This window comes from Sorex fumeus, unplaced genomic scaffold (genome assembly GCF_029834395.1).
Source record: "Sorex fumeus unplaced genomic scaffold, SorFum_2.1 ptg000026l, whole genome shotgun sequence".
Classification (NCBI taxonomy): domain Eukaryota; kingdom Metazoa; phylum Chordata; class Mammalia; order Eulipotyphla; family Soricidae; genus Sorex; species Sorex fumeus.
The window spans coordinates 4,868,765-5,445,480 of record NW_026606083.1 but is presented as its reverse complement, the minus strand read 5'-3'; the positions used below and the strand labels follow the sequence as shown (position 1 = coordinate 5,445,480).

The 576,716-nt window shown below is 44.4% G+C and overlaps 11 protein-coding genes and 2 pseudogenes across 19 annotated transcripts in view; 6 read left to right on the top strand and 7 right to left on the bottom strand.

Annotated features, from left to right (window-relative positions):
- The first annotated feature begins 9,051 nt into the window (after positions 1 to 9,051).
- Positions 9,052 to 11,878, top strand: LOC130024088 (nucleolin-like; annotated as a pseudogene).
- A 34,309-nt stretch (positions 11,879 to 46,187) lies between these two features.
- On the top strand, positions 46,188 to 61,425 carry AQP11 (aquaporin 11). Its single transcript, XM_056114759.1, has 3 exons — positions 46,188 to 47,047; positions 53,215 to 53,331; positions 61,110 to 61,425. The coding sequence occupies exons 1-3, from the start codon at positions 46,432 to 46,434 to the stop codon at positions 61,187 to 61,189; spliced, it is 813 nt and encodes a 270-aa protein (XP_055970734.1). The 5' UTR covers positions 46,188 to 46,431; the 3' UTR covers positions 61,190 to 61,425.
- Positions 61,426 to 83,451: 22,026 nt separating this feature from the next.
- Positions 83,452 to 104,347, bottom strand: CLNS1A (chloride nucleotide-sensitive channel 1A). 2 transcript variants are annotated; one of them, XM_056114625.1, is made up of 7 exons: positions 104,164 to 104,345; positions 102,800 to 102,936; positions 95,489 to 95,587; positions 94,528 to 94,635; positions 89,160 to 89,333; positions 86,085 to 86,174; positions 83,452 to 84,130 (listed from the first exon to the last, which is right to left on the bottom strand). In XM_056114625.1, exons 1-6 carry the CDS (start codon positions 104,286 to 104,288, stop codon positions 86,107 to 86,109), a joined length of 711 nt encoding a protein of 236 aa, XP_055970600.1. In that variant the 5' UTR covers positions 104,289 to 104,345; the 3' UTR covers positions 83,452 to 84,130; positions 86,085 to 86,106. The 2 variants fall into 2 exon arrangements, with proteins under 2 accessions (XP_055970600.1, XP_055970601.1); XM_056114626.1 differs by lacking the exons at positions 94,528 to 94,635; positions 95,489 to 95,587 and having other exon boundaries at positions 104,164 to 104,347.
- A 17,640-nt stretch (positions 104,348 to 121,987) lies between these two features.
- On the bottom strand, positions 121,988 to 271,524 carry RSF1 (remodeling and spacing factor 1). The gene is made up of 16 exons (XM_056114761.1): positions 271,164 to 271,524; positions 209,071 to 209,162; positions 200,259 to 200,351; positions 197,426 to 197,631; positions 182,547 to 182,704; positions 164,348 to 166,101; positions 161,461 to 161,667; positions 150,257 to 150,361; positions 148,099 to 148,178; positions 139,978 to 140,032; positions 138,361 to 138,470; positions 133,316 to 133,383; positions 132,460 to 132,667; positions 130,474 to 130,691; positions 127,408 to 127,596; positions 121,988 to 124,491 (listed from the first exon to the last, which is right to left on the bottom strand). Exons 1-16 carry the CDS (start codon positions 271,354 to 271,356, stop codon positions 123,944 to 123,946), a joined length of 4,284 nt encoding a protein of 1,427 aa, XP_055970736.1. The 5' UTR covers positions 271,357 to 271,524; the 3' UTR covers positions 121,988 to 123,943.
- Positions 230,498 to 240,752, top strand: LOC130023968 (heterogeneous nuclear ribonucleoprotein D-like; annotated as a pseudogene).
- On the top strand, positions 271,370 to 308,501 carry AAMDC (adipogenesis associated Mth938 domain containing). 6 transcript variants are annotated; one of them, XM_056114768.1, is made up of 4 exons: positions 271,701 to 271,808; positions 283,598 to 283,747; positions 292,945 to 293,040; positions 293,575 to 293,753. In XM_056114768.1, the coding sequence occupies exons 2-4, from the start codon at positions 283,616 to 283,618 to the stop codon at positions 293,713 to 293,715; spliced, it is 369 nt and encodes a 122-aa protein (XP_055970743.1). In that variant the 5' UTR covers positions 271,701 to 271,808; positions 283,598 to 283,615; the 3' UTR covers positions 293,716 to 293,753. The 6 variants fall into 6 exon arrangements, with proteins under 6 accessions (XP_055970740.1, XP_055970743.1, XP_055970744.1 ...); XM_056114769.1 differs by lacking the exon at positions 271,701 to 271,808 and adding an exon at positions 273,730 to 273,840; XM_056114770.1 differs by lacking the exon at positions 271,701 to 271,808 and adding an exon at positions 273,742 to 273,844.
- INTS4 (integrator complex subunit 4) lies at positions 303,402 to 398,125 on the bottom strand. Of its 2 annotated transcripts, XM_056114763.1 has the most exons (23): positions 397,957 to 398,125; positions 395,162 to 395,356; positions 386,224 to 386,341; positions 380,531 to 380,637; positions 369,977 to 370,162; positions 364,864 to 364,914; positions 361,386 to 361,474; positions 358,277 to 358,397; positions 351,057 to 351,128; positions 348,188 to 348,362; positions 341,632 to 341,837; positions 337,310 to 337,452; positions 335,025 to 335,140; positions 332,837 to 332,970; positions 327,146 to 327,303; positions 322,189 to 322,282; positions 319,632 to 319,712; positions 316,151 to 316,281; positions 312,929 to 312,988; positions 309,644 to 309,803; positions 309,304 to 309,447; positions 306,092 to 306,212; positions 303,402 to 303,699 (listed from the first exon to the last, which is right to left on the bottom strand). In XM_056114763.1, exons 1-23 carry the CDS (start codon positions 398,008 to 398,010, stop codon positions 303,521 to 303,523), a joined length of 2,895 nt encoding a protein of 964 aa, XP_055970738.1. In that variant the 5' UTR covers positions 398,011 to 398,125; the 3' UTR covers positions 303,402 to 303,520. The 2 variants fall into 2 exon arrangements, with proteins under 2 accessions (XP_055970738.1, XP_055970739.1); XM_056114764.1 differs by lacking the exon at positions 351,057 to 351,128.
- An 11,293-nt stretch (positions 398,126 to 409,418) lies between these two features.
- On the bottom strand, positions 409,419 to 415,713 carry KCTD14 (potassium channel tetramerization domain containing 14). Its single transcript, XM_056114704.1, has 2 exons — positions 415,609 to 415,713; positions 409,419 to 410,111 (listed from the first exon to the last, which is right to left on the bottom strand). The coding sequence occupies exons 1-2, from the start codon at positions 415,660 to 415,662 to the stop codon at positions 409,437 to 409,439; spliced, it is 729 nt and encodes a 242-aa protein (XP_055970679.1). The 5' UTR covers positions 415,663 to 415,713; the 3' UTR covers positions 409,419 to 409,436.
- Positions 415,714 to 437,739: 22,026 nt separating this feature from the next.
- On the top strand, positions 437,740 to 438,201 carry THRSP (thyroid hormone responsive). Its single transcript, XM_056114732.1, has one exon. It carries the CDS (start codon positions 437,757 to 437,759, stop codon positions 438,180 to 438,182), a length of 426 nt encoding a protein of 141 aa, XP_055970707.1. The 5' UTR covers positions 437,740 to 437,756; the 3' UTR covers positions 438,183 to 438,201.
- An 8,051-nt stretch (positions 438,202 to 446,252) lies between these two features.
- Positions 446,253 to 451,889, bottom strand: NDUFC2 (NADH:ubiquinone oxidoreductase subunit C2). The gene is made up of 3 exons (XM_056114675.1): positions 451,679 to 451,889; positions 448,934 to 449,077; positions 446,253 to 446,422 (listed from the first exon to the last, which is right to left on the bottom strand). The coding sequence occupies exons 1-3, from the start codon at positions 451,845 to 451,847 to the stop codon at positions 446,373 to 446,375; spliced, it is 363 nt and encodes a 120-aa protein (XP_055970650.1). The 5' UTR covers positions 451,848 to 451,889; the 3' UTR covers positions 446,253 to 446,372.
- A 4,172-nt stretch (positions 451,890 to 456,061) lies between these two features.
- ALG8 (ALG8 alpha-1,3-glucosyltransferase) lies at positions 456,062 to 484,529 on the bottom strand. Of its 2 annotated transcripts, XM_056114608.1 has the most exons (13): positions 484,421 to 484,529; positions 483,066 to 483,144; positions 479,981 to 480,174; positions 477,554 to 477,663; positions 477,275 to 477,342; positions 472,989 to 473,115; positions 472,687 to 472,790; positions 471,806 to 471,926; positions 463,714 to 463,853; positions 462,259 to 462,398; positions 460,073 to 460,170; positions 459,284 to 459,356; positions 456,062 to 456,705 (listed from the first exon to the last, which is right to left on the bottom strand). In XM_056114608.1, exons 1-13 carry the CDS (start codon positions 484,498 to 484,500, stop codon positions 456,333 to 456,335), a joined length of 1,707 nt encoding a protein of 568 aa, XP_055970583.1. In that variant the 5' UTR covers positions 484,501 to 484,529; the 3' UTR covers positions 456,062 to 456,332. The 2 variants fall into 2 exon arrangements, with proteins under 2 accessions (XP_055970583.1, XP_055970584.1); XM_056114609.1 differs by lacking the exon at positions 483,066 to 483,144 and having other exon boundaries at positions 484,421 to 484,506.
- A 50,360-nt stretch (positions 484,530 to 534,889) lies between these two features.
- LOC130024042 (sulfotransferase 1C1) lies at positions 534,890 to 554,699 on the top strand. Its single transcript, XM_056114667.1, has 8 exons — positions 534,890 to 535,021; positions 539,497 to 539,680; positions 543,090 to 543,218; positions 544,929 to 545,026; positions 549,900 to 550,026; positions 552,060 to 552,154; positions 553,769 to 553,949; positions 554,377 to 554,699. The coding sequence occupies exons 1-8, from the start codon at positions 534,914 to 534,916 to the stop codon at positions 554,487 to 554,489; spliced, it is 1,035 nt and encodes a 344-aa protein (XP_055970642.1). The 5' UTR covers positions 534,890 to 534,913; the 3' UTR covers positions 554,490 to 554,699.
- An 18,272-nt stretch (positions 554,700 to 572,971) lies between these two features.
- Positions 572,972 to 576,716, bottom strand: part of LOC130024054 (sulfotransferase 1C2) — a 20,560-nt gene continuing 16,815 nt past the window's right edge. Inside the window, exon 7 of the mRNA XM_056114691.1 lies at positions 572,972 to 573,084. Coding sequence (XP_055970666.1) covers positions 572,972 to 573,084 — 113 coding nt within the window. The remainder of the gene's footprint in view (positions 573,085 to 576,716) is intronic.

The following is a 576,716-nucleotide window of genomic DNA, read 5'->3' as shown; positions in this document are numbered from 1 at the left end:
AGTTCTAAAAGTGTGTGTGAGGAAGACGGAGTAGAGTAGTAAGTTTCTGTTGTCAGTCACTGGGACCATTGGACACATGTGACTGGATTTCAAGACAACCTCAGTTTGGACTGTACACTAAGGGTTGTTACAGGACAGAAGGCAGGGCAGTGAAGGCTCCCCAAATCTGGAGCATTTTTTAAAAACTGGTTTTAAAAATACATATTTTATAAGTTCTTATGGACATCATATGAAATGGGAAAAACAAGAAGCAAAGAATGCAACCATACACAATTACCAGATTACCAGCAGTCATGTCTGACATATTCTCTTAGATCCTGCTATACACCAAACAACTAAGCATCCATTGTGCTATTAAGATGGTATGTTTATGTATTGTCTTTTTAAAATACATTGTGAATACTTACCTTTCTGCAGTTAATCCCAAAGATATACAGGACACCAATTTAGTATGAAAGTTAAATATAATCCAATCTTTCTTTGCAACAAAAATTTCTTAAAAGACAAAATGGTAGCACACCTCTAGGTAAAGATATTGATTTAGTTACAATTAAAACACTGTAGTCACTTTTAGATAAATTTATTTAATTATATACTTTAGTTCTCACAGAATGTTACTGGGCCCACTCGAGCAAATCGATGAACAACAGGAGAACAGTGTGACAGTGCTACGATATTTCAACTACAGTGGCCATGCTATATAATCTATTCAGAGTTTATTCTGGTTATCTCATAGCTGGAAGTGTATACTTTCAGTTCAGTTAAATAGTGTACCTCAATTAAAAATAAGACAAAGCAATAGGATAACAAAGTGTAATACTTTTTTAAATAAATGAAGTGCAATCCTTCTAGGAGAACTCATCCAAACTATACTAGTAAAATATTAATAAGGAGAAGAGTGCTATCAGACACACAACACTGACTGAGATCCTGTGGTGGCGCCAGACACACACACACACACACACACACACACACACACACACAGCAGTGACCATCATCAGCTGTGTCCAGGAATTGCCCTTTCTCTGCACATTCTCCTGTTTCTTTTGCTGCCAACTGAAAGAACAAGTACTTAGAATAAGAAAAAGTCCTTAGATAAGAACAAGTCTTATCTCTTAGAATGGGTTTAACAAGTCTATATCCATGATGGGCTGGAACACTAGCACAGCGTTTGCCTTGAATGCAGCCGACCAGAGTTCATTCCTCCGCCTTGGATTCCTCTGCCCCGTTGAAGAGTCCAGCAGACTACCGAGAGTATCTCGTCCACAAGGCAAAACCTGGCAAGCTCCCTGCGACATATTCGATATGCCAAACACAGTAATAACAAGTCTCACAATGTTACTGGGTCCACTCGAGCAAATCGATGAACAACGGAAGGACAATGCCAATGACAATGACAATAACCATGATGCTCCTTTCTACCAATTACAACAAAAAATAAGTACAAATTGCTTAATTCACTAGCGCTACTTTTTATTATACATTATCACCTTAGGACACCTAAAAGCTTAGATGTTGCAAAGCAATAAATAAAATTTGTCCACAATAAACAAAAGTACTTTAAAAAGTACATGTATAGATGTATGGTTATAATCTAGTCTATGTCTCAGCGTGAGTAATACTGCCTCTAGGGGGCACTGGAAAGGATGGGGAGGAGGTAGTAGCCCTAGTTGCAAGGAGGTTGCTTTGTTTATTCACTTGAAAAATGTGGATTTCTGGGGGCGGGGAGGTGGGGGGGGGGGGGCGAAGGGTGGTTGCTGACTGATTTTCTCCCTGAAAGGGAAGTAGTAGGCCAAATCAGTTTGGGAATCTGTGCTCTTGATTATAAAGAGGTTGCCAGTGCTTGACAAGAGTAAAATTGGCACGTTTGAGACTTTTTGTGTTGCCTGTTATAGGGAGGCTAGTTGGTAAGAGATTTTTGAAAATGAGTTTTAGTTCACTTCTAAACATCATGCATTCCGATATTTGTCCACTGGATTGGCTTGGTGGTGGAAATGAAAATTAGTAAGGGAGGGCAAGATTTAGGTCATGCTTATAAAATATCTCAAAATATAACCATTGCTATATTTGATTTAATACTGCTGTAGACATTGTGGACAAGTTCTTATATGTAATATCTCATCATTCTAGATATTTACAAGTGCTGATTGAATTAAAAGTGGAATAATGCCTCTTGTAAATAACTTAAATGTTGGTGAGAAATATCACAGTGTACCAATGTGATCTCATCTGCACTTGATTATATCTACAAAAGCCCTAATTACAAGTAAGGTCACATTCTGAGGGACCAGAGATTAGGACTTCACCATATAGATTTTAAGGGAATGTAATTTAAACTCATAAAAAATTAATTGCTACATTACATTACTTGTTTTTAACAAGTAAGGCAACTAACAATTATCAAAATACAATGACATCAACAGTCACCAACAAATTCTTCCCAGCATTGAAGCAATTGAACCTCTCTCTTTCCCTTTTTTATTATCTTTTTCTGTCTCCCTTTTTGTGTGCATTCTTTACTTCTTGATGGGTTTTGGAAACTGCCAATTCATTTTTTTATAGAGGCCACATCCAGTAATACCCAAAACCTGAAGGTGCTGAGGTTGGGGCCATGCAGCACCAGTACCATGCAGTACCAGTGCACATACTCAGTTTAACTGTCTCCCAAGCTCTGCTAAACCCTTATTAAGTAAATTGAATACCTATGAATGAATTGATTTCTTTCAGAAGAATACTTTTACCTGAGACATTGGCAAAAATTGTAAAGGGAAAACAACTAACAATAGATGTTTCATAAAGGATACAATTATTATTGGGTTATTTTCCATCTCAAAACGAATATAGCCATCCTTCTAGAAGTAACCGTGAGTTTAGTAGAAATATTATGCAATTTAAAAGTAGATATGCAGGATTCAAGTCTGTCCCTGGCACTGTCTAAATGGATTGTTTTTCTAACCTCTGGTATCCTTTGTTACATTGAAAATTGAAGACATTTAAATTTACAAGAAAAATGAAGCCATTACTTCTTTTATAAGATCAAGTGGTATATTACCGTGTGACAGTGTGGTATCTTGTAGATTTTCAGTAACACTCATGCACCCCAAAGCCAAGAACACACCATGTTGTCAGTAACAGACCGTGCCTATGAAGTAAACAGGAAATCAAACTATTGTGAATACTAGGATATTTATATGAATCATCAGATTTTTGCATGGAAAAAGAGTCTTCCATTCATTCATTATTTGATCCAATTGTCAAAATTGAATTACAGCGGTACATTAACAGATCTAAAATTCATTTACTTATTATATTTATTATTCAACTGTTTCCTCCTTTCCTTGATAAATTTAATTTTTCCTCTTTCTAATGATGTTTTCTTTAAAAAATCAAACATCGTTGTTTAAAACACAGTAAATAGCCATTGATGAATGAGGCACAGCTGAAGGTCCTTAAGTAAGAAAATAAGCAAATCATAGTGTTAGGTGTGGATTTATACTTGTTCTTGGTGAGGGAGTGAAATTTTAACCATTAATCAAGCATTCAATGAGGTTCATGAGGTTGATACTGTGAAAAAGTCAAAATCAAAAGATAATTTTAACTAAATTATAATTTTCTGTTTATTCTGTCAAAAGTTAAGAAAAAAATCTATGAAATAAGATGTTCGGTAGGGCGTTCACCTTACAAGCAGCCAACATGGCCGACCCGAGTTCAATTCCTCCGCCCCTCTCGGAGAGCCCGGCAAGCTACCGGGAGTATTTGATATGCCAAACACAGTAACAACAAAGTCTCCAATGGAGACGTTACTGGGCCCGCTCGAGCAAATCGACAATCAACGGGAGGGCCTTTACCTTTTTTACCTTACCTTTATAGTACATATAATTTTAAATAAACCCCATTTATCATTTACAGGTGGTATCCAATTATTTTCCTGATGAGAACTGAGTCATTACACACCTCCACTTTCCTCCACTTCTTTGTGTGTTAGTCTGGATCTTAGTCATGCCAGTGGGCATGCAGGCTTAGGTTGTCCTCTGAGCTAGGACCGAGTCCCAGTGTGCTGGCCTGACTTGCCTATGTTCCCGTATCTGAGGCATGGTCCAGATGTGAGTACTGAATTAGCTGCCAAATATCAGACCAAGAAGACAGCCTTACCAGTACCTGCATAGTGGAGATCTCCAGGATCCTGTACCATGTCTTCGAGTGAACTACAGAAAGCAGAATTCCTCTGAAAATATGACTAATTCTTTTATGCATAAGTACATATGTTAATTCAAACACACATAAACTTGTATGCAATATTTGGGGAAGATTAATAAAAAACGTAGAGGAATGTGCTAATTTTGGAGACCATGGGAAGATGACATTTCATCCTTGTATGGTATGCATGTACATTTGTGTGCAAGAGAGCTGATTTTCCTCATATTTTCTTAATTCTTTAGATATTTAAAGGTCTTTCTGTGTTTAAGCAGAGAACATTACAGTAAAATATAAAGAGGTTAAAGGGGAAAGAGAAAAACTAGTAATTCACTATAGATACAAAGTACAGAGTCATCAGAAGCTTTCACTTTATAAATAACCAAGCCTTACTCGAGGAATTTAGTAACTAACAAAAGGAGAGTTGAAGAGCAAAGGAAAAGTTAAAGATAATCTCAGGGGATTAGGGGTGCTCCTAAGAGCACTATAGTTTCTCTGGGGGGAGGAAAGGGGGAAATTCATTTACGAAGCATAAAACATTTAGGGTTAATATCCAACACATCCAAAAATGGGGTTAAGAGATGAAAATAAAGTTTTTGAAGGAATTCAGAGAGATGGACAATGGATATAGAAAAAATGCTCTGCATAACTATTAGGAAAATGCAAATCAAAATAACGGTGAGATATCATCTCATATCAGGCACATATTAAAAAAACAAAACAAATGTTGAAATAGATGTAGGGGGAAAGGGACCCTTATATACTAAGGTTGGGAATGTTGGCTAGTTAGAACTTTTTACAAAACAATATAGGCTCTCCTCAAAAAACTAAGGATTGAGCATTCATATGACCCAGAAATCCCACTTCTTAGTGTGCATACCTGTTGCATGAATATTCAATCGGTCGGAGGTGCTGAGACAAGGAACGCAAGAGAAATTATTTTCACGGAGGATCACGGGACTCGCTCAGACCCTGTGACAAAAGGTAGAGAGTCCTGAGATCTCCTTTTATTACCATCCTTCTGTATACACTTCTAAAGGGCTCAATGTGGTGATGTCATCAATAAAGAAATTACAGGAAGAACATAGAGGCAGCAAGGCATACATTGTTTCTTTATATCTGCAAGTCAGTGGGTTTCGACCTCAGGAAAGAAATACAAAGCTGAAAGCTTTCCTGGGCTACAATTACCTGGGGTTTGCATTCCAAAGACAGACTAGGCTAGCACCTGGGATATGCATGTCAAAGACAGGCTGGGTCCAGGCTTCTGTGAGAAGAGGAAGGCTGACTCTTTTGGTATACTGAAATTTATATTATTTACTGAAGGCAGCTTGAAGAGATGTTCAGCCTTGTCCAAACCAGTCTGGACACACGAGTTAATCTCGCCCATTTTCTTTTTCTTTTTTTAATTTTATTTTATAAGTTAGTTCACGGTATTTGATTACATTTAATATTCAAACACCAATTCCACAGCCATTACACCTTCCCACCACCAAATTCGAGATTTTCCATCCCAAACCTTAATCCCTGTCCCAAAGCAAACTGTAAGAATATATATTGTATTATCTATTATGAAGAACTGCTGAACATGCTTACAAAAAGTGTTCATATAGGAAACAGTGTGAGGATTGTTCTGTTTTGGCAGGAGCCATTAAGACGTCCTATAGGATATCACTAACACGTTGTTAAAGTTTGGGTGATGTGAGTTTTGGTGTATATGTGTGTATATATATATGTTTGAAAATATGTATATATGCATATATATGTTTGAAAATATGTATATATGTATATATATTTACATCTATGATTTGTTGCCTACTGAACCACATCAAATATGTTGTGATAATTATAGAGAATGGGTAGGGAGTGTCTCATGATGTGTCCAGGAATATGTTCACTCATGCGTGAGGCTTGGCCCAAGCGTGTGGGGTACGCCTGGAGCGTGGCAGTGATTGGGTTGTGGAGGTTGACTGCCAGGGCTAGGTTCCTTGGGGTGGGAAGGGCTCTTCACCCAACCCCCCTCTGGGGCGCCCTGAGTGAAAACAGCCTTGCGTGGAGTTTGTTGGCATGAAGTTCTGTGGCTATGGGGGCCTCATTTTATGCTCCCTTCTGGGAGAAGCAGCCGTGGGAACTCAATCTTGCCCATTTTCATAGGTCCCGTTTCTGCCTGTGTGCAGGACAGTCTACATGGGTTCATCCTGACGGCCTACTCTGGCCACAACACATACCAAAGGCTCAAAACCTCTATTAAGAAAAGACACCTGCACTTCTATGTTTATCAGAGTGCCTTATTCACAATTGTTAAAATTTGAAAACAACCCACATGTCCTAGAACAGATGACTGAATAAAGAAACTATAATACATTTATACACAAAATTCTACTATTCAGCCATAAGAGAAGATGAAATTGTGTGGATTGCTGCTCCATGGATGAACTGGAAGGAATCAAGCTGAATGAAGTCAGCCAGAAGGATAGGGACTGAATCAAGAGTGACTCCTCTCACATGTGAAATTAAAGAAGCCTAGGAAGGGAGTCACAAATGACCCAATCAACAGAATCTGTGAATTGTTCTACAGAACTGAATTTACCATGGTGAGCAGATGGGAGGGGTTTTTTATTTGGCATGGGGGGGGCATGAAAGGGGGAGAAAACCTAAAATACTGGTTTGTAATGTTGGAACACTGTATACATTGAACCCTGTCTTTGACAGTGCTTAAATCATGGTAACTATACAATTTTACATGATACATTTTGTCCACATTTTATCTATTTTATCATGTGATGGTGATTTATCTCAATAAAAATCTGACAGTCAGCTACAGTATATCATCTTAGGTAAAAATGCTTTGACAAACAACTTTATAAATGTGTATCTCTCACTGATTCAATTAAAAATAATTTAAAAAATACTTTGACAAGGTGTAGGGGAGAAAGAGTAATTGAGAGGATAAAAGAGATTCCTTCAAACAGGAACACCCTCTGGGTTTCTGTCTGGAAGTCCTTGATATCCTGTCCTTGCCTAACTTCTATGGCAAGCACTTCCAGGACTATATTGAATAGGAGGGTGACAGTGGGCATCCTTGGCTTACGCCTTATCTTACAGAGAAGGTTTTTAGTTTTTCTTTATTGAGGATAATGTTTGCTGTGGTGAATAACTGACAAAATTGAGGAAAATTCTCTCAATTCTTATTCTTGTTGAGAGTTTTTAATCACGAATGGGTGCTGGATCTTGTCAAATGTTTTCTCTGCATTTACTGATATGAATCATATGGGTTTTATATTTTATTTCCTTCATAAGGTCTATTATGTTGATTGACTTGTGAATGTTAAGCCATCCTTGCATCCCCAGGATCAATACTACTTGGTCATTTCAGAAAATCAAGTACCTCAGAATCAGCTTAATCAAAGATGTGAAGGACCTATACAAGGAAAATTACAAAACAGTACTTCAAGAAATAAAAGAGGACATTAGGAAATGGAGACACACCCCCTGCTCATGGATAGGGAGAATTAATATTATCAAAATGGCAATACTGCCCAAAGCACTATACTAATTCTGTGCGACCCCTATCAGTATACCCATGACATTTTTCAAAGAAATAGACAAAACACTCCTGAAATTCATATGGAACAATAAACCCCCAAGAATAGCTAAAGCAATCCTTGGGAAAAAGAAGATGGGTGGCATCACTTTCCCCAACTTCAAACTGTGCTACAAAGCAATAGTAATTAAGACAGCATGATACTGGGCTAGAAACAGACCTGCAGACCAATGGAACAGAGTTGAATATTCTGTCACAGACTCCCAAATATATCACCACTTAATCTTTGACAAAGGAGCAAGAAATGTGAAGTGGAACAAGGAAAGCCTCTTCAAAAAGTGGTGCTGGGAGGGCTTGAAAGCAGGCAGCACATGCTGGGGGAAAAGGCAACTCAGATAGAGAAGGGAACACCAAGTAAAGGATGTTTGGAGGACTTGCTTGGGATGCGAGATGCGTGCTGAAAGTAGACTATAGACCGAACACGATGGACACTCAATACCTATTGCAAACTACAACACCCTAAAGAAAAGAGAGAGCAAAAGTGAATGCCCTGCCACAGAGGCAGGGTGGAGTGGGGGGGATGAGGTGTGGGGGTGGGAGGACTACTAGAATCACTGGTGGTGGAGAATGGGCACTTGGTGGAGGGATGGGTACTTGATCATTATATAACTGAAACCCAAGCATGAAAGTTTGTAAGTCTACAACTGTACCTCATGGTGTTTCACTAATAAAATAATAATAATAATAATAATAATAATAAAATAATTTTTTAAAATAAAGTGGTGCTGGGAAAACTGGCTAGCTACCTGCAGAAAAAAAATGAACTCTGACCTCTGTCTAATGCCAGGCACAAAAGTCAGATCAAAGTGGATTAAAGACCTCAATATCAAACACGAATCCATAAGGTACATAGAGGAAAATGTAGGCAGAACTCTCCATGACATTGAAGCTAAAAGCATCTTTAAGGATGAAATAGCACTGACCATGTAAGTGGAAGCAAACATAAACAAGTGGGACTACATCAAACTAAGAAGCTTCTCACTTCAAAGGAAACAATAAAAAGCCCACAGAATGGGAAAGAATATTTACCCAATATCCATCTGATAAGAGATTAATATCCAGGATATACAAGACACTAGTACAATCTACAAGAAAAAGACCTCCAACCCCATCAAAAAATGGGGAGAAGACATGAACAGAAGTTTCCTCAAAAAAGAAATACAAGCTTTTGACACAGTCTCAAGCGCTAGCTGGCACCTCAGCATACATGCTCTGGGCTCTTCAATCCCAGCGGCCACCATCAACATCGCCTGGGTTTCCTCTGGGCTCCTCTGTGCCACCCACCCGCCACACACTCCGCCATTATAAGACGCCATCATGGTGAAACTCACCAAGGCCAGTAAAAATCAAGGTGACACCAAGAAAATGGCTCCTCTCCCCAAGGAGGTAGAAGAAGACAGTGACGACGAGGAAATGTGCGAGGCTGAAGACGACGATAGCAGTGGAGAAGAGGAGATTATCATCCCTCAGAAAAAAAGGCAAGAAAGCTGTCGTAACTCCAGCAAAGAAGATGATGGTTTCCCCAACAAAAAAGGTGCAGTGGCCACATCAGGTAAGAAAGCAGTTGTCACTCCTGGCAAAAAGGGAGTAGCTCCTCCACCATCCAAGAAAGCAGCTACACCAGCCAAAGTAGTAGCAACGCTGGGCAAGAAGGGTGCCACACCAGGAAAAGCCATGGTAGTAGTGTCTGGTAAGAAGGGAGCAGTCTCCCCAGCCATGGGTGTAAAGAATGGCAAAAATGCTAAGAAGACAGTGATGATGAGGATGAGGATGACAGTGAAGAAGATGATGACGACGACGAGAAGGAGGAGGAAGATGAAGACGAATTTGAGCCAGCCATGATAAAAACATCAGCTGCTGTTGCCCCTGCCTCAGATGATGATGATGAGAATGATGACAACCAGGAGGATGAAGACGACGATGAAGATGATGAGGATGATGAAGAGGACTCAGAAGAAGAACCTATGGAAATTACACCAGCCAAAGGAAAGAAAGTTCCCGTAAAAGATGCTCCTGTAAAGGCCAAAAATATGGCTGAGGAAGAGGAAGATGAGGATGAGGATGATGATGAGGACGATGAAGATGAGAATAAGGATAATGACGAGGATGATGAGGAAGAGGAGGAAGTGGAAGAGGAGAAAGAGCCTGTTAAACAAGCACTTGGGAAAAGAAAGAAGGAAATGGTCAAGCAGAAAGCAGCTCCTGAAGCCAAGAAACAGAAAGTAGAAGGCAATGAACCAGTTACATCTTTCAATCTCTTTGCTGGAAATCTGAACTTCAACAAATCTGCCCCTGAGTTAAAGACTGGTATCAGTGATCTTTTTGCTAAAAATGGCCTTGCTGTTGTAGATGTCAGAATTGGTGTATCTAGGAAGTTTGGTTATGTGGATTTTGAATCTCCTGAAGACTTGGAAAAAAGTCTTGGAACTTACTGGTTTAAAAATGTTTGGCAATGAAGTTAAACTAGAAAAACCAAAGGGAAAAGACAGTAAGAAAGATTGAGATGCAGGAACACTTCTGGCTAAAAACCTGCCTTACAACGTTACTCAGGATGAATTAAAGAAAATTTTTGAATATGCTATGGAGATCAGATTAGTCAGCAAAGATGGGAAGAGTAAAGGGATTGCTTACATTGAATTTAAAACAGAAGCTGATGCAGAGAAAACATTAAAAGAAAAACAGGGAACAGAGATAGATGGACGGTTCATTTCCCTCTACTATACTGGAGAAAAGGGTCAAAATCAGGACTACAGAGGTGGAAAGAATAGCACTTGGATTGGTGAGTCCAAAACCCTGGTTTTAAGCAACCTTTCCTACAGTGCAACAGAAGAAACTCTTCAAGAAGTATTTGAGAAGGCAACTTTCATCAAAGTGCCCCAAAACCAAAATGGCAAATCTAAAGGGTATGCATTTATAAAATTTGCCTCATTTGAAGATAGCTAAGGAAGCTTTAAATTCATGTAATAAAAGAGAAATTGAGGGCAGAGCAATAAGGCTGGAGTTGCAAGGACCCAAGGGATCACCCAATGCAAGAAGCCAGCCATCCAAAACATTGTTTGTCAAAGGTTTATCTGAGGAAACCACAGAGGAGACGTTGAAAGAGTTGTTTGATGGTTCCGTTAGGGCAAGGATAGTCACTGACCAGGAGACTGGCTCCTCCAAAGGGTTCGATTTTGTGGATTTCAACAGTGAGGAAGATGCTGAAGCTGCCAAGGAGGCCATGGAAGATGGAGATATTTATGGAATCAAAGTTATTTTGGACTGGGCCAAGCCTAAGGGTGAAGGTGGTTTTGGTGGTAGTGATGGAAGTTGAGGTGGCTTTGGCGGCCGAGGTGGTGGCAGAGCAGGTCGAGATGGATTTGGTGGCAGAGGAGGTAAGGTAAGGTAAAGGCCCTCCTGTTGATCATCGATTTGCTCGAGCGGGCCCAGTAACGTCTCCATTGGAGACTTTGTTGTTACTGTGTCTGGCATATCGAATACGTCACGGGGAGCTTGCCAGGCTCTGCCGTGTGGGCGAGATACTCTCGGTAGCTTGCCGGGCTCTCCGAGAGGGGCGGAGGAATCGAACTCGGGTCGGCCATGTTCGCTGCGTGCAAGGCAAACGCCCTACTGCTGTGCTATCGAGGAGTTTTTGGAGGCCGAGGAGGCTTTCAAGGAGGCAGAGGAAGAGGCGGACATCACAAGCCACAAGGAAAGAAGACGAAATTTGAATAGTTTATTCTATCCCTCGTTTTTTCCTTCCATTTGAAAGGACTCTGAGGTTTTTACTCTGTTACCTGATCAATGACAGAGCCTTCCGAAGACATTCCAAGATAGTATACAGTCCTGTGGTCTACTTGGAAATAGGTATAGATAACATTTCAAGGGAGAATACTGTTGGGTTTGACTGGATATTTGTATAAACTTTTTAAAGAGATGAGTGATAGAGGTAACCCTTATCTGTAAGTTTTGAATTTATATTGGTTTCTTCCCATGTACAAAATCATTTTTTCCTACAAATAATTGTTTTTTGTTTTGTGTTTGGGGGTGTAAAGGAAAGCAGAATGTTTTATTTATTTATTTATTTATTTTTTGCTTCAGCTACTTTGGGACAAATTAAAAGTCCTGAACTCTGGATAAAAAAAAAAGAAATACAAATGGCCAAAAGGTACATGAAAAAATGCTCCAAATCGCTAGCCATCAGGGAGATGCAAATCAAAACAACAGTGAAATATCATCTCATACCACCGAGACTGGCACACATTCAAAAGAACAAAAGCAACCAGCTGGGGTGGATGTGGGGGGAAAGGGACACTCTTTCACTGTTGGTGGAAATGCCCAGTAGTACAGCCTTTCTAGAAAACAATATGGACAGTCCTTCAAAAACTAGAAATTGAGCTTCCATATGACCCCGCAATACCACTTTTTGGAATATATCCCGAGGAATCAAAACAGCACAGTAGAAATGACAGCTGTACCTATATGTTCATTGCAATACTGTTCACAATAGCTAAAACAACCCACGTGCCCTAGAACAGATGACTGGTTAAAGAAAGTGTGGTACATCTACACAATGGAATACTATGCAGCTATCAGGAGAGATGAAGTCATGATCTTTGCTTAAAAATAGATAGCCATGGAGAGTTTCATGCTAAGTGAAATGAGTCAGAAAGAGAGGGACAGATATAGAAGGACTGAACTCACTTGTGGAGTATAAAACAACATAACATGGGGCTGACACCTAAGAACAGTAGATACACTGGACAGGTAGATTGCTCCATAGGGAAGCCTGCCTCATGAGCAAAGGGGAGAGGGCAGCTGGAATAGAGAAGGGATCACTAAGAAAATTGTGGCTGGATGAATCGGTCGAGATGGGAGATGTGTGCAGAAAGTAGACAAAGGACGACCAAACATGATAGCCTCTCAATAGCTATATAGCAAAATAATGCCCAAAAATAGAGAGTATGGGGAAAATTGTCTGCCATGGAGGCAGAGGGAAGGTGGGAAAAGGAGCTTATACTGGGGATATTGGTGGTGGGGAATGCACTGGTGGAGGGATGGGTGTTTGATCATTGTGTGATTGTAACCCAAACATGAAAGGTTGTAACTATCTCACAGTGATTCAATAAAATTTTTAAAAAAATACTACTTGGTCATTGTGTATGGTATTTTTGATAAGTCACTGGATACTCTTTGCTAGTATTTTGTTTAGGATCTTTGTGTCTGTGTTCATCTGTGATATTAGCCTATAATTCTCTTTTTTTTGTGGTGTCTGTCTGCTTTTGGTGTCAGGATGATATAAAGCTATTTAGGATTTTTATGTTTACTGGGTAAACTTCAAAAGGGTTGGAAGTAGGCCCTCTTTAAAGGTTTGAAAGAATTTACTAGTGAATCCATCTGGGCCTGGGCTTTTATTTGGGGGAAGACTTTTGATGACCATTTAAATTTCCTCCATGGTAATGGGTCTGTTCTGGGGTTCCAGATCTTCTTGGTTTGGCCTTGGGAGATTATAGGAATTCAGGAATTTATCCATTTCTTCAATGTTCTCTTGTTTCATGGTGTAAAGATTTTCAAAGTAATCTCTGATGATCCTTTGAATTTCTGTAGTTTCTGTTGTGATGCCGCCTTTTAATTTCTGATTCAGTTTATTATGGTTCTCTCTTTTTTTTTTTTTTTGAGTCCTGAGTCTTTAGTTTATTGATCTTGTTTATTTTCTCAAACAGCCAACTCTTGGTTTCATTGCGCTTTTGGATTTTTTTTGGGGGGGTGTGGGAATTGCAGCTCATTAATTTCAGCTCTAAGTTTTACTAATTCCTTCCCCCTACCTTTTGTTGATCATTTTCAAAAATCTTTTTTTTTTTGCTTTTTGGGTCACATCCGGCGATGCACAGGGGTTACTCCTGGCTCTGCACTCAGGAATCACCCCTGGCGGTGCTCAGGGGACCATATGGGATGCTGGGAATCGAACCTGGGTTGGCCGCATACAAGGCAAAAGCCCTACCCGCTGTGCTATTGCTCCAGCCCCCATTTTCCAAAATCTTAAGCTGTACAGTTATGTTATTTACGTGGGCCCTTTCTTTCTTCCTGATGAACGCTTGCAGAGCTATAAACTTTCCTCTTAGCTCTGCTTTTGTTGTGTCCCACAAGTTCTGGTAGCTGTGTCCTCTTTCTTGTTTGTTTCCAAGAATCCTTTGATTTCCTATTTTATCTTCTCTCTTAGCCACTGGTTCAATAGAAAGCTGTTTAATTTCCAGGTGTTTGAGTTGACTCTCTGTTTCTGGGTCTGACTCACTTCTATTTTCAGTGGATCATGGTCTGAAAAGATAGTAGATTCAATTCCTACCTCTTAATTTTATGTAGCTATATTTTGTGGCCCAGCATGTGGTCTGTCTTGGAGAATGTCCCATGTGCACTGGAAAAGAATGTGCATTCATATTTTGGGGGATGAAAAGCCCTATGTATATTTACTAACTCACTCGCTTCCATTTCTTCCCTCAAATAAAATATTTTCTTGCTGAGCTTTACTCTAGTTGATCTATCAAGAAGTGACAAAATGGGCTGGAGCAATAGCACAGCGGGTAGGGCATTTGCCTTGCACGTGGCCGATCTGGGTTCGATTCCCAGCATCCCATGTGATCCCCTGAGCACCACCAGGGATAGTTCCTGAGTGCAGAGCCAGGAGTAACCCCTGTGCATAGCTGGGTGTGACCAAAAAAGCAAAAAAAAAAAAGTGACAAAGTGGTGTTGAAATCTTCAATTACTATTATGTTGCTATTAATGTCTTCCTTCAAGTCTATTATCAGTTGTTTTAAGTATTTTGCTAGTCCCTCATTAGGTGCATATATGTTTAGGAGTATGAGGTCTTCCTGATGTACATATCATTTGATCTTTAAGAAATGACTTTCACTGGAAGACATGAATTACTGCATGCATTTGTAGAGTATTAAAAAACTAATATGAGACTAACACCCAAGGACAGTAGAATCAAGGGCCTGGATGAATGGTCCATGGTTTAAGCCTGCCTGAAGGTCTGCGGGAGAGGGCAGTTGGTATAGAGAAGGGACCAGTATGACAATGATGATGACTGGAAGGTATTGCTCTGGATGGTAGATGTGCGCTGAAAGTGAGTAAAAGATCAAGCATATAGCCTCTCAGTATCTGTATTGCAAACCAGAATGCCCAAAAGGAGAGAAAAGGGTGGGGGGGGAGAGAGAGAGGGAGAGAGAGGGAGAGAGAAAGTGCTTTCCATAGAGGCAGGCGGGATGAGGATTGGAAGGAGGGATATGGGGGATATTGATGGGAAATGTATACTGATAGGGGGATGGGTGTTGGAACATTGTATAAATGAAACCCAATCATGAAAGATTTGCAACTATAACTCAAGGTGATTCAATTTGAAAAAAAATGACCTTTGCTGTTTCTTGCAACCTTCTTCAGCCTGAAGTCTACATCATCAGATACTAGAATAGCCACCCCAGTCATTTTGAAGGAGTTGTGTGCTTGAAGAGGTTTTTTTTTCCAACCTTTGATTTTGAGCCTGCATTTGCTCTGACTGTTCAGCTGTGTTTCTTGCAAGCAGCAGAGTATTGGATTCAATTTTCTAATCCATCATGCCACTCTATGTATCTTGATTGGTGCATTTAGCCCATTGACATTGAGAGAAATTATTGGGATTGTTATGGGGCTGAAGCGATAGCACAGCGGTAGGGTGTTAGCCTTGCACGCAGCCAATATGGCCGATCCAACTTCGATTCCTCCACCCCTCTCAGAGAGCCCGGCAAGCTACCGAGAGTATCTAGCCCGCACGGCAGAGCTCGGCAAGCTCCCCATGATGTATTCGGTATGCCAAACACAGTAACAACAAGTCTCACAATGGAGACATTACTGGGCCCACTTGAGCAAATTGATGAACAACAGGAGGACCGTGACCATGACCGTAACCGTTATGGGGGTTTGTGCAGGAGTTTTGTGTGTTTGTGGGGCTTGTCTTAACTTAAAGTAGTCCATTTTGTTCTTGTAACAATGGTTTTGAGTCTATGAAGTTCCTGAGTTGTTTATCTGTGAAGTTGTATATTGTTCCTTCAAATCTGGTCTAAAATGGTTGGGGAGGGCCTAGTGAGAGTTTTGTATAAGTGACTATTTTGTGGATCTTATGGGATATGCTGGGGTATATTAACAGTAGTTGAAAACTGCCATCAGCTGTGGACCCAATATTAAAAATCTTTCATGCCACACCTTTTGGTCCCAGCCCTTATGCTCACCTTGGCCCTGGAAGACCACGCCCACCGGTCTAACCTGTAATTTCTAAGTATTAATGCTGTGCAGTTTTCAGCACTATTCTAAACCACCATTAGCTTTTGGCCCAGAGTTAAAAATCCTCCATGCTGTGTGTCTTTCAGTCCCAGCTCTCGTGTTCTCCTCCTAAAGTACATCTAAGTCTGTCACTTTCCTTTACAGTCTTTCACCCAATAGCTCAAGTAACAAACCTGATTTTTTTTTCTCCAGACGCAGTGAGCAGTCTCCTTGGACAGCCCCCACTATGTCTCCTCCATTTCTCCAATTTGATATTTCTTGTTTCAAAGTTTTACCATGTTCTGCCTTAGTTTTACAGAAATTTCATAAATATTTTCCTATCCAGTTAGTTCCCAGTTAAGCTATAAAGATATTTGGGCTTTTCTACTTCATTACTTTAGATATGTGCTATAAACCTAGTTTTTAAAGAGATCAATTCAATTTAAAAAAAATTCTTAAGAAAAAAATTCTTAAAAACCTTTTTAGTACTAGAAGACTGACTCTAGAGTATGACTTATGCCATTAAGCACAGTATGAATAATCCACTTATTCACCAAAAGTTAAAACAAATTTTCTTAGAATCTAAAATAATGCAGTACTTATGAAACCAGGGTTATTCTTATTACTGAAACTGATAAAATAATACTTCAAAGGCATACTTTATATGCCTGAATCTTATAAACTTCAAATAATTAATTTGTGAGAATTACAGTCAGCTTCATTTATATTTTAGCTCTCTACCTGAAATTTTATTTTAATTCTTAGAATTCATCTCACTTTCAATGCCTCTCTTTCTCTGGAAGACTGAGAAGGTACTTTAAATTTAGGTATTTGTTTCAACAGAGCTTTCATTTTTATTGAATCACCATAAGATACAGAGTTAGAAAGTTATAATTGGATTTCAGTCATGTGATGTCCTGTCTCTTCATCAGTGTACATACCTTTTCCACCACCAGTATCCCCAGTTCCCAGTTTCACTCATTCCACTGCCCCCCTCTTCCCCCTCCCCTCCCAATGTCTGCCTGTACAGAAAGCACTTTTCTTCTCTTTCTCTCAGCACTTTTCTTCGATTTCTCTCCCCCCCCCTTTGGGCACTATGGTTTGCAATACAGGTACTAAACAGAGCTCTTAGAGTTATTTATGAGATTAAGTTATCTGTAAAGTTATATGGTTCCCCCTGAACTGTAGAATTGACCCCAAAACATTTTTTTCTGCCGTTAATTATCCTTTAATCAACTTAGGGGTAAATTTGATGCTGTTTGGTCAAACCTTGTTAGTTCCAGATGGTGTTGTGGAAAGAGTACATTAATTCTAAATTTTATTGAATCCTTCAAGCAAAACATTAAATGCTGAGGAAAAGAAGAATATTTAGTAAATCATTTCATTTTTCCTTTTTGTTTTTTTTTCAAGTTTTATAAAGTTGTTCACAATGTAGCTTTATATTGTGAACAGCAGGTAGGGCGTTTGCCTTACAGCCAACCCAAGTTCGATTCCTCTGTCCCTCTCGGACATCCCAGCAAGCTACTGAGAGTATCCTGCCCGCAAGGCAAAACCTGGCAAGCTTCCCATGACATATTCGATATGCCAAAAGCAGTAACAAATCTCACAATGGAGACGTCACTGGGTCCGCTTGAGCAAATCGATGAACAACAGGAGGACAGTGCTACAGTGCAGTTTTTTTTTCCCAAATTTTATAAAGTTGTTCACAATGTAGCTTTATATTGTGAACAGCAGGTAGGGCATTTGCCTTGAGGCTGACCCAGGTTCGATTCCTCCATCCCTCTCGGACAGCATGGCAAGCTACTGAGAGTATCCTGCCTGCATGGCGAAGCCTGTCAAGCTACCCATGGCGTATTCGATATGCCAAAAACAGTAACAAGAAGTCTCACAATGGAGACATTATTGGTGCCCACACGAACAAATCGATGAACAACGGGATAACAGTGCTACAGTGCTACCTGATTATCCAAAATTATGTCAAAGACTTTAGCAGACATTTTCTGGCCCCACCAACATGATCCTATATGGAAGGATCATGGTGTCAACCAACTGGTCACATAGGGGATTCATTCCATTTGTTCAGAATATCATCATCTATTAGGGTTTTTCAAGTCTCAGAACAACTTAAATGATGGAAACAGTAGATGATAATACCATTTTAATGATAGGAACAGTATATAACTATGGTGATTGAAGAGAAATCAGCTGGGATTCTGCACTTTTGGGGGTGGCAAGATTGCATCAGGGGCGGGGCGAGGGCCCAACGTCTGCTATCAGGGCCACCAGCCAGGATTCTGCACTTCCAGGGGCGCTGAGATGGCATAAGGGGAGGGGTGCGGGCTGTAATTTCGGGATCATAGCCCGCCTGCCCTGATTCTGCACCTTCTGGGGCGGCAAGATGGCGCCACGGACAAGGCGAGGGCCAGACTTCTGGGATCAGGGCCCTCTGGCCAGGATTTGGCACTTCTGGGGGCAGCAAGATGGCACCAGGGGCGGGGCGAGGGCCGAAATTTTGGGATCATGGCCTGCGATTCTGCACCTCCTAGGGCATCAAGATGGCACTGAGGGATGGGCGAGGGCTGGACTTCAGAGATCGGGGCCATTGGCCAGGATTCTGCACTTCTGCGGGCGGCAAGATGGTGCCAGGGATGATGTGAGGACCAGACTTCCGGGATCGCGGCTCCCTGACCGGGATTGGGCCTGCCAGCGTGGATTCTGCACTTATGGGGGAAGCAAGATGGCGCCTGGGGCGACGTGAGAGCCGGACTTCCAGGATCGGGGCCTGCTGGTCCTGATTCTGCACTTCTGGGGGTGACAAGATGACCCCAGGGGTGGGGCGAGGACCAGACTCCAGGATCGGTGCCCACGGGCGGTGATTCAGCACTTGTTCGGGTGGCTAGATGGCACCAGGTGTGGGGCGAGGACCAAACTTCTGTGATCGTAGCTGGCCGGCCGGGATGCTACACTTTCAGAGGGGCAAGATGCTGCCAGGGATGAGACGAGGGCGACATACAGCATCAGGGCCTGCTGGCCAGGATTCTGCACTTATGGGGGTGGCAAGATCACTCTGGGTGAGGGTCGAGGGCCAGACTTCTGGGATCAGGGTCCACCAGCCAGGATTATGCACTTCTGGGGGATGCAATATGGCTCTGGGGGTGGGGCAAGGGTGGGACTTCCGGGATTGGGGCCCAACTCCCAGATTCTGCAATTCTGGGGACAGCAAGATGGCTCTGGAGGCAGGGCGAGGGCTGAACTTGGGGGATGGGGGCCTGACAGTCTAGATTCGGCACTTCAGGGGGTGGCAAGATGACGCCTGGGGCGTGGTGAAGACCGGACTTTTGATTTTGTTTTTTTTGCTTTTTGGATCACACCTGGCAATGTACAGGGGTTACTCTGCACTCAGGAATTACTCCTGGAGGTGCTCAGGGGACCATATGGGATGCTGGGAATCGAACCCAGGTCGGCCACGTGCAAGGCAAATGCCCTACCCACTGTACTATCACTCCAGCCCCAAGATTGGACTTTTGGGATTAGAGCCCACTAGCCCTGATTTTGCACTTCTGCGGGCAGTAATATTGCCCCGGGTGCCATGCGAGGAGTGGACTTCCATGATCGGGACCTGCCGGCTGGGATTCTGCACTTCTGGGGGTGTCAAGATGGCCCTGGGGGTGGGGCGAGGGCCAGACTTCCGGGATCAGGGCCTCTGGCCAGGATTCTGCACTTCCAAGGGCGTCAAGATGGAGCTGGGGGCGGGGCAAGGGTAGGACTTCTGGGATCGTGGTCCACCTGCCTGGATTCTGCAGATCCTGGAGAGGCAAGATGGCACTGGGAGTGGGGAGAGGGCTGGACTTACAGGAACGGGACTCACCAACCCTGATTCTTCATTTCCAGGGGTGGCAAGATGGCGCCGGGGGCAGGGTGAGGGCAGGACTTCCAGGATCGGGGCCTACAGCCTAGATTCAGCACTTCCAGGGGCGGCAAGATGGTGCTGGAGTGGGGCAAGGGCCGCACTTCGGTGATCAGGGCCCGATGACCCAGATCTGCACTTCGAGGTGTGGCAAGATGGTGCCGAGTTGGGGGTGAGCCGGACTTTTGGGATTCTGGTCTGCCCACCTGATTCTTCACTTCTGGGGGCATCAAGATTGTCCCAGGGATGGGGAGAGGGCCGTACTTCCCAGAATTGAGCCCGCCGGCCAGGATTCTGCATTTTTTTTTCTTTTATTATTTATTTATTTATTGAATCACCGTGAGAACAGTCAAGTCTTTTAGTTCAAGTCTCAGTCGGTCATACAATGATCAAACGCCCATCCCTTCACCAGTGCACATTTTCCACCACCAAGAAACCCAGTATATCCCCACCCACCCACCCCCCATCTGTGTGGCAGATTTCCACTTTTCTCTCTCTCTCTCTCTCTCTCTCTCTCTCTCTCTACATTGATCACATTCAATATTATGACAAAAGACCCAACATTGTTATTTGGAATTTTCCCCAACATTCAGACCTGCCACAAAGACATTATTAGAAAATTTGTTTTTCTATTGCCGATTATGAAGAGCATATGATGTCATGTGACAATAGCGGCTACGCGAATTTGGATTTCTGATATTTTAGTAATAAACCTAGAGGCATTACTGCCAGAAGCCCCTGGGTTCCGAGATTGGTATGTGTGCCACTGGGTTCATGGTCAGCCAGAAGCCAGAGTAGGTGTTTGAGGGTAGCAACCCAGAATATTGTCATGGCAGGGAGCAAGGCCGATTCCACCCAAATCCCATGAAGCTGCACATGCCTTGTCAATGCAGTCTCATACCTGGCTGTTCATTAGGCTCTAAAAGATGCAGGCCACCATGTCGCCGCCGCAAAGGAGGACAGACGGAGGGACGACGCGCTTCCCCTCCCAGGGCGGCATAGCACCATAGTTAAATACACAATCCAGATGTATTTCGGTTGGGCATTATCTTTTGCTCAGATTTTCCCACTACCACTCAAGCCTAATTTTCAGGGACAAACGCTAGATCATTTACTGTCCATTGATCACTTTGCATATCAGGAAATGTCACGCGGCCGCGTAAGCCGGTCACTGGGATTCCATCTGGAGAAGGCGGGGAGACAGCACCTACCCCATCTGGGACCTCCCAGTGATATCAGCTCTGGATGGGGCCTGGAGAATTCTCCAGGAGCTGTGGGGCCCTCCAGCCAGTGTTTTTCTTTGCTTCTGTATGCTGTAGGATGGTGTTGGGGGCGGGTTGTGGGCATGACTTCCGGAATCAGAGGTTGCCTGGTAGCCGGGGCAGCCACATTGCGGTTTGGAAAATAGTCCTGGTACCCGCATGCCAGAGCCATGCTTGTAGAAGCTCAGGGTCACCAGGATTCCAAGGATTCTGCATTTTCACCGGTGGCAAACTGGCCCCGGGAGTGGTGTGGGTGCCAGACTTCTGTGATCAGGCCCATTGCTCGCGATTCTGCCCTTCAGGGCCGGAAAGATAGCCTCAGGGTGGGGAGAGGGCTGGACCTCCAGGAACAGGGCCCATTGACTGGAATTCTGCACTTCCCAGGGCTGAAACATGGCGCTGGGAGCGAGGCGAGGGCCGAACTTCTGGGATCACTACCTTCCGGCCTGTATTTTGCCCTTCTGAGGGCAGCAAGATCACGCCAGAGGAGACACAAGGGCCAGACTTCCCGGACTATGACCTGCTGGCCTGGATTCTACACATCCAGGCGCAGCAAGATGTCACTGGGAGTGGGTCGAGTGCTGGAATTCTGGGATCAGGACCCGCCCATCTGGATTCTGAACCTCCTGAGGCGGCAAGATGCTGCTGGGGGAGGGGAAAGGGTGGAACTTCCGGGATCAGGCCCGCCCTCCCGGATTCTGCACTTCTGGGGACAGCAAGATGGTGCCCGGAGCTGGTCGAGGGCCAGACTTTCGGGATATGGGCCAGCCGACCTGGATTGGGCCTGGCAGTGCGGATTCTGCACTTTCGGGGGTGGCAAGATGGAGCTGGGGATGGGGCGAAGCCCTGACTTCCAGGATTGGGGCCTGATGACCCAGATTTTGCACTTCCGGATATGGCAAGATGCACTGGGGGTGGGGCGAGGGCCGGGATTCTGGGATCAGGGCCCGTCAGCTGGGATTCTGCACTTCCGGGGGTGGCAAGATGGCACCGAGTGTGAGGTGAGCGCTGGAATTCTGGGATTTGGGCCCGCTGGCTGGGATTCTGCACTTCTGAGGACAGCAAGATCGTGCCAGGAGCGAGGCAAGGGCCAGACTTCCAGGGTTGGGGCCTGCTGTATCGGATCTGGCAATTCCCTGTGCAGCAAGATGTTGCTGAGAGTAGGGCAAGTGCCCCGGCCTGGATTCTGCACTTCTGGGGCCTGCAAGATGGCACTGGAGGCTGGGCAAGGCCCAAACTTCCGGGATCAGGGCCCACTGGCCGGATTCTGCACTTCTTGGGTGGCAAGATGGCACCGGGTGTGGGACGAGGGCCATGATCTGGGCCCATCAGACGGGATCCTGCACTTCTGGGGTCAGCAAAATGGCCCAGCGTTGGGGTGAAGGCTGAGTTTCCAGATCGGGGTTCGCCGGCCAGGAATCTGCACTTTTGGGGGAGCTAAATAGCACTGGTGGTGGGGCTAAGGCTGGACTTCCGGGATCGGGGCCAACAGCTTAGATTCAGCACTTTTGGGGGTGGCAAGATTGCGCCATGGGCAGACCAAGGGCCAGAATTCTGGGATTGGGACCCAACAGTCAAGATTCTGCACTTCTGGGGGCAGCAAGCTGGTGGGGGCAGCCACCAGCGGTGGGGCAAGGGCTGGAATTACTGGGATCAGGGCCCGCCCAGATTTGCTGCTCCTGGGGCGGCAAGATGGTCGTGGCAGAGGGGCAAGGTCAGGACTTCCGGGATTGGGGCCCACCGGCCTGGATTGGGCCCGTCATCAAGGATTCTAAACATCCGGGGGCAGCAAGATGATGCGGGGGGCAGGGCGAGGGCCGGACTTCCTGGTTCAAGGCACAAGCATCAGGATTCTGCCCCTCCTAGGTGGGGCAAGATGGCGCTGGAGGAGGGGCAAGTAATTCTGGCCCTTTCCCCGCCCCCTGTGCCATCTAGCATCCCCCAGAAGTGATCACGGAAGCCTGGTCCTTGCTCTACACCCGGAGCCATATTGCCACCCCAGGAAGAATCATGGCCGGAGGGCACCATTCCTGCAAGTCCCGTCCTCACCCCACACTTGGCACCATCTTGCCTTCCCCAGAAATGCAGAATTCAGGCTGGCAGGCCCTGATCCCAGAAGTCCTGCCCTTTCCCCACCCCTGGAGCCATCTTTCCAACCCAAGAGTTGCAGAATCCGGGTGGGCAGGCCCTGATCTCAGGAATCCATCACTCAACCCGCCCCCAGTGCCATCTTGTCGCCCCAGAAGTGCAGAATCCACGCTGGCGGGCCCAATCCAGGCCTGTGGGGCTGATCTTGGAATTCCGGTGCTTGCCTCCTCCACAGAGACACCTTGCTGTGCCTGCAATTGCAGAATCCGGGCTGGTGGGCCCCGATCCCAGTAGTCTGACCCTCGCCTTGCCCCCAACACCATGTTGCCAACCCCGGAAATGCAGGATCCTGGCCGATGAGCCCCGATGCAGGAACTCCGGCCCTTGCTCCGCCCCTGGGACATCTTGCCGCCCCCAGAAGTGCAGAATCACCTCGGGGCAGGCCCCTATCTCAGAAGTACAGCCCTTGGTCCGCCCCCGGTGCCATCTTTGCACCCCCTGAAGTACAGAATATGGCTGGCTGGTCCCAATCCCAGAAGTTTGGTGCTCGTCCTGCCCCTAGCACCATCTTGCGACCCTGGAAGTGCAGAATCTAGGCTGTTGGACCCGGAAGTCCAGGCCTCAACCTGGCCACAGGGCCATCTAGCTCTTCCAAGAGGAGCACAATCCTGGCTAGCGGGCCCCCATCCCATAAGTCCCGCCCTCGCCCTGCCTCTAGAGCCATCTTGCAGTCCCCAGAATTGCAAAATTCGGGCCAGCAGGCTGATCCCAGAAGTTCCACCCTTGCCCATCTCCTGGAGCCATCGGCTGCCCCAGAAATGCAGAATCCTTGCCAGCGGGCTCGGATTCCGGAAGTCTGGTCCTTGCCATGCCCCAGGCACAATATTTCTGTCCCTGGAAGTGCGCAATCCTCATGTCCAGCTGAATCTGGGGCCGCCAGAACGTGTGGCCCGGCCCTGCGCCATCTTGAGCCGATGTGTAGCTCCAGGATCTGCAGCTGGCTTGGCGCTCGGCCAATGACCAGCCCGAGTGCATGCAGCCTGGGCGCATGGCCTGACCTTTTGCTGACAGGCGGTGCATTGCCCCAGGGTGACGGGGTTTGGCCCTGAGCCTGTGGGGGTGCCCAGTCCCCAGCGCCAAGAAGAAAGAGGACTTAGATTTTTTTTTCCACGGTCTTTCTGGGCTTCTGACTCTATCCCCTTGCCTTCCAGAGCTGGTACCGATAAGGGACATCAGCCGCCAGCGCCTACCCGTGCATGGTATCAGGGGATTTGGGCAGGCAGGGAATAATCCATCTGCTTTCTTCTCAGGAATGCGTCTGCTTTGACCTTCAGGCTGCTGATGCAGACACTGCCATGGGGTTGGTGCATGGCTTCCCACACAGCTTCAAACCTGCTGAGTCACGGGGTCGACCAGTTGTCTCGTGGAGCTCCGGTGTCACTGTCCTGGGTGCTGGTTACCGGGTCTCTGTTCCAGAGATGCCGCAGGAAGACGCAGATTGGTTCCGCTTCCAGCACCGGTCCTTTTTTGGTTCGATGGGGCAGTTTTGGACCGCGAGATGTATGCTAACACGCTCTCTTTTGGTGGCTCTCTGCCAAAAGGATTAGGACCGTTGTTTCCCCAGGTGCTGCACCTGAGCCGCCTGCCAGGGCCCTGTGCGCTAGCTCTTGAGTGCACCCAGGGGTGGTTTCCTGGCTGTGATTGTCGCCCTCTGGCCTAAGGGGCCTGAAGCCAGCCTGACGTCCGCGGTCTTGATGTGAACCTACCCCGATCCCTGCCGGTCCCTGTGCCTGCTGCGTGTCAGGCAGACTCACTCTTGGCGAGGGGGGTGGGATCCAGTCAGCCGAGTTTCACCCTGAGGTCGGAAGGATAGGCGAAGGCTGAAACGGGCCTCTCCCCTCCCTGGAGGGTTGCTGTCCTTTGCCCGCTCTCCCTCGGGGCTCGGTCCCTTCCTCATCAGGGGGGGGACCGGTGGCTGCTCGCTTCTTGCATCCTTTCCTGGCTGATGGATGTGTTGTTGGTGTGTTCTCCAAGGCTGGGCCTATGCTGCGCCAGATGAGGGATGGATAGTCATCCTGAATGGGACTGCTCTTCTCTTCTGCCACTGGACTTCTCGCTTCTCACCCACCCCGGTGCATAACTCACGGTGGGGGAGTTCAGGGGTGCGGACCCCGGCCTGATGTCGCTCTTGCCGCTCTCCCCCCGCCCCATGTGTGGAAGGAAGCAGGCTTCGGGGTCGTCTGACGCGGTGGACAACCGTCACTCTGTGGGACCCTCCCCGGGTCCTGTTCTCTCGAGCCGGCCCCTCCTCGTGGTGGGGGAGTGGGGGGCGCCCGGCAGCAGCGGGCACTGTCATGCCTCACCCGGTCCTTGGTGATGTTCCAGGAGTGCTCCAGGTCGGCCTGTCAGGTGCCTGAGGCCAAGCCAGTGATGCCAGTTCCCCGTCACCTGCTTCGCTGTCCTTACCTTCCTGGGCTCCTCAGTTCCGTGGTGTTGCCCTTTGAGGGTCCAGCCAGTCATCTTTGTCAACAGGGCCGCCTGTCGTCGCCCCCTTCCGGCTCGCCGCGGGGGGTCGTGGATGGGGGAGGCCTGCGCCCACTTGCCTCGCATTAACTGTCTCTAGCACACACCGTTAACGGCGGTGGTGGGTTGCTGTTGTGCCAGGCTCTGGGAGATGAGGTGGTCCCCTTTGGGGCTCTTCTGTCAGTCTGGGGTTTCCGCTCCTCCTCACCCGTCAAGGGGGTGGAAGCCAGTCTCCAGTCCTGGCAGGCGGGGGCCGTTTGCCAGGCGCTGTGCAGGGGTGGCGCTCCCCTCCCCGCCGTGAGCCCAGCACGCAACAGACCTGATCACGGATACTCACGTTTCAACGGTTCGCCCCACTTGGTGGCCCGGACACCGAACCACTACGGCAGACCCCCCCACCCCCACTCCTGTCGGGGAGCCGAAGCGGGGTAGCTGGTTTAGGTCGGGGAGGGAGGCGACACCCCCTCGGTGTAGAAAAGCCTTCTCTAGAGCTCCGAGAGGGTGCCTTTGGGGCACCGGATCCCCCAGCCGCTGCCCCTCCTCTCCTGTCAGCCACTGGTAGCAGAGCCCTCCTTTCCCCGCCGCTCTGAGGTGGGGAGGGGTTCGCTGTCATCCCCCCAGGCGTGGGGGGGTGCCGAGTGCGCTTGCCCGTTCTCTGCCTACCACGGCCCACGCCTCCCTCCTTCTGGGTCGGGGGAGGGTCCCGCCGGACCAAGACGACGTCCGGGCGGCGTCGGGCGTCCTGTCAGTGGTCGGAGTTCGGATAGGCCCGTGTGTGCGCGGTCGGAGACAACGGGCGCGTACACGGGTGCAGGACCCTTGTGGACCCGCAGCCGGCCCACTCTGCCCCGCAGGAGCCGTGCTTCCCGCGGGGGGGGGCGGGGGGACACGCTGTCCGCTCCCGTCCCCGCGCGTGCCGCAGACCTGCACTTTTTCTTTCTTCCTGCACCTTTCTGGCCCCTCGTGGCCGCTTTTATATTTCTCCCTCCCCCCTCCCCCACCAGTGGGGGTCGCGGGCGGGACCGGCAGGGGGGCCGCGTGTGGGCAGTATACCAGGAGGAGGACGGGACGGGACTGTACCGGGTAGTCGCGCCGCACAGTCTGCCGGCGTTTATGTGTGGGGAGTGGGCGGGGGCGGGGGGCAACCCCATGGAGTGCCGAGGATGGAAGTTGGGGTGGCGGAGGGGGGTTTTCCGTTTCACTCCCTGAGCAGGCGAGCAAGCGAGTGAGTGGATGACCAGCGAAGCGAAATGGGCTGGTGCGAGGGTTGGGGAGGAAAGCAGGGGGAAGCTGGATTGTCAAGAAGCTCTCTGAGAAAGTCCTTTTGTTTCTGTTTTTTTATTTTTATTTATTTATTTATTTATTTGTGGGATGTCAAGAAGGCACTTCCCCCCACCCCACTCTTGGTGAAGTTTCTCGGAGGCGGCGGAGGCGTCGGCGGCGACCTGGAGCATTCTGGGAGTTGTGGTCCACCCGCCCTCTCCTACTCTACAATGCGGCCTAGAAGCAAGCCGACTCTGACTCCAAACCGATTAGACCAGAACAAGTATGCACGGCTTTCCGCCCCAATCTCACACACCTCCATATCCCCCAGTCCACCATACCCCACTGCACCACCGTTTATTCCTTGTGCTTGGTTCTAGGAGGTCGAAAGCTGCCAGGGACAGGCAGAGGCCAGGGCTTTCTTGGAACACTGTAAGACTGAAACCCAGTTACCAACTACTTGGTCATGGTGTATCTCCCGGCTATTCAAAGCAAGCAAGTAAGAAATCAATAAATCGTTCATGTCTCAAAAATGTCCGATTCATCATCCGCAGCCAGGGGCTGGCTGGGGAGAGGGGAATTCTCTGGAGGGGGGAATCCAAGAGGTTCCCTTTCTCTAGAATAACTCCGATGTAGTTCTGTGTGGGAGGCCTACTTCAGGAGCCACCCTATTTGGATTCCAAGGGGAGTGAGATGGCATTCTGACTCCAAGAAACGGGACCTGAGGGTCATCACCTTGGAAGAAACAATGAGGGAATGAATAAACGAATGAACGAATGAGTAAATGAAAAAAAAAGGTGGGGCAAGCATGTGGCCCGGGGAACAATGCCATGGGGCTTCAGCATAGAGTACTTTTCCTGGGAGGCGGAGAGTGTGGCACCAGGAGAAGAGGCCCAGGCTAGAGTGACTGCAACATGCCCTTGAACACTGCACCCCTATTTCAAGGGATGGGTATTCCTTCCTGTGTTCAGCGACAACCACTTCATGCTTCTTCCCTACCTGTACCTTACTTGCGCTAAGTAAAAATGATGAGTTGCTTGCTTTCCTTTATTTTTTTTTTACAATTTTTTGTAAATTTTTTAATGAATTACCATGAAGTACAGTGACAAACTGACAAGCTCTTTTTTTTTTTTTTTTTTTTTTTTTTTTTTATTGAATCACTGTGGGAAAGGTTACAAAGCTTTCAGGTTTATGTCTCAGTCATGCAAATATCAAACACATTTCCCTTTACCAATACTTATTTTTTCCCATGAAGAACCCCAATAAAACCCCACCCCCCACCCCTCCCCGTCCCTGTGAGGCAGATGAATTCTAGTTAACACTCTATCCGCTTTGATTAGATTGTTTCAATAAAAGATTCGCCACTATTATTTAGAGTTTACCCCCCCCCCCAAATCAGACATGCTGAAAAAGCATTGTGAAGTGATTTGCTTTCTGCAGCTGGGTTCAAGAATTAAATGTTGGTTTTGGATTTCTGCTATTTTACCTATTGACCCTGGAAGTATTTCTACTGAAAGTCAGATAGTTAAGAAATTGGTTTCTGTGTTCTGGAGTCGTGGCCGTGCTGGAGAGCCGCTCGTGGGGGGCAACTGGTGGCCTCGGTAGGGCGTGAAGGGCGGAGCGAAACGCCCCCCTTCCCATGAGGTTTTAGTCGCCCCCACACTCCCGGCTCATACCTGCTGTCCACAAGGCTCCCATGTGGCCGCCATCTTTCTTTCCAGAGAGGAGAGGGCGAATGGGGCAACACCCTTTCCCCTCCGGCAGATTTGATGGGCTGGATCAACGCATAGTCCATTCACTTTTCTGCTCCAAGCTGCTGGGTTCTGCATCAAGTCCTTGTGCTTCTGGGGCCATGGCCGTGCTGGAGAGCCGCTCGCGGGGGGCGACTGGTGACCTCGGTAGGGCGTGAAGGACGGACCGGAACGCCCCCCGACCCATGAGGTTTTAGTCGCCCCCACTCCCCCGGCTCATACCTGCTGTCCACAAGGCTCCCATGTGGCCGCCATCTTTCTTTCCAGAGAGGAGAGGGCGAATGGGGCAACACCCTTTCCCCTCCGGCAGACTTGATGGCCTGGATCAATGCATAGTCCGTTCACTTTTCTGCTCCAAGCTGCTGGGTTCTGCATTAAGTCCTTGTGCTTCTGGGGCCGTGGCTGTGCTGGAGAGCCGCTCGTGGGGGGCAACACTGACAAGCTTTTGTGCTTACGCTTCTATCATACCATGATCAAGTACCCATCCCTCCACCAGAGCTCATTCTCCACTACCATTATCTAGGCCCTGCTTTTCTGTTTTGTTCTGAGGGTGCTCAGTGTGTACTCTGTTGCTTGCTTGCTTGCTTTTGCTTGTTTGCTTTTCACTTTTTTTTAAAATAATTTTTTTATAAAGTTTTTAATGAATCACCGTGAGGTACAGTGACAGACTGATAAACTTTCATGCTCACGTGTCCGTCATACCATGACCGAGTACCCATTCCTCCACCAGTGCCCATTTTCCACCATCAATATCCAGGCCCTGCTTTTCTATTTTGTCCTGTCAGTGATCAGGATGTACCCTTTTGCTTGCTTGCCTGCTTGCTTGGTTGCTTGCTTGCCTGCTGGCTTTTCCTTGCTTGCTTCCTTCCTTTCCTTTTTTTTTTTATAATATTTTTTATACAGTTTTTAATGAGTCACCTTGAGAAACAGTGACAACTTTTGTGCTCACGTGTCCGTCATACCATGATCGAGTACCCATCCCTCCACCAGTGGCCATTCTCCACTACCAATATCCAGGCCCTGCTTCTCTATTTTGTTCTGTCGGTGGCCAGGGTGTATCCGGTTGCTTGCTTGCTTGGTTATTTACTTATTAACTTTAGAGCCTGGCAAGCTACCAAGAGTATCTCGCCTGCACAGCAAAGCCTGGCAAGCTACCCGTGACGTATTCAATATGCCAAAGACAGTAACAACAAGTCTCAAGATGAAGACGTTCCTGGGCCCACTTGAGCAAATCGATGAACAACAGGAGGGCAGTGTTTGTTTTTTAATTTATTCATTGTTCATTTAAATACTTATTTCTGGCTTATTTGATGGCGGGACTACCGGGATCAGGGGCTGCCGACTGGGATTCTTCACTTCTGAGTGTGGCAAGATTGCACCAGGGCGGGTTGAGGGCTGGACTTCTGCCATCAGGCTGCCAGCTGGGGATCCTTCACTGCTGAGTGCGGCAAGATGGTGCCCCGGCAGGTTGAGGGAGGGACTTACGGGATAAGGGGCCGCCGGCCTGTATTCTTCATTGCTGAGTGCGGCAAGTTGGTGAGGGGGGTGTGGCTGGAGCGATAGCACAGTGGATAGGGCATTTGACTTGCATGCGGCCAACCCAACTTAGATTCCAAGCATCCCATATGGTCCCCCTAGGACAGCCAGGAGTAATTCCTGAGTGCAGAGCCAGGAGTAACCCCTGTGCAACACCGGGTGTGACCCAAAGAGCAAGAAAAAAAAAAATTAAAAAAATTGGTGCTGGGGCGAGTTGAGGGCGGGTGGGACTTCCAAGATCAGGGGCCAGGATTCTTCACTGCTGAGTGTGGCAAGATGGTGCCAGGGGTGGGTTGAGAGTGGGACTTCCAGGATCAGGGGCCTACGCAGAGCTGGAATGGAGCTCCTCAGTCCAGTGCCCCCATGCAGTTCAGAGGAATATTCCAGATGCCCACATACAGGAACCATACTTGTAGAAGCTTGTGTGTTGCCAGGCTTCTGCTGGGGCCGCCAGATAGGATTCTTCACTGCTGAGTGCGGCAAGATGGCACCATGGGGGCTTGAGGGTGGGAATTCTGATATCAGGGGCTGACGGGGAGCCGACATTGAGGGCATGACTTTCAGGATCAGGGGTCGCCAGCCAGGATTCTTCATTGCTGAGTGCAGCAAGATGGTGCCTGGGGCTGGTTGAGGGTGGGACTTCTGGGATCAGGGGCCAACTGCTGGGATTCTTCACTGCTGAGTGCAGCAAGATGGCATGGGGGGTGGGTTCAGGGCGGGCCTTCCAGGATTAGGGATCGCCAGCCAGGATTCTTCACTGCTAAGTGTGGCAAGATGGCGCCTGGGGCTGGTTGAGGGTGGGACTTCTGGGATCAGAGGCCAACAGCCAGGATTCTTAACTGGCAAGATGGCGCCAGGGGCAGGTTGAGAGTTCGGGACTTCCGGGATCCGGGGTTGAAGCGGAGCTGGAATGGAACTGCTTGGTCCAGTGATCCCTGCGGTTCAGAGGAATATTCCAGGTGCTCACATATCAGAACCATACATATAGAAGCTCGTGTGTCTTCCATCTGGAGATGGGTGGGAGTCTGCACCTGTCCCACTTGGGACCTCCCAGTGATATGGACTCAGTATGGAGCCCAGAGCATTCTCCATGTGTTGTGGTGCCCGCCGGGCAGGATTTTTCTAACCCTAAACCAAAACAGGCCTAACACTAACACTAACCCTAACACTAACCCTAATTCTAAACCCTAACCCTGAGTCTAACCCTAACCCAACCCTAACCATACCCATAACCCCTGAACCTAATGCTAAAGCTAACCATAACCTTAACCCTAACCCTAACTCCTAACTCTACTCGATCCTAATCCAACCCCACCCTAACTCTAACTCTAACTCCTAACTCTAACCCTAACCCTACCCAAAACCCAACCCCAAACCTAAACCTAACCCTAACTAACCCAACCCTATCCTAATCCTAGCACTAAATCTTGTCCTATCCCAACCTTAATTCCTAAATCCTAAACCCTAACCCCTAACCCTAGCCCAAACCTACCCCTAACCCAACCATAATGCTAACCCTAGACAAACCCTAACCCTACCCCTACCTCTAACCATACCCTAACCACTAACCCCAACTCTAACACTAACCAAACCCTAACCCTAACCATTTCCCTCATCCCTAACCCTAACCCTTAACCCTGATCCCTAACCCTAACCCAACCCTAACCCCCTGTCTAACCCTAATCCCCTAACTCCCTAGTCCTAGCCCCTTAAACCTGACCCTAACCCTAATGCTAATCCTAACCCCTAACCCTAACCCAACCCTAATGCTAACCCTAACCCAACCCTAACTACAACCCCAACTCCAACCCCAACCCTAACCCCAAACCCTAACCCTGTCCCTAACCCTAACCCCTGAGGCTGACGCTAACCCTAACCCCAACACTACCTCTAACCCTAACCCTAATCCTTACCCCCTAACCCAAACCTCCTAATCCAAACCCTAACCCTAACTCCCTAAACCTTAACTCTAACACCCTAACCCTATCCTTAACCCCCTAACCCTAACCCCAGCCCTAGCCCTAACCCACACCTTCACTCTAACCCAACATAACCCTCTATCCCTAAATGTAATAGTAACTCTAACCCTTGACCCTTGTTCCCTACTCTGACTCCAACCACAACTGGAACCTCACCTGAAACTTAGTTAACTTCTAACTTTAATCTGCTTGTACCATGCCCTCAACTTTCAAATATAACCCTCCAACCTAACAGTAACCCTCTAACTTATCTAACCATAACTCCCAATCTCAAACACACACAACTAACCGCTACCCCCTAACCTAAATCCTAACTGCAACCCAAGCCCAATTCTATTCACACTGAACAGGTTTAAGGTTAGGATTTGGGTTAGTTTAACATTGAGTTAGGATAAGGGTTAGGGTGAGGGTTTAGGGTTGGCTTAGGGTTAGGTTTGGGGTTAGGCCTTGGGTTTAGAACTAGCGTTGGTTTAGCACTGAAGATAATTCTATTGTTTACCTTACATATATACAAACTTCAACTCCATACTTTACAGTAACTCTGTGCTCTATACCACCTACTCCAACTACCCCTACATAACCATCTACCCAAACACCCAACCACTCAGTCACCTGCCTAAGACTTACCGTTCAGTCACTGTAGGACAAGTGATCCACCTGCAATCAAAAGGCACCTATATGATATCATATCCACACTATAACCAAGCTCATTGAAGTTTCTTAGGAGTTCAAGATGCCGCTCTGTCTAACGTTCATTGATTTAAAGAAGGCCTTTGATTCTGTTGAGATGGAAGTGGTCATTGAAGCCCTAGCCAATCAGGGCATTCAAACTCAATATATCAGGATCCTCCGTCAGCTGTATTATGGATTCACTACCAGTATCTCACCATTCTACAAAGAAGCGATCATCGATGTCAAGAGAGGGGTTCGGCAGGGTGATACCATTTCACCGAAACTCTTCAGTGCCACCCTCAAGAACATCATGCGATGACTGGAATGGGAAGGAATGGGAGTAAAGATAGATGGTTGGCAACTACACCACCTCTGCTTTACTGATGACATCGTTCTAATAATACCAAACATTAGCCAAGCAGCACAAATGCTGACAGACTTCAGAACCTTTAGTGTGGAAAGGTCGAATTACAGCTGAATCTCACAAAGACAATGTTCATGAGAAACGGTCTTGTTCCTGACGTTCCATTCACTCTCAATGGAATGACCACCTCCGATCCGAATGCAACAGTTTTGTGTACCTAGGTTGAGAAGTCAACAAGACGAATGACCTGGCAGCTGAGTTGCGCAGGAGGAAGAGAGAGGCTTGGAACGCCTTCAAGAGCATCAAAGAAATAGCTAAGAGGACAAAGAACCTCCAGCTCCGGACACATCTCTTCGACTCCACTATTCTTCCTGCATTAACATACGCCTCAGAGACCTGGGACCTACGAAAATAGGATGAGAACGCTATTCAGGTCTCTCAAAGAGGAATTGAAAGAGCTATGCTTAGGGTCTCAAGCCTCACTCAAATGAGAGAAAGAATCTGGAGTTCCGACCTCCATCAACACTCAAGAATCAGGGACGCTGTCTCATTTTCCAAGGCGTCGAAAATCAGATGGGCTGGACACGTAATGAGATTTGGAGACGACCACTGGACTAGAGCCATTACCGACTGGATTCCAAGGGATGTCAAAAGATCACGTGGCCGCCCACCTATGAGATGGTCAGACTTCTTCATCAAGACCCTGAACGATCGGTTTGAGGCTCTTCGTTCGTGTTCCTAGAACGAGCAGATGCCATTGGGCTACACTAGCACGTCACAAGGACGAATGGAGATGTTACTGGCGCCTGCTCAAGCAAATCAATGAGTAACGGGATATCAAGTGATCAAGTGATGATGTCAATAAGGCTGACTAATTTGACATTGCATGGCAACAAAAGCACATAGGATAACTATACAGTGAAGGAAAATAGGAAATAAAACTCAAATTGAAAGTCCATAATGAAAGCCTTAAGTGCATGCTCTAAACAGAAATGAAAATGTGCCTGCAGGCATCACTGTGATCATAGGAATGAGGGTATTCAGAATAGCTGCTCAATGACCAGGCAACAAAAAGATGCCTTTTTTTTTTTTGCTTTTTGGGTCACACCCGGCAATGCACAGGGGTTACTCCTGGCTCTGAACTCAAGAATTACTTCTGGCTCTGCACTCAAGAATTACTCCTGGCGGTGCTCAGGGAACCACATGGGATACTGGGAATCAAACCCAGGTTGGCTGCATGCAAGGCAAATACCCTACCTACTGTGCTATCACTCCAGCCCAAAAAGTGCCTCTTCTTAATGTTACAGGGCCATACATAGCAATCCTCAATCAGGGTTTACTCATGGCTGTGTGTTTAGTGATAACTTCAGCAGTGATGAATCCATATGGAAGGCCACGGGCTGAAGCCAAGTTGGCCAAGTGCAAAGAACTGCTCTACATGCTGCACTATCTCTTCAAGCCACAAAGTAGGGAATACAGTTATTGATACTGGAAAGAGCACTGTCATTAGTTTGAGTAGAGGACAATTAGTATTAGTGCCACAGTGTTGTAGGGTAAGACAGAAACACATAGAGTAGGTTAGGTAGTAAAAAATGCTAGGTTTGTACTGAAGTACAAAATGTTGACTCAGTGAAAAAAGTAGGCTGAAGCACATCATTGTTTCAAGTCAAGTCACAAATGCCACTTAGGACACATACCGTGTGAAGTCAAGAAAAGTGGTCAAATATTTTCTCCTATGTTCAGGTATTAACCCTGAGGGAAAGTGCAGTGCTTACTTGTTTTTTTCTGACTGCAGTGAAAACTGCAACAGAATGTGCTATAAACCAGTGAAACCAGTGAAATGAGCACTGAAGCAAGACCTGCTTGTGAAAGCTTAAGGTATCAGCACACTCCACAAGTCAAACATGCTACTGAGCATCAAATTCAAGCATGTGACAAAACTGAAAGGTAAAACAAATTTGCACAACCAAGTGAGGGTAAAGTAACACACGCAGGTGCATGTTAGTATGCCAGTGCATGATTAGCTGGTCAATAAAATTCCCGTTTAATGGAATGGAATATGCAAAAATCTGTGTGCATATATTTATTTCTGTGCACATCTGTTTTAGAGACTGGCAGAGAGAAGAAAAGGGAGGGAGGGAAATAATGAACTGATGATTTGTCATGATGTCAGTATGCATTTGAAACTTGGAAAAATATTGTGGAACCTTAATGGAGACATTGAGTTGATGAAAACACACACGAACACACACAGACATGAGCCTGCCTACAGTGAGTACCATGAAATAAATGAAGCTGCAGCAATAGAATGTGTCTGCTTAGCAAACAAGAAAATAAGCTGCTGCATGCTGGGGTGGCACAAGAGAACAAATGCCTGCATGTGATTATGTGAGAAAGGGAGCAACTCAATGTTTTGTGCAATGGAGATGTTAACTGTGCTCACACAAATATCACAAGAATGCACACAAGAATGCACTGCACATAGCAGTAGTCAAGGAAAGTATTCCCAAAGAAGGGTACATACATTGGACTGCACCAACCAAACATGACCTTGATTTTAGAACTAGTTCAAATGTGCATGCTTCAACTGTATGCTGATTAGTGGCGCTCATTAATGGTGCATATGATTTTGCTCTTCTAGATTAAGAAAGGTTAAAAGATTGCACTCATTGTGCCCAAGAACAGATGACTGGTTAAAGAAACTTTGGTACATTTACACAATGGAGTACTATGTAGCTGTTAGAAAAGATGAAGTCATGAAATTTACACAAATGTCAGCGGCAAACCTGGGATCCCTTAACCCCTATGTTATCCATCCCCAAATACAGAAATGTTTGGGGGTTTTGTTTGTCTCTGGGTCACAAGTTGCACTATTCAGGGCTTACTTCTGGCTGTATACTTAAGGTTCATTCCAGCAGTGCCCAGAGGACCTGGGCAAGCCACATTTAAAGCATGGCCTGCAGCCCTTTGAGTTATCTTCTTGGCTCAACACTTCAACTTTTAAAATTAAAAAGATTATAAAACAGGGCTAGAGAAATAGTACAGTGGGTAGGACACTTGCCTTGCACACAGATGACCCAGGTTCAATCCCAAGCACCCCATAAGAGTCCTTTAGTGCAAAGTCAAGAGTAAGCCCTGAGTACCACTGGGTGTTGCCCCAATCCCCACCAAAAAAAAAAAAAAAGGGTCAAGCACATTATGAAACAAGTAGCAAAAACAAAGGGAAGGACAGAAAAACATTACAAGGCTGAGGCAGATGCTTGCAACCCACTGGCCCTCTTTGAATGCTGGCACTGAATACTGTCCCCTGAGGACCACCAGTGACCTGGGACGGGGTGGGGGGGGGTCACTCCTGAGCACAAAGCCAGGAATAGCACCTGCACACCACCAGATGTAGCCTGAAAACAAGAAAATGAAATGAAAAGCAGCTAGCTGGTAATTTCCTTCCCTCCTACATCCTCCTGAGTCTAGAGTAGAGCCCATTTCAGCAACCTCTGTAAAATGTAATCCCAACCCACTGCATGGTGTCTCAGCCTTTGTCCAGGAGCAATCAGTCAGAACATACCACACCACTCTCCTCTGTGAAGCAGAGTGAGCGGTCTAGGCTCTCTGCTCTCACAGCAGTCTGAGTCACCTCTGCACTGTTCCCACTTCCTGTCAGTGGACTGGAGAAAGACAAGGCATGACCCAATCCCCAACCAGCACCATGGCACACAAGTCTAGGTGATTCCTTACCTTCTGTGTCGTGCGGGTCTTGTCTGGAGGTGACAGACCAACTCAGAGCCACAGACACGTGCCTCCTCCACACAGGATTTCTCTGCAGCACAACAGAGCCTGTGAGCACATCTCCTGCACAGACAGCCACGGGCTCATTCATCATGAACAGCACTGCTTCCAGTGAATAATGCTGTGTGACAAGGGAACTGCTGCTCTGTCAGGGGCCCACCCCAACCCATGGGTAACCCCGCACTGGATGTGGGGTCACAGCCCAGTAGGGGCTGACTCTACCCTACCCAAGTATAGGTGTCCACGAGGACCCCGATTATTGAGACAGTTCCTGAAATGTGCCTATTTCCTGGTCTCCTCCCAGGGAGAACCTCTCTGGCTATACTGAAGCGTGCCCCAAAGTCACTCTACTCTCTAAGCTGTGCCTGGCATGTTTAAAGCACAATCTACCCTACACAAAGAGTCATGATATCTCTGAAAGTCAGCCAGAATGTAAGCAGGATGACGGTGACAGTCAAGAGACAATGGCACCCCAGGTTTCCTGACTCAGGTGACTCTGGCACTCCAACAGGCCTGGAGGAACTTCACAGCCACACACCCACAGGAAGCACCACAGCTGTCTTCCCAATCACCTCCTACACAGCCTGTCCCTTTACTGAATGGGCCACTCCAATCACCCTCCCACCCCAACCCCAGGGATCCCACGTGGACCACTCTGAAGATATTCAGGCATAACCCTTGTCCTGGGGGATAGCACACATCTTATCCATGACCATGGAAAGCTGGATGATGCCAAGTCACAGGACAGTGTGGCCAGCAGCCCCACCTCCTTGCTTCTGGCCTAGATACCACAGCCAACGTCTGACCCACACTGTATGACTCTCCCATGCACCCTTCACTGGCAACTGGCATCCAGGTACAAGGGGATCCAGGGGCACTTCAGAGATGGAACTTTAGGCCAGACAGAGAGATAGCACAGCAGGTGGGCATTTGCCTTGCATACAGTCAACCTGGGTTTGATTTCCAGCATCCCGTATGGTCCCCTGAGCACTGCCAGCAGTAATTCCTAAGAGTGCAGAGTCAGGAATAACCAATGAGCATCACAGAGTAAAAGGTAAAGGCCCTCCCGTTGATCGTCGATTTGCTCGAGCGGGCCCAGTAACGTCTCCATTGGAGACTTTGTTGTTACTGTGTCTGGCATATCGAATACTCTCGGTAGCTTGCCGGGCTCTCCGAATCACAGAGTATGGCCCCCAAACAAAAACAAACAAATAAAAACAACAACAACAAAAAACAAAAAACAACAAACAGAAGAGAGTTGGGGATTCCCCAGGAAATACTATGTCTGGCACTGACATGGTCAGGCTCCCCCATGGGCACAAGTCTGCAGCCACAGAGCATCACCCCCACAAGAAGTCTGTCACATTTGCCCCCACCCCAACCCTCACCCCCATAAGTGAGTCTGACAGAAGCACCGACAATCTGCTGACGTCTCTGAGTAAGAGCAGAAAAAACTTTGGCAGTGTTCAAGCAAATGAAAAAAAAAACAAGATTGGTTGTCCTACTCCCAGGTTTCTCACCCCCGCCCATGAGCACTGAGGCACAAGTACTGGAACATGAGACCTGCTCTAGCCCAACATATCCCTGCCCTATACCTATAACACACAGCTCTGTCCCATACTCCCTCCCAGTCCTGTCCAGAACTCTCCCACAGTCAGCCCTGCCCCTACCCCCTCACAGACAGCCCTGCTCCATGCTCTCACACACAGTCCTGCCTTATGACCCCTCACACAACTCTGCGCCATGCCCTCTCACACAATCCTGCCCTGTGGCCCTTCACACAGACAGTTCTCCCCTCACAGGTAGTCTTGCCCCATGATCCCTCATTGCAATCCCTGGCCAGTGTCCCCTGACACAGACAGCCCTCCCAGGAACCACCTCTTGGTTTCATCCATGGCTGCACACCAGGCTTACCACCCTCTTTCTGTTTATTTATTTATTGTTTTTTGAGTCACACCCGGCAATATTCAGGGTGGACTCCTGGCTCTGCACCCAGGAATTGCTCCTGGAGGTATTCTAGGGGGCCAAATGGGATGTCAAGGATTGAACCCGAGTTGGATACATGCTAGGCAAAAACCCTACCCATTGTACTGTCGCTCTGGCCCCAACACCCTCTTTCTGGTGGACACCCTGAGCCCCTGTAAAGCAGCAGAGCATTTCCTCCCATCCCATGTCACACTCACGTGTAAAGGGAGCCTATGCTCATCACCAGCTGTGGCTTATCCTCCTCCAGGTTCTGAAAGTGAACATTAAACCAGCCTGTGAATCCATGTAGATTGCCAGCTTTCTTGGTATCAAAGCACAGCTAACCTTTCAATGTCTATGTGCAGGCAGAAAAACCAGAAACAGTCATGGATTCCATGTGCGGTACTGAACCCCAAGGTTCCAAGCTGCCAAACAGTCCTGCAAGGACCTTCTTCCCCCACGACCATCGAAGCGGCTGGGGTTAGCTGGAGAGCACCCGGATTCTCTGGGGTCCTAGAACTGTGCTGCAGCATGCAGCCAAGCCTGCAGTTTACAATTACCTCCTGCTTGGGCTTGTCCATACCCAGAGACAAGCCAGGTTCAGAGTGTCCCCAGCACCTCCCGGAGTGACCCCCATGTGAGGAGCCATTAATCAATTCAGGCTGGCCCGGTGCAAGCAAACATCGTACCTGCTGTACTAGCTCAGGCCTGAATGGTCCCACATTTGGAAACTGAGCACGGTACAGTTAAACAGCTACTGAGTAAGGGTGGAAGCCAGTGAAGAAGCAAGAAGATGCTTCGAAACAAATGAGCAGGAAGGCAAACCATGAGGACCAACTCGGCCACCACAGAAGCACTACTACGGGGAGTGTGTAGCTATCTGGGCTTACATGGAACTGTGAAAACAGTGGAGTAAGTAAGCTCGTGATTTGAGAACTAGAGGAGAACAAGAGAATCCCAAGGTGTGTGTGTGAGGGGTGGGGGTAATAATAAAACTTAGAGCAGAAATCGATGATACAGAAATTAAGAATACAGTACAAATGATAAATGAAATCAGGAGCTGGGTGTCTCAGAGAGCACACAGGATTGAACACCATTTAGACTCTCAAAGACAAAAGAGAAAACTCCAATAAATTGGGTCGATGATAAAAAGGGAAAAGCTACAGCAGACACTTCTAAAATGCAAAACCGTCTCCTAAGAGGTGTCCAGGAACAGTCTGACACCATTAAGCTAGTGAACCTGGAATAAATTGAGGAATTCTTAGAATCATTACTGCTAACAGCTGATTTGGGAGCAAGCAGAAAACTGAAGAGACCAATCATGAGTGAGGAAATGGAAACTATAATTAAAAATTCCCAAGAACAAAAGCCCAGTCCAGACCCAGATGCTAGTGAGCTCATAACAGTAACAGTCTCTGGGCTACCAGCATCACCTGACAAGCAGTGTTTGAAAAGGAAAGCTACAGGCTGGTATCTCTGATGAACCCTGATGCAAAGAGCCTCCTCCACAGGAACTCAGCAAAGCAGATCAGCCCGACCAGGTGGGTCATCCCAGGACAGCTCAGCATATGCATGCCGGTTCCTGTGACACACCGTCAACCAAAGGGAAGGGAAATCCATGCTGGGCTACAGAGAAGACAGAGAGGATGGTGCTGTCCTAGACTGGGCCCAACTGGGTTCGATCCCTGGTACCACATATGGTCCCCCGAACCCCACAAGGGGTAGTCCCTGAGAGCAGAGCCAGAAGTAAGACCAGGCACTGCCAGTGTGGCCCCCCAAAATCACACACACACACACACACAATCAAATAAAAAGATGCAGAGAAAAACTTCTGACAAGCCTCAACATCTGTCCATGAAAATTCTCAACAAAATAGGACTAACAGGCACACGTCTAAGACCAGTAATGGTCATCCGCAACACCACAGCCACCACCACAATTAACAGCGGACACTGGCTGAGACACCCACGTTCCCCACTACCTCCCAAGAGTTTTGGAAGTCAGGAAAGCAATAATCAAACAGATCCAATTACAAAGTTACAAAGATATTTATGATTGAGTTTCAGGCAAGTATATTGTTCCAATACTAATCTTTCATCAGTGCCCTCTACCTTCCACCAATTTCCCCAGTTTCCCTCCCATCTCCCAGCCTGGCACTGTGGCAGACCCTTTTCCCCTCCCTTCTCCTGAGTGCTCCCTTTCCTAATTTATCACCCCCACCCCATCCTAGTGCCAAGCTTCCTACTGAAGACCAGTTCTCCTGCTCTGTTTCTACTGCCATTGGGCTTTCGATATTCTCCTATGAAATTTCTTTGTATGTCATATATACAAGACAGCTCACAGACTGGGAAAAATTTTTTCCCACTCACTCAATAAAGGGTTAACATCTAAGATATATACAAAGCTCTGGTAGAATTCTACAAGGAAAAAAATCCAACTCTATAAAAAAAATGGGAAGAGATGAACAGGAACTTCTTCAAAGAAGAAATATAAATGACCAAAGATCATATGAAAATAATACAGCAGGAGCTAAGTTGTGGAATTCCAGATCACTTTAAATCTTCACCCAGGGAATAGGTAGACAATCAGAAGGTAGAATGGGATGACAGAGAGTGGGATTTGGCAGCAGATTAAAGGAAGTCTCCAGCCCTATCTCTCTCTGAGCACACACTCCCTGGACCCTCTTCTCTCTCCCTGGATCAAGTGGGGAAGCGCACCCAGACACAGGGCCCAGTACAGGTGGGCCACTCTGGGCCAGACAGGGGCAGAATACAGGCAGGGCTCAGCTGCTCAGGAAAGCTCAGGTTCAGGCAAGGCTCAGACACCCAGATCTTGACAAGGTCCTGAGCACAGGAGTCTCACCCATGTGCATCTGGCTGTAACTGGAGACTAGGAAAGCCAGGACAGGATGATAGTAACTGCTGGGCTATAGCTGGGAGAATCAGCAACAGGTTCAGTGCAGAGGGATCTTGCCCACACGTATGACTGTGGCCGGAGACTGATGAAAGTGTACGTGATATAGAGAGAGCAGCGCAGGGACAGGACTTGGCCACTGCTCACAAAAGGCGAGTAGACTGCGTGCAATGGGACAAAGAAGTTGTGAATGGGATGGGATAGTGTGGGACAACACCAGTGACAGCTTTCATGCGAGGCAAGTAGACAGATTGGAACAGAACAGGGAAGGCACTCACAAGGACTGGGAAGTGCAGGGGAAGGGTCTGGTCATTGTTCATCTGCAAAAGAGAGGCCTGGACATCTGCGGAGGGACCTGAACCATCTACCTTTTCTGTACAACAAACTCACTTTCAATCTTTTGAGCTTTGCAAGCAAATCTTTCATACAATTCTCAAGAACCCATCAACACAGAAAAATCTGCCTTCACATTAATAAAAGATGTTCTATATAACTAATCATCAGGGAAAAGCAAATTAAAACAAAAAATAGATATCTCCTCACACCACAGAGACTGGCACTTATCAAAAAGAATGACAACTAGTTGATGAGGATGTAGGGGAGAAGGAAACATCATTCATTGCTGGTGGGAAGGTGGGCTGGTTCAGGCTTTTTTGGAAGACAATATGGACATTCCTCAAAACACTAGGCATTGAGTTTTTATATGCAGCAATTCCACTCTGATGATTCTTATATTGTTTCTCTTGAGCTCGTCTGGTGTGTTGTTCATTTCTTTTTAGACTGTTTTCCACCTTTTTTTGTTTTGTTTTGTAGTGTTCCTTTATCTCATCTTGCAGTACCTTGTTCTTTTCCTTAACTACTGTTAATCTGCTCTTCAGAGAGTCTATTGAGTGTTTTAAATCACCTTCAACTGGGTATGTAGGGGAAATGTTCCTATTTGTGGAGACTCTCAGAACATGTATTATTTTGATCTGGCATTAGCACCATATCTTGACACAGATGCAGGACGAGTGGGAAACAAGTGATATGTAGGATTAAGTAACAAGCAGAGAAAGCGCAGCTATGAGGGATGGTCACACCATGAAGGCTGAGTCATGAAAGCTGAGTTTTAGGCAGGTACATAGCTTAGCTGGCTGGAGTGCTTGCTCTGTATCAAGCATTTCACAGTTACCCCCAAACCAAAAAGACATGTCTGAGGTCTGAGGTGGAAAGGCACTTGGGGAAGCATTGAAAGCACAGCTGGTTCTTAAATATCTCAAGAAAGAGATGACAGAGTATAGGAGGAGTCTGGTCACTGCAGCCCAATATACTAGCATTCCAAAATACAGGGAGAACGAAAGACAAAAACTGGATGGCATGTGGGGGTAAAAGAGACAGCTGAGAAGCAACAGGAGTCAAGGGTCAATGTACATCTGTGGTGTTAAGGAATAACAAGCCACAAAATCAACAACACTAAAATCATGAGACCTAAACTTTAGTAAGTAAATTTAAAAGTGTCTGTTAAGCTTGTGCAGGCCAGAGGGGCTGCTAGTGGAGAGAAGGGATACATGTTGTGGACATGTGAGTGCAAGCCCTCTTGGGCCCACAACAAGCTGCAACAAAGGATGAATGGGAAACTTGGACCTGATGTTGGTAGACCCCACGGGTGGCTTATATGAAGCTGGAAGGAAAAAGACAATCATTTTCTCTCCATCTGCCTCTGCTACCTGGGACCCAGGTATCCGGGTTACTGGGTTCTTGTCTTGCTAAGCAGAAAAGAATTTCAGGAGTAGACAAGCAATGAAGTAAAACATTTTATTTGGAGGTTTTAAAGAGAAGGAAGAAGAGTAAGTGGGAGAGAGTGGAGAGTAATGTGCTCAAGAGAGAATGTGGGCTTTTTCAAGGACAGAGAGAGCCCCTACACACATCCCAGCATTAGACATGAAAATATACATTTTAAGAGGGGAGATGAGATCCACTGTAATTACTGGTTTTGGCATATTGAATACACAACAGATAGCTTGCGAGGCTCTGCCATGCAGGTGGAATACTCTCGGTAGCTTGCCAGGCTCTTCAAGAGGGATAGAGGCTTTTGGGGCAGCCTCTAATCGCCCTTGTAGGTGTTCCCATGGTTCAAACCACATTTGAACCCTATCAAATATGGTGCGGCAATTCTGGAAGATGGGTGTTAAGTGTCTTATTATGTGTCACAAAACGGCCATGCGGTTCAGAAAGCGTCCCGGAGCGTGGTGGCGGCTGAGTAGTGGAGGTAGTGGAGGTAGGTGAGGTCTGCCGGTGAGGTATTTATCTGGTACCAGTAGGGGTAGGGTGGGTCTTCTGTGCACAATTCAATCCCTGACTCTCTGGCGGTTGGTGGAAACAGACAGGGCAGGGTAGGGTGGGGCTCCTGGTTTTAATCCCTTGGTCACCTGTGGCTGGTGGGAGCAAGCAGAGAATCTCTGTCCCTGGGGCCATTGAGCCTGGAGTCCAAGGTCTCAGAGTTCCGCTTATCTTGTTCTGTGGGGCTCCAGTCGCGCATGAGTCTCGTTTGCCAAGGCGTCAAAAATCAGATGGGCTGGACACGTAATGAGATTTGACTAGGCTAGACAGTTGGACTAGAGCTGTTACCGAATGGATTCCACGGGATGTCAAAAGACTGCATGGTCGCCCACCTACCAGATGGTCAGACTTCTTCATCAAGATCCTGAATGATCGGTTTGACGCTCTTCCTGTTCCTAGAACAAACAGACACCATTGGGCTACACTAGCACGCGACAGGGATAAACAGAGATGTTACTGGCACCCGCTCGAGCAAATCGTCGATTAAAGGGAAGTCAAGTGATCAAGTGATCAAGAGGGGAGATGCAGATGACACATGTCCTCGGCCACGTGGGCACAAGCAGCACATGGGCTCAGGCACCATTATGTGTGCCCTTCCTTTGTTCAAGGTGGCTTTTATAGGGTTTCTCCAATCTGCACCCACGTGGGGCTTCTACCTAGATAAGAGTCCATTGGCAGGGTTTTTATAAGTGGGTAGAATTGGGTGCGGCCTTCAAAACTCCTTCTCTTGACCTTGGTCCTACTGGATCCTCTCTCAGAGGATGGATCCAGCCTTCTCCAGTCTGGACTATTTGAGGATTAATGGGATTAAGGAAGAGGTCTGAGGGTTTTCGAGGATGGGGAAGAGCCCAATCTCCTCAGGGTCCCCTGTTGAAGGTCTTATCTCTGGTCTTGTTAGGATTTTTATTTCCCAGGTATTTCATGTAAATTCTGGCGGCTTCCTTTCCTAGAAGTTTCATTTCCATGGAGCCCATCCCTGTCTATCTGCCAGCCTACATCAGACCCGCACTCCAAAGTCTGTCCTGGGAGTTTTGTGCATGCAGAAGGTGATGCATAGAGAAAAGCGGTTTGAGGCCGCATTCGAGGACAAGAAACTGCGTCAAGGACCACACACCATCGTGCCACACATCCAGAGGCTCGGAAGGCGTCACCAGAGGTCCACTTTCTGGGCGTTGGGCAGGAACTCTGTTGCTCTCCGACCATGGTGAGAGTCCTGGGCGGCACGCAGCAGAGAGCACCAGGCAAGACCCAGGCCGGGGTCAGGCTGGCTGCGGACTTGGGCGAGCCCTCCTGCACTCCCGCACGAAGGCGACCCTTGAAGGGGTTGGGGGCGCAGGGTAAGAGTCTGCTTCCCCCAGGTTCGGGGACATATCCTGATGACGGCCCTGGACCACGGGGTGGAGGCGGGGTTCGCTTTGGCAGACACGCGGCTGACGGAAGCCGGAGCCAGGGCGGGAAGCTGCGGAACGGGGGACACACCAGTCCCACGTGTCAGCGCGCCACACCCCGATATGCAGGTCACCAGGGCCAGCCTCCCCGAGCAGTGCCGCCCACCTAACGCAGTGGCGCACCCGCTCCGCCCCTCCCTACCCCACCCCGCCCCCGGCCCCCGTGCGCCCCGCCCCCGTGCGCCCCGCCCCGCCCCCTCGCTCTGCCCCGCCCCCCGCGCCCCGCCCTGCCGGCCTCGCCCCGCCCCGCCCCCGCGAGTCCCCGCTCCCCTTGCGCCCCGCCCCGCCCCGCCCCGCGTTCCTGCCACCGCCCAGACCCCGAGGCCAGTCCCTACGACAAGCGCGTCACGTTCCCGCTGACCGTTGACCGCCATACCGGTGTCCCCGGCGGTCCCGCCGCACCTGCCTTCCCTGCCCCTCCCCGGCTCGGGTCCCCGCAGCACCCCGCCGAGCCGGGGAGGGGACGTGCTCCTGCCGGGCGCCCGGAGGCTGCAGGGGGTGCGGAGTCGGCCCGCCCCGAGGGGCGTGAGCAGGGGCGGAGCCACGGACTTCGGACTCGCGGCCCTGCTGAGCCCAGCCGCGTCTGGAAATGGCGATGCCGGCTTTCTGGCTCGAGGTGCGCGACTCCTGCACCTCCATGGGCCTGATGATGTCGGTGGTGCTGCTCGTGGGGGTGGCCCGCGTGTGTGTGCGGCAGCATGTGCAGCGGGCCGCGCTGCACGCCTTCCTGTTGGAGCTGCTGGCCACCTTTCAGCTGTGCCTCTGCACGCACGAGCTGCAGTTGCTGGGCGAGCAGGAGCCCCCGCACTCTAGCTGGCCCCTGACGCTCATCTACTTCTTCTCGCTGGTGCATGGGTTGACTCTGGCCGGCACATCCAACAACCCGTGCGGCTTGCTGATGCAGATTCTGCTAGGGGCCATGACCCCCTCTACGGGGCTCCTCAAGCTGGGGGCCCAGCTCATCGGGGCCCTGAGCAGCAAGCTGTGCGTCGTGGGCCTGTGGAACCTGGAGTTGGCCCGCTTCCACGATAGCGACAGGAGCTTCGTTTGCAGGAGTCCCATCCAGGTGGACCTGGCCAAGGCCTTCTTCGTCGAGAGCCTCTGCTCCTTTATCTTCCACAGTGCCCTGCTGCACTTCCAGGAGGTCCGCGCCACGCTGCGCATCCACCTGCTCTCGGCGCTAATCACCTTTTTGGTCTATGCAGGTTTGTACCCCCCCCCCCCCCCCCCATAAAGCGATGGGTGTACCCGGGGTCTCCATGACCCGAGGCTCCAGGTGCCTTGCTAAGATGCATCTTCGTAATATTGGTACCCCCATTACTCTTAACTCTTTTTGCAGAGCCCCCCTCCCTCTTTTGTCACATGGGAACATGTTGATCCTCCAGTCAAGGCAGCTTGGAACACCTGAGAGGCGCCTCCGTGTGAAAGTGAGATGCTGTGAGGCTGCCAAGCGCCCTAATACCTGCACAGGGTGTTGAATGGGCGGGGAGATTGAGACGGGAGAGTTGGGAGATGGATTACCTGCGCTTTCTTCTCACCAGCCTGCTCTAGATTCTTTGACACTACTGGTAAACGGTTCTGTTTTTTAAAGTTCCTTTCAGTCTACAGCACAGGCCACCTGATCAGTAATACATGAGGGGAATAGAAATTCCGTGGAGTTCTTTTAACGGTTCTTTACCGACAAAATTATCTTTAATCATTAGTTGCACATGCTCTTTTCATCTATGAAGAAACATGTGAGGGTCTTTTTAAAAATTTTTTTGCTACACCAGGCAGTGTTCCTACTCTCAGAAATCACTCCTGTCACTGCTGGGGGTCCATATGGGATGCCAGGGATGGAACCCTGAGTCGTAGGCCATGAGCGAGGCAAGGGCCTTACCCACTGTATTTTCTCTCCAGCTCCAGAAAGATGTGTTTTAAAACGAAAACTTGCTTGAAATTAAAGACGCTTTAAGGAAGAAAAAAAAAACTAGGGGTGGGTGAGTGCGGAGCAATAGTACACTGGGGAGGGCATTTGCTTTGCACGAGTAGTACCCAGGTTTGATCCCCAGCATCCCGTATTGTCCCTGAGGACAGAAATAATTTCTGAATGCAGAGCCAGGAGTAGACCCTGAGATTGCTGGGTGTGACCCAAAAAAGCAAAAAAACAAATGAATAAAAACCTGGGGATCAGAGCGATACTATAGCAGATAGGACACTTGCCTTGCACCCAGCTAAACAAGTTCAATACGCCACACCCTACATGGTCTCCGGAGCACCACCAGAGTTGATCCCAGAGCACCAAGTCAGGAGTAAGCCTTGAGCAGGTCCAGGTGTGATCTCAATAAGCCCCCAGTAAAATAAAATAAACAATTTGATAATTTTTTTGATTTCTTATAAACAGTTTATCATAGCATGAAGTGGGTAAGTCAGATACTTTAGATGGAACAAAGAAATCTAAAAAGCAAAAGTTTACCGATGAAATGTATAATTTTATTTTATTTGAGAGTATGTATGCCAGGATCGTACCCAGGGCCTCATACATGCAATGCATATGCTTTTCCAAGATAAAACATGATGTTTTAAAGGCTGCAACAAAAATCTTCATTAGGGTTGTATCTAAATTATTAAATGTTTTTCGGGGGCAAGAATCTAATAAAAGAAGGTGGGCAGTAATAAGTTTTCATTCTGTACACTAAAAGTGAGTAGAAGTGACCCTTAATTGCCTCTTGAAGTGAAGGAGCACCTGCCTTAGCCTGAGTTCCATCTTGGGCACCACAACAAAGGAACGCAGAAAAACACCCACACATTTTCTTGACGTCCCAGGATAAGAATGAAAGGCTTACGGCTGGAGAGATAGTAGGTAGGGCTCTCATCTTGCACACAGCCAACCTGGGTTCGTTTTCTGGCATCTCGTATGGCCCCTCAAGCATCATTAGGAATAATTACTAAGTGCAGATCCAGGAATAACCCCTGAGCATCACTGGGTATGACCTAAAAACAAAAACAAAAGTTATATACAATTGGATTTGTCTGTACCTATGTCTCTCTTGATTACCCTAAAGTTGGTGTTCTTCCTGTTTTTATATTTTATGTACATTTCTACAATAGCATATTTAACAGCCAATTTCTATTTTGTAAATAACAGATATTTTGGGAAAACATTGAAGTTATAGATACATGTAAAAATTTATTAAAAATAACCCAGAAAATATTAATATCTATATAATAATATTAATGTAACATTGACACTGAGACCGTTGAGATGCAAGTATGCTGTGCAGAGAGCTCAACATTTTGACAGTATGGGCTCAACATGTTGTATACAAGAAGCCCAGCTTTGATCCCCTGCATCTGCATACAGCCCAGAGTATCCCCCAAAAAAACAAAACAAAGTGAGGTAAGGAATTGATTAGGTAGGCGGAGAGAGCTAAGGAATTCTAGTGACATTTTGTTGTTGTTGTTATTGTTTGTTTTGGGGTCACATCTGGCTATGCTCAGGGATTACTCCTAGTTCTGCACTCAGGCGTTACTCCTGGTGATGCTCAGTGGACCATATAGGATGCTCAGGATTGAACTCTGGTTGGCGTCATGCAAGGCAAACGTCCTACCTGCTGAACTATTGCTCTCACCCTCATCTAGTGACATTCTGCATTCAGATCATCAGATGTTGATCAAGACATCAAGACAAATCAAATGTTGCATTTGTCTTTATCTGGTTCTCACCTTTCCTTGCTTATCTGACAGCTCAGGGAAGAGTGCAGGCAGTCTTCTCTGCACTCCAGTGTGAAACCAGGGATAAGATAGGAGGGCTCCAGTTTACAAAGGAGGCTAACTCTTCAAGCCCATGTCCTCACTTGCTTGGTTTCACTCTGAAAAAGCCTGTGTTCTTTCTTGAACACATACTTCTCCCATTTTCCCCCCTCCCATCTTTCTAAATAAGTCTCATAAAAACTCCTTTGGAAAAAATAAAAACCCAAGGATTCCTACCCACTTCCTAGCTACTAGCTGCATACAGCTGTCTAGATAAAAATAGATTATGACCTGGAGAGATGCTCCGTGGGCTGAGCACATGCGGGAGGTTCAGGTTCCACCCCTGGCACCACATGGTCCTCTGAGCACCACCAGGAGTGAACCCCAAGCACAGAGCTGCGAGTAGCCCCTGAACACCTCCAGGGTTGGTCTCCAAGCTAAAAGAAAAATCTTGTAGTTATGACATAATAGAGCTGTAAAAGTATTAATGTGAATTCCCAGAGAATCTACCTTAATTTAAGTTTGGAAAAAAATTATTTAATGAACAGGGTAAAATGAGAGTACATTCATTTTTAAAATTAGACATTAAAAAATGCTTTTACACATCTAAGTTTTATTTTTACTGTACCTATTCATTTACTTTGTATGATTTAAATCATACACTTGTTTTCTTTTTTTGTTTGTTTTGAGGTCACACCCGGCCAATATTCAGAGCTTAATCCTGGTTCTGGGTTCAGGGATCATTCATGGCAGACTCAGGGGAACAACATAATAGAACCCGGGTCAGCCATGTACAAAGCAGATGCCCTACTACTGTACTGTCTCTCCGGCTTCATATACTTTTTTTCTGATAAGTGTCTTCATTCACCAGAAAGTAAGCTTATTGAGTACACAGACAAGGTTGGTTTTCTTAATCAATTATAATGTGTAACCAGGATTTAATATGGTGTCACCTGGCACAAAACACTCATAATTTTTCCATCGAAGGAATAACATAGAAAATACTCTTCTGTTTTTGGTGGGAGGGAAGATGGGTCACACCCAATGATGCCTAAGGTTTATTCCTGGTTTTGTGTTCAAGGGTCACTCCCAGACGTGTTGGGGGAACATGCAAGTACCAGGGATCATACCAGTTATCAGAGTTGCAAAGCAAGCACCTTAGCCCTTGTTCTAGCTCTCTGGCCACCCTGTTAATTTTTTAAATCACATAAAGGGGTTACTGACACAGAGATTAAAATGCTTGCTTTGCATGTGGGCAGACCCCAGTTTGATCCCCAGCACCACACTGGTTCAGCAAAGCCCCACAAGGAGTGATTCCTGAGCAACAGAGCTGGGAGTAAACCCTGAGCACAGTTAGGTGTGGCCCAAATCCCTTGCTCCTCCCATCAAATAAAGTAAGTAAAGTAAAGGCCCTCCCGTTGATCATCGATTTGCTCGAGCGGGCCCAGTAACGTCTCCATTGGAGACTTTGTTGTTACTGTGTTTGGCATATCGAATATGTCACGGGGAGCTTGCCAGGCTCTGCCGTGCGGGCGAGATACTCTTGGTAGCTTGCCGGGCTCTCCGAGAGGGGCGGAGGAATCGAACTCAGGTCGGCCATGTTGGCTGCAAGCAAGGCAAACGCCCTACCGCTGTGCTATCGCTCCAGCCCCCCCCCCATCAAATAAAAAATAAAAATAAAATACTGATTGGTATTTCATATTAATAATAAATGGATCATTTAAGCATTTTCATATGTATATTAGGATTTTCCAAGTTCTTTTATTTCTGAAGGATTTCCACAAGTATGATTTTGCCTCTTACCCTAGGACATTTGGCAATATCTGAATCTGATTTTTTTTGTTTGTTTTTGGGTCATACCCGGCTTTGCACAGAGATTACTCCTGGCTTATGCACTGAGGAATTGCTCCTGGTGGTGCTCGGGGGACCATATGGGATGCTGGGAATTGAACTTGGGTCAGCCACGTGCAAGGCAAACACCCTACCCACTGTGCTATCGCTCCAGCCCCCTGAATCTGCTTTTAATGGTTACACTGAGGGAGAGAAGAATGTCCTCCTTCCATCTAGTGGGGGAGGCTCTGGATGCTGCTAAGACCCCTGCAATCAAGAACAGTCTGTCCAAAGCCTGCCAATGCCACATGTTTGGGGCTTTGTTAGCACACCTCTTAAAACCACAGTAACCTAGTACTTTTCATCGTCCTCTGGGTTTGCCTAGAAATTGCTTCTGAGACCACATAGCTGGACATTGGTAGGACTGGCAGATGAGGTCTAGAGGAAACCTGGGCGCAGAACTGGACCATGAGCCCTGCAGAGTAATTAGTGGTGAATGTATGCTCATCACTCATGATCACTTCATTTATTGTTTAAAAAAATTTTGTCACCACTTTGCAGTTGCTTGCTTGCTACGGCTATAGGTGAACTGCATATCTCTGTCTGTGGCTTGGTCTTGAGGGTCTTAACCTCCTCAGCAGCTTTGTCAAACTCAGCTGGCAGTTACAGGGATCCCAGGTAGACCCCAGAGGCCAAGCAGCAGGAGCACAGAACCCAAACAGCAGTGTCTTCTGTTTTTTAAATTTTATTATGGAGTAGGTAACTAGGTCTATAAAGGTTTATAATTTTGATGTGCAAAGTTACTGAACCTCCACCTCCAAAGTGCCCCAGCCCTCCACCACATCCCCATGGCACCCCTAGTCCTCCTGCCAAACCTCCTCTTCCATTTCCTCCCCCATTCATTCTTCATAGTCCTCTTGAAAAATAGAAACAGAGCATTAAAGCTTTTCTCCTTTTGAGTGATTTGATTGGGGCCACACCCAGCAATGCTCAAGGACCCTATATTTTGTTTAAAACACAAAGGTGTGCATATGCACAAGAGGACTGGGGCTATTATATCCATTTAAGGGGCATTTTTATTTCACTTAAATTGACGAATATTTAGAAAGACAGTCAAATCTGGTTTTTGGTGGGGAGCACACTCAGTGTACTCCAGGGCTATTCCTGGCAGTGTACTCAGTACTCCTGCTGGTTCTCATGAGACCACATGCAGTGTCAGGGACTGAATCAGGATTGGCCATGTACAAGGCAAGAGTCTTAACCCCTCCACTATTTCTTCAGCCCACCAAATCTATTTTATAATAGATTTGAATAATAGAACAAATTATACGTGCATTTTATTATATAAACTTTTAAAATGGCCTTTAAAAAATCTGCACTTAGATTATAATGATGACCTATAATATATTCTTATACCTTATATGTCAGGTAATTCTGCAAAGGAAGACAATAGAATAAGAACATTTAAACACCTAAAATAGAAGTCATATTTGGTAACCACTTTATTTCTAATCACAAGAAATGTGCTTTGGGGGCTGGAGAGAGAGTACAGTGAGTAAGGTGCTTACCTTGCACATGGTCGACCCTGGTTTAATCTCTGGCATCTCATACGGTCCCCCAAGCACTGCCAGGGATAACCCCTGAGCATCATTGGGTGTGACAGAAAGGAAAGAAAAGAAGAGATGGGGGTTGGGAGAGAGAGGGGGAAGGAAAGATGGAAGAAAGGAAGGGAGCAAGGAAGAAAAGAAGGAAAAGAAAGAAAATACATAAATAAATTTGCTTTTATATAACTGTTTGAAATGTCTTACAGGAGGAAGTCTGACAGGAGCTATATTCAATCCAGCTTTGGCACTTTCACTACATTTCAAGTGTTTCAGTGAAGCTTTTTTTCAGTTTCTTATGATATATTGGCTGGCTCCTTGTTTAGGTAAGCATATTTTTACTTAATGTGACTACAACATCAGCACATCTTAAATAAGGATCTGGAACTCTACTAAAACATGAACTTCCAAAGTCAGAGTAGTCATCCAAAAACAGAGAAAAAGCTAGTTAACATACTTGAAATAACAATTTCACTTTGATCTGTAGCCTTTAAAGACTTTTTATTTTCAGTAAAACAAATGTATCTAGTTGACTATAGTCAGTTTTAGATATGACACCACTTTAGAAACCCTAAGACTTCAGAGCAAAAAAAATGTGGGGACTATTTTAAGATTAGTTTTTTTTTGGTACAGAAATTAATTATTATTTGTAAGCTCCAAAATAATAGTGAGTGCAAGTTTAAAAGTTATCCATAAGTTTCATAATCTGTTATTTGGAGCAGAAGATACATAATACTCTTTTACACATCTGAGTCAGATAACACAAAGCATTTAAAAAGCACTTTATAATATGTTTCTACATAGAAATCATCACCATTTCTTGATATTATTTAGCTGTTTTAACAATATAACTGCAAAAACTCTGAGGATACCTGACTGTCTACTGTCAATGTCCTTCCTTTCCTTTTAGCTCCATCAGAGCTTTGTTTCTTTGGAAAGGACTACACTCCATCACCCTGTCTAATGTTCTTCCATTTCTTTGCTCTTAAGCCTCTTATGTAACCTCTTTGAATGACTCTTGTAAAAACCATTTCTTCTCATCACTCAACCCAGTAGCTCTGAGTGGTCTTCCACTTCCTTCTACCCCTGTACGCTTATTCCTTACCTACCCTGCTCAATACATTCTGTAGGCTTACACACAAAGAATAACATCGAAAACCTGGATCCCACTCATGATGCTCAGGGACCATTCCTGGTGGTACTCGAGGACCCCATGTGGTGACCTCGGGTCACTTGTGGCAAGGCGAGTACCTTAAAACCCCGGAACTGTCTCTCTTGCTCTGGCCCCGAAAACCTAAATTTTAAAATTTAGAACTGTTTTCAGTTCTACGGATTGTTTAAAGATCATTTTTCTCTCTTTTTTTAATTAAAAATAAAAAAGGTCATTAATTAGACAGCTTTAAAGTTTTGTTTTGTGGGGCTTGGGTCCATATTAGGCTATTCTCAGGGCTAATTCCTGGCTCAGGGATCATTTCTGGTGAGGCTTAGGGGGACTACATGGGGTGCCAGGGACTAAGCCCAGGTCAGTGCACATGCAAGCCAGCACCCTACCCATAGTACCATCTCTCTGAGTTATATGGGAAAATACTGATTTTTTAAAAAAAAAAAAACACACTGTATATAATTAACATTATGTATTTGTGAATGTACTCCAACTACTATCTTAACAACAGGCCCATAATATAAAGGAATTACTTTTGCTCACTGCTTAAAAAAAAAAACCTAAAAGGAGGTATTTATTGGGGTCTCCTCAAAGTGCTCAGGGCTCTGAGGCCACTCCAGTGACATTTGGCCCCTGGTACGGGCCTGGCTTCTGGTAGTGTCCAGGGGCCACATGGTGCAGAAATGGAACTCATAGCCCAGTGTACACAAGACCTGCAGTTCTGTGAGTGATCCCCGGCTCCTGTTTAGCACACAGGCTAAGACCTGTGTGAGACCCTGGCTTAAATGTCTAGCATTGCCCCCCCAAAATCAGAATGATGTTTCTGGGGGTCAGAAACTTTTCATTAAACACATTTTCTAGCCCAAATCAATTACAACTACTTTGTGGCAGAACATGATAGGAAAAAAGGGCCAGTAACTGCTCTGTTAGACTGTGTGCAATCAGGGATAGAGAGCACGCAGCAGGCCCAAGGCTGAATCTTTAGAGCCCCAACGACTCCCAGGGACTGCCAGGAACAGCCCCTGAGCAGTACTAGGTATGGCCCCAAAGCAACAAAATCCAAGCAAACAAAAAGAAAGCACACAGAGCAGTGCAGAGTGTGGCGGGGGTCTCCTGTAGGAATATTATATTCTCTTCACAGCTGTATGACCCACCTGACATTACTTGTAGTCCCTGTAACATTTGAAAGACCCACTTACCCACTAACAATCCAAATATCAGAAAAAAGAACAGAGTAAATGCATTCTTAGTCACTTACTTTATTCCCCTCTCGGAGAGCCCGGCAAGCTACCGAGAGTATCTCGCCCGCACGGCAAAACTTGGCAAGCTACCCGTGACATATTCAATATGCCAAACACAGTAACAACAAGTCTCACAATGGAGACGTTACTGGGCCCGCTCGAGCAACTTGATGAACAACGGGAGGACAGTGACAGTGACAGTGACTTTATTCCCCCAAACACTGCCAGAGGTCTTGACAGCCTGAATAAGAGGGAGGGAGAGCTACTCATTCACAGTATTGGGTATGGCCTCATAGTATTTAATCCAAATATGTTATGGAGTATACATTTTTGCAACTATATATGCTCTTACTTGGTTTGTTGAAAATGAGTATTCACAGACGGTTTCTTAGCTTAAATATCTTGGTGTTATTTTTCCTACATAGAGCTAATATGATATTTCTTATTGTAGCTTTTGGTTTACAGATATGTAATATGATATGTAACATGATATGTAACACATGTTATATGATATGTAATGTAATATGTTATATAATGTAATATGATATGTAATATGTAATACAATATATTTATTATAGATTTTGGTTTACAGAGACATGTTTATTTCTTGAATAAGATCCAATACAGAAATCCTTCTGTGTTATGTGATTAAAGGTGTGAATAGGGGGCTGGAGCGATAGCACAGCAGGTAGGGCATTTGCCTTGCATGCAGCCGACCCGGGTTTGATTTCCAGCATCTCATATGGTCCCCCGAACACCGCCTGGAGTAATTCCTGAGTGCATGAGGCAGGAGTGACCCCTGTGCATTGCCAGGTGTGACCCAAAAAGAAAAAAAAATAGAAAAGGTGTGAATAAACAGGGCAAGAGAGATAATACAGCAGGTAAGGTGCTTGCCTTTATGTGGCCAACCCAGGTTCAATCTCCAGCATCCTAGAACTATGGGTAACCCTGAGTACCACTGGGTGTGGCCCCAAAACAAAAGATGTGAATAAATAGCCAGTTTTAGAATACTGTATACTTTCCTGCTGTTAAGTTTTGTCATGTAAGTTAATATTCCCACGGGGAAATCAGTAGCCTCAAATGAAACTAAATAGAATGGCCAAGCTGTTCAGGATGTACCTCAATAGTGAAGTGTATGCCTTGCATTCAGGGGCTTGTGTCCAGACTCCCAGAACTGTCATACACAAGTAATGTTAGGAGCCAGAGTGATAGCACAGTGGGCGGGCACGTGCCTTGCAAGCAGCCAACTTGGACATGATCCCCAGCATCCTCTATAGTCCTTAGAGCACTGCTAGGAACACAGAGCCAGAAGTAAGTCCTAAGCACGACTGGGTGTAGCCTCCAAACCAATTAATAAAATTTAAAAACCAGTGTTTGGGGTCTGGGAGATACTTAAAGGCTTGGAGCAGATATTCTGCATGCAGGAGACTGGGTTCAATCTTTGGTGTGGCAGGGCATAGCGACCAAGGAAGGCCTGTAAGAAATTCTAGTTCCTATAAGAGTAACTGAAAAATCTGCAGATGACATGATACTATACTGATTCCCAAAGATGCTATCAAAAGTGGCAGATTACAAAATCAATGCCCAGAAGTCCATGGGTTTCCTATATACAATAATGAAGGAGAAGAAAGAGATATTAAAAAATATCCCATTCACAGTTGTGCCTCAGAAAATCAAGTACCTCAGAATCAGCTTAACTAAGGAAGTAAAGGACCTGTATAAAGAAAACTACAAAATCTTGCATCAAGAAATAAAGGAGGACATGAGAAAATGAAGACATATCCCCTGCTCATGGAAAATTTGTAGTACTGTAGCACTGTTGTCCCGTTGTTCATCGATTTGCTCAAGCAGGCACCAGTAAGGTCTCCATTGTGAGACTTGTTGTTACTGTTTTTGGCATATCGAATATGCCACGGGCAGCTTGCCAGGCTCTGCTGTGCGGGCAGATACTCTCAGTGGCTTGTTGGGCTGAGAGGGATGGAAGAATTGAACCCAGTTCTGCCGCTTGTAAGGCAAACATCCTACCCGCTGTGCACAGTGGATAGCACAGCGGGTTAGGAGAATTAACATTGTCAAAATGGCAATATTCCCCCAAAGCATTACACAGATTTAATGTGGTCCCTATAAGGACATGCATTACATTTTTAAAAGAAATAGACCAAACACTCCTGAAATTTATATGGAACAATATAACCTCACGAATAGCTAGAGCAATCCTTGGAAAAAGATGAGTTACATCACCTTCCCCAACTTCAAACTGTACTACAAAGTGGTAGTTATTAAAATAGCATGGTATTGGAATAAAGACAGACCCACAGACCAATGGAATAGAGCTGAATATCCTGACACAGACCCTCAGATACATGATCATTTACTCTTTGATAATGGAGCAAGAAATATGAAGTGGAGCAAGGAAACAAGTGATACTGGGAAAACTGGGCAACTGCATGTAAAAAAATGAATTCTGACCTCTAATGTCATGCACAAAAGTCAGATCTAAATGAATTAAAGACCCCAGTATCAGATTCCAATCCATAAGGTATATGGAAGAAAATATTGAAGCTAAAGGCATCTTCAAAGATGAAACACCACAGACCAAGCAAGTGAAAGCAAAGATAAACAAATGGGACTACATTAAACTAAGAAGCTTCTGCACCTCAAAAGAAATGGTGACCAAAACACAGACAGCCAATAGAATGGGAAAATTATTTACCCAATACCCTTCTGATAAGGGGTTAATATTCAACATATATAAGGCACTGGTAGAACTTTACAAGAAAAAGCATCCAATGCCATCAAAAAATGGGGAGAAGGAATGAACAGAAACTTTTTAAAAATTTTTTATTAGTAAAACACCATGAGGTACAGTTGTAGACTTACAAATTTTTGTGCTTGGGTTTCAATTATACAATGATCAAATACCCATCCCTCCACCAGTGCCCATTTTCCACCACCACAGATCCCAGCATCCTTCCCACCCCCCATCCCCCCCCCCCCATCCCTCCCTGCCTCTGTGGCAGGGCATTCCCCTTTTGGGTGTTGTGGTTTGCAAAAGAGGCATTGAGTGGCAATCATGTTTGGTCTGTAGTCTACTTTCAGCATGCTTCTCCCATCCTGGGATGATCCTTCCAACACCCTTTATTTGGTGCTCCCTTCTCTATCTGAGCTGCCTTTTCCCCTAGCAAGTGTGGCTGGCCTCTAAGCCATGGAGTAAACCTCCTGGTACTAATCTCGGCTATTGAACAGAAACTTTTCAAAGAAGAAATTCAGATGGCCAAAGGGCACATGAAAAAAATGCTCTACATGGCTAATCATTAGGGAGATGCTAATCAAAACAACGAGATACCATCTCACACCGAAGAGACTGGCATACATCCAAAAGAACAAGAACAACCAGTGCTGGCACAGATGCCACTAGAAAGGGAATTCATTGTTGATGAGAATGAATGGTCCAGCTTTTTGGAAAACAATACGAACTTCCCTCAGAATACTAGAAATCGAGTTCCCATTTGACCCAGCAATACCACTTCTAGGAATATACCCTGGAGGCCCAAAACACACAGCAGAAACATCATCTGCACTCCTGTGTTCATTGCAGCACTATCCATAGTAGCCAGAATCTGTAAACAACCCGAGTGTCTGAGAAGAGGTGACTGGATAAAGAAACCATCGTACATCTACACAGTGGAATACTAAAGAGTCATTAGGAATAATGAAGTAATAAAATTTGCTTATAGATGTATAGATGTAGCGAGTATCCTGCTGAGTGAAATAAGTCAGGAGAGGGACAGATAGAGAATTACTGTATTCATTTGTGCAATATTTAATAAAAAGTATGGGGACTGATATCCAAGGCCAGGGAAAACTGTGGCCAGAAAGACAGGTCAGTGGTTGGAAGCTTGCCATAAGAGAGTGTGGGAGGCGAAGGGCAGTTAGGATCGAGAAGGGACCAGTATAACAATAAGTTCGAGATGATCATTTTGAACAGGAACTAAGTGTTGAAAGTAGGCAAAGGGATATATCTGATAACCTTTCAGCATCTGTATTACAAACCATAAGTTCCAAAGGGGTGGGAGGAGTGAGGAGAGAGAGATAGAGAGAAGAGAGAGAGAGGAAGAGAGAGAGGAAGAGAAAGGAAGAAAAAGGAAGAGAGAGAGAGACAGAGAGAAGAAGAGGGGGGAAGAGAGAGAGGAAGAGAGAGAGAAAGAGAGAAAGAGAGAGATAGTGCCTGCCATAGAGGCAGGGTAGGGACAGGAGGGAAACTGGGGACATTTGTGGTGGGAAATGTACACTGATAAAGGGATGGCTGTTGGAACATTACATAAACATTACATAACATTAACAACTTTGTAACTCTGCATGTCACTGTGATTACATTTTAAAAAATTTAAAAAATAAAGATGGAAAACCAAAACGCAAAAAAAAAAAAAAACCCCAAAAAAACCCCAAAAAAACAGAGTAATGTAAAGGCTGAAGAAGTTGTTAGGGAGATAATGAATGGGCTGAGTGCAGGCTTTGCATATAGGAGGGCTGGGCACCATCCTTAGCACCACATGGTCCCATACAACATCTCTGAGCCCCATATGAACCCTGGAACACCTGGAGCACCACCAAGTGTGGCCTCAAGACAAAACAGGGTCACCCAAATACCAGACTGATTCAGTGAAAAATCCCAGTGATGTAGCACTGTGGCTTACTCTTCTCTGTCCCTCTTCCCCCTTGAGAAATAACCTGAGCCAGGGATGCAACTCTGGTAGGGTATATGCTTCATGTGTGTGAGGCCTGGGTTTGAGTCCTAACACCAAAACACACCAAAGCAAAACACGCAAAAGCACCAAAACACCTATTTTGAGGAATCACACCGAGTGGTGGTTATCAGGAGTTACTTTGGCTCTTGGGCAGGACTGACACCTGGCAGTGTTCAGGGAACACCAACCATATGTGGTGCTGGAGATTGAATGTGAGTCAGCCACATGCAAGACAAGCACCTTAACCCCTGTGCTCTCCAGCCAGCCCAATTAAAGTAAATTTAAACAATAGCTACATGCTGGATTTGTTTGGTGTGACCTCAAAAATGAAGATTTCCTAAGTTGTGGACTCTTCATTACCTCCCTAGATATTTAAATTTCAAGCATTGAACATTTGTTTTAGATATTTTGCTTTCTGAAGCTCTAAAAGTATCTTAATGGTTAAGATTGCTAGGAGGAAGAGAAGGGATAAGTAATCCATGGCCCTTACCTGAGCATCCAGGTTAAGTATGGAGTGCTTATTCCTCATTCCCTGCTCCATCCTGGATGTGGAGGCTGAGTATCAACATTTAAAAAAATCAAATGGACATTCAAGCCTAGAGGTGTCTTACATAGCAACCTAATGAAAGAGCCAAAACTAGAACTGGAAACTTCCCAGCCTTGCTAGTCTTTTAGAGTCACTGCTTAGATTCTTCTGTTTTACCAATATTCATAGCAAAAGAAATATGTGCGGAAATTAGGTTTTAAAGATATTCAACATTTTATGTAGAACTGGTATGGCTAATTCTTTTAAGTATGGCTTTCCAAATCTCTAAATATATTAGTTGTATATAATCTCAGATTAAACCCAAGTGATTGTCAGTTGTGCATAATCTCAAATTAAAGCCAGAGTCCCCGTGAGCCTTCTGAGACTGACTGTTTTTTTTTTTATCTTACTGCATTTTGTCTTTCAGGTGTATTGATGGTGATCTTGACATTCAGCTTCTTTCTGCCATGGTTGCATAACAACCAGAGGAATAATAAAAATGAGTGACTTTTCTAAAAGCCTCAGATTAAGTTACAGGATAGTGGAGCTGGATATGAAAAAGATTTTATCACCTCACATTCAACACGTTGGCTGCACTGGACTCCCCAATGTTAGTGTCCCCTGAGGGACTCTCTATAGTCTTCCATCATTGAGACTTAGGAAACTTACTGTGAAATGAGGTATCCTGTGTTTGTTCTTTTGAGTGTGCATTAAATGCTGCTAGAAAAGTCTCATGACATTGACTGTAAATCTCAAGTGGTAATTATTGATTTTAATTAAAAAAATTTGAATAAGGGTAAGAAAGGTGGTGAGAAAAACAACAAAATCTGTATATCAAGTGTCACCTGAAGGAGCAGAATTGTTAATGTGGTAGGAGAGAGGCTTCTTTCCAGCCACTACCTCACAAGGTGATGTCAGCCACAGGATCATCTTTCTACCAGAAAGTTGCTTTTGAAAGTAAACTAGGTGTACCCTCATCCACAAGGGATGCCTTAAAATCTAAATGTATTCTAAAATATTTTTTCTAAATGGACTAGTCTCAATAACTTGAGGCAAGTTGTTATTCTTGAACAGACTTAAAAACAAACAAAAGCACCCAAAGTTAAGTTGAAAGCTTTTATATTCTCACTGGATCCTGAATTACTTTATAGAGTAGGTAGGTCATGTATTTTTAATCTCCATTTTACAGGAAACAAAACCAAGTGTAGATGAGTTTACTGGCCTGTCCAAGGTCAGATAGAGCCAAACACCATGATCAGAACTTCTGCTTCAATTAAAAAAAAAATCAGCATTATCACAAAGGAAAACTCCTGAGTTATGAAATATTATATTAAAACTTTGTTTCAGGGTCTGGAAAGATAGTATAGGGGGTAAGGCACTTGCCTTGTAGTTTTTCCAACCAGGGTTTGATTTTGGGCCCCCTGTGCACCACCAGAAATAATTTCTGAGTGCAGAGCCAGAAGTAACTCCTGAGCATCACCGGTGTGACAAAAAAAAAAAAAAAAAAAAGAAATTGTTTAGGTTCAGTGATAGTGCACATGCTTGCATGTGTGAAATGCTTGGTTTGATCCCTGGCAACACTAAAGAATTTAATATTTTTTTTCTTTTTGGGTCACATCCAGCACATCCAGCAATGCACAGGGGTTGCTCCTGGATCATGCATTCAGGAATTACTCCTGGTGGTGCTTGGGAGACCATATGGGATACTGGGAATTGAACCCGGGGTGGCTGCGTGCAAGGCAAACACCCTGCCCGCTGTGCTATCGCTCCAGCCCCAATAAAATTCTTTAAGAATTAACATGCTTGGGGCTGGAGCGATAGCACAGTGGGTAGGGTGTTTGCCTTGCACACGGCCAGCCCTGATTCGATTCTCAGCATCCCATATGGTCCCCGGAGCACTGCCATGGGTAATTCCTGAGCACAGAGCTAGGAGTAACCCCTGTGCATCGCCAGGTGTGACCCAAAAAGCCAAAAAAAAAAAATTAACATGCTTCAAAAAAAATTTTAGACTCTTCTAATCACAACCCTACCATTTCTTCTCCTCCCCTTCCTCCTCTACGGTTTAAAAAAACCTTCAAAACTTTCTCCCTAGAAGTTTATTTTCATTGTATGAACCTATTTTTCACTAAAAATTCAGTTCATAGGGACTGGGGCGATAGTACAGCAGGTAGCACATTTGCTTTGCACGCGGCCGATCCGGGTTCTATTCCCAGCATCGTATATGGTCCCCTGAGCACCACCAGGAGTATTTTCTGAATGCATGAGCCAGGAGTAACCCCTGTGCATTGCCAGGTGTGACCCCCCGCCCCCCCCCAAAAAAAAGTCAGTTCATAACAAGTTGTTTTTCTTTGAAGGAAATTCCCCAGGATTAGAATTGAAAGTTTAAAAAAAAAAAAAGGGCAGGGGGTGAGATAAAACCTAAGTAATTAAGTGGCTTTTAAGTAGCCAGTGACTAAGTGCTACTTGGTGAGCACATTATGGTTGTCACTTGCCCAGAAGACAGCCATGTGCAATCATGGACCTTGTCTCTTGAACCTACAATCACATCTGGTCATTTCTATTTATTTATTTATTTTTGTATGTGGGGAGCAAGAGGATTGGAGGGGAACATATAAGGCAGTGCAGGGGGTTGAATCTTGGTTAAGACTTAACCCTTGATAGATTTTTTTGTGGGGGGAGGGTAAAAAGGGGGAACCCCAGGGCTACATCCAGTTGTGTTGGTCCAGGGTGTGTGGGGGCATGTTGTGTTGGGGAGCAATTCTAAGGTCATGCACATGAAAAGCAAGTTATCAACTACTTGAGACAAATCCCAGCCCCCTATTGCTACTTTTAAAAGCAAGTTTGTGTGGCTGGAGAGATAAAATAGTATAAGGATTAAGACTCTTGACCCACACATAGCGGACCCTTGTTCAATCCTCAACACCTCATATGATCAGTTCCCTGATCACTGCCAAGAGTTCTGAGCAGAGCCAGTCGGGTGTTGCCCCAAAATAACCCCAAATGTAGAAAACTGAATGTGAAGGAATACAATTTCCATAGTAGTCAAGATTGTGGAAGTTCCAATCATGTTTTTTATCAAGCCCACTTTCTGGCCAGAGAGTAGGGGCGAACCTGCCTTGCCTGCCAGTACATGGTCCCTTGAGCACCACCAGGAGGTATCCTTGAGTACAAAGGTGGGGCAACAGAGTCCCCAAACAGGTGTAATCTAAATCTCCTTTTTGTTTCAAGTGAAGTGTTCGCTGCACTGTTGCTTTTATTTATTTTTAAAAATTTTTATTAGACGCCATGTTTGCTGCGTGCAAGGCAAACGCCCTACCGCTGTGCTATCGCTCCAGACACCATGAGGTACAGTTGTAGACTTAGAAATTTTTTGTGCTTGGGTTTCAATTATACAATGATCAAATACCCATCCCTCCACCAGTGCCCATTTCCCACCACCACGGATCCCAGTATCCCTCCCATCCCCATCCCCCTCAACCCACCCTGCCTCTGTGGCGGGTCATTCCCTTTTGTTCTCTCTCTCCTTTTGGGTGCTGTGGTTTGCAAAAGAGGCAATGGGTGGCAATCATATTCGGTCTAGAGTCTACTCTCAGCATGCTTCTCCCATCCTGGGAGGATCCTCCCAACACCCTTTATTTTGCCCCATGGCTTGGAGGCCAGCCACACATGCTAGGGGAAAAGGCAGCTCAGATAGAGAAGGGAGCTTTTATTTATTTTTTTATAGAGAAGCAGGGCCATTATTTTTTTTTGGGGGGGGGGTCACGCCCGGCGATGCTCAGGGGTTACTCCTGGCTTATGCACTCAGGAATTACTCCTGGCGGTGTTCGGGGGACCATATGGTATGCTGGGGATCAAACCTGGGTCGGCCACGTGCAAGGCAAATGCCCTGCCCGCTGTGCTATTACTCCAGCCCCCAACAAGGCCATTTTTATTAAACGAAACTTCTTTAAGAAAGATGTGAGGGCTGGAGCAATAGCACAGAGGGTAGAGCGTTTGCCTTGCACGCAGCTGACAAGGGTTCGATTCCCAGCATCCCATATGGTCCCCTGAGCACCGCCAGGGGTAATTCCTGAGCACAGAGCCAGGTGTAACCCCTGCGCATCGCCAGGTGTGACCCAAAAAGCAAAAAAAAAAAAAAAAAAAAAAAAAAAAGAAAGATGTGAGAGGGGAGAAAAAGGACAAGTATGTGTTCAAGAGAGAACATGGACTTCTCCAGAGTGGAAATAAACAAGCAAAGAAACAAGCAATCAGGACATATGGTCAAGGGAGACCCAGGACTAAAAAGGAAGCATGCAGTGTTGTTTTTAATAATTACTAATTGGAAGCTTAAATGCCTCAAGAAAAAGCATTAGGCTTGCTCTCCAAGCTAGCGTTTTCCCATGAAGACATACCATGCTTGTCTCTTTGCTTGCTCTTTAAAGTTAGTTCTCTTAAACATGTATTCTTTCCTTCCCCACCCCCACCCCCTGCATCATTCCAGTAAATTTTGTCTAAATTAACCTACTATCTCCTGGAAATATACCTAGGGGCCCAAAAACAATGCAGAAAAGTCATCTGCATTCCTATGTTCATTGCCGCACCATTCACAATTGCCAGAACCTAGAAACAATCGGAGAATAGACAACTGGATAAAGAAACTGTGGTACATCTACACAATGGAATACTATGAAGCCATTAGGGAAAAAAATGAAATCATAAAATTTGCTGATACATGGGTGGACATGGAGAATATCATGCTGCATTAAATGAGTCAGAGGGAGAGGGAGAGATAGAATGATGGCACTCATTTGTGGTATATTAAAAAAACCACCAAAAAAATCACGATCACGATCATCCTTCTGTTTGTCGATTTCCTCGAGCAGGAACCAGTAACGTCTCCTTCTTCCTAGCCCTGAGATTTTAAAAGAGCCATTTCAATGCTCTTTCAGGATTAGGAGAATGGGCCCCATCATTGCTACTGGTATTTGGCATTTTGAGTACGACACAGGAAGTTTGCCAGACTCTGCCGTGCGGGCAGGATACTTTTGGTAGCCTGCCAGGTTCTCCAAAGGAAAATAAGATAATAAGCTTCCGGGAGCTGGGTTTTATAGTCTCTGCATCTTGGCCGTTGATGGGACCAACTTGGCGCTGGCGGCAGCTGGTGGGTGTGACGACTACCTACTGGAAGATGGTGGGTCTAGGTGGAGAAGGCCCAGTCCCAGTCTGAGTAGGCTTGGAGACCTCAGCCCCAGGACCCGCATGCCTGGGTTCCTCTGCTAGTTCTTTCATGCATGAGGCTTGTCCGGACGTGTGGAGAGTGGTCCCAGCATGGCCGTGGCTGGCTCCAGAGGTCCTCAGCTGCTGGGGCTCCGCTCGGGGCGCGGGAGGGAGACTCAACCCGCCCCCCTCCAAGGGACCCCGATGAGGACATCCAGGTGCAGGGGCAGGAGACTCTGCACCAAAAAAATAGTATGAGAATAATATCCAAAGGCAGTAGAAAAGGGTCGGGAAAATCAGTCTGTGATAGGAAGCTTGCCAAGTTATGGGGTGGGGGGCGGGGGTGTCAGTCAGGACAGAAAATGGACCACTATGACAATAATTGGAAATGATCACTGGACAAGAACTGAGTGCTGAAAAGAGGTAAAGAGGTATACAGCATTGCAAACCACAATGCCTTTAAGGAAAGGAATGGGTGGGGGGGAAGAGAGAGAGAGAGAGAGAGGTCTGGTGGCAGGAAGAAGGCAGGAGGGAAACTGGGGACATTGGTGGCAGCAAACATACACTGGTGAAGGGATGGGTGATGAAACATTGTATAACTGAAACCTGATAACAACTTTGTGCCTGTGCATCTCATGTTGATTCAATTTTTTTTAGAAAAATACCTTGTTTCACTAAAAAGAGGAATTAAACGAGTTGCCTCATCAACATGATAGGAAAAGTAGCAGAAGTCAATAAAAGTTTTTAAAGTAAACACTGCCAGGTTTTAACTGGCTCAAGCGTTAAAAAAATTATCAGTACATGTTCTGTTTATATGCTTTAAGAGCAAAAATACATGGTTATGATAAATGCCAAACTTGGGACAGTGGATAGTCCTGAGAGAATGGCGTGGGATAAAGACTTCAATTTTACTTTTGTAAATTTTTTTCTTGGATGCATGAGTGTAAGGGTGTTTTATCATTTTTAATGAGAACCTTTCCCTTCTGTTTAGTGGCACAGTCCTGGATTTGACAATGAGTTGCAATGATAATTTCCTGTTATCTGGAACTGACACAGTCCAACTTCCATGAGGATGGTTTCATTTCCCAGTGTGGCCATTACAAAGCAACACAAACTGGGAGATGGGCACAGCAGGCGTTTCTCTTCTGGAGGTCACAAGGCCAAGTTACCCTGTTCTTTCCAGGCGTCTTGCAGCTCCAGTCCTGATGCACAGAGCATCACTGGAATTCTCCAGTTCCTGTCTCTCCTCTGTGCATATCTGTCTGTGTCCAAGTTTTCCTTTCCTTTAAGGACTCTGGTAGTTATGGATGAGTGTTGGATATTAACCCCAAGTGTTTTTATCTTATTTTGTTTTCAGTTGAATCACAATGAGATAGTGACAGACTTAAACTTTTGTGATTACGATTCAGTCATACAGTGATCGAGCACCATCCCTCCACCAGTGCCCATTCTCCACCACCAGTGTTCCCAGTATCCCTCCCGACACCCCCACACCTTCCCACCCCTTCCTCTGTGGCAGGCACATTACCTCTTACTTTCTCCCCTTAACCCCATGCTTTAGGCTTCATCAGTGAATTGCCCATTTTCCTCCCACCAGAGAATTTTACAGTGCTTGTATGCGCACCCCCAACGAGTTTATCTTAAACCTTTCCTCTGTGTTTATTACTAGATTCCCCAAATCTTGGTTACTTTTTTTTGGGGGGGGGGTCACAACCAGTGATGCACAGGGGTTACTCTTGGCTCTGCACTCAGGAATCACCCCTGGCGGTGCTGGGAATCGAACCCGGGTTGGCCATGTGTACGGCAAACACCCTACCTGCTATACTATTGCTCCAGCCCCCCACTTGGTTACTTATTAACGAAAACCTTCTGGTGACTATGAGATTTTTATATTTGTACTGAATTACTTGCTTTTCCCGTATAACCTTTCCATATTTTACTATAGAGCTTTACTAACAGAAAGACCATTAATGTACAGCTCCTAATATTTGGGAGTTGACTCAAATATATCTACTCCTGGGCATCCATCAACTGAAGTTGACTCAAGCTTCAGTTGCCGTAGTTCCTAATATCCCCAAAAGGGGTGTCTCACCACGGGACTTGGATAAACCTGAGGCGCACAGCAAAGCTACCCAGAATCAAAATGGGACAGTCTAGGAAGCATAAAAGCATGGTCTTAATGCAAGCCGTTATGGCTTAAGAATGTCTTAAGGGGGTCTTGCCCCATGGGGATGAAAAAAGCTAAACCGGCCTGAGGACTTAGTCTGGGATTTACAGTAAAAGCCTTGCTTGCCACTGGAACCCACGGAACTAAGTTTTGGGATCTCTATCTCTTACTGTGTTTATCCAAATAATTGCAAGTACTAAAAAGAAGTAAACTTAGAGCCAGAGTGATAGTACAGCGAGGAGGGTGTTTGCCTTACACGTAGCCAACTCAGGTTTGATCCCCAGCATCCCATATGGTCCCCTGAGAAACACCTGGATTAATTCCTGAGTGCAGAGCCAGAAGTAACTCTTGAGAATTGCCTGGTGTGACCCAAAAAGCTACCAGAGAATCTCGCCCACACGGCAAAGCCTGGCAAGCTACTCATGACATATTCGATATGCCAAACACGGTAACAAGTCTCACAATGTTACTGGGACCGCTCGAGCAAATCGATGAACAACGGGAGGACAGTGACAGTGACCCAAAAAGCAAAAAGAAAAAAAAAAAAGAAACTTAATTGTTAAATATGTACTAGTAGCAAGGGAAAGAGAAAAGCAATATATGGATGTCCCCGGGAGAATGTTTCCTTGAGTTAAATTTGGCTCCATCTAAACGCTTTAATATGTAAATATTCAATCACACTTATGTGCAGTCCTATACCTTAATCCCCCTTGGATGTACTATGTGTATGCTAACAGCTCTGAAATAGACAGGCCATTTTGACCACGAGTCCCCTCTTTGCTCCTCTGTTGGGGAGGCGGTTCTTGGCCACCAAATGTATGCACTTGAAATCACAGATGAGTTAATTTTTAACTCAACTATTTTTAAGTAAACTAATTTTCTGGAGTGCAAGGGAGCCAAGACATCTTCTGGAGATAACATAATTCATACACTGGGGGTTGAGGGGTGGAACTTCAGTCTCTGTCCTTCCAATATTTCATTTCTCAGACAATTTGTTCCTCCCTGGATTTTTTTGTTTTGTTTTGTTTTGGCAGTGCACTCAGGGGTAGCTCCTGGCAGGTGCAGAGGACCATATGTGATGCCGGGGACTGAACCTGGGTGGCCACGTGCAAACTAAGTACTCTGCTTCAGTCCCTTCCCTGGACATTAAAGTACACACAAGCACCGTTACATGACATGTTCATTGTGACTTCCTGTCCCTTCTATATCTCTTCTCAACCTGCCCCTCACCCTGACACACACACTTCTTTAATGTGTCTTATAGATAATTCTGTTTGATGAGGATGTCTTTATTTGGAAATGACAAACTCCACTCGGGTTCTCTCCTGGCAGTGCTCAGGAGATCATATGATGCCTTACAGGTCATTCTTGTGTAAAGGAAGTGCTAGGAATTGGGGTAATCCCAATCAGGCCTTCTTTGAGCAGAGCAAAGTTCATCAAGCTCTCTGGCCCTCTACTTCTTTCTGATGGAGGTAGTTTCCCATTGTGTCCATTGTCAATCACCTAGTCTAACTGGACCTAAGTATAGACATTGAGGTTTTCAATTAAGTTGTGATTAATACCTAGACATGACTTCATAATGAGTACATTTATTTGTGTATCAGTGATGCTATTAGGTAAAATAACATGTATATTTAGTATTTTGATAAAATGTGTTGCTCAGTTTTTGTGAAAACCTTTATACCCAAACACCGTTTTAAGATTTCTTTGGGGAAGATTTGGGTGTTATCCAGTGGGCCTCAGGGATCAACCCAGAGTCAGCTGTGTGTAAGGCATGTGCCTTATATCTCGTACTATCTCTCCAGTCCTCACTAACCCCTTTAGTAGCAGGGTTTTAGTTTACATTGGGATGGGGAAGAATGTTTATCTCTTTTCTTTAAATTTTAGCTACACGGGGTCAGAAAAAGTACAGTGTTAAAAGTACTTGCACAGGCCTAAAGGGGTTACTATAAGAAAAGACAAACCCTACAACCACAACACACCCGCACAGAAACATGACACAAAACCCCATAACCATTCTCTCTCTCAATGTCAACGGTCTAAATTCACCAGTTAAGAGACACAGAGTGGCAAAATGGATACAGAGACAGAACCCAACATTCTGCTGCCTACAAGAAACTCACCTCAACAGCCAGAGCAAACACAGACTCAAAGTCAAAGGATGGAAAACAATCCTGCAAGCACACAACTCCCTCAAAAAAGCTGGGGTGGCCATACTAGTATCCGACAACATTAATTTCACCTTGAAAAAGATTAGAAGGGACAGTGAAGGCTATTTTCTCTTCATCAAGGGATACGTACAACAGGAAGAAATCACACTCTTAAATGTATACGCACCTAATGAGGGAACAGCTAAATATTTAAAACAACTGCTAACAGATTTTAAGGAGGACATCACTACCAGCACAACAGTACTTGGAGACTTCAACATCGCCTTATCACCTCTGGATAGATCAACACGAACAAAACCCAGCAAGGAATTATTGGCTTTGAAAGAAGTAATAGAAGAGAAAGGGCTTATGGACTTATACAGGGCTTTACACCCCAAAAAGAAAGAATACACATTCTTCTCCAGCGCGCACGGAACATTTTCCAAAATAGACCATGTGCTAGGACACAAAACATACCTCAACAGAATCAAGAAGATAGAAATAGTATCAGCCCTCTTTTCAGACCATGATGCACTGAGGATAGATGTGAATCACACACAGACACGGAGAACCAAATCAAACACCTGGAAATTAAACAACTCGATGCTGAACAATGAGTGGGTCAGGAACGAAGTCAAGGATGAAATCAAAAGATACCTGGAAACAAATGAGAATGAAGACACAAACTACCAGAACTTATGGGATGCAGCGAAAGCTGTATTAAGGGGAAAATTTATAGCTCTACAAGCCTATCTTAAGTCGATAGAAACGATGCACATAAACAATTTGACCTCACAGCTCAAGACCTTAGAAAAGGATCAACAGAAAGAGCCTAAATCAGGCAGAAGGAAAGAGATCATAAAACTTAGAGCAGAAATCAACGACATGGAAAACAAAGAAACAATCCGAAAGATCAATGAAACCAAGAGCTGGTTCTTCGAGAAAATAAATAAGATAGATAAACCACTAGCAACACTCACAAAGAAACAGAGAGAGAGAACCCTAATAAATCGAATCAGAAATAAGAATGGGGATATCACAACAGAAACTAAAGAAATTCAAGAGATCATCAGAGACTACTTTGAAAGTCTCTATGCCACGAAACATGAGAACCTGGAAGAAATGGATAAATTCCTGGATTCCTACCATCTCCCAAAGCTGAATCAAGAAGATATAGAGTACCTGAATAGACCTATTCACATCAAGGAAATTGAAACTGTAATCAAAAGTCTTCCCAAAAACAAAAGCCCAGGCCCAGACGGATTTACTAGCGAATTTTTCCAAACATTTAAAGAGGACCTATTGCCAATTCTTCTCAAGCTTTTCCAGGAAATTGAAAAAACAGAAACTCTCCCAAACAGCTTCTATGAAGCCCACATCTCTCTAATACCAAAAGGAAACAAAGACTCCACAAGAAAACTACAGGCCAATATCCCTGATGAACACGGATGCGAAGATTCTCAACAAAATACTAGCCAATAGAATACAACAACTCATCAAAAATATCATACATCATGACCAAGTGGGATTCATCCCAGGGATGCAAGGATGGTTCAACATTCGGAAATCAATCAACATAATCCATCATATCAACAAAAGAAAAGATAAAAATCATATGATCATATCAATAGACGCAGAGAAAGCTTTTGACAAGATCCAGCACCCATTCATGATGAAAACCCTTGCCAAAATGGGGATAGAGGGGACTTTCCTCAATATAGTTAAAGCCATCTACCACAAACCTACAGCAAACATCATCCTCAATGGGGAAAAACTGAGACCCTTCCCCCTAAGGTCAGGGACGAGACAAGGATGCCCACTCTCTCCACTACTGTTCAATATAGTACTGGAAGTACTTGCAATAGCGATTAGGCAAGAAAAAGATATTAAGGGCATCCATATAGGGAAAGAAGAAATTAAGCTCTCACTATTCGCAGATGACATGATACTATACTTAGAGAACCCTAAAACCTCTACCAAGAAACTCCTAGAAACAATAGGCTTGTATAGTAAAGTGGCAGGCTATAAAATCAATACCCAAAAATCCATGGCATTCCTATACGCAAATAGTGAAAGAGAAGCAAGTGACATCAAGAAAACAATCCCATTCACAATTGTGCCCCAGAAAATCAAGTATCTAGGAATCAGCTTAACTAAGGAAGTAAAGGACCTGTACAAAGAAAACTACAAAACTCTACTTCAGGAAATAAAAGAGGACACGAGGAAATGGAAAAATATCCCCTGTTCATGGATGGGGAGAATCAACATCATCAAGATGGCAATACTTCCCAAAGCACTGTACAAATTCAATGCAATCCCTATAAGGATACCCATGACATTCTTCAAAGAAATGGAGCAAACACTCCTGAAATTTATATGGAACAATAAGCCCCCACGAATAGCTAAAGCAATTCTTGGGAAAAAGAAAATGGGAGGAATCAACCTCCCTAACTTCAAACTCTACTACAAGGCAGTAATAATTAAAACAGCATGGTACTGGAACAAAAGCAGAGCTGCAGACCAATGAACAGAGTTGAATATACTGACATTTCCTTCCAAACATATAATCATCTAATTTTTGATAAGGGGGCAAGAAAAGTGAAATGGAGCAGGGAAAGCCTCTTCAATAAACTGTGCTGGCAAAATTGGACGGCTACATGCAAAAAAGTGGGCTCAGATCTCTGCCTAACACCATGCACAAAAGTAAGATCAAAATGGATTTATGACCTCAACATCAGACCAGAATCCATAATGTTTATTGAAGACAAAGTCGGCAAAACTCTCCATGATATTGAAGCTAATGGTATCTTCAAAGATGTCACGCCACTGGCCGAGCAAGTGAAAACAGAGATAGACAAATGGGACTATCTTAAACTAAGAAGCTTCTGCACCTCAAAAGAAACATTGACCAAAATACAAAGACAGCCTACAGAATGGGAAAGGATATTCACCAAGTACACATCCGACAAGGGGTTGATATCAAGGATATACAAGGTACTGGTTAAACTCCACAAGAAGAAATCACCCAACCCCATCAAAAAATGGGGTGAGGAAATGAACAGAAACTTTCGCAAAGAAGAAATTCGAATGGCAAAAAGGCACATGAGAAAATGCTCTACATCACTAATCATCAGAGAGATGCAGATCAAAACCACAATGAGATATCATTTCACACCACAGAGACTGGCCCACATCCACAAGAACAAAAGCAACCGGTGCTGGCGTGGATGTGGCGAGAAAGGGACCCTTCTTCACTGCTGGTGGGAATGCAGGCTGGTCCAACCCTTTTGGAAAACAGTATGGACGACTCTCAAAAAATTAGAATTTGATCTGCCATTTGACCCAGCTATAGCACTCCTGGGAATATATCCCAGAGAGGCAAAAAGGTATAGTCGAAGTGACATCTGCAATTGTTTGTTCATTGCAGCACTCTTTACAATAGCCAGAATCTGGAAAAAACCTGAGTGCCCAAGAACAGATGACTGGTTAAAGAAACTTTGGTACATTTACACAATGGAGTACTATGTAGCTGTTAGAAAAGATGAAGTTATGAAATTTACATACAAGTGGTACTACATGGAAAGTATCATGTTAAGCGAAATGAGTCAGAAAGAGCGGGATAGACACAGAAAGATTGCATTCATTGGGGAACATAAAGCAACAAAAAGGGAGAGTAACACCCAGGAATGGCTGAGATTAGTACCAGGAATTTTGCTCCATGAATGGAAGGCCAGCCACAGGCTCTAGGTGAAAAGGAAGCTCAGATAGAGAAGAGAGTACCAAATGAAGGGTGTTGTGAGGGCCCTCCCAGGGTGGGAGAAGCATGCTAAAAGTAGTCGATAGACCAAACATGATTGCCACTCAAAGCCTCTCTTGCAAAACACAGTACCCAAAAGAAGAGAGAGAGAACAAGGGGGAATACCCTGCCACAGAGGCAGGATGGGATTGGGGGGGGGGGGGGATAATGGTTGGGGGGGGGGAATGCTGGGACCCGTGGGGATGGATGACGGGCACTGGTGGAGGGATGGGCACTTGATCATTGTATAACTGAAACCCAAGCACAAAATTTGTAAGCCTATAACTGTACCTCATGGTTTTTCACTAATAAAAAAAGAAAAAAAAAAGTACTTGCACACAGCCAACCTGGGTTTGATCTCTGGCATCTTCATATGATCCCATGAGCACTGTCAAGTATGGCTCAAAAGAGACAAAACAAAAAGTTGGCACAAGACCATAAAAAGAGCATGTAACTTTCATGTGGCCAACCTCACTCCACTGCAGGTAGCTGCATATGGTCTCAGGGCCACTGAAGTGACTCTTAGGCAAGGAGTCAGTAATCTCTGATTACTGTTGGGTGTGACCCAACTCCCCATACCTCCCAATAGGAAATCTTGGCTTGCTGATAAAAATTTCATTTTTATAACCAGGGCATGGACCATGATCCAAGGGGGTGGAGCACATGTTCGATGCCCAACACTCATGGCCCCCAAGCACTCCAGGATATTACTGGGTGGCATATACCCAAGTGGATTTTTTTTTCTTTTTGGGTCACACCCTGTAATGCTCAAGGGTTACTCCTGGCTCTGCACTTAGGAATTACTTCTGATGGTGCTTGGGGGACCATATGGGATGCCGGGGATTGAACCCGGGTCGGCTGCGTACAAGGCACATACTCTACTCGCTGTACTATTGCTCCAGCACTTTGATTCTCATTTTTAAGAAGTGAAACCCAATCTTTCTTCCTATCTTAAAGCTATATGTACAACTATGTAGTACTGCTGAATCTTAGAAAGTTAACCGCCTCATTTTTTAAAGATACAGAAACATATCTAGGTTAGAGAGCTCATCTGCAGCATCATATACTAAAAGATTTCATCTGCTAAATAACTAGATTTTTGATTTTCTGCCTCTCAGCTGACACAGCAGTGCCTGCAGGAACAGAGCCACACTTAGGAGCAGTGCGTGCAGAAAAAGAGCTGCATTTAGGAACAGTCCTGACACTGCAGCTAGGAGAGATGAACATGCCTGTGACCTCTGAGAGCAAGTGACAGTGTACCCCCCCCCCCCACACACACCAGGTACCCATAGGGGGTGTGACCTCTTCAGAAGTGGGCATGGCCTAATTTGGGGGCAGGTGGCCGGCCGCAGGTAATGTACTCATACCCTGCAATATCAAGTAACATTTCAGTCTCCACACCTCCACACCAACATGAAGAAACAACGCAAATCCCCACTATGTGGGGAGGACAATGAAAAGAGTCCAGAAGCCTCAGTAGGTGCTACTCACCTAACGGACCTCTCTGAGAAAGAATTCAGATATGAAGTAATGAAGATGTTCAATGAACTCAATGAAACAGTGAGACAGATATCCAGTAAATTGAAGGAGGACATGAAAGAAACAATGGATCGGACAATCGAGAAAATCCATGAAGAAATGAGAACAGAAATTGGAAAGCTATGCATAGAAATGTCATGAATCAAAGATTCCATAGATGAAATAAAAAACTCAGTCTGTGCCCTCAACAGTAGAATGGCCACAGCTGAAGAGAGAATCAGTGAGCTGGAAGATCAGCTGCACAAAGACAACAGGCAACAACAAACAATGGAAAGAGACCTCAAAATAGCTCTAGAGGGAATCAGAGTCCTAAGAGATGATTCCAAGAGGAACAACATTAGAATCATTGGAGTACCAGAAGGTCAGGGAAACAATCCCAATGAAAAAGCCACGGTTAAACAAATCATTGCTGAAAAATTCCCTGAGCTGGAAAATGTAGCCATTCAGATTCAAGGAGCCTAAAGAGTGCCAGCTAAAAGAGACCCCAACAAAAACACTCCAAGACATATCATAGTTAGAATGATCGATGCTGAAGATAGAGACACAATACTGCAAGCAGCAAGGTCAAAGAAGGAAACCACAAAGGAGCACCCCTTAGATTCACAGCAGACCTGTCATAGGAAACCCTCCAAGCCTGAAGGCAATGGTGGGATATAGTGAAGAAAACTCACTGAAATGAATGCTTCACAAGGAATTCTCTACCCAGCTAAACTCTCACTCAAACTCGAAGGAATGGTACACTATTCTGTGGATAAACAGAAGCTCAGGAACTTCATAGACTCAAAACCAAACCTAAAAGAAGGGCTAAAGGGGCTACTATAAGACAAGACAAACCCTACAAGCACAACAGACCCTTAAAGAAAGATGATACCAACCCTATAACAATAATCTCTTCAATGTCAATGGTCTAAATTCATCAATTAAGAGACACAGAGTGATAAAATGGATTCAGAGACAGAACCCAACATTCTGCTTCCTACAAGAAACTCATCTGAACAGTCAAAGTTAAAGGATGGAAAAGAATCCTGCAAGCAAACAGCTCCCTCAAAAAGCTGAGGTGGCCATACTAGTATCCGACAACATAAATTTCAGGTTGAAAAAGATTAGAAGGGACAGCGAAGGCCATTTTCTATTCATCAAGGGATACGTACAACAGGAAGAAATCACACTCTTAAGTGTATATGCACCTAATGGGTGACCAGCTAAATACTTAAAACAACTGCTAACATATATTAAGGAGGACATTGCTAGCAACACATTAGCAGACGGAGACTTCAACATCGCTTTATCACCTCTGGATAGATCAACAACAAAACTCCGCAAAGAAACATTGGCTCTGTAGGAAGAAATAGAAGAGAGAGGGCTTATCGACCTATACAGGGCTCTACACTCTCCAAAGAAAGAATACACATTCTTCTCCAATGCACATGGAACATTTTCCAAAATAGACCACATGCTAGGTCACAAAACATACCTCAATAGAATCAGGAAGATAGAAATAGTATCAACAATCTTTTCAGACCACGATGCACTGAAGACAGAAGTGAATCACACACAGATGTGGAGAACCAAATCAAACACCTGGAAATTAAACAACTCATTGTTGAACAACGAGTGGGTCAGGAAGGAAGTCAAGGACAAAATCAAAAGATACCTGGAAACAACTGAGAATTAAGACACGAACTACCAGAACCTATGGGATGCAGCTAAAGCTGTGTAAGGGGAAAATTTATAGCTCTGCAAGCATTTCTCAGGAAGGAAGAAAGGGTCCACATAAACAACTTGACTTCACAGCTCAAGATCTTAGAAAAGGATCAACAAAAGGAGCCTAAATCAGGCAGAAGGAAAAACATCATAAAACTTAAGAGCAGAAATCAACGACATGGAAACCAAAAAACAATCTGAAAGATCAATGAAACCAAGAGCTGAGTCTTCAAGAAAATAAATAAGATAAACCACTAGCAACACTCACAAAGAAAGAGAACCCTAATAAACTGAATCAGAAATGAGAAGGGGGATATCACAACAGAAACCAAAGAAATTCAAAAGATCATTAGAGATTACTTTGAAAGTCTGTATGCCACGAAACAAGAGAACCTAGAAGAAATGGATAAATTCCTGGATTCCTATAATCTCCCAAGGCTGAAATCAAGAAGATCTAGAGTACCTGAATAGGCCTATTAACATCAAGGAAATTGAAACTGTAATCAAAAGTCCAGGTCCAGATGGATTCACCAGCGAATTTTCCCAAACATTTAAAGAGGACCTATTGCGGGGCTGGAGAGATAGCACAGCGGGTAGGGTGTTTGCCTTGCATGCGGCCGATCCAGGTTCGATTCCCAGCATCCGATATGGTCCCCTGAGTGTAGAGCCAGGAGTAACCCCTGTGCATCGCTGGGTGTGACTCAAAAAGAAAAAAAAAATAAAGAGGACCTATTGTCAGTTCTTCTCAAGCTTCTCCAGGAAATTGAAGAAACAGAAACTCTCCCAAACAGTTTCTATGAAGTCTATATACCATCTCTCTAATACCAAAAGGAGACAAAGACAACACAAGAAAAGAAAACTACAGGCTGATATCCCTGATGAACACGGATGTGAAGATTCTCAACGAAATACTAGCAAATAGAATTCAACGACTCATCAAAAAGATCATACACCATGACCAAGTGGGATTCATCCCGGGGATGCAAGGATGGTTTAGCATTTGGAAATCAATCAACATAACCCATCATATCAACAAAAGAAAATATAAAAACCATATGATCATATCAATAGATGCAGAGAAAGCATTTGACAAGATCCAGCACCCCTTTATGATGAAAACCCTTGCCAAAATGGGCATAGAGGGGACTTTCCTCAATATAGTTAAAGCCATCTACCACAAGCCTACAGCACCATCTTCAATGGGGAAAAACTGAGAGCCTTCCCTCTAAGATCAGGGACGAGACAAAGATGCCCACTCTTTCCACTGCTGTTCAATATAGTACTGGAAGTACTTGCAGTAGTGGTTAGGCAAAAAAAAGATATTAAGGGCATTTAGGTAGGAAAGGAAGAAAGTGAGCTCTCACTATTCGCAGATGATATACTATACTTAGAGAACCCTAAAACCTCTACCAAGAAACTCCTAGAAACAATAGACTTGTATAGTAAAGTTGCAGGCTATAAAATCAATACCCAAAAGTTCATGGCTTTCCTATACGCAAATAGCAAGAGAGAAGAAAGTGACATGAAAAAAACAATCCCGTTCACAATTGTGCCCCAGAAAATCAAGTACCTACGAATCAGCTTAACTAAGGAAGTAAAGGACCTGTACAAAGAAAACTACAAAACGCAACTTCAGGAAATAAAGAGGACACAAGGAAATGGAAAAATATCCCCTGTTCATGCATCGGGAGAATTAACATTGTCAAAATGGCAATACTTCTCAAAGCACTGTACAAATTCAATGCAATCTCTATTAAGATACCCATGACATTCTTCAAAGAAATGGAGCAAACACTCCTGAAATTTATATGGAACAATAAGCCCCCACGAATAGCTAAAGCAATTCTTGGGAAAAAGAAAATGGGAGGAATCAACCTCCCTAACTTCAAACTCTACTACAAAGCAGTAATAATTAAAACAGCATGGTACTGGAACAAAGGCAGAGTTGCAGACCAATGGAACACGGCTGAATATACTGACATCTCCCTCCAAACATATGATCATCTAATCTTTGATAAGGGAGCAAGAAATGTGAAGTAGAGCAAGGAAAGCCTCTTTAACGAACTGTGCTGGCAAAACTGGACAGCTACATTCAAAAAAAGAGGGGGGGGGTCTCAGATCTTTGCCTAACACCATGTACAAAAGTCAGATCAAAATGGATTATAGACCTCCTTGGGGGTATGGTGCCACCAGCAGGTCAATCTGTACTGTGAGGCAAGTGCATCTGAGCAGCCTGATGGTGCCTTCAGACTTCCAGATATCCCAAAATTGCTGCTGTCCCTTTGGCCAGACCCCAAAAACTTGGGGCAAAGTTGACCCAGAAAGTAAACGGCCAAAAGTTAGGTATGTGGGAAACACCCACAAACCACCTCCGGCTCAGCTATATAATTGGACGCATGGCCTCTCTGGTTCCTGATTGAACTGCTTAATGGCCATGATCCCAGAGACTCAGAAACAAATCTCGAAACCCAGCGGCTTTTGGAGAAATGCGTCTGATCCTTGCAGTAGGTTACCAGTGCTGGGCGAACCCAGGTGGAAATAGGTTTCATGCCATGGCTTGTTCCCCCTGGCGGCCCAGTGGCCGCCATCCTTCAGAGGCCACTGGACAGTCAGGTTTGGGTCCCCAGTGACGAGACATTTTGGGCCTCACAGGATGGGGGTGGAGCCGATCCTGTCCTCCTCACCCCAACAAGACCCCAAGTCATCACCAACGAACGGCCTCTCTGGCTCCTGATCAAACTGCTTAACAGTTAAGATCCCAGAGACTCAGAAACAAATCTCGAAACCCAGTGGCTTTTGGCAGAAATGCGTCCGGACCCCACAGTACATTATTGTCGCTGGGCCATCCCAGGGAGGAAAGGGTGTTGTCACTCCACCTGCTCCCCCTTGGCGGCTCGGTGGCCATCATCCTCCAGAGGCCATTGGACAGTCAGGCTTGGGCTCGCAGTGACGAAACTTATTGGGCCTCATGGGATGGAGGGGAGGGGGGAGCCAGGCCTGTCCTCCCCACCCCAACGAGACCCCAAGTCATCACCCACGAACGACCTCTCTGGCTCCTGATCAAGCTGCTTAATGACCATGATCCCAGAGACTCAGAAACAAACCTTGAAACCAAGCGTCTTTTGGCAGAAATGCATCTGGACCACATAGTAGGTTACTGTCGCCAGGCCACCCCGGGAGGAAAGGGTGCTGTCCCTCTGCCTGCTTCCCCCAGGTGGCTCGGTGGCTGTCATCCTCCAGGGGCCATTGGACAGTCAGGCTTGGGCCCACAGTGATGAAACTTGTTGGGCCTCACGGGATGGGGGTGGAGCCGGGCCTGTCCTCCCCAACCCAACGAGACCCCAAGTCATTGCCCACGAACGGCCTCTCAGGATCCTGTTCAAGCTGCTCAATGGCCATCATCCCAGAGACTCAGGAGCAAATCTCGAAACCCAAAGGCTTTTGGCAGAAATCCCTCCAGATTTAAGTGCTAAAATTTCAGAATTTCAAAATCACAGGGCCCTACTGCAGCCACGCGACATCTGTTATGTTATTCATAACCAGCAATAGAAAACAAATTGTCTACTGTTGCCTTTTCAGCAGATCTGAGTGTTGGGGTAAAATCTCAAATAATGGTGGGTCTGGTGTCGAAATATTGAATGTGATCAAAGTAGAGAGAGAGTGATATCGAAATCATCTGCCCCACAGGCAGGGAAAGGGTTTGGGATTGGGGTATACTGGGGTTGTGGTTGGTGGAGAATGGGCACTGGTGAAGGTACGGGTGTTTTATTGTATGACCGCAACTTAGACCTGAAAGCTTTGTAGCTGCTCTCACGGTGATTCAATAAATAAAATTACAAAAAAATGAAAAAAAAAAAAAAAGTAAGGTGAAGTTCATGCCCAATTCAATCAGCTAATCAGTGGCTGAATAAATAGCAGTACTCCTACATTAAAAAAAAAGATGGATTATAGACCTCAACATCAGACCGGAATCCATAAGGTACATTGAAGACAAGGTTGGCAAAACCCTCCATGACATTGAAGCTAATGGTATCTTCAAAGATGTCATGCCACTGGCCAAGCAACTGAAAACTGAGATAGACAAATGGGACTATCTTAAACTAAGAAGCTTCTAGACCTCAAAAAAAAAAAAACAGTGACCAAAAATACAAAGATAGTGTACAGAATGGGAAAGGATATTCGCCCAATACTCATCCGACAAGGGGTTGATATCAAGGATATACAAAGTACTGGTAGAACTTCACAAGAAGAAAACATCCAACCCCATCAAAAAACGGGGCAATGAAATGAACAGAAACTTTCCAAAGAAGAAATCCGAATGGAAAAAAGGCACATGAGAAAATGCTCTACATCATTAATCATCAGGGAAATGCAGATCAGAACAATAATGAGATATCATCTCACACCACAGTGACTGGCCCACATCCAAAAGAAGAAAAGCAGCCGCACATGCAAGGGGAAAAGGCAGCTCAGATAGAGAAGGGAGCACCAAATAAAGGGTGTTTGTAGGATCTTCCCAGGATGGGAGATGCATGCTGGAAGTAGACAATAGACTGAACATGATTGCCACTCAATGCCTCTTTTGCAAACCACAGCACCCAAAAGGAGAGAGAGAACAAAAGGGAATGCCCTTCCACAGAGGAAGGGTGGGATGGGAGGGATGGGGGAGTGTGAGGGATACTGGGATCATTGGTGGTGGAGAATGGGCACTGGTGGAGGGATGAATGCTCGATCATTGTATAACAGAAACCCAAGCACAAAAATGTGTAAGTCTACAACTGTACCTCATGGTGTTTCACTAATAAAAATTAAATAATTAAAAAAAATACATGCTTTGGGGCTGGAGTGATAGCACAACGGGCAGGGTGTATGCCTTGCACACACCCAACCCGGGTTCGATTCCCAGCATCCCATAGGGTCCCCTGAGGAGCACCAGGAGTAAGTCCCGAGTGCATGAGCCAGGAGTAACTCCTGTGAAACGCCAGGTGTGACCCAAAAAGAAAAAAAAAAGAATACATGCTTTGGTAATCTTTTGCTTGTTGCTCTGCCCTTCCAAGTGAGTCTCACCTCAGGCTGCTATCACTGGGCCTATTCCTAAAGTAGGCAGAGCCCACCCCTACTGGGTGGGTCCTGGCTGCCTACACCAACCCCATCAGATTAAGGGCCTACATTGCAGTTCCTAAAGTATGCAGCCGCCAAAGTGGCTGAGTATAGATCTGCTCAGAAATGACTTGCTGTTCACAGTTCTTTCTGTCATCCTGTGAGGCAGAGCAGAGAGATGGCTTAATCCCTCAGCATATTCCAGGACGGGATACTACAAAGATTCACCTCAACACAAGAATACTAGAAAACCAATGGGCAACACGTGGAAATCCACAAACCTGAATGAGCAAAAACTTATCACCCAAAAACAGTATCGCATAAAACAAACACCAGCAAATCCTCAATTTCTTTAGAGACACTATGAGGAGGATGTCCAATGAGTTAAAAAAAAAAGATCACAGGTAGTCAGCAAAGAACAAGGAAGTATGAGAGCAGAAATGGAAAAACTACTGTCATCAGAAATGAACACGGCAGATGATACAGAAAGTTAATAGTTCTTACAAAAGAACAGCAGAAGCGGAACCAAGGATCAAGGCGCTCTAAGAGGAGGAGGCAATCTCTAGGATACGGTTACTGAAAGGTTATCAAGTTTATCACTTTACCTCCTTTTAGCATTCAGTTCTTGTCCAAAATGATTATTTCCAACTATCCCTGGATCACTGTCATAGTGGTCCTTTCACTGTCCTAATCGCATTTCCCCCATAACTTGTGACAAGCTTCTACCATGGATCAGTCCTCCTGGTCCTCATTTCTACTGTCTTGGTATTATTCTCATAATATGTATGTAGATAGATAGACATCCTGCAAATGAGTGCGACCATTCCATGTCCCTCTGTCCCTCTTTCCCTCTGCCAGAATTTAAAAAAAAATTTTTTTGTGGGGGTCTTATGTTTGTTTTTTGGGGGTCATACTTGGGGGTGCTCAGTGCTTACACCTGGCTCTGTGATCAGAAATTACCCCTGGTGATGCTTGGGGGACTATATGGAATGCTGGGGATTGAATACAGGTCAGTGTTGCATAAAGTAAGCACTCTACTAGCTGTGCAATCTCTCTAGTTCCTAAAAACAGATGTCATGAATGGCTTCAGGAAAGAAAGAGAACACAGTAATACAGAAAACCTAGATTTATTCGTTAAGTTCTTACAAAGACCAAACAGGTATCACCTGACGTACTTGGAGGACTTCACCTGCCTCCACTGTTCTATTCACACTTAAAAGCCTGAGACCTGCCCAAGACAGTCCAGCCCAGGCAAACCTGGTGTCAGTGGAGGGATGTGTGGCCAGGCAACACCCAGAGTCCAGCAAGAGGTGCGCAGCTGAGTCCCCCAGGCAAGCTAGTTGGTGAGCCACTCCTATGAAGGAAGAGAAGGGTTGCTGGGGAAACCTCTTCCTGGGTCAAAGGTGAAGGGACTCTTTATGCCTTAAGGAAGTATGTGTTAGATTCATCCTTTTTACCTTCCAATCTATCTACACCCCAACGCCTGCACTTTCACCTTAAAGTCTACTATGTTCCAGAAAATGCATTACTGAGGAGGCAGAGATTACAGGTCAACTCAGAGGGCATCTAGATACAGAATGCTCTGGGAAAATAATAAACTACAAATAACTGCTTAAGTTAATTCACCTTTGTTAATAAAGGCTATAGTTTCTTCTGCTAATGACAAGATGTTGTCTCAGCTCAGTCTGTCTCAAAAAATAACAGGTTCAGGAGAACACTAGAGAGAGAAAGACTTCCATCAGTTGCCATGCCACAGTAGAAGAGGCACCAAGTTCTCCCACAGTTATGAGCAGAATCTGGAAAACAAGAGGTAAATAGACCACAGTTACTCTAAGAATGGTTATGATATCAGTCTTTATAATAGTACAATCAGGTCATTATCACCCCATTTAATTGATATGGAACAGGGATTAAGAAAAATTATCTGCTCTGTCTAAAGACATTGCCAGAACATGAAAGAACTGTGTTCATGTGCCTTCCACTTGGACCATCCCAGGCATTAAGAGGTCTAGGTTCCATTATTCTGAAACTCCTAACAGCCGCACAGTTTAGCCATTCACTCCTATACAGGCAAAAGCAGGGGGCTGAGGCAATAGCACAATCCAAAGATTCCCCATTAAGAAAAGTAATGGAATATCAACATCTGAAACTAATACCGGAACATATTAGTGTTAGAATTTAGCAACATCAGGGCTGGAGGGTAGGGCTTTTGCCCTGCATGTGGCAGACCTGATTTGATTCCCAGCATCCCATATGGTCCCCCGAGCACCACCATGGGTCCTGAGTGCAGAGCCAGGAGTAATCCGAGAATCACCAGGTGTGAACCAAAAAGCAAAAAAAAAAAAAAAAAAAAAAGGGGGGGGGATTTAGCAACATCAACTCAGTAAGTTTAATTACAGAGGAAACATTGCTGATTTTAGATTGGTAACCAATGGAAAAGGAAATGTTGTGGAAATAAGGAAAGTGATATAAATCACGTAACTCTAATAGAATTATTTTTCTGATATTTCACTGACAGGAGTGACAGTAGAAAGCCATTCATAGTGTGAACAGCAATGTTCTATTTGCATTTTGAAAGGAAATGGAACTTAGCATATGAAGTAATTCACTACCTACTTGAGTGACAGTGGTAGAAACCTCATTGAAATACATCCAACTCATTAACTATGAGCTTCAATAAAATTAAGGACTTGGGGCTGGAATACAGTGGGTAAGGTGCTTGCACTGTGTGCAGCTAACACAGATTTAATCCCCAGCATCCCATATGGTCCCCCACTACTGCCAAGAGTAATTCCTCAGTGCAGAGCCCGGAGTTAACCCTGAGCATGCCAACTGTGGCCCCAAGGCAAACAAACAAAAAGATTAAGCTCAATTAAAAGTTTAAGCTCAATTTGGATTACTTTAACTTCCTAAATCGATTGAAATGCAGCAATCTATGCTTTGTTTTCTGATAAATGTGTTAAGATTTCAAACATGGCGAGGAGAAACAGAGCAGCTCGCGACATGGTTAAGGAAGCCAACTCTCCCATTCTAAGAGAAGAGGTGCCAAGGCTCTATGGGCACTCTCCTCAATCCACGAAGATCGTGTCTCACTCTTTGACCTACTTTCAGTCTGATACAAGACTTGACCTGTAAAATGGTCAATGAATATTAAACTAATCCCCCTTATTTAGATACAATGAATTCTTTTTTGTTTTTGTTTTCGTGGGACACGCCTGGCAATGCTCAGGGGTTACTCTGGCAGTGCTCGGGAGACATGGGATGTCAGGGATCGAACCCGGGTCGGATGCATGCAAGGCAAATGCCCTACCCGCTGTACTACTGCTCTGGCCCCCACCTTGATTTCTTAAAGGGAAAAAAATCAGAAAGAGAAACAGATGACAACTGGCCACCCCTGGCGGTGCTCAGCTGCTACTCCTGACTGGGGCCCATCTGCAGTATTATGGGGATGGAGCCAGGTCTCCTACATGTAAGGCATGTACTCTAGCTAGCTGAGCCACCCCTCTGGTGGGCCCTTGGTGTTGGTTTTTGAGCCAAGTCTGGCAAAGTTTGGGGAACCATTTGCTGTCAGGGATCAAACACTGGGCTCCTGCATGCAAAGCATATGCTTGAGTTCTTTGAGCATCTCCTCAGCCCAGTAACTAACACCTTTCTCAAACTGCTCGTAAGAGTTCCCCTTAACTGTAAAAATTAAAATGACTTCAACAGATGCTTATGTTCAGGGACAAAGGAGAAAAGAAAATGACTCACCTCAAAGCACCAAGAATCAATCTCAATGGTCAACATCTGCATCTTCAAACTGTCCAGCAACAACAGGGGCAGCATCTACCTCCATCCCATCTGAAAAAAAGACAAAGAAAGCAGCTGAGCAAATACCCTGAGCACTTCTAAGAAAAGATTCCACTTCCATCTTCAGAGGAAGACAGTGCCCTACGCTGGGAAAAAGACAGTTACTTCTTTGTTTTTTTTGTGTCACACCCAGCGATGCACAGAAGTCACTCCTGACTCTGCACTCAGGAATTACCCATGGCAGTGCTCAGGGGACCATATGGGATGCTGGGAATCAAACCCAGGTCAGCAGCCTGCAAGGCAAATGCCCTACCCTCTGTGCTATGGCTACTGCCCAAGACTGTTCTTTTTGGAAAATTAACATAGCAAAAAGCAAACTGATAATAGAAAATGTCAGTGAATTTCACAAGGCTGAGGGGACTCTGGGGGCCATAAGGAATGCCTGGGATCAAACCTGGGTGAGCCATATGCTAAGCGAGTGCCTTCCCCACTGTACTATCTCTATTGGCCTCTAGTTCATACCTTTTTTTTTTTTTCCCTTTTTCTTTTTGGATCACACCCAGAGATGGATCGGGGTTACTCCCGGCTCATGCACTCAGGAATTACTCCTGGCGGTGCTCAGGGGACCATATGGGATGTTGGGAATTGAACCCAGGTTGGCCAAGTGCAAGGCAAACGCCCTACCCGCTGTGCTATCGGTCCAGCCCCTCTAGTCCATACTTTTAACATTATTTTTGTAAATTATGAACGTCAACACTGATATTTCAGTTGCTATAACTGTTCAGTTACAGGTATTCAGTGTTTTGTGTATATCCTTTTCTTTCCTTTTTGTGTGTATGGGGGGGTGGGTGTTGATTTGGTGAGCAATCACCCAGTAAATGTTCAGCGGCCACTCCAAGGTACTCAGGGACCATATATGAGTCAGAGATCCAAATGGGGCCAGAGATATGCAAGGCAAGAACGTTAATCTCTGTCCTTTGGACTACCTCTCTGGCCCAACATTTTTGTCTTTGAAGCTATGGTCCCTGGAAGGGTTCTTACTGGGCTAGGGAGATGATTCAGAAGCTGAGTGTAGGCTTGTGGTCTCTCAAGCACTGCCAGGAATGGTCCAACACGGTCACGGTCACGGTCCTCCCATTGTTCATCAATTTGCTTGAGTGGGCCCAGTAACGTCTCCATCATGAGACTTGTTGTTACTATGTTTGACATATCGAATACGTCACGGGTAGCTTGCCAGGCTCTGCCGTTGTGGGCGAAATACTCTCGGTAGCTTGCTGGGCTCTCCGAGAGGGGTGGAGGAATTGGAACTCGGGTCGGCCATGTTGGCTGCTTGTAAGGCAAACGCCCTACCACTGTGCTATCGCTCCAGCCCACCCCCCTCAAACTAAAGCACACTTACAAAGATTCTGTAATTAAGGAGAAATGTCAATCTAAAGCAGTGGCGAGGTTGGGTAGGTGGGAAGGTGGAGGGCTTGTGAGTACAATGGCCAGTACTACCCACACTCTGAGTCCAGGGGTCAAGAGCATCTGGTCTCCAGCAACCCCTAGCCAGCAACACAAACAATCTGTGACCCTGGGGCATTACAGCAACAACAAAGGGAAGGGAAAAGAAAGGTTCCCACAAAAGGGGCAAGTGTGTAGGGAAGACAGTAAAGAACACGCTTTATATGCATGAGACCGGAAACGGTCAAGGGAAAAGGCAGGGAGGACAGTCCAGGGGGAGATAGCTAAAGGGAGTTGGAAGTTATGTAATAATTTCCAATCTATGCAACTACATTCAACACCCAGCACTAAAAAGGGTGAAAAGGTGGGGGCAGAAATGACCCTGAGAGTCCCCAGGTGCAGAATAGCTGCAGTGGTGGTCCCCAGTAAGGCAGGTCCTGAACAGTACCACATTCTCAGGTCCAAGCACTGACACACCTGTTCTGGTGAGTTTTACGCGGGTCGCCCGAAGTCCCTCCCACAAAAAGGCAGAGTTCAGTTGTAGAACAAATGCCTTGGCATGCAACACCCTGATTTTGACCCCCAGCATGGCCAATTTTTTTTTTAATAACATTTTAAATTCTTGAAGCTAGCAGTCTGCTAGAGCACTCGGCATCATCTAAGCCACCTCACCCTAAAGCCCATGTTACACCGTCACTGTGAAACACTGCAAAGAAGGTGCTCTCCTTGCATGTGTAGGCCTGCGTTCAATCCCCAGGACTGCATAAGGTCCCTGAGCACTGCAGGTGTGAAAATGCACCCTCACTCTCACCCCTAAAATTACATTCTGAAGTAAAGCACAATTTTTTGTAGCTTGGAACAAAATTTTAAAAGGAAACTATGTAAAGGCTTGCCCTCTTAAGCCCATCTTCTCCCCTGAACCTGTATTCTGCTTTCTCTCCCTTCATATCTAAGTAAATTATGTTCAATAAAAATTATCTTGTGGGGGGCTGAAGGTTAGGAACTAGTGGAGATGGTGGCGGCTGAGCTAGTCGCAGGGTCACCTTGCTTTGCGGGCGATTCACATCCACTTATCTCAACACTCGCCCAGCAGCCAGGGAATCAGAAACACTATATGGAACTGAAGGCCAATTCCAACCTGCCCATTTTAATCCGATGTGCAACCCAAGCTGTGGGCTTGCCATTCCTTTGGTCAAGGAAAGTAAATCTCGCTGCACAACTTCAGAGCAGATCAGGTTAACAACTCCCTGAAGTAGGTGCTAGGTGGCAAAGTCTGCAGCCTCCAGGAGGATAAAAAGCACAGCCCCACAGCCTTTCTTCTGGAGCGACTATGGCATAGAAAAAGAAATTTATCTTCCCGTTCTTTATAAGGCTCGTGCCCTAAGAGGATGGCTCAGGGTAAACAAAGACAAAAAACTTGCTTCATACACACAGAGTTATGTAACAGTTCCTAATGTATGTAACTCTACGTTTGCTTCCTACACTACAGTTGATTTTGAGATTTTCCTTGTGTTTCCAGAACATATACGACTCTTTAGGGATTACAGCTTCCTTGATCCTAAAGCCTTCTTGTGCTTGAGACCTGACACTCACCTTCATAATCCCGTAAGGAATCTTCTGTCCGTACCCCAGCCATGTTGTACTGGCTACTCGTGGCCTGGGAAAGCATCCCTTCTAACCGCTCCAGGGTGGCTTGGCCTTCCGCTGTTAGGTGGGACAATCCTTCTTCATAGGTATAAAATGTAGGGATGTCCCCCTGACCTTGTTCTAAACAAATAAAGAACTTTTAATCTATCATGAAGCAAACAGGAGAAAATGAATAGGCAATGATTTTTTTTTTTTGGCAATGATTTCTGACTGAAGCAAAGATACAATAAAATGGTCTTCCTGGAAAATACTTTTCGGCTTTTTTTGTTCGTTTTAGAGCTGAATTAGTTCTTTCTTACTCCTGACTCTGCTCTCAGAGATCACTGCTGGCAAGGAGCTGGGGACCAAACCTGGGTCGCTGCCTGCAAGGCAAACACCCTATCTGCTGTCTATCACTCCAGTCCCCCCGGAAAATACTTTTCAAAATACAGACACATAAATTCAGGCTACGTGGTGGACAAATATGCAAAGAAAATGTCATTATCTTTTAAGGTAAAGAGCAAATACCTCATGATGTCTCACTAATAAAAAAAAAAAAAGTAAACAGCAAATCCCAAAGAATCAAATGTCCAGGGAACTAAAAAAGGTGGTGTGTGTTCTTAAAGTCTGGGAGTCCTAAATTATTCCTAAATGATAATTTTACTGATGAGTATAAATTTTCCCCATATTAAAAATACAATGTATTCCTTTTTTAAGAATCAGAAATCCTAGGGGCCAGTGTAATAGTGGACACACTGAGGAAACCACGCAATGTAAAATAAATAAAGCACAGTTCTTGAAAGAAGAAAAGTATAAAGTTTGTGAGCTGCTTGAGGGACCATTTTAAAGATGGGAGATGATGCAGGTTTCAAGTAGTGGAAGGCTTGTTCTCTGGAGACATTGACTCAAACACTCCTGATAACCTCTTTTCCTGGCTACAACTTTCTTCTAAATTTTTTTTAAAAAGTTTGTCACCATGAGATTAGAAAGTTATTCATGATTGGGTTTTAGGTCTACCTCCTAAAATTGACTTCACCAGTGCCCACTTTCCTCCAATTGCCCTCTCTGCCCCCATTTCCCCACCAGTCTGCATCTCTATGAGGGGCACTTTTGATAGTATGTTTCTAAATTGTAGATTACAGTCCTGCCACTTACAGGGTTTCAGATATGACTCTTGACCACCTTTCTTCACCACCTCCTCCTCCTGGCTGAACAGCCTTCCACCGTATTGGCTGGCCCTTCCCAGTCCTTTCAGGTGACATGTTTCCAACTGAAAGTCAGTTCCCATGTTCTTTTTCATTGTCTTTGGGCACGTTATCACCCATTATGAGTGGGTGAATTATATCCCACATATATGAGTTCATTCTGTGTCATTCTCTACCTCTGAAGAAATTCACTCAACATGATAGGCTCCAGATCCCTCCATGTAGGGGCATACCTCACAGATCTATCTTTTTTATTTATTTTTGCTTTTTGGGTCACACCCGGCGATGCTCAGGGGTTACTCCTGGCTCATGTACTTAGGAATTACTCCTGGCGGTGCTTGGGGGACCATATGTGATGCTGGAAATCGAACCCGGGTTGGCCATGTTGGCTGCGTGCAAGGCAAACGCCCTACCCGCTGTGCTATCGCTCCAGCCCCTAGATTCATCTTTTTTAATGGCTGAGTACTACTCCATTGTACCAGAGCTTATCCAGTCATCTATTCCTGGACACATGGGTTGTTTCCAGTGAATGAGAGTCCCTTTCTCACTGCATGATGCTAGCAATGATTGTTCTTGTTCTTTTTGATTTGTGTTAGTCTGTGGCATGATATCTCATTGCTTTTTTGATTTGCATCACCCTGGAGACTAGTGATGCAGAGTATTTGCCTTTTGGATATCTGTATTTCCTTTCTGAGGAAGTTTCTGTTCATCTCTTCAAGATAGGTAGGATGCTTGTCTCTTATAAAGTTCTACTATGTATATTTGGATCAATATACCTCGTATCATATGAGTGTTGAATAAAGTTTCTCCCATTCTGTGGGTCATTTTTATATTTTAATTATCATGTTTTCAGATATGAAACATATCACCACCTCCATTTTGCTGATAACATCATTTTAATAACACCCAAACATTAGCCAAGCAGCAAATGCTGGTCGACTTCGACTATGAGTGTGGAAGGGTCGGACTGCAGCTGAATCTCACGAAGACAATGTTCATGAGAAACAGACTTGTTCCTGACATTCTAATCGCTCTCAATGGAAAGAACATCTCCGAATGCAGCAGTTGTGTGTAACTAGGTAGAGAACTCAAATGACAAACGACCTGGCACCTGAGTTGCGAAGGAGGAAGAGAGCGGCATGGAATGCCTTCAAGACTGTCGGAAAAATAGCTAAGAGGACGAAGAACTTCCGGCTCCAGGCATATCTCTTCAACTCTACCATTCTTCCTGCATTAATATATGCCTCAGAGACTTGGCCCTACGAAAACAGGATGACAACACTATTCCAAAGAGGAATCGAAAGAGCTATGCTTGGAGTATCACGCTTCACTCAAGAGAGAGAAGGAATCCGGAGTTCTGACCTCCGTTGACGAACGAGAATCAGGGACGCTGTCTCGTTTGCCAAGGTGTTGAAAATCAGATGGGCTGGACACGTAATGCGATTTGGAGACGAACACTGGACTAGAGCTGTTACCAAATGGATTCCACATGACATCAAAAGAATGCATGGTCACCCACCTACGAGATGGTCAGACTTCTTCGTCAAGACCCTGAACGAATGGTTTGAAGCTCTTTGTGTTCCTGAAGCGAGCAGACGCCATTGGGCTACACTAGCACACAACAGGGATGAATGGAGACATTACTGGCACCCGCTCGAGCAAATAAATGAGTAACAGGATGTCAAGTGATCAAGAAGTGATGTTGGGCTGGAGGGATAGCACAGCAGGTAGGGCATTTGCCTTGCATGTGGCGGACCCACGTTAGATTCCCACAATCCCATATAGTCCCTGAGCACCGCCAGGAGCACTTCCTGAGTGCAGAGCCAGGAGTAACCCCTATGCATCGCCGGGTGTGACCCCCCCCCCCCCCAAAAAAAGTGATATTTTCAAATACAAAAGCTTAAATGTAGTCCCATTTATTTCTTTGCTTCTATTCGCTTGGAAAGTGGTATTTCATTCTACCTTTAGCTTCCATGGTGCATGGTGTTACAGGTCTGAGTTCAGTTTTATGGATGCAGCTGACCAGTTTTCCCAGCAGCATTTGTTCAAGAAGCTTTCTCTGCTACACTTTAGTTTCTCGCTCCTTTATTGAATATTAACTGACTATATGTCTGAGGATCTGTCTCAGGGTATTCAGTCTATTTCACTGATCTGAGGGTCTGTCTTTATTGCATTACCATGCTGGTAGTAGAGTTTGAAGTTGAGGAAAGTAGTGCTTTCTAGTACAGAGTTGGTAGTAGAGTTTGAAGTTGGGGAAAGTAGCACCTCTTATGTTCTTTTCCCTACAGATTGATTTAGCTATTCTGGGAGTTTATTGTTTCATACAAATTTCATGAGTGTTAATTTATTTCTTTGAAAAATGTCATGGGGGGCTGGAGAAATAGCACAGTGGGTAGGGCACCTGCCTTTTACGCGGCCGACCCGGGTTCGATTCCCAACATTCCATATGGTCCCCCAAGTACAGCCAGGAGTAATTCCTGAGTGAAGAGCCAGGAGTAACCCCTGTGAATTGCCGGGTGTGACCCAAAAAGTGGAAAAAAAAAAAAGAAAAATGTCATGGGTATCCTTATGGGGACTGAGGTAAATCTATACAATATTTTGGGGAGTATTGCCATTCTGATATTAATCCTCAATAATTAATAAGCAGGGGATGTATTTCTATTTCCTTGTGTCCTCTTTTATTTCTTGAAGTAGTATTTTGCAGTTTTCTTTGTACAGGTCCTTCACCTTTTCAGGTAAGCTGACTCCAAGGTGCTTGGCTTTCTGAGATACAACTGTGAACAAGATATATGTATATATATATTTTTACTATCTCTTGCTTCTCCTTTATTATTTATATAAAAGAGAGCCATGGACTTTTGCATATTAATTTTGTAGCCTGATACTTTACTATATAAACCTATTGTTTCTAGGAACTTCTTTGTAGTCTGCAGGATTTTCTAAGTATAATATCATCATTCGCAAATACTGAGAGCATTACTTCTTCCTTTCGTATCTGGATGTCCTTGTCATCTTTTTCTCACCTAATAGTTATAGCAAGTACTTCCAGTACTATATTAAATAGAAATGGCGAGAGTGGGCAACTTCTTGTGCCTGGTCTTAGAGATGAAGCTTATTTTTTCCCCCACTAAGCATGTATGTCGTGAGCTTCTGGTAAATGGCACTATTTTGAGGTAAATTCTTTCAATTCCCATTTTTTTCAGAGTTTTTATCATGAATGGGCACTGGGTCTTGTCAAATGCTTTCTGTGTCTACTGAAATGATCCAAGAATTTTTCTTTTATTGATGTGGTATATTACATTGACTTGCATGTCAATTAAACCTTTCTTGCATCCCTGGGATGAATCCCCCTTGGTCATGGTGTATGAGCTTTTTGATGAGTTTTCGGATTATATTTGTTAGTAATTTTTGAGGATTTTTGCATCTGTGTTCATAAGGGATAGTGGCCTTTAGTTCTCTCTCCTCCTTCCGTCCCTCGCTCTCTCTCTCTTCTCTCTCTTTCTCTCCCCCCCGCCCCCGTTTGGCTATCAGAATGTTTGCTTAATAGAAACTATTAGGAATCATTTGTTTCTTCAATTTCCTGGAAGAGTCTGTAAAGGACTGGTAGTAGGTCCTCAAAGGTTTAAAAGAACTAACTAGCAAATCCATCTGGGCCTGGGATTATTTTGGATAAGACTTTTGATTACCATTTCAATTTTCTCAATTGGGATAAGGTATGTTTCTAGAGCTACAACTTTCTCTCTTTCATTTATCCTGTTTATTTCTGCCCCCAATAATCTTTTACCCTCAAATCTGGAAAACCTACAAATTTATTAATTTGAATCAGGTGTAAGCTGTGCCTTTTACTTTTACATGGATACTTGTTAAAGATAAAGGAACCAGAAGCCCCTACCCCTAGTACAAATAAAATTTTAAAAATGAAACACGAATACATATACTCAGAAAATCTACGTTAGAGCCCAGAGATAGTACCGTGGGTAAGGCATTTGCCTTGCCAAATGGCTGATCGGGTTCAATCCCTAGCATTCTCTATCCCCCTGGATATCTCCAGGAGTGATCCCTGGGTGCAGAGTGAAGAGTCAGCCTTGAGCAGTCAGTTTGTGACCCCCACCCCACTCCACTTCACTAACCGTGTGCTTCCACATCATATTCTTCTCCATCATAATCATCTGAATCTTCATCCTCAGGATCTGGATGCAAAGCCTGGCATTCACACATTGCAGTGAACATGGCCTCCACTAAACAAAAAAAATTAAACTAGTGAAAATTTATTTTTTCATTACATGCACAATACAAATTTAATGTCCATGCACAATACAAATTTAACAAAACAACTATCAAAGCAAATAAACACTGGGCAGAAAGCAGTTACAGAACCTGTTAAGTTCCAAGTAGTGTCAATCTAGAAACTGCTTCATGGAAATAAACAAGTCATAAAAAAAAAAAATCCTGTTCGTTGTCAATTGTTGAGACTACTTCTGCAAAGAGTACATGTGCTGGTCCAGGAACCCTGGGTTCAGTCCCCAGCATTGCATGGTTCCCTGAGCACTTCCCCAACTGCAAGGCGAGGCCCCAAAGGAGAAAAAAAAGAAAAGGAGTCCTGATATAAGTAAAACCTGTTTCACCTGACAGGTACTTTCCTTCCAGCAATCTCTGAATTACCTACTTAGGAATTGCCAGAACTGGTCTGCCTTTATCAGTAAATAGCATCAAGTAATATAAAATAAACAGATTCCTACATTCACAAAACAACCAAGTAACAATGTCTATACTCTCACTACATTCACAATTTTTCATATGAACAGCACAATAATACTGCATAACCTAAAATGATGGGGGGAGGGGAGGCAAAAGACTAGAACAATAAAGTTAAGTGTGTTGATGGGAGTAGGGGCGGGGTGGGGGAGGGGAGAGAAGTTGGGGGCATGGCAGGGAGAGATGCTTGGTACATACACAATACAGAATCCAAAGATTACATTTAGTCTAAGGATGCAACTCAATGGTTGAGTACATGCTTTGCATGTATAAGAACTTGCATTAAATCCCCAATATTTCCCTCTTCCCACATAGAATGAATTATGAGAAACTTACATGCTGATTTATCACTAGGCACAAATCTAAATTCAGCAATAGGCTCATCATCATCACTGTCTTCCTCTTCTTCATCAGAAACAGATGCTTTTACTTCCTCTAGAATGGAGTAAAAACATTTTTCAGTTAATGCTTAAAAAAAAAAAACAAAAAACAGAGTTTGCTAAAGGCCATCAGGGCCAGCTGGTTACCGAACACTCAAACAAAGCCTAGTGCCTGGTCTAGTCACACTATACCTTCTCAAGCCATAAGCCCAGAGTCAGGGGTGAAGAATCTGAATCTCAGTGAACTCTACAGTGGTTCAACTGCCATTTGTCTACAACTGATGTGAGTCATCAACTATTTAACAAAGTGAGAAAATCAAGACCATAAAGAGTTAGCCGACCCCCAAAAGTAGACAAAACAACAAAAAAAGAAACAAAAACTACCTACAATGGTCAACAAGATGAAAATGTAGAACCGTAATAATAGTACAGAGGGTAGGGCGCTTGCCTTACACACGGCTGAACACAATGTTTAATCCTCAGCATACCATATAGTGCTCCAAGCTTTGCCATGAATGATTCCTGAATGTATAGCCAGAAGTAACCCCTGAGCATCGCCAGGTGTGGGCCAAAAACAAAAAATAATTTTAAAGCCGTATACATGTATTTCCCATGAGTTAAGTATTTTGTACAGAAAGAAATTTGTACACCGAATCATATTTTCTAACAGAAACAAGTATTGACAATCAGCCCCCTCCCCACTCAAAAAAAAAAAACAAAACCAAGAGGATCTGCGCTGGAGATATTTCAACAGGTAGGATGCTTGCTTGCTTTGTGCACAGCCAACCCAGGCTCAATCTCCTGCATTCCATAAGGTTCCCTGAGCGCCACCAGGTGTAATTCTTGAGTGCAGAGCCAGGAGTAAGCATCTCCAAGTGTGACCCCAAAACAAAAACAGGGGCTGGAGTGATAGTTCAGTGGGTAGGACGTTTGCCTTGCATGTGGCCAACCCAGGTTCGATTCCCAGTATCCCATATAATGCCCTGAGCACTGCCAGGAGTAATTCCTGAGTGCATGAGCCAGGAGTAACTCCTGTGCATCGCCAGGTGTGACCCAAAAAGCAAAAAAACAAAAACAAAAACAACAGAAAGAAAATCTATGTACAATAACCTAATCACATTGTTTTACAGACAGCAGAACACAAAAAACCTGTGATTTCTACATCATAATGGACTTCAAAATATAAGTGAATGAAAAGTCTAGCAGCAGAATTTAAAAACCATTTTTACTAGAATTTACATACAAACAAAAACACTGCATCATGTTTAGTTATATGCAGTTCTTAAAACAATCTTGGGATGGCTGGATCACCTATCAGCTCAGTTTTATAGACTCATGACTAAATCTTTTTCTTTTTTAAATTTTTTTAATTTAGTGAATCACCGTGCAATAGTTATAGACTTACAAATTTTCGTGATTACATTTCAAACAAACAATGTTTGAGTACCCATCCCTACACCAGTGCCCTTTCTCCACCACAAATGTTCCCAGTGTCCCTCCCGCCACCCCCACTCCTTTCCTCATTCTGCCTCATTCCCTCTTATTCTCTTTCTCCTTTTGGGTGTTACGGTTTGCAATATAGGCACTAAGCAGCCATCATGTTTGATCCATGTCCTGACTAAATCTTAAGAGAGCAACTAGGTGCAAAAACTCAAGTACATCCACTCCTCCACCTGAATTAGATAGGACATTAACACAGAAGCTAACTAAGCTCAATCAACAAAAATATTAACAGAACTAACAGCTTAATAAAGTCCTTAGTAAGGACTTAATGTCCCCATGGTGAGATACAATAATTTTCACAAATTTTCTTTTACTAAAGTAAGGTAAAGGCCCTCCCGTTGATCGTCGATTTGCTCGAGCGGGCCCAGTAACATCTCCATTGGAGACTTTGTTGTTACTGTGTCTATAATTCCACTAGCCATTTAGTATAGCAAGCAATTAAAAATAAATTATTTTTGGCCCGCAAAGGGGCAGGCTGTTTTTTTTTTGCTTTTTGGGTCATACCCGGCAGTGCTCAGGGGTTACTCCTGGCTCTGTACCCAGGAATTACTCCTGGCGGTGCTCAGGGGACCATATGGGATGCTGGGAATCAAACCCGGGTCGGCTGCGTGCAAGGCAAATACCCTACCCGCTGTGCTATCCAGCTGTGCTCCAGCCCCGGACAAAATTTTTTAAGAAATCTTGGGAGCTGGAGAGATAGTACAGCAGGTAAAGCATTTCCATTGTATGCACAAGACCCAAGTTTGATACCTGACACCACCTTGGTCCCCCAAATATTACCAGGAGTAAATCCTGAGCATCACCAGGTGTGGTCCACAAACCAAAAAATTCAAAACACATTAAAATTTTAACTAAATAAAAATCTAAAATACCAACTAGGAAGAGGGTATCTCAGCATGATGTTTAATTCCAAAGAATGAAAACAGGGAATGGAATAGGATTATGAGAATTCCAACAAATTATGTTGTTTTATTTCTTCAAAAGCTTAGTAACTGTTGGAACTTATGCTAGATATTAAATAGTACAAAACTTGCCTTTTACACAGCCATTCTTGGTTTGATCCCTGGCACTCCATAATGTCCCTGAGCTCAGCAGGAATGATCCCTGAGCACTGTCAGATGTGGCCCCCAAAATTAATAGCACTGCACTGTAGCACTGTCCTCTTGTTGTTCATTGACTTGTAATGTCTCCACTGTGAGATGTAGTTACTGTTTTTGGCATCTCGAACATGACACGGGTAGCTTCCCAGGCTCTGCCTTGCAGGCAGTATACTTTCAGTAGCTTGCTGGGCTCTCTGTGAGGGACAGAGGAATCGAACCTGGGTCAGCTGTGTGCAAGGCGAATGCCCTACCAGCTGTGCTACTGCTCCAGCCCCGGATGTAGTTTATTTTTTTTTTTGTTTTCGTTTTTGGGCCACACCGTACGGTGCTCAGGTGTTACTCGTGGCTCTACACTTAGGAGTTACTTCTGGTGGTGCTCAGGGGACCATCTGGGATTTTGGGGATTGAATGTCCTACATGTTGTACTATTGCTCTGGCCCTCCAGGATGGAACTGAGCATCAAAACACATCCTTCCTGGGGACTGGAGCGATAGTTCAGCGGGTAGGGCATTTATCCTCCACGTGGCTGACCCGGGTTCGATTCCCAGCATCCCATATGGTCGACCTGCTACAATTAAAGACCTGATCTTTAATGCTGTTATTCTAAGAATGAGGGGTCAGGGAGATTGTTCAAAGGGTATGGTGCAATAAACCTCAATAAATCGACTGAGGCCTTAAAACCAAAAAAAAAAAAAAAAAAAAAAAAAGAAAAAGAAAAAGAAAAATCACCACCAACTAAACTAAAGACATCATTAAGCAGACAATGTATACTGCATTTTTTGGTTCTAAATTTATATTTGATTCTCTTTAAACATCTTTGTTGAGATTTTTAGAATAATTAAAATAATCTAACGCACTCAATGGGTCTGGAGCGATAGCACAGCGGTAGGGCGTTTGCCTTGCACACAGTCAACATGGCCGACCCGAGTTCGATCCCTCCACCCCTCTCAGAGAGCCCGGCAAGCTGCCGAGAGTATCTCGCCCGCACGGCAGGGCCTGGCAAGCTCCCCGTGACGTATTCGATACGCCAGACACAGTAACAACAAAGTCTCCAATGGAGACGTTACTGGGCCCGCTCGAGTAAATCGATGATCAACGGGAGGGCCTCGAGCAACGCACTCAATAATAAGCTTAAGTTGAGAGAGCAAGCCAATGAGAAGACAAAAAAAGGCGGAGCTGGAAAATCAGAAAGCAAATGCTGGGGAAATATATCCAAGCATGTGTATGTAACTTACGACAAAAGTAGATTCCAAATGCAAAGAACTGAGAACTGCTAAAATAAATATGACCCAGGAAGATTCTTCTTTCTATAAAACTATGTCAGTCAGAAATAATTCACCACAATCTCATCAACTTCAAGAAAACATTCATTTAGGGCAAATGCTTGAAATACCCAAACCTACTCAATCCTTTCCTAGATTTGGACTCTAGGCAGTTACATTTTTAATAACCTTGCCAAGATTTTTTCAAACGTTCAGCCTACAATTTCTGTTAAGTACTGGAGCTAGAGTGCTAGTATAGTGGATGGGGCTCTTGTCTTACATGCAGCTGACTCAGGTTCTATGTCTGGCATCACATACAAGCCCCACCAGGAGTGATTCCTGAGCACAGAGACAGGAGTAAGAACTGAGCACAGGTGGGTGTGGAAAATTCCCTCCCAAGTCCCCAGACTTGACCCCACAAAAAGAACTGAAAACGACTATGATCCTGTAATTCTGGATGAAACTAAGCTCAATGAGAATTACATGCCTGCCAAGCTAATGACAGTCTCACTTTTTTTCTTACACTAGCTTTATTCAAAAACATCTTTACCTTCTCAGTCTAGAATGATAGTATGGCTCTTGCACATGGTGGACCCAGGTTCAATCCCTGGCATCCCATATGATCCCCCAAGTATGCCAGAAGCAGACCAGCAGCAAGTCCTGGAAGGCACCACAGCGCTGGAGATTTCTCTGGGTCCCATATCAAGCTGATTTCACCTGGGCATCCCAGATGGTGCAGGTGCAATCTTCCAGATGGAATCCTGGTGACCAAGCAAGGCCTGTTAGGTACCCGAAAGTCAGACTGCAGCCATGATAGGCCGCAGCTAACAAAGTTTTTGACTAGGCCTAAGTTCCCGTTTCCCAGAAACTGAACTTTTAATTTCTGGTAAAGAACTGCTAAAACATCTGACTGGTCATGAGGGGTCACTATGTCCATTTTTTGGAACAACCAGAAACTATTATCAAATGTTGACTAATTGCTGACAACTGTTGCTTGGTCACTGTTATCATAGTGCTTGCTCTACCTTGGAACCTATATAAACTGCTTGCACTTGGACGTTGGGGTCGCTATCAAGAGACCACTTTGTGGGTGATAGTTGACCCCAGTTAACTGGAATAAAACTCCTTTGCACTTGCATGACTGTCTCTCTCTGACTGAGTTGTTCATGCCCAGTCATTCGTGACCCGAAAACACGGGTAAAATAGGCCCAGGTATGCAGGTTCCAGAACTAAGTCTCGAAGCTGTGTGGCAGCAGTGGAGTCAGGCAGTCCCTCCTGGGCTCCCTGCCTGCTCTTGATGCTGGATGTAATGCCCACAACCCGTTTCCAGGAGCCATCTTAACGCACCAACAGCCAGGTCCAGAAACTCCCAATTGAATCCCAAAATGGATTAGCTCCCTACAGAGATGTCTCTGGAACCCAACCATTTACAGTCTTAGAATTCCAGAAGTGTATGAACAATTTTGCAGCCTCTCATTATACTGAAAATGAGCAACGGACAATAAATGATCTAGTGTCTGCCCTGGCAGGCAGGCTTGAATGGTGGTGGGGAAATTCGAGCAAAATATAATACCTCAAAGTAACGAGAGAGTATCGGGGAAATTGTCTGCCATGAAGGCAGGGTGAGGACTGGGATCGGGGAGGGGAATATACTGGGGACATTGGTGGTGGAAAATTTGCACTGGTTGGGGGATGGGTGTTCGATCATTGGATGGCTCAAACTCAAACATGAAAGCTTTGTAACTATATCTCACGGTGATTCAATAAAATAAAATAAAGCAGTGATCCCTCAGTGCAGAGCCAGAAGTCAGCCCTGAGCACGGACATGTGTGACTATCTTCACCCACTGCCAACGCTCTAACACCTATGAACATTTCACAGCAGCATTTGGATGTGACTGTCTTAGTATGCTTCTAAAACTTTTGCATTGCTACGAATAAATGACTATGCTATTTGGTTGTCTGTTTGGAGGCCACAACCAGCAGTGCTATTTTCTCCTGGCAAAAGTGTACTATTTCTCTGGACCCTGAATGAAACATATAACACCACTGTTTCTAAAATCTCAGTGATGGAAAGTTAACTTTGTACCCTACACCTCCTCCATTAGCAGTCTAACTACAATCCAAAGTCAATAGCTTTTATTTTCCCTTTATTTTTCTAATTTTCTATCTTTCTAATTTTTAGATATTTAATAGAGTCACTTAAGAAAAATCTTTTCATTTCCTCTCATTTTTTGTTTTCACTAAATTTTTATGATTTTTGACATCATCTCCAGCAACAGAATATGGGAATCCTTGTAACCCACAGCTTCTTGATGGCACAAGAGACCCCTGAAGCCTGACTAGGCTGTGAGGCTGCCCTGTGCTGGGAGGGCATATCTTCTGTACCCTGGTCCCTGCTGGTAGAGGGGCTCCTCCTTCCTGCTTTGCAGCTGTGGCATATAGATGCAGACAGCCAACGTGGGAGGAAGGCAGCAGCAAAGGCTGAGGAGAACTACTTGAATAAGACAAAAACATACCTAAGTTGCAGTCACTTCCAGAGCCCTGTTATTTCTGTTCTAAACTCTTGGAAGCACAAACCAGATAGATCCAAGCTTCTAAGGGTGCCAGATAAAAATGATTTTCAAAAAGACAGAGAATTAGGGTCAAAGAGTAGTGCACTTAGATGCATGCTGCCACCCTAGGTTCAATTCCTGACACCCCAGATGGTCTCCCAAGCTCTGCCAGGAGTGATCACTGAGCACAGAGACAGGAGTAAGCCCTGAGTACCATTTTGTTGTACAAAAACAAAACAGCTAATAATGAAAAAACTATTAAAACCACTAGTCCATAGTAACTGAATCACTGATTTGTAAGAAATTTATAAAGTTGGGGTCAAAACAATAGTACAGCAAGAAGGGCACTTGCCTTACATGCAGACACCCCGGGTTCAATACCCAGCACTCCAGATGGTCCCAAGTCCACCAGGAATGATTCCTGAGTCCAAAACCCAGAGTAAACCCTGAATACTATTTGGTGTGGCCCAAAACCAAAACAACTGCCCCCCCACCCCAAAAAACTACAGATTACTTTCATCTTGAAGAAATGGGGTGGGGAGGGGTATTATCTACTCTAATAAATGAAAATAAGGCATTTGTGTGTGATATGTAACAATGAAAGGTGTGTGTGTGTGTGTGTGTGTGTGTCCGTCCTGTTGAAAGGAGTGAGGTTCAAAACGAATGTATGCGTCTCAGTCTGGATCTCCCCCAGGTCTTTTTAAAGTAAAGCGTGCAGGCATGCTGTTTGGGGAGAGGGGGGAGAGCACCCCCTGTGTACAAGTAGAGAACTAGAGTATTTTCCTAGTCTGGAATCCTTTTTTAAAAAAATTTAAGTTTAAACACAAGATTGAGTACATTGTACCTACCTCCAAATTTGGCATTCACCATGACATACAAATGCTCTCTTGGATAGGCATTGAGGTCCCTGGATACTGCATGCAAACTAATGTTGGGGTACTCCAATGAGAACCCTAATCCAGAGCCATCTAACCAAGACAGGCGGCTGAAAAACAAGTTTTAAGTAATTTTCAAAAAAATATGTTAAAACATAACTTAATACCCTACCATTTAAACAAAATTCAAGAGTACTGCTTAGAAACACTACCCAAAACAGAAATTCAACAGCAGGATCTTAATCTTTTCTTTTCTTTTTTTTTTACCGTGGCCACATCAAGAGTACTCATTGGTTACACAGTGCAACTTCACTTTTGGTGCTGGGTCTGCCTCGACTATTAGCACTAAAACCCTGGTTTTAGTACTAATGTTTATATATTTATTTATTCCAAAGCATTCCCTCTACACCTCTGAGCTATTCAAATCCCTGGAACTGAATTCCTTCAAGACCAATTCTGAAAAAAGAAACAAAAGACTTCAGTGTTTTCTTCCAATTAAAATTCCCAACAGGGCCAGAGCGATAGCACAGTGGGGAGGACATCTGCCTTGTACTCAGCGGCCCAGGTTCAATCCCCAGTATGGTCCCCCGAGCACTGCCAGGAATAAATCTTGAGCGCAAGGCAGAAGTAACCCCTGAGCATCGCTGGGTGTTACAAAGGAAAAAAACAATTCCCACTGGCTAGCGAAATAGAAGTAGTAGAGCTGACTGGGTGCTCCCCTTGCACTGGGTTGGGCTGGGTTCAATCCTTGGCGCCTGATATGGTTCTGAGCACTGCCAGGAGAGTTTCCTGTGCAGGCCCCGAACACCACCGGGGGTGGCCCCAAACAAAAACATGTCCAACAACTCTGAAATACAAGTTTTCTCAAGTCACATGCGTGTATTCTCTTTTTTTTGGTTTTGTTTTCCTTTCTCTTTTTGTGAGTCCAGAGTCTCATGCATACAGAGTAAGAGATTTACCACCGAGCCTCATCCCTGGCCCCCTTCCGGTGCGTGGCGGGATTCAGCGCCCATCGGACTCTTTCAGGTTCTATGGGCCAGATGGCCCAACGCAGAGCACGGCTCCCCGGGGTCCTCCCGCCAACCCCCTACTCTCTTGGACCCTGAGCGACCACCTGTGAACGGTCGGGGAAAGGCCCGCGCTGCGAAGGGCGCACTGGGCGTGGGATGCACAGCCCCTCAGGCGCGCCGAGGGCAGAGTACTAAGAACCAGGGACACGGCCGCGGGTGGAGAGTCCTCCCCAGGGCCGCCCGGGAACCTCCACACGGCCGCAGGTGGACAGTCCTCCCCCCGGCCGCGCTCGGAGCGTGCCCAGCGCCGCCGCGCCCCGCGCCCACCTCTCGGCAATGTAGAGCGTGCCGGTGCCCAGCCCCTGACCGTCCAGCACGGCCTCCGTATCCGCCTGCTGCCGCCGCACGCCGTCCGCCGGCCCGGGCGGCGGGAAGGTCCTGAGGAGGCTCATGGCGCCCAGGCTCGCAGCTGCCGCACACTCGCGGGCCCCGCGGCGCGACCGGAAGTCGCGCAGATTCCCCGGAAGAGCGACTCGCCGGCCCCGGAACAGCCGTTTCGTCCACCATAGACACGAGCCCTTCTAGGCTCCAGGCAGCTCCGTCCACCATAGACACGGGACCTTCTAGGCACCCGGTGGGCGGCCTCTTCCCCTACTTCCTTATCGCGGCTCTCTTTCCGAGGCGGGGCGAGGCCCGGTGCCGCTTTCGGCCCCGACCGTGGAGGGTAGGAAGCACCGAGTAAGGGATGCCACTTCTAAGAAGAGAGGAAACACCCGGGGTCCCCGCAGCACGGCTAAGGGGGGAGTGGAAGGATGTAGCGCCAGATGGTTATTCTACAATGAATCGAATCTGGTCGTTTTAATCTCACCCACCCCAAAAGCGCAGATGACGGGATGACAGGGTGGGAAGTAGCAGCCAATGGGTGAAGGCCCAGCGGGCACAGACTCGAATGCAGGAGAAGGCGCCGCGCAGAGCCCGGCGAGGCCTCGCCCGGGAGGCCCCCACGTGCACGCTGCCTCCGGGAAGCCAGGGCGCCGGGTGTCAGGGAGCCTGGGGCACAGCGTGGAGAGGTCGGGCAAGGGGACATGGTGACAATTGAGCAGACCCGCAGATGAGGAATGTCGAAAGTGAGGACGGGGCAAGGTCAAAACCAGGTCCTCATATATTGGGAGCAGCCAGGATCCTGACCCTTGGGGAACGTGGGTCCATCTGTTTGACCTGTATAATCAACTTATCTTCTGAAGCAACGGAGTTTTGTTTACAAATCTTTCCTACAATTCTCAAGAACCCACTAGCACAGGCCACTCTTATCCAAGTCCTCTACAGCTGCCTGAGCCCCACTGGGTCACAACTCACTTGGCAGCTTGGTCTTGGCCTACTCTGGTGCTCAGCACCTGACCGTGGAACTCCTAGGCAAGAGCCAACTGCATCTATTGGGTAAAAAAACCCCTTGGTTAGACACCATAAGTGCCACCCACAGTCATGCAGACTTAGAAGCAAAGCAGAGGGACTGTACAGCTGAGGAGGAGCTGTTGGTGCTCAGGTGCTAGCTCTGCTCAAGTGTCACCCCCAGTGGTGCAAAGCATGGTATTCCAGTTCAGGCCTTGTTATTATTCCCCCTCCCCCTTTCTCCTCATCTTTCTTCTCTCCCTCCTCATTCCCTTTCCTCCTTCCCTCCCACTTCTCCTCCCCCCCTCCATTTTTTTTGGTTCTTTTTTTTGGGGGGGGGGGTGGGGGGGAGCTATACCAGAGAAACCATAAGGCATGTTCAGAGGCATGGCCTGGTTCCATCCCTCGCACTGCATGAAAGCCCCTAGGCCTGGAGGTCCCTGGGCACTGCCCAGATGCTGGGAGTCTGTAACAGGACAGGGCCTGAGTAGCCATAGCCTTGGGCCTCACATTGACCCGCTAGCCTAGCTATACTATGATAGCTGCTCCCACACAAGTCCCATGAGGTAGCCATCAAGCTGCACCTGAAATGCATTTGCTCTGCATGGCATGGGAGGTGATCCCCACCACCCAATTAATTGGAGTGCCATGGACTCAGGCTGGAGTGAGAAATTGCTCTTGGTAGGAAAAGTCTGTCCTAAATTAAGATTTTAAAGGCTTTTTTTTTAAAGACCTCCATATTCCAGTAGGCAGGGGTCACACCCACCAACTGGCCCCCTGGCACCGTGTAATCCCATCAACGGCCAAGACCCAGAGACTATAAAACCCAGCTACGGAAGTGCGCGGCTGTGAATGCCGCGCGACATCTTATTATCTCATTCTTACTTTGGACAGACTGGCAGGCTACCGAATGTAACCTGCCCACATGGCAGAGTCTGGCAAATTCCCCGTGGCATACCCAATATGCCAAATATCAGTAACAATGATGGGTCTCGTTCTCCTAACCCCAAAAGAGCCTTGAATATGGCACTTTTAAAAAAATCTCAGGGCTAGGACGAAGGAGACGTTACTGGGCCCTGCTCGAGGAAATCGATGAACAACAGGATGGTTGTGATTGTCGTGAAGGCTTTTAGTATCTATTGCCTTTCCCTCACAGAAAAGAATTTCAGGAAGAGATGAGTAGTGAAACAAAACAAGTTTATTTGGAGATTATGAAGAAGAAGAAGAGCAGAGAGAGCTCAGAGTACACATCTCAAGTGGAGATGTGGGCAACCCCCCCCCCCCCCCCCAGAATGCAGGGTGTTCTGCTGCTGCCTTTGCAAAGTTGATTTTCTCCTAATCTCCCCCCACTGCCATGTCACAACACTTTGTTCTTGGGGCAGCTTCTCTGGGTCTGTACTAGTGTCTGAGTTTTTTTGTTTTGTTTTGGCCACACCTGGAAATATTCAGGGTTACTCCTGACTCTGCACTCAGGAATTATTCCTAGCAGTAATTACTATGGGATGCCGGGGATGAACCCAGATCAGCCACATGCAAAGCAAGGCACTGTATGGTCTCTCTGGACCCATCATTTAGTCTTATCAGACCTCAATTCTTGTGTACACAAAGTGGGTCCAGTACCAAATGCTTTTAGCTGCTTTAGAGCTAGTGACAGTGCAACTTCTTCAAATCCCATCTTGGACTTGTTACATCCCGAAAACTCACGGTCAGCACTGCCCCACCCCTTACCCCCCAGACCTTTTATTTATGTGCCTGCTTCAAAATGACCTTTATTATGTTATAATTTTTGGTTTTTGGGCCAAAAAACAAACTTGGAAGTGCTCAGGGGTCACTTCTCGTAGGACTTGGGGGCCCCTATATGGTGCTAGGGATAGAATCAGGCATGCCTTCATGCAAGGCAAGCAGCTTCCTCCCTCTGCTATCTCTTTGGCCTGATATAAAATTACTTGGGAGGGAGGGGCTACACCAGTACTGGTTCTGCTCTGCACTCAGGCTGGGAGTTACCATATGTGGTGCTGTGGAATGAACCCAGGTCAGATGCATGCAAGCACCCTACCCACTGTGTTATCTCTCTAGCCCCCACAGTAATATTTATCCAGGACCTCACCTTTAAAAAAAAATCCAGTTCCTAGGACTAGAGAGATAGTACAGGGATAGAACACTTGCCTTGCACACAACCAACCTGGAACTGATTCCTGGCACCACATACAGGCCATGGCGCACTGCCAGGAGTGATCGCTGAGCACCAATTCCCTACTAGATATCCTATAAAATGGAACTCTCACCTTTGTTGTGGGCCCAGTTTCTGGAGCAAGAGCGCTCTTGGGTTCACCAGCATAATGAAAACACAGTAGTTGGGCCAGAGTGATAGTACAGTAGGTAGAGCACTTGCCATGAACACTGTTGACCTGGGTGTGACCCCCCCAGGATCTCATGTGCTCCCCAGGAGTTATTCCTGAGTGCAGAGTCAGGGGTAAGCCTTGAGCTGGGTGTGGCCAGAAAACAAAAACAAAGAACCCTAAATCCTTCCATTTCTCAGAGCATGCCGTTTTTTTGCTGGTTCACAGTGAGCATTTCTTCATCAATTTCAGGTGTACAACACAGTATTTGTATACATTGTGCTGTCTTGAGGGTTTTGCTATTCCTGGCACTTGGTTGTTAGGTGATCCCTGGTGGTGCTGGGAGGGCTATGGGGAGCAAATGTGATGACAGGGATTGAACTGGGTTAGTGGGTTGCAAGGTCAGAGCCTTACCCTTGTGGGATCTCTGAGCAGTGATCACTAAAAGATGTCTAGTTAACTTTTGTCACCACGTGATGAGTTATCTTTTTTTTGATAATGGGGAGCAAACTCAGAATCTGAACAGTCATATCCCCTGCCTAAAAACTGTTGTAAAACTGTTTTTTAACCCTCCCACACCTCCCTTGCTGCTGATATTGTCACACACACACCCAGCCTTTAGCTGTGCTGACCTCTGGGAGATGCTCCTCAATGGTGGTGCCCCCTGAGGTCTGCACAGTGCTCTGGGCGCCACCTAGTATACAGTATATAGCCTTCAGTGTGCACAATTTTTATTTTTTTTCTTTTTTGGGGGGGGAGGGGTCCTCCTATGTGTCGCACAGGGGGCCACTCCAGGTGATACTCAGTCAAAGGCCAGGGGGTCAATGTGAGGCCCAAACGCTAAGGCTACTCAGGCCATGTGCTGTCACGGACCCCTGGTCATCCAGGCAGTGTGCTCAGGGACCTCCAAGCACGGGAGTCAGGCAGTGCGGGGTGGAACTAGGTTATGCCTGCGTTCTTTCCTCAGTTCTTCACACATCTTTTGGCGGTGGTAGACACTGGGGATCACACCCATTTGCTGTGTAGTGAGGGGAACACAGACAGGAGAGCTGCCAGGAGCATGCCCTACGCATGTGGTGATACTGGGCACAAACCCGTGACCACACATTTGCACATGCTTGTCAGTTTGTGTATATGTATGTCTGTATAGAATATATATATGGTGATAGGGTGGGGGGCTTGGGTCACCCCAGCAGTGCTAAGGGTTTAGTCCTGGCTCTGTGCTCTGGTGATGGGGCTCAGAGATCAAAACCAGGTCAGCAGCAAGCAAGGCAAGCATTTTACCCACTGTCCTCTCTGGCCCCTGTGTATGTGTGTATATGTGTATATATGCGTGTGGTGGTGTGTGTGTGGGTACTTGTATGGGTGTGTGTACTTGTGAGTGCATGTCTACATTTTCTCTTCCCATCCATCCATCAATGGTTGTTTCCATGTCTTGACTATTGTGAATGCTACTGTGATGTAGATAGGGTTCATGCAATCTTTCTGAATCACTGTCAATTATCTCTTTGGACAAACATCATACAGAAGTGGCACTACAAAACCAAACTGCAGTTCTATATGCAACTTTTCAAAAATCTTTTGGGCCACACCCAGTGGTGCTCAGGTCTTACTCCTGAAAACTAGATACAATTTCTATCAAAATTCCAGTTGCCTGATACCTCAGAAATAGCTTATCAGGGGCCAAAGGAGAGCGGGTAGGGTGCTTGCCTTGTACATAGCCAACCCGGGTTCAATCCCCAGCATTCCAGATGGTCTCCCAAGTACTTCCAGGAGTAATTCCTGAGTGCAGAGGCAGGAGTAACCCCTGAGCATTGTCATGTGTGGCTCCAAAATAAAAAAATAAGAACACAAACCAAAGTAAGAAATAATAGGTTGAGCACTTGTGTGTTGCATGAAGACTGTGTCTGGTCCCCAGTACTGCCAGGGGATATCCAAGGGCACTGAGAAAAGACTAAACAAATCCTGAGAACTACTGGTGTGGTCCAAAACCAAAAAAGAATTTTTTTAAATTGCCTTGCTGGAAAGAGTTGCACATGCTTTGTACATGAAGCCTTTGATCCCCAGCCCCACATGGTTTCCTGAGCAACCACAAAATCAGCAGTTGCTGTGAAGCAGCATCACATGAGACCCTGACCTATGCCCTCCCCAAATTTCTCTTGCTTTCAAAAACTAATAAACAGCTTAAAATTCACATACAACAAAAAGAATTAAGATTAGTGAAAAACAATAACAACAACAATTTTATGGCTGGAGAGAATGCTCTGGTGGCTGAGTCCAGGCTCTGCAGACTGGAATCCCAGACCTGACCACCAGACACACTGGTATGAGCCCTCAAAACTGAGCAGAGTAGCCACCCAAAATCAAAATTAATGAAAACAAAAATTTTATAACTCTCTATCATATGGGTGTTAGACTTATTGTGATTGTAGATATGCATACCGAATAGACATGTATATTAAATCATGAAGTTGTACATCTGAAACTAATCCACTGTTCAATGTTGTAGGATAACATTGGGTTTGTCCTTTCAGCCCTGCCGCAGGGAACTTAGTTTACCTTAAAGCAATGTCCTGGGGCTGGAGCAGTAGCACAGTGGGCGTTTGCCTTGCACGTGGCCAACCAGGGTTCCTTTCCCAGCATCCCATATGGTCCCCTGAGCACTGTCAAGAGTGATTCCTGAGTGCAGAGCCAGGAGTAACCTCTGAGCATCACCGGGTGTGACCCAAAAAAGCAAAAAACAAACAAACAAACAAAAAAAAACCAAAAAAAACCAATGTCCTTTCTGTATGAACTCAGGAAGACAGTTAATACTATGCTTTGAAACTTGGGAGTTGATTGACTCCAATAATATTTACTCCTGGGCATCTGCTCTCTCAACTCAGTTGCCCTTAGTTCCTAGCACCACAAAAGCAGGGTCCTGATGAGGGACTGAATGGACCCAGGGCAAGCTGTGAGCTACTCTGGAATCGAAATGGGCCAGGCCAAAGCACCACAATACTCAACTATAAATTGAGAACATGATCATAGACAAATGCTGTCATGATCCAAAAGTAATGACAAGACTAAGACCCTGCTGGGTTAGGAAGACTCACCTGGCCTGAAGACTGTGGTGTGGAATATATAGTAAGACGTCCTCAGGAAGAACCAAACTTTAAGTTAATATATCTCTTACTGTGCTCATACAGAATGACATTCCTAGAAATATTAGAAGTAGATTTACTACAACTATTTAAATGGATTACTAGCTGAGGAAAGAAAAAAGCGACACACCCCAGATGGGATCTGTCCTTAAGCGGATCTCCTAGTAATCCAGAGTAATCTTTTTAGATGAGATTTTGTCCTTGAGTTAATCTCATGGAAGAGTGATGTTATCCCTCTTTGTTGATTTGTTAATGTTCGATCCACCTTTGTGTCATCACCCTATATGATTGCCATATAAACTAAGACTGTAAGAGCTGAGGGGGTCAGAGTTAGAATCCAGGGAGCAGAGTCAGAAGTAAGAGTGAGTCGGGCTCCAGAGAGAGAGATTGGAAGAGACCAGAGGAGAGACTACAGAGACAGAGTCAGAAATAGAGAGACAGACAGAAGAGAGCACAGCAGCACACACAGAAGCAGAGCACAAAGGAGAAGCCATCCTGATCCGGCCCATACACAGTGGCTCGAGAGCACCGAACTTCGGCGATGAGAGAGCTGCCCGGTGAGAGCTTGCCAACAACTCACATCTTCCTATCTCTCTGCACATGCGTAGGATACTTTTTACAGTGTCATGTACAGCTCAATAGCTCAATAAGAAAACAAGCTGGAGGAGAGGCTTATATACCATTTGGATTTTTTTTTTTGGATGTGATCAAACTTACTCCTTACTGTGGTCAGGGATCATTCTTGGTAGGCTTAGGGGACCAAATGGGTCACCAACACATGATCTCATTCCTGATGTTAAAGCTCCATTTTTCATGTCTGTAGTGCTGGCATAAAGATAGACACATGACTTGGGGCTGAAGAGATGGTACAGTGGGGAAGGCACTTGCTGTACACATGACCAACCCAGGTTCACTCCCTGGTATCCTGTATGGTCATCCAAGCAAACCAGGAGTAATTTCTGAGTGCAGAGCCAGGAATAACCTCTGAGCATCACTGGGTGTGGCCTTAAAAAAATATATATATACATATATATGATAAACACGTGACTCAGTGGAATCAAATTCAGAGTCCCCCAAAAAACTTCTAAGCAACTGAATTTTTATAAGGATTGCAAAGTAAGCCAACGGGGGAAAGGCCAGTCTCACCAATAGATGGGGCTGAGACAAACTCAAATCAAACTTCAGTTCTGGGGCCAGAGTGATGGCACAGCGGGGAGGGCATTTACCTTGCACATGGCCGACCAAAGTTTGATCCCCAGTAACCCAAATGGTCCTCTGAGCACTGCCAGGAGTAATTCCTGACTGCAGGGCCAAGAGTAACCCCTGAGCATCGCCAGTTGTGACCCAAAAAGCAAAAACAAACAAAAAACCCCAAACCACTTAAGTTCAGCCCCAGACTAAGTACAAATATTAACTCAGAAAGTCTCAAAGCCCTAATGTAGAGCCTGATTTACAAAATTTTTAGGAAAAAATACAAAACATTCGTTTTGTGATACTAGCTCAGGCAGCAGCTTTTAAGGAAATGACATCTAAAGCACAAGTAAAAGGAAGGAAGAAAGAAAACCAAGAAAGTACACATCTTCAAAATGAAAAACTTGTTTCAAAGGACACCTCCATGAAAAATAAATTCAAGAAAATATGCAGAATTCAAGAAAATATTTGCGAATATTAGTTTTAATAGAGGTGTGGATTTAGAATATATAAAGGACTCCAACAACTCAAAAATGAGAAGTCAGAACCAATTTAAAAATTGGCAAAAGGGTAGGAAAACTACCACAGTGGGGTAAGGCACTTGCCTTGCATGTGGCTGACTCTGGTTCAAATCCCCAGCATCCAATATGTCCCACCCCCACCCTATCCCCCAGCAATAGGACTGAGCTCAGAAAGCAGGGCCAAGAGTAAGCTGAGGACTGCTGGGTGTGGCCCCCAAACAAACACCATCACCACACATGCACAACAATAAAGTAAAAAATACAAATGGGTGAAGGATTTGAATTGATGCTTCTGAAAAGAAGACAAACGAGGGTCTCAGTAAGCAACACATGAGAACATGAGAACATATGCTTGCTATCAGGGAAACGCAAGCCCAAACACAGTGAGGGGCAGGAAGTCAGTTCCCAAAGCTGGAAGAATGCCCGCTATGCACTGGCCCCAACACTCTTCTATCCTTAGGCTCCCCTCCTGGGTGAGGCCTCGTGACCCTGTTGGGCTGTTACAGACACCTGGAATCACTGTGTAGTCTGGACTACATAACCTGAGGATCACGGAGCAGCTTGGGCCCCTGAGCACTGTTTGAGGGCCTCCCACATCCTGCCCCCAAACCCCCAGATAAACAGGAGGAATCACTTATTCAAATCAGATTACAGATTCTAATTTGGGGAAGGAAAGATTCCAAAGTGGTGCTCAAGAGGTCCCAGAAGTCATTCCCAAGGTCTGTGCCACCTAGGCTGAAGGTTCAGGGTCAGGGATTGAGGCCCCTGAACTCTGGGGCTGCACTGCAGTGTCTCTGCAGGCTCTGGATTTCCAGGCCTTTGAAGCACTCATATGAAGTCATGGAAGACACCAAGTATGTTCCAGTGACACAAAGTATTGGTCTCCTTCAATGTTTAGTTTCACTACACTATTTTCAATACTTCTAATTTTGCATGTTGTAGGTGGGGGCCTCATAATGCTCAGTGGTTACTCCTGGCTCCGTGCTCCTGATGGTGGTGAGAGGACCATGTGGTAGCAGAGACCAAAGCTGTGTCTCCTGCATGCAAAGTCTGAGCTCAGTCCACTCAGTTCTTCCCAGCCCTGTATGTGGTACATTACTTACAGACGATCCCACCCCTACTAAACGGTAATACTGATTCCTGGTTTTTGAAAGTGGAGAGCAAAGAGCAAAGGAGGGAGTAAAAAAGATTAGAGTGATGAACTGCACCCAGGATAACCTAGCGTTGATCCCACTGAGTGTTGAAGTTCTTCCTGGTGTAACTCCCTTAACACCTGGACGACTGTGCTTGTGGGCAAGCTCCAAGCACCAGACTTGAAAGAGGGTGGGCTGTTGCCACCAGGGGAACTGCCATTCCCGATGACTAGCATAGCTTGATGGCCTTGCAACTATCAGTAGCAGGGGCTTGGGAAGTTGACAACTGTGTTATCTGTAAAGTTCATTGTTCCGTCTCTGCATTAGCTCATAGAAATCTCGTGACATCTTGCAACACTCCACCCCATCTGCCCATGTAACCAAAGAATTCATCTTCCTTTTCTTGTCTTGTGAGCCACATGTAATGCACCTCTTTCTGCCCTTGTATATAACCATTATACTCCCAATAAATCTTGTCTGTCATATAACCATCAGATTGTGACCTGTGTGGATGTCATCTTCCAGCCCATCCATGGTGTACATTATTTTGTGTCGTCATCAGTTCAGTGGTCATCAGTTCGAGGTTGTATCAGCAACCTTGTGCTCCCAGGTATTCATGTGGTTGCAGGACGATTTCACAAGACCACCACCAGGTATGGAACAAAAAGCAAAAACAGAATCCTTCCACATGCCTGACTTCAGAACTGGAGAGTGAGGTGGCCATCCTCTCCTCTAATCTCAATGCCTCGAACCTCCTGAGTGTGTCCTGTCCTGAAACCCCATTGGCTCTTTCTGTCAAGTTTTCAAACAAGTCATTGAGAAGCGCGGTAGCTGGTCCTTTCTTGCAGGAATAGATCAGTTTTCTCTCCAGTAAGATCAATTTAAAAAAACAAAAACAGGGACCAGTGAGGTAGGTGCTTGCAGCTGACCCAGGTTTGCTCCCTAGTATCCCATATGGACTTCTGAGCCGTCAAGAGTGATCCAGAGATATATAAAAGAATCTCTGAACTGAGCAGCTCGCTGCTGAGATGCCTCCCTGCTTTCACTGGGCTACTCCAGATAGGAGCAGATGCTGTCCCTTCGCCTGCCCCGTAGGAATCCCTGCAGCCGCCATCTTCCAGAACCAAATGATAAGTCCAGGTACATGGGAGCAGTAATGGCAAACACTAGGCCTCATGAGATAGGGCAGGAGCCGGTCCCTCTCATCCCCCGCCCGATGGGATCCTGAGATGATACCCACGAAATGCCCCCGGCTACTATTTAAACTCCTTAATGGCCATGATCCAGAGACACACGAAAGAATCTTGGAACAGAGCTGCTCACTGCAGAGATCTCTCCAGACTCTATCTAAAATTTTGGAATTCCAGGAGCACAGACATCTCATGCTATCCATAACAAGTAAAAAAAAATAAATTGTCTAGCATTGCCTTTTCGGTAGCTTTGAGTGGTGGCGGGAAAATTCCAAATAATGGTGGGACTGGTGTCGAAATATTGAATGTAATCAAAGCAGAGAGAGGACTGTGAAAATTGCCTGCCACACAAGCAGGGGAAGGGGTGACACAGGGGCGGGGGGATACTGGGGATTTTGGTGGTAGAAAATTTGCACTGGTGAAGGGATGGGTGTTTGATCATTGTATGACCAAAACTCAAACATGAAAGCTTTGTTACAGCATCTCATGGTGACTTAAAAAAAAAAAAAAAGACAAGAAAGAAAAAAGAGTGATTATTCCTCAGTGCAGAACCTGAGCACTTCTGGGTGTCACCCCAAAACAAAAATAAAACCAAAAACAAATGACCCTTTGCCTACTTTATTTTTAATTTTTCAACTTTTAAGTTTTTGGGATCCTTGGCAGTGCTTGGGAAACAGGGCTTGAACTTGAGGCTCAAGCAAGCAAATCACATGCTCTAGCTTTGTAATCAATCTCTCAGGGGCTTCTTTAACTTATTTTAAACCAGAACTGCAAGCAGTAATAAACTCTACTAAATTGTTGGTAAAAAAATGAGTTCCTGATGAATCCTACTGTATTCTGAGAGTAAGGAAAAGCTATCAAATTAACATCTGTAGATAAGGCTCATTCTCAGGGCTAAAGAGATATAGCAGGAGTACCTTGTACAGGGTCAAACCAGGTTCCATCCCTGGCACCACTTATTGTACCCTGGGCCATGCCAGGAGTGATTTCTGAGGACAGAGTCTGGACAAAGCCATGAGCACCACTGGGCAGAGCATCAAAACAAAAACCAACAACAAAGAAAATCATATTCAGGGGTAGAAGAGACCTTTAAGTTACCAATGGAATGTGGTATCTATTGTACTCCTGTCAAATATAGCTCAGTGAAAAGAATTCTTTTAAACAGTGCTGGTGATGGAACCCATATGAGGCACGTGCTCTACTGCTAAGCTACATCCCAAGCTAAGGGAGTTCGGTTTCACCCAAACATTGTCCCTCAAGAGGATGAGCAGAGGGGATTTAGGGTCTCTGCCTACTGGTTCCTGGTAAGCACAGCGTAAACTGAAGTGCGGACCCCGTATGTGTGGCCCCTTTGCTCGTCGCAACATCAACAGAGGGATGAAGAAGAAACAATTTACTTTCTGGACCATAAAAGATAATTCCAAATCATCTATTCTTGGGTGGATGCTGAAAATTTTCAGTTTTTGTCAACTCTTTTGAAAACTGATTACGTGCCACAAAGTTTAAAATAAGCAAAGTTTGCAAACACATCATGCTAAATACATTAAAACTTTTCACTTTTTTATTATGACAATTAACATATACTAAGAAAGAAATGACAGTATAATAATAAAACATTTTGAAAGAAAGTTACACAATTGGGCCAAGAGCTATAAAATAGCTAAAGACCTGGATTATAACACCAAGAGTTCTTCTCAGACTGAAGTGAGACGCTGAACATTTCATCGACAAAAATATTGGCACTGGCCACAATGTATTTTGGTTGTCACTTACAGGAATATGGTATTCAAACATTTATGCACTGTAATTCTAACACTCCAGGTGTTCATACATTGACTGCAGTTAACCCCTGAAGATTTAAGCTACCAGGAATTCCCATGTTTTGTGCACAGAATTTAGTTTGTGCATCATCAAATCCTGTTTCCAGTTTTCCAGTCTTCCCCACAGTCCCACCCCCATGCAGCATTTGTGCCAGGGAGCACTCACACTACCAACAACGAATGGGGTGTTCCTGATAACCTCAGCAGTTTTCTAGTGATTTGGAGCTTCGGCTCATAGCTCTGATCCTAAAACAAAATGAAGCATTCTGACAACCTATTCCAGGAAAAAAAAATTTATGCATAGGAAAATAAAGCATCTCATATATATAGTATGTCTGAAAATCCAAGAGGCATTCTGATCAAACACTCCCAGAATCCCAGCTACTATAACTAAACCAAAACGAAAATCGAACTTATACCATCTACATATTTGTACGCAGAATTTGTATTTTCACCTCTGAATCAGTGATAGCCAAGAAACTAACAAAACACATTTGCTACCATAAAATGCAGATTACATAGGCAACAGATACAGATGAATTTAGTTCCCCAAGAATACATGTGTGCTACAGGTGTGGAGTCAAAATGGTAAAACAGGTGACAAAATGCACTGGCATCTAGAACGATGTTCTCTAAGTGATAAAATGCGCCATGTTTAAAGAAAAAAAAACGACTGGAAGCTCTACAAGATTGCAATATATATTTTTATGAGAATCTGCTTTTGAATCTTTCTATTCCTGCCACGCCCAGCAGACAAACACTCCCCTGGAATCAAGTCTACTGAATTAACAAGTACCAGACCATGCAATTCTATTCCCCATGTTCATCACCACCAGTTCTACAGACTTAAAAGAAGCTGTACCACCCCATTCCAGCACAGGAAACTCCCTTTCAAGATGTATGTAAAACTTTCTGGCAGATTTGGGCAAGATGCAACTCAGTGACAAGCTACTTTGGGTAACAAAACACCAGGCCAGCATTGAGAATACCTTAGTCATCATGGAAAGCACACTGTAAGGATATGCTGTTGATGCCAAATGCAGGCGGTTATAGCTAAAGTTGAAAATCCATTTACACTAATATAGATTTCTGCATGTCTAGGTGTCTACATGTGTGTTTATGTGTGTGCATATATACATATGTGTATGATTACATGCAAAGACCGTAAAGCATTGGAACAAGGGCTACTAGCTTGACTTTCAAGGCCTGTGCACCAGCAGTACTGCCAAGCCTGGGCTTTGCTGAGAAGCATGAGAATGAAAAAGACCATGGCACAAAATTGTAAATAATTTTAGCTTTAATTACACAATGCACCTGTAGATGTTCTACCATGAACACAATTGTAAAAATCTATATTCTACGTTTTGGGTATTTTTCTGCCTCCCATTTTTTGAAGGCTATACAGTTATTTAAAAAAATGACTCAAGCAAAATAAACTGTTTTGAAACATACAAAATAAGTTAAAGGATTAAGAAGGCCTTGAGCCATTAAGTTTCCCGTTGGCTGTGTTCTGCCTGTCCCTCAGCATGACACACAGCTCCTGGTCTGGGCCAGAACCCAATAAATACAGCTCAAACAAAACTGCAAACACTTAAAATAGATTTCTTTAGAAAATGATGAAAAGTCAAGAAGATAGTTATGGTTAACAATTACATTCTTAACATTATCCAGTGGCAAGAAGAACAAAGTAGGTCACTTAAATCCTTAGCGTTTTGTCTAGATTGTACTGGTTTGGCAAAAAAAACATGTAGTTACTTAAAAAAAAATCTATATATTTTTGTCATTTGAAGTATCTAAGGAGTTTAATATATAGGTTCGATCATCTAATAATTTGGCCCTCTCCTAAACTTATGCATAGAATTAAAATTAACTTGTTAAAAAATGGAATTAGAATTAAACTTGATTTAATTAAATCAATTAAAATTACTTCATCAACTGAATTAACTACAATGTGCAAGAACTGAACTTGAGGGGCTGGAGCGATAGCACAGCGGGTAGGGCTTTGGCCTTGCATGCGGGCGACCCAGGTTTGATTCCCAGCATCCCATATGGTCCCCTGAGCACCTCCAGGAGTGATTCCTGAGTGCAGAACCAGGAGGAACCCCTGTGCAACGCCAGGTGTGACCAAAAACAAACAAACAAACAAAAAAACCAAAAAAAAAAACCAACTGAACTCGAAGCATTTCCCAGAGTAAAATGGTACCAACTAAGAAAACAAACAAAAACCTTACATGACCAAAATGGGTGGTGTAGGGGCAAAAAAGATAGTTCAGTGGGTAGGGTTCTTGCTTTGCACACAGCTGACCAAGGTTGTCCCTGTCATCCTGTATAGTCCCTGAGCTCTGCCAGGAGTAATTCCTGAGTACAGAGCCAGGAGTAACCCCTGAACCACCACTAGTTCAGGCCCAAAAACAAAACCAAAAAACTCCAAAATGGGGGCTGGCAAGATAATACAGTGGGTAGAGCACTTGCCTTGCATATGGCTAACCCAGACTTGATCCCCAGCATCCCTTATAGTTCCCCCAGCACTGCCAAGTGTGACCAAAAAACTAAGAGAGAGAGAGAGAGAGAGAGAGAGAGAGAGAGAGAGAGAGAGAGAGCGAGTGAGCACTCTAAAATGGGAGGTGGGGGATTTGGAGCGATCTGTGAATGAAGCCTGTCCTATGTCCTAATGACTGAGAGGTGAGAGGGTGCTGGCTCTGCAGTGGTCACGTCACACACACACTCCATACTGGCTTGCGATGGCTGCCTCCTGAGTGCTGACTCTCTGCAGCAAGTTCTACAGTTACATGGCAATTTTTCTTGGCACTCAGGAAATGTAAAATGATCATTTAGGTGAAATATTTCTAAGACAAATCATAAAATGTTCACATAACACAATAACCCAGTTTAAATACATTGGTAGCAAAGCCCCTTGCCTCTCAGCATTGTATAACAGCGAAACATAAATCAAGCAGCACTTGGTGTGCCACTGCTCAGGTAGGTTCACAGGTACACGCTGGGAATGGTGGAGAGAACAGGAATGAATTTTATTCTGAGGAAGGTCAATAACGGACACCACGCAGAGAATTAGATTACAGCAGATAAGCAGTCCTGGGATTTCATTTCTCATGAGAACCAGGAATACATTTTCAGAATGTTAAATCAAAGAGGAATGTCACTATTTTTCTCTACACTTTTCGCAATTAAATGTTGTTCATAATTTGCTATTAGTTACAATTATTTGTCTTATGTATTTCATCAGTGATTTCAAAGGGATTTTAATTTTTTTATCATCTAAAGTATGTATATATATACTGATACATATATAGATATATACATACATAAGTCTTCATTCCACTTACAAGAAAAAAATCTTTGAATATTTGTTCTGTTGTAGTGAGGAAGTACCCATGAATACTTCTATCCCACTGTGGGTGAAGGTCAGAGTTAACATTTTTTAAGTATTTGTAGATTGATGAAGCTCCTTTTAGTTGTATGGTTTAACCACCTAGTTATACCTACCCACCCCCACACACAGCCATACTCACCTATAAATAAGCTAAAAAGACATTCCCTGTGACTTAAAAACATTCCAATCACTGAAAAACTAATTAACAAGCAAACATTTCTGATAATTTTAATCAAATGGTTATCATGGGATAAGTTCTGGTAAGTAATCAAAACGTAAAAATTAGAATTTTAGTATCTTCCTAAAATTGATGCTTAAAATAATTTTTTGAAACCTTCTCTAGTATTCAAAGCCCTTGGTTCTTTGGCAGGTCACATTTTATATATATATATATATATGTATATATATATAGACATGCACACACACACATACACACACATATATACATACACACATATACATATATATATATATATATACGCAGGAAATATAGCACAGTGGGTGGTGGACTTGCCTTGCATGAGGCCAACCCAGGTTCAATGTCTGACATCCCATATGTCCCTCAAGCACCTCTAGGAGTAACTCTTGAGTGCAGAGCCGGGAATAACCTGAATGTCACTGGGTATGGCCCCAAAATACAAACAAAAGTTTTAAAAGGGTTCTCAGTAGACACGAATGTATTCTAAATATAACTTCACTTCTTCCCTATGATCTGAATCTGTAACTTTGACCAAACGGAAATAGAAGTGTCGAGGAAATGCAACCACAAGATGTCAGGTGTAGTCTTGAAAATATCTCAGCCATCAATTTCTAGTACTGTGAGAATATTGGAAAGTATTTTACTATTTTGTCATCATATCTACAAAACCAAGTGCGTATTTTCCGTTTCTTCAAATATGAATCATTTTATTCAAAGGTCTGCTTTGTGGAATTGGGCTAGTTTTCAAATCTTTACAATAACTGCAAACAAAAAATTATGAATACTAAACTATATCTCTCCTTAATACACTTAAAAATTGTGGAGTTTGATATGAGAATCCACTCTGCACTAAAACACAGAGCGTTAAAGGGTTAAAGGGCTCTATAATGCAGCAGTCATTGTGATGTAAATCCAAAGTCAGTACTATACACCACGAGGATCAAAGATGTCCTCATCCCTAGATGAATTTCTTAGACTTTATTAGTCCCTAATGACTGAACTGTATCCTTGGATAGATACTTCTTCTGAATTAAAACAACAACCACCTTTTTGAAGCTTGTTCAGAGTATTTCAGGGAACTGAGAATTTGGCTTCTTCCAGGTACTGAATAGGAACACTAAGCAACAGGGTCTCCCTTTTATTTTTTCTTTTAAATAGTTCAAAATTTAATCTGCATAATAGTGTGTTCATTGGTTTAGTAAGAATTTAAGAGTAGAAGGAATATACTATCAAGTTCACAACCACAGAATTAAATTTGATAAGTACCAGGCAGCAAAATATAATATAACCCAGTTGACAGACATTAGTTGTATGCAGTCTGCAGCCTTTACTCTGTTTAAGAATCACCTTTAGCTCTCTATAGCAGAAAGGGAAAGAGAACTTCTTACTTCACATGAGGGAACCTGTGAAAAAAATAATCTACTCATTTAATACACATCGCCTGCTATCTGAGTAGACTTACAATACAGAAGGAGAGCTTGAGACAAGATATATGGAAGTTTCTACATGTTGGTAATGGTTTATCCAGCTGTGAGACTGAAATGGCAGATTCGAAGGAGAGGGGAAGGATGATGACCAACCTGAAAATTCCAATCACTTACCTGCACTAGGAAGAATCTTCCTATTGCCTGTTTCAGATAAATAAAAAGACTTAAATATTCTTATTCAAATCAATGAACGAGACCTAGCTAGCAAGGAGGTACAGAAAATGAACCTGGGCCTGTCCTGGTCCTGTCCCCTCTGAGAGTATCCGTCCCTCCCTCCCTTCCAGGGAGAAACTGTCTCAAGATAAAGATCACAATGGGCTTGAGACCCATGCTTGCAGTGCACCCTAGTTTAAGGCTGCTTTCATTATTTTATTTTTATACAAATACACAAATTGCTAAAATCAAAGCAAAAATATCAATGGGCAGGTACTACAGAAATAAAGTGAAACAAAACAAACAACAACAACTGAAAAAACAACAGCTATAAAATTTCAAGACAAAAAGATTTTAGGGCAACACCTGTTAAAGAAGGAAAAGGGTATAAAATTTCCAAAAGTTTTATAATGCAAATCTAACACCAACTTTTAAGAATGAAAAAAACAGAAGTGCTTTACCATACACTGACCTGAACATATAATGCTTAATTGGATTAAAAAAAAATCAATGAAGTTCCTTGGGCCAGCAGCAGATATTACATGTCTGTTGCCGGCAATAGACACAGAAGGGAACTGAGAAACCCAAAACCCAGGGCACAGGGATTCACAGAAACAACATAAAGGCTGAAGGTCTCAGAATTATGACAGGCAAGGTTTAATAACAAGTGCTACACCTTGTACATAAGTTATGGCTCTGCCTGAAATTTTACAGCTGTAACAGAAACAAAAGACAAAATTCATATTTTAGTGTCAATAATAGATTGTTAGTTACAAACCCCTTTCTTGGTGAAATAAAGGGATTATTTTTCTCTACGGTATTGAGATGTTTGAAATGGATGTCATGCCTGTTCAATATACTGATGGATCTCATTCATCTCATTTGGACAGAAGTCAGGTAATGGCTGAAGACCAAAATAATCAAACCCTGCTAATATATTCAGGCAGATAGAAATTCCAACACACACATTTATACACACAAATACACACACATACATGCTAAGACTCAAACTAAAAACCTCCCAAAGGAACTGCTTGCTTTGTAGACTTCAATTTGAAGTAGATACTAAAGGCAAGAATAGACCAGTTAAAATTCACCTGAAATCCTTCCCCCCCTCATCAAATGTGCTAAAATATCATTGTCAGCTTAGCATCTCTTCATGGTATGTATAGATGCATTTCTTTCAAAAGGTTATTTTAGGTATTTAAAAATTATGTGGCCATGAGATAAGAGTTCTATTTATCTACTGTTTACAGTTCCCCTGGGCCTTAATAAAGGTCACTCATGTCTCAGTCCATGATAGTCTTATTACAGGCCACCTCACCAACTCTGTTATAAAGCTGTTTTTGAAAAAAAAAAAGAAAGAAAAGAAAAAAACAAAACAACAACAACAACAAAAAAACTCCAAAATCTGTTGCTAGCACAAATGGTTGTCAAAGCTTCATTATACATATTACTAAACAAATGCTTTTCAGATGATTAAAAAAACATATATATTTGCTATAACAGAAACTTAGATTAGAGTTTTTTTAGGACAGTTCTTTCTCAGTCTCTTTTTTATTAAGTGTGGTTATCTCCAATAGTAAACAAGTTGATTTCATGAATGCTGTTACTAAATGACTTATTTATGATGTTATCTAGAATTCTCAAGTTGTAACAATACAGACCTGAACTTTTAAACAGTCTGTCAATCATCATTTATGCCACGAATGCTTAAATATAATATATATTTAATATGAAAAAGCTAAAGCACAAGTGCTTTATCCCACCCCTAATTCTGTTTTGGGCCCTCACAGATTCGGAATGCATTCTTATCCACCCTTTTTCACAAAATCAGGAGAGCTCAGGAAATATAAAGTCAAAAATATACAAATCTTTGTTATTATTATAATAAGATTTTCCCCCCTATGAATGAAATTGCCAAGGACCATGAACTTGGAAAAAGAAAATCAAAAGGAATTTACAGTAATTATCTTCAAAGTTCAAAACTGGTCACTTCACAGAAAGACTTCAGGGTTTGTTGAAATAATTCTTCTAAAAAGTCATTCTGTAGTGGAGTTTACTAGGAAAAGTAAAACAGCTTTTAATAACTGGCCCGCTGGTGTGAGAGCTATTATGGAATAAATTAGCACAAAAAATGGAAAGGAAGTCTTATAACTGTTCACTGTTACAGACATAATCAACAAGGTCAGTCACTCTCAGGAGTTCGTCTTCCTCCTCCTCCGGGGCCCCTGACTCCGGCCCACCGCTTGTCCCATTGGGAGCCAGGCTGGCACTGGCTGTACTGCTGTCCTTAGGAGTCTGGGGCTTCTCTGCTGGCTTTCCCATCAAGTTCTCTATGGCTTTGCTGGGGCTCTGTCCATTGGTGGAAGGTAAGTCCACTAAGCTATAGTCCAATGGGCTCCCCACTTTGCCTACATTGTCAAAGTCCTCCTCCTCCTCCTCCTCCTCACTGTCTATCCGGTAGGGTTTCTTGGTGCTCTCCTGATCCAAGGATGGGGCACTGGGCTGGCTGTCCCCATGAGCACTGCTGCCACTGTCCTCCTCATCTGTCTCGATCCGGTGGAGCCGTTTTCGGGATGGTTTGCTCTCCTCCTCTGCTTCTGAATATTCATCTGGGCTTCGAACCCGCTTCCGAGCTGACTGCTTTGATTCTTTAACTAGCTCATCATCTTCAGAGTTCTTGGACAAATAGCTCTCTAGAATAAAGAGCATATTTTTAAGCCACTGGCAGACTTAACCAGAAACATTTAAGTGATTCATGCCACTTTCACTCTACATCTTAAATGATGTTTCATTTTCCCCCTCAGGGCTTGGGGATTGAACCCAGGTTCCATGCAGGCAAGGCAGGTGCTTTGCTGCTGAGCTGTATGCCAGGCACCTTCACCATATCTTGCTTTCAGATTTGCCAATACAGAAGCATTTCCTTTTAGCAACTGGACATTCTTCCACCGCTTGTTCAGACCCATGCTCAACCAGAGAAACTATGGTACACTTTACGAAGGATGGTAAGAGGGATGGCATCAGGTTAAACTGAGACAGGGCAGTCAAACCGGTCCTCATCTCAGGGAATCTTGTGAACACAAGATGTCTGAAACAAAAGTTCTCACCCAGATGTCCTTGGTACCTTTGCTGCTTGCTTCTGTTTTGTCACACCCAGAGAATCTCAAGGTCTACTCACTAATCTGTGGCCAGGGGTCCAACTAGTGGTGCTCAAGGCTGGAGCCGGATCCCTGGGACCCCAGGCCTGCATTTGGCCCAGGGAGCCATTCTCTCAGAGACCCCCTTGGAAATCCTCTTTGCTACCCATACTCCAGCTCTGAGGGGATTCCACTTAGCTCAAAGTTTTGCCTACAGCACCTATCTACCTTCAACATTTCTTTGATAAAACTCTTAAACTGGTGTCAAAGTACCTACTCAAAATTTATGTTTGGTTTTCTAAACAGGTATCTCAAAATTTCAAGTACAACGTATCCAAGCTTCACTAAACTCCTGCCTACACCAGACCGATGCCACTCTGGGCTTACTCCTTGCTCTGTGCTCACTCCTGGCAGTATCTGGGGAACGCTATGTGATATGGGGTTAAAGTGGGGTCATTCCCATCCAAGGCAAGCACCTTATTCCTGTACTTTCTCTAGGCCCCTCAGCCTGTACCATTCTGGTCACTGTCATGTGTTCACTGGTGAGTCCATCCTCCAGGCATATAGTCAGCCTTGACCTCTTTCTCCTCTGTGACCCAACAGTCGATCTCTGAATACATACCCATATTGACTGCCTTTCACACCTCTATTGCTATTCTGCTGTCATAATCCACCATTTTCTCTCATTAGCTCTGTTTCAACTACCTCCCGACTGCTCTCACAGATTCTGTCCTCTTTACTCACAACACAGGTGCCATCTCAGATCAGATCATCCCTTTGTTGAAAACACTCCAATTCCAATTATTTTTGATGTCAGCAATTTGACACAACGGCCTACACTGTGCTAAGATGGTGGTACACAGCTATTTTAAGTCAAAATTAATTTAAATGCAAACAAACACCTGCAGTTTCTAAGTCCCCTACATCATATTTCAAATGCTCAGTAACCATAAGAGGCCAGTGGCTACTGTACTCAACACATATATATGGAACATCCATTAAGGTGGGATACGCCATTATAGTGGGGAAATTCAACTAGATAATGCTGCTCCTTACTAGGGAGTTGCAATTTCAGGGGATGAAAAAGCAGACCTTCTGTTTTACTATTCAACTCTGTGAAAATACTGGCAGGAGGTGCTGCACAAAAAACACAGGGGTTAAGGTGCTTGCCTTGCACATGGCTGACCAGGGATAGATTCCCTGGCACCGCAAAGGGTCCCCTGAACCTGTCAAGAGTAACACATAAGGTGCTAGAGAGATAGAACAGCAGGTGGAGCACTTGCCTTACACTCAACTGACCCGAGCTTGATCACCAACATCCCATATGGTCCCCCAGTACTGCCAGGAGTGGTCCCTTGGATAGATGGGTATGGACCCCAAACCAACAGAGTGACGTATAAGCAAAGAGAAACGAGTAAGGCCTGCCCAACACTGGTTGTGGTCTCCCCAAATGAAACAAATGGGCAGGGTTAGGGTGCTTGCCCACTACCATTCTATCCCTAATCCCCTGAACACAAGAGCTGTGAGAAGCCCCCAGCACTAGGGGGCATGGCCCAACTGTCTTCTCCACACCCCCTAATGAAGCTGGTTGTATTTTAATACATTTTGGCTGACAAAAATACTTCCACAGGTAGGAATGCTGCAGTTTCACTGCCTGGTGGCATAGACCTTTCTGCTTCATCTCTTACTCTTACTCCCTTCTTTCATTGCTCCTCTGTTGACCCTGACTGCTGCCTGGACATGCCAAATGCAGACTAGAACCAAGACCTTCACATTTGTTGTTCCACTTGACTCTATATTTATCTTTTAGTTAACTAGCATTGTCACACCCAACATTTTCCCAAAGCTCTACTCAAACATTATCTTCTTGGAGAGGCATCTGCTGCACCAATCTAAAACTCCAGCAACTTCCCAACACCCTTTGTCTTCTTTTTCTCTAAATAGTATCTATTTCCATGTCATATTTATTGGACTTATCAATCCTGGTTACTATCTTACTGCATGCAATTAAAATAAGGATGGCATGAGCACAGGGATGCTTTTGGCCATCCTTTTCACTATTCTATCACTATTGGCTCAAATAGTTCCACAAACATTTGCTTTCAGTAGTTGAACTGGAGACCTTTAAATTATTATCTTCCCAGCCATCATTTGTGTTTTTGTTTCAGAGCCAAATCTAGCAGTGCTCAGAGCTTACTCCTGGCTCTACTCTCAGGGATAACTGTTGGTGGGATTCAGGAGGACCACATGTGAGGATCAAAACTGGGCTGGCCACACACAAAGCCTTACCAATGCACTCTCTCTCCAAACCCTAGTACCACCTCTTTAATAATAAACAGTGAATAGGTATAAAGTAATTTTTGGCTATAACATACTGATTATAAAGAATTCCTGAAATGGTACAGAGCCCTTTAGTTCCCTTAACTTCTCCTGAGGCCTTGTCTGACCTCGTGTAAAGGGAAGACCAACCCTTACCTTCACTCTCTGAACTGGACAGCCTACGCTTGTGAATGCGCCTGATTTCTTTACCACGTCGAAAACTCTTCTGGGAACCGTCACTTTCTGAATCTTCTTTATAGTTGATTTGCCTTTTCTGATTCCTCCTTGATCGCCTGCGCCGAGTTTCTACAAAATCATCGCTAAAATCATCACTAAAATCACTTTCTGTGGGGGAAATAAAAGGAAGAAAAAAAGGTATCATGTAGACAATCAAAGTCCATTTGGATGGGAACTGGATGAAAGGGTTGGAGTCCAGGTGCACAAAGAGCCCTGGGTTAGATGCCTGGTGCTATAGAATCTCAAGTACTGTTAGAAATGACCTCCAAGCACTGTGTCATGAACAGTCTCTTAAGCACTGCAAGGTATGTCCCAAAATTACCCAAAAAATTAATAAAACAAGTTTTAAGCCCATTAAATGGAGAATCAATTTGCTTATATTATAAAACCGTAAAGACGCTGGAGAGGAAGGACAATACAGGGGTTAAGGCGTTTGCCTGGCAAGCAGCCAATCCTGGTTCAATACCATACCTTGACTGAGCATAAGTACCCTTAGAGCATTACTAACCCCTACCTCAGAATAAAGCTACTAAGCAGAATCAGTCATAAAAATTAAAAAGAAAAAACTCTTAATAGTTTATTTTCTTAGGAATGGGTCCCTGTGTGCAAAGCCAGACAGTGAGCCCTGAACACCGACAATGTGCCTTCTCCGATCCCACCCTGCAAGGAGCAAAGGGCCTGGCCACGCAGGCCTGGCAGCTCAGTGATGAGAGCCAGCAACGCCTGGGGGTCACCAGAGCTACTCCAGCCAACTAAAGAGCCCAAAGGGTGCCAGGGATTAAACTAGGGATTCAAAGCATATGCAAAGTATATACCCCTACCCTCTGAACTATCTTCTAAGTTCTAGGAAGAAGTTTCAGAACCCCTATCTCAGTCAACCTAGAGGTTCTTGTTAAGAGCCCGTAGTCCACTAGCTTGTGGTCCAGCTGGAAACAGTTACCCGCACACACAGGTCCAATGCCCTAGCTGCTTGGGGTGAAGAATGGTGAGTAGGTCGCTTGCTTGAATTGCGGTTTACCCAGGTTCAATCCCTGCCATCCCATCTGGTCCCTGAGCATTGCCAGGAGTAAATCCCGAGTGCAAAGCCAGAAGAAACCCTTGAACACCACCAGGTGTGACCCCAAAACAAAACAAAAATCCCCGAACCACAGCAAATGTGTCTATCCAGAGAACTACAAAAGTAGAATTTTCTTTCTTTTTTCCCTTATGGTTTCAAAATTTGCTAGCCATAGCACATAGGACCTCATCAACTCTCAAGCACTATTGGCACTGTTGTTATCATTCCTGAAGCATCAACAGAATCCATGGAATCATCATAACCAGTTTCACTTTCTGATGGACTGCAAACATTTCAAACTAGACTGCCAATACTCTTAGGGTCCCCAGTGAGATCTGTCAAAGCTGTGACCCTAGAGTATCACATCTACTGTCTACATAAGATTCCGCGTGCAGAGCTGGGACAAATCGGAGTGATCAGGCACATCCCCAACCACAGTTCACGTCCCTGCAGCAGGGGGTGTAGCCTGGTAGCCCAGACCACAGGACTCAGCAGTCCCCCCTCCCCACCCCCAATACTCACGCTCAATCACAGGGGCAAGGCAAGTTTCCTCAGGTCAAGGTCAAAAAGGACAATGTTTGAGATAATGTCATATTCCAAATATAGTGAGATTTAAGAAATATGTAATTGCAAGGTGTAATCCAAAACTGGATTCTGGGCCAGGAAAACACTGATAGGACATTAATAAGGACCTGATGAAATCTCATGTATAACAAAGCTACATAAAAGCATCATATAAATGTCATAATGTCTCTTACTGGGCCAGAGAGTACAAGGGTTAAGGTGCTTGTTTTTACACCAGGAGTAAGCCCTGAGCACCGCTGAGGTGGCCCAGCCCCATCCCAATTCTCATTTTGACAACTGTGTTTAGTTTATGGAAGAAATAATCATTGCCAAAGCTTACAGCATGCTCAAAAGAATTTCCCCCTTTTCAATGTACAGTATCATCCACGATCATCAAACTGCTGAGAGCACGGTCAGACTCCTCCTAGCAGATGTGGCCCAGAATGCAGTGCTCCAGGGTGCTTGCTGTAGGCTGGAGTAGCTGCACAATAGTGCATAGACACACAAGCATTGAGGGCCTTCACAGAAGAGCCTTTCCCCAGACCATTCAAAAGGTTTAGAAATGGTAAATGCGACGAAAAACACCCTGAGCATTACCAGAGAAGGAGATAAAATATTGTCATAATTTTTCAAGTTTCTTTACTGTAGTGCCATGGATCAAACCCAGCTCTCAAGCATGCAATGCATACACTTTTGCCACTAAGCAACATTCCTGGCACCAGACAATGGTTTTATTTTTTTGTTTTGAGGCCACACCCAATGAACATGAAGGGCATTTCTTAGCTTGGTGTTGGGGGGCAGAAGAGGGAGATGTGAAGGGGTGGTGGGCATGAGGGAAGAACCTGGCAGGGCTCTGGGGATAAACCCAGGCGTACTACCATTTGAGCTCTCCTCACTTGCTGGGTACTTTTTCAGTATGAAGTGACCTATATGCTGATTCCTAATGCACCAATGGTTGTCCTTCTATTTAGTCAATAAAGAGAATCATAAACTGCAACAACATCAGCAAGTGCTTATCAAAACTAAAAAACTGTGACTACATGTGCTCTAAATGACAAAGCGAAGTGGTGATTCATCCTTTTCAATTCAAAACTAGATATGAGAGAATGATCTCAGTTCACAAAAAATGTTCACTGGGAAACACCGTGAAGATAAAATCCATACATAGAAACAACTGGCATGAAAGAACTAATCACAAACCCACAACTGTGTCATGAAGTTAATGCATGTATGTCTTTTCTTGGATGTGTCTGATGTGAAAAATTAAATCATGGGTGAATCATGATGCAAGACTAAGATAAGATGCATAACTGCAGAAGAGCTAAGAATTTATTTGGTATGTGGTGAATGCAAGTCATCTTTACCAGAATCTCTACTGTTCTCCTCGGACTCCTCTTCATCATCGTCAGAGTACTTTTTCTTTGGAGTCTTTCTCCTCAAGCGCCTACTCTGCCTCATCGGCCGGGAGGGATGTCGCCTCAGCCTTCGGCCACAGAAGTCAGTGTCGCTGTCCTCATTTGATGGAGGGTCCTCTTCGCTCTCCTCTGGGTTCTCATCAGACACCACAAACTCATCCTGAGACCTGTCAAGAGAAACCAGATGAATTAGATTGGCACACTTACGGTTCAGAACCCATTTGTGAGAGTTCTGAAATTCTAATTTCAAATTCTAAACCCAGTGAATCATTAAGAAATGATCTTAATAGAACACCTGTATGATTATGCCAAATTTTCTGATTATAAAACTGTGAAAAATTTGCCTATCCTTCTCATAGGAGGAGTTAAAAAGAAACTGATGCTAACTTTTATAAACTTCTTTAGACTTTTGAGATGTTCCCAAGTATCTTTAATTCAGTATGTACAAAAGCAAAATTGTTATCTTTCTTTCTGGTGTCTAACTTCACAGTTGGCACTATCACCCATCTAGCAATTTAAGTGAAATATATAGACTTATCCTAATTTCTCCATTTTCATCATCTAATTCATTACTCACATCTACCTTGAGAAGATAAAATGACCCCTTTTCTCTGACAGAGACTCATCTCCACCTAAATCACCAATGAAATACCCAAGTCTCTAATATCTTGACTCATTTCCCCTAAGAAGAGTCTTCAAATGGATGTCAGGGTATATCTTTCTGAAGCATGAGCTTTCTATTACTTAGTGGTTGAAATCCTTCAGTGGATTTTACTATCTTTATGAGAGTCCGAAGTCCTACGGACAACATACAAATCCCCACCCTCTGTTTTTCCCTCCGTGCCACATCTCAGGACAGCACTCTTTTTCCCTGGACGCTTGCCACTCTTGGCACCTAAGGAGTTTCCTAAATATTCCATGTGCCTTACTATACACCTGACATGAATTCTACACTCCGATGCACGATGGTTTCATCCTGTTTTTAATTTCAGAGTCATCTATTACACATTCTACAAATTTCAGATCGATTTTACACGTTCTACAAATTTCCGATCAAGCTTCATTCCCTGAGGCTCTCCATAACTTCTTCTGCTCTCTAACTTATGGTTTAAGTAGCCATCATGGAGAACGACTTTATTGTGTGGTTGATCTATATGCTTATTTATCCCACTAATAATCTCAAAGAAAAATTGGCACCGTATTATTTCAATACTTAATCTGTGAGGAAGCCTTTCCTGATTTGTGCAACCCACCCATACAAAGTCATCAGAGTATCTAATGATGTGTACTTCTTTATTTCTCACAACTGGCTGGGAACCCCTCGTGGAATTGGTTGCAGAAAGTAGCACAAGTACAGAGAAAGCTCACACTAAATAAATGCTTAAGAACAGTTAATAAGTTAAATATCATTTCAATATTAAACAACCAACCATGAAACTATTTTCTACCTTTTGGGAGGGTATTGTCTATCTTTTGGGAGGTTCCATACCCAGCAGTTCACAGGGGTCATTTCCGATGGTGTTGGGAATCAAACATGAGTTAGCCTTGTGCAAGGAAAATGTCTTTTCTACCATTTCTCTCTGCCTTGTTTTTTATTTTGATCTAAACAGAATCAAGATGAGCATACTTGTTCTTTTTTTGTTTTTTCTTTTTGGGTCACACCCAGTGAGGCTCAGGGGTTATTCCTGGCTCCACACTCAGGAATAACTCCTGGCAGTGCTTGGGGGACCATATGGGATGCTGGGGATTGAACCTGGGTTGGCTGCATGCAAGGCAAACACCCTACCCACTGTACTATTGCTCTGGACCCAAACTTGGTTGTAAATGCTCTAAAATATCAAAAAGATGGTTCAGGAGCAGGAAGAATGAATGCTCAACATGCATGCTTGCGTTTCCAAAAGCCCCTGTCTGTGCTGGTTTCTAGGAAACACACACCCATCACTGATCTTGAACTCATCCTCACTCTCCTCTTCATCCAGGTTGCTGTCACTGTCCAGATCATTCAGCCGCCGGCGCTTCTTCCTACGAGCAGCAGCTGCCCTCTGCGGCCGTTTGTTCTCTTTCCTTTCCTCATCCAGAATGGTAGAGATGTCTTTCCCACGGTGGCCAGTGATGGTGGAGATGTCTTTTCCTCGGCCAACCCCTGAATGTGGGGAGCAAATGCAGGGATGAGGAGAGAGACATTAACTCAAAATCTCCTCTATGGGCTGGGAGATGACGGGGAGAATAAGCAGGCAGGGGGACTGCTGAGCAGACCCAGAGCTGCTCAGCACTGCTGGTGTGGCCTCTCTTCTCTACCACCCCACAAAGTAGCAGAACTGAGAGATCTGGAGCGCAGTCACCACGCTGTGTAATCATCACCAGAACATCCTCATGCCCCCCAAAGGATTTCCTATCAATTTGCAGTCACTCAAGAATATTTATTTACTTTGGTCTGAAGAGTTACGGCGCTTGCCTTGCACATGACTGACCCAGAACCACCAGAAGTGGTTTCCGAGTGCAGAGCCAGGAGGAGTCCCTGAGCACTGTGGGATGTGGCCCCAAAACAAGAAAACAAACAAAAAAAACAAAGAACAAAAAAAGGAATGAAGATAATTTATCATCAAATATATATGCAGAAAAGTCCATAAAACATAAGAGTTGACAAAGAAAATATACATTCACAAAATTCAACCTGAGCATCTCAGAGAGGCTGGCCTTACACTCCACACCTGAACTGAGGCCCTGTGACATGCTTCCTGTCACAAACTCTGCATCTGATACAACAGAACAAATAATGGGAAAAACATACCTCCTCCATCAGCTTCTTTGATATCATCTTCTATGGCTTCATCAATTGCTTCATCGAACTCATCAAACCTGAAACAAGATAAACAACAATCTGACTGCAGTCTGTCCTGCCCATGGGGTTAGGAAGGTAGCCTTAGCAGACACAGAGCAAAAAAAAGAGAAAAAAAAAAGTAACCAAGCCTCTTCTCAGACTTCCAGAAGCCCTGGTAGTCATGCCCACGAATTACCTCTGGTGCCATGTAAACTCATCTACCGACCTTGCTTCAGAGACTCATAAATAAATCCCAAAAGAGATGGATATTTATCCTCAAAAAATCCTATGATACCTGTGAACAGCTGAGACATCCGGGGCACAAAGAGGGGGACAGACAACCAAGGGCACACCCAAACAGAGTCATAGCCGTCACTTGCTCCCACACTGCAAAACTGTTGCCATGCCTTGGGTCGATCCCACTGTCTCTGGACTGAGCCTCACCCAGAAACTAACCTGCTGAAAATTTCAGTATGCGGGTCTTTGTGACTGAAATCTACAGGTTTTCTTGGAGTCAGGATGGGCTACCTCCTCTCACTTCCCTGTACTTCTGAAAGCCCCTGCAGTCATGTCCACAACCCAAAGCCATCATCCAGTTAAAAATTTAACTCCAACAATGTAAAAACCTCTATCTCATGGAGCTGTGTAAACTCCTTTGCTTGGGGATTACACGTGAAAGGATGTTCGTGGGCTCTCCGGGAAGCGCTCTCTCACTGCCCACTTTTGGTGCTCTCGAGCCACTTCCCCACCTGGGACGACTGTTGCCTTGGACAGAGGAAGGAAGAATAGGGGCCAAACTGGTCGCTGATTAGTTGCTGTTTATTCAATCTCTCGTCTCTCCCAGCTCCCTCCAATTCTCTAACTCGCTCTATAACGCTCTTTGCGACTCCTCTCCAATCTCCCCAGCCACTCTTACGCTCAGCTCTCAGCCTTCTCTCGCAACCTTCTCCTCTAACTGTGTCTCTCCTTCTCTCCGTCTGTCTCTCTCAATCTTCCTTGAACTCTCTGTCTCACTCAATCTACCTGTTCCTGTCACGGTCCACTTCTCTCCACAGCAGCTCCTTCTTTTATCTCTCTCACCCCCCCCGCCCCCCAAAACAAGCTCCCCACCCCCCAATGAAATCAAAATGTTTTTCCAGTTGTCCCGACCACCTGCAGCCCACAAGGCAAACAGCCCTCATGGTGAGTTTCTCCTCTCCTTAAACTAGCAACTTAGTTAACATCTTTAATTCTCCTTCCTAATATTTGCCATTCTGTATGGACACAGTATCACTCCTGTTATTCATTGATTTCCTCAAGCAGGCAACAGTAATGTCTCCTACCTCCTAGCCATGAGATTTTAGAAAGTGCCACATTTCAGGCTCTTTCAGGGTCAGGAGAATGAGACCCATCATTGTTACTGGTTTTCGGCATACTGAACATCTCACGGGGAGCTTGCCAGACTCTGCCGTGTGGGCAGGATACTTTTGGTAGCCTGCCAGGTTCCCCATAGTAAGAACTAGATAATAAGATGTCGTGCGGCCACGAATGCAGCTGCGTGCTTCTGGGAGCTGGGTTTTATAGTCTCTGGGTCTTGGCCATTGATGGGATTACACAGCGCTGGGGGCAGTTGGTGGGTGTACGCCTACATACTGAAAGATGGACAAAGTAATAGACACTTTTCGGCTTGCAGGGTGACTCTCCTGGGGACATCTCACCAGAATCAGACTACAGTGCTCAGGCTGGATCAATCATTTCTAACCCCAGCAGGGTTCAAATCTAGTTATTATTTTTTGGATCATGACAGAATTTGTCCATGACCATGCTCTTAACTTATAGTTAAGCATTAGGGCACTTTGGCCAGGCCCATCTCAATGCTAGGGTAGCTAGCTTACTGATTGCCCTGGGTCCATCAGGTCCCTCATCGGGACCCTGCTTTTGGGGAACTAGGAAATAAGGGCAACTGAGGCTTAAGTTGAGAGTGCAGATATCCAGGAGATAATATTACCTGGAGTCAATCAACTCCCAAGCCATAGGCTTGTCTTTTTAACTGTCTTTCTGTATCAATACAAAAAGCAATTGCTCAGAAATAACTAACTGTGCAAAGGACATCAATGAGAAGAGAGAGACAATATTTACAAGTAAGATTCTGATCAGGAGACAGGTTGTGGGAGCAATCAACAAACACAAGCTCCCAGAGACCAGGGAGGAAAGGCAAACCAACCATTATCCTACACAGCAATACCACCCTGTTAATAAATCTGGACTTTCTGGAGCATGTGGCTGACTTTGCAGCTGTGTGAGATCTCCTAACCCTGTAACACTGATAATCCAGTAGGAACACTGCAGATTGGATGGGATGTAACAGAAGGCAACCAATCTCACCAAACAGTAATACGAAAGACTTAGCTTATAACAACATCTTAGTAACTCAGCATACAATGCCTTAATGTTTCCATGGTAAGATACAATAACTTATACTAATTTTCCTCTAAGGAAATAATTTTTGCTATTAGAAATTTATTGATAATAAGTAAAATAAAATATTGTGGGCCTGCTATAGGGGCTGGGGGAATTAGAGACAATGGTGGTGCGAAGATATAATGATGGGTTTAGTATTGGAATACTGAATGACTATAACAAATCACTGTGAACAACTTTGAAACCACAGTGCTTATTTAAAACAAAACAAAACAAAATCACCTCAACAGTATGCAAAATGTTAATATCCCCATTTCATTTCATTTCATCATCCTGTTATTCGTCGATTGCCTCGAGCAGGCCCCAGTAACGTCTCCTTCATCCTGGCCCTGAGGTTATATTCAAGGCTCTTTAGGAGAATGAGACCCATCATTGTTACTGGTATTTGGCATATTTGGTGCGCCACGGGGAGTTTGCCAGACTCTGCCCTGTGGGCAGGCTACATTCGATAGCCTGCAAGTTTGTCCAAAGTAGGAATGAGACAATAAGATGTCATAAAAAAAAGTTCTGATAAGATGTAGTGCGGCCGCGAATATGCCCATAGCTCCCCACTAAATTATAAATTGTGACTATTCATAAAGTAAGTAAGTAAAGGCCCTCCTGTTGATCATCGATTTGCTTGAGCGGGCCCAGTAACGTCTCCATTGGAGACTTTGTTGTTACTGTGTCTGGCATATCAAATACAGCACGGGGAGCTTGCCAGGCTCTGCCGTGCGGGCGAGATACTCTCGGTAGCTTGCCGGGCTCTCCGAGACTATTCATGGGTTATTAAAAGACTCCATGACTATTCATGGGTTATTAAAAGAAACACATGCATACATTTTAGGTCATTAATTTGAAAATACTATTTTTAGCATATGTCCTTCATATGTGTATATTACACTCAAAATATCTCAATTGTATCCATATTTACAAGTTTATGTATGATTACATATTTAATTTGAAGTGCCTTAAGAGAAGACAAACGGTGGGAAGTGTATAGAATACAATACAACTAACTGAAGAAGCTAAGAAGTTTAAAATATGAAGCCTCTCCCCTTCTTAGAAATAAAGCCAACTTAAGTTAGCACAGAGTATGAAGGAAAACACCTCTAAGCATTTGTTTATTCAGATACTATATAGTAAAATGTCTTACACTGTTCAGAAATAGAAAATTATACCATAGCTAATCAGTTGCCAAGCAAAATTTAATTTGTGCATTCTCAGTTCTTTTTCCTAATAAAGAGCTAGGTTTCTGAAAAATTAAAAATGAAGTCACAAAGCCTCAGTCCTAGACTACTTTGCAATGCAGAGCTGCGGGATCACTTCAACACACTCCTTTCTACGTACCCCTACCCATTTTCTCTCCTGGGCAACACTCCCAGATGTTCAGCAGCTTCACTGCTCCTGGCTCACTGCTCAGGTTGCCAATGGCGTGCCAAGGATGAGCCCTGGATACCGGCCCACAGCTTGTGCTCCAGCCCTCAGAACTGTCTCCCTGGATATGGCGACTGTAGGCTGTGGCCAACCCCCGCAGTCCATTCCCACCCGGGAAGCAAAACCAAAAACTACCAAATGATCCTGCAGTTCCGAATTTAGGTGTATATCTAAGATGAAATTCTATGAAACTAATCTCTGCTTTCTTGGACTGTATCAGGATTAAAAAATATAATGTTTGTTTTGAAAATGCAGATCCAACATAACCAATATACTACCAAATATTTATGCATTATGTTTTCTTCACATAATGAAGAAATATTTATGCATTATTTTTTTCTTCACACTTATCATTTCATTCACAAGAAAATTAGGTAATATAGGAAACTGCACCAAGAAACAAAGAAATATACAAAGCACATCTGAGGCAAACAATTTAACTGCTACCTCAGTTACCATGTTACAGCTATCCAGATATGATACTCCAATGTCCTGATTTTGAATATCCCTCTTTCAGTCACATCACACACTAATTCATAAATAACAACCTTCTTAGTAATCATTTCCATTAATGAAATCCATTAAACTTATGAGATACTAAAAAGTAGTATTTACTTTAATATTTGTTAATTTCTAACCACTTAATATGTCAACCACTTAATATGGGCTGGAGAGATAGCACAGTGGGTAGGATGTTTGGCTTGCATGCAGCCGATCTGGGTTCGATTCCTCCACCCCTCTTGGAGAGCCCGGTAAGCTACTGAGAGTATCTCACCCACATGGCAAAGCCTGGCAAGCTACCCATGACGTATTCGATATGCCTAACACAGTAACAAGATGGAGATGCTACTGGTGCCTGCTTGAGCAAATTGATGAACAATGGGAGGACAGTGCTACAGTGCTAATATGTCAAAACAGCATTATAATTTTACTAAAGATCATCTTTTTTTTTTTCACCTTTGGGCCACACACGATGGTGTTCATGGCTTATTCCTGGCAGGGCTTGGGGGTCCTTACAGGGTGTTGGGGATTGTACTCAGGTTAGCTGTATGCAAGGCGAATGCCCTACCCACTATACTATCACTTTCGCCGCAACACGATTTATACATTTATTGCAACTATTCCCACATATTTCATACCTATAACTTATACATTTCCGTGTTCGTGTTGACCTTCTTTCAAGCAAGTTTACTTTGGATTTCTTAGTATCTTTTTTCTTTTCCTCATGATCTTCAGTAAAATCTGGCTCCTGGTTAGAAAATATGGTATTATAAAGAGATTAATACATGAGAAAATAAAGCTCCTCTGAACGAATAGTCTGATGTCCATCTAGGCCAGAGGCTCCCCAAATTATTTGGCCTCCCACTCCCTTTTCTTCCAGAAAAGAAGTAAAAAAGCACTCAGCAACTACATCCTCTAATGGATATTCTTTAAAGTGCCCCCAACTGCATCTGAGGCAACAATTGCCTCCCTGGATGAACCCATGCCCTGAATCCCAGATACAGTATCACCCACTGGGTAATGCTGATCCAAGGCAACACAAATGAAAGGGCTAAAATGAATATCTCCCTAAATGGAATAAACACCAAAACACTAAGTAACATGATTAAAAAACATGATGCCCAGAATGGGCGAGAGCTCCCAAAACAAAACATAAACAAGTGGTGAAACATTTTCATAAATTTATAATTACCTCTGGTAAAAAAATCATTTTTCCATTACTAAATATTTTTCATTCTTTGTTTTGTTATATAAGTGCTCAGGGGCCTGGGTGCTTGAGGTCTGTGATGAGGATGGAACTCTGGTACTTATCCATGCACAACACAAATATATTACCCTGGCCACTGAATAAACTTCTTGTTTTTGGACAAACACCCGGTGGTGCTCAGGGTTTACTCCCAACTGAGCTCAAGGATCAGTCCTGGGGTGCTGGGAACTGAACCAAGCGGGACTGAACTTGGGTTCATTGAACATGCAAAGTGAATGCCCTACCTGCTACACGATTGCTCTGGTCAACCCATTAACAAATCTTTTGACAATTAAATTTGATACATGAAATATTTTTTTAGAATGGACTTACAGGAAAGCATTATGAGCATGATTTTGAAAAAAACTACTTTAGCACAAGTTTTTCAAGCATGTGGTTCAACTAGGCCTAAAAGAAACTTGAGAATTTCCTCAATTCTAATGAAGACCATGGTACATATGCAGTCACTCTTACACTAGCCTTCTTAACTCTGAGAACAAATGCAGTCTATGATATCCCCAAATCTTCCTTGAACTGTTCTTTGGTTTATTTTGTATAAATAACACATAAGGAAAAAAAAAACCCAAAAACCTCACACAATTCAGGGTTAAAAAAATATAAAGAAAAGAAACCACATGTACTGAGCTTATAAATCTGGTTTTGATGTGAAGCATTTGGAAGCACACACTGTCACAATTGTGACAGTCATTGGGAACTGCTCGTTGCTGCCATGACACTGGGGGAATAGGTGTCCATTCGTGTTTAGTCCCCAGTGCCAGCGCACCTGGGCATCACAGTGGCCAGGAAGTAGAAAGGACATGCACCACCACCTGCTAGTTAAACTCACAGCTTGGTGCTACAAGGCAGGCACTCTGTAATAAATGATTTCTGTAAGGCCCAATATTTCCATTTCAATACAACAGATACACTACAGATTTTCAAGTTCGTAAAGCAGACAGTGAGGCAAATGCAAATTTCTCTTTAAAAATATTGTAAAGCAGACACTTACTTGTGGAGGAATGATGTTCTCAATACTGATACCCACATACACCAACCGTTCTTTCCTTTAAGGGAAAATCACAAATAAAATGAGATTGTCTAAGATTTAAAAATCATAAAATCATTCAGGAGTACAGCGGACATTAAAATTAAAATGCTTGCTTATAATTTCTGTTATCAGACAGACAAAACTGAGTAAGAGCAAATTACATCTTAACTATTCTCTATTAAATTTATGGTACTGATGCTTGTGAGAGGCATATCTTCTACAAGTATCAAAATTGAGTGCTCTGAGCAGAAAGCCCACTTTGTACTAATTATAACTCACCCTTGAATGATTCAGGTTTTTTGGCTTTTTGGGTCACACTAACAATGCTCAGAAATTACTCCTGGCGGTGCTTGGGGGACCATACCGGATGCCGGGGATTGGACCTGGGTTGGCCATGTGCAAGGCAAAGGCCCTACTCCCTATACTATCACTTCAGCTCCACTGAATGACACAAAATTTGAAGGGAATCAACTTTTATGAAATTTACAAAACCAATGCAGTATAGTACTATAATCTCATTAACACTTTTTCTCTAGCTACCTTATTGCAAAAATATAGTATTATACATGTAACATACAAAATGTTAATCATTAAACATTCCTCAAAAAACTAGAAACTGAACTTCAATACCAATACCACTCCTGGAAAAAATTCTAGGGGCCCTCCAAAAAACAACACAGAAAAGGTATCTGCACTCCTATGTTCATCACAGTACTATTCATAATAGAATCTGTAAAATACCCAAGTGCCAAAAACAGATGAGTGGATAAAGAAACTATAGTACATATACACAGTGAAATATTATGCAGCTGTTAGGATAAAATGAAGTCATGAAATTTCCTTATACATGAATGGATATGGAGAGTACCATCCTGCGTGAAATGAGTTAGAGGGAGGACAGACATAGAATGATGGCACTTATTTGTTGAAACGAGGGTTAAGAGAACTGGTCCCAGGTAGGAAGCTTGCCACAAGGGGGTGGGGTTTGGGGAGTGCAGTTAAGACAGAGAAGGGGACACTATAACAATAATGGTTGGCAATGACCACTCTGGACAAGAACTGGGTACTGAAAGGAGGTAGAGTGATATGCATGATAGCACTTCAGTAACGGTAGCAAATCACAGTGCCTACAAAGAGAAAAAAAAGGAGGTGGGGAGAGAGGGAAAAAGAAAAGTGTTTGCCATAGAAGAAGGCCTTGGGGGTGAGGGGATTTGGAAGGAAAAGGGGGAAAGTGGTGGTGGGATGGGTGTTGGAATACCGTATGACTGAAATTATGAACTATTTTGCAACTGTATAACTATCTCACTGTGATTCAATAATAAAAAAATTTAAATACTTGTTTATCAGCTGATTATGCTATCATTAAAGCTTTTAGTCAAGAATAGTCCATTAGTTTTAGAAGAGTCTAAGTTATATTGGAGGGGGACATGGCTATTGTTCAGAGGCGGAGCACTGACTTTCACTATGTAAGATTCTGGGTTTCACCCTTGGCACTGCACCTGTCCCTCAGATTGCTATATTCGAACTGCCTAGGAAGTTAGCTCAAATTATCACACTGCTCAAAGGTCCACTGCAATGTACTTTTATGCTTGGGAGTTTTCAATAATACACATATATATGTACAAACACAGCTACACATTTGGGGGGGTTGTTTAGTATTTTGGGCCACATCCAGTGATGCTCAGGAATTTCTCCTGGCTCCGCAGTAAGGAATCACTCCAGGCAGTGCTTAGGGGACAATATGGGATGCCGGGGATCAAGCCCGGGTCAGTCGCATGCAAAGCAAATGCTCTACCTGCTGTTCTATAGCTCCAGCCTCACAAAGCTGTAATCTTGTGGTAATAAGTATCACTATGAAAAAAATTGAATTCTACAAAACTGAACCACATTAAGGTCCCAGGGAATTATACTCAGATCATTTACTTCTTGCTTGCAGAACCAAAAATAAATGCAGCCATACAGCTCCATATTCTGTGATGCTAAAATAAAGATACTTTTAGAGGGGCTGGAACAATAGTACAGCAGATAGGCTTTTTTTCTGGCACAGAGCAGATATGGGTTAGATCCCAACCATACCATTTGGTACCCTCAACACCAGTAGGAGTGATTGCTGAGCACAGAACCATCTATTTCCAAAATAATCGCTGGAGCCAAGTTCTATAAGGAATCTTTATAGCCAGCTGAATAAACTTCTGCTATATCAGACCACACAAAGCATCAACTGTTAGACAGATGTTGGCTAGTCACTAACACTGAGTCTTTCACCTGTCCCACTACACTGGAGTGGTACGGCCATTTGTGGTACAGCCTACAGAATATACTTCTGCAGGCCAATTATATTGCCTGGTACGAAATAGGCTCATAATAAGAAAATCAAGCAAAGTGGTCAAAAACTGAACAAATTCATGCACAAGAGGGAATGATGTTCTTATATTATGACACAGAGAGTAAGTGGGAAGGCTCTAAGTTGCTATGATTAGTAGGAAACGTATTATACTGATTTATGAAAAAGGATGAATAAAAACGTGTTTAAAAGTGAAATAATTTGGAATTTACAGTCAATATATAATGTATTTTAGGAACATACAAATTTTGCTAGAGCTCCCAATACAGAAACATAAAAGCAGACATGTGTGTGCATGCATTAGGAGCTCTAAATAATGAAAGGTTGGTTAAATAAATTATTGGGAAGATATAACAAACAGCAAAAATTCCAGTTATTTGGTCTTGTGCTTAATTAGTCTTCTTATAACAATAACTTTATTCTCCTTTCTATGGTCCAACCTCACATAGGATTTATTGCACAATCTTAAGGCACAAATCTACATGTCCCTTGAATAACTACATTTAAGGAAAGAGTATCACGAAAAGGAGAAGAAATTGAACTAATAAATCAGAGGTCAATGAAATAAACAATAGGGAAAAATGATGCTACATTTTAACAAAAATTTTTTAAATTCAAATAGAAAAAAGGGTCTCACTCTAACAGGGATTGAATGCAGGGCCTGAAACACACAAGGCAAGTGGCTTTGGCACTCAGACACAAGACCGGCCACAAAACAGTCAATTATTTAATAAATTTATTTTTGGTTTTGAAGCGCAGCAGTGTTGACTGCTTACTCCTAGCTCTGTGCTTAGGAGTCACTCTTAGTAGGTCTGGGGGATGTTATGGACGGCAGGAATCAAATCCAGGGTTGCTGTGTGCTTGGCAAGTACCCAATATTACCTCTCGGGCCCTATTTATTAAAACTGCCTTAATCGTTTCAGGGACTGAATCCAGAGTCTCACACATATAAGGGAAAGTTCTAGTGTCAACCTACATCCCTGATCTTAAATTAAAGAATTTTGGGTGGCAGGTAGTCTAGGGGCATACTGGTGGTATTTCGGGCTTACTCATGTTCGGCAACTCAGGCATCACTCCTGGCCAGGTTTGGGGGATCATACACGGTGGTGGGAATCAAACCCAAGTTGTCCACCTGCCAGGCAAGCACTAAACCTGCTATACTATCTTTCTGACCTCTAATACTTAAAACTTTTTAACAGCAGCAGCATAATCTACAGCAGTCCAAGCACCAGATAAAGGTAAAAACAAAAAGGTGTCCCTTAATATGTCATGGGTACCCGGACTATGGGAGGTGGTCTGACTGACAATTTTCAGCACATTCTTGGCTTTGAGGGAGAATACCTATCCTCTCAAGCCCGTGCTATCGACATTGCTGAGTTTAATGATTTTCAACATACAAAAATTTTTTTAGAGGCACAGGCAGATTTTAAGGCACAAGGGATATTCCATTTTGAAGGGAGGGCGCTCCCACCAGTGCTCTGGGGCTGGGAGCCAATCTGGACGACTTAGCACCATGAGTAGCTCTGGTAGTGCTTGAGGCCCCAAGGTCTGGCCTGCAAGGCACGTGCTCTGGGCCTTTGAACTGCATCCACAGGCCTTTAATGTTTAATTATTACTTGTCTTTAGGCATCTGCAATGTAAGAAAAACAAAACCAGGAGCACCTCAGCACAGTTCCCTGGCCTCACTACATGAGCCGGGAACTCAGCAGTAGAGTACATACCTCATGTATGTGAGGCCCTGGGTTCCCACCCTGGATCTGACACATACAAAATAAAATGCCTACCCGCACCCCCGCAACTAGAATATCTAAATACACAGATCCTTAGATAACTTATTTGGGAAGGAGGGAGGCTTCTCAGCAGTGCTCAGGGAGTCTGCGGCCACTTCCTTTGGAACTTGGCCTGGAACTGCAGGTCTGTAGGCTCACTGGCCAGGCCTGGTGACTTGTGCTGGGGGTCCATCCTGGATTAAACCTGGATCCTTGCAGCAGACATAAAGCTCTCTCCCTAGTTCTAGACAACCAATTAAAAAAAAAAAAAAAGAGGAAGTACCAAAGCCTAAACCGTGCCTATCTTCTGTATGTGGGTCACACAAGGCTCCACCATGAGCTCCTCCTGGCAGTGCTAGGGGATTGCCCCTGGAGGTGCTCAGCCACAGAACTACATTTCTGGCAATAAACTTATTTTTATGGTGCACCTTTGAAAAGAGTAAAGTTAGGAATCTTAAGGTAAGGTACATTTTGAGAAACTTTGTGGCTGAGAGCAGGTAAGAGCTAGCACAGCAACAGCTGAAGGGACTAAGGTCAACTGAAAGAAAACACTTAGGTTGTGTCACAGCACCTTGTACAATAGCACAAAGGAACAAAGTATCTGACTGATAAATCCTCTGAAAACTCTCTTTAGCATTTCCATTCCTTTATCATAGTAACTATCTAAATTCAGGCCTTATTAACTCCCAAACGCAGCAAAAGTAAGACAGAATTCGTTAGGATGGTAGGCAAAGGTGAAAGTAGAAGAGTTAACAGGGGTGGGCTGTAGAAGCACACTGAAGGGCCAGACAGGTAGAATGGGATTAAGACATTTGCCTTGCACACTGCTGATCTGGGTTTCATCCTGGCACCTCAGGTTTTTCAAACCACCTTAATTAATTCTAATTCTTCCATTGCCAGAGCATTGAAAAAAAAAAGTGATTAAACATCTACTTCCTGTGATTATTCCCTTGTTGCCTGAGGAGAACAGTTTAAATTCTATAACCAGGCATGCGAAGATGTTCACAATTTGGTTTCAGTATTTTTTTTTTTTTGAGGATTTTTTAGCCACATCCAGTGATACCCAGGGGTTATTCCTGGCTCTGTTTAGGAAATTATTTCTGGTGAGAACACAGGACCAATTGGGTGCTGGGGATTCAACTTGGGTTGGTCATGTGCAAGGTGTGATCTTCCCTGCTGTACTGTCTGTCTCCATTTACTGTTTTTTGGATCATACTAGAATACTCAGGGCTTACTTCTAGCTCTACGCTCAGGGATCACTCTGGCAGGGCTTGGGGCCCATACAAGGTACCAAGATGAACCTCATCAGCAGTATGCAAGGCATGTGCCTACCCCCGTTCTCCTTCTCTGGCCCCTTGGTATACATTTTTAGAACTAACCCCTATTAACTCTTCTACTCTCACTTTTGCCTACATTTGTGGACTTTGCTTAAAATGCCCTCTCTCTGCATTTACTTAGAGAACTAAAGCATGACTCACAAAATGAGATTGCACTGCTCTGAATCACAAATCACAAATCATCCTGTTATTCGTCGATTGCCTCGAGCAGGCCCCAGTAACGTCTCCTTCATCCTAGCCCTGAGATTATATTCAAGGCTCTTTAGGAGAATGAGACCCATTATTGTTACTGGTATTTGGCATATTGGGTACGCCACAGGGAGTTTGCCAGACTCTGCCGTGTGGGCAGGCTACATTCGGTAGCCTGCCAGTTTGAATATACCTTGGTTTGTATATTTTGTACTAGAACTCTAGCTTCATATTTTTATACTCTCTGGTGAAAGATGACATTACCTCTTCAATCTGGCTAGATAACAGATATGTATGAATGAATGGAAACAAGTGTAATCAAAGAAGATACAAATAAATACATACCAACCTAACCACCAAATCTGGAACCTCCAACTTTTATTCATTCTTATTTTGGGGGGGGGGGGGACTTCCTAAGCAGTGATGAGCAGGCCCATGGGCTACCTGCAGACATAATCAGGCAAGCAGGCTGTGGGTTCAATGCCAGGGCTTGAAGATGCACAGCTGCTGGGGTCTGCGGTTTGGGCTATCACCCAGTTCATATCCAGTGATGCTTGGGAGTCATGCAGTAGCAGAGCTCAGACTGCACCCCAGTTCGTGAAGATCATTCATCTTTGACTATTGAGCTCTCTCTCCAGTCTTCAGAAACCCCTTAAGGCTCAACACCAGTCTCTGTTCCTCCAAGAATCATTAATTACTTTAAATCACAATGAATGACTGCAGTGGCAGACTGAAAGGGGAGGCATCACTTAAACATTTGTACACCTTTCAGCATTAAAATGCTCTATACTGCTTTCTCAGAGCTGCGATGGGCTACATCGCCATCTCCCTGAACTTCCCAAAGCCTCACGTCCACAACCCAAAGCTGCCACCCAAATAAAAAGGCTACTCCAGCTGTACCTTGCGGATAAAAATACTGTACTCCCTTAACAAGCACAATGACTGCTTAGTACTTGTATTGCAAACCATAACACACAAAGAAGACAGAGGAGAGACAGAGAAAATGGGGCAGACAGACAGGCAGAAAAGAGAGAGGAGAGAGACAGAGAGAGAAGAGAGCGAGATAGGGAGAGAGAGAGAGAGAGAAGAGAAAGAGAGAAAAGCACCTGCCAGGAAAGTAGGCTGGGGGTGGGGAGCAGAGAAACTGGTAATAATGGTGGTGGAAAATGTACACTGGTGGAGGGATGGGTGCTGGAACACTATATAACTGAAACCCTATCATGAACAGCTATCTCAAGGTGATTCAAAAAGATGCTCTGTATTCCACCGTTAAGAATTCTGCTCACCCAAAGAGATGGCATGTACTTCTAGTCTACCTGTCCTCATTACAGTACAGAGCTAACTCTGAACTGTAAGTACGTATCCATCCTCCACAATGTGTGGACTAACATATATTCAGTGTAGATTCTAATACATATTGATAGGATTTTCCTAGAAAAGGACAAATAAAAATCAATCATGTTTGGCAGGGACTAAGATCTGCATACAGTGGAAAAGTAGACACAGACAATATGTAAACAAATAAGCACTGCTCATTTATAGTGCTTACATAAAACTATGGCATATCGAATACTCTCGGTAGCTTGCCGGGCTCTCCAAGAGGGGCGGAGGAATCGAACTCGGGTCGGCCATGTTGGCTGCGTGCAAGGCAGACGCCCTACCCGCTGTGCTGTCGCTCCAGCCCAAGTGACAATTGATATGCCAGACACAGTAACAACAAAGTCTCCAAAGGAGACGTTACTGGGCCCGCTCGAGCAAATCGATGATCAACGGGAGAGCCTTTACCTTTTTTACCTTTACATAAAACTATGTGCTGTGAAATGCAATTCTTGTTTTTTCCAGCTTACTAAAAAAAAAAATATTTATAATTACCAGCAATACAAAACAAGAAACAGACAGACGTGGTCCACATAATTTGCCAATCCCTTTACGAGTGATTCTTTTTATTATTCATGTGATAATGCCTGGGCTGGAGTGATAGCACAGCAGGTAGGACGTTTGCCTTGCACGCGGCTGACCCAGTCGACCAGAGTTTGATCCTCTGCCCCTCTCAAAGAGCCCAGCAAACTACCGAGAGTATCTCACCCACATGGCAAAGCCTCACAGGCTACCCGTGACGTATTAGATATGCCAAACACAGTAACAATAAATTTCACAATGTTACTGATGCCCGCTTGAGCAAGTCAATAAACAACGGGAGGATGGTGACAGTGATAATGCCTGGGGATGTCCACGCATAATTCAGATGGACACACGACTCTAGACTGCAGCACGTTCCCAGGTAAAGTATATCAAAATGGGGGAACCTGGGGGCACTGGTGCTGGGAAATGTACATTGGTGGAGAGACAGGAGTTGGAACACGGTATGACTGAAAACCAATCATGAACAGTTTTGCAAAGGTCAAAAAAATAACAAATTAAAAAAAAAAGCATATCAAAATACCTGCGTTCAGCACGTTCCTTCTTCTTTAAGGCAACATCTAAATCCTGCAACTGTTCTTCCAATTTCTCACATAACAGTTTCTGAAATAGTGAAACAGATGAATGCCATTGTAGAATCCTTCCCAAAGCACTCACTGGCACACTGCTCTGAGCGCTGACAGGGGCCACCCAGTGTATGAATGGATCTTTAAATACTCTAGAGAGATGCTATAGCACATGTAGATCTGAATATAAACTTTGTATTTTTTAAGTAAAACACATGTCAGAGAAATAGCAGCTAAGGCACATGCCAGGTATATAAGCAGCCAGGGTCGGAGTCCTAGAATCAAATGGTCTCTTAGCTGGGGGTACCCTCGGGGTCCCTACACTGCAAGGCCTGCAGCACCACAGTCTCAAGACTTATAATGAATCACCACCGAGTTGACTGAAAATTGCCGGTGCGGTGCTGAGACCTCCTGAGCAGTACATAAGAACTATCAGGGACCACAGATAAAGTTAAAATGGTTAGAATTTGCCTGGTTGTCGGGCTCCTAGTTCAATCAAAAACCAGATATGGCTCTGGTAATCCACAGCACTATTGGTCCAAGCCCTGGAATACCCCACAGTCAGGCTGTCTCTCTCCTAAGACCCCTGAACAATAACTGTGAGTCCCACTTATTCATCCTGCACACTTAAAATAACCAAAACAACAAAAATAAAAATATGCCAACAAGCCCAAAATAAAAACCGTCACCAAAAAACCCAAAAGGGACACAATGGCTAAAAACCCCAAGCCCCAGCTTTCCTGTTTCTTTGGTTTGGGGCGCAATACCAGCTGTGCAAGGGGGGTTGAAAGTGGGGGCTATTATTGAATCTATGCTTAGGAGTCCTTCTCAAAGATGCCAGGAGTTGGCTTGGCATCTGCACGCAAAGGGTGCACACAGCCCTGTGAGCAAGCTCTCTGGTTCCAAATACTAATTTTTAAATGATTTTTTTTGCAGGGGAATGAGAGGAGGGTAGGTTGGTGGGTTGGGCCATACAACAACCTAGGGGGTGCTCAGGGGCTATCCCTGGCTCTGTGCTGGAGGCTCTAGGTGTGCCATGTAGGGTATAGCAACATGTACCAGCATCACCACATCCAAAAGCATTTTAAAGCACACCTTATGTACACAATATGATGGTGAAGTTAAAATCACTATTTCAATGTATTTATTTTAAAATTTTGGCCACACCAACTGGATCGCAGGGTTTACGCCTGGTTCTGTGTTCTTGGCCCTGCTTGTGGGACTATATAAAGTGTCAGGGAGCAAACCTGGGCTGGCAGCATACAAGGCCTTATCCTCTGTGCTATTGCTCCAGCACTATTTTTAAAAAGGAAAATGATAGGGCCTAGAGAGATAGAACAGTGGGTAGGGAACTTGCCTTGCACACAGTCAACCTGGGTTTGATCCCCAGTATCCCACATGGTCCCCCCGAGTCCTGTCATGAGTGAATCCTGAGCACCACTGGCTGTGACCCCAAACCAAAACAAAACAAATAAAAAGAGATTGGAAATCTACAAAACCACGCTCAAAAGAGAGCTGAAAAAAGGACCAAGGAAATCTCTTAAGTGCCAGAGCACATGCTTCCCAGGCGGGGACCCTGAGCTTGGAACTCCAAGTATTACCAAGAATGGCACAAGCAGTCTCCAGCAGCACCGGTGTGGCCCCAAAACAAGATAAAGAAAACAAAGGCAGAAACAGCATCAACCACCAAGAGTTAAAGAATGAAAGTGCTAAGGATGTGCTTAAGGAATGCATAAAATGTGGTGAAGGGGAATCCAAACCAGGAACCCTGAGCACCCACTGAGCCTGGGGCGAGATGTGTGTGTAGGGGGGCGGGGGGGGGGGTGTTGGGGGACCAATAACCGGAGAATTGGGGGCTAAAGAGCAAGTCAGATATGCACTGAGCCTCGGCCAACCCCTGGTCCTTGGAGCACTGTGGGCGCCGTGTGGAAGAATTCTCCAGGGGAACCCCAGCACTGCAGTGACCAGGCAGCACAGCACTGGCGTGCACTGAATCACGGCCCCGGCTGGCCAATAACTGCTCTAAGGCCCTGGACTTCCTAAGGACTGCAGGGGAGGCCCAACAGGCAAAGAATAACCAGACAACTGGAGAAATGAAGTTGTGCTGGGCCATACATGTTGGCAAGGGGGGCAGAACCATTCTCCATCAGGAATGATCATCAGAGGAGGGCGAAGGCAGGCGGTATGATAGCCACTGTCACAGGAGTCACACAGAAGAATCTGAAAAGAACCGAGAAGAATATTAACCTGACTGTGGCTAAACCTCAGTGACACTTATGTATAATTCAGCATTTCTAAGTTGTATACTGCAAACTCTTCACTGAGTAAAGCATGAAAAAGATCTGATCATGAGGGACCTGACACACTACATAAAAGACAAAACCACAAAAATATTATACTACACAACTTACAAAGGGCAACTCCATTCTAAGCAAATGACCACCCTCTGATAGTGTGTCACTGGAGATATCATATGATCTTTGTAACAGAGTTTTATAGTCATGAGTTACTCTATCATTGGGCTTTAAAAATACAAGTAACTTCCAATTAAAGTAACATTTCCACAATGAAAAACATTATCGGTGCAAAGAAACATTTAAGATACAAATTTGAATATGGAAGGGGCTGAGGTATAAAAAGAAACAGAGCTATACTTAGAATCATTATATAAAAGCTAACAATAATCAGCTTTAAGTGGATATTTATTATTTAAGACAACCAATTCTCTAAAACAAAAATGGTACATTCACAAACATTTCACTTTTAAAAAAGAACAAATTTAGTTTTAGAGAAGAGCTGGAATGACAGTCGCGTTCTCATAAACCTTTTATTCAGCTTCTGTGAAACCTTTCCCATAACCATGGTATATTCATGAAAACTAAGAAATTAACATGAGGCCCTGGTCCTAAGAACTCAAGGCTATAAGCTGCACTCAGAACTTGAATCCTGAGGTCATATGGGTTCCCCAAAGCACATGGTTGCTAATGTGACCGTGCATTTCTTCACTTCATTATATCTCACAGAGTGGTTACACCAATATTCTAACTACAGTTGCCTATCCACATAACAACACACAAAAGCAATCTCCGGTGTGCAAAACTCACAATGGGAAAGCGACAAAAAACCCTACCATGCTTCAAGATGGTAACCCTGAAGACAAGATATATGACTAAACTGATAAGAACTTTAAAGAGGAAATGGTGTGGGTCTTTTAGGAGCACAAAGAAACAATGGAACACAGTCAATAAAACGCAAGAGGACATATGAGAGCAGAAATTAAAAAAACTACAAGCAGAAATAACAAAACTAAAGAATTTGGTAGATGACATAAACTTACTGGAAGGTCTTAGCTGCAGGGGAACAGTACTAAGGATAAAACTAGTGAGTGCCAAGATGAAATGAAGATAATCTCCAGAGAACGGCAAAAGGAAAAAAGAAGGAAGGGAGGGAGGGAAGAAGGGAGGGAAGTCCAAACAAACATAAGACAAAACCCCTGAGATCAATTCAAGAGGAACTACCTAGGAATCATCGAGGTCCAAAGGGATAGGAAGGCAACCTTGATGAAGAAGCAATAGTCAAAGACATCACTGCAGAGAAGTTCACAGAACTGGAAAGTGCATGCACCCAGTATGGATCTCTTTTAAGAAGTACCAGTTAAAAGAGATTAAAATGAAAATACTCCAACACACACCCTAATCAGAATAACAGAAGCCACAAATATAGTTAAAAAACAAAACAAAGAAAAAACAAAAACTCAATGAAATAGAGGCCTTACCAAGAATACTTTACCCGCCAAACTATCATTCGGATTTGAAGGAAGATACACATCATGGTTAAATAAGAGCTCAAGAAGTGCAGAGACTTGAAACCACTTCTACATGAAAAACTAAAAGGGCTACTCTAAGAGAAGACAAATCTCACAAACACATCCAACTTCTAAAGAAAGATTGGCATAATAACTCCACAATAATAATCTCACTTAATGTCAACACAGGGGACACCAAGTAGTATAATGGATTAGGAAAGAGAATCCAACCTTCTGCTGCTTACAAAAAACACATCTGAACAGTAAGGACAAACACAAACTCAAAACCAAAGGTTGGAAGACATTATTTCAAGCATAAATCCCTCACAAAAAGGCTGGTGTGGCCACACTGGTATCAGACAACACTAACTTCAATTTTTAAAAAGCTGTAAGAGAAGGGACTTTTTATTTTTAATAGTGCCAGTATTTATTTCATATTATGCGACAAATTGACATTTGGTTTTATTTATTTCACTTGACAATATTTAAAGGCATACAATTTTTCACTTTGAAAGGTTTTTTTTTTTTAAATTTTTATTAGTGAAACACCATGAGGTACATTTCTTAGTGATGAAGCGAAATGTACACCAGGAAGAATGCACACTCCTAAGCATCTAATACATCCAATGAGGAAACAACAAAGGCAAGAGATTGAAAAAGACATCAGTAACAACACAAAAGTTATAGTTGAAAATTTCAACACTAATCTATTAACACTTGATAAATCAACTAGATTAAGACTCACCAAGCAGGGGCTGGAGAGATAGCACAGCGGGTAGGGTGTTTGCCTTGCACGGGGCCAACCCAGGTTCGATTCCCAGCATCCCATATGGTCCCCTGAGCACCGCCAGGAGTGACTCCTGAGTGTAGAGCCAGGAGTAACCCCTGTGCATCACCAGGTGTGACCCAAAAAGCAAATAAATAAATAAATAAATAAAATGCACCACCTTTAAAAAAAAAAGACTCACCAAGGAAATACTGAACTTGATGAAGAAATAGAAGAGAGAGACTTAATAAAAAAAAAAAATTGAGGCTTTTTTTAATCCCCTAAAAGCAAAATACATATTCTTCTCCAAAATACACAGGGATATTTTCCATGACAGACGGCATGCTAAGCCGTAAAACATACCACTGTAAATCCAAGATAATAGAAACTGTATCAACTATCTTCTCAGATCATGTGCTCTGAAAATAAAATTTAACCACAAACAGAAATGGAGAAATTAACTCAACAAGAAATGACACAGCTCACTATGGAAAACCAGTAGGTGAGGGAGGAAAACAAACGATTTCTGGAAACAAATGAGAACGAGGACATGAGCTAGCAGAACTTGTGGGATACAGCAAAAGCTGTGAAAGTTCACAGCTATGAAGCAACCATTAGGAAGGAAGAAAGAGCCACAGGACAGCTCAAAAATCTGGAAAGTAATCAATGAAAGGACACAAAAGCAGGTGGAGGAAAGAAATTATAAAACGTAGAGCAGAAATTAATGAGTGGAAATTCCCACTCTCCCCCAAAATAAACCCTAAAAATTAATGAAACCAAGTGCTGGTTATTTGAAAGATCAATAAATCACTAGCAAGATTTAGAGAGAGAGAGAGAGAGAGAATACTAATAAACTGAATCAGAAATTAAAGTGGGGCAAATACAATTACGTATTATTTCCAAAGAGATATTTATCTAATGAATACTATCAAAAGCACTGAATTTTTAAATGTACTTAAAAACATTACTTATTGTGAATTTCTATGGCTGATTAGTGTAATATATAGTTTTTAAAGCAAGGGTCTAAATGTGTAACATTAACTGGAAAAGAACCTAGATAGACATCAAAAAAAAAAATAAAAAAGAGAAAGAAATCAAAGGAAGGTATACTATAACAAGTATCACTGAACTTCAAAGTACCATCAGAGTCTACTTTGAAAATCTTTATGCCACAAAAGGAGAAAATCTAGACGAAATAGACAAATTCTTGGACTCTGAATCAGATGATTTGGATTACCAGAACACACCTATCACTATCGAGGAAATTGAAATGGTAATCAGAGGTCTTCCCCAAACTGAAGAATCAGCAACTACACCCATGAACCACCATCACTGTCACGGAAGCTCATCTACTAGCCTTGTTCCAGAGACTCATAAATAAATCTCAAAGAGATCTACTAACCACAGATATTTCTCAGACACCCATTCCCAGCTGAGGACTCCAGGTTGATCTCGGAGGGGGCGGGCCAGCTCCCACATTGCAAAGGTGCTGTCATGCTTTGGCCCAGACCCCACCACCACACGACTGAGCACCACAGAGAACTTACTTGGGCAAAAAGTCCAGGTGCATAGTTCTCTGTGGTTAGAAACTCCAGACCTTCTACAAGACAGAGTGGGTGATCTCCCCTATCTCCCCATGCTCCAGAAGACCTAGGAGCCACACCCATGTACCACCACTGCAGTCCAGTTATTTAACTGTCAGTTAACTATTCTGGATTTTCTGGAGCATGCAGCTGCTCCAGAAAAATGGGGGGAAACAAACAAACAAACAAACAACAACAACAACAAAAAAAAACATTAAAAAGAAAAGAGAAAAGAACCACCAAACCTGAAACAGAAGCCCAGGTGCAGATGGGTTCATTAGTGTGTACTTCCAAACCTTTAAGGGAGACCCAAAGGAGACCCACTGCCAACCCTTTTCAGGGTCTTCTAGGAAATCAAACAGTCCCTAAAAGAAATAGAAACAGTCCCCAAAAGTTTCTTTTCTTTTTTTCCAGTCACATGAGAGTATTATTTATTAAACTAGTAAACCATGGTCAGTTTCCCACCCCCCACCCCCACTTTACACAGAGTGCTTTACAAAGTTGTTCATGATTTGTTCGAGGCGTTCAATATTGCAACTCCAACCCCACTGTCACCTTCCCTCCACCACTGTTTCCATCTTCCCAGCCATCTCTCACGCCTGCCCCTATAGCAGAGCCACAGCAATTTATTTTATATTGCTTGTTACCACTAAGTGGCTAACAGAATGATCAAAAAATGTTTCCATAGAAAAAAATTGTGAAAATTGTTGTATCTTTCTATGGAGACATTATGTCTTTGACTGAGGGCTTACTAAGATGTACTAAGCTGTTGTTGCAAGTTAAACCTTTTCCATTTATGTTTTTGTTAGCTGAGACTCCTTGGCTTCTGTTTTACACCCCATCCAATATGGCATGCTCCAACTGGGATGTTAGTGTTGCAGTTTGGAGATGCTGCTCCAGAAAATCCAGAATACTGAACTGGGCAGTCTAGGAGGAGGTATGACAGTGGCGCAGGGGGGTGGGATCAGCTGCTGGGACTTTTTGTTTGGGCAAGAGCTGGCCCACCCCATCCCTCTTTGAGATAATCCTGGAAATCTCAGAGAGGAATAGGTGAGAAATTTTTGTGGTTAGTTGATCTCTTTCGAGATTTATTTTCTGAGTCTCTGGAACAAGGCCAACAGGCGCACTTACATACTCTCAAACAGTTTCTATGAAGTAAATATTATCATGACACCAAAAGTGGCAAGAGGCAGCACGGACAAAGGAAAATTAGAGACGGATATCCTTGATAAACATAGAAGCAAAGATCTTCAACAAAATATTAGCAGACTGAATCCAACAATTCGTGAAAAAGACCATACACCATGACCTAGTGGTACTCATCCTAGGTATGCAAAGGTGGTTTAACATACACAAGTCAATCGGTATAATACACCATATCAATACAAGAAAAAAGAAAAGTCATATAATCACATCATTTGATGCAGAGAAAGCATTCGACAAGATTCAAAACCCATTCATAATAAAAACAAAACTCTCAATAAAACGGGAATTAAAGAAACTTTTGTCAACATAGCAAAGACATTTACCACAAGCCCACAGCAAAATATTATACTCTGTGGGGGAAAACTAAAAGCCTTCCCCTTAAGATCAGGCACAAGACAAAGTTGCCCACTCTCGCCACTTTTATTCAATATAGTATATACATTCCACAGTAATTAGGCAAGATAAAGATATTAAGAACATCTATATAGGAAAACAGAAAGTTATCATTACTTGCAGATGATATGATACTAAGAAAATACTAAAAACTACATAAAAGATCCTAGAAAGAAAAGATTTGTACAATTAAGTGACAAGCTACAAAATTAACATGCAAAAGTTTATGGTTTTCCTACATGTAGATAATGAAATAGAATAGAGACATATTAAACAAAATCCCATTTACTACTGTGCCTCTGGAAATCAAATACTTTGGAATTAGCTTGAGTAGAGAGGTGAAGGACCTATACCAAGAAAACTAAAAAAAGAGGGCACAAGGGAATGGAAACAAATCCCCTGCTCATGGATTGGGAAGATTAATATTGTCAAAACAGCAATATTACCCTAAACATTACACAGACTTATTGCAGTCCCTAAGAAATAGATCAAATTTTTTCCCAAAGAAATAGATCAAATTTTCCTAACATTTACATGGAAGAATAAATCTTCCCAAATATTCCCAAATAGCTAAAACAATCCTCAGGGAAATGATAGGAGGCATCACTTTCCCCAACTTCAAACTGTACTATAAAATGGTAGTAATTAAAATAGCATAGTACTAGACTAAGGAAAGACTGTCAGATCAACGAAACGGAATAGAAAATGCAGTGAGGTGTATGGTCAGTTAATATTCAATAAGGGAGCAAAAAATATGGCGCGAAGCAAGGAAATTTTCTTCAATAAATGGTGGTGGGGAACTGGCTGGTCATATGCAAAAAAAAAAAAAATTGAACTCAGACCTCTTTCTAATGACATACACAAGCCAGATCAAAATGTATTAAAGACCTAGATATTAGACCTGAATCCGTAAGTTACAAACAGGAAAATACAGGCAGAATTCTCCATGAAAATGAAGCAACAGGCATCTTTAAGGATGAAAAGAACTGACTAAGCAAGCAGAAGCTAAAGATAAACAAATGAGACTACATTAAACTAAGAAGCTTCTGCACTTCAAAAGAACCGATGATCAGAATACAAAGACAGCCCACAAACTAGGGGAAATTATTAACCCACATTCATCCAACAAAGGGTTCATATCTAAGACATACAGATCACTAACAGAATTCTACAAGAAAAAGACATCAAAACGTATCAAAAAATGGGGAGTGGAGATGAACAGGAAGTTATTCAAAGAAAAAATACAAATGGCTAACAAGCATATGAAAAAATGTCATATATCATTAATAACCAGAGAAATGCAAATCTAAATCATAATGAGATACATCTCAGAGACTGGTACTCATCAAAAAGAACAACTGGTGTTGGCAAGGATGTGGGGGAAAAGGGATCCTCATTAATTGCTGGTGGGAATGTGGACTGGTCAGCCTTTTTGGAAGACAATATGAAAATTTTGAATTGATATACCCCAAGAGCCCAAAAGCACAATGCAGAAAAGATATTGGCACTCCTGTATTTATTGCAGCACTATAAACAGCAGTCGAATAAGGAAACAACTGAGCCATGAACAGTTGACTAGACAAAGAAACTATGAAATATATACCCAAAAGTGACTTGATGAATGCCTTACAAATAGGAAAATGTGGTATCAGTATTGCTTATTACTGGTTATACAGCTCTGATTGTTTGTTCATGATGAGGTCTACTGGTTTTCATCATTTCATTCATTCGATTCTGCGGTGTGGTCACACATAGTGGCCTATCATCTGTTCCATGTTGTTGGGGAGGGGAGTGTAGAGGCTGTGGGCAAGTGAGAAGGGATGGGTATATTCTTGTACTGCAGTTTAAGGGACCACCTTTGCCCTTATCCATACAAACCACTGCCTCTTTCTACCACTGCCATTTATAAAATTAATCTACGCGGCAGATTCCACTTATCACACTATTCCTATGATAAAATGCCACCTAGATTTCTCATGATTGTGTTTATCAGATTACTCCTGTTGGTGCTTAGGGCTTTGACTCTGCATTCATGGATCACTCTTGACAAAGTTTAGGTGACCAAGAGGTACCAGAGACTGAATCCAGGTGGGCAGTGTGTAAGGCAAATGCCCTACTCACTGTACTATCTCTCCAGCCCCCAGTCCCAATCTAAATCTCTTACAACAAAATCTTAAGAACTTATTTCTAGAACAAATTTCAAAATTTATAATCCAAAGGGAAAAAATATCATGTAGTATTTCCAACCCACAGTAAATAATTCATTTGGAAAATGTGGAGTTGTATGCTCAATGAAATAAAATAAAATCCAATGGGAAAAAATATCATGTAGTATTTCCAACCCACAGGAAATAATTCATTTGGAAAACGTGGAGTTCTATTCTCAATGAGATTATTGCTTTTATGCTTTAGTTCAATGAAAAGAAGGGTCATGTCTTTTTTTGGGGGGGGGGGGGTTCACATAAGAGCTTCACTCATGGTGAGGCTCAGGGGATGTCATTCAAGGCACACACTACCTACCTACTGTATTGTCTCTCCAGCCTTACAGGCAATGTCTTTTTAGCATCAAATCCCTATCACTTTTAGCACACAACAGTTACTTAAAATTTTGATTTGAGGGTTATTTTTAAGCATTTTGCATTAAAAGACACTACTTGCTGGAGCATAGGTAGGGCACTTGCCACATGATGGTCCCCAAGTCCTGTCAGGAGTGAACCTTGAGTGTAGAGCTCTGAGCACCACTGGTGGGGCCCTCAAAAAACAAAAAACAACATAAAGAAAGACACTGCATAGAATCTTCAGCTGCTAATAGTTTTCACTTTGTCACCATAACTATCAATAGGGTTTTCTCCGCAATTATTTATGCAACTAAATAAATTTAGTAATTTCTATGTGTGTTCCAACATGACTTTCTCCATCTCCTTAATGTCTGCTAAACACATTTCACTTCTCTTTTTTTGGACATATTTGTTGCTATCTATTTGGATAAGTAAGGAGAAGCTGCTAAAATCTCAGGGCTGAGAAGAATGGAGACATTGGCACCCGCTCAAGTAAATTGATGAACAATGGGATGACAGTGATACAGTGATTGTTGCTTCAGCAAAAGTGTACTGAGTTTAAAAAGACACAGGGAAATAGTAGGAATAGTAAACAAGGGTTGCTTTTCCTTTCATTTGGTAGGTATAAAATGCCACTACAGCAAATTTTCTCCTGGTCCTTCACACAAAAACCTAAGATGATCCTTTAAATGCATTTAATGACTCTCAGACTGATTTAAGGATCTGTACCTCTTTGAATTACCTTTTACTACTGGGATAGAACAAATTTCATTGAGGAATTTTAAACATTAAGAAAATAAGTAATAAGTTTGTCACTAATAAAAATTAAAAAAAAATTAAAAAAATAAAATAAGCCACAAATAATGTTAGTTTGACACAAAACAGTTAACTGTGCTAGGTAACTTTACATAATTTGTTAAGAAACAGTTCTTAGGGGAAGTATGTGGCATTATTTAAATTTAATGGTAAGAAAATCAATACACAGAAAAACAAAACCAGGGGCAGAGTGACAGAAGAGCAGGTAGGGTATTTGCCTTGCACTTGCCCGACCTGAGTTCAATCCCTGGCACACCATTTAGCCCCCTGAGCATCACAGGAGTAATTCCTGAGCAAAGAGCCAGATGTAACCCCTGAACATTGTCTGGTGTGGCCCAAAATCCGAAACAAAATGAAACAAAGCCAGTTGAGAAGTGGCGGAAGGGAGGGCCTGTTTGCACCTCTCACATCACAGCACCCTGTTTCCAAGGAAAAGAGCCACAGAGAAATTTCCCAAGCTTTCTCCTCCAAAACATACCGCCCAAGGGGAAGTGTCCCTGTGTCTCTCTCTCTGTTTATTTTTACTCCCTATCTAAGAGGCATTTGTCTTGAAAATAAAGATAACAGTTACAAAACATGGGGACTAACTGGTGTTCCTTCAGTAGGCCCAAGAATGCACTGGTGAACTGCCATATATACACAGACACACATGATTATGCACCACTGTAGCTCTGTAGTATTGTCCTCCTGATCATCGATTTGCTCGAGCAGGCAACAGTAACATCTCCATTGTGAGACTTGTTGTTACTGTTTTTGGCATAACGAATATGCCACGGGGAGCTTGCCAGCCTCTGCTATGCGGGCAGGATACTCTCAGTAGATTGGCGGGCTCAGGATTTCCTCCAGACTTGGCATGTAGGGATCATCCATGGCAGAGCTCAAGGGAACATATGAGGTGCTGGGGATAGAACCTGGGTCAGCTGCATGCAAAACCAGCACCACCCACTATGCTAGTCACTGGCTAGAAATGCCCATTTTCTTTTTTCTTTTTGTTTTGGGGCAATACCCAGCGGTGCTCATGGCTTACTCTTTGCTCTGCATATAACAATCACCTTGGTGGAGTTCAGAGGACTATATGGGGTGACAGGTTGGAAGCATGCAAGATAACAATACCAGCTGTACTATTGCTCTGGCCCCAAAATGGCCCTTTTCTAACACAGCATTCTTCAACTCTTTCCCACCCACAGACCAGCACCTGTCCTGCAGACTGGTCCATGTACTGGCAGGTAGTACCTCAGTGGGAGACCATTGGCTTTCAACCTTTCTCTACCTGTGGAGCAGTATAGAGAGCAGGGTTTACTACGTAACTAGTGTCTGTTTTTTTTTTTAAAAAAAAAAAAAAAAAAAAAACAAGAGGAATCACCCCAGTGATGCTGATCTAAGTTTTATGCTTAGGTGAGGAGGTACTAGGAGGGTCCAGGTTCCAGCAGAACTGAGGTGGAGAGGAGGCATGCAGAGTTGGGAATAGCACCTCATGCCCGAAAGCATGTCCCAGATGTACCGAACCAGTATGTTTTCAAAGAGAAACAAGGCTGTTTGCCTTGCACGCGGCTGACTCGGGTTCAATTCCTCCATCCCTCTCAGACTGTCAGATGTTACCTGATGCCCAGGAGCCACTCCCAGTTCCTCACTGGCAGTGGCAGGGATGGAACCAGCTGCACCCATGGGAATCACGTCTACTAGCTCTGTGGGCCACCTCCCTGGCTCCAAAGGAAAAAAAACTTTACAAGAGGAGAAATATTTGAATGAAGACTTTGGTTTGTGAGACTAGATTATGATTGTATCCTTTTTTTTTTTTGCTCTTTGGGTGACACCCATCAATGCTCCAGGGTTACTCCTGGCTCATGCACTCAGGAATTACTTCTGGTAGTGCTCGGAGGACCATGTGGGATGCTGGGAATCGAACCTGGGTTGGCGACGTGTAAAGAAAATGCTCTACCCACTGTGCTATTGCTCCAGCCCTGATTGTATCCTTTATAAGTAGAAGGAACTATCAGTACGTAAACCAGTAGAACAAAAGAAGAACCTGATCTTCTCCACAACTGGGTTATTATTTGAGAAATACAAATAAAGGCTATTTTACACACAAGGCCCATTATTAAAGAAATCTAATCGAAAAATCAATTCCAGGGTGCTCCTGGTACCCACAGTTCCTGGTGACAGCAGACTGCTCTGCTGGACCAGGTACGCACCAGTTCAGGATGGTTTGGAAGGCCACATTTTTTGCACGGTTCATCATCATCTGCTAGAACAGCTTCTTCACTTTCCTTTCCTTCTTCCTCTTCCGAAGCCATCGATGATTTCTCACTGTCAGATCCTTCACTTTCATCATTGCTGGAATATTTCCACCTCCCTCGGGTTCGAGAACCAGTCCATCGAACTTTGCCTTTGGGTTTTACCTTGTGTAAGATTAAGAAATTGAAAAATTTGGTAAAAACAAAATGTTAGATTAAAGGGAAATTGCTGTAGCTTTATCAAATGCAATTAAATTTTGATACATATTTCCATTATTTCAGGGGGAGGAAATTAACGCTGAATATTTTACTTTCCCTAGTCACAAAACAGTCCCCTAACATCAGTATAATATGTAACTGTATAATATGCCTTTCCATAGCTCTAATTAACTACTACAAAGACATTTAGGTAATTTCCCATTTTTTTTACTTTATAAACAATATCTTACAAATATAAATTCTCCACACACCTCTCTGATTAGGAAAACTTTCTCAAAGAGAATTCAGGATCAAAAGCTATACATAATTTAAATGATCTATGATAGAGCATTCATTACATTTCACATTGGTATACAAAATTTTTAATTCGTATGCTAGAAATAAACTAGAGATAAATTTTAGAAGAGCCAGAACTAATTATCCTCATAAAAATCCCCAAAATTGAAACAAAAAATCTTCAAAAAAATATATTATTCACAGAATATGTTTACAATGTTTTAAAATGCTATTTATTGCCTCATTCCACAATATGTCAATTCATGCTTCAGTCTTACTGCGTAAGCTCCCCAAAAAAACCAAAATAAATGTGGTGGGAGACACTTTAAAGGTCATTGGTGAAAGAAGCACTCTGGTGGAGAACGTGGGATTGGAACATTGTATACATTAACTAGGTTTTGTAAATGATGTTACTTGAAATCAAGAACAATTTTTTTAAAAGACTATAAAAAAAGTGCTATCGCTCCAGCCCATTGGCCGACCCAAGTTCGATTCTTCTGCCTCTCTCGGAGAGCCCGGCAAGCTACCGAGAGTATCTCGCCCGCACGGCTGAGCCTGGCAAGCTCCCCGTGACGTATTCGATATGCCAAACACAGTAACAACGAAGTCTCCAATGGAGACGTTACTGGGCCAACTCCAGCAAATTGATGATCAATGGGAGGGTCTTTACTTACTTACTTACTTATAAAAAAAGGTAAGATTTGGAGCGGGAAGCGATAGTACGTTAGGTAGGGTGTTTGCATTGCAAGCAGATGACCCAGGTTCAATCTCAGGCATCACATATGGTTCCTTGAGCACCACCAGGAGTAATTCCTGAGTGCAGAGACAGGAGGAACCCCATGAGCACTGCCGGTGTGCCCCCCCCCAAAAGAGGAATACTTAGAATGAAGAATAATGTGATCACTTCAACAGGAATAAAAGTAGCATTTTAAAATTAGAACAAACTGCCACAGATTAGTCAACAATTTACGTAAACTTAAAATACACATGCTCTAGAAATTTCAACTCTAGAGAGAATGTTCAAAGGATCTTCAACACTGTTTGCCTGTATAGTTAAAAATTGGAAAATTAGAAATTGAGCTCCCATTTGACCCAGCAATACCGCTCCTGGGAATATATCCCAGAGAGGTAAAAATGTATAGTCGAAGTGATATCTGCACTTGTTTGTTCATTGCAGCACTCTTTACAATAGCCAGAAACTGGAAGAAACCTGAATGCCCAAGAACAGATGACTGGTTAAAGAAACTTTGGTACATCTACACAATGGAGTACTATGTAGCTGTTAGAAAAGATGAAGTCATGAAATTTACATACAAGTGGTACAATATGGAGAGTATCATGCTAAGCGAAATGAGTCAGAAAGAGAGGGATAGACATAGAAAGATTGCATTCATCTGGGGGATATAAAGTAACAAAGTATGAGATTAATACCCAAGAAGAGCTGAGATCAGCACCAGGAGGATTACTCCATAACTTAGAGGCCAGCCGGGTATCCTAGAGGAAAGGGCAGTTCAGATAGAGAAGGGAGCACCAAATAAAGGATGTTTGGAGGATCCTCCCAGGAGGGGAGATGCATGTTGAAAGTAGACTATGGACTGAACATGTTTGCCACTCAATGCCTCTTTTGCAGACCAGAACACCTAAAAGGAGAAAGAGAACAGAGGGGAATGCCCTGCCACAGAGGCAGGGGGGGATGGGGGTGGAAAATGGGCACTGGTGGACGGATGGGTATTTGATCATTGTATGATCGAAACCCAAGCACAAAAAAATTGTAAATCTACAACTGTACCTCATGGTGTTTCACTAATAAAAATTAAAGAAAAAAATTGGAAACAACCTGTCAGTTAGTAAGGGAATGATAATGGGAAGGATTTAGAAACTCTGTTAGGTGCTATCTATACTCACAAAAAATAACTGACTCAATTTAATATTGAAACATATAAATATTCAAGAACATACAAATGAATTTACAGAAAAAAGGGGTTAGAAAGAGGTGTAACATCAAAATAACATTAACTGCTTAAGGAAATTTCTCATTTTTCAAAAGTCCTACAGGTTTGATGCTACTTTAATAGTTTGCAAGCAGTAGACATTTCTTTACTACCTGTAATAAAGAAAAGGTTTAAAATAAGATGAAATCATGACCTGAAATTTAGAAACTTGTGAATAACTACTGAGAAAAGATATCTCATATCCAGAAGTATAACAATACCTAAACAAACAAAAAAAGTTTTCCTTCAATGTCTGTCCTACCCAGAATAAAATGTGTAACTAAGATATAAATAAGAGGAAAATCAAGAGGTAAATAATTCAGATTAAAACTAAAACTCCAAAGCAGGAGAAATCTGACCTTGCTTACTTTAGGATTTGTATCCTTCTCCATTTTTTTCCAATTTTCTTTTTTGTCTGCTTTTGGCAAAGATGCTGATCCTTCTTCCACTTCGTCTTCTCCTTCTGCTCTTTTTTTATCAGCTTTCTGATCTCTGATCTCTGCCACTTTGGCTGTGGGTCGAGATATTCTTGGAGATCTCCTTAAGGTACGACCCACATTTGCTTTCTCCTCTTCCTTTTCAGTTTTCTCTTGTTTGGTTTCTGATTCTAGAATTTTGGGTGGAGACTCTGGCTTCTTCTTTCGACTGGATATCCTAATTGTTAATTTGATGCCCTCTTTTTGCCTTTCTGAGGTTATCTCTGTGCTTTCTGAGACAGTGGTTTCTTCTTCTGGAATCAACTTATATTTAAATTTGCTTTTTTGCATAGAACTCTTTGTCTCAGAAGGCTCCTCAGAATTGGTTGTCTGAGAATTATTCATCTCCATCTTTGTGGATTCCTGGTTGAGAACTTCTGGGGCTTCTTTTACCTGGGGTTGGCCTTCCATGGAGCCTGTGCTCTGCCACTCATTCACCTCTTTTTCAGGGACTGATAGTTCACAGTGTCCACTCTTGTCTGAGGCGGCAGCTGATGCAGATGCTCTAGGAGAGCATGGTTTTGGGGGTTCTAGTGCATTCTTTGAAACCTCCTCAGGGATTGGACTCAATCTCTGTGTGTCTTTATCAAGAAAGGCCTTTTTAGACTTATCTGGCTTTTCAAGACATTCAATGATGGGAGGACGCTTATCCTTCTTACTTCTGGGAGACTTCTCTTCAAGTTTCATAGGACAAGAGTCAGCAGCAGATAAAGCACTTTTCAAAGAAAGGTCTTTTGCCCTCTCAGGAGTCTCAAGAAAGGTGTCCATTTCTGGAGTACAAGACTCCTCTGTCGGCCGGATCTGTCCCTGGGTCTCCAAGACAGTTGACAAATGATCGGCATCTTTCCCTTTAGGAAGAACTTCATCCTCAAGATCACCTGTCTTCACGCTCATTATGACTGAATGTAAGGACAACACTCCATTTCCTTCCATTATCACACTTCTCTCCTTAGAGGGGTGATAATGATCTTCCTTTGTATCACAGAACTTGGTCTCCATTTGTTCTGTCTTAAAATTTGGACTTACTCTTTCATCACTAACTTCCCCATTCACAAGCTGTTTGCCTTCATGACTCAAAGAAGTGACCGAAGAGTTTCTTTTACAAGTCTCTTCCTCTTGTTTTATTTCATCTTTTAAGAACTCTTTTGTTGGAGTAACTGATTTACACAAAGGGCCTTTGACAGGACTGTCAAAATCATCACTCAACTTAATTTCTCTTTTTTTTAGTGGTATCTTAGCTTGCTGGTCATTTTTAAGTTTCTCGGTTTCCTCTGTAGACTTCTCAATGATCTCCTGAGAAGATTTAGCATTGCCAGCAAACTCCAGTTTCTCAGGCTCTACCTTCTCCAAGCTGCTTTTAGTCTCTTTAGGGTCTGCTTTACATTCCTTCACTTCTACTTTCATGGGTTTGACATTTTCCTTGAAGGAGTCACTTTCTTCCTTGATAATCTTCTTTCCCTCATTTTCTGTCAAAGGTTTTTCTAGCTTCACAATGACTGGCAGCTTTACAAGTTCCTTTTCATCATCTTTCTCTATTTTTACTGTAGCTTCTTCTAATGCACCACAGGGTTTAGAACGGTTTTGGGAATCTACCGACTGACATTCACTTTTCATTTTTTCTTTGTCCTTCTGCTCCTCTAAAAAAAAAATATTTATATTAGTAAAACTATTCCAGTCATAAACAATAAAGGGCTTATTTAACAAAATATACACATTCCATGCGAAGTGTAACTACTTAAAAGAGGCAGCACCGGGGTATGGTGCCACCAGCAGGTTCAATCTGTACCTGTGAGGCGAGTGCATCAGCAGCCTGATGGTGCCTTCAGACTTCCAGATACCCCCAAATTGCTCCTGTGCCTTTGGCCAGACCCCAAAAACTTGGGGCAAAGTTTACCAAGAAAGTAAACGGCCAAAAGTTAGGTATGTGGAAAACACACCCACAAACCACCTCCGGCTCAGCTATATAATTGGAGGCATGGCCTTTCTGGTTCCTGATTGAACTGCTTAATGGCCATGATCCCAGAGACTCAGAAACAAATCTCGAAACCCAGCGGCTTTTGGCAGAAATGCGTCCGGTCCCTGCAGTAGGTTACCAGTGCTGGGCCAACCCAGGTGGGAATAGGTTTCGTGCCTTGGCCAGTTCCCCCTGGCAGCCCAGTGGCCACCATCCTTCAGAGGCCACTGGACAGTCAGGTTTGGGACCCCAGTGATGAGACACGCAGGGCCTCACAGGATGGGCGTGGAACAAGTCCTGTCTCCCTGCCCCAATGAGACCGCAAATCATTGCCCATGATCGGCCTCTCTGGCTCCTATCAAGCTGCTGAACGGCCATGGTCCCAGACTCAGAAACAAATCTCGAAACCCAGCAGCTTTTGGCAGAAATGCGACCGGACCCCGCAGTAGGTTACTGTCACCGGGCCACCCCAGAGGGGAAAGGGTGCTGTCCCTCCGCCTGCTCCCCCTTGGTGGCTCGGTGGCCACCATACTCCAGAGGCCATTGGACAGTCAGTCTTGGGCCCGCAACGACGAAACTTGTTGGGCCTCACAGCATGGGGTTGGAGCCGGTCCTGGTCTCCCGGTCCCAACGAGACCCCAAGTCACCGCCCACGAATGGCTCCTGATCAAGCTGCTCAACAGCCATGATCCCAGAGACTCAGGAGCAAATCTTGAAACCCAGTGGCTTTTGACAGAAATCCCTCCAGATTTAAGTGTTAAAATTTCAGAATTTCAAAATCACCTGGCCCTACTGCAGCCACACGACATCATATGTTATTCATAACCAGCAACAGAAAACTAATTGTCTACTGTTGCCTTTTCAGCAGATCTGAGTATTGGGGTAAAATCTCAAATAATAATGGGTCTGGAGTCGAAATATTGAATGTGATCAAAGTAGAGAGAGAGTAATGTGGAAATCATCTGCCCCACAGGTAGGGGGAGGGTGTGGGGTAGGAGCATACTAGGGTTTTTGTGGTGGAGAATGGGCACTGGTGAAGGTACGGGTGTTTCATTGTATGACCGAGACTTAGACCTGAAAGCTTTGTAACTTCTCTCATGGTGATTCAATAAATAAAATTATAAAAAATGAAAAAAAAGGTAAAGTGGAGTTCATGCACAATTCAATCAGCTAATCAGTGGCTGAATAAATAGCAGTACTCCTACAAAAAAAAAAAAGAGGCAGTACCTCTTATCAGTGAATATTTCACCAAAAAAAAAAACTGACAATACACTTAGACAAAAAATACTATTCCAAAAAGACCCTATTTGTTTTATAAACTAAGGACTGTTATTTGCAAGTTACTGAATACTTCATTTCATTTAGGCAACAATAGTACGGAAGTGGGAAATCGTCTGTTTTATATTTAAAATATAAAGTATGTATATGCTTATAAGATTATAAGAGAGAAAAAAAGATTGTAAGAGAAATACAATTGTAATATTATAAGAAAATACAATTTTCTATAGAAAGTTTGTTTGCTCGAGCGGGCGCAGTCTCCATTGGAGACTTTGTTGTTACTGTGTTTGGCATATCAAAAGGGGGAAATGTCAATTACCCAACTATCAAACCAGGATCATGCTGCCTTTCATTTTCACTGAAAGAGGAGAATTTTTTTGGCCATGCCCAGTGATGATAGGAGTTACTGCTGGCTTTGCCCTCAGGAATTAGTCCTGACAGTGCTCAGATGACTACAGAGGATGCGGGGGGATCAAACCCAGGTTGGCTGCATGCAAGGCAAGCGCCTGGGTCCTGATACAAGATAATTTTCACAGATACTGAATTTGATTATCTTTCTCAGTATGGTTTTGTTAGACTTTAATATAATGTCATTATTGAACATTTCACATATTATACTTGAGAAAAAAACTAAAATCCATTTTTACTCATTAGCTATAGAGTTCCAATTTTTATGAGGTACCCAATAATGCAAATTTAAATAAAACAAAGCCACACTGAGTAAATATTATCTGTAAATGGGATTGCTGAAACTACAGATATACTGTAACTTTGTGCTCAGAAAAAAAAAACGAGCCTGTCTTAGGATTCATTAAGTACTGATTTTACATTCATGGTCTCACTCTATCCTTACAAATAAAAAAATTAAGTTCTAAACGAAGTTTTACCAATTCAAGAATTTATCACCCTCTTAAAAGTGATAAAACAGAGAAAGTTACATATCATAGAAATTAAATAAAAATTTGAAGACACGGTCACGGTCCTCCCGTTATTCATTGTTTTGCTTGAGCGGGCCCAGTAACATCTCCATCGTGAGACTTGTTACTGTGTTTGGAATATCAAATACGTCACGGGTGGCTTGCGGGGCTCTCTGAGAGGGGTGGAGGAATCGAACCCAGGTTGGCCAAGTAAAGAGCATGCAAGGCAAACGCCCTACCCGCTGTGCTATCATTCCACCCCACAGACCATATTAGCTACTGAATTTTCTCCAAAGACTATAAGGGATGCCTTTCTACTCTGTAGTGAAAAAGAAACTGAATTATTAAAATATATTCATTGAAAATAGGAATTCCAAAGATTATTGCATTTGTCAAGGTTTTTTTTTTCCAGTTTTCACTACTAAGCAACAAAAGAACAATCTACCATATATTTCCATAAACACACATATCACCCAAATGGAATTTGGCAGAGATTTACCAAAAATTGCTAGAGATTGTTGACACAAAATCTGTATTCATCTTTTAAAACAAATTAGCTTTAAAAAAGTCACTTTTAAACACTGCAAAAATTTTGATCTTTTGGGAAAGCAGATAATTTAATACTTTTCTTCCAAGTTCCAGAAATTGTGCATAGTTTGGTATCATTTCTTGATCTGGGAATAGAGGAAATTACTATGTGAATATAGATGTGATCAGTGTCAAATGTCTCCACTATTCTTTGGAATGGCTTCAGTAACTCATCTAAGTGAGAACTTCTGATGCCATCCTTCTTACTTGTGCTTGTAGAATGCTGGGTATCCTTGTCATCATGATGCTCATGGTGAATGATAGGTGGATGTGTTTCCTGGGTCCAGTTTTCTCCAGAAGCACTGGTACCACTTCTGTTAACATCTGTCATGATGATGGTTATATATACATCGTGACTTATTAATCAATCAACTTTCGATGATTCTGTTCTTCCATTAAAGTACGTGATATTTAATGTATTAAATATCTAAATAGTACTTCTGAGTTTCAACCTCAATATTTCTGGATGACTTCACTAATCTGTCCTAAAAGAAAAACCATGAGCATGGAATTCCTTATCTATTACTTGTTATTCCATTATAAACATTTTCCAAGGGCAGCAGCATGATGATTTACTTCAGAAAATAACTCAGGGGTCTGGAGGAATAGTCTAGTGGGTAAGTCACTTCCCTTGCACATGGCCAAGCCAGTTTGATGCCCAGCATCCCATAAGGTTCCTGGAGACCCACCAGGAGTAATCCTGGAGCATAGAGTCAGGAGTTAGCCCTGAGCACTGCTGTGCATGAAATCAGCTCTCACCACCAAGACAAAACGAAAAACAGCAACAACAAAAACCCAACCAAAAAAATACCCCAGGATTTCATTAGTACTAAGCCACAGTAAATAACACTTTTTATTTAAGCAATAAAAATAAAAATATTATTTTATTTGAGCTAATTTGAGTAACAACATGGCAAAATTAAGGAATACCTTTAGGTTCCAGGCTCCTCGGCTCTACCAATACTGAATGACACAGAAGACAGCATTTCTTTGGCTATATTATGAATTCTGAGTTCTGTCTTTATTTCTCTATCTATAAATAAAGCAGTGAGTCTATAGAAATTCAACTCTATTTTTTTTTTTTTTTTTTTTTTGCTTTTTGGGTCACACCCGGCACTGCACAGGGTTTACTCCTGGCTCATGCACTCAGGAATTACTCCTGGCGGTGCTAGGGAGACCATACAGAATGCTGGAGATCGAACCTGGGTCAGCTGCATGCAAGGCAAATTCCCTATCTGCTGTGCTATAGTTTCAGCCCTTCAACTCTACTCTTAATCTACTCAACTTATTCTTCTATTTCTCTAACTACCTAACTTCACAGTATTTTTGTGTTTGACTCAGTTATTTAAGAGAAACACCTGACAATTATTAGTTGGTCTCCCCTAGAAAAATAGAAATGTGTCCCCTAAAACTATGTAAACCCAGAAGAACCAAAACAGAAAATGAAATATAAAGCATAACTGGTAAATAGGTCCAGAAAGTCATAACTGATAAACAGGTCACTAGGTTATTTTATCATGGTTTCTGAAAAGGAAACAGGACAAGGCGCAACGCAAATAACTTGAAGTTGTACAATACAGACAAATTTAGTTCAGAAGAATCAATACAGAAACAGTGGGAGGGAGCAAGAAGGAGAAATTAAAAAAAAGAAAATGAAATAAAAGAAAATTCTGATTTATTTTTGGTTTTGGTCCACACCTAGCAATGCTCAGGGCTATTCCCAACTCGGCAATGAGGAATTTCTCCTGGCAGTGCTCTGGGAAACATAAGGGGCTTGGGATTGAACCCGGTCAGCCAGATGCAAGCTACTTGCCCCTTTCACAAAGAAAACTTTACTGACGGAAACCAATGGAAAAAAAAATCTTTTTTGTAAAAATATTTTGTATATTACCGAAGGGTAATTTACAGAGATGATGAAACTTGAGTGTTAGGCATATAATATTCCAACACCAATCGCACCACCTGTGTCACCTTCTTTCCACCAGTGTTCTCATACTCCGTACCCGCACTCCCACCGCCTTATCCCTGGCCTACCACCTTAACAGGCACATAACAATGCTCATAGATGAAGCTTAGATCTCATGTTTCCGGTGCTGTTTAGTCTGTGCTTCAGATGTATGGTAACACCGCTCTGCCACACCACCAGTAGGTAAAAGCGAAGTGACGGCTCCTGTTCCCCATTACTTCCCTTTCTAATCTTCTTCCTTCTCCCTTTTGAATTCTTTCCTTCTCTGGGGCCTTCTCTGCACCGAATTCTGCAATCAACAGTGACCTAGCACCTCCCCTCAGTACATTTCCTCATCCTGTTATTCTGTGTATCACGGATAGTGAAAGCATACCATGTTTGTCTTTCTTCTTTTGACTTACTTCACTCAACAAGCATCTTCCAGTTCCAAGCAGATTGTAGCAAACTGTAGGATTTCACTGTTTTTTTTTGCAGTTGCATAGTATTCCAGTATTTCATTGTGCACACATTCCACAGCTTCATAATGCATTCATGTGTCATTGGACACCTAGGCTGAGTCGTTATGTTAACTGTTGTATCATGAATGAATAATGGTGGGCATATGTCCTTTAGTATGAATATGTTGCTATGTCCCGGGGATCTGGAGATGCCAAACAGTGGAACAGCAACTCAATTCAAAGTGTACCGAGGACTCTCCATCCAGTTTTCCATAGTGGCTGTGCCAGAAAACATACCCACTAGCAGTGGCTGAGAGTTTTCTTTTTCACCACATCCCCACAGATGGTTCTGACTAGACGGGTTTTTGACAGGCTGTTTTTTTTTATTGTTGTTGTCGTTGTCTTCTGGGCCACACCCAGCAATGCTCAGGGGTTACTCCTGGCTCTGTGCTCAGGAATCACTCCTAAAAGTGCTCGGAAGGCCGTATGAGTTGCGGGGATCAAACCTGGGTAGGCCGCGTGCAGGTGCATGCTCTAGCTGCTGTGCTCCTGTTCTGGCCCAGACTGTTCCTGCTATTCTGATATGCAGCGTTCTCACTGGTGGGAGATGATAGCTCACTGTCTCCTTGTTTTAGATCCCTACTGGCATTCTTGCATGTGCCTGCTGGTCACATAACTGTCTTCCTCTGAGACGTGTCTGTTCATCCCTCTCTCTTTTTGTGCAAGGGTTTTTGAAATTGCTGTTGTTGTTGTTGTTAATGATCTTTGTGAGTACATTACATATCCTGGATATCAGCACTTTATCTGATGTGCTGAATGCGGGTATTTCTTCCCAGGTAGCTATCTCTTAGTTTTGGCAAGTGTTTCTTTTGCTGTGCAGAAACTCTTAGATTTGACATAGTACCATTTGTCTATCGTGAATTTTGTTGCCTTTGACTATATTATCAGGTCACTGAAGACTCCTTTGAGGTCCAACTCTTGGACCATTCTGCGTATATTTTCTTCGGTGTACTTTATATTTTTGGTCGCATCTCAGTTGTGAATGAACTTTAGTGTAAGGTGTGAGATACGGAGCCAGCTTTAATTTCTCACACGGAGTTACCCAGTTCTCCCAGCACCATCTGTTGAAGAGGCTATATTTACTCCATTTCAAGTTCTCAGCTCCTTTATCGAAAATTAACTGCTTGTGTATAAACGATTTTGTCCCTGAGTAACTGATTCTGACCCATTGATCAGAGAGCCTATCTTTAGTCCATTACCATGCAGTTTTGGTTGTTACAGCTTTATAATACAGCTTCAAATCAAGTAATGAGAAACCCCTAAATCTCCTGTTCTTCAGTACGTCTTTGGCTATTCATGGTCTTGTCTGATTCCATACAAACTTTATTATTGCCTTTTCTAGGACCTTGAAGAATGTCTGAACTTGGATGGGGAGTACATTTAATCCATATAGGAGCTCAGTTAGGTAGGATAGTCACACACTGATTCGGTGAGCCTCGAAAATTTTTCCACTTCTAAGGTCTTCTCTCCCTTTAAGTGATTTAAAGTTACCGTGGTACAGATTTCCCACGTCTTTTGTTTAGCTGATTCCTAGATACATGATGTTTTGGGACACTATTTTGAGTGGGATCAACTCCTTGATCACTTTCCCCCCTGATTCTTTGTACGTAAGAATGTGACTGACTTTTGTGTAGCTGGCTACTTTGCTGTATTGTTTTGGGGAGATTTTTTTGTGGACTCTGTAGGGTTTTCTATGTACATCATCATGGCATCTGCAAAAAGTGATAATCTGATTTCCTCTTTCCCAATTTGGATACCTCTGGTTGTGATTCTTGCCTGACTGCGGTACCCAGGCCTTCTAATACTACACTGAATAAAAGTGGAGATAGTGGACAGCCTTGTCTTGTACCTGATCTCAGAGGGAGTTCTTTCAGTTTTACACAGTTAAGAATTTTTCAGTTTTCCTCGGTTAGCTAATTTGTTAAGGATTTCTATTCTCCCCAATCATTGGGAGATTGGTCTGAAGCTGTCTTTCCTGGAAGTGTCTCTGCTTTGGGTATTAGTGCAATGTTAGCTTCAGAGAAAGCGTTGGGAAGGATTCCTGTGTCTTTGATACTTTGGCAGAGCTTAAGGAATACATTGTCTCTGAAGGTTTTGCTAGTGCTGGAACTTTTGTTCTTGGGGGGAGAGGGGGAATTCATAATTACTGTTTCAGTATCTTTGATCATGATGGCCCTGCTTAGGCTTTCTACTTCCTCCTCATTCAATTCTGGGAGATCGCATGACTCTTAAGAATCTATCCATTTTTTTCTAGGTTCTCCAGCTTAAGAGCTTAAAGTTGTTCATAGTAACCTCCCATTTATAGTTTAAATTTCCGAAGGATCCATTGTAATTTCTCCTCTTTCATCTTTGATCTGATTTATCTGAACATTTCCTCTTTTTTCCCTCATGAGTCTAGCTAAAGGCTTATCCCTCTTGTTTATTCTTTCCAAGAATGAACTTCTTGTTTCATTGAGACTTTGAAATGTTCCTTGTTCCTGTGCTGTTGATTTCTCCTCTAGTTTTTACTGTTCCCCTCCTTCTACTAATCTTTGGGTGTGTCTGCTGTTCCTTCTCCAGATTTTCAGATGTGTATCTAGGTTGTTGATTTGGGTTTTCCCTTCTTTCTTAATATAAGCCTGTACTGCTATGTTTCCTCCCCCGCGCCCCACAGACACAGACACACAGACACACCCACAGACAGACAGACAGACAGACAGACACACACACACACACACAAACAGCTTTGCTGTATCCCATAGATTCGGACAGCTTGTATCTTTGTTCTCATTAGTTTCAAGGAATCTTTTTATTTCTTCCTTAATTTCCTCTTTGATTGAGTTGCTTGTTTTGTTTAGCAGTGTCTTTTTTGTTTAGTTTTGTTGTTGTTTTTTGAGTTACACCCAGCAACGCACAGGGGTTAGTCCTGGCTCATGTACTCGGGAATTACTCCTAGTAGTACTCAGGGGATCATATGGGATGGTGGGAATCAAACCCGGGTCGGCCACGGGCAAGGCAAACATCCTTCCCTCTGTACTGTCGCTCCAGCCCCTTAGCAGTGTTTTTATTCAGATTCCAAGTGTTGTCCTCCTCTTCTTCCTGGCATGGTATTGTGGTCTACCAGAAACACAAGTGCTTTATATGATTTCAATACTTGTGATTTATGTATGTTTCAGTTATTCCCTATCTGTGATCTATCTTGGAGAACGTTCCACGCGTACTAGAGAAAGATGTGCATTTGTGTTTGGGTGGGTGAAGAGCCCAGTATATGTCCAATGATCCCAGTTCTTTCAGTTCCTCATTTCTGACTCGTCTCTTAACTGAGATTCCATCTGGTCACTCTGTCTAGTGGATCTGACTAGAGTGTTAAGTGGCAAAAGTAGAGTGTTAACATCTCCCAATGCTGTTTGTTGTTTTTCCGTTGGCGATTTTGCTGAGCCTTCATTTGGTGCATAAATGTTGATGACAGTATTTCTTGATCGATTGTTCCCTTCGAAGTAGTCAGTAAGTATCCATAATTGTCTCCAGTTACTTTCTTTATATGGGATGCTATGCTGTGTGGTCTGATGGAAGCTTTGTTTGTTTGTTTTGTATTCCACTGGCTTCTACGGTTGCTTTTTATCCTTTCGCTCTGAACCTGTATTCATCTTGAGTTGAGGTGTGTTTCCTCTAGGCAGCACATGGATGAATTTCCCCTCCTGATCCATTCAGCCACTCTGTGCCTTTTTACCGGGGTGTTTAGTTCACTGACATTGAGAGTCTCATTTGCTTTTTATACGCGGCCTTTCAGTAATACTTGCAGGACTGGTATAGTTGTCACAAATGTCACAAAACCTCTTGTTTGTCTGAAAAGGTTCCTACCCCTCCCTCAGGTCTAAATGACAGCTTTGCAGGGTAGTGGACTCTAGGTTGGAAGGGTTTTTTTTTTCATTTAGTACTTTGAACCTGTCATCCCCTTCTCTTTTTGGCTAGTCTGTTCCGTTCTTAATGACTGAATGTCATTCTAGTCTTTCCTTGTCTGTTGTGATTCCCACATTGTTTCCCTTGCACTTGAGGGTTTTCTTTCCTGGCTACTTTAAGTAGTCTGTCTGTGTCTTTCCAGTTTACCCTGTCATATCACTATGTGTCTTGATGATGTTCTGAGGCTTGGGGTCTATTTTGTCTGGTACTCTTTGGGCCTCTTAAATCCGTGCAGTGCCTCTTCCAGAGATCAGGAAAGGTCCCAATTACTAAATTGTCTCCCACCAGCTCTTCTTCTTCTTCCCCTTTCTCCTTTCTTCCCTCCTCCTGGTATTCCTATAATTCTAAGATTATTTTTCTTGCTATTTTCTGTCAAGAATCTTACATTCTCTTCCATTTGTTTATCGCTTTTATTTTGTCACTTCATGATTGGTGATGGCTAGTACTTTGTCTTCAGTATCATTGATACAGTCCTCCTGAGGCATGCTGATTTCTGTTGCTGTGCTTTGCTATTGTTGTTGTTATTGTTGTTTCTTTCTTTTCTTTTTTTTAAAGTTGCATCCATTCTTGCTCAGGGGGTTATTTCTGGCTCTGTACTCAGGAATCTCTCCTGACTGTGCTCAGGGGACCATATGGGAGATACTGGGGATCAAACCCGGGTTGGTCATGAGCAAGGCAAACACCCAACCCTTCATAACAATCGATCCTCCCCTAGCTATTTTATTCTTTTAACTCCTTCAAGTACATATTTTATGGACTCCTATGATACCCTGGACCTGTTTATCTTTGAGTTGGCTGAATTTTCTTCAAGTGACGCTATATTGGTAATGCCATTACATGAGTATTGATTCATTGATGAGGCTTGAGGCTTTATCTGAGCTCAGTGATTTGATAGGACTTGTGTCCCTGTATGCCAGAATTCCTTTGCTTCCCCATTGTCCTTATAGATTGTGGCTCCTGTGATTTTGAGCTTCAGATTCCCTATTACCTGAGGTCTGATCGGATTCGTTGGTTTCTGAGCAAGCTGTTACTCCATGTAATACATTAATCTACCAATTTCTGTGTCCTTACGATGCAATTTCAGTGGCCATGCAGGTGAATATCTAATAATTCCCGTTTGTGTAGAATGGTTATTGTGGAAGCATTTGGGGGAAAAATATCAAAACCAACAATTCTTAGAGTTGTTGGGGTTGACCGGGACCTCAGGGTTGGTTTTGGTTTCGAGAGCTGGGTGTCGGGGGCGCTTCCTTGGTCCAGGGGACTCAGGAAGTCGTGTTGCACAGGGGCAGCTGGGCGTGAAGAGGGTTGGGGCCTCTTATACACCTACATAAGAGTTAAACATCAATACTATGAGTCACCTGGGTATGTCCTGGGCTTGAAAGCCAGGAAAACCAGCACACAAAAAAGAGAATATTAATAGGGATAGATACAGAGCATTAGAAACAACTAAAAATCAAAGACAAATCTATTTTAACTTCATAAATCAGAATGACTGCTTATTTCTCTGTCCAATTCGCATTTTTCTCTTGATGTCTAACTTCAAAATATTCTACCACACAATGATAAAACTCCTCCATGTATAATAGTGATAAACCAAAAAGTACAATTCTTTGATCTTACTACAGGACAGAATACAAAAACTGTCAGAGAAGATGGCATAAGAGATTTAAGGTTTTTGTGAGTGAAGAAAACTGTCCATTTCCTATACAAGTATTACATAGGAAAGTATAAAATACTATATAGGAAAGTATTCCGTCACCCACATCTGCCCTCAAGTCTACTCACTCACCAGCCCAGCTGCCAAACCGTATGGAACTGCTGCCCTACCCCACCATGTCTGAAAACCCTGCATACCCATGGGAGGCGGGGAGCCAAACGGTCACCAAACCAAGGCTCCGGCAGCAGCACCATCCCTACCACTATCCCTGTGCCAAGGGCTAAATGCCACCAGCCACGAACATTCTCTGCAGAGAGACCAATTTCTGAATTATTGCAGGTAAGACGCCGAGGCTGAGAACTCTGTTATTTTTTTTCCGAAGTCGGGGTGACAAGCATCTCCCCTACCCCCAACTTCTGTAAGCCCCGACAGCCCTGCCGACCACCCACGCCTGCCACGTTGTCGACTCTTAGGCCCAGATCACGAATCTGAAAATAACTGAGTCACATAACAAAAAGCTTAGTAAATTCGTAGACAAGGATATACCAACACTGAAATCAGATACGACAACGTTCACATATTTACTTTCTAGATCTACTGATTTTAATACTGCAACTTTGTTATCTAATGAATTTTAATCCTAAAATTGTATTAACAACTGCCACTTAATTTTGCTCCATTAAATTAAATAGGAGCTGGAGCAATAGTACAGCGGGTAGGGCGTTTGCCTTGCACGTAGCCAACCCGGGTTCGATTCCCAGCACCCCATATGGTCCCTTGAGCACCGCCAGGAGTAATTCTTGAGTACAGAGCCAGGAGTAACCTCTGTGCATCGCTGGGTGTGACCCAAACAGAATAGAAAAAAAAAAATTTAAAAAAAAAACTGTACCTCATGGTGTCTCACTAATAAAAATTGAAAAAAGAAAAGAAAAGAAAAGTACAGACCCTGGAAGATGACTGTCCAGGTTTGAGTACTGGTTGTGCTACCAAGAAGTTCTGTAATCTTTAAAGTTATTTAAACCTCCTTGTTTAACTCATCTGATCTGAAAAACGAGGAAGAGTGAGGTGAGAGGGTGGAGGGAAGGGGAGGGATGGATATAATGCAATTCTTACTAGGGAACTTGCGAAGATTACACTGTGTATTTCTAAAGCACTGAGGAAGGTAACTGGATTGAAAATTGAAAAATGGTATACGTGTCAGCTACTATTATCTACTATTACATAAGCTCATAAACTCAAGAACTTTTTAGTCTACGAATCTATTAAGTCATATGCCTGCTAATGTCAAGTTTGGTAAGTAGAAGCTATTTTCGTAAACCAATAACTGAGTAATAAATACTTTGTTGTTAAGAGGCATAAAATGATCATTCTTTATAAGAGAAGGAAGGACATGTAGGGATGGGTTTTAACTATCTTTACATTCCCCAGAATGATTACTACTTGGTCATGGTGTATAATCTTTTTGATGAGCTACTGGATTCTATTTGCCAGGATTTTGTTCATGATTTTTTGTATCTGTATTCATCAGAGATATCAGTTTGTATCTCTTTTTTTGTGTTATGTCTGCCTGCTTTTGTTGTAAGAGTGACATATGCCTCATGGAAAATGTCTGGAAATGTTTCTGTTCCTTCAATCATGGAAAATCTTGAAAATAATTGGCAGTAAGTCCTTGTAAAGGTTTGAACAAATTCATTAATAGTTGAATCCATTTGAGCCTGGAATTTTGTTTTGGGGAAGACTTTTGATTTACCATTTCAATATCTTCAATAATGACAGTTCTGTTCAGCTATTCTAAATCTTCTTGATTAAGTGTTGGAAGATTATAGGATACAGGAAACTATTCATTTCTAGGTTCTCTTGCTCCGTGGCATCAAGATTCTCAAAGTAATCTCTGATAATCCTCTAAATTTCTGTGGTTTCTCCTGTGATGTCCCTTTTTCATTTGATTCTGTTTATTAGGATTTTCTCTCTTTCTGAATCTTGTTAGTCATTTATTTATTTTTTAACATTTTTTTTTTAAAGAACCAGCTCTTGGTTTCATTTCTGTTTTGGATTTTTTTTTTGAATTCCAGCTTGTTAATTTCTTCCCTTAGATTTGTTATTTCCTTCATCATGCCTGGTTTGGTATCCTTTTGCTGGTCATTTTCCAAAATCTTAAGCTGTGAAGCCATGTTATTTATGTAGACCCTTTCCCAATTTCAAACTGTACTACAAAGCATTAGTAATTAAAACAGCACAGTATTGGAATCAATAAAGACAGACTCTCCGATCAATAGAATAGAGCTGAATATCCTAGCACAGACGTGCAAATACATGAACACTTAATTTTTGATAAAGGAGAAAGAAATATGAAGTGGATCAATGACAGTCTTTTCAACAAGTAGTGCTGGAAAACCGAGGCAGTTATATGCAAAAGAATGAACACAGACATCTTTCTAACACCATGTACAAAAAAGGCAGATGAAAATGGATTCAAGAGCTCAATACCAGGCCTGAATCCTTAAGGCACAATGAGGAAAATTTAGGCAGAACCCTCTATGTCATTGAAACTAATGGGATCTTCAAAGATGAAACACCACTGATCAAGCAACAGGAAGAAAAGATTAAACTAATAAGCGTCTGCACAAATGGTGACAAAGATACAAAGTGTAAGAAAAATTATATACCAGACATTCAGTTATCTGATAATAAGTTACTACTGAAGTTACGGGCTGGAGCGAAAGCACAGCGGTAGGGCGTTTGCCTTGAGCGCAGCTAGCCTGGCCGAGCCGAGTTCGATTTCTCTGCCCCTCTAGGAGAGCCCGGCAAGCAACCGAGAGTATCTCGCCCACACGGCAAAGCCTGGCAAGCTACCCGTGATGTATTCGATATGCCAAACACAGTAACAAGAAGTCTCAAAATGGAGATGTTACTGGGCCCGCTGGAGCAAAATCGATGAACAACGGGAGGACAGTGACAGTGACAGTGACGGGCTGGAGCGATAGCACAGCGGGTAGGGCGTTTGCCTTGCCCGCAGCCGACCCGGGTTCGATCCCCAGCATCCCATAAGGTCCCCCCGAGGGTTTGATTCCTCCACCCCTCTCAGAGACCCTGGCAAGCTACCTGTGATGTATTTGATATGCCAAAAACTAACAAGTCTCACAGAGATGTTACTGGTGCCCGCCTGAGCAACTCGATGAACAATGGGAGGACAGTGCTACAGTGCCACTAAAGTTACATAAGACACTGGCAGAACTTTACAAGAATAAAAACATTCAACTCCATAAAAAAAAAATGAGGAAAAATGAACAGAAACTTCCTCAAAGAAGTTATACAAATGACCAAACAGCACATGAAAAAAATACTCTACATCATTAATCATTAGGGAGGTTCAAATAAAAGTAACAATGAGATATCATCTCACATTACAGAGACTGGCACATATCAAAAAGGACAAGAAAGGGACTCTCTTTCATTGCTGGTGGGAATTTCAACTGGTCCAACCTTTTCTGAAGACAACATGGGCATTCCTCAAAAACCTACAAACTGAGCATCCATATGTCCCAATAATAATACCCCTGGCAATATACCTTGAGGTGCAAAATCACACTCCAAAAAAGCCATTCGCATTCTATGTTTGTAGGATGACAATTGATTTGTTCTTTCTCCCTTGCCACAAGGAGCTTAGTTTATCAGGTTACACCCATCACAGTGCTCCCAAGTCACTCCCATTCCTTTGTTTATCTGTAACCACTTCTCTTTGCTCTCTTCCCCAACCAGTTAATCAGCTTTTTCCCCTAATCAAACTCTGTTAACTTGTAAGCTCAGATTCCTCAGAGATCTATGATTTTATATGTATGAGTGAAATATTGCCTTTCTCCTTTCCTTATGTCTTTTGAATAGTTTACTTTAAATAACGTCCTTTTTGTATAGATACAGGAAAACAGTTAATATGCTTTTGTAACTTGGGATTTAATTGGCTTCGAATACTATTCACTCCCAGGCATCTGCTTTCTTGACTTAAGCCTCAGTTGCTCTTACTTCCTAGCACCTCAAAAGCAGGGTCCCAAGGAGGGATTGGATGAACACAGGGCAAGCTCTGAGCTACCCTGGCATCGAAATGGGCCAGGCCAAAGTGCCACGTTACTCAACTATAAGTTGAGAGCTTGGGCATGGACAAACACTGTCATGATCCAAAAAGTAACGATGAGATTAGGACCCTGCTGTGGATAGGAAAGACTAATGCGGCCTGAGCACTGTAATCTGATATCGAGATGACCCCAGGAGAGCGATTCTATAAGCTTAATGTATCTTTTACTGTGTCCATACAGATTAATATTATGAATGCTTATATGTTTAGACAAGGAGAGGAGAAACACAACCAAGGGATTCCGCTCTAGGGTGGGTTGACCTGCTAAATGAGAATCTGTCCTAGAAGCAGCTTTCCCGAAACGGAAAGAACTTTACCCCTATTGATTGTGACCACACCTATGTGTAAGCCCCAACCCCATCATGCGTAGGGCTTTAACAAGACTGTAAAAGTCGGCTGGGGGATCAAGATCCAGATTCCCGAGCAAGAGGAGAAAGGGGGAATCCAGATTCCAGGTCCAGAAGGAGAATGAAGGTACAGGTAACGGCTACAGAGAAGTGGCGAGACGGCTTCCGGGATGGTGGTGAGGAGAACAAACAAAGTGAATGTAAACTCACAGAACTGCAGAGTGGATGAAATAGGATAAAAGGACGCATGTGCTAGGATAACGGATAAAAGATAAATCTTATATGTAACCATCACAATTAAAACCTAAAGACTAAGATATTATACCATAGTATTATGCATAAGATATTTTGGGTTTTTTTTTTGTGTGTGTGTATGTGTGTGTGTGTGTGTGTTTCTTTTTTCTTGCTTTTTGGGTCACACCCAGCGATGCTCAGGGGTCACTCCTGGCTCTGCACGTAGGAATCACTCCTGGCGGTGCTTAGGGGACCATATGGGATACCGGAGATCGAACCCTGGTCAGCTGTGCACAAGGCAAACATTCTACCTGCTGTATATCATTCCAGCCCATGCATAAAATATTACACATGAAAGTTCTGAACATACTTTACCTGAAAAATATATAAGCTTACACAAAAGAGCAAAGTACCCAATGAATTTTTTCCAATTGAATTTTTTTTTAAATCAACATCCTTTTAAAAGAAAGTATCTAATTTTTCAAATTGATCCCAGATTCAGATTTACATGAATCAGGACAGACTATAAGAGGGGAAATTACAGAACAAAGCAAAACAAAACACACAAAAAAAAACCTTGTTTCGGTGTTTCTTCCTCCTTCCTGTTCTCCTCATCCTCTATGCTAGAACTGTCCCGAGGAGAGGCATCCTGTTGGCCAGAGGACTGTTTCAGCAGTACAGGCTCTATCTGTGCCTTCAGAAGCGCAAGCGTCTCAGCCAACTCATTTCGATTTCTAAACAAGAGAAAACGGGACAGTATCAACATCTTCATCCTTAAATTGTTTTCAGCATAAGACCTGTTAGAAATAGAAATAAAAATTTTAAAAAGAAAGAAAATGACACTTGGAACATTCAGATCACTAATTCTCTAATCAACTGTGAATTTGAAAAATAAATGTAAAGTATAAAACACATATTAATATATATATATTTATTATATATAAACATCTCTCTGAGAGACAGGCAAGCTACTGATAGTATCCCGCCCGCACGGGCAGAGCCTGGCGAGCTCCCCATGGCATATTCGATATGCCAATTACAGTAACAACAACGGGTCTCATTCCCCTGACCCTGAAAGAGCCTCCAATCATTGGGAAAGGATGAGTAAGAAGAAGCTGCTAAAATCTCTGGGCTGGCTTCTGGAAAACAGTATGGATGATTTTCAAAAAATTAGAAATTGAGTTCCCATTTGACTCAGCAATACCACTCCTGGGAATATATCCCAGAGATGCAAAAAAGTATAGTCAAAGTGACATCTGCACTTGTTTGTTCATTGCATCACTGTTTACAATAGTCAGAATCTGGAAAAAGCCCGAATGCCCAAGAACAGATGACTGATTAAAGAAACTTTGGTACATTTACACAATGGAATACTATGCAGCTGTTAGAAAAGATGAAGTCATGAAATTTACATACAAGTGGTCCTACATGGAAAGTATCATGCTAAGTGAAATGAGAAAGAGAGGGACAGACATAGAAAGATTGCATTCATCTGCAGAATATAAAGTAACAGAATAGGAGACTGACACCTAAGAATAGTTGAGACAAGTCCCAGGAGGTTTGCTCCATGGCTTGGAGGTCAGCCACACATGCAAGGGGGAAAGGCAGCTCAGATAGAGAAGTGAACACCAAGTAAAGGGAGGATCTGCCCAGGATGGGTGATGCATGCTGAAAATAACTATAGACTGAACATGATGCCACTCAATACCTCTATTGCAAACCACAATACCCAAAAGGAGAGAGAACTAAAGGGAATGCCCTGCCACAGAGGCAGGGTGGGATAGGAGTGGGATGAGGCGGGGGAGGGGTGGGAGGGACTGGGATCATTGGTGGTGGAGAATGGGCACTAGTGGAGAGATGGGTACTCAATCTTTGTATAATTAAAACCCAAGCAAAAAAATTTATAAGTCTGCAACTGTACCTCATGGTATTTCACTAATAAAAAATTTAAAAAAAAAACAAACTCAGGGCCAGGAGGAACAGAGATGTTTTAAGCGCCCCCTTGAGTAATTCAACCATTGATGGGATGACAGTGATACAGTGATATGTACAAACATATATATATATATATATATATGTGTGTGTGTGTATATATATACATATAAAAATCGCTCTCCAGAATATTTTAGAGGATTCTTAGAACATTCTCTATTGATTAGAGTGGCAATGAAAATCTATATGGTTGAATAGTAAAAATCACAATTAAAAATATCAAAAGAATACAAACACAATGAAAAACTAAATAAGTAACTTTATTTATTTTTTTGCTTTTTGGGTCACACCTGGCGATGCACAGGGGTTACTCATGGCTCTGCACTCAGGAGTTACTCCTGGAGGTGCTCAGGGGGCCATATGGGATTCTGGGAATTGAACGCGGGTCGGCTGCGTGCAAGGCAAATGCTCTACCCGCTGTGCTATCTCTCCAGCCCCTAAATAAGTAACTTTAAAAATGAAATCATTAGAGCTTATTGGAAAGCCAGGTATGAACCAGCAGTGAAGGGGCAACTGCAGTCTCATGGGAAGGGGGACGGTACTGGCTCGTCCTTCACGCCCTACCGAGGTCATGAGTTGCCCCCACAAGCAGCTCTCTGGCATGGCCATGGCTCCAGAGGCAAAAGGACTTAGTCCAGAGCCCAGCAGCTTACAGAAGAAAAGTGAATGTACCGTGCATTAAACTATGGCGACATGCCTCCCCAGGAGAGAAAGGGTGTTGCTCCCTTCCGCCTTTTACTCTTTGGCAGCAGGGTGGCTGCCGCCTCAGAGCTTATAGGAAAGCCAGGTATGAGCTGGCAGTGATGGGGCAACTGCAGTCTCATGGGAAGGGGGGCGGTAGCGGCACAGCCTTCACGCCCTACCGAGGTCACGAGTTACCACCCAAGAGTGGCTCTCTGGCATGGCCATAATACCAGACACACAGAAACCAGTCTCGTAATTATCTGGTTCTTTGCAGAAATTCACAATCATGGCCGCGTGACACTATATGATTCTCATAACCAGCTATCATGGTCACGGTCCTCCAGTTGTTTATCGATTTGCTCGAGCGGGCCCAGTAATGTCTCCATCATGAGACTTGTTGTTACTGTGTTTGGCATATCCAATACGTCACGGATAGCTTGCCAGGCTCCGCCGTGCAGGCAAGATACTCTCGGTAGCTTGCTGGGCTCTCCGAGAGGGGCGGAGGAATCGAACTCAGGTCGGCCATATTGGCTGCGTGCAAGGCAAACACCCTACCACTGTGCTATCGCTCCAGCCCATGGGTAGCCACAGCGGTAGGGCATTTGCCTTGCATGCAGACAACATGGCCGATAACCAGCTATAGAAAACAAAATATTTCACAATGCCTTTTCAGCAATTCTGATTGTTTGAAGGGAAATTCTAAACAATAATGGTACATCTTTTGTCGAAATAATGAATGCAATCAATGTAGAGAAAAGTAGAAATCATCTGCCTCACAGGCATTTGGAGGGGTGGGAGGTGGGGCATACTGGGGTTCTTGGTGGTGAAAAATGAGTACTGATGAAGGGAAAGGTTTTTGATCATTGTACGACTGAGATTTAAACCTGAAAGCTTAGTAACTTTTCCCACAGTGATTCAATAAATAAATATAAGGTAAAGGTAAAGGCCCTCCCGTTGATCGTCGATTTGCTCAACAAAGTCTCCAATGGAGACGTTACTGGGCCCGCTCAAGCAAATAAATATAAAATGAAAAAAAAAAAATTTAAAAAATTAAGGTCGAGTTCATGCCCAATTCAATCAGCTAATTAGTGGCTGAATAAATAGCAGTACTCTTACAAAAATAAATAAATAAATCATTCAAGGTCTTGATGCACTGAAATAAATTTTCCCATCTTCACAGGTAGTAACATTTGGTACCATAAATTGTGATTCCATGCCTTTCTAAAAATAAAGATAAAAGTGAGCTTTAAGAATACAGTAAAGGGGCTGGAGCAATAGCACAGTGGGTAGGGTATTTGCCTTGCACGCAGCCGACTTGGGTTCAATTCCCAGCATCCCATATGGTTCTCTGAGCACCGCCAGAAGTATCCCCGGTGCATTGCCGAGTGTGACCCAAAAAAGAAAAAAAAAAGAATATAGTACAACTTTGGTTATACAATTTTGATTTAGGCTGCCATTTTTTTGGGGGGGGGGTCAACTATAATGTAAAATTGCAAGAAGGAGATTTAGTTTGAATTAAAAAAAATCTTTTTTGTTTTTTCTTTTGTTTGGGGACCTCCTCAACTGGTGATGGTCAGGATTTACTCCTGATTGCATTCAGGAATTACTTGCAGCAGTGCTGGGGGACGATATGGGATGCCAAGGACTGAACCCGGGCTGGCTTCATGCAAGGAAAATGTCCCACCTGCTGTACTATCGCTTTGGCCCCAACTCTAATTTATCTTTATACATTTGGTTTTAGGGTCACATCCAGAGGCTGTTTGGAGTACATTCAGTGTGATGGGTCAAACCTGGGCCTTTCTCATTTGAAGAATACAATCAATCAGTTTGTTGAGCTATCTCTCTGGCCCTATACTCATAAGAGTTAAAATACTCATCTATTCAGGGGGCCAGAGAGTAGAGTGTACCTTATGTGCAGCCAACCCATATTCAATCCCCAGCTACCCATATGATCCCCTGAGCCTGCCATACATGATTCCAGAACAGAGCCAGAGTGAGCTCTGAATACTACCAGGTGTGACCTCAAAACAAAAATACATAAACAAAACAAAAACATATTTAATAGTAATTCAGCCAACTCTAGTTCAATTCCCAGGACTAAAAGGTTCCCTGAGTTCTGACCTGAGCACAGACTGGGATGAGTCACTAAGCATTCCTGATTATGGCCCCAATCCTGCCACCTGACCAAACAAACATGTCTACCATTGTTTCTAGAATGAACTACAAACTTAGTTTTTTTTCCCCTCGCCCTCCACTGCTTTCTTTTCATCTGTATTTTAACATTTTAATATTTTAGTTCAGATAATATGACTACAATAGTATTAAAGTTCGTGGCACTGATGTACCAAGTGAATCCCTCCGCCAGGAGGAATCCTTGAGCACTTCTAGGTGTGGCCCCCAAAACCCCCAAAACGGGGGAGGTGGGGAAGGGAACTAAATACAACTCAGTAACTAGCAAATACTTCCTAAAGATAACTACTAAAGTACCACCTTACAAACATTTGTTTTTTTTTTCTGCATCAACCAGGCTATTCTCAGGTCTTCTTCCTGGCTCTACCCAGGGATCACTCCTAGCAGTGTTCGGGGGTACTAAATGGGGTGCTAAGGATCACACCTAGGTCAGAAGCATGCAAGGCAAACACCTTACCTGTCTGTAATATGTATTAACTGTGCTTTAGTCCCACATTTATTGATTTCTAACAAACAGAAATGGAAGTTTTAAGACTAGTGTAGTTATGGCATTTAATATTACAGTTTCTGTCACAGCAGGTTAATGTTCATGTCAACTGCAAGGACAGAACACAGTGCAGTGTTTTAAATCCCCACCACTGCCCTCTCCCTACACGTGCACAATACGCTCAAGTGTGGGACATGATTCAAAGAGACGGGAGGCTGCCCTGGCAACCATCTCCAGAGCCAGGGTTACTTTGGCTTCCTCTATGCACATCCTGTGGGCATGAACACACACACACACACACACACACACACACACACTGATATGGATATCATTTTTGTATTATGCAAAGTGGTTTTACTGTTCAATCAAACTTATATGCTATAGAGATTCATTCTCCCTCCCATACCTTGATGACAACTGTTTTTGGATTTTTTTCTGGTGGGTGTGGGGGAGCGGGGAGGTCACACCCAGCAATGCTTACAGGTTATTCCTGGCTCTCGGAACTCAGGAATTACTCTTGGTGGTGCCTGGAGGATCATTTGGGATGCCGGGGATTGAACCCGGGTTAGCTGAACGCAAAGAAAACATGGAAATCCCTCTGGAATACGGCTCCGGACCTAATGATGACAACTGTTTTTATTTTATTCTTGTTTTTCCAACTCCATAGTTCTTCCTGTTCTAACGAAGTTATAAAGTTGAAACAACGCAGTTCACTTAACATAGGCTTTTTCAACTAATTAAATCTCACACCAGGTGTGGCCACAAATGAATAGGGAAAAGCAAAAGAACTTATCAAGTTTCCTCCACTTTTCATTTACTGAGGGGTGGCTTCCATGCAGTACCTAGAAGCTGTGGGGTGCCATTCCCAGTGCTCAGGGGATAAAGTGGTGCTGGGGATGAAACTTGGACCCCAACACGCTGGCACGCACTCTGCCCGTCAAACTAACTTCTCACTCTAAGAGATCATTTATTTTCTTTCTCTTTTTTGCTTTTTTGGGGGTAACACCCGGCAATGCACAGGGGTTACTCCTGGCTCTACACTCAGATATTACCCCTGGCAGTGCTCAGGGGACCATATGGGATACTGGGAATCGAACCCGGGTTGGCCGTGTGCAAGGCAAACGCCCTGCCTGCTGTGCTATTGCTCCAGTCCCAGATCATTTATTTTCAGTGCTGAATAGACTTTCACTGTCCTGAGAGACCACTTTGTTTATCCATTTATAAAACTATTCAACTAATGCAAGGCACCTTGGCTGCTCCCAAGTGTTGGCAAGGGTGAAAAAGTTAACACAGCTGTGGGCAGATTCTTGCATTTGCATCTGATGAATATACCAAGGGTATAATTGCTAGAAGCATGCTTAATTTAGGAATGAAACACCAGAACTACTTGCAAATTGGCTATATTATGTTGCATTTCTGCTGCAGTGAGAGAAATTCTACTGCTGTACATGCGTTCAGCACTTTGTTGTATTAATGTTCTGATTCTTGACTATCCTCCTAGATGTGCAATAGCATTTGTTGTTCTACCTTGATGGCATGTGATATAGAGTTTCTTCTCAAAGACTGTGGAGGATCTTCTTTGGTAGGGGTCTCAGTTACAAACTGATGCAATTCATTAATTTTTTTTGGGTCACACCCACCCAGCAATGCTCAGGGGTTACTCCTGGCTCTGTACTCAGGAATTATTCCTGGAGGTGCGCAGAGGACCATATGGGATGTTGAGGATCAAACCTGGGTTAGCCACATAAAAGGTAAACACCCTACCTGCTGTACTATCACTTTGCCCCAAACTGATGCATTTTCAAATTGCATTGTTTTCATTTTGTACTGGAGTTCTTTGTATGTTTTGGGTAAATCTTTTATCAAATTTGTCTTTTTTTCTTTTTAAAGTACTACAGGAGCCTTTCTGAGCCATATTCAGGTCCAGGAGACTCAGGCTCCTGTTAGATTTGGAAATTGGGCCAGACAGACGCCAGAAAACAGACTGAGCGGTATGATGCTTTTGGGGTCAGAGACACCAGGTATGGAAGGTAAAAGATATGTGTCCCCAACTTCCGATCTATCTCCCCAGACACTATCATATATGCATCTTTTTCACTTGCTGTTTTGCTTCGGGGCCAGGTGCCACATGAGGTGCCAGGAATGGAACAGAGGGCAGCTGCAGAAAAGGCAAGTGTTCTGCTCGCTGTAGTACTACGGACCCAGGATATAAATTTTCAAAGTATCTTCAACCAGTTTGGATTTCATTTATTATTTTTCATAGAGCAGAGACTTTTCTTTATAATGTCATCTTGCCTGTCAGTCTGTAAGTTCTATCTCTCATGGCTTGTTCCTATAGAGCGGTGATCTGCTGGCTACTCTTACTGCACCACACCCTTAAAACTACTCTAGCAATTTCATCATCAGCCACGATCCAAGTCACATGACTTTCTCTCTCGGAAGAGCACAGCACAACACAAGCCATAAACATGTTGTTGGACCCTGCGCCAGGCTGTTCCATCAAGGGCATCCTGGAGAGACGCTGGTGAAACCCTCCCCGCCCCAAGGGACCCAGCCCTGGCAGCTGAAAAACTCAACTCAACCACTGCCAAGCTCACGGCCGCTCTCCACATGCCCAGGCCAAGCCTCACCCACAAGTGACCATATTTCTGGACTGTGCAGCTGACAACTCATACCTCACATCACCCATACTCTAAGAGTAGTGTAGCACATTTTATTGTGTTTAAAGTAGGAGGCGACCAATTTTAGATGGAAATATATTTTATTTACAGGTGTGTGTGTGTGTGTGTGTGTGTGTAAGCACAATCTTTTACAATATGTTAGTGGGGGCTGGAGTTACAGCACAGTGGGTAGGGCGTTTGTCTTGCTCGCAACCAAACCAGGTTCAATTCCCAGCATCCCATATGGTCCCCCAAGAACCGCGAGGAGTAATTCCTGAAAGCAAAGCCAGCAGGACCTTCTGAGCACTGGCCAAACAACAACAAAAACCCCTAACATGTTAGTGATCTCTTACCGAAGGGATTAATTTCCCCTGGGTGAAATACAACAATCTACACACTCTTTCCTCTAGGGAAACTTTTATGGAGCATTCTCAGCAGTTTTCATAACAACACAAAATAAATTTTTCAGTTCTGCTTTGCAGCAGAGGTTGGGGTTAGGGATAGAAATATCTGAGGAGCTGGAGCAACAGTACAGCAGGTAGGGCGTTTGCCTTGCATGTGGACGACTTGAGTTTGATTCCCAGCATCCCATATAGTCCCCTGAGCAACACCAAGGGTAATTCCTGAGTGCCCTTGTGCATCGCTGGGTGTGACCCAAAAAGACGCAGCCAACATGGCTGACCCGAGTTTGATTCCTCCGCCCCTTTCGGAGAGCCCGGCAAGCTACCGAGAGTATTCGATATGCCAAACACAGTAACAACAAAGTCTCCAATGGAGACATTACTGGGCCCGCTCGAGCAAATCGATGATCAACGGGAGGGCCTTTACTATGGTGGTGGAAAGGTGTAATGGTGGTGGGATTGGTGTTCGAATATTAAATATAATCAAACATTAAAAAAAAAGTTCTTCTATATCTATCCTAACTTTCCACTTATGCAACAATCCTGCGTATTTGTGGGATATATGTTCTAAAGATCCCTGTGAATGGCTCTAAGAGACCTATTACTGAAGTTTATGTATAATATTTACCATACATACAAAAATATAATAGTTAACTTATACTTTAGACAAAAAAATAAATTACACTAGCTCAAAGTAAAGTCTAAAAGTCACATCCTATTAATCTTGATCTTTAATCTCCAATGCTGAGAATACTGGGCTGTAGCAATAGCACAGCGGGTAGGGCATTTGCCTTGCACACAGCCAACCCGGGTTCGATTCCTCCGCCCCTCTCAGAGATCCCGGCAAGCTACCGAGAGTATCTTGCCTGCACAACAAAGCCTGGCAAGCTACCCGTGACGTCACAGTAACAACAAGACTCACAATGGAGACATTACTGGGCCCGCTCGAGCAAATTGATGAACAATGGGAGTGCATTTCTACAGTGCTACAGTGCTGAGAATACTGAGTAGGCTTTTCTGGGTCTTTTGCCACTATGCATATGCATATGCACTATGCATACATTTTAAAATCAATTTGTCAATATCCACAAATTTTTTTTCACGGAGTTCTACTGCACTGGCTATATATATTGTGCTGACAAAGACTGGAATCTTGAGATCCTGCTGTTCCTTCAGGGCCTCAGGGTCATAGCTCAGGAGCCTTACCCAGCATGTGAGCCTGACAGCTGGAGCTGGCCTGGACAAGATGGGGCAATGGAACCAGGGTTCTCAAACTCTAAAAATACTGAGTCCCATGCCTAGCTCTTTCAGACCAGGTGCTTGAATTACCCCCCACCCCAAAAATAAAAAAAGTTGAAAGTTTATTTCCTAGAAAATAAAGTACCTTACCAATTTCCCAAAATGAATTTTATATCTATTGCTTTAACAAGTTGTCCAGAGTGATTATCACAAATGTATAATCATGAACTAGGAAAATACTAACGAGATAATAAATGGTGCTGCGTTTTGACCCTTTTCCTCCCTGCCTTCCCTACTCCCCTCGGCAGCTACAACGGTAAAGGTGCCTGGTGCTTGCACACATGACTGTGGCGCTTGTACAACTGGTTGCAGTGCTCACACACTTGCCTGCAGTGCTCACTCAGCACAGTGCTCCACATGCACCATTTTGCTCCAATACCCTACTATGGCGTTCACAGACGCAGCTATAGTGCTCACAGTCAATAATGGGGCTCGCTCACACACTCACCATGGTACTCACAGGGTTTGAGTTCTGCCAGAATGTACCCCTGAATGAAGTGCACAGGACAGGGTGTCACATACTAAGCTGCAGTACACAAACATGCAAGTCAGGAGCTGTGCCCCTTTCCTGGGGATTCCATACACACGGCTGTATCTCAGAGAGCTGGAGATCACAGACCCGCACTGCCAGGTTCAAGCAGGCACTGGGACTTATGACCCTGCATGCCTCCTGGGAGTCCACAGTGTTCCTTTTAAATTTCACACCTTCAAAGTACTGAGGATAGGGAATTTACCTTGCACATTCCACCCACATTTGATCTCTGAGCACTCCCAACAGTGATCCCTGAGCACGAGAGAGGAGTAAGCCAGAGCACCACCAGGTGTGGCCCCAAAAAAACTACACAAAAGAAAACAATTTTTCACATTTTTACTAATATTACCAACTGACATTTGTATCTAAATCTTATACCGCCAAATCTACTATAGCGACTTAATAATTTCTGGAATGGTGAAAGAACCATCTATGCCTTGTTCCTGAGCTTCCTAAGAAAAAACATTAGTTTTTTGTGTACCTAAACTTTCTAAAGCTGAGCAAGTTACCATCTGTTCTTGGTTTACTGAAGTTTTTCTGAAACAAATCATTATGTGTGCTAGACTTTGTCAAATAGATTTTCTGTATCTATTGTAAATGACAGCCCTGACTTTTCTTCTCTGAACTAACGATGTGATGGATCATATTCTCAGTGATTATTATTATGAAGATGATGGGCTTTGGGGATATACCTGGTGGTGCTCAGAAATTACTCCTGGCACTGTGCTCAGGGAGTTGATGAAAGACCATATGTGATGCTGGGGATCGAACCCAGGTTGGAAACTGTAGTACTATTCCTCCCGTTGTTCACTGATTTGTTTGAGTGAGCCCAGTAACATCTCCACTGTGAGACTTGTTACTGTGTTTGACATATCGAATACTTCACGGGTAGCTTGTGAGGCTTTGCCATATGGGCGAGATACTCTCAGTAGCTTACCGGGCTCTCTGAAAAGGGAGGAGGAATCGCGGAGGAATTGAACCTGGCTCAGCCAGCTGGCCGGTCGCGTACAAGGCAAACGCCCTACTGCTGTGCTATCACTCTGGCCCCAACACATTTCTATTTTCAAATGTTAAAGGAGTCTGGTCTACCTGGGACAAATCTCACTTGGTAGTAGTATACTGTTTTGGAATTAGAATAATGCAAGTCACAGGGAATGAATTAGGAAATATTCTCTCTCCTTTTATTCTCTGAAAAAGATTAAAGAGAATTGGTTTAATTTTGCTTCGTAAATTTAATTAGTAAATGTATCTTGGCCAGTTGCAGAAAGTTAATAATGGATCCAATTTCTTTAAAAAAAAAAGTCCAATAGGGGCTAGAGTGACAGTACAGAGGGTAGGGTGTTTGCCTTGCATGTGGCTGACCTGGGGTCGATTCCCAGCATCCCATATGGTCCCCCAAGCACCACCAGGAGTAATTCCTGAGTGCATGGCCAGGTGTGACCCAAAAAGCATAGTAGCACTGTCCACCCGCTGTTCATTGATTTGCTTGAGCGGGCACCAGTAACATCTCACAATAATTGAGACTTGTTACTGCTTTTTGGCATATCAAATACGCCATGAGTAGCTTGCCAGGCTCTGTCGTGTGGGCAGGATACTCTCGATAGCTTGCCGGGCTCTACAAGAAGGGTAGAGAAATAGAATCGGGGTTGGCTGTATGCAAGGCAAACGCCCTACCTGCTGTGCTATCGCTCTGACCCAAAAAAGCAATTAAAAAAAAAAAAAGTCTGTTAACATTGCCTATTTCTTCTGGCTAAAATTAGATGGAATATAACTAGAACCAATTATAAACAAAGTAGTCCATAGTTTCCTTACCATCCTTTTAATGTCTGCAGAATCTGGTACGATGTATCCTTTAATTTCTGACATTCATTATTTACAGTAATTTCTATAATCTACCATTTTACATTAGCCAGGCTAGGGACTAGATTTGAATGATCTTTTGAATTGGATTATTCAGTCTATGAATTTGATGCTATAAATTTCTGTCTAGGCACTTGTTCCCACTTTAAATTTTATTTTCTTTTGTTTTGAGGCCACAGCCAGTGGTGCTAAAGGTTTACCCCGGCTAATACACTCAGGGATCACACCTGGTAGGTCTGAGGGACTATATGTGATCGCAGGAATTGAACCCAAATTGGCCACATTAAGGAAAATGGCTGACGCACTGAACCACCTCTTGTAGCTCCCTATAAATTTTTAAGGGGAAATATTGTTAAGTTACATTTTCACTTTTATTCACCTTATCTTTAAACTCCTCTTCTGGGGCTGGAGAGACAGTGAAGCAAGTAGGGTGCCTGCCTTGCAAACAGCCAACCTGGGTTCAATCCCAGGCACCAAATATGGTTCCATAAGCACTGCCAGGAGCAATCCTTGAGCTGGTACTAAATTTATGCAGAAAATCAAATACGCAAATTTTTCTTATTTGCCACTTTACTACAGTGCTACAGTGCCACTTTACAATTTTCTAGGAGAGAGGTGGTACAACCATGACATTTGAACTTTGGGTTTCCCCTGAATGTATTGGTTGGGGTAGGTAGATGAATTTCATGAATTTCTTTGATAATATATATTTTGCCATATTCAAGTAACAAAATTTATTTGTTCAATGAGCTACGAGGATAGCTTTCTAAAGTCCCAAACCACCAATCACAAATCACAAATCATCCTGTTAATCGTCGATTGCCTCGAGCAGGCCCCAGTAACGTCTCCTTCATCCTAGCCCTGAGATTATATTCAAGGCTCTTTAGGAGAATGAGACCCATCATTGTTACTGGTATTTGGCATATTGGGTACGGCACAGGGAGTTTGCCAGACTCTGCCGAACCACCAAATATTTTAAAAATTGATAAATAACAAAGCTCATACTACAATATTATGCAAGGTATTATCAAATATGTCCTGGATGTCTCCCAATCTCACGAATCTTCCACATCAGAAATTATGTTCTATGAAGGTACAGTGCCACAAGCATATCAACAGCCATGTACATCAACTGCCTGATGGTGCCTTCAGGCTTCCTGACACCCCAAAATTGCTACTGTGCCTTTGGGCAGACCCCAAGAACTTGAGACCAAGTTTAAGAATGGCCAAAAGTTAGGTTTGTGGCTGAGGCTCAGCTATACAAGATCATTTATTGGCCTTATTTCAGAGACCCATAAATAAATCTCTAGAAAGAGCCAAAGCCACAATTAATCTGGGACCTGTGCATGGCTGAAGAGACCAGGTAGATGGGGGTTGCGGGGGTGAGTCAGCCTGGAGCCCACCCAAGCAGAGCCCCCAGCTTGCTTCCACAATCCAAAAATCGCCACCATACCCCTGGCCTGACTCCACCATCTGAGGACGGACCTCACTAAGATATAATCTGCTGGAAATTCAAGTATGTGGGCTTTATGATTGAAATCTCCAGGCTTTCTCGAAGTTTGGATGGGTTACCTTTCCCCATTTCCCAATACTCCTGGAAGCACTGGCAGTCACCCCCATGAACCAACTCTAGCGCCAACATGTAAGCTCTACTACTGGCCTTGCTTCAGAGACCCATAAATAAATCTCAAAACAGATCAAAAATCATGATTAACCTTGGACCTGCACAAGGTTGAACAGACTGGGGTAAATAGGAGGGGGGCGGGTCAGCCTGGTGTCCGCCCAAGCAGAGGCCCTGCAGGGGCTTGCTCCCAAAATCTAAAATCATCAGCATACCCCTGAGCTGACTCCACCATCTCAGGACGGATCTCACCAATATATAATCTGCTGGCCACCTACGAAGGGGTCTTCTGGCTACTGATCAAGCTGCTTAAGTCATAATCCCAGAGACTCAGAAACAAATCTTGGAACCCAGCGGCTTTTGGCAGAAATGCGTCCAGACTCCGCATTAGGTTACCAGCCCCCAGGCCACCCCAGGGGGAAAAAGGTGCTGTCCCACTGCCTGTTTCCCCTGGCAGCTAGGGGTCCACCATCTTCCAGAGGCCATTGGATAGTCAGGTAGGGGCCTGCAGTGACAAGACACGCGGGGCCTCATGGAATGGGGATGGAGCCGGCTCCTTCCTCCCTGGCCCAACGAGATCCCAAGTCGCTACCCACGAATGGGCCCTCTGGCTACTCAATAAGCTATTTACGCCATGACCCCAGACACTCAGAAACAAATCTTATAACCCAGCAGCTTTCTGCAGAAATCCCTCCAGGTTTAATGATCAAAATTTCAGAATTCCAAAATCGCGTGGCTGTTACTGCGACTGCGCAACATCATATGCTATTCACCAATAGAATCAGCAATAGAAAACAAATTGTTTAATGTTGCCTTTTCGGCAGATCTGAGTGTTGGTATAAAATCCCAAATAATAATGGTGGGTCTGGTGTCGAAATATTGAATGTAATCAAAGTAGAGAGAGAGTAATGTGGAAATCATATGTCACACAGGTAGGGGGAGGGTGTGAGATGGGGGTATACTGGGATTTTTGGTGGTGGAAAATGTGCACTGGTGAAGGGACAGGTGTTTCATCATTGTATGAATGAGACTTAAACCTGAAGGCTTTGTAACTGCTCTCACGGTGATTCAATAAACTTATAAAACAAAAACAAAAACAAGATATAATCTGCTGAAAATTCTGGTATCTGGGTTTTGTGACCGAAATCTCCAGGCTTTCTCAGGGTCAGGATGGCCTACCTTCCACCACCTCCCTGTACTTCCGGAAGCTTCGGCAGTCATATCCACACCCCAAAGCAGCCACCCAATTGAAAAGCTACTCCAGCCTTACCATCCCGATAAAAATACTGAAAGTCCTGAACAAACATCATGACCTCTTAGCACCTTATGTATTGTAAACCATAATGCACAAAAGGAAAAGGAGAGAGACAGAGCAAGAAGGAAAGTGCCTTCCATAGAGGGAGGCTGGAATTAGGGAGTAGGGTGTTGGGGTATGGTGGTAGGGAAACAGGGGATACTGGTGGTGGGAAATGTACGCTGGTGGAGGGATGGGTGTTGGATCATTGTATGACTGGAGCCCAGTTATGAACAGCTTTGTAATGGTCTATCTCACAGATATTCAATTAAAAAATTTTTTAAAAAGTAATGTGAGGTTTATGACCACTTCAATAAACTTAATCAATGGTTGAATAAATAACAGTACTCCTACATAAAAAGAAAAAAGAAATTATGTTCTAATACTAAAGAGATTAAAGTAAGAAGTACAAATATGTAAAAAGCATTAAGATACCTGACAATGCATTTCCATGACGAGCCATCTTGATCATCTTGTTCTTCTATGTACATTCTGACATTATGATCTTGATCCAACTGATACCAATACATAAGGCCATCTCTGTCTCGGCCAATTGGCTGGAGTCGCATGGTATCAGCATCCTCCTCATTGATAATATTCTTGAACTTGAGATTGTCATCAAATTGGCACTCACAGAGATACTGGAAAACAGTGATGATATTACCTTAAAATACCAAGCATGTGCTTTTCTACTACAGTAAATGTGGTATATTTGAATGCAGAACCGACTCAATGACAGGGATGAAAGGAACACTATTTAATATTAATATCCCCTTTTATATCTTCTCATCCTCCTTTTTACAGTCAGTTTAGAATGAACAATCTTAAGGATAATTTTAAATAAATATTATTTTAATACTTTGCTTTCAATCTTCCTAATTATTATTTAAAATACTAGTAAGTGTGACTAATCAATTGTCAGGGTGTTAAATTTGAAATTATAAATTTGCAGGTTTAACTCCAAAAAATCCAACTCCCGGAACTTTATCTTATCAGGACATCTTTTTATGACATCTTATTATCTCATTCCTACTTTGGACAAACTTGCAGGCTATCGAATGTAGCCTGCCCACAGGGCAGAGTCTGGCAAACTCCCCGTGGCATACCAAATATGCCAAATACCAGTAACAATGATGGGTCTCATTCTCCTAAAGAGCCTTGAATATAATCTCAGGGCTAGGATGAAAGAGACGTTACTGGGGCCTGCTCGAGGCAGGTTTAACTCAAACATTCATAACCTGAGATTTTGGGGGGTGGGGGCAGAGTTGTTTTTCTGTGGACCACATAAGGCAGTGCTCATGGTTTACTCCTGACTTTTCACTTAGGGATCACTCCTGGAAGTGCTATAGGACCCTTTGTAGCAATAGAGATAGAACCTGGGCAAGGTGTATACAAGGCAAGCACTTTACTTTGAGTTAGATTTTAAAGGACTGAATATGCACAAAAATCTCCCAAGTTACAGCATGTTCAATGACAATTTCTTAGAAGTACTGTGTGATCATTATTCTTGAAATTGCTGTTTTTGAAAGTCTGAGGTATATGAAAGGAAGGCAGTCTTACTGCTACCTGCCTCTAAAGAGCACCTATAATAGTACTAGACAAAACATTACCGAATATAAAGGCACATTTATAAATTTATAAATGGACAATAAAGTCACATTTCCTCAATCCAAAAATATCCAATATATGATGTTCCTCTCATATAGCCTTGTTACCTTTGCCTGTGTTAGCTAATGCAATAGTCTCTTATTTAGAAGAATCTTTCCCCCTTGACTATATTAAAGATTAGGGTCAATACTCTGAAGAGGAAAGGGAAAAAGGAAACTCAAGCTTGAAAATAAATGTATTTTGAAAAGATCTACTTTTAATCAAGAAGAGTTGGCAATGTGAGATTTTATAAAGTAGATAATAGCATTCTACTAGTCATCTTGAAACAAATGACCTGACAATTTAGTGAATCAATTGATTTGTCACAATTTAATAGTATTTTAAACACTATTAAATACTTAAGAAAACTGAAATCAACAAAATTAATTCAGGGGAACAAATTGTATTTTCAACTACAATAACCCATAAAACAAGAAAAGATCATTAAATCTAGGTACACTTGTGTATTAAAAAAAGAAAAACTGGGGCTGGAGCAATAGCACGTTTGTCTTGCATGCAGCCGACCCAGGTTTGATTCCCAGCATCCCATATGGTCCCCCAAGCACTGCCAGGAGTAATTCCTGAGTGCATGAGCCAGGACTAACTCCTGTGCATTGCCGGGTGTGACCCAAAAAGCATAAAACAAACAACAACAACAAAAAAACACTATGGACTAAAGTGACAGTACAGCTGGTTGGGTGCTTGCCTTGTACACAGCCAGCTTGGGTTCAATCCCCAGTATCCCATATGGTCACCCGAACATGGCCAGGAGTAACCCCTGAGCATTACTGGGTGTGGCACCAAAACAAACCCCCACAGCCACCAAAAAAAGAAAAACTACAGCCACACAGAACAACTGGCTCATCAAAGGCTGCTGGGGACCCCTCCCCTATCCCACATCTGCAGTCCTTAAGACAGAAAACAAAAGGGAATTTTTGTCACTGCCACTGTCCTCCCATTGTTAATCGATTTGCTTGAGCAGGCCCAGTAACGTCTCCACTGGAGACTTTGTTGTTACTGTGTCTGGCATATCGAATACGTCACGGGGAGCTTGCCAGGCTCTGTCGTGGGGGCGAGAGACTCTCGGTAGCTTGCCGGGCTCTCCGAGAGGGGCAGAGGAATCGAACTTGGGTCGGCCATGTTGGCTGCATGCAAGGCAAATGCCTTACCCACTGTGCTATAGCTCAGAGTCATCAGAAGAAAAAAAAAATTCTTCAGTTCTATTCCACTAAAGAGAAAAATGCTCCTTTCCTTTTTTATTGTTTGTTTGGTCACACCCAGAAGAGCACAGGGTTCATTTCTGGTTCTGCACTCAAAGATAATTCCTGGCAGGCTTATGGGACCATATCAAGTGCCGGGGATCAAACGAAAGTCAGCCATGTGCAAATCAAGCACTCTACCCTTTGTACTATCACTCTGGCCCTGGAAAACACTTTCTATCTGCTGTATTGATTTATTTTCTATAGTGCAGGGTATCAAATCCCAGTGTTCACACGTACAAAGCAATCGCTCTACCATTGAGCTTCCATCCCAGCACAGCTTGTTTTCTAATCCAACCAAATGGACCCAAAGCCAGTAAAAAAAAACCTAAAATATTTACAAAGAATAATCAATATATTACCTTTAAGAGTGCTAGTTTGCATTCGACACTCATCTCAAGGTAGCCTTTCTTCTCCATTTCCCACGCCCAGGTGCTATTGAATTCTTGACATATCTGTTAGAAAAAGTTACTATATAAAATTATTTTTTTTACATTATTAGTTTTGCTGTACAGTTATTAATAAAACTTTTTATTAAAACATCATGATTTACAGTTATTCATACTATGTTCCAGCAACAGTTTTTTTGACATACTATGTTCCAACAGTGCTACCACGAGTGTTCAACTTCCTTCCAGTAGAGTCCCCCAGTTTGCTTCTTTGACAGACACATTTTGAAGTTTGGATGCTGTGGTTCTGATCTCCTGATTTCCTCAGTATTGATTCCATAATTCGGATACAGAGTTACACCACTCCTCTACACACCAATGCACCCAGGACCCTTTGCCCATGCTCCCCCTTCTATACCTTCCTCATCTTTTCATTTTTTATTTCTCCTCCAATCCTCCAATTTCTTTTCTTCTCTGTCCTTTTCTCTATATCCTGAGGCCAGGGGTGATCTAGGCATCGTCTCTTTACTACAGTGCATTCCTTTGTCTAGTTATTCTATTTATCACAGATAAGTGAGATCATCCTGAGTTTGTCCTTCTGGCTTCATTTAGTTCCATCCATGCTGGACCAAGCTGCATGATTTCATCTTTCCTTATAGCTGCATATATTCTATTATATATGTGTATATACACCACATCTTCAGAATCCACATCTGTCACTGTACACCTAGGCTGAATCCACATCTAAACTACTGTACCAAGTGCTGCAATAATTAATAGCATGGATATGTAATATTGAATGTTTTTGTGTCCTAGGGGAATATAGCCAGAAGTGAAGTGAAACTGCTGGGTCATACTGTACCTCAATTCTTCTTACTGAGAAATCTGTACTGTTTTCTAGGGGTTGAATTAGACAACATTCCCAGTGTGAGTAGATGAGAATTCCTTTACTATCACATCTGCACAAACATAAATTGCTTCCAGTTTTTTGTTTTGGAACTACACCTGGAGGTCAGAGCTCAGGGATTACAATTGCAGGGCATGGGAGACCACATGGGATGCCGGGGATCAAAGCCAAGTTGGCCACATACAAAGTGCCCTACCCACTGTACTATCACTCCACCCCATTTCCAGCATTTTTTTCACATGTGTCATTCTCACTAACGTGAGATGAAACTTTACTGCTGTCTTGATTTGGATTTCCCTAATAATAAGTGACCATGAGCAACTTTTCATGTGCTTATTTGCCATCTCCCTGTCTTCCTCCCAAAATGCTTATTGTTTAAGTTCGCTACTATTTGATAAATAAACATAAGATAAAAATAGAACTCTGTTATTCTTATTTTCCAAGCACATACACTTTTCCCCTAACACAATTTTATGGCATTTTCATTAAATGCACCAGCATTGTTCATAAACAATTAGAGGGATTATATGATTTAATCTCTCCAAATAGCCTAGAAATTTCTTTTGGTAAAGGACAACAGCGTGTTTAAACACCTCAATGCCTAGAGTAGAGTAGACTCAGGAAGATTTGATAAACGTAGACACGTGGCTAAACTCTCCAATCAATGCGTCAAGAGTGTATTCCTGACCACTGAAGTCTTTCTAGGACGTACCTTTAACTTAGATTAACTTAATTTCTCTTTCTGCTACGTGTTCCAGGAAGAAAAATCTTGTGACAGGGTGCGTGAAGAAGACTTAGATGGCCATCACGCTAAGTAAAAGCTAAAGGAGAAAGAGGCCCTGGGTTTTAGGGTCACTTTGGGGCATGAGAAAAAAAGCAGTGCTAACACTCGTTTCTAAAGGTGAGGAATCGAGGAATCGGGCATGGGAAGAGGTGCATGTGTTCAGTGACTTCGTGCACTTTGCAAAGGAGAGCAGCCACACAGGACGTAAGATGCTAAGGGAGTTGGGGCAATCTGCTGGACAGGAAGCGCCAAGAATGCATACGACAGCAGTACTGCATCCATGAGCACTGTGATCAAGGACTGAGAACAGGATGGTGCCCTTTACTTAAAACACTTCAAAGGAAAGACCTCCACAGCCTCATCTACTGGCCTAGTTCCAGAGACTCACAAATAAATCTCAAAAGGGATCAACTAGCCACAAAAATTTCTCGGACACCCATTCCTGACTAAGATATCTGGGGCACTGCGGGGAGGGGAGGCAAAAAAGCCCTGCAGCCAATTGGTCCCACCCTCCAAAGTCACTGCCATGCCTCTGGCAGAATTCCATCATATTGGGGCTGAGCTTCACAGAGAAATTAACCTGCCCAAAACTAAGGTACACAGGTCCCAGTGACTGAAATGTCCAGGCTCTCTTAAAGTCGGATGAACTACCTCCCCCCACTTCCCTGTACTTACGGAAGCTCCAGCAGTCACATACACAAACCAGAGCAATGTTCCAGTTAAAAATTTAACTACAGCTGAAGCATCCAGTTAAGAATTCTGGATTTTCTGGAGCTATTTTCCAATAGCTACAACACTAACATCACATGAATAGATGGATGGAACGCAACATAGAAACCAACCAATCTAGACTAACAAAAACATTAACACTGAAGGGTAACTTATGTAAGAGTTTAGTAGCCCCTAGAAAAGGACTTAATGTCTCCATGGTAAGATACAACAATTTTCACTAATTCTCCTCTATAGAAACATTTTTTGATCATTCTGTTAGCCACTTAGTGGCAACAAGCAATATAAAATAAATTACTGTCAGTCTGCTATAGGAGTAGGCTTGAGGGGTGGTTGAGAAAATGGAAACAATGGTGGAGGAAAGAGGACAGTAGTGGTAGCATTGGTGCTGAAATACTGAATACTTGTAACAAATCTTCATGAACAAATTTGTAAACCAGTGTTTAAATAAAGGGCACGGCAAAAACAATCACATATATAGGCCTTACTTAATTCATATAAATGTCAAAACCAGAATTTTTTAAGTTTTATTAATGACAGGTAAGACATGATTATTACCATAATGATACAAGTGCAAAATTAAATTTAGTGCAATATATTTTAGATTTCAGAGTTGAAAACTTACTTAAATGAGAATAGGCATTTCACTATGTTGTATTAAATGGCTTAAATTTCCTTATTTACATAGGTCAAAATCATACAGCAATCAAAAACTGTATTTTACTTATTTTCTAATAATTATATCCACCATTTCTTTAAATGTTGTTGGAACAAATAATATAAAGTAAATTTTTATGTATCTATGGGGGCAGGTTGGGGTTGGGAAGGAAACTGGGGACAACTGGTGGATGGAAGATTCATTGGTGGTGTTTGGAACACTTAATGCCGGAAACAACTGTATTATGAACAATTTTGTAAACTTCGAAACTTTTAAAAATTTTACTAACTTGTACATTACTATCAGGGCACATTACTGTCAAGACAAAATTAATATAAGGCAGCAATAAAAGCCAGTAACTGAAACCTATCAGAAGGAATCAGGACTCTCAGAAAAGGACACTTGTCCTTTTTACTCTTCTGGCCAGAAGCTTGAGAAGGGCAAAGTCTCCAATTCTGCCCAGATTTTGTTAAGACTCGGAGACTGACAGGATATATGCCTCAGGAGGCCAGCAACAAGAGCCTCCAGGAGGAGCAGCAACCTGTCCTCATTCCCTCTAAGTTCCCTACTCCTACCCCAAACACAGATTAGGTGGGAGCTTCCACCCTGACGGATGATGGCCAAGGAGGCTCCTTCTCAATCCTTCAGGACCAGACCTCCACAGCTACAATCTGGAGCAGCCAGCCAGGAGCGGAGCCCACCACAGTGAGTTGACTCTGGTCAGGAAACTCTGAGGCAAGTCCCTCAGCCAGTGGGACTTCTTCAGGATCAGAGCCCACTTTCCTGGCCAAACACTGACCACCTCTCATACCTCACCAAACGAGTCAGAGGAAGAGCTGGGTATGAGTTGACCCACTGTGCATGTGTGCCAGCACATGGCACTCCCGTGTCTGTGAATAGGAACACTGCCTTACGGTATACCACCAAGAAAACTTCCTTCCCCTCTGCCTGAGGTTTGCTTCCCCGTGAATTTGAGGAAAAGCTAAGCATCCTCTGGGTGGAGCAGATTTCTGCATGAATCTGCTAATCAATTCATCTGTCTATGTGTAGCCACTTAATGTGTTATTTCACAGGATAAAAGCATGTAGAGTAAGAAATTCTGACTTACAACGTACTCTACCTTGTAGGTCTCCTAGTTTCGAGTCTGAACTAGCAACCACAGTCTTCAGATATTATTTAAATAGATCAGTATATTTCTATATAAGCTGAATAGATTATGAGAATGATTATAGTTCTTTAGTATTGGAGGGGGGGCAGGGCAGGGCATAACCAGCTATGCTCAGGGCTTACTCCTGGATCTGCAATCAGGGATCACTCCTGGTGGTACTTGGGGGACCATAAGGAGTGTCAGGGATTGAACCCAGGCCAGATGTGTGCACTACCTGCTGTACCACTGCTTTGGCCCCAAGAATGATTAAAATGTTATCTACAAAAGCCTGGCAAATGGTATTTTACTGTACGCAGAACTAAAACATTTGTTTTTTTTTTTTCTCTTCTTATCTTCAACATCTATGACTGTAAATATGAAGGTACAGAAAAAAATGTGTTTCAGTAACATGCCTTTTTGTGGAAATGACATTAAGTTCTTCTTTTCATAAAGTTTTGCTTATAAATGTACAAGAATTCTGAATGTCTCTGCTCCCTGACTTCTGACCAGCACATCCAGCTTGTTTCCTCACTGGCTCCATTTTCTACAGACTGCAGCCTGGGAAAAAGAGCATGGCAGATGGCGCTGACTGAGTTGCCTAAGGATAGAGAGACACTGAAAAGAGGGTTCTGAAGATGATATGAGATGCTGGGCCAGCCATTCTTTCAACTCTTCCCTGTATTCCCAGTCCATTCCATTTCAGCTTTTTCTCTGGTTACAAACTTAGACACAACCCTTTAAACTGGCAGATACAGCCTCAGGATTGAGACTGGTTCTGTGAAATACCTGAGTTCTAGAACTTAGAAGTTCCAAAGAGGGATTGCAAAGCAGCAAAATTTGCCCTATTTTCTGGGGCTTATTGCCTCTGGGAAGCACTGACGCTTGGAGCTCATTTACAGATAGGAATGTGGTGCTGAGGTTGGTGTTGGGGGCTGCCAAGTCACCTCAGTAGGAGTCATGGGCTTTCAAGGCTTCAGTGGAGGTTGCTGGGGGTCTCCAATACCATATTCAGTGTGACACATGAGGCCAACTGGTGCCGGAAACAGAGCTCAAATAGATGCACAAGAGGCATCAGGCCCTAACCCCCACACTGTTCTCCTGGCCCCTTTCCAGCAGTTTCTGAGGGAAGATGTTCAATATGCAGTTGAAAACACTGGTCTTGTAACTAAGATCCAGGATAAAATTACAAGTTGAGGGCGCAGGGACAGCCCTGCAACTAGAGACCCATTTTGCAAGTGTGAGACTGAAATGTGATCCCTGCCACTCACATTTGCACAGTGGGGTTCCCTGGAACACAGGTACATGCAAGAAAGCACCACAATCAAATGTGGGTCATAATAAAGGAAAAGTGGCATTGGGGAAAGCTGATCTACAATTTTTAATAGCACTTTGCATAACAGCTGAAAGAACAGTTAGGGGCCTAGAGAGATAGTATAGGAAACACGTCGCTTGCCTTGCATACAGCCAACTGGGGTTCAACCCCTAGCATTCCATATGGTCCCCTGAGCACCACCAGAAGTAACACCTGAGCACTGCCAGGTATGGCCCAATAACAAAACCAATACAACAATTACAGCCCAAGCTTTAAGCAGATACATTAAGTGAGCTCTTAGGATCGAAGCACTCATGTATGCTATGGTACAGAGGAAACTCAAAAGCATCATGTAGATGAAAGGAGTAAGACATAAAATGCCATACATGCATCGTCTCATTTTATGTACATAGGTATTTTACTTGTGACAATAATCAAACCAAGCATAATGTATGTGTTTTACCCGTGAGCTAGAAAAATCCCTGGCCCCAATACCATTTAAGTTACACAAAAGCTCCAGAATAGGTAAATCTGTAGAGTCCAAAAATCAAATAGTGGTTGCTAAGAATTCAGGAAAAGAGTAATAATTAATAATGGGTATGGAGTTTCTTTTTGAAATGATGAAAATGTGCAGGTTTAAACAGCCATGTGTAACAATTGTAAATAAGCTTGTGTAATAACTGTAAATAAGCTAAAACCAAACAAACAAAAAAACACTGAAACACTGACCTGTATTTGAATATATCTCAATTAAAAAGTTGTGAGTAGGGCTGGAATGAGAGTACAGCGGGTAGGGCGCATGCCTTGCATGTGGCTGACCAGGGTTTGATCCCCAGCAATCCATATGGTTCCCCAAGCACCACCAGGATAAATTCCTATGTGCAGAGCCAGAAATAACTCCTGAGCAGCTCCAGGTGTGGTCCCAAAATAAACAAAAATAGTAAATAAATTTTTAAAACGCTGCAAGCATTAGGGCCGGAGTGATAGTACAGAGGGTAGGGCAGGGGTGATCCCTGCGTGCAGAGCCAAGAATAAACCCGGTGTACCCAGCCCCCTCTAGCCAAAAAAAAAAAAAAGCTGTATGGTCATAAATTGCAGGGGATTATAAAATTACCTCATTTATTTCTCACATTTTACAAGGGAACAGCTATAAAACAGCAAACTCAATGATGAAAGCTTTGTAACCCTTCTCCCCTGCAGAGAGCCTATGCTAAGTGAGTTCCTGGCCACCCTTTGGCCACACCCACTGCAGTGCTCCCAATGCACAGAACTCCGTGGGGCACTCACAATTCTCCATGCTTATACTAAGATTTTCCTTTGTCTTATACTTCCCCTGCATTGTTTCCTCTCCTATCCAACTCTTTAGCAGTTCCTCTGTCCCTATATTAGCCCTGTTTAATTTCAGTAAAAATGTTGTCTGGCCTGCTCATTTGTGTAATGTAAAATATCATGAGACTGACACCCAAGGACAGCAGACACAAGGGCCAGGAAGATTGCTCCATGGCTTGAAGCCTGTCTCAAGAGCTGGGGGAGAAGACAGCTGGGATAAAGTAGGAGTCACTAAGTGAATGATGGCTGAAGGGCCCCCTCAGGATGGGAAATGTGTGCTGAAAGTAGATAAAGGACCAAATGTGATGGCCTCTCAGTATCTGTATAGCAAATCATAATGCCCATAAGTAGAGAGAGTAAGAGGGAAATTACCATAGAGGTAGGGGGAGGTTGGCAGGAGGGGGGAGGGGTACTGGGGACATTTGGTGGTGGAAAATGTGCACTGGTGGAGGGATGGGTGTTCAATCATTGTATGACTGAAACTCAAATATGAAAGCTTTGTAAGTATTGCTCAAGGTGATTCAATTTAAAAAAATGGGAAAAAACAAGTTGTTGTCTGGCGATCAACATGCGACCTGTTCTTGACATCCATAGCCAGGGCAACAACTATTGGCCCCAGACATACCAGGGGACCCAGTAATCACAGGATGGTATATATACAAGCATACTTTGTTTTAAAAAGCAGAGTAGTTTTTCAAATACCCAGTAATAAATACAATGTAATATTCTGGTATGATACAGAATCCAAGTTCCAAAGGGCACCACTGCTATGTATACCAGCTAAGAATTTGAAAAATGGGGCTGCACAGTGTAACCACTTTTGCCTTGCACACGACCAACCTGGGTTCTATTCCCAGGATCCCATATGGTCCCCCGGGTATCCCCAGGAGTAATTCCTGAGTTCAGAGCTAGGAACCCCTGTGTATCGCCAGGCGTGACCGAAAAACAAAAACAAAAAAAGAAAGTAAGAATTTGAAAAATTGTGTGGTTGTGAAATGTTAGATGCATTCCATATATATATATATATATATATATATATATATTTTGCCTTTTTTGGGTCACACCCAGCGATGCACAGGGGTTACTTCTGGCTTGGCACTCAGGAATTACTTCTGGTAGTGCTCAGGGGACCATATAGGACGCTGGGGATTGAACCCAGGTCAATCATGTGCAAGGCAAACGCCCTACCTTCTGTGCTATTGCTCCAGCCCCGCATTCCAGATAGCCTTTTCTGAATAATCTTGCCTTTAATAAGGGTTATTATCTGAGTAGTCAGACTTTTCTTATTAAAGGCAAGTACTGCTTTGAGGATAACTTGGAAATCTCCCATAGTGACCTAAAGATCACTGGACACTTCACCTTTTAAGAGGAATTCTAGTTCTGTGTATGATCTCTGGGAAAAAAAAATAAAAACACATTTGTTGGATGCGTATTATCTATATCTTATGTGTGTTGACCAGGATGATGTGATGATGTTACTCCTAAAATGAGGTAAGATGTAAGTCCTAACCACAGTGTCATACATGAAAAAAACCTATCTCCTATCTCTAATAGCTGACTTTTGCTTGGCTGAAACACCATTACTGGGGCCAGAATGATAGTACAGCAGGTAGAGTGCTTGCCTTGCACATGGTCAACCCAGGTTGATCCCCAGCTCTATATGGTCCCCACAGCCACCAGGAGTGATACTTGAGTGCAGGGCCAAAAGCAAATCTGAGCACGACTAAGTGCAGTCCCCCAAACAAAAGCAAAACCCACTAATACTTAGTAGCAGCAAAAAAGAGTCACACATCAATGATGATCAGATGCTTTTCTGAGCCTCTCACTTCCAGTAGTTTATTTTAAAAGTTAAACATATTATGAAACATCAGTTTATGCTGGCATATTACATATTAAGAAAATAATTTACAAATATTTACCTTGATCAAATATTTTTCCCATCTGTCTGCTGTAACAGATTTGCCAATCTTCCTCATCAACTTCAAATGGAGCTCTACCAATTCTTTTGGTACTTAAAAGGAAGGGAAAGTACTGTTAGCAAGCAAAACAAAACACTGGCAAACATTTAACATGGTATTTATTTAAAAAGGGTGGGCTCAGGAGATAGTTCAAAAATGCCTTGACCCAAGTTCAATCCCTGATTCTAAGTTGGTTGGGCTGAACAGCACCCAAGCACACCTCGAGTCCCAAACTCAGGCTCAAGTTGCTGGGTCAAGTATAGCTGGGAATGGCTCCCCACCACAGCTAGAGACACCCCCAGCAAAATAACAACAAAAAACACATACAAAAAAGACCTCGCCCCACCCCTGAATAACTTCCCGTAACAGCTAAGGTTAGGAGGAAATATCATGTCTGAGCACATAATTTCCAGTGTGTGAGGCCCTGGGTTAAATCCCCAGCATCGCAAAAGCAAACAAACAAACTGGACTGGTATGTCAATAAAGGCAGCATTAGCAATAATGCAGGTGCTCCCATGTCACTCAAACCAGTGTATCGTTTTCTGCCAGAATGGATCATAATCATCATTCTATGGCACATAAGAATGAGTAGGCCAGGATATGGTTCAAGTGCCTTTCAAATGCAAGGCTTGGACACCTGTCACTGAATAGTAGTAACTATCCTTCCCCAAAAATAACTGGGTAAGGTCCCATAACAGCAACAACAACAACAACAACAACAACAATAGAAAAAAATGGTACAATTGTACTGTTTTTGTTTGTTTTTGAGGTGGGGGGGCATACCCAGCAAAACTCAAGGGTTACTCCTGGCTCTGCTGCACTCTGAAAATCACATCTCATGGGGCTCAGGGAACCATCTGGGATGCCAGGGATTGAATCCAGGTCAGCCACATGCAAGACAAGCACCCTACCCACTACACTCGGGCCCTTATACTGCTTTTTAAAAAGTGAAAACAGCTTTAAGAAATTAATTTAGAGAAATACCAAGGGAGGGGGGGAAGGCAGGGGGTGTCAGGAACGACAGGACATGTGTCTCTAGAGGGAAAGAGAGCCAAGACTAGATATCCTCAGACTGATAATTGGCCAATGCTCCCAAGTAAGAGGAAGAGTTTCCATCTCAGGTAAAGGATGCCGGCCTACGGTGCAGAAGGCACAACACACGCCTTTATAAAATAAGGTTTGACAATAGGGCTTATCCCACAAATTAAAAATCCCCAAACTGGGGCCAGAGTGATAGTACAGCAGGTAGAGCATTCATTCGCCTACATGTTGTCAACCTGGGTTCAATCCCCAGCACCCAATCCCCAAGCACTACTGGGAGTTATTCCTGAGTGAAGAGTCAGGTGTACCTCCAAAAGGAAAAAAACTATCCAAGACATGGTTCCAGAAAGATAGCTCAATTTGTCCAGTCCCTGGCACCACCAGGAGCAACTCCTAGACACAGAAGGAGGAGGAACCTTAAAGGACTAGCAAGGTGTAGTCCTCCAAAACAAAACCAAACAAAAAAATCCAAGAGGGAAAAAAAATGCAATGTTTCTCTTTTGCTTCTGCTTTGAGATCCAGAGATAGAACCCAGGTCTCCTGCATGCACAGTGTACATTTTACCACCAGCGCATCCCTGGCTGCCATAAAGTATCTATCCTATTTCACAAATGCCATCACTGGTGATTTAGGTACATAGAGAAAGATCAAAAATTACTTGAACTACTTATTAGAGCATAGGTTTCTATACAGTACTCTAAAACAGCTATACAGTACTATATAATGGACATGATAGAATTTAGTTCCAAAATTTCTAGTAGTCCATTCCTACAAATGAACACATCACAATTCAGAATCTCCTTTATTGGGGCTGGCTCAGTTTCCTGAAATACCTCCATTCTGAGCAGAAGGTTGAGAGGTTGATCCCCAGCGCAACTCCAACGGAGTCTGGCAGCTCTGCTGCCTGTGACTCCAAGTGGGACTGCGGCCAGGTATATGTGAGTACAATGAAGAGCCCTGATGGGCACAAGGACAAAGCAGGAGACGACAAAACTGCAGGAACAACTCCAGGAAATGCCTCAGCCTCAGTGGTTCAAGCACCGACACCTGATGTGCAACCCTGGCAAATGCCACAGCCAGGCCAGTTTGCAGCCCTAATTACAGCAATAAGGGGTGGTGGAGGGAGGGGATAAAAACATTTCAAAGTATATTTTATTGACTAATCATGGGGCTGAGCTGTAGCTCGGTGGGAGAGCAATGCCTTGCGCAGGCCATTGGCACAGTTTGATCCCCAGCACCACACAAGAACCCCCACCAAAGTAGAATATTTCAATATTATTTAAAATAATAGATCCAAAGTACACATCACATTAACTCCTGACATATTTTCAGTGCTTGAGAACGAAATATGGACCATGTAATAGTATATTTAAATTTACCTTTTTTATTGTTTTGTGGGTGACACCTGGCAATGTTCTGGGGTTACTTCTGGCTCTATCAACGATTATACCCAGGCCCTAACACCGTGGCACTGCAAAAACATGCATTAGTAAATTTTTGGTTATAAAATTTAAATATGTCTGCTGGTGAGATAGTACACCTGATAAGGCACTTGCTTTTGCACATGACTGACCCAGCATCACATATGGTCTCTTGAGCACTGCCAGGAGTAATTCCTGAGTGCAGAGCCAGAAGTAACCCCTGAACAATGCCAGGTATCACCCACAAAAAAATAAATTTAAATATACTATTACATGATCCATATCTGATTCACTCAACCATAGAATTATATCCCCAGTTCATTCACATATATACGTATATAATTTACACCTACATGACTAATTTCAACTATAAAACATAATGATTGAATATATGTATATATGTAGTGAAATAACCACAACAAATCTACTTAACATCCAATGTACTATAAAGTGTTACGGAAGTACCACTGAGAAACTAGTAACCCTTGACAATTAATGAGTATGGCAGCTTCTTCAGAAAAACTAATCAATATTATGTATAAAGTGAGTATCTTTAATTTCCTAAACTTTGTATTCTATATTCAATGGACCATTCCATAATAAAACTAGATCAAATCTGCATTTTCCAATTTAACAGTCATCAGCTACACACGACTACCAAATGACTACCACATGACTACTGAATAATGGTTAATAAAAAAACTGAGGAAAGACTGAAGAGATAGAACAGCAGGAAGGGTATTTTCCTTGCATGAGGCCAACCTGGGTTTGATCCTTAGTGCCCTGTATGATCCCAGGAGCCCTCCAGGAGTTAACTCTGGAAGCAGAGCTAGGAGTAAGCCCTGAGCACTGACTGGCATGGCCCCAAAACACAAACACAAGAATTGGGAAATTTTATTTTCAAAAACTAAGTTAGGGTGTTGGGGGCCCGATGTGCTCGGAGGACCATGCACGGCTCCCAGCCCTTTGAGTTCTCTCCCTGCCAAATATTTGGTTTATTTAAAGAGACATGCAGCAAGTATCCATGGTTTTAGGCAAAACACTTTATTAGCCAATCTCTGTATCTATTTGGGGGGGTATTCCCAGCTCTGTGTTTGGGGTGATTGACCCCAGTGCTCTGGAGAAGAATGAGGTGCTGGGGATCAAACCTGGGCCTCCTACATGCAAAGCATACACTTTATCCAGCACACTGAGCTGCTCTCTGACCCTGCCTATCATTTAAAAAAAAATTATGATTAAGATTTTCATTTCCAAGACCCATACCCAACTCACGATATGCTGCCTTTTATTCGGGGGGGGGGGGGGGCACACTCGGTGGTGCTCAGAGACCATATGTGGTACCAGGGATCAAACTGGAGTTAGCTGCAGAGGCAAGCAAGCATCTTATCCTCTGTACTATCTCTTGGGCATCCAATGTCAGTTTTTTTTTTTAAATCATTCTTTGGGGAATCAGCTTAACAAAAGACATAAGAGTTCCCTATTATGGTAACTTTAAATCACTTAAGAGAAAGACCTTAGAAAATGAAAAAATATCCCATGCTCATGGATTGGGCTGGAGTGATAGCACAGCGGTAGGGCGTCCGCCTTACAAGCGGCCAACATGGCCGACCCGAGTTCGATTCCTCCGCCCCTCTCGGAGAGCCCGGCAAGCTACCGAGAGTATTCGATATGCCAGACACAGTAACAACAAAGTCTCCAATGGAGACGTTACTGGGCCCGCTCGAGCAAATCGACGATCAACGGGAGGGGGCTCATGGATTGGAAGAATCAATATTGTTAAAATGGACAATATTGTTAAAATCCTACCTAAGCTATCATAAAGATTAAATGCAATCCCCATCCAAATTCAGATGGCATTCTTCCAGGATTTAGAAAAGTTAATAATTAAGTCTGTATAGAATCAGAAAAAAACACACGTAGCCAAGAGTATACTGAAAAATAAAAAAATGGAAGGTATTTCATTACCTAATTTGGAACTGTGTTACAGAGCTATAGTGATCAAACTGTAATTTGCTGAAACCTGGATGGAACGGGAAGATACCGTGTTAAACACAGTAAGCCAGAAGAAAGACAAGCACAGGGTGATCTCTCACTTATTTGTGGTGTATACAATAAATGAATGAAGGTATGCAATGTAGCAAAGAGGGGAATACTTAGATCACCCTTGATCCAAGAGTATAAGGAGAGGACAGAGAAAGAAAGAAATCAAGGGAGGGAGTAAAGAGATGAGGTAAGGAACCAATGGGAAGTAAAGGGGATAGGGCGAGTAATGGGGAGGAGTGGTGTGGTAGCAGGAATGGGTGACTGGGAAGAAGGAACTTGAAAATACTGATAGAAGGGATTTGACACTGGTGGGGGAACTGGTGCTCGAATACTTCATGTCTAAAATTCAGCTAAGATAGAGATCAATAACTATAAATCACAGTTCTTCAATAATTTTTTTTAAAAAGTCTGTGCTTACCTAAGGGGGATGTGGAAGGAGGAGGGATTTAGCCCAAACCCAACAGTGGCCAGGACTTATTCCTGGCTGGCTCAGGGGGCCATACGGAATGCTGGAGACCAAACCTACATTGGTTGCTTGCAAGGTAAGTCCCTCACCCACTGTAGTTATCTCTTGGCTGCATACCTAAGGATTATTAAAAAACTATTAAGAGTCAATGGGAGGGGCTGGAGCCATAGCACAGTGGGTAGGGCGTTTGCCTTGCACAAAGCCGACCCAGGTTCGATTCCCAGCATCCCATATGGTCCCCCGAACACCACCAGAAGTAATTCCTGAGTGTAGAGCCAGGAGTAAACCCTGAGCATCGCCAAGTGTGACCCAAAAAGAAAAAATAAAAGAGAGTCAATGGGATAACTCAGTGATTTAGAGCAGTGACCCAAGATAGAGGCACATAACTGAATGTGAGGAGATGGGGTGTGATAAAAAAAGGGGGGGCAATAAGAGGTTTCCAAATGCCAGAAACCAAAAATTAATTCAAAACTCAAGCATGTGATTAGCCAAAGTGCCTCTAGCAGCACAAACTTGTACTGCTTAGGCAGAAAGAGTGTACTGAATGGAAAAACTGAAAAAGCTCCAGTCTAGGTCAAACACACTACCAGCATACAGTGAAAATTCTGTTCCTGCTGACACTACCTGAATAAACTCAAGTCCCAATGCTCTGCTATGTAGAATTTTCAGTGCGGTAGGCATATATGAGCACACAACTAAAAGGGGGTGGGTCCTTGCAAGTATCACAACTAAAAGACGTGCAACAGTGAACCCTGATCACACATGACAATCAAAATGTGTACAGACAAAGACCTTGCAAGTGTCTTAGCTAAGCATGGGACAGCCCAATGTAGGAGACCCCTCTCTGCAGTGACCACAAATAGGATGGGTAAGATATGCAAGCTTCACAGTCAGATGTGTGAGGGGGGAGGGAGCGGGGAGAGAGAGAGATTCTTCCAGTAGGGCATCCCAAATAAGGAGGAGACCCACTAGGGCATCCCAACTAAGGAGGAGAGACCCAGTAGGGCATCCAAACTAAGGAGGAGACCCCAGTAGGGCATCCCAACTGAGGAGAGACCCAGTAGGGCACCCAAACTAAGGAGGAGAGACCCAGTAGGACATCCTAACTAAGGAGGAGACCCCAGTAGGGCATCCCAAATAAGGAGAAGAAACCCAGTAGGGCATCCCAACTGAAGAGAGACCCAGTAGGACATCCTAACTAAGGAGGATACCTCATTAGGGTATCCCAACTGAAGAGGAGAGACCCAGTAGGACATCCTAACTAAGGAGGATACCTCATTAGGGTATCCCAACTGAAGAGGAGAGACCCAGTAGGACATCCTAACTAAGGAGGAAACCCCAGGAGGGCATCGCAACTAAGGAAGAGACCCCAGTAGGGCATCCCAACCAAGGAGGAGACCCCAACTAAGGAAGAGAGATCCAGTAGAGCATCCCAACTAAGGAGAGACCCAGAAGGACATCCCAACAAAGGAGAAGACCCAGTAGGGCATCCCAACTAAGGAGTAGACCCCAGTAGGGCATACCAATTAAGAAGACCTCAGCAGAGCATCACAACAACTAAGGAGCTCCAGGGACATGGGAGGGGGACAATATTACGTGGATGTATATTATGAATAGCACTAGGTGTATTATGAATCGCACTAGGTAGAATCAAGAAGTATAAATCACAGCTTTCTCATTCATGAATGAAGTAGTTGCACAAGATAATCCAAAGTCACCCAGCTCTAACAGCGTCTATGTACAGATTCTGTTAACAGTCATGGGATCTTAAAACTTCTGAACTTGAAGAAACCATCTGATGGAATAGAAAACTTAACATCTAAGACCAACAAAATCTCCAATGGAGACGTTACTGGGCCCGCTCGAGCAAATCGATGAACAACGGGAGGGCCTTTACCTTTACCTTAACATCTAAGATGTAATGTGAACTGCCCAACATCAAAAAAGAACTGGAATAAACTAAAATCTCCCAATCCAGGACTTGCATCTCGCAAACAGACAGTGAAGAAATACAGAATGTTTTCCTGTATTTTGATTTTGGGTTGTTCTTGTCTATGCACTCACAAATGTAATAAGTTCTTGTCTCTGGACCACAAGCTGTGGCAAAGACTACTGTATGGCAAATAATAGAGACTACTACTACTCCTGTCAATCCCGTCTTCCTCCTTTTCCAACAGTTAAACCCAGAGGCAAGTAGTGCATCATAATTTTTTTCCTCTGTTGAAGAGCATTATTAAACCAGTCCATTTTGTTAGCCATCTGAATCATGTCCATTAAAAACATTTCATGTCGGGGGTATGGTGCTTCCAACAGGTCAACCTGTACCTGCAGGGCAGTGCATCAGCAGCCTGGTGTTGCCTTCAGGCTTTCTGATACCTCAAAATTGCTGCTGCGCCTTTGGCCAGAACCCAACAACTTGGGAACAAGTTTACCAAGAAATTAAACGGCCAAAAGTTAGGTATGCGACAGTTACACCCACAAACCACTTACGGCTCAGCTATACAAGCTCAATCAGAGTTGGGACAGGCTACCTCCCCCACTTCCCAATACACATGGAAGAACTGGCAGTCACCCCCATGAAACAACTCCAGCGCCACCCTGTAAGCTCTATTATTGGCCTTACCTCAGAGACCCTTAAATAAATCTCAAGCCACAGGTAAGCTCAGACCCATATATGGCTAAACAATCTAGAGTAAATTGGAGGGGCGGGTTGGCCTGTGCCCACCCAGAGTCCCCGGCAGCCACTTGCTTCCACAATCCAAAATTGCCGCCATACCCCAAGCCTGACTCCACTGTCTCAGGAAGGACCTCACCAAGATATAATCTGCTGAAAATTTTGTAATGTGGATCTTAGCGCAACAACAGCCCTGGCCCAGAAACACAGCAGCAAGTCCTGGAAGATACCACAGTGCCAGAGATCTCTCCAGGCCCCATACCAAGCCAATGTCACCAGGGCACCCCAGATGGAGCAGGTGTAGTCTCCCTGCCTACTCCGGATGGAATCCTAGTGACCAAGAGCTTCCACAAGCAAGGCCCAGGTATGCGGATTCAAGGACTATATCTCCAGGCCACACGGAGACAGAGGACCCAGGCTGTCCCTCCCTAGGTCCCCGCCCGCCCAGAAGACTGGCTGTCATGTCCACAATTAGTCTCTGGGCACCATCTCAGCGCACCAACAGCCCTGGCCCAGAGACACAGCAGCAAGTCCCGGAAGACACAACAGCACAGGAGATCTCTTTGGGCCCCATACTGAGCCAATATCACCAGGACACACCATATGGAGCAGGTGCAGTCTCCCTGCCTACTCTGGTTGAATCCTGGTGACCAAGAGCTTTCAAAGCAAGGCCCAGGTGTGCAGGTTCAGGACTAAATCTCCAGGCGGCAGAGGACCGGGGCTGTCCCTCCCCAGCTCACCACCTACCCAGAAGACTAGCTGTCATGCCCACAATTTGCCTCCGGAAGCCATCTTAGTGCAACAACAGCCCTGGCCCAGAGGCTCCCAACTGAATCCCAAAATGGATTAGTGCCATACAGAGATGTCTCTGGAACCCAACCATTTACAATCTAGAAATTTACATTTACAATAGTGGCTGCGTGAGCTCTCGTGATATTTGAAATGACTTATGGAAAATATATTATCTATTGTCTTCCCTGGCAGGAAGGCATGAATGTTAGTGGGAAAATTCAAGCAAACTTAATGCCACAAATTAGAGATAGAGTATTGGAAGAATTGTATACCATAGAGGCAGGGTGAGGACTGTGATGTGTATGTATGTGAGGGGGTGGTGATACTTGGGACATTGGTAGTGGAGAATGTGCATGGTGGAGGGATGGGTGTTTCATCACTGTATGGCTGAATCTCAAACATGAAAGCTTTGTAACTATATCATGGTGATACAATAAAATAAAAAAGTAATGCGGAGCTCATGCCCATTCAATCAGCTTAATCAATAGCTGAACAAATAGCAGTACTTCTACATTATTAAAAAAAATTCATGTATAATGATAAAAATCGTGCCTATATTTATTTGGATTTATATAATCTATTTAAGAAATGGAATTGAAGGGTAACATTTGTATTACCAAAGCAAATTTACTTTCATATGCAATTCTAAGACGCTTTTCCAAATTTTGGAATGAATTATTATTCACCAGTGTTTTAAAATGCTGGTCTTTAACCCTTATCATCATTTTCTTGTAATCTAATTTTCATAATTTTTCATGATGACTGAAATTTCACCTTGTTTTATTTACATTTATTGCATTATCCAAGAGGTTAATTATATATATATGTGTGTGTGTGTGTATATATATATATATATATGCATATACAACCTTAAACATCAGTGCTCTGCTTGGAGCTCATACCTGGCCCCTGGACAAGCTCAAGGAACCCAGATGTGGGGCTGGATATTTAGGCTAGGTCTAATGCTACCAATAATTAATACACCTAAAGCACATGTATCAATGAACCAAGTTTAACTGTGGTACTACATTAATGACCCAGAATGACCCATGTTGAGTGAGGGGTTAGGGAAATGCTTTGCATGCAAACAACCCCACTTAGATCCTCACATGCAAACCCCAGCATCATGGATGGTGTAATAACCCAGCACAATTTATTTGGTGTCTTTTCCTCATTTTCCCTTTCTCTGAAGGGTAGAGATGGAAAAAGAAAATGACCCTATGTGCATCTTTAGCGAGGAGGAAATAAGAAAGCTCAAGTTAAAGAAATGCCTACAGAGTGATTCTCTAGCACCAGACTGCTATGAAGCACCAAGCTTCTCTCTCCATCATGCACCTCCCATGGTGTTCAAAACTGGACAGCACACAGGGCAGTGCCTTCACGATCCAGCAAGATGATTGTAGATGTTATGAGACTAGTTTGATACCTCTTTTAAAGAAAACTGCAGAATCAAATTCTTTTGTTTTGTGAAATTTATATTCTCTTTATTTCTGTTAACAAGTGTCATTTCACTGTTCTTTCAATTTACATCCATTTGTACTGGGAAATAACCAAATAACTAAAAAACTATGTCAACTTATAGCAGAAAGCTATAGCTGGAGCAATAGCACAGCGGGTAGGGCGTTTGCCTTGCACGCAGCCAACATGGCCGACCCGAGTTCGATTCCTCCGCCCCTCTCGGAGAGCGCGGCAAGCTACCGAGAGTATTCGATATGCCAGACACAGTAACAACAAAGTCTCCAATGGAGACGTTACTGGGCCCGCTCGAGCAAATCGATGATCAACGGGAGGGCCTTTACATTATAATTTCTACAGTTATTACAATAAATGAGGAAATGTGTACAAAAGAACTCTATAAACCATAGAGCAATACACAACCAAAATTACTGTTATTCACCACCAGGTGGTGATCATGGCTCATTTATAGAAAAATGCTGATTGCTTATCTGGTGATCAGCAATTAAAAATTATCAGTAAGGATTGTATTGATAGTACATGGGTAGGGCATTTGCCTTGCATGCAGCCAACCGGGGTTAGATTGCCAGCATCCCTTATGGTCCACCAAGCATTGCCAAGAGTAATTAGTAATTCCTGACTGCAGAGCCAGGAAGAATAACTTCCCAGCATGCTGGGTGTAACCCAAAATGAAAAAAGAAAAGATCAGTAAGTGAGGTCTGAGCAAGTGTACAATGGGTAGGGCATTTGCCTTGTACTCAGCCAACCCGGGTTGGATCCCTGGCATTCCATGTGGTCTCCCAAGAAGGGCCAGGAGTAATCCTTGAGGGCAGAGCCAGGAGTGAGACCTGAACAATACAGTGTGTAGTCCCAAGATCTCCCCTTCCAATAATAAAAAAAAAAAGGCCCTCAGTCTAAAGAATTCTTTGGGGGCCAAGGTGATAACAGCAGGGAGAGCATTTACATTGCACACAGCCAATCCGGGTTCAATCCTCAGCACCCCACATGATACCTCAAAAAACACTAAGAGTAATTTTGAGTGTAGAGCCAGGAGAAGCCCCTGGGCACTGCAGGCTGTGGCCAAAAACAAAACAAAGAAATAAAACATAACCCAAAACACTCCTCCTTCTATGGATTCATGAGAACTGGTTTCTTAATATTATGAAAGTGTTCCATTTAGGGGCTGGAGTTATAGCACAGTGGGGAGGGCAATTGCCTTGCATGCGGCCTACCTGGATTCAATTCCCAGCATCCCATATGCCCCCCCCCCCCGGCCGAGTAATTCCTAAATGCAAAGCCAATAGTAACCCCTGTGCATCACCAGGTGTGACCCAAAATGCAAAAAAAAAAAAAAAAAAAAAAAAAAAAAAAAAAAAAAAAAAAAAAAAGGAAGGAAGAAAGTGTTCCATTTAGATTGTTCAGATTGCTTAGTTATATTCAAAGGTGCACCTATTACTCATCATTCCTGGATAAGAAACATCAGTGTTTCAATATTTAATTCTTCAGTGTATAAAATTTAGTCTAATTGAAACAAGTGAACTGTTGGGATAAATATCTATACTCTGAAGTAAAACAAAGATCACGGTCACGGTCCTCCCGTTGTTCATCGATTTTGCTCGAGCAGGCCCAGTAACGTCTCCATCATGAGACTTGTTGTTACTGTGTTTGGCATATCGAATACGTCACGGGGAGCTTGCCAGGCTCTGCCGTGCGGGCGAGATACTCTCGGTAGTTTGCGGGCTCTCCGAGAGGGGCAGAGGAATCGAACCCGGGTCGGCCATGTTGGCCGCTTGTAAGGCAAACGCCCTACCAAACAAAGATACAAAAGATAAAATTTAGGAGTGAGATCTATAGCTCAACGGCCTGTGCGTAGGCTTCCCGTGTCAGAGCCTTCAATCCCTGACCACAGCCAAACACCCGAGCAATGAGCTGGGCGTAGCTCCCCGGCACTGCAACTGCACCAACCTCAGGAAGAGTGAGAGTTACGCCATGTTCATCTACAGATTTGCAATTTATTTGTTAACTGTAGCTGACCTCAAACAGGCCAGGCAAGAAAGAACTCAGAAACTTTAGTAATCTGAAAATCAACTTCGGGCTAGCATGCTAAATAAGACTGTGATAAAAGTCCTATCCCACTGACGCACACTCTGCCACCCTCCTCAGAGAAGGCAATTCTCTGCACATTCCATTTTCTCACTGGTCAGATTTCCCTGATGGAATGGGCTCCTCAGTCTTTGTCTTGGCAGTATGTGACAATGGTGCCGTCTTCCTACTAGAAATGGCTCAACAGAAGAACCTGGAGACTCCCAACAGTGCTTCTGACTCAAGACTCCCCTCTGGACTGCTGCTGGCTGCTCCTGTAGCCAGTGGCAGTCTCATTACCACTGTCCCCAGATTCCCTCTCACCACCGCTTCATCTTGCCTAAGAACTTCTAAAATTTTTTTTTCTTTTTTGAGTCACCATGAGATAGAGTTACAAAGTTGATCATAGTTGGGTTTCATTCATACAGTGTTCCAACATTCGTCCCTCTACCAGTGTGCATTTCCCACCATCAATGTCCCCCAGTTTTCCTCCTGCCACCCTCCCTCCAGTCTGTCTATATGGCAGACACTTTCCTCCTCCTGGTCCACCCTATCCCTCTCTCCCACCCTTCCCCCCCCCCAGTCCCCCGGGGGCATTATTGTTTGCAATACAGGTAGGTACAGGAGTTTGTTCCTTTGCCTGTTTTCAGCACACAGTTCTCATCCAGAGTGATCATTTCCAACTATTTTTGTCATGGTGTTCCCTTCTCTATCCCAACTGCCTTCTCCCTCAGCATTTGAGGTAAGCTTCCAACCATGGACCAATACTCCTGGCCCTTGTTTCTACTGTCCTTGGGTATTGGTGTCTAAGAACTTTTAACAGGCAGGGGCTCCCTATACAAGTATATAAAATAGGTACACAATAGATATTTACTAATCATTAAGAGATTCATTTTACAAGGTTTTTAAAATTATACAAACCCATTCGAGACCACCAGTCACCAATCAAATTCAGTTTTAGCCTACATTACTGTGATTACTCATCCTTGCTGGGTTCCCGCCCCACCCCCGCTTCAATTCTTATGTTGCCTGCACCATAAATGTTTGGTTGATCATCTCTATGCCATGTGAAACAGGCCTGTCTTTTCAGCACCAAGGATAGTACCCTAACAATGTACAACATGCATTTGATATCATGTCTTTATACAAGGTCAATTAATTGATTTAGACTAACACCATCACCAGCCCCCACCCCCTCAGAGTTTCCACAAACAACTTCTTCTATTTTTGGTTTTGTTTTATGTTTTTGTTATAGCTGCTTGTTTGGGGGATATGTCCAGCAATGCTCAGGAATTACTTCTGGTTCGGCATTCAGTAATCACTCCTGGTGGTGCTGAGGGACAATGTGAGATTCCTAGGATGGACGCTCGGCCAGCTACATGAAAGGCAAACGCCTTAACAACTGCCTCTATCTCTCCAGCCCTAGCTTCTCCTTTTGGATAGCATGTGTGCCACCCAATCAAACTACATCTATGCTGCCAATGCAGGACTGCCTGTCAGAACTGTGTCACCTTTACAACATGACAAGAACATAGACCAATTGAGATCAGGAAAGAAACAAAAACAAGGCAGCAACCTACGAGGAAACAGGCTATTCCCTGGTGCACCCTCCACTCCCTCACAACCCAGAGTCGGCTTTCTATTGCTACAGGAAAGTCTTTACTAGTGTTTCAGGTAGATTCATAAAATAGATTATTTTTGTCTAACTTTTTATAGCCATGTCCTTTATATTCATCTGTGTTTTAGATGTAACAAAAATCTACTCCTTTTTAACACAAGTAGTATTCCTTTGGATTAATATACCTGACTGTATATTAGCAATGAATGTTTAAGTTACTTCAAGTTCTGGATAAAGCTGCTACTCCCTAATGAACATTTTTTTCCATCTTGAATAAGTAATAGTGGGAACTCTCAGATTATATATAAAGGAAAGTTTAACTTAATAAATTCCCAAGTGTTTTGCTAAATCAACTGTTTCCTTTGCTCTTCCCAGCATTATTATATGAGTTCTATTATTCATTTTAAAAGAATGTTCCTCACTTTTTTGAGCATAATATTTTAAGAATGTCAGTAACAGTTTGCTGATGTGTATCTTTTCATGTCTTCTATATTCTGACTTATATTTTGTCTAGTTGCACTACAAATTACCTACAGTTTAAATCTGCCATTATAACTGCACTTATCTGTTGCATATATAATATTTTATATATGTGTGTATACACACACACACACTTTTTCTGACTACTTCATTTCATGTACTTTTTTGCTTTTTTGTATGTGCTTCTTTGTATTTTTTTGCATTGGGGCCACACCTTGTGGTACTCTATGTACTGCTTGGTCAGGGCTGTCTCCAGCATGCAAAGAAAATGCCCAGCCCACTGAGCCATTTCTCTGACCTGGCTTCACATATTCTGAAGGTCTGCTATTGGAATATTTATTCTGAAGAATCGAGAATTATTTCTTCAGTATAAAGATTTCTCAAAAAAAGAATAAAGCCTCCATTTGTTCGCATTTAAAGAGCACTAATTTAAAAAGATACACACACACACCTATGTTCATGGCAGTGCTTAGTCAGACAGCCAAGAACTAAAAACAACTGAAAACCCAACAAGAAATGAATGGATCAAATGGTGGTAGACATGAGACTGAAGATAGTTATGGGTCTTGCACACGGCCAGTCCCAGTCCCATCCCTTCATAAGGTCCCTGAGCACCACCAGGAACGAGCTAGTTGTGGTCCAAAAACCTGAATAAATAAAAGTTGTGGCATAAGTGCACAGTGGAATATTATACAGCCAGAAGATAAGATGAATAACACAGTTCACTGAAACCTGGATGCAACTGGAGGGTGTCTAAGACAAGTCACAGGAAGGAGGAAAGATAACAGAAGTCACTTATCTGTTGCATAGAGAATAGAATGGAAAGGGAATAAATGGAAGCTATCAGTGTGGACAAATCCTTGGCCCTGGATTACAAAAATGAGGATTCCAAGGAATAGAGGGGGTGTGAAGGGAAGGTAAACTAGAGGCAACACAGGAGCACTGGTCAAGGAACTGGGGTGATAAAGACGTAAGGTCACTGCAAACATCAAAACCTATGGGCCAACACTGTTGTGAACATGTGACTCAAACTTTCAGAATTAAACAAGAAAAAATAGAAGTTAGCGAAGGAGTTTGGGTGGGGGTAGGAGAGAACTTTGGGTGGTGGAAGGATGCTAATACAGAATGCCTGGAATTTATCAATAGCACTGCAGTTCATGGTGACTCAACCCAAGCTTCAAAAAGAATTACTTGGGGCTGGAGAGATGGTACAGAGGGTAAGACACTTGCCCTGCAAACGGTCGACCTGTGCTCAATCTGTCCCCTGCGCACCACCAGAGCATTCCTGGGAGCAGAACCAGGAGCATCCCGTAAGCTTTGCCAGGTGTGCTCCCCCCCCCGCCCAAAATTACTTATTGGGATGAACTAAGACCTTCAGCATTAAGTCTCACTTTCTGATACCTGTGAAGTCATTCTGCTATTTTAAAATGCATTGCAGGGTGTTTGATTTTCAACATTCTGGGTTTGATTCCTCTATCCCTCTCGGAGAGCCCAGCAAGCTACCTAGAGTATCCCGTCTGCACACAGAGCCTGACAAGCTACCCGTTGCGGATTCGATATGCCAAAAACAGTAACAAGCCTCACAACGGAGACATTACTGGTGCCCACTCGAGCAAATCAATGAACAACGGGAGAACAGTGCTACAGTGCTATTTTATAACTTATTTAATTAAGAATTTAGATGACATGGGGCTGGAGAGATAGCATAGCAGGTAGGGCGTTTGCCTTGCACGTTGCCGACCTGGGTTCGATTCCCAGCATCCCATATGTTCCCTGAGCACCGCCAGGAGTAACTCCTGAGTGTAGAGCCAGGAGTGGCCCCTGTGCATCGCCAGGTGTGACCCCCCCCCCAAAAAAAAGGAAAAAAAAAGGAATTTAGATGACATAGCCAAAACTGGTGTTTTTCTTTCTTTTGTAATGCCCTTTCTTGAGTTTGTATGAGGCCGACCCCAGTTCAATCTGTGGCATCTCATGGTCCCCCAACACTACCAGGAATGGTCTAAGTACAGCTGTGACCCAGAGACTCCTAGTTCCCCCCAAAGAAACTCTTCCTTCCTACTTTCTCACCCTTTGTCACTGCTGGTGTGATAGCTACGGGATCACACAATGGGTGCCGAGATAGCCCAAGAGCACTTGACTCCCACCGTGCATGAGGGGCAGTGTGGGGAGAGGCTCTCACTCCCACAACTCCATGTGGCTCTACCACTGATCCATCCCTGGCTCCAGTCTTCTATATTTCACATCTGTTCTTATATTTCAAGTGGACTTTTGCAGGCAGCATATAGCTGAGTCTAGTGTTTTTTTTGTTTGTTTGTTTAATTTGCTGACCAGCTATCATTTAGCTTCTTTTTATCTTAATTCACTTTAACTGAAATACCATTGGTGGCTGTGGCCATCAAATCAGAGAGCAGGTTTTGGTAAAGGGGTCTGAGAGAGCATATTTAGCCCAAATTGCTGCCAAAGCAAATCAGCCTGTAACCTGTTTTGTACAGCCTGCAAATTAAGAGTAATTTCATGGGGCCGGAGCAACAGTACAGTGTTCAAGGCATTTGCTTTACACAAAGCTGACCTGGGTTCGATTCCCTGGAAACCCATATGGTCCCCCGAGCACCACCAAGAATGATTCCTTAGTGCAGAGCCAGGAGTAAACTCTGAGTATTGGTGGGTGTGACCCCTCCCTCAAAAAAATAATTTTTTTATTTTATTTTTAAGATTTTTAGTGAAATAGTTTTAAAGATATTTATTTTGAAAAATGTGAAGGGGGCTAGTAGAGCACTTGCCATGGATGCAGCCAAATGGGTTCAATTCCTGGCATCCCATATGGTCCTCCAAACAGCACCAGGGGTGATTCCTGAGCAAAGAGCCAGGAGTAAGCCCTAAGCATTACCAGGTGTGACCCAAAAAATAATTTTTTAAAAAGGTGTGTCAAAAGCCAGAATCTAGAAACAATCCGAGTGTCTGAGAACAGACGAAAACCTTGGTACATCTACATAATGGAATACGATGCATCTGTTAGGAGAGATGAAGTCATGAAATTTGCTGGTAAGTGGATGGACACAGAGAGTATCATACTAAGTGAAAGGAGTCAAAAAGAGAGGGACAGACATAGAATGATGGCACTTATTTGTGGAATACAAAATAACATAATATGAGACTGATACCCAAGGGCTGGAGTGATAGCACAGTGGGTAGGGCGTTTGCCTTGCACACAGCCGACACAGCTGACCCGAATTTGATTCCTCCGCCCCTCTCAGAGAGCCCAGAAAGCTACTGAGAGTATCTCGCCCGCACGGCAGAGCTTGGCAAGCTACCTGTGACGTATCTGATATGCCCTACACAGTAACAAGTCTCACAATGTTATTGGGCCCACTCGAGCAAATCGATGAACAACGGTAGGACAGTGACCCAGGACAGTAGACACAAGGGCCAGGAATATAGCCCCATGGTTGGTAGCTTGTCTCATAAACTGGGAGTGAAGACAGCTGGAATAGAGAAGGGAACCCGAAGTCAATGACAGGGATTGCTCGGAATGGGAGATGTGTGCTGAATGTAGATAAAGGACCAAACATGATATAACCTCTCATTATCTGTATTGCAGACCATATAATGCCCAAAAGTAGAGAGAGATTATAGGGGAAATTGTCTGCCAAGGAGACAGGGAGAGGATTGGAAAGGGAGGGGGGGTATACTGGGGACATTGATGGTGGAGAATGTGCACTGGTGGAAGGATGGGTGTTTGATCACTGTATGATTGAAACTCAAACATGAAAGCTTGTGTCTTGCAGTGATTCAATTAAAAAAAAAGTGAGGGGGGAGGGGATAATGATACACAGGACAGAGAGATAGACACGCTCAAGAGGGAGCCTGAGGTTCTCCACAGTGGAAAAGACCTGACTTTATAATTTTAAAGGCTTACGAAAGAGGGAGGAATGAAAGTCTTTTGAGGCACAAGTGAACGTTGCAAAACTAAAATTTCTATATTTATGAGGCTCTACGGGAATGTGCTGTATTTACTCACCTTTGTAATCCATACGATCATTTTCATGTGATACTGGCAGAGCTGAATAGTTTCAACAGACACTACATTGACTACATAGCCTAGAACAGTCTTTAAAATCTATTTCTTTACTGCCAGAGTCTGATTATATTTAACAAAATTATTGATATAGCTGGATTTAAATCTACCCATTTAACATGTTTTCTATATACCCCACCTTTCTTTATTACATTTTCCCTTGCTTCCCTGTCTTGTTTTACTTGAACTTAGTCCTTAAGCAAATCATTTCATATCCACTATGAGCTAATCAGGAATACAGTAAATACTCACTTAAAGATGGCTGTCAACAGGTTCTCACTGCAATCCTGAACACACCAAACTGCGTCTTCGGCACTGTCTCACTCAGCATTATCAAGGATTCTTCCCGCAGTAAAATCAATATTAGGAACTTCCATTATTCTAGAACCCGCTCAGATACTTTTATGGGAAGCAGGTTCTCTGACATGGAAGATATGTGCTTGATACCTTCACAAACAATACGTTTTATCCTTGCAATGCAATGCCTCTATTTCCCTGTTCATTATTAGTATAGCTTTCACACATTTTATGTATAAAATTTTGTTGAAAAACTTGCAATTACAGCACAATTCTTTGTTCAAACCATCAACTTTTTAAAAGAATGTCTTAGGGTTCATGCCCAGAGCTGTGCAGAGACAGAACGGAGAGGAGACTGTGGTATGGGCTACAACCCAGGGCCTCTTTCACCCTTAAGCCACTCCCGAACCCTGCACAATGAGCTGTTTTTATAAAGTTAAAATAAAGGACCAGAGAGACAATCCAGGGCTTAAGCACTTGCCTGGCCCCACTGACACCCTGCACCAAGTATAGAGCTCTGAGCATGGGTAGGGTTCAGTCCTGAACAAAGCCAGGAAGAGTCTCTGAGTAGATGGGAGTAGGATAGGGTAGGGGGTGTTACCTCACACCACTCCAAATTAAGAAGAATACATTTTATATTTACTAACATAAGTACCATTTTTACACACTATTTCTCTGGCTAAATTCAAGCTTGCATTTTCAAATCTATGTTCCTTTCAGCTGAAGATGTTTACTGCTGTGCAAGTAGTTAAAGACAGCTTTTCTGGTTTTATATGTCAGAAAGTTTTTATTTTTTAATTTTAACTCTATTTTCAAAGACTATATAAGTTAGGCTAAATTTTCCATTTTTATTACTTATTAAATGTCTTATTACTTCCTAGTTCTGCAGTTTCAAAAAAACCTATCTTTTTCTTCTGTACATAATGTGTTTTGCTTTGGCTATCTATAAATGCTCTATCACCAGTTTTTAGTAATTGGTCATGTCTTGGATTTTTGTGTGGGCTTGTACTGCCGTGGGTTTGCTGCAATTATTAAATCCTGTGAACTGAGACTAGAGAGATACTACAGCAGGTAAGGTGCTTGCCTTGTATGTGGCTGACCCGGGTTAAATCCCCATTAGGGACCCTGAGGTTGCCAAGAATAGTCCAGGAGTGAGTCAGAAGCAAGCTCTGAGCAAGAGTGCATGTGGCCAACAAAAACAAAAACAAAATCTTGAGAACTGGAGACTGGAGCATTAGGACAGCAGGTAAGATGCTTCCCTTCACAGCCAACCCAGATTCCATCCTCAGCACCCCAAAATGGTCTCCTTCCAATGAGAAGGAGAATGATCCTCAGAATGATCCTTGAACTCAAAGTCAGCAATAAGACCTGAGCCTCACAGGGTACAATTCCCCAAAAGCAAACAAAAATCCTGAGAACTGGTCTTCTATAAGTTTGGGGCAGTGAAGATGCCTTGCAACCCATTAACTCTGGTTCAATGCCAGTCACCCCATGTAGTCCTGAGCACTTCCAAGTATAACAACCCCCTCCTCCCTGACACAAAAGAGACTATTTTAGGGCCAGAGAGAACAGAGATTAAGGCAATTGCCTTGTATCCTGCCAATCCTGGTCTGAATTCCTCTCATCACATATGGTCCCAATACTCTCAGGATTCACTCTTGAACAAAAGAACCAGGAATATCCTCTGAGCACTGCTGGATGTGACTCCAAACATCCCCTCCTCATGACAGTTTTAAATTTAAATAATTACTTTTTACTTCTCAACATATCACATAGGCAAAAAGTAATATAATTATTTCCATTATATAAAATGTACTTAACTCTGTGATAATCTGTTTTATCATGCTAATCAGATATGCTGATTAATAATAAACTTGCTAAGTAAAACATAAGAGGTAAATCAACATAGCTTGGTAAACCAAATCTCTCAGAATTTCTTTGGTGAGAGGTGACAGAATGCGGAGTGGCAGAGTTAAATACATGATCTTTACTATTAGCCGAGTTAGAATCTTCGCCTTGCCACTTCATATTTGTATGGCCTGGGCAAGTTACTTAATTCGAGTCTACAAAATAATAAAGACTGCTGAAGTTGTTTTAAAGATTGCTTGCCTCATCTCCCTTTGCATCTCCTCCCCGCCCACTCTTCCTTTATTCCTTCTTTCCTTTCCTCCTTCCTTCTTCACAGGCAAGGCAAAGGGTATACACCACAGAGCTACATCCTTAGCCCGTAGGTCCCTCTTTTCTTCTGGAAAATGTTACAGATCAGTATGTATGATATATTTTTGTTTCTTTTTAGGTAGTTCATATATTGAAAATAGCTCCACTGACAGAACAACACGCCACAGAGATGTCACCAGACCCTGTGCCAGGCTGTCTTAACCAGAGCAACTCGGAGGGGGTGGGTGAACCCCATCCCCCCAACAGAGTCCCAGCAGCAGAAAACCTCCAGAACTCACCCACCACCATCTCACTGCTGCTCTCCACAGGCTCACAGGCTCAGACCAGCCTCACCCATGAGTGAAATCTGCAGAAAAAACCAGGTATGTGGGACTTGTGACTAAAATCTCTAAGCTGGCTGGGAGAGGACATGGGCCTCCTCCTCCCATCTCCCTAGCTGACCAGTAGCTTGGCAGTCAGACCCACAAACTGCCTCTGGTGCCATGTAATCTCATCAGCAGTCATGATACAGAGACGCTTTTTTTTTTTTTTGCTTTTGCGTCACACCCAGAGAGGCACAGGGGTTACTCCTGGTTCATGCACTCAGGAATTAATCCTGGCAATGCTCAGGGGACCATATGGGATGCTGGGAATTGATCCCAGGTCTGCTGCGGGCAAGGCAAACACCCAACCCGCTGTGCTATTGCTCCAGCCCCATGATCCAGAGACTCTTAAGAGACTCTATAGAGTCACTAAAGAGGGTAACATAGAATGACATGCTGCAGAGATGCCTCCAGACCGGGGGCCAGGCCATGTCATCCGGGGCAATTTGGAGGGGGGCAGGTGAGTTTCCCTCCCAGCCCCAAAAGAGCCTCAGCAGCCGAAAACCTTCAGAACTCAAAACCTTCACCACCATACTCATGGCCACAGGCTCGAAGGCGCCTCTCCCATGAGTGAATCTGCTGTATAACCAGATTCAATCTAAATATTTAAATTTTTTTAATATTCTAAATTTTAGAATTCTTGGAACATGCGGCCACACAACCTCTCATACTCTACACCACTGATGTAACAAGAGTAGCACACAACATTTGAAAGGGGTTAAACTTGAAGGAACTAATCTCATGGGGGAGAGGGGGAACATATATATACACATATTTGTATGTACAAAAGCACACGAGGCTCACCCTTTAACAAACATGTTAGTAATCTCTTATACAAGGGCTTAATGGCTCCAGAATTAAATACAACAATCTTCACACACTTTCCTCTAAGGAAACTTTACTGGACCATTTTTAGCAGATTATTCATAACAAGCAATACAAAAATCGTTTCAGTTCTGCTTTGGGGGGCATGATTTGGGATTTGGGGTGGTAACATTCGAAATATGGTGGTCAGAAGGTGCTAGACTGTACCATTAAAACAGGTCTAGTCACTAGAAGATCAAGAGGATTTGGATTTGTGTTTTTCAAAAATGTTGCTAATGTTGATAATGTTTTGGGACTCAAAGAACACAAACTGGATGGCAAATTGATAGACCCCAAAAGGGCCAGAGCTTTAAAGGGGAAGGAGTCCCAGAAAAAGAGTTTTGTGGATGGATTGAGCTTAGATACTTCTGAAGAACAAGTTAAAGACGATTTTGGAGCCTTTGGAGAGACTGAAAATCCTGAGCTTCCCATGGACACAAAACCAAGAGAAGAGGATTTTGTTTTATCACATACACAGAAGAAAAGTCAGTTAAATTGTTAGAAAGCAGATACCATCAAATTGAATTTGGGAAGTGTGAAATCAAAGTTGCACAACCCAAAGAGATATACAGGCAGCAATAGCAACAACAAAAAGGAGGAAGGGGTGCTGCAGCTAGTCAAGGGTGGTACTAGGAGTCATGGCTGAGGTCAGGGCCAAAACTGGAACCAAGGATTTAATAACTATTATGATCAAGGATCATAATAAGGGCTGGAGCGATAGCACAGCGGTAGGGCGTTTGCCTTGCACGCAGCCAACATGGCCGACCCGAGTTCGATTCCTCCTCCCCTCTCAGGAGCCCGGCAAGCTACCGAGAGTATCTCGCCCGCAAGGCAGGGCCTGGCAAGCTCCCCGTGACGTATTCGATATGCCAGACACAGTAACAACAAAGTCTCCAATGGAGACGTTACTGGGCCCGCTCGAGCAAATCGATGATCAACGGGAGGGCCTTTACTTTACCTTTATGATCAAGGATATGGAAATTACAATTTAATTTTAACTATAGTGGTCATGGCATATATGATTACACTGGGTATAACTATGGGAACTGGATATGGAAAGGGATATACAGACTGCAGTGGCCAGCAGAGCACTTATGGCGGCGAGGCATTTCATAGACTTTGTTATGTCCGACTGTATACTGCCACCAGTTTTCTTGTTTTGACTTTTGTCCTTTGCTATTTGTGTTATGACTCAGTGTGGATTTATGCTGTTACAAATTTTGTTTGTATGATTTCATGCTAAACCTCAAATAAAGGTTTCCTTATGTGAAGAAAAAAAACCTGTCCACCAAGACTCCATGATCCTGCAAGCTAAGTTAAATAGAAGAATAAAAACATTCACCCTGAATGAAATACTAAAAGACCATTGATATAAACCAAACAATCAAACAATCACTACCGGAGCAACAACCCCACACAGTAAAATGGCAACGCAGCCTTTTATATCAATAATTTCTCTGAATGTCAATGGACTGAACTCTCCCTTCAAAGATAGAGAGTGGCATGATGAATCAGGAAACAAAATCCATCCATTTGCTGCAGACAGGAAACACAACTAAAATCCTAGGACAGACACAGGCTTAGAGTAAAAGGCTGGAAAACAATCATACAAGCCAACGGTAAACAGCAAAAAGCTGGCACAGTCATACTTAGACCAAACAGCATTCAAGCTAAAGAAATTAAAGATAGGCATGGACACTACTCATTGGCTGAAGGAACAATAAATCAGTACTGTTAGTAACAAGTATGCACCATATGGATCGAGATACAATAGTGGGGGACTTCAGGATTCCACTGTAACCTTGGATAGATCAACTAGAGAGAACATCAATAAAGGCATGCAAGCATTAAATGAAGAACTAGAAGATCTGGGGCTAGTGGATATATAAAGGCCTTACATCCTCAAAATGCCTTATACATTCTTCTACAGTGCATATAGAACACTCTCCAAAATAGATCACATATTAGGGCATAAGACAAACCTACATCGATTCACAAATACAAAAACCATACCTATCAGACCACAACCCCAAAGAGCACTGTAGCACTGTCCTCCTGTTGTTCATCAATTTGCTAGAGTGAGCACCAGTAACGTCTCCATTGTGAGACTTCTTGTTACTGTTTTGGCATATCGAATACACCACGTGGAGCTTCCCATGCCGGTGGGATACTCTCGGTAGCTTGTCGGGCTCTCCAAGAGGGACAGAGGAATCAAACCTGGGTCGGTTGCATGCAAGGCAAATGCCCTACCCTCCACAATGGATAATCATCCACAATGAATCAAGAGGGAATAGAAAGCCTAAATAGGCTAGTCAAGAACAAGGATAATTGAAACAGTAATTAAAAATCTGACCCATGGGGCTGGAGGGATAGCAAAGGGGATAGGGTGTTTCCCTTTCACGCGGCTGACCTGGGTTCAATTCCCAGCATCCCTAAGCACCGCCAGGAGTAATTTCTAAGTGCATGAGCCAGGAGTAATCCCTGTGCATTGCCAGGTATGACCCAAAAAGAAGAGAAAAAAAATCTACCCCCACGAATGAGGCACCTCCCTGGATCAAGAAACCAGTCCTGGCAGACGAAACCCTCCAGAACTCAACCGCTGCCATGCCCACAGTCACTTTCCACACACTCGGACAGGCTTCATCCATGAGTGAACCTATTCCTGGACATCTCGTACTTTACACACCCAATATTCCAGGAGTATCACGCCACATTTGATGGGGTTTAAAGTAGAAGGCAACCAATCTCAGGGGGGAATATATTTTTACAGATACTTTTAACTATGAATGGCAAAAAAGCACATGAGAAAATGCTCTACATCATTAATCATCAGGGAGATGCAGATCAAAACCACAATGAGATATCATCTCACACCTCAGAGACTGGCACACATTCAAAAGAACAAAAGCAACCAATGCTGGCATGGATGTGGCGAGAAAGGGACACTCCTTCACTGTTGGTGGGAATGTCGACTGGTTCAGCCCTTCTGGAAAACAGTATGGACGATTCTCAAAAAATTAGAAATTGAGCTCCCATTTGACCCAGCGATACCACTCCTGGGAATATACCCCAGAGAGGCAAAAATGTGTAGTCGAAGTGACATCTGCACTTGTTTGTTCATTGCAGCACTGTTTACAATAGCCAGAAACTGGAAGAAACCTGAGTGCACAAGAACAGATGACTGGTTAAAGAAACTCTGGTACATCTACACAATGGAGTACTACGTAGCTCTTAGAAAAGATGAAGTCATGAAATTTACATACAAGTGGTACAATATGGAAAGTATCATGCTAAGCGAAATGAGTCAGAAAGAGAGGGATAGACATAGAAAAATTGCATTCATCTGGGGGATATAAAGCAACAAAATATGAGATCAATACCTAAGAATAGCTGAGATCAACACCAGGAGGATTACTCCATAACTTAGAGGCCAGCCGGATATTCTAGGGGAAAGGGCAGTTCAGATAGAGAAGGGAACACCAAATGAAAGGTGTTTGGAGGATCCTCCCAGGAGGGGAAATGCATGTTGAAAGTAGACTATGGACTGAACATGATTGCCACTCAATGCCTCTTTTGCAGACCACAACACCCAAAAGGAGAGAGAGAACAAAGGGGAATGCCCTGCCACAGAGGCAGGGTGGGAGGGGGGGTGAGGGGAAATGGGCACTGGTGGAGGGATGGGTATTTGATCATTGTATGACCGAAACTCAGGCACAAAGATTTGTAAATCTACAACTGTACCTCATGGTGCTTCACTAATAAAAAAAAAAATAAAAAAAAAATAAAGATACACAAGGCTCAACCTTTAACAACATGTTACTAATCTCTTATACAAAGGACTTAATGGCTCCTGGGTGATAAATACAATACTCTTCACACACTTTTCTCTAAGAAAACATTTTGGATTACTTTAAGCGTATTATTCATGACAAGCAATACAAAATAAATTTGGGGTTCAGGGTGAAAACATCCAAAATATGGTGGTGGGGAAGGTGTAATGGTCATGGGATTGGTGTTTGAATATTACATGGAATCAAATATTGTGAACCTTATAAACTTTACAAATTTTTTTTTAAATCTGCCCCCAAATGAAAGTCCTGTTACAGATGGGTTTACTGGTGAATTTTATCAAACAAAAAATGTTCAGAGAAAACTTAAAGCCGTTGATCCTTAAGTTCTTTTAAAATATTAAAATAGGAACTTTTTCTACCACCTTCTATGCAGCTAACACTACACGAATACCTAAAGCAAAGAAAGGCATTTCTAAAAAAGAAAACTTCAAGTTTTTCTCTTAGATCTTAAAATTTCTCTATCGATGAAAAAATTCTCAACAAAAATTTAAGAAACTGAGTCTAATTGCATGTCAAAAAATAATACACCACAGGGGCTGGCGCGATAGTACAGTGGGTAGGGCGTTTGCCTTGCACGCGGCTGACCTGAGTTCAATTCCCAGCATCCCATATGGTCCCCGAGCACTGCCAGGATTAATTCCTGAGTGCAGAGCCAGAAGGAACCCCTGAGCATTGCCGGATGTGCCCCCCCGATATGATCCGTAAATTTTTGACAAAGGAGCTGAGAGAATAAAACAGAGCTAAAAAGAACCTCTTCAACAAATGGTGCTGGCAAAACTAGATAATGTGTGAAAAATTATAACTAAATCCATATATCATACCTTACATAAAAGTCAATTCAAAGTTCATCAAAAATCTTGAGATGAGGGCTGGAGCGATAATACAGCGAGTAGGGCATTTGCTTTGCACACAGCCAACCCAGGTTCAAATCCCAGAATCCCGTATGGTCTCCTAAGCACCTCCAGGAGTAATTCCTGAGTGCAGAGCCAGGAGTAACCCCTGTGCATTGCTGGGTGTGATGCAAAAACAAACAAACAAACAAACAAAAAAACCTTGAGATGAGACCATAATCTATAAAACCCAATAAATAGAATGCTCCAAGATCTGGACTTCAAAGGTGTCTTCAATGATACAATGCCACTGGCAAAGGCAACAAAATCAAACACTAAACAAATGGAACTGCATCCAAAATGTTTCTGCAAGACCAGAGCGATAGTACAGTGGGTAGGGAGTCTTCCTTGCATGTGGCTGACCTAGGTTTTATCACCAGCATCCCATTATGGTTCTCTGAGCACTGCCAGGAGTAATCCCTAAGCATTTCTGGGTGTGACCCAAACAACAACAACAACAACAACAACAAAAAAAAAAAAAAAGTTTCTGCATGGCAAAAGAAACACAAGCTACCCACCCCCGACTCCCCAACCCGGTCTCCAGGCTGTCTTCAGTGGGGTATCTCCAAGTGGAACAGACTGAATTTCCCTCCCAAACCCAGCATAACCCTGGCAGTCAAAAACCTCCAGAACCCAACCGTAGCCATGCTCAAGGGTGCTGTCCACAGGCTCAGATGAGTCTCACTCATGAGAGAACCTGCAGAAAAACCCAGTATGCAGGACCCATGACTGAAATCTCCAAGCTCACTTGAAACTGGACTGGGCCTCCCCTTCCCCCATCTCCAAGTTTACCAGGAGCTTGGCAGTCACACACACAAACTGCCCCTGGTGCCATATAATCTCATCAATGGCCAAGATTCAGGGACTCTCAAATAAAGATCCCTTAAGAGAGTAGCATATGCCTTACCCACAAATGAATGTGTTCTATAATCGTATCCTAAATTTTAGAATTCATGGACCTTTCATACTCTAGCCCACTGATGTACCAAAAGCATCACACATTTGTTTGGGTTTAACATACATGCTTGTAATCTCTTATACAAGGGCTTAAATGGCTCCAGAATGAAATACAACAATCTTCACACACTTTGCTTTTATGATGGTGAGAAGCTGCAGAGAGGAGTATTGGTGTTTGAATATCAAATGCAATGAATTATTGTGAACAACTTTTTTTCTTTTTTCTTTTTTTCTTTATTTTATTTTATTTTTTTGCTTTTTGGGTTACACCTGGCTATGCACAGGGGTTACTCCTGGCTCTACACTCAAGAATTACTCCTGGCGGTGCTAAGGGGTCAGGGGACCATATGGGATGCTGGGAACTGAACCTGGGTCGGCTGCATTCAAGGCAACCGCCCTACCCGCTGTGCTATTGCTCCAACCCTGTGAACAATGTTTTAAATATAAAATTAAATTAAAAATATAGAAATGCGGGCTGAAATTAAAAGACACTTAACTGAATGGGAGAAAATACTTGCAATCAAAATATCAAATGAAGGATAGATATCCAGAATATATAAAGTACAAAGATCAGCAACAAAAAAAAATCCAAACACCTCATCAAAAATGGGGAGAGGAAAAGAAAAGACTTCTCTGAGGAGAACCAACAGATAACTAACAGGCTCATTAAAAAAAAAAAAAGCTGACCATGACCATTTATTATTATGGAAATCCAAATCAAGACAACAATGAGATACCATTTCACACCAGTGAAAATGTACTATATAAAAATCAATGAGAACAACCTCTGAGAGCAAGATGTGCTGAAAATGGAACTATCTTCAACTGCAGGTGTAAAAATGTTGTCTGGTCAACCCCTATGTAAAACATTACGAAGGTTCTCAGTAAACTTTAAATTGAGCTGCCACATGACTCAGCAATTCCACCTTTGGAAATCTACAACAAGGATAGAAAAACATTCAAAAGGACATATGCACACCATTTTTCATAGCAGCTCTCAGTACAGTAGTTTAGAGTTTGAATCAACCTAGATGTCCAATAACAGATCAGTGGATCATGAAAGATGTGATCTATAAACACAATGGAATACTATACATCTGTAAGGAATGGTGAAATCATGCAGTTTTCTGAAACATGGTTGGAACTGGAAGACATCACGACAAAAGAAGCTGGAAGAAGAAGGATAAACACAGGATGATATCACTTAGAAATGGTATTTAAAGTAACTAGATGAGAAGATGCAATAGTTTGAAGAGGGAATAACTAGATCACGTGGGGCCCAAATCTATTTAGGAAGCAGAAGAAAGACAATGGGTTGACTATGGAAGACTCTGTGGATATTTAGATGAGAGCCATGAGAAGCAACAGGTACAAGGGTCATGTACACTGGTGGTGTTAAGGAAGGATAGAGCTAAATATCCAAACTACAGAGTCAACCCAAACTTTAATAACCAAGATAAAAGGTGACCTTCAAGATGACAGTTGGGTATTGGGAGAGAGAAAAAAAAACAAGGGACACTGGAGGTGAGAAATGGTGATTGGTGAAGGTATGGCTGTTAGAACACTACATGACTGAATCCAATGATGATCAACTTTGTAAATGCATATTTCAAAGCAATAAATGTTTACTTAAAAGAGAGAACAGTAAAACAGCAGGGAGGGCATTTGCTTTGCAAGCAGTCAACCCAGATAGGATACCCAATATCCATTATGGTCCCCCAAGCACAGCCAGGAGGAATTCCTGAGTGCAGAGCCAGGAATAACCACTTAGCTTTGCCAGGTGAGAGAAAGTGAGAGGAGGGGAGATGGGAGAGGAAAAGTGAGGGAGGGTGAGATTGTATTTTGTGCCCGGTCCCTACCACTCAATACTCCCCTAGAGACCAACAATGCTGATGTTGGCCTCTTTCTTTTGTAGGTGCATCAGGAAATCCAAATCTCTTCAGGCCCTGCTGACCCTGCACCACACCTCTCCCTGCACCAAGGAACCATCCTCGATGCCCACCTCTCCAAACCAAAACCAATCATGAGGTCCTGGTCAACCCCACCAACTCTAAGAGTTGTTGGTTTGGTATCTTTCCCCTAATACCTCCATAGTAACCCTGCTACACAAATGGGAATTATTAGATATTCACCTGCATGGCCACTGAAATAGCATCGTAAGGACACAGAAATTGGTAGATAAACATATTATAAGGAGTAACAGCTTGCTCAGAAACCAATGAATCCAATCAGACCTCAGGTAATTGGGAATCTGAAGCTCAAAATCACAGCACCCACAATCTAAAAGAACAATGGGGAAGCAAAGGAATTCTGGCATACAGGGACACAAGTCCTATCAAATAACTGAGCTCAGATAAAGCCTCAAGCCTCATCAATGAGTAATTCAAATCAATACTCCATGTAATGCCATTAGCAATATAGCGTCACTGGAAGAAAATTAAGCCAACTCAAAGATGAACAAATCCAGGGTATCATAGGAGTCCATAAAATATGGAACTGAAGGAGTTAAAAGAATAAAATAGCTAGGGGAGGAGCGATTGTACAAAGGGTTGGGTGTTTTCCTTGCTCATGACCAACCTGGGTTTGATCCCCAGTATCTCCCATATGGTCCCCTGAGCACAGTCAGGAGGGATTCCTGAGTACAGAGCCAGGAATAAACCCCTGAGCAAGAATGGATGCAACTTAAAAAGCAAAAAAAAAAAAAAAAAACCCAAACAAACAAAAAATAAAACCCCAACAATAGCAAGCCACAGCAACAGAAATCAGCATGCCTCAGGAGGACTGTATCAATGATACTGAAGACAAAGTACTGGCTATCACCAATCATGAAGTGACAAAATAAAAGAGATAAACAAATGGAAGAGAATGTAAGATTCTTACCGGAAAATAGCAAGAGAAATAATCTTAGAATCATAGGAATACCAGGAGGAGGGAAGAAAGGAGAAAGGGGAAGAAGAAGAAGAGCTGGTGGGAGACAATTTAGTAATTGGGACCTTTCCTGATCTCTGGAAGAGGCACTGCACAGATTTAAGAGGCCTAAAGAGTACCAGACAAAATAGACCCCAAGCCCCAGAACAGCATCAAGACACAAAGTGATATGACAGGGTAAACTGGAAAGACACAGACAGACTACTTAAAGAGCAAATGGAACATCAGGAACTAGTCCCTTTCTCATGAACATAGTCTTCGTGAAATTCACCTGTAGTCCAACCTTTCCACACTCACGGTCGAAGTCGGCCAGCATTAGTGCAGCTTCGCTAATGTTTGGTGTTATTAGAACAATGTCATCACCAAAGCAGAGGTGGTGTAATTGCCGACTGTCTTATCTTCACTCCCATTCCTTCTCATTCCTATTCTTGAGGGTGGCACTGAAGAGTTCCGGTGAAACGGTACAGCCCTCTCGAACCTCTCTCTTTACGTCGATGATCACTTCCTTGTAAAATGGTGAGATCCTGGTAGTGAATTTATAATACAGCTCATGGAGGAGCCTACTGTACTGAGTTTGAACACGCTGTTTGGCTAGGGATTCGATGGCTGCTTCAGTCTCAACAGAATCGAAGGACTTCTTTAAATCAACGAACATTAGACAGAGCCGTATCTTGAACTCCCGAGAAATCTCAATAGCTTGGTCATTGTGTGGATATGGTCGATTGTGCAGAATCCTTTTCGGAACCCGGCTTGCTTGCATGGTTGTCCTTCATCTAGTGTGATTCTGCCAATCCTATTTAGGATGACTCGAGTGAATAACTTGTAGATGACAGACAACAGGGAGATCAGGAGATAGTTGCCAATGTTGTGGATATCTCCCTTCTTGTACAACAAAAAACAGTCCTGCTAGTTTTCCACTGGGACAGAATCTTGCATTCAGATAGGTAGTCTGTAAAGATCCAAGCCAGTGTGTTGACGAGTACTGATGGCAGATTCTTCTGGTGTTCAGGTCTGACCTTGACTGGACCAAGTGCTGTCCACTTCTTTACCCACGAAATGGCTTGTCAGATTTTGAAAGGGAGAGCGCTGGTAACGACATACCCATCCTGCGGTATTTGCGGGCAGGTGGATGTGGCTATCGAAGAGATACAAGCAGAAGTTGTGGATAACCTTTTCCATTGTACTTCTGGAAGATGTGGTATATAGGAATATGTATCAGGACATCGAAGGGCAGTCATCTTCATCTTGTAGTTGGCGAAGGACAGGCGGGCGTTGTGAATACTTTTCCCAGCTTCTGCTGCATCAGCCAACACTGCTGCTCTTCTCTCTTTGAGGTCTTCCTTTATTGCTTCTTTGCACAGCTTTGCAACCAAGGACATTGACTTGTGTTTGCCTGAGGATTGCACCAAACCATGTTGGCGAATGAGCTCGAGAGTTTCCGGAGACACGCGTGTTTTTGTGGCTTTCTCATTCTCGGCATTCCTCGAACAATCATGGAGATGCTTGAACTAGTAAATCATATTCCTGATCGATTCTGTCAATGAAGGCATCTTCCCATATTGCCGCAATAGTGCAAAAAGCTCCCAGTTGGTGGCCGTTCTGGGAGTTCTCTTAAACTTTGCAGCCCTTTCTCCCCACTCCCTGAAGCAGAATTTCGCACGAAGGAGACAGTGGTCTGATCCCATTTGGAATTTTGGGACAATAGCGACATCAATCAGGCAAAACCATATGATGTGGTCAATTTCGTTGCAGAACTGTCCACCGGGAGACTCCCATGTCCAACGTTTATATTCGCCCTTCTGGAACTTCGAGTGACCAATGGATGGTCTTGGGCGACATGATGAACTCAGACAGTCTCTCACCCTGTTCGTTCCATTCTAGGCAGTGGGTCCCAATGTGGAGTTCTTTGGGCGACCTTCTAGGTCCTATCTTAGCATTAAAATCGCCGACAATGACCTTGTAGAAGATGTGGTCTTCTTTACAGAACTTCTCCAGCTCCGTGTAGAGCTTCTCAATTTCTTCTTTGTCATAGTTGGATGTTGGTGTGTCGATGACAAAGATAGAAACTGCTGGCAATGAGCCACATCTATTCATATATAAGTGTCTGATTCGGGTTGTTAGGCGTTCAAATGAATCAATGCTCATGGCCAAGCTCATGTTGACGAGGAGGACACTGACACCACCAACGCCTCTACTGCTGCTTGTTCCGAGGAACAGTTCTTTTCCAGTGCCAAAAATGGCATGATGTAATCGATGCGTTCTTATCTCGGTCAATCCAATGACATTGTATTTGATCTTCTGCGCTTACACCATCAAGTTCTCAATGGATGCTTCTGATGCCAGCGTATGTGCATTAAAAGTGCAGACAGTCATTTTAGTCCTTCAGCTGGCAACCTAGTTCGTCCCTGAGATTCTATCAGCCTCTCCTTGCCCGTCCTTCTCAATGCTGCCATACTGGGGGCTTTTCCAGGGTCAGGGGAATAAGGCCCATTTTTGTTACTGTTTTTGGCATATCGAATACGCCATGGGTAGTTTGCCAGGCTCTGCCGTGCAGGTGGCATGTTGTAACAATCTGCATGCTGACAAACACGCCATACACTTTGTGCACGGACATGCTGCTCACGTACAGAAAGTACTGTCCAGATCGGCAGTTGATGTAAGGAGTCCAGCCCTGCACCTGCCTGCATCTCTGGGCAGCACCTCAGTAAGCTACAAGAAAGCTAATTCTTCAAAAAGTTACATTCATAAGTCATCAGAATTCTGAACACTTCTAGCTCGGAAATCTCATCTCGCCCCTAAAAATCTCGGCTCTTCTCTTTCTTTCCTCCATAACTGAGACTGCCAGTTTCTGAATGTGTTCAATGGCGGAGTAAAGGTGTCAGACACAATCCCCAGCACTGCCTCAAGTTCAAACGGGAGAGCACTGCAGAAAAGACTGTGGGAAGAGATCACTGTGCAGCAAACACATAGCAGGGGGGAATACATGAGAGCTAGGAACTGTTAGCTATCCTGTCTCTGGTCCAGAAACCCAGGGATCAAACAGATCAATTCACTTCTACATCCTTATCAATTTTGTCAGCAAAAACTCTCTCAGATCGAGCCTTTTTTCTCATTCCCCACAGTCACCACTGTCCCATTTACTGTCTCAGAGATAGTACAGGGCAGTAGAGACAGTTGAATGGGCTGAGCAAAAGCACAGTCTGCAGGAGCTCTGCATGACCCTGAGCTTGGGGTAGTCACAAATCTGGGGGGCAGGGGGAAAATACACACACACACACACACACACCACACCACACACAATGTATATAAGAGTGTGTGTGTGTGTGTGTGTGTGTGTGTGTGTGTATGTATGCTGTCTGCCTCAGGAGACAGAGCTATAGAGTACGGGGGGGGGGGGGGGGGGGGGCGGCACTGGCCTTGCATGCAGGCAACCCGGATTCAATCCCAGGATTCCAATCCCAGAATTCCACACTGTTCCCTTAGCACTGCCAAGACTAAATTCTGAGAGCAGAGCCAGGAGTGACTCCTGAGCATTGCTGGGTTTCTTCCCGCCCCCTTCCCCAAATACCAAAGTAAAAAAAATAATTAATATAACACCACTTCTAGCTGATTTCTCTCCCCTCAAGCTGCCCATTGTCATTCTTCCAAAAACTGAAAAACTTTTTAGAATCAGTCTGCAGTCCGCAGCTACAAGCAGAGTCCACTCTGGTCTCCTGGCAGGGTTCCGCATGTGTCAAGCACCACCCTGGCACTTCTGCATGTGGCTCTAGCCTCCCGCAGGCAGGCTCTGTGAACAGTCACCCAGCAAGCCGTTCCCTGAGCACAGGCATGAGCACTGCAGCCATCATTGAGAACCCCGATGTAAGCACTGGGAAGCAGAATGAGCTGTGCAGACAACACCCAGATGAGCATCGCCTCAACAGTGGGCAAAACAAACATACGGTTTATGTATGGAAGATGAAAAATAAAAACTACTTAAAACTATACTCTCAACACTCCTATAAAAAGTAATCTGAGATAACAGAGAATGACACATGTGCTTTGGCATGGTATTAAAACAGAAAATAATCTGTATGATGTAACAAAGGAATTTAGAGTACACAGGATTTTCCATCTCAGCTTCTATGAAACAAGATTGAGAGGACCTGGGAAGATGAAAGGGAGGAGAGGAGGGAGGCTTAAACTTAGAGCATACAGTTTATAAGGAAAAGGAAGTTTATACCCTGTCAAGTCTCTAGCAAGCCAATAACTAAAATGAAAAAAACTAAGGTCACATTTAAAACAGCCATCACTGGATGGGGGAGAGAGACACCTACATGATCACCTTGGCACCACCAGCCATAGTCTCCAAACAAAAAACAAAAAAAAAGAATGTTGAGACAAAGGGCTAAGAGAACAGCCCCTTAGAGAATAAGGATGCACTCCTCCAAGCGGGAGGACCAGTCTAAGTGCCAGCAGTGTGCAATCCATGAGTATGGTCAGGAGAACCCCTAAGCATTGCCAGCTGTGCACCAGAAGAAAAACATCCACTATTACTAATCTGAAAATGTGACACTCCTTGACTCAAGTAATATTTGAACATTTTGAGCCTCTACTATTGTATGCTAAGTCCAACACTAGGAACAGGACCTGGGAAGGCAACCAATCAGCTTTCTTTTTGTGGGGAGAGCACACCCAAGCAGTCCTCAGGAAGGCCAGGGGCCTCCTCTGGTTTCTGCTAGAGTGGCCCTGCAATTTAATGTAAGGGTATGATAATGAAGTGCTATTTGCATCCCCAGGGTACCGGGAATACCAGGTTACCCATAAGGTACTGGAGGTCTCCAGAGTCACATTTAGTTATGCTTTGGGAATCTAATATACATGCACCCTAGCTACTATATGATCTCCCAGCACTAAGGTTGCTCTGAAGCAACTCAGAGGTGCAGAAGACTGAATCCAGGGCTCCAGCCATTTGAATTATATCTACCTAGCTTCATGAATTCAATATGAAATATAGTCCTTATTTAATGTACTCCGATTTTACTTTTAAAAACAAAAGTACTCAGGGTTTGTTTGTGTTTTTAAAACTTCTAGCACTGCTAGACGTAACTCCTTAGCAGAGCCATGAATAGTCCCTGAACACTACCAGGTACGGATAAACTACCTCCTCAACCCCAAATAAGAAGGTGATGACTGACATTCCTGGCTACACATTATAGCTGATGCCAGAACTTAAGCCCAAGATTCTGATTTTACTATAGTGTGGTGAAACCAGGGTTCAGTACTCTTCCCAAAGATCACCTAATATTTTTAGGGAGGGCAGGGAGGCACTGGGCAGTGCTAAGGGCTTACTCCTGACCATATGGGGTGCTGGGAATCAAACCTGGGTCAGTCACTATACTAAGGCAAATGCCCAGCCCACTGTAGTATCACTCCAACCCCAAGACTCCCTGCAAATTCTAATGTACAGTGAGAATTAATTAATCACAGGATTATAATATAGACTAAAATCCATTTCACTAGAAGGAAAAAGTGCACATCTTTGAAGATAAACTGATCTCACAGCAGTATAATACAAGAATTCTGATAATATAGAGCAACAGATATTATAATATTATAGGAGATGAAGTTTTGATTCAAAGAGATTCGGAGGGACCAGGAAAGTAGCTCAAGGGGGAGCACATGAGCTCTTTAGCAGTGGGTTTGTCCTGGTGACCCAGGCTGGAGCACCTCACTTCCCTGCCTAAGCACTAGGCTAGCAGGCCACACCCTGAAGGCTAAACCGTCACCAGGACTACTTCAAAAAGAGAAGAGCCCAGTCAAAGAGAGAGAACAGTGCACAAAGTTGACCTGGCACCTCATATGGTCCCCTGAGCCCCGAGCACTGCTGGATGTCCCCAAAAGCAAAATAATCATGTACAGGTAAACAGTTCATGTTTAGTCATTTCATTGTATCTTAATTATATCTGAATACCTATAAAATTGTACTTCTGTACTTCGAGCATATTTCAGAATCTCATTCCAGTATCATCTGCTTTGTCAGGTCAAAAAGATGGGTCAAGCACAGGTTCTGCAGAGGGGGATAGGCAGGGTGGATCCCTGGCATCACATAATTCCCTGCCAAGTACAACCAGAAGTGTGAGCCTGTATATGGAGCTGGGGCTAGCCATGTACAATACTGGATGTGGTCCAAACACATACGAAGAAACATTTTTCTTGGATTTGTTCATACTAATAAAATTGGAACTTTCTTTTCAAGTGCCATGAATCAAACCAAGGCATCACACATATAAGGCATATGCTTTACAGCTTAGCTGATGCTAATCTGAAATCCAATCTGAATTAGAAGCCTAAGTTTTCCATTGACTGCTCGGTATTAGGACCAAAAACCATAGTACAGGCACCTCTGGCGCCATGTAAGCTCATTCACTGACCGTGATCCAGAGATGATAAATAAATCTCCAAAGAGATTAACAAGTTGCAGAGATTCCGCCAGACCCTGCGTCAGGCTGAGTCATTCCGGGGTCCCCCCCCAGGGGAGGGGGGGAGAGCGGAAGAGGTGAACCCAGCATCCGCTCAAACAGAGTACTGGCAGCTGAAAACATCCACACTGCACAAACACCACCAGCCATGCTCCCCGCCAGACCCCACTGCTTGAGATAAGCCTCACCCAGAAATTAATCTGATAAACTCAGGTATGGGGCAGGAGCAATAGTACAGTGGGTAGGGTGTCTGCCTTGCATGCGGCTGACCCGGGTTCGATTCCTGGCATCCCATATGATCCCCCGAGCATCACCCACCATCTCCCTGTACTTTCAGAGGCCCTGGCAGTCATGCACACAGCCCAAATCTGCCATCCAGTTAAAGATTTGACTCCTGCTGTATCACCCTGTTAAAAATTTTGGACTTCCTGGAGCAACACTTCAAACTCTACAACACTGGCAAAATCAGGAGTAGCACACCAGATGGGATGGTATGTAATAAAGAAGGATCCAATCTCAATTAACAAAACATCAACACAGAAGGCTTAACCTGTAACAACATTTTAGTAATTTCTTATACAAAGGCTTTAATAGCTCCACTCTAAGATACAACAATCTTCACTAGCTTTCTTCTGAGAAAACATGTTTTTGATAACTCTTTTAGCAAATTATATCAAGTACTATAAAATAAATTATTGAGGGCGTGCCAGAGGGGCAGGCTTAAGAGGTGGTTGGGAAAATTGGGAAATAATGGTGGTGGGAAGGTATAATGGTGGTGGAATTGATGTTGGTATATTGAAAATAATGAATCATTATGAACAACGTTTTAAACCATAGTGTTTATATAAAGTGTAAGGGAGAAATAAAATTTAAAAAACAAAATAAAGGGTGTGGTGCCACTAACAGGTCAACCTGTACCTGCAGCGCAACCCAAAATTGCAGCAGTGCCTCTGGCCAGACACCAACAACTTGATACCAAGTTTCCTGAGAAATCAAACAGATGAAAGTTAGATATGTGGGAGCCACAAACCACCTCTCGCTCATTTATTGGCCTTGCTTCAAAAAATCCATAAACAAATCTTGATAGAGATCAGAAGCCGCTGTTAGTCTCAGACCCACACAAGGCTGAAAAGACCAGGGTAAATTGGGAGGGGGGGGAGGGAGTAGTGGGGCAGATGGAGGAGGGTCAGCCTGGTGCCGACCCAAGCAGAGTCCCTGGTACTAACTTGCTCTCACAATCCAAAATCACCGCCATGCCCCCTGCTGGACTCCACCATCTCAGGATGAATGTCACTGAGATATTAACCTGTTGAAAATTCAGATATGTGGGTTTTGTCACTGAAATCTCCAGGCTTTCCCAGAATTGGAGTGGGCTACCTCCCCCCACTTCCCAATACTCCTGGAAGCACTGGCACAAACAAACTCCAGAGCTACCCTGTAAGCTCTACTACCGGCCTTACTTCAGAGACCCATAAATAAGTCTCAAAAGAGATCAAAAGCCACAGTTAATCGCAGGTCCATGTAAGGCCAGAGTAGATGGGATGGGGACAGATAAGCCTAGTGTCTGCCCAAGCAGAGCCCCCAACAGTCACTTGTTTCCATAATCCAAATTCACCACCATACCCCTGGCCTGACCCCACTGTCTTAGGAAGGACCTCACCAAGATATAATCTGCTGAAAATTCAGGAATGCGGGTTTTGTGACTGGAGGATGGGCCACCTCCTGTACTTTCAGAAGCCTCGATAGTCATATTCACACCCAAAGCTGCCACCCAGTTAAAAAAAAAGTCTTACCTTCCTGATAAAAATCCTAAACTTCCTGAACAAACAAGATGACCACTTAGTACCTGTACTGCAAAGAGTAATGCAGAAAACAAAAGAAAGAAGGGGGGGAGTTGGAGGGAGGTGGGGAGGGGAGGATGTGAAAGACCTATACAAAGAAAACTACACAACCCTACACCAAGAAATAAAAGAGGGAGGCTGGAGCAGTAGCACAGTGGGTAGGGCGTTTGCCTTGCATGCAGCCAACCTGGGTTTGATTCTCAGCATCCCATATGGTCCCCTGAGCACCGCCAAGAGTAATTTCCGAGTGCACAAGCCAGGAGTAACCCCTGTGCATAGCCGGGTGTGACCCAAAAAGCAAAAAAAAAAAAAAGAAATAAGAGAGGACACAGGAAATGAAAACATAGCCTGTGCTCATGGATTTAGAGGATTAACATTGTCAAAACAGCAATACTCACCAAAGCATGAACAGATTCAATGCAGTCCCTGTACAGATACTCATGACAGTTAAGAAATAGATCAAATACTCCTGAAATTTATATGGAAAAATAATCCTTACTAAAAAACTAAAGTAATCCTGAGGAAAAATAAGATAAGAGGTTATCATCTTTCCCAATTTCAAATGGTACTATAAAGTGTTAGTAATTCATGGAGAAGTACTGGAATAAGGACAGACCCTCAGATCAATGGAATAGAACAGAAAACCCAGAGACAAACCCTTGGTTTAATCTGTGATAAAGAAGCAAAAAAATGAGGTGGAGCAAAAAAAGTCTTTTCAATAGAGAGAGATGGGAAAACTGTTGGTCACAAAGGGGGGAACTCGGACCATAGGCAGAACTCTCCATGACATTGAAGCTAGACGCATCTTTAAGGACGAAGCACCACTGACCAAGCAAGCAGAAGCAAAGATAAACAAATGGGACTCCATTACACTAAGAAATTTCTGCACCTCAAAGGAAGTGATGACCAGAATACAAAGACAGCCCACAGACTGGGAGAAATTATTTGTACAACACTCATCTGACAAAGGGTTAATATACAAGATACATAAAGCACTGGTAGAATTCTACAAGAAAAAAAAATCCAACCCTATAAAAAAAATGGGGAAAAAAGACAAACAAGAATGTCTTCAGGAGCAAGAGTGACAGCACAGTGGGTAGGGTGTTTTGCTTTGCACCCGGCTGACCCAGATTCAATCCCCAGCATCCCATATGGTCCCCCTAACACTGCCAGGAGTATTCCTGAGTGCAGAGACCGGAGTAACCCCTAAGCATTGCTGGGTGTGAACCAAAAAAATTTAAAAAAATTTAAAAAAAAGAACATCTTCAAAGAAGAAATACAAATGGTCAAAAATCATGAAAAAATGCTCTATATCACTAATTGCTGGGAAAATGCAAATCAAAACCACAATGAGACAGCACCTCATACCATAGAGACTGGCACTCATCAAAAAGAACACCAACAGTGTTGGCAAGCATATGGGGGAGAAGAGAACCCTCTTTCATGCTGGTGGCAATGTCAACTGGCCCAACCTTTTTGGAAGATAATATAGACAATTCTTCAAAAATGCAGGAATTGAGCTTCCATATGACCCAGCAATTCCACTCCTGGGAATACACCCCAAAAGCCCAAAAGCACAATGCAGAAAAGATATCTGCAGCATATTTATTGCAGCACTATATACAGTAGCCAAAATATGGAAACAACTGAAATGCCATGAACAGAGGACTGGACAAAGAAATTACGGTACATGTACACAATGCAATACAATTGAGTCTTAATAAAATAAAGTGATGCAATTTGCTGTGATATGGATGGATCTGAGGAATATCATGTTGAGTGAAATCAGCCAGAGGGAGAGGAACAGACTAAAAATGATGTGTTTTATAAGTGGGATAGAAAGAAACCAGGTAGGGGAATAGTAAATGTCCAATGGCAACAGAGACAAAGAGCAGGAGAACTGGTCTTCGGGAGGAAGCTTGGCACTGGGGCAGGGATATGTGGGATAAATTAGGGAAAGGAGCACTAAGGCAATGGGGGAGAGGGAAAGTGCTTGCCACAGAAGGAGGCTGGAGGGTGGGAGCGGAAGCTGGGCACATTGGTGGAGAGTAGTGGGCACTGGTGATGGAATTGGTGTTAGAAGAATATACCTCTGAAATTCAATCATGGGCTGGAGCAATGGCACAGCGCGTAGGGCATTTGCCTTACCAGGTTCGATTCCTAGTATCCCATATGCTCTCCCGAGCACCGCCAGGAGAAATTCCTGAGTGGATGAGCCAGGAGTAATCCCTGAGCATCGCCAGGTGTGATCCAAAAAAAAAAAAAAAAAGGAACTCAATCATATCTTTGTAACCTTATAATTCATCATAACAAAATAAAATAACTAAAAATCAAGAAAAATGTATGTTTGAGTCAGCTGATGAGATCCAAGTCAGCACTGGCACGGCTCCTTCAAACTCTCTCTTGCTCTCTCCGTGTGTGTGTGTGTGTGTGTGTGTGTGTGTGTGAGAGAGAGAGAGAGAGAGAGAGAGAGAGAGAGAGAGAGAGAGAGAGAGCACGCATGTAGAGAGAAAGAGATGGCAGAGATATGTGATTAGATTAAAATGTTATTTATTTTTGGATTTTAAGTCACACCCATGGTGCTCAGGGCTTTCTCCTGGCTCTGCACTCAGAGATAATTCCTGGCGGGTTCAGGGGACCATATGGAGTGCCAGCTAACAAACCCAGGTAGCTGTGCAAGACAAGTGCTTTATCCACTGTTCATCTCTCCATCCCCTAGATTAAAAAATTAATGTGTTAGAATCATACTGTATTCCCTACACTCCTAAAGCAAATTATAATTTATTATAACTCACTCAAAATTGTTTTCCTAAATGCTTTCGACACTTTCCAGTAAAACCAATGGCTGATGCTCCAAGCATACAGTATCATCCTTCAGTAGGTACATCTCCAGTAATGTAAGTTAAAAAAAAAAAATTAAATTTTTTAATTGCCATGCCATGAACCGAACCTAACACATCACAAAGACAAAGTAAGTGCTTTACAGTTGAGCAACATCTCTGACCCATTAGGGTAAAGGTAAAGGCCCTCCCGTTGATCATCGATTTGCTCGAGCGGGCCCAGTAACGTCTCCATTGGAGACTTTGTTGTTACTGTGTCTGGCATATCGAATACTCTCAGTAGCTTGCCGGGCTCTCCGAGAGGGGCGGAGGAATCGAACTCGGGTCGGCCATGTTGGCCACGTGCAAGGCAAACGCCCTACCCGCTGTGCTATTGCTCCAGCCCAATAGCCCGACCCATTAGGGAAAGTTTTTAAAATTTACTCTCGGAGAGCCCAGCAAGCTACCAAGAGTATTTTGCCTGCACGGCAAAGCCTGGCAAGATATTTGTGATGTATTCGATATGCCAAACACAGTAACCAGTGTCACAATGGAGACATTACTGGGCCCACTTGAGCAAAATGGATGAACAACAGGAGGACAGTGACAGTGACTTTGTATTGAAGCAATTTTGTATTGCTGGTTTTAGGGATAGTTAAACACCGTTTCAAATATTACCATACCCACAGAACTATGCCCATCACCAAAGTACTAATACCTTCTCCAAAGTACTGATACCTTCACCACAGTACCAGTACCTTCGCCACAGTCTACTGGACACCTCCACTGCCCACCTTTATTCACTCAATTCACCAAGATTTATAAATCTGCTGATGACAAGTTTTCAGACATTCACTGTTCCAACTCTAGTGTCAGAATCCTCCACCAACAATCCAAGGTTCTCTCCCTCTTCCCATCCTGCAAGCTCATTTTTATTCCCTTTATCACACTTGCTTGCACAAGTGGTTCTAATAGACAAAGTAACCTCACCTCCACATCACTGAAATTCCCAAGATCTTTGTTCAATGCCCTTAGGTTTTAGTTTAACCTTCAACAAGTACCCCTTTCCCATCTAAACATAGTAAGATCACCAATTTTATCCTCACAAAGGCCTGAAGACTTTATCTGCAAATCAGATCTTAAGTCCACATGTATGAGACTTCAAGCCAGTTTAACATCAATATTACAATGCTAATCAGAACTTCCTAACAATCACTGGATCACTAGGACCCAACCAGCGAGCACTATGACAATTAGACAAGGGAATCCAATATCATCCTTGAATGAAAGGAAGTTTAATGTAATGTCAGCACCCTATCAATAGAAAATCTTTTGACATACCAAATCCAAGAAAAAAGAACAGTAGTCAGAGTTATGTAAAAAAATTCAATAAATATTAAGCTAACTGGTGTGCTATTTTTTTTTTCATTTGCAGGAGACATTGATTTGTATTGTTCTCATTCTATTTATGTTTTCAACTAGATATTATTATTTGTTTTGGGCTTTTTGTGGGGGGAAGGGAGATCACAGTCAGCAGAGTTCAGGGGTTACTCCTGCTCTGCATTCAGGAATCACTCCCAGCAGCCTCCAAAGACCATATGGTGTGTCAAGAATCAAACCTGTCAAGTGCCCTACCCACGGTACAATCTCCCTGGCCCCCACATAGAATCATTTAATAGATCTCTTTCTTTACAGGCTTCAATAGGGATCTGCAAAAGTTTTTCTGAAAAGGGTGTTTAGATGTTGCTGGCACTGTGTCCTCTGTCACACACTCTGCTGCTATATTACGAAAGCAACTACAGACAATATGCAAACAAATTAACCTGGCTATCTATCAGTACAATTTGGGGAGCTGAAGGGGAAACCACACCCAGTAGTGCTCAGAGCTCATTCCTGGCTCTACACTCAGAGATCACTCCTGGCAGAATTCGAGGGACCATATGGGGTACCACGGATTAACTCCGGATCAGGTACATGCAAAGCAAGCACTGCATCTCTCCAGTCCCCCTTTTAGTCCTTTTTTAAAATTTTTTGGACACTAACAAAACTTTTACAAAAACAGTCACTGGGGCCACATTTTCCCACTCTGACAGTAGTCTATCTAAAATTACTTTTGTTTCTAGTACATGCATTCATTCTATATAAAGTATTACATCTAATGAAATGGTACTCAAAAAATTATTATTTTAAGTGTTAGCAATAACTAAAATGCCAAATACTGCCAACTATCAATGGGAAACATGTTATCACATGTTGAAGTCAATATAAAGTCAAGACTTTACATGCAAACTAAGTTATGTGATATAAAAATTAGAGGGCTAGACTATAGCAACCAGGCACAAGGTTCAAGTTCAACCCTTGGCACTACATGGCCCCTAAGTCTATCAGGGGCCTGGTAGCCTCAGCAGTGTCAAACTGCCAGCAGAAACTCTGAAATGTCTGTCTAGGCCCACAGCCCAAGGGACTATCAGCAGAGCTGGTCCCCAAGCCACTGAGCAATGTATGGGAGGTCTAGGGAAAAAACCCAACCACATGTACACAAGCTGGTGAGGGCAGAAGTGGCTAATTTCACTTGAGCAAGAAGAAAAGGGAAAATTTCACAGGGCGCTAGATGTGCAATGATGAACTAATGACAGGAAGGAGTACAGTGAGCCAGTAATGGGGGAATATTCAACTCAGACAGGAAGAGAAGAAAAAAGCATAAAGAAAACCAAACATACCTTCAGGGCTCTGCTAGCAGCTCAACTGAAATAGAGAACTGATGGTGATTAAAAAAAAAATTTAGGGGGTATGGTGCCGCCAGCAGGTCAATCTATACCTGTGAGGCAAGTGTATCAGCAGTCTAATGGCACCTTCAGACTTCCAAATACTCCAAAATTGCTGCTGTGCCTTTGGTCAGACCCCAAAAACTTGGAGTAAAGTTTACCAAGAAAGTAAATAGCCAAAAGTTAGATACGTAGGAGACACACCCACAAACCACCTCCAGCTCAGCTATATAATTGGAGGCAAAGCCTCTCTGGTTTCTGATCCAACTGCTTAATGGCCATGATCCCAGAGACTCAGAAACAAATCTTGAAACCCAACAGCTTTTGGCAGAGATGCGTCTGGTCCCCTCAATAGTTTAACAGTGCCAAACCACCACAGGGAGAAAAGGGTGTTGTCCATCGCCTGCTCCCCCTTAGCAGCTTGGTGGCCGCCATCTTCCAGACATTGGACAGTCATGTTCGGGCCCTAAGTGATGAGACATGGGGAGTCTCACGGGATGGGGGTGGAGCCGGTCATTTCTTCCCCGCCCCAACAAGACCCCAAGTCGCCGCTCATGAACGGCCTCTCTGGCTCTTGATCAAGCTGCTTAACGGTCATGATCCCAGAGACAAAGAGACAAATTTCGGAACCCAATGGCTTTTGGCAGAAATGCGTCTGGACCCCGCAGTAGGTTACTGTCCCTGGGCCTCCCCAGGGGGGAAAGGGTGCTGTCCCTCCGCCTGCTCCCCCTAGGCAGCTCGGTAGCCACGATCTTCCAGAGGTCACTGGACAGTCAGATTTGGGCCCTCAGTGACGAGACACGCAGGGCCTCATGGGATGGGGGTGCAACCAGCCCTTTCCTCCCCATCCCAACAAGACCCCGAGTCGCCACCCATGAACGGCCCCTCTGGCTCCTGATCAAGCTGCTTAACGGCCACGATCCCAGAGACTCAGGAACAAATCTCAAAACCCAGCGGTTTTGGCAGAAATCCCTCCAGATTTAATTGTTAAAATTTGGAATTTCAAAACCGTGTGGTCACTACAGCAGCTGCATGACATCATATGTTATTCATAACCAGCAATAGAAAACAAGTTGTCTACTGTTGCCTTTTCAGTAGATCTGAGTGTTGGGGTAATGTCCCAAATGATAATGGTGAGTCTGGTGTCAAAATGTTGAGTGTAATCAAAGCAGAGAGAAAATAATGTGGAAATCATCTGCCCCACAGGTAGGGGGAGGGTGTTGGATGGGGGGATACTGGGGTTTTGAGTGGTGGAGAATGGGCACTGGTGGAAGGTACGCGTGTTTCATTGTATGACCGAGACTTAAACCCGAAAGCTTTGTAACTGCTCTCACGGTGATTCAATAAATAAAATAATAAAAAATGAAAAAAATGAAAAGTAAGGTGGAGTTCATAACCAATTCAATCAGTAATCAGTGGCTGATTAAATAGCAGTACTCCTACATAAGAAAATAAATTAAAAAATTTTAAAAATGAGGCTGGATATATGAGGAAAAACTTGGTATGACTTAGAACAAAAGCAAAAAGTATGCCAGACATTAGGTGCTAAGATGCTCCTTGTTTTCCAATGTGAAGTAATTTAGAATTTAAAGTAAATAAAAGTAACAACTAAAGTTTCCTTCCATAAAGCTTCTTGAGAAGACTATCTTTAAATAAGTTTTAGTGATTACCAAAGAATTAGTAAAGAAAATAAAGTGAAAAAATCTAGGAAAAACTAGAGAAATAATAAAGATCTATAAATTAAGTCGCATTTCCTGAAGTCATGAAGATTAGATGTGTATAAATAAAGAGGGGAAAACTTGAAGGAACACTCTATGTACTTGACTCTCATTAGAATATGCTCTTCCTAGGTGTGAGGGGCATGGGGGTGGCCTAGCAGCAAGCACTCAGGTAACTCTGGTCCAGGGCTATGGCTATTTACATTTAGGCCCAGGTAATCAGGAACTACCCAGAGCTCCCACATACAAACCATGCGCTGGGAGCTCCATTTCTTGAGCTCTTCCCAGTCTATAAATCTATAAATCCTTTCTTGTTTTGTTCTGTTTCTGAGCCTCAGCCTTCAGTGCTCAGGGCTTACTCCTGGCTCTGTGTTCAGGAATCACTCCTAGTGATGCTTGGAGCAACGTATCGGGTGCTGGAGATGGAATCAGGTTTGGCTGCACGCAGTGGAAACACACTACCTGCTGTACTACTTCTCTGGTCCCAGGTAGGCTTTACAATGATGCACAATTTATGGAATTATTTGCTTTAAGAACTCATTTATTTATGAATTGTAACTAATTTGTTAAAACCCAAATTTACTTGAGAAGTGAAATTAAAATCAAACAATTAAAAAGTGCTATATTTAAAAGTGTTAAAATTCACCTAGTTATGAGCAAAACATGAAATCAAAAGTAGTTCAAGAGGGGCTGGAGCGACAGCACAAAGGGTAGGGCGTATGCCTTGCACGCAGCTGACCCGAGTTCGATTCCAAGCATCCTATACGGTTTCCTGAGCACTGCCAGGAGTAATTCCTGAGTGAATGAGCCAGGAGTAACCCCTGTGCATCACCACGTGTGACCCAAAAGGCGGAGCTGGGGGGGGGGGGGGAGGAAGTAGTTCAGGATCTGCATTAGAGATTAATGGAGCTGGTGTGATAGTACAGTGGGTAGGGTGTGTGCCTTGCAATCAGGTTTGATCCCTGGCATCCCATGTGGTTCCCCGAGCACAAGAAATAATTCCTGAGCACAGAGCCAAGAGTAACCCCTAAGTATCGCCCAGTCTGACCCAAAAAGCAGAGAGAGAGAGAGAGAGAGAGAGAGAGAGAAATTAACAGAAAACAGAATAGACTGGAGTGGAAATCTGCCATTTTTTATGTATTAAAATTTCTCAAAAATTTGTCAGTCTCATCCCCTACCCACCCCCACACACCAAGAACTGATAGAACTCACCTACTTGTTATACAATATTAAATAAAATTATGAACAAGTTTTGATAAAGAAGGTCACTTAGGACTAAAACAATTACAGACTTACTTGATGTTTGAAGCTAATACCAGAACAAGATACATACTTAAGTCAGTGAGTTGGAAACCCAAAACAAAGTAGTTTGTTGTTCTCAGTGTCAGTCTGCCCTAACACACCTGTGCAAAGAATGGCTGAGAAGACTCAGGAGGCAAAGGGTGATGGACACGCCCGCATGGAGAAAGCCAGGACTACAGTCCAGCCCTAGAGGGAGTGACCCCTAGTAAGACCAGAGCACTACAAGGCATCTACAAACCAAGACTGCCTGAAACAAGCAGGCACTTCATCATCAGAGTTTCATAGAAGAAACGAGTAAAAGTACAATGGATAAAGATGGGGGACTCTGGCCATGTGTTCAGGAATGGAGGCTGAGAGAGGCCAGGATGTAGGGCATGCTACCCTTTTCAGGACAGGCAGCCATTCGTCTGAAGGGCCTTGGTGCTCACATGGTTCACAAGGAGGCATAAACATTTACAACTCTGCTAATGTCAGATGAACTTAGATGCTATGGGAACTCTGGGCTGGGCCTTGCGAGGCCAGGGGTCAGGGGTCAGACCTAAGGGTATCTGTACGCAGAACACACGCTTCAGCGGACTATAGCCGCCCCAAACAAGGATTTTTCATATAAAAACAAGACAGAAAACACTGAAGTTACCCTTAACAATGAAATGTACCAAACAAAAGGGGGAAAAATATACACCAAAACCAAAAAACAAATTAAAAAATAAAATAAAATATAAAAACACCTCAGAATGTCTTTACTAAGTCTAGACCTATCGAGTAAAGCTAAAGAAGTTTTCTTCCTCTTTCTCACTCATTTGGGTTCTAGGGCTGAACCCAGGATTGCTCAGGGTGGTGCTGGGGAGAAGGTAGAGCCAGGCCTTGAACCCGAGGTGCCACGTGCAAAGCAGCTGCTCCTTTCAAGCCATCTCCCGGGCCCCACGAAATCTTAGATCCAGCAACACACAGAGATACCTTCTTTGAATACATGATTCAGCTACAAGGTACCAGGATATAAATCTTTATTTTTCTGTTCTGCATATGCTTGTACATCTCATCATAAAAGATAATTTTAGTATGCAATTTATCGGCTACAATTCATAAACTACGCCTTGAAGAAAAGTCAGAGGAAAAATGTAAATCTTTGAATGCTGATGGTTAAAATTTAAGTTCAACTTATTCTTACTAGCTTAGAAAATTCTCAAAACAGCCCATGTTTACTGCACTGTCCACTGCACTGTCCTCCCTCTGTTCATCAATTTGCTCAAGTGGGCCCAGTAACATTGTCAGACTTCTTGTTACTATGTTCCGCAAATAATCCCCATGTTTACTGTACTTGGCACATAACAGAAACTAATACATTAAGCAAACAGAACCAATAGTAAAAATGTAGCTATCTATAAATAGTTCAGAATCTAAACATTCAAATTGTAATACAAATGTTTTAGTAATTAAAAGACAAGGTAAGCTTTCAAACTCAGCAAGAAGTTCTGCAGCCTTTACCCTCTCTTTTATAGCACAAGGCTTAAAAAATTTCCTCCAAATGTGCAAAACTTGCTGTTACTTTCATACTCTGGCATACTATTAGGATAATACTATACCATGATATATACCACAGGAGCTGAGGAAAAGGCTCAATGAGCTCGAGCACAAAATTTGCAGAAGACATGCTATGTTCCATCCTGTCACTGCACGACATGACCCCCAGCACTGCCAAGAGTGACATTCGAGCACAGACCCAAGAGAAGTTCCTGAATACCACCTGAGGTGTGTGTGTGGGGGGGGGGGGGGGGGGGCGGGGGGAATATTTCTTTCTTGGGTAGGGGAAGGCTCAAAGGGCAGCAGAGTAGCTTTGCATGTGAGAATGCGAGTTCCGTCTGCAGCCAAATGGACTCCTCCAACATCCCCGGGAGCAGTCTGAGAACAGAGCAGGCCCACAAAGCACAAGGCATGGCTCTACAGTTGAACATGAGGAATGTTCTCTTTTGTGGCTGCAGAATAGTATGGGGAGGTGGAGGTGGGAGACACTAGCTAGGCATGTAGCTGAGCTCAGTTCTACTCACAACACCACATGTTCACCCAAAAACTGTCAGGAGTGACGCCCATGCACAGAGCCAAGAGTAGTCCTTAGGCACTGCTGGATTTGGTGTCCTAATCTCCTCCCCTGTGTTGTGTGTGTGTGTGTGTGGGGGGGGGGGGGGGGGGGGAGGCAGGCACAGCACAGGGAGCATCTCCTTTCTCAAACATGGAAGACAAAACTGGACATTTTCAAGCTCTGCCTCCAGCAAATCACACTAGTGTTCTTTATGTAGACCAGAAGACACCAAACTTAGTTTACTGCCTCCTATTCAGAAGAAGAAAAAAAAATTACTCAGCATTCCTCTAGAAATGTACTTTCTTTAAGTAAACAAAAAGCATCTAACCACACTGGGGACTACTACCACCTCTTAATTTGTTTAGGATACCCCATGATGGGGGGCTGAGGATGGTACCCCCAAGTAGGTAAAAAATGCTGCAGAGCCTTGCATGAACGTCCAGAAACACCATCTGCTAAGACCTTTCACTATCAGGCAAAAATGACTGCTCAAGTCACCTTACTGTTTACCAAATACATCTAAAAAGTACTGTCACCAACAACAATCAGACAAGAAAAGAATATCAAAGAGGTCCAAAATGGGAAAAAAGTCAAATAATCTATATCTGCAGATGACATGACTTATACATAAAAGACCCTGAAGACCCCGAAGCATTTTAATGGTTAAAATGCTTCTAGATACAATAAACCACGACAGTTTAGTGGCCGGCTAAAAGTCCACACTCAAAAATTGGTGCTACTCCTACATACAAATAATGAATCAGAGGAGAAAGCAATCAAGAGTCTATCCCATTTAAAACAGTGTCAAAGCGAAGGCTATTTTCTCTTGATCAAGGGATATGTACGATCACGATCATGATCACGACCATCCTGTTATTCATCGATTGCCTCAAGCAGGCCCCAGTAACGTCTCCTTCGTCCTAGCCCTGAGATTTTTTTAAAAAGTGCCATATTCAAGGCTCTTTCAGAGTTAGGAGAATGAGACCCATTATTGTTACTGGTATTTGGCATACTGGGTAGGCCATGGGGAGTTTGCCAGACTCTGCCGTGTGGGCAGGTTACATTTGGTAGCCTGCCAGTTTGTCCAAAATAGTAATGAGATAACAAGATGTCGCGCGGCCGCATTTGCAGCCGCACGTTTCCGGGAGCTGGGTTTCATAGTCTCTGAGTCTTGATGGGATTACACGGCAGCAGGGGGCAAGCTGGTGGGTGTGACCCCCGCCTACTGGAACTTGGAGGATCCAGGTGGAGGATGCTCAGCCCCGGGACCCGCGTGCCTTTGCTCCTCTGCCGGTACGTTCATGTGTGCGGAGAGTGGTCTCAGCATGGTGGTGGCTGGTTCTGGAGGTCTTCGGCTGCCGGAGTCCTGGTCGGGGCGGGGAGGAAAACTCAACCCGCTCGCTTTCAAGGGGCCCTGGCGAAGACAGCCAGGCGCGGGGGGCAGGAGACTCTGCGATGCCACCACCATGCTGAGACCACTCTCCACACACATGAGGGATACGTACAATAGGAAGACATCACACTCTTAAATGTATATGCACCTAATGAGGGAACAGCTAAATACTTAACTGCTAACAGATTTTAAGGAGGACATTGCTAGCAACACAACAGTAGTTGGAGACTTCAACATCGCCTTATCACCAATTAGAAATTGAGCTCCCATTTGAACCAGCAATACCACTCCTGGGAATATATCCTGGAGAGGCAAAAAAGTACAGTCGAAGTGACATCTGCACTTGTTTGTTCATTGCAGCACTCTTTACAATAGCCAGAATCTGGAAAAAACCTGAGTGCCCAAGAACAGATGACTGGTTCAAGAAACTTTGGTACATCTACACAATGGAGTACTATGTAGCTGTCAGAAAAGATGAAGTCATGAAATTTACATACAATTGGTACTACATGGAAAGTATCATGTTAAGTGAAATGAGTCAGAAAGAGAGGGATAGACATAGAAAGATTGCATTCATCTGGGGAACATAAAGTAACAAAATAGGAGACTAACACCGAGGAGTGGCCAAGATTAGTACCATGAATTTTGCTCCATGGCTTAGAGGCCAGCGCTAAGAGAAAAGGGAGCTCAGATAGAGAAGGGAGCACCAAATAAAGGGTGTTGGGAGGATCCTCCCAGGATGGGAGAAGCATGCTGAAAGTAGACTATAGACCAAACATGACTGCCACTCAATGCCTATTTTGCAAACCACAACACCCAAAAGGAGAGAGTGAACAAAAGGGAATGCCCTGCCACAGAGGCAGGGTGGGATGGGGGGGGGGGGATGAGGGGTGGGAGAGATGCTGGGATCCGTGGTAGTGGGAAATGGGCACTGGTAGAGGGATGGGTATTTGATCATTGTATAATTGAAACCCAAGCACAAAATTTGTAAGTCTACAACTGTACCTCATGGTGTCTCACTAATAAAAATTTAGAAATTAAAAAAAATAGCAAACAGAAAAAATAAATACATAAAATAGTGTCAAGTACCTAGGAACCAACTTAGTGAAAGAGATCTGCACTGTAGCACTGTCATCCCATTGTTCATCGATTTGCTTGAGCAGACACCAGAACATCTCCACTCATCCCTGTCTCATGCACACTAGTGTAGCCCAACGGCATCTACTCGCTCCAGGAACACCAAGTGAGACTTCTTGTTACTGTTTTTGGCATACTGAATTCGCCACGGGTAGCTTGCCAGGCTCTGCTGTGCGGGTGGGATACTCTCTGCAGCTTGCCAGGCTCTCCAAGAGAGATGGAAGAATCGAACCCGAGTCAGCCGCATACAAGACAAACGTCCTACCTGCTGTGCTATCACTCTGGCCCAAAAAGAGATCAAAACCATGAAAACTTCAAATCCCTTAAGGAAAAAAAAAAACAGAAGACGTTAAGAAACAGAAAAATATTTCATGTTTTTGTTGGATTTGAAGAATATGGTCAAAAAGGCCATCCTACTTAATAGTGCAATCACTATCCAAATTCAGACGACATTCTTCAGGGATTTAGAACAGTCCAAAATAAAGTTTGTATGAAATCATGAAAAACCCAAATAGTGAAGACCATACTAAAAAATAAGAAATAAGAAAAATATAAGAAACTAAAAAGTACCTAACATGAAATTAAAGTCAGAGTAATCAAAACAGTATGGCAGAACATCCAACAATACTTCTTGACAAAGAAGTTGAGAGCATGAAATGGAACAGAGAAAACCTCTTCAACAAATGGTGAAGTAGGAGCCAGAACAATAGTACAGCAGTTAGATATGGAAGAATTACATCAGTGGTGTTAAGGAATGATAGAGCTAAATAACCAAACCACAGAGTCAAAACACTGAAATAACAGGACCCAAACTTTAACAATCAAACATAAAAAGGTGGGACTGGAGCAATAGCATAGCGGGTAGGACTGCCTTGTATGTGGCCAACCCAGGTTCGACTCCCAGCATCCCATATTGTCCCATATGGTCCTCCAAGCATTGCCAGGAGTAATTACTGAGCCAGGAGTTACCACTGTGCATTGTCAGGTGTAACCCAAAAAGAGAAAAGAGGGAAAAAAAAAACATAAAAAGGTGCATTTCAGGTCAGAAGGTTGGGCTTGGGATGGGAACCTGGGAACATCGGTGGAAGCAAAGCAAACTGACACTGGTGGCAGGATCAGTGCTGGGAACATTGTACATCTAAAATCCAACTATGAGTAACGATAATTCACAGTGCTTTAATAAAATAAACAAAAGGTACTGTCAGCCTGGAGCGATAGCACAGCAGGTAGGGTGTTTGCCTTGCACGCGGCCGACCCAGGTTCAATTCCCAGCATCCCATATGGTCCCCCGAGCATGGCCAGGAGTAATTCCTGAGTGCTGTGCCAAGAGTAACCCCTGTGCATCGTCAGGTGTGTCTCAAAAAGCAAAATAAATAAAAAGTACTTTCACATAGTTCAATTAGGACAGGACGACAACCAGGAAAATGAAATACACAAAGTCACTGTCACAAAGCCAGTGGAAAGGACATATCATCCACGTTTTGCCTGCAGGTTAAACTTCAAATCATTAAAACTCAATGGGAGAAAGAAACAAACTAAAACTACTCTTACAAAATAAACTATTAAAAAGACTAAGGATCACTCAGTGGTGGATTACTACAGAGGCTGCGCATCCCACCCCTGGCACAGCCAGCAACAGACTGAGTGCAACCTCAGTGCCCTGAGCATGCAGCAGCCGACTGGTTCTGGAGCCACAACAGACTCCAAGTGGGGGAAAGAGGATGGGGAGGGGAATTCTTCAGTTTTCTTCTTTTAATAATTTAAAGGGTAGAGGAGAGAGGACTCAGGTTAGGATGCCCGCCTTTTATGTGGTAACCAGTGTTCAGTCCTCAGCACTGCAAGGTCTCCTGAAGGAGCCAACTTCCACCAGAAGGAGCCAACTCTACCCCTTCCCCCCACTGCAGATATGGTCCAAACCCTCCCCCTAAAAAAATAAATGAATAATTGGAAAACTGGCTCAGGCTGGGAGATGGCTCAAAGGTCAGATCCCAGGCTCTTGAGTGCCTGATCCCTGGTGGCTCCCTGCTGTAGTCCCTAAAACCCAAATCCCTAAAACCCAAACCCATGCAATCAATTTAATACTATACAAAAGACTCAGTCAACTCATCCAATAGACTACAAGAACGCTGCCGGTATTCACATATACCTTAGAGACTATTAATAGACACCTGCAACTTTTCAAAGACAGTCATACAAACTATATCTTCAAACAAAGGAAAAGTCCAGGGCCTGAAAGTACAGCAGGTCTCTACTATTTGCTTTGCAACCCAAGTTTAACCCTGTATGTTCCCTGAGCACAGAGCCAGGAGTAAGCTCTGAGCATTGCCAGGTGTGGCCCTCAAAAAAGAAACAAAAAAAACAACCAACAACAACAAGGAAAAGTCTGTCCTTTGAGGAAGACAACAGATGAGGGAACAGCAATCGTATGCACATATCAACAACTTTCGTTAGTCTAGAAGCTACACCTCATGCTGCACCACAGAGCACAGAATTGAGGGAGTTCAAATAGACGGGGTGCACAGGGAGGCACTAGATTTGCATGTGTGAGATCCTGGTTGTTCAATTCCCATCACTGCAAAAAAAAAAAAACCAAAAAACATAAATTCGGAAAGAATTTTAAAAACACATTCATAGACTAGAGATACAGTGCAGAAAAAAGGCCCTTGCCTTACACACAGCCCATGAGGATTCAATCCCAGTGCATAAGGTCCCCCAAGCACTACCAAGAGTGATCCCTGAGCAAAGAGCCAGAAATGAGCCCTGAGCACTGCCAGGTGTGGCCCTAAAATCAAACAACAACAATAATAATAATGAAACACTTTCATTTAGCACAATCTTCTAACACCAACTTCAAATCTTTTCCTGCTAAAACTTTGAGTACAGGGACCTTTTGAGTACAGCAGGGTAGGATGTTTGTCTTGCATGCAGCTAACCTGGGTTCAATCCCTGGTACCCCATGTGGTCTCCCATGACTCCTAAGCACAAAGCCAGGAGTAAGCCCTCAAAAAAGAAACAAAAAAAAGCACCCCCCAGATGGGGCCCAAAAACGAAAACAAAAATATATTTTAAAAAAATACCTTTGAGCATATAGGTGTGTTTTCAAATAAAAGTCTGAGTAACACCAATAATTTGTTGTTAAGTACTTGAAATTAATCTCTGGGTACTGGCTTTCTTCCCTGAAAAACAAAATAGGCTAAAATGTACAAAATGGTGCAGTGAGGAATAGGGAGGCTGGAGAGAGAAGACCAGACTAGAAATGCAGGGATAGATATGAAGGCAGACACTTCAGTGGTGGTGAGGTCTAGTATTTCGTAGACCTTTTGGCACTTTTGTAAACTTTTGCACTAGTGAAATTTCCTAAACTATAATTTTTTAATGTACACAATACTCCTTCCTTTCCAGTCTCAAAATCAGTGAGTAAGAATCTCCAGAATATAGGTTCTCAAGACTTCTAGGTTCATGGAATCTGCAGTATTTCAGTAACTTTTGTTTAGTTTTCTGCAACCCTAAGTCTAGTATCTTTGCCTATTGTTAGTAGATATTTGAAAACCTATACCTCACCTTAAAAAAAAAAAAAGAAATGAAAAAGGAAAAAGAAAAAAGGAACTCAAGAACAGCTTTTATCTCATTTGGAGAGTGGGGTTGGGAGAGGGGGCTGGACCTCCTTGGTGGTGCTCATGGCACACTCCTGGTTCTGTGCTCAGGGACCACTCCTGATAGGCTGAACGAGCCTATGTGGTGCCAGCATTTGAACCTGGCAAGGCAAGTACCTTAACTGCGTTCTTAAATAACACTTTCAGAGAATGTTCATTACACATGTGCAGTGTAAGTCTCATCAATGTTGAAATCAGACTAGACACTGATTTTCATGCCTTATCATCATTACGTCACCCAAATCCCCCCAAACCTACCCAATATCAGGAAGTTAAATCAGAGCACAATCAAATGTTAAATATCACAAACTGTCTCAAACTTGCAGTTCACCTGGAAAGCAGCAGATATCAAGTATTGATGCATCTCTCTTAACAGCCTTGGAAATTGGAAGCAATATCCTCCAGCACCCTGCAGTTTCTAAAATAGGAACCTATGCTGTCCCTCCGCATACTACCCCTAGGCGGCTCGCTGGCTGCCATCTTCCAAAGGCCACTGGACAGTCAGGTTTGAGCCCGCAGTGATGAGGCACGTGGAGCCTCATGGGATGGGGGTGGAGCCGGCCCTTTCCTCCCCACCCAAACAAGACCCGGAGTCACCGCCAACGAACAGCCTCTCTGGCTCCTGATCAAGCCGCTTAATGGCCATGGTCCCAGAGACTCAGAAACAAATCTCGGAACCCAATGGCTTTTGGCAGAAATGCGTCTGGTCCCTGCAGTAGGTTACCAGTGCTGGGCCACCCCAGGTGGGAATAGGTTTTGTGCCTTGGCCTGTTCCCCCTGGAAGCCCAGTGACCACCATCCTCCAGAGGCCACTGGACAGTCAGGTTTAGGCCCGCAGTGACGAGACACCCAGGGCCTCACAGGATGGGGGTGGAGCTGGCCCTTTCCTCCCCACTCTAATGAGACCCCGAGTAGCCGCCCACGAATGGCCTCTCTGACTCCTGATCAAGCTGTTTAATGGCCATGGTCCCAGAGACTCAGAAACAAATCTCAGAACCCATCAGGTTTTGACAGAAATGCATCTGGACCCCACAGAGGGTTACTGTTGCGGGGCCACCCCAGGGGGGAAAGGGTATTATACCTCCGCCTACTCCCCCTGGGCGGTTCGGTGGCTGCCATCCTCTAGAGGCCATTGGACAGTCATATTTGGGCCCGCAGTGACGAGACACGTGGTGCCTCATGGGATGGGGGTGGAGCTGGCCATTTCCTCCCCACCCCAACAAGACCCCAAGTCGCCGCCCATGAACATTCTCTCTGGCTCCTGATCAAGCTGCTTAACAGCCACGATCCCAGAGACTCAGGAACAAATCTCGGAACCCAGCAGGTTTTGGCAGAAATCCCTCCAAACTGTTAAAATTTCAGAAATTCAAAATCACGTGGCCACTACTGCAGCTGCACGACATATGTTATTTATAACCAACAATAAAAAACAAATTGTTTACTGTTGCCTTTTCGGCAGATCTGAGTGTTGGGGTAAAATCCCAAATAGTAATGGTGGGTCTGATGTCAAAATATTGAATGTAATCAAAGTAGAGAGAGAGTAATGTGGAAATCATCTGCCCCACAGGTAGGGGGAGGGTACAGAATGGGGGTATATTGGGGTTTTTTGGTGGTGAGAATGGGCACTAGTGAAGGTACGAATGTTTCATTGTACGACCGAGATTTAAACCCAAAAGCTTTGTAACTGTTCTCACAGTGATTTAATAAATAAAATTATAAAAAATGAAAAAAAAAAGTAAAGTGGAGTTCATGCCCAATTCATCAGCCTAATCAGTGGCTGAATACATAGCAGTACTCCTACAAAAATAATAAATAAATTAAGTAAAATAGGACCCTATTGCAATGCACTGTGTAATTTTTTGGCTGTGGACTCAAAACTGATTGGGGTCGAAAATCAGCCTCTACTAATAATTTTATGCTCTAGGGCATTGGGTAGCTGGATGAGCATCTTGAATCCTGATTTCTTTTTTGGGGTGAGGGGGAAAGGAAAGCAATTTAATAATTTTCAGTTATTTTGTAAGTAAAGAAACTCCTATTATATGGTCACCTCATATTTAACATTGTGTGAATATTTAAAAGCAAACAAGTTAATGGGAAAATGCACAGTACAATGGAAGTAGCTTGCTATTCAACTCATACAGTTGATCTCAAAAACAAAGACAACATACTCAACCAGGGAACTTAAAATATCAAATCAAAACCCAAAGGACCAGCAGAAAAAAAGAGAGAAAAAAATAAAAACCTTCAAAAAGACAACTGTTCCACTTGCCTAGGCCAATGCTTTATAATGTGAGAAGCACCTATACCTTCCAGCTCCTACAGGTGGTGTCTTCTACATACAGCAGTTAGATCTCTATGGCTAAATTTGCCAAAAAACAATCCTATCCCCAGAACTCTATCAGACAAGATATCCCCCCTTGAAACATTTTTTTAACCAAAATACTTTCTACAGAATTCCAACCCAAAATGTACTGTTTAAGGCATTTTTTAATAACATTTTCTCTTCATCCAAAGATGATAGTCATGCAGCAGTTTAATGATAAAAATATATTAATATTTTACTATACAGCAGCAAGAAGTTGTCAATTAAAAGCACACAAACATCTTTAAATGAAAACCTATAAAAGACTATCGTTACAAACAATTTTGGTCTGGAGGACACCAGCTTGGTAAAGTGCTCTCCTAAGCTTTGCATTTCATACCCTACAACCTTAAATATGAGTTATGGAACATACTTTTGATAGGCTTGTACACTTGGGGAACACAAATACACTTAGCATATAATATAGCCAGTAATAACTAGCACCACGGCTACATGGAAATCCTTTACATAAACCAACTTGGCTTTCACTTTTAAAAAGAAACTCAGAATCCATAGCTCAGTAAGATGAACCCTGATTTCTTGTCTGCCAGGCAGAACTAATATAATCTTAGAGAATTTTGGTACAGAATAGCCAAACAGCATGGATGTAACCTTAAAATTCAGTAATGCGTATGATGTATCATATCATTCAAACTGAACAAGTGCAGGGGCTGGAGAGAGCAGCACATAGGGTGTCTGCCTTGCACTCAGCCAACTCAGGCTCTACCCCAGAACCCCCCTAAGTCCCCTGAGCACCACCAGAAGTAGCTCTGGCACATCACCAAGAGTGGCCCAAAACCATAAAATAAAATTTAATTACGATAAAAAAAATAAAAAATGAAATTAAGCAAGTGTTCTCTAAGACCAGGTTTTACATAGGGGCAGTGTGCGGGGCGAGCAAAGGGAGCATCAGGTACACACCGGGTCAGACAGTGCAGTGGGGAAGTCTCAGAGCCTTGCACACAGGGGAACCAGCTCATCTCCAGCCAGTCCCCAAAACCCCCCAGAAGTGATGCCCCAAGCAGTCAGAAGTCAGTCCTGAGCACAGCCTGGTGTGGCCAAAAAACAACAAAAAATGTATACACGGGGGCCAGAGTGATAGTACAGCGGGTAGGGCACAAGGTCAACCAGCCTGGGTTCAATCCCCAGCATCCCATATGGTCCTCCGGAGCACTGCCAGGAGTAATTCCTGAGTGCAGAGCCAGGAACAACCCCCAAGCAACATTGGGTATGACCCAAAAAACAAAACTAGCAAAAAAAAAAAGTATACACAAACAATTATAAGAGCATGAAGTGTTAAACTAGAACATTTTAGAGAACAACAACAGAACAACAATCCCTGCAAGGGTGTCGTACTGTTACTACACCGTCACAATAACCAACAGGCAAACAGTGTTAACTGACAACTCAGACAATAATACTTTAAAAAGCATTAATAGGTAATCAAATTTTTAAAATAATCTTTTTAAACTAGGATTTTTTTTTCTTTCTTCTTTTGGTTTAAATCACACTGAGTATTGTTAGGAACTACACATGGCTTGGTGACAGGAGCTACTCCAACAATGCTCAGAAGACCATGTGGTACAGGCGATTAACTGAGATTCTGGCATGCAAAGCAGCACACTGGCCCTATCTCTCCATTCCTAAGATTCTCTAAATGCTACTAAAACTTCCTTTTACAGGGGCCAGAGCAATAGTGTAGCAGGTAGGGTGCTTGCTCTAAGAACCAGGATCCCTGAGCACAGAGCCAGGAGTCAGCCCTGGGTACTGCCAGGTGTGACCCCAAAACAAAACAAAAAAATTAAACATACAAAGAGCAACACTCCCTTGATTTTAACAAAGCCTGTTCTCTTAAAGCATGATAGTTCTACGTTATTTATAATGTTCTCAAAAACCCATTCTCACATGCCAAAACTTACTTCCAAAGGTGCAACAGTATGGAAGGTAGGACACGTATGTTACATGGGGCCAACTGAGTTCAATTTCTGTCAGCCCATATGTTCCCTGGAACACGCCAGGAGTGATCCCTGAGTGCAGAGCCAGGAGTAAGCCCTGAGCACTGTCAGGTGTGTCCCCTACCCCCAAAGAAATGTACCCGTGTGCCTGACAACATCTCGAGTAAACATTTCAAGGTCCGGTCCGGTCCTCTCATTGTTCATCGATTTGCTCGAGCGGGCCCAGTAAAGTCTCCATCATGAGACTTGTTGTTACTTGTTTGGCATATCGAATAGGGCAGAACAAAAAGGGCCAGTGATACTACAGCAGGTATGGCACTTGCTTGAATGTAACTGACCAGGGTTCGATCCCCAGAACCCTGAGCATCACCAGCAAAGATCCCTGAGTGTGGAGCGAGAAGTAAGCCCTGAGCACCACTGGGTGTGGCCCCAAAACAAAATTAAAAAACGGCCTATTATTCTTGGTTGGGTGCTCTGTGACAGAACACCTGAACTGCAAGCATTAGGCCCTGGATCCCAATATCCCACAGTACCACCACAAGATAGACCATAACCAATTGTTTTTGCATCACCTATGTCACAACAGCTGCAATTATACTAGTAATATTATGACTGAGTCAAATGATTTCTCTCAGCCCAGATTATTTTTCAATTTTAAACTTAGCTAGTGGACGACCATTCCATTCTGAGGAAAAGTAACATAAAATATTAAACTGATTCTGATACTTCTTCTTTCATATAAACGTGGTGGTCAAAATTCTTAGAACACCTGGAAGGGTAAACAAGCCTGTATATCAACCAGATTAATAATGTCAGATCAAAAAATCTGTCTGTCTTTCACTACAGCCCAGGTCAATCTCCACTAAACCTTTCTCCAAATCCCCACACTTATGAAGGATGGAGCGCTTTTCCCAGAGTACCCTAAAATCAACTTACTGAGGCTGCCTACTTCAATGACTATGTCCATAAACACTAAATGAAAATTCAAATCGAACACTCAATAACTACACGTGGAAGATCGACTTTTAAAGAAATTAAGGAATGCTTTTTATAACGCAACGAATCAGCCACCTACTTAAGGTTATTTGAAATCTGACTTTCATACGCCCGAGTTTGCAAGCTAGAGGGAGCCCGGCAGGTAACGAGGGATGCGGGCTGCTGCACCGCTGCTGTAGCGGTCTGAGTCTTCGGAGTCGGGGGCGGGGGGGCCATGCTCTCGCTAGACGTTATTCTGAGGACCTTCTCTCTTGGGTCCTTCCCAGCAGGGCAAATGCGATCAAAAAGACACCTTCCTCTCCACGCAGCGACCCTGCTTTCCCGGAAAGGAAAGAACTGTCTCTCTCGGTACCACACCGAGTCCACTTGGGCCGCCTAACACGGAGCCCCTCCACCCCAGAACGGAAAGAGAAAACAAGGGAAAGCCATTGGGGGACTGCTCCTTTCTCGGCCAAGGGCTGCTCCGGATCGAGGCCGCCGTCAGAGCCCAACCGAAAAGCCCTTTCGGAGGGAGGCGGCGCGTCGGGAAGGGACCAGCCGGCTCCCCGCAGGAGCACGGCCCGGCGGGAGGCGGCGGAGGGGCGAGCGCGGCGGGAGGAGGAGCCGCAGCAGCGAGCGGCGCGCGGGGAGCCGCGGGAGCAGGAAGTTTCAATGGGCGGGGGAGCATGCGCCCTCCGCACGCGCGGGGCCCAGGGCGCCGACCCGGCTCCCAGCACCAATAATAGAGCGGCCAGCGGCCCTCCCCGGCACCGCCCCTCCGCCCGCCCTCCGGCCCGGGCCCCTCGCCCCCGGCCGCCGGGCCGGGTCCGCTCCCGGGGGAGGCGCGGGGCGGCGGGCTCCGCGGCGGGCGTCCCCGCGCCAGCTCCGGGCCCGGCCCGCCCGCGAGGGGCGCGCGGCCGTGGGGGACGGGGTCGGCGCCCAGCACAAAGCCCCCGCCCCGGCCGCGACGCCGCCCGGCCCGGGCCGCCGCCCGCCGCGGAGCCCCGCCGGGGTGAGGCCGGGCCACGGGACCGCGCCGGGGCCGAGGCCTGCGCCGCGCCGGGGCCTGCGCCGCGCGGGGCCAGCCGGGCCGCTTTCCCGCCGGGGCTCGGCCCCGCTTACCTTCTCCGGGGCCGGCGTCGGGCGGCGGCGCCTGCAGCACCCGCTCCAGCTCGGGGAACGGCAGCTCGGGCAGGTCGAGCAGCGGCCCGTAGCGCTCCAGGAAGGAGCAGACGACGGCGAAGTTGGGGCACGCGCCCGGGCAGCCCGGGGCCGCCATCGCCGCCGCCGCCGCTGCTGTCGCCGCCGCCGCCATTTTGAACCAGAGGATGGAGGAGGAGGCGGCGCGGGGCCGGGCCGGAGGGAGCGGGGCGCCGGGACGCGGCGGGCCCGGCGGCGCGACGGCAGGAGGCGCTAGCGAAGGAGCACCCGGCGGGGGCGAGCGACTCCGCCGCGGCGCCGCGATCCCACAATACAACGGCGGCGCGGAGCAGTCGAGAGGCGGGCCGGCGAGGGCAGAGCGGCGCCCGGGCCTTTCGCTCGCCGCCGCCGCCGCCACTTCCCCTCGCCGCCTCGCCCCGCCCCCGGGGCGGGCCCTGGCCTCGTGTGACAAGGGAATGAAAACAAGGGCCGGGGCCGGGCTGGGAGCCGGGGGCGGGTCCGCGGGCCGGCACGGCCAATGGGCGGCGGGGGCGGGGTCCGCGCCGCACGGCCGACAGCCGGAGGTCTCGCCCCGCGCGGTCGCGGGGCTCTAGACGCAGGAGCCGGGTGAGTCGGGAGGGGAGAGCGAGCCCGGCGACGGGCCGAGGGGTAGCCAGGGGCGCCGGAGAGACAGGCCCTTCCCCGGCGTGAGCGGGGCTGTCGGGAAAGGTGACCTTCGTGCGGGGTCCGGGCGCCGCTCCCGGCTCGCGAGGCCCGCGCGGGAGCGCAGCCTCGGGGCCGGCCACGGGAGGACCTCCCGGGAGGAGCCGCGGCCTCGGGCCCGGGGAGCAGCGCGGCGGGCCGCCTCCGGCCGTGGCCGAAGCTTCTCCTTTCCCGGGGAAGGAGAGCTCTGCCGAGGCGCCGCACGGAGCTGCGGAGGACCCCGCTTGGGTTGCCGCCTGCTGGGACCCGCGCGCGGCCTTCCTCTGTGAGGGAAGGTGAGAGTGGCTTATCCGCAGCTTTCGGCTCTGCTAGATCCCGGGTAGTCGTTTATTAACACGTGGCTCTCTCACGTTGCGGGCGCCTTAAGATTGCCCGCTGCTGCGAGCCCGCCAAGTGGTACAGCGGGTGGGGGGCTCGCCCCGCCTAGTGCACACCCGCGCTCGGTTCCAGGCTCCCTAAAGCAGTGCCCGAGTCAAGGGACTGCAGCCCTGTCCGCGCCCCCCAGCTGTGAGCTGCTGTTTAGGGTTCCCACGCTTCAGACTGAATCGAGCTAGAAAGTAGATGGCTTGTGCCTCGCTGCCTCTCTCTCTCTCTCTCTCTCTCTCTCTCGCGCGCGCGCGCTCTCGCTCTCGCTCTATCTCGCTCTGTCACTTTCTCGCTTGATCTAGCGCTCTCTTGCTCACTCTCACTTTCTCGCTCTCGCTCTCTTTCGCTCACTCGCTCTCACTTTCTCGCTCTCTCATTCTTGCACTCTCGCTCTCTCTCACTTGCTCTCTCTCTCACTGTAGCTCGTTCTGTTTCTCTTTCAAGCAGGAAGGGGTTGGCAATACCCAGGATACCTAGCAGTGATTAGGAGACTTTAGGTGCTGTTGGGGATTTAAACCAGGGTCAGTCACTTAACTCTGTTCTGTGTCTCCTTCCCTTACAATTTATTACTTTGAACAAAAATTTCAAAGGTGTTTTTAATATTTATGTAATATTTTTGTTTGTTTGGGGGCCACTTCCAGCGGTGCTCAGGGCTTACTTCTGGCCCTGTACTCCGGGATTACTCCTAGCAACGCTTGGGGAACTATATGGGGTGTCAGGGATGGAACCCAGGTCAGGGGCATGCAAGGCAAGCATCTCGCTTACTGTACCCCCCATAATGCTCTCTCTACCCCCCCCATAATGCTTATTTTTTAAGGAGAAATTGAAGCAAAGTTCAATATAAACCATGTGAAATAGAATAATTTATGGTTAAAAGAAAATAAGTAGAAAAATAGTTATATTAGAAACAGAAAAATGTAGAAGCCAGAGAGATAATATAGCAGGTAGAACAATTCCCTTGCATGCAGCCAACCTGGGTTTAATCCCCTGCCTGTCAGGAGTTGACCCCTGAGTGCAGGGCCAGGAGTAAGCCCTTAATACTGCCAGGTGTGCCCTCCCCCAAACAAACACACACAAAATGTTTACCATAATTAAATTTTTCTCCTTTAGTAGGTAAAAGATACTCCATAATAATCTAGATCGTTCTCATTATCTTAAGAAAAATAGTGATCGCTTAACAAGAGAAAAAAAATTGTTAGTGGTGGAGAGAGTGTGCAGCAGTAAGGCACTTCCCTTGCATGCATGTGACATAGATTCCATACCTGACACCACATATGATCTCCAAGGCGCACCAGGAATGATGCCTGAATGATCTAATGAAATATATGAAAAGTCTTTCTTACACATAGCTTTTTTGTTTGGGTTTTGTTTTAGGAACACATCTAGCAGTGCTGATTGGAGCTATTCCTGGCTTGTGTTGGGGACTGCTCCCAATAGCAGTGCCCAGACGATCAGCCATGTACTAGGATGGAACCCAGGCCCTCCACATGCAAAACATGTGCCCTGACCTCTGAGCCATGTCTCTGAACTTCTATGTCTAATCTCCAACTTCTTATGTATTTCAGATATTGTAGGTAACTGTGATACACATGAGGTAGTTATTAATATTTTTTCCCTTGGTTTTTGGGCCACATCCAGTAATGCTGAGATCTTATTCCTATGTTCAGGATCAATCCTGGTGTAGTTTGGGAACCATATGGATCCAGGGAACAAATCAGCAAGGCAAGCTCCCTACCTGGTGTACTAGCCAATCCTATTTTTTATTTTTCATATTCAGAAATTGGATTGATAGATCATGAAGAGCTATAGTTTTAGCTTCTTTTTGTTTGTTTTTGTTTTGGGAGCTACACCTTTCTATTCTCAGAGTTTACTCCTGGCCCTCTCTGCTCAGGAATCACTCCTCATGGGGCTTGGAGGATCATGTGCTGGGCAGGTAACCTGCAAGCAAGGGCTAGCTGCTGCGCCATATCTCAGACTCTAACTTTAGCTTCTTTTGTTTTGTTTTGTTTTTTTTGGGGGGAGGGGTTACTTTGGGGTTTTCTTTAGGGGTGGAAAGGTCACACCTGGTGGTACTCAGGTTTTACCCATCTGTATGTCCTCTTTGGAACAGTATCTCAACTCAGATCTTTTTTCTGTTTTTCTATTGTTGTTTCTAAGTTTCATATCTTAGATATTTATCCTCTCAAATGAATGGTGAAGGGATTAGGGAGGTTGTCCAGGGATTAAGGTGCATATCCTCTAACCCCGAACACCAGGCCTTCCTTAAGCATCACCAGCTTGGAGGTTTATGGCTCTGGAGGGTTATGGCAGCACCAGGCCTGAGAATCACTACATGGTCCCTAGGTCTCTGAGCACCACTTGAAAGACCTCCAAGGAAAAACCAAAAGTGTGATGGGCAAGCATCTTCCCCCATTCTAGACTCTCTTGTTATTGTTATTTGGGGGCAACATCGACTAGGCTCAGGGATCACTCACTCCTGGAGGGCTCAGGGACCATGTGGAGTGCCAGGGATTGAATCCAGATCATGGGTATGAAAGACAAACACTTTACCCACAGTACTACTGACACAGTGGAGTAGAAGGGCATAGTGCCAGGTGAACTTAAGAGGTCAGTTTAAATCTTGTCCATCAAAAAGGTATCCACTCAAAATAGGTAACGGGATAGCTGGGGGTGGGTGATAACAGCAAATAAAAAGAAGCTTCCGGCCAGTTTTTTTCTTTCTTTTTAAATACTCGCCTACACCCAGATGGACTGCAGAATCAGGAAGACCTTGTATGCCCAGACTGTTGGCCAAATACAGGAAAGTCTCATAGACCTAGAGAGGGAAAAGATTCAGGTTCAAACACCCAAGGTGCTGAGCACAGGAGTGACGAGGTGCTGAGCACAGGAGTCTCACCCATGAGCATGGCACCTATGGCCAGAGACTAGAAAGGCTGGGATAACAGAAACTGCTAGAGTAGATCGTCTGAAAGAGGCCCAGCAACAGATAAAGAACATAAAGATCTCATCCATGCTCAGGTGGCTATGGCCATAGGCAAACTGAGACATCAAGGAAAATTCACAGAGGAAAGCTGAGACATCAAGGAAACTCTGGGGTACAGTGTAGGAGAAATCCAGTAACAGGATTTCAAATTAGGGAAGAATACACTGGATAGAGACTGGCAGAGGGACAAAACTAGCTCATCTTATACTGGAGACAAGTAGATGGTGAAGGATAGGACATAGGAAGTTATACTCTAGACCAGATATTGTAAGACAGAACCAGGAATGTCAAGCCTGGAAAGGCTGGACATTGGGGAGGAACCCAGACCCATCTATTCGAATTATACAGTAAACTCAAACTTCTTTAGGGTCGGCTGGAGGAGGGGCAATTCTGGTGATGCTCGGGGTTACTCCTGGCAAGGGCCAGAGTGATGGCACAACTGGTAAGGCATTTGCCTTGCATGCAGCTAATTCAAGTTCAATTCCCAGCATCCCATCTGGTGCCCTGAGCATTGCCAGGAGTAATTCCTGAGTGCAGAGCCAGAAGTAACCCTTCCATAAGCCTTCCACAGCAAAACATATATGTAGCCCTTTAAGATAACTCTCTGGTCCCCTAATTTCTGCTTTATTTTTCTCATTTACTTAGTGGCTACTGTAAAACATATTGTTTAGTCTCCACATATTTGAAATTTTTCTGGTACTTTTTGTGATTAATTTCAAGTTTTATAGCATTGTAATCATAAAAAAATTAGATATTTCAGTTGTTTACATTTAGTGTATTGAAACTTGTTTCGTGCCCCAGTAGATGGTCCAGTCTTGAAAAAGTTCCGCATGCACTGGAGAAAAATAAATATACTGCTGTCCCAGGATAAAGGTTCCACAAAAATTATAAGCTTCTCTTTTATTATTGTTCATTACATAAGGCTGTGATATCCTTGTTTATCCTTGTCGTTCTTGTTTTCATTTGGGGCCACACCCAGCAATGCTCAGGGGTTAATCCTGGCTCTGCACTCAAGGAACTATATGGGATGCCAGGAATCAAACCCTGGTTACCACATACAAGGCAAATGCCCTATTCCACTGTATTGTCAGTCTAGCCCCTTAAGAACAATTTCTGATTATTTGTTTATATGCAGATACTTACATATATATGCATATATCAGTATATGCATATATGTGCTACTGATTCTGTTGCTCTGGAGAACCCTGGTATATGCTAAATGTTCATTTTGAGGACCAGGTCTAACAGCACAGTGGTTACGTCCATGTATCCCAGGTCTAAGGCATTGGGATTGGCCCCCTCCAGAACTTATTCCCAAAATTAGAATTTTCATTCCATTAAAAAACTTCCTTGAGGCCAGAGTGATAGTACAGTGGGTAGAGCTTTTGCCTTCCACGTGGCCAACCTGGGTTCATCCCCGGCATCCCATATGGTCCCTCGAGCACCGCCAGGTGTGATTCCTGAGTGCAGAGCCAGGAGTAACCCCTGAGCAACGCTGGGTGTGACCCAAAAAGCCAAAAAAAAAAAAAAAGGAAAAGAAAAAAATCTACTGGGCTTAACAGGACAAAAATTAAGGTGCTTCCTAGAATGTGCCGTGGCTGCAACCTCAGTTCAAATCCCACCACCACAGATGGTTCCTCCACCCCAAGCAGAGAGCTAAATGTGGCTCCTAAACACCACTGGCTGTTGCCCCCCAAAATAATGTCTATGTCTTGAAATTTTTATATTGAATCATTGTCATACTTTCTTCTATTCTTTATACATGTCTTTCTTTAGTTTTTAAAATATATTTATAGGGGGCTGGAGCAATAGCACAGCGGGTAGGGCGTCTGCCTTGCACACAGCCGAACTGGGTTCGATTCCCAGCATCCTATATGGTCCCCCGAGCACCGTCAGGAGTAATTCCTGAATGCAGAGCCAGGAGTAACCCCTGTGCATCGCCGGGTGTGACCCCCAATATATATATATATATATATATATATATATATATGTATATATATATATATATTTTAATAATAGTGTTTTGTTAAGGCAAAATGAGAACACAGTGTATGCATCATAAAATTAGTTGCTCCTGATTTTCACATTTCTTTGCATATCTTGTTATTTGTTTTGTTTGAGGGCCACATCCATCAGTGCTCAGGGCTCACTCCTAGCCCTATACTCAGGAATCACTCCTAGACGTACCTGGGAGACTGTTCAGTGTTGGGGATCAAACAAGGGTTGGCCATGTACAAGGCAAACACCTTAATCCCTGCACTATCTCTCTGGACCCCATCTTGTAATTTTTTATTAAAAACTGAGGCCTTTTCATCTCTGAAAAAGCCTGTGTTCTCTCTTAAACACATAATTATCGCCTCGAACAATTCTTAAGTAGGTTGTTTTTGTTGTTGTTTTGTTTTGTTATTTGTTCACTACACCAAGAAATGCTTAGGGGTTACTCCTGGCTCTGCACTCAGGAGTTACTGTGGTGCTTGGGGGCCAAATGAGATGCCAGGGATCACACCAGGTCTATTATGTGTAAGGCATATGCCCTACCCTCTATACAATCATTCTGGGCCCCGTAATTTTCTTTTAATAAAAACTATTTTGCTTCACTAAAATCAAAACAATATACAAATTCAATGTGATCCCTATAAGGATACCCGTGACATTCTTCAAAGAAATGGAGCAAACACTCCTGAAATTCATATGGAACAATAAGCCCCCACGAATAGCTAAAGCAATTCTTGGGAAAACGAAGATGGGAGGCATCACCTTACCCAACCTCAAACTCCACTACAAAGCAGTAATAATTGAAATAACATGGTACTGGAACAAAGGCAGATCCATAGACCAATGGAACAGGGTTGAATATACTGACACACACCCTCAAATATATGATTAGATTTTCTAATCTTTGATAGAGGAGCAAGAAATGTGAAGTGGAGCAAGGAAAATCTCTTTAACAAATGGTGCTGGCAAAACTGAACAGCTACATGCAAAAAAATGGGCTCAGACCTCTATCTAACACCATGCACAAAAGTCAGATCAAAATGGATTAAAGACCTCAACATCAGACCAGAATCCATCAGGTACATTGAAGACAAGGTTGGCAAAACCCTCCACAACATTGAAGCTAAAGGTATCTTTAAAGGTGACACACCATTGGCCAAGCAATTGGAAACAGAGATAAACAAATGGGACTACCTTAAACTGAGAAGCTTCTGCACCTCAAAAGATACAGTGACCAGAATACAAAGACAGTCTACAGAATGGGAAAGGATATTCGCCCAATACCCATCTGATAAGTTGTTGATATCAAGTATTTACAAGGCTCTGGTAGAACTCCACAAGAAGAAAACATCCAACCCCATCAGAAAATGGGGTGATGAAATGAACAGAAAATTTCTCAAAGAAGAAATCTGAATGGCCAAAAGACACATGAAAAAAATGCTCCTCATCACTAATCATCAGGAAGATGCAGGTCAAAACAACAATGAGATACCATTTCACACCACAGAGACTGGCCCACGTCCAAAAGAACAAAAGCAACCAGTGTTGGCATGGATGTGGGAAGAAAGGGACTCTCCTTCACTGCTGGTGGGAATGCTGACTAGTTCAGCCTTTTGGAAAACAGTATGGATGCTTCTCAAAAAATTAGAAGTTGAGCTCCCATTTGACCCAGAAATACCACTTCTGGGAATATACCACGGAGATGCAAAAAAGTATAGTAGGAATGTCATATGCACTTATATGTTATTGCAGCAACTTTTTACAATAGGCAGAATCTGGAAACAACCTGAGTGCCCAAGACCAGATGACTCATTAAAGAAACTTGAGTACATCTACACAATGGAATACTATGCAGCTGTTAGAAAAGATGAAGTCATGAAACTTGCATATAGGTGGATCAACATGGAAAGTATCATGTTAAGTGAAATGAGTCAGAAAGAGAGGGACAGACATAGATTGCACTCATTTGTGGAACATAAAGTAACAGATGGAAGACTAACACCCAAGAATAGTAGTGATAAGTACCAGGATTACTCTACAACTTAGAAGCCGGCCTTTGCATGCTCAAGAAAAGGCAGCTCAAATAGAGAAGGGACCACCAAGTAAAGGGTGCTAGGAGGGCCCTCTCGGGATGGGAGATGTGGACTGAAAGTAGACTATAGACTAAACATGATGGCCACTCTACCTCTACTGCAAACCACTTACCCAAAAGGAGAGAGCGCGCGCGCAAAAGGGAATGCCCTGCCACACAGGTGGGGCGGGGTGGAGGGGATGGGGTTGGGGTGGTGGGAGGGATGCTGGGACCATTGCTGGTGGAAAATGGGTGCTGGTGGAGGGATGGGTACTTGAACATTGTATGACTGAAATGCAAGCACAAAAGTTTGTAAGTCTGCAACTGTACCTCACAGTGATTCACTAATAAATAAAAAAAAAAAACCCAATAACCAAGCAGTTCAGGGGCTGGGGAAGTCCCTCAGTAGTGGAGCATTTGCCTTGCATCTGTGAAGTCCTGAATTCAATTACTAGCATCATGTAACATGGTAAGTTGCCGATTTACATAAGTTGTATAGAACCTGTACTTGGATTTTTTGTTTGGTGTGTGGGGACTACACCCAGCCATACTGATGGCTTACTTCTGGCACTGCACTCAGAAGACCCAAATTCAATCTCTGGCATCCCATATGGCTCCTAGAGCACTGCCAGGAATAAAGTAAGAGCCCTACCTGCTGTATTATCACTCTGGCACAGTAGTTAGATTTTTGTTCCTGAACTTTACTATTCTTTGTGTTTGGCCACTTGCCTAAATTAAAGCTGTAATTTCTCTTTATGATACAATATGTGGGCACTGAAAGCTATATTCAGTTCTTATTCTGACTTTCATTTTTGTTTTGGTGTCATATCCAGTAGTATCACGGTTCACCCCTGATTTTGTGCTCAGGAATCACTCCTGGTGGTGCTTGGGTGACCATGTGGTGCCAGAGTTCAAACCACCAGCAGGTACGTGCGCAGCAAGTACTTTTCCCATAAATAATCTCTCCAGCCCCTCTGGTTTTTATTTCCAGGCTTTGTTTCCTAGGGATCTTCTCTGTGTCTGTTGTTTATTGTTCAACCAGAGATTAAGCAAAGATTGTATGCAAGTATTTTAGGCCAGTAAGATTTTGACTCTGTAGCATAGCGGGTAGGGCATTTGCCTTGCACGTGGCCAATCCGAGTTTGATTCCTCCGCCGCTCTCGGAGAGCCTGGCAAGCTACTGAGACTATTCCACCTGCACGGCAAAATCTGGCAAGCTATCCATGACGTATTCAATATGCCAAAAACAGTAAGAACAAGTCTCAAGTGCAAGTCTCACAATTGGAAATGTTACTGGTGCCCGCTCGAGCAAATCGATGAACAACGGGAGAACAGTGCTACAGTGCAGTGCTACTGATGAATGAGTCTGTGTGTTCTGGAATATGTTCCTGGCTTTTAGGTTGTTCTTCACCCTCTGGAGACTTTATACTTCACTTTATCTGACTCTTGACTTATTGGTCCAGATTGTCTGCTTGACTTAGGCCCACGCCTCCTTGATACATCAGTTCTCAGCCTTTGTTCCACTGGTGTCTATGAAGAGCTTATCAAGCTTCAAACGGCCATGTCATTGCAGAAAGTGATAGTAAATCCCCATCTATTTTGCTGCCTGCATTGGCTGGTCATTGATATTACTGCTCTGAGTCAGCAGAGCCTTCGCTGGCCAGGAAATGACAACGTTAGTCATTGTCTCTACCTTTGCTCCTTCATATTGGGGTCTAGAGAAATACAGTAAAGTGGTTAGGCCTTGTATGCAGCTGTTCAATTCTTGATTTGATCCTTAAAACACCCTATGAATCCCCAGGTCCCTCCAGGAGGATCCCTGAGTGCAAAACCGAAATAAGCCCTGAGCACAGCCAGTATGGCCCAAATACCAAAAAAAAAAAAAAAAAGCAAAAACAAGGGTCGGAAGATAGTACAGTGGGTAGGGTGTTTGCCTTGTTTGCCTTGCACGTGGATCAATCTGGGTTCAATCCCCTGGGCCCCATATAGGACCCTGCACATAGCCAGGAATAGCTCCTGAGTGCAGAATCAGGAGTAAGTCTGGCACCACCAAGTGTGACCTAAAATTAAAAAAAAAAAAAAACAGAACTTATGTTCTGAATGAGAGCAGAACCCATATCAGCAGAATCCATGAGTACCCCAGAGTACACCAACAAAAGATCTTACCAGCCATTTCTGAAAGTCCCCAATTTACACGAATAAACACAGTTCAGGATAATTTTTTTTCAGTTCTAGTTGTGCCTGTATTCATTTACGATCATTTATTAAAATTGTCCCTGTAATTGTAGCATAGCTTGCCTTGCATTTGACTGACCTCATTGGATCCTGGGCACAATTTGGGAGTGATCCCTGAGCACAGCTGAGTGTGGCCCAAATTCTCAAAAGACTAAAAACTATTCTTAAAAAAATAATAATAATAATGGGGCTGGAGTGATAGCACAGCAGGTAGGGCATTTGCCTTGCACGCGGCCCGATCCAGGTTCGATTCCCAGCATCCCATATGGTCCCCCAAGCATGGCCAGTAGTAATTCCTGAGTGCATGAGCCAGGAGTAACTCCTGTACATCGCTGGGTGTGACCCAAAAAGCAAACAAATAATAATAATAATAATCACTGTCACTGTCCTCCCGTTGTTCATCGATTTTCTCGAGTGGGCCCAGTAACATCTCCATCGTGAGACTTTGTTGTTACTGTGTTTGGCATATCGAATATGTCACAGGTAGCTTGCCAGGCTTTGCCGTGCGGGTGAGATACTCTTGGTAGCTTGCCGGGCTATAATAATAATAATAAGATCCTCTAAATAAAATGACTGTCTTCTCTGTAGGCTGAGAACCCCCTCTCAGCAAGGTACTTTATGGATTTTTTTAAATGTCAAATCTTGAGACTGGGGCGATTACACATTGGGTAGGGTATTTGCCTTGTATGTGGCTGACCCAGGTTCAATCCCCAGCATCCCATATGGCCCACCTGTGCACCGCCAGGAGTAACTCCTGAGTGCAGAGAGCCAGGAGTAACCCCTGAACATCACCATGTGTGACTCCCTCAAACCCCCCCAAAAAAAGAAAGTTAAAAATATGTGAACTATATGAAGTCAGAGCATAGGGCATTACTTGCCTTGCATGCAGCCTACCTGAGTTTGATCTCAGCACCCATATGGTCCCCAAGTCCACCAGACGTGATCCCTGAATGCAGAGCCAGGATTAAGCCTTAAGCATCACCGGGTATAGCCCAGAAACAAAACAAAAAGAATGTTGACTTTAAACCAAATAGGTACGCTAAGAGGTGCTTAACGGGCCTGGAAAGATGGCTTCGTTGATTGAGCACATGCTTTGCATGCAAGAATTTCAGGTTTAATACTCACCACCTTACAGTTCCCTGAGCAGGAGTGACCGCTGAGCAGAGCAGAGAGTAGCCTCTGAACACCACCAGATGTGACCCAAAACAGCTACCACAAAATAACGTACGTCATGTAAAAATATCTATAGTACAAGTCAGCCAAGTGGACCAGTGCATGGGCAGAGTAATGGTGTACTTTAGCCCCCTCCCCCATGCAGCTCTGTGGGACCCCTTCCACACTCAATTAAGTATCATAAGTCTCTGTATATGGTCTCAAGTGCTTTGCTCTTCTGTAACAGCCCCACAAAAAACAATCCAGCATCAACTCCATATAGGTGGGGAAAGATTGATGGTTGATTCTATCTAGATGAACTTACAACACATTTAACTTGGACACCAGTATCTATAAAAAGCATATGCCTCTTGCTGGAACCAAAAGCATTAAAATGCAGATATGCTTCCTGTCTTTGCTGTTTCTACTTTCTGCATGTAAGTTCTATGTACAACCCTTGAGTCCTCTGGCCCCAAAGTAATGACTATAGCTACTTTCATGATTGGATGATTATGGATCTCCAGAGTCAGAATCACATTATTTCTCTAAAGAACTGAACAGTATGACAACCATTAAAACTATGACAGCTACATAAATGAGAAAGCTGTTGCTTCACTCAGAGCTGCTGTACAAAACTTACAATATTTGTACATGGTATTACCAACTGGAGGCAGGGGGGTGGGGAGAAGATAAATGCAGCCCCTGGGACAGTGGTGAAGGGAAACAGACATGCTGGAAAGAGTGTGGTGCTGGAATGTTACGTGCATGATGTACAGATTGAACATCATAGGTTCCTCCAATAAACTAAAACATAAATGTATTTGGGATAGCTCGATCTTTTACAGCAGTTTCAACTTTACAACTAATTTACAACTTTTCTTTTGTTTTCAGATTTCAGTTAAGTTCCTTATGTCTTCCCCTGAAATTTTATCCCTCTCATGGGGACAGATGAAAGTCCAAGGCTCTTCTAAAACCTATAAGGACTGCAAAGTGTGGCCAGGAGGAAGTCGGGCATGGGACTGGAGAGAAACTGGAACTGAGGCAAGTATTTGGCTGGACCCTGCCTAAGACCTAGCATAATGGCTAAGCAAAAACTCTCTCTCTCTCTCTCTCTTTCTCTCTCTCTCTCTCTCTCTCTCTCTCTCCCCTATGATATATATATATATATATATATATATATATATATATTTCTCATGAAATATATATAGAAAACTCTCCCTTTTATATCTTTCTGGCTTTTATAGGTTGGCTGGGTAAACACTTAGCAATGCTCAGGGGTTACTCCTGGAGGTGCTCTGGGAACCATATGGGATGCTAGGGATCAAACCCAGGTCAGTCACATCCAAGGCAAGTGCCTTGCCATACTATCTCTTCAACCTCCTCTTTTGCCTTTGGGCCCCACCCAGAATGCTCAGGAGCTCCTTATTCAATCTGGCACTTTAGAGTCACTCCTTGCGCTGCTGGGAGAGGGTGGGGCTCTGGGGGCTGACACCCAGCTCCCTAGGCCAGTCAGCCCTCTGTTTCTAGCACTCTGCGTAGGGTGCTTCCTGACATTTCTCCTGCTGAAGATTTTTTTTTTTAGTTTCTTGGAAACGTACTATGTTCTTAACACCATGTTTCCTAGAAAGAGCTGATACTATAGGCCCCAATCAGACATGCTATAGGTGCATGATCATTCTCAGGAGGTTCTTTCTCATCCAGTTTAAGGCAGGCTTTTCACAGAGGGTAGGTTTTTGGTGTATTTGTTGGGGATGTTCAACTCTTTCACTGAAAAATGAATTGAAAAAGGTGTTTTGTGGGGCAGAAGAGATGGTTTAATTAGATGAGCTCATGCTTTGCAGTGAGGACCCAAGTTCAATCCCCAGCATTGCATATGGTCTCCTGAGCATTTCCAGGAGTGTTCCCTGAGCACAGAACCAGGAGTAAGCCCATAGCACTGCCAAGTGTGGCCCAAGCAAACAATGAGAATGATAAATGTCTAGGATTATGTCAATATCAGCTTACAGGTTTTTGGGGGGTTTTTTTTGTCTTTTAGTTTTTGGTTTTGGGGCCACATGTGCTGTGCTCAAGGCTTATGCCTGACTCTGCACTTAGGAATTTCACCTGGTGGTGCCCGGGGGACCAAATCGGATGTTGGGGATCAAATCCGGGGTGGCCACATGCAAGGCAACTGTCTTACTTGTACTATTGCTCTGGCTCCCAGGTTACAGTTCTGATCTTTACATATCCCCTTATTTTTACCTCTAGAATTTCCCTTTCTTTTTTTAGACATTTTTATCTAGGTACTAGGATTTACAATATTGTTACTCATACTTTTCATGGATACATCATTCCAAAACCATACCCACCACCAGAAATACCACTACCCTTCACTAGTGCCCAAGTACCCTTCCTACACATTACCCTCCACCATTTAAGTATAGTTTTATAGACAAAATCTTCAGTTCCAATTTCCAATTGCTTTGACCATTTATTATTCTCTTACTATTCTGATTAGAATGTGTCATAGATATTTTTATTTGGATTTCTTTTAGCTGGTACCTTTTAAGCTTCCTGGATCTGGGTGCATACGCTCTTTAACTCTGGGAACTTCTCAGCAATTACCTGCTGCTTCGGCATCAGGGTTGCCTTCCTGCCACCCTTGGACCCAATGATCCTAATATTGTTTCTCTTGAATTCATTCCATGTTCTCTTGACATAGTTGTTTGAGTCTTTTTTTGTTTTTTTTGATCTTCTGCTTTTGTCTTGAGGTTTTCTGCACCTCATGATGGAGCTTATTGGTTCTGTCCTCTGCATCCAGTTCTCTGCTGTTGAATCTTTCCGGTGAATTTTTCATTTTGCCTACCATATTTTTCCATTGTTATTTCTATTTGTAGTTTTCTGATTTCTGCTCTTATATTCTCTTGTGTTTTACTGGTGGTCTGGTTCATATTTCTTTGGGCTCCTTAAATATCTTCAACATTTCCTCTCCGAATTCCTTATCAGAGGTTTTATAGCTCATTATCACTGGTTGAGTCTTCTGAGTCTTCTAAGCAAGTGAGTGACTCCTGGGAGTGATGACTTTCTGAGTTACTCTTCTTACTGAGTCTTCACTCACTAAGTCTGTGTGTTTCTGTGTTGCTTTACAGTCTGGAATGTTTCTTGATTGTTATTGTACGGTTAGGTGACTACAGATAGGATGTATGCTCTTTGAGTTATATAGGTGAAGAAATAGGTGGCCACGGAACCAAGCTGGAGTGGCTTGCAGCCCTCCCCCTCCTTATCTACTTCGCGGGGGGAGTGGTAAGAGGGGATGGAATCCTGACTCTTATTATTATATTTTTTAATTTTTTAAGAAAATTCTAAAAATTCCATTTTATTGGGATAATGTGACTTTTAAAAACTGAATCACAGTGAGATATACTGTTACAAAGTTGTTCAGGATTGGGTTTCAGTCATCCAGTGTTCTAATACCTGTCCTTCCAGCAGTACCAATGTACATTTCCCACTACCAGTGTCTCCACCCCAGCCTGCCTCTATGGCAGACACCTTTCTTCTCTGTACTCTCTCTTTCCTTTTAGGCACTGTGGTTTGCAGTACTGATACTGAAAACTGATCATGTATATCACTTTACCTCTTTTCAGTATTATTTCATCTCTTTTGGATGGAGAGTTCACATATAGCAGTGCTGGGTTATATGAACTTGTGCTTGGGATCTAAACTCAGGGTCAAACTGCTAGGCATGTGACCTGCCCCCTACACTGTCACCCTCCTTCTGCTGTTTCACCCCAAACTGTTCGTTGTTAATTAACTACTGACCTGGATGTTCAAGAGTGGAACATGTCAGAATGAGGTGTTACTGATAAATAGGGACCAGATGAGAGAAGGCTGATGATCTGTACAAGCATGCCTGTGACCCAGATAACTCCACTAGATCATTGTCTGCAGTGGGAGTGGAGAGGAGCAAGCACAGCTGTGGTGCTGACAGTACATCTGCAGGGATGAATTTACAGTGTTCATTGCACGAGGCAGAGCCAATTTACTAAGTCAAGCAAGAGACACTCTCGGTGATGGACATGACCTGAGACTCTGAGCCTCGGGGAAACTCTGTGCAGAGCACTGCCTGATATGTGTGAGACACTGAATTCAATCACTGGCATGAAAAAACAAGACATATACAGGAGTAAAATTGGTGAGTGTGCCACATCACAGATATTTGTTTGTTTGAGGGCCATACCGGTAGTGCTCAGGAGTTACTCCTGGCTCTGCACTTAGGAATTACTCCTGACAATGTTCAGGAGACCATATAGGATGCTGGGGCTCAAACCCAGGTCTTTTATGTTCAATAGTACTACTGTTCTATCTCTCCAACCCCTGCAGAGATTTTTATCCCTCAAATATGAATTTAAGGATCTGGAGAAATAGTATATGGGTTAAAATACTTAATTAACAATGAGCAGTTTGGGGTTGGTTGCATGCAACCATAGTTCCATCCCCAGCACTGCATGGTCCCCTGAGCACCACTATGAGAGCAACCCTTGAGTATTACCACATGTGGCCCCAACCTCCCCTACCCAATGAAAGAAGTAAAGCCTGTCCACAGAGAGAAGGCAAGCAGAATGAATATTGACTGAACAGTTATGGACACTGTCAGATTGGGCATTTATATGCTGGATTGCTGCATAAGTGGTTCCTGGAGCAGCTTGGACTCAACATATTGAGAGCTGGTTTCGAATTCTTCCCCCTCCTATTACCCCACCCCTCTACTTTTTTTTTTTTTTGGTGTTTTGGGTCACACCCAGCAATGCACAGGGGTCACTCCTAGCTCTGCACTTAGTAATTACTCCTGGTGGTGCTTGGGGGACAATATGGGATGCTGGAAATTGAACCCAGGTTGGCCGAGTGCAAAGCAAACGCCCTACCCACTGTACTATCTCTCCAACCCCACCCCTCTGTTTTCTTTTAGGTTTTTTTTTTTTTTGAGGGGGGACATCCTGCATTACTCAGAGGTTACTCCTGAATCTGTACTCAGGAATTATTCCTGGAGGTGCTCCCATGTTGGATGCCAGGAATCAAACCAAGGTCAGCTACATGCAAGGCAAATGCCTACCCATTGTACTATCTCACCAGCCCTACATCCTTGTATGTTCATGTGGCCCTGTATTTGTCAAGTTCCCACTATCTGAAAATTCAACTAAAAAAAATACCAGAGGCGATTTTTACTTCTACACTTCTCTCCTACAAGAGAGAGTTCAAGCTTGTTCAAGCTTGTGCATATTAACTTGGTTTGTTGATTTTAGCCCTGCATGGGTTTTCCTCTTACTCCCTTTTACCTCTTACTAAGAGGGGTGAAACTATCTCACCTGGATGCTTGCATCCACTTCCTACCTGGTTGTAGTCAAACTCTGTCAGGTCTGTTTTCTTTCCCAAAAGATAAAACTGATAAGTCAGTACCTTCCTTAGAAAAATTCACTGAGTCTCCATTAACCTGAGAATTCAGCAAAGTCTTAGAATAGGGCCAGAGAGATAGTCCAGCAAGTAAGAAGCCTGCCTATGCACACGACCTCCCTGGGTGCCACACATGATGCCCTCTAGACCCCTCTTGGAGTGATCCAGGAGGAAAGAACTAGTATTATGACCCCTCAGTCCTTCCCCAAGGGGGGCCAGAATAGTGTTCAAGGCCATTTTAGTTTGTTGTGGAAGAGGCCATACCTAGCTGCTCCCGGCTACCCTGGTCTGTGCTCAGGAGTCACAGACTCTGTCACAAGCACAGGCAGAGCTTGGGGACCATGTAGTGCTAGGAATCAAAGCCCATCCATCTACCTGCAAAGCCTGTGCCCAGCCCATTGAGCTTTCTCCATGAAGAAAGTTTAAAAAACAATAAGCTGCCCACTGTTACCAAATTATAAATTTAATCTCATGTACCGTATTTCCTAAAACATTTGAAACCTTAGCTGCTCTAGACCAACTACTCTTCCCATACCCAGCTGCCATTTCTTTCATTCATCTGTACCTTTGCTAAAACCTTTTCCCTTTTTATAATAGGTCCCCTTTGTCCCTACTTAAATCTTATAGACCCTTCAAATCCTACCTTTGGCATTTTCTTCTAAGGTATTACGTAGTAATCCTTGTGAGAAGGAGTTGCTTCTGCCCTTCTCAGTATTTCTATAGTACTGAGTGGCAGTTGTACAGCTCACCTTTATTATAATGAGTGTATTTTTCTGTAGCCCAGTGGAGAGGACACTTGCTGAGGAAAGAGTTGGGCATTACGTGCAATGCCATAAAGCAGCTTAACACGTTTAACAACATCAACTCTTTCACTGTAACCGTCACGAAGCAAAAATGTTGATCCTTTGTGACATTTCCTCTGAGATAAGTTGCTGCTGTGATCCCTTATATATTACATTAAAATGGAAGAATTGTTTGATTTGTTTATAGAATGGAAATATTTTCAACTATTACTATTTTTCTTGAAATAATAAATAATCCTCCCTCTGCCTCCCCAATTTTACCAATCATTAAACCAGCATTTTTCAATCTGAGGCCCTATGACTCCCCCTTTTGTATCCCAGGACATTCCAGGGGAGCCACCGGTGAGAAATACATAATTGGGAGTCCCTGAGACTAGAGGAAACAGCAGCTGGACAAGGGTCACAGGAAGGAGATAAGGTCAGAGGGGCTTCAGTCAAAGGTCAAGAAACCTGCACTGAGCAACTCCTCTGTGCCTGGTCAAACACAGCTTTTCAAGGACCACACAATAATAGTTTTAGAGTCAAGATCCGAGCGAACACAATCATACTTTGCTAAAGCCCATTATTTATACTCCTTTTTAAAAGTTTCTTTGCTTTCTGGGGGGCTACCACTGTTGATGGTCAGGGATCGCGATCAGTGCTAGGGATTGAACCCATGTTAGTGGCTGCAGAGGGTTTTGAGGAGAGTGTGAAGAGCAGGCCTGGGGAAACAGACTCAGGTGCCCTGGAACCTGCCCTCACTTTGTCCCATCTCACTCACCCCTGCATCCCTCTGCACACTCGTGTGGGTGCTCAGGGATGTTTTCTGATTAGGGGGCGTGCTCAGTCTGTGGAGTGGGGTGAATTGGGCCCTTCCTGCTATTTGCAGCTTCTCCCAAGAGAAAAATGTGAAAAGTGGCAGCCTAAGCAGCACCATGGCCTGTCCAAGAGGGCCCGGCAAGAGCCTCAGTGGGCCAGCAGGGCCAGAGGGTGAGTACAGTGCTGAGGCCTACTGCAGCCTTGTCCTTCCCATGCAGACTGCTCGAGGCTGGGGCTGCTGAGCCCCAAATAGGTCCTCGGGCCCTGTGAACACAGAAGCTCAGGAGGCTGGTGTCTCCAGTTTGGTCCATCACTCCCCACCCACCAGGATCAGGAGGGTCTCCCACCCTTGTCCTGGAAAGTGAGCAGTCTGCACTGCTCCTCTCAGTGGGCAATGGGGCCTTCACTGATTCAGAGCAAAGCTCTCATTCCAGAAAGAGATGCTAACTATGCCCCTTGGGCAAAACTCAGGAATAAAACTTTTAGGTTTTTTTTTCCTATCTGAAATGTTCAACCTTGGCCAAAGAGATGGTACAACAAATAAGGCTCTGGCCTTGTACATGACTGACCCACGTTCAATTCCTGGCATCCCTTATGGTCCGCCAAGCACTGCCAGGAGTGATTCCATACTGCAGAGCCAGGAGAAACCCCTAAGCACTGCTGTATGTGATCCACAAACAAAATAAAGTGTTCAGTACTAGGATTGGTTACAGAACTGTGGGACTGGAAAGGGTGTGAAACCAATCTCCTTACATTCTTTTAGAATCAGTCTTGAGGGGCTGGAGCTATAATACGGCAGGGAAGGTATTTGACTTACAAGTAGCCAACCAGGTTCAATCCCCGGCATCCCATATGGACCCCCAAGCACCACCAGGAGCGATTCCTGAGTAAAGAGACAGGAGTAACCCCTGAATATCACCAGGTTAACCAAAAAAGCAAAATAACAAAAATTAAAATAGAATCAGTCTTGAGAGGCCAGTGAAAGACAGCAGGGAAGGCACTGGCCTTACAACATGGTGACACCGGTTCACCCATGGCTCATCCTAGGACCGTACTGTCTGTCCTGGAACCACCAGGGTTGAGCCCTGAGCAGAGTCAGGAATAAGCCCCGATCATTACCAGGTGTACCCCCACCCCACCAGGAAAAAACAAAACCAAAATCCAAACCCAGAACATCTTTTAAAAGCATTTTCTTTTTCCCATCCTTTGTTGCTGTCACTACACCAACCAGTGTTTGCACTCTTGGTTTTGGTGCCCCCACACAAGGATTGCTCACTTTGGTGGTGGTGGTGCAGGGACCACACTTGGCTTTCAGGATGGGGCCAGGGGGCAGATTTTTTACCTCAAGCCTACAAGGCATGTCCCATAAACCATCCTTAGGCCATGCAATTCTTTTGTTTTTTTTCAAGGATGACGGTGGTGGTGAGAGGGAGGTGGTGGTGGTGAGAAGGAGGTGTTAGTCCACATCCAGTGGTACTCGGGATGACATAGGGTGTCGGCGACGGAACTGAGGTCAGCCATTGCCCCCCTATATCATTTCTCTAATATAACCCCAAGCAATTTTCTATTTTCAATTTAAAATATTTGTTGTTTCAAGTTTGGGGCCTCACCCAGCAGTATTCACTTATTCCTGCCTCTGTACTCAGGAATCACTTCAGATGGGGCTCGGGAAACCATATGGGACACTAGAGGAATTATACCTCGGACAGCCATGTTCAAGGCAATTGCCAGTGTACCCTCTAGAAGCTCAAACAAAATTTTTTTTTATTTATTTATTGAATCACTGTGGGAAAGGTTACAAAGCTTTCAGGTTTAGGTCTCAGTCATGCAAATATCAAACACATTTCCCTTTACCAATACTTACTTTTTACCATGAAGAACCCCAATAAAACCCCACCACCCACCCCTCCCAATGCCTGCAAGGCAGATGAATTCTAGTTAACACTCTATCTGCTTTGATTAGATTGTTTCAATAAAAGATTCACCACTATTATTTAGAGTTCCCCCCCCCACCCCCCCCCGCAAATCAGACATGCTGAAGAAGCATTGTGAAGTGATTTGCTTTCTACAGCTGGGTTCAAGAATTAAATGTTGGTTTTGGATTTCTGCTATTTTACTTATTGACCCTGGAAGTATTTCTACTGAAAGTCAGATAGTTAAGAAATTTTAGGGGGCCTGAGAAGCAGGGAGTGAGAAGGGAGGATGTTTGCTTTGCATGTAGCCAATCTGGGTTCGATGCTCTGCATCCCATATGGTCCCCTGAGCACTACCAGGAGTGATCCCTGAGTGCAGAGACAGGAGTAATCCCTGAAACAGGTGTGGCTCCCAAACCCAAATAAAACAAAATTGTATTTGCTTATTGGTTCTGAGCCATGCCTGACTCTGGCCCCGCCCCAAGCAGTTCTTATGGAGTCTTTCTCCAGTACAAATATTGCCCTGGTACTGGAGTGCTTTCTTTCCCACCGCATTCCTGCTGCTCCGCATCTGCCTCAGAAAGGCTTCTGCTCTCCTTCACAGGCTTTCTCTCATCTGAGTCTGGGCACGTTGTCTTTCCTATACTGTTTCTGTATCCTGTTTTCTTTAACCTGGCTGATCTATTTGCTCTGTACACTTAGTTTATCGATTTATTTTGTTGGGGGGCCAAATAACCCCGATGATGCTAAGCAGTTACTACTGGCTTTGTACTCAGGGGTCAAAACTGGGTTTGCTATGTACAAGGCAAGGGTCCTGTCAATGTGCTCTTGCTCTCCTGTACCTCAGTTTAAATGCCAAGCCACCCATGATAGCTTAAGGGGCTGAGCCTCCACATCGCATGCAGGACTGTTCTATCTGCAGCACCTTCTGGTCCCCCAGCATGAATGGGCATGGCTCTGAGCACTGTACTATTAGTTCCTGAGCCCTGCTGAGTGTGACCCAGAATTAACAAAATTGTCATCTCTGTATCACCTTCTTCCAATGCCTCCTCGAGCACCATCCCATCTGGATGACCTCTAAGTCCTCACAACACTTATATCTCTTATAAACCACTGGCATTTCCTTTTGGTCTTCAGTACTTTCCACTGGACTCAGCTCCTCAAGATAGCCCCATCTTTCTGGTCATCCCAAGACCCATTGTGATACTTGGCAAGGCCTGATCAGCACTTCCCCAGAGAACACACAAGGGCTTTTGCACCTCCCAGAGAGCCTCTCTCTCTCTCTCTCCCCACCCAGCACTCTCCAGGCGTGCAGCCAGCAGATGTGGAAGAAGTTGTCCAGCATGGAGTACAGATCCTGGTGATTGGCCGAGGGATGAACGAGGCACTGAAGGTAGGAGCTGGTGACTGCAGAGCTTCCCATTACCACTGGCCTGTGCCCCGTGTGTGTGTGAGCTTCCTTAGTTAGCTGACTGCATGGGACAGAATGGCAACATGCACTGTCCTGCTCCATCGTGCTGGCATCCCTGTTCTCCCTGACCCTGCCTCAGAAAACCTGCTCTTGGTCACTCCTGGCAGGACTCAAGGGGGCCTATGCGGTGCTGGGAATTGCTGGCTGCAAGCATCTTCCCCACCACCATATCTTTCTGCTTCCCATTAGATTCTTTACTAAATTCACTCTCATGCCAACCCTGTGTGCTAAGTCCAAACATTTCTTTTTACAGACATGAGGACAGAGGTGCATTCCTTGGCCATGGTCACACCGTTAGCAGTGACTGCACCCTCCCTAGGCTCTGGGCACACAGATCATGATGCTTGGGTTTCCTAAGGGGTGTGCTGGGTCCTTGGGAGATGTGAAGTTTTCTGTGTCATGCACTTGCGAGTCTGGACTTTGGCCCAGACTCACTCATCATTTCCCTCTATACAGGTGCTCCCATCCACGGTGCAGTACCTCGAGCAGCATGGCATCAATGTGCAGATCCTGCAAACGGAGCAGGCAGTGAGGGAGTATAACTCTCTGGCTGCCCAGGGTGTCAGGGTGGGGGGGGTCTTCCATTCCACCTGCTGACAGGGCTGAAGATGGGAATAAATCCCTTAGGAGTCACATCTGCGGCTCTCACTTCTACTCTCCACACTAGCCCCACAGCAGTTCATGGCAGGGAACCCTATGCATTAGCTCTGGGGTCCAGAGGGACTCTGCGGCTCTACTAGTAACTCTTAGCTAGCATGAGGGCCTGAGGCTCCTGAGCTGCTTGGTCCATGATGTGAAGGCTTACTGAGTCTCCTGTAGCTAAGTGGCCTCTAGGGGGAACTTGTGGTATCTGGGATGGAACTAGAGCCAGGTGGATGCAAGGCGGGTGCTTTAACTCTGTTCTTGGCCCTCTCCAGTTTTTGGTTCGGGGTTCACATTCAGTGCTGCTAAGGTGTATTCGTGGCAGGGCTCAGAGGATCATATGAGATGCCAGCAATTGAACCCAGGTGAGCCATGGGCAAGGCAAAAGTTCTACCCACTGTACTGTCTTCTCCAGCCCCTCCCCCCATCCAAGCATTCCCGAGCAGTCGCTTAGCCAGGCCTTGTGCTGGGCCCAGGGATGCAATAAGTCTGGCAACCCCCCACCCTCAGGGGCTGTGGAGTAACTTGAAAATCACGAGAGATGATTAACAAAGGTCACTGACGTGGGAAGAAGAATCTGCTAAAAGGCAGATTCCCAGCATTATCTGGCCTACTGTCACCTTCTCAGCACCACCCTGGAAATCGCTGTCACTGTCCTCCCACTGTTCATCAATTTTGCTCGAGCGGGCTCAGTAACGTTGTGAAACTTGTTACTGTTTGGCATATCGAATACGTCACAGGTAGCTTGCCAGGCTTTGCCTTGCGGGCGGCGGGCGAGATACTCTCGGTAGCTTGCCAGGCTCTCTGAGAGGGGTGGAGGAATTGAACTCGGGTCGGCCATGTTGGCTGCATGCAAGGCAAACGCCCTACCTGCTGTGCTATCGCTCCAGCCCACTCTGGAAATCATATCTGGTATTTGGGTTCACCTGGCAGTGCTCAGGGGTTGCTCCTGGCATGCGCTCAGCCCACTGAACTCTTAAAGCAAATGAACAAAAAGTGACAACCCTCCCCCCACCCCCAGTCATGCCTGAAGGTATACTGGCCTTCTACAGATCTCCCAGAGCCCCTCACCACACCTGGACAGTATCAGTCCCTGGGGAAAATGTGAGGTGAAGGAAAAGAGAAGAAATGGGCTGTAGCAATAGTAGTGGGTGCCATGCTTGTCTTATACATGGCCAACCCAGGTTTGATTCCCAGCACCCCATATGGTCCCCCCAAGCACCTCTAGGAATGACTCCTGAGCACTGCTAGGTATACCCTCCTTCCTAAAACAAGAAAACAAAAACAGGGAGAACAGATGCGACATAAAGGGGAAAGTAGGTGTGAGAGGGGGCGGAGCGATAGCACAGCAGGTAGGGCATTTGCCTTGCATGCAGCTGACCCAGATTGACTCCTCTCGGAGAGCACGGCAAGCTACCTGTGAATTCTATATGCCAAAAACAGTAACAGGTCTCACAACGGAGACGTTACTGGTGCCCACAGTGCTACAGGTATGAGACACAGGAATGAGGAGATACCTTCTGCCTTTAACCACATTCCTTCGTCCAGGTACTGCTATGGAATCCAGAAAAATAGCAGTAAAACCTTTTTTTTTTCTTTTTTAGGGACGTATTGTGTGCGGGGGGGGGGGGGGGGGGGTTAACTCTTAACTAGTACTTGGTACCAGGACCCTGGTTCAAGGGTTTGCCTTTGTGTTCCAAGGGATCACTGGGGCCTCCCTGGTGATGGCAAGGTGATACTGTGCACAGGGAGCTCACTTGTTCCCTAATGCCTATTACCTACCCAGAGCCCAGCAGTAAAAAGTGCCATCATGGGATTGTGTTCATTTTTTTTTTATGGGAAACATAAGCAAATGAACAAATACATGACCAGGGTCTGCTATCTGGGAAAATAAGCCAGAAAAGATGGCAGAGACCATGGGCTGTATTTCAAGTGAAGTGACAGTGAGAGGTGACCCCACCCCCAACCCCCAAGTCTAGCCCCACCCACACTTCTCTCTGAGCCTCATATTCCTCCACTGTGAAGCAAAGGCCTGGACTCAAGGCCCTAATGCCTATGAATGTCCCTTCCTGGTTCAGCTTTTGTTCTGAAATAGTGTTCCCATCCATTCTCTACCAACAGACCAGTGAACTGGAGGCCAGTGAACAGGACTCACACATCACTCAGGCAGAAATAAGCAACACTATCAGGAATAACAATTTACATGGGGCTGTGCTACTACCTGATCTACGTGAACCATGTTAAATGACAATGACTTTTTTTTTTGGAATCACCATGATAGTTACATAGTTGTTTGGGATTCTCAAGTGTCCCCCTTTTCTCCAGCCATGCCCCTCCCCACCTTTATGGCAAGTACTTTTCCTCCTGCCCCCCTCCTTTTCTTTCTCCTTTCTGGCATTATGGTTTGTGATACAGCTACTGAAAGGCTATCATGTTTATCCTTTACCTGCTTCCAGCATTCCTACCTTCAGCACTCAGTTCTTGTCCAGAGTGATCATTTCATCACTGTCATAATGGACCTCTCTATCCTAGCTGCCCTCCTTCCTTCACCACTTGCAGCAAGCTTCCATTCATGGAACAATCCTCCTGGCCTTTGCTTCTACTGTCCTTGGGAATTAGTCTCTTACTATGTTTTTTTCTTTTTAATCTCCGGCAAATGAGCGCAGTCATTCTGTCTTCCCCTCTCCTTATGATTCACTTCACTCAGCATGATACTCTTCATGTCCATCTATTTATAAGAAAATCTCGTGACTTGATTTTACCTGGTGGCTGCAGATATCCCATTGTGTAGATGTACCAGTTTCTTTATCCGGTCATCTGTTCTCAGGCACTTAGGTTGTTCCCAGATTCTGGCTGTGAATAGTGCTGCAATGAACATAGAAGTATGTTTTTGGGCCCCCAGGGTTTACTCCCAAAAGTGGTATTGATTGGTCCTATGGAAGCTCCATTTCTAGTTTTTTTTTAGAAATACCCAGATTGTTTTTCCAAAGGGCCACACAAGTCAGCATTCCCAACAGTGAAAGAGTCCCTTTTCTCCCCACATCCTCACCAGCACTGGTTGTTCTTGTTCTTTTTGACATAGACCAGTCTCATTGTTGTTCTGATTTGGATCTACTTGATGATTAGGAGGTAGAGTATTTTTTATGTGCCTTTTGACCATTTTTATTTCTTCTTTGAGGAAGTTTCTGTTTATTTTTTCCTCTAAACTCTTTGAAGAAAGTGGATTTTTTTTCTTATAAAGTTCTACCAGTACCTTATATATCTTTGCTATTAATCTCTTATCAGTTAGGTTTTGAGTAAATAATTTTTGCACTCCATTGGTTGTCTCTATATATTGTTCACCATTTCTTTTTTGTTGTTGTTGTTGGAGTACTGCTATTTATTCAGCCACTGATTAGCTGATTGAATTGGGCATGAACTCCACCTTACTTTTTTTAATTTATTTTTTATTTATTTATTGAATCACTGTGGGCAAAGTTACTAAGCTTTCAGGTTTAAGTCTTGGTCATACAATGATCAAACACCTTTCCCTTCACCAGTACTCATTTTTCACCAAGAACCCTAGTATACCCTCCCTTCCACCCTTCCAAATGCCTGTGAGGCAAATGATTTCTACTTAACTCTTCTCTAGATTGATTACATCCATTATTTTGACAAAAGATGCACCATTATTGTTTAGAATTTCCCCCCAAACAGTCAGAATTGCTGAAGACGCATTGTGAAATATTTTGTTTTCTATAGTTGGTTATGAGAATCATATAATGTCACGCAGCCACGATTTTGGATTTCTGCAAAGAGCCAGAAAATTACGAGATTGGTTTCTGTGTGCCTGGTGTTATGGCCATGCCAGAGAGCCACTCGTGGGGGGTAACTCGCGACCTCAGCAGGGTGTGAAGGACGTGCCGGTACCGCCCTCCTTCCCATGAGACGCTTACAGCTCGTACCTGGCTTTCCTATAAGCTCTGAGGCAGCGGCCACCTTTCTGCCGGGGGGGGGGGGGGGGGTGGGGGAGGGGGGGCTGGCGGGGGGAAGGGGTGGCGGAAGGGAGCAACACCCTTTCCCTCCTGGGGAGGCATGGCGCCGTAGTTTGGGAAAAAGATGGGAAGCATCACATTCCCAACTTCAAAATGTACTACAAAACAGCAGTAATTAAAACAGCATGATATTGGAATAAAGACAGACCTGGAGCTCAGTGGAATAGAGTTGAATATCCTGGCACAGACCCTCATATATTTGGTCCCTTAATCTTTGATAAAGGAGCAAGAAATATGAAGTGGGGCAAGGAAAGCCTCTTCAGTAAGTGGTGCTGGTGCTGGGAAAACTGAACAGCTACATACAATACGAAAAAAAAAGACACACCTCTTCCTAATGCCAGGCACAAATAGCACTGTCCTCCCGTTGTTCATCGATTTGCTCGAGCGGGCCCAGTAACGTCTCCATCAAGAGACTTGTTGTTACTGTGTTTGGCATATTGAATATGTCACGGGTAGCTTGCCAGGCTTTGCCATGAAGGCGAGATACTCTCTCTAGCTTGCCAGCTCTCTGAGAGGGGTGGAGGAATCGAACCTGGCTCGGCCAGGCCGACCACGTGCAAGGCAAACACCGTACCACTGTGCTAAAAAGGCACAAAAGTCAGATCAAAATGCATTAAACATCTCAACATCAGACCTGAATCCATAAAGTGACAATGACCTTTTTCGTGGGCTAGCAGGTGCATCTCTAGTTCACACACCTGCAACTGGAGACCTGTTCTAGAGGCTATCAGGTAGCCGTAGAATAAACCAGTGGAACTACAATCTTACCAGCATCCATATTTTTCACTTTCCACCACTTTACTGATAGGCCTTGGCTTTGAGCTGTGGCTGATGTGGTTTTGGTTAAAAGAAGCCAGCAATGGGTATCAGACCTTTCATGGTCTCTGCTGCCAAGTATACCTCTGAGCTCAGCTTCTACTGACTTCCTGCAACTGTGACTGGAGATTCCTATTTTTCCCCCCAAGAGTTTTGCCATTCTCAGGGTCAGAGAGATGCTCAACAGACTCCATGCAGAAGGTCCAGGTTTGATCCCCAGAACCACAAGTTTCCCTTAGTACGGAACTGGGAGCCCCTGACCACCGCTGGGAAATGTCCCTCAAGACCCTGACAAAAGCTTCAGTGTTCTCGTCCAACAATTAGCACTTTGAATTGTTGGTATTTTTTTTTTATTTTGTGCATTTTGTCCACATCTGGTTGTGCTCAAGTGACACTGCAGTTTCTGGAAGTGCCTAGAAACCCCAAACCTCCTGGCATCAGAGTACTTACCGGTCAGTAGAACATCTCTGTGGTCCTCTGAGGTGATTCAGAGAAAGTGACACACTGCTACCTGGTATTTATTGAGTAGCTCTCAACAAATGGATGCTATTGGTATCTCATTCTACTCGTGGGACTGCTGGGAAAAGCCAATCAGATTTATATTATGGGATTTCATTCTTCGTTTAGCAGTTGATTTTTTCACAGCCTCATAGAACACTGGAGCTCAAAGTAATTATCTCACATTTATTTCAGCAGGGTTCGGGGTGTGTGACAGTCACCATTCCTCAAGGGTCACTCCTGGCTCTGCACTCAGGAATCACTCCTGGCAGGCTTGGGAGACCATATGGGATGCCAGGAATCAAACCCAGGTTGGCTGCATAAAAGGCAAGCCCCTACCTGCTGTACAATCACTCTGGCCCCTTCTCTGACACATTTATTCATTAATTCCTTTTGTGCCTGTCTATAAGAGTACCAGGTGTCTTAGGACTGAGCACTGGGTGTGCCAAGGGGGATAAAGGAATGAATCTTCCAAACCTCAGCTGTTGGCTCAGCTGTTAAACAGTGATGGAGTGCTAACATTATAGTTTCAGTATTGTGATGGCAGAAAGGACAAATTGATCTCTTCAGGGTGGAAGATATGGGATGGCATCCACGGGACCAAGTCACAGTTGAGAGTAAAACAGTGATAAGAATCATGAATTCGCCATACATCAGGCAATACGATGACTAACCATTTCTAGGCAGTGTTTGTTGCACTGGTAAATAAATAAGATTGCTTAAACCCTGCGCTGGCTGAACCTAGTCTGCAGAAGCTTATTTTCATCCCCCATGATAGCATCATCTGATCCTCCCTATTGAACGTCTGATGTGAGAGGACCCAGTTCATAGGCTGATTAGCTACTATGAGATGGCTGGGCCATAAGCTACAGACTTCCCCAACCATCAGATGTTTTCCGATTCACTGAGCAAGGAAGTGACTGAGAGGATTAGGATTTCATGCAGCTCTTTACCTCTTAGCTTTAGGGCTATACATCCCAGCGCTCAGGGGATCCTGTGGTGCTGGAGAGGGAAGCCAGGCATTCTACATAAAGCCATCCCTTAGTCCTCTGAGCCATTGTTCTGGGCCTTCTATGCTATTTATTATTATTTTATATATATACATACACACACATATATATACTTTTTTTTGTCAGATCCCAGTGTTCAGTATTCTTGCTCTCAGGGATCATTCCCGGCAGAGCTTGAGAGACTATACCACTGTGTCAGGGAATCAAACTTGGTCAGTTCTGTACAAGGCAAATACCTTATCCCCTATATTTTCTGCCTGGGGCCTCTATCTTCTTGTGTTTTGGGGTTTGGTTTGTCCTTGGGCCACAACCGGCAATTCTCTGGGGTTACTCCTTGCTCTGCACTCAGGAATCATTCCTTGCTGGCTCAGGGAACCATATGGGATGCTGGGATTGAACCTGGGTCTGCTGTGTGCAATGAAAGCACGCTGTACAATCTCTCTAGCCCCCAAACATCTTTTGCCGGGGGTTGTGGGGGGGGGGGGATGAGGCACTAAATTCTATATAGAACTTGGTGCTAAACAGCTCCCACTTCTGAACCTGTTTTTCATGGCATGCAGAACTAGAGGAAAACTCTATTTCCCTGTACTAATGCTTAGTTCCAGGTCTTAGTCACCAAACCCTTTGTGTCCTTGTACACAGCATGCAGTCTGCTCCTGCTTCATTTCTTGTAGATGGAGGGTTCCTACACGAACCCGCCCAGAGTGCAGGGGCACTATGTACTCATAATTCCGTTTGCTGGAATCAGCCATGGCAGAGACACATGAAAAGATCCTTCAGAAACTCCAGAAACTCAGTGTGTTCTGAAGTCAAATGCCTGTTCACCATTCCCTTACCTGGTATGTGAAAGGAGCAGCAAGAGTTGCCACACAGCCTCTCTCCCACCCAGATACATATCTGTTGCAAATAATAGCATGGAGGTTGCCAATGGACCTAAACCTACCTGTCACTTTTCCCTGCTTCCCTTTGTTGCTTTGCCTACCCTAAGGACTACCATTTCCTCTGCAACTCTCACTGCATCTGAAGAAAAGTAAACCTCAGAGCAAGATGTGATACATTAAGCCCGCAAGAACCCAAGTGAGTCCCGAAGCAGAGCAAGATGACCTGAAGAGTTACTTAGGGTTCAAGGTTTGGTCAAATGTCTGAAAGGGAGAGGGAGCCAGCCCAGGAGAGTGCACAGTGGGGCAGGTTCAGAAGAGGTCAGGCGCAACCAGACTGGGGCTTTCACGGAATGTGGTCAGGAAGGGCACCGGGGGCAGGATCAAGGCAAGAGCTCTGGAGGGGCACGACAGGTGCAGTGCTGTGCCACAGGCAGTGGAAAGTCCACTGAAGACTCCCCCATATCAGGCTACAGGCCCCCACTGCCACTAATGGGGGATTTGCGGCGACCATATGTGAGCAGGAGCACTGTAGCCTATGAGCACCATATGGATGTGAGCCCCACAATCCACGTGTGGTCCTGATGACAACCATAATCAAGTGTGTGTGAACCCTGCCTTTCACAACAGAGAAAGGAAACAGAATGCTCCCTAAAGTACTGTGAGAGAAAAGCTGGAGGATGTTGAATGGAGAATGCTAGCTGCTCTGGGGGTGAGGGACACAGGAGCCAAGAGCAGCCCCCGAAGGAGGCTCTGCATGGACAAGCTCCACCCTGGGCCTCACTGAGCCCTCTAAGGCTCACACACAAGCACCTGAATACAAGCCACTGCAGCAGAGCTCCTGTGTGCCACAAGGTCCGCTGCAGTCGAAGTGCAACCAGATACAGAGAAACCAAGATCCTTCTGTTTCTCTCAGTGTGGGAACTAAGGCAGGGCTTAGCCCCGCGTGGTATTGGAATTCCTTCTCAGCAAACTCCTGGGAGCTATTTAACCTCAGCTTTAACATGCCAACAGGGCAAGTGGGCACCTCCTAATATAGAACATATCAAATTTTTCTCTTATTGGGGTGAGGGGATAGGGGCAACAAACCTGAAAGTGCTCAGGGCTTCCTCCTGGCTCTGCATTCAGCGGTCACTCCTGGCAGGACTCGGTGACCAAATGGAGTACTAGGAATGGAACCAGGGTCAGCTGTGTGCAAGATCAGTGCCCTACCTTCTGGCAAAATAATCTCCCTTTCTTCAATCTACAGAAACATAAGCTTTGTCAAAGGTGCAGTTTGGGATGCAACTTTGACATGTTTACAATGGCATCAACACTTAAGGCTTTGATGCATTTACCAGACATCTGAAACTATACTGCTGTACATCACAGCCATACTTCTTTTCCTGGTGGGGGTGTGCGGGGTTGAGTTTTGTCTGTTAGGAGCCCTGAGGCCCTTTTTTGGTTCTTTTTTTTTCCTTCTTTCTTTTTTTTTTTTTTTTGCTTTTGGGGTCACACCCAGCGATGCTCAGGCGTTACTCCTGGCTCATGCACTCAGGAATTGCTCATGGCAGTGCTCAGGGGACCATATAGGGTGCTGGGAATCGAACCTGTGTCGGCCATGTTGGCTGCGTGCAAGGCAAACGCCCTACCCATTGTGCTATCGCTCGAGCCCCTTTCCTTCTTTCTTTTTGGGTCACACCTGGTGATACACAGTGCTTCAGTGCTTACTCCTGGCTCATGCACTCTTGGCTCATGCACTCCGGAATTACTCCTGGTGGTGCCTGGGGGGACCATAGGGGATGCTGGGAACCAAACCCAGGTCAGTCGCACGCAAGGCAAATGCCCTACCCACTGTACTATCGCTCCAGTCCCCTGGGGCCCTCTTAGCAATTCTGCCTCAAAGGGGCAGCAGTGCTCCCTGGAACTGAGGCCTGCTGCATGTATAGCCTGTGGCCTAACCCCAAGCTCTCTGGTCCTGGGCTGGGAAGACTGGTCCTCTTGTGCATCAAGCCCTGGGTTCATAATCAGTTCTTCCAACTCTGTACTCTTTCGTGCAAGGAGTGAGACTTCCATGGCTTATGACTGGCTCCCACTTTCCTCAAGCCCTGTTTCTTCTCTAAAATACGGTTCTGCTGCTATTTGAGGTATCACCATGATGACAGGCTGTGCAAGCATTCCCCTCAGGGAGGAGAAGAACTCACTCTCTGGCCTAGCCATTCCCTGGTTAAAGTAAGAATGCCAGCAAGATGCTGAACACTGTAGGACAGTCAGAAGCTGCCAGGGAAAAGGTTTTCTATCACAGCAGTTCTAGGCCTGGCCCTAGTGAAGAAATCTTTGACAAGACACCAGTCCAGTAATCCTGGGAGGGAAAGTGGGACCCTTGCCATTTAGTCTTCTTGAAATGCCAGGATTTGAACAGCCTGGTGTGTTATCCACTTTATTGAGGGAAGGTTGGGGATAAAAGAGTGGACCCAAAGGTTTTGATTTTTTAGAAACATAGTAACACATTCTGTGCTTGATGCCATACATCATGGAACAGAGCTCAGCGCCTGGCGGGTTTAGGCATTATATAAACCTTCACTGGCTTGCTGAAGGGGATGGTGCCCTCGATGCTGGCTTCCACCTGTGGGGTCACATCACCTCCCTCCGCCCAAGGGGCCTTAGGGGTGCGTGGATCCGAGCTGTAGGCCAGCAGCAGCCTCACCTCCACCTGGCATGGCTCTGGAAAAGAAGAAAACAGTAAAAACATCAAAGACCAAGCCAGCACCCACTGCTGGATGAAATGTTCATACAGAGCAGTAGCAGCGATGGAAGCAGCAAGATTTCCAGAATATTCTCTATCTGCGCTCACATCCTTCCCTTCCTAGTCCAAGACTGATCCTGAGTCTGCTGTGCAGTTTCTCCACCTGCACTCCTACCATGTCTAATAAAGCTCACACCCCTCTTCCAGAGCCTTCCAGCCCAAGAGCCTTCCCCTGCTCAAGCCTAGGACCCTGTGGTGGCCCGAGGAAGCACTGATCTGCGTGACAGTGCCAGGGCCTTGAGTCTGTGGTTACCCTCCCACTGCTTTGCACCAGGGCACCCAGCACATGCAGGTAACAGGCCTCCCCCACCCTCGGGACACAGAACTGCTGGGGGGGGGGCTTATGCAGCATCCACATCCGAAGGGGCAAAGGGAGGGGAGAACAGGGACTCAAGAGAGGTAGTCAGGCAGTCGTGGCCCGGTGATGAGCGACAAGCGCCTCATACTGAGAACAGAAAGAGCAGAATCCAACCATGAAGTGGATCAATGGAACAAGGGATGGAAAGGGCACGTGCAAAGCCTGTGTTCACTTTTCACCACTTGTGGGGTTCCTCCAACATGGTGTCTCCTTCAGGGACACTGACGGGATAATAATACGGTGGGGGTGGGAGAGGAGGTTAATGCACGGATCAGCTTGTGCTAGGACAGGAGCCAGGTAACAGTGAGGAGATACCCCACACACTGTGCAAAGGCAGTAGGGACACGGGACACTGTCCAGAATAGGGACACCTGCATGATGCCAACCTGCTGTGAGGCTAGAGACCACTCACGACCTTCCAGGCTGGTTCTGCCTTCTTGACACTACGCCTCCCATGCAGGCCTCACCATTCCTTCCCCAGCCTGGCAGACTGGAACAGAGCCCCCAAATGCACCTGACCTCTCAACCATTTTCCAAGTCACTGAGCACTGTTCCTGTTCTGAGAGAACAAAGGGAAGCCCAGCTCCAGCCCCTCAGCTGTCTGTGCTCTTGCAATGTCCAGCACCACCCACTTGGGGACCCACCAAACTAGAAGGACAGGGAGGCTGCACAAGAGCTGGATGGGCTCAATTCCTGACAACATATGGACCCCTGAGCACCAGCAGAGGGACCAGGTAGCCCCTGACATTGCAAGCAGCAACCAGCAGTGAAGCACCAGCCCTGTGGCTGAATGCTGCCAAGAGTAGCCCCCAAATTCCCTGAGCATGGCTTGAGAGACATCCCACAAAAACACTGCATGTGACTAAAGGAGAATAAATGCTGTATGATCACGAGTCATCTGAAGGACAAGTAACACAAAACAGATCGACACATCAGGGCACCAAGGTCTAGCAGACAGGGTGAGGCTGGGAGTGCAAATGACAGTGTGACAGTAAAGAGATGCCATAGGACAAGGCTGGGAGCCTCATCCTCGTCTTGTTGGGCTTTAGGGCTCGCTCTTTGCTCTGCCCAGGGGCTGAGGTTCAGGGAAATCAGCAGGCTTGGGGTGAATTATCTGAGCCTGGCCATCAGGATATAAGACCTGGGAGGTGACAGCAGAGACAAGAGGTTGTGTCACTGTTAAAGGCGAGCATCTTCCCCACTGCTCGCTCTCTCTCCACTTCTTCAATCCTCTTTTTATTTTTTTCTTTGGGAGGTGGGAGGGGTTGGGTCACTCCTGGCATTGCTCCAGGCACCATATGAGATACCAAGGATGAAACCAGGATGGCCATCTGCAAGGCAAGTGCCTATCCATTGTATTATTTCTCCAGCTCTTCATATTGATTTTGAAGGTTTGGAAACAGATTAAGAAGTTGGTGGTGGGCTGGAGAGATAGCACAGCGGGTAGGGCGTTTGACTTGCACGCGGCCAACCCGGGTTTGATTCCCAGCGTCCCATATGGTCCCCTGAGCACTGCCAGGAGTAACTCCTGAGTGCAGAGCCAGGAGTAACCCTGTGCATCGCCAGGTGTGACCCAAAAAACAAAAAACAAACAAAAAAAAAAAGAAGTTGGTGGTCTGTTCAAGATGATACAGCCTGTCAGAAGTAGAATCAGGACAAATCCTAGAGCCTTTCCGTAGGTCTCAATTCCATCAAAGATCCTATGAATTTCGACCCATCCAAGGAGGTAGAGGAAACCTGGCAATCAGGGGGTGTTGGCTAATATTTTTCTGGAAAAAGGGGCAATAAGCCAAATAAGTTCATGAAGTTCTGAGTCCCCAATATGCACTTTTAAGTTTCTTAAGAAATCAGTTAAATTCTCACCAAGTCTGGTTTAACCACATACTATTCAAACTGTAAAAGAAAACCCCATATACTTAAGGGCACATGGGATGTCAAGGGATGGCTCCTACCTGTCCAGGCGGTGTGGGAGAGATACACCTGAGTGAGAAGCCGGTGTCGCCCCGGACCAGGATTCCGGAAATCAGCAGGCTTGGGGTGAATTATCTGAGCCTGGCCATCAGGATATAAGACCTGAGAGGTGAGAACAGAGACAAGAGGTTGTGACATTATCACAGGACCTTTCGTGAAAAGTCGTAACAAGAGGAAAGGAAGGAGGCAGCTTCACAGGGATGCAATGCTGCCCATCCTAACCAACACAGCACCTGCTGAGTGCTTTCTGGATTCCAGGGCCAGCCCAATACAGAAACAGAATGTTAAGTGCATGCAACAAATTACTGACAAAGGAACCAAGGACTCTTCCTTAACCAATGGTACTGAAAAAACTGAACAGTCAAATGCAGCTGAATGAAACTGAACCACTATTCCACATCACATACAATATACTCAAACTTTGAGCTAGAGACATGGAGAGTATCAGGCTACGTGAAATGAGTCAGAAAGAGAGGGACAGACATAGAAGGACTGCACTCATTTGTGGAATATAGGATAACACAACATGAGACTGACACCCAAGTAGATAGAAGGGTCAGGAAGATTGCTCCATTGGAAGCCTGCCTCATGAGCGGTCGGAGAGAGGACAGCTGGAATAGAGAAGGGATCACTGAGAAAATGATGGCTTGAAGAACCAGTTGGGATGGGAAATGTGTGCTGAAAGTAGATAATGAACCAAACATGATAACTTCTCAGTATCTACACTGCAAACCATAATGCCCCAAAGTAGTGAGAGAGTACGGGGAATATTATTTGCCATGGAGGCAGGGCGAGGGTGGAAAAGGTGGGGATACTGGTGGTGGAGAATGTGTTCTGGTGGAGGGATGGGTGTTTGATCATTATGTGATTGTGACTCAAACATGAAAGCTTGAAACTATATCTCACAGTGAATCAATAAAATAAAAAAAAAAACTTTGAGCTAGAAAACTAGCCATAAAAAACCAACACTTTCCTCCCCTGCCCCAACAAGACCCCGAATCGCCACCCACAAATAAGCCCTCTGGCTACTCAACAAGCGGCTTAAACCATGATCCCAGAGACTCAAAAACAAATCTTGTAACCCAGCAGCTTTTGGCAGAAATCCCTCCAGATTTAATTATTAAGATTTCAGAATTCCAAATAATGACATGAATAGAGACATCATATGCTATTCATAATCAGCAATAGAAAACAAATTGTCTAATATTCCCATTTTGGCAGATGTGAGTGTTGGGGGAAAATCCCAAATAATAATGGTGGGTCCGATGTTGAAATATTGAATGTAATCAAAGTAGAGAGAGAGTAAGGTAGAAATCATCTGACATACAGGTAGGAGGAGGGTGTGGGATGGGGGGTATACTGAGGTTTATGGTGGTGGAAAATGTGCACTGGTGAAGGGACTGGTGTTTCATCATGTATGACCAAGACTTAAACCCAAAATCTTTGTAACTGCTCTCACGGTGATTCAATAAATAAATTTATTTAAATAAATAAATAAAAAGCACCAACAAAAAAACTCAAGTGCTAAACACCTTGACACTGATTTTGGCAATATGCCTGTATCTTACATCAAAAGGAAAAATAAGTAACTAGAATTTAATTAAAATACAAGTTTTTGCACAACAAAAAAATTGGTAAATAAAAAGGCAGCCTGCAGAATAAAAAAAATTAGAACTATCTCTGATAAGGAATTAATATGTAAACTATATAAAGAACACATCTCAATTGCAAAAAAAAAAAAAAGCCAAACAATACTCCTTTAAAAATGAAGACACCCCAAAATACAGTTTTCCAAACATGACAACCAGTGGTCAAGAGGTGTATGATGAGATGTTCAATATCATAGATCACCAAGGAACTACCACTGCAACACAATAACTTACAACATTGAAGAAAGCTGATTTCCAGGGCCAGAGTGACAGGACAGTGGGCAGCACACAGTTAACCCAGGTTCAGTATCCAGTGCCCTATGTGGTCCCCTGCATCCTCAGCACAGAGCCAGGAGTAAGCCCTGAACACAACAGTGTGTGGCCCCAAAACAATCCCCCCAAAAGCTGATTGTAAAACACAGAAGTGACCATGTGGAGGGCGGAAGCCTGAGAGTGCCAGGGAGAAAGTGAGCTGCTGTAGTCACAGCAGAGAGTAGCCTGGTATCTCAGAAAGGCTAACACCAAAACTGCTCCAGACCCAGCAAGAGCAGAGCCCAGGATTTTAGGATCCCATTCACTGCAGCCCTCACAGCAGCCAGTGGGCCCTTTAATGGATGCATCTAATGGGGCTCATCAATCCTATCCTTCTTGTGATAGGATCCCCAATCAGAAGAAAGCAGAGGATCCGACTGTGATACCAAGGATGGCCTGGAAAGCATTAAGCTCAGTGAAGTAGAACAAATGCTGTGTGATCTAACTTATCTGTACAATCTGAAACACAAGTAACACAAAACAGATTGGCAACTGCTAGAGGTGAAATGTGGAAGAAATGGGTTAACAGGTCTAAAAAAATTTTTTTAACAGTTAATGATAAGTATGCTAAAGTATTTGGGCGAAAATGTGCTGATGTTCCCAATTTACAAAAGAAAAATAATCACTTGGAAAAAACATCATAAAACATGTCAGGTTCACAATAATGGAATCTGGGGCTGCAGCAATAAGATGGTGGATAAGGCACTTGCCTTGCTCGTACCTGAGTGGGCTTTGATCTCCAGCACTCCATATAATAGTCTGATCACAACCAGATGTGATCCCTGAGCCTGATAGAATGAAGAGTAAGCCCTGAGGACAGCCAGTGAAGCCCCCAAACACAAGTAAATAAATGGTGGGATTTAGGTGGTGAGTTCTCAATATTCTTCCAACTCTTGAGACTGGCAGGTAAGGGTTGAAAGGAACCTGTGTGCAGAGTGGGAAGGAGCTGGGAGAGCTGGAGGTATGCTGAGCACTAAGACAGCTGGAGCTCCCTGTTTCCAGCAGCCCACCACAGGTGGACAGGCAGGAAAAGCAGGACGAGGACCAAAGAGAATAAATAATTCAGAAGAAATGAATTTGCTCTGGTCAGACTCAGCAGCAGAACTGGCTTTGAACCATGACTCTCCCATGAAGACTCATCCCTTTTTTCGGTCCCCTGGTCTCTGACACTGAAGAGAGATAGCAGACACACAGGTCCAACCCACAAAGATACAAAGGCAATCTCAACACACCTGGACCTTCACTGTGTTCTGAGGGTCCTGTACGTGTTCCAGGGTTGCATCGACATCTAGGGCCACCACCAACCCAGAGGTGAACCGCAGAGGGTTGTCGGACTCACCTGCGGGCTCAATGATGGTGGCTGAGGCCTTGTGGATCTGGAAGCAAGGAAGGAAGATAGACTTCTAAAACCAACTGGTTCATTCTCCCCCCCCCCCCCCCCCTCTCTCTCTCTCTCCCTCCCTCCCCCCAATTCTCTCCTCTCTGTCTCTCTCTCCACACACAGAGACACACAGACACACAGACACATACACACACACAAACACACAGGTTGAGGGCCAAGTCCAAGCCCACCTGCTCTGGGAGTGGGAGGTGCAGGAAGCTGCTCTGGCGCAGCAGGGCCTGCAGGATCCGGACCACTTCTGCAGGCTTGGATGTCACAAGTCGAGGCATAAGGTCCAGAAGCTTGTCCACAAAGCTGTCCTGCAGCTGTGGCAGGTCAGCAACAAAGCACCTGGAAACAAGCACAGATGGACCGCGGGGTCTGGAGGCTGTCTCCTCAGTGCTGTCTGCAGACTTGCCAAGAGTCTGTTCCCGCTATCCCTGAGTCCTGAGTACGCTTTGGAGCTTACTATCTGGACCACTGGGACATTTTGATTTTTTGGTTGTTTTTTTTGGCCCATACCCGAGGTGCTCTGGGTTTGCTCCTAGCTCTGTGCTCAGAGGTCAGTCCTGACAGGGATCAGGAGGCGACAGGGACTGAATATGCACTGGCCACATCCAAGGCCAGCATCTTCTCCATTGAGCTATCTCAGAGGCACCTAGACAAACTGATTGTAAATAGCTGCTTTAGGACTTCCCAAGTGCCAAGCTCCCTGTAAACGCTGACTAACAGTAAGCAGAAGATACCTGTCTAAACGGAACTTCTACTCAGAGTAATGACAGGAACCTTGAGACTAGAGAGGATGTTATCTTACTGAGACTCTAAAACAGCTCTGATCCCAAAGTTCTCCCTCAGGGAAGAGGCAGGCTCAACCCTTTCACCAACTATGGTGATAGAGCAGGCATTCAGAACATACTGCTTGACGTAACTGAACAAGAACTCTAGTGCTTCAGAAGTTGTATGTGTCCAAACAGCTCCACAACCCAATTGTGCCAAAGCAGACTCTCTACCTCAAAGACCCCACCAACCAGGCTGAGGAGGTGGTTCAGTGGCTGAAATGTATGTACTTTCTATGTATGTACACATGAGCATGTGTATATATGTATGCACTCTATTTTTAATTTTATAACTTTAAATCGGGCTGGAGCGATTGCATAGCAGTAGGGCGTTTGCCTTACAAGCGGCCAACATGGCCGACCCAAGTTCAATTCCTCCGCCCCTCTCGGAGAGCCCGGCAAGCTACCGAGAGTATCTCGCCCACACGGCAGAGCCTGGCAAGCTCCCCGTGATGTATTCGATATGCCAAACACAGTAACAACAAGTCTCTTGATGGAGACGTTACTGGGCCCGCTCGAGCAAATCGATAAACAATGGGAGGACCGTGACCGAACTTTAAATCATCAGTTTAGTAACAGACATTCAACATTCCAACACTAATCCCATCATCATTGCACCTTCCCATTACCACTATTTCCAATTTTCCCAGCCACTCTAACTTAAGCCTGCCCCCATAGCAGGCCCTAAAAATTATTTATTTTGTATTGCTTTATGTTATAATTTTCTAAAAAGACGAAAAAAAAGTTTCTCTAGAAGAAAGTTAGTGAAAATTGTTGCATCTCACCACAGAGCCACTGTATAAGAGATTACTAAGATGTTATTATAGGTTAAGCATTCTGTGTTTATATTTTATTAATGAAGATTGGTTGCCTTCTATGTTACATCCCTTCCTCTCTGGACTATTATACCTGGTTTATCAGAGTTTCAGAGTTTGAGATACAGCATGGTCAAGAATGCAGCCATGTGCTAAGGGGTAATACAGCTGGAATGAAAAGTTTAATTAGAGGAGAGCTTTGGGGTGTGTGCGTGCCTGCCGGGGTTTCCAGAAGTATAGGGAGTTGAAGGGAGGTAGCTCATCTCGGATTCTAGGAAAGCCTGGAGATTTCAGCACAAAACCTGCATACTTGCATTTTTCAAAAGATTAATTTTGGGATGTGGCTCTTCTAAGCAGTGGAATCTAGCTGGGAGCATGGCAGCGATTGTGCAGTGTGGATGTTCGTGCTGCTGGAGCTCTGTTTGGGTGGGTGCTGGGCTCACCCACACGCGTACCCCTCCCACCCTCCCCCAGGTGCTTTGGATGACTCGGCCTTATGCAGGATCAGGGAGAAATTCTGCCACTTACTGATCTCTTTCGGGAGTTATTTAGGAGTCTCTTGATCATGGCCCATGTATGACCTAACATGGCGCAGAAACAGTTCATGGGCATCACTGCAAGAGGTTCCAGAAGTACCGGGAGTTGGGGGAAGGTGCCCATCTCTGAATCCGGGAAAGCCTGGAGATTTCAGTCACAAAACACGCATATCTGAATTTTTCATCAGATTTTTAATTTTTGGATGGGGCTGGTCAAAGCAGTTAAGTCCAGCCAGGAGTATGCAGGGTCCGGTTGGGAGCATGGCAGTGACTGTGCAGTATGGAGATTTTGGCTGCTGAGGTCTGCCAGGCTCACCTGCCCCCTTCCAGGGTATCTCGGGTGACTTAGCCTGGCATGGAGTCTGGGAGAAATTCTCACATATGCACTCTTAAGGGCTGGAGAGATAAGACAGGGGTTGCACTTGCTTTGCATGTGGTTGACCCAGGTTCAATCCCTGGTACCACAGATGATCCTCTGAGTCCAAGAGATAAGGCCTGAGCACAAAGCCAGACATAAGCCCTAGAGCTTGCTGGGTGTGGCCCAATCTCTCATGCTTCAAATAATACATTGATTTAAAAAAAATTCAAAACCAAAAGTAGATTGGTTCAGATTTTAAACAAGTATCTTAAGAGAATCCATGTAGGATACATTACTGGCTGGGGTACAGCACCTGATGCTGAAGGGTGATATTTCACCCAAGCCCTACAGAAGGAATTATCATTCAAATGAAACAAGAATAAGTACAGACTCAGTTAAACCTTGGGTGTGGTAAAGATCCTGGGGTTTAATCACGACTCTGCAATCCCTGAGTCACTTTCTCTCCACTGTGGTATTGCCAGCACACAGACTGCTAACTCCTCTGACCCCTGCTCATCTGCTGTATCTGTTACAACCAAGTTGCTTTGAAAAATATCTCAGTAGCATGTCTATGCTGCAAAAGAAGTTACCTGCAGAGCATGGAATAATTTGTTTTAAATTATTAAGAAATATGCAAGATTAAGAACAGTGGGGGAAAACAAGCAAGTTGTAATTTTTTTTCAGTAATAGTTTAATGACAAAACTTGTCTTTTGATGGCCCATTTTTAGTGCTAAATCCAAATGACATCTGATGTTTTAAATACTCTGATTCTGTATGTTTAAGTTTGAAGATTAGACACTATTAGCAAAAAACACACAAATAAGGGCAAACAGCAATAGCTAAACTTGGTTTCAGGGATTAAACCAAGGATTCCTACTTGTAAATCTTAGTCTCTACATTTAATAGGCAAAAGAGCGATGAAATTCTTACCTTTGAAAAAAGTCCACTTCCTGTAAAAATCTTTCACACATCCCAAATAAAGGGTCAACTCTGTAAGAAAGGGAAAAAAAAAACTAGAATAAAAAAGTTTGAAAAATGTGACCAGTAATGGATGGAGAAATAGCACAGAGGGTGTAAGTACAGTGGGTACAAGGCACCTGCCTTATACATTGTCGACCCCAAATTTAATTCCCATATGGTTCCCCAAGCCTCACCAAGGAGTAATCCCTGAGCAAAGCCAAGAGTAAGCCCTGAGCACTACAAGGTGTGGCCCCAAAACAAAACAAAAATGTGTATAATAGGTAATCAATAAGTTAAGCCCACATGAAAGCACTAAGAATAAACTGTAGCACTGTAGCACTGTCCTCCCATTGTTCATCGATTTGCTCGAGTGGGCCCAGTAATGTCTCCATTGTGAGACTTGTTGTTACTTGTTTGGCATATCGAATACGTCACGGGTAACTTGACAGGCTTTGCTGTGTGGGCAAAATACTCTCGGTAGCTTGTCGGGCTCTCCAAGAGGGGCAGAGGAATCGTACCCAGCTCAGTTGGGCCAGCCATGCTCAAGGCAAACGCCCTACCGCTTGCTATCGCTCCAACCCCGAAATAAAACTATAGTACAAGAATAAACTATAGTACAAAAATTATCTTTTTCTTCCTTAGGAAGAGATATAGTGGTTTGCAAATTTGACCGTTCTACTAAGTATCCGTTCAAAATGAGATAGATGTATTGGGGCTGGAGTGATAGCAGATCAGGTAGGGCGTTTGCTTTGCACGCGGCCGACCCGGGTTTGATTCCCAGCATCCCATATGGTCCCCCGAGCACTGCCAGGAGTAGTTCCTGAGTGCAGAGCCAGGAGTAATTAACCCCTGTGCATCGCCGGGTGTGACCCAAAAAGCAAAAAAAAAAAAAAGAGAGAGAGATGTATTCTGAAGCTCTTCTGTAGGGGTAGAATTATTTCCTTCTTTACTACATCAATGGATTTGTTAACTAGCTGTTTGTAAGGTAAAATTAGTTATTTGGGTAATACCATGTGTGTAGGCTGAATATGTAACCTCATTTTTGAATTATCAATGATAAGCTCTAGCTTTTGTGTATCAAACACAAGTAGATTTTCTTAGTGAGGTGAAATATCAGGGGATCAGGGCTCTCTGTCTCCAAAAATTTTGTGCTTCCAATCTACCCTATTATCTTTAGTCTCCCAATTAATGTGATAAAAAAAAAGCCTTGAAATACGTTTTTGACATTTTATTTAATTATTATTATTATTATTATTATTATTATTTTGCTTTTCGGGTTATACCCTACAATGCATAGGGGTTACTCCTGGCTTTACACTCAGTAATTACTCCTGATGGTGCCCAGGGGACCATATGGGATGCTGGGAATCGAACCTGGGTCAGTTTCATAAAAGGCAAACGCCTTACCAGCTCTAGCCCCACTTTTTGACATTTTAAATGACTTACTAAAACCTTTGGGTGACAATACCAAAGCCCTTAGCAATATCAAACCCTTCCCCAACAAAAAAACATCAAAACAATCTCTTCAGAAAAACAGAGGACTGGAGTCAGAGCAATAGTACAGTAGGTAGGGCATTGGCCTTGCACGCGGTTGAACCAGGTTCAGTCCTCGACATCCCATATGGTTCCCCCCAAGCACCAACAGGAAATTCTTGAGCACAGAGCCAGGAGTAACCCCTGAGCATCACTAGGTGTGACCCAAAAAGAAAAATTAATAAATGAAATAAAAAAAGAGTTTGAGTAAAATCAAGAAAAAAAGAAAGAAAGAAAGAAAGAAAGAAAGAAAGAAAGAAAGAGAGAGAACTCAAAAAATTTAAGAGGCGGTGGGGCTGGAGCAATAGCACAGGTGGGAGGGCATCTGCCTTGCATGCAGCCGAACCGGGTTCGAATCCCAGCATCCCATATGGTCCCCTGAGCACTTCCAGGAGTGATTCCTGAGTGCAAAGGCAGAAGTAACCCCTGAGCATTGCCGGGTGTGACCCAAAAAGCAAAATAAAATAAAATAAAATAAAAAACCTTAAGAGAGGAAAATTTGTCAGAATTTGAAGACTAGACTAAAACAATGTGGCTCAATAAATGATGCTGGACATTAGGTTCAAAAAAATTCAAAATAAAAAAACTAGAAGCAGGGAGCTGGCTTAGGGGTCAGATGCTCAGCATGCATAATACTCCATCTCCAACACTCACCTGCCCATGAGGCAGCCCCCTCAAAAGAAGAAAGAAGGAAAACACTACAGATTGTCAGAGGTCATAGTCAACAGGAAACCCACTCAAGATGCAGCCCAGACAAGCAGTTAGCAAAGGGCACGGAGAGCTATTTCTATGTGGGACATCAGGCGCTCTGAGCCAGGAAGATCCTCATCCTCAACTAAACTAGGTCTTACTTCCTGATGGCCAGAGGCTAAAGGTCAGCTCTCACTGGACACTACCTAGTCCCTTTCTTTATTCCACTAGGGCTCACAGAAGAGGACTCAATCCTCAATTCCCCTGGAAGGTGCATCACCCTTGCCAGGAAAAGGTGGTCACAGCCCAAAACACATTTCTCTGGAGATGGGGAAGCATCGTTCACTACTTCTGTTTCTCCTTGAAACTGATTCTGCTGAGAATGGGTCCCTTCAGTTAGAACCATACTGTTGATAAAGGCAAGATCTCATCTCAAGGAGTTAGAATGTATTTTAAAGTACATTTTAGAGCCAATGGAAACTGGCGATTTTTTATGATCAGCAAACCTACTAGTCACTATTTGTGGAGTACACGCACCCTCATGAAACCATTCAATCTTCACAGATAGTCCGTGAGATAGGGGCTGCTGTCACTCTGACAGTATACACAGGAACAAGGCAGAGAGGTTCGAGGGCTGGTCTGAAGCCCAGGTCTGAAACAAAGCAGTTTGACTGCTTTGTTCGCTGAGAGAACTATTGCTGAGAGAACATATTAGTCCCTTCAGAAGGGGAAAAGAGGTGGGTTCCCTGCAGAAAACCCTTAAGGAAAGTGGAAAGCATGGCAGTAAATTCCCTGCACCAGAGGGAGTCCCATGAAGGTCTCCAGGGAGAACCCGGGAGGGGTCTGCACTAGGTGGGCCTTGGGAAGGGTTACTGGGCAGAATGCCCTGCGCTGATCTCTGCTAAATGTCAGCTTGTGGGCAGGCCACAATGAAACCAATACACAGCCCTTGCCTGCAGTATAGCTTACCCCCGAGTAGTCCGAGTGGTCACTATGAGTTGCAAGGCTTTGGCCTGCAGCCTCATGTGCTGTATGATAACCACCTGCTTATTCTCCACACCGCTGTACATGAACTCCATCTTGTAGGTCTCTTCCATGATCTATAAGAAAAAGGTGCCAAATCAGCACATGTATGGTTAACACAGAAGTCGAAGGTGCTTTGGGTGTCCCCCAGCACTGCAGAGAGGACCCTGCGGATATCAAGCCCAATGATTCTGCATACAAAGCTTTTGTGTTCAACCAGTGTGTTGAACCATATCCCTGGCCTCTCCTATACTTTCATCCTCATCTGATTTTTAAAGATCACTTGACATCCCGTTATTCATCAGTTTGCCGAGCGGGCACCAATAATGTCTCCATTTGTCCCTGTAGCTTGCTAGTGTAGCCCAAAGGCGTCTGCTCATTCCAGGAACACAATGAGCCTCAAACCGATTGTTCAGGGTCTTGACGAAGAAGTCGACTATCTCGTAGGTGGGCGGCCACTCGATTTTTGATCAAAAGATCAAAAGATTTTTAAAGAGATTTGGTTTTTATTAGTTGGCAGAAGAAAGTGGGGAGAGGGGGCACACTTAGCAGTGCTCAAGGCATAACCCTATCTCTGTGCCAGGGATCATTCCTGGGATCACTTTGGCCAGGCTAAGGGGACCGACCATATATAGTGCTGAGGCATTCAATGCGGGGCGCAGCAAACAAGGCAAGTGCTTGAGCCCCGGTAATCTCTCCAGCCCCTAACCTAAAATTTTTTTTTCCCTAAGATTTTTAAGTGCCTATCTTTATAGAAATTAGGATACACACACACACACACACACACACACACACACACACACACACACACACCTGTGAAAAGTATTTGCTCAATGAAAAAATGCCTTTGTTTTGTTTTCTTGGACCACATCTGGAGATGTTCAGGGTTTACTCATGGCTCTGTGCTTAGGAATCACTCCTTGAAGGTGCCAGGGGACCATATGTCGTGCTGTGGAGAACCTGGGTGAGCTGCCTGCAGTGCAAGCACCCTATCCTTGTTACTCTCTCTCCAAAAGAAAGACTTCCAGGGGTCAGAACAATAGCTCAGTGCACCAGGCATTTGCCTTGTATGCAGCGGACCCTGCAGTCTGATCTTCAGCACTTTATATGGTCCCCTAAGCACCACCAGGAGTAGTACCTGAGTGTAGAGTCAGGAGTAACCCTGAGCATCACCAGGTGTGACCCAAAAAGCAAATAAATAAAATAAAGAAATAACTTGTGTGTGTATCAAACCCAGGGAATCTCACATTCAAGGTAAGTAATCTGATAAATCACACCTGCAGTGCATTAAATTTTTGTTTTAATTTTGATGTGGGGCCATAGCTGGCAGTGGTCAGAGGTTACTCCTGACTCTGCACTCATGGCAGGCTCAGGGGACCATATCGGATGCCAGAAATCAAACCGAGATAGGCAGCATACATGGCAAGTGTCCTACCAGCTGTACTATCTCTCCAACCCCATTAAAAAGCTTTTGATTTTCAGCATCATAAAATGTAAAGGACTCAACGGGGCAAGACCACTGCTTAGCAGTGTCTCTCACACAGCAATGGCAACTCTTGCCCACTTGCTCCAGACTCTGCTCTCTGGTCCCAGAAACCTCCTAACGCAAGAACCTCATTTATGGCTTGAGCTATTAAATTCTACCACCCCCCCGACCTTTTTCCCTTGTTTTTTGGGTCACACCCGACAATGCACAGGGGTTAATCCTGGCTCATGCACTCAGGAATTACTTCTGGCGCTGCACGGGAGACCATATGGGATGCTGGAAATTGAACCCAGGTCGGCCACATGCAAGGCAAACACCCTACCTGTTGCGCTATTCCTCCACCCCGCCCCCCATCCCCGGAACTGTTCTATAATGTTAGCCACGTGGCAAGGTTGAGAACTTCAATTCAAGCAAAATGTCAGAGAATATTAGTGGGAAAGTCTGGCTGCCTCTGCTTCCTGAAAGTGACCTTGTCAAGCCTGAAGTGATGTGAAATGAACATGCTGCCCAATACTTCTGAAGGGGTCTTGAGGAATCTGAAGCACCCAAGATATGAAAATACCCACCCACCATGAGCTTCCTCCGGCTCACCATTGGTGACACCAAGGAGTCAGCTCAGAACCACCTTTAAGGAGCTATTTAAACACTAACACTAGAATAAATCAAGACTGCTCAGAATCAGAACAGAAGAGACTCAATCAAATGAAACGAAATATACAGAACAGAAGAAACTCAATCAAATGAAACGAAATATACATGGGCCAAAAGGAGAACTGGACCATAGCTCTGCATGTTGAGGTCTGGGCTCCATCCATGAAATCACCATCACTGCTGGGAGCAACTGCTGAGTACTGAGCTAGTCATAACCCCCAGCACTTGCACACCAAGTGTGGCCCGAGAAAGACAAACAAAAATTAAATGCTAATGTACTGAGAATATAAGGACATTTTTACAATTCAAAAAAAATGGCAAAATTTTAGTTTTTAAATACAAATCTTGAAATATAAACACATTTTCAGTTGTTACTATTCCAGGCTACCTCTGTCAGTGCTGGAGTTATTCCCAGTGCAGTGCTCAGGGGGTGCACCCAGCAATGCTAGGGACAATGTCATGCCAAAGACCAGTCTAGGCACCTGCATGTGAAGCAGGAGTTCCCGTCCGCTTGCAGGAAACACTATGGAACAAAAGAGCCTTCAGAATCACGTCATCCAGCTGCTGAATAAGCTAGAGGAGGGAAAGAGCTGGGGGTCTGGCTCAGCCTCACCCGGCAAATCAGACCAAATATAAAAACAGAGAGTTGTGGGGGTGTGGTGCCACCAGCAGGTTAATCTGTACCTGTGAGGTGAGTGCATCAGCACCCTGATAGCAACTTCAGACTTCCAGATATCTCCAAGATCTCCAAGCCCGCTTGGATCAGGACTGGTCTCCTCCCCCCTGGCCCCCAGTTTTCCAGTAGCTTGGCAGTCATACCACAAACTGCACCAGCACCAAGTAATTTCATCAATAGCCAAGACCTAGAGAGTATAAACTAAAGCGGATGGAAGAGAACGACACAGAATTTCCTGGACATTATACTCTATCCATAATAAGCAATACAAAACAAATTGTCTAGCAGTGCCTTTTCGGCAGGTTTGTGTGGCAGTGGGACTGATGCTGAAATACGAATGTAACCGAAGTGGAGAGAGAGTATGGGGGAAATTGTCTACCACACAGGCAGGGGAAGAGTTAGAATGGGAGGGGGGTACGCAGGGCGGGGATAAACTGGGGATTTTGGTGCTGGAAAATGTGCACTGGTGAAGGGAAGGGTGTTTGATGATTGTATGACCAAAGGTAAAACATGAAAGCTTTGTAACGGTTTCTCAAGATGAATCAATTAAAAGTGGGAAAAAAATGAAAACAACAATAACAACGAAAAATAAAGGTGGGTTTCAGTAAACTTACCTGCTTCGCAGCTGCTGAGACCAAATCACTCTGTTTCAGATACAAGGGGGCAGCCACATTCCACAGCTTTTCCTGCAAGGCCTACATGAAGTAATTGGGAAAGAAGAGAGGACAGATGACGATGAGTAGCAGACAATTTGCTATTTCCGTTGCTGCGAGCTGTGAGGACCACTCCTGGGATGCTGGGGGCCCACACAATGATGGGGATAGAACCCAATGCCAAACACAAGTAATATATGTCACACTGAAGACACACCTCCACACTCATTTGAGATGTTTGTTTTACTTAAAAACCCAAGGTTGGGAGCCAGAGCAACATAGTACAGTGGGTAGCGTGCTTGCCTTGCATGTGGCTGACCTAGGTTTGATCTCCAGCACCTGAGCCCCAGCAAGAGTGATTCCTGAGTCCTACCAGGAATACACCCTGCATACCACCAGGTATGGCTCAAAACCAAACAAGCCAAAGGGTAAAAATTAAGAACAGCTCTGTGGAGCCAGAGTGAGTCCGGCAGTTATGGAGCTTGTCATGCATGTGGCTGACTCAGATTCCATCTCTAGCAATATAAGGAGTACCCTGAGCCCCTCCAGGAGTAAGACCTGAGCCCCACTGGATGTGCCGTACCCCCTAAAATAAGCAGAGCTAGATCCCCAAACACGGGACCTGTCAAGACATTCTCATCTTCTCAACCCTGTTCTACTTTGAACTCACTTCACAGAGGTCTCCACCCCTTCCCAGTAGGTGGGGAAGAGCTCAGATTCAATCCTTCCTATTTCCTCCACCCCAAATGTGAGAGTCCCTTTCCAATTTGCTCACCCGCACCCTGACTTCCAGGACTTACTGAGCCACACAACTAAATATGGAATCTAATCCTACACATGGAGGATAGGAAGGATCGGGAAAACAAACACACACCCCTTCTGATTGTGGCTGCCTTGGGCATGAATGGGAGGCATTGCCCCACAGGGAAGCCCAGCAGTAAACGCACACAACCTATGCCATCTGAAGGGTGATCACAGCTCCTGAAGTACTGCCACTTGTGCAATGCACAGTAGACACAATAGATATACTCCACAAACCCCAGGTTCCTCACAACTATGTTTCCTGGGATTCCATGGGGACAGGCAGAGAAGACTGAGAGAGCACATAAACAGGAGGAAGCCCAGAGCACCACCCAGTGTGACCCCAAAACAAAACAAACAAAAAGAATTAGGTAGAATTAGTTCTTAAGAATTAACTAAGGAGACACACAAACGAATCTCAGACCCAAGCAACTTGTTGCAGAGATGGTCCGGGACTTTGCAATAGGCCTTTTCTGCTGGGCTGCTCCAGACAGGGGCATGTGATGTCCCTCTGCCTGCCCTCTAGGAGTTCCAGCAGCTGCCATTTTCTAGAATTCAGCAAGAAGCTCCAGGTACGAGTGGCGGTGACGGCGAATCCCAAGTCTCATGGGACAGGGGAGAAGGGGGCCCTTCCCCTTCCCCCCCGCCCAGATGGGACTCCAAGATGACACCACATCCACCCACTATACTTAAGTTCCCACATAGTCATGATCCAGAGACACACAAATGAATCTCGGACCCGAGCAATTTGCTGCAAGCGATTTCTTCAGACCCTATTAAAATCTTAGAATTCCTAGAGCATGCAGCCGCTCTTGCAGACACGTGACATTATATTATATCCATAACAAACAATACAAAACACATTGGCTAGCATTGCATTTTCGGCAGGTATGAGGGATGGTAGGACTGGTCTCAAAATATTAAAGGTAACTAAAGTAGACAAAGAGTATTTTGCAAATTGGCTGTGGCACAGGCAGGGGGAGGTGTGGAATGGGGGGGGAGATACTGGGGATTTTGGTGGTGGAAAACGTGCACTGGTGAAGAGATGGGTGTTTGATGACTGTATGATTGAAGCTCAAACATGAAAATTTTGTTACTGTACCTCATGGTGAATTAATTAAAAAAAAAATTTAAATAGAGCTGGAGCGATGGCACATTGGGTAGGGCGTTTACCTTGCACACGGCCAAACCGGGTTCGATTCCCAGCATCCCATATAGTCCCCCTAGCACCGCCAGGAGTAATTCCTGAGTGCATGAACCAGGAGTAACCCCTGTGCATTGCCGGGTATGACCCAAAAAAAGCAAAAATAAATAAATAAATAAATAAATAGAATTAACTAAGAATTTAGTAGGTTAATTAAAGGACACTGTAGTTTGGAAGAGATGGGGAAGACAGTGGGCAGGTGTCTGTCTTGCACACAGCAGATCCTGGCTTGGTCTCAGGCATCCCATATGGTCCACCAAGCCCCACCAAAAGTGAGCCCAGAGCACAGTGCCAGAGGTGACCTTTGAGAGTTGCCAGGTACAGCCCCCAAGCAAAACAAAAGAATTCTCCAATAGAAACAAATACTGCACAGAACAGTACATGATTCCACAGTGGCTAGTAGTTACTTAAGACCAAACATTTCCCTCTTTATTGACACTTCTGGGACTGTTAATGAGCATTTGTGGCATCAGAGAACTTAACTAATCATGAACATAACATACGCAGACCAACCTTGATGAGAAGAAGCTGACACCGAAGATAAGTAGCTGAGAAATCAGCTACTCCTGCCAATTCAGACTGAAGTTCTCCAAGTCTCTGTAGATCTCTGCAGGAAAGAGAACATTGGGTCACACACACTGGATACTGACACCAACAGCAGAGATCATGCCAAAAGCATTTTAGCATTTTACACCCAGAGACAGCTCTTTGAATTTTCAGTGATACCATCTAATACTAAAGTGGTTAAAATAAGAACTTTACTCACTTTGAGCAATAGCACAGTGGGTAGAACATTTGCCTTGCACGCAGCCAACCTGGCTGACCTGGCCAACCCAGGTTCAATTCCTCCGCCCCTCTCGGATAGCCCAGCAAGCTACTGAGAGTATCTCGCCCACACAGCAAAGCCTGGCAAGCTACCCGTGACATATTCGATATGACAAACACAGTAACAAGTGTCACAATGGAGACCTTACTGGACCCGCTCGAGCAAATCGATGAACAACGGGAGGACAGTGACAGTGACTCACTTTGAGAGCAGTTTAAACAGACATTTTTTGGCAAGTAAAATCATACTGCTATACAGAAGTCACACCTATGGCCCAAGAATTTGATTAGTAGCTGTATTTCTTTTTTAGGCCATACGTAGCTGTGCTCAGGGCTTACTCCTAGCTTATGGGTCCCTCCTAGAAGACTTGGGGAGCTATAGGGGGGGATAACAGGGACTGAACCCAGGCAAGTGGCTTACCCCATATACTATCTCTCTGACCCCAAACCAGCAGCTGTAATGCTAAAAAGCGATCCTAAGGAAACTATCAACTGAAAAAAAAAATGCTTTCTGACTCAAAATAGTAATTGTTATATTGACAAATATGGTACAACCCAGAACTACCTGTTCTATAACAGAGAAACTGTTAAAAAAATTGATGCCTATCAATGGAATAGTCATTAAAATATAAATTGGTAATAAAATATGTAATTTCAGTTATGTAAAAAGACATACAGGATTTTGGGTCAGAGTGATAGTATAGCAGACAGGGCATTTGCCTTGCACACAGTGAACATGGGTTAAATCCCCAGCATCCTATATAGTCCCCTGAGCATGGCCAAGAGTAATTACTGAGTGAAGAACCTGGAGTCCTGAGCCTGGGCATGTGTAGCCCCCAAACCAACCCTGTGTGTTTTCAGAAGGTCCGGCAGCGCTGCATCTCTCGCACCGCCTGCGTTCAGTAGTCTTGAGCCGTTTCCCCCACCCCGGGGAGGATGATGGTGATGGGCAGGCAAAGCAATGAATGAGGGCCAGGCTGGTCAGTATCAATTGTAGTTTATTCCAATCTTCACTCTCACTTCTGATTCTTCCCTCTGGAGCTCAAGCTCCCGAACCCGAGCCCACGCCTCAGCTTGAGCCTCTGCCCGAGCCTCAGCCTGAGCCTCAGTCTCTGCTCTCTCGAGCCCAAGCCCCCTTTGAGCTTATAGTCTTACTTTATATAGCAATCAGGTAGGGTGGTGACACAAAGGTGGGTTGAACATTAACAAATTAGCAAAGAGAGGTAAGACCATTCCTTGAGGAGATTAACTCAAGGATTAAATCTCATCTGAAGACATTTATTCCAGATTACTAGGAGATCTGCTCAAGGGTGGGATCCCAACAAGGGTGTATTCTTTCCTCAGCTAGTAATCTACTTAAATAGTTGTAGTAAGTCTACTTCTGATATTTCTAGCAGTGTCATTCTGTATGAGCACAGTAAGAGATAAACTTACAGTTTGGCTCTTCCTGAGGACATCTCACTATATATTCCACTATATATATATATATATATATATATATATATATATATATATTCTCAGGGCTAGGACGAAGGAACGTTACTGGGGCCTACTCAAGGCAATCGACGAATAACAGGATGGTCGTGATCGTGATATATATATAATATATATATAAAATAATATATATAAAATTATATATATATAAAAAAACAGTCCTCAGGCCAGGTTAGTCTTCCTAGCCCCAGTAGGGTCCTAGTCTCGTTGTTACTTACTTTTGAATCATGACAGTATTTGTCCATGATCATGCCCTCAACTTAAAGTTGAGTATCGTGGCGCTTTGGCCTGGCCCATTTCGATGCCAGGGTAGCTCACAGCTTGCCCTGGGTCCATTCAGTCCCTCATCAGGACCCTGCTTTTGGGGTGCTAGGAACTAAGGGCAACTGAGTCAAGAAAGCAGATGCCCAGGAGTAAATATTATTCAGAGTCAATCAACTCCCAAGTTACAAAGCATAATATTAACTGTTTTTCTGTGTCCATACAGGAAGGACATTGCTTTAAGGTAAACTATGCAAAGAACATAACTTACAATACAAGTTCAGTGTCCTTAGAAGGATCTGATCTTACAAGCTAACAGAATCTGATTAGGGAGAAAAGGTGATTCACTGGCTAGGGAGGAGAGCACAGAGCACAGAGAAGAATTTACAGATAAACAGAGGAATGGGAGCACTGTGATGGGTGTAACCGGATAAACCTGAGCTCCCTGTGGCAATGTTATTCTACACAACCCCAAATCAAAAAACAGGATAGAAACAGGGCAAAGTCTTCTGGGTAGCCACACAGGATGCTTTTGGGATTCCCTTCCCCCCTTGCTCCTTTTGGCTTCATCAGACTAAATAAGAAGCTTATAGCTCTGATCACCATAGCAGTAAGATTTTAACTCTACACAAAAACAAACTAAAACAACTCTGAAACAAAGCAAATGTTTCAAATAAGAACTTTTTTCTCTGAGAGGAAAGCACAGACGAGCACACTCCTGTAGAGCTCCACTAGGGAGCCCCTTAGTAACAAAGATGAAGGGAAGGGTCGGAGCAACAGCAGTGGGGAAGGCGCTTGTCTTGCATGCAGCTAACCCAGGTCTGGTCCCCTGTACACCATAAAGTCCCCCCAAGTCCTGCCAGGAGTGAGCCCTGAGCACTACTGAATTTGGTCCAATAACCAATAAATAAATCAGATGAAAAGAGAAGAGAGAAGAGAAAATTTCAATGAAAGAGGAAGCCTCAGCCTCCCGCTACCAGTTTCCTCTCTCCAGATGCTTCATCTCTCCCCCATCAACATTCCACCCTCATGATTATTTCTCAGCATTCCTGGGGCTTCCCAGGAAGAAAAAGCTCTGTCTTGGAGTCTAGGCTGATAGAGAAACAATTGGCAATTAGGCCTGGAAGATTCATTTCCTCTTGCCATTGAAGAAGGAAGCCAATTTCCTCTTGATACCCCACCCCCCTCATCAAACTCACACACATTGCTTTCCCAAAGTCCTGACCCAACATTCCTCAAGCTTTCCAGGACCCTGGAACTCTGACCTCTGCGATAAGGGCAAGGATGCCCAGAGAGATAGAGACCAACTGGACAACCATGGGATTTTCTGACATCTTTTAAATATTCACCAACCGATACAGAAGACCAGGAGTCTTTAAAAAGACTCCCACAAAACTCCCCGACCTTAATTCAGTCCCATACTGAGTTCCTCCTGGGGAGCTTCTGTGACTTTCTCTTCTACTTTCCAATAAACTTTTCTACTTTCCAACTCAAGAGTCTGAGTATCTTTATCACTAATTTTAACCTTAAAAATATTGAAGAACCTGGGAATTGCAGAGGTACACAGAGACCCACCTGTGACCACTCTGCCTAAGCTGCATCCTCAGACCCTGTTCTGCATCCTCAGACCCTGTTCTGTCCTGCTTAACTAAAGTATAAGGGGGCGGGGGACAAAGCAAGGGGTCAGACTGATTGTGGGTGAAGGAAGGAAGGAAGGAAGGAAGGAACACACCAAGGGGTCAGGCCGATTCAGGGGGGTATGAAGGAAAGGGACACACCAAGGGGTCAGGCTGATTTGGGGGAGAGGGGACACACCAAGGCTGATTCGGTGGGGGGGGGGGGGGGTAGGAAGGAGGTGACACATCAAGGGATCAGGCTGATTCGGGGGAGGGGGTTATGAAGGAGGGGACACACTAACGGGTCAGGCTGAATCAGGGAGGGGAAGGAGGGGACACACCAAGGGATCAGGCTGATTCAGGGTGGTAGAAAGGAGGGGACACACCAGGGGGTAAGGCTGATTTGGGGGAAGGAAAAGAGAGGGGACACACCAAGGAGTTCAGCTGATTCAATCTTTAGTTTAGAACTTAACTTGGGCCAGGGTTATAGTACAGCTAAAAAGGCACGAACCTTGTACACGGCCAACACAGCTTGATCCCCAGCACTCCATACAGTCCTCTAAGTTCATCAGGGATCTGATCCCTGAGCCCAGAGCCAGGAGGACGCTCCAAGCACCACTCAGTATGGCCGAAAAAAAAAAAAAAGGCTCACCTAATAAGATGTAGTCAGCCAAAGAAACAGCCAAAGACAGTCCAGAGAGTTTTCACTGTGCCCCTGCTATTGTCAGGAAAAGCAGCTGTTCTCAACAGAGAACCATGGGCCAAAGAGCAGCAGCAGCAGCAGCAGCAGCAGGGAGGAGAGGCAGGCCCAGGGCAGAGTCACCAAAGGACAAAGCCAGAGAGGGATCAGCACCAGGCCTCGAGTAGGATTTTGTAAACAGAAGGGGAGAACAGAACAACCTTCAGCTATGAAATAAAGAAACTACATACCAAGAACTGTATATATCTCTGTGTGTACATGCGCACACTAAAAATGTATAGTTTTCCCCAGAAACCACACAAAAGTGGGACAAATTCCCTATGACACAATAAATATTCCTCCTGTTTAACTCACTAGAACTCTGCATTTTCCATGATCCACCAGACTAACTCATAAAACAAGAAAAGAATTAAAGCAACTTCTTTGTAAGCCTTTCTACTTGTGTACCAATGGCCATTTTGGTCCTAAAATAAGGAGAACTTTTCACTGCCTGATGTGCCAACCACAAAACACAAGAGTCAGACAGACCAGGAAACCACGGTGAGCAGCAGTGAGCCAGCAGCCCCAGCCTCACCTGATGGTGAGCTCCAGCAGCTCCTGGGAGCCCTGGGGGTCCAAGTGCTGCAGGCTGTACACCCGCAGCAGGCTCTGCTGCAGGAACTGGGAGGAAGGGTCCTCGTGAGGTGCCAGGCTGGGCGAGGTGGCAGATGACACAGGTTTCCTCCCTGGTAACTGAGAAGACATGGGGTGAAGACAGTACCATCAAAGTCAGACCCAACGACTTTGGAAAAAAAAGAAAAATCAAGCAATATGTGAGGCAAAGAGAAGGGGAAAAGGACTAGGGAAGGGAGGAGAGCTTAAAAGGAAAAGGGATGGGAGAGAGACAGGAGTACAGAAATGACTATGAACAACAGTATAATCCACCTGCTATGGCCACAAGCAACAAGGGTGGGGGTAAGGAACAGTGACAACATATGGCTGAAATAAATGAGCCACACACAGGAATGGGACTCGTGTCATTACTCGTGTCATTTTTTTTATTTTGATTTGTGTTGGCATACCCATAGTGCTCCAGGGTATCCTGGCTCTGCACTCAAGGGTCACCCCAGCAAAGCTTGGGACACTGTGGAGATAGAAGCAGGATTGATAGTGTAAGGTAAGTCCATTTATTTTTATTTTTATGTTTTTGTATGTAGGAGTATTGCTATTTATTTAGCCACTGATTAAGCTCATTGAAAGAGGCATGAACTCCACATTACGTTTTATTTTTCATTTTAAAATTTTTTTCAGATCTTTTCAATAAAGTTGTCCACAATATTTTTTTACTTTCAATATTGCAACACCAATCCCACCACCACTGCACTTTCCCATCACCATTGCTTTGAATCTTCCCACAACTACCCCAGCCTGCCCCTTAGACAGATGCTGAATAATTTATTTTGTACTCCTTGGCATGAATAGTATGAGGTTCCGTTCCTGTAATTCTAAAATTTTTTAAATACTTGGGAGTCCAGAGGCATCTCTGTGGCATGCTGCTCTCATCTGAGATTCATTTGTGAATCCGAATCATGGACGTTAATGTGCTTAAATGGTGCCCAGAGGCAGTTCCTGGGTGAGAACCGGAAGGGTGGGGAAATGGGGGAGGGGTCGCCCATCCCTGACTCTGTGAAGCCTAGAGTTTTCAGTCACTAGACCCGCACACGTGGGTTTTTCAGAGGGTTCATTCTCATGCACTGGGCAGGGGGGCGGGGCGGGCTAAGGAAAAGTCTGTGAAGATCAGCCATGAGTGCGGCAGCAATTGGGTTATGGAGGTGTGAGGTTGCCGGGGGTTCATTTGTGGCAAGTGGAGGGACACACCAGCCCCTCTCCAAGGTGCCTGGGTGAAATCAGCCAGGTGTGTGGTGGGGAGACAACTCTGCAGCATACTGCTTTCCTCCAAGATTCATGTGTGAGTCTCTGAATCATGGCCGTTCACTTGATCACTTGACATTCCTTTACTCATCTATTTGCTCAACCGGGCACCAGTAACTTCTCCATTTGTCCCTGTCGTGTGCTACTGTAACTCAATGGCGTCTGCTCGCTCCAGGAACATGAAAAGCCTCAAACCATTCGTTCAGGGTCTTGACGAAGAAGTCTGACCATCTTGTAGGTGGGCGGCATGCGACCTTTTGACATCCTGTGGAATCCAGTCAGTAATGGCTCTAGTCCAGCAGTCCTCTCCAAATCTCATTATGTGTACGGTCCATCTGATTTTCGACGCCTTGGCAAAAGAGACAGCATCCCTGATTCTCGATTGTCGACAGAGGTTGGAACTTCGGATTTCTTCTCTCAATTGAGTTTAGCATGATACTCCAAGCATAGCTCTTTCGATTCCTTTTTGGGAGACCTGAATAGTGTTCTAATCCTGTTCTTGTAGGGCCCAGGTCTCTGAGGTGAACGTTAATGCAGGAAGAACGGTGGAGTCAAAGAGATGTGCCTGAAGTCGGAGGTACTTCGTCCTCTTAGCTATTTCTTCAACACTCTTGAAGGCATTCCATGTCGCTCTCTTCCTCCTGCGCAACACAGGTGCCAGGTCATTCATCATGTTGACTTCTCAACCTAGGTACACATCACTGCTGCATTTGGAGTTGTTCGTTTCGTCGAGAGCAAATGAAACGTCAGGAAAAAGTCTGCTTCTCATGAATACTGTCTTTGTGAGATTCAGCTGCAGTGTGACCTTTCCACACTCACCGTCGAAGTCGGCCAGCATTTGTACCACTTGGCTAATGTTTGGTGCTATTAGAATGATATCATCAGTGAAGCAGAGGCAGAGTAGTTGCCAACCATCTATCTTCACTCCCATTTCTTCCCATTCCACATGAAGTTCTCGAGGGTGGCACTGCAGAGTTTCGGTGAAATGCTATCACCCTGCCAAACCCCTCTCTTGACAGGGGTGATCACTTCCTGGTACAATGGTGAGACACTGGTAGTGAGTCTGTAATACAGCTCATGGAGGATCCTGATGTATTGAGTTTGAATGCCCTGTCTGGCTAGGGCTTCGATGACCGCTTCAGTCTCAACAGAATTAAAAGTCAATTAAAAATCAATGAACATTAGACAGAGCGGCATCTTGAAATCGCGAGAAACCTCAATGAGTTTGGTTACCGTGTGGATATGGTCGACCGTGCCGAATCCTTTTCGGAACCTGGCTTGCTCGCATGGTTGTCCTTCATCTAGTGTTCCGCCAATCCTATTCAGGACGACTTGAGTGAACAGCTTGTAGACGACGGACAACAGGCAGATCAGGCGATAGTTGCCAATGTCGTGGATGCCTCCCTTCTGTACAGTAGAACAGTCCTGCTGGTTTTCCATTGGGACGGAACCTTGCATTCAGACAGGTAGCGTGTGAAGAGCCGAGCCAGTGTATTGACGAATACTGACAGCAGATTCTTCAGGTGTTTGGGTCTGACCTTGTCTGGGCCGGGTGCTGTTCGCTTCTTTACTGACAAAATGGTGTGTCAGATTTCGGAAGGGAGAACATTGGGAACGACATATCCATCCTGCAGAATTTGGTATGTGGGCAGGTGGACGTGGCTATCCAAGAGGTCCGAGTAGAAGTCATGGATAATCTCCACTGCCCTTCTGGAAGATGTAATAGATTCATAGGACATCGGAGGGCAGTCATCTTGGTCTTGTAGTTGGCGAAGAACAGGCGGGTGTTGCAAATGCTTTTCCCAGTTTCTGCTGCATCAGCCAGCATTGCTGCTCTTCTCTCTTTGAGGTCTTCCTTGATCGCTTCTCTGCACAGCTTTGCGAGCTCAGATGTTAGCTTGTTGTTGCCTGAGGCTCGCACCCAGCCACGTTGGCAAATGAGCTCACGAGTTTTTGAAGACAGGCACCTTTTTGTGGCTTTCTCTCTCTCGGCGTTCCTCACACAATCATGGAGGTGCTAAACCAGTCGATCGTTTTCTTCATCAATGTTGTCAACGACAGCATCTTCCCATGTTGTGGAGTTCTTAGGTCGATCTTCTCAGTCCTATCTTGGCATTAAAATCACCGACAATTATCTTGTAGAAGGTGTGGTCTTCTTTATAGAACTTCTCCAGCTCCATGTAGAACTTCTCAATTTCTTCTTCATCATAATTGGATGTTGGTACATAGACAACAACAAAGATTTAAACTGCTGGCAGTGAGTCACATCTATTCAAGTGTAATTGTCTAATTCAGGTTGTTAGGCACTCGAATGAATCAATGCTCATGACCAAGTTCGTGTTGACAAGGACACCAACACCACACCTCTTTTGTCGCATGTCCCAAGAAACAGCTCTTCTCCAGTGTTGAAAACGGCATGATGTGATTGATGTCTTCTCATCTCAGTCAGACCAATGATGTCGTACTTCATCTTCCATGCTTGCACCATCAGGTCCTCGATGGATGCTTCTGATGCCAGCGTACGTGTGTTGAAAGTACAGACAGTCATTTTAGTCCTTCTTCATTTTGGCAGCCTAGTTCGGCCCTGAGATTCTATCAGCCTCTCCTTGCTCATCCTTCTTAACACTGCCATATTGGGGGTTCTTTCAGGGTCAGGGGAATGAGACCCATTGTATTTACTGTTTTTGGCATATTAAGTACGCCATGGATAGCTTGCCAGGCTCTGCCATGCAGGTGGGATACTCTGGTAGCTTGCCAGGCTCTCTGAGAGGGACAGAGGCTTTTAGGGCGGCCTCTAATCGCCCTTGCAGGTGTTCCCATGGTTCAAACCATACCTGAACCCCATTAAATGTGATAATGAAAAATGGGTATTAAGTGTCCTATAATGTGTTCGGAAAGCGACCTGGAGTGTGGTGGCAGCTGGGTAGTAGAGGTAGTGGAGGTCGACCGATGAGGTATTTGTCTTGCTCCAGCAGGGTAGGTCTTCTGTGTGTGATCTCTGGGTCACTGGAGATTGGTGGAAGCAGGCAGAGGATCTTTGTTTCCGGGTCCCATTGAGTCTGGAGTTCAAGGTCACAAAATTCCGCTTTGCCTCATTCTGTGGGGCTTCACTCATGTGTGAAGCTCGACCTGAGCAGTCCAGAAAGCGACCTAGAGTGTGTCGGCAGCTGGGTAGAGGAGGTAGTAGAGGTCAAATGATGAGGTATTTATCTGGCTCCGGCAGGTGGGTCTCTGCGTGTGATTTAATGCATTTAATGCACTTAAATGCTCTCTTTTGACCTCTTTCAAGACTTATTTATAGGTCTCTGAATCAAGGCCAGTAAATGAACTTGTATCGCAGAGCCGGAGGTGGTGTATGGGCCTGACTCCCACATATCTAACTTTCGGTAGTTTAAATTCTCGAAAAACTTGGTCCCAAGTTGTTGGTGTCTGGCCAGAGGCACAGTGGCAATTTTGCGATATCGGGAAGCATTAAGGCACCATCAGGCTGCTGATGCACTCGCCACGCAGGTACAGGTTGACCCCAAAGCAAGTCCTTTAATCCCTGTAACTATCTCTCTGACCTGTCACTATTTTTTCCCTTATTTGAAACTTTATTTAAACACACATGATTTATAAAGTTGTTCATAACTGTAATTTTAGATATTCAATATTGCAACAGCAATCCCACCAGCAGTGTGACCTCCCCTACACCCTCACCTACCAGGCTAGCACCTGAACAGGCACAAAATCATTTACTTTACATTTCTTATTACAACATTTATCTCATAATGGTTTCATTAAATTACCGTCTGAGGCTTGCTGAGCCGTGAGGTGCTACTGCTTTTGCTCACTGAGCTCTGTGAGCTTCTACACAACTACCCCAACTCATTTTCTGTGTTCCTACTGAGATGCCAGTACTGGGAACTTAGGAGATGCACAGCCGCACGCTCCAGCAGCTCCGTCACTAGGACAATTCAGCAGTGCAGCATCTTGGGCACGTCAGGCTGGGCACAGCTAAGGGTTCTCTCAAAGAAAACAAACACAGCACAGTCTACCTGTTTTAAAATACACTGTCTAGAGGCTGGAGAGATAGCCAAGTGGGTGAGACACTTGTCTTGCATGAAGTCAACCTGGGGTTCATCCCAACACACCATATGGTCCTGGAGGCCCCCACCCCCCAACCCGAGTAACCCCAGAGTGCAGAGCCAGGAGTGAGCACCTCCGCTGTGACCGAAGAGAGAGAGAGAGAGAGAGAACACATAAAGATGACTTTTCAGAGAAGACAATCTGCTTCCAGCTATTTAACATCTATAAAGAACCAAAGTACAAAAAAATAAAAACAAAAAGCAAAGCTAAGAAGGTGTGAACATACCCGCAAGGCAGGGACAAGATGAGAGAGGCTGTCTCGAAGGTAGGCGTAGTGTCGGAAGGTGTGATCAGAGAAGAGTGCGGCCATGGTTGGACAGCTCTTGGCAGCATTGAAGATGAGAACCAAAACTGCAATATCTGAGGGACAAGCACATTAAGGAAACTTGGGAGATATCACAGGTTGAGTTGCCCAAAACTTGGTACTCCCCAATCTCCATTAAAGGACAATAATTTTCTTCTCTTTTTATTTTTTATCTACTTCCAGTTCAGAATTGTGGGGTCGCTTCTGGCAATACTGAGGGGACCATGTAGTGCCAGAGATGGAGCCCAGGCTCCCACATGCCAAGTGTATACTCAGTCCACTGAGCTCTTCCCCCAATCCAACAACTTTCTGATAATCAAGAAAGCTGAGAGGCAGCACCTCATCTGTTCAAGTCTGATCATGAGACTAACCAGTGGGGTAGAATCTTCATGTTGAACCTCTAGTTCATTGTTGCTGTTTTGAGCCACACACAGCTATGCTCAGAGCTTACTCCTGGGATCACTTCCGGCAGGCTGGGGAGGGGGAACCAAATGGGGTGCTGGGATCAAACCTGGGTCGGCCACGTGTAAAGACCACATATACAACCCTACCTGAACTAAAGGTCTGGCCACTCAACTTCCAATTCTAATTTTCTTGATATTTCCACCATAAGTGTAATTACACATGCTACCAGTCTTCAGCCCTTCAAAGTCGTCCATAAGGTTTGTTGATCAAATTCTTTGAAACTCCTTGTAATGTTAAGGTCCAACATAATAACAACAAAAAATTGGGAGTGGTAGTGCCAGGGACAGAACCCAGGGGCTCACACAATTAAGACTTCCCCTGAGCTACATCCCCATTCACTGTAACAAATATGCTAACGACATCAAGAATGAAAAATCTGTTATGAATGGGTTAATGGATTTGGCCTATACCCATCAGAAACAGCATTATCTATGGCAGTTACAGTCCTGTGAAATTTATTTTTAGATTTTTGGCTATACCAGTGGTAGTCTAGGGACCATATGACAGTAAGGATCAAATCCAGACCTCCTGCATGCAAAGCACATGAGACAGGTCTTTGGGGTGTGAGTACATAGTGAGAGGGATGGAAGGGAGTCTTCTAAGCAGACTGTTGGGCTGTGGGGCCACTCCAGCAATTTTCTGCCCTCTGGGCAGCTGCTTTGGGGGCTGCTTAATGCCTGCACTATCTCTCTTTGGGCCTCTCTCTGGTTAGTCTGGGAGACACGAGGTAAACAGTAGAGTACTGGTCGACACACAAGTCAGCCAAACTCTCATGTAATTCTCCAGTGCATTGAGAGGGACAAAAAAAAGGACAGGGAGAGCACAAAGAGGTGGTGTTCAGATCTCAATCTCGCACTCACAAGGCCAAGTTTCATCCTAGCACACTGCATGGGCGGGCCTGGAGTTTCCTATCACTGATGGGAGTGACCCCCGTGTCCAAAATACTGGTGTGACCCCCCCACACACATCCCCCTTAATAAACATAAAGCAAGAAAGTAGTCAACAGTAGAAAGGTGAGTGGCTGGGCTGACCCCTGTGTCTCGATAAATACCTTTAAGTCTAAGGATCTCCCATAAAGAGAGCAAAAGGAAAAGGTTGGGGCGAGGATTGTATCAATACACAGATGTGTTCCCAGGAAAGTGTCCAGGCGTGGAGTGCTGCATGGCTTCAGAACCAGGCTGGTCACCGGGCACAGCGCGGCATTGCCCATCAGGCTTCCAATCAAAATGATCAGGAGTAAGACAAAGGGAAAAGTGCAATTTTTGAAACTAGAGACATCTTACTGACTCCCAGATTTGCTCTTTTGAGCTAGCTTTGGCTAGCTCAGCCTTGATTTTCTCACCTGAAAACTTAGAATAATTCCCCTTTCTGTTGTTTGGAAGATCAGTTTTAAGTGGTATTTGGAACAATGGTAGGTACTCAAGAAATAGTTAAAACAGTATCATTAATGGCCAAGGTGAGTCACTGAAAAAATAACAATGATGCTGAGAATAATAGCAGGTCCCCCTCAAAATATCCTCCTCTCACCTAACATGAAAAGAAAAGAAAAAGCCAACTGCAGAGCAAGCTATGCTGCAGAAAGCATCCCATCCAGCCCTCCAACCCCCAGAAGGGCAGCAGCACCATTCAGGAACTCAGAGGATACAGGCTGGGTCATCCATGTCAGGCTCAGCCGTGTCAAAGAATGGGTGAGTGCTCAGGAGCTCAGGCACCAAGGGAAGCACCAGAGTTGGGTGTCGGCTCCCCAGAAACTTCAAGCACCTGAAACAAAACAAGAAACCGGGCAGCAAGTTAAAGGAATACTTTCAAACTACAGACACTAGGACTGGAAACGATATTCAGAGCAGGAGATTTGATTTAATTTGATTCTCACTAGAAGTGTAAGTTGGGTGTGACGGGGTAAGTTTGTGTGAGTATAACTGTGTCAGCATGAGTGTGTTGTAGTCATTGTATAGTGTATTATCTGTGTGAATATGAGTGTGTAAAAGCTTGAGTGTCTGTTTGTGTGATATATTCATGCCAACGTGCTGCAAACAAGCATTTATCAGGAACTGAACCCATGGGCCTCATGAGTGGAGCTCGTGCCACCACTAAGTCACACCCTGACTCCAGAATCAGAAATTTTTTATCTTTGTTAATTCTGCAACTTCAGAGGAATCATCAAATTATGTTAGCACTCAGTTAATTTGTCTAAAAACGTGGTCATTATGAAGACATACTTATAACAGATATTACTGTCATTCAACCAAGAGCCATTTCCCCCTTCTCTTCTTCAAAAACCCCCCCAAAAACCCTTCGCCAGCCTGGCAATCCCATCCTGGGCTGGCTTGGACTTCTGTGCCTGGAGGCAGTAGGTAAGAACTTCTCAGAGGGCAAGGGATGCATAAGACAAAGCACTGTCCCCTTTCTGAACCTCCAGCAGGTGTGTAGGGACTTCTCAGGGCGCAAATGCAAACGGGGGGGGGGGGGGGGGTGCATGAGACAAGTATTGTCCCTTTTCTATCCTAAGATGCTATCATCTTTTTCTTTTTTCCATTTTCTTTCATTAAAAAACTGATTCACAAAATCATTGATAGCTGAATTCTAGGCATATAATATTTCAACACCAATCCCTCCACCAGAGTCAACTTCCTTCCACCCGTGTTCTCATATTCACATCCCCCACCCCACCCCCACCTGTCTTCTTGACAGGTACATCACAAAATTTCAGTGGCTGCAGCTAAGTTCTCAGGTTTTCAGTCCTGCTGTCTCTGTATTTTGGATGTATGGCTACACCCTCACCCATATCACCAGTATAACTGAGGCCCTGGTGTCTCTTAATACATTACTTCTTGTTCTCTTCTCCGCACCCTCCCCAATTCCTTTCCCTCCCTTTCTCCTCTCTAAACACTGGGTCAAGGATGATCTAAGCATCCCACTTTACTACAATACATTTTCTCACCCAGTAGTTGGTAGAGCACAGGTAAGTGAGATCATCCTGTGTTTGTCTTTCTTCTTCTGGCTTGCTTCACTCAATGTGATATGAGATACTGTCTTCTAAGGCAGTTACCACACAATTTGGACAAAGGAGAGAGGATGCAAAAAATACCCCACACATTTCAAGCCCCCTTAAATTATTGGGTAACAGATCTAGGAACCAACTTGCTCAGTTCCTGTTGTACCAACAACAACAAAATAAATGAGACCTTATTGCTTAGTCATTGTATATCAAATGTTTCTGTTATTTATCTGCAAGAACAGTGTAACTATATACTGGGTAAAGCTCTGAAATCAGAGACATCTGATCTGGAATCAAATTTTGTAATTGTGTGGCATTTAGCAAATGAGTCGCTTTTTGTTTCTTAATAATGCTAGGAATTGAGTCCAGAGTCTTAACATACAAGGCAAGGGCTCTACTGAACAAACATCCCTGGTCCTGGGCAAATAAATTTCTTATCTAGGAAATGAGATTCAAAAGCACTAGCTCAGATAGTACAAATAAATGAGATAATGAAAGGAAACTACTTAGACAGCTATCTACCACATCGATAACTCAGTGAACTATTAGTTAGCTACTCTTAATTGCCATTAGTAACAATCAGGAACACATGGAGCCCTGGCAACACGCTTTTCTACCAAGGGTTCGGGAGCAGTGAAGATGGCTCACAGCCCAGCAACACACACTCTGCATGCAGGAAGTCCCAATTCCCAGCATCACATGCTTCCCAGAGTATCACTGTGAGTGACCCTCCCCCCCACCAATGAAGAGCTCCTGAGCACTGCTAAGGGCAGCCAGAACAAACAAAACAAAGCCAGACTCCTGCATGTTTGAGGCCGATTTCTACAATAAGGGTCATGTCATAATCTACGGTGACCCACTGAACAATGCAAATGTTGCACATTTATCATACTGCTAAACTAAAAGGGCACATGAGCAAAAAGAGTGCTTACTTCCATATGGAATCCCGATCAGTAGGGTATTTGGTCAAATTCTTCAGCAGCTCCACCAGCGCAAGATGGATTCCTTCTTTGGTCGAAACATTAGTGCAGCATAAGAGCTCATGAAGTGCTTCTCTAATATCTCTGGAAGAATCCTTAAAAGTGAAACATCAATTATCATCCTCATCATAATAACGACAATGACCACTTCTGGCTAGCTACCCGTGGAGAAGCAGCCAAATCACACCACGACTCATGGATATAGCTGAGTTGAGGGAGAGCGCTACTTTTTTTTTTTTTTTTTTTGCTTTTTGGGTCACACCCGGCGATGCTCAGGGGTTACTCCTGGTTCTGCACTCAGGAATTACTCCTGGAGGTGCTCAGGGGACTATATAGGATGCTGGGAATCAAACCCGGGTTGACTGCATGCAAGGCAAACGCCTTACCCGCTGTGCTATCACTCCAGCCCCCGGGAGAGCGCTACTTTACAGGCAAGACACAGGCAAGCTGGACTCCCAGCACAGCCCCAGGGCACAGCCACTAGAGTGATCTCCAAGCACTGCATCTGTGACTGAAATTGTGGCCCTCCCTGAGCACCAGTACGGAGTGCAACAAGCCCAACTATCACAATAGCAACGCCAAGGGGAGAATCTACCTTAATTAAAAAAACAAAACAAAAATAAAAACCATAGGGGAGCCAAGGAGATAGTACAGGGGTTAAGATTCTTGCTTTGATGAGGACTACCCTGGTTCAATCTCCAGTACCTCAGATAATCCCTTGAGCACTGCCAGATGTGACCCAGATCCACAAAACCTTTAGTGCTGGAGAGAAGGCTCCACAGCCTGGTGTTGAAACTTTGAATGCTGGAGGCTAGGCAACAACATCAAGAATCACCAAACGTGCCCTAAGCACAGAACCAGGAGGGGCCTGTGAACCCCATTAAGTGTAACTCCCCTCTCCACAAAAGAAAACAAAATATATGCTTAAAAAACACCAGAGAGGGGCCGGAGCAATAGCATAGCGGGTAGGGCGTTTGCCTTGCACACAGACAACCTGGGTTCGATCCCCAGCATCCCATATGGTCCTCCAAGCACTGCCAGGAGTAATTCCTGAGTGCAGAGCCAGGAATAATCCCTGAGCATCACTGGATGTGACCCAAAAAGCAAAAAAACAAACAAACAAAAAACCACCAGAGAAGGGGTGATACTTGGAAGTGAGGCTTAAGAAGTTATATGTCTATCCTCTTATTTGTACAGTCATAATCTACTGAATGCTAAACACATACTTATCAAGCACTTACTATTGGGGCTACAGAAGCAATTAAAATCAAATCCCTGCTGCAGGGTCTTTAAGTGAAAAGGCAAAAACTTATGTATGCTCTGAAACTGAGAGGATCATGGAGAGAACTCTGAAAAGGGTTCAGGAGAACATTCAAATTTAGGAGGATTATTTCTTTATCTAGGCACCATAATTTAAAACAGCGTCAACATTAATGCTCCAGAAATACAACGCCGCTCCAACAGGTTGGGAGTTTGCCACAGGATCATGGGCAGAAGCCAGCCCAAACCCCAGGTGACTGAGAGCCCTGTGGGGCTGTGCCATGCTGGGATCTGAGCCAGCCCGACCCTTTCCAGCTTCAGACTTTCGAAGTGCTTTTCTATGGGGGTGGGGGTGGGGTGAGTCACAACCCACTGCATTCAGGAGCTCGTCCTGGTTCTGTGCTTCGGAGTGCTCAATGACCATACATGGTGTTGGGGATTAGAACTAGGGCCATGAATGGCCCAAAACCTTTGAAAGGCAGGTGCCTCCCTCCTATACACTGTCTCTGAGCCTGAAGTACTGTTTATGCCGGTTTCTGCTTGGCTTATTGCAGTGCTGGGACTGATTCCTGTCAAGATCTAGTAATTCATTAAAGTGGTGAAACAAGGTGACAAATTTTATCATTCCTCATCACCTAACAGCTGGAATCTTTCTTCTTACTAACACTTAGCTATCCTGAAGTTTAGTCTGATGGACAAAGTCTGATGCTTTATTTTTTTTTTTAATTTTTTTTGGAGGGTCACATCTGGAGATGCACAGGAGTTACTCCTGGTTCATGTACTCAGGAATCACTCCTGACGGTGCTCGGGGGACCATATGGGATGGTGGGAATCGAACCTGGGTCGGCCGCGTGCAAGTCAAACGCCCTACCCGCTGTGCTATTGCTCCAGCCCCAAAGCCTGATGCTTTAATTTGCTAATTTTCAGAATGAGGAGTTGAGAGTGTCCCTTTCCGTTCATTACTGGAGGGCTTCAGTTTCCTGTAGTGCGACTTGTTCTCCTGAGGCTTGAGGGATAAGCTGCCAGCACAAGGAAACCAGTCTGTGCCTGTCTGAGCTGCAATTTATCATGCACGTGAGGGCGCCATGAAGCAATTAACTAGGGCACATCCTATGGGAGGGTGCTTCTGCTGCAGGACTTTATTTCCTGAGCCTCAATGCAGAATCAGAAATTCAGTAAGAGGCTCTCAACTTCTCTCCTGCCTCTTTTTCCAGGTGTTTCCCCCCCCCCCATTTGGGGATCTCACCCAGCGATGCTCAGGGTTTACTCCTGGCGGTGCTTGGGGGACCACATGGGGTACCGGGCATCCAACCCAGGCTGGCCGCATACAAAGTAAACACTCTACTCGATGCACTATCACTCTGGCCCCCTTTTTCAGGTTTATGAGAGTAAGTATTTGTGTTCTACGTGGAAAGGTACTACCTGGTTACTTTTCCAGTACCAGCCAATGCTTGCAAGAATTTTGATTCCTTTCATCAAAGGATGAGAGCCCATTTGAGATTACAAAGTAATAATAGAGTGAGATATTATCTCCCAGTCATAATATAAAATACTTCCACACCCTCCGGGAGGAAAAGGTGGTACTAATAGATGGTAAAGTGTTATGTAAGAAACCCTATCAGCAACACTATTGTAAACCACAGTGCAAACACAAGAAGGATTTCCTCACAGAGGCAGACTGGTGGGTGCGGGAAGCGACATTGGTGAATAGAGCCATGTCAAAACATCGCGTGACTGAAACCCAGTCATGAATGACTTTGTAATTTCACAGTGACTAAATTTAAAGAAAAAAGAAAAGAGAAGAAAATACTTCCATACCTCCCATTTCTTCCTTTGCTGACCACCCTCACATCCAGCCTCTGCCAGTCATGGATGTGTTTTTCTGCCCATCTTGCGTTTCCGAAGTGATCGTAAATAAAATCACCGAGCACCCTGCTCAGCGCCCGACCACTGCTCTCCTTTATGACAGATGCACCCCGGTTCATTACCCTCTCAGCAAATGAAGGTGTCTGTGTTCCTTCTGTTTGAGCCTATTACAAAGAAAGTCACAACAGACCTGCATACAGATTTCTCTGTGAAAGCAAGTTCTCAATTCTCTTTTTATATTTTATTTGGGAGCCACACCTGGTGGTGCTGAGGGCTTACTCCTGTCTCTGTGCTCTGGAATCACTCCTGGCAGTGCTCAGGGGACGCTCTACAGTACCAGGCATTGAACTAGGGTTGGCTGCATGCCAGGGAAGTACCTTAGCCCTTAATAGATCTTCAGCCCCTCAACTTCTTAAACTCATCTCATCAGGCCAGCCCACCTCAGGAGACTCCTTGCTTTCCCACAACGACCCAAGGACACACACATATTCAGCATCTCCAGCTCCTGACCCCCCCTCAGGCTTCATGCCCACTTCCCACACAGAAACATTTGTTCTTGCAGCCCTGCTGTGTCTTTCCCTGAGGCTACATGCCACCCTCCAGGACAATGACATTTCTTACCTACTCCCTCCCTGTACACTGTGAGAAACTCAGAGACAAGAACTTGTTTTTGAGGACAATCCACTTTGACACCCTTCGGACCCACCACGGACATCAACTCGCCAAGAGACCTTTCTAAAGCAGCTCACTGACACTGAGAATAGTGCTACGCCAATACTCCCACAGGTCAAGCAGCTTGCTAGCACGTGCAGGGGCCTTCTTCCTCTTCCCAAAAGGAACACAAACGTGAGGAACGAGCCCCATTTAATGAAGAGAATATCAAGGGCCAGAGACAGGAAAGAAATACTTGGTACAGGTCACCAAGATGTGCTGGGACGATGGCTGCTCCACTGTCCTTGAGTCTGGCTGCAGTTCAGAGCGCAGCACCCTCAGTTCCTTTGCTCCCCTGCCCCAGGAGCGTGATTCTGCACGCATCTGCTCTCTTCTCCGAGCCAGCATCGTTTTCTTTCGGGTTCAGTTGTCAGAACACACGCTGCCCCGGCGCTGGCGGCTGGTGGGAAGAGTGCGCGGCACGGGAGAGCACTAACCTCCAGCACGCCCAGCACTGTGTCCAGCTGGTCCTCCCGCAGCGTGATGTTGTTGGAGATCTTCCGCATGGTGTGTATAGACTGCAGGCGCACTTCCTCAATCTCGTCGTTGAACATGTCCACCAGGAAATCCAGGCACTTCTCAGCGAAGGAGGGCGAGGACTGTGCGAGCATGCAGAGCGCCTCCACGGCGGCGATGCGCACCTCTAGGACAATAGAAAAAAGGTCTTTTTCCTCACCCAGGGCCAGCGCAGCCACCTCTGTCCACCTCTGCCTGGGGCAGCCACAGACTGCAGGCTGCCCTAAAAACAAGGAGTGTGAGAAGTGCCACCCACACAGGACCACGTGACATATCCGGCTCTATCAGCAGTACTTAGAAACAAAGCTGTCTCATCTACTGAAATAGTCCAACCATCTTTCACCCGGTAGTGTTAAAAATACCAACAGGACCCGACAAAAACAAGCTGATCCCATTAATCTCATTGAGGGGTGAGACTGGGCAGAGGGACCTGGTTGGCTCTGCAGAGACCACAAGGGTCACTCTGGGCCGAGGGCTCCTGATACTCAGGGCTTGATCTCAGCAGAAGTGCAGAGACTGATCTCTCCACAGCCTGGAAAATGACCCCAATAACTTTCCTGCACCTCAACTATCTCCAATGCTCATGAAAACAAGGTTTGTCCCCTACCAGAACTGTGAGACTAAGTAGGTAGAGGCAAACTGCTTGGGGTCTGTTAGCCATGGCATAACAACTGGTCTCCAAAGAACCCTGGAAAATGACGCAGGTCTTCTACCTGAGCTTTGGATGCTCAAGCCAAGCCAACGCAGGAAGCATTCCACAAATCCACTCACAGCATTCCTGAACAGAGCATAGATAAGACAAGGTTGGAGTAACAACCTGTGACTGAGTGAAAGCGTGTGGCCAGTGCTGGTTGTCAAGTGCAGAAAAATGCAGAACTGCTGCTAGGGACAGTGCTCAGGAGGCTTCCACACATGCTTGTTTCATTCAGGGGTTCCCACCTGGTTCTGACACAAAATGTAGTTTCAGAAAGTAAAACAGTCTCCAGTATTTAAGTTAAAACTCACATATATTAGGCTGGAGTGCCAATACAGGGGCTAGAGTTCCCAAGCCTGTCAGGTGTGATCTCTGAGCACATAGCTACGAGTAAGCCCTGAGCACTGCTGGATTGCCCAAAAGCAAACAAAAACCCAAAACAAGTAAAATACACACACACACACACACACACACACACACACACACCTCCCACTATATTTATCAAAGGTGAAAAGGTGAGAACAAGTGAGAACTGTTCCTTTATAGCAAGCATCTCACTATAGCAGGAAGAAGGAGAGAGGACAAAGAGAGTGGGGACAACACAGGGTAAGGTGAAGGGAAGCAGACACTGGTGGCAGATGTAGTGCTGGAATGTTCTTTGCATAAAAACTGACATTATCTATACTGCAAACTGTGGTGCCTAAATTATTTTTTAAATAAAAAAAGCAGAGACACTACACACAGAAAGAGAGAAAATTCAGATTTTTCTTGATATTAATTGTTTTTCATCAGTAGGACTTTCTCTATAAGATGTAACTTTTGGGGGCTGGAGCGACAGCACAGCAGAGAGGGTGTTTGCCTTGCATGCAGCCAACCCAGGTTCGATTCCCAGCATCCCATATGGGCCCCTGAGCACTGCCAGGGGGAATTCCTGAGTGCAGAGCCAGGAGTAACCCCTGTGCATCGACGGGTGTGACCCAAAAAGCAAAAAAAAAAAAAAAAGATGTAACTTTTGTTTTGTTTGTTTGCTCTGGGGTAACATTCATCTGTGCTCAGGGCTCACTCCAGGTAGGGCTCAGGGGACCATACACAGAGCAGGGGATCGTTCCAAGACAAGTACCTAAACCCTGTACTATCACACTGGCCCTCATAAAATTTAATTTAAAAGGTGTGCCCGCTAAGAATTACAAGTCAAGATGGACCCACATGTGGAGAGTGCTGGCACTCCTGCAGCATAAGCCAGGCTGTCACACTGACTCATGGGGAGTCTTGCAGGGGAGCTTCTGAGAGCAGGAAGCAGCCACTGATGCTCCAATCACAGGCAAAAGAAGTCTTGCCTTTTGTTCTCCCCATAGCACAGCTATCAGTGGGTTAATTAATTAGTTAAATCATTTCTGCAATACTTTACGGAAAGGTGAAAATTTATGACAGTTCCTGAAGGGTTCAGAGTCAAGAAAAAGGATGGGTAATGTTAGGACGGGGAAAACAACAATCTTCTGGTGCCTGAGTAAATGTGATCGGACCCTAACCTTAACTTAGGACCCTACTCCTAACTTTCTGCTTAGCACTGACACTATGAAGATGAGCAAAAGAAGACAGTCCCTAAGCTTATAGGCAAGAAAAACTGAGTTAGAACGTGCTAACTGTACAGTCGAAAAGCTCAGGTATGTAAAACACTCCAGAACCTGCACAGATCAAACAAACCCAGAGGCTGCTTTCCAGAGAAGAACCAACACTCACCCTTACCCCACTCTGCCACCCCACCCCCACAAAAAAGCTATGCTTGAAGTCGGCTTAGCCAAGAGAAAGGAGGAAAGCCTTTACAGGAAGAGTAACCACATGTACAAGTCAAGCAGGGAACTACACGTATGTATGATACTATGATGAAGTCCATAGCCCGTGAGATAAGGCTCCCAGCAATGTGTCCCTGAAACCCTAGTTTATCCATGATTCTATAAACATGAAGTTTGCTAGACCCAATGCCAGTGACAACTTAATTGATTTTTCAAAATTAAGATCCCTAGATACAGTGTATAATTGAAGCACACCAATATTAAGAATGAAAAAATATGACTGAAGAAGCTAAACAAAGCAAAGGAGTTAAAATAAGGCTGAGAGGTGGGGCAAAAGTCACCCTCAGGCCCAGCAGCTTCCGGGGGTCACTGCAGGGACTATGTGGTGCTGGGTCAGGCCTCTCTCAGGAACCACAACTGTTTGTTCCCTTGGCCAAGAATACTGAGTCCAAGAGTTGGGAGATGATGCACACAGTTGAGGACAAGCCTCACATGTGTGGACACCTGAATTCAATCCCGGACACCACCATGCCCCCCATGAGACTGCAGGTGTGGCTCTGGGGACCCTGACAGTGAGTGGGTACCACAACAGTAAATATGAATAAATAAGGTCCTGCATGAATGTTGTTTGGGTACTGCCTAAGATCAAAGTATGACATGAACTGACTGCTTTCCTGAGGAAAATTCAAGAAATTTATGAGTATGATAATGTTCCATATTCAACAAAGTGAAATGTACATTTGATATCTTATCAAAAATTACCATACCAAGCAAGCATAGAAGCAAGAATAGATAATCCATAATAAGGCTAAACATCAATCCAGGGGGCAGAGCAACAGTACACTGAGTACAATAGTTTCCCTTCACACAAATGACTGGGATTGGATCCTCAACACCACATATAGTCCCCCAAGCACCACCAGGAGTGATCCCTGATCACAGAGCCAGGAATAAGCATTGAGTACTGCTGAGTGTGGCCCAAACACCACCCACACCCCATTAAAAAAAATAATAATAAAAACCAAATCAGAAACCACACTGACACAGCAGACAATGACATTAATACAATTACTGTAAATGTGCTTTCATAGCTAAATTATGGAAAGATGTGGAAAATGCTGAAGATTCCAATCCTAATTAAAACTTCCAAAGAGGAAAAGTACAGTGTCTGAAATGAAAACACACGGAATGGAATAAACAGCAGATTAGAGTGGACCAAAGGAAGATTAGAGAATTAGAAGGCAAAGCAAAAGATTAATCCCAATAGATGCAAAGAAAGAAAAAAAAAGGGGGGGGCGGGAATACAAGGAATGTCTTGTGAGCTGTTATAGTATTACACAATGCCAACAGTAAGGAATGTCTTATGAGCTGTTATAGTATTAGACAATGCCAACAGTCTAATATACTATAATACTACACTGGAGTAATTAAAAGAACATGAGATCAGGGGCTGGAGCAACAGCACAGCGGGTAGGGTGTTTGCCTTGCAGGCAGCTGACCCAGGTTCGATTCCCAGCATCCCATATGGTCCCCTGAGCACCGCCAGGAGTAATTACTTAGTGCAGAGCCAGGAGTAACCCCTGTGCACCGCCGGGTGTGACCCAAAAAGAAAAAAAAACAAGGAATGTCTTGTGAGCTGTTATAGTATTAGACAATGCCAACAGTCTAGTATACTATAATACTACACTGGAGTAATTGAAAGAACATGAGATCCGGGGCTGGAGCAATAGCACAGTGGGTAGGGCGTTTGACTTGCAGGCAGCCGACCCGGGTTCAATTCCCAGCATCCCATATGGTTCCCCCAAGCACAGCCAGGAGTGATTCCTGAGTGCAGAGCCAGGAGTAACCCCTGAGCATTGGTTGCGTGTGACCCAAAAAGAAAAAAAAAGGAAAAAAAAAAAGAACATGAGATTAAATGTGTATTAAAGGATAATGGTTGGGGGCTGGTGCAACAGCACAATGGGTAGGGCTGCCTTACACGCAGCCGATCCAGGTTTGATTCCCAGCATCCTATATGGTCCCCTGAGCACTGCCAGGGGTAATTTCTGAGAGCAGAACCAGGAGTAACCCCTGAGCATCGCCAGGTATGACCCAAAAAGAAAAAACAAAAAAAAAGAAACAAAAAGGATAATGGTCGAAGATTTTCCAACGATGCCTCCCATAGAACCAATCAGATTCAGAAACCGTAGGCAAAAGAAACATGGAGATACGTGAGACACACCACACGGCCAGGGAGAGCACCACTTGCTGGGCACAGGGGACCAGGGGACCAGGACCTCTGCAGCAGGAGGTCCAGGCTCCACCCTGGAATCTCATGGTCCTCCAACGCCAAGCCAGGATTTTTCCCTAGGCGCTGACCAGCAAATATTGCCCCCAAACAGAACGAACAAGAGAAAACAAACACACACACACACAATTAACTCATTTAAAACAGGCAACAAGGGGGCTGGAGAGAACAGTACAGCAGGTCAGTGTGTGCCTTGCACAGAGCCTGCCAGAGTTTGATCCTAGGCACCACTGAACCCCACCAGAAGTAAACCCTGAGCACTGATGGGTGTGGCCCCCAAAACAACAAACAAAAAATCAGGAGACAAAGGGAAAACCTTCAAAGCAGCTAGAGAAAAGATAAGGCATCATTTATAGAACAAAAAATTTTGCATGACAGAAGCCTTCTCAACAGAACCATGCAAGCAGAAAAACAAGAATTATCATCATTCAGAGATTGGGTAAAGGGGGCCTGAGAGACAGTATAGGAGGCAAATGCCTTGTAGGCAGTTACAGAGTCTGCAAGCCTTGTTTGAATCCCTAACACTACATAAGATTCCTTGAGCACTGCCATGAATCACTCCTGCGCATAGAGCCAGGAATAGCCCCTCAGCTCTACCAGATGAGTCTGTAACACCACGCACATCCCCACAAACCTACCGAAAGAAAAGAAGACTAGGGGAAACATTTATCAAAGGGTTGGAGAAATAATACAGTTCTAAGGCAACTTCTTGGCACATAGCTGACTCCTGTTCTTTCTCTGGCACTATATGGTCCCCAAAACCCCACCAGATGTGACCCTTAGCACAGAGCCAGAGGTAGGTCAGAGTAGAAGCAGGGGTATACACAGGCCAGTTCTGTGCCCTCACCCTCTACTAATGCTGGCCATTCAGAGAAAGTCCCCCTCCTTTCGCTGGAGTATGATGGTGCTGGGCATCATGCCTACGATGGATAGTGCTACAGACTGCATCCAGGGCTCACACATGTAGCATGTGTTCTGCCACGGAGCTATGGTCCTGTTTCAGAAAACACTTTTCAAAATGGAAATGGGTGGCTAGAAAGATAATACAGAGGGTAGAGTGTGTGCCTTGCATGCAGCTAACCCAGGTTCGATTCCTGGCAGCCAGAAAGTCCTCCAAGCACTACCAGGAGTAATTCTTGAGTGTACAACAGAAGTAACTCCTTGAGCATCACTAGGTGTGGCCCCAAAACAAAGAATTTTAAAAACAGAAAATGGGATCTTAGATTTGTGAGGTTGCAGGCATGATAGCCTGTGAAGCAAAATCAGAGTCAGTCTTCTGGGTTTTAGTTCTACAAAGACACCTGGTAACCCTGGGTGTAGTCCTGTGTCTCTTACTAGGGTGACTATTAACAAATAATCAGGATCAGCAATATCAATTTTTACTACAAACAATTAGGTGCTTACACTAAAGGGTTGTTTTAGGTAAATGCATGATTTAATTCTTACGACTTAGAAACTCTATTGGCTTTGTTTTATAAAAATGCTGGAATATGAATCCAGATTGACTGAACCCTACTTTCTTGCATATAACCAATAAATCATAGCTCAGCCTTTTCTGTACTAAATGGAAAGAGCAGGCAGCAGAGAATGACCATAAGCCCAACTGAGGTATGAAACGATGCCTGGCACCCATGTGGTCACTCTTCCACTCACTACACCCCCTCCCAGTAGTGGCACGGCTGTCACCAGGCAGTCACACTCACCGTACATCTCATCTTCCAGTCCATGAACAAAAGCTCCGCAGGCTCCAGACTCAATCAAGTTCACAGCCCCCGTGTCAATTTCTTCCTTGGGTGCATCATCTCCCCATTTCCGGCCACTGGAAAACTCCCCTGAACTATAAAGCTCCTTGGCGCGCTCATGGGCTGTCCGCTTCCTCTGCAGGAAACAGTCACAGTGACAAGAGGATTCTCAAGGGAACACAGAAGTGAGCTCGGGAGTCCAGGAAGGGAGACAGTAAGGCTGTTTTGAGAGTCACGCTTAACAAACTCCTTGAACCCAAGCAAAGGGACATACACTCACTTCAAGAGGGGACTCCGATGTCCATCAGGCAGAGAGAGGACTAGCAGAGCAAGCTGTGTTGAGCAGATGAGTGTTATGTTTGCGGAGGCCACATTGGGAAAGGAGACAGGAGAGCACCATCCCTGATAGGTAATTCCCAGGCTAAGGAAAAACCCCTGTCAGACCCAGTTAGAAGTCAGTCTCCGCTAGGGAACACTCCACCTGAGCAGCAGGGTTATGGAGAAACTACTTTCTGGCAAGTTCGTTTTCTACACAGACTGCCTAAGGGGTCAGGGCTAGTCAATTAAGGTCAGTATCTAGTGCACTTGCCAATATATGAACTGACATCCTGCTTGATAATTCTCTAGTATGATGCCACAATCAACGGCTGATCATCTAACGTGTGCAGATGAAACAGCATCTGAGCTGATAAGAACGTGAGTCAGGTCTTAAAAACCTTTCAATGGAGAATGGGCACTGGTGGTGGGATGGGCACTCGATCATTGTATAACTGAAATCTAAGCACAACAACTTGTAAGTCTACAACTGTACTTCATGGTGTTTCACTAATAAAAAATAAATAAATAAATAAATAAAAATAAAAACCCTTCAATGACCTACACCTCACTCATCAAACCATGTTCTTTAACACACCTTCAACCAGATGCCAAATACTTAAATCAACCTAAGAAAACGATACTGTTTTATGAATCAGAACGGTCAATTCCTCAACGACCCCTACACTTCAACACTTCAGTTTAGAGAATAACCGGAAAGACCTACTATACCTGAAGACAATGCTTTTAGAGTGACAATCCTGGGAAAGTCAGGGGAAACTAAATGTATAAAAAGGGACTGAAAAAGTACACACATAGGCCAGAGACAGATCATTCAAAATGTTTTACATGTGAATATCTGGTATCTGACCCCAGAAGACTAAAAAATCATAGTCAAACAATGAGACAATAATTATAATACGCATTAAGGACTGGAGAGATAATACTGCTGTATATCTAAGATAAGTTGCTGGCCCTGCACACAGTCAACCCTAGTTTTACCCCCAGCACTACATGTGGTTCACTGAGCATTGCCAGGAGTGATCCAGGAACACACAGTCAGGAATAAGTCCTGAGCACAGTTAGGTAGAACCAAAACAAAAAACAAACAAAAAAAACACAAAACAAACAAACAAACAAACAAAAAAACCCAAAACTACACAAGTCTGCTGCATGAATCTACCTCAAGAACAAAAGTCATTAATTTGAACTATCAATAGCTTGGATTTAGAAACAACTCAATATCCAAAGACAGATGAATGGATAAACCTGTAGCAAATATATACAATGAAATAATAGAATTCTATGGTGCAGCTATAAGAAAATATGAACCTTATAGTGTGCAGTAACCTGGATGGAACTGAAAGGCATCATGTTAAGTAAAACAAGGCCGCGGGAGGGCAAATAGCAGACACTTTCATACTTTCACTTCTGTAAGGTGATAGAGAAACAAAACAAAGGCATAAGCAGTATTGAATGATGACAAACCTTCAGTCTTGAATTACAGAACTGAGATTAGCATGTAGTGGGGGGAGAGGGATGTGGACTAGAACTGGCATAATGATCGTGGCAGAGGGTCTTGGGCAATTTGCTGGTGGTGAAAATGCGGTAATTGTATACCAAAACGAAATAGATTGATTGGGGCCAGAACCATAGTATAGCACATAGGGCACGCAGCCAACCCAGGTTTGATACCCGGCATCCTATATAGTCCTGAGAAACACCTGAAGTAATGAAGACTGCAGAGCCAGGAGTAACTCCTGAGTATCACTGGCTGTGACCCAAAAAGGCAAAATATAAGAAAAAACACCCCAAACCAAAACCAAATAGATTGAAACTATGACTATACCACAATTGAAAAAAAGGCTAGAGGGATAGATATGAAAATGACTGACACTGTTAGAGAAGTGTTGATAAGGGCTGAGTGTATTCCTTTTTATTCTATTTTCTCCCTTACTTTTAGTTTTTGGGCCACACCAGTGGGTGCTCAGGGATCACTACCTGTGGGCTCGGGGACCATCCATGGTACTGGGTAAGCTGCGTGCAAGGCAAACACCCTACCCGCTGTATGATCACACCAACCCGCCCTTTACTTTCTATTTATCAGAAGACCTGTAACTCAGGGCTGGAGCACAGTATCAAGTGAATGGTTTTATTTTGTATTTATATTTTTGGTTTGAGAAGTCACACGTGGCGATGCTCAGGGGTTACTCCTGGAAGTGCTTAGAGAAAGATATGGGATGCCAGGGATGATGCCCTGAGCCTTGCTGGGAATGATTCCTGAGCACAGTGCCAAGAGTAACCTCTGAGCATGCTGAAAGAAAAAACAAAACAAAGCCTTAGTAAAGTAACATTGTCTGGTTCCTGGTGCTGATAATCTAAAATCATCTATCCTCGTACACAAAGTTAACAAATACCCAGACTGCAGAATTAAATAAATCAACAAAACCTGGAAAATGGCTACATGAATGTCCTTATAAAAACCCAGTTTAAGTGACAAAAAAATCAAAGTTACTCTCAGGTCTGACATCAGCTTCTTGTCCAACGTCTGCTCCAGGAAGTGAGAACTGACTTGCTCCATGGAGCCCTGAAAAGAAAGAACCCACAACAAATCACCTTCAACTCAAAGTCTGCAAGTCAACTGAGACGATAAAGATGCTCCTCTTGCTAGGAAAGACAGATGCCTCTGGATTCGAATCAGGAAATTAAGAAACAGCAGCAGCCATCACAGTCTCTAGAAAGTTAGTCCCTTGAATTACCCCATGTGCTTTATACATGTTAGTTCAGGTAACCCTCGGTGCAATCCCAGGATAATTAGACTGAATACAATCCTTCAAATGGTAAGGAACATTATTACACCCATTTCATATGCAGGAAAATGATGTTACATGAGGGATGAAGTGTCATTCAGCTACACAAAGCCATTCACCATGGTGCTAGGACACTAACCCAGGCAACAGAACCTTTTCCCCTTCCTTTTTTTTGGGGGGGTCCACACCCAGCAATGCTCAGGGGTTACTCTTGGCGGTGCTTGGGACCAAATGGGATGCTGGGGATTGAACCAGGGTCGATTGTGTGCAAGGCAAACACCTACCCACTGTACTATCGCTCTGGCCCCAGAACCCTTTCCCTTAACCCAAAAGTTCCCAAACTTGCTTGGTCTATTTTTCACTTTTCAGGAAAAAAAAAAAAAACACCCCACCACTCAGTGCCCACTGGCAGATGGCCTCCTTGGGGCTAGAGAGGGTAGAGAGGGTAGAGAGGTCTATCAGCAGGCACTAGCGCTGGCCTTGCACACAGATAGCCCCCAGAGTCGCATCAGCAGTGAGCCCTGAGCATAGCTGCGTGTGGCCCAAACCCCCCCCCACAAAAAAGGTACAAAACAAAACCCCACAGAAAAGAGGGAGGGGGCTCTCCGGCATGGCCACGACTCCAGAGCACAGAAACCTATCTCTTAACTATCTAACTTTTAATAGAAATACTTCCAGGGTTAATAAGTAAAATAGCAGAAATCCAAAACCACGCGGCCTCTATCGCGGCCGCGCGACATCATTTAATTCTTAAACCCAGCTGTAGAAAGCAAATCCTTTCACAACGATTTTTCAGCATGTCTGATTTGGGGGGGGGGGGGGGGGGTGTCGTAAACTCTAAATAATAATGGTGCATCTTTTATCGAAACAATGAATCTAGTCAAAGTAGATAGAGTGTTAACTAGAACTCATCTGCCTCACAGGAATTGGGAAGGGTGGGAGGTGGGGTTCTATTGGGGTTTGCGGTAAAAAATAAGTATTGGTAAAGGGAAATGTGTTTGATATTTACATGACTGAGACCTAAACCTGAAAGCTCTGTAACTTTTCCCACAGTGATTCAATAAATAAATAAATTATATAAAAAAAAACCTATTTGACAAAAAAAAAAAAAGAAAAGAGGGAGGGAGGGGGGACAGAGGGAGGGAGGGAGGGAGGGAGGGAGGGAGGGAGGAAGGAAGGAAGGAAGGAAGGAAGGAAGGAAGGAAGGAAGGAAGGAAGGAAAAACTCAACCTTCTTTCTTTAAAAAGACAAAACACAGCCACGACCCTATGACTGGCCTTGAGGCGACTGCCTAGTTTAGTAAGGGGGGAGGGTGCACATGCCAAGAGTTTCAGTAAAATCTCCTCCAATCCTTTTTTCCTGCTCTTTGCATTCATGTGTTTGTTCATCCAATGAGACAGGTATTTACTTAGCAATTACTTGCCACAATTATCAGAAGCAAGAACAAATACCAAATGTGAGAGACATCAATTCCATACCCATATGACCATCACAGGCTAGTAAGAAAAAAGGGAAAAAGTAAGGTGCTACCTGCACTGAGAGTACAAATGGTACAATCCACGTTTACAAGGAGTGCTTGGGAATTTGAAGCACCAGCAAGGGGAGGGGCAAGGAGAGGCATGTTCGGGGAACTGGACAGCACAGACAGGCAGGCTCCACGTAGGCCATACACGGCCTGATCTCTCATAGGAAGGAGTTTGTCTCCTATATAACTAAATAGTCTCTATTAAATATGAGTTCAACAATTAACAAAATAGTTAAATTATGCAGTTAAAACTGACTACTCCTTCTAATCAAAGTAGATAGAGTGTTAACTAGAATTCATCTGCCTCGCAGGCATTGGAAGGGTTGGGAGGGAGGGTATGTTGAGGTTCTTGGTGGTAAAAAATAAGTACTGGTGAAGGGAAATGTGTTTGATGATTGCATGACCGAGACTTAAACCTGAAAGTTTTGTAACTTTTCCCACAGTGATTCAATAAATAAATAAATTTTTAAAAAAGAGCACGCACACACACAAAAAACCACTGACTACTCCTAATAACCTCATGAACTAGGTATATTATCATCATGTTTTAAGTGAGAAATTGAAGACCACTGCTAATATGGAAGAAAAGTAGATGTATACACCATAATGATCACCTTCTCAGGTGTCATTCACCTGGATGGAGTCAATGAGAGCAGAGACTCCTGCTAGGAGGCTGAAGGAGCAAGTCCTAGACATGAAGAGACAACACTAGTGTGGCCTTTCAGACCCACTGAATAAATACACAGCTGCTTAGACAGTCACCTTCACTCCAACCATTGAGTTATATATTCTTTGGAGGCATCTTTTCTTTTTCCTTATCATTTAATAAAGTGGATTTAAAAAAAAAAATCACTTACTTGAGTCACCAAGAGATAGAGTTACAAAGCTGTTCATGGTTGAGTTTTAGTCACACAATGTTCCAACACACATCCCTTCACCAGTACACATTTCCCCCACCTCGCAGCCTGCCTTAATAGCAGACATCCCCACATCCCCTCTCCCTTCTTTTAATTAAGCTCTGTGGTTTACAGTACTGTAACTAAAGGGTGTCATGCATATCCCTTTACCTGCTTTCAGCACCCAGTTCTTGTTCAGAGTCATCATTTCCAACTACCATTGTCATAGTGGTCCCGTCTCTGTCCTAACTGCACTTCCACACCTCGTTTCAGTTGTGGCAAATTTCCTACCAAGGACCAGTCCTCCTGGCCATAATTTCTATTGTCTTTGGGTATTTGTCTCTTCCTATGTATATTTTTTATATTCCACAAATTAGTGTGATTATTCTGTCTTTCATCCTCTGACTCATTTCATTCAACATGACACTCTCCATTGTTCATTCATTCGTGTGTGAATTTCACTTTTACCTAACAGCTGTGTACTATTCCACTGTGAAGATGTATCATAGTTTCTTTATCCAGTCATATGTTCTCAGGCACTTAGGTTGTTTCCAGATTCTGGTTATTGTGAACTGTTTTACAGTGAACATAGGAATGCGGATAACTTTTGTACATTATGTTTTAGGGCCTCTAAGGTATATTCCCAGGGTTGGTATTGTTAGGTCAGATGGAAGCTCAATTTCTAGTTTTTTGAGGAATGTCCATATTATTTTCCAAAATGTCTGGAACAGTTGGAATTCCCACCAATGATGAATGAGTCTCTTTCTCCCTGCATCCGTGCCAGCACTGGTTGTGTTTTTGAATGCGAGGACCTATTTTCTTGCTAAAGTTTTATCTCTTCTACATCTTTAGGAGAGTAGATGTACTGTTATGACATGACCAGTTTCAAAAGCACTCTGACATGGTACCACTTTGATATGGTACAGATATAGAACAGTGGTATTTTTTTACATAAACTTGGGCCAATATCAAATCTTACATTTAAAAATCCAAAATATAAACTTTATAAGAAAACAAACTTCATAAGAAATAAACATTGTTTTAGAGCTCCCTTTCTTTTTAGATTTAGCATTCAAATTAGCTCTTTTTGTTGTTGTTGTTGGGGGTGGCCAGGCCTGGTTCTACTCGCTCTGGGATCATTCAGGTGATGCTCAAAGAGACCCAGGGACTGAACACTGCTCAGCTGAATGCCAGTCAAAAGCCTATCTTTTATATTATCTCTCTGGCCCCTGAAATTAGTTTTTTAAGGGAAATGAATTTTTTTCCTACAAAAATTTAAAATTTTAATAAATTCACAGTAAACTGCTCCAATCCAAAGTCTAATTTTCTGCTCCACTGTCTTCAGAAGAATTCTCTGAGACACATCATCTCAGAGGGTTACTATTATACTCAGGCCTAAACAGTACTTATCATTTGTGACACATTTTCAGTATTATCTAAGAATGGCTGAAACTTGCGACTTAAAAATCTACAAATACCATGGACCCTACAACACACCAATGCTCCGGAAAAATAACAAAGTGGGGCAGAATCATGTGCCAACCTGGTTTCCAGATCCAGTAGCACTTTGCCCCTAAGCACCTCTGTGTGTGGCCCTAGAGGCCCATGAGAACCCCTAGGTCCAAGCAGCAGGACATCAGGGCACCCTCAGAACCACAATCCACCACTGGCCAGGCTGGCTGTGGAAGGTCTCTGAGAAGCAGCACAGTCCCTGTGATAACGCGTAGGGCTGGGTGCTCCTTAAAGGGCTGGAGTGCTTGTGTTGCACTTGTGAAGCCCAGTCTGACCCCTGCACAGTCCCCAACACATATCTGTGACAGAATGACAAGAGGACCAGAATATTAACTGACCCAGCAGCCTATCAGTTCCTGAAGACACAGGCTGCACTTAGAATCGCAAAACCAAACTTTTTTTTTAAAAAAAGCTATTAAATCGTTAAGAAATGAGGAGGGAGAGAGAGTACAGCAGGTCCCACCTTACTCGCACACACAACCAAGCAAAACTTACCATGTTTGAAGTTGTTTCATTAGTCTAATAAAGCAAGGATAAGCTGGCAAGGCGAGACACAGTAACAACAAAGTCTCCAATGGAGACATTACTGGGCCCGCTCGAGCAAATCGAAGACCAACGGGAGGACAGTGTTTGTTGTTGTTGACAAGCTGGCAAGGTCCATAGTGTATTTCTGGTCTTACATATGTCAATTTAATGAATAGTTCCTGCCACTAAATTATTTCCTATTACTTAATGAAAGGGCTGGAGTGATAGCATAGCGGGCAGGGCATTTACCTTGCACGTGGCTGACCAGGGTTCAATTCCTCCACCCCGCTCGGAGAGCCCCACAAGCTACCAAGAGTATCCCGCCGAAACGGCAAAGCCTGGCAAGCTAACCATGACGTATTCAATATGCCAAAAACAGTAATAAAAAGTCTCACAATGGAAACGTTACTGGTGCCTGCTCAAGCAAATCGATGAACACCAGGAGGCCAGTGCTACTTAATGAAAAAGACTAGTAACCACCTCTCAATTTTATAACTTCTTTGATTTTGAGCAGGGCACCGAGCAGCAACCCTTCCTGCAAGGCTGATGGTCATGCTACTGCTCGTATCAGAGATAGGAAGTATCAGTAGCACTGACTTACAAATGATGTGACCATGAGGCCTACCATGATACAATCAAAGCAAGACCATGGGCAATAAACAAATAAAAACACATATTCAGAATAAAATCAATAACAACTGGCTCTGAATAAATGCTAACTTTATGGATCAGCAATTTAATCTCTAAACAGAAAGGACTGAAATCTTCTAAGTTCCTCATTATTTTGTGGAACTGCTTCACACAGATCTTTGTAGTCAAAGGACAGGTTCTAAGACATGGTCTATACCCAGCTCTGTGACCATCATAGTCCTGGTCAAAGGTCTCAGCCACCATCTCACCAAGACTGAGAGAACTGGAGGCCGGGAGGCTGGTGGTGGGGAGGAGTGTATATCCCAAAACAAACTCAGACTTTCTCACTGTGACTTTGTTTTGTTTGGGGGCCATATACTGAGGTGCTCAGGGCTTACTCCTGGCTCTGTCTCAATGATCACTCATAGAGGTGCTCAGGGAACCACATGTGGTGACAAGGACTGAATCTTGTCAGTCACATGCAAATCAAGTGCCTTAATGCTTATACTATCCCTCTGGCACCTTTTACAGTAACATTCATGTAATTTTTAGATTCATACATATACTTGTATACTACAGCTTCCCCACCACTCTATACAATATAGAACTTTATACTGGCTTTTTTTTTTTTTTTTGCATTTTGGGTCACACCAAGCGATGCTCAGAGGTGACGCCTGATTCTGTACTCAGGGGATCACTCCTGGCTGTTGTCGGGGGACCATATGAGATCTTGGGAACTGAACTCAGATGCAAGGCAAGCACTCTACCCACTGTACTATCGCTACAGCCTGAACTTTACACTCTCTTAACATTTTCATGGATGACATTTCATTTGAGCATCCTAAAAACCATATGCATGAAAGCTATTAAGAAAGACATAAACCACATAACAGATGAAGATACTGAGAATAAAATGAATATGTCCAAGAAAATACAATATAAGGTAATGCTGAGTATTAAACAACACTCATGCAGGATCTGAATGTAGGCCAAAGCTTGATCCCCAGCCACACACAGTCTCTTGAGTACCAGCATGAGTGACTCCCAAGTACTGAGCCAGAAACAGTCCCTGCACCCCACCAGGTGTGGTCCCCCCAAAAAACCAAAAAAGCAATAACAATTAAATTTTTAAATTTACAAATGTAATATGAGGCATAACAGTGTCTACGGTTAAGTATATGAGGCATAACAGTGTCTACGGTTAAGTATAAGGTTACAAGCCAGGAGTTTTGGGTCTGAATCCCGATCTACAATATCCTCACATCCTCAGCAACTAAAAATCTGAGTAATGGCATGCACTGCTAGATAACTGTGAAAAGTAAAAAAGAAAACAGCAATGGATTCCTAGAATAGTATCTAGGCCTTTAGAGGCATTTAGTAAATAGTTGCACCCACTTTATTATTCACGGTCTTTTTCTCTATGCCTTGTCTATCCCATAGGCAAACAATATTACTTAGGATTATATATTAAATTCTTCTAATTTGGGGCTGGACAGGTGGCTCAACGGAATGAGCAGAGGCTTTGCATTCAAGAGACCTGGGTTCAATACCCAATATAAGGTCACTGAACCAGAGAACTGTGGTTCCACAAGCAGTACGGGCAGGGGTCCCGAAGCGAAAGGGCTAGTAGTTCCTGAGCACTGCAAGTTGGGGCACAAAAACACAGAAAGAATTCTTTCTAGTTCTAAAAAGCCACTTCCCCACACAACAGTAAGTCATTTCTTTCTAAACTAAGCAGGGTGTCTGCTAGTTGCTAACACCTGCCTTTCTCTTTCTATCTCCAAAAGATCACTCTAGCAAGCAAAGTCCTACACGCTCATCAAACAACACAACTTACCAAAAGCTTTGCAGCTTGGACGCGGACCACCCAGGAGCCATCACTGACCATGTGACAAATTTTTCCAAATGCATCATCGACTAGGCGAATTTCTTCATTAGATGAAGGAATTGGGACAATGCTAAATTAAAAGACAAGAAACCACAAGTAATGAAACATGAGCCAAAAGCTATAATTTCAAGAAATTAAGAAAGATCAGTGCATACTGGCACAAATAGAAAAGATCACTGAATAATCAAAAACCAAGAATGAGAATTTGTATTTCTCATTTCTCCCACAGCTCTGCGAGTATGAGCCTATATCTTTTGTTCCAGACAAGATTTCAGTGTCTTGAATAAAAATTCTTAATTTACCAAAGCTGGAAAGCTCCAGGAAGATACCAACAGTAAACAACCAGAGTATTTCATGTAAGTTTATTCTCTCCTATAATCGCATCACTGTCAGTGTAGTGAGACTCAAGAAACAAATCAATCTGGTTATTAAAAGAAGCTATTTCAGAGGCTGGGGCGATAGCACAGTGGGTAGGGCGTTTGCCTTGCACACGGCCAAACCGGGTTCGATTCCTAGCATCCCATATGGTCCCCTGAGCACCACCAGGAGGAATTCCTGAGTGCATGAGCCAGGAGTAACCTCTGTGCATTGCCAGGTGTGACCCAAAAAGCAAAAAAAAAAAAAAAAAAAAAAAGCTATTCCCAATTAGTGTGTGTGTGTGTGTGTTGATGTTGTTGTTGTTGTTGCTGCTGTTGTTGTGATTTCAGCAGGCAGATGTGAAGAGGCAAAAATTGTTTTTCCTGATATCCAGGATATACAAAATACTGGTTAAACTCCACAAGAAGAAAACATCCAACCCCATCCAAAAATGGGGCAATGAAATGAACAGAAACTTTCTCAAAGAAGAAATCCGAATGGCAAAAAAGCACATGAGAAAATGCTCTACATCATTAATCATCAGGGAGATGCAGATCAAAACCACAATGAGATACCATCTCACACCTCAGAGACTGGCCCACATTCAAAAGAGCAAAAGCAACCGATGCTGGCGCGGATGTGGCGAGAAAGGGACACTCCTTCACTGTTGGTGGGAATGTCGACTGGTTCAGCCCTTCTGGAAAACAGTAAGGACGCTTCTCCAAAAATTAGAAATTGAGCTCCCATTTGACCCAGCAATACCATTCCTGGGAATATATCCCAGAGAGGCAAAAATGTATAGTCGAAGTGACATCTGCACTTGTTTGTTCATTGCAGCACTCTTTACAATAGCCAGAAACTGGAAGAAACCTGAATGCCCAAGAACAGATGACTGGTTAAAGAAACTTTGGTACATCTACACAATGGAGTACTATGTAGCTGTTAGAAAAGATGAAGTCATGAAATTTACATACAAGTGGTACAACATGGAAAGTATCATGCTAAGCGAAATGAGTCAGAAAGAGAGGGATAGACATAGAAAGATTGCATTCATCTGGGGGATATAAAGTAACAAAATATGAGATTAATACCCAAGAATAGCTGAGATCAGCACCAGGAGGATTACTCCATAGCTTAGAGGCCAGCCGGGCATTCTAGAGGAAAGGGCAGCTCAGATAGAGAAGGGAGCACCAAATAAAGGGTGTTTGGAGGATCCTCCCAGGAGGGGAGATGCATGTCGAAAGTAGACTATGAACTGAACATGTCTGCCACTCAATGCCTCTTTTGCAGACCACAACACCCAAAAGGAGAGAGAGAACACAGGGGATTGCCCTGCCACAGAGACGGGGGGATGGGGGGATGGGGGTGGGAGGGATATTATCCATGGTGGTGGAAAATGGGCACTGGTGGAGGGATGGGTATCTGATCATTGTATAATTGAAACCAAAGCACAAAAAATTGTAAATCTACAACTTTAAAAAAAATAAAATAAAATAAAGGGGAAAAAAAATAAAAAAAAAAAAAAAAAAAAAGAAGTGAAAATGGAGCTGGAATGATAGCTCAATGGGTAGGGCATTTGTCTTGCATGCAGCCGACCCAAGTTTGATTCCCAGCAGCCCATATGGTACTCCAAGCACCGCCAGGAGTAATTCCTGAGTGCATGAGCCAGGAATATCCCCTGTGCATCTCCAGGAGTGAACCCCACCCCCCAAAAAGAAAAAAAAAACAGAAGTGAAGACAATGAAGGAAGTACGTTAGTGTTGAATACAACTTGGATAAAGAGGTTAAAGCCCTTGATGCATGATTTGTAACACTGAAAGCTCCTTAGATGACACTGGAACATAGGATATATAAAACTCAACTGTGAATGACTTTGTAAGTCATGGTGACTTAAAAACTTTTAAAAACTCTATATATAAGGTATGAAAATAATGCAGATTTTGGTTATCTTTATATGAAAATGTCACCAATTTCACTTTTTCCATTTCTGGGTTGCACCCAGAATACCTAAAAATTCTGACTAGTTTTTTACTCAATATAAAAATCCTAATATTTTCGTTAAATAAATTCCCCTCAAATGTAAAAAAAAAAAAAAAAAAAAAAAAAAAAAATTTAAAAAAAAAAAATTGTTTTTCCTAGAAGAGTTCAATAATCAGTATGAGAATGATTTCATCACTATGGAAAATTTCAAACAGGAAAGCACTAAATAAGGATCGCCATCTCAGATTCACTCAGCTAGTATCTTTGTCTAACATTCACACTAAAATGGACCCCAAACCATTTTAAAAACTGAACAGGGGTGGAGAGATAGGGCGTTTTTCTGGGTTCGATCCCCAGCCCTCCAAACAGTCTCCTGATCATCGCTGGCAGTGATTCCTGAGCACAGAGCCAGGAGAAACCCCTGAGCATTGTCAGGTGTGGCCCCAAAAAACCAATAAATAAACGGGGTGAGATCAGAGACCACTGAGTCCGTCTCTTCCATTCTGAGGAACCAGGAGATGTGCTCAAGCACGTACTTCGAGAGGAGCCAGAGGGAGAACGGAGGTGCTTTCCCAGGCTATAAGAAAGCTCCCGGGGCTGGAGAGCCAGAGCCAGAGCCGGCTTTTCTCCTGCTCAAACTGCCACCCACAACCAGCAAGCAGGCAGGGTATTGCACGGAAGGATGAGAGAATCACTCAGCCAAGAGCTTCCACACACTGACCTTTCGGGGTAGAGCTGACTGAGGACCCAGATGAGCTGGACGGCAGCGCTGCGTACCTGTTCGTAGTCGTCAGACAGCAGCTTGCAGGCCTGTGGACAGGGTTCAGGTCACTGGAGCTGTGCCACAGCCCCTGGGGACACCTGTCTGGCTAAACCTCATGGACCTTCCCCTGCACAGAATTGCTGGCCTGCCAGCTACTCTGGCCCAGCTCTGGCTGTGTATGCACCACCCTAGCCCGCGTCCAGGTCTGGATACAATTCCAGACCGAGAAGCATAACAAATCTGTCTATTCAGCCTGGGAGGGGCTGGGCCACACCCAGAAGCTCTGATCCCAACAGCGGCTTTTCCATCCATAAGATTAAGACAGGAGGGGCTGGAGCTACAGCACAGCAGGTAAGGCGTTTGCCTTGCACGCAGCCGACCCGGGTTCGATTCCCAGCATCTCATATGGTCCCCCGAGCACTGCCAGGAGTAATTCCTGAGTGAAGAACCAGGAGTAACCCCTGTGCATCACCGGGTGTGACCCAAAAAGAAAAAAAAAAAAGATTAAGACAGGAACTTTCAAATGCCAGTCTATCTGCAATCCCCAGCATTCAACACAGGCACAACTCCCAAGCTAAGCTGCCACATGGGCCAGAGCTTTCTGCTGGTCTGAAATGGAAAGTCCTGACTTTACCCACAATCGCATTAACACTCAAAACTTTAAAAACATCCAGAATGATCCATTTCTGAGATTTGTTTCATTTTGGGACCAGCCTTGGTGATGCTCAGGGGTAACTCCTGAGAGAGCTCAGGGACTGAACCCGGATCAGATGCCATTAAGATTAGCACCCCACCTGCTATATTATCTCTCCCTTTCCTCCCTCTCCCCCTCTCCCTCTCTTCCCTCTCCCTTCCCTCCCTCCCTCCCCCTCTCCCCTCTATCTCTCCCTCTCTTCCACTCCCTCCCTCCCACTCTCTCTCCTCCCTCCCTCTCCCTCTCTCTTTTACAAATAGACTTTACAATCACTGAAATACCCTCCTTTATCCCTGTGACCTCTTCAACACTGCTCTCCTCACTTTTGTTTTCTTTCCGCATATTCAATACTCATGATTAAATTGCTTCACCTCAGCTCCCCAACACTGTTGGCTTTAATTCACCACTGGCCCTTGGGTAGGAAGAGTTTAGTCTTCTGACACAGTGGACTGTGAGAGCTTTTCCAGCTCTTCAGGAAATGCTTCCCTCCCTCCTCCAGTGGCTCCTCTCAAATGCAGATCACACCACTGCCACAGCCATGTCTCTGGTATCTTCCCAGCTGCTTATTCTCCCTGGGCAGCCCCAGGCCTCCCAAATACTGATGGTACCAGATATTTACTGCCAGCTGGGATCTCCTAAGCTCCAGACCTCTACAAATAACTGTAGCACTGTAGTACTGTCCTCCCATTGTTCATCAATTTGCTCAAGTGGGCCCAGTAACATCTCCACTGTGAGACTTGTTACTGTGTTTGGCATATTGAATACTTCACGGGTAGCTTGCCAGGCTTTGCCGTACGGGCGAGATACTCTCAGTAGCTTGCCGGGCTATCTGAGAGGGGCGGAGGAATCAAACTCGGGTCTGCTGCATGCAACGCAAACACTCTAACCGCTGTGCTATCACTCCAGCCCTACAAATAACTAAAACCAGAATTTCCGTATGGGTATCCAATAACCCTCCCAACTCACTACCAACTGAACGCACTGTGGTGCCTGATTCTAGTGATAACTAAGTTCTCCACCATCAGGTGCTCCTTACATCCTGAGGCATCCTGCTGCCTCATGAGTTTCCGCCAGCTCACTACCTAAGTGCAGGCTCCCCAGCATCACAGAACCCTACCTCCCACCTAGCTTGCTCCAAGACGAAAAGTACTAGTTATGCTAATGAAATCACTCTGGCGAGGGTTGTTTGCTTGTTTTTTATTTGTTGTTGTTCTTTTTTTTTTTGGGGGGGGTTGGTTTTGGGGGGTTGGTTTTGAGTTCAGGGTTTACTCCTGAGTTTGTGCTCAGTGATCACTGCTGGTATGGATCAAGGGACTATATAGGGTGCAGGGTATCAAAGCTAGGTCAGTCACATGCAGGATAAGTACCCTACTGGATGTCCTCTCTCCTCCCAGTGCCATCATTCTGAACTTCTACCATAATTTTTCAATGAATAAATTTGGTTCATGTATATTAGTCCTAGTGGCCTGGCTAATTATCATTGCCACTGGAAGATATAAACACTCGTGGTTAGCTGATCTGGTCTTAAGCATAAGTATAAATGCATGTCTCTAGAGTCACAAAATAATTCTAAGAGAGAAATATGACCTTGTGATACTTTTTCGTTAGTCATCAATTGAATTCTAGTAAAAGAACAAATTCTTATACTTTTACTTACCAACACTAGAGTTACAGTGGATTATGCTTTCATGTAATGCCCTTGGCTATCATTCTCCAAATACACTCTGACTTAATTGTGGCTCCCAGAAATGACTTTGGGCTCACCAGAGATCAAAGATTGCTACCATTTCCCTTTCTTTTTTAATTTTACAAAATTGCTCACAATATTTGATTACATTTAATATTCAAACACTAATCCCACCACCATTACACCTTCTACCACCATACTTCCATCCCGGACCCCAAACCCTGCCCCCAAAGCAGAATAGAAATAATTTTCTATTGCTTGTTATGTATAATCCATTAGTATGTGAAGGTTGATGTATTTCACACAGGAGCCATAAAGCCCTTCGGTAAGAGATTAGTAACATGTTGTTAAAGGTTGAGCCTTGTGTGCTTCTATCTATATCTCTATTAATATATTCCCCCCTAAGATCGGTTGCCTTCTACTTTAATCCACATCAAATGTGGGGGTGCTACTCTTGGTACTTCAGTGGTGTAAGGTATGAGATGTCCAGGAATAGGAACCTCATGGGTGAGGTTCGTCCGAGCATGTGGAGAACGGTGTGAACATGGCAGGGGTTGGCCACCTCCCTTTTTGAGTTCCACCCATCTCTTTACAAACTCTAATATTCATACTAAGCTGACAAATCCTCCTGAAAGTCCTTTTTCACACAGAACCTTCCAGCTTCTAGGAGGGTGTTCCAACTCCATGTTCCAAAATCTCTTCTTTAAAGTACATGTTTTAGGGACTAGAGCAATAGTACAGCAGGTAGGCATTCGCCTTGCAAAAGGCCAACCCGGGTTCGATTCCCAGCATCCCATATGGTCCCCTGAGCACCGCCAGGAGTAATTTCTAAATGCAAAGCCAGGAGTAACCCCTGTGCATTGTCGGGTGTGACCCAAAAAGCCAAAAAGAAAACAAAAGTACGTTTTAGATAAAACATCACCATTCTCACAACACAATTACTACTGTTAATTACTGTTTCTAAATTCCTCTGACTGAATGTCCCTCCCAGTTTGAACACAGCCACCACCACCCCAGCCCATCCCCACCTTTGCAGAGAGCAGTCATTTCAGTACCTGGTTATATATGGTCTGGTGCAATTTCAATCCTCTTTCGTGAAGCTGCAACTAGACAAAAAAAGTATAATTTTAGTGTTCAGGGAGGAAAATAATCAGTACTTATAATGTTTCCCTCCAACTTCCCCAACCACAACATTAACAGATTCCTTCCAGCACAATGAGCATTACATAACAAGATACCAGGTTAAAAGGCTTTTCCATGGAAGCCCTTACCAGCTCCAGCTTCCTGTCTACAGAGGTCCCAGGGCAACCCACTGTGAGGAAGGTGAAGCATGCCACAGGGGTGCAGTCCCTGCCAACTGAACACTAGGGTGAGCACTCAGCCAGCAAATGCAGGAAGAAAGCAATCGGGGTCACCGGACTCACCCAGGAGTACTGTCAGCACAGTGGCCAGAGCAGTGAGCCTCTGGCACTGCAGCCAGACAGGATTCCTTGAGAGCATCACCACTAGAGTGCATTACCACAGCAGAGCACGCACAACCTCTGCTCACTACAGTGATCAAGAACAAGAATAAAGAGGAGCCCAGCACTGAGGACTGAGGATAAATGGAGGGAAGGAGGGAGGGAAGGAGTGATGGAGGGAAGGAGGAAAGGAGGAAAGGAGAGAAGGAGGGAGGGAATGAGGCAATGAGGGGGTGAGGAAAGGGAGGAAAAGAGGGATGCAGGGAAGTAGGGAGGGAGGGAGAGAAGAATGCAGGGAAGGAGGGAAGGAAGGAGGGATACAGGAAAGGAGGGAGGGAGGAAAGGAGGGAGGAACGGAGAAAGGGAAGGAAGGGAGGAGGGAAGGAAGGAGGAAGCAGTCCAGGACTATCCCAAGCAGATACCAGATAATTAAAACATAATGGTGAGAAGCTGAGAAGAGATAGGTAACCCCGCCCTGTCTGAATGCTCACATGATTTCTGAAACAGGGAAGGCAAACTCATGTCTATTAATGAAATGCCCACTTACAACAATCCCTGCCCAACCCCAATCCCTGGACACTGGCCCCAGAGTCCTGGACAAAGGCAATGATTTGATATTCTAGTACAATGAATACACACTTTTCTACTTTTTAGAAACACATGTAAGGAACTGGAGAAATAGTACAGCAGGTAGGTAGCTTGCCCTGCATTCAGGTGACCCAGGTTCAATTCCCAGTACCCCACATGGTTCCCAGAAACTGACAGGAGTGATTCCTGAATGCAAAGCCAAAAAAGATGCTACATTAACTGCATAGAAAAAAAATTCCCCTTAAAATACCACAAAGGGTGAACAAGACTGCCCAGTGGACTGAGCACAGGCCTCAGGCAGAAGGTCCAGGGAAAAATCCAGGTGCCACTGGCCCAAAGAGCATTGCTGGGAACAACCCCAGAGCAAGAAGTAGCCCCAAGTACCTCCAGGTGTGGCCCAAAACCTGTCTGTGTAAACTCACACAAATTGGGGGCGCGCGGCACCCACACGGCGGCGGCTCTATCTCTCCCGCCACCCGCGTTCGGTAGTCTCACCCTTCTACCACCCCGGAGAGGTCGATGGCGATGGTCAGGCGGGGGAAGGAACGAGGGCCAGGCTGGTTGGTATTAGTCGTAGTTTATTCTGATTCTTTCCTCTTCTCCCCTTGTCTCTCTATCTCTCTCTCTGCTCCCATCTCTCTCTGTTTCTCCTCGTCTCTCCTGTCTCTGCTCCCATGCTACTTCATTCTCCTTCCCCATCCCCCTTCATCCTCCTCTTCCTTCTGATCCTCTCTGAACTTCTGCTTCTTCCTTCTGCCCCTCTCTGAACTCTCTTCTTCCTTCTTCTGCCCCTGTCTCACTCCTACAGTACAGTTAAATCCTCTCTCCTGAGGAATTGGGGGAACAATTACACATAGGTGTGGTCACAATCAATAGGGGTGGAGATGAACAGGGGTAGAAATCTTAGCCTCAGGGAAGACCGCTCCTAGGACGATCCTTCCTCAGCAGGAGGACCCACCCTAGAGCAGAATTCCATGGGTGTGCCTCTCCTCTCCTTGTCCGACAAGCATATAAAATATTATATAAATCATTTTGTATGGATACAGTAAGAAATATCTTAAACTTATAGAATTGCTCTCCTAGGGCCATCTCGATCTCAGACTACGGTGCTCAGGCCAGATAGTCTTTCCCACCCCTAGCAGGATCCTAGTCTTGTCGTTACCTTGGATCATGACAGCATTTGTCCATGATCAAACTCTTAACTTATAGTTAAGAATCGTGGCACTTTGGCCTGGCCCATTTCGCTGCCAGGGTAGCTCACTGCTTGCCCTGGGTCCATTCAGTCCCTCGTCGGGACCCTGCTTTGGGGTGTTAGGAACTATGGGCAACTGAGGCTTAAGTCGAGAAAGATGATGCCCGGGAGTGAATAATATTCAAGGCCAATCAAATCCTAAATTACAAAGCATAATGTTAACGGTCTTTCTGTATCTATACAAAAGGATATTACCTTAAAGTAAATTGTTCATAAGGCATAAGGAGAGGAGAAAGGCAATATTTCACTCATACATATAAAATCATAGATTTCTGGGAAACTGATCTTACAAATTAACAAAGTCTGATTAAGGGGAAAGCTGATTAACTGGGTGGGAGAGCATAGGGAAGACTGTTTACAGATAAACACAATGGAAGTGGAAGTGCTTCAGGAGCACTGAGGTGGGTGTAACCAGATAAAGCCTAAGCTTCTTGAAGGACAAAGCAATGTTACCCAACACTGTCCACGTCCCCACCAATAAAAAACAAAACCAGAAGATTAAATCAGAGAAGAAAATAGTAATAATTAGAGCATAAGTAAAAGAAATGGAAACCAAAATGACTATAAAAACCAGAAGTTGATTCTATGAAAGGATACACAAAACTGATAAGCCCTGGACTAGACTAAAAAGAGCATAAAACAAAAAGAATCAAAACCAAAAGAGGTAAAATTATAATGGATATTACAGAAATACAAAGACTTATAAGAGATCACTAAGATCAGTCATAGACCAGATCAATCATAGACCACGGTCCTCCCGTTGTTCATCGATTTGCTCGAGCGGGCCCAGTAACGTCTCCATCATGAGACTTGTAGTTACTGTGTTTGGCATATCGAATACGTCACAGGTAGCTTGCCAGGCTCTGCCATGCGGGCGAGATACTCTCTGTAGCTTGCCGGGATCTCCGAGAGGGGCGGAGGAATCGAACTCGGGTCGGCCATGTTGGCCGCTTGTAAGGCAAACGCCCTACATATATATTCATATTTAGAGTCTTACGACATTCCAAAACTGATGCAGAGATACCTTGAAAAAAGCAAACACACAGGGGCATGGTGCCGCCAGCTGGTCAATCTGTACCTGTGAGGTGAGAATATCAGCAGCCTGACGGTGCCTTCAGACTTCCAGATACCCCAAAATTGCTGCTATGCCTTTGGCCAGACCCCAAAACCTTGGGGAAAAGTTTACTAAGAAAGTAAACAGCCAAAAGTTAGGTATGCAGGAGACACACCCACAAACCACCTCCAGCTCAGCAGGGAGTGAGTCTGCCCTGCACAGGTCAACCCACATTCAATCCCGATTCCCCATATGGTGCCTAAGCACTGCCAGGAGTAATTTCTGAGTGCAGAACCAGGAAGAACCCCTGAGTATTGCCAGGTGTGACCCAAAAAGCCCCACCCCCCAAAAAAACCTTTAAGAATAAGTTAAGAGCCCAGAAATAAATTCTTCTACATATGGACATTTAATCTACAGCAGAAGAGCCAAGATCATACACTGGAGAAAGGAAAGTCTCTTCAACGAATGGTTTTGGAAGACCTGAACAGTCACAGAAGAAAAATGAAACCAGATCATTAACTACCATTTACCAAAAATTAAGTCAAAATGGGTTGAAGACTCGGCTATATGAAAAGATATACCTATAAGAAATAAACTGTGGCACATACATCAAATATGAAAGAAGACGTTGAGAGCTCTAAAGCAGCACATACTTTGCCTGCTGGAAGTCCAGGCTGCAGCCCCAGAACCACAAGGCCCCAAGTACCACCAGGAGAGCCGCCAGGCATCAACTAGTAAACTGAATTTGGGTCACTATCAGGCGCTGGATCCATAGCACAGCAGGTAGGGCATTTACCTTGCACGCGGCCAACCCGGGTTCGATTCCTCCATCCCTCTCGCAGAGCCCGGCAAGCTACCAAGAGTATCCCGCTGGCACGGCAGGGCCTGGCAGGCTCCGTGATATGCCAAAAACAGTAACAAGTCTCACAATGGTGCCCACTCAAGCAAATCAATGAACAATGAGAGGACATAGCTACAGTGTGACCCAAACACTAAAATCTAAGATAAACAAAAATGATATAGACGGATTGACCAATGACAGATGTATATTTTAAAAACGAGCTCTTGCTCTTTTGACAAAACAGATGGAACCTGAGGTGTTATGACAACAGAAATGGGTCAGAAAGTGAAAGACTAAAACCAGAGAGGTTTTTACATGTGGAATAGAAGGAATCAAAACAGGCAAACTAACAAATCTCAACAAAAAGCACTTCCCAGCGCACAGAATTCTAAATGAGCACTTGCCTTGCATGTGTGAGGCCCCAGATTCAAACTCTAGCCCTAACTCAGACTATGAATGATACTATAGCTACACCTCAAGGGAGAGCCAAAAGGGGGGATAGGAACAGGATGAAGGGGTCCTTTCTGATCCTGGAAATGGCACTAATACTAGTGGGATAAAGTTTATGCACATAGAGAGGCGTGCGGCTCTTCTCTAGAAATGTAGCTAGCTAACCCAATGGTAAGTTAGGAAGATTCTAATTCACAACAATAGATAGGGGCCAGAGCAATAGCACAGCAGAGAGGGCATTTCCCTGAGCACTGCCAAGTGTGACCCCAAAAGAGAGAGAGAGAGAGAGAGAGAGAGAGAGAGAGAAAAGGCTATGTGAAAGCAACCCAAGAAACACCAAGAAAAGCAAGCATCTATTTATGACAAAGAGAGTGGCCTAGAGTTCTAGAGGCCACAGACACCTTTCTCCTGAAGCTTTGCAGGGTGTGTGTGGGGAAGACAAAAGGTGTCACAGATGTCAGTCATTGAAGTAAATAAATGAAGCAAACAAAACTGGCTCGCCTGCTTCAGCAGTCATAGTTACCATGGCTTTTATAGCTGCTGTTCTGACGCGTGGATCTTGGTCACTGAAGTGATCCCCGATAATCTTCTGGACATCTCTGACAGCTAGGCCTTCTGTATCCTTTGTAGCACTTTTCTCCAAAGAGCCAAGATTGCCAAGTAATTGCAAGCACTTATTTCTGACTCCATGGGATGTGTCTGTCAAGTGCTATAAAGAAAATAGACAAAAGGATATGATTAAGATCTTAAATATAAGCAACAGAGCGTTAAGAATGTATCTTCCAAAGAGAATCATGAAAAGATAGTGCCCCACTATTCATCACTATTTTCCCAAAGCCATCACTTAGCCCTGACCAAGCAAACTTTTTTTTTTTTTTTTTGCTTTTTGGGTCACACCCAGCAATGCTCAGGGGTTACTCCTGGCTCATGCATTCAGGAATTACTCCTGGCGGTGCTCGGGGGACCATATGGGATGCTGGGAATCGAACCTGGATCGGCCATGTTGGCTGCGTGTAAGACAAACGCCCTACCCGCTGTGCTATTGCTCCAGCCCCGCCAAGCAAACATTTAAATACACACACACACACACACACACACACACACCTTAAATTGTGTTTTATTTACTAAAGCTAGAAATAACACAATTTCTAAATTAAAAGCGTTTTACAAATCCTTGGAGTTTGATCACAGAACTGAGTTCCAATACAGGGGAAGGGGGAGGGGAGGGAAGATAATACCGGCATTACTGCCTGTGATCCGGAGAGGGCCACAGATCAATAAGCAAGAGCCACAGCTAAGTAGACAAGACATCACCAGGCAAGGCGAAATGTAAGGGACACAGACTCAGGCAAGCGTAGGGCATCCCCATCAGGCACAGCCAGTGCAGATGACACAGGTCATAACAACAACAGTAACAAAAGGAAAGAAAGGAGAAAAGAATTGGAAAGTATAGTAGACTTGAAATTGTTTATAATACAAAGCATACATACACCGTCTTTAATTTTTAAGGAAAAAAAAAGGGGGGGCCAGAGAGATAGTACAGTAGGTAGGGCGCTTGCGCTGCACATGTCAGATCTGGGTTTGATTTCCAGAACCCCTCATGCTCCTCTAAGCCCACCAGAAATAAGCCCGAAGCATTGGTAGGTGTGGCCAAAACAACCGAGAGAAAGAGAAGAAAAAGTAAAAAAAAAGAAAAAGGAAAAGGAAAGAAAGAGGAAAAGGAAAAGGGAAAGGGAAAGAAAAGGACCAGATGGTGATTTAAAGCTAGAAAGAAAAGCAATCGATATGCTAGCGGGGAGAGAGCGATGGTAGGCACTTGCCTTGCACCCAACAAATCTGGGTTTCATCTTGGCATCCAAAATGGTCCCAAGCATTGCCAGAAGTAATTCTTAAGTTTCTTTTAGAAATAATTTCTAAGTTTCTTTTCTTTTTCTTCCTTCCTTCCTTCCTTCCTTCCTTCCCTTTCCTTTATCTTTCTCTCTCTAATTTAGAGATTCATGTAAAATAAACAAGAATGAGAACTTGTGGGGCAAGCAAAAGTGATGGCAAGAGGAAAGTTCATAGCTATGTAGACATTCATCAGGAAGAAAGAAAAGAGTCCACATAAAAAACTTGACTGCATAAATTAAGAAACTGGCAAACGATCAACAAAAGGAGTCCAGAGCAAGCAAAGAAAGGAAACAATAAAACAATTTTTAAAATGATAAAAACAAAATTTAATGAACAGGAATTTAAAAAAATCAATAAAACCAAGAGCTGGTTCTTTGGAAAGAAAATAAACAAACAAGGTGCCAAAATGACAGTACAGGAGGTAAGGCATTTGTCTCGTATGCCGTTGACACCGGTTTGATCCCTGATATCCCATATGGTCCCCAAAGCATTGCCAGAAGTAATTCCTGAGGGCAGAGTTAGGAGTAACCCAAGTGTGACCAAAATTTTAAGAAATAGAGAAAAGAAACAAGTTCGAAAAACCACTAGCAAGACTCATAAATAGAATGAGAGTAAACCCTAACAAACAATCAGAGATGCAAGAGATGTTACACCAGACACCACAGAAATTCAAAGGATCATCAGAGATTACTTTGAGATTCTTTGTCATGAAATGAGAGAACCAAGATGAAATGGATAAATTCTCGGGCTCCTATAACCTCCCAAGGCTACACCAAGATGATGTGGAATACCTGAACACAACTAACACTATCAAGGAAATCACAAAGGCAATCTAAGGTATTCAGAGAGACAAAAGCCCAGCCCAGATAGGTTAACCAGTGAGTTCCTCTGAACCATCCCCAAGGACCTATTGCTGATCCTTTTCACTCTTCCTGTAAACTGAAGAAACACAAACACTCTGAAACAGTTTCTATAAAGCAAACATTACCCTGACATCAAAAGCAGAGAAACACCTCAGGCCGATATCCCTGAGGAACACAGATGCAGAGATCCTCAATAAAAAACTAGCAAATAGAATCCAACAATTCATCAAGTATAATTTATCCCGGGAATGCAAGGATGGTTTAACACATGCAAGTCAACCAACACAATAATTCCATCAATAAAAGAAAAAATATAAATCACACAATATCATCACTTGATCACTTAATCACTTGACATCCCGTTACTCATCAATTTGCTTGAACGGGTGCCAATAACGTCTCCATTCGTCCCTGTCACGTGCTAGTGTAGCCCAATGGCATCTGCTCGCTCCAGGAACATGAAAAGCCTCAAACCGTTCATTCAAGGTCTTGACAAAGAAGTCTGACCACCTCATAGGTCTAGAGCTGCCATGTGATCTTTTGAGGTCCTGTGGAATCCAGTCGGTAACAGCTCTAGTCCAGCAGTTGTCTCCAAATCTCATTATGTGTCCAGCCCATCTGGTTTTCGATGCCTTGGCAAACGAGACAGCGTCCCTGATTCTCGATACTCGACAGAGGTCGGTTCTCTGGATTCTTTCTCTCATTTGAGTGAAGCATGATACTCCAAGCATAGATCTTTTGATTCCTCTTTGGGAGACAGAAATAGCGTTTTCATCCTGTTTTTGTAGGGCGCAGGTCTCTGAGGCGTATGTTAATGCAGGAAGAACAGTGGAGTCGAAGAGATGCCAGAGCTGGAGGCTCTTCGTCCTCTTAGCTATTTCTTCGACATTCTTGAAAGCAGTCTATGTTGCTCTCTTCCTCCTCCGCAACTCAGGTGCCAAGTCATTTGTCGTGTTGAGTTCTTGACCTAGGTACACACAACTGCTGCATTCAGAGATGTTAATTCCGCTGAGAGCAAATGTAATGTCAGGAACGAGACTGTTTCTCATAAACATTGTCTTCATGAGATCCAGCTGCAGTCCGACCTTTCTAAACTCACGGTCGAAGTCAGCCAGAATTTGTGCCACTTGGCTAATGTTTGGTGTTATTAGAACAATGTCATCAGTGAAGCAAAGGTGGTGTACTTGCCAACTGTCTAACTTCACTCCCAATCCTTCCCATTCCAGTCGTCACATGATGTTCTTGAGGGTGGAACTGAAGTTTCGGTGAAATAGCATTACCCTGCCAAATCCCTCTCTTGACGTCAATGATCACTTCCTTGTAGAATGGTGAGACACTGGTAGTGAGTCTGTAATACAGCTCACAGAGGATCCTGATGTATTGAGTTTGAACAACCTGTTTGGCTAGGGCTTCGATGACTGCTTCAGTCTCAACAGAATCAAAAGCCTTCTTTAAATCAATGAACATTAAACACAGTGGCATCTTGAACTCCCGAGACACCTCAATGAGCTTGGTTATCATGTGGATATGGTCGATTGTGCTGAATCCTTTTCGGAACCCGGCTTGCTCGCATGATTGTCCTTCATCTAGTGTTCTGCCAATCCTATACAGGATGACTAGAGTGAACAGCTTGTAGACAACGAACAACAGGCAGATCGGGTGATAGTTGCCAATGTCGTGGATACCTCCCTTCTCGTACAGTACAACGGTCCTGCTGATTTTCCATTGGGACGGAACCTTGCATTCAGACAGGTAGCCTGTGAACAGCCAAGCCAGTGTATTGATGAATACTGACAGCAGATTCTTCAGATGTTCAGATCTGACCTTGTCTGGGCTGCTGTTCGCTTCTTTGCCGACAGAATGGCGTGTCGGATTTCGGAAGAGAGAATGCTGGGAACGACATATCCATCCTGCAGAATTTGGTATGTGGGCAGGTAGCTGTGGCTATCAAAGAGATCCGAGTAGAAGTCATGGATAATCTCCACTGCCCTTCTGGAAGATGTAATAGATCCATCAGGACGACGGAGGGCAGTCATCTTAGTCTTGTAGTTGGCAAAGAACAGGCGGGTGTTGCAAATGCTTTTCCCGGTTTCTGCCGCATCAGCCAGCATTGCTGCTCTTCTCTCTTTGAGGTCTTCCTTGATCGCTTCTCTGCACAGCTTTGTGAGCTCGAATGTTAGCTTATTGTTGCCTGAGGCTCGCACCCAGCCACGTTGGCAAACGAGCTCACAAGGTTTTGAAGACAGGCACCGTTCTGTGGCTTTTTCTCTCTCGGCGTTTTTCGCACAATCACGGAAGTTCTGAACCAGTCGACCATATTCTTCATCAATGTTGTCAACGACAGCATCTTCCCATGTTGTGGAGTTCTTAGGTCAATCTTCTCGGTCCTATCTTGCCATTAAAATCACCAAAAATGATCTTGTAGAAGGTGTGGTCTTCTTTATAGAACTTTTCCAGCTCCATGTAGAACTTCTCAATTTCTTCTTCATAAGTGGATGTTGGTACACAGAGAACAAAGAATGAAATTGCCGCAGTGAGTCACATCTATTCAAGTGTAATCGTCTGATTTGGGTTCTTAGGCATTCTAATGAATCAATGCTCATGGTCAAATTCGTGTTGACAAGGACACCAACACCACAGATGCCTCTTTTGTCACATGTTCCGAAGAACAGTTCTTCTCCAGTGTCAAAAACGGCATGATGTGATTGATGCCTTCTCGTCTCAGTCAGACCAATGATGTCGTACTTGATCTTCCATTTTTGCACCATCAGGTCCTCAATGGATGCTTCTGATGCCAGCATACGTGCGTTAAAAGTACAGACAGTCTGGGCTGGAGCAATAGCACAGCGGGTAGGGCGTTTGCCTTGCATGCAGCCGACCTAGGTTCGATTCCCAGCATCCCATATGATCCCCCGAGCACTGCCAGGAGTAATTCCTCAGTGCATGAACCAGGAGTAACTCCTGTGTATCGTCAGGGGTGACCCAAAAAGTAAAAAATAAAGTACAGACAGTCATTTTAGTCCTTCGTTTTGGCAGCCAAGTTCGGCCCTGAGATTCTATCAGTCTCTCCTTGCTCATACTTCTTAACGCTGCTATATTGGGGGCTCTTTCAAGGTCAGAGACCCATTGTTTTTACTGTTTTTGGCATATCGAATATGCCATGGATAACTTGCCAGGCTCTGCTGTGCGGGCGGGATACTCTCGTAGCTTGCCGGGCTCTCGGAGAGGGACAGAGGCTTTTAGGGCGGCCTCTAATCGCCCTTGCAGGTGTTCCCATTGTTCAAACCATATTTGAACATTATCAAATATGGTGCGATAATAATGAACAACGGGTATTAAGTGTTTTATAATGTGTCAATATCATAGATGCAGAAAAATATGTTATAAGATCCAACACCCATTCATGACAAAAACATTCAATAAGATGGAAATTAAAGGAACTTTCCTCAATGTAGTCAAAGGCATTTACCACAAGCCCACAGCAAAAATATTAAATGAAGAAAAACTAAAAGTCTTCCCTCTAAGACAAGGTTGCCCACTCTAGCAACTTCTATGAAACATAATATTGAAATTACTTGTCATAACAATTAGACAAGGAAAAGATAGCAAGGCCTCCAGATAGGAAAGGAAGAAATCAAGCTCTCACTATTTGTGTATGACATGATATAGAAAATCCTAAAGACTCTACGAAAAAGCTCCTAGAATGAACAGATTTGCATAGTGAAACAGTAGACTACCAAATTAGAATACAAAAGTCCATAGCTTTCCTATATACAAATAATGAAAGAGAAATAAGAGATATGTTGCCAACTCTGGTACATTCCCCAGCAGCTCATATGGTCCCCCAACCCCATCAAGAGTGATTCCTGAGTGGAGAGCCTGAAATAAGCCCTGTGTACCACTGATGTGGCCCCAAAACAAAATCAAAACAAAAAATATGATTCACAATTATGCCTCAGAAAATCAGATACCTCGGAATCAGCTTAACTAAAGACACAAAGACCTATATATTAAAAAAAAAAAAAATCTACTCCAAAAGATAACAGAGGACACTAGGAAATGGAAACATGTTCCCTGCTCATGGATTGGAAGGATTAACATCACCAAAATGGCAATACTCCCCAAAGCATTGTATAGATTCAAAAGACTCCCTCATGTCATATTTAAAAGAATACTCATGTCATTTTTTAAAGAAATAAATCGCCGCCACCACAGAGCTTATTGGAAAGCCACGTATGAGCTGGCGGTGACGGGGCAACTGCAGCCTCATGGGATGGGGGGGGCGGAAAAGGCTCGTCCTTCACGTCCTACTGAGGCCATGAGTTGCCCCCCTCGAGTGGCTCTCCGGCACAGCCATGGCACCAGACACACAGAAATCAATCTCATAATTATCCAGAGAGCCCATCAGACTACCAAGAGTATCCCACCCGCACAGCAGGGCCTGGCAAGCTACCCGTGACATATTCGATATGCCAGAAACAGTAACAAGTCTCACAAAGGAGACATTACTGGTGCCCACTAGAGAATATCAATGAACAACAGGAGGACAGTGCTACAGTGCTTGTTTTTCACTAATTAGGCTTTTCATTTGGTTTTTTGTTTTGGGGACACAACTGGCTTACTCCTTGCTTTGTGCTGAGGAAAGACTCCTAGCAGGACTTAGGAAACTATAATGAGGTGCCTGAGATCAAACCCAGGTTGGCCATGTGCAATTCAAGCACTATACCTGCTGTTCTATAAGTCTAGCCCCAGAAATTAGGCTATTTTGGAAATAAACATTATTTTAATGCAAAATAGATGCTGCTAGAATTAAGAGTACATAATTTTTATTTAAGGCTTTCTTTTTTTTTTTTTTTTTTGCTTTTTGGGTCACACCTGGCAATGCACAGGGGTTACTCCTGGCTCTGCACTCAGGAATTACCCCTGGAGGTGCTCAGGGGACCATATGGGATGCTGGGAATCAAACCTGTGTCAGCCGCGTGCAAGGCAAATGCCCTACCCCCTGTGCTATCACTACAGCCCCACATTATCGTTTTTAAAACAATATTGACTTTCTACCAGTCTTTTGCTTTTCTGCCAATTAAAGCATTCTCAATGTATCACTGTACCATCTTCCAAGTGCTTTAACGTGAAGCAGCATTTATTTATCAAGCGGGCCTTAGGGGCTTTCCCAGACAACCCTGCTTCAAAATCCCAGAACACTGGCGGCTGGAGTACAGCAAGTAGGGCGTTTGCCTTGCACACGGCTGACCCAGGTTCGATTCCCAGCATCCCATATGGTCCCCTGAGCACCGCCAGGGGTAACTCCTGAGTGCAGAGCCAGGAGTAACCCCTATACATCACCGGGTGTGACCCAAAAAGGAGAAAAAAATAAAAAAGCGAGTAGGGCGTTTGCCTTGCACACGCCCAACCCAGGTTCGATTCCCAGCATCCCATATGGTCCCCAGAGCACCGCTAGGAGTAATACCTGAGTGCATGAACCAGGAATAACCCCTGTGTATCGCCGGGTGTGACCCAAAAAGGAGAAAAAAAAAATTCCAGAACAACATATGATCCCCTGGGCACTTTCAGGGGTCACGCCTCCTGACCACTAGACAGGAACAGACCCCGACCACTACTGGTTTTTTCAGGGGCCTCCCTCCCCACAAGCATTTAACTAAATGCTAAAGAGAAAACGTCATCAAAGTCAGATGCTCCTTCGAATGCAGATATCCTTCAACCAATTTTCTTTCAATAAATACAATTACTATTTTTTTGTAATGCAGGTATACTATTTATTCAGGCATTGATTAAGTTGACTGAAGTGGGTATGAACTCCACGGCAATTAGGCTTTTAATATACCTTTCAAAGTGTTTCAGGTTCATTTATTTTTGCCATTGTTTATTAAAATAAATGAAACACTTTCCTAGACTTCAGACGTACCTTTCTAATTCAATTAATTCAATGCATATAATCCTTTCCCACAATTCAAACATACTTTCCTTCTTAAAATCTCAAAATAAATTTATTTTTTAAAACAATCAAAAGTAGTTTTGCTCTTCAAGCCTATATTACCCCCCTGAATAGGTATTATGCTCACTTGTCTGTTTCCTTTTCATTTTTTTATATTTGCGGGGGTCGTGGGGCAGCGATGCTCAGGGGTTACTCCTGGCTCTGCACTCAGGAATCACTCCTGGTGGTGCTCAGGGGACCACATGGGCTGCTGGAGATCAAACCCGTGTCAACCACATGCAAGGTAAACGCCTACCCCGCTGTCCTCAGTCTGGCCCCACTGTCTCTATTTCTTTGCTTGTCATTTTCCATTCTGAAGAAGTCTGTGTTGTCTCTTGAACATGTACTTATGTACTTCTCCTTTTTCCTCCCCTCATATCTTTGTAAATAAGTTTCAATAACAATTTTCCTGCTTCACCAAAAGGAAAAAAGAGAGAGAGAGAAAGAGAAAAGTTAAAAGTAAAGTCAATGAATGCTATAAACTTAGCCTGCAGCCCTGCATGAAAGGCAGTCCAGCTTAAGACTCAGCAGTGAATTCCTGGAGACAGCAGTTTGCTGGCAATCTCTCTGGACCCCATGCCGAGCGGATCCCACCGGGGCACCTCAGATGGAGCAGGTGTCCCCTCTCCATCCACTCTGGATGAACCCCCAGTGGTCACAAACTTTCAGGAAAAAAACCCAGGTATGGGGCTGGAGCAATAGCATAGCGGGAAAGGCATCTGCCTTGCACGCAGCCAACCCGGTTTTGATTCCCAGCATCCCATATGGTCCCCCAACACTGCCAGGAGTAACTCCTGAGTGCAGAGCCAGGAGTAACACCTGTGCATCACTAGGTGTGACCCAAAAAGCAAAAAAAAAAAAAAAAAAAAAAACCACTCAGGTATGTGGGAACAGGCTCTGAAGACTCCCGGACACATGTTCATCCCTTCCTATCTCCCCACCCCTTTGGGATCCTGGTTGCCATGCCCACTAACTGCCTCTGGGCCACATTTAAGAGACTCTCCAATGAATCTCAAGATGGATTAGCTCCCTACAGAGATGTCTCTGAACCCCAATCATTTACATATTTAGAATTCCAGGAGCAAAGTGGCTGAGTGACCTCCCATGATATTCACAATAAACAATAGAAAATAAATTATCTAGAATCTGACTATGGCAGGCAGGCTTGAACAGTGGTGGGAAAATTCAAAATAATGGTGGTAGAAAGGTGTTAATGGTGGTGATTGGTGTTGAAATATTGAATGTAATCAATTAATGTGATCAACCTTATGAAAATAATTATTTTAATAAAAATAAATAAATGGGCTGGAGCAATAGCATAGCAGGTAGGGCATTTGCCTTGCACGCAGCTGACCCAGGTTAGATTTCTCCTTCCCTCTCGGAGAGCCCGACAAGCTACTGAGAGTATTCCGCCCGCACGGCAAAGCCTGACAAACTACCTGCGACGTATTTGATATGCCAAAAACAGTAACAACAAGTCTCACAATGGAGACGCTACTGGTGCCCACTCAAGCAAATCGATGAACAATGGGAGAACAGCGCTACAGTGCAAAAATAAATAAATAAAAGCTCCAGTTTAAAGTCTGCAGAGATGGACAGTGAGCAGGTCACTTGTCCAGTATGCAACCTACTTAGGGTCAATCCCCAGCACCTCATCTGATTCGCTCAGACTCACCAGGGGTACTCCCTAAGCATGGAGCCAGGTATGGCCCCAAAACATAAATACATATGTATGTATGTACACAAACACACATACATATACACACATACTCCATCTTTAAAAGGCCCAATCAATGCACGGTATGATCAGTAAAGCATTAACTTAAAAAGATTTTCCAAACACTTGTACACTTATTGAGACAACAAAGCTTAATAGAAAGAATACAGGTTTTGGAATCAAGAAACCAGAATTCATATACCCTGCTCCTGAACTCTCTTGTCTGTGAATATATGGGTAAGTTAAATGCTCCAAACCTCAATTCCCAGCTTTGTAAAACAGGAATGACAATACTTAACAGTGATAAAGAACAAATGAAAGATTAAATGCAAAGTACCAAAATAGACAGAGTGTAAATATTACAGTATATATACATGGTAGTTACTATATTTTTTTCATTTCTTTTTGGAGAAAAAATTTTATTTTGTGACAAGTTACTTAACTCTATTTCTAATTCAACTCAAAAAAACAAAAACCATGGAACAGGACATAGAACAGTGACTGTCTCTGGCAGTTCTCAGTTACAGGTTAAGAATGAAGCTAAAGAGATCCTCCTCCAGATCAAGCTTGGCTACCTGTGCCAAAGCAGCCCAGTGTCCAACTATATTCCCTTACCTTGCAGGCTACATCAACTAATCGCATCTGAACTGCTTGATTCTCCAGGAGTTTAGTGCCAATTGCAAGTAAAGTATCCAACAGCTGAGCTAGCACTTGATGAGACTCTAGAAAGAAGTAAAGTTGGATTGTAAAATTTCAAAAGATCAATGTACAAACTCTCCATCCCACAGCCACCACAGTTCAGCTTACTCATCGGCCTTGCTCTACAGATTCACAACTAAATGTCTGAGGAGATGCAAGCCATGCCACTAAAATTCATGCTCCATAGGTCTCCGAGCTGAAGGTCACCCTCGGGAGAGTGATGGGCAGCCACACCCACCATCTATGGCTGCTGCCACACCAATGGGCGACTGACTGCTTCCCTAATGATCTCTGCAGAGACACCAAACCATGAAAATTCCATGGACATCAGCTTTCAGGTTAAGAACTCTGGAGCCTTCTCCAAATGGGGGTGGGCAACTTCCTCCCTTGTCTTTACAGAAGCCCTGGCAGCTCTTCCCACACCCCACAGCCACTACCATGTCAACTCATCAGCCAATTCTACAGATCCTCAAGTTTCTGGAATGTGCATACCTCGAATTCCACAATAAAGACACCCCAGTAAATCGGAAATTAACAGAGAAGCCAATAAACTCAACAAATGAAACATAATACAGAAGCAAATAGCTTAGTAAATCCTCAGAGAGGACTTAACAACCCAGCGCTAAACAATACAATAACTTTCACAACTTTATTTTACTGAAGTATTTCTGATAATTCCATTAGCCATTCAATTGTAACAAGCAATAAAAAAATAATTACTGTGTGCATGTTAAGGGGGAAGTTTTGGGGAATAGTTGGGAAAATGGAGATAATAGTGGAGGGAAGGTCGCACTGGTGGTGGGATTGGTGTTGGAACACTGAGTACCCATAACAAGTGTATTGTGAACTTTGTAACCATGGTATTTAAATAAAGAAAATGTTGTTTGATTTTTAAAATAAACAACACTTTAGAAACTAAATTCACGTGGCTTAAGAATGTAAATTTTTTTCATCTAGTTTGTACTATTTAATCACTAATTCCAGTTAATTAATGCTAAGTTTCTAAGAAGCTTATGTCTAAAACTGACTTCTCTACAAACTGGGCAATAGTTCACGTAAATATTCAGTGCCTGGCTGATTCAAAGCCTTTTCTGCTTTCAAGATAAAGTCTAAGCTCCTTAGAAAAACATACCAACCCATTCAGGATATCTAAACATCTGTGCCTTTCTATCCTGATTTATGTTTTCTCACACAACTACTTAAGATTTCATGTCACCATCTATCTTTCTTTCTTTCTCCCTCCCTCCCACCCATTTTTAATTTGGGGCACACCAGTTATGCAGAGGGCTTACTCCTGGTTCCCAGCATCTTTTGTGTTCCCCTAGCACTGCCAGAAGTAATTCCTGAGCGCAGAGCCAGGAGTCACCTGAGCACCGCCGGATGTGACCCAAAAAAAGCACAAAAAAAAAAAAATGCTATCACCTAGAAACAAAGCTCCCATGTGAAGCTTCTCCTTCCCAAAATGAACTGACATTTGTGCTTCCACCACACTGGCTACATCTGTTGCACATCTACTTACTCTCATATAAGACAGGACACAAAAAGTCCCTGGGGCCAGAACAAAAAATTAGAAAGATGCTATTTTACTTGTTGGTATTTACTATATTATAAACACCAAATTATGAAGAAGACAGAGAAACTTGGAAAACACTGTTAATAGTAAGTATAAAACAAAAACCAGGGCCAGGAGAAAGCTCGAGTGCTAAGCACAGTAGAACATGTGCATGGAGAAAGCCCAAGTTCAAACCAGCACCACATGCTCTCCCAGGCACCTCTGGGAGCAAACACCAAGCGATTACCTTCACCAGGAATTGATTGTGTTGATCTGCCTCTGGCACTGCCACATTGTTTTATTGAAATTGTAGAAATTTGTTTATTTTGGGGGGCCACACCCTGTGATGCTCAGGGGTTACTCCTGGCTCTGTGCTGAGTTACTATTCCTGGTGATGCTTATGGGACCATATGGGATGCTGGGGATCAAATCCGGATCAGCTGTGCAAGGCAAATGTCCTACCCACTGTAATATCTCTCCACCCCAAAGTGGCAATATTTTAAAAGCTCACTATATTGGCATTTTAATAATGAGACTTCCATGGGTGGAGGATCAGGGAAGGTTGGGAAGTTGGGACCACATCTGGCAGTGCTCAGAACTTACTCCTGGATCTGCACTCTGGTATCACTCCTGTGGGCTCAGGGACTACATGGGGAACCAGGTATCAAACCTGTGTTGGCCATATGCAAAGTAAATGCCGCACCTGCTGAGACTTCCCTCTCTTAAAAGAAGAATGGGGGACAAGGCGAATCAGTGTAGATTGGCCTTGTCCCCCAGCACCCCAAATGATTTTCTAATCCTGCCAGGAGTAAGCTTTGAAACCCAAAAACAAACCAAAAAAAAAAAAAGGATGATATTTTCATCATTTCTTAGATATCACAAGTGAGTCAAAATTCAATATACGAGAAACGGGGAATAGGGTGGGAGCTTTCAGGCAGTGCTGAGGTGCTGGAGCCATTCTCAGTGATCCTGGGGTTCATGGTGCTCGACCTAACAATCCTGTGCACCTAGCACTGAACAGCTGTACATGAAATAGAAATTTAGACTTCCTGTGTACACTTGACTATAATTACTGTCATACATGCTTTTTGGCTGGAGCGATAGCACAGCGGTAGGGCGTTTGCCTTGCACGCAGCCAACATGGCCAACCCGAGTTCGATTCCTCCTCCCCTCTCGGAGAGCCCAGCAAGCTACCGAGAGTATCTCGCCCGCACGGCAGAGCCTGGCAAGCTCCCCGTGACGTATTCCATATACCAAACACAGTAACAACAAAGTCTCCAATGGAGACGTTACTGGGCCCGCTCGAGCAAATTGACGAACAACGGGAGGGCCTTTACCTTTTACCTTTACATTCTTTTTGGGGGGGACTGGGGGCCACATTTGGTGGTGCTCAGGGCTAACTCCTGGCTCTTGGGAAAGCTCAGGGGATGCTATGGGATATCAAGGATTGAGCTAGGGTCAGCCATAAACAAGGCAAGGACCCTACCCATTGTTCTATCGAGTTTAAGGCTTAAGACTAAATATTGTTTTGTTTTGTTTTTAATTTTATCTTCATAAAGCTGTTCATAATAATTTATTACATTCAATATTCCAACACCATGACACCTTCCCACCACCTAAATGCTGTTTACTGGACAGCCATATTTGACTAAGTTATATGTATCCCCAAAGAAATTAAGACTGTTCTTTAAAACTACAGGGCCAGGGTTCAATTCCCAGCATCCCATATGGTCCCTGAACATCCGCCAGGAGTGATTGCTGAGTGCAAAACCAGGTGTAACCCCTAAGCATTGCCCCCAAAAACAGACCAAAAAAACTATAGGGCCAAACTAGATGGCTCAGTGGGCTAGGGTGCACACTTTGATTACAGGTCTGATGCCCCAAACACAGACAGGATGGTTCCCCCCGACACAGTCCTGGAGTTCTACCAAATGAGAGCCAAAAACAAAACATTAAAACCAACCTAGTCAAAATTGATTTCTTTCTTTAAAAAAAAAAAAAAAAAACAGGGTCTTTTTCTTTTACTAATTTAAAATTAGGGCTGGGAAAGATAGTCCAGCAGGAAAGGCACTGGCCTTGCAAGTGGTTAAACAGGGCTGAATCCCTGACACCTCAGATGGTCCCCTGGAAACAAGAAAAAATCCCAAGGGGCCTGAGTGTAGAACCTGGAGTAAACCCTGAGCATCACTGGGTATGGCCAAAAAAAAAACCCAAAAACAAAAACAAAAACAAAAAAAATTGAGTAAACCCTAAGCACAACCAAGTATAGCTTCAAAATCAAATAAATAAATACTAAGATAATTAATGTACTAATTCTGTATGAAACATTTGGGGGAGAACTACAATCTGAGAATGAACCCAGCTACGGGGAAATACATGCTTTAGCCCTTTGAGCCCTAACTCCGATATAAAACAATTTTGCACTTACATCAAAGCAGATTAATCAGCATTTTAATCACTATTTTAAAGCTGTCGCCTAGTATTAAGTGGCAATAACTTTTTCTCAACCTGCAGTTGTTACCCATGGAGACAAAAAGTCTCCATGGAAGTCTTAAAAAGTAGAAACAGGAACAAGAGTCACATGTGGGAAGCCTCAGTTTGAGCCTGGCACCACAGGACTCTCCAAGCACAGACTGGGAGTGGCCCAAGCAACAGCCAGGTATGGCCCAAAGCAGACAAACAAAAACGATGACATCATGTTCACGTCACTCAAAAGTTAAGAATAATTTCAGTGAACAACAACAAAGAACAAATTTTAAAAACCAACAAACCTTGGGACTGGGGAAACAATTTTGTCCATGTGTTTGTGTGTGTCTGTGTGCGTCTGTGTGTGCGTGCAGGCCAGTGTACGTGACCTCTGTTTGTATGTATGTTTGTGCGCGTGCATGTGATCTCTGTTGTCCTGTGTGTGTGTGTGTGTGTGTGTGTGTGTGTGTGCCGGCATATGTGACCTCTGCTATCCTCTGTGTGTGTGTGCTAACATTTGTGACCTCTGTTGTCCTGTGTGAGGGGGAGAGGGGGTGTATGTGACCTCTGTTGTCCTGTGGGGGGAAGAGGGGTGTATGTGACCTCTGTTGTCCTCTGTGTGTGTGTGTGTGTGTGTGTGCGCGCGCGCGCGTGCACATGCACCGGCGTATGTAACTACTGTTTTCGTGTCTGTGTGTGCCAGCTTATGTGACCTCTGTTGCATGTGTATGTGTGTGTATGTATACCGGAGTATCCGACCTCTGTTGTTGTGTGTGTGTGTGTGTGTGTGTGTGTGTATGCACACGCCGGCATATGTGACCTCTGCTCTCCTGTCCTATCTGTGACTTCTGTGGTCCTTCTGTACCTGCATATTAACTCTGTTGTCCTCTGTACCTATGTGTGACCTTTGTTGTTCATCTGTGTGTGTGTGCAGTGGTGCTAGGGATAAAACCCAGGGTCACTTACATGCAAGACAAACAAGTGCTCCGCCAATGAGCTCCCTCCCAGTCAAGTTACTGCTTTCATAGCAACTAAATTACGACAGGCCACAGGACCACAATAGCACATTACAGGATCTCTAACCAACTCTGGCACAGTCAACAAATCTTTAGCCCTGATTCAAACTAAGTAGCCAAAAGTGTGGTCGCTTCTTTGAGCTTCAGTATTGGCCCCTGTAAGAGGCGAGGTTATCTACAGTGCAGAATGTGTAAACTATCTTGCATACAGAGCACTTACTTAGGTGAATAAATGACAGCTACTTAGAGACAAACCACATTTTAACTATAATGTAAGTATACATCCATGCCTTATTAAATCACCCTCAAATTATTTTTTCCCCTGGTTTGGAAACACACCCAGCAACACTCAGGGGTTATTCCTGGTCTGCTACCAGGAATTACCCCTGGCAGTGTTCAGAAGACCATATGGGGTGCCAGGGATTGAACCAGGTCTGGCCGCGTCTGAGGCAAAGGCCCTACCCACTGTACTATCAATCCGGTTTCTCAAATTGCTCCCTAATAGCAACCGACACAATTTTGTTCTGAATTCTACACAGAAGGAAAGACTACAGCACTTCCAAACCGCAACTTACTTTCATTCTGCAGGATGTTAATAGCATCATCCATAATGCAGTCTGGTGAAAATCCTGCAGTTTTTGATAATAAACCCAGCAAAGATGCAATTCTCAGTCTCACTGAAGGATCATTCTCCTGGAACAAAAAAAGCTTTCAGTTAACCATCATAAACATTGAAAACCAACATATCAGAAGAGATTCAATAGCCCAGTAAGATTTCAAAGCTCTCATTCTAAAAAATTAATTTTATATGGCATAAGGGACAGAGTTTTTCTCTAAGTGTTATGCTCTAAAGGGAATGAGAATTTCTTAGAATGCCTGCCCAAAGTCAGTAACTTCGAATGAGAAATGTGCCTCAGAAATCAAACCAACTCCTTCTCTGTGTAGTCACATTAGACAGAGTTCCAATGCTCTGTGGCATCAATACTGACAGCACCCAACGCTGCTTCCAGGATGAGTATCGGGCACCCAACGCTGCTTCCAGGAGAGTGCTGCGCCCACCCGGCTTCCAGGACAAGAGCGCTGTGCCCATGCTGCTTCCAGGACGAGGGCCATGCACCTATCCTGCTTCCAGGACAAGGGCCGTGCGCCCATCCTGCTTACAGGACAAGGGCCGTGCGCCCATCATGCTTCCAGGACAAGGGTCGTGCGCCCATCCTGCTTCCAGGACAAGGACCGTGCACCCATCCTGCTTCCAGGACGAGAGCGCTATACCCATCCTGCTTCCAGGACGAGAGAGCTGCGCCCATCCTGCTTCCAGGTCGAGCCCTGCAGGCCTCAAAGAGTAGTTCTGCAGGTGTCACTCCTATCCTAGAAAGACTGTTTCACTCTTGCTAAGAATCTGGGAAAGGAAAACACATCTTATGTCTGCACTCCAGACAGCAGAGAAAGGGACAATTAGTCATTTTTGTTTTGATCTCAGGAAGTGCTTCCCAATTTAGACATCGCCCTACCCTACAGATGAAAATAAATGTATATATAGATATATAAATTCGAATGAATTCACGTAATGAGATTTAAAGATGACCGCTGGACTAGAGCTGTTACCGACTGGATTCCACGGGATGTCAAAAGACCGCGTGGCCGCCCACCTACCAGATGGTCAGACTTCTTCATCAAGATCATGAACGATCGGTTTGAGGCCCTTCATGTTCCCGGAGTGAACAGATGCCATTGGGCTACACTAGCAGGCAACAGGGACAAATGGAGACGTTACTGGCGCCCGCTCGAGCAAATTGACGACTAACGGGAAGTTAAGTGATTATTAAGTGATAGATATATAAAATCACCCTATCTCCAAAATGTCATGCAATGGAGTCGAAGCAATCATACAGTGGGTAGGCACGTGTCTTGCAAACATCCAACCCAGTGATCCCATAGGGTCCCCTGAGCACCACCAGGAGTAATTCCTAAGTGCAAAGCCACGAATAACTCCTGAGAATTGTCTGGTGTGGCCCCGAAGCAAAAAAACTAAAAAGCATACACAGAAGCAGTCAAATGTTGGTCCCTTCCTTTCTCTGATCATCACCTTCTCATGTGAAGTGTAGGACCAACCTAACTGAACTCTATGAATATGCAACTCAGAAGGGCACCACCATAAAAGCAAAAACAGCCACATGGAAAGGAGCCCAAGAAATAGCTCGAGTTAGCAGCACTTGCCTTGCATGCAGCTGACCACAGTCCCACCCCCAGCATCACAAAGGGTCCCACAAAGGCCCAGAGATATGACCCCAGAGGACAGAGCCAAGGAATAAGCTGCCAGACGTGGCCCAAAACCAAAAGAAAACAAACAAAAAAACCATGAAAGAAATGATGCAACTGCCTATTTCATAACATGAAAAATTCCACAGAATAAGAGACCTGGTTCTAAAACAATAAATATACATGGTGAAGAACAACAAAAAAGTAGGGGGAGATGGTTGGGGATGCTGTAGGCTGCAAGACCCAAAGGGCAGATAAATCAACCAACACAACATGCTTCAAATGGCCCAAATGACAAGATACAGAGAAAGCTGAACACGAATGGACTGCAGAGGCTATAGCGGGTTACTAAAGTGTGACTCTTCAGTCTTCTTAAAAGTCTCTAGGGGCTGGCTGGAGCAAACCGGAATACCACCTGGTGTAGCCCAAAAGACAAAAACAAAAACCCCAGCCTCTAAGGGCTAGAGAGACAGAGCAGGCTTAAAGTACTTTCCTTGCATGAAGCAGGTCCCAGTTCCACCCCCAGCTTCACATATGGTTCCCTATGCCCCGCCAGGAGTGATTCCTGAGCACAAACCCAAGAGAAAGCCCTGAGCACTGATGGATGTGGCCCAAAACCCCAAAATACTGACTAATTTTAAAATTTTATAACACGATCACAATCATCCTGTTGTTCATCGATTGCCTCGAGCAGGCACCAGTAACGTCTCCTTCGTCCTAGCCCTGAGATTTTAAAAAGTGCCATATTCAAGGCTCTTTCAGGATTAGGAGAATGAGACCTATCATTGTTACTGGTATTTGGCATATTGGGTACACCACGGGGAGTTTGCCAGACTCTGCCGTGTGGGCAGGTTACATTCAGTAGCCTGCCAGGATGTCCAAAGTAGAATGAGATAATAAGGTGTCGCGCAGCTGCAAATGCGGCCACGCGCTTCTGGGAGCTAGGTTTTATAGTCTCTGGTTCTTGGCCGTTGATGGGATTACACGGCGCCAGGGGGAAGTTGGTGAGTGTGACCCCTGCCTACTGGAAGATGGAGGATCTGGGTGGAGGATGCTCAGCCCCGATCCGAGCAGGCTTGGAGATCTCAGTCCTGGGACCCGCATGCCTTTGTTCCTCTGCCGGTACCTTCACGCATGTGGAGAGCATGGTTGTGGCTGGTTCTGGTGTAATTCCATCAACGGCCAAGACCCAGAGACTATAAAACCCAGCTCCCGGAAGAGAACTGCACAGAGTCTCCTGCCCCCGCGTCTGGCTGTCCTCACTGGGGCCCCTTGGAGGGGGGCAGGTTGAGTTTCCCTCCCCGCCCCGAGCAGAGCTCCGGCAGCCGAAGACTTCCAAAATTTTATATATTAAACAGATAATTAATTGTTCAGTGAAATGACATGCACCTTGGGATTTTCTCTAACAACCCCAGAAAGTGGCAAAACACTGGTACTGTTGAAGCTGGAGGGAGGCTCATGCCATTCTTCCCTTTAGATTATGTCTGTGAATTTATACAAAGTCAACTTATGGTGGAAGTCAATATAGAAAGCATTAGTTTTATCTAGTATCAAACTGCAAACTGCAGACTAGTGTAAAAGCAGTATAAAAGTGAGGTGTACGTATATATCTAAACCACAGAGCCCGAACGACAACTTTAAAATGTGCCTGCCAAGGAGGCAGGCTAGCAAACGGGAGGAGCTTGACATTGGTAGAGGAAAGTTGCCACTGGTGGTGGGGTTAGTGCTGGGATGTCTGAAACTCTATTATGGACAACTTTGTAAGTTACAGTGCCTTGGGCTAGACCAACTAGCAGTGGGGAAGGCACTTGCATATGGCCTTGCATGAGGTCAGACCACGGTCGATCCCCGGCACCCCACAGCGTCCCCCGAGCACTGCCAGGAGTGATTCCTGAGTGCAGAGCCAGGTGTAACCCCTGAGTATCACTGTGTGGTATGAGAACAAAACAAAACAAATCACAGTGCCTTAACCTAACTATTAAAATTAAAATGCACTTATTTAATCAACAATTCCACAAGGAGGGCCGCTTACGTGCCAAGCATCACTGTAATGAAGGTGACGGTGAATAAATATAAAAAATAAAAAGAAGTAACTCCAGCCCTGTAAAGCTCACATTCAAGTGAATAAAGCTGGCAAAGACAGGAAGATCAACAGATGATGGAAGTAAGGCGGGAGGATGGAAGGAAGAAGCCAGAGAGAGGGATAGCATGCTTACTTTGCACACAGCTGACCTGGGTTTGATTCCTGGCATCCCATATGGTCTCCTGAGCCGCCGGGAATAATTCCTGAGTGCTGAGCCAGGAATAAACCCAGAACACAACCAGGTGTGCCCCCCCCCCAACACACACACACACACAACACCACCACAAAACAAAAAAAAAAGGTAATGAATAAAAGAATGAATTCTAGTAGTAAGAATTCTGAAGAATAGAAAGACTGAGGATAAAGAAACTCAGTGGCAGAGCACATGACTTGCACTGATGAGGAAGGAGAAGCAGAGGAGGAGGAGGGGAAAAAGGAAGAGAATGAATAGAGAAGAAAAAGGGAGGAGCAGGAGAAGAGAAGAAGGAGGAAGAAAAGGGAGAAGGTATGTAAGGGATTAAGAGTGGTCTGGGCAGGCTACTCTGCAATATGAGGAAAAGTCCATTCTGAGAACATGACTTTGAGTGGACACTTGATCAAACTGCAAAAATTGCTCAATCCTCTCCAGAGTATTATCTGGAGTTTTATGTAAAAAGTTTCCATTCCCAGAGGCAAGTCTCACTAGCTTATATAATTTTTATACTACTTAAATAAATTACAATTTACTATTGTGACTTTCTAAAGAGTTTAAATTTAAAATTCTACATAAGCATGGGACTGGGCCATAGCACAGCGGGTAGGGCATTTGTTTGCCTTGCACGTGCCAACCTGGGTTCGATTTCTCCTTCCCTGGGGGGGGGTGGCAAGCCCCGAGGGGCTCTCGGTTCTGGCGCCAAGCGCCCTACCGAACGCCAGTTGGGCACGACCCACTCTGGGGACAGTGCCAGGTGGGGAGTTTGACTGGGGCGGCACACCTGTCAACGGTAACACAGGTATCCTAAGGCGAGCTCAGGGAGGACAGAAACCTCCCTTGGAGCAGAAGGGCAAAAGCTCGCTTGATCTTGATTTTCAGTAGGAATACAGACCGTGAAAGCAGGGCCTCACGATTCTTCTGACCTTTGGGGTTTTAAGCAGGAGGTGTCAGAAATAAATAAATAAAAAGATTTTTAAAAAATGGCCAACAGGTGCCAGAAACATAAACTGCTGAGCCAGAGAGACTGCAAGGCAGGGCTTGCCTTGCCTCTGGCCAACCAGATTCAATACCCAGCACTGCATCCCCTGAGTCCTGCCAGGAGTGATCCTTGAGCACAGAGTCTGGAATAAGCCTCCAAGGTTACTCCTAAACCAAAAATAAGTAAGTAGTCATCAGGAAAATGTGACTCAGACATACATTAAGATGCTAGGGGAGCTGGAGCAATAGCACAGCAGGTAGGGAGTTTACCTTGCATGCAGCGGCCTGGCTTCGATTCCCAGTCAGCATCCCACATGGTCCCCCGAGCACCGCGAGGAGTGACCCCCTCCCACAAAAAAATTTTTAAAAAAAGATGCTGGCGAAGGGGACTGGAGCAATAGCACAGCATGTAGAGCGCTTGCCTTGCACGCAGCTGACCCGGGTTTGATTTGCAGAGCCTGGCAAGCTCTCCGTGGCATATTCAATATGCCGAAAACAGTAACAAGTCTCACAATGGAGACGGTTCTGGTGCCGACTCAAGCAAATCGATGAACAACAGGAGGACAGTGCTACAGTGCTGGCGATGCCTCAACAGATGGGAGTGAAGGCTTTGCACACAGGGCGCCCAAGCTCTATCCCTGGTCCATCAAGCACCACCAGGAGCAACCCCTGAGCCACAGATACCAAAAATGAAGCAAAACACCCCGGCATGCAGGGATACAATAACAAAGACAGTGATAAAGACCCTGGGGAAATCTCCATGACTCTTGAACTCTGTGCAATACCATACCATCCCAGGTAGATCAATCACCTGGCTGACAACTCCATGGCTTTTTGGAATAAAGGATGGGTGATTCCCCTCCTTTCCAGGTAAGTCTGTGAGTCTCCTGACCTCCACCATAGCTGTACTATCTCTCTGGCCCCACAATGGCTTCTTTAAAGGACAGGATAAACTTCTTAGCATGTGGCATTGAGGATAGCACTCACTCAAGATGCTTATGGTTGCCCTCTACTAGAATAAGGTATGTTTACTTCTAGTTTGCTAAGAGATTTTACACATTTCAATAATGAATTAACATCTCATTAATAATTAATGTGCTATGTCTTATTAGTCTTTCTTTTTGGTTTAATTTGGGGGCAACACCTGGCATGCTCAGGGGTTACTCCTGGCTCTGCATTCAGGAATTATTCCTATTGGGTCTCAGGGCTCTAGATGGGATGCCAGGGACTGAAGCCCGCTCGGCTGCATGTACGGCAACTGCACTACCTACTGTACTATCACTCCAGCCCCTTATTAGCCTTTTCAGCATTCCCTTTCTCAGGATAAGACACTCTCCATATTTATAGGCCTATTCAGAATTTCTCTTTTAAATTTTCTTAATTCTTTTCACTCTCATCAAATATTATAATTGCAGGCTTTATTGTGCGTTTCCAAAGAAAGTTGTGGGCTCATGCAGGGGACTCGAGTGTTCTGTGGCCAAGAACCATTCCTCTGGCCCACCCACAGTGACAGACAGACAAAGGACTGGGGAAACAGTGAAACACAAACCCAGGATTGTTAGCAGTCAGGTTATTTCTCTCTCCCCAGCATAGTTCTATCTCTCCCTTTACGGCATAACCGTAGTTTTGATCATAGTCTCAGTCATCATAGTTCCTTCATCCTAGTCTCCTTGTAGACCTCAAAGTCCTCTACTTCGAGTCATCATCATCATCTAGTCCCTACTTTCCCCTTACAGCATAGTTACACAGAAATCATGAAGGGTGGGTACACATAGGTGGGGTTGAAGAGTATCATAACAACAAACAGAGGTAAAGCCACTCCTTCAGCGGAACTTCTAGGAAATTAACTCAAGGACAAGATTTCATCTGAAGGTTCAGCAATCCAGATTACTAGGAGATGTGCTCAAGGGCGGGATTCCATCTAGGGTGTATTGCTTTGTCTTTTCCTCAGCTAGTCACTGTCACTGTCACTGTCCTGTCCTCTCGTTGTTCATCGATTTGCTCGAACGGGCCTAGTAACATTGTGAGACTTGTTACTGCGTTTGGCATATCGAATACGTCATGGGTAGCTTGCCAGGCTTTGCCGTGCGGGCGAGATAATCTCAGTAGCTTGCTGGACTCTCTGAGGGGTGGAGGAATTGAACCTGAGTTGGCCATGTCGGCCGCGTGCAAGGCAAACGCCGTACCCGCTGTGCTACCGTTCCAGCCCCATCCTCAGCTAGTAATCCATTTAAACAATCATAGTAAATTTACTTCTTATAATATTTCTAGTCATTTTGTATGAACACATAAGATAATGGTTGGCTCTTCCTGAGGACATCTAACTATATATCCCAAACCACAGTCCTCCGGCCAGATTTAGTCTTTCTTAACTCCAGCAGGGTCCTTATTCAGTTACTTCTTTTTGAGTCATGACAGACTTTGTCCATGACGGTGCTCTTTACTTATACTTACGGCACTTAGCTTGTCTCCTTTCGATGCCAGGGTAGCTTACAGCTTGCCCTGGGTCCATCCAGTCCCTTTGTCAGGACCCTGCTTTTGGAGTGCTAGGAACTAAGGGCACTATTGTGGGAGTAACTCCATAAACCTAAGCTCCCTGTGGGAGGAGCAAGGACAACCCAATGTTATCCAACACTTTACCTATTTCAAGTAATCTCTAAAATAATTAGTGAAGTATTTTCTTTTTGTTTGGGGGCCATACCCAGTAATGCTCAGTGGTTATCCTGGCTCTTAGGAATTAAAGCAAAGAATTTTAAAAGACAGTTTTATTAATAAGAGGGAGACAGAACAATTAACAGACCCAAGTACAAAACACAAGTTAGTATTTTAGATATGAGAATTGAAAACTTATTTATATAAATGACAGCAGACATTATATCATATTAAATGATTTTAAGATCTTTATATAGGTTAAAATTATATAGCAATCTTCACAAATTAACTTTCATTGATTTACTTTTTGATAACTGTTATTTTCCATACCGCTAAGTTTTCTTGGAGCAAGCAATACAAACTAAATTTATTTTGTGTCTGCTAAGGTTGGCAGTTATGGTGGAGAGGAAACTGGGGACACTGCAGCAGAGTGAAACCCCAGAGAGCACCCCAGCCCCTCCCATCATCGCAGCATGAACACGAGAGAAGCTGGAGGACAAAAAGTGCCAAGACTGAAGAGGACAAAAGTGGGTATAGGGCAGTGGGAAAGTTTCACCTCTGACTCGACTCAAGTCCAGGGATCTTGACTCCCTCAGATCACACATATACAAAAAGCATGACCCAGCCTGGAAAGCCACAAAATCAAGTGTGCAAGCAACACAGTTAAGCTTGCCAGGACAGGATCTGCATATTTTGTTTGGTTTAGACTTGGGTGTTGCACTTGGTGGTACTCAGGGACCACTCCTACCAGGAGATAGAAGCAGATTTGGCACATACCAGACAAGTGCCTCTCTATGCACTAGCTCTACAACACCTACATCATTTTTTTTCTTTTTTGGGTCACACCTGGCAACGCACAGTGGTTACTCCTGGCTCATGCTCTCAGGAATTACTCCTGGCTAGTGGTGCTCGAGGGACCACATAATATGCTGGGACTCAAACCCGGGTTGGCTGCATGCAAGGCAAACGCTGTACCCGCTGTGCTATTGCTCCAGCTCCCTGAATCATTTTATCTCTATATCTAGAGCAATTCTCACAGAGAAGACACTGAGTAAAAACGTATTTGACACATTCTATTTACTTAGCAATATTAACATATCTGGGGAGGGAGCGACAGCACAGTAGGTAAAGCACCGGCCTTGCACACAGCCAACCCAGGTTTGATCCCCGGCATCCCATATGGTCCCCTAAGCACAGCCAGGAGTGATTCCTGACTGTAGAGCCAGGAATAACCTCTGAGCATCATCAGATATGGCCCCGAAACAAAAACACACACAAAAAATATCAATACACCCTACAGATACGCTCAATTATCCATTCTGCTATCAAGTCTTCCAGATCTTCTTACCTTATAATAATGCTCCAAGAGAATTCTGACTACTCCCTCAACACTTTCAGCCTCAACAGGCTTCCGTGCAAATTGGAGCAGATATTGCAGGGCATCCGCTGGGGAGGAGGCTTTACACAGATCAATGTGCAGAGCCGCTGATTTACTGGGTTTTGTCAGGCGAAGTTTCTTAGCAGCAAGTTCCTCTTGCTGTTGCTACAAGGGAGTAAAAAAGACAAGACATGAAAACCAAACTAAAAATATGGCCTACCTATTCAACTCTGCCTCATTTGGTGGAACTAATTTTCCCATGGCAGAATCTCCTGCCCCCGCGCCTTGCTGTCCTCGCCGGGGCCCCTTGGCGGAGGGCAGGTTGAGTTTCCCTCCCTGCCTCGAGCAGAGCCTCGGCGGCCAAAGACCTCCGGAACCAGCCACAACCATGCTGAGACCATTCTCTACATGCTTGAAGGTACGAGCAGAGGAACAAAGGCATGCAGGTCCCGGGGATGAGATCTCCAAGCCTGTTCGGATCGGGGCTGAGCATCCTCCACCCAGATCTTCCATGTTCCAGTAGGCAGGGGTGACTCCCACCAACGGCGCACTGCGCCCCCACCCCCCCACCATGTAATCCCATCACCAGCCAAGACCCAGAGACTATAAAAACCCAGCTCCCGGAAGCTGGGAGTAATCTCATTCTTACTTTGGACAACCTGGCAGGCTACCAAATGTAACCTGCCAACACGGCAGAGTCTGACAAACTCCCTGTGGTGTACCCAATATGCCAAATACCAGTAACAATGATGGGTCTCATTCTCCTAACCCTGAAAGAGCCTTGAATGTGGCTCTTTTTAAAATCTCAGGGCAAGGACAAAGGAGACGTTACTGGTGCCTGCTCGAGGCAATCGACGAACCACAGGATGATCATGATCGTGAATTTTCCCATAAACTCATTAATAAGTTAAAAGGCCAGAGAGATAGTACAGTGGACAGGGTGCTTGCCTTGCACACAGCCAACCCAGATTCGATCCCTAGCATCCCATATGGTCCCCCGAGTACCACCAGGAGTAATTTTTAAGTGCAGAGCCAAGAGTAACCCCGGAGCACTACCAGATTTGGCTCAAAAAACAAAAAAACAAAAAACTGAGTTAGTAGTAGCAGGATGCTGGATACCCTACAGAGTGCCACTGATGGAACCGGGTTTGGCACATTGAACATGAGCATTATGAACAGGAAAGAGAACAATAAACTGAAGAAAAGACTCTGAATCCCAATTTTGTTTTTTTTACAAGCCATCAGGTCTTTAGCTAGTCAGTACACAGCTCAGCAGTGAAAGGACCGGCCTTGCCTGTCTGAGACATTGGTAGCCTGCATCACAAAAGTAAAAAGCAAAAGGAAGTCTGCAGTCCAGAACAGTAGAGCACAGCAGACAGGGCACCCATCTTGCACAGGTTTGATCCCCATCACCAACTATGCTCCCCTGAGCACTGCAAGGAGTGATCCCTGAGCCCAGAGTCAGGAGTAAGCCCTGAGCTATATGCTGGTCTTCAGCTAAGTCACAGTGATGGTTCTAATTTTTTTTTTTGTCTTTCATTTGTTTGTTTTTGGGGTCACCCGGCGATGCACAGTGGTTACTCCTGGCTCATGCACACAGGAATTACTCCTGGCAGTGCTCAGGGGACCATATGGGATGCTGGGAATCAAACCTGGGTCGGCTGCGTGCAAGGCAAACACCCTACCCGCTGTGCTATCGCTCCAGCCCCGGTTCTAAATTTTGGTCTCTCTCTATAACATCTATCTGCTACAGCTTCAGTGTTAAGAGATCACACAAAGGATCTCCTCCGTTCATTTCTGAAAAATAAATCCCAATTCTGCTAACACATTCAGATTTCTGGGGCATGCCCCGCTTGGCTTCCCTCCCGAGAAAACAGGAATCGATAGGCCCTGTACAGTTCACACTGAGAAAAAGGCTGCCCTCTCTCTGGCAGACCACCACAGGATTCTGCCTTTACTAAAGGAATGGTCAGTATGGGAAAAAATACTCTCCTTGGACCTAGCTGGCTTGAGCCAGTTAATATTTACTGAATGGCTGATTTACACTTGGGACTTTCTTGGAGAGTCATCTCAGATATTCTAAGAAATGATTATGTTCAGTTTTAGCTTTTGTAGAAAGGAATGGCACGAGATCCTCATCTGAGTTACGGAATTATCGGAACAATTATTTTCATAATTCTCTTTAGGACAGTCCGTAACCAGAACCACACTAGACACGTTCATCATGTGGTAAGAATAATAAGGTTTTGAGATCGAGGAACTGGGGTTCAGGTCTCACTATGCAGGGGAGGCCTTCCACAAAAGTGGGATGTAATGTGGGTTTTCACAAGGCTGGTGGAAACTGCAACGCCGTTACGCTGCGTGGGTCTAGCAGGCACCACATCCCCGTGGGTTCTCGTTCGCTCCCTGTGGTTCGCGGAGAGAAAACGAGGCCGGGATCCCTCCGTTCTGTGGTAGCACTGAACACAGAAGGCGGCCCCTGGGTCGGGATGCGAAGCACCCGCCGCGCACGCGTGACCGTGCGTCTGTGCCGCCAAAATCAAGCGCACTCCCCCAACACTCCGTGTGGCGCCGCGAACACAGGGTTCGGGGGCCGGGAGCCGGGAGCCCCGCGCGGCTGGCAGCGCCCGAGAAGCCGGCGGGCGGCAGGGCAGGCGCGCGCCTCCCCAGAGCATCCCAGCCCGGCCCCGAGCCCGGCGGCCCGCGAAAAGGTCGCGGCGGGGTGGGGCGGGCGGGGAGAGCGGGGCGGAGGCCCGCGGGCTCACCTGGACCACCTTGGTGAACTCTTCGTACACCCGCTTCTTCAGGTGCGCCGCCATGGCCGCCCGCGGAGAGGCGGGCCTGGGAGCCCCTCGCGGCTTCCGTGCTGCGCGCGCGCCAGGGAGGCCTGGAAAGCCCGTCCACGCGAGAGCAAGCACCGCAGTCCGCCAAGGCAGTAGAGTTGCGGGAAAGAGGAGCCGTATCCACAGCCCCTTCGGACCACCGGCACGGGAAAGGAAGCAAGGTGCTGAGGGGTGGGGCTAGGCCAGGCCAATGGAAGCGTCCGGAGGGGGCTCGAGGGCTCTGAATGGCCCAGAAGTGGAGACGGATCCGGAAGCGGAAGGAGCGGGGAAGCCCGGGTAGAGGGCGGGTCCTGGGACTTGGCTCCCTTGATGGGACTGCTCGTCAGTGTGTTCTAGTGGTGCTCTCTCCTTCTCCGTCATCTTTGCGAACATCCCGGCCTTGGAGAGACCGAAAGGAAGGAATGAGAAGTTGAGTTTTGAGTGTTGAGTTTTAACGTCCCGGAAGGGCCCTGAAAGCCCGTCACGGCTTGCAAACAGGAGCAGTGGGCTAGGAGCCTAAAGGAGGTGACCGATTATCTGCTTCTGGTAACCGCTTCTTTTCTGGCTCATGTAACAGGCATTTGCTTTGCTGTGCTTGCGTGGACATATAGGGCGCCAGATATGGCCTCAGTGAGCTAAATGATTTTGTGGGTGCTTAGGGGAGTGACCAGGCCACCAGGATGTGGTTTTTCCTAATAAAAGACCAATGCTGCTCTTGCCTGCCAGAACAGCCCGCCACCTGCTATCAATAAAGACTTCTCCAAATTATAATTTTTTTTTTTTGGTCTCCAGAAGTCTTTAGCTCACAACCCCACGATCTCCCCTGCAACCTTGTGCTAGCAGCTCATAAGCATTACGTCTCTTAAGAGACCTCTACTGGCTTCTGCAGAATGCAAACAATCTCGAGGTCTAAGGCCTTGCAGTAAAGCTTTGCACCATCCTTGGAGTCAATGGACAGCACCCGCAGATAATGTTTGCGCATAAAATTACAGGAACACCTAATCACAATCTTATGAGAGCAGAAAGGTGCTCACAGGCTGTAGTGTAGTTCTCTTGGGTCAAATCTGATATCCGCGCTAAATCTTAACTGGCTTGGTTTCCTTCTTTCAAAAGTGCTCCTCATGATGCACAGAGAGCCTCTGTCCAGTGAGTGAATGCAGAATTTAACCTATGGGATTTTTACAGCCAAGCCTGCCCCCACTGCTGCAATCCTAGAGATTAGAAACTATAGTAATTGGTTGAAACTTTCTTTACTATTGATGTAGACAGGCAGGCAGAGGGAATGGCAGTAAATTTCTTGGGAAGTAATAGCCCTGACCTCATGGAGAACTGGTGGGAGTGCCAGTCCATAACAGACCCTGAGGAGGCTGGACCCCTGACCAACAGAAGCTCGATCAGGAACAAAAGGCTGGGAAAGGAATTTTCCAACTCAACCTGGTTGACAACCTCCTTAGCAACGGACTTTGACCTAGATAGAAGCCCCCCTGTGGGGGTAGATTGGAGAAACCCTATAAAGGCCACCTTGAACAAAGGAAGTACACACATATGCTGCCTGAGCTCATGTGCTGCTTGTGCCCATATAGCCAAGCACATACAGTGCCTGAGCATATGTGTTGCCTGCATCACCCCTCTTGAGATGTGTACGTTCATGCTTTCATGTCTAATGCTGGGAAATGTGTAGGGCCTCCCTCCGCCCTTGGAAAAGCCCAGATTCTCTGGAGTTACTCTCCACTCTCCCACTTTCTCTTCTTCCTTCCCTTCAAAATCCCCAATAAAAACTAATTTCAGTGCTCGTTTACTGTTTACTCCTGAAATTTCTTTGTGCGAGACGGGACAAGAACCCAGTAACCCTGGCTCCGGTGGCAGAGGTGAATCGGGAAAGTGACTGTCTTTCTCCTCCCCACTTCACATGAGCCACCAGTGCGCCCACCAACATCATTGTTTCCTCTAGCAGCAATCACTATGTTTCATAGGAAAATGTTCATTTTCTCCCTCAGATCTAGGAGAGCTGATTATCTAACATCTCACTGGCTTAGGTTTGCAACAACCTGGCCATAATTTAGTTTGCGGAGGGAGGGGAGTGAAAAGTTCCAATCTGCCCACAGGACTATTTTTGCCCTGGGGACTGCCCTTTCTCAACCTCCATATCAGTTTTCTCCCAGCTACTCTTGATGGATCAGAATAGGAGCTGGAATAAATTGTTTGATCTGTGTGTATGTGAGTGTTTGTCCATGTGTGTGCACGTTTGATGTTTGAATATGTTTGTATTAAGTTTATCTGTATCAAACACTGGAATGTTAAAGCCAGGTTGAAATTGGAAGTAGAACTTCTCAGGTACAGACCTGGGCTAGTCAGTTTACAAATGGGGTAGACTGCATAATCACTGGAGGTAAGTGGTATGTGAGCCAAGAATTTAAAAATTCTAGGTGCTTTACTTATTTACTATAAATTTATTATACCAAAAGTAAGCTGAAAGTTTTCTAAACTGGCTACAAAGCCTATAAAGAAATTGAAAATCATTTTCTAAATATCCTATTGGGAAAAGTGAAATATTTTTAACATTTGAGATTCTTGAGCCTCAGAACCTGTACTGCTTAGAAAAAAATTTAGGAATTAGAGCTCAAAAGATAAAATAAGAGTTCTACAAATGACCTGCACGACTTTATTTTTCAGGCCTAAACTAATTTCAGTTAGAAATTAGACTGTTTTACAAATAGAGATGTAACTTCAGCAACATTTCCTCTGTGCAAAATTATCAGAGTTAAATCAAAAGAGCTTTGGGGCTTAGACAAGCTCCTTAAATGTCTTCTTTCACTTGTATCTAAAATTTTACAATTTACAGTAAGGACTGAAGTTTTCTATGTCTAAATGTATCTGATCGTCTTGCTTCTACATAAAATTATTAAAATTTCTGGCCCTAAGATACAGATTGAGAAAATTGTGATATGTATAAACTCCAGGAGGCCGGAGAAGAGGCCCAGGCGGCTCTCCCCGTCACCAGCCGGAATCAGGGTGGTCCTGGGCCTCTCCCCTAGCCGGGCAGCCCGGGTCATGGGGCAGACAGAGGAGGAAATGAGGGCCAAGCCGGTTGCCTTTTATTCCAGGTTGATCAGTTGCCATTTATTCCATTCTCTCCACATGCCTGTTCCAGTCTCTCTGAGCCTCCCATTCTAGTCTCACACTGCTCCTCATTCCCATCTCCTCCTGTCCTTCCACTCATCTCGCCGCACTCCATCTCGAGCCAGGGCTCTCTCTCTCCTTGTGCTTGCTCCTCATCCTTCTACATTCTTCTCCCTCTGTCCGCCTTGCTAATCTCTTGGCACTCCATCTTGCTACCCTGCTGTCTCTCCTCTCCTCTCTCCCAACAACTCTGTCCTCTCTCTCCAACTCCCTAGTCTTTCCAACTCCTCTGCATTCTGGGCCATGCCTCACCCAATCTGGTAGCAAAATCAATAAGAAAGCCCTTCCTGACTGCCAGCTCCAGGACTGAAACACCACCTAGGGATATTCCAAAGTTCTTCCTGAATTCCCAGGGGCAAAATTCCTCTTAAGGTGTTTTTCTACTTTCTTCAGTCTAATAACTCAATCAGCATCTTAATATTAGTTATTTTTGTTGGACACAGAGATAATTGAGGCTTGTAGGGCAGCTCTCCTGGGAACATCTTGCCACAGACTCAGACTACAGTGCTCAGGCCAGATTAATCATTCCTAACCCTATCAGGGTCTGAATCTAGTTATTACTTTTTGGATCATGATAGCATTTGTCCATGACCAAGCTCTTAACTATAGTTAAGCATTTTCTTTCTTCTGTAGGAGTACTGGTATTTATTCAGCCACTGATTAACTGATTGAATTGGGCATGAACTCCACTTTACTATTTTTTTCATTTTTTATAATTTTATTTATTGAATCACCGTGAGAACAGTTACAAAGCTTTCGCGTTTTAGTCTCGGTCATACAATGAAACACCCGTACCTTCACCAGTGCCCATTCTCCACCACCAAAAACCCCAGTGTACCCCCTTCCCACACCCTCCCCCTGCTTGTGGGGCAGATGATTTCCACATTACTCTCTCTCTACTTTGATTACATTAATATTTTGACACCAGGCCCACCATTATTATTCGGGATTTTACCCCAACACTCAGATCTGCTGAAAAGGCAACAGTAGACAATTTGTTTTCTATTGCTGGTTATGAATAATATATGATGTCGCATGGGTGCAGTAGTGGCTGTGCGATTTTGAAATTCCGAAAATTTAACACAAATCTAGAGGCATTTCTGCCAAAACCTGCTATGCTCCAAGATTTGTTCCTGAGTCTCTGGGATCATGGCCCTTAAGCAGCTTGATCAGGAGTCAGAAAGGCCGTTCATGGGCAGCGACCCGGGGTCTCGTTGGGACAGGGAGAAAAGGACGGGCTCCACCCGCATCCCATGAGGCCCCGTGTGTCTTGTCTTGTCACTGCGGGCCCAAACCTGACTGTCCAGTGGTTCTGGAGGATGGCAAAGCCTGGCAAGCTACCCGTGACGTATTGGATATGCCAAACACACTAACAAGTGTCACAATGGAAATGTTACTGGGCCTGCTCAAGCAAATCAATGAACAACGGGAGAACAGTGACAGTGACAGTGACTAAATGCAATAAACCAAACTGTTAAATAATAACTGGAAACATTTGGTCCCCTTAGTTTTTGACAATTTAGATTTTTTTTAATGATTCCAGGTTGAATGGATTAAGACTACTCCCAGATAAACTGTAGCCACCAATCTTAGTGAGATTGAGGATAGCCAACCTCTACCTGGAAGGACTTGTCTTTTACTTTCTAAGGACTCTTACCCCACACAGGTTGGGAGGGAGGGGATAGAAAGAGGGAATTCTGCTAAAGTAATTCTGGATGTAATTGGAATAAAAAGTTACAGGTGAAACTAAATACAACAAAATATGTAGAAAACTTGAGAGTTATAGTTTGACTTTTTTATTGCTTTTTGGGTCACGCCTAGTGATGCTCAGGGGTTATTCCTGGCTCTGTGCCCAGGTCGGCCATGTGCAAGGCAAATACCCTACCCACTGTACTATCACTGTGGCCCAAGAGTTATGGGTGTTTTTTGTATGAATTTTTAAATTTTATTTTCATAAAGTTGTTAATAATTGTTTACATTCAATATTTCAACACAATCCCACCACCATTACACCTTTCTATCATCGTTATTTTGAATTTTCCCACCACCACCCAAGCCTACCCCACAGGTAGATGCCAAATCATTTATTTTGTATTGCTTGTTATGAATAGTATAAGATGTCAAATGGCTGCTTCTGGAGATGCGTGTTCCTGGAATTCTAAAATTTTAAATATTTGGTGTCCAGAGGCATCTCTGCAGCGTTCTGCTCTCTTCCAAGATTTATTTTTGAGTCTCTGGATCAGGGTCGTGAGCATGACTGCCAGGAACCCAGCAGCACAGGGAGGTGAGAGGAAAAGCCCATTCCGGACTCTGTGAAGCACGGAGTTTTCAGTCACAAGTCCCACATACCTGGGTCTTTCCGAGGATTCATTCTCATGCGTGTGGGGGGGGGGGGGGGAGCTCAGGAGGATCCTGTGAAGGTCAGCCGTGAGCATGGTGTTGATCGGGTTCTGGAGGTTTGACACTGTCAGGGTTCTGATGGGGGAGGCAGAGGGACACACCAGCCCCTCTCCCAGGTGCCTGGATGAAATCGGCCTAGTGCAAGATGTGGCAACATAGCTGCAGTGTGCTGCTCTGTTCCAAGATTCATTTGTGGGTCTCCAAAGGTTATGTTTTAAGAAAAGAAACTTTATAGTCAAACTGAACTGGTCTAAGGAAAAAATTATTTTTTGGCTTCTTTTGGGTCATGATGCTCAGAGGTTACTCCCAGCTCTGCACTCACGAATCATTCTTGGTAGTCCTCCTTGAAGACCATATGGGATGCTGGGCATCAAACCAGAGTTGGCTGCATTAAAGGCAAACACTCTACCCGCTGTACTATCAATCTGGCCCTTGTTTGGATTTTCAAAAATAATTAGATTTTGTTAGGATGCAGATCGAAATCTCCTTTTAACGACAAAAAGACTCCAGAGACTGCAAACAGCAAGCAGGGTTTATTGTAAGACTGGCTAGCCTGGGTCGAGCCGCCTATGCTGACACGTAGGTCCAGCAGGTTGGGCAAGACCCCGAGCTTCTCCAAAGGAGATCTTATATAGGCCTTCACGGGCCGTTACAGCAGAGCCCGCGCATTTCATAGCCAATAGATTTGTATAGATTTGTAGCAACACATACTTTCCTAGCCAATCCATTTAAAAGTACATCACTCCTTAGCCTATAGTTTAAAGATCAGCATTTGTGTCAGTGCTTAGGAACGTCCTGGTTTTATAGGGCAGTCCTGGGTCTTGTGAGAGACATCTGGTTATCTGATCTGACCCCCACCCTTCTCGTGACTTGCAACTTGGGGCACCTGTATCCGAGTTCCTTGCTCAGGGGCAGAAAAACAAGTTATTTTGCAATGCTGGTTCCTGTAAAGAGGATCTGAAAAGGCTATGTAGACCTGTTTCTCACATTCTTAATCTAGGAAAGACAAGTTGGTCAGCGTTCATCTGGTTCAGGGCCTCATTCCTCACAGATTTTATCTAAAATTATATCACCTGAATCTCTGATCCATGCATTCATCTACTTAAACAGGCTATTGGGTGTGGCAAACACCTTATTCCTCTGCTCAGAGAGAGAAGAAATGGTGGCAGTGATTCAATTAAGTATTGTTTCTGATAGCCAGTATGTGGTCAGATTAGTGCAAGATATAGAAACTATTAAACTTTAGAGTCCCTGAAGAAACTGATTAACTCTAAAGGTATTGAAAAAATCGCCAATTACTTGCACCTTTATCAAAGATTAGATGAGCATATGATTGAGGAGAGATGTCAGTGTATTCAACCCTGTTCCATTGGTCTGCAGTTCTGCCTTTGTTCCAGTACCATGCTGTTTTAATTATTACTGCTTTGTAGTACCGTTTGAAGTTCGGGAGGTTGATTCCTCCCATTTTCTTTTTCCCAAGAATTGCTTTAGCTATTCGTGGGGGCTTATTGTTCCATATAAATTTCAAGAGTGTTTGCTCCATTTCTTTGAAGAATGTCATGGGTATCCTTATAGGGATTGCATTGAATTTATACAATGCTTTCGGTAGTATTGCCATTTTGACAATGTTAAGTCTCCCGACCCATGAGCAGGGGATATCTTTCCATTTCCTCATGTCCTCTTTTATTTCCTGAAGTAGCGTTTTGTAGTTTTCTTTGTACAGGTCCTTTACTTCCTTAGTTAAGCTGATTCCTAGGTACTTGATTTTCTGGGGCACAATTGTGAATGGGATTGTTTTTTTCATGTTGCTTTCTTCTCTCTCACTGTTTGCGTATAGGAAAGCCATGGACTTTTGGGTATTGATTTTATAACCTGCAACTTTACTATACGAGTCTATTAGGCTCAGAACTCTGCCTAACACCATGTACAAAAGTAAGATCAAAATGGATTAAAGACCTCAACATCAGACCAGAAACCATAAGGTACATTGAAGATAAAGTTGGCAAAACCCTCCATGACATTGAAGCTAATGGTATCTTCAAAGATGCCACGCCACTGGCCGAGCAAGTGAAAGCAGAGATAGATAAATGGGACTATCTTAAACTAAGAAGCTTCTGCACCTCCAAAGAAACAGTGACCAAAATACAAAGACAGTCTACAGAATGGGAAAGGATATTCACCGAATACACATCTGACAAGGGGTTGATATCCAGGATATACAAAATACTGGTTAAACTCCACAAGAAGAAAACATCCAACCCCATCCAAAAATGGGGCAATGAAATGAACAGAAACTTTCTCAAAGAAGAAATCCGAATGGCAAAAAAGCACATGAGAAAATGCTCTACATCATTAATCATCAGGGAGATGCAGATCAAAACCACAATGAGATACCATCTCACACCTCAGAGACTGGCCCACATTCAAAAGAACAAAAGCAACCGATGCTGGCGTGGATGTGGCGAGAAAGGGACACTCCTTCACTGTTGGTGGGAATGTCCACTGGTTCAGCCCTTCTGGAAAACAGTATGGACGATTCTCAAAAAATTAGAAATTGAGCTCCCATTTGACCCAGCAATACCACTCCTGGGAATATATCCCAGAGAGGCAAAAATGTATAGTCGAAGTGACATCTGCACTTGTTTGTTCATTGCAGCACTCTTTACAATAGCCAGAAACTGGAAGAAACCTGAATGCCCAAGAACAGATGAATGGTTAAAGAAACTTTGGTACATCTACACAATGGAGTACTATGTAGCTCTTAGAAAAGATGAACTCATGAAATTTACATACAAGTGGTACAATATGGAAAGTATCATGCTAAGCGAAATGAGTCAGAAAGAGAGGGATAGACATAGAAAGATTGCATTCATCTGGGGGATATAAAGTAACAAAGTATGAGATTAATACCCAAGAATAGCTGAGATCAGCACCAGGAGGATTACTCCATAACTTAGAGGCCAGCCGGGTATCCTAGAGGAAAGGGCTGTTCAGATAGAGAAGGGAGCACCAAATAAAGGATGTTTGGAGGATCCTCCCAGGAGGGGAGATGCATGTCGAAAGTAGACTATGGACTGAACATGTTTGCCACTCAATGCCTCTTTTGCAGACCACAACACCCAAAAGGAGAGAGAGAACACAGGGGATTGCCCTGCCACAGAGACAGGGGGGATGGGGGGATGGGGGTGGGAGGGATATTATCCATGGTGGTGGAAAATGGGCACTGGTGGAGGGATGGGTATCTGATCGTTGTATAATTGAAACCAAAGCACAAAAAATTGTAAATCTACAACTTTAAAAAAAATAAAATAAAATAAAATAAAGGGAAAAAAAAGAAAAAAAAAAGAAAGATTTGTTGCAATAAATAAAGAAATATATCATTCTCTTTAAAAAAAAAAAATCGCCAAGTTAAAGTACTCATTATGCTTTAAAGCCCAGTTGCAAAAACATGACAGGGAGGCGAACAGGAGTCACCTAGGCAACATATACTTTTATAGTCTTATTAACCCTATTTTTTTCCTGATCATTTGTATCACTTGTCATCCAGTTTTTCCAATTGATTGGAGCTCTTTTTTTTTGCCTGTGCAAACAAAAAATTAATTAAATGGGGACTGGAGTGATAGCACAGCGGGTAAAGTGTTTCCTGTGCATGCGACTGACCCAGGTTCAATTCCCAGCATCCCATATGGCCCCCGAGCACCACCAGGAGTAATTCCTGAGTTCATGAGCCAGGAGTAACCCCTGTGCATTGCCAAGACTCAGAGACTATAAAAACCAGCTCCCGGAAGAGTACAGTGCAGTCTCCTGCCCCCGCGCTTGACTGTCCTCGCTGGGACCCCTTGGAGGGGAGCGGGTTGAGCTTTCCTCCCCGCCCCGACCAGGGCTCCGGCAGCCGAAGACCTCCAGGACCAGCCACCACCATGCTGAGACCACTCTCCGCACACATGAAGGTACTGGCAGCGGGACAAAGTCACGCGGGTTCCGGGGCCGAGATCTCCAAGCCTACTCGGATTGGGGCCGAGCAGCCTCCACCCAGATCCTCCAAATTCCAGTAGGCGGGGGTCACACCCACCAACTGGCCCCCTGGTGCCATGTAATTCCATCAGCGGCCAAGACTCAGAGACTATAAAAACCAGCTCCCAGAACCGCGCGGCCGCATTCAACATCTTATTATGACATCTTAGTATCTCATTCCTACTTTGGACAAACTGGCAGGCTACCGAATGTAGCCTGCCCACATGGCAGGGTCTGGCAAACTCCCTGTGTCATATCCAATATGCCAAATACCAGTAACAATGATGGGTCTCATTCTCCTAAAGAGCCTTGAATATATCAGGGCTATCTCAGGGCTAGGATGAAGGAGACGTTACTGGGGCCTGCTCAAGGCAATCGACGAATAACAGGATGATTTGTGATTTGTGATAATGTAGGAGTACTACTATTTATTCAGCCATTGATTAAGCTGATTGAATTGGGCATGAACTCCACGTTACAATTTTATTCAGAATGTTAATTTATTTTATTATTCTTCCCCCCCTTTTTATTAATTCACCATTACAAAGATACAGTTACAAAGCTTTCATGTTTTAGTTTTAGTCATACAATCATCAAACACCCATCCCTTCACCAGTGCACATTTTCCACCACCAAAATCCTCAGTATCCCCCCCCAGGGTCTCCCCACTTCCAACCCTTCTTCTGCCTGTGTGGCAATTTCCCCCATACTCTCTACTTTGGTTACATTCGATATTTCAATACCAGTCCCACAACCACTCAAACCTGCTGAAAAGGCAATGCTAGACAATTTATTTTGTATTGCTTGTTATGGATAGAATATAATGTCCAGGAAATTCTGTACCATTCTCTTCTGGGAGTTTTAGTTTATAGTCTCTGGGTCTTGGCCATTGATGAGACTACATGGCATGGGGGTGCGGAGGTAGTTTGTGGGTATGGCCGACAAGCTACTGGAAAACTGGGGACCTGGGGGGCGGAGGCCCAGTCCCAATCTGAGCAGGCTTGGAGATCTCAGTCACAGGTTCCCGCATATCTGGGTTTTCCTGCCAGTCCACTCTTGGATGAGGTTCGGGGATTGTCTCTATTTTTACAAAAATAAAATAAAATTTATGAATCCCTGTCACTGACTATATTGAGGCAATGCACCAAAGAAAAAAAGAGTTCTGAGGCCAGGGAGCTGGCTCTAAGGACTGGAGGTTCAGACTTAGCTTCCGGGGAAAGTATCGGCAGCCCTCTCAGTCCCCAGCACTGCTGGACCCAAGGAGATTCCCTTCCCTTTCAAAAATACATTATCAAGGCTGGAGCCATAGTACCGTGGGTAGGATGTTTGCCTTGCACGTGGATGACCCAGGTTCGATTCTCAGCATCCCATATGGTCCCCTGTGCACCACCAGGAGTAATTCCTGAGTGCAGAGCCAAGAGTAACCCTTGTGCATCGCCAGGTGTGACCCCCCCCCCAAATAATAACAATAATAAAGTAAGTTTTCTAGACTATGGTGGATTAGAAATGGGAATATCGGAGTTGTCTTTATTTGTCATTCAGCAAATTGCTTACAAAAAGTCAACTCTAGGAGCCAGGCAGGATATCTTGGTAGTTGAGCAGTCTTTGCAGCTCAAGTCCAGCTTCATTTCCAGCAAAGCTGTGAGAACCTCCAAGCATAGAGGCAAGAATACCTTGCATCTACTCCCCATATAAGCAAAAGCCTAAACACAAAAATGAAAAGGTCAGAACCGTGGTTGAAACTTGCTACTGAGCCTTAACGGAGGGGCCAGGCCCTCGGAGAAGAAACCGTTGTCTGGGGAAGGGCCGGGTGTTCCAGAGCGCTAAGGTTACCACCAGGTGAAGAGGAAGGTGTAGAAGTGCTCGCCCGCCTTGCCCCGCGCCGCCGTGGGCCACGAGGAGGCCTCGTAGGACGCGCGGTAGCCCCGCGCCTGCACGTCCAGGAGCACGCAGTCCAGGAGGTCGCGGACGCCCGCGGACGCCTCCCAGGGCCCGAAAGTGACAACGGAGCCGCGCTCCCGCAGCGCGCGCAGGCCGGCGGCGCAGCGCTGCGCGTCCTCGTCGGAGCGCACGGCGCACACGGGCACGCGCGAGCAGCGCGCCGCCACCGCGTCGGCGCGCGCCAGGCGCACCAGCAGCTCCAGGCTCTCGCTGTATCCGGGCACGCGCAGCGCCAGCTGCCCGCGACCCACGCGCTCGCCGAACAGCTCGGGCGTGTCGTCCAGCAGCTGCACAAGCGCGTCCAGCCGGTAGAACACTGCCTCTCGCCGCACGGCCGCAAGCTGCTGCGAGGGTAGCGCGCCGCAGCGCAGGTAGTCCAGGATGGGCCCGAAGCAGGCGCCCGGCCGGTCGATGAAGAAGCAGCCCTGCGCGTCCAGCAGCGCGGCGCGGGGGTCGCGCAGCATCTCCGCCAGCCGCGAGCCGGGGTGCCGGGTCAGGGTGTCGGCCGTGGTGGTGTAGCGCACGCCCCCCACGTTCAGCTGCACCAGGCGGGGCGGCGCCGGCTGCGGGTACAGAGGACGGACAGTGAAGCGCGCGGCCGCGGCAGGGGTGTCCCGGCAAGGGGCGTGTTAGACCACCTGCAGAGCGCGCGCTTTCAGGAAGAGAGGGGTTTCATTTGGCTCAGGACTTTCTGTTCAAACCATTGAGCTTTCTCATACACGTTGTAGGATATTCTACAGGAGGGGGCTGTGGGTTTTCCTCCCTCATCCTCAGGTTCCTCACTGAGGACAGAGGAATTGAAGCTCTAAAGACAGGAGTTACCAGGCGGGCTCCTCAGACCCAAGAATTAGAAAGAATTGTTTAGAATATATTTTTAATGTAAGAAGAAGGGGGTGAGGAGCAAACCATTTTCAACTTTCAGAGACACTAAAGAAGCCCGTGTATTGATTCAAGATGCACTTTGGGGTTGGTAGCCAGGAGTTGTGGATGAAAATTATTTCAGGTGCATTTGAAGCTCTCATTCACAAATGACATTCAGTAAGTGCAATTTAGTCCATAGGTTTTTCGTCACACAGTGATTCAATAAGGTAAAAGATAAAGGTAAAGGCCCTCCTGTTGTTCGTCGATTTGCTCAAGCGGGCCCAATAACGTCTCCATTGGAGACTTTGTTGTTACTGTGTTTGGCATATCGAATACGCCACGGGGAGCTTGCCAGGCTCTGCCATGCGGGAATAATCAGGAATTTTCTTGGGGATGAAAAGGCCAGATACAGGTGTAAAAAGCCTTATAAGCTGTGGTGCAGACATTATACAGATACTTTAAAGAGCTCTTCTGTGCTGCACCTGGGACTGAAAACTAAGGATACAGGTCAATCCCACTGGTACCTGCCTGGAACTGCCCACAGGCCACAGGAACTTGGAAACAGAATTGAGAAAGGAGGGAGTAAGGCTCTGCCTTGCACATGGCCCACACACATTTGATCCCTGGGCCTACACAGATACCAGAGTACTGCCAGGAGTGATACCAGAGCACCACTAGTTGTGGCCCAAAAACAAAAAGGAATTGGGAAAGCTGAGTGCTGCCACAACGCCTAACAGAAACGCCTGAAGGCTACATAATAATTATTACTGTGTAGTGGAAAGCCAGCTATTATCCTTACAGACCAGCTTTCTGAATAACTCTTACTCCATAAAACTCAATTGGTCAACAAAACATATAGGTGTCTGTAGGATAACACTGTTCTGTCCTTCCTGCATAACCTCAGAAATAGTTGATAGTTTATTGGACTGAGGAAAAGAGAAAAACACCTTAAGAGGTATCTTGCCCTTGAGCATTCAGGAAGGGCTTTCTTATGTTGATTTGGCTACTTGACTGGGTGGAGTGTCAGCCAGACTAGAAGGGAGCTGGCGAAGGAGAGAGCAGGGCTGAAAGATGGACTACCGAGAGACTAGCAAGGGGAACATGTGCTTGAGAGAACCTAGGCCCTCCACAACATAAGTTCTTCTATGGGATAAACTTCCCTGTAATAAACTGCCACTAAGATCAACCGGCCTGGCCCTCGTCTCTTCCTTCATCTGCCCTTGGCCAACAGCCGTCCCGATGCAGGCCATACACAGCGGCTCTAGGGCACCGAACGCGGGCGGTGAGATAGAGCCGTCCAGAGAGCCCGCGAACACACAACCTTCTGCGTGCATAGATTTTTACAGGTGTCCACTTTGCACAGAGTACCTGGAACACCTGGAGAGTGAGGGACATGTCCATAGACTGTGCTAAACTGTCAGCATACAGCCTCTCACACAATTTTCACAGAAATCCCAAAATACTGAATTAAAATCCTCATTTTATGCATGAAGTAACTAAGGCGTAAGGAGCTGAAGTAAATTCGAGGGCTGGAAAGATTGCTCAAAGAGCTAATCACGTGTTTTCATGTGAGTGCCTGGGTTTGATCCCCAGCGCTGCGTAGTCTCACCAGGATTAATGCAGAGCACCATCAGATGCATCCTATACCCCTCCTCCCAAAGGAAAAGACTGACATATGGGATGGGATTGGCTCAGCGGTAGAGCAATTGCCTTGCATGTGCGGCCCTGGAGTTTGCTTCTCGCTCCATACGGTCCCTTGAGCACCTCCAGGAGCAACCTCTGAGCACCAAGTTGGGAGTACCTTCCCCTCATCAAAGGGAGTTGGGCTGAAGAAAGAGGACAGAGGCTGATGCTCTTCCCTTGGGACAGCCAGTCCCTGTCTTATACCCTGGCACTGCCTTTGGTCCTGAGCATTGTTAGGGGCCATTCCTGAGCCAGAGCCAGAAATAGTCCCTGAACACTTCTAGGTGTGGCCCCCAAACAAAACAACCTAGAAGTAAAGTAAGTTGACTTAGATGTTATTAGTGATGATGTTGGGATTAGAACCTGGGTCCCAAGTCTATGCTGAATCATTATTATATTTGTTTTCAACTTCCAACTTTTCATTCCCTTAGTTGTTCATTTACTCAAGAGCATCTAGGGAGGGACCAGATCATTAGCACAGCAGGGAGGATGCTCACCTTGCATGCTGCCAACCAAGGTTTGATCCCCAGAACTGCAGATGGTTTCCCAAGCCCCGCCACGTGTGATCCCTGAGTGCAGCATGGGGAATAAGCCCTGAGCACTGCGGGGTATGACCCCCAAAATAGAAGAGCATATAGAGAGACCCTCATCTGTCCTGAGCAGATGCAGCAGTGCAGCACCTGCCCTGAGGAAGCACAGAAAATGGCAACACAGGGCGTAAAGAACATGCACAGGAGGGAGCGGGAAAGTAGCAGTGAGTCTGAGGCTGTTGGAGATGGTCCTCATAGAGACAGGGCAAGTGCTGTCACAGAAAAGCTCTGTGGATGTTGTCCACGCGGTGATTCTCCCGCCTTTCTCGAGCTCAGGCTTGAGAAATCCCTGTGGTCTGATCCAGTGTGGTCTGCACACTCACCTGCTCCCACCCGCCACTCAGTGACAGTGGCGGGGTTCAGAGTTCAAACACAAAGGTAGCTGACTACTGGAGGAGTGAGCACAGTTCCTGCCCAGGACTGCAGTGGCAGAGTGGACAAGGCAGGAGGGTAAATTCCCAAGCATACCATTCCTACTACGGCTAGGCTGTGCAGCCATGGGGCACCAGCCTGGCACCTGTGGCTCCCAGGGGTGGCAAGTGTGGTTAATCCTTAGTGTCTGTGAAGCAAACAGTTGAGTGTGAGACTGGCTCCTGCAGATGGATGATGGGTGTGTGTGGGTAAATAGACAGATGGATGGACAAGTGCATGGACGGGTGGATGGGGTTGTCTCTCCTTTTGCAGGAAGCTCTCAGGCACCCATCATGTCCCCTCCCCTGTTCCAGTTTAGGGAAATCCGAAGGAGGGGCGCACACTTGGGAAGCTCTGAATTGGGAACTGGGCTCAGACCCTGCCAGGGTAATGGGAGTGCTGTGGGGTGTCACCTTAGCCCTCATGATGCCCTCCTCTGTGCTAAGACACATCATCTAGGAAACAAGGGAGATAATCCGGCAGAGAACACTTGGTCTCTCCAGCTTGAGTCTCATATTGTTGGTTGTCTCAAAAAATCTTTCTGAAGCTCCTTCCAGCGGCTGCTCAGAAGACCACCCTGTCCTGCTTCCTTTTGAATACAAGCCCAGTCCTGTCTCCAAGTGTCTGCCTCTCTCTCTCCTTCCCCAAATTCCAAGTATCCAAAGGTTTCAAATCTCTGGCTTCATTCATAACTACCATAGGATTAGCAGGCAAAGGCCTCTCTGCACCCTCTTTGGGCCACCTGCCCTTCCTGAGGCCTGTCTCCTTCGCACTCTACTGACCTTCCTAGAGCAGGGAGCCAGCTCAACGAGTGCACCAGCTGGGGAAATGCAATGTTCAGCCAAAACTAGCAATGACCACACTGGGAAACCTGACAGGACACCACTCACCTCTCAGTCAAGAGACCCTAGCAAATCCAAAAACCATACCCACCCACTGCCTTGTCAGTCCTTGGAGGACATGACCACTGACATACCCACCACCAAGCCCTCCAACTCTCCCTCCCCAGAACCCTCTGCTGTCCTAATGAGAACAGGCTAGGAGAAGCATTCTGCTCCCAGAATCCACTTCTACATGCATGCATGCGCACACACACGCGCGAATCATTCACAGGTCTGGAAGATTCTGAATCCATAGCTGCCTGTTCCCTCCACTGCCTTCCCTGATTCCATCTCATCTCTGAAACTAGAGCTACCATCTCATCTGGCAATGCCCTCTGTTGCACCCTTTCCAAATAAACTGTAGACTCCCAGAGATATTTACAAGGCCCTGGGCAACCCAGCTGGCAAACAGCCAAAGCGTCATACTACCCTAGCCCCCTCAACCACCGCATACACACTCATGCACATGCAATCACACCCATGCACATGTTCACATACACACATGCATACACACACTCAGCTACACACACTCACACACTGAACACTCACACAGTCTTATATATACATTTGCACACTCACACCTCTCACACACACTTGCCCCTAGATTGCAGCCCCCCTGCTCCCAGGCCCCTCGCCCTTGGGTAGCCTTCACTCAACGGCTCATTCCAAATCCATTCCTCTAGGAATCTTTCTAGATGAATTGAAGCCTCTTTACTTCCACAGGGTCTTTCCTTAAGCTGCTCTCCTGTCATTCCACTGGTTGCTAATCCAACAGCCCCGACACAGGGCTCAAGACGCCAGCTGCCGCCCCGTCTTTAGGCGCGGAAAAGACAGGTGACTGGAGGTAGGTACGCACAGGTAAGCCCCAGCAGAATTTCACCCGTGCCGGGCTCGGTGCAGTCCTTGCACACCACAAAAAAGCAAAACCCGAACAATTTTGCATCATCACACATACACACAAATACTAATACTAAATAGGGTGAGAGATAGTGCAGGGGTTGCCTTGCTTGCAGCCAACCTGGGTTCAATCCCCAGCACTACAGAGGGGGGCTCCTGATCCCCACCAGGTGTGAGTCCTGATCGCAACGGAGTTGGCCCAAGCACCTCGCCCTACACCAGAGGACCCAGCACCTGTGAGCGGGCTCCAGAGGGCGGTGTCTGGCTCCAGGGCGCTGCACCCTCCCCTAGGACTGGAGCCTGGAACTCTGGGGCTCGGGTTCTCCCTGTCGCTCTGCGGCCCCTCGTGGGGGGCCCACGTGCAGGGGGCGCAGGAGAGACCTGACTAAGGGGAGCACACAGAGCCGCGGGCTCAGGCGCCAGCCGGCAGGTACGCGGCGACGTGGCAAGACGGGCGGGGCCCAGCGCGGGACTGGGACGTGGCACCCCCGGAGCACCCCGCCAAGGGAAGAGGGCGTACGCCGTGCGGCAGGGAGAGGCCGGGGGGTCCGGGAGACGCTACGGGGGCGGGGACGGGGCGGGGACGCGGGAGTCGCTCTGGGGGGTGGGCGCGGGGCAGGGGTCCGGGAGACACTCCGGGGGACGGGCGCGGGGCCGGGTCCCGGAGGCGGTCCGTGGGGCGGGCGCGGGGCGGGGGTCCGGGGCGGGGCGGGGGCGGGCTGGCGCACGCCGCTCACCGTGGGCTCGGCCGCGGCGACCCTGCGCGCCCTGAGGTCCGGCGTCTGGCTCATCCCCGCGAGTGCGCGTCCCGCGGTTCCGACTCAGCTGCTGCAGGAAGCGCCGCGGCACCCCGCCCACGGCGGGGAGGACCCGCACGCCCTGTCGAACCGCTCAAAGAGCGGCTACAGAACGAGAGGAACTGCCTGCAGCGTTAGAAACATTTATTTTCAAGAAATACTGCTTCACTGGTTTTGGGGTGCCGCACCTAGCGGTGCTCAGGGCTGACTCTGGGATCATTCCCGGCGGGCTCCGGGGACCATATGGGGTGCGGGAACCCTTGGCAGCGTGCTATGCAAGCGTCATGCCCGCTGTACTATCGCTCTGACCCCTTAATAGTTATTTTAAAAATATTTCCTTATGTGGCTTCGTGGGCTGGAGCGATAGCACAGCGGGTAGGGCGTTCGCCTTACACGCGGCCAATGTGGCTTCGTGTCTCCAACCCAGATGGCCTTTTCAAGAAGTCTCTCAGAGAACTTTGCAGAACTAGCTCCAGCCATCCAATGGGACCTGACCCTATCTCACTTTTCTCCTCTGTAGGCCCCAAATGCATGTTTAACATCCCTGCCGGTATGTGCGTGATCATTAGTGGTAGGAGTCTAGTCTGAGCGAGCCGGGAATACTGCGTGCTGGACCGTCCGCTCCGATGCCCACAGAGTCTTCCAGAGTCCCTCGGCCCTGTTGAACCCTGACACCAGGCCAGAGCGAGGACCGAGGACGGCGGGACCACGCTCTCCGGGGCAGTACCGGGCGCTCAACTGAGCTCCAGCGGGGCTCCACCAGGGTTCGCTCCTGAGCACAGAGCTAGATGGAGCCCCTGAACACTGTGCCCAAAAGTGATTGCAAATAACTTTATGAAATGCACATATGCAAATATGCTGGGCTTTTTCTATTTCTTCTTCTATTTTCACTGATTTGGAAAACTTGATATTCTGCTACAGAGCATCTCAAAATATTGAAAATAACAAATATGAGTATATCAGTATGCCTGAACGGACAAGAAAATCAAGCTTCAATTAAATTCCTTTTTTTGCAGTCCTAGGGATCAAACCCAGGCACGTGGGGCTGGAAATGGTAGGGCGTTTGCCTTGCACGTGGCCAACCAGGTTTCGATTCCCAGTATCCTATATGGTTCCCCAAACACTGCCAGGAAGTAATTCCTGAGTGCATGAGCCAGGAGTAACGAGAGAGAGAGAGAGAGAGAGAGAGAGAGAGAGAGAGAGAGAGAGAGAGAGAGAAAGAAAGACAACCCAGGCATGTGCTCTACCACAAAAGCCCTGCCCCAAACCAAGACCTCTTTATGGAAGAGCAGGTGAGAACCTTACAGGGTTGCCCTTGAAAAGAGAGGTGAGGGCATGTGGGGTCTAAGGCTCACAAGGAAATGTGTCTCAGCAACCTGGAGTTGGGAGGGATTCTGGGAAGAAGCTGAAACTTGCTCTGGACAGACAGTGTTGGCAAGTGGCAGGATGCCAGACAGGAGAAGTGCCTTTAACCCCAGCAAGATCCAGAGGCTTCCAGAGGGAAATGGGAATAGAAGAAAACCTTTGTTTCCTGGACCTTATCTCATTTATCTCTACCACCTGAAGAGGAAGAGAAAATGGTGATAAAAATCAACTTCATTTTGAATTGACTTTTGTGTAAGGCGTGAGATATGGATTCAACCTCATTTTTCAAAATGTGATTAACCAGTTTTCCCAGCACCATTTGTGGAAGAGGCTATCTTAACTCTATTTCAAGTACAAGCTCCTTTGTTTCCAATTAGTGGAGCATAGATTTTTCTCCTTCCTCTCCTTCGTCTCCTCCTCCTTCTTCTCCTTCTTCATTTTCTTCTCTTTATTTATTTTCATAAAAGTAGTTCACAGTAGTTCATTGCAGCATTGTAGCACTGTTCTCTCGTTGTTCATTGATTTGCTCTAGCAGGCACCAGTAACGTCTCACAACAAATTGTAAAACTTGTTGTTACTGGTTTTTTATTTTATTTTTTTTTTTGACATATCGAATACATCATGGGTAGCTTGCCAGGCCCTGCCATGTGGGTGGGATACTCTTGGTAGCTTGCAAGGCTCTCTGAGAGGGGCAGAGGAGTCGAACCTGGGTCAAAGGCAAACGACCTGCCCTCTGTGCTATGGCTCCAGCCCAGTTCATTACAGATAGTATTCAAACATCCATTTTCTTCTTGCCTTTGCTTTTTCCCTCTCTCCCTCATTCTTCTCTTTCCCCCTCCTTTGTATTTTTTCATCCAAATATCCTTTATTTTTATTTTTATGGGGTGGAGGTGAACTACACCCAGCAGTGCTCAGGGCTCTTTTCTCAGAAGTGACACCTGATGGGGCTTGGGTGATGATATGGAGTGATGGGACCAAAAGTCTGTCAGCAGCCGCAAGGCCAGTGTCTCACTCACCCAACTACTTGTCCAGCTTTCTTTTTTCCTTCTAAGAAGTTGCACGGAAGGCAGAGTGTGTGTCGAGTTCAAGCCCTGGCTTGGTCTTATGCCATGTTCTTCTCCCTGGGCTCAGTTTTGCTGCCCATGGATGACTGTTAGGAGCCTTCAATGCAAAGGGGACTGGGTGGCTCATTACCCCATAAAACACAAACACATACCCTCGGTGAGACAAATCATTGTCCCTTGAGTTCAGCAGCTATGAGCATCCCGAGATTTGCTGTGGTGAACACACGCAGTTTCCTTGAAACTCACCTCACAGATTTCCTCCATGTCCTCCTCCCCTCCCAGCTGCCACTGAAGCTGACGAGGAGGCCGAATGGAGCAGAGTGACAATGGATCTTACCTCAAGTCTTGTCTCAGGCCTGGCCCAGAGTTCTCAGACAGGCAACAGGGCACTCTCTCCCGAAGTAAGCCATGTTTGTATGATGCTATTGGGATCAGAGGCGGGTCTTTGCTCGTGTTGACACCTGCTGCACACCTGAGCCGCAGACTGCCATTCCTCTCTGACCTGTCCTGCTGTCCCTCCCATGGAGACCCTTAGGGGGACGCTCCTGAGCTGTGACTTGGCTGAGTCGCTCCAGATCTGCTCCTGCCTTTTTTCCTGCTCCACCAAAGCCTGGTCATCGAGTGAGTGTGCCCGTGGCACCACATCTAGAGTGTCCCCTCTGCAAGTCCTGGTGACCTTTGTAGACAGCCACTCTCAGGGGCCTGCTAGCCACTAGCTCTCCAGCCTCCTCGTGGCCTTCCCAGCTGGCACACATCATGATGGTGTGCTCAGGACTTGGTGCTCTGGGGACCATGCAGTGTGGGGGAGAGCACCTGAGTCTCCAGCAGACTCACATGTGGTCCCTAACCCTCTCCTCGACCCTGACTACAGTTTAAAAGGAAGTCACCATTCATGCAGTTTTTCTTATTTTCAGTATTTTTATTTATAGTACTGTAACTTACAAGACTGTCGACGACCGGGTTTCATGTGTACAACTTTCTAACTCCCTGCCCCTCGTCCAGCCCCACTCCTGGAGTGCCCCGTCCCGTTGATAATCTGCTTTGTCTTGTAGTGCGCAATTCTCTTCCTTGATTTGATATCTCTCAGAATCTGGTTCCCTGCAGGGAGAGGGTGCCCTGTCTATTGTCACAACATGCTCCCTTTTGCCAAGCACACTGCTGCCCAGGTTTGGCTGCAGAGAAGTACTTGCTCGGGATATCAGGGGCAGCTTGGAGGGGGAGGGTAGAGGGACTCACCTGCCCCAACAGAGCACTGGCAGACAAAAACCTCCAGAACTCATTCACTGCCATGCTCACAGCTGCTCTCCACAGGCTCGGACGAGCCTCACCCTGAGTGAATCTGCTGGAAAACTCTGGTATGTGGGTTTTATGACCAAATTCTCATGTTCTGCATCACTGATATACAGGAGTAGCACACCACGTTGGATGGGATGTAAAGTAGAAGGCGGCTCATCTCAACTAAAAAAAAAAAAAAATAAGAGGCACAAGAGGCTCAACCAGTATCAGCATGGTAGTAAAATCTCTTATACAAGGGCTCAAGGGCCCCAGGAGAGATACAACAATCTTCACACATTTTCTCCTAAGGAAACTTTTTTTGATCACTTTTAGCAGATTATTATTAACAAGCAACAGAAAATAAATTGTCTAGGGCCTGCTTTTGGGGTAGGCTTGGGTGGTGGTTGGGAAAATTCGAAATATTGGTGGTAGGAAGGTGTAATGGTGGTAGGATTGGTGCTGGAATATTGAATGTAATAAGTTATTGTGAACAGCTTTATAAAAATAAAATTAAGGGGCTGGAGTGATAGCCCAGCGGGTAGGATGTTTGCCTTGCATGCAGCCGACCTGGGTTCGATTCCCAGCATCCCATATTCCGAGCACCAGCAGGAGTAATTCCTGAGTGCAGAGCCAGGAGTAACCCCTGTGCATTGGCGGGTGTGATCCAAAGAGAAAAAAAAAAGTACTTGCTTAGTGTATACAGGAGCCCCAGGTTCAACCCCCAGCACTCTGAGCACTGCTGGGAGCAAACCCTGAGCACCACTGGGTGTGACCCCAAAACAAACAGACAAAAGTATGTTTGCTCAGTAAAACAGTGTCCAAGGGCAGGAACAAACATTTGCTCAGTCCTGCCCTGCCAAGCCCATCCCACTAGGACTTTACTTCCTCTTCTGTGCACTTATGAGTTATATGTTGTACCTTTCCAATTTCTTTTTTTCGTCTTATTTAAACACTGTGGTTTACAAAGTTGTACATAATGATTTGTTATAGGCATTCAATATTCCAACCCCAACCCCACCACCTCTGTGACCTTCCCTCCACCACTGTCCCCAGTTTTTCAGTCATTCTTCAAGCCTGTCCCCATAGCAGGCCCCAAATAATTTATTCTATATTGCTTGTAATCATTTAATGGATAATGGAGTTATAAAAAAAATTTCAGTAAAAGAAAAATTCTCAACAATTGGGACATTAAGTCCTTGTCTGAGGGTTTTCTAAGCTCTTCTTGCTATTTTGGGAATGGGGGTGGGCCATATGTGAAGGTGCTCAGGGGTTACTCCTGGCTGTGCACTCAGAAATTAATCCTGGTGATGTTCGAGGGATTTCTGGAATTGAACCCAAGTACAAGGCAAGAGTCCTACCCACTGTACTATCTCTTTGGCCCCTGTTATTGCTACTTGGGACTTCTGTGTTAATGTTTTTGTTGAGGATGCCACAGTCTGAGAGGAGATGTGAGTTTCCCACAGCACACAGCCTCAACCCCAGTACAGGCTTGAGCCTCTCTGGTTGAGTTTCTTCCTGGGTCCCAGCAGGGCAGAAGAGGAGGAGGCTGAGCAGGGAGCACTCCTGGCTGGTTCCTGGACAAAGACTGAGGGAGAAGGTAGCATGGCTGCAGGGATAGCAGCTTTAGACCTTGGCACACTCACAACTTACAGAGGATACAGCTTCTTCTGGGTTTGTATGCCACAGGCTCCAAGACCTGTGACAGATTCCTGAGCTCTGCCTGCCCTCTACTCCTGGACTTCTATGTAGGCCACTCTCCTGCTTGCCTCCCTAGCCACCAGGAGTGTTTCTGAGTTAGTGCTAAGGAAGCAGATCCTTCTGTGGGGTACCTGGAGACCTTTTCCCCTCTCCCTCTGCCTCCCAGATCCTTCCCACTTCCCTTCGTAAAATCAAGAAAGGGATTAGGGCCTGGAGAATAAGCGCAGTCATGCTTCAGGCCCCGCATTTAATCTCTGTACCAACTGGTGGTAGCCCTGCTAGTTTATACATCCCTGGGAGTAGCCATGTCAAAAAAATCTCTTCTTAAAAAAAAGTAGGGTGGAGGGGGCCAGAGAGAAGGTTCTTTGCATGTGGTGGATGGAGTAGGTTCGATTCCTGGCACCACATGATCCCACAGACAAGCTGGAAGTGACACCTCCCCCAGCCAGCTCAGTATCAGGAGTAGTCCCTGAGCACTGCTGGTGTGGACCAAAACAATCACTATCACTTGACATCCCATTACTCATCAATTTGCTCAAGCAGGCGCCAGTAACATCTCCATTCGTCCCTGTCATGTGCTAGTGTAGCCCAATGGCGTCTGCTCGTTCTAGGAACAACGAAGAGCCTCAAATCGATCCTTCAAGGTCTTGACGAAGAAGTCTGACGATCTCATAGGTGGGTGGCCGTGCAATCTTTCGACGTCCTGTGGAATCCAGTCAGTAATGGCTCTAGTCCAGCAGTCGTCTCCAAATCTCATTACGTGTCCAGCCCATCTGATTTTCGATGCCTTGGCAAACGAGACAGCGTCCCTGGTTCTTGACCATTGACAGAGGTCAGAACTCCGGATTCTTTCTCTCATTTGAGTGAAGTGTGATGCTCCAAGCATAGCTCTTTCGATTCCTCTTTGGGAGACCCAAATAGTGTTCTCATCCTGTTTTTGTAGGGCTCAGGTCTCTGAGGCATATGTTAATGAAGGAAGAACAGTGGAATTGAATAGATGTGCCAGGAGCTGGTGGTTCTTCATCCTTTTAGCTATTTCTTCAACGCTCTTGAAGGCGTTCAAAGCCGTTCTCTTCCTCCGGCGCAACTCAGGTGCCAGGTCATTCGTCAAGTTGACTTCTCGACCTAGGTACACATAACTGTTGCATTCAGAGATGTTCATCCCGTTGAGAGCGAATGGAATGTCAGGAACGAGACCGTTTCTCATAAACATTGTCTTCGTGAGATTCAGCTGTAGTCCGACCTATCCACATTCACGGTTGAAGTCGGCCAGCATTTGTGCCGCTTGGCTCATGTTTGGTGTTATTAGAACAATGTCATCAGCGAAGTGGAGCTGGTATAGTTGCCAACCATCTATCTTCACTCCATTCCTTCCTATTCCAGTCGTCGCATGACGTTCTTGAGGGTGGCACTGAAGAGTTTTGGTGAAATGGTATCACCCCGTCGAACCCCTCTCTTGACGTCAATGATCACCTCCCTGTAGAATGGTGAGATCCTGGTAGTGAATCCGTAATACAGCTCATGAAGGATCCTGATGTATTGAGTTCGAACGCCCTGTTTGGCTATGGCCTTGATACCCGCTTCAGTCTCAATAGAATCAAAGGCCTTCTTTAAATCAATGAACATTAGATAGAGTGGCGTCTTGAACTCCCTAGAAACCTCAGTGTGCTTGGTTATTGTGTGGATATGGTCAATTGTGCTGAATCCTTTTCAGAAACTGGCTTGCTCGCATGGTTGTCCTTCATCTAGTGTTCTACCAATCCTATTCAGGATGACTCGAGTGAACAGCTTGTAGACGACAGACAACAGGCAGATCAGGCGATAGTTGCCAATGTCGTGGATGTCTCCCTTCTTGTACAGTAGTACAGTCCTGCTGGTTTTCCACTGGGAAGGAACCTTGCATTAAGAAAGGTAGCGTGTGAAGAGCCAAGCCAGTGTATTGAGTACTGACGGCAGGTTCTTCAGGTGTTCAGGTCTGACCTTGTCTGGGCCGGGTGCTGTTTGCATCTTTACTGAGGAAGGGACGTGTTGGATTTCGGAAGGGAGAATGTTGGGAATGACATATCTATCCTGCAGAATTTGCTATGTGGGCAGGTGGACGTGGCTACCGAAGAGATCCGAGTAGAAGTCATGGATAATCTTCTCCATTGCCCTTCTGGAAGATGTGATAGATCCATCAGGATGTTGGAGGGCAGTCATCTTGGTCTTGTAGTTGGCGACGGATAGGCGGGCGTTGTGAATGCTTTCCCCGGCTTCTGCCACATCACCAGCACTGCTGCTCTTCTCTCTTTGAGGTCTTCCTTTATCGCTTCTCTGCACTGCTTTGCGAGCTCGGACGTTCGCTTGCAGTTGCCTGAGGCTTGTGCCAAGCCATGTTGGCAAATGAGCTCGAGAGTTTTCGAAGACAGGCGTCTTTTTGTGTCTATTTCTCTCTCGGCGTTCTTCACACAATTGTGGAGGTGCTGAACCAGTCGATTGTATTCCTCGTCAATATTATCAATGATGGCATCTTCCCATGTTGCCACAATAGTGCCAAAGAGCTCGCTCCCAGTTGGTGGTCGTTTCAGGAGTTCTCTTCTTAAACTTTGCAACTCTTTCTGCCCGCTCTGTGAAGTAGAAGTTTGCATGAAGGAGACGGTGGTCTGATCCCATTTGGAATTTTGGGACAACGGCGACATTGGTCAGATAAGATTGTAGATTGAATATGATGTGGTCAATTTCATTGTGGAACCGTCCACCAGGAGACTCCCATGTCCAACGTTTAGATTCGGCCTTCTGGAATTGTGAATTACCATGGATGGTCTTGGTTGACATAATGAACTCGGACAGTCTCTCACCCTGTTCGTTCCATTCTAGGCCATGGGTCCCAATGTGGAATTCTTTGGCTGATCTTCCTGGTCCTATCTTGACATTAAAATCACCGACAATGATCTTGTAGAAGGTATGGTCTTCTTTATAGAACTTCTCCAGATCCATGTAGAACTTCTCAATTTCTCCTTCATCATAATTGGATGTTGATGCATAGACAACGAAGAAAGAAACTTCCGGCAGTGAGCCAGATCTATTAAAGTGTAATCGTCTGATTCGGGTTATTAGGCATTCAAATGAATCAATGTTTATGGCCAAGTTCGTGTTGACAAGGACACTGACACCACCGACAACTCTTTTGTCGCATGTTCCAAGGAACAGTTCTTCCCCAGTTTCGAAAACGGCGTGATGTAATTGATGCCTTCTCGTCTCGGTCAGACCAATGACGTCCTATTTGATCTTTCTCACTTGCACCATCAGGTTCTCGATGTATGCATTCGATGCCAGCGTACGTGCATTGAAAGTAGAGACAGTCATTTTTGTCCTCCTTCATTCTGGTGGTCTAGTTCGGCTCTGAGATTTTATAAGCCTCTCCTTCCTCATCCTTCTTAACGCTGCCGTATTGGTGGCTCTTTCAGGGTCAGGGGAATGAGAGTCAGGAGTAGTCCCAGAGCACTGCTGGGTGTGGACCAAAACAATAATAAATTATTTTTTTATCAAATTTTTTTTCACTTGTTGAGTCACACCCGCCAGTGCTCAGTGGTTACTCCTGGCTTTCACTCAGAAATCACTCCTGGCAGTGCTCAGGTGCCATATAGGATGCCAGGGATTGAACCTAGGTCAGCTGTGTGCAAGGCTAGTGCCTTACCTGCTTTTGCTATTGCTCCAACCCCCACAATTTTTTTTTAAATGTTACGAAGGCCAGAGTGATAGTACAGTGGGCAGGGTGTTTGCCTTGCACTTGGCTAGACCAGGTTTTTTCCCTGGCATACCACATGGTCCCTGGAGCAACACCAGGGTTATTTCCTGAGCGCATAACCAGGAGTAATCACTGAACATCAGTTAGATGCAGCCTAAAAACAAAATGTTGTCAGTAGTTTTGGGGGTAGTTTGGGGTTACTGTGCTAAGGGCTTTGTCTCTGGCTGGGTTGTGTCTGTGCATTGTGGAAAGTATTTCTGTTGCTCCTGTGTGTGGAAGTTTCACTTCCAGTGAAAATTTATAGACAAAACTCATCACCCTGGGCTCCCCCACCAACCCAGAGAGGGGAACTCTCCAACTGCCCTCATCCAAGACCCCTGAACTCCCCTTATCCCCCAGGAGCTCATGATTGGCCCCTGCAACCTCCTCCTGCATGTCCCCTCTCTCCTGTCCCCTCCTCCTCTCTGGCACTGAGAAGGCTCTCCTGCTGTGCCCACTCCAGTAGGCTCTCTCTCAGTAGGACCCCAGGGCTCAGGGCCGTCCAGTCCCATCTTCCTCCCTGCACAAGAACAATTCAAATCCCTGGGCTCCAATTTGTCATTAAAGCTGAATGTCAGATGCCTTGTTCAAAAGAGACCAGCATGGCCAGTTGGGCTTTTGCTTATTGTACCACCTTCTCTGTTTGTTCCACAGTGGCGACATGCACGCTGGGTGCAAAGGGAGAGAGTGGTGCTGGGGAAACCCAGAGCATCGGGTATGTATGTGTGTTCTTTGCCTGCGCTGCCCAGGCTCTCTGCTGCTCTTAAATGCCCTGCTGTCCCTACAGTCTCCAGAAAATTCCTGCTCCAAAATCATCTCAGACTGGAGAGATGATACAGAGGGAAGGTGCTCTTTTGCATGTGGTTGATCCTGGTTCTAATCCCAAGTACCCCTTATGGCCAAATGGAAAGGAAACTGCAGACCTTGTGTGGAGGGCCTACTCGCCACCTACCAAATTCAGCCTTGCTTAGCATCAGCAGAGCCATTTTGGAAAAGCAAGCTTTTGCCAGTAACCACCAGTTGAATCAGATAATACCCATTTATGGAAATCAGCCGAAAAGGCAGAATTACTCCCATTCGTTAATAGGGATCAGCCAAAAAGGCAGAATTACCCTGCATGAAGTCAGCGGAGATGACCACTGAACCAATTATGGAAAAGGTCACCAGGGAGTGGCACAAGATGGTCAGGGAAGTCCCTTGTGTTTTTATTTTTAAAAATTTATTTATTGAATCACCATGAGAGAAGTTACAAAGCTTTCAGGTTTAAGTCTCAGTCATACAGTGATCAAACACTCCTCCCCTCACCAGTAGTTATTTACCTCATTTACTCTGCCTTTATACATCTGCCAGCATTGTGTCTTGCTAGCCCAGGACACCTCCCTGCCGCGTGCCAGCCCCCACTCTCTGCCTCTGCCAGGCCTGCACCATCCTCCTGCTCCAGCCTTGGCTCCTGTGCACTCTGGCATGTCCCTCAGTCACTGTGGCCACACGCACTGGCTCTCTCTGTCCCCCTCATCTGGGATGTGATTGATGAGGAGCCAGCCCGAGGCTGCATGACATGGCACCTCCTGGGCCATGTGTCCAAGTGAGTCTGAGCTGAGAGGCCACAGCTGAAGTCAGGGGTGCTTCTGGGCTGCCCTCTTGACCTGTCTGCCATGATCAATTCTCCTCACCAGGCTGACCCTACCCAGGATGTCATGTGTCCCACCTTCCAGCTGGCAACACTGAGGCAACCATGTACGAGCTGTGATACCCGATGCCCGAGAGGCCTGGCAATGCTTGGGAAGGAGTAAGCAGGGCAGGGACAGGACGGACCACCCTCTCCGGGCCCTCAGTGGCTACTGCACCCAGAGAGCCCCCAGCATCCCAAGACAGAGGCAACATGAACTGAAAAGTGTGTAATGAGGGGCTAGAGAGAATACAGGGAGAAAATGTTTGCCTTGCATGCAACTGAGGGTCCCCAAAGAGACCCCCCACAATGTATAGTGAGTGCTGTAATGGAGGAATAAATAAGGCAGGAGGTTGAGGAGGCCTTATGCAAAAGAGAAAAGTGTATATTTGCCAATGTCCTGTGATGTACCAGATATTTTACAAACATTTTTTCTTTCTTTCTTTCTTTTTTTTGCATTTTGAGTCATTCCTGGCAATGCACAGGGATTAATCCTAGCTCTGCACTCAGGAATTACTCCTGGCATTGTTTGGGGGACTATATGGGATGTTGGGGATCAAAAACAGGTTGGACACATGCAAGGCAAATACCATACCCACTGTACTATCACTCTGGCCCCACAAACATCATTTCTAATCCTGAAAACAACCCAGGGCTCTATGTCCATGAACAGTAGGCATACAGTACGCCAACCTCCAGTGCCATGTAAGCTCATTCGCTCACGATCCAGAGACTCAGAAATAAGTCTCGAAAGAGATCAATAAGTTGCAGAGCCCGTGCAAGGCTTAGTTGTTCAGAGGAAGGCGGGTCAGCCCAGCAGCCGCCCAAAAAGAGTCCTGGATGCTGAAAACATTCACACTCCACAAACGACACCATACTCCCCACCAGACTCCACTGCTCAGAACGAGCTTCATCTAGAAATGAATCTGGATGAAAACTAGTTGAAAAACTCAGGTACGCGAGTTTTGTGACTAAAATCTCAAGACTGTCATAGAATTTGGTATGGGCTACTTCTCCCCATCTCCCTATGCTTCCAGAAGCCTGGGCAGTCACACACACACACACACACACACACACACACACACACACACACACACCCCAAAGCTGTCATTCAATTAAAAATTTAACTCCAAGAGAAGAAAGCAACATGAAAAAAAATTCCCGTTCACAATTGTGCCCCAGAAAATCAAGTACCTAGGAATCAGCTTAACTAAGGAAGTAAAGGACCTGTACAAAGAAAACTACAAAATGCTACTTCAGGAAATAAAAGAGGACATGAGGAAATGGAAAGATATCCCCTGCTCATGGGTCGGGAGACTTAACATTGTCAAAATGGCAATACTTCCCAAAGCATTGTACAAATTCAATGCAATCCCTATAAGGATACCCATGACATTCTTCAAAGAAATGAAGCAAACACTACTGAAATTTATATGGAACAATAAGCCCCCACAAATAGCTAGAGCAATTCTTGGGAAAAAGAAAATGGGAGGAATCAACCTCCCTAACTTCAAACTCTACTACAAAGCAGTAATAATTAAAACAGCATGGTACTGGAACAAAGGCAGAGCTGCAGACCAATGGAACAGGGTTGAATACACTGACATCTCCACTCAATCATATGATCATCTAATCTTTGATAAAGGTGCAAGAAATGTGAAGTGGAGTAAGGAAAGCCTCTTTAACAAATTGTGCTGGCAAAACTGGACGGCTACATGCAAAAAAATGGGCTCAGAACTCTGCATAACACCATGTACAAAAGTACTGTACTATGGATTAAAGACCTCAACATCAGACCAGAAACCATAAGGTACATTGAAGACAAAGTTGGCAAAACCCTCCATGACATTGAAGCTAATATTATCTTCAAAGATGTCACGCCACTGGCCGAGCAAGTGAAAACAGAGATAGATAAATGGAACTATCTTAAACTAAGAAGCTTCTGCACCTCCAAAGAAACATTGACCAAAATACAAAGACAGCCTACAGAATGGGAAAGGATATTCGCCAAATACACATCCGACAAGGGGTTGATATCAAGGATATACAAAGTACTGGTTGAACTCCACAAGAAGAAAACATCCAACCCTATCAGAAAATGGGGCGACGAAATGAACAGAAACTTCATCAAAGATGAAATCAGAATGGCAAAAAGACACATGAGAAAATGTTCCACATCATTAGTCATCAGGGAGATGCAGATCAAAACCACAATGAGATACCATCTCACACCTCAGAGACTGGCCCACATCCAAAAAGAACAAAAGCAGAATCCTCTCTGGAAAGAAAGATGGCGGCCGCACGGGAGCCTTGTGGACAGCAGGTTTGAGCCGGGGGTGGGGGCGGCAGGGACCTCATGGGAAGGGGGGCATCGTGGGCCGTCCTTCACGCCCAACCGAGGTCACCAGCTGCCCCCCACGAGCGGCTCTCCGGCACGGCCACGGCCCCCGAAGCACAATGACTTAGCACAGAAAGCCACCCGCTTGGAGCAGAAAAGCGAATGGACTATGTGTTAAACCGCACCAGCATCCCCGGAGGGGAAAGGGTGTTGCTCCATTCGCCCAATCCTCTCTGGAAAAAAAGATGGCGGCCGCACGGGAGCCTTGTGGACAGCAGGTTTGACACGGGGGTGGGGGCGGCAGGGACCTCATGGGAAGGGGGGCATTGTGGGCCGTCCTTCACGCCCGACCGAGGTCACCAGCTGCCCCCCCACGAGCGGCTCTCTGGCACGGCCACGACTCCAGAGCACAGAAACCAATCTCTTAACTATCTAACTTTTAATAGAAATACTTCCAGGGTTAATAAGTAAAATAGCAGAAATCCAAAACTGCGCGGCCGCTATTGCGGCCACGCGACATCATTTTATTCTTAATCCCAGCTGTAGAAAGCAAATCATTTCACAATGCTGTTTTAGCATGTCTGATTGGGGGGGTCGTAAACTCTAAACAATAATTGTGCATCTTCTATCGAAACAATGTATCTAGTCAAAGTAGATAGAGTATTAACTAGAACTCATCTGCCTCACAGGAATTGGGAGGGGTGGGAGGTGGGGTTCTATTGGGGTTCGTGGTTAAAAATAAGTATTGGTAAAGGGAAATGTGTTTGATATTTACATGACTGAGACCTAAACCCGAAAGCTCTGCAACTTTTCCCACAGTGATTCAATAAAGAAATAAATTATAAAAAAATAAAAAAGAACAAAAGCAACCAATGCTGGCGCGGATGTGGCAAGAAAGGGACACTCCTTCACTCTTGGTGGGAATGCTGACTGGTTCAGCCCTTTTGGAAAACAGTACGGACGATTCTCAAAAAATTAGAAATTGAGCTCCCATTTGACCCAGCAATACCACTCCTGGGAATATATCCCAGAGAGGCAAAAATGTATAGTCGAAGTGACATCTGCACTTGTTTGTTCATTGCAGCACTCTTTACAATAGCCAGAATCTGGAAAAAACCTGAGTGCCCAAGAACAGAGAACTGGTTAAAGAAACTCTGGTACATCTACACAATGGAGTACTATGTAGCTGTTAGAAAAGATGAAGTCATGAAATTTTCATACAAGTGGTACTACATGGAAAGTATCATGCTAAGCGAAATGAGTCAGAAAGAGAGGGATAGACATAGAAAGATTGCATTCATCTGGGGGATATAAAGTAACAAAAATAGGAGATTAATACCCAAGAATAGCCGAGATCAGTACCAGGAGGATTACTCCATAGCTTAGAGGCCAGCCGGGCATTCTAGGGGAAAGGGCAGCTCAGATAGAGAAGGGAGCACCAAATAAAGGGTGTTTGGAGGATCCTCCCAGGAGGGGAGATACATGTTGAAAGTAGACTATGGACTGAACATGATTGCCACTCAATGCCTCTTTTGCAGACCACAACACCCAAAAGGAGAGAGAGAACAAAAGGGAATGCCCTGCCACAGAGGTAGGGTGGGATGGGGGGGATGGGTGTGGGAGGGATACTGGGATCTATGGTGGTGGAAAATGGGCACTGGTGGAGGGATGGGTATTTGATCATTGTATAATCAAAACCCAAGCACAAAAATTTGTAAATCTACAACTGTACCTCATGGTGTTTCACTAATAAAAATTAAAAAAAGAAAAGAAAAGAAAAGAAAATTTAACTTCAGCTGTATCACCCCCCTTATAAATTTTGGACTTCCTGGAGCATGTAGCTTCATTCATGGCCACACAACATCTCAAACTCCACAACCCTGATAAACCAGGAGTAGCACACCAGATTGGATGAGATGTAATGTGGAAGGCACCAATCTTGATTAACAAAATATAAACACACAAAACTTAACCTATATCAACATGTTAGTGACCTTTTATACAAGGGTTTAATGACTCCACAGTGAGATACAACAATCTTCACACATTTTCTTCTAAGGAAATATTTTTTTTAATTTAAAATTTTTAAAAAATTTTTAATTAGTGAATCACCGTGAGGTAGTTACAGACTTGCAAACTTTTGTGCTTGCATTTCAGTCATACAATGATAGAGTACCCATTCCTCCACCAGTGCCCATTTTTCACCACCAAAGGTCCCAGAATCCTTTCCACCACCCCCACCTTATCCCCTCCACCCCACCCCGTCTCTGTGGCAGAGCATTCCCTTTTGCTCTCTCTCTCCTTTTGGGTGTTGTGGTTTACAATAGAGTTACTTAGTGGCCATCATGTTTTGTCTATAGTCTACTTTCAGCCCGCATCTCCCATCCTGAGTGGGCCCTCCTAGCTCCCTTTACTTGGTGGTCCCTTCTCTATCTGAGCTGCATGTGAGGCTGGCTTCTAAGCTGTGGAGTAATCCTCCTGGTACTTATTTCTACTATTCTTATTACTACCTGTTTCTACTATTCTTGGGTGTTAGTCGCCCGTTCTGTTACTTCATATTCCACAAATGAGTGCAATTCTTCTGTCTGTCCCTCTCTGACTCATTTCATTTAACATGATACTTTCCATGTTGATCCACCTAGATGCCAATTCCATGACTTTATCTTTTCTAACAGCTTCATAGTATTGTAAGGAAATATTTTGATCATTCTTTTAGCAAATTATTTGTAACAAACAATATAATATAAATTACAGATGACCTTCTATGGGGAAGGCTTAAGGGGTGTTTGGGAAAATAGGAAATAATGGTGGAGGGAAGGTACACTGGCAGTGGGATTGGTGTTGAAATAATAAATGTCTGCAATGAATCATCATGAACAACTTTGTAAACCGTAGTGTCTATATAAAGTGTAAGAGGAAAATAAAATAACAACAACAAACCACAACAACAGTGACCTGGGGCTAATACTCTGACTCATCACCCTTCTCCTGGCCTAAGATCTAACACTGTGCAGTTTCAAGTTAATCACTTTCTCCCCCAACTCCACTTCCTCTCCTGAGAATGTGGACAGCTCACCATTCTCTTGTCCTCAAAGAGAAGTTCTGCCCTAAACACGGTATATGAGGGTTCCAGAGACATAGTCCAGGAGTTCTGGTACTTGCCTTGCACACAACTGACCTTGATTCCATCCCCACCACTGCAGAGGGTTCCTGAAACCTGCTGTGAATGATCCCTGAGTGCAGTCAGGAGTAAGCCCTGAGCACTTACTCCAAAACCCAAACCCAAACCCAAATCCTGAAAATAGCCCCAACCCCCACAGAAATGACATCATGTTCGTGTTCAGTCAGTCAGAATATGTGGCCTGGAGACCTGGGCCAGTCTTGAGAAATGGGATTCGGAGAGACAGAGAGTGGGAGCGAGCGGGTAGGAGCTGTGCTGCAGGAAGGGTGAAAGTGGAAGCTGGGCACTTGGCAGCAGACTCACCACCTGAACTGGGCCTGCTGCTCTCTCACCCAGGGGCAAGGCTGACACCAGCCAGGTCACCTGACCAAGGTCACCCCCTCTCTGAGACCACTTCCCCCAGGCTCCTTGTGCGCACATGTCCTCGCCTGCGGCATATGGGGACTGAGTGACGCAAAGGGTGGGAATTTCCTAGATCACATATTTATTCATTTAAAATATTTTGTAGGTGTTTGGACCACAGCTTGGCAATGCTCAGAGATTAGCCCTGGCTCTGTGCTCAAGATTTATTCCTGGCAAGCTTGGGGGACATATGGGGTGCTAGGGATCCAGCCCAGTCAGCTGTATGCAAGGCAAGGTCTCTACCCTTTGTACTATAGCTCCGGCCACTCAGGGGTTACTCCTGGCTCTGTACTGAGGAATTACTCCTGGTGGTGATTGGTGGACCCCATGGGATGCTGGGGATTGAACTTGGGTCGGCCATATGCAAGGCGAGTGCCCTAGCCGCTAGACTGTCTCTTTGATCACATTTTAAAACGTGGTTGCTCTTAAAAGATCACGAAACCCAGTATTTACCCAGCATTTACCTTGTGATGCTCAGGGCTCCCCAGTGCCTAGTCTGGCAGTGTGGAGCTGGAGCCAGACATGCTTCTCCCTGAGCCTCCCAGTCTAGTGCAGTCATAGGCAGGCGCCAGAGCAGGCCAGGGGCTGCTGTGATGTGGTGGCAGCAGGAGGGAGCAGCAGAGGTGTTGGAGGTGCCCTGAGGGTGAGGGTGTCCAGTGGAGGCAGACTTGCCCCCAGCACACTCTCCCTCTGGGGCTATGTCCTCACAGATCCCTGCAGGCACCTGGAGCAGAAATCAGCAGGTCCTGTTCTTTGCTCAACTTGGTCACTAATTCACCGTGCAACTCTGAGCTCTCCCTGGGCCTCCACTTAAAAATCAGAGATAAATATAGCAGCTTTGCCAGCAACGTAGTTATGCCCAGTGAGACCTTATCTCCCAGACTGTGGACCAAAGGCTGGGGCAGTGAGTCATGGTTTCTGAAAGTATGGTAACAGTGAGGGGAGAGTCCCAGCCCAGGGACTGCGTGGGTCCCTGTGGTAGAGCCCCGAGTGCAGGACCCAAAGCCAGGAACTGTGCTTTGTGCCTTATTGTAGGATAACATTGGTTTGTCCTTGCCACAGGGAGCTTAGGTTTATTGGGTAACTCCCACCATAGTGCTTCTATTCCTCTGTGTTTATTTGTAACTTCTTTCTTTTTGCTCTGTTGACATGTAAGTATTGTTTTTTCTCTTTTCCTTTAGTTCTTTGCATAGTTAATTCAGAGCAATGTCCTTTTTGTATGGACACAAGGAAACAGTTAATGCTATGCTTTTGTAACATGGGAGTTAATTGACTCCAGATAATATACCTCCTGGACATCTGTTCTCAAGACCTAAGCCTCAACTCACCTTACTTCCTAGCACCCCAAAAGCAGGGTCCCATCGAGGGACTGGATGGACCCAGGGCAAGTTGTGAGCTACCCTGTCATCAAAATAGGCCTGGCTAAAGTGCCATAATACTTAACTATAAGTTAAGAGCTTGGTCATGGACAAATGCTGTCATGATCCAAAAAGAAATAACTAGATTTGGACCCTGCTGGGGTTAGAAAAGATTAATCTGGCCTGAGCACTGTAGTCTGAGACTGGTGAGATGTCCCCAGGGAGCCACCCTACAAGCCTCAATGTATCTCTTAGTTTTTCCATACAAAATAATATAAATAAGTAGAATTAAGATGTTAATTAAGATGTTAATTAAGTTATTGGACTAAGGAAAGGAGAAAAACGCCTTAAGTGGTATTTTGCCCATGATCAAAGGGATGTTGATTTCTTTCTTAAAGGGAGTTGGGGAGAGATAAGACAGACAGACTGGGGCAACAAGGTGGAGCGTGGAGAGACTAGCAAGGAGGACAGAGGGAGAAGAATGTAGGGGAAGAATGCAGGAGCAGGCGCATGGAGAGAGAGAGAGAGAGAGAGAGAGAGAGAGAGAGAGAGAGAGACGTGACTGTGAGAGGGAGTGCAGAGAGATGAGTGGGAAAGACAGGAGGAGACAGGAATGAGGGGCAGTGTGAGACTAGAATGGGGGGCTTAGTGAGACTGGGACAGGCGCATGGGGAATTGAACAAACGGCAACTGATCCTACCTGGCTTGGCCCTTATTTGCTCCTTCATATGACCCATGGCACGGGCTGCTCCGGGTGGGCGAGCGGCCTGAGTCCACCGAACCTGGGCGGTGAGAGGGAGAGCCGCTGGGGTCTTCCCTAGCTGCACGGAGATTATACAGCTATAATGCATTTTCTTTTTTCTCTTTTTGCGGGATGATAGAATAGCCAGCAGAATTCACAGGTCACTCCTAGCTCTGTTCTAGGGTTGTCCTGGTGGATCAGGAGACCCTATGTGCAGCAGGGGAATGGACAGTGGGTGCAGCTTACAGTCTGCACTGTCCAGCTTTAAGCAGTTTCCTTAGCTTCAGTTTCTGCCCATTTAACAGTGACAGCTCAGGACTGCAGATGTGGCTGCAGCCTGGGCCCTTCACACACCACACTCAGGAGCCCCAGGGAGGGGGGTTCTGTTTCCTCCAGACAAGCAGGGGTTTCATTTGTGGTATTCACTTTATCTGGGAGGCCTCCCATGCAGTGATCAGGGGCTGAGGGTCACCCCCAGAGATACTGAGCTTTGCTAGATATTAGTGCTCTGGCCCAAGGATGTAGTCACCGCTGCTCAGACCCTGCCATATGGGGACCTTGGGGGTGGTGTGGGGGATGAGCATGCAGTGCTGGGATTGAACTAGATCAAACAGGTGCAAGGCAGCACCCTAAACTCTCACTAGCTTCCTAGCCCCAAAATAGGAATTTTTAATTAATTAATTTAGGTTTCGGGGCCACTTGCCTTGCACCCAGCAGACCAGTCTCCTGAACCCCACCAGATATGACCCTGGGACAGCCAGGAGAAACCCCTGAGCACACTGGATGTCCCCAACCACCCCGCAAAAAGAAAAAAAATGCTTTATAAACTACAAAGCACAGTTTCAGAAGCTGTGTGAATTCTACACTCTTGGGAGTATCACCAGGCAATTCTCAGGGCTGACTCCTGGCTCTGTACTCAGGAATTACTCCCAGTCGTGATCAGGGGATCATATGGGATGCTGGGGATTGAATACAGGTTGGCTGCATGCAAAACAAGCACTTTACCCACTGTACTATCGCTTCAGCTCCAAATACTTATCTTCTTCTTAAAAAAATTTAATTTTTATAAAGTAGTTCAAAATATTTGATTACATTTAATTTTCAAACACCAATCCCACCACCATACACCCTCCCATTTGGGTTGTTTCCATCCTGTACCCCAATCCCTTTCCCAAAGCAGAACCAAAATAATATAATATTTGGCTCTAAGGTTGGCTGTCTTCTACTTTGAATCCTATCAAAAGTAGTGCGGTATTCTTGGAATATGGGTAGGGTGTGTCCTATGAAGTGTCCAGGAAAAGATTCACTTGTGGGTGAGGCTCAGTCCGAGTGTGTGGGGAGTGGCCATGAGCGTGGCAGCAGCTGAGTTGTGGAGGTTGTTGGCTGCCAGGGCTGAATTCCTTGGGACGGGTTGGGGTCTCATCTGCACCCTTCTGGGGCGCCCAGAATGGAACAGCCTGGCACGGGGTCTGGTGGCATGGTTATGGAAAGTGTCATGTTGTGCTCCCTTCTGGGAGAGATCACGATCACGATCATCCTGTTGTTCGTCGATTGCCTCAAGCAGGCCCCAGTAAGGTCTCCTTCATCCTAGCCCTGAGATTGTAAAAAGTGCCATATTCAAGGCTCTTTCAGGGTTAGGAGAATGAGACCCATCATTGTTACTGGTATTTGGCATATTGGGTACGCCACGGGGAGTTTGCCAGACTCTGCCATGTGGGCAAGTAACGTTCGGTAGCCTGCCAGGTTGTCCAAAGTAAGAATGAAATAATAAGATGTCGCTTCCAGGAGCTGGGTTTTATAGTCTCTGGGTCTTGGCCATTGATGGGATTACACTGCGCCAGGGGGCCAGTTGTTGGGTGTGACACCTGCCTACTGGAAGATAGAGGATCTGGGTGGAGGATGCTCAGCCCCAATCCGAGCAGGCTTGGAGATCTCAGCCCCAAAGTCTCCTGCCTCCACGCCTGTCTGTCCTCACCGGAGCCCCTTAGAGTGGGGTGGGTTGAGTTTCCCTCCCCACTCCGAGCAGAGCTCCGGCAGCTGAAGACCTCCAGAATCAGCCACCACCATGCTGAGACCACTCTCCACACGCATAAAGGTACCGGCAGAGGAACAAAGGCTTGCGGGTCCAGGGCTGAGATCTCCAAGCCAGCTCGAATCAGGGCTGAGCATCCTCCACCCAGATCCACTATATTCCAGTAGGCAGGGGTCACACCCAACAGCTGGGCCCCTGGCAACGTGTAATCCCATCAACGGCCAAGACCCAGAGACTATAAAACTCAGTTCTGGGAGAGAAGGACATGAAAATCCTTATCTTTTTGGCCAGGGGGGTGGCTTGAGGCAGAGCACTTCTCTTGTAGATGTGAAGACCTGGGTTTGATCCCTTGAGCACGCCCCCCTCCCACCCCATCCCCCAATTAAATTCCCCAAATCATAACCACAAACCATAACCACACTCACACTCACCACACACATAGATGCATAGATTCATCATAGGTGGCAATGAAAATGAAATTACATAGCCCTTCAGTATAGACCGAGAAGCAGGCACTCCCAACAGTCACTCTCTCTCTCTCTCTCTCTTTCTCTCTCTCTCTCTCTCTCTCTCTCACACACACACACACACCACACCACACACCCTCACACACACAGCATATCTGATTCCCTGTGCCACAACTAAACACACACAGGTCTAGTCCCACAACTACAACCACACGCAAAGCACTCTCTCTCTCTCTCTCTCTCTCTCTCTCTCTCTCTCTCACACACACACACACACACACACACAGCTCAGCAAACAGGATGCTGGCTCCACTCAGGCTCTTTGCCCAGTCCCCTCTACATCACGGCTGACCTCCACCCCCAATCCACTGCATCTGGGCCCCAGGGTGAGGCCCTGGGGACAAACTTGGATGACCTGTTGGACTTCATTTCTGCCTGGGGATCAAGTTCACCCAGTGCCAAAGGAGAAATTTCCTTCTCACTGGCTCTTTGAGCTGGCGAGGGCTGAGTGAGCAATGCTGCCCGTCCTGCCCAGAGGGCTGTGACAGGCCCTGGGCACACAGACCACACTGGGCAGAGATCACCTGATCCCGGCGCCAGGCCCCGAGCCCAGGATTGGCCGAGCGTGAGGCTGCGTGCCCCTGCCAGCGTGCCGTTGGCTCCGAGCATAAACTGGCAGCCTTGAGCCACACCGGCAGTTCCTGGGCAGTCCGGGCGCAGGAGTCACAGCCATGCAGGTGCTCGCCAAGCGCTACCCTAAGAACTGCCTCCTGACCGTCATGGACAGGTACGCGGCTGTGGTGCGGGACATGGAGCAGGTGGTGATGATGCCCAGCCTGCTGCAGGACCCGGCGGGCCCGCCCGACCTCTACCCCTGCTACCTGATGCTCAAGGCCATCCGCGTGGATGTGGACCATGGGCTGCTGCCCCGGGAGGAATGGCAGGCCAGGGTGGCTGGGCGAACAGCCTGGGAGACTGCAAGGGTAACTGCGCCTGCGGAGGGCGCCCGAGAGGATGAGAGGGTCCAGGAGCCCCTGGACTTGGAAGCCCAGTTCCACCTGCACTTCTCCAGCCTCCACCACATCCTCACCAGCCTCACCCTGAAGGCCGAGGAGGTGACACGGAAATACCAGGAACTGATGGGGCAGGCTGCTTAGGCCGGCCCTGGCAGGTAAAGGGCCCCTGGAGGGAATGGCTGGGGCTGGGTGCAGGGAAGGCCAGCTCTTGCTCCTGTGGGGCTCAGGCCAGGCTCGCATCCTTAGATTTAGAGAGCAACCGCCACACACCAGGGAGGAAGGAGCTCTGGGTGCTCCCGGGGGACTCCATGTGTGGCCCACCCCACAGTGCCCCAGAACTCCATCCTAGAGTGCTGGGTATGGCCCATGAAGCAGAAGGAATCTGATACAAGTCCCGGTGGTTCAGACTCAGAGAGACACATGATCACTTGACTGTGATGCCATCTCATGGGGTCCTCTGATCCTGCGAGTTCCTGTGAGAAGGATTAAAGCACCCTGGGCCAGCAGTAGGCAGGGTGGGTAGTCAGGGGGCCTTGTCCGAGGCTAGTCAGGATGCAAGCGAGGAGCCAGGGAGGTGTGGGTGGCCAGAGAGGCCCTCCACTGGTAGTAGGGGAGGGGCAGAAGGGAGATGGACTGGCTCCTGACTGGGGCAGGCACGCTCAGTCACAACGTCTGCCAGTTTGCACCGCGCCACCAGCTAGCCCCGCCCCCCACACCAGCTTCCTTGGTCACCAGTCATATCCTTGGGGATCTCAAAATAGTCCCCGTGCGACTGAAGGACAGAATTCTGGTCCACACCTGGTGGTGCTCAGGGTTTATTCCTGGTGGCCTCTGGGGTTGGGTTGTCCATAAGCAGGACAAGTGCCCTAAGTTCTGTACTATCTCTCTGGCTCTCGAAGAAACTTTTTTACAGAGCAGGTTCTTTTGTAAGGATAATATATAGCAGTGTAGCACTGTCTTCCCATTGTTCATCCATTTGCTCAAGTGGGCACCAGTAACGTCTCCATTGTGAGACTTGTTACTGTTTTTTTTTTGTGTGTGTGTGTATGTGTGTGTTTTGTTGTTGTTACTGTTTTTGGCATATCGAATATGCCACGGGTAGCTTGCCAAGTCCTGCCTTGCAGGCGGGATACTCTCAGTAGCTTGTCGGACTCTCCGAGAGGAATGGAAGAATTGTACCCAGGTTGACTGCATGCAAGGTAAACATCCTACCTGCTGTGCTATAGCTCCAGCCCAAAGATAATATACATCATATCACACTTAACTCTGTCTGAAGCACATGATTCACAGGGATAGCCACATAGTCCACTTTATTCCTTATAACTTAATGGCCACAAGAGAACTTTAATTATATCAGTGAACAGTTGCTGCACCCTTGGGCACCCGAAGAACTTTCATCTCCTTCACTCCTATGGATGCTACAGCTAGAGCAGTGACTCACCCCATGCTCCCTACTGGGAAGGAGACCAAAGACCCCGTCACATCATGCTCAGCTCTGCCGTAGGCTCCCCCTGAATGACCGGGCCAGGGGTGGGGTGGGGGCTGTTTTCTTGGTCAAACCCTTAGCCCTCTTCCCTCCAGCCCTCCAGGTCTGCGCAGATTTTTTTTCTTTTTGGGTCACACCCGGAGATGCTCAGGTGTTACTCCTGGCTCATGTACTCAGAATTTCTCCTGGTGGTGCTCAGGGGACCATATGGGATGCTGGGAATTGAACTTGGGTTGGCTGCATGCAAGGCAAATGCCCTACCCACTGTGCTCTGCTCCAGCCCCTGCGCAGAGATTCTTGCAACAGCACTCAGCACTCACTTCACCTTCTCTGGGCTTTGTGATTTTTAAGAATCACAACAGGCACCAGAATTGTTCAACTGTTTAGGGTCCCTTGCTTGGCCAGGGAGATGCTGAGTGGGTGCCTGGCCTTCAGTGAGCCTGAGCTGGAGTTCTGGAATCACGTGGTCCCCTGAGCAGTACCCATGTGGCCTGGAGTCCTTCAACTGAACTAAAGCAGCCACGAGTCACTTCATCTGAGCATGAAGCCGTGCAGCACTGTTCTCTGGAGGGTCCTGTCCCCAGCACCCCAGCATGGCCTGGGACACCCCATTCCCTAGAGAAAAAAGAAATCAAATTACTCGCGTAAGGACTAGAGAAGTGACTCAGCGGTCTAGTGGTTTCCTCTTGTATGAGTCCCTGGATTCTATCCTTGGTCTCAAATACACACACACTGAGACACAGACACACAGACATATACATACACACAGACACAGACACACACACACACACATAAACCCACCCTCCCAACACACAGCCACACGCACATAGACATATACACAGACACACAGAGAAACACATACAGAACACATACACACAGACACACACACATCTGCCTGTCATTCTCTTAACAAAATTATCCTCACCTTTTATAGATTAAAGAACTTGGGGCTGGTGCACTAGTACAGCAGGGAGGGCATTTGCCTTGCATGCCACCAACCTGGATTCTACCCGTGGCATCCGATATGGCCCCAAGCACCTCCAGGAATGATTTTTAAGTGCAGAGCCAGGACTAACTCTTGATCATCGTCAGGTGTGGCCCAGAAACCAAAAGACCAAAAACCCAAACACGCATGAAAGAACTGGAGCCTTGGGACAGGGAAAACGGCATCAAGGGCTAAGCACAGGCTGGGCCCCATCCCCAGCACCGCAAAACTGAAGCCGCCTCCGAGTACTGCCGCACATGGCCCCCAAATGAAAACCCAGCCCAACCCAAACCTGGAGAGCGGGAGAGTGGAATGAGAGGAGTGACTCAGGAGATACAGAGTCCAGATGTGATCCTGGCTGAATTCACCCTGAAGCCTTTCCTCCAATCCTCAGTCAGAGCTGGAAATCGGGTATTGCGGATTTCAGAGAAACCTCATTCCTTGACCAGCCAGACTGCGTCAAAGTCAGAAGTAGCAATTTTTTTTTTTTAAATTTTGAGCCACCCCTGACGGTTCTCAGGGATCATTCCTGATTCTACTCTCAGGGATGACTCCAGGTCAGCCAGGCAAGTGCCTCCCCAGCTCTCTCTGGACTTCAGAGCAGTAATTCTACACCAGTGTTCCAGCACATTCAAGCAGTCTGAACACTATACTCCCCACTCCTGCATTGCTCAGGACCATACACTACGCCAGGGTAACAACTAGAGCTGCCTGCAAGGCGAGCACCTTAGCCCTGTACTACCTCTCTAACCCCCTCGCCCCCGCCCCTCCAGGACCATTTGTTAAAAGACTATTCTTTCTCCACTAAATATCCTTGGTAGAAACCAGGTGACCAAATATGTGTAAGTTTATTGTTTCTTCTACCACTCAATCTGGACACTGTTTAATTTTTTTTTTATCATGCTGTAAAACATAACACAGAAAGTGTGCTACTTTAAACTTTTTCTTTTCTTTTTTGGCTCACACCCAGAGGCGGTGCACAGAGGTTACTGCACTCAGAAATCACCCCTGGCAGTGCTCAGGGGATCATATGGGATGCTGGGAATTGAACCCGGGTTGGCCGCTTGCAAGGCAAATGCCCTACCTGCTGTGCTATTGCTCCCAGCCCCTACTTTAAACATTTTCAAATGTACAATTTGGTGGCATTTTTTTACATTTACAGTGTTGTTCAACGGTCATCACTCATTTGCCTTAAAAAGATACTTAAAGGGGTGGGGCTGGAGTGATAGCACAGTGGGTAGGGCATTCGCCTTGCACGTGGCGGCGACCTACCGGGGTTCGATTCCCAGAATCCCATATGGTCCCCCAAGCACCGCCAGGAGTAATTCCTGAGTGCATGAGCCAGGACCCAAAAAGCAAAAAAAAAAAAAAAAGCTTAAAAAAAACCCCTCCCTCCTCACTCTACCCCCCCCCACCAAAAAAAAAAAAAAGCCAAAAACCTCTGAGAGCCAGAGATAGCAGGGATGGCACTTGCTTGGCACACAGTCAGCCTGGGTTCCACCCCCTGAGCTCACCAGGAGTGGTCCCTGAGCACAGAGTCAAGAATAAGCCCTGGGCACGACCAGGTATGGTCCAAAATCAAAGTTTAAAAACTGCCATTATTTTCCTCTTGGGAGTACACATAGCTGCGCTTGGGGAAGCTGTCCCCTAGTGCTCAAGGTCTCCTAAGGTACCAGGGATCGAACCTGGGCCTCCAGCAAGCACAGAGTCCACTCCGGCTCTTCCCTGCTCACCCGAGCCTGTCACTGGCTTCTGCGGGGCCCTCAACACCTCATGTCACCTCTCTGCACGAAACGTCCAGGTGACTGCAGCTCTCAGGACCTGCAGGTCCTTCTGCTCTGCAAACTTGCCTAAGTGGCCCTTGAGTGGCCCCTTCGCCAGGTGAGCGCTGACTCGGCCTCTCTGTGCTTACCCACAGATGACTTCACAGGCTGGAGCAGGCAGGGCTTGGGGCACCTTCCGAACCCCAAGACCAGAATCTGGGTCCGTGGCTGAAGAGGAAGCAGTCAGCTGCTGGGCAGCTCCCTTCCTTCCCTCACAACAGCAACCTGCAGACTCATCACTGGGCCCTTTGGGTCCTCCTGCAACGCCTGATTCTGAGTCACCTTTCAGGTCCTGTCGTGATGCTTGATTCCCATGCTCCTCTGACCCACCTGGGTGGGCCCTCGTGAAGGACAGATGGGCGTGATGGGCAAAGCGCCTCCACCCGGTCATTTTCACTCCTGACCCTCCTTGGCACTGCATTCACTGCGTGTCATCCTGGATAGGTCACTTACCCCATTGGATTGGCGCTTTTTCATAGAGAACTCAAAGTTGCGCAAATCTGACAAGAGGACGAGTCCTAAGCCCTGCGTGTGAGCTATGCTGACGGGCTGCACCCCTGAGCCCTGTGAGCTACCCTGAAGGGCTGCCCTCTCCGCCTGCCAGCACTGTCTGCTCTAATCCTTGCTCAGATGGCCCGTCCCCCAGTTGACTGCAGTCTTCTTCCTGTTGACCGAAGATGAGGCAGGATGAACCATGTATCTATCTGCTTACTGCAGTAGCAATAAAAACAGTAAAATAATACCCTGTATTTGTACATATCCTTATTATCTCTCAGGCCCTTGCTCAAGATATTTCAAGTAGTACTCAAAAAATTTAAGGTGGAACCCAGCTGATTATGCAAAAAAAACAAAAACAAAAACAAAAACCATGTTTATATCTATACTGTCGAAACATTTGAAATCAAACATAAGCAAGGAAACAGGTTAATTAATCTCTGAATCTGATTCTAAAATCTCGGGTTGGAGGGTCAATCTGAGTGTATGCTTTACACACAGAATCCTGGTTCCATCAAGATTCTGCAAGATCCCCCCCAACCCGCCTACCACTGATTGTGGCACCAAAACAATTTGATGCGTTTTTTTTTGGGGGGGGTCTCACCCGGTGATGCCCAGGGTTACTCCTGGCTCGTGCACTCAGGAATCACTCCTGACGGTGCTCGGGGGACCATATGGGATGCTAAGACTCAAACCTGGGTAGGCTGAGTGCAAGTCAAATGCCCTACCCGCTGTGCTACCTCTCCAGCCCCGAAAATACATTTTTTAGACAAACGTTTGGGCTTTTCTGGGGGGGTGGAGGTGGGAGTGGTGTTTTGGGACCACACCCATTGATTCTCAGGGATTACTCCTGGTGGAGATTGGGGTGGAATGCTGGAGTTCAAACTCGGGTCAGCCGCCTGCGAGGCAAACGCCCTACCCACTGCTATCTCTCTGGCCCCACAAGCATTTGGTTTCAATCAGCTATGAAGAACCACCATTCATCAGGGAAGGATCTTCCCTCCTGAGTCACTCAGCTACTGTGTATCCTTGGGTTTAAAGCCAGAGTGTTGCTGCATGTGGGAGGCCTGTGTTCTGCACTTGACCTCATCAGTCCCTCTGCTTTGTTTTTGAGTCACACCATAGTGCTCTGGGGGCTACTCTGGCTTGTGCTTCAGGTTCACTCCTGAGGTCTCCCGTGAGTAAAACCTATATCCAGCCTGCTGGGCCCTTTTCTTTACTTCTAATGGCTTCTTTCACTTCTAAATTTTTATCAAGTTCCACTGAAGGTACTATATGTGATTATGACATCTTCCTCCAGGAAGACACACCAAGGAACAAAGGGGTCAGGGGTCCAGAGCGATAGCACAGCGGGTAGGGCGTTTGCCTTGTATGGGGCCAACCTGAGTTCAATCCCCAACATCCCATATGGTTCCCTAGTACCATCTGGAGTGACTCCTGAGTGCAGAGCCAGGAGTAACCCTGAGCCCCGCAGAGTGTGTCCTTCCCATGACAACAACAAGGGATCAGTCTCAGGGAGAGTGGCCTGACATGCAATGGTCTAACCTCTAACCCCTGGCACTGCCACAGAAAGTTTCAAGTGAAAACCTGAGGCAGGATTAAATCTCCTTTTAGTCCTAAATCCTTCTTAATTTCCCTCTACAGCAGGACAGAGAGAAACTCAGAAATACAATCCAAACCAAGTCAGGCCCTTTCCCTTTCTTCTTGTGTCCACACCTGGTAATGCTTAGGGCTTCTAATGGCTCTGTCATTCATATGTGGTGCCTGGCATCAAACTCAGGCTGGCCACATGCAAGTCAAGAGCCTTCCCCCCTGTACTATTTCCCCAGCCCTGTCAGTCCCATTTAAAACTCACTAATGATTTTCCACTACAGCAAATCATACTAAAATTATTCAGATGATTCACAAAACCTTGTGCTAACTGGTATACTTTGTATTTGTCTTGTACAAACCGGAGAGACCAACCCTTTCCAATTAAGGCAATGCATCATCTAAGTTAGGTCTTGTAGTCACAGGTGGGTCTGATGTCTTATGTGGATACTGCTTCGGTTGACCAGACTCTCGGGAGCCCAGCAAACACAGCACAGGGCTGTGCTCTGCACACCTGTCTCAGCTGCAGGTGGCACCAGGCTTTTGTCTGCCATCTCAATCTCCAATTAAACGCCACTTTATGTATTTAAAATTTTATTATTCCCCCCACCCCCGTTTTGGGGCCACACCTGGTGGTCTCAGGGATCACTCTTAGCAGGCTCAGGGGACCATATGGGGTGCCGGGGATTGAACTAGGGCTGGCCATGTGCAAAGTGAGCTTGTTACCCATTGCACTATCCCTTCTGCCCTGTAAACCCCATATTAAAATCTACCATCTTACACTGGGTGATTACAAACAAATGATTCTTTGTTGGATTATTTTTCTTAAGACAAAAAAGGAGTCAGAGAGCTGCTTGGGAGCTTTGTGGAAAGCCAGGTATGAGCCGGTCGTGATGGGGTGACTGAAACCTCATGGGAAGGGGGGTGTTCCCGGCTCGTCCTTCACGCCCTACCCAGGTCACGAGTTGCCCCCCACGGGCGGCTCTCCGGCATGGCCATGGCTCCAGAAGCACAAGGGCTTAATGCAGAGCCCAGCAGCTTGCAGCAGAAAAGTGAATGGACTATGCCTTAATCCACGCCACCATGCCTGCCCGGAGGGGAAAGGGTGTTGGTCCCTTCTGCCTTTTTCCCTCTGGAAAGAAAGATGGCAGCGGCTTGGGAGCTTTGTGGAAAGCCAGGTATGAGCCAGTCGTGATGGGGCGACTGAAACCTCATGGGAAGGGGGGCGTTCCTGGCTCATCCTTCATGCCCTACCGAGGTCACGAGTTGTCCCCCACGAGTGGCTCTCCGGCACGGCCATTGCTCCAGAGCACAGAAACCAATCTCATAACTATCTGACTCTCAGCAGAAATTCTTCCAGGGTTAATAAGTAAAATACCAGAAATCCAAAATCGCGCGGCCGCTATTGCGGCCATATGACCTCATTTGATTTTTGTGTCCAGCTATAGAAAACAAATTATTTCACAATGCCTTTTCAGCATGTCTGATTTGGGGGTGTAAACTCTAAATAATAATGATGCATCTTTTGTCGAAACGATGAATCTAGTCAAAGTAGATAGAGTGTTAACTAGAATTCATCTGCCTCACATGCACTGGGAGGGTTGGGGGGGTTTATTGGGGTTCTTCGTGGTGAAAAATAAGTATTGGTAAAGGGAAATGTGTTTGATATTTGCATGACTGAGACTTAAACCTGAAAGCTTTGTAACTTTTCCCACAATGATTCAATAAATAAACTTTAAAAAAATTAAAATTAAAAATAAATCAATAAAAGAACACCAAAAAAAAAAGTAATTAAATTCAGCATTTAAAGTCAAAAAAAAGAGTCAGAGAGCTCATGATTACCATTTTAATCACAATGCATGAATACACATATTCACATAAACTTCAGATGTCAATAAATCCCATAAAATTTGGAGACAAACAGCGAAATCAGAGCAAGTGTTTCAGAGATTTTAACGCACTGGATGGAACGCTTCAAAGATTTCACCGTAAGTTTTCTTATCTACAAAAGGAAAGAACATAAAAGATTTCAAAATACTTTCATAAAGCATATTTCCTAAGACAAACCAACACTTAACATTTTAGGGCCATATAAGGCTTGATGTTCTTAGGCCTGGATTAGGATCAGACATTCTAGCAAACGGAGGGAACCAAGTGAACCTGCAGGGCTGGAGGTGGCCTGTCACGCCAGGCTGAGGCCGAGGAGCTGGGAGGTATGAGCTGGGAGCTATGGGGCGCAGGACACAATCTGCCACTGCCTTGTTCTATCAACCCATCCCGAACAACACATCCGCTACTCATGCCTCTGCATTTGCCAACGAACACTTCACTGGGAAAGAGAAAAAGGCTACACCCTTTGGTTGACTATGATTATTGCTGTGTGCATACTAAAAGTGTTTAGAGTTAAAAAGAGCTTGAGACAGTAGAGATTGTACAGTGGGTAGGGCACCTGCCTTGCATGCAGTCAACCCAGGTTCAATATCCAGCATCTCATATGGTCCCCCAAGCCCTCCCCGCCGAAATAATCCTTGCAAGCAGAACCTGGAGTAATTCTTGAGCACTGCCAGGTGTAGCCCCAAACTCAACAACAACAAAACTCCAGGAAAAAAAAAATGAAATGAAAATGCTAACATTTCCAGGAACAGGAAAATCTACTTAAAATTTATTTATATATTCACAAGTTCAGATCTCACCTACACTTCTTCGCAGTGTATCAATATTGTGTGTATAGGTAAAAGGTAAAAGGTAAAGGCCCTCCCGTTGATCGTCGATTTGCTCGAGCGGGCCCAGTAACGTCTCCAATGGAGACGTTACTGGGCCCGCTCGAGCAAATTATGTGTATGCATACGTGTAATACATAATAAACAAGAAAATGCTTATATTACACTTAGAGAAAGAGAGACAAGTTGATCAAGAAGAGAAAATCTGTTTCTGTAGCTGGGTGAAACATCTGTTGAGACGCTGAACTCAGGGAAGAAGTTTTTAGGACTGGGGAGGTGGATGAACAGTAGAGCACATGCTGTGTATGAGACCTAGATTTGATCACCAGCACAGCAAAACAAGTGAATAAACTAACACCTTTTAAATCTTTGCTAGGTGGGCAGTCTGGAGAGGTAGGAGGCACGTCAGTGGGGGTGAGGGGCAGAATCAGGGAGAGGAGTGACAGCTCGTTAGAGGGCTGGGGAGGTAGCTCGTGGCTCTCAGTGCCGACAGCTATTGAATAGACTGGATAGGCTTTGTGCCGGAAAACCAAAGATGCAGTAGAAATGCAACCCTTTTAGATAACAGGTGGGGGAGCGCTCCAGAGGCAATCAGCTCAACGTGGTGTTATATGGTGTTATCTGAAGTCTGGATTTTTTTTTTTTTTTTTGCTTTTTGGGTCACACCTGGCGATGCACACCAGGGGTTATTCCTGGCTCTGCACTCAGGAATTACCCCTGGCGGTGCTCAGGGGACCATATGGGATGCTGGGAATCGAACCTGGGTCAGTCGCATGCAAGGCAAATGCCCTACCTGCTGTGCTATCTCTCCAGCCCCAGAAGTCTGGATTTTTTTATGTATGTGTTTTGGGTCACACCTGGCAATACTCAGGGGTTACTTCTGGCTCTGCACTCAGGAATCACTCCTTGCAGTGCTTGGGAATGGGATGCCAGAGATTGAACCTGGGTCAGCCGCGTGCCAGGCAAATGCCCTCCCTGCTGTATTATTGCTCTGGCTTGTGAGGGCTGAATTTTATCCTACAGGCCAAGGAGAGCAATTTTAGGCAAACCCATGATTATCCAGAGACACGAACTCTGATAAGACCCAAGGCAGAGGGACTAGAGCGATAGCACAGCTGGTAGAGCATTTGCCTTGCATGTGGCCGACCTGGGTTTGATTCCCAACATCCCATATGGTCCCCTGAGCACCGCCAGGAGTGATTCCTGAGTGTATGAGCCAAGAGTAACCCCTGTGCATCTCTGGGTGTGACCTGCCCTCCCCCCCCAAAAAAAGCAAGACCCAAGGCAGGATGCAAACTGCAAACTCAAGAGTCTAAGCAAGGGTGTGAGTATTGGGATGGTGGGGGATGAGTCTAGAAATAGGAAGTAGAATTAGTAGGACTTTGTGATGAATTCATAAGAAGTGAAAGTCCTGAAAATAGTTCTCAGCTTTACATGGGGTGGAAAAGGCGTGACTGGGCGGGCAGAGAGCATGTGGGTTCTGCTTATTGTTCAAGGGCTACAGAGGTGCTTGGCCAGAAGAGACATGAGTTCAAGTCTAATCTGCAAAGACTAGGTGTCCAAGAATATGGATCGGCCAGGGAGACACCTCGGAGGCCTAGAGTCTGATTCTTGGCACTGCACAGCTCCGCCCTCCCCCCCCACCCCCCCGCCCCGAACTAGAGTCACAACAGAGAATTCCTCCCCATCTCATTCAAAACACAAACAGAAAACGCTGAGCCCTCAGCATGGATGAAATGACCAGAAAGGGATGATGCAGAGTAATAGAAGGGTTGTAGATTTACTTCATTTACCTTTTTCAGGAAAATCCCCCGGATGTGACTTTATATAGGCAAACATATCATGGTCCCTCACAGCATACAGATAGTCTTGTCGTTTTAAAAGATGATATCCAACAAAAACAAAGGAGGTGACATACAAAAGTTGGCGGTGCAGACCTAAGATCCAAATGCCAAAGAAAAGAGAATCAGTACATGTGAATTAGAAACTATGCGGTCATAGTTCAGATATACATATTCAGCACTTACTAGCTCAGTGGCCACAGTCAGCACTCCCAAGCTGTCCCTGGTTTCCCTAGTTTGGAGATTCTAGGTGTTGAGAACTTGGCTGAGTGACTGTCCTCAGCAGCATGCGCTGAATGCATGTTATTTTTGTCTGGTAAAGGGCACAGAGTAGAGCTCTACTGTGTCGATTTAATGAATAATTGTCCATTTTAAGCAAGTATAAAATACCTAACCCTATGAAAGGGTTACAAACCAGGTAAGCAGAAACCTTCTGAAGTTTAAGTGTGGTCAGAGGTCTGACAGAGCACATTCCTGGTTTAATCTCTTGTTGCCCCCCCCTCCCCCCACCCCACTAGGCCTGAGTATCCCTGGTGTGGCCCTTCCCAACAGCTGAATCAGAATGAACTGTGGTGTGTGCATGAAGGAACGGGGGAGTGGAGGAGGGTACAGATGACTTTCAACCATGGCCATGAAGAATATATCCCTTTCTCCCTCTCCCCTCGGCACCCCTTCCCTTTCCTACGTCTTAGGTCGTCACAACTGCTCTACCACTGATTACTGAGCCCCACACCTTGAATTCTTTGGCTAGTACTTGAATATCCATGACTAAAGTCTTGATTGTACCCATTTTTTTTAAGCTGGCAAAAAAAATGCTAGAATTTTAGATGTGGATTGGTGGGGGGTGGCACATCCAGTGGTGCTCAGGACTTACTCCTGGTTCTGTGCTTGAGGGTCAGTCCTGGCAGGCCTCTGGGGACCATGTGAAGTGCTGGGGATTAACCTGGGTGGGCCACATGCAGGTCAAGCACCCTCCCTGCTGTGCTATTGCTCTGGGTCCCCATCAGCCCCCCAACTGGACTCAGGGCTTCCTCTCAATTGTGCTCCGGGATCACTACTGGTGGGACCCAGAACTTAAGGGGGTCATGGGATTGACCCTGGTTTGGCCACAGGCAAGGCAAGCACCCTATCCACTGTACTATCTCTTTGACTCCAATCTATCACTTGTTTTTGAACCCTTGCTCCTGGGTGCTGCTTCCTTGTTCTAAATTTAGAGTTGATATCTGTGTAGTAGACCAAATCAAACATTTATGGATTCTGAGTTTAACCTACCAGCAACTGATCACCTTGGCTCCTGAGTCCCTGTCCCTATGAAAGGGAAGATATGACTTCGGAGGGCTCGTGTTGAGAGGAGAAAGGCACTCAAGCTTTGGGAATGGGAGCTTTGGAGAAGCCAGTTTGTGCTCTCAGGGCTGGGGCCTGGCCATGACCTTCTGGAACACTTATGGACTCTTTCTGTACAAGTATGGGCACATGCAGGAAGTCTGATCCGTCCAGTGATGCAGCCAGCACAGGTGTCAGGGTGGCATCGGGGGCTCCTACACAGCAGAGCACTCTGACAGAAGGGACTGGTGGGCCAGGCTTGTGCTCTGGTGCAGGGAGAATATTTCAGCTATGTCATCTGCTTAACCTGAAAATCAATCTTTCACCTCATCGATGGGAAACGTGGGTTCCACTTGAGTAACCAGACCAGTGTCACAGCGTGGGGCAGGGGCAGGACACTCAGTTCCAGAGAGAGGACTGTTGCACTTCACCTAACAGAGGACTGGGCAGAGGCAGGTGGAAAGAAGGAAGCGCCAGGTACTCAAAGGAGATGCGAACGGGCCACTCCTTACCACCTGCAGGACAGCCTCAAAGCCAAAGGAGCACTGGCTTGGGAACACACAGGGGCGCTGTGCAAGCACAAGGCAAAGCTGCCCAGGAGTCTTTTGACTTTACCCTGGCTTTAGGTAAAGGTCAGGGCTCTAGACTGCTCACAAACCTCAACCACATTTCTGGGCCACTGAATGGGCTGCTCCTGGTGCTGTGCACGCAGCTGGCTGGGGGTGCTGAGGGACCAAGAGTGCAGTCCTTTTTGAGCCTCCTCGTAGGGCTCAGAGACATATGGGATGCCAGGGATCGAATCTGGGGGAGCCTCATGCAAGACAAGCGCTGTACCTGCTGTACTATCTCAGTGGCCCTGCACCTGCTCCTTCTGGGGGTGTTCGTGTGAGGGGGGTTGCTGGGCCACCTGTCCTTGTGCACAGGGGGCTTAGGGAGAAGTCATGCAGTTCAGGCGCAAAACGGCAGCACTCAAGGTGGGTCTGCTCAGGCACTCGCTCCACTCCGGCTCCCGTCTCCCGTCTCCCGTCGGGGCACAGGGCTAGGATCCGCACGGTGCACCTTGTCAAGTGACAGCCACCAAGTCACCACCTTCTGCAGGCTCCAGGGGCCTCGGAGGGCTGCCCGAGCCGAGCGGGCAGCGCCTCCCCGGGGCCTTCGCTGCACCCTGCTCGCCCCCCCGGGGCGACCCTGTCCGCAGGGCGTCCTGCCCTTGTGGGGCGCTTGCCCTCGGGGCGTCCTGCCTTGCGGGGCGCCTGCCCTCGGGGTGCCCTCTGCCCTCGGGGTGTCCTGGCTTGTGGGGCACCTGCCCTTGCGGCGCCCTCTGCCCTCGCGGCGTCTTGCCCTCCGACGACCCTGACCGGCCCGCAGCCTCACCCGCGCGCAGCACGGGCCGCCGGCGGATGGCGTTGTCGATCAGGCCCGAGCAGTAACCCAGGAGTCCCGCGTAGACGAGTCGCGGGTCGTTGAGTCTGGGCGGCGGCAGGCTCCGGGCCTCGTCGGGCAGGAACTTCAAGGGCTCCCGGCCGGGCCTTCCGCTCATCATCTTGGCGCCCTTCCCTGTCTACCGCCCCGGCCGCCGCTGCAGGACACGGGGACGCACACCCGGCCCAATGCGCCTGCGCGACCGCCCCCGTCCCAATGCGCCTGCGCCGGAGACGCGCGGCCGCCGCAGGCCCTAACGCGCCTGCGCTCGGCGCGTGTCCCAGAGCATCCGGCCGGAGCGTCGCGCTAACGCGCCCCCGGCGCCCGCACCTCGCGCCCGCAGTTCCGGGCCGCACTCCTGCCCGCGGGCCGCCGCGCACCGCGCGGGGCATTCCCGACCCTCCACCTCTGCCCAAGGGCCTTCCGCAGAAATGAGTTGTCGCGTCCAACACCCGCCAGGGTGGCAAGCCTCGGGAAACGAAATTCAGAGTAATCCCTAAGCACCACTGGGGGTGACCCCCAAGCCAAAAATCAGTAAATTAAAGGAAACAATGAACTGCAAGGCAGGAGTAAACCGAAATAGAGCAGTTATCTTCTGAGGTCCAGGGGTCAGTCCTCACAGGCAGGGCCTTTGAGTTCCCCAGGGCTTTAGACGGCAACATTGTATTTTGGGACCACCAATCTCTGGCTGTGAGCCCTGGCCAGGCTCTGGACTATATGCATTCAGGGGATGGACAGGGTCTCGTTTCAAGGCAAGAGCCTTAGCCTCCTGTACCACCTCATGGCCCAAGTATTACTTAACGTTTTGTCCAACATTTATTCCCTGCTTTGGGCGATGTCCACTGTGATCAAGTCACAAAGGAGGCAGAGGCATCCAGACAGCGAGATCATCAAAGCAGCCCCAGTGAGGAGCCGTGGGATCATTTCATTCAGGAAGCCTCTGTCTGCAGCCACCTACATTCTCCAGGAGTTGGCACATATCTTTTTAGAACAAAGAATTTACAGACCCAAGGATATATACATATATTGTAGACGAATACTGGTTTAGTGTATGACTTTCTCCCCCGTCCCACGCCCCAGGCAGAATACTCCCAGCAAGGCCACGTGGTATATGGTGCTTTTCAGATTGATCAAGCTTCATGTCCCAGGCAGGACCATTCCTGCTTTTCCCGGTATTAGCAGCCTTTTCCCTTTTTAAATTTGCTTTACACAGGAGACCAGTCTAATCTTGGTGCCTATTTTAACAGGGAGATATCCCATTCCTGCTCACTTTACCTCCGACAGTGGAGACTTCAGTCTGAATAGCCTCGTGTTTAGGAAGCCCATGGTGATGCTGAGACTGAGATACACTTCCCCATGCCGTAGTGGCAACATTTTATGGGATTGGAAGGTTTAGGATTAAACCAGAGGTGTAGGTGCATCTTCATCTGCAAACTGGAGATGGCATATGAGAGTCATTAAAATGACAACGGACCTTATATGCCTATAAAACGCCATTATTTCAAGCTAGGATTTTTCTTTTAAAATGAAAATTGGGGCCAGATCAGTAAAACTGCAGATAGAGTGCTTGCCTTGCACACAGATGACGCGGGTTCAACCCCCTGCATCCCATCTGGTCCTCCAAGCTCACCAGGAATTGCGCTTGAGCCAGGAGCAAGACCTGAGGACAGCTGGGTGTGGCCCCAAACAAAATAAACAAAAGAATAGGTTTGGCCCCCAAACAAACAAAAGTATATTAGCACACCTTTAAGGTTCCGAGAACCGTTTAGAGGTTCTTACTCTTCCAGGAAGTGATCACCTGTCTAGGAAAATGTTCTGTCCAAATATTATGATATATAAAAAGCTTTTTTTTTTTTTTTTTTTTTTTTTTGCTTTTTGGGTTATACCCGGCAAATGCTCGGGTTACTTCTGGCTCTGCACTCAGGAATTACTCCTGGCAGTGCTCAGGGGACCATATAGGATGCTGGGAATCAAACCCGAGTCGGCTGTGTGCAAGCCCTATCCACTGTGCTATTGCTCTAGCCCCTATAAAAAGCTTTTGTTGCAGTGTTTTGTTTTTTGGGCCACACCTGATGGTGCTCAGAATCACTTGAGGCAATGCTCAAGGGAGTATGTGTGTTTTTTATTTGTATTTCTTCAGTGAACTTTGTTATTTGGGTCACGCCCAGGGTGCTTAGGGTTACTGAGATCTGTGCAGGGAAGCTTCTGGCATATAGCAGGTTATCAGGCTTTTCCAAGTTTGGTTTTTGGGGCCACACCCAGAGGTCCTCAGGGTTTATTACTGGATCTATGCTCAGGGATCACTTCGGGTGGGGCTGAAGGCCCCAGGGATCCAACTGGGATCCACTGTGTGCAAAGCAAGAGCCGTACTTGCTGTCCTATCTTCTCTCTTTTGTTTTTCAAACCTCATCCAGCCATCCTGTACCAGTGGCAGGGACCTTGGCCAAGCAAGGCCTGACACATGAGGCATGTGCTCTGCCACCAGGCCCCTCTGCTTTGAAGCACAGGTTTATTTAAAATGAAGACAGACATGCTGAGATGCACTCAGCAGACCAGGGACTCCTGTGGGCAGAGATGTGTACTGCTGAGAAGTGCTCCAGGGCCTATTAGGATTTTTCTTTCTGGCTTTGGGGTCAGCTGGCATGCTCAGGGGCGCTCCCAGTTCTCTGCATGGGAACACACAGTGGAAATGAGATTTTATACCAGTCTGTGCACCAAGGTGGCTCATTTGGTGATGCTATCCAATAGTTCCACTTCTGCACCCCCAGGACCTTTATTCATGCACATCATATTCTGTGTGTGTGTGTGTGGGGGGGCTCCAAAGCAATCTGAAAAGTCTAGGGAACCCTCGAGAATTTTCAGAGAAGCTGCAGTTCCAGGTTGTGCTCTGGGACCACAAGAGGGTACTGTGAGGGAAAGGCAAGCGTTAGGAGGGACTGAAGTCGGGCCAAGTTTGCATAAAGCATGCACTCTAGCCCTCAGAGCTTATTGTAGTGGGACTCTGGGGGACCATATGTGGTGCTGAGAGCAGAACCTGGGTTAGTCAAAGAAAGGGCTCTCCCCCTTGTATTATCTCCCTACTCATTACTTTTTTTTTGGATTTGTTTTTGCACCACACCCAATGATGCTCAGCGGTTACTCCTGGCTCTGCACAATGAAAGCATTTCTGGTGGTGCTCAGGAGACCACATGGATTGCCAGAGATGGAACCTGGTTAGTCATGTGCAAGGCAAGTGCCCTACCCACTCACTGTATTATGTCTCCAGTCCTCTGCCCACATTTTTTTTTGTCACACCCAGCGATGCTCAGGAATTACTCCTTGCGGTGCTGGAGGACCACATGGGATGCTGGAGATCGAACCCAGGTTGGTCAAATGCAAGGCAAACTCCCTACCCACTGTACTATGGCCCTAGCCCTTCCGCCCACATTTTAAAAGTGAGCTAAATTTGGTTTTGTTGTTATACTGCAGAAAAACGTTACATAGGGGCCAGAGAGACAGTACTGCGAGTTAGGTGCTTACCTTCCATGCAGCCAACCTCCTGGGTTCAGTTCCCTTTACCCTATATGGTCCTCAAGTCTGCCAGGAGTAATTTCTTATTTTTGGGCCACACTCGGCGATGCTCAGGGGATACTCCTGGCTCTACACTTAGGAGTCACTCCTGGTGGTGCTCAGGGGACCATACGGAATGCTGGGGAAGGAACCTGGGTTGGGCTGCATGCAAGGCAGGCATCTTACCTGCTGTGCTATCATTCTGGCCCCGCTAGGAGTAATTTCTGAGCACAGAGCTAGAAATAATCCCTGAGCATTGTGGGGTGTGGTCCCTCTCAAAAAATTTTTGATGCACTATAATTCCACAATTTGGAAGAGCTTTGACCTTAAGACATTACTGGTGAGGATCTAAGATTGATGACACACTAAGTTGGCAAGTTTGTGGGGAAATAGAGACCCCACACTTGCCTATAAAACAGAAACTGGTACTGTGCTGGCTGATTTGGCAATAACTAGAATTCCAAATGCTTGGAGCCTGAAAGTCCACTTTTAGAAATTAGATCCTAAAATGTGTTTAAGCCTAACAGTGTAGACAGTGGTATAACTCCTTCTGAGAAACCTGCTGGAAACAGTCATTCATAGTCTACTCAAAGGCCAATACAGCCTAGTACTCCCCTAGCTGTGGAAGTCCTGTCATGAAACTGTTTCAGTGACAAATACCCTTCCTGGGACAAGGCATGAGAATGAGGACAGCATACTCTGCTGTGGGTCTGCTGAAAGGAAGATGCAGAAGTAGGTCAGAGCCCCCCAATAATTCTACCCAGAAATAGAAAAATGGTGCTTTATTCAAATTTCTCATTCAAATTAGGCACTAGAGCTCAATAACGCTTCTCACTGGCTACACAGAAGACGCTACTGGTCAGACCTGGAGATGGCACAGCCCAAGAGTTTCAGGGATCCTTGCTTCTCCCCACAGGGATGGACAGACTTCGAGGCTGGGCAAGGCGGAGATGGGAAAAATGGGCCCCAAACTGTTGTGCCACCAGCGCCTTTCTTCAAGTTTTGACCAATTTCCTGTGAAATAATTGCTAGCAGTATATCCAAGGGTTTTCTTTTTTTACTGCTTCTTTGTCTTCTTGTGATTTTTCCTTTTTGTTTGGGGGGCATCCCCGGTGGTGCTGGGGCCTACTCTTGGCTCTGGGCAAAGCATGCGCTCAGTCTGGTGTGCCCTCTCTCCCATTTCCACATTTTTTGGGGTGGATTTTTGTTTCTCTGTCTTGACAGGAGAGTGAGTGAGTGCTGACATGTACAGTCTGAGCCAAGCATATGTGACACCCACTGCACAGTACACGGAGGTCAGTAGCAAAGGCAGAAAGGGCCACCTCAGCTTCCAGGAGGTGAAGGGGAAGACGAATTCACAGAAAACTTCTAGGGGCCCCAGACCTAGCAAGTAGACAGTTTCCATCCAATTAAAAAGAGGTTTTTCTTTCCTGAAGGAAAAAAATGGAAGGAAAAGTCATCCTGGGGTAGCATACATTTCCACCTGCACATCCTCATGGTGAGCACAGCTAGAGCCTGTGTTATAAGGGCACACAATGGACATTCCACAATGAGAAAAACACTGACTACACCAGAACATATATACTAGTTTTCCAGACTATACTGTAACAATCCAATTTATTTAACATCTCTTTATGGAAATGCACTCAACTCAGCACTTGGAAAAGGCAAGTGGGCTGGATGCTGTGAAGACTCAAAGAATACAGTACACAATATGATTCATGGTTTAAAAATTTTTTAAAAAAGTTCTTCTCATTTATTAGTCCCTACTGCTCCCATGTTGCTGGAGCCCAATAAGGCAACACTGGGAGATGCTGGGGACCAGACCCAGGTTCTGTGTGCTAGGCATGCATGCCAAACCTCAATTATCTCCTCAGCTCCTTGGAACCTCATCTCTAAGTAAATTTAGAATCATGACAATATTGTAAATGACCGCCATTCATTCAGAAAACATTTTCAACACCCCACAGAGAATTTTTTGGGGGCCAACTTGGTGGTGCTTATTCCTGGTTCTGCACCAGAATTATTCCTGGCATACTTGGGGACCATATGGGATGCTGGGGATTGAACCTTGGGTGGCTGTGTGCAAGGCTAGTGCCCTACTTCCTGTACTCTCTCTAGCCCCGCTATAGAGAATTTTTAGAAAGAAAGGGCAATAAGCCTTTCTCCCACAACCTGTGACTCCCATAAACTCTAAATCAACTTTCTGTCTCTATGAACTTGCCTATTATTACTTAACAATTTTATTTTTGTGGGGGGGGGGGGCACACTTGAAGATGCTCAGGGCTTACTCCTGGCTCTGTGTTTAGAAATCACTCCTGGTGGTGCTCCAGGGACCATATGTGGTACTGGGGAATCAAATCCAGGTTGGCTGCGTGCCAGGCAAGAGTCCTATCACTTCGGTTCTAAACTTTCCTATTCCAGTAAGGAATAGGCAATCACTCCATTATCACTGCAACCTAGAACCTGCCTATTCTACAAGACTTTTTTTGTTCAGCATGTTTTACTTACCCACACTATCCAAGTTCATCTATATTATACCAGAGACAACTTTATCCCTTGTTATTGGTTAATAACCATTGTACACACAAACCACATTTGGTTTATCCATTCACTTGCTGACTTTTGTTGAGGAACACTCAGAACACTTCTATCTTTTGGCTACTTATACCCACAAACATACTTTATGCAATGAAGATTCCTATTTAAGAATTTTTTCAATTCTGGAGTTATATTACTGAGAAAAAAAATCACTGGGTCTTATGTTTCTTTTTTTTTTTCTTTTTTCTTTTTGGGTCACACCTGGCAATACACTGGGTTTATTCCTGGCTCTGCACTTAGGAATTACCCCTGGCGGTGTTCAGGGGACCATATGGGATGCTGGGAATTGATCCCAGTTGGCCGTGTACAAGGCAAACACCCTACCCACTGTGCTATTGCTCCAGCCCTGGGTCTCATGTTTTTAAAAATTTAAAAAGGTTTTGGTTTTTGGGCCACCTGGTGCTGCTCAGGGCTTACTCCTGGCTGTGTTTAGAAATCACGCCTGGGAACCATATGAAGTTCTGGGGATCAAATCCAGATGGGCCACATTCAAGGCAAGTGCCCTATCCACTATCTCCCTGGCCCCAAGGGTCTTATACTTTCTCATATTCTTAATTTAAAAAAAATTGGGAGGGGTTATACTAGGGGTGAAGTCAAAGCCTCCGACTGTGAAACAAGCTCGGTACCCCTGAGCTACATCTCCAGACCCTGCGGTTTCTGTGCGCTTGTCTTAGTTGTGCTCAGGCACTACTGCTGGCATGGTGCCTGCAGCCTCTCTCCAGTGGCGCTGGGCATGAACACAGGCTTCACCTAGTGCTCAGCTACTGAGCTCTCTGGTCTATGGGGACAATATATATGAATCATAAATAAGCTTTTAAAAAGTCATTTATCATTACATGAAAACCCAGAAGGGAAACTAAAATTCTAGGGGTTGCTCCTGGCTCTGCACTCAGAACTACCTCTGGTGGTGCTCAGGGGACCATATAGGATGCTGGGAATTGAACCCGGGTCAGCCGCATCCAAGGCAAATGCCCTACCTGCTGTGCTATCGCTCCAGTCCCCTACGTGAGAATTTTTATGTGAATTTTAATTTTGTGCACCAGTATTTAAGAGCCTTTGCTCATCTGTGTAGTTTGTATTCCAACTTTCGGTTTTATATATGCTGTATTTTTAAATTTGGGTACTTCTCAAATATTCATAAAGAGACACAACATGTGATGTCACTGCAGAATGATGGGTGTATGGGTGATTTGTCTACTTATTGCCCTTGGTAATGCTACAATTGAAAATACATTTTCCCAGGAGTAATTCCTGAGTGCAGAGCCAGGAGTGACCCCTGTGCATTGCCGGGTGTGACCCAAAAAGCAAAAAAAAAAAAAAAAAAAAGAAAATACATTTTAAAAAGCTCAACAATTTAGTAGTAAACATTTACAAGAGAAATAGAATTTAAAATACATTTTGGATTACCTGAATAGAGTCTTCAGTGAGGAAATACTATAGATGGTAAATACTAACATGAGTAAGATTTTAATGGGAAGTTCTGTTAAAAGAATACAAACAGACAGATGATAATTTAGTTGATGAGATAAAAGAGTGTGATACTTAAAGTAATACAAACGGAATGACACAGCTAAATAGTGCTAGTAATGAGTATTTACTTGTTTTTGGGCCACACCTCATGGTACTCAGGGATTACTCTTGGCTCTCCACTCAGGAATTTCTCTGGATAGGCTCGGAGATGCTCAAGTATGCTTAAATATGGGATGCAGAGGATAGAACCTGGGCTGGCTGTGTGCAAACTTACCCACTATACTATCTCTCTGGCCTACTAGTAAAGACTTTTTTTTTGGTGGGGGAGAGGTTGGGGTCATATGTCACAGTGCTCAGGGGTTATTCCTGTGGTGCTCAGCAAACCATATGGTCCTGGGGATCAAACCTGGGCTTCCTGCATGCAAAGCCTACACTCATCCTGCTGAGCCGTCTTTCTAGCCTCAAGTGTAACAGACGATCTTTTGGGGGAGCTGCCAGAGCAATATTCAATCATGCTGGGGGTTGGGGGAGCCATATGGTCCGAGGGACTTATCTCTGGCCTGGCACAGTTAGGCTGCACCACAAACTCTAAGCTCTGACTGGCCTAAGAGAATGGACGAGCTCAGTCCTTCTAAGGCATCTGAACTGTTTAAATCTGACTGCAGCAAAGCCTGGGGGGATGTGGGCATACTGAATGAGTATAACCGTCAAAGAAAAACTATTTACCTGGTGCTGTGAAGAGCAGAGGAAAGAGAGAGAAATGTCCTGTGATGGCGAGAATCAGAAAAATCGAAGCATCTCCTGCATTTCCCACTGACAAAAGGCTAAAAATAAAATGCTTATAAGATTTCTTAAGACAACAAAACCACATACTTGTAAATATCTTGATAAGTATATATTATTCTTTAAACTGACGTGTAAGACAACATACTTGCTCACTGCTTGTAAGTCAATTGATATCATTACTTTTTTTTTTTTGTGAACCTTTTTTTGGTTTTGTTTTGGGGCCACACTTGGCTGTGCTTAGGGAACCATATTGGTTGCCAAGGAGAGAACTCAGGTTGGCCAAGTGCAAAGCAAGTGCCCTCTTTCTCCTGGTATTAATTTTTTGGTGGGAAAGTTTAAGCAATCATTAGTAACATGGAAAAGAAGACTATTTGGGAGCTGCTGAATGGCTGCAGGAAGCGAAGATCTGGAATTGAATTTCTGAAGAGCTTTGTTTCTCTTACAAGGCTCCACAAGTGCTGGTGTGCATTATGAACTAATGCAAAGTGTCATCCAGTGTGAGTTTGTGTGTTCACTGTGAAGTAAATAGATTCAAGTCTTATCCTGTATGTGTATGTGGTGATAATGATGGAATCTGGGGCCTCATGCATCCAAGGCATACATTGTACTGCTGCTCCACATTCCTGGTCCACTTTTCTTTTTTTTCCAGACCCAGTGGTGCTCAGGGTTTATTCCTGGCTCTGAACTCTGGGATCACTCTTGGCAGGGGTCAGGGGACCAATAAGGTGCCAGGGATTGAACCGGGGTTGGCCCTACCTGCTGTACTCTAGCGCCCACTTTCCACTTTTTACATTTGGAAAAGTCAGTTTGCTAAGTGAATCCACAGAACCCCTATAGAAACTTGACAAATTTACTTACTTAAATCTCAGGATTTAAGAATAATATATCAACAGGAGACTAATTCTATTACCATCTATTTGGTTTCAACTATAATATAGAAGGTGAGCAATTACATTTAAAACATTTTTACTGTTCTTTTATATTTTTAATTTTTATTTTTTGCTTTTTGGGTCACAACCCGCATTGCACAGGGGTCACTCCTGGCTCATGCACTCAGTAATTACTCCTGGCAGTACTCAGGGGACCATGTAGGATGCTGGGAATCGAACCTGGGTCAGCCGCTTGAAGGCAAACGCCCTACCCGCTGTGCTATCGCTCCAGCCCCCTTTACTGTTGTTCTTTAGAGAAGCCACACAGCCAGTGCTTGGGTGGGGTAGGGAATGCAGAGCTGGGGGACTGAACTCAGGGCCTCACACAAGCTAGGGTATATGCATTACCATTTGACCCATATCACCCAGTCCCAAAAATGCCTTCTTTTCTTTCATTTTTAAAGCATGACACAGTGAAAAGATCATAAGATTTAACTTTTAAAGATCTAAATTAACTTTTTCTTTTTCTTTTTTTTCTCTGTGGGTCACATCCGGTGATGCAGAGATTACTCCAGGCTCTGCACTCAGGAATTACTTCTGGCGGTGCTCAGGGGACCATATGGGATTCTGGGAATCGAACCTAGGTCGGCCACGTGCAAGGCAAACACCCTATCCGCTGTGCTATTGCTCTAGCCCCTAAATCAACTTTTATGTTTTCTGGCTATGTGAGTTTGGGTAAGTCACTGAAATTCTGAGCTCTCTGTGTATTAAAATAGGGAATGATACCCTTTTATCCGAATTATCTCCAATGTGATTGAAAGGCTCAAGAAAGAGTGCACAAATCTCTCTTCAAATCACAGGAAAATCCCCATGTTAGTATACAAATACTTGCTATAATTCGTCAATAATATGGACTCATCCCTTTCTCCATATAACACTTAACAAGGAACTATGGAACCAACCCCATGCTTTTCCACATAAAATTTCCACTTAGTTTAAGAGATTATAGCTTGATGTCATGCTTCTTGATCACTGCAGTATCCCTTAGCCACAAAATGCAGAAACAATTCTGCAGGCCACAGAACATCCACAGGTGTAGGAATTACATGTCAAGAATCTCTGTTCTACCTACTCATGCTCTTCCTGTACAGTTTTGTCTTTCCCTCTCTCATTGGACATGTCATGAGGGACAGAGCAGATAGAATACAATAGGTCCACTGCAACAGACCAGAAGTGCCAGTGGAGTCACCTACTCACCTCATTGGGAGGATTGCTAGAAGAATGGCTTTCTCGTGGACATGCCACCCAAACATGAAGGAGCTCAAGGCACAAAGAATCAGACATCGCAGAAAGCCTCTGGGCCCTTGGGGTTTAAACCAAAGACAGAAAACAGAGGGCTAGAAATAACAGGTAAAGACAAGACTTCAGTATTGCTTAAAGTATGTGTGACAAAAATACTGTTCAGGTCAATAAATTCATCTTTAGAAAATACTCAACAACAGACTACTCTCAATTAATAAACTCAGATAATTTATCACTTTGTGAACAGTCTACCAAAAGTTCATGGTAGAAAGTACTCAGAAAAAAAGGACAAACCTTTAGAAATACACAAAATTAATATTTAGTATAATCCTGATTATATCTTCATAATTAGCAATCAATTAATTTACTAAATAGAAGTACAAAAATTCACAGATATTTCAGAGCTACTAATAAATTAATTTTTGCCATATTAATAAAGAACTCTGTGGGCAGCAGCACAACTTATAATAAAATCATGGTCTCTCCTATGCAGCTGGAGTTTTAGAAGTAAGTTTTTACCTTTGTCAGAACATGTAAACAAGCGGGTATAATCAAGTGGGTTTTGGTGTCCTGCTAGGAGTTTGATTGTTTAAACACCAAAATTAATGCTGGGTATAATTATAGATAGAACTGAGTTACCTATTTTGACTCTACTAAAATTTTGTAAGGACACTAACAGCATGATTAAATTATATCATGATCAGCAACAAATAAAAACACTAGGGTCAGGGGTGAGTATTTATTTTATATACTTGGGGCTCTGGTTTCACAAGAAAGTTTTCGAAGTACTGATAGGTGAAAACAAAACAAACGCAACTCTGATTGAACATTTAATAGCTTCCAAAAACTGAGATTCTTTGTTTTTGGGCGACGCCCAGCAGTACTTCAGGGATCAGAGCTGGATCACTCCCTGGGGTGCTTTTGGGGGGGAGGGTGCGGGGGGTACACATGATGCTGGGGACTGACCCTAGAGATCCTGCCTGCAAAGCATGTGCTCCAGCCTCTGCCTTAAGTTCTTATCTGATGAGTTTCAGCTCATCAAGATAAAACCACCTGTTAGCATACACAGAGAGGCAGTTTTGGACCATGGGCTAGCTCAAGATGAAAATAAAATCTACAACAACAAACTCTCCATGTCCATGCTACAAACACCTTCCTTTCTCCACCAGAAGGAAGAGCTTTTCTTTCCTCCTATCAGAGTGAGCCGAAGATCTAACAGTCAGCGGCTGCAACCCCTCCCCAAGGATTTGACTGCAACCCTTCCCTACTGGGTACCAAGACACTCTATGCTAGGTTTAGCCTTAATCAGGATAACAGCCAGGAACTGATCCTACCGCTAGAAGACCCTGAAAGATGGAATTTAACTAGACATGCCATAAAGCAGAACAGACTTAAGGGCAGATTTCTCACCAAGATGGCCACCAGAGTGCAGAAGAGGGTAGCCAGGGGTGTGACCGAGGGGACAACTGTGTGCTCCAGCTGCTGTACCACGCCACTAGTCATTGAAGCCTTGGGAATCTTGCTGGGATCGAGAAGCTTCAATTCTGAACCTATAGGGCAAGCATATTTTGTAACATTTTTATCAACGGCAGACAATATTTTACCAATTATGTTCTGGTATAAAAATACAAAATACTGTATTTTTGGGCTGGAGCCGACCAGGCTGACCCAAGTTTGATTCCTCCGCCCCTCTCCAAGACCCCAGCAAGCTACTGAGAGTAACTCGCCCACAAGGCAAAGCCTGGCAAGCTCCCCGTGAAGTATTCGATATGCCAAACACAGTAACAAGTTTCACAATGTTACTGGGCTCGCTCGAGCAAATTGATGAACAAAGGGAGGACAGTGACAGTGACTATATCTTTAATCTTACTGTTCCTCCCAGTTCAAGATTTCATGTGATCCCTCAGCACCATTCTACCTGGGAAGCCATTGTCCTGAGATCCCACCAGACTAAGTAGCTGTGGACACTGAAACGGGGTCTGTATAGCTTCATGAAAATGTGGTTCAAAAAGCAACCTATCCTGACTGCTTCAATGATTCAAGTCAACACAGATCTGACCGTGCCTTAGCTGAATCTGTCTGTGAGCTCAGCATAGTCCCTCCAAACTTGAGCCTCTTTTTAGCGCCCTAGCCTCAGCTTTACTTGGTAAATGTGGTTTGGCCACAATGAACTGACATTCATTTGTGTTCTCTGACAGGTCTACATGGCCTGTGCATTTTATGAAGTTAAGTCTCGATTTAATCACTCATCTGAGAAAGCTTCTGAAGCAAAAAGTGGAAGGGCTGGAGCAACAGTACAGCAGACGGGGTGTTTCCCTTGCACGTGGTCAGCCATGGTTTGATCCCTAGCACCCCATATGGTATTCTGAGCCCACCAGGAATAAGTCTGAGCATCACCAACTATGCCCTCTCCCCCTAAAACAAGCAAAAAGCGGAGTGTAGTTGACTTTCTTCTGAACCAGCTATGACATTTATGTGTCTATCTATACTCTTGTGCCTGCCAAGGGGGCAGGCTTGGGGGCTTGGTGGGAAAGTGGGAACAATGCTTGAGGGAAGGTCACACTAATGGAGGTTTTAGTGTTGGAGTACTAAATGTCGGAAACAACTGTATTATGAACAGCTTTTCTTTTTTTTTTTTTTTAGCTTTTTGGGTCAATTCTGGTGATGCACAGGGGTTACTCCTGGCTCATGCACTCAGGAATTACTCCTGGCGGTGCTTGGAGGACCATATGGGATGCTGGGAATCAAACCCGGGTTGGCCGCGTGCAAGGCAAACGTGCTACCCACTGTGCTATGGCTCCAGCCCCCATGAACAGCTCTGTTAACCATGGCGTTGAAATAAAGTATAAAACACAATTTTGAAAAAACTAAACCAAACAAAAGCAAAACCTGATTGAAATAAATGCCTTACCAAGAATACTTAACCCAGCAAGACTCTCATTCAAACCTGAAGGAAGCATATACAACTTCATGAATAAGCGACAGTTCAGAAACTTCATAGACTCAAACCATCTTTACAAGAACTAATGAGGTTGTGTTAGGACAAGATATATCCCACAAACACACCAAATTCCTACAGAAAGATGACACAAAACTCCATGAAAATAATTTATCAATGTCAACAGGCTAACAGCACACCAATTAAGACAGAGTGGCAGGATGGATTATAAAACTGAACCCAACATTCTGCTGCCTGTAAAAAACACATCTGACAGTCAGAGCAAACACAGACTAAAGGTCAAAGGGTGAAAGACAGTATTTCAAGTAAACAACTCCCTCAAAAAGGTCAAGGTGCCTCTACTAGAACCAGATGACAGACTTCAGGCTGTCATAAGAAACGGGAGGGTCATTTCTTAATGATCAAGGATATGTACATCATAAAGAACTTAAAACTCCTGAACATAAATGCACATAGTAAGGGACCAGCAAAATACTTAAACAACTGCTGATAGGTTTGAAGAAAGATATCGATAGTGACACAATAGTAGAGACTTCAAAACCACTCTGTCACTGCTAGACTAAAGCTCAGTAAGGCAATACTTGCATTGAAGGAAGAAATTAAAGAGAGGGGTTTAGTATGTATGATACGTCATTCCAAAAATAATATATAATTCTTCTCCAGGGCACAGGAGACATTCTCTAAGACAGACCACATGCTGGAACACAAAACCTATCTCCAGAGTCAAGAGGCTAGAAATCAGAGCTACTATCTTCTCAGACCACGATGCACTGAAAACAGAAGTTAATCACAAACAGAAATGGAGAAACACTAAAATATCTAGAAATAAAATAGTCTTGTTACTGAACAACCCGTGAGTCAGAGAGGAAATGAAAAGACTCCTGGAAACAAAAGAGAATGAGGACATGATCTACCAGAACTCAACATAGCAAAAGCAGTGTTGAAAATAGTTCATAGTTATTGCAAGCATTTCTCAAGAAGAAAGGGCCCAAATACATAACTAGAGTGCACAACTTAAGAAACTAGAGAGCCCAAAGCAGGCAGGAGGAAGGAAATAATAAAACTTGGAGCAGAAGTGAACTGGAATTAAAACAACAACAACAACAACAACAAACAACAAAACAATTCAAAAAATAAGGAGCTGGAGCAATTGCACAGTGGGTAGGGCGTTTGCCTTGCATGCAGCCGACCCGGGTTCAATTCCCAGCGTTCCATATGGTCCCCCAAGCACTGCCAGGAGTAAGCCCTGTGCATCGCTGGGTATGACCCAAAAAGCAAGCAAACAAACAAACAAAAAACAAACGAACAAAAACAAACAAACAAAAAAGATCAATGAAGTCAAGACCTGGTTCTGTGAAAAAAATAAACAAGATAAATAAACCAGGAGAATGACAGAACCCTAATTAACTGAATCAGAAATGAAAGAGAGGTGTCACAACAGACACCTCAGAACTTCATCAGAAATTACTTTGAGAATTTTTATACCATGAAAAAGAGAACCTAGAAGAAATGGTTAAGTTCTTGGACTTCTATAATCTCCCAAGTCTGAACTGAGAAGATATGAAAAACCTGAACAGACCTATAACTTTTGAAGAAATCAAAATGCTCATCAAAAAATATCCCCCCCCAAAAATGCCTCACAATGCCAAACCTATCAGCAGTTGTTTAAGTATTTTGCTGGTCCCTTACTATGTGCATTTATGTTCAGGAGTTTTGAGTTCTTTCTGATGTACATATCCTTGATCATTAAGAAATGACCCTCCCTGTTTCTTATGACAGCCTGAAGTCTGTCATCTGGTGTTCTGCAGAGACACCAAACTGCAAGGAATTTCTGGTACACTGTGTTTTTCTGGGCTGAGAATTCCAGGCATTCTCAGAGTAGGGTGACCCCCTACCCCATACTTCCAGAAACCCTGGCACATTCCACATTCTACCACCCACATTCCACCACCACTGCCACATAAGCTTATTGGCGAGTTAAATATTCTGGATTTTTCAGAGCATGTCCAAACTCTACAATACTAACATCCCAGCAGGAGCACACCAGATTGGACAGGAATATTAATGTAGAAGCCAACTAAGCTCAATTAACAAGAACAATAACACAGAAGGCTCAACTAGTAACAACAGCTTAGTAAATTCTCAGACAAGAACTTAATGTCATGATGAGATAATAACAAATTTCACAAATTTTCTTTTACTAAAGTATTTTTTTTTTTAATAATTTAATCAGCCATTTAGTGGTAACAAGCAAGGGGAAAGTATGAGGGGGGTTGGGAAAATGGGAACAATGGTGGAAGGAGTGTGATAGTGGTGGGGGGTTGGGGTTGGGAACAACTCTGTAAACCATGGTGCTTAAATAAAGTAGGGGGCGGGGGGAAAGCTTCAGTGATTGCTTCCTAAGAATATCATGTGCACTGAACTTGAATTCATGAGTAAAATGTAATACTAACCTAAGATTTCCTATAAATATGCATCAAAACCTAACTAGCAAATAATAAAATAGTAACCACTTTATATTAAGCATCTGTCATGTGCCAAGGACTTTGCAGGCGACCTTGTCTCCTGAGGCACAGAGACAAGGAGTCGTTTTCTCCATATCACTGTTAGGCCCCAAAACTCCTGCTATGGACCCCATCGCCTTTATGCTACTGTTTCACATGACACTTGATGGGCTCAGTCCAAATGGAGCGAACCCTGATCACAGTGAGGAGAGCGCAGAGAGGACGAAAATAACTTGCCCTGTCCTCCAGCTAATGGATCCGAGCTCAGGAACTGGCACGCCCCAGGTGAGCAATACTGTTGGGGATCTGTTTCGGTGTGGAGCTGAAACTATGGAACTTGTATTTTTCTCAAGTTCAGAGAAATAGTACAGCAGGCAGGGTGCTTGCCTTGCATGCAGGTGACCTAGGTTCAATCACTGGCATCCCGTATGGCCATCCTAGCACCACCAGGAGTAACTGCTGAGTACAGAGCCAGGAGTAACCTGTGAGTGGGCTGGAGCTATGGTACAGAGGGTAGGTTGTTTACCTGGACATAGCTGACCTGGGTTCAATCCCAGGCACTCCGTATGGTCCCCTAAGATCTCTAGGATGATCTCTGAGCACAGAGCCAGAAGCAAGCCCTGAGCACTACCAGATGTGGCCCCAAAACCGAAACAAAAATTCAGGAGTAAGCCCTAAGCACTGCTGGATTGAGGTTGCTCCCCCAAAAGAACAGTAGCATAGGATAGTCCCATATGTCTATCTCTGTTTCCACTTGCTTGGCCAGTGGTGTGACATCTTTGAAGATACAATTACTTTCAATGTCATGGAGGGTTTTGCCCACTTTGTCCTCAATGTACTTTATGGATTCAGGACTGATGTTGAGGTCTCTAATCCATTTTGATCTTACTTTTGTACATGGTGTTAGACAGAGATCTGAGCTCATGTTTTTGCATGTAGCTGTCCAGTTTTGCCAGCACAATTTGCTAAAGAGGCTTTCCTTGCTCCACTTCACATTTCTTTCTCCCTTATCAAAGATTAAATGATCATATGCTTGGGGGGGAGATTATTAGTATATTCAACCCTGTTCCATTGGTCTGCAGCTCTGCTTTTGTTCCAGTACCATGCTGTTTTAATTATTACTGCTTTGTAGTACAGTTTGAAGTTAGGGAGGTTGATTCCTCCCATTTTTTTTCAAGAACTGTTTTAGCTATTCGTGGGTGCTTATTGTTCCATATGAATTTCAGGTGTTTACTCCATTTCTTTGAAGAATGTCATGGTTATCGTTATGGGGATCGCCTTGAATTTGTACAATACTTTGGGAAGTATTGCCATTTTGATAATGTTAATTCTCCCAATCCATGAGCAGGGGATATCTTTCCATTTCCTCATGTCCTCTTTTATTTCCTAAAGTAGCATTTTGTAGTTTTCTTTGTACAAGTCCTTCACTTCCTTAGTTAAGCTAATTCCTAGGTAGTTGATTTTCTGGGGCACAATTGTGAACAGAATTGTTTTTTTTTCCCCAAAAGGAGAGAGAGAACAAGGGGGAGTGCCCTGCCACAGTGGCAGGGGGGGATGGGGGGATGGGGGGGAGGGATGTTGTCCTGGTGGTGGAAAGTGGACACTGGTGGAGGGATGGGTATTTGATCGTGGTATGACCGAGATCCAAGCACAAAAATTTGTAAATCTACAACTGTACCTCATGGTGTTTCACTAATAAAAAAAAAAAAAAAAAAAAAAAGAATTGTTTTTTTTCATGTCACTTTCTTCTCTCTCACTATTTGCGTATAGGAAAGCTATGGACTTTTGGGTACTGATTTTATAGCCTGCAACTTTACTGTACAAGTCTATTGTTTCTAGGAGTTTTTTTGGTAGAGATCTTTGGGTTCTCTAAGTATCATATCATCTGCGGATAGTGAGAGCTTCCTTATTAAGGAGTAGTATGCATTTGAGAATCAAGAGTGTAGGCATAACCTACAGCACACAACCTTAAGTCAATCTGCTAGAAGGAAGAGTAATAGTAATGGTCAGAAAGATGTTCAACTGGCAGAAGTGCAGGACTGGGTCCCACCCCAGCACCACAAGGTCCCCAGGGCAAACTCCAAGGAGTGACCCCCAAGCACTGAGCTGGGAGTAGTCCCTGAAAACTGTTGGATGTAATTTTCCAAAACAAATTCATAATGTTTTAAAAGACCATTAAGCAATTTAAAAAAATACTGAAGTGGCCTGCAAAACCTAAAACATTCACTAACTGGTCCATCAGATCACTTGTATCACTTGTCGCCCCATTGTTCATCGATTTGCTTGAGTGGGAGCCAGTAACATCTCCATTCGTCCCTGTTAAGTTTTAGCGTAGCCCAATGGTGTATTGGGGGCTCTTTCAGGGTCAGGGAAATGAGACCCATTATTGTTACCATTTTTGTCATATCGAATATGTCATAGGTAGCTTGCCAGGCTCTGCTGTGTGGGCGGAATACTCTTGGAAGCTTGCTGGGCTCTCCGAGAGGGAGAAACTGCATTGCTCTCTTCCGGGAGCTTTGTTTTAGTCTCTGGATCTTGGCTTTTGATGAGATTACATGGCCGCGGGGGCAATTTGTGGGTGTAACTGCCCAGCTACTGGAAAATGGGTGTGGGGGGGGTCTGGGTGGAGGACCCCACATCAGGCTGTCTTCACTGGGGCCCCTTGGAGGGGAATGGGTTGAGTTTCTCTCCCCACCCCAAGTAGAATCCTGGCAGCTGAAAGCCTCCAGAACCCAGCCACAGCCATGCTCAAGGCCGCTTTCCACATGCTCGGATGAACCTCACACACAAAGGAACTGTCAGAGGAACCCACATATGTGGGACCTGTGGTTGAGATCTCCAAGCCTGCTTGGATTGGGACAGGGCCCATCACATAAGATCTGTCAATCCTAGGACAGAGTGATATTACAGCAGGTAGGGCGCTTGCCATGCATATGGCTGACTTAGGTTTCATCCTCAATACCACACTGATTCCCTGAGTACTGCCAAAAGTGATTCTTGAGCACAAAGCTAGGAATAAATCCTGAGCACCGTTGGATGTGGCCCCCTCCAAAGACAAAAATAAAGACTTGTTAATCCCTCTCTGAATTCTGTCACTTTCCATCCAGTTAGGCTATACATACAAGAGATTTTAAGTTATTACAAAGTTAAGTTATTTCCACTAGAATTATCTCTAAGTATCAATTACATTTTATATAGAACCTAGGGTGCTTATCTTGCATGCAGGTGATGCCAAACAGACCCCCAGCACTCCATGGTGTATCAGGGTGGCCCAAGTGTCCCCATCACTGGAGAACTCACAGAGCACACTATCCTTGGGCTGTGCACTCAACTGCTGGCTCAGTTGATGAGGGTTGCCAGAAGAGGGCCCCAACCCCCTGAGCATTGTTTGGGATGCTCCTGAAAACATTGCATAGCCAGATTATTTTTTTGGGTGGGTGTGTGTGTGTGTGTGTGTGGTTTTGGGGCGATATCCAGAGATCCCCAGGACTACTCATGGCCAAGGTACAGTGACTGAACCCAGAGCTTCTGAATACAAAGCGACACTGACCAATACACAGCCCTCTAACCTATCTCCCTGTCCCTCCCATGCACAGCTACCGTTCTGGTTATTTTTGCTGTTGGTCTGGGAGCAGTATTTGTGGGGAGCCGCACTGCTGGGGTGGCCCTGGCACTCTGCGCATGTGCTCCAGCCCCTGGCCCAGGCCTCTCATGTCTCATTTCATGCAGGAGAGGGGGTTTTCATATCAAAGGTCAAACCTACACTGCTTCACATTCTAAGCTTACCACGGTAAGTAATGTTTTACTGGAGGCACAAATGCCTTTCCACAGTGTTCCCCTAGGGAGAAATCCAAGGTCTTGCTGCTACAATCAGCTTTGAGAAGGGTGGCAGCTGCTGACTGCCCTGCAGTCTCAGTCCTTATTCTAACAGTGGAAACACAGAACAGCTCTGCCTCATTCAAAAAAAAGTTGCCTTTCCCTTTCTCACTGTGACTAGTCCTTCAGTACTCAGTCTAAGTAGGAAAGCTCGCTGCCGTACCAATGATGCATAGCACTTTATCCAAGATGTTGTACAGAGCCCAGAAGTTTGGAGCCCAATAGGCATGGCAAAGGCCTCTCTTGAAAGGAAAGAGTCGGGAGAAGACTTGAGGCAGCTGATTCTGTGGAAAGAGAGTAAACCATCATCAATCTTCTAGAAACTACGAGAGAGAACAAGGGAGCTCTCCAGGGCAATGTGAACAATCTGTGCGGTAGGGGTCTGGTCTTTGTTCTCTCCGGCATGAACTATAGGGTTGTTACTGAGCATTTCAAGGAAGTTCTTCTATTTAACATGCTTATGTTGAGTGGGATATAGCTGTCCCGAAGCACTCTGAAACACTTGCCCAAGTGCAATGATTAAAGGACTTGGAAGGTACAGAATACAGATTTCAGTTTATCCAGTTACCACAGACAACAGGGATTGTGGGGGAGACTTGACAAAGACGCAGGACTTTCAATTCTAGTTGGGATCAGAATTGACTGGTAGACTTCTGAGGAAAAGGGTAAATTTATCAAAGACCTTCACAGGACCTAATTCTAGGTCCTATGAAATGTTTATTGTTGGTGCAGAAGTGTTGTCAGTGCAGAAATGTTATAAGTATTAATTTTAGGATTACAAAGAATTTCTTGCAAGTAGGCAAATAAGCAATGTATAAACTGCAAATAATGACTGCTATGTATGAGACACAGCAAAACAAATATAAAGCAAACGTACATATATGAATATGCACAAAAATGAAAGACCATTCTCTCTCCAGTGCATCACTGTGGGAAAGAAGGGAATAATTTAGGTTGTCTGGTACATTCCTGGCTTTATTATAATTTTGTAAACAATAACAAAAAACATGTATTGCTTTATATAAAAAAAAAAAAACGGCTTACCAAGGCTAGGAAAGGACCCAATGAAAGAGCAGAGACTAGGAAAACAACCAGTCCCAGGGAAGTAAGACGAATAAAGCTGAAACTCGTCCATCGGATGGACCCATCTACAAAAGAAATGTGCCCATTGACCAGGAGCACGGGAAATAAACATTTGTTAAATGCTAAAACTAGAGTATACCAATGCTTTTTTTATGATGAGGCAAGAGCAGGGATTAAGAGCTGAGCAATATCTGTTATTCCCATTTACCCTTCTCCTGCAACAAGGCACCAAGTCAAAGTGTGCTCTAAGTTTTAAAACTTACCTGGCTTGTTTGCTGTGAAACAATAAGATCGGAGCAAATATATACCATAAGCTGGTGCTACATAGAGGTAGATGTGCTTGAAATGTAAGAGAATAGCAAAGAGGAATGCTCCTTCCATATGCCTTTTCTGGAAGATTCAGAAGAGAAAAAAAAAAAATCACTGTAAAATTCAGCCTACAATAAACGCAGTAACATACATCCTTAACTGAACTAATCCCAGAACAGAAAAAGAATATTACAAAAAATATTAGTGAAATCTGAATGTACTTCTGTAGGTTTGGTACTTTGTTTTTTGTGTTAGAAATTGAACCCGAGGCCTTACACATATAATTTTAGTGCTCTACTCCTGAGTTATATATCCTTAGCTATGATTGTAATTTTTGTGTCTGGATCATAGCCAGGGGTGCCTGGAGTGATAGGATCAAATCCAAATCAGCCACAAGCATCTTACCTCTGCAACTATGGTTCCAGGCCTGGTTTCTAAGGGTTTTTCTTTTTTTTTTTTCCCCCTTTTTGTTCACATCTGGCGACGCTCAGGAATTAGTCCTTACAGTGCTCAGGGGACCATATGGAATGTTGGGGACTGATCTTGGGTTGGCTGTGTGCAAGGCGCTACCTGCTCTACTACTGCTCTGGCCTATGGTTTCTAAGTTTTGATAAACACTATCAGTTATGTAATATACACAGTTATATAACATGCAACGCCACGGGAAAATGGGTGAAATATATAAGATTGTTGCACTAACTTTGCTACTTTTCTAAAATTAAATAATTTTACTTAAAAGAAAACTAGATTGGTCTTATACATGTGCACATACTTAACAATACTGAAATGTACACACAAAAATGATTTAGCAGGGGCTGGAGAGTACATGTATAAGGAACCTGCTGTTCAGGCTGCCGATCCAGCTTCCATTCTGGGTATCACAAATGGCTGCTCCAGCCAGCCAGGAGTGATTTCAGAGTGCAGAATCAGAAGTCAGCCCTGAGCACCACTGGGTAAGGAACAAATGTCACATGTAGAAACTGCAAATACTGACGGAATGTACAGCAAAACAAAAATAAACATGTACACATAAGAATATTCACAAAAATGGGGGGGAAAAACTCCAAAAAAATGATTGGCTAGACTGTTTGCCTTGCCTGTAGCAGACTCCAGTTTGACCTTCTAAACAGCATCAGCAGTGATTCCCGAGCAGAGAGCCAGGAGTAAGCCCTGAGCACTGCAGGGTGTGGTCCAAACTCTAGCTTGCCCCCCCAAAAATTAAGATGGAAAATATATGTACATTTTACCACAATTTAAAAAATACATATTTCTAAAGACATATTCTGAAATATTTAATAAATGAAATAAAATGCTTGGGATGTGTTTCAAATTTTTTGTGCACGAGTATACATGCATGAGTTCTGTGTGCATGAGTAAACATGTGTAGATCACTGTACTATTCTCTCTTACCTTCCTTTCTCTCCTTTATTCATTCTTTTTTGGTTTGTTTTTGGGCCATACCTGGCAGTACTCAAATGTCTTACCTGCTGCACAATTGCTCTGAATAATCCCTCCTTCGCTTTTTTTTTCTGGGCTCCAGGGTCACTCCTGGCTCTACAAGTCAGGAATCATTCCTGGCAGTGCTCAGGGGGATGTTGGGGATTGAACCTGGGTCATTGTCTGCAAGGCAAATGCCCTATGCACTGTACTATGGTTCCAACCCTCATAAACTCATTGTTTGATTTTGGGGCCACATTCAACTGTGCTTAGTGGTCACCACTGGTGGGGATTGGGGATCATTTGCAATACTGGGGATTAAACTTGGATTAAATGCGTGCAAGGCAAGCACCCTAATTTCTATTCTATCTCTCAGACCCCTTCTCCACTCCTTTTTTGGTTCTGGGACACACCAAATAGTGCTCAGAGCTTAGTTCTGGCTCTGTGCTCAGGGATCAATCTTGGTGGGGTTTGGGGGACCATATGTGGTGCTAGAGATTGAATCTCAATCAGCCATGTGCAAGGCAAGTACCCTGCGGCCAACCTGGGTCTGATCCCCAATATCCCATATGGTCCCCTGAGTCTGCCAGGAGTGATGGTAGCTCTAATCCCCATAAATTCATGATTTTGACAGATTTTTTTTTGGGGGGGGGGCAGGGGCATACTAAGCATTGCTCAGGGTTTACTCTTGGCTCTGCACTCAGGGATCATTCCTTGCAGGCTCAGGGGATCGTATGGGGTGCTGGGGATCAAACCCAGGTCAGTAGGGTGCAAGGCAAATGCTATACTGGCAGTACTCAAATGTCTTACCTGCTGCACAATTGCTCTGAATAATCCCTCCTTCGCTTTTTTTTTTCTGGGCTCCAGGGTCACTCCTGGCTCTACAAGTCAGGAATCATGCTACTTGCTATACTACTGTTCTGGCTCCATCAGTAGATATTTATTAAGTACTAAGTCTATTGCCTCATTGTTAATTATAGCAACATAACAGCACAGTATAAAGTCTCTGAAGGAACTAAAACCCACAGAATTTATCCTCACCACCTCCATTTTATCATAGCCTAAGCTCCCAGAGGGGGTCTGGAAAGGAAGTAGCACTGTAGCACTGTCCTCCATTTGTTCATTGATTTGCTCGAGTGGGCACCAGTCACGTCTCCATTGTGAGACTTGTTACTGTTTCTGGCATATCGAATACGCCATGGGGAGCTTGCCAGGCTCTCCAAGAGGGATGGAGGAATCAAACCCGGATCAGCCACGTGCAAGGCAAACGCCTTACCCGCTGTGCTATCGCTCTAGCCCGGGAAGGAAGTATGAAAGCTTATAACAGAATGCTGTGTTGACATAGAGGTAAATACAGTGCTGATGGCATCAAGTACAGCATTTGATCCTACCATTATTTAAAAAAGACTCTGAGTAAAAACAAAATACTTCATGGATGGGGAGACAGTACAAAGAAAGGAGCATTTGTCTTGTAGTCAGCTGACTCAGGTTCAATGCCCAACACCCACAAGGGGTCCTCTGAGCATCAAGAGGAGTGATCAGAGCCAGGAGTAAGCTCTGAGCATCACTGGGTGTGGCCCCTAAACACACTAAACTAAAACCAAAACCAAAGCAACAAAACCCCACCTACTTGACTATAACTAAAGCAACCTGGATTCTACCTACCTGACAGGGATTTTGGAAGGATAAAAAGAGATAATGTTCATCAAAGGAAACTGCCAGGGGACCATGAAAGGCCACTTCCTTCTCTCACTGTCTCATCAGGTGTGGTCTAGAACAGATAAATTAGGAATGATAAAGAAAAAAATGGGAGCTTCCAGATCTCTATTAATCAATTTTATAATGTTAAGATCTAGAGACGGTCTAGCTTGCTATATTGCTAAACTTGAGTTTACATGCATGGCTAAAAGGAACATGCATGACTAAAAGGAACATCTAGACAATCTGCAGCTAACAAAGAACTTTAAAATAGATGATCAAACTGGAGAGTTAGACGGATGAGCCAGAGCATACTGCATGCAGAAGGCCTGGATTCAAATCCCAGCATCGCATGGCCTCCACTGCCAGGATATACCTAGAGCACCATGCAAGGAGTAGCCTCTAAGCACTGCCAGGTGTGGTCCAAAGAGCAAAACAAACAAAATCAAACTTATCTTTCCAAAGTTCTTATAAGACAGATAAAACCCTCTTTGAAAATTAAAATCTAACAAGGGGTTCAGAGAGATAATACAGCACGGAGATAATATAGATAATACAGAGAGATAATACAGAGATAAGACACTTGCCTTGCATACAGCGAACCCTGGCACCACATATGGTCCCACACACTGCCAACGGTCCCTGAGCATAGAGCCATGAGTAAGCACTGAGCCCAGGAACTTGTGGCCCCCAAACCAAAAATAAACAAATATGAACAAGGGATAAATTTCATTTTAAGGATGAGGAAACAGGTTAATTTGTACCCAGAACTTCTGATCACAAAGCCCATACTTTTGGCTACTCTATGCTTCAAGCTTCTGATGGAATAGCTCCATCATCAACGTTTTTGTACTGCAAACATTGAAAAGTTCATCCGTAGATGAAAGAAACTCAAGTTTATGTGAACAAGTTTCTAGAGCATAATTTTCTGTGTAATATGACAAAAAGAACTGTCAAAAAAGATTAAATTTGTGAGAAATATGTCTACAGTTTTTGGAAACTCAAATAGTTATTCGAATAAGCTTACCCCTTGCCCATGACATAGTTGCCTTTATTAGCTGAAAACGATATTTAACGAGAATCTGATTAGCTCATTTGTGTTTACCTGAAATAATCGCGCAATGGAGAGCAGCATTAATCCAAATAAAAAACCATTGTATTGGAAATGAATATCTGGATTTAGGTCAAGGACAACAAAGAAACCCAAATTTACATTTAACTTTGCCACAAAATTATGAATGCTTTCTTAAAGACAAAACTATTTAAAGAACTCCACACTGCACCCATTTCCAAAAGCAAGTAAAGTTTTAGAGACATATAAAGAATTAGTCTTATACATGTATTAGAATAAGCATGTGAATAATATATAAAATATCAAGGATACGGTCTACAATCAACAACCCAAAGTTCCAGAGCAGTAATACAGATAGAATAAACTTTGGCTTCTCAGGAAGTTCTTTGCATGCTTTTTTCCCATCAATGCACTTACAGCACCTATGTTAAAACAGCAAGAAGAATCAGCGAAGACTTTGATCTTCAACAGAAAGTGGCCTTTTCTCTTCAGAAGAGACCATAATAGGCTGATTCACCACATAAGCCACCCCTGACTGCTTAGGAAGGAGGCAGCAGAAACAAAGACCCCAGGGCAGTTCCATTTCTGCCTCTCAGCTTTATCATTCATTTAATAAAATTAAGATTTATGATTCAAAAAGGTGCAGGGGCCAGGGATTTAGCTTAGCAGTGGAGCACATGCTTCTCATATATGAGACATAGGTCCAATACTTGACACCAAAATCTAAGACAGGGAAACCAGGATGGTGGAGCTCTCTAAACAGGACATCATCATTCCAGTCAAATTGAGGACAGAATCATAAACTTGTTCCTCCTGATTGCCAGCATATCAAAACCCATAAAATCTGACATTAAAAAAATGCAGCTTTTGGGGCTGGAGAGATAGCACGGGGGGTAGGGCGTTTGCCTTGCATGCGGCCAACCCGGGTTCGATTCCCAGCATCCCATATGGTCCCCTGAGCACCGCCAGGAGTAATTCCTGAGTGCAGAGCCAGGAGTAACCCCTGTGCATCACCAGGTGTGACCCAAAAAGCAAAAAAAAAAAAAAAAAAAATGCAGCTTTTAAAGAAAAGATTATATATTCAGACAAGAAAAGAAACTGAAATAACGTGCAACAAAATATTGGTAGTGCTGGCTAGTGGTGGAAGAATATGAATCATTCACCTGCAGGGTGTCTTAACCCCTGAATTCTCTGTACCAGATCATTTTTATTGTCTGTTATTTTTCTGCTTTCAAAACTGTGATGAGGATATATAATCCTTATAAAAGAGATTTAAAACAATAAACATAGTAATGATGCAATTAAGGAGGTGTGAGTGAAAGGTGTACTATTTTTCCTAGTAAGCCTCCATTTCTTTAGAGGGAAGTTGAGGAAATCAAGGAAATCAGTAATCATCCTTAGTGCCTGGTCCTCACCCCTGCCATAACCTCTCACTTAACTGCTCCTAGGGAAATGAATTCTATTCCCTCTTCCTAAATGTGGCTGAATTCAAACAATTTTGAGTTAAAAGAAGTGGACTGCAAAAGGAGAGAGAGAACAGAGGGAAACGCCCTGCCACAGAGGCAGGGTGGGATGGGGGTGATAGGGGATGGGAGGGATACTGGGATCCATGGTGGTGGGAAATGGGTACTGGTGGAGGGATGGGTATTTGATCATTGTATAACTGAAACCCAAGCACAAAATTTGTAAGTCTACAACTGTACCTCATGGTGTCTCACTAAAAAAAATTAAAAAAAAAAAAAAGAAGTAAGGGTCACTGCTCTCACATTCTACCTACAGGCTTAAGTCTAAGAACAGACCAGAAACCAACATTAACTGAGAACTCAGTACTCTAAAGTCACCAAGTAAGGCATTCTACATCTGTGTCAACTTCCTGATATCTCTAAGATGTGAAAAATGTAAAAATATAAGGTATGAACATAACATAAAGGTAGTAAAGAATTTCCACTGAAGGAAAGACTATGAAATTACAGACTAAGAGATTGCTCACCTAATCATGCACATGCCCTGCATTAGCAAGCACCAGCAGGGAGGAATCCCAGAGTAAAACCAAAGAACAAAACCCAGAAACAACTGGAAGCACTAAGGAAGAGCCCCTGGGTGTGGAAACTTCAGTCAGCAGTGTGTGTGTGTGTGTGCATATGTGTGTGCATTATCTACATGTGGATGCACACCCAAGAACAGAGTAGGTCAGGGAAGTCTTTGGTGGCCAGCGAAGAGAAAACCAAAAAGCATACAACCACTGTGGGTGGGAGACTTCCAGGAGGAAGTCTTCAGGGCTCGGTTCTCAACAGTACTCACACACTCTTACTCAATTTTAGTCTTAAAAGCTAGCCTGCTAGTCTCCTTGTTCCTTTACTTTCACAAGATACAGTGATACTATGGGTTATGTATATCTTTCAGTACATGCCACATTTGGAACTAATGTAGCTTTTTTTGTTGTTGTTGTTTTGATTTTTGGGCAACACCTGCTAGTGCTCAAGGCTTTCTTCTGGCTCTGCCTCTGCACTCAGGTACTATTACTGGTGGTGCTTGGGGAACTATATGAGATGCTGAGGATCGAACACAGGTCAGCCACATGATGACCTGCAAGGCAAGCATCCTACCTGCTGGATTACTGCTCTGGCCCAATGGAGCATTTCTTATAATGATGTTGGTTTTCCCCAAACTAGGGACAAGTGAGTATGGTTTAATACTTTTCTTCCCAGGCCTCATCCCAATTTCCAGAACTCCACTTACTCATGAGCAGCATACACAAAGAGCAGATCTGCAAAGATTACAGACAGTCTCTGGAAAAGGAGGGTCCTAGAACTTGAATAGTTGAGATTCTGGACATTCAGCATCTCTGGATCAAAGTATTTGGCAACATGAGACAGAGCAAACTCGAACCACGCGAAAAAAGGAGGGTAATCCAAGGTCCATTCTGAAGTTGCCTGTTTATGGTAAAATTAAATACAGAACACAGTTTAAGTAGTGGAATACACAAACAAGAACTAAGACTTTAAAAGTTCCATTCTCTTTCTTTACATAAAACAAAAGTTGTTTTTTTTTTTTTTGTTTTTTTGGATCACACCTGGCACACAGGGGTTACTCCTGGCTCTGCACTCAGGAATTACCCCTGGCGGTGCTCAGAGGACCATATGGGATGCTGGGAATCGAACCCGGGTTGGCCAAGTGCAAGGCAAATGCCCTACCCACTGTGCTATTGCTCCAGCCCCCAAAACAGTGTTTCAAAGAGTCCTAAGTTTGGGGTAGGAAAGTAACTTTAAGTGCTGGAGAGCACCCTGTCTTGTAGATGCTTCAAGTTTGATCCCCCAATAACACATTCCCTCCAAAGACACTGACCAGTGTGGCCGCCTACCATGCAGATGTTCCAAGTTTTATCCTGGCACATGCCTCCCCAAATGTTTTCTTGCTAGGGTATGGGAAGCTGTCACTTGTGATAGTGCTGGGGACTGCAGGTGCTGGAGAGAGTTCGGGGCTCACATGGGGTCTATGAACTTAAGCTGCACAGGCAAGGCAATGCTCTGCCCTCTGGACCATCTCTTCATCCCAAGAGAGATCTTTTAAATTTAGGAATCAGTATTTCACGTAATGCCAAGATATTAAAATCAAACTCTGGTTTTAGCCAGACGTAGCTCAGCAATGTGAGAGACCAACCAATCATTGACTCTAACACATTTGGTGTCCAGTTGTAATTTCTATCTCGGATCTCAATCTAGCCTTAAAAAACCATGAATTTTATTGGAAGTCTAAGAAGTTTTACAACTTTATTTCACTGGCACATCTATATATTTTATAAACAGGAGACAGGAAGCAATAGAGTCAGAGCACATGGCCTGAGATGGTTCAATGGGCCAAAGACAGGCTCTGCATGTAGGTGGCCAGGCTGGTCACTAGCACCACAGGTCTCCCTAAAGAATATGCGAGCAGCCCCGGAGCAGTCAGGTGTGGGACCCAACCTGCCCCCTAAATCATCACTAGCACTAATCTGCATACAGATTACTTTTCCAGAAACATGGGTTTTGAGAAAATAAAGAAAATAAGTTTAATTTGCATCACGTTAATAACATTTCTGTCATTAAAAAATAAAAATAGCCATGGGGGTGCAGGGAAAGGTGGGAGAATAAGTGGGGACACTGGTGGTGGGAAATGTGCACTGCTTAAGGCAATGGGGTTGGAACACTGTATAACAGAAACCCAAAGGTGAACAACTTTGTAATTGTGTATCTCACAGTGCTTCAATCACAAGACCCAAAAGGAGAGAGAGAGAACAAAAGAGAATGCCCTGCCACAGAGGCAGGGTGGGATGGGGGGATGGGGGGTGGGAGGGATGCTGGGACCCGTGGTGGTGGAGGATGGGCGCTGGTGGAGGGTGGGTACTTGATCATTGTATAATTGAAACCCAAGCACAAAAATTTGTAAGTCTATAACTGTACCTCATGGTGTTTCACTGATAAAAAAATAAAGACACTTAAGAGCATTAAATAATCTTTAATCTTTTTCTCTGTGTGTTTAAAAACATTTTAACTTATTTTTGTTTGGGGGCTAGTTGGCCATACTCAGGGGCTACTCCCAGCTCTATGCTCAGGACATCCTAGCTTTTTTTCAAGGGAGGGAAGATGAAGAGTTGACAGGAAAGAGTAAGAAGGAATGGTCAGAGGAAATAGTGAGTTTACTGAAAGGATGCAGGCCCTTATCCTAACAAGGCTAATGATTGAAAATCTCCAGTGAGGTTTCCAAGTACTGTAAGTGCTTTGTACACATTGCACACCAATTTCAACCTAATAATTATTTGCTGCCATTTAATAGACTGGAAATGTTGAGGTCTTAAAAGGTCATACTGTCTGCCAATGAACCTTCACTCAGGGATTCAGTGATGAAGCTCAAATCCCAGTCTAAAACCGAGGTTCAGTGTTTGACCACTAAGCCCAAAACACTTCCTAGCTGTACATCTATGAGGAAATACTGACACGATCTTTGTAATAATAGCAGAAGGGACTGTTTATTACCAAATAACTACAGAAAACTTTATTATTTTTTCCTCATAAATAAGTTATTAGGAATAAACAGGTTTTAAAAAGTGATTTATTTTAAATCCTCAAGTGCCAGTAAGAAAGTAAGGCCCAGAGAGAAAAAATATATTTTCTATGATGGGGATCTTTTATTTTTTTCCAGACAAAGCTTTTTCAAATAGCCTGGGATAAACACAATTTTCAAATTATGTTTGGGGACCTTGGTTTTTAGTGGGTGGTGAGTGGTTCAGATTAAATTCAGCAGTGCTTGGGCGGGCACCAAGTGCTGGCATTAAACCCAGGTCTCCCGCATTCAGAGACAGTGCTTAGATCTCTTGCTAGTCTGGGAAACTCATTTCAAAGTAAAGAGTAAAAAATAGGGGTGGGAAATGAGGAAAGAACATGTGCTTTTTGGGGTCATATTGATGGTACTCAAGGCAACTCCCAGCTCTGCGCTCAAGGTCCCGCCCACTGTGCCACGGAATGAACCTGGGGCTTCTTCAGGCAAAACAGCCTCAATCCACTGTAAGGGGTGAGGTATCTATACTCCCTGACCCCAGAAGTGTGATTTTCAGAGACATAATTAGGTCTATGATGACATGGAAAGTTCTCTGACTTTCATACTTTTAAACAACTGGAGTTGAAAAGCCTGCTCAATGGGCTCAGCGCCTGCTCGGCCTCTTCAGGAGGCCAGCCCAGGTCCAAACACCAACCCCTGAGCAGTACTCCACCAAACACCAAGGGTGGCCCAAAAAATCAAAACACGAGAACAAAACCCTCAGAACTACAACAGGACGATTAAAACTTACCTCCTGATACCACTGTGCCACTGGCAGACTATGTGTGATTGCGAGCCAGTTCCGGTGTACTTCAAAATCCGTGGAATGGCTATGCCAAACAATGTGAGGAATCAAGTAAGTAACATTGATTTCACAGTTCTAGAAGTAGGCTTTAAAGCAGACCATTTCCACAGTGAGGCTCTCCTAGGCTTACTAACCAGCTCCCTCTGTATCTCTTCTCAGGATAAACAAATGCTGATCCCTAAGGCTTCCACCTGTCTTCTTTTGATGTAAACTGCTCCACCAGGGACCACCTTATTCACATCCATTACTCCCATTATCATCTGCACACAGTAAGCCACAGTGGACAACTCCAGCGTCTTTCCGGAGTTCCACAGGTAGGAGTTCTCCAACCTCCTACCAACAATATTACCTCAGTATCCTCTACTGCTCAAAACCACAATGCGAAGTGGATTTTAATGACCCCGCAGCTCCACGTCCAGATGTGCACCCAACAGAAACAGCACCGAAAGCCCACTGGGAGTCTGGGAACCAGACTCACGCGCGCGAGGCGCCCAGGCCGACCCCCAGCACCACACCACAGCAGCGTGTTGCTGAACAGAGCAGCACAGGAAGGCCCGGACCTGCCTGGCACTGTGGGGATAGCCCCTAGGGAGCAAAACAAGACCCTCCCTGGGCATGCCTCCCTCTTCCCAGCACCTGAGAGCTGCACTCTCCTTGGTTAGTTCCTGTTAGAAACCGGCTCTTCTTTCTAACAGTTAAGTTCTCTGTCCCATTTGCCATGCTCCGCTTCATAGCGTCTGCGGGTCTAGGCACCTGGTCCATCTGGCCTCCTGGCCACTCTCTGGCCAGAGGCCCCAGGAAGCACCTCCCTGATGGCATCTGCCTGTCTTGCAGACCCCGCGTTCCAGCTGCTGAGCCTGGGCTACAATTAACGCTCCTCAGCCTTGACGAGGGCAATTCTCAAAAAACAGCCCAAAGGAATAAAAACTACAGCAAGAAACGTCTTGTAGCCTCAGAAAATTCCCTTCCACACCGACTCGAAAGGGGTCTGCTACATTTTTAGGAAAGGTTTCCCCATGGAACACGTTTGTCTTGTCACGCAGGAAGCCCCACCGACCCCGCCGTCCTCTCCCAAGGGCCGGGGAGTCCCTGCAGAACACGGTTCCGCCGAGTGCCCGGCCTGCCCGGGGCGCAGGGGGCGGGCGGCGCGGCTGCCGGGCCCCCAGGAGACCCCGGCCCGCAGCGGCCCGCCCCAGAGAGCAGGGGAGTTCGGGGCGCGGCGCCTGCTGTCCCGCCTGCCTCCTCCCGCCCGTCTCGACCGCGGGCCTCCCCGACAGGCCTCTGGGCTCGGGGCGCCTTACTAGGCAGGGACGAGGAGGCATTTGAAGAGAGTCACTCCGAGCGCCAGGGCCGGAAACCAATGGCCACCGCGCGCCGCCATAGCCGCAGCCCGCGTCCCGCAACAGCAGCCGGCACTCCTGGCGCGTGCGCGGAAAGGCGGCGGCGGCTGCGCGTGCGCGGGGCTTGGGGGCGGGGTTGAGCGGAGCGGCTGCGCGTGCGCGGGGGTGTGGGGCGGGGTCACAGGCTCTCCCCGACTGCGGCTCAGGCTCCCTTCCCCCCTCGGAGCTTCGCCTTCTGGGTGGCGCCTACGGCCCTGCGGCCCTGGCCGTGATCGACTTTGCGGGGTGCGGAGGCCCGAAAGGGCCGTATCTTGCCCCAGTGACGATCACTTGCTGCTGGCGAAGGCCCGGGGCGGCCCGATGGTCCTGGGCCTGTGCTGCGCCCTGCCCCGGGGAGCGAGCTCAGATCGCGCATGGCACCACTCTCTTGCAAGGGAAGGAAAGTGGCTGTGAGGGTTTGAACCGGTCACTTGCTTAATGTGGTGTGGGCACAGAGGAGATGCCCCGTGACAGAGGTGACCTGCACGGCAGATAGGCCTCCAGCCTTTCACAGGCAGGTGGCAGCCCACTCTCATCTTCACAGAGTTCTGAATTGACTTACAGGGGGTCTGGGACCCAGGGGCAACTCCTGGTTCTCTTCTGTGAGCTCTCCTCCGTGGTTCTGGGGGTCAAACTCACCTTGGGCCATGCAAGCCAAGTGCCCGTATCTTCCCTGCCCTGTCCCACACTTTAAAATGATATGGCCCTGAGATTTTTTAAAAAATAAATTTATTTATTGAATCACCATGAGAGCAGTTACAAAGCTTTCAGGTCATACAATGATGAAAACCCTTCTTTCACCAGTGCACATTTTTCACCACTAAAACCCCCAGTATACCCCCATCTCGTACCCTCCCCCTACATGTGTGGCAGATGATTTCCTCATTACTCTATTTCGAATTCATTCAATATTTTGACACCATTGTTATTTGGAATTTTATCCCAACACTCATATCTGCCGAAAAGGCAACGTTAGACAACTTGTTTTCTATTGCTGTTTATTAACAGGAAATTGTGGCCACATGATTTTGGAATTCTGAAATCTTATTAGATCTGGAGGAATTTCTTCTAAAAGCCTCTGGGTTCGGAGATTTGTTGCTGAGTCTCTGGGATCATGGCTGAAGCAGCTTGTTGAGTAGCCAGAGGGCCTGTTCCTGAGCAGCAGCTCAGGGTCTCATTGGGCAGGGGGAGGAAAGGGCTCACCCCAACCCCATCCCATGAGGTCCCAAGTGTGTCTTTGCTGCGGGTCTCTATCTGGCTATCCATTAGCCTCTGGAAGATGGGGGCCTGGGGCTGGTAGCCTAAGGGAGAGTCCTTATGCATTTCTGCCAAAAGTCGCTGGGTTTGTTTCTGAGTCCCTGGGATCAATGGCTTAAGCAGCTTGTTGAGTAGCCAGAGGGCTTGTTCGTGGGGGGGCGACTCAGTGATTTATTGGGGGTGGGGGGGAAGGGTATTACCCTCAGGTTTACATCTCAAGCCCCATCCCCTCCTTATTCCTAAACTGATAGACTCTTAAGATGGCTCCCTGACTATCTGCCTGTCCGTCTGTCACTCTCTCTTTCTCTCTCTCTTTTTTCTTTCTTCTCTTTCTCTTTCTCTTCCTCTCTCCCTCCCTCACTTCCTTCCTCTTTATTCCTGCATTCCTTCCCTTCAATGTTCACACATTGGTAGCACAGATCACAGGCAGCCTGCCTGATTTGGTCAGTCTACCTGACCAAAACTGTACAGGAGGGTGCCAGAAAGCCACCACAGTAGTTGGCTTTGTCTTTTTTTTTTGAGTGGGGGGATGGGCACAGCTGATGCTCAGGGCTTACTCCTAGAAGGAGTCAGGAGACCCTATACTAAGTCAACCTAGACACTCCCAATGTCCAGGCCCCTGGTGAGGTGAATAAAAACTACAGTATTCCCACTGTTCTGAAGATCTAGGCTCTTGCTTCTATTTGCTATTTAATGCTGGAACCAAAGATCACTCTTATTATTGCATTCAGGGCCCACCTAATCATCTTCCCATCTCACAATACTTAATCACACCTGCAAAATTATTTTTTGCTAGGTAAAATTCCAGAGGTATGTAGACATTTGTCTTTGAGGTCCCTTCTACAGTGTACCACATACCTGATACAGTCATATCCGGACTCCCCATCGTTCTTCCGATAAGCCACTCAGAATGGTGCCATCTGTTCTGCCTTTCATCTTCTCGCTCCCTCCTACCCCTTGCAGGCTCAGATTTACCCAGAACTCATCCCAACCTCTTCTCCCCTTTTCCTTCCTCTTTTTTAAAAATTTTATTAAAAAGATTTTTTAATAGTGAGACATCATGAGGTACAGTTGCAGACTTACACATTTTTGTGCTTGGGTTTCAATTATACAATGATCAAATACCCATCCCTCCACCGGTGCCCATTTCCCACCACCACGGATCCCAGTATCCCTCCCACCCCCCATCTCCCCCATCCTACCCTGCCTCTGTGGCAGGGCATTCCCTTTTGTTCCTTCTCTCTTATTGGGTGTTGTGGTTTGCAAAAGAGGCAATGGGTGACAATCATGTTTAGTCTATAGTCTACCTTCTGCATGCTTCTCCCATCCTGGGAGGATCCTCCCAACACCTTTATTTGGTGTTCCCTTCTTTATCTGAACTCCCTTTTCCCCTAGTATGTGTGGTCGGCCTTCAAGCCATGCAGTAAAATTCCTGGTACTAATCTCAGCCATTCTTGGGTGTTAGTCTCCTATTTTGTTACTTTATGTTCCCCAGATGAATGCAATCTTTCTATGTCTATCCCTTTCTTTCTGAGTCATTTTGCTTAACATGATACTTTCCATGTAGTACCACTTGTATGTAAATTTTGTGACTTCATCTTTTCTAACAGCTACATAGTACTCCATTGTGTAAATGTACCAAAGTTTCTTTAACAGTTTCATCTGTTCTCGGGCACTCAAGTTTTTTCCAGATTCTGGCTATTGTAAAGAGTGCTGTAATAAACAGACAATTGCAGATGTCACTTCGACTATACTTTTTTGCCTCTCTTGGATATATTCCCAGGAGTGGTATTGCTGGATCAAATGGGAGCTCAATTTCTAATTTTTGGAGAATCGTCCATACTGTTTTCCAAAAGGGCTGAACCAGTCGGCATTCCCACCAACAGTGAAGGAGTGTCCCTTTCTCATAACATCCGCGCCAGCACCGGTTGCTTTTGTTCTTGTGGATATGGGCCAGTCTCTGTGGTGTGAAGTGATATCTCATTGTGGTTTTGATCTGCATCTCCCTGATAATTAATGATGTGGAGCATTTTCTCATGTGCCTTTTAGCTATTCGGATTTCTTCTTTGTGAAAGTTTCTATTCATTTCATCTCCACATTTTTTGATGGGGTTGAATGTTTTCTTTTTGTGGAGTTCAACCAGTACGTTGTATATCCTCATTTTCTAAGATCTTAAGCTGTGAGGTTAAGTTATTTATGTGGGCCCTTTCTTCTTTCCTGATAAACGCTTGCAGAGCTATAAACTTTTCTCTTAACACTGCTTTAGCTGTGTCCCACAAGTTCTGGTAGCTCGTGTCTTCATTCTCAGTTGTTTCCAGGAATCTTGATTTTCCTTGATTTTTCTCTCATTGTTCAATATTGGGCTGTTCAATTTCTTGATGTTTGATTTGATTCTTCGTTTCTGTGTGTGATTAACTTCTATCTTCAATGCATCGTGGTTTGAAAAGAGATTTGATATAATTTCCATCTTCCTGATTCTATTGAGATATGTTTTGTGGCCCGGTATATGGTCTATCTTGAAAAAATGTTCCATGTGCACTGGAAAAGAATATGTATTTGGTTTTTGGGGGAATAAAAAATCCTGTATACATCTATTAGCCCTCTCTCTTCTATTTCTTTCTTCAAAGCCAGTACTTCCATGCTGAGTTTTAGTCTTGTTGATCCATGAAGAGGTGATAAGATGGTGATGAAGTCTCCGACTACTATTGTGTTGTTACCAATGTCCTCCTTGAAATCTATTAGCAGTTGTTTTAATTTTTACCTAGCCCCTCATTGGGTGTATGTGTGTTTACTAGTGTGATTTCTTCCCGATGTTTATATCCCTTGATTATTAAAAAACGGCCTTCACTGTTCCTTCTAATCTTTTTCAGCCTGAAATCTATGTTCTAGGATACTAATATGGCCACCTCGGCTTTTTTGAGGGAGTTGTTTGCTTGAAGGATTGTTTTCCATGCTTTGACTTTGAGTCTGTGTTTACTCTTACTGTTCAGATGTGTTTCTTGTAGGCAGCAGAATGTTGGATTCAATTTTTAAATCCATTTTTCCACTCTGTCTCTTAATTGGTGCATTTAGACCATTGATGTTAAGAGAGATTATTGTCATGGGGTTTTGTCCCATCTTTCTGTAGAGGTTATATTGTTCCTGTGGGGTTTTCCTTGTTTTACAGTAGTCCTTTCGATTCTTCTTTTAAAGTTGGTTTTGAGTATGAAGTTCCTGAGCTGTTGTTTATTCATGAAATAGTGTATGGTTCCTCTGAGTCTGAGTGCGAGTTTAGCCAGATAAAGTATTCTTGATGGGGCGTTCATTTCATTGCTTTTTTCCACTATATCCCACCACTGTATTTGGGCTCAGATGTTCTTTTCTGATAAGCCTGCGGTTAATCTAAGGGATTCTCCTTTGTATGTGATTTCCTTCTTTGACCTTACTATTTGCATTTTTGTGTCTCTATCTGTGGTATTCATTGTTCTGATTATGATATGTTTTGGAGTCTTTTTATTAGGGTCTCTTTTAGCTGATACCTTTTTGGCTTTCTTGGATCTGGATACCTGCATTCTCCAGCTCTGGAACTTCTCAGCAATTATATCTTTAACTGTATTTTATTACAATGTGTTTTATTATAATGATATCTTTTTCTGTATTTTATTGACAATCTGTTCCACTTTTTTTTTATATCCTCCTTTAATTTACTGGATGTTTATTCCATCGTTTCCTTGAGCTCACTGAATGTCCTCAACATTTCATCTCTGAATTCTTTATCGGAGAGATTGTATATGTGGGTATTCCCTGTTGAGGCTTCTGGGCTCTTTTCTTCGTCCACTCCTTGCGGTGGGGATCTGGACTGTTTCTTGTTGTTGTTGTAGTAGTATGGAGGTGGATCCCTCCAGTTCACTATCAGTGTCCCCCTCTCCCTGTGAGGGAGGATTCTGCATGGGCTCGGTTGATGGTGGTCTCCTTTTTCCCCTTCAAAAATACTAACTTCCTCTTTGGTGCTCCTGTGAGACCTATGTGAGGCTACTGAAGCTTCAGGGGTTGTGTTCTTTAACATTAGGATTGTTCAGATTCTTGTGTCCATGGTTATTTTGGTGAGTTTTGGGAGTATTTTGATATGAGTAGGCTAGAAGACTATTGGCCTAATGTGTTTGGGGTAGCCAGGCTGTCCTTATAAGAGTTAGGTAATGGAGCTTGAGATACAAGTCTAAAGTGCTATGAAAGGGGAAAATAACTTTGACTGTGTGAGGAGCTGCCAACCCAGAGATTACCCTCACACTCCCTTGTCACTGTGAGGAAGGGGCCTGTGCTGGTACCAGTCTTGGATTAGAGTTCTACTTCCAGCACACTCTAAAACCGCAGGAGTTCCACATGAGCACCTTAGCTGAGAAGGTGTCTTCTAGTTTGCTATGACTGCATGCTTGGCACGCTGCCCCCAAGGCCATGCCCAACCCCTTGTCCCCCACTGCCGCTGTCAAATCCATTATTTTTAAATTTAATTTTAAATTTTATTTAAACACCGTAGTTTACCATGCTGTTCACAATATAGCTGTTACAAGCATTCAATATTCCAACACCAATCTCACCACCAGTGTAACCTTTCCTCTACCATTGTCTCCATTTTCCCAACTACCACCCAAGCCTGTCTTCTTACTGTTAGTGTGAAAGTGGATTTTTCTGTGCAGGGGGGAGGGGGGTGTCTTTAGAATTGTATGAAAGATTTGCATACAAAACTTGGAAGTTTGAAAGTTAGTTTATTGTACAGATAAAGTAGATGAGTCCAGATTCCTCCCCAGATGCCCCTGACTCTTCTTTACCCGTGAACTATGTCACAGGTCCTGTCCTTGATGCTTCGCGGTCCAGTGAGTGACTTCCCTGTCTCATCCTACACAGTCTGCTTGCTCCCATGAGCGATGGCCAGGTCCTGTTCCCTCAATGCTCTATCCTGTGTGTGCTTTCCTCAGTCTCTGGCCATGGCCACAGGCACTGGGCGAGATCCCTGTGCTATACCTGTCATTGGGCCTCTCAGCAGCTGTACCCCAGTAGTTCCTGTTGTCCTGCCCCTGCTCTCCTAGTCTCTGGCCACATACACGTGAGTGAGATACATGTGCGCAGCACCTTGTCACTAGTTGGGCCTCTACCCTGCTCGAACCTGAGCTTTCCTGGGCATCTGAGCCCTGCCTGTTTTCTGCCCCTGTCTGAGGGTATGCAGACTTGTACTGGGCCATGTTTCCAGTTGCATAGCCCTGCCTGAGAGAGGAGAGAGTCTAGTGATGGAATGGAGATGGGAGATGGTGCTGGGGGCTTCCTTTAATCTGCTGCTGGTCCCATCCCTAGCCATCCCTTTATCTATATGATTGGCTACGTGTTTCATAGGAAGAGATTTAAAGTGACCCGATGCCCCACACTTTTGCTCCTGTCATATCATTAGCAGTTTATTTTATATTGCTTATTACAACTAAATGGCTAATGGAATTATTTAAAATACTTCATTAAAATAAACTTTGTAAAAATTGTTATATCTTTTTTTTTTAATTTTTATTAGTGAGACACCATGAGGTACAGTTGTAGACTTACAAATTTTGTGCTTGGGTTTCAATTATACAATGATCAAATACCCATCCCTCCACCAGTGCCCATTTCCCACCACCATGGATCCCAGTATTCCTCCCACCCCCCATCCCCCCATCCCACCCTGCCTCTGTGGCAGGGCAGTTCCCTTTGTTCTATCTCTCCTTTTGGGTGTTGTGGTTTGCAAAAGAGTTAAGCCTGATTTTCAGGGAGAAATGTTGGTTGATTTACTTTCCATTGATCACTTTGCATATAAGGAAATGTTGCAAGGTCACATAAGCGGCCTTGCGGTTCAGAAAAAATGTTCTGGTACCCGCATGCCAGAGCTATGCTTGTAGAAGCTCATGATCACCGGGATTCCATCTGGAGAAGGCGGGACGGCAGCACCTACCCCATCTGGGACCTCCCGGTGATATTGGCTCTGTTTGGGGCCTGGAGCATTCTCCAGGAGCTGTGGGACTCTGCAGCCAGCTTTCTTCTTTGTTGCTGTGTCAAAAATTGTTATATCTTACCATGGGGTCAATAAGTCCTTGTCTGAGGGTTACTGGGAATGGGAGGAGCATACCTACCCCCACTCTGAGAAAGCTCCAGAGTTTTTAGTCTGGAAACTATTGTACCTGTAGGTTTTTTTTTTTTAATCAGTTTGGCATCTCTGCAGAGATAAGCTGTGAAACAGTGGAGTTGGGCTTTGGCACGGAGTGTGGATGTGAATGCCAGGGCTTCTGCAGGGTGGGAACTTGGTCATTTGTTCCTTAAGAAGCCTCTGAAGGGTTTTCAGCTGGGCAACTAGTGCACTATAGCACGGTCCTGTAGCACTGTTCTCCCGTTGTTCATTGATTTGCTTGATTGGGCACCAGTAACGTCTCCATTGTGAGACTTATTGTTACTGTTTTTGGCATATTGAATACACCATGGGGAGCTTGCCAGGCTCTGCCATGCGGGCGGGATACTCTCGGTAGCTTGCTGAGCTCTTCGAGAGGGACGGAGGAATTGAACCTGTGTTGGCCACATGCAAGGCAAATGCCCTACACGCTGTGATATCACTCCATCCCATAGACTAGTGTACTATGAATTTTAATGGCTAGGCTTGCATCTTTTCTGAGATTTATTCATGAGTCTGTAAAGCTAGGCCAGTGACTGAATTTACATGGCAGTGACTGTAGCATATGGGTCCATTAAAATGCATTACTATCACACTTTCCTTAAACAGCACTTTCCTCTGTGAAGGACTGTGCTGGAGCTTAGCCTCCCTTGTAGTAAACTCCTTTCCTTGAACTGTCCTATAAACAAGTCTACATACATACTGCCTGATAGAAATAATAAATTATGTTGACTTTTCCCTTTCATCAAAATCCAAGCCTGTTTCATGATCTGGGGGAGAAGGCAGCTGAGATAGAGAAGGAACCACTAAGTCAATGATGGTTGGAGGGATAACTCGGGATGGGAGGGAGATGTGTGCTGAAAGTAGTAAAAGACCAAATGTGATAACCTCTCAGCATCTATACTGCAAACCATAATGCCCAAAAGTAGAGGGAGAATAAGGGGGAAATTGTCGGCCATAGAGGCAGGGGGAGGGTTGGGATGGGGGATGGAATACGGGGGACATTTGTGGTGGAAAATGTGCACTGGTGGAGGAAGGGCATTAAATCACTGTATGACTGAAACTCAAGCATGAAAGCTTTGTAACTGTAGCTCACAGTGATTCAATAAAAAAATCCAATATAAACATGCTTCCTTTATAAGCTGTTTCCCTATGAAGGAGTGTGCTGGAGCTTAGCCTCGTTTGCAGTAAATCCCTTTCCTTGAACTCTAGTAGGAGTCAGGCTTTACACTTTCTGCCTCATTCAGATTAATAAGTACGTGTCATTTATTCCTTCAATTGAAATTCATTACAAACATACTCCTATAATGGATTCTGGAATGGGTATTTTATTTTATTATTATTACTTTTTATTGAATCACCATGAGCTACAGTTACAAAAGTTTTATGTTTGAGTTTGTAATACAATAATCGAACACCCATCCCTCCACCAGTGCACATTTTCACCACTAATGTCCCCAGTATCCCTTCCCCCCACCATAACCCTCCCCCTGCCTCTATGGCAGACAATTTCTCTCTTACTCTTTCTCTACTTATGGGCATTATGGTTTGCAATACAGGTGATTTGAGACCATCATGTTTGGTCCTTTATCTACTTTCAGCACACATCTCCCATCAGAAGGGATATTTAAAATCACTTTACAAATTGTTTGAATTTTGCCAGACAATAATGCTATTTTCCTCTATGAATTTAAAATACTCTCTAAGATTCTTTGTCTTAGCCTTAACTCTCGGGAGAATCTAGGTGAAGACAAATGCTTTGAGATTTTCATCAGAATTGGGATGACAATTTACCAGCATGGGGAGCAGGTTGGAGTTCAATGTGTTCTAAGATTACAAGGCAAGAAAGTGAGGGTTCAGTAGGTGGGAGCACAGGCTGGTGGAAGGTGTTCTGACTTTCAATGGTCTGACCAAATGTTATATGCAATAGGGCATTTAGGTGTGAGACTGTAGATGATGGAAAAGGCAATAATCTCAAGAGAGTCTGCTTTGTGATACAGGCTTTCTGCCAAACCCACCTCAGTCTCCTTGCAAAGTGCTGAGGGAGGAGGGTTTGGGCTGGTAAAGTTGGCCATGAGTCAACTCAGCATGAACTGAATATCCCACCAGTCCAACTAGGCAGTCATCAAGCTGTACCTGAGCTCCATTTGATCTACATTTGAAAAAGAAAAGAAAAAAAATCACTGTTTTTTAAAAGGCAGGTTCACTTTTTTTTAAATGGGATTATGGAGTGCCAGGGATTGAACCAGGTTGGCCACATGCATGGCGAATGTTTGAAAAACTCATCTTGAGGTACTATATCTATGAGTTTCATTTCTGTAGGCCTTCTTTTATGTAGAAACTGTGAGGGAGTGACAGTCAGATGCTCACATAAGAATCTGGCTCAGACCTAAACTCTGTCTTTAACTAGCTGTGGCTATCTCATCAGTTTCCTTAACATGGTCCATGCTGCTGACTCACTAGGCTTACATAAATGGGATTCCTTTAATGCTATGTCTTACACAGGGAAGTCTATGCTACTGAATGAATAGTTATTATTATTCTTATCCTAATAAACAAGGAACCAGGAATTGAGCAAATCTATTCAGATTTTGTGATTATGAAAAGTCTTTTTTTAAAATAAATTTATTTATTGAATCACGGTGAGAGCAGTTACAAAGCTTTTGGGTTTAAGTCTTGATCACAATGAAGCACCCTTCCCTTCACCAGTGCCCATTTACCACCCCAAAACCCCCAGTATACTCCCCATCCCACACCCTCCTCCTACCTGGGGGGCAGATGATTTCCACATTACTCCTCTCTACTTCGATTTCATTCAATATTTCGACACCAGACCCACTATTATTACTTGGGATTTTACCCCAACACTCAGATCTGCCGAAAAGGCAACCATAGACATTTTGATTTCTATTGCTGGTTATGGATAACATTTGATGTCACGTGTCAACAGCAGTGGCTGCACAATTTTGGAATTCTGAAATTTTAACAATTAAATCTGGAGGCCCTCCCGTTGATCGTCGATTTGCTCGAGCGGGCCCAGTAACGTCTCCATTGGAGACTTTGTTGTTACTGTGTCTGGCATATCGAATACTCTCGGTAGCTTGCCGGGCTCTCCGAGAGGGGCGGAGGAATCGAACTCGGGTCGGCCATGTTGGCCGCTTGTAAGGCGAACGCCCTACCCGCTGTGCTATCGCTCCAGCCCAGGATTTCTGCCAAAACTTGCTGGGTTTTGAGATTTGTTCCTGAGTGTCTTGGATCATGGCTGTTAAGCAGCTTGATCAGGAGCAAGAGAGGCCATTCGTGGGCGGTGACTCAAGGTCTTGTTGGGGCAGGGAGGAAAGGGCCGGCTTCACCCCCATCCCATGAGGCCCCGTGTGTCTTGTCATTGCAGGCCAAACTTAACTGTCCAGTGGCCTCTGGAGGATGGTGACCACCGAGCCACCAAGGGGGAGCAGGCGGAGGGACAACACCCTTTTCCCCTCTGGGGTGGTCCAGCAATAGTAACCTACTGCACGGTCAGAACACATTTCTGCCAAAAGCCACTGGGTTTTGAGATTTGTCTCTGAGTCTCTGGGATCATGACCATTAAGCGGCTTAATCAGGAGCCAGAGAGGCCATTTGTTGGTGGTGACTCGGGTTTTTGTTGGGGTGGAGAGGAAAGGGCTGGCTCCACCCCCATCCTGTGAGGCCCTGCGTGTCTTGTCACTGTGGACCCAAACTTGACCATCCAGTGGCCTCTGGAGGATGGCTGCCACCAGGCCGCCAGGGGGAACAGGCCAATGCATGAAACCTATTCCCACCCGGGGTGGCCCAGTGCCGGTAACCTACTGTGGGGACCTGACACATTTCTGCCAAAAGCCGCTGTTTTCGAGATTTGTTTCTGAGTCTCTGGGATCATGGCCATTAAGCAACTTGATCAGGAGCCAGAGAGGTCTTTCATGGGTGGCAACTTGGGGTCTCATTGGGGCGGGGAGAAAAGGGCCGGCTCCACCCTCATCCTGTGAGGCCTCACATGTCTCATCATTGTGGGCCCAAACTTGACTGTCCAGTGGCCTCTAGAAGATGGCGGCCACCGAGCTACCAAGGGGGAGCGGGCAGAGGAACAACACCCTTTCCTCCCTGGGTGGTCCGGTGCTGGTAGCCCATTGCAGGGACTGGATGCATCTTTGCCAAAAGCCTCTGGGTTCCAAGATTTGTCTCTAAGTCTCTGGGATCATGGCCATTATGCAGTTCGATTAGGAACCAGAGAGGTCGTGCCTCCAATTATACAGCTGAGCCTGAGTTGGTTTGTGGGTGTGTCTCCCACATACCTAACTTTTGGCCATTTACTTTCTTGGTAAATTTTGCTCCAAGTTTTTGGGGTCTGGCCAAAGGCACAGCAGCAATTTTGGGGTATCTGGAAGTCTGAAGCACCATCAGGCTGCTGATGCACTCGCCTCACAGGTACAGATTGACCTGCTGGCTGCTCCATACTTCCTGAATTATGACCACTCTTGCCTTCCTTTAAGTAGCTCCATGAGCCCTAGAAGAAAGATTAGTGAAATGCAAACGCTGGTGCTAGGAACAATATAGGGAGAGAGACACTGGTGCCTTTCGACATGCAAATTACAGCATCTCTTGTTGGCCCAGTTTCATCACACTATGAACGAACCAGTCAGAAGTGGATAAGAACTGATATCAGTGCTTGCATGTTTCTGCTTCTGAAGACCCACAGTGGTGGTTCTGCTGAAAACAAGGACCTGCTGAGCACCACATGGGCTAATCACTTCCTTTGGGATTTCTATGGAAAGTTTTAGTAATATCAGAAACCGAATCTCTGACTAAGGCAGTGAATGTGCACTTCCTAGAAGACACACCTGAGCACACTCCAGAGGGAGACGGGTGTCACTCAATACACAGAGTGTGGGATGGATCAGGAGTGAGTTCTTTCAACACGCAGCTCTCTGCAGGTATTAAGTGAAAGCAAAGAATAGGCAGGTGTGCTATCTGGTGTCATTGGATCTGCTTCCTGGACTAGAACCATTCGAGTTTGACCTCCTACATTGAAAGTACTTCTTAGTCAGGCAGGTGGATTTGGATAATAATCCCCAGGCGACCTCCACTGAGATGCTTTAGCTCTCCCATGGGGATTAGAAGAGATGAGAAAGAGGTGTGCAACTGGTGGAACAAAAAGGTTAATTACAAGACACCTTCTCAGTTTACCTTCTCAGTTTTTCAAGGTTCTTAGCAAAAAAGATCCCTACTGCCTGCTCCCCTGTTAGAGGCAAAAGCATGACTGGATGGTGTTCAGCCACATCACTGCCTTTTTTTTTTAGTGGGCCAGAGCAATAGCACAACGGGTAGGGCGTTTGCCTTGCACGCGACCAACCTGGATTTGATTCCTCCGCTCTTCTCAAAGAGCCGAGCAAGGTACTGAGAGTATCCTGCCCGCACGGCAGAGCGGTGACAAGCTCCCTGTGGCATATTCGATATGCCAAAAACAGTAACAACAAGTCTCACAATAGAGACATTATCGGTACCCACTTGAGGAAATTGATGAACAACAGGAGGACAGGGCTACAGTTCTACTGCCTTTTTACATAGCCAAGCTTCCTGAGAACCAGCAGAGTAAATGGTCATCAACCTATCATGCATTTTCTGATCCAAAATACCTTGGGTAGAAGGAAACTGGTACTACAAGAGGAAAAGGAAAAGTGAAGATTCAGAAGTCAGGAAGACAGAACACAGCCAAGCTGATTCACAGGGGCTTAAAAGAACTTGTTCTGTAACCCCCAGCAGAGTTTTACCTGAGGGCTGGAGAGGGGGAGCTTCTTTTCCACATTATGAGATAAGAATGAAGTCCAGGGGCTGGAGGGAAAAATGCTTTCCTTGTATAAAGTCAACCCAAGGTTTTGTTTTTAATATTATTTTATTTTTTTAATTCAATACTCATCAATACACTGGCTCGGCTCTTCACTCGCTACCTGTCTGAATGCAAGGTTCCGTCCCAATGGAAAACCAGCAGGACCGTACTACTGTTCAAGAAGGGAGACACCCATGACATTGGCAACTATCACCCGATCTGCCTATTGTCTGTCATCTACAAGTTGTTCACTCGAGTCATCCTAAATAGGATTGGCAGAACACTAGATGAAGGACAACCATGCGAGCAAGCAGGGTTCCGCAAAGGATTCAGCACCATCGACCATATCCACACGATAACCAAGCTCATTGAGGTTTCTCGGGAGTTCAAGATGCCGCTCTGCTTAACGTTCATTGATTTAAAGAAGGCCTTTGATTCTGTTGAGACGGAAGCGGTCATTGAAGCCTTAGCCAATCAAGGCATTCAAGTCCAATACATCAGGATCCTCCGTGAGCTGTATTGCGGATTCACTACCAGGATCTCACCATTCTACAAAGAAGTGATCTTTGATGTCAAGAGAGGGGTGCGGCAGGGTGATACCATTTCACCGAAACTCTTCAGTGCCACCCTCGAGAACATCATGCGACGACTGGAATGGGAAGGAATGGGAGTGAAGAGAGATGGTCGGCAACTACACCACCTCCGCTTTGCTGATGACATTGTTTTAATAACACCAAACATCAGCCAAGCAGCACAAATGCTGGCCGACTTTGACCATGAGTGTGGAAAGGTAGGACTACAGTTGAATCTTACGAAGACAATGTTTATGAGAAACAGCCTTGTTCCTGATGCCCCATTCGCTCTCAATGGAACGACCATCTCCGAATGCAACAGCTATGTGTACCTAGGTCGAGAGGTCAACATGACAAATGACCTGGCACCCGAGCTGCGCAGGAGGAAGGGAGCGGCTTGGAACGCCTTCAAGAACGTCGAAGAAATAGCTAAGAGGACGAAGAACCTCCGGCTCCGGGCACATCTCTTTGATTCCACTGTTCTTCCTGCATTAACATATGCCTCAGAGACCTGGGCCCTACGCAAACAAGATGAGAACACTATTCAGGTCTCCCAAAGAAGAATAGAAAGAGCTATGCTTGGAATATCACGTTTCATTCAAATGAGAGAGAGAATCCGGAGTTCTGACATCCGTCGATGATCAAGAATCAGGGACGCTGTCTCATATGCCAAGGTGTTGAAAATCAGATGGGCTGGTCACGTAATGAGATTTAAAGATGACCGCTGGACTAGAGCTGTTACCGACTGGATTCCACGGGATGTCAAGAGACTGCGTGGCCGCCCACCTACCAGATGGTCAGACTTCTTCGTAAAGATCATGAACGATCGGTTTGAGGCCCTTCATGTTCCCGGAGCGAACAGATGCCATTGGGCTACACTAGCACGCGACGGGGACAAATGGAGACGTTACTGGTGCCCGCTCGAGCAAATCGACGACTAACGGGAAGTTAAGTGATTAAGTGATTAAAATTTTTTTATTAGTGAGACACCATGAGGTACAGTTGTAGACTTACAAATTTTGTGCTTGGGTTTCAATTATACAATGATCAAATATCCATCCCTCCACCAGTGCCCATTTCCCACCACCACGGATCCCAGTATCCCTTCCACACCCCATCCCCCCCATCCCACCCTGCCTCTGTGTCAGGGCATTCCCCTCTGTTCTCTCTCTCCTTTTGGATGCTGTGGTTTGCAAAAGAGGCATTGAGTGGCAATCATGTTTGGTCTATAGTCTACTTTCAGCATGCTTCTCCCATCCTGGGAGGATCCTTCCAACACCCTTTATTTGGTGCTCCCTTCTCTATCTGAGCTTCCTTTCCCCTAGCATGTGTGGCTGGCCTCCAAGACATGGAGCAAAATTCCTGGTACTAATCTCAACCACTCTTGGATGTTAGTCTCCTATTTTGTTACTTTATGTTTCCCAGATGAATGCAATCTATCTACATCTATCCCTCTCTTTCTGACTCATTTCACTTAACATGATACTTTCCATGTTGTACCACTTGTATGTAAATTTCATGACTTCATCTTTTCTAACAGCTACATAGTACTCCATTGTGTAAATGTACCAAAGTTTCTTTAACCAGTCATCTGTTCTCTGGCGCTCAAGTTTTTTCCAGTTTCTGGCTATTGTAAAGAGTGCTGCAATGAAGAAACAAGTGCAGATGTCACTTTGACTATACTTTTTTGCCTCTCTGGGATATATTCCCAGGAGTGAAGTCAACCCTAGTTTGATCTCGGCACTGCATATGATTCCCAAATGCAGAGCCAGGAGTGATCCCTGAGCATAATCAGGAGTAAGTTCTGAGCACTACAGGGTGTGGCCCAAAGACAAACAATTAATTTAGTTAAATAAAAAAACAAACAGCACTTTGTTTAAATATCACAGTTTTCTATTGCTGTGTTACAAATAACCCCCAAATATATGAATTTGAAAAGAGAAGCACTCATGATCTCATCATTTCTGTGGTCAGAAGTTTAAGGGTGACTCATCTGCCAGTTCTGGGCCAGGGTCTGTCCTGAGCAGTCAGGATGCCTTTGGAGGGAGCAATGCAGGGCCAACCACTTCTACCATGGCTGGCTTAGCTCCTTGCATGACGGGCTGTGTGATTCTTCACCACACAGAAGCAGTCGGTCATTGTCCAAGCAGAGGGAACAAGAAGCAAGTCTAGACCATATCAAGCAGTGAGTCCAAGTCATGGCTTGACTGATGCTCAGTTCTCAAAGGACGATCATCAAAGCATTTGCTGACCTATTTAAAGCTATCCCAGATGTCTCCACGATTTTACCTAGATGAAATACTCTTGTAGGAGGGCTTCCCACTTTTTTTAAAAAATAATTTATTTATTTATTGAATCACTGTGGGAAAAGTTACAAAGCTTTCAGGTTTAGGTCTCAGTCATGCAAATATCAAACACCTTTCCTTTTACCAATACTTATTTTTTACCACGAAGAACCCCAATAAAAGCCCACCCCCACCCCTCCCAATGCCTGCGAGGCAGATGAATTCTAGTTGACACTCTATCTGCTTTGATTAGATTCATTGTTTCAGTAAAAGATGCACCACTAATATTTGAGAGTTTACCCCCTCCCCCCAAATCAGACATGCTGAGAAAGCATTGTGAAGTGATTCGCTTTCTACAGCTGGGTTCAAGAATTAAATGTTGGTTTTGGATTTCCGCTATTTTGCTAATTAACCCTGGAAGTATTTCTACTGAGAGTCAGATAATTAAGAGATTGGTTTCTGTGCTCTGGAGTCGAGGCCGTGCTGGAGAGCCGCTCGTGGGGGGCAACTGGTGGCCTCGGTAGGGCGTGAAGGACGGACCGGAACACCCCCCTTCCCATGAGGTTTTAGTCGCCCCCACACCCCCGGCTCACACCTGCTCTCCACAAGGCACCCATGTGGCCGCCATCTTCTTTCCAGAGAGGAGAGGGTGAATGGGGCAACACCCTTTCCCCTCCGGGCAGACATGATGGCCTGAATTAACGCATAGTCTGTTTACTTTTCTGCTCCAAGCTGCTGGGTTCTGCATTAAGTCTTTGTGCTTCTGGGGCTGTGGCCGTGCTGGAGAGCCACTCGTGGGGGGCAACTGGTGATCTCGGTAGGGCATGAAGGACGGACTGGAACGTCCCCCTTCCCATGAGGTTTTTGTCGCCCCCAAACCCCCGGCTCATACCTGCTCTCCACAAGGCTCCCATGCGGCTGCCATCTTTCTTTCCAGAGGGAGGAGGGCGGAAGGGAGCAACATCCTTTCCCCTCCGGGCAGACATGATGGCCTGGATTAACGCATAGTCCGTTCACTTTTCTGCTCCAAGCTGCTGGGTTCTGCATTAAGTCCTTGTGCTTTTGGGGCTGTGGCTGTGCTCCAAACTTAACTCTGATTTTCAGGGAGAAACGTTGGGTGATTTACTTCCCATTGATCACCTTGTATATACAGAGATGTCGCGCGGCCGCGTAAGCGGCCGCGCGGTTTGGAGGAAAAGTCCTAGTTCCCGCATACTCGAGCTATGCTTGTAGAGGCTTCTGTTCACCGGGGTTCCATCTGGGGGAGGCGGGATGCGGTACCTACCCCATCTGGGGCTTCCTGGTGATCTCGGGTCTTTTTGGAACCTGGTGTCTTCTCCGGGAGCTGTGGAGCCAGCCCTCCATGTGGTCCTTCTGGCTTCCCACTTTTAAGTCTAGTTTATTCCCTTGTCAAATCTTTTCCCTGCTCTGTCCTTTAGTAATACTTCACATGTACAGGCCCTATGTTAGGCTCGAGAACTTCAGGGTAGAAAGTAAAGGCTGGTGGTGCCTGTGGACAAGCCTCACTTGAGAAATTCTGTTCTCTTCTTCCTTGACAGTCATCTGTGTTTCTAAGGATGGGGAAATGGAAATGAGGAGGGCAGGTAACTTGGCCGAGACACTCAGCAAGATGAGGAGGCAGTACTTAAATTTGAAAGTGTCTGAGTTTGAAATCCCTGCAGAATTCCCACCTTCCTCAGACTCTCCCCAAGCATTTACCACAGAGATAAAGTGACGAGAGGTGTGCAGTGGGCAGATGGGCATAAAGAGGGCAGTGAGTTCTGGCTGCTCCATGCCACAGCTGGAGTCCACATGCACGTCTTCTTCTATCTCAGGGAAACACTGACACTTCCATTCACCCCTCCTGATACACTTTCTTACCTGCTGTCTCCACTGTCCCCTAACCCTGCTATCTCCACTGAACCTAAGTCATGTGACCTTCTTACTCACTTCTGAACCCTGCTTCTTCTAACTGCTACCTCTGCATACATGGTTCTCTTTCCCATAGTCTCCTTTTCCTCTTCTCTGTTTCATTCCCACAATTCTTTTATGAGCCAGGTCAAAGGTCTATAGTATTTTTCCAAAAATCTTTTTTTCTTGCAGATTTTTTTGAGAGCATTTTCCAGTTGCTACTGAAATTGCAATCCTCCATAAATGCCCAGATCCTTAAGATATTGATAAAACTGACTTTACCCAACCACATACACCCATGTTTGTGATATATAGTTTGCTAAAAGGATGGCCAAATATTGTTTCCTTAGAAGAAACATAGTGAAGATTGTATCTCACCATGGAGCCCTTAAATCCTTGTGTAAGAGATTACTAAAATGTTGTTTCAGGTTAAACCTTCTGAATTTATATTTTGTTAATAGAGATTGGTTGCCTTCTACATTACATCCCATCCAATCTGGTGTACTACTTCTGGTTTAACAGTGTTATAGAGTTTGAGATGTTGTGTGGCCTAAATCTCAGCTACATGCTTCAGGGTGTCCAAAATTTTTAATGGGGTGATACAGCTGGAGTTAAATTTCTAACTGATTGGCAGCTTTGGGGCATCTGCATGATTGCCGGGCTTCTGGAAATACAAGGAGATAGGGGGAGGTAGCCCATCTTCAGGTACCCCATGAAGGCTGGATATTTCAGTCAAAAAACTTGCATACCTGAGTTTTTCAACAGATTTTTGAATGAGGCTTATCCGAATAGTGGGGTCCATCTGGGAGCATGGTGGTGATTGTGGAGTGTCAAGAAGTGTATATGTTGTTTTTCCTCCCAATATTTCTGTATTATAAGAAATGCCAGTCTCAGAGACTTAGATTACATGTGGCCTTTTGCTCCTGATGGCTGTTTTCTTTTGGGGGACAGGGGAAACAACACCAGGTGGTGCTGCATGCTGTTTCTGCCTCTGTGCTCAGGAGTTACCGCCCAAAGTGTTCAGGGAACTCTATGTGGTGCCAGGGGTTTAAAGTGGGGCTGACCTCATGCAAGCAAATACCTCCTATACTATCTCCTGCCTCTGAATTATATTCTGTTTTTGTTTGGTTTGGGGCCACAGCAAGCCATGCTTAGGGTTGTGCTTGGAGGAACCACATATGGTGCTGGAAATTGAAACCAATACTATCTTGCCTAAAAATACTTTTTGGGTGTGAGGTGGGTGTAACATTTGGCTGTTCTCAGGGCTTACTTCTGCATCTATACTCTGGGGTCACTTCTGTTGCGGCTCAGGGAACCATATGCTCGGGTCCCCCAAGAATAGCCAAGAGTGATTCCTGAGCACAGCCAGGTGTGGCCCCAAGCCCCCAAACAAACAAATAAGTGAAACCCTGAAGGCATACAGTGGTTGGCATGCTAATCTTAACACCATCCACAAGAGCACAGAAACCCAGTAAAATCCTCTGTTAATAACATCAACAAGAACAGACACCAAGTATGTGCTTTATTGATACTCCTTTAACTGAGTTGTATATTGTTCTCTGTGCTCAGGCTAATCTGTATCGACCATTTCATGCAATTTTCCCTCCATTCCAAATCTACTGATGATGGTAAAATCATGATCTTGGGGAGAAGATGAGACATGGGTTAGAATCTGTTTTATGCATTCACACAATTCGCCTGGTGCCAAAGGACCTGCCAACTGCTGCTACCTGTTCTTTGATGCATGGAGTAAATACATAGCAGCGAAGAAAATGATCACACAAATAAATGTAAGACTATAAGGTAGTATAAATGGCAAGAAAAAGTTCCCTGAGGAATTGGTATCTTATCACTGTATCACTGTCATCTGTTGTTCTTTGATTTACTGGAGCAGGCGCCTGTAACGTCTCTATTTGTCCCAGCCCTGAAATTTGAGCAGCTTCTCCTTGTCTTTCCAAACGATTGGAGGCTCTTTCAGGGTCAGGGGAATAAGACCTGTTATAGTTACTGGTTTTGGCATATTGAATACGCCATGGGGAGCTTGCCAGGCTCTGTCAGTGCGGGCGGGATACTGTTGGTAGCTTTCCTATTTCTTTCTATGATTTGTTGCCTACTGTCTAAACTCCATTAGACATGGTGCGGTAACCATGGGAAATGAGTAGGAAGTGTCTTATGATGTGTCTGGAAAGCAACCTGGAGCTTGGCGGCGGTTGGGTAGTGCAGGTATGCTGCCAGGACTGGGTCCGTTGGAGTGGAGAGGGCTCTCGCCCGCCCCCCTCTGGGGCACTCCGAGTGAAAAAAAGCCTGGCATAAAGTCCCTGGCATCTTATCAGAGAGGTAAAAGACGGAAAATTAACTATCCTAAGGAAACGTCTAAAACAAAACAACGCACTTGAAATGGAGTGATTGATTTATGCTCAACAGGTCACCAGAGACTTGGTTACAGTTCTCCAATAAATGGATTCTTAGACTAGTAAGAATTAGAACTGGTGGCCAGATTGGCTCTGATGGGAAATCTGTTCGATAGAACCCATCCTTCCTCTGCTAGAAAGAACCCTGCAGTGACCAGTAGATTTCTTTGACTTTCTTGTTCCTGTCCATCTGCTAAGAAAAGCCCATCATTCGGTATAGCTCCCCTTAGCCTCTTTCTTTATATTAATTAAAAATTTAAATTTAATTAATTAAAAAAACCATGATTTATAAAGTCATTGATAATTGAGTTTTAGACATATAGTGTTCTGGCACCAATTACTTCACCAGTGTCAGCTTCCTTTCACCAAAGTTCTCAAGTTCCCTACAGCGCCCTCAGCCTGACACCTTGACAGCACAGTTTAAAGTTTGTGGTTGTAGTTTGGATCTCATATTTTCAGAGTGTTTTTGTGTCTGTGATTTGTTTGTTTTTTTGGTATGTACTCTCTAGGGTCTTCTATGTATAGTATTATGTCATCTGATAATAGTGATAATTTGACCTCTTACAATTTGGATCCCTTTGATTTGTTTTTCTCGTCTTTCTTGTCTTGATTGCTGCAGTTAGGATTTCCGATACTATATGGGAACAAAGTGGAGACAGTGGACATTCTTACTTGTACATGATCTCATAGGGAATGGTTTCAGGTTTTCACCATGAAGAATTATACTTGCTTGCTGAATATGGCGGTTACTATCCAGATTACTCATTTAAGGAGTCTGTTTGTGTTACCTTCCAGCAATAGTTTTTTTTTTAATTTTTAAATTTTATTTTCATGAATTTGTTCACAATAGTTGTTTACATTCAACATTTCAACACCAATCCCACCACCATTTCACCTTCCCACCACCATTATTTAGAATTTTCCCACACCCAAGCCTGCCTCATAGGCAGATGCTAAATAATTTATTTTGTATTGCTTGTTATGAATAGTGTGGGATGTTGTGTGACAGTGAAAGCGGCCACACACTCCTGGAATTCTAAATTTTTTAAAATATTTGAGGTCCAGAGGTGTCTCTGCAGCATGCTGCTCTCTTCTGAGATGCATTTGTGAGTCTCTGAAGCATGGCCATTAATGCACTTAAATGGTCCCCAAAGGCAGTTCTTGGGCATGACTGCCAGGGAACCAGAAAGTTGGGAAGATGGAGGATGGGGTTGGGGTCGCCCAGCCCTGAATCCATGAAGCCTGGAGTTTTCAGTCACTGCATACCTCATGTTTTTAGCTGATTCATTATTATGCATGGGGTCTCGGGATGAGCCTGTGAAGGTAAACCTTGAGTGTGGCAGTGATTGGGATCTAGAGGTTTGCGGCTGCTGGGGTTCATCTGGGTTCATCTGGAGTAGGCCAAGGGATACACCTGCCCCCCTCCAAGGTGCCCTGGTGAAATCAGCTTGGTGGAGGAGTGGGGAGATATCTCTGCGGTGTGCTGCTTTCTTCCAAGATTGATTTGTGAGTCTCTGAATTATGGCCATTAATGCGCTTAAATGGCCTGATTTTGATCTCCTTCAAGATTTATTTATGGGTCCTGAAGCAAGGCCTATAAATGAACATGTATATCTAAGCCAGAGGTGGTTTGTGGGTGTGACTCCCACATACCTAGCTTTTAGATGTTTAATTTCTCAGGAAACTTGGTCCCAAGTTGTTGGGGTCTGGCCAGAGGCACAAATGCAATTTTTGGGTATTAGATAGCCTGAAGGCACCATCAGGCTGCTGATGCACTTGCCCCATAGGTGCAGGTTGCTGCGGGGCGGGACCATATCCCCTCCTGTGTTATTTACTTATTTATTTTTAAAAAAAATTTTATTAGTGAAACACCATGAGGTACAGTTGTAGACTTATAAGTTTTTGTGCTTGGTTTCAGTTATACAATAATCGAGTACCCATCTCTCCACCAGTGCCCATTCTCCACCACCGCTGATCCCAGTATCCCTCCCATCCCCCAACTCCCCCATTCCACTCTGCCCTTTTGTTCTCTCTCTCCTTTTGGGTGCTATGGTTTGCAAAAGAGGCATTGAGTGGCAATCATGTTCGGTCTATAGTCTACTTTCAGCATGCTTCTCCCATCTTGGGAGAATCCTCCCAACACCCTTTATTTGGTGCTCCCTTCTCTATCTGAGCTCCCTTTTCCCCTAGCATGTGCGGCTGGCCTCCAAGCCATAGAGTGAACCTGCTGGTACTTATCTCAGCTATTCTTGGGTGTTAGTCTCCTATTTTGTTACTTTATGTTCCCCAAATTAATGCAATCCTTCTATGTCTGTCCCTCTCTTTCTGACTCATTTCACTTAGCATGATACTTTCCATGTAGTACCACTTGTATGTTAATTTCATGACTTCATCTTTTCTAACAGCTACACAGTACTGCATTGTGTAGATGTACCAAAGTTTCTTTAACCAGTGATCTGTTGTCAGGCACTCAAGTTTTTTCCAGATTCTGGTTATTGTAAACAGTTCCAGCAACAGTTTTAATAAATCCTTAGGAATCATATTAACAAGGGCCCTTCCAAGTCCACTGCAAGTAAAGTTAGTTTGTAGTAAATTCAGGTGGAAAGGGAATGAATGGTCATAGAAACTCTGCAGTATGATACATAATGTGGTAGGTGTTGCTTTAGTACAAGAAAGAAAGTCTACTACAAGAATGTCCAAGTTCTGTTTCACTACTTTAAACAGTAAGCTTTGTTATGTTCTAGCAAAACTCTAGTGAATTTTTAGAAATCATTCTATAAAGGGTCCTTCCAAGATCAGTTCTAGTAAAGTATGTGTTTGTACTTTATTTTAATGGGAGCTTAGTGGGGGAGTATAGAAACTCAGTAGTATGAGGCAGAATGTGGGCATCTTGCTCCTAGCACAATTCAAGGGAAAGATTCTACTGTAATATATTCTAAGTTCTAGCTGACTTTTTTGTTGAGGAAACTTAAGTTATAGTAAAATTTCCAGTGAATTTGGAAGAACATGGTTATAGAAACTCAGTAGCATGAGGCAGAATGTGAGGGGGTCTTACTTCTAGCACAATTCAAGGGAAAGATTCTACCGTAATATTTTCTAAGTTCCAGCTCACTGTTTTTGTTGAGGAAACTTAAGTTATAGTAAAATTTCCAGTGATCATGGAAGAACATGAAGCACAGTTCAGTAAAGTGTATTCATAATGTATTTCAATAGAAGAGAAATATGTGGTCTTAATACTATAATACTAGTGTTGGCTAGTAGCTATAATACTAGTAGTATATACTAGTAGCTATAATATATATACAAGTATAATATATACTATAATATATATACTATAATATATATACAAGCTATAATATATATACAAGTATAATACTAGTAGCTATAATACTAGTGTTGGCAGAAATGTGGGGGAAAGGAGTCCTCATCCACTGCTGGAGAGAGTGTCGATGGGGTCTAACCTTTTGGGAAAACATATATGGACACATCAGAAAAAAACCTAGGAGTTAATTTTCCATATTATCCAGCAATACTATTTCTTAGTATTTACCAGAAGGACCCAAAAATCATATTCAGAAAATACATTTGCACTGTTATGTTCATTGCGGCACTGTCCACAGCAGTCAAAATCTGGAAACAACCAAAGTGCCCAAGAACAGATGACTGGTTAAAGAAACTAGGGTACATATAAACAATGGAATACTACTTGGCTACAAGAAAAGATGGGACCGTGCAATTTACTACTATGTGGAAATTTTCGGAGAGTCTCATGCTGAGTGATGTTAGTCAGAAGAAAAAGGACAGATACAGAATGAGTTCCCTAGCATCTAAAAATTCAGAAATACAATACGAAAAAAAAAAACCCAAATGTACAAAGGCGACAGAAACTGAGAACTGGTCTTAAGTTAGATTCATATCATTGCAGGGAGAGTGGGGAGGAATAAAACAAAGGTGGAGGGACACAGGGACAATGGTAGAGGGAAACTGACACTCTGGTGGAGGGTGTATTATTGAAATGTTTCATGCATAAAACCCTATCATTATAATACTCTAAAACCACAGTTTAATTTTTTTAATTAAAAATGTTTTTAAGCCTTTAAAAACAAAATCAATGGTAAGAGGCAAATATGGTGGGCCTAGCAGTTCAAGGAAAAAGTCTACAGCAAAGAAATATCTAAGCTCAAGCTCACTCTTTCATAGAGGAAAATTGTGTTATCTTGAGAAACTCCAAGTAAATTAAGAGAGGGGTTAAAAAGGACTTCCCAAGTTTAGTTCAAGAAATAAACATTTGCAGGAGCGATAGCACAGCGGTAGGGCGTTTGCCTTGCACACAGTCAACATGGCCGACCCGAGTTCGATTCCTCCGACCCTCTTGGAGAGCCCGGCAAACTACCGAGAGTATCTCGCCCGCACAGCAGAGCCTGGCAAGCTACCTGTGATGTATTCAATATGCCAAACACAGTAACAACAAACTCTCCAATGGAGACGTTACTGGGCCCGCTCGAGTAAATTGATGAACAACGGGAGGACAGTATTTGTTTTGTTTTGTTTTGATCATCTAAGTCAATGATACTTGGAGGGATAGTTCCAGATGGGAGATGTGTGCTGAAAGTAGATAAAGGACCAAATGTGATAGCCAATCAGTATCTGTATTGCAAATCATAATGCCCAAAAGTAAAGTGAGAGAGTATGGGGAAAATTGTCTGCTACAGAGGCAGGAGGAGAGGTGGGATGTGGGCGGGGGGTAGAGGGGGGGACAGGGATACTGGGGACATTGGTGGTGGAAAATGTGCACTGGTGGAGGGATGTGTGTCCAATCATTGTATGACTGAAACACAAACATGAAAGCTTTGTAACTGTATCTCACAGTGATTCAATAAAATAATTAAAAAATAAAATGAGTGATCAGAAAAACAGCAGTATGGAGAAGAATGTTGTATCTTGCTCTTACTACAGTCAAAGGGAAAGAGTCTACTGAAATATTCTAGAAGCTCCAGCTCATTGTTTCCTAGAGGAAATTTATGTCGTATTCTAGTGAAACTCTTAGTGAATTCAGCGGAGCAAGTTAAAAAGATCTTTCAAGTTCAGTTCAAGTAAAGTGAGCTGCAATGTATGTAATGCAAGGAAAATGAGTGACCACAAAAACAATATTATAAGGCAGAAGGGGGTGTGTCTTTTCCTAGTACAGTTTATGGATAAGGGTATACTGAAATAAGATGTACTTCAAACTATCTAAAGTGTGGGGTCAGTCTTCTATAGAGAAATCTATCTTGTAGAAAAAAAGACTAGCGAATTCCTAGTAAGCCCTTTAAAAGGCCCTTCCAAGCCCAATTCTGTAAGCTGAGTTGCAATGTACTTCAATAAAAATGAACTTAGTGATAAAAATTCCAGCAACATGAGATGTAATGTGGTCGGCCTTGCTCTGAATGCAGTGCAAGGAGAGAAGTCACTCAAATGTCTAAGCTCCACTGCACTCTTTCATCATAGAAACTTTGTTATTTTCTAGAGAAACTCTTAGTGAATTCTTGGGAAAGGGCTTACCTCAGCCTTTCCAAGCCAAGTTTAATTACACTTTATTTGTAATGTACTTAAGTTGAAGTGAAATGAGTGTCAGAAACTCACTACTAATATGCAGAATTTTTTAGGTCTTGCTCCTAATAAAATTAAAAACATCTACTATATAATTTATCAGCAGAGCCTGGCAAGCTACCCGTGATGTATTCGATATGCCAAGCACAGTAACAACAAAGTCTCCAATGGAGATGTTACTGGGCCCGCTCGAGCAAAATCGATAAACAACAACGGGAGAACAGTGAACAGTGATATAATTTATAAAAATCTATGATAAGATTGTTTAAGCTTCAGCTCACTCTTTCATAGAGGAAAATTTTTTTTCTTGTTTGGTTTTTGGGTCACACCTGAAATGCTCATGGTTTACTCCTGGCCCCACACTCAGGAATCACTACTGGCCATGCTCAGGGGAAACATGGGATGCGTGGGGGTCAACCAGGGTTAGCCATATACAAGCAAGCACCCTACCCACTGTACTATCTCTCTGGCCCCCCAAACTTCTTTCTTTCTCCCTCTTTTTCTCGGTTTCGGACCACACCTGGCAGAGTGCAGGCCTTATTCTTGGCTCTGCACTCAGAGATCACTCCTGATGGGACTTGGTGCTTGGGGATCAAAACCAGGTTGGCCACACACAAGGCAAATGCCCTATCCTAAACTTATTTTTACTTATGGAGAAAATATTAATAAATTCATAGGATTGGATTAAAATTACCTTTCCAACCTAGTTCTAGTAAAGTATGTTTGTAATATATATATATATATATATATATATATATATATATTTCTTTTTGAGTAACAACCAGCAGTACTTAGGGTTTACTCCTGGCTCTGCACTCAGGAATTACTCCTGGCAGTGCTTGGAGGACCATATGGAATGCCAGGGATTGAACCCAGGTTGGCCATGTGCAAGGACCTGCTGTCCCACTGCTCCGGCCTCTGTTTGTAATATTTCTGATGAAAAAGAAAAGAGTAATTATAGAACCCAGCTGTATGTGAGAATGTGGAAGTCTTGCTCCTAGTTCAAGAAAAAGAGTCTACTACAAGGTGGTCAAAACTTCTACACACTCTTACATAGAACACTTATCTTTTAGGGAAATTCCTAGTGAATTTGTAGGACTGGATAAAATGGCTCTTGCAACCCAATTCAAGTAAGGTACATTTGTAATATATTTTAATGGAGGGAGGTGGGTGATCATAAAAAATAAGTAGTACAAGGCTAAATGCGGTGGGTCTCAAGCCTAGTACAGTCCAAAGACAGGTTCTACTGCAAAATTGCCTAAGTTCTAGCTACCTTTCTCACAGAAGAAACTTATGTTATCTTCTAACAAAACTAGTGAATTCATAGAAATGTGGTTTAAAAAGCCATTATAAGATAAGTTTAAGTAAAAATGCATTTGTAATATTTTCCAATAGAAATGAAATAAATCATAGATACTCGGCAGTCTGAGACCCACTATGGTCTTAGTAATGTTCACAGAAAGGAGTCTACTGAAAACTGTCTAAGCTTCAGCTCACCTTTGCTAAAAGAAAATGATGGTATTTTCTAAAACTCCCCCTAGTAATTTTGTAGGAATGGATTAAAATTTCTCTTTCAAGCACAATTCAAGTAAAGTTTGTTTCTAATATATTTCGATGGAAGGGAAATGAGTGATCACAGGAACACAGCAGTACAAGGTCGAAAGTGGGGGGTGTTGGTTTGAACACAGATCAAGTAAAGATGATTACCATAAAACTCTATCCTGCAGCACACTATTTTATGTGTAAATGTATATTAATTTCTAGTGAAAGTCATAGCATATTTGTATGAAAAGGGTAAAAATAGTTTTCAATCCCAGTCGTACTAAGGGCAGGTGTGGCCTACTGCAATGGAAGTGAAATTACTGATCATAAAAATACAGTGGTATAAAGTAGAATGTAGAACATGGTGGTTCTAATGCAATTCAGGGACAGAATTACCACAGGACTATCTGACCTGCAGCACACTGTTTTATGAGAGTAGCACTGTAGCACTGTCACACTGTCCTCCTGTTGTTGTTGCTCATCGATTTGCTCGAGCGGGCACCAGTAACGTCTCACAACAAATTGTGAGACTTGTTGTTACTGTTTTTGGCATATCGAATATGTCACGGGTAGCTTGCCAGGCTTGCCTTGAGGGCGAGTTACTCTTGATAGCTTGCCAGGCTGTCCAAGAGGGGTGGAGGAATTGAACCTGGGTTGGCTGCATACAAAGCAAACGTCCTGGACAGGTCTTCAACCCTTTTAAAAACTAGGTTCTGTTGGAACTGGAGAGAGAGCACAGCAGGTAGGGTGTTTGCCTTGCATGTGACCGACCCAGGTTTGATTCCCAGCATCCCATATGGTCCCCTGAGCACCGCTAGGAGTAACTTTTGAGTGCAGAGCCAGGAGTAACTCCTGTGCATCGCCGAGTGTGACCCAAAAAGCAAAATAAATAAATAAATAAAGTAAAAAAATAAAAACTAGGTTCTGTTTTGATTTACTTGTTAATACTTTTTATGTCTTGGGATAATAGTTCTTTCCAAATATTTTCTAGTCATATCTTGACATCTTTCATGAGAGTAACATTATATTAACTCTAGTGAGTCTCCTAGTAAATACTTGTGAAAATGCTCAAAAAGACCCTTCCTGCCTGAAGTGATCCAAAGCCCCCTCTTTGAGGACTGCAGTGGAAGTAAGATGAATGATCCTAGAGACATAGCAGCATATGGCAGGTGCTGCTTCTGGTGGAGTTCAAGAAAACACACTACACAAAATTGTCTATGCTCAGAACACTGTTCATAAGAGTGCAGTTATATTCTATGCTTGCAAAACTCCTAGCAAATTAATAGAAAGAGGGTTAAAATAGCCCTTCCTAACTCAGCTCAACTTAAATGAGCTTGTATTGCATTTCAATGTAAGAGAAATGGCTAATTGTAGATACACAACACTATAAAGTAGGTAGAAGGGGCTGGAGTGATAGTACAGTGATTGCCATGCATGAGGCTGACCTGGGTTTGATCTCCAGAATCCCATATGGTTCTGGAGCACTCCCAGGAGTCATCTCGAGTGTAGAGCCAGGAATAAGTCCTGAACACAGGTTGCTATGGAAAAAAAATTTACAAGGTGGAGGAACACCAAGGGAAATGGGAAGTTCAATAAAAAGACAAAAGTCTGGTTAAATTGCAACACAGTTTTGTTAGAAAAAACTTAAGTCCTATCAAAACTTTTAGTATATTTATAGGAACATGGTTAAAATAGTCATTACAGACAAACTAAAACCAAAATGTACTCTACCATTTAGTTGATATACAACATTATACATAGAATGTAGAGGTTGTTGCTTCTAATGTACTTCAAGGAAAATAAACCTAATACAAGACTGTCTAAAATGTAACACACTGTTTCATGAGAGTAATCTAGTTAAACTTCTAGGAAATTTGTACAAAGAAGGGTTAAAGGGTAAATACATAACATATTCACACAGTGCTTTTGTTGTGTATTGCAATAGAATTTAATTGACTATTAGCCACACAGCAGGTAGGTGAGGGTTGTGGTACTTTAAATGAAGTTAAATAAAAGGGTCCTGCTACAGATTGTCTAAACTATTGCATGAGAGTTAACTTACAATAGCTTTTGTGAAACCCTAAGCAAAAAAAGGAAAAAAAAAGAAAGGAGGTTAAAAAGAGAGTTAAAAGGGTCCTCATAGACCCAGTAACCTAAAGTGTTCATTGTGTGTTGCAGGAGATGTTGATTGGCTGGTGTTGGGGAGAACATGGAGCTGCTGCTAAGGTATCAGGAGACTGCAGCACAGGGTCATGGGTGATAACTTACATTGGCCTCTAGGAAACGCCTGGTGAATTTGGGGCAGTTTAGAAAAAGCCCGTGCAGACATGTCCACACCCCAAGCTGCCATCCCGTTAAAAAAGCTACTACAGCTGTGCCTTCCCAGTAAAAATTCTGACCCCTCTGAACAAACTGATGACCATTTATTACCTGTATTGTAAACCATAATGCACAAAAGGAGAGAGAAAAAGAGTGCCTGCCATAGAGGCAGGCTGGAGGTGGGGTGGGATAGTGGGAGGAAAATTGGGGACATTGGTGATGGTGGACATTTCCTTCCCACACTGGTGGAGGGATAGGTGTTGGAACATTATATCACTGAAACCCAATCATGAATTATGAACAGCTTTGTAGTGGTCTCTCTCATGGTGATTCAATTAAAAAAATCTTTTTTCAAGCTAGGAAAATGTGTAATGCATTTGTTGTGTATTGAAAAGGAAGTAAATTGAAATTCAAACTGAAATGGAAGTAAATTGATTCATTGATATAAACACAGCAGAATGAAGTGAATGGGGAGAGTGGTGCTTCTAATGCAATTAAAGGAAAGAGAATTAGTATAAGACTAAGTTTCAGCATCCTTTTTTTTTTTTCTTTTTGTGTCACACCCGGCCATGCACAGGGGTTGCTCCTAGCTCTGCGCTCAGGAATTATTTCTGGCAGTGCTCAGGGAATGATATGGGATGCTGGGAATCAAACCTGGGTCCGCCACATGCAAGGCAAACATCCTACCTGCTGTGCTATCGCTCCAGCCCCCATCATGCTCTTTTTTTTTTTTTTTGCTTTTTTTGAGTCACACCCGGTGATGCACAGGAATTACTCTTGGCTCTGCACTCAGGAATTACTCTGGGTGGTGCTCAGGGGACCATATGGGATGCTCGGACTCGAACCCGGGTTGGCCGCATGCAAGGCAAACACCCTACCTGCTGTGCTATCACTCCAGCCCCCTCAGCATACTCTTTCATGACAGTAAAGTAATATCTTTCAGTGAAACTTCTAGAAAATTCATAGAAAGAAGGTTAAAGTGGCTGCTATAGGACCATTAAGTAAAGTGCATTTGCTTTATATTATAAAAGCTGTGAATTGACTCATCAGTAAAATCAGTAAAATCTACAGTGGTGTAAAGTAGAACGTGGACACTGTTCTTAAGAATATCAAGGAAAGAGTATTATTATAAAATGGTCTAAGCTTCAGTACACTGTTTATAAGCTTAAACTTATATTAACTTTTTAGTGAAACTTCAAGGGAATTTATCAAAATAAGGTTAAAACTACCCTTAGAGGCATAGTAAAACTAAAGTTCATTTATAGTAGACATGAATTGATTGATCAGTAGAAACAGCAGTAAAGTGGAATGTGGAAAGTCTTCCACCTGATGCAGGTTGAGGACAAAACACCATTACAAGATTCTTTGTGCAGTATAACATTGTTTCATTGGAGTAAACTTAAATTAACTTCTTTTGAGACTCCCAGTTAATTAAAAAAGCAGGGTTAAAATGGCTCCAAGAGGCCTCAGAAAACTAAAACACATTTGCAATAGATGTTAATTGACTGTTCTTAGAAACACAGTAATTCACTTCACACCACAGATACTGGCATCATAAAAAAAACATAACAAGCCATGATCCAGAGACTCATAACTGACTCTCAGAATCAAGAAGCTCGCTGCAGAGATGCCTCTGGACCTTGCACCAGGCTGATCTCACCAGGTTCCTCAGATAGGAGCAGGCATCGTTCCTCCACCTGCCACATATGAATCTCGGTGGCCACAAACCTCCAGAACCCAATGAAAAACCCAGGTATGCAGGACTAGTGACTGAAAACTCCAGACCTCAAGGGATCAGGAACAGGTCACTCCTTCCCATCTCCCCACCCCTTTGAGGTCCTGGCTGTCATGCCCACGAACTGCCTCTGGGTGTCATTTAAGGGCATAAATGGCCATGATCCAGAGACTCAAAAATGAATCTCTGAACCAAGCAGCTCACTGCAGAGATGTCTCTGGACCCTAATTATTGAAAATTTTAGAATTCCAGGAGCATGGACATCTCATGCTATTCATAACAAGCAATAAATGATCTAGCATCTGTCTGTGGATCAGGCTTGAGTGGTGGTGGGAAAATTCAAAATAATGGTGGTGGGACGGTGTAATAGTGGGATTGGTGTTGAAATATTGAATGTAATCAATTATTGTGAACAACTTTATGAAAACAAAATTTAAAAAACCAAAAAACAAAAACAGTATTGGTCAGGATGTGGGGGGAAAGGAACCTCATTCACTGCTGGGAACATTGACTGGCCCAGTCTTTTTTGGAAGATCGTATGTATATTGTAAAAATATCCTAGGAATTGACCCAGCAATTCCACTCCTGGGAATATAAACCAAGATCCAAAAAACACACATAAGAAAAGACATCTGGAGTTTGAGAGGAAGAAAACTGGAGAGAAGAGAGAGCTGGGTGGCAAGATGGACCGCGGAGAGACTAGCAAGGGGGACAGAGACTAGCAAGGGGTCAGAGGGAGAATAATGTAGAAGAAGAATACAGGAGCAGGCACATGGAGAGAGGGAGAGAGAGAGAGAGAGAGAGAGAGAGAGAGCGCCCAGACTGCGAGATGGAGCGTGGAGAGTTGAGTGGGAGAAACAGAAGGAGACAGGAATGAGGGGAGTGTGAGGCTAGAGTGGGTGGCTCAGAGAGACTGGGGCAGGCTCGTGGGGAGAGTGGAATAAACGGCAACTGAGCAACTGGATTGACCCTCGTTTCGTCCACCGTGTACCCCAGGGCCTGGGCCTCCCTGGCTGGGGGAGTGGCCTGGGCCAACCCTGAACATGGGAGGCCAGGGGAAGAGCCGTTGGGGCCCCCCTGGCCACCCTCAAAGATTTTTTACAACTGCTGTCCCTTGGGCGGGCTCAAGCTACCAACTAAAGGTTGCACATCTATGACTGCCGAGGAGTCTGACCGGAGAATGGCTGCATTCCCCTACTGAAGTACTCCTGCCAGAAGTTGTGATGCTCCTGTTCCAGTGTTCCCCAACTGATCCAGTGCTTCCTGAAATTTATCAGACTCCTAATAGCTGCTCCCCTGGGACTCATTGCTGCAACCACTACTGATGCTGTTATAAGAACACCTCTTTAGTTTTGAGCCAGACACTTCATTTCTTCAGAATGGGATTAAATGACTCTCATCATGGGTGCCTCTGGGGCAGGCACATGGGGAGAATGGAATAAAAGGCAACTGATGAACTAAAAAAAAAAAAAAAAAGAAAGACATCTGCATTTCTATGTTCACTGCAGCACCATGTTCCATAAGCATAATATGAAAACAACCTAAATACCTGTGAACAGATGATTGGATAAAGAAATTATAGTACATATACACAATGGAATGCTATTAAGCTTTGAGAAAAGATAAAATCATGCAACTTGCTGCAACATAGATGGATCTGGAGAGTACCAGGTCAAGTGAAATCAGCAAGAGAGAGAGATGAACAGGCTTAGAATGATCTCTTTCACATGTGGGATACAAAGAACCTCAGGGGAATATCAAATGCCTAATGACAATAGAAATGAAGAGCAGGAGAACTGGTCTTCAGTAGAAATGTGGCACTGGGGCAAGGGTGAGGGATAAGTTAGGGAAGGGGACACTAGGAAAATGGGGGCAAGGAAAAGCACCTACCACAGTGGCAGTCTGGGGGTGAGGGTGGGATGAGAGGGAAACTGGAGACCTTGGTGAAGATTAGATTAGTGAGTACTGGTGAATGGTCTGGTGTTGGGAAATGTACATCTGAAACTCAATAATAGATATCTTTGTCCCTTTGAAATTCATGGTAATTCAATTAAAGAATAAAAGAAACACTATAAAATGAATGTGGAGGGTGTTGTTCCTAATGTAATTCAAGGAAAGATCGCAGCCACAAGACTGTTTAAGTAGCATATTACTTTTACAAGAGTAAATTTCAATTAAATTCTAGAAAATTCATATAAACAGGGCTAATACAGCCCTTTCAGACCCAGTAAAATCAAAATGAGTTTATTGTATCTTGTAGTGGATGTGAATAGTGCTTAGTTGAAACAGAACAGTATAAATAGAATGTGAAGTGTGCTGCTCCTAAAGTAGATGAAGGTAAAAATATTACTACAAGACTAAGATGTAAAACACCGTTTCATGTATGTAAACTAATATTAACTTCTAGTGAATTAGTAGGAATTAAAATGGTTGATCAGTAGAAAAACCAGCAGTACAAGGCAGAACACAGAAGGATAGCTGCTAATGGATTTTAAAGAAAGAGCACTACCACAAGAATATATAAAAACACTAAGGAGTTTTCATCAGAGTAGTGAGACTCCTAGTAGATTCCTAAGAAGAGTTTAAAACACCATTGCGTCTTCTTAAAACTACAGTAGGCTTATTGTGTATTGCATTGAAAGTGAATTGACTGACCAGTATCAACACAGCAGTAGACGGGAATGAAGCACTAACGTGCACTACTGCAAGACAGTATAATATGAAGCTCACTGTTCCACGAGAGAAAACATACTGAGTCCAAGGAAACTGCTAGAAAAGTTTTAGGAAGAGATTTAAAACAACTTATACAAACTGGTGCTATCGCTCCAGCCCTCCAGTCTCTGCCCCCGCGCCTGGGTGTTCCTTCCCGGAGTCCCTTGGAGGGGAGCGGGTTGAGCTTTCCTCCCCGCCCCGACCAGGGCTACGGCAGCCGAAGACCTCCAGGACCAGCCACCACCATGCTGAGACCACTCTCCGCACACATGAAGGTACTGGCAGAGGGACAAAGCCACGCGGGTTCCGGGGCCGAGACCTCCAAGCCTACTCGATTTGGAGTCGAGCATCTTCCACCCAGATCCTCCAAATTCCAGTAGGCGGGGGTCACACCCACCACCTGGCCCCCTGGCGCCGTGTAATCCCATCAGCGGCCAAGACTCAGAGACTATAAAATCCAGATCCCGGAACCGCGCGGCCGCATTCGCGGCCGCGCGAGATCTTATTATCTCATTCTTACTTTGGACAAACTTGCAGGCTATCAAATGTAGCCTGCCCACAGGGCAGAGTCTGGCAAACTCCCCATGGCCTACCAAATATGCCAAATACCAGTAACAATGATGGGTCTCATTCTCCTAAAGAGCCGTGAATATAATCTCAGGGCTAGGATGAAAGAGACGTTACTGGGGCCTGCTCGAGGCAATCGACGATTAACAGGATGATGAAATGAAAAAAAAAATACAAACTGGTACAAAGATGGTGCACTTGTGTATTTCAATGGGAATGAATTGACTCAATCCATAGAAATATAGGAGTATAAGGTGACTGTGGAGGCTACTGCTTATAATCCACTAAAAGAAAGATCACTAATACAAGACTTTCTAAGCTGCAGGACACTTTTTAATGGCAGTAAACTTAACTTTCAGTGGAGCTCCTAGAGGATTTGTAGGCATAGTGTTAAAATGGGCCTTATGGGCCCAATAAAAAGAGTGTGTTTGTTGTGAACTGCAGTTGAAGTGAATTGACTGATTAATAGAAACAGAATAGTATATTGGCAACATGTGGAGGGTCTTGCAGCAAGTGCAGTTCAAGGACAGACTGTCTAAACTAGAGTACACGCTTTCAAATAGGAAATACACTAATTTCTAGTGAAACTCCTAGTAAATTCATATGAAAAGGGTTACAATGACCGTTTGAGGTCCAGTAAAACTGGAGTTTTTTTTTTTGTAGTGTATTGCAAAGAAAGTGAAATGAGTGATCAGTTGAAACAGCAGAACATAAAGTGGATGTTGCCCCTAAAGTATTTCAGTGAAAGAGCACTTCTAAAAAATAATCTAAGCTGCAGCACATCCTAAAGATATATTCTGTGAAACTCTTGGAGTATGTAGGAATAGGTTTAAAATAGTCCTTAGATGTGTAAACTCAAAAAGACAACAGCGGCGGCAGTCTCTCTCTCACCACTCGCGTTCGGTAGTCTCACGCTGGTTCCCCCACCCTGGGGAGGTGGATGGCTATGGGCAGGTGAAGGAAGGAATGAGGGCCAGGCTGATTGGTATCAGTAGCAGTTTATTCCATTCCCATCTTCATTCTCCTCTGATTCTCCTCCTGCTTCTTCCTCCCACATGCTACTTCATTCTCCTTCTCGAACCCCCTTCATTCTCCTTTTGGCTCTGGAATCTGGATCCCCTTTATCCTTCTCCTTCTGGATTCTGGATCTTGATCCCCCAGCCCACTCTTACAGTCTAATTTTATCCCCCTCGCATGAGGGGTTAGGGCTTACACATAGGTGTGGTCACTATCAATAGGGGTAAAGTTCTTTCCCTCGGGGAAAGCCGCTTCTAGGACAGACACTCTCTCAGCAGGATGACCCACTCTAGAGCGGAATCCCCTGGGTGTGTTTCTCCTCTCCTTGTCCAACAAACATATAAGCATTCATAATATTAATCATTTTGTATGGACACAGTAAGAAATACATTAAGCTTATAGAATTGCTCTCCTAGGGCCATCTCAATCTCAGACTACAGTGCTCAGGTCAGATAATCTTTCCTATCCCTCGCAGGGACCTAGTCTCATTACTTTGGATCATGACAGCATTTGTCTATGATCAAGTTCTTAACTTATAGTTAAGAATTGTGGCACTTTGGCCTGGCCCATTTTGATGCCAGGGTAGCTCACAGCTTGTCCTGGGTCCATTCAGTCCCTCATCGGGACCCTGCTTTTGGGGTGCTAGGAACTAAGGGCAACTGAGGCTTAAGTCGAGAAAGCAGATGCCCAGGAGTGAATAATATTCAAAGCCAATTAAATCCTAAGTTACAAAGCATAATATTAACTGTCTTCCTGTATCTATACAAAGAGAACATTGATTTTTTTTTTGTGCTTTTTTGGATCACACCCGGCGATGCACATGGGTTACTCCTGGCTCATGCACTCAGGAATTACCCCTGATGGTGCCCGGAGGACCATATGGAATGCTGGGAATCGAACCCGGGCTGGCCGTGTGCGAGGCAAACACCCTACCCACTGTGCTATCACTCCAGCCCCAGGACATTGCTTTAAACTATTCATAAGACATAAAGAGAGGAGAAAGATAACATTTCACTCATAAATATAAAATCATAGATTTCTGAGGAATCTGACCTTACAAGTTAACAGAGTCTGATTAGGGGAAAAAGCTGATTAACTGGTTGGGGAGGAGAGCATAGGGAAAAGTTTACAGATAAACACAATGGAATTGGAAGTGCCTTAGGAGCACTGTAATAAACCTGAGTTCCTTGTGGCAAGGGAGGAAGGACAAACCAATGTCATCCTACACTTAGAGGTACAGTAAAACACTTACAATATTGCATTTGTAGTAGATGTGAAATTACTAGTAATATTCAAAGCCAATATTCAACATCATTGGTATAAAGTAGAACGTGGTAAGTATTGCTGCCAGCACAGTTCAAGGAAAAGGCAGCACTACAATACTGTTTCATGAGAATAAAATTGCAGCAAAATGGTCTAAGGAATTTGTAGGAGAAGGATTAAAATGACACTTATAGGTCAAACAAAAGTAGTGTTTGCAATAGACTTGAACTGAATAATCAGTAGAAATGCAGCTATATAAAGTAAAATGTGGAGGGTGAACTCTTGATGCAGTTCAAGGAAATGGCACTACAACAGAACTGTCTAAGACTCGGCACACTGTTTCATAAATGGAAACTGTATTAACTTCTGGTGGAACTCCTCCAGAGTTCATAGTAGGAGGCTTTAAATATCCCTTGGAAGTGTAGTAAAACTAAAATGTGTCTGTTGTGCTGATCAGTAGAAACAGCACTATAAGGTAGGATGTGGAGATGTTGCCTGTAATAAAGTTCAAGCAAAGTATGGTTATCTTATTAAATTGGAACTCATCCTAATGACTTTTTTGTTTTATTTTTGGGGGCACACCCATGGTGTTCAGATGCTAATCCTAGCTCAGTGTCTGCAATATTTGAGGGACCATGTAGTTGCATATGCAATGAATGGATTCCAGCCCTTTGCGTCATCTCCCTAGCCTATAATGACTTTTAAAATGAAAATAAAGATTTTACCTCCAAATGCAGACATATTGTCAAGTACTGGGGGTCAAAACTTGACCACATAAATTTGGGGAGTGAAGAGAAAATTTTATCCTTAACAAATTCTTATCAAAATTCCAGGCCAGGGGCTGGAGCGATAGCACAGCGGGTAGGGCGTTGGCCTTGCACGCAGCCAACATGGCTGGCACAGGTTTGATTCCCAGCATCCCATATGGTCCCCTGAGCACCGCCAGGAGCAATTCCTGAGTGCATGAGCCAGGAGTAACCCCTGAGCATCGCTGGGTGTGACCCAAAAAGCAAAAAAAAAAAAAAAAAAAAAAAAAAAAAAAAAGAAAAAAATTCCAGGCCAGTGAATAGTCAAAGAAAATGAAAATGCGTCTTGATAAAATCGCAAAGAAAGCATTGTTTTTTTCTCTTGATACATGTATTTCAATCTATTAAGCTGGCTAGTTTGCTTTTCTACATGAAAAAATGAGAGAAGTCACTTTAAAAGTCATTATGCTTATTTTTCTATAAGATTACGTTCAATGTTGGCTGGAAGCCCTAATAATAGAGTTCTTGGGAAAAAACGATACACATCCATCATATGTGTCTTACTCACCAAGGTTAATTTTGTTACACTTCAATTTTGGAGAGCCAGCCTCCCTAGGTTGGCAGATATGATTTTTCCCTTGAGAGGGCATATCAAGCTTTCTTTATAACACCTGCAGTAGAATTTCACTGAGTTTTACTCTTATCCACTGCCTTATAACTTCTGAACTAGGATAAATAACACAGAAGGAAATAGCCTAGGTTTTGGAAACTTCAGTATCTATCAAATTAACTTTCAAGGAAACCAAATAGAAGGTAGCAAATTTTCTGGGAGTATTATTTTGGTTCTCAGAAAAGTTTACTTTCTCCACAAGAATGTTGTTTTGTTTTGTGTACAGACTTACCTAAAATTATAGTGATATCTCTGGTTTTTTTTTTGATATCTCTGTTTGAAAGTGAATTTCGCTAAACTTTATTTTGACTCATCATATGGCAAGAAAGGAAGAAGTTTGTAAGTGGTTCCCAAGTCCACTTCCAAAGTCAGATATATGTTCCCAATTTCACCTGTGTGTGCCACTCCCTCATGGACAGGTAAACAATTCTTTAATCTTTTTGTGGTTGCACACAATTGAGTTTATTTTTACTAATGATAGCATTTTATAAGTTCGCCAGGAAACTGAGCAATCTTACTTTTTCTGAAAACATTCCTATAGCTTAGAGAAAGCAATCCCTGCAGGTGTTGTAATAGTAAACCAATACACGTCAACAGGTGTGTCCACAGAAAAAGCATCACCAGGCAAAAATGCTGAAATCTGACACTGCAATGCCTGCAGGTGTTGGAATAGTAAGTCAATACACTGCCACAGGTGTATCCATGGAAAAAGCATCACCAGGCAAGACTGCTAAAATCTGACACTGCTCATTTTCCCATGACCAACATAGATCTCTAATACTATCAGGAGAGTATGTTCTCAAGACCGTTGCTGAAAGTTGTACTCCAGAAAATATTTATAAGGTACATCACTCAAAAACTTACTAAATTCTTGTGAGAAACTGCAGAACCGCATCTGATCTCTCTGATGAGATTCCTGTTCCCCTACAGATAGTTCTCCAACTGCAGTTTGCATGCTATGTCTTCTGAAATTCAGAGCCCCAATTCAAAGAAGAGATCTAAGTTCTCTAAGGGGATCAATCCTCTTTCTTTCTTTCTTTCTTTCTTTCTTTCTTTCTTTCTTTCTTTCTTTCTTCCTTCCTTCCTTCCCTCCCTCCCTCCCTCCCTCCCTCCCTCCCTCCCTTCCTTCCTTCCTCCCTTCCTTTCTTTTCTTTTTTTAAATCTCTTTCTCTCTTTCATTTTCTTTTTTCAAAGAAGGAATCATTTTGATTTAGAATAATATCCAAACTTGGCCACTGCTCACAGGCTCAAATGAGCCTCACCCATGAGTGAATCTGCAGAAAAACTCAGATGTATGCTGGATTTGGGACTGAAATTTCCAAGCTCACTCAGAGTGGAAATGGGTCTCTTCCCCCCATCTCCCAAATTTACCAGGAGCTTGACAGTCACACTCTCAAACTGCCCCTGCACATATAATCTCATCAGTGGCCAGGATCCAGAGACTCTGAAATAAAGCTCCTGGAAGAGAGCAACATAGGCCTCACCCATGAGTGAATCTGTTGTATAATCATATTCTAAATTTTAGAATTTCTGGACCTCTCATACTCGACACCACTGATGTGCCAAGAGTAGCACACAACATTTGATTGGGTTCAACAAACATATTAGTAATCTCATATACAAGGGTTTAATGGCTCCAAGATGAATTACAACACTTCACACACTTTCCTCTAAGGAAAATTTACTGGACCATTTTTAGCGTATTATTCATAACAAGCAATACAAAATTAATTGTTTTGGTTCTACTTTAGGGGCACTGTTTGGGATTTGGGGTGGAAACATTTGAAATATGGTGGTGGGAAGGTGTAGTGGCGATGGGATTGGTGTTGGAATATTAAATGTAATGAATTATTGTGAATAACTTTATAAAAATAAAATTAAAAAATAGAGTAATAAAAATAGAGTAATATCCAAAATCACGTCCAGTTCCAAAGACTGCTTTACCTGATACCTACCCGCATTTTTTTCTTTTGTTTCTGGGGCACATCCAGTGGGGCTCAAGGCTCTATGCTCAGGGATCACTCCTGGCAATGCTCAGGGAACCATATGTGATGTCAGAGATCAAACCTAGGTCAGCTGCATGCATAACAAGTACTCTGCCCTCTGTACTATCTCTTTGGCTCCCACCCAACTTTCTGACCTTGTTCCCTACCACTTCATTATCACACCAGAGTTTCCAGTCATTCTTAGTAGAAGAGTGGTCAAAACCTGAGTCTAGGAACCAGGGCTTCTAGTACCTGGCTCCCACAGCTTACCTATATTTTATTACATTAGAGAGTAATTTTTTGACTTTCAGAAGCACTAGCTTTCTTTGTTTTCTTCACAGTTTAGTTATTATTCATTTTCAAAAAATTTACACCATATTGGAAGCTTTACAAACACTTAAGAAATGTTAGCACATTTGTTGGATGATGGACAATTAAGATAAAAAAATGAGTGGATAGAGATGGAGGCATGAATAAATAAGACCAGCTACCCATAAACATCTGAAATAAAATCTTTTATAGTTTTGGGTTATCTTAATAAGTATTTCAATGAATAGTACACAACCTGATCACCATTTTCAGTTCTTACGGTTCAGATGAGATCAACAGTCTGGGGCCCGAGTGATAATCAGCAGGTAAGGCTGACCAATGTTTGATTCCCAACACCCCAACTGGTTCCCTTAGCCCTGCCAGGGGTGATCTCTAAGTGGAGAGCTCAGAACTAAGTCCTGAGCACCGCCAGATGTGGCCCAAAAGTGAAAATAACAACAACAGCAACAACAACAACAATAAAAACAACAATAAAGAGGGATCAGCAGTCTGACTTTGTTTTGTTAGTTCTTCCCTTAGAATTCTACTTTTATTCCCATTATCAGGTCCAGCTAGAAACCCCAAGGCATTTGGGTAGCAGAAGCAATAATTACTATACATTACACTTGTGATTCATCATATATCACATATTGCCATGATTTCAGTTTTGTGTGTGAGCATTCCATTCCTTTAAAGGAAAATACACTGTTTCTTCCATTTCATTATTTCATAAACAAACATGTCAAAAATAAATAAGATGTTATTCTTTGAAATCAAATATTACTATATTTTGCTTGCCAGCATCTTGACCTTAGGACTTCTGATCTCTCAAACTTTGAGGTATAAATTTATATTGTTTTAACATATTGTTTGTAGTAATTTGTTATAGGAATGATAGGAAAGGAATGTACTGACCCATTACATTATGCATATTGGCTCTGATGAGTAAAAAAAATCTAGCAAGTACTTTAGATGTCTCAATACATGCTCACATACATGAGGCAAAGTTTAGGGTACAACTGCCAGGACTGATTCCTAAGCACTCCCTGGGGGATACTACCCTCTCTCTCCCAAATTAGAGTTTATCACCTGACACAGTTTCAAATGATTCTAATTGGTATAAATTACCTTTGTATTAATTGCAATGTTCATTATTTTATCTAGTAGGTATGGAATAAACTATTACCTTAGTTTGGAAAAAAATCAAACATTACTATGCTTTAAGAATTTAAATTTTAGGGACAAGAGCAATAATACAGCAAGCAAGTCACTTATCTTACATATATGATCCTCCAAGTCCCACCAGTAGTGATCCCTGAGCACAGAGACTGGAGTAAGCCCTGAGGATCACTGGGTATGCCTCAAAAATATTAATTTAAATTTTATAGTTTAGAGCAAATATCTTCAGAAGATATTAAACACAAAAATGTAAATAATATATACACATTTATGTAATTTGGCAAGTTTTGAAAAGATTCATTTAGCATATTAAATGATAAAAAATTTGATGAAATTTATAATCTGCTCTAACAATTCATATAATAAAATTATAGTGGATTTAATAACCTAATAAGTGAAGTTTATTTTATAAATTAAAGTCATTGTTTTAAAATAGGGAGACTCAAGGGGCTGGAGTGGTAGCACAGCGGTTAGGGGGTTTGCCTTGCACGCGGCCAAGCCAGATTCGATTCCCAGCGTCCCATATGTTCCCCTGAGCACCACTAGGAGTAATTCTTGAATGCAGAGCCAGGAGTAACCCCTGTGCATTGTCAGATGTGACCCAAAAAATCCCCCCCCAAAACAAAAACAATACAAATAATGAACTTAAAATTGGCCCAGCATATATTCGCTTTTAATAAGTTTTACCTGAGTATTATTTGGCTTTATTTGGGAGTCCAGAAGTTTCTTGCATAGAAATTGTCTTACATTGGCAATGATGAACATGCAATTCTTAAAAATAAAATAAAAAATGCAGAAAATACAGTTTAAATAGTAAGGAGAATAAAAACACACAATCTCACATTAGGATAAGGTAGCTATTAGTTGGTGAAGTAAAAAGAAGCAAATTTTGACAAATGTGAAAAGATAAGCATGTAGTGTGTTTTCAGAATGTTTTATTCTGAGATTATTAGGACTCTGAGATTATCTATCTGGGTTCATTGGGAAAGAATTCTCTGGGCGGCAGTTGATGTATCATGTAAAGGAGAGAAATTGATCCTCCACATGCACATAAATACTGCTACTAATGGTAACACTTCTACTAATACATGTGTAACTCCAAACTTATAATTCCAAAATTGCTTCCTAGTGTCAAGAAATAGATAGCTATAAGAAAAAACAGTTTGGAATGAAGAATCAGGCTGAGCTGTCAGAAGGACCAACTGGAGATAATGATCAGGGCTTTCATTGGTTATTTCCTTCAACACCTCCTTCAATTATTTCAACTGTTAAGCACATAGGTATAATTTGATCCCTGACTTGCTTTAAGCATGTCCTAAATATCAAGAGAACAAAGAGACATAATTCATATAAGAACTACTCCAGAAGCTGTTTTTGTTTGTGGTACATATCTGGAACTTCAGAACTCACATGATGCTCTCAAGAAGAGTCTAGAAAAGTCATCAGTTGTCAACAGAGAACTGCAAATCTTGTGAGTACTTCATAATAAGCCTTATACAATCTTATCAGATTAGTTTCTCTGAGCAGAAAACAAGTTTGGGAAGAAGGGCAAAGAGTTGGTTTCTTAGTAGATAAAATAATTGTCTAAAAAATTAAGAAAAAACAGTCACAATTTTTTCTATCCATAATCCAAATTTCCCAAGGTCTCTGCTCTTTGCATTGGTCCCAAAGTGGCCTAACTGGACTACAGATTGACTTTAGTGGTGGTGGTGCTCAGGATGTGGCTGTGCTCAGGGATCACTCCTGGCAGTGATGTTGGAGCAATGATGGGGGGGTCTCTGTACACAGTCCCCAGGTTCTTCACTCTTTTGCCTTTCAACCAAGGTAATCTGACTTAGAAGTTATTACTGTGAATTACTCTGGTCAAAACCCATGAAAGATCAGTTTCCCTGTTTAAGTGTAAAGGAGCAAATTCTGATCCTTAAACACTGATAGAATTAAAGTTATGTGACCAATTTTATAACTCGAGACCCATGTTTTAAACTAAACTCTAAACTAAAATATGAACTAAACTAAATCCTTTAAGCCTGTTTTTTATGTACCAAAATTATTTCAACTCACAAGATTTTCTAGGACAGACATTCTAATAATCCAATGCAGAATCAAAACAAATAGATATAGTTACATATAAATAGAATCTTTTGTTTTACTAAACTCTTAGGTGCCAGCATAAGAAAACATTTGAATTGTCCATTTTTACGAAACACAAGAAGACCTTCTTTGACTTGACAGTTCTTATCCCTTTGTAGAACAACCTAACTTTTCCTTAAAATTGGCTGAGGCCTGTAAGATAAAACCCTGCAGTCTCACAGATTCTCTCAGTTTCTTCACTCCTTTGCCTTTCAACTGAGGTAACCTGACAGAAATTATCTCTAAAACTGATCTCTAAAACTGTGAGGTAACAGATTTAGATTGTTCTAAAATATTGTCTGTGGTAATTTATTATAGGAACGATAGGAAATTTATTGTAGGAATGATATCTCACTTTACTTCAGTATCTAGTTCCTCAGCCTTTCTAGACAGTACCGGTTCTGAAGCTCAAGAGAATGTCAGATGTTAGAAACCATCCAATGTTTTCCAATAAGAAATTTAGATTGAGAATTTGAATTTCTCTGTAGGCTCAACATTTAAGTGTTCCACATACAGACAGATGCACACACACAAATCGGTTGATTTGCTGTTTCTCTGATCCTCTAAGAATGACAGGAGGGCAGCTGAGGTTGATCAAGAAAGAGAGGATGTCTGCAGGGGCGACTGGCTGAGGGTCCCCTGTGCTTCCTGGCCCTCACTCTCTGCTCCCAGTCTGCTCCCTCAGGAGCACAGATAAAGGGCTCTTCTGGTAGCAAGCCAGCAACTAAAACCACTGCGGACTGTAAACCTAAGACAGGGAGACATTAGCATTTCAGCTTTCCTAGTTCTAAAGTAGACAATCAACATTCTCTTACCTGAAGAGCCTGTGGAAGGCGTCTCAGTAGAGGTTCCCCTAATACGAAGCTCTGGGGAAGAGCCTTCCCTCCTACGCTGGGAGAGTGGAGTCAGGATCTGGCTGCCACAGTGCCCAGGGAGGGGCAGGGCATGGCGAGAGGCGGCCAGTGGAGAAGTTGCCCCAGGGAGTGGTGGGGGCTGGGGTGAAGGTGCCCCCCACCAGGATGAAGACTCACAGCAGTGCTTGAGAAAGGGGAGCGACTGTTGGTGGTCCTCCCTATTCCCAGTGAAAGAGACCTGGGGCTGGGGGCTATGGGTGAGAACCTGGGGATGCCTCTAGAGTCACCTGGTTGTCTCAGTAGGGGAGCCACGAGTGCACAGGACCAGTGCCCCAAGTGGCCTCAGAGCAGGGCGGGCCCATCAAACCAGCAGCTCACAAAGCAGGTAGACAGCAGGCAGGGACACTGCAGGTTGCCAGGCCGCCTCAGGAGGAGCAGCACCCCTACCTCTGCAAGGCTGTGACAGCCAGGCACAGGTCCCAGAGGAACTCTCCATGGGGGATTTCTTACCATTTCCTCACAGGCTGGCAAAATGCCTAGCAAAATTAACACTTCTCTGTTCCTGCCACTTATCGCCATCCAGTGGGTACTAAGGACTGGGGGAAAAATTGCCTGCCCCTGAGAGTTATGAAGTGTTCTATAGGAGTGACTCCCTAAAGGAGGTGTCGTTCCCACCTGTAGAAGTAAGATTCCTGAGCATGCTCAGGGTCCCTGTTCACTACGTGATTGGGGGGAAAGGAGCATCCCTTCAAATGCACATGGGTTTGAGCCTTGCAGCATGGACTTAGCTGTCCCTTACCCATGAGGCCTGCCCTCTCCGTAAGCACCCTGCATCACAATAAGGCCAAACTGGCACTGGGAAACCCAGCAATAAAAAAAATTGTCATTGAGCCTCCCACATATGGAGCCAATCAGGAGGATTGGCCAATCAGTGTCCCTGCCTGCTGTCTACCTGCTTTGTGAGCTGCTGGTTTGATGGGCCCGCCCTGCTCTGAGGCCACTTGGGGCACTGGTCCTGTGCACTCGTGGCTCCCCTACTGAGACAATCAGGTGACTCTAGAGGCATCCCCAGGTTCTCACCCATAGCCCCCACCAACGAGGAAAGGTGGTATGCTGGTAGATGACAAGAAATCTCAATCATCCCCTGCTGCCCAATGCTCAGGACAAAAGGGCCTGTGAATTGCCTCAGAAAGGAGACTGACCGGTGGCTGAGTAAGAAGGACCCAGACTGTAAGTGAGAGGGAGGCTGGATTCCTACCTCTCTGGCCCCAAGGGCAGCAGAACTCATGCCACCTGGGACCTGGCTGGCCCTGTGGCCTCGGCTGCCTTCATACTACACACTTACTGTCTGTGGCACCAGGAACCAACAGGCCAAGTGCAGCTGCGCTGCCACTGGACCCAGGGCACTGGCATCTTGGCCATATCCCAGAAAACATGCTTTCATAGAGTTAGTCCTAAGGAAAATGCCCCAGGATCCTACAGAGGAGGAGAGGGCAGTAGTTTTGAGTATTCATGTGTGACTGGAAGATGGAGACCAAGAGAAAGATGTCTCAGGGCACATGCTGGAGGCTGGGGTGCGGACCTCTAAGCTGAGGAGAAGTCATGGGGAGGCCACTTATGCTGTGGTTAAGACTTGCACTCCTCTCGGGAGCTGAGACAGAAGGAAGTCTAGAGGCAGCCCATTGGGGTTGCCAGAAAGAAACCCGACTCTCTAAGTTGCACCATTCCATTCTCCAGGGAAAGGGGGATCGCAGGGAAGGGAACCAGACAGATTTTTTATCCACCTTAAGACTGGCCATACAGTGCTTGTCACCTTCTGATAGGTGGGTGGATGCCCGTTTTTTTCCCCCCTGATCTACAGGACTAGGCTTCCAAAACCAAAGAAACAGGTTATAGAGACCCAATTCTGGCAACAGTTACAGCTTTTCTGCTGCGACTGTTCTCCTGGGGGAGTTCCCAAATGATGCGGGAGCAGGGATGGAGGATGGTCCATGGTTCCCAGGGTCTTCAATAGTTTCATGAATGAAAATATTAAGTAATAAAGATGCTCACACATACAGTTGGAAAGTAGAGAAGTTTATTTCAAAATGGAAGAGAAAAAAAAAAGGAACTCCCATGTGCAGAAGACCACCGGAGACCAAAAATCAGAATTTAGAGGAGTTTTTATTGACACCAGCTGGTGGGCTGTCCTGCTAGGCAAGAGCAGCAGCCTTGAAACAGAAGCACTCATTCTTTATTAGGAAAAACCACATTCTGATGCTCGAGCACTTTTGAAAGTACCTACTAAATGGTTTAGCCCACCAGGTCTAGCTCCTGGAGCCCTGTAAGTTCAGGTAAGAACAGTAAACCAAGCATTGTTACAGAAGTTAGAAAAAGTGGTTATAGCAAGTGGTTATAAGCAAACAATGAGTCATCTTTAACCCTATCCCTTTAGGACCCCAGCCCACTTTTTCTGTTTGCATTTCTTGATGGACTTTTGGGTCCTTGCAAGAAATTTAGTGTACTTAAGGAATGACACAGTTAAATCAGCTAAAGAATAAACTTCTAAAAAACTAAGCTTCTTGTTCCTCTCCACTTTATAGATCTTAGTGTACGACTAACTTAACTATGGCTCTTATTGTAGGTTTTTTTTTAATAGGAAAACTGGCTCTTTGTGTTAAAGATAATACAGAAAAGTTAAAGATAAGGGTTTTTTCTGGAGACCTTTTGAAATGAAAATTGGACTCTTTGCATTTTTATCAATTGACAGAGGATGCAAGGATCTAACAGATCCTTGTCTGGCCATTTGCCTTAGGTATTTTTCATTATTTTAGTCTTCTGTGAGCCTAAGCTCTGGGGCAGAATTTCATGTTGGGCAATTGTTAACTGCCTGTTTATCAGAAAGAGCCCAGGAATTTGCAGAAATTAAAAATGTAGGTGGGGCAGCCAAAAAAAAAATGGACTGCATACAGAATATGGCAAGGGTAAAATGAGGTTTTCTCTTTCAGTGGGACCATATACAGTGCTGGGGATTGATCCTGAGTTGGCTGAGTGCAAGGCAAATGCCCTACCTGCTGTACTATTACTGTGACCCCTAACGGTTGATTTCTTTCCCAGAGTAAATTTAGATTCATCCTGAGAAAACTGTCAGATCTTCCTCTTCCTGCACTGAGGAGACATACATCTTTATGTATCCCAATCTAAGTGTGTCTCAGATATCTGTGGCTATTTTTATAGGAACTAGGTATCTTCAGTATAGCCAAGATGTAACTAGGACACTCCATGCCCTTCCTCCCCACAGTCATATATACCCAGAGAACAAGATTTCCTGCATAGTCACTGAAGGTTTAGAAAATGACTGAAGGGTAAAATTCAGGGCCCAGGCCAAGAGGAAAAGGTTGACCTGAAGTGGGTCCCCATGGGCACCTTATGTGAGGCGGGAGAGGGAGAGAGATGGTTACTTTCTTCCTATCCTCCTTTGTCATCCTGGAACCAGCTGGGAAGGCTAATAAAGTCTGTGGATGAACCCCTGCTTGGGATGGGCCAGAGCCCCACCAGCCCCACCAGATGACTGTCAAGCTATAGCTGACATCTGCTTGGTCTTCATGGCATGGGAGTTGATCCCCATCATCTGGTCTCTTGGGGAGCCACGGACTCAGGCTGGAGCAAGAAATTACTCTTTGCAGGAAAGGAAAGTCAGTCCTAAGCCTTATTCAGGGTTTCCGGGTACTTGTCTTATCTCACAGATTTCAGAAGTAGTCAAACAGTGAAGTAAAAACGGATTTTATTTGGAGAGTTTTAAGAATAGAAAGGAGGGAGGGAGGGAGGAAGGGAGAAGAAAGAAGAGAGAGAGAGAGAGAGAGAGAGAGAGAGAGAGAGAGAGAGAGAGAGAGAGAGAGGTTCAAGAGAACATGGGCTTCTCCAGAGACAGAGAGAACCTCAGTACACATGTTAAGAGGGGAGATATGCGGGTGTGTTCGGGTACCACATGTGTTCAGGGATTTAGGCACAAGCAGCACATGGGCTTGGGCAGCATATGCCTCATTTCCTTTGTTCAAAGTGGCTTTTATAGGGTTTCTCCAATCTGTCCCACATGAGACTTTCTTTTTCTTTCTTTTTTAAAAAAAAAATTTATTGAATCACCGTGAGATAGTTACAAGCTTTCATGTTTGGGTTACAAACACACAATAATCAAATACCCATCCCTCCACCAGTGCACATTCCCCACCACCAATATCCTTGGTATAACCCCCCTTTCCCACCCTCTCCCTGCCTCCATGGCAGACAATATTCCCCATACTCTCTCTCTACTTTTGGGCATTATGGTTTGCAATACAGAAGCTGAGAAGTTATCATGTTTGGTCCTTTATCTACTTCCAGCACACATCTCCCATCCTGACCAGTTCCTCAAGCCATCATTTTCTTAGTGATCCCTTCTCTATTCCAGCTGCCTTCCCCCCTTTGCTCCTGAGGCAGGCTTCCAGTTATGGAGCAATCTTCCTGTCCTGTGTATCTACTATGCTTAAGTGTCAGCCTCATGTTGTTTTATACTTCACAAATGAGTGCAATCCTGGGGCTGGAGTGATAGCACAGCGGGTAGGGCATTTGCCTTGCAAGCGGCTGACCCGGGTTCGATTTCCAGCATCCCATATGGTCCCCCGAGCATTGCCAGGAGTAATTCCTGAGTACAGAACTAGGAGTAACCCCTGTGAATTTCTGGGTGTGACCCAAAAAGCAAAGAAAAAAAATGAGTGCAATTCTTCTATGTCTGTCCCTCTCTTTCTGACTCATTTCACTTAGCATGATACTGTCCATGTCTATCCATTTATAAGCAAAGTTTATGACTTCTTCTCTCCTAACAGCTGCATAGTATTCCATTCTGTAGATGTACCAAAGTTTCTTTAACCAGTCATCTATTCTAGGGTTAGGTAAGAATTCATTGCTAGGGTGGTTCCCAAGGGGGCAGGGATAGAGTTAAAATGGTCTTTTGTGTACTGAGCCACAAGGGTCCTTTTCTGTAAGGAGGGGTCAAGTCTCCTCAGGATCTGCTGGAGAGGGTCTTATCAGGTCTTGCTTCCTGTATCTACAAGGTGGGTCTGTATGATTTTTGGACTAGTGAATTTATTACTTCCTAGGAATTGCATTGGCCTGGGCCCCTTCTCTGTTTGTCTGCCTACCTCAGACCAAAGGTTTTATTTGCCCTTGTTTTGTCTCTGAAAAGATTTACTCCACTTTGCACTCAGGCATTTGGCCAGATCTGATGTCTGAATTCACAAATCTAGCCAGTTCTTTAACAGGACAGTGGGAGGATGGTCTAAAACCAATCAGATTGTCGTCCAATCAGGGTCAGCAACAGAAAGGCGAGCCTGGTAGGCTTTAGGATGCGTGGGTCGTCTCACAGGTCAGCCATTTGTCAGTACAACCTTACTTCCCCACCACTCCCTGCCCTCCCAGTGGAAGAGTTGTTGTGGACACAGACATTAAGAACAGTAAGTAAGCTCATCAAAATGCATGTGAAATTCAGAGACGGCATGTTACATAACTATCAGAAGGCATCCTTAAAATATAAAGTCCTGACAGTTTCCTATTTTATTTTTGCACATGTAGTCTTTTACTTCTAAAAGACCGTAAGCAGTTTTAGTCTATACTTTGCCAGAAACAGTTTTGCAGCTGGCAGATACTTGTTATCTATTCTATACTTTTCTGCTATATTATTTTTTCCTGGGTGCATTTTGGCAAACCCTTTGCATTCTAATACCTAAACTATCTTACCTAGTGACCTCCTTAGGGTTTTTTGTTAGAGAGACAAGTTCCTGTGTCTCCCCACCTTGTATTTTTAAAATGAGGACTATTAGCATATGGGGTGCACTGCTTCTTTCTGGTAAGTTCTCCAATGGGACTGAAGGCAGTAGTGGTTGACCTGACTCCGAAGTTCTCTGGAAACATCCCAGTAATAGGATGACCTATCACTGAATTTCCCAGAGGGATGGTATACTACCCCCCTCCCCCACAGTAGGACTATCCCACCCCACTGTCCTAAGATCTTCCCCATCCTCCTTTGTCACAACAGATCTCTGTTCTGTTGGCACTCAGAGTTGGATTCTATTGAGGACTGTTTCATTCCTTGCTTTGTTTTTTTATATTCCTGAGTCTGATGGCCAAGTATGTGGATCAGTGAAGAGTCACGTGTATGAGGTCAAGAACTTGATCCCTTGCACTACAAAGCTCATCTATATGACATTCTCATATTGCAAATCATTTTTTACATAAGTACTTCCAAACTGTGCCAACATTATTTGTTATCTTATTATTATTTTTCTTCTTGAGTATTTGAGTCACACTCAAATGTGTTGGGGCTACTCTTGGTCTGCTGTTCAGGAGCTACCCCTGGTATAGCATGGAGGACCATGTGATGCTGATGGCGGTGGGCTCCACTGGTGACTTATGTAAGGTGGGAGGAGAAAGATGGTCACTTTCTTCCAATCCATCTCTGCCACCTTGGACCCAGGGTTACTGGGTTCTTGTCTCTCCTTGCAGAAAGGAATTTCAGTAGTAGACGAGCAGTGAAATAAATCAGATTTTGTTTGGAGGTTTCGAAGAGAAGGAGGGAGAGAATGTGGGAGAGAGTGGAGAGTAATGTGCTCATGAGAGAACTCGGGTTCTACAAGGGCGGAAAGAGCCCCTACACACACCCCAGCATTAGACATTCAAGGCATTAAAGTACACATCTCAAGAGGGGAGATGTGGGTGACACGTGTGCTCAGGCACCACATGTGCTTGGCCACATGGGCACAAGCAGCACAGTAAATCAGATTTTATTTGGAGGTTTTGAAGGGAAGGAAGCAGCACATGGGCTCGGGAAGCCTATGTGCTGCCCTTCCTTTGTTCAAGGTGGCCTTTATAGGGTTTCTCCCACCTGCCCCCATGTAAGGCTTCTACCTAGGTAAAAGTCCATTGCTAAGGAGGTTTCCAGGGGGGTTGGGAGTGGTGATGGTCTTCTTTGAAATTTTTTCCTGGCCTTTTGTTTCTGCAGGAGCTTCTCTGGGTCTGTTGCTGTAGATAGGTGAGGGTCTTTTTTTTTCAAATGTAGAAGTACCTATTTATTCAGTCATTGATTAAACTGATTGAACTGGGTATGAACTCCACATTACTTTTAAAATTGTTTTTAAAAATTGGATATCCATGAGGTAGACCATTACAAAGCTGCTCATAATTGGGTTTCAGTCATACAATGATCCAGCACCCATTCTTCCACCAGTCCCATTTCCCACCACCAACGTCCCCCTTTTCCCTACCACCATCTCCTAACCCAATCCCCCACCTCCTAACCCCAAACTCCCTCTATGGGAGGGAGGCACTTTCCATCTTGCTCTCTCTCTCTCTCTCTCTCTCCTTTTCCTTTTATGCATTATGGTTTGAAAAACAGGTGGTAGGAGGTCATGATGCTTGTTCAGGGCACTCGGTATTTTTATAAGGACAGTAAGGCTGGAGTAGCTTTTCAAATGGATGGCTTTGGGGTATGGATGTGACTGCTGAGGCTTCCAGAAGTACAGGGAGGTGGGGGGGAGGTAACCCATCCCAACTCTGAGAAAGCCTGAAGACTTCAGTCACAAAACCCTCATACCAGAATTTTCAGCAGATTATATCTTGGTGAGGTCTGTCCTGAGACAGTGGAGTTAGCCAGGAGTATGGTGGTGATTTTGGATTGAGGAATCAAGTGGTTGCTGGGGACTCTGCTTGGGTGGGCATAAGCCAGCTTACTCCCCTCCAGTTTACCCCAGTCTGTTCAGCCATGCGTTCAGCCATGTGTCCGAGCTTAACTGTGGCTCTTGATCTCTTTTGAGATTTAGTTGTGGGTCTCTGAAGTAAGGCCAGTAGTCGAGCTTACAGGGTGGCACTGAAGTTGGTTTGTAGGGGTGACTGCTAGTGTTTTCATGAGTATTGAGAAGTGGGGGTGGTAGCCCACCCCACCCCTTGAAAGCCTGGAGATTTCAGTCACAAAACCCACGTATCAGAATTTTCAACAAATCATGTCTTGGTGAGGTCCGTCCTGGGACAGTGGAGTCAGGCCAGGGATGTGGTGGCAGTTTTGGATTGTGAAAGCAAGCGGCTGCTGGGGGCTCTGTTTGGGCGGGCAACCAGGCCAACCTGACCCCCTTTGATTTACCCCGGTCTGTTCAGCCATGTTATTAAGATCCAAGATTAACTGTGGCTTTTGGTCTCTTTCGAGATTTATCTATGGTTCTCTGAAATAAAGTTCATGAAATACATGAGCTTGTATAGCTGAGCCAGAGGTGGTTTGTGCACATGGCTCGCACATACCTAACTTTTGGCCGTCTAATTTCCCTGATAGATGAGGGCTTTATCAGGTCTTAGTTCATGTTTTTTCCTGTTTTCTGCAAGATCAGCTTTTGCCATTGCCTTGGAAGGGGGCCTTCCCTATCTGCCTACAATCAGTACTAGGGATTGAACCCAGAACTCTCCACATAAAGAATGCGGTTCAGTCCTCTGGGCCATATTACTTTCCTTATTCTTAAGTCTAAAATGAAGAAGGAAATTCTAGGCTTGATACTTTTTTTAAAATCTGATTTTTTTTATTTTATCATAATTTTTTTGATTTTTGGGTCACACCCGGCAATGCACAGGGGTTACTTCTGGTTCTGCACTCAGGAATTACTCCTGGTGGTGCTCGGGGACCAAATGGGATGCTGGGAATCAAAACCAAGTTGGCTGTGTGCAAGGCAAATGCCCTACCCTCTGTGCTATTGCTCCAGCCCCATAGGTTTGATCTTAATACATTTAATAATTAAGGTTTTTGGAAGGTTTGGCTTCCCAGACAATGCTTAGCGGGCATGAGACCTTTTTAATAAATATTCAATCTGGACATGGGGTCTGCAGTTTCTTTCTGTGGGTCTTTTTTTTTTTTTTTTTGTCTGTGGGTCTTGACAATACCGCGCAACTTGAGCATGTGGTGCTCAGAAGGCAACATGGTCACTTCTGGATGGGACTGGGCCGGGGGTGGTGGGTTACATACAATGTCAGGGATCAAACTTGGGTCCTTTTGAGATAAAAGTAATGTCAGTGGATTAAAATAAGTAAAATAAACTTGCTCCTCGAGAATGCAGCAGCCCTTCGAACTGTCTGCTTAGGCCCAGTTACAATTTCAAAAAGCTGAGGGGCCGGAGCGATAGTACAGCGAGTAGGGCATTTGCTATCCAACAACAGTACTGTTATTAAGTTCCAAATTAGTTTTGGTTGCTTCCTAAGGCACTTCTTTTTTGGGGGCTGGGGGCTGCTATTTATCACCTGAGCTGGGAGATGTTTTCTCTAAGTCAAGAGATTCGGGATAGGGCATGATATCTGGATATGTGGTGATATCTAAATATGTTCTTATAATCCTTGTGGGACTGTGTGATATTGGGCCAACAGGGCATTCATGAGTTAGTGAAGCCTCACCTGCTTCTGGAATTTCTCTAGTTTTGTAACTATTTAGATACGATGCAGATCAATCATCCTACCACCCATGTTCCAAAACTGATTTGTATTTTACCAAAGAACAGATTACATTCTGTACTTCTCTAACTGGCCGCCTTGGACAGAGTTCAGGGTCCTCTGCTGCCCTCCACACAAATCTCCAAATCTGCTGTTACTCAGCCCCAAGACCAATTCTGATAAACAATCCATACCCAGCATTCTTGAACACAGCCCCAGATTTGTTTTCCTTTTCAGCATTTATCTCCACCAGAAATGTGTTGGATTATATCCTGAAACAAAACTACTGAAAATATTTCAGGCTCTCACAGTTCTTATTTTTTCTCACTTAAATTAACATAAAGCATAGTAATGAAATTCCAGCATGTGTTTAATGAATAACTTAGGGAATGATTATTTTAAAAAACAGAATTTTTCTTTTATAAAATACAGAAATGATACAGCACACTTCTTTTTTAATGACAATTGACAGGTACACAGAAGGATGTCGTTAGAAAAGATGAAAGATCTTCATCTGGACGAAAAATACCTACAACCAGAAACTAAAGAAGTGAATGGGGTCCTCATGACCAAGATGATCAGTGATAATTGGGACAAAATATGGAACTTTCAAGCAAAACCTGACGACCTCCTAATAGCAACGTATGCAAAGGCAGGTAGGTTTGAATCTAGCAACCACTTTAGAGAAGCTGAGAAACCTAGAGTTGACCTCATAATTTTAAAGGAAAATTTTCACTTACATTGACCCTCAAAAATGTGAAAATGAGACTTAACGTGAACTCAAATCTCCTAGATCCAAGATGCTCATTTTAATTTAGGTCTCTGATAGAAAGATAGCCAGATTCTTCCATCATTATTAGACCAAAAATATTGCAAAATTATGTTAAACAATCAAACAATTTACATAATACAGAAATTCTCATAGTAAATTGCCACATTCAACCTCTCCTAATTTTACTCTCTAATCTCTCCTAGAAGTGACTAGAGTTTCTTGCCAATACAATGCTTCTGTAAGTGGAGACTTTCATACATCTGGAAGTCATGTGCTTTAACAATCATTTAAAAATTACTGATGGGATTAAATTCATGTTTATAAAAACACCCTGGAAAGATCTGAGAAAGGAGAGGTGAAATTTATTAGAATTAAACAAAATAAAGCATTTCTGAGAGAAGGATTGAAAAAGTAAAGGGTATGGTTGGCAGATGCTGGGTGAAGCACTAGAGAGTATCCTAACCAGAGAAGACTGACTCTTAATAAGTCCTTTTATATTACCTATATTTATGATTTCAAAAAATATAATCATGTGGAGTAAAAATATTTTGTCTGTAACCAGTTTGTGATCTCTCTGTGACTGTATGATCTTTCAGGAAGAACTATAGATATTCATAACCAGAAAGATTTTGGGATTTAAATGTGTTGGTCATCACTGTAGCACTGTCCTCCCATTGTTCATTGATTTGCTCAAGCGGGCCTAGTAATGTCTCCATTGTGAGACTTGTTACTGTGTTTGGCATATTGAATACATCATGGGTAGCTTGCCAGGCTTTGCTGTGTGGGCGAAATACTCTCAGTAGCTTGCCAGGCTCTCTGAGAGGGGCAGAGGAATCGAACCCGACTTGGCCGGGCTGGCGGTTTGCAAGGTAAACGCCCTACACTGTGCTATCGCTCCAGCCCTTGTTGGTCATCAACAAGGTTGATGTCCAACCAATAAGGTTGGTGTTGGTCATCAAGACCTAAAATATACCTCTATTTTCTCTGGCTCAGATTTTGTTCCACTGCCTCACTCAAGTTCACTGCTCAGCATTTGCTGGCCTGGACCTTCTTAGAAAAATAAAGTTCCTGTTGACAGATTTCAATTTCTGAAGAACAGCATTTACTGTATATTTTACACTGCCACCTTTTATTGCCTCTGTCTCAGTAAATATTTATTTTGCACCGAAGAGCAGAAATTTGCTTTCAGCCCTCACTGAAAATCATGACATCAACCTCAAGATCTTCATATTAATTTTCTCAAACTCTTTTCCCAGCCTATTACTTCACCACCCACCATACTTCATCTCCCCCCTTCCCCTCTTTTTTTCCTGGAGGAAGGCACATCCAGTGGTGTTGGAAGATATTCCTGACCATAAGTTTAGGAGAAATCTATGGCAGTGCTCAGGGTAGCCTATGCAGTGCTGGGGATTAAATTAGAGTAGGTGGGATACACGGTAACTTCTGTACTGTGTTCAGTTCTTTTTGTTAGGGTCCAGAGTCGACCACCCCTCAAGGACAGAGAACAGAGCTGATAATGCAAAACACACAGTGAGGTTTATTGTTCCAGCTAGCTGGGGTCCAAGTATCTGCTCGGCACAGCGGGTTTCAACAAGGAACCCGAGCACTAGGTTTAGCAAGTTCTTATATTTTCATTTTGGCAAGTAAGCATTACTCAGCAAATTTCTATTACCTACAGAGTACATATACTTTTTTGTTGTTGTTGTTTTGGCCCACAACATCCAGCCCACTTCCTGACAGTTACATTCTGGAGACCTAATCTCATCCGGAGGAACTAATCTTTGAGGACCATCTGGTTTTTCTGCTTTTCTTGTTCCTGGAAGGGACCTAAGTCACTCAAAAGCTACAAAGCCTGTCATGGCAGTTCTCCAACTAGGTGGGTCCTAACAATTTCAGCTGCCCCATAAAAGCTCTACAAATGTGAAAATGTATCTTTCATTATCCTGGCTCCTAAGGTTTCTTCACCATAGTTGTTCTGGCTTTTTCGTGCAGGTGGACATTCTAGTCCTGCTTTAGCTTTTATCTAAAGCTGTCATCTTAACTGAGCCTTACTGGACCCTTCTATAGTAATTTTGTTTTATTCTGTAAACTCTTGTTGCTCTATGCAGGTCTTTAGGACTTTTCCTGTAAACTGATCTTCTTATCAGAGAATATGGATCAGAGAAACCTGGTTTGAGTGTGAGCCAGTGAAACACCAAAATATAGATATTTCTGAGATAGCACAATCTAGCTTTCTTTCTGTCTCTCTTTGTGTTAGGGGTTTGGTTTTTGTCACAAAAAGTCATAACATTCCAAGTATCAAAAATTAAAAAGCAGTCTAGGGGCTGGGGTGGTAGCACAGCGGGTAGGGCGTTTGCACATGGCCAACCCGGGTTCGATTCTCAGCATCCCATATGGTCCCCTGAGCACTGCCAGGAGTAAATCCTGAGTGCAGAGCCAGGAGTAACCCCTGTGCATTGCCGGGTGTGATCCAAAAAGAACAACAGAATTAAAAAGCAGTGTAGAGATTATCACTTAGACTGACATGTTGACTTCACTGATCATTAGAGACACTATTCCTTTTTTAACCTTCTGTCCCATAATCCTCATGCATAGTTTCTGATTCTATAATCTGATTATTGGAGTTAGAGCCATGACATCCACATTCCAAACAACAATAAAGAGATAGGAAATAAGTGATAATATCACATTCCTATCCTCTAACGTTCCATTCAGCATACAGAAAAATGTTTAAAAGGGACACCTTTGAGACAACTAGTTATATACCCAGCTAAATATTGAAGATTGGTTTATTCTAGAGACAAGGTAATAATAAATATTAACTGGGCAATGAGTAGTTTTTGCTATGCATATCTCATCCAGGTGATTGCAAGCTTGCTAGTTCATCCTTGTATCTCCCTTTATTCATTTGGTTCAATAATTCCAAAATTCATCAATCAAGCTACATTGAAAATATACAAAGCCCTATATTTGATAATAGCTGAAAAAATAACAAAAGGACAAGTTTCTACTCTCAACTGACTCTCACTCTACAAGAAGACAGGTTTGTGTACTTTGACGATGAACACCATTTTCAGAGGAGAAGCACTTTTGCTATCACAAGGACATGCCACGAACCCTAGGTTTCGCATAGAGAAAATTTTCACCCTCACTATAATGTAGCTGAAATCACAAGGAAGATGATTCTACCCATTTATCAATAAATGTAAATTTAGTTTAATATATTAATAATCAAGAAAATATAATTAAATTTTACTTCAAGTGGAGAAATTTAGAATAACTTATGCTTCTAGGTACAACCTGGACACAGGAGATTGTGGATATGATCCAAAATGATGGAGATGTGCAGAAATGCCAGAGGGCTAACACCTTTGATAGACACCCTTTCATTGAGTGGACTCTTCCTCCACCCCTCAATTCAGGTAAGTTTGTAACCACTGATCTGGTTCCATTTGAAGATAATTATTTTTACAATCAGGTTTCTAGATTTGATTCTACTTTGATTACATTCAATATTTCGACACCAGTCCCACCATTATTAATTTGGTATTTTCCCTGAACACTCAGACCTGCCAAAAAGGCAACATTAGACAATTTGTTTTCTATTGCTGATTATGAATAGCATATGATGTCGCAAGGCAGTGAGAGTGGCCATGCTATTTTGGAACTCTAAAATTTTAATAATTAGGGCTGGAGAGATTTCTGCCAAGAACTGCTTGGTTCCAAGATTCTGAGATTTGTTTGTATGTCTCTGGAATCTTGACTGTTAAGGAGCTTAATAAGAAGCCGGCATCTCCGGGTCTCTTTGGGGTGGGGAGGAGAAGGATCAGCTCCACCGCTATCCCATGAGGCCCCAAGAGCCTTGTCACTGCTGGCCCATATCTGGATTGTCTAATGAGCTTTGGAAGATGGTGATCACCAGGCTTCCCGAGGAATAGGCAGTGGGACAACACCTTTTCCCATCTGGGGTGACCCAGCGCAGGTGGAAGACTCAATTTTTTATATGAAAACATCATGATCATGATCACAATCATCCCATTATTCATCAATTGCCTCGAGCAGGCACCAGTAACATCTCCTTCACCCTAGCCCTGAGATTTTAAAAAGTGCCATATTCAAGGCTCTTTCAGGGTTAGGAGAATGAGACCCATCATTGTTACTGGTATTTGGCATATTTGGTACACCACAGGGAGTTTGCCAGACTCTGCCATGTGGGCAGGTTACATTTGGTAGCCTGCCAGGTTGTCCAAAGTAAGAAGAAGATAATAAGATGTCGCTTCCGGGAGCTGGGTTTTATAGTCTCTGGATCTTGGCCATTGATGGGATTACACAGCGCCAGGGGGAAGTTGGTGAGTGTGACCCCTGCCTACTGGAAGATGTAGGATCTGGGTGGAGGATGCTCAGCCCCTATCTGAGCAGGATTGGAGATCTCAGCCCTGGGACCCGCGTGCCTTTATTCCTCTGCCGGTACCTTCATGCCTGTGGAGAGTGGTCTCAGAATGGTTGTGGCTGGTTCTGGAGGTCTTCGGCTGCTGGGGCTCTGCTCTGGGTGGGGAGGGAAACTCAACCCACCCCCCTCCAAGGGGCCCTGGCCAGGACAGCCAGGTGCGGGGGCAGGAGATTCTGTGCTGTTCTCTTCAGGGAACTGGGTTTTATAGTCTCTGGGTCTTGGCCGTTGATGGGATTAAAAAAATAAACCCCAAATTCAAAATGTTTACGCACTTGCTGAGGTCATAGTTATCACCAATCTCAAATCTCTCCCAGTATCTTTACCTATTCACAACTTAAACCCTTTATCCAACAACTAAAGAACATAATGTTGCAATAGTCATTTTGAATAGTCATTAGTGCTTTCTTCTGGCAGAAAAAATTGGTAGAAGTATCATCAGGAGAAAAACAATGATATGTGCAATTATTATTTTAAGCAAAGAATCGATTATTTGGAAATCTGATTGTATATGTTTTTTTTTTTCTCTTCGGTTCACACCCAGAGATGTTCGAGGGTTACTCCTTGCTCTGCACTTAGGAATTACTCCTGTCAGTGTTTGGAGGACCATATGGGATGCCAGGGATTGAATCCATGTAACTGAGGAGAAGTGGATTCAGTTAAATGGTGTGTCCTTATTTCCCAGGTCTGGATTTGGCCAACAAAATGTCTTCTCCTAGAACTCTGAAGACTCATTTGCCAGTTCAGATGCTCCCACCTTCATTTTGGAAAGAAAATTCAAAGGTGAGAGTGAACTTTTCCAACCCAGTTTTTATCACTATGGTAAAAAAAAAAAATTCCTGGAGTAAGCAGACACCATTGGGCTACATTAACACGTGCAGGGTCGAATGGAGATGTTACTGGCACCCGCCTGAGCAAATTGAAAAACAACAGGATGACAAGTGACAAGTGACAACTGTCACTGTCTGTCACTGTCCTCATGTTGTTCATCCATTTGCTTGAGCAGGCCCAGTAACGTCTCCATTGGAGACTTTGTTGTTACTGTGTTTGGCATATCGAATACATCACGGGTAGCTTGCCAGGCTCTGCCATGGAGGCGAGATACTCTCGGTAGCTTGCCGGACCCTCCGAGAGGGGCGGAGGAATCGAACTCAAGTCGGCCATGTTGGCTGCGTGCAAGGCAAACGCCCTACCGCTGTGCTATCGCTCCAGCCCAAGTGACAATTGATGGTAAAAAATATACCTATTTGGAAATAATAAAATATAATTGGAGAGAAATAACCAGTGGAGGTATGAGATAAGTGAGATAAATAAGATTACCTCCCCCCCAAACGTATCTATCTTACTACTATAGATTCACTTTTTCTTCAATTTATTAGTTTTGGGTACACACTAGAAGGTTTTCAAATAAACTTATTCTGATTGGCTATGTTCAAAGAGAATAATGATCAATGAGACAATGCTTGTATTTCCTGAAAAAGACCAATATTTTATGCTTGAATCATCCAAGAAGAAAAAGTCTAAGCTGAATTAAACGTGAAGGGATATTAGAGAAAATCTGAGAGGAGAAGCATGGTACAAGAGATGAACATATGGGAGAGGGAACCAAAATGAGTGAGTGAAGTCATGAATATACTCTTTCCATGAACACACCCCATCAGCAAAATTCATGGAGGAATGCATTGAGTGTATACCCTGACGGGAATTCCTGCAGAGAGCCCCGCTAGATATAGACATCTAGACACTTCTCCAGGACTGGAGAGAATATGAAGGAGGACAGAAAACAGCAACAAGATTAAAAGGGGAGCCTAGGTAGTGGTGGACTGCTGGGAACAAGGAAGACCAGACCAGGGACAGATTACATAGATAACTTTAAGAAAAATTTTGCAGCAAAAAACCAGTGAAAAACCATATAGGTTTGTCAGAGGAGTGTCCTAAGGTGGCAAATATAGCACAGTACAAGCAGACTTTATTCCCTGGAAATATGACTGGAAGATACAGAGACAGTGGATATTCCCACTGCCACCATCTAGAGGTGAGCTGCTCACCTCTTAACTCACAGATGAGCAGTTAAGAAAAGAAGATTCTAGAAGACTGAACTGCGTGTGCATAGCCCAAATTACTGCCTCCTTAAACTAACCCCTCACATAGGGTTCTCTGTGTGCTGAACCAGAACAGTATACTGGGTTTAGTTCACAAACACTCAAACTTGCTCATTCACCCCTTTCCAGCCTGCTAGATTCTTTGTGAGTTAAATAAGAACAGACCAGTCCACTTAGTCAGTGGGTGCTCAGACAAACTTTCTACTCAGCCCAGCCTAGCATACTGTGTACTAAGTGTGCTAAGCCAAACTGGCACACTGGACATCTGAGTACAGTCACACTTGTTTATTTATTTTTTGGTTTTTGGGTCACACTTGGTGATGCTTAGGAGGCTTTGCATTCAGGACTTATCCTGGCAGTGCTCAGGGGACCATCTGGGATGCTGGGAATCAAAGGCAAACACCTCACACACTGTATTATCTCTCTGATTCCAACACAGTCATGCTTATTGACTCAACTCGTCTACCTCAGATTTTCTAGAGCCAGCACACAGACTTGCATCAGCTCTATGGAGTATGGAATGATGGACATCATTTCAACAAATTAAATAATAGAGAGCACAGATCTGTCATTCAGATTCATCCAGTATTTAAACTCTACTTGGGAATATTTCTAATCTGAATCCCAGTTCCCCAACACTGAACAAAGTTGGTTCAGTTATTCTCTTTTTTTTTTTTCCTTTTTGGCTTACATCTGGCGTGCACAGGGGTTACTCCTGGCTCATGCACTCAGGATTACTCCTGGCAGTGCTCAGGGGACCATATGAATCGAATCCGGGTTGTCCGCATGCAAGGCCCTACCCTCTGTGCTTTCATTCCAGCCCCTGGTTCAGTTATTCTTGGTCATGAACAAGCCTACCTGTTACAGATGCTGATGTTTAGGTTCTTCACAACTAGGAAAATGGTTGTAGGAAATTCAGGGTACAAGGCACAACTTTTCAAACTAAATACAGAAGTGTCACAGGTCAGTAGAAACTGTGGCCCTGTGTATCTTCTATTTAGGTGTAACTGATATATGGGGATTCAAGTGGATTAGTCTATCTGGCAGCAACAAATGGTCACTCCAAGTTGGTGACTAGAAAATGCTAGTATATCACCCAGAACTATGGGCTCCACAACTGCAGCAAGGAACTGACAAGTTTAACCCCTTGGCCCTGCTCCCTGCACCCTGTCCCCCAAGTACCTACCAGAATCAGTTCAGTGAACTGTGGTGACTGGATACTTTTTACCACATTTTCTGTTTGCTCCTCAGGTTGACTAGAGTGTGACACAGTATGTTTAAAGACTAAAGCAGTGAACACTGGTCCAGAGCTCAGGCTATTTAGACATCAGAGTTACAGCAGCTAGGGGGTTCTTGTGACCACAAGTCCCCAGTGACCATTCAGACCCACACTGACCCAGAGCAATAGGCAGCAGCGTGATCTTGTGAAAGTGATCCAGAGATCATTTGCTTCAGTCATATTAAACACCAGTCTACCCAAAGTTCTCATGTAGTATTAAGTACAGTGAAAAACTAAGGAATTCAGGCAATGGATGAGGAAAAAAGCCCATGAATGTCCTTATGTACATCAAAACTTTGTAAACTCTCTGAGGAAGACTTAAAAGCAATGTTCTTCTCCATGTTTTAAATGTTGATCCCAATACTAAGATTGTTTTAATTAAGCCACACATCTCTGGTGTGAGCCACCAGTGGTATGTACTAGTGTCAATGTGCTAATGAAATGAAAAAACATCAATGGTAGTTACTATCAATAATCTTGAAAGTTTGATGGAAAAATTAAATAACAAGCAGAAATGAAGGGATTACATTATAGTAGTTGAATTTAAAAAATACATTAGATTAAGAGAAACAAACTGCCTTAGAGTACTACCAGAAGAAGAGGAAAGGAAGAGGGGGAAATAATTTTGGTAGGATAAATAATAGCTAATAACTTGCCCAATATGAGGAGGGATGTGTATGCACTTGGATAGAGCTAGAGGGAGTCTTGTTAAGTGAAATAAGTCGTAAGGAGGATAAATTCAGGATGATATAATTCACATCATATGTAGCACTGTAGCACTGTACTCCCATTGTTCATCGATTTGCTAGAGCGAGCCCAGTAATGTCTCCATTGTGAGACTTTGTTGTTACTGTGTTCGGCATATCGAATACGTCATATGTAAAAAGACAAAATAAATGAATGAATGTTGTCTAATGACAGCAAATCCTAGTGCTTTGAAGTGATCTAGAAGTGGCATAAGGACAATGGAGGAGGATTTGTGGTAATTTTGTAGTGGTGAAGGTGTTGTAAACTAGTCCACCCAAAACACAAAATGTTAATGCTATTGTAAACATGTGCAATAAAGAAAAAAGAGAGTAATAAAAACTACAGTTCTTGAGGCTGGGGAGGTTGTATAGCGGCTGATCTGGGTTCAGTCCCCAGCACTCTTAAGTCCACCAAGAGTGATACCTGAGCACAGCCTATGAATTAAGCCCTGAGCATTGCTGGGAGTGGCCCCCAAACCAAACCAAACCAAACCAAACCAAATACAATAAAAAACTTCAGATCTTGATACAGTGTCCTTAAATTGGTCTACCCTTACAGGGTGCATAACTCTTAGAGAAAACTCCTAGAACTTTTGTATTCCATTTTCACAAATTATTTGTTTTGATATTTCCAAATTTAGATGCTATAATACAATAGAAATTAAGTTTTTGTTAATATTAGTTTCATCAATGGATCTTGAAATAAATGATATATAGCATACCAATCAAACATCAACTTAAAATTTTCAGTAATCTGCAAATTATAGTTATACAACTAATTAAGAATGGTCAAGTTTGTTTAGCTAAACTGCTCTTTTCTCATTGTAGTGCTCAGATACACAATGTAAGCAAGCAATTAAAATTTCTTTAAAAATTGAATCACTGTGAGTTACAAAGTTATTCATGATTAAGTTTCAGGCACAAACTCTTTCAACACCAGTTTTCTTTTACCAGTGTCCACTTCCTTCCAGCTTGCCTCAAGGGCTGTCCCCCTCTTCCCCCTTTTCTGTTTCTCTTTCTTTTTCCCTTTTAGACACTATGGTTTACAGTACTACAGCTTTTTTTCCATGTTTCCATGATTCTTCATCTCTTTACCTTCTCCTTTTCTTATCTCCAGACAATTGAATAGGTTTCCACTCAACAAATACTAGTCCATTCCTGATTAAGTTCCAGAGCTTAAGATAGGAAGGCTATTCCAGCTTATGTAGGTGGGACCCAGATAACATCACAAGGATCCTTATAAGAAGGAAGCAAAATGGTCAAAATAGTCAGTCGGTAAGGGACTTGCCATGCATGCTGCTTACCAGGGTTTGATCTGTGGCATCCCATATGGTTCTCGGAGCATCGCCAGGAGTAATTTTGCCTGGGAAAATTGAAATAGTCATCTTTAACACTGAAAAGTGATTTACGCTTAAATATTTGAGTCTAATATTTTTCTTAGAGTTTTTTTCCTAATAACATGGTGATTTTAACTGAATGTCTTTATGTTTTATTTTCTATGCCTTACTTCATTTGTTGACTTATTTAAGATTATATATGTGGCTAGAAATGCTAAGGACTGTCTGGTGTCATACTACCATTTCTCAAGAATGAACAAAATGGTGCCTGATCCTGGTACATGGGAGGAATATGTTGAGACATTCAAAGCTGGAAAAGGTAAGTGAAAGAAAATTGTGGGTTTGTGTCCCCTTATTGAAAATCCTAACAAGGTAGAACATTTTTATTGAATGATTTTTTGAATGACATATTGAATGATTTTTCTTATTAAGGTCCTGGGAGATTGTAGAAACACTGAAAGTGTTCAGTGAAGAAACTGGAGCGATAGCACAGCGGGTAGGGCGTTCGCCTTACAAGCAGCCAACATGGCCGACCCGAGTTCGATTCCTCCGCCCCTCTCGGAGAGCCCGGCAAGCTACCGAGAGTATTTGATATGCCAGACACAGTAACAACAAAGTCTCCCATGGAGACGTTACTGGGCCCGCTCGAGAAGAAACACTGAAAATTATTAATTTCAAGAACATTTAACAGATTATTTAGGAAGCTGTGGGAAGAGTTTAAAGAAGCCGATAGGTGGCAGACAATGTCCTCAGGAACCCCAATATGGAGTCATTTCATCTTGAGACAGGAGAGACCCCTCCTGGACAGTAATTGAGGTCTTTATAAGTGTAAACATTAACATAGACAGGTGTTTCCATTCAGATAAACAGCATACTACCCCCTTATAAATGTCTTCCAATTTATTTATTGGTACTAGAGAATGAAGGAGACTACTGACACAGTCTATAGAGGTCATCCTGGTGAGGCAGACGAAAATATACAGTGTGTTTGGTAGTGTCAAAAAGATACACAGAATATCCCTTTTCTGCTCACTCGTCATCACAAAGAGTAAAGGTGTCCAAATATATATATATGTATATTGGGCTGGAGCGATAGCACAGCGTGTAGGGCGTTTGCCTTACGAGCGGCCAACATGGCCGACCTGAGTTCGATTCCTCCGCCCCTCTCGGAGAGCCCGGCAAGCTACCGAGAGTATTCGATATGCCAGACACAGTAACAACAAAGTCTCCAATGGAGACGTTACTGGGCCCGTTCGAGCAAATCGACGATCAACGGGAGGGCCTTTACCTTTACCTTATATGTATATATATATATATATATATATATATATATATATATATATATGTAAAGACCCTCCCGTTGATCATCAATTTGCTCGAGCAGGCTCAGTAACGTCTCCATTGGAGACTTTGTTGTTACTGTGTCTGGCATATCGAATACGTCACGGGGAGCTTGCCAGGCTCTGTCGTGTGGGCGAGTTACTCTCGGTAGCTTGCCGGGCTCTTCAGGAGGGGCAGAGGAATCGAACTCGGGTCGGCCATGTTGGCTGCGTGCAAGGCAAACGCCCTACTGCTGTCCTATATATATGGGCTGGAACGATAGCACAGCGGTAGGGCATTTGCCTTACGAAGCGGCCAACATGACTGACCCGAGTTCGATTCTTCCGCCCCTCTCGGAGAGCCCGGCAAGCTACCGAGAGTATCTCGCCCACGCGGCAGAGCCTGGCAAGCTACCCGTGATGTATTCGATATTCCAAACACAGTAACAACAAAGTCTCCAATGGAGACATTACTGGGCCTGCTCGAGCAAATCAGTGAACAACAGGAGGACCGTGACGGTGATATATATATATATATATATATATATATATATATATATATATATATAATAACTTCCTTACAGAGCCAGTTTTGTTAGGAAACAATTGCTTAACTCTGGCTGGGCATGGTGTACTGATGCAAGGGTGATTGTAGAGATAATGAATCTCCTGTCACAAGACAGTATTTCATGCACAAAGGTAAGCCCAATGATTAAAATATGACCTTAGGGGTCAGAATATTCATATTACCCCCAAAACACTAAAAAGTCCCTATAAGCAAGAATCCTTCTCTGAGCACAGGCAAATGATAGAAAACACAAATGTGAAACTCTGGGTTCACATCCTGCCACTACATGCTCCCCAAGTGCTGTAGGAAGTGACCCCTATAAAATGAGCAACATAAACAACAAAGAATCCTAGCTATGTCTTTCTTTTCTGGTTATGCTTATTAAATGTTCTCTTTTATTTGAGACATCCATGCTTATTTTTTAAATTTCAAGTTGATATTGATAACCCCTTTCCTTTCTCTTAGTGCTGTGGGGTTCCTGGCATGACCATGTAAAGGGATGGTGGGATGTCAAAGACCAGCATCGCATTCTTTATCTGTTCTATGAAGACATGAAGGAGGTGAGATTCAGGACCTTTGAGATGGTTCAAAGAACTGGAATGCATGATCAAAGAACATGTACAGGGCACTAGATTCAATACCCAACACTACATATTCTCCTTAGTACCATGGGGCTTAAACACAGAACAGCTGGGGAGTCTCTGAAGAAAGGATGTGAGAAATAATGCCGTCTCCATCACACACTCCAACATTTTCCAGTCTATAAAGCCCAGTTGAATCCTGGCATGTGAGCTAACCCAGAAAAGAGTCTGCAGTGCTACCCCTCATTTCCTGAGACTATTTCTCACTCAGTTTTGTCCTCATATGCTATATTTCATTGTTTTTTTCCTATTTTATTTGCGTCAGTTTACAATCATAAAAGTTTTAAAAAACAGTTCCTTCTCTTTCTGCATCTCTAGGATGCAGAAACAAGCCACAAAAGAACCGAGCCATAAAACTATATTTTTGCACAGAGAAACTATATTTAAGCAGGAGATCCGAACTACAATAACTAAATTAATAAAGACACCTGCCATAAAAGCAAGCTGGGATTTGGAGGGAATCTTTCAACACTGGTGGTGAGAAGTTCACACTGGTCTTGGGATTGGTTTTGGAACATTGTATGCCTGAAACTCTATTATAAAAAACTTGTTTTGGGGCCACATTGGCAGTACTCAGGGATTACTCTGCTCTAAACTTAGGATTCACTCCTGGGGACCTTAGGGGACCATATGGATCTGGGGATTGAACCCTGGTTGACCATAGCATGAATAGCATGCTTTCAACTCATTGAGCTATCTGTCTGGCCCAGAATTGTAAATGTATTTATTGTAATTTATTTTTTATGTAGGAGTACTGCTATTTATTCAGCCACTGATTAGCTGATTGAATTGGTTTATTGTAATTTATTAAGATGGGGCCAGAAAACCTACAGCAAACAGGGCGCTTGCCTTGCATGCGGCTGACCAGGATTTGATTCCTTCGTCCCTCTTGGAGAGCCCAGCAAGTTACCGAGAGTATCCCACCTGCACAGAAGAGCCTGGCAAGCTACGTGTGGCATATTCGATATGTCAAAAACAGTAACAACAAGTCTCACAATGGAGACGTTACTGGTGCCCACTTGAGCAAATGGATGAACAACGGGAGGACAGTGCTACAGTGCTCCTTTTTTTCTTTCTGTCTTTTTTTTTTTTTTTTGCTTTTTGGGTCACATCTGGCGATGCACGGAAGTTACTCTTGGCTCTGCACTCAGGAATTACTCCTGGCGGTGCTCGGGGAACCGAACCAGGGATGGGATGCTGGGAATCGAACCAGGGTTGGCCGCGTGCAAGGGAAATGTCCCACCTGCTGTGCAATTGCTCCAGCCCCCACAGTGCTATCTTTTTTTTTTTTATGAGAAGCATGCACTTCTGGGACAGGTACTCTACTTTTTGTGATTGTATTCCCTGATTAAAAGGTAATCCTTTTAAGGACAAGTATGTATCCTGTTTGTGTTGTGGCAGCATGGGGACTTTGCTGAATGTACTTGAATTTATATCTTAACTTCTTCACAAAGTTTTGATAACTTGTCAAGATGGTCATCCCTACTGAATAAATCTAATATTATTTGTTTGGTATAACTGTTCTATGTATAGGACCCAAAGAGAGAAATTCAGAAGATAGTGAAGTTCCTGGAGAAAGACATATCAGAGGAAGTTCTTAATAAAATCATTTACCACACATCTTTTGATGTTATGAAGGAAAATCCAATGGCCAATTATACCACTTTGCCTACCAGCATCATGGACCATTCCATCTCCCCTTTTATGAGAAAAGGTACATAGAATTTATACTTAATATTGAATTGAACTTTGTGATCCCCTTATTTGCCCATATTTTCCAGTAATGTTTCATTAGTTATTCTTAGTAGCAACACTACTCCATAACTTTTAAGAGGAAAGCTGTTGCTGTCACTGTCACTGTCCTCCCATTGCTCATCGATTTGCCTGAGCAGACCCAGTAACGTTGTGAGACTTGTTGTTACTGTGTTTGGCATATCGGATACATCACAGGTAGCTTGTCAAGCTTTGCTGTGTGGGAGAGATAATCTAATAACTTGCCGGGCTCTCTGAGAGGGGAGGAGCCTCATGCAAGGCAATGCCCTACTGTGCTATCTCTCCAGCCTATCTTTTTTTTTTTTAATCCCATTCTTGTGCTGACACTGTATGACTATTGGAAACAATGAGATTTTGCCTTGTTTTAGGGATGCCAGGGGACTGGAAGAACTATTTTACTGTGGCACAGAACGAAGATTTTGACAAGGACTACCAGGAGAAGATGGCAGGAAGTACCTTGACTTTCCGCACAGAGATTTGAGAGTTACTGGAGACAGAGGCAGGACTTCTTTACTAGAATTTAAACATTTGAGTTTAATGATTATTGATACTTAAAACACTCATTCATTCATACTTAAAATACTCATTCAACCCTGAGATTTTGAAAACTCTGTAATTATAATGCTATTATAATATACTTCATCAAAATATAATCAAACCCTGGGTAGAAGTTTCAAATAAAATTTTTAATGTTCAATATCGAGGTATTGATCATCTTTTCTTGGTTGTGTGTGTTTTCAAAATCCCGGCAGTGCTCTATCTCTCTTGCCGCCTGCGTTCGGTGGTCTTGGGCCGCTTCCCCCAGCCCAGGGAGGCCGAGGAAGACAGGTAGATGAAGGAATGAGGGCCAGGCTAGTCGGTATCAGTTGTAGTTTATTCCAATCTCCACTCCCCTTCTGCTTCTCTGAAGCCTGAGTCCCCTATGATCTTACAGTCTTAGTTTACATAGCAATCACATAGGGTGGTGAGAGAAAGGTGGGTTGAGCACTAACAAATCAACAAAGAGAGATAAAACCACTCTTTCAGGAAATTAACTCAAGGATAAAATCTCATCTAAAGAGATTACTCCAGATTACAGGAGACCTGCTCAAGGGTGGGATTCCAATGAGGGTGTGTTCTTCCCTCAGTAATCCACTTATATAGTTGTAGTAAATCTACTTCTAATATTTCTATCAATGTCATTCTGTATGAGCACAGTAAGAGTTATAAACCTACAGTTTGGTTCTTCCTGAGGACATCTCACTATATATTCCAGACCACAGTCTTCAGGCCAGGTTAGTCTTCCTAACCCCAGCAAAGTCCTAATCTCATCATTACTTTTGGATCATGACAGCATTTATCCATGATCATGCCATCAATTTATAGTTGAGTATTGTGGTGCTTTGGCCTGGCCCAATTCTATGCCAAAGAAGCTCACAACTTGCCCTGGGTCCATTTAGTCCCTTGTCGGGACCCTGCTTTGGGATGCTAGAACTAAGGGCAACTGAGTCAAGAAAGCAGATGCCCAGGAGTAAATATTATTAGGAGTCAATCAACTCCCAGGTTACAAAGCATAATATTAACTAACTTCCTGTGTCCATACAGAAAGGACATTGTTTTAAGGTAAACTATGTAAAAGATGAGAAAAACAATATTTAACTTACAATTCAAGTTCAATGTCCTAAAAGGATTTGAAGAGTTTACAGATAAACAGAGGAATGGAAGTGACTAGGGACACTGTGATGGGTGTAATCCGATAAACCTAAGCTCCCTATGGCACGGGAAGAAGGACAAACCAAAGTTATCCTACAGGTTGGAAAACATATGCTTTAAAATTGAATTTAAAGATGAATTGATCATCACAGTTGAAGATTATCTCCAAATCTTTAAGATAATAGGAGATAAAGATAAACATGGAGAAGGGAATCTATTGGACTCTGACTCAGATGATTTGACAATGACCTCACAATCAAGGAAAAAATAAAAGCTGGGCAATGAGAAATGAGGAGCACAGGATAAATAAGTTACAGGTATAGCCAGTATAGTCCTGAGGGCAGGGAAAGACCTTATATTGTAGAATAACTTCATAGAGAGGGTGAGAAATATTTTGATCAGTTTAAGAAATGATAAACTCCATACAGGAGTTTATAGCTTTGTGAGAAAACATAATATTACATCCCTAGGAAGAATTATGTGATTAATCTTCATTAAAAATGTTTCTTTATAGTCAGGATTGTCAAGTTATTAAGCTAACATAATGTGCTTTGATGTTTATTTTTAATAAAGTGAAACTTTTTGTCTCAAGAAAGTGTCTAGGGGCTGGAGCAATAGCACAGCAGGTAGGGCGTTTGCCTTGCATGCAGCCGACCCAGGTTCGATTCCCAGCATCATCCCATATGGTCCCCTGAGCACCTCCAGGAGTAATTCCTGAGTGCAGAAACCAGGAGTAACCCCTGTGCATCACCAGGTATGACCCAAAAAGAAAAAAAAAGTGTCTAACATTATTTTCACAAGTTATAAAAAGAATTTTAAAACTTAATGTCAGGAGTCAAATATTCTTGCATCTCCCCAGTACTTTATGGGATACTTTATCCAGATCTCAGAGCACATATTATTAGGTCATTCCACAGTAAAAAAGATGGGCCAGTTTTGACAAATCAGATATTACATCTGATTATTGAGCTTCAGCATATCGACTCCAAAAGACAAAAAACAATTAGCTGATCTCAATATGCAGTCTATCTTAGTAAAACGTTACTTTTTGAATATTTAATTCACACTAAATTTAACATTAAAATGTCAGGAAATCACATTTGGGGCGTGATATTTTATACTGTCACTAAATCACACAATAAGTAAATTCTTTCATCTTTTTTACTTTCTAATGTAATCATGTAAATTAATAATTAATACAATTTCCAAGTGCTTAGAAAGATATGGTGAACTGAATTACCATGATTAAATAGAAAATAAATTTAAAATTTTTATCTTTAAATTTATTTTACTTTTGTTATAGTGATTTACAATACTGTTAATGATAGGGTTTTATGGATACAACATTCCTACACCACACCCTCCACCAGTGTCTGCTTCTTTTTTGCCATTGTCTCAGGTCCTCTTCAGAATGCCCCTCCACCTCATTTTCACACCATGGTCAGCTCAGTTCTGTAGACTTGATCTTAGGTTCTGTTGCCTTTGGCCCTTTGTTAGTCCCTTGGAAAGACAAGATTCTTTGTTTTGCTTTTGTGTGGATGGCCTGCTTGGAATTGTACTGAGTGAAGTCAGCTAGAAGGAAATGAACAGAAAAAATAAAGCCTCTCTTGTGTGGGATGTAAAGAAGCAAAGAATATGTTCAGTTTATATTCTAGGAATAGCACTGTAGCACTGTCCTCCTGTTGTTCATCGATTTGCTCGAGCGGGCACCAGTAACATCTCCATTGTGAGACTTGTTGTTACTGTTTTTGGCATATCAAATTCACCACGGGGAGCTTGCTGGGCTCTAATGTGCAGGTGGGATACTCTTGGTAGTTTGCTGGGCTCTCCGAGAGGGACGAAAGAATCAAACCTGGGTGGGCCGTGTGCAAGGTAAACGCTCTACCCGCTGTGCTATTTCTTCAGCCTGTTCTAGGAATAACCTAAAATTTTTGAGATAAAACATATCACAACTTTCTGCATAGGGATATAGTCATGTAGGAGGCATATAGGAGACAAACCTAGAGTTTGTCTAAGAAACTAAGAAAAACTTGACTTTATTTTTGGTGGTGGGGCACACCTGCAGTTCTCAGGGCTTACTCCCATCTCTGCACTCAGGGATGACATTTGTGGCTCTCAGGGGAACATATGTGGTGCCAGGGGTTAAACCCACTCAGCTGTGTTCAAGAGAAGCACCATTCCCTCCAGCCCAAAACTTGACTTTTCAAATAAATGGTCATATTAACTTCAATTGTAGAATTACACTACATTCTTAGATAGCTTTTAATTCCAGTGATTTATGAATTTCTCTCTTGCAAAGCTCTGCTATATCCTTCAAAAATACTTGAAAAGGGAAGCTGAGAGACAGTACAATGATCAGGTCACATGAATTTCACATGCACCCCGTATGGTTACATGATTCCCACCAGGAGTGATCCTGATTAAATTCTTGGCACTGCCTGATGTGACCCACAAAACCCTCCTGAACTACCTAAAAGAAATGAAGAATTATTCAATTTTAAATTCGATTTAAAACATATTCACTTCCAACCTATTGAAAAAAGATGATCAATAAGATGATCATCGGCAAGTAAACATTCTCAGAAATTATGGACTTTTGGTTGACAACTAGTGGTGCTCAATGGCTACTTTCACTCTGTGCCAGGGTTGGTACATTGTTTCCTGCAATGCCTTAGGGACTTTGTGGTGCCAGGAGTGTGGTGCCAGAACTAAGACATCCTGCATGCAAAACATGCACTAAGCCCAAGGAGTTAACTCTCTGACCTAAGAGAATGTATTTTTAAAAAAATATTTTTAGTTTTTTTTTTAACTCCTGACAATAATGTCTCTCAATGTCAATGGTCTACATGCACCAATTAAGAGACACAGAGTTGCAAAATGGATTCAGAAACTAAACTCAACATTTTGCAACCTACAAGAAACACATCTGAACAGTCAGAGCAAACACAGACTCAAAGTCAAAGGATGGAACACAATCCTGCAAGCAAAAACTCCCTCAAAAAAAGCTGGGATATCCATACTAGTATCTGACAACATAGATTTCAGCTTGAAAGATATTAGAAGGGACAGCGAAGTCCATTTTTTATTAATCAAGATATATGTACAGCAGGAAGAAATCACACTCCTAAACGTATATGCACCCAATGAGGGGACCAGCTAACTACTTAAAACTACTGCTAACAGATTTTAAGGAGGACATTGCTAGCAATAGTATTAGGAGACTTCAACACCACTCTATTACCTCTAGATAGATCAACAAGGTTAAAACTAAGCAAGGAAGCGCTGGCTTTGAAGGAAAAAATAGAAGAGAGAGGGCTAATAGATCTATACAGGGCTTTATATCCCCCAAAGAAAGAATACACATTTTTCCCCAGTGCACAAGGAACATTTTCCAAAATAGACCACATGCTGGGTCACAAAACATACCTCAAAGAATCAGGAAGTTAGAAATTTTACCAACTATCTTTTCAGACCACAATGCACTGAAGATAGAAGTTAATCACAAACAGACGCGGAGAACCAAATCAAACACCTGGAAATTAAAGAACTCAATGTTGAAAAACTAGTGGTTCAGGAAGGAAATCAAAGAAGAAATCAAAAGATACCAGTGTCTGTGGTGTGAGATGATATCTCATTGTTGTTTTGATCTGCATCTCCCTGATGATTAATGATGTAGAGCATTTTCTCATATGCCTTTTTACCATTCAGATTTCTTCTCTGAGAAAGTTTCTGTTCATTTTGTCGCCCCATTTTTTAATGGGATTGGATGTTTTCTTCTTGTGGAGTTCTACCAGTACTTTGTATATCCTTGATATCAACCCCTTGTTGGATGGGTACTGGGCGAATATCCTTTCCCATTCTGTAGACTGTCTTTGTATTTTGGTTACTGTTCCTATTGAGGTGCAGAAGCTTCTTAGTTTAAGATAGTCCCATTTGTCTATCTCTGTTTTCACTTGCTTGGCCGGTGGCGTGACATCTTTGAAGATACTGTTCGCTTCAATGTTGGTAGGGTTTTGCCAACCTTGTCTTTAATGTACCTTATGGATTCCGGTCTGATGTTGAGATCTTTAATCCATTTTGATCTTACTTTTGTACATGTTGTTAGTCAGAGATCTGAGCCCATTTTTTTTTTTTGCATATACCTGTCCAGTTTTGCCAGCACAATTTGTTAAAGAGGCTTTCCTTGCCCTGCTTCACATTTCTTGCTCCCTTATCAAATATTAGATGATCAAATATTTGGGGGAAAATGTCAGTATATTCAACCCTGTTCCATTGGTCTGCAGCTCTGCCTTTGTTCCAGTACCATGCTGTTTTAATTATTACTGGCTTGTAGTAGAGTTTGAAGTTTGGGAGGTCGATTCCTCCCATTTTCGTTTCCCCAAGAATTACTTTAGCTATTTGTGGGTGCTTATTGTTCCATATGAATTTCAGGAGTGTTTGCTCCATTTCTTTGAAGAATGTCATGGGTATCATTATAGGGATAGAACTGAATTTGTACAATGCTTTGGGGAGTATTGCCATTTTGACAATGTTAATTTTCCCGATCCATGAGCAGGAGATATCTTTCCATTTTCTCGTGTCCTCTTTCATTTCCTGAAGTAGCCTTTTGTAGTTTTCTTTGTACAGGTCCTTTACTTCCTTAGTTAAGCTGATTCCTAGGTACTTGATTTTCTGGGGCACAATTGTGAACGGGATTATTTTTTTCATGTCACTTTCTTCACTCTCACTATTTGCGTATAGGAAAGACATGGACTTCTGGGTACTAGTTTTATAGCCTGCAACTTTACTATACAAATCTATAGTATCTAGGAGTTTCTTGGTAGAGGTTTTAGGGTTCTCTAAGTATAGTATCATATCATCTGTGAATAGTGAGAGCTTGATTTCTTCCTTTCCTACCTGAATGCCCTCTATATCTTTTTCTTGCCTAACCGGTATTGCAAGTACTTCCAGTACTATATTGAACAGCAGTGGAGTGAGTGGGCATCCGTGTCTCGTCTCTGATCTTACAGGAAAGACTCTCAGTTCTTCCTCATTTAGGATGATGCTTGCTGCATGCTTGTGGTAGATGGCTTTAACTATATTGAGGAAAGTTCCCTCTATACCCATTTTGGCAAGGGTTTTCATCATAAACGGGTGCCGGATCATGTCAAATGCTTTCTCTGCATCTATTGATATGACCATATGGCTTTTATCTTTTCTTTTGTTGATATGATGGATTATGTTGATTAATTTTCGAATGTTAAACTATACTTGCATCCTTGGGATGAATCCCACTTGGTCAGGGTGTATGATCTTTTTGATGAGTTGTTGAATTCTATTTGCTAGTATTTTGTTAAGAATCTTTGCATCCATGTTCATGAGGAAAATCGGCCTGTAGTTTGATTTTCTTGTGGTGTCTTTGTTTCCTTTTGTTATTAGAGTGATATGTGCCACATAGAAACTGTTTGGGAGAGTTTCTGTTTCTTCAATTTCCTGGAAAAGCTTGATAAGAACTGGCAATAAGTCCTCTTTAAAAGTTTGGGAAAATTCACTAGTGAATCCATCTGGACCTGGGCTTTTGTTTTTGGGAAGACTTTTGATTACAGTTTCAATTTCTTTGATGTTAATAGGACTATTCACGTACTCTAGATCTTCTTGATTCACTCTTGGGAGATTATAGGAATCCAGAAATTTATCCATTTCTTCTAGGTTCTTTTGTTTCGTGGCATACAGACTTTCAAAGTAGTCTCTGATGATATTTTGAATTTCTTTGGTTTCTGTTGTGACATCCTCATTCTCATTTCTGATTCGGTTTATTAGGTTTATTCGGTTTATTATCTCTCTCTTTCTTTGTGAGTCTTGCTAGTGGTTTAATATATCTTGTTTATTTTCTCAAAGGACCAGCTCTTGGTTTCATTGATCTTTCGGATTGTTTTATGGGTTTCTATGTCGTTGATTTCTGCTCTGAGTTTTATGATCTCTTTCCTTCTGCCTGATTTGGGCTCCTTTTATTGGTCCTTTTCAAAGATCTTGAGGTGGGAAGTCAAGTTGTTTATGTGGGCCCTTTCTTCCTTCCTGAGAAATGGTTGAAGAGCTATAAATTTTTCCCTTAACACGGCTTTAGCTGCATCCCATAGGTTCTGGTAGCTCGTGTCTTCATTCTCATTTGTTTTCAGGTATCTTTTGAATTCTTCCTTGACTTCCTTCCTGACCCACTTGTTCAGCATCAAGTTGTTTAACTTCCAGGTGTTTGATTTGGTTCTCTGTGTCTGTGTGTGATTCACTTTAATCTTCAGTGCACCATGGACTGAAAAGTTTGTTGATACTATTTCTATCTTCCTGATCCTATTGAGGTATGTTCTGTGGCCTAGCACATGATGTATTTTGGAAAATGTTCCGTGTGCACTGGAGAAGAATGCGTATTCTTTCTTTTTGGGGTGTAAAGCCCTGTATAGGTCTATAAGTCCTCTCTCTTCTATTTCTTCCTTCAAAGTTAATGTTTCCTTGTTGAGTTTTGTTCTTATTGATCTACCCAGAGGTGATAAGGCAATGTTCAAGTCTTTGGCTACTAGCAATGTTCTCCTTAACGTCTGTTAGCTGTTGTTTTAAATATTTAGCTGTTCCCTCATTAGGTGTATATACATTTAAGAGTGTGATATCTTCCTGTTGTATGTATTCCTTGACAAATAGAAAATGGCCTTCACTGTCCCTTCTAATCTTTTTTCAACCTGAAATTTATGTTGTCAGATACTAGTATGGCCACCCCAGCTTTTTTGAGGGAGCTGTTTGCTTGCAGGATTCTTTTCCATCCTTTAACTTTGAATCTTGTTTGCTCTGATTATTCAGATGAGTTTCTTGTAGGCAGAAGAATGTTGGGTTCTGTCTCTGAATCCATTTTGCCACTCTGTGTATCTTTATTGGTGAACTTAGACCATTGATATTGAGAGAAATTATTGTTATGGGGTTTTGTGTCATCCTTTTGTAATGGTCTGTTGTGCTTGTAGGGTTTGTTTTGTCTTATAGTAGCCCCTTTAGCACTTCTTTTAGGTTTGGTTTTGAGTCTACGAAGTTCTTGAGCTGCTGTTTATCCACAAAATAGTGTACTGTTCCTTCGAGATTGAGTGAGAGTTTAGCCGGTAATAATTAAAACATCATGGTATTAGAACAAAGGCAGAGCCTCAGAACAATGGAACAGGGTTTAATATCCTTAGACATACCCTAAAATATATGATCATTTAATCTTTGATAAGGGAACAAGAAATGTGAAGTGGAGCAAGGAAAGCCTCTTTAACAAATGGTGCTGGCAAAACCAGACAGCTGCATGCAAAAACATGGGCTCAGACCTCTACCTAACACCATGTACAAAAGTAAGATCAAAATGGATTGAAGACCTTGATATCAGACCAGAATCCATAAGGTATATTGAAGAAAAAGTCATCAAAACCCTCTACGACACTAAAGCTAAAGGTATCTTCAAGGACTAAACACCATTGACCAAGCAAATGGAAACAGAGATAAACAAATGGGGCTATCTTAAACTAGAAAGCTTCTGTACCTCAAAAGAAACAGTTACCAGAATACAAAGACAGTCTACAGAATGGGAAAGGATATTCACTGAATACCTCTCTGATAAGGGGTTAATCTCAAGGATATACAAGACATTTCTTGAACTCTACAAGAAGAAAGCATTCAATCCCATCAGAAAATGGAGCAATGAAATGAACAGAAACTTTCTCAAAGAAGAAATTCGAATGGCCAAAAGGTACATGAAAAAACTGCTCTTCATCACTAATCATCAGGGAGAAGCAGATCAACACAACAATGAGATATATCACACCACAGAGACTGGCACACATCCAAAAGAACAAAAGCAACTGGTGTTGACGAGGATTTGGGGAAAAAGGGACTCTCCTTCACTGCTGGTGGGAATGCCGACTAGTTTCCTTTTTGGAAAACAGTATAGACGCTTCTCAAAAAATTAGAAATTGAGCTCCTGTTTGACCCAGAAATACCACTTCTGGGAATATATCCCGAAGATGCAAAAAAGTATAGCAGAAATGACATCTGCACTTGTATGTTCATTTCAGTACTGTTTACAATAGCCAGAATCTAAAAAAAAACCTGAGTGTCCGAGAACAGATGACTGGTTAATGAAACTTTGGTACATCTACACAATGGAATACTAAGTAGCTGTTAGAAAAGATGAAGTCATAAAATTTGCATATAAGTGGATCAACATAGAAAGTATCATGTTAAATGAAATGAGTCAGAAAGAGAGGAACAGATATGGTAGGGCAGATAGAAAGATTGCACTCATTTGTGGAATATAAAGTAATGGAATGGGAGACTTACACCCAAGAATAGTAGAGATGAGAACCAGGAGGATTGCTCCATGGCTTGGAAGCCGGCCTCACTTGCTGGGGGAAAAAAGCACCTCAGATAGAGAAGGGACCACCAAGTAAAGCTTGGAGGGCCCACTTGGAATGGGAAATGCGAACTGAAAGTAGACTATAGACCAAACTTGATGTCCACTTAATACCTCTACTGCAAACACCCAAAAGAGAGAGAGAGAGAGAGAGAGAGAGAGAGAGAGAGAGAGAGAGAGAGAGAGAGAGAGAGAAAGAGAATGCTCTGCCACAGAGGTGGGGTGGGGTTGGGGGGATGGGGTGGTGGTGGTGGGAGGGATACTGGGATCATTGGTCGTGGAGAATGGGCACTGCTGGAGGGATGGGTACTCAATCATTATATAACTAAAACATAAGCCCGAAAGTTTGGAAGTCTGTAACTGTACCTCACGGTGATTCATTTAAAAATTCAAAAAAAAAATTGAAAAAAGAGACATTCCACTTTACACCTAAAATATTTTTAGTTTTTAAAATTTATTTTATTTTTATAATTATTCACAATAATTGCATTCAATGTTCCAACACCAATCCCATCACCATTCACACCACCATATTTTTATTAGTGACAGTTCTGTTTGTAGCTTTATTATTTCTGTTCTCATTTCCTACTTTACTTTGTTGGCTGCCTGTTACACTGTTTTTTTTCTTTTTCTTTCTTTTTTTTTTTTCTTTTTGGGTCACACCTGGCCATGCACAGGAGTTCCTCCTGGCTCATGCACTCAGGAATCACTCCTGGCGGTGCTCAGTGGACCATGGGATGCTGGGAATCAAACCCGGGTTGGCCGCGTGCAAAGCAAACGCCCTACCCACTGTGCTATTGCTCCAGCTCCTACACTATTTCTTTCATAGATATTCTTCCTTTAGTTTACTGGATTGGCTGGAGTGATAGCACAGCGGTAGGGCATTTGCCTTGTGTGCAGCCAGCTCGGCCAAGCTGGATTTGATTGATTTGATTCCTCAGCCCCTCTCGGAGAGCCCGGCAAGCAACCGAGAGTATCTTGCCCGCACGGCAAAGCCTGGCAAGCTACCTCTGACATATTCAATATGCCAAACACAGTAACAAGAAGTCTCAAAATGGAGACGTTACTGGGCCCACTCGAGCAAATTTACTGGATGCCTGTTCCACCGTTTCTTTGAGTTCGTTGAACATTCTCAACATTTCATCTCTGAATTATTTGTCAGAGAGATTATATGTGTGGGAATTTCCTGTTGAGGCTTCAGGGCTCTTTTCTTCATCCACACCTCATGAGGGGATCTGTGCTGTTTCTTCATGTTATTGTGGTAGTACGGAGGTGAGTTCCTCCAGTTCACTATCACTGGTCACCTCTCGCTGTGGGGGAGGATTCTAGATGGCTCCGTTGATGATGGTCTCCTTTTCCCCCTTTAAGAATACTGCCTCTTTGATGCTCCTCTGTGCTTCTTGTGGGGCCACTAGTGAAGCTTCAGGGGATATGTTCTTTTTGACTAGGCTGTTTCAATTCTTTGTATTCGCTGTTATTTTGGTGGATTTGTGTTGTATTTTGATTGGAATGAACTAGTGGACTATTGGTTAACCTCAGACTAAGTCCTCAGGCCAGTTCAGGTTGTCCTTCCCCTTGGGGGTCCTGTCTCTTAAGTCATAACAGCTTGCATCAAGATCATTTATGCTTTCTAGAATGTCCCGTTTTGATGCCAGGGTAGTTTTTCCACTTGCTCTGGTCCATCCCAGTTCCATGGCGGGACCTCCCTTTTGGGGTGTTAGGCACTGGACACCAAAACCTGAGTCAAGTATTATGAACAAGTAATTATGCCCAGGAGTAGATATATTTTAGAATCACCCAACTCCCAAATATTAGGAGCATAGCATTAATGGTCTTTCTGTGTTTAACCAAAGAACATTTCTCTATAGTAAAATATAAAAAGGCTATGGGGGAAATAGGAAAGCAGGTACAAATACACAGCACTTCAAATACAAAACAGTACAAATATAGAGTTCAGGATTACCAGAGAGTTTTGGCTTATAAGTAATCAAGACTGATTCAGGAACTGAGATAATGAGAGGTAAAATACAAAGGAAAGGTTAAAGATAAACTTTGACTAAATTAGGGATGTTAGCAAGGACATGATAAGTTTCTCTGGGAGGAGGAAAAGGGGCAATTCACAGATGAAGTCTAAAACAACTTTGGGTTAATATGCGACAGTCTCCCATTATGTTACTTTATATCCCACAAATGAGTGCAGTCCTTCTATGTCTATCCCTCTCTCTCCGATTCATTTCACTTAGCATGATACGCTCCATGTTATCCACTTATAAGCAAATTTTATGATTTCATCTCTCCTAACAGCTGCATAGTATTCCACTGGAAACACTACTCTGGTGAGCGGAGTGGCCATTTTCTAGTTCTCTGCAGTTTTCCTCTGTCTTGGGTGGTAGCTGCTGCTGGCCTTGGGCTTCCAGTCTGGAGAGGGCGAGTCTCTGTGCTCGGAGCCCGCCCCCCCTCCATCCCCCCCATTAGGCCATCATGTGTGTGATGGTGGGAGACAGCACTGTGGGAAAGACGGGTCTCCTGGTTGGCAACCCGGCACTGCCTTCCCGGAGTGCCGGCGCTCGCTGCTTGAGGACAGTGCTGGATCGGGGACCGGCGAGGGGCGCGAGGAGGGGCTGCTGGGCGCGGCCGCCACTGCCGCGTGTCCGTGATGGGTTAGCTTCGCCACGAACCCTTGAAGCCATCAGTCATTTTTGGCTTTGTTTCAAGTGTGAGTTAAAACGTTTCACATTCTATTAAAAGTTGGCCCCAAAACGACGCTTTCCTAGAGCCTTACTTCTCGAGAGCCCAGCTCTTGCCCAGAGTGTTGCCCACCCTAGTGCCGCCGACGCTGTGAGCCCGGTTGGCGGGCCGGGCCCCTCCTGGAGGCCTCTAGGGAACCGGGTCCAGCCCGCAGCGGAGAGCCCGGTGGGAGCGACCGGCCCCCTCCTGCGGCTCCTGACAAGGGAACCGGGTCCAGCCCGCCCGGCGGGGGCGGCTGTCCGCAGCGACGCGGCCCAGGACCCTCCGCCCCGCCCCATCGCTGTAGTGCGGAGGTGCCGAGTCCCGAGTCCCAAGTGTGGGAGCCTCTGAGGAGCTGGACCTGGACCAGAACCTTCCCTCCGCCTCCCCCCACCCCCCACCCCCGCAAATTCTGCTCTGGCCAGGGGACTGGGTGGGGGGGCTCCTGCGACCCGAGGTGAAGACGAGATTCGGACGAACTGACGCAGGGATGAATTCACCGCACCGTACACGGACGGTGGACAGCACCAGTGCCCCGGGAGCGCTGCTGAGTGTGCAGGGCGCTACCGCGGTCCCCCGGCCCTGTTCCGGGGGGCCTGCCCCGCGCACTCCGCGGCCAGCATCCCCGCGTCCCGGCCGGGCCCGGCGGGGGGACCCTGCGCAGAGCACCCTGGGGCCGGCAGCCCCGCAACTAGGCCCATTCACGGGGGGCTTGCTCCGCTCTCCCCGCAGCCGGTATCCCCGCGGCCAGGCAGGCCTGCCCCGAATCCCCTCATGAGCAATTGGCCTCCCAAGAACTCCCCGACACCGCGTCACTGCTGGGGTACATTAGTGAACGTGCATCCCATGGTTTCCTCATCCTTTACTCGGCGAATCGACGCTTTCTTAGTTTTTTAGTGACTAGGTGCAAAAATCATGTGTTGCAGCTTTTTAGTTTTTAAAAATATTTTAGATATCTCAACCTCCCTGGGCTTCCTAACACCTTAGCCGGCCAGCACCGCACTCTGACTGTTGCTGCCCTCTGCTCCTCCCCACGCCGCCTCTTCCTCGCTTACCCACTGGCAGAACACCAGATAGGAACAAACCACTAGAACAAAACTTTTTAAATTGACAATTGCAGAATTTTGGAGTGTTTTTACATTGATCTTTTGCTAATGCAATTAGCAGTTATGTTTTGCATGTATAACTTAATAAATCCTTGAATCACTTAATCACTTGAAATTCCATTACTCATTGATTTGCTCAAGTGGGCGCCAGTAACGGCTCCATTCATCCCTGCCACGTGCTAGTGTAGACCAATGGCGTCTGCTTATTGTTGGAACACGAAGAGCCTCAAACCGATCATTCAGGGTGTTGGCAAAGAAATCTGACCATCTCGTAGATGGGCAGGCATGCAATCTTTGACGTCCCGTGGAATCCAGTCAGTAATGGCTCTAGTCTAGCGGTCGTCTCTAAATCTCATTACGTGTTCAGCCCATCTGATTTTTGATGACTTGGCAAACAAGACAGCGTCCCTGATTCCTGACCATCAACAGAGGTCAGAACTCCGGATTCTTTCTCTCATTTGAGTGAAGAGTGATGTTCCAAGCATAGCTCTTTCGATTCCTCTTTGGGAGACCAAATCCCCAACCTACCCTGCCCTGCCTGCTTCCACCAATGGCCAGCGACCCAGGGATTATGCACAGAAGACCCACCCTGCTGGTACCAGATAAATACCTCACCAGCAAACCTCCACTATCTCCACTCCCTCCACTACCCAGTCATTGCCACACTCCAGGATGCTTTCTGGACCACGCTGCAGCTTTGCGGCTGCACGACACATCATAAGACACCTAACACCCATCTTCCAGGATTGCCTCACCATATTTGACAGGTTCAAATATGGTTTGAATCATGGGAACACCTGCAAGGGAGATTAGAGGCTGACCTAAAAGCCTTTATCCCTCTCGGAGAGCCTGGCAAGCTACCGAGAGTATCCCGCCCACACAGCAGAGCCTGGCAAGCTATCTGTGGCGTATTCCATATGCCAAAACCAGTAAATACAATGGGTCCCATTCCCCAGTAAATCCTTGAATCAGAAAAATGAAACACTACACTTTTACACACCTATTCATATTTCCCTTTATATTTTCTTATCTTCACTTAGTAAATTCTCCATTTTCAGTCTTTACCTATTCCATGTAGCATTGTCCTGTTGTTCATCGATTTGCTCTAGCAGGAACCAGTAACATCTCCATTGTGAGACTTGTTATTACTATGTTTAGCATTTTTAATATGCCACTGGGAGCCTGCCAGGCTTTGCCGTGGGGGCAACATACTCTCGGTAGTTTTCCAGGCTCTCCAAGAGGGGCGGAGGAATCGAACCTGGATTGACCAGGTCAGCCGCATGCAAGGCAAACGCCCTACCAGCTGTGCTATCACTATAGCCCATGTAAACTACAAAATATATTAACAAAGAATTAAAAATAAAGTTTTCTTAATGACAAGAAAGACATGACAATTACCACAATGAGATGCAATTACAAAAAAAAATCTAATGCAATATATATCTTTAGATGTTAGAGTTAAATGAAAACGTTCTAAAGTAAATGAAAAGTTAAGTTATAAATTAAAAGTTACATTGTATTAATTTAATTTAATTTATTTAGACAGGTTAAAATAAATAATATATTATGAAAAATTTAATTTTACTGGTTTATTTTCTGATAATTCCGTATTCCATTCTGTTGGAGCAAGCAATATAAATACATTTGTTATGTGTCTGCTAGGTGGGCAGGATTGGGAGAAGGGAGCGAAACCGGGGGTACTGGTCGAAGGAAGTTCGCACAGACTGGGATAGGTGTTGGAATAGTAAATGCCTGAAACTATACTATGAAGAATTTTGTAAATCACCATGTTTTTACACAAATAAAACAAACTGATCATGATCACAATCACGATCATCCTGTTGTTCATCGATTGCCTCGAGCAGGCATCAGTAATGTCTCCTTCATCCTAGCCCTGAGATTTTAAAAAGTGCCATATTCAAGGCTCTTTCGGGGTTAGAAGAATGAGACCCATCATAGTTACTGGTATTTGGCATAACGGGTACACCCTGGGGAGTTTGCCAGACTCTGCCATGTGGGCAGGCTACATTTGGTAGCCTGCCAGGTTGTCCAAAATAAGAGTGAGATAATAAGATGTCACGCGGCCGCAAATGCGGCTACGGGCTTCCGGGAGCTGGGTTTTATAGTATCATAGTCTCTGGGTCTTGGCCGTTAATGGGATTACACGGCGCAGGGGGGGGAGGGGCAGTTGGTGGGTGTGACCCCTGCCTACTGGAAGATGGAGGATCTGAATGGAGGATGTGGAGGATGCTCAGCCCTGATCCAAGCAGGCTTGGAGATCTCAGCCCTGGAACCCACATGCCAACATGGGGGTCACACCCACCAACAAACTGAAGTATATTAAAATAATACAAGGTAACTAATTGTACCTGAAGTATACATCAATTATTCTGGACTAAAATGAATGTGCCCTGTTTTTTTTAAAAAAAGAAGTTGTGGAAGCATCTGTGTGTTAGATTTATAGAGGCCTGTATAAAAATTTCTTTTTCCTTTAGGTGTTACCCAAAAAGAAAAAAAAACTGCTCTGAAATAATAACCCTGCAAAGGACGTGAAGGAGAAGAGAGAGACAATATTTACAAGTCAGAGTCTTATCAGGAGACAAAGGTAATTGACAGGTTGGGAGACAATCAACAAACAACAAGCTTCTAGCAACCACGGAGGAAGGGCAAAACAACCGTTATTCTACAGAGGCCAGCTCTATAAAGAGGTACCTGAGCTCATGTCCGATAATGAGGACTGTAACAACAGTATGAATTTTATAGTCTAGTATTTCATAATCTAGTTTTATAATCTATAGTATTATAATCTGTATATTCTGTAGAAAGGGGTCACTGTCACTATCATACCATTGATCATCGAATTACTTGAGCGGGCACCAGTAACATCTCTATTCCTCCCAGCCCTGAGACTTTAGCAGCCTCTTCTTACTCGTCTTTTCCCAACTATTCGAGGATCTTTCAGGGTCAGGGGAATGAGATCTGTTGTCGTTACTGTATTTGGCATATTGAATACGCCATAGGGAGCTTACCAGGCTCTGTCTCTGCAGGTGGGATACTCTCCTTATTGGGCTTTCCGAGAGGCATATATTTATGTATTTCTCTCTATGATTTGTTGCCTACTGTCTGAACCCCATCAGATATGGTGTAGTTATTGTGAAAAATGGGTAGGTAGTGTACAGAAAGTGGCCTGGAGCATGGCAATGGTTGGGTAGTGGAGGTTGGCTGCCGGGGCTGGGTCCCTTGGGGTGGGGAGGGCTTTCACCTGCCCCACAGCCTGGCGTGGAGTTTGGTGGCATGGTTCTGGGAGTCTCATTTTATACTCCCGTCTGGAAGGAGCATCCGTGAGTATGTAGAAAGGGGTAAACACAAAATTTTTACATAGTGAAAAAGGTGCTCATTTGAAGTGCACAGATATATTATTAAATATCAATCAAAATCAAGCAAAATTGTTTAGAATGTTAATCTATAGAAGGTTCTTCACCACCCTCACCTCGGAAGTATTTTGTCACTGATGTTAGAATTACCAAGATGATAATAAAAGCAGCTGGATTTTCATTTAGCATAGTGCATTCTCCTGCCTCTTGCTCTCCAGGTGTATTGTTCCAACCTTACGCCATTCATTGAGATTTAGGGTTGGGGATTAATGATATGAAATCCATCTGCCTTTCAGTGGTAATTTATACATAGCACTGTAGCACTGTCTTCCCATTGTTCATCGATTTGCTCGAGCGGGCACCAGTAACGTCTCCATTCGTCCCTGTTGCATGCTAGTGTAGCCCAGTAGCATCTGCTCACTCCAGGAACACAAAGTGAGACTTGTTACTGTTTTTGGTATATTGAATACGTCACGCGTAGCTTTCCAGGCTCTGCTGGGCGGATGGGATACTCTCGGTAGCTTGCTGGGCTCTCCCAGAAGGGCGGAGGAATTGAACCCGGCTTGGCCGCATGCAAGACAAATGCCCTAATCACTGTGCTATTGCTCCAGCCCCAATTTATACATACAAACACTAACTACTAACAAATACTTTCTGTACCCATATTATGTTACAGGTATTGCATTAGGTGCTGGAAGTAAAATTTTGAATAAGATATACAAGTGAATGCATAAGAATTATAGTGAGAAGTAGAAAAGTAAATTGACAGGTAAGTACGCAACAGTAAAACTACACCTTGAGGAAAAACTGAGAGGCAGTGGAAGGGGTGCCTTACTTGTCTGTCCATGAAGCGCTGCCCAGAGCATAGTGCTGAAGTTGCAAGAACAGGATCAGTAAGCTGATGTGGATGCCTTTGCCGCTCCCTTCTGTCTCCAAAGTATTGCTTTAATATGGGTACAATTAAGTCTCTCAGAATACCACTCTTTTGCACTCTATTTTCTATATAACTGTGCACTTTAACTTTTTAAATTAGGTTTTGGCATTTTCCCTCCTTCCCTCCTTCCCTCCCTCCCTCCCTCCCTCCCTCCCTCCTTCTCTTCCTTCCTTCCTTCTTCCCTTCCTTCCTTTCTTGTTATCAGTCACCATGAGATACATAGTTACAAAGTAGTTCATAATTGGCTTTCCGTCATACAATGTTCCAACACCTGTTCCTTCACCAGTTGATACTTCCTACCACCAATGTCCCCAGTTTCTCTCCTTCCACATCCCATGCCCAGTCTGCCTGCCTCTACAGCAGGCACTTTTATTTTCTTTCTCCTCCTTTTTTTCTATCTTTCCCTTTTATTCCCCACTACCAAGAAAATAACTTAGAACTCGTTTTCTCAAAATTACTCTGGGGAACCCCAGTGTCCAACACAGCAAGAGGCCAGGAAAGACGTCAGAAATTATGTATAATTAGAAAACCTATATTTCTTAGTTACTAACCACTAGGTAGATCGTTTTTAAATAAACAATTGCTAATGACTGTTAATCATCACAGAGAAAGCCTAGCACAATCAAGTGCTCTTTCAAGTGCTACCAAAGACCCTTCCTTCGGACTGGACTGGGAGGTTGAATGCGGTTTCTGCACTCTTGGCATCATCATTTCATTATTTACATCTCAGAGTTCCGTGCAGAAGTTTATTGAGGTTCCTTCCATCTTTTTCCTGTAGATTTCATCAAATCTCTCATTTTGAGCCACAGTGAAGTGGTTTTTCCAATCCCCAACTGTTCCTGTAAAAGAAATTCCCAGATAAAGGTGTCATTCTCCAAATAAAATTTTGGTAGCCTAATTAAATCTTTTGGTTATATAAACAACTGTTTTAATTGCCTCATCCACTCAGTGCATACTATCCACAGATTGCACATAGATCTCATAAATGACACCAGTGTGGTAACACACAGATCTGATAAATGACACCAGTGTGGTAGTACACAGATCTGATAAATAACACCAGAGTGCGATATCCAGGGGATGAGCAACAGAGCCCCAAGAGCCTGGTGACATTGCTCTAACAGTACAACACACATTCTCACGGTGTACTGGTGCAGAGAAAGAAAAAAAAATTAAGCACAGACATAGCTGTATCACTGTAGCACTGTCCTTCCGTTGTTCATCGATTTGCTCGAGCTGGCACCAGTAATGTCTCACAACAAATTGTGAGACTTGTTGTTACTGTTTTTGGCATATCGAATATCTAATAGATTGCAGGTAGCTTGGCAGGCTTTTGCCATGAGGGCGAAATACTGTCAGTAGCTTGCCGGGCTCACTGAGAGGCGCTGAGGAATCAAACTGGGGTCAGCCATGTTGGCCGAGTGCAAGGCAAATGCCTTCCCACTGTGCTATTTGCTCAAGCCCACAGACATAGCTACATAAAATTTTTTGAAGCACTGCCCTGATCAAGACACCAGACACATAAAAATTTTTGAAGAACTGCCCTGATCAACACACTACATATCAAATAATTTCATTTATGTAGAGCCTCAAAGAAGCAAAATCAATTTTTTAGGATTAAAAATATAAACAAGACTTCTCTCCAGCAGTAGAGACTTACCAGAAAAGGGTTGTGCAGAAACTTTCTAGGATAATGGAAGTAGTTTAATATATCTATTAGTAATGCTCATTAGGTATGGATGTAAAAAGTTATTTAGATTACACATTAAAGCTTTTCTAAAAATGATATTTTACATTAGTGTGTTACGTGTAAATTACAGTAACAGTTTAAAAAAAAGACTTGGGAAATATATAACTTTTTTTTTTAACCAGGAAGTAACTACTAAAATAACTCTTAAGAGAAATCAAAGTTAAATTCGTGTGTTATTTTCCAGAATATTATGTCAGAAATAAAAGCATCAGAACACAGAAGCACTGTGCACGTGGGGTGGTAGTGATAGTACGGTGGGTAGGGCAAGGGCCTTCCAAGTCGCATCCCCTACGGTCCCCAGATCCCTACCAGAAGTGATCCCTGAGTGCTGCTGGGTGTTACCCTCAACAAAAACCCCTGAGTACAAAGATATTTCTGTAGCATTATTCACAAAGATAAAAATTTTGAAAATGCCTGTAGTATCTAATACTAAAGGATTAGTTAAACGAATTATTATATGACCATACTTTGTTACATGAGTTTGTGTGTGTGTGTGTGTGTGTGTGTGTGTGAAATAAAACATATTTTATTTGGAGTGTTTTAGGAAGGGGAGGGAGGGAAGGAGGAGAAAGAGAAGACAGCCTTCTCCAAGGGCAGAGAGAGAGCCCGGCAGAGAGAGAGCCCTTACACACATCCGGGAATGAGATATGAAAGTCCACATCTCAAGAGGGGAGATGCGAGGGCCACATGAGCTCGGCAGCAAGGGCACAAGTAGAACATGGACCTGGGCAACTTATGCGCCAAGATTATTAAGAACAGTGAACTAGGTGGAACGGAACTATATGCCTTGCTTTGGAAGAATAGTTGATATCTTGATAAGCAGAGTCATATACTACCATATTTTGTATTTTGAGGAATGCCCTGAATCATTTTTGATTTTTTTGTTACTCCACATCCTCACAAGTATTCAATTTGATCACAGTTGTTGATTGCAAAAAATGCAGAATGGATTGTATTGATTTGCATTTCTCTGATGACATTATGATCCACCACATCTTTTACTTCTTTAACATTGCACATATTTCTTAGTGATGAGTCTTTTAAGGGATTTGACCATTTTTAATAGGGTTGTTTGGGGAATACGGTGTGACAGTATAAATCATGTAATGTGTAAGGGAGTTTATCCAATATGAATTTATCATTTATCCAATATGAATTTCTATGTTTCTTCCTTAAAAATATTTGCCTTGGCAAATGAGACAGCGTCCGTGATTCTCGATCATCAATGGAGGTCGGAACTCTAGATTCTTTCTCTCATTTGAGTGAAGTGTGATACTCCAAGCATAGCTGCTTTCAATTCTTCTTTGGGAGACCCGAATAGCATTCTCATCCTGTTTTCAGAAGGCACAGGTCTCTGAGGCATATGTTAATGCAGGAAGAACAGTGGACTCGAAGAGATGTGCCCAGAGCCGGAGGTTCTTGGTCCTCCTAGCTTCAACACTCTTGAAGGTGTTTCAAGCTTTTCAAGCCTGTGCAACTCAGGTGCCAGGTCATTCGTCATGTTGAGTTCTTGACCTAGGTACACATAACTGTTGCATTTTGAAATATTTGTTTCTTTGAGAGCAAATGGAACGTCAGGAAGGAGTCCATTTCTCACAAACATCATCTTCATGAGATTTAGCTGCAGTCTGACCTTTTCACACTCATGGTCAAAGTCGGCCAGCATTTGTGCCACTTGGCTAATGTTTGGTGTTATTAGAATAACATCATCAGTGAAGTGGAGGTGGCGTAGTTGCTGACCGTCTATCTTCACTCCCATTCCTTCCCATTCCAGTTGTTGGATGACGTTCTCAAGGGTGGCATTGAAGAGTTTCAGTGAAATGTTATCATCCTGCCAAACCCCTCTCTTGACGTCGATGATCACGTCCTTGTAGAATGGTGAGATCCTCATAGTGAATCTGTAATACAGAATACAGCTCACGGAGGATCCTGATGTATTAAGTTTGAATGCTCTGTTTGGCTAGGGCTTTGATGACCGCTTCAGTCTCAACAGAATCAAAGGCCTTCTTTAAATCAATGAACATTAGACAGAGCAGCATCTTGAACTTCCAAGAAACCTCAATGAGCTTGGTTACCATGTGGATATGATCAATCGTGCTGAATCCTTTTTGGAACCCGGCTTGCTCGCATGGTTGTCCTTCATCTAGTGTTCTGCCAATCCTATTCAGGATGACTTGAGTGAACAGCTTGTAGACGACAGACAACAGGAAGATCGGGCGATAGTTGCCAGTCATGGATGTCTCCCTTCTTGTACAGTAGAACAGTCCTGCTGGTTTTCCACTGGAACGGAACCTTGCATTCAGACAGGTAGCATGTGAAGAGGCGAGCCAGTGTATTGATAAGTACTGATAGCAGGTTCTTCAGGTGTTTGGGTCTGACCTTGTCTGGGCTGGGTGTTGTTTGTTTCTTTACTGACGAAATGGCATGTCAGATTTCGGAAGGGACAAGATTGGGAATGACATATTCATCCTGCGGAATTTGATATGTGGGCAGGTGGACGTGCAGAGATTATAAAGTAGTAAAAAGATATGAGGTAGAGAACAGGGAAACTCAGAATAAAAGTGTACTCATAGCAGATACATGGAAAGAAGCTGAGTCCTGTAATTGTCCTGACCTTCTGACAAAGAAATGCAACCTACTGCCACTGATCAGAGTAAAGTAAAGTAAAGTAAAGGCCCTCCCGTTGATCATCGATTTGCTCGAGCGGGCCCAGTAACGTCT

Bases quoted from the DNA above. Each gene is read 5' to 3' on its own strand.
- AQP11 (XM_056114759.1), top strand. From the start codon at position 46,432: ATGGCGATGCCGGCTTTCTGGCTCGAGGTGCGCGACTCCTGCACCTCC. The intron at 47,048-53,214 runs GTTTGTACCCCC...AATGTCTTACAG, and splicing joins CACCTTTTTGGTCTATGCAG to GAGGAAGTCTGACAGGAGCT. The intron at 53,332-61,109 runs GTAAGCATATTT...TTTGTCTTTCAG, and splicing joins TTGGCTGGCTCCTTGTTTAG to GTGTATTGATGGTGATCTTG.
- CLNS1A (XM_056114625.1), bottom strand. From the start codon at position 104,288: ATGAGCCTCCTCAGGACCTTCCCGCCGCCCGGGCCGGCGGACGGCGTG. The intron at 94,636-95,488 runs GTAAGTTTCTCA...TTTTTTGTTTAG, and splicing joins GCCTAGTGATAAATCAGCAT to TGGAGGCCATGTTCACTGCA. The intron at 89,334-94,527 runs GTTAGTGAAGTG...TTATTTGTTTAG, and splicing joins ATATGATGTGGAAGCACACG to AACAAGGTCAGGGGGACATC.
- RSF1 (XM_056114761.1), bottom strand. From the start codon at position 271,356: ATGGCGGCGGCGGCGACAGCAGCGGCGGCGGCGGCGATGGCGGCCCCG. The intron at 166,102-182,546 runs GTTTTTTTTTGT...TTTTTTTTTTAG, and splicing joins GGAAGAAACACCGAAACAAG to AGGAGCAGAAGGACAAAGAA. The intron at 132,668-133,315 runs GTATGTTTTTCC...CCCCACATTCAG, and splicing joins CAAAGAAGCTGATGGAGGAG to GGGTTGGCCGAGGAAAAGAC.
- AAMDC (XM_056114765.1), top strand. From the start codon at position 271,370: ATGGAGGAGGAGGCGGCGCGGGGCCGGGCCGGAGGGAGCGGGGCGCCG.
- INTS4 (XM_056114763.1), bottom strand. From the start codon at position 398,010: ATGGCGGCGCACCTGAAGAAGCGGGTGTACGAAGAGTTCACCAAGGTG. The intron at 341,838-348,187 runs GTGAGTGTGACT...CTATTGTCCTAG, and splicing joins ACTGGAAGATGAGATGTACG to AGGTGCGCATCGCCGCCGTG. The intron at 319,713-322,188 runs GTTGGTCTGCGT...TACTTCATGTAG, and splicing joins GTCAGCTTCTTCTCATCAAG to GCCTTGCAGGAAAAGCTGTG.
- KCTD14 (XM_056114704.1), bottom strand. From the start codon at position 415,662: ATGAGCCAGACGCCGGACCTCAGGGCGCGCAGGGTCGCCGCGGCCGAG. The intron at 410,112-415,608 runs GTGAGCGGCGTG...CTGTACCCGCAG, and splicing joins TCGCCGCGGCCGAGCCCACG to CCGGCGCCGCCCCGCCTGGT.
- THRSP (XM_056114732.1), top strand. From the start codon at position 437,757: ATGCAGGTGCTCGCCAAGCGCTACCCTAAGAACTGCCTCCTGACCGTC.
- NDUFC2 (XM_056114675.1), bottom strand. From the start codon at position 451,847: ATGATGAGCGGAAGGCCCGGCCGGGAGCCCTTGAAGTTCCTGCCCGAC. The intron at 449,078-451,678 runs GTGAGGCTGCGG...TTTGGATCTTAG, and splicing joins GCGGCCCGTGCTGCGCGCGG to GTCTGCACCGCCAACTTTTG. The intron at 446,423-448,933 runs GTAAATGAAGTA...TTCCTTTTGTAG, and splicing joins GGGGGATTTTCCTGAAAAAG to ATAAGAAAACTTACGGTGAA.
- ALG8 (XM_056114608.1), bottom strand. From the start codon at position 484,500: ATGGCGGCGCGCGGTGGCCATTGGTTTCCGGCCCTGGCGCTCGGAGTG. The intron at 463,854-471,805 runs GTACGGCAGCGA...CTTGCCCTATAG, and splicing joins TAAAGTGCTATGCATCATTG to GTTCAGAATTGAAGCTTCTC. The intron at 462,399-463,713 runs GTGAGAAATCTG...TGTTATTTCTAG, and splicing joins GCACTCTGGTGGCCATCTTG to CCCTCTGTTTTCTGTCTTTG.
- LOC130024042 (XM_056114667.1), top strand. From the start codon at position 534,914: ATGCGTGGGTCGTCTCACAGGTCAGCCATTTGTCAGTACAACCTTACT. The intron at 545,027-549,899 runs GTGAGAGTGAAC...GACTTATTTAAG, and splicing joins TTTGGAAAGAAAATTCAAAG to ATTATATATGTGGCTAGAAA. The intron at 553,950-554,376 runs GTACATAGAATT...GCCTTGTTTTAG, and splicing joins CTCCCCTTTTATGAGAAAAG to GGATGCCAGGGGACTGGAAG.